Source organism: Phascolarctos cinereus, unplaced genomic scaffold (assembly GCF_003287225.1).
Source record: "Phascolarctos cinereus isolate Bilbo 61053 unplaced genomic scaffold, phaCin_HiC Scaffold_2;HRSCAF=192, whole genome shotgun sequence".
Classification (NCBI taxonomy): Eukaryota; Metazoa; Chordata; class Mammalia; order Diprotodontia; family Phascolarctidae; genus Phascolarctos; species Phascolarctos cinereus.
The window spans coordinates 278,008,683-278,494,800 of record NW_027555625.1 but is presented as its reverse complement, the minus strand read 5'-3'; the positions used below and the strand labels follow the sequence as shown (position 1 = coordinate 278,494,800).

Here is a 486,118-nt window from a genome sequence, read left to right as displayed (position 1 = left end):
TGTGTTATCCAGATGTTCAGTTATCACCTGCCTGGCTCCCAACTGATATATGGAAGGCTGGGGACTAGGGGACTGCTATTAAGGAGTAACAGAGCATTATGGCTGGCTAAGGAGCTGGAAGGACTGATGACTCGAAAAGCACTGAGCTGGAGCTTAATTCTCATGCCAAAGGACTAATAGCTCCTCCTCCCCTCAACTTTGGTGCTTTTCTCCTCACTGGTGGCTTTCAAATGGGGAGGAGGACTGCTGAAAACTGCCAGGTGGAGCAGGGGAGGCTGCCCTATTTCCCACCTGGTCACGAGGTGTCCATGATCCCATCTCACTTCTATTTCTCGTTTATTCTTTCCTGATTTTAAAGGTGAATGACTGTCGTGAGATGGGAGTGCTGAGGCACCTGGGAAGACCAGAAGAACCATTAGAGGAGCCTCCTCCTGGCTACTGGAGTCAACAGCAGCAGAACCCCTGGCTGAGGAGACACCTTGGCAGCAACCAAACAATGTGATTGACTCAATCTAGCAGTGGATAGACCAAGAGGAGATCTGCCACTCCCTGGAGGGAGCCACCCCAGCTTGGGAAGGGAGTGACCTATCTAATACCAACATCTAACCCTAAAGCAAACTTGGTAGGAATTATGCAAAGGCAAAAAAAGCACTCCAAAATCCCCATATATTCCCCACATATATGCCTCACTAATTTTGTGCGTTAAGCTTGATCTCACTCTTCCCAGGGACCATGTACGTGCAGAGGGGAGAATATAGTCCAGATTTGGGGATTTTTGTAACTACTGCTTTTTCTATACTTTTTAAAGCAAATATCCTTTCATAAAACTAGTAGAGTTCTATTGTTTTATCAGTATTGGGGAGCACAGATGGAGGCTTTGATGAAGGACAGTGTTAAAAATCCCAACCCTTCAGGTTACGCCCTAAAATCCTGAAGGAAGCAGTATTCGCTGCCTTCTGTGGGAAGCTAATCTGTTAACCCAGTTCAAGTTGAGAGAGGGAACCCAGGGGGTGGTAATGTACTTATATGCAGCACTGCCCACAGCAGAAAGGAGGTTGCCATGATTTATTGAAAGAAACTTCTATTTTAGAAGAAAAAAAATCTAAGAACTACCAGAACCCCAGGATGTAAGGAACAGGCAAAGAAATATAGTCCAACAGAAAAGTGCAGATTCATTATAAGAGATTTGGATTCTGATCTTAGTTCTCTGTCTCTCTCTCTCATATATACATACAAACATACATATATACATACATACGTACATATAAATATAAATATCAAATCTTAGGCAAATCACCAAAACTTTTTGGGCCTCATCTAATGTTAGTTAGCCTTCCCTCTGTTGATTATTTCCTATTTATCCTGTACATAGCTTGTTTGTACACAGTTGGTTAAATATTCTCTCCTTCATTAGACTATGACTCCTCAAGGGCAAGAACCGTCTTTCACACTTCTTTGTATGCCATACTATGTGCCTGACACATAGTAGGTACTTAATAAATGCTTATTGACTGACTGATGGCTGGATTTGGAGTCAGGAAAATCTGATTTCTAATCCTCCACAGACACTAACTTACTAATCCTAAGAAAGTAACTTAATAATTTCAGTTTCCTTACCATAAAATGGGAATAATCATAACACCTACCTTCCAGAGTTTGTTGCAAGGATAAAATGAGGTAATATATATAAAGTGCTTTCAAAACCTTAAAGCATTAAGTTATATCTATATATATCTAGATAGATAGATAGATATGTATATGTTAGTTATCATCATTGCCATCATCATCATTATAATAATAGCTGCCTTACTATGGGCATGACAATATTTTGAGGGAAGAAAAGTTAAAGTTCTATTCAAGGACTTATTAGGAAAAAGGGAAAGTCAAAGGTATGTCTCTTATTTTTTGGTAGAGAGGAGATGGTGAAGAATGGGAATTATGCTTTCAAACATAGCCAATATATTGGTTTGTTTTACTTGACTATATACATTTGTTATAAGGGAGAGATTTTTATTTCAAGTGCAGGATGCCCAAAAAAGAGCATTATTAAAACATTTTAAATGAACAGAAAATTTAAATTTAAAAGTACACAAACAAATACAGTAATTTGTCATTACCTTGTTAAATATATGAACATGTATTTTTATGTGTACATATATATTTCTTTTTGAAAGCTTCATGTAACAGAAGTTCACAGTTTCTTTCACAATCTTGTCTTGTTCTTTGCATGTTGAAATGTTTGTGTTTGTTGCTGATTGCTAAATTCCCAATATTTTTTTTAAGAAATAGGGGAAAAATCAAAAACAAAAGAAATGGGGGAAAAGAGGGGAAGACAAGAAAGGTTCATATCTGGAAAGGGATAGAGTGCTATGAATAATTTTCATGGACCCTGGTGCCAAAGGTTTCTTGGATTAGATATTATTATTAGAACATCCTGCTTTTGCTACAAAAGCCCACCAAACATTTTGAAAGCATCAAAGGAATGGTTTCAACCCAAATGGTCATAGCCAATCAACTCACTTCACCTTTTGCTATTGGCTAATTCAAAACATGTTTGTGATGATCCAAAATAATCCCGAAGGACTCATGATGAAAAACACTATCTGCCTCAAAAAAAAAGAACTCATGTCATCTGAATACAAACCAAAATATGCTATTTTTCTCTCTCTCTTTCTTTTTTCCTTTCCTTCTTTTCTTTTCTTCTTCCTTTTTTCCTTTTCTTTCTTTCTTATTTGAATTTTCTTCAACAAAATGACTAATGTATAAATGTTTTATGTGATTGCACGCTTATAACCTATATCAGACTGCTTACAGTTTCAGGAAAAGGGGTGGGGAAGGAGGGAGGGATAGCATATGAAACACAAAACAAAAAAAAGTGCTAAAAATTTTTACATGTCATTGGGGAAAAATAAATTTTTTTTTAAATGTTGGTGATTGGTGTTATCAATTGTCAGCAAATAAATGGAATGGTTTTAAGTCCAGGGGCCTCACACTGTGGTATTATTTGTAGGTGAACACAGGTCATGTTACTAGCACTACCAAAAGACAGACCTGGGACTTGTCAGTGGTAATATGTTCATCTGTCATGTGCCCAGAACAGTGAAAGCATTTAAGGAGGTGAAAGGTCTTGACAAACATAATCTCTTTTTCTCCAACAATACCAGGGGCATTGCCAGCAAGATTATTCCCCTTCATCAACTCTTGATCAACCATTACTATCATCCCTTCAAACACACACACACACACACACACACACACACACACACACACACCCCATAAACAACTCAGAGGGTCGATGGCAGGATTGGAACCCAGATCCTGCCACTCTAAATAATAGCACAGATGCTTGGACCACTAGTTTAGGGGGTGCTGCCAAGTGAAACAGCCATCTCATTTGCTCTCAGCTTGTGATCAGCATTAAGTAATTCATGAGTCATTAACCATCTGCTCTCCCGCCCCCAAAAATCACTTGAAGAGCTAAGCAGGGATTCGTGTGAGGTGTTTGTCATTGAACGACCCCTTGGCATGTGGTCCCCATCTTGGTGGTCACAACCCTTTTAGCAAGAGACGGTCCTGGCATAATCAGCCATTTATGTTTAGGGATTGCTCCATATGCGCTCAGTAATTCTCCACGTGCACAGAGCTGCCGTCCACCTCTGTGCACAACAAATAACAGGGCAAACGCAGATCTGCCCACAACTTCTTTCTGTCTCATTAAATATCAGCCAGCAATTCAGAGTTATGGCTTATGACACAGCTCCTCTGTAGGCTCTGCACATCAATGTTAATAGCACATGCTGGAGATTCACTGTTGCAGCTCCGGGGGGGGGGGGGGCAGGAAAAAAAATTTAATTTGGAGCTTTAATAACCTCCAATTAAGTAGCTTGTATTGACATTAATATTTAATAGTGGCATTACTGTGACTATTTTAGAACCGAACTGAAATTAAGTAAAAAAAAAGTTTGGCCATAAATAATTTCATTATTAAGGATAATTTTTGTTATATATGTTCATGTGCTTATCTTTTATTAAGTTTACTTTTCATGTTGACATTTTTAAGGGCTTAATTGTATGCTTTTATTCTTACTAATATTGTTATCATATATTAATTATAGCATTATGCCAGGAATATTAGCTGAGAAATTCTTCATGCTTTCCAGTGAAAAATCCAGCTTTTCCCCTTTTATCCTTTCCCTTCTTATCAAAGAGATGATGACATTGTGACTCCATTTATTTCCTGAAATGTGTTCTCTCCAGCCAGACCTTCCATCTGCCTTATTTCCTCAGTTTCCTTTTTAGTTGCCTTTGCCTTAAAGCCCGGCTTGACCTCAGAAGCAGTAATAAATCAGTTCAGAATCTGTAAGACACAGATATGGCATTAGCATTGGAATCAGCTTCATCAGCCTCTGGGAAGTCACATATCTCACAAGTCACAAGGGACAGACTGAGAAGTTTAAGGGAAAATAATGGAGTCTTGACTATATACCACAGGATAACCAAAGGGAGATTTTCCCATCACCCTAAAGCTTATCAGCTGGTTAATGTCCAACCTAATCATCAAAATGGCAGGTTTTCTGTTAGCAAAATATAAACATTTAGCTATACTTTGAAATGGAATGGGAAAACATTTATCAGGTGTTCACTGTGTGCCAGGCACATAGGCAGCTAGGTGATGCAGCAGATAGAGTACTGGGTCTGGAGTCAGGAAGTCTCATCTTCCTGAGTTCAAATCCAGCCTCAGACATTTACTAGTTGTGTGACCCTGGGCAAGTCACTGAATCCTGTTTGCCGCAGTTTCCTCATCTGTAAATGAGCTGGAGAAGAAAGTGGCAGACCACTCTAGGATCTTTGCCAAGAGAACCCCACATGGGATCACAAAGAGCCAGACATGACTGAAAAACAGCTGAACAACATAGCCAGGCACTTTGCTAAGTACAAATCCCTGTCCTATCAGGAAAGACCTAATGGAGTAGATGACATCTGAGCTAAGCCTTAAAGAAAGAGAAGGACTTCAACAGTAGAATAATAATAATAATAATAATAATAAGAAGAAAGAAGAAGAAGAAGAAGAAGAAGAAGAAGAAGAAGAAGAAGAATATCTAACATTTATGTAGTGCTTTCTATGTGCCTGTGCTAATCACTCTACAATTATTATCTCATTTGATCCTCACAACAACCTGGGAGGCAGGTGCTTATTATTATCCCCATTTTACAGAGGATGAAACTGAAAGCAAATAGAGGTTAAGTGATTTACCCAGGGGCACATAGTTAATAAGCATCTGGAACTTAGATTTGAACCCAGGTCTTCATGTCTCGAGGACCAGCACTCTATCCACTGAGCCACCTAGCTAACTCCTGAAGAGGATCTGAAGTTAAGGTCAAAGAACATATTCAGTGACCTTAACCTGTTAACAGACCCAGGCCAGAGACAGCACTGAAATAATTGAGATAGAAATGAATAGAAAAGTAACCAATAATATCAGCACATTTGAGTACAGAGCCCTGTGGTTTAAATACAGTAAAGTCTCTCTCCAACTGGCATGGGCCAGTCAGGTTTGACTTTTCACCGCTTGCTGCTGATCTGGCCACACTCAGACTCTAATACAGCTGCTGGCTTCGCTTCCCTCCTAGAAGGGGCAAGGTGCTGGAATGAAGAGAGCCCTGGGCTTGGAGTAAGGATAGACCTGAGTTCAAGTCCAGTCTCAGACACTCGCTAGCTGCGTGACCCTGGCTAAATCACTTTGCCTCTGTCTGCCTCAGATTCCTCATCGGTAAAATGAGGATAACAATGGCACCTGCCCTCCAGCGTTGTTGTAGGGATTAAATGAGATAATAATTGTAAATCCCTTAGCACAGCACCTGGCACAAGGATCGGTGCTTAAAAAATGTTTGTTTCGGAGCTTCAGATACTACTTGTCAATCCAATTCATCCTTATGCTGTGCTAAGCCATATCTCCCTCCTGATGGCCCTGTACCCTCAGGAACTACTGGCTACATAAATAAAAAAGAAATTTCAATTCAGTCTATGTCTACAAAGACAATTGGTCAATTAGATCAATCACTCAAACAACCTGCTATTTCAGTAGGGGAAAAGAAGCTGTCAAACTAGATTTTTTTTTCAGAATTGACAGGTTGTTTTTATCAAGTGGTCTTTTAAATTTGACATTGACCAGTCATGGGAGAACTGAAGGAAAAGCTATAGGAACATTTTTTAATCTGTAAAAACCATAATATAAAGATAACATGCTGGAAACCTCTAATTAGGGATGTGTCTTTCAGCTAGAAAGTCTCCCTTTCATAAGAAAAAAGGATGGGAATTGTGCTGAAAAAATCTTTATTTCCAATTTCATAGAAATTATTCAGAGAATCCGGGAGTTGGCCTGGACTTCAAAGGGCATCTTATCCACCGGAACCTGAACAGGAATCCCTTGCCGCTGGGTAGCACTAAATTGCAACAGAATGCTGGACTCAGGAAGACCTGAGTTCAAACTCAACCTCAGACACTTCCCAGATGTGTGACCCTAGGCAAGTCTTTTAACCTTTGCCTCAGTTTCTGTACTGTAAAATGGAGATAATAATAGCACCTACCTCTCAGGGTTGTTGTAAGGATCCACTGAGATAATATTTATAAAGTGTGACCCTCTATCTCCAGCCCCATGCTGCCTCTCAAGACACAAAATATAATATACATCATGAGATAAAGGTATTAAAGATATAGGATATATACATAGCATTACATTATATGCAGGTAGCTAGATGATGCAACAGATAAAGTGCAGGGCCTAGAAGCCCTGCCTGTAAGAGCTGAGTTCAAACCAACCTCAGACAAATCATCTAACCTCTGCCTCAGTTTCCTCATCTGTAAAATGGGGATAATAATAGTACCTACCTCCCAGAATTGTTGTGAGGATAAAATTAGATAGTATTTATAAAGAGAAACCTTGAAGCTCTACACAAGTGATAGCTATCACTATTATTATCACTATGTAACAATAACATTAATAATGACATAAAAGGGCATATAAAAATGCTATGTGAGGTCAGAGAAGGAAAGTGACCGCCCACAGGAAGGGTCATAAAAGACTTCATGGAAGAAGAGGAATATGATTTAGGTTTTAGGTGATAGGTAAGAATACATTAGAAGAAGAAGGGACGGGAAGGCTTTTTTATGTAACATTTTATTAAAATAGTATTTATGACCAATACATGTTGGCAGATTTAACTTTCAAAAATCTACAGGGGTCCCAGGCATTCAAATGTGGGCTTTCACTTGTTCCACTGAATCAGGGTACAAATGGAGGGTGTAGAAATTTAAGTCTGCCTGAGGATGGTGGCTTTAGACATGATAACTGAGTGGAAGCTTAATATCTCCGGAGGAAGACATTTTAGGGAGCAGAAACAGTACAAGTAGTTTCAGCTGTTCTGAAAAACAAACAAACAAATAAGCAAAACCCTCTCACAAAGGCCTATAACTTCCCTGGAGAGACTGGGCCTCCTCGCCAAACTTTGCCACCCTTCCATTTCTTTATCCAGTGTTTCTGTGGTGCCCATTCTTTGGAGCACAATGGCATACTGTCCCATGAGCTTGACCGCATAACTTCCCACATGCTATTTTTCTACTTAGGGTGCAGTTTTCCTCTTTACCAACTTTAAAGTGCTCTCAGAGAGGGCAATCTTCTCCACAGTCGTGCTTAGGCCAAGATGTCCACCACTGACTCCATCTTTTATTTTGTCTGAGCCCTGGAACACTCCTTTGTAAGCACAATGGTAAGCTTTTCATTGTATTGTCATTGACTTTTGTCTTATATTTATGACCATGTCTTCCATTTCTCCTTCAATTTCAAGAGCAAGCGCGGCTGGAGAGGCACAATGGGCAGCTGCTCAGTGGACTGTCTCCTGTCACTTCTTGATTGGCTCTTGCCTTTCATTCATCACAACTTCAATTTCTTCTTTGTGTAGTGTGACCAAAGCCCAAAGGTGAACAAAGAGAACACGGAAAAACTATTTCTGCTTAACCTCTTTCTTTGGGCATGGGGACTCACAGGTATATAAAGCCCCTTCATGGCACATGGATATATATATTTTTTTTTAATTGTACCACAAGGGAAAAAAAATGAGTTCTTTCTTTGCCTTAAGGGGAGTGATCGACAGACTCAGAAACTAAAGAGGAGGGAAGAGGGAGTAAGTTGTCCCAAATCTCATTTGGCTTAAAAAACAGAATTATTGTGAGCTGTTGCTTCAATGGCCCAGATCAATTTCTTTAAAAATTTTGCACTACATTTTCTAACACTGATCTGGCTGTATATAAAGGCACAGGCTCTTTGTAATTGGGTTTACTTCCAGGATCAGCTAAGAGGGGAGGGAGGAAGGGGTCCCAAATAGAACTATAGCTTGAGAGGAAGAATCCTCATAATTTAAATGGGGCGACTTCACAAAAGGAATGCAGTAAGCCCAAATTTCCTCACCATGCAGCCCTGTTTACTTCCATCCCTACTACTTCAAAGGATATTTTGCATGACCTACAACCAGAACTATAACTAGGAACACCATGACTGGTTGGGAAAGGTAGAGGGGAGCAAGGAGAAGGATTTTAAGGAAGGATCACTTCTGCATTTTTGGTTGGTGTTGAATGAGGAGTTATGGAAATTGTGGCAGTTGAGAATCTAGGTGACCAGGGTGTTGGAAGGGAACATGGATGGAGACAGAAAAGAATACTGTGAGCCAGTCATTGAACTTACCAAAGAAAATGGAGAGGTGATGATAGTAATGAGGATCTGGAAAAAATGAGAATGAACTTTGAGGGAGGAGAAGTGATTATGGAGTGACGGTGTCAGGGTAAGAGTCCAAAAGTGATAGTGGGGACCAAGGAGGATGGCATAGCGTTCTTCTGACCTTCTGTGTCATTGGAGATAAGACAAGCCAGCTTTAGAAAGTCTGCCAAGAGATACCGTGTCTGCATGAGAAAGATGGGTCTCAGGAAGCCCCAGAAAGGGATATGAGAAAAAGAGATGTAGAATTATAGGATCATAGATTTAAAGCTGGGAGGGACCTTGGAGGTCATCTAATCCAACCTTCTCATTTTATGGATGAGGAAACTGAGACCCAGCGAAGGTAAATGGTTCACGCAGTCACACAAATAGTGAGAAGGAATTTGAATTCAGGGATAAATCATATCCTGGGATGTTAAAATCTGGGGCACAGCTCCAGTTGCCCTGGGTTCTACTTCTGCCTACGACTCTTCAAATTAATGAAAGACAAGTTCTTCTGACATAATTTCTACTGCCTGGACCTGGGGGTGATATCAGGGATGACTCAATAAATAGTGTGGTATACAAGAAATATTAACACCAGAGAGAACTTCAGTAATCATCCAGTCTATCCAACCCTAGATGGTCTTTTACAAATGAAATTATTCTTCCCTACGGTATTTTGAAACTCACGCCCCTTCAAACTCACTCAAGAGTTTCAAGGAAGCACTAGGAACACATAGGTTTTGCTGAAGCTCATAAAAAGTAACAGTAGAAATAGCAGCAGTTATTACTATTACTACCTACCTCAGGGTCTAGAATAGCCAAACAGCTTAGAACATCTACACACAAAGAAAAAAAACTATATGGGGCAGCCCTGGTACTGAAAGCATGGACTCAAAATGGAGGGCATTCTTGGGTGGTCCCAGGGCTGATGACTTCAGGGAAAAACTGAGTCTGCATTTAGGATTGCCTGCAACCCCATTTCATCACTTCAAGACCAGTCTGTAACCCGTCTCTCACCACATTCCTTCAAATTATGTCATCATCTGGCTCATCTTTCTGATCCTCATGTCATTTTTGCTCTATCTTGTCTGACCACATCATTCCCCTACAATAAAATGTTCTCTTCTACCTCCAATTTAATTCAGTGATTTTTTTTCTTTTTTTATTTATTTTTAGTTTTCGACATTCACGTTTAGAAGATTTTGAGTTCAAAATTTTTCCCCTTCACTCCCCTCCTCCCTCCCCAAGACAGAGTGCAATCTGATTTAGGCTATATTTGTACAATCATATTAAGCATATTTCCACATTAGTCATGTTGTGAAAGAAGAATCAGAACCAAAGGGAAAAACCATAACAAAGAGAAAACAAGAGAGAAGGAGAGAGAGAGAGAGAAAGAGAGAGAATATTATGTTTCAATCTGCATTCAGACTCTATAGTTCCTTCTCTGGGTGTGGATAGCATTTTCTATCATGAGTCACTTGGAACTGTCTTAGATCATTGTATTGATGAGAAGAGCTAAGTTTATCAAAGCTCATCCCCACACAATACTGCTGTCACTGTGTACAATGTTCTCCTGGTTCTGCTCACTTCACTCAGCATCTGTTCATGTCAGTTTTTCCAGGTTTTTCTGAAATCTGCCTGCTCATCACTTTTTTATAGCACAATAGTATTCCATTACGTTCATATACCACGACTTGTTCAGCCATTCGCCAATTAATGGGCATCCCCTAAATTTCCAATTATTTGCATCGGTGAATATTTTTAAAGTATCTACTATATATGAAGCAACACTCTCCCACAAAAAAAAAGCACTAGAAAAGAAAAAAGACAAAAGCTAGATTAAAGCTAGATTATATATATGCTATCTTCCCAACTAGACTGTAATACCCTCAAGGACAAAAGATTGTGTCTAAGGCTTCTTTAGATCCCTGTGCCTACCAACAGGACCACAGATGTTAAGTACTCAATAAATGTTTGTTAGAGCTGTGAGTGACCTGAGGGGTCATCTTGTTGGTGATGACTCACAATAAAGCAGAAATTAATGACAATTCACAGATGGAAGGCTCCTGGCTACTTCAGTTTATAATTGTGTCTAGGGAACCTTTCAAAGGACCTATAGATTCTCTGGTCCTTAGATACCTTGTACCCATCAGTGTTATCAGAGAAAATAAAATTTTGCCAGAAAGCTGTTTTCTTCACCAAAAACACATTCCACAAGAGCACTATTTGCTACATTAAGAAACTCCTGCACTTAAATCTATGTGCCAGACCTTTTACTAAGAGAAAATATGGACATTTTTCTCTTAATAATGCCACAGAGAAATAATGAAATGGTAGCATTACGAAAATATAATTAGGTCTTCAAAAAAATCCCCGCTGGAGCCCTATAAAAAGACCACAGGTGTTCGTCATTATTTTTTATTTAGCAGACAGTTTTAGCCATTGTTTGGTTTTTTCCCCATTTATTAAGTCCTAGTATTTTAAGATGATTTGTGTATAATAATGACAATAATTTCCTGTTTGCTTGTCAGTTGAGAGCCTCTTTAATTACAGATATTCATTTTCACAAGTTAACTTGGTAAACAGGTCCATTCATTATGTTCCCTGTTCATTAAATCAGTTAGCACAGCTAGTAACCATGTTAAGTATTTTCCTGTCGGGTTTCAGCAATGTATCTTCATCGTTTTCCAATTCAATTTCTAGTGGAGACATAGACGGGGCTGCCTGGAGTGTTACTTGTTTGTACTTCCTAGGAAAGGGGGGAGCGGTGCCAATAATGATGGTGCAGTAGGAAATGAAGGAGCCTTCAACCACCAGGGAGTATGGGGACAGTGGCTCATGGGATCACATATCACATATTTAGAGCCGTGGAAGACCATGGAGGTCATCTAGAGCAATCCTCTCATTTTTACAGGTCAGGAAAATGAAATACAGAGAGGGAAAGGAACTTGGTGTTGGTCACACAGGGCTGGGATTTCAACCCACATCCTCAGGTTCCCAATCCAGTGTTCTTTCTACCATAACACATTGGTTGCTGTTGACCTTGTCTCTGCACCAGTTCAGTTCCACTGGACCTTTTGGTTTTACTGAGTTCTCCCAACAGAGGTTTTCAAATGGTATGTATACTGTAAAACCTCACTGATGCAGCCTAATTGGAGACATCGGGTATGCTGGATCATTTTAATCAGTCTTTCAAGGTGCACCCCGGTTTTACTCACCTTCCCAATTTAATTCAACAAACTTAAAAACATCTATGTACAAAATGGGCAGCTAGGTGGTGCAGTGGGTAGAATTTCTCCTCATCATGAGTTCAAATCTGGTCTCAGACACTTCCTAGCTGTGTGACCCTGGGCAAACCACTTAATCCTGTTTGTCTCAGTTCCTCATCTATAAAATAAGCTAGAGAAGAAAATGGCAAACCACTCCAGTATCTTGGCAAAGAAAATTCCAAATGGGGTCAAAGAAGAGTAGGACACAACTGGGATGACTGAACAACAAAACAACAACAATGTGCAGAACGCTGGAGAAATAAGGACAAAAACAAAACAGACCTAGTCCTAAGGAGCTCACACTCTACTGGGGCGATGTGACCCTCACACAGAAAGCAAGCAATAAAAGTAAATTTGAATTAATAAAAAGCAAATTCAAAAAGAGAGAAAACTGACTAGGGAGCATCAGGAAATATTTTGTATAGGAAGGAAATGATACCTGAGCTGTCAACTTAATCTGATTAAACATTCAAGAAGCAAAAAAAAAAAAAATGAGTGCAAAAGCTAATCATCACTAACTGCTGAATGCTTTAACTCATCCTATGCTCAAGAAGACACTGTCCCTGCCTTCCAGAAGACAGGACGCTATTCAAAAGCCAATGGTCATACAACATGCACTCATCTAAAAGGGATGACCCTTATTCAAGCAGACCCACAGGGACATGTCCTATAACTTTTTGCAAGTGTTAATTGTTTTTCTAGCTAGAACATATTTAGTACTACAAGCTTCTGTATGATTAGACAGCCAACTTACAATCAGCATGATGGAATTCCAAATAAAAGGAAAAGAGAAACAGGTAAAATGTCACTCAGGGAATGAATAATGAATGAATGAATGAATGAATGAGAATTTAATTGCTTATTCTATTCTGTATTCTAGATCTAGACACTGTTGAAGCATGGTGATTCAAAAACAATCAAGTAAAATAGTCCCTATCCTTAAGAAGCTTACATTCTTCTAGAGGATAACACATTGAGCTAGAGTTGGAAAGTATTGGAGTAAAGAACAATTCAAAATGCCCATGGAAATGGCTGGAAAATGAAGTAGTGAATTTGTGATTAGAAATGGAGTAAAAGCTCACCAGTTAGAGCTCAGAGCCCAGGAACATAAGGGTGGTAGTCCAAGTTCCCATTAGAGACAGAAAAGACTACAACTACAGGCAACATAATGTGACAATGGCCAAAAAGTAGGGTACAACCAAAACTTTTCACAACAAAAAATAAATTTCAAGTCCAAGTCATGGCTTATTTATTATAAGCAGTATATATTATATCCTGATCTCATTCTTTTTTTTATTCCATCATTAACCATCTATTAAGGATCTCTATCAAATTCTAAGGGGAATAAAAAGACAGGAGAGGACCCTGTCTCTATCTTGGAAAAAGCTTATAGTCTAATGAGGTGATTAGACTTAAACCTCATGAAACAAAGGAGAATTCTTGAGCAGTGTTGCAAGTGACTGTGAGTAGTGCATGGGCTATACCCATAAGTGCCAAGAGAATTCATAGTAAAGAATGGTGAAATAAGGGAAAAACTCCAAGGAGATTAGCCTTCAGTCTTGTTTGTGAAAATCTGAACCTGCAACATCAGCCATTTAAAACATAATCATGGACATCAGAGAGAGGATTCATTAGAGATGTCTTTTGAAGAGCAAGCTCTCAATGCATTTAAAACAGAGTTCCATTTGTACTAGAGGCAGCATGGTGTGCTAGATAGAGAACTGGCCTTGGAGTCAGAAAAATCTAGGGCCATGTGCTACCTCTGGCACATGCAGGCTGTAACTAGACCTGGGTTCAAAACCTATCTCAGATCTAAACTTCAGTGTCCCAGGCAACTCTCTAAAATAAGTTGCAAAGCAAATGCCAATCTGCACTGGTAAAGAAAGTTTCATAACTAGGCATTGCCTTCCCACATACAATATATATTATAATGTATGTAATACCATATAATTATTACAAGCCAAAAGAACAGTGTAATCACAGGTCAAATCCATTTGTATGCAGTTTTTCAGAGATAACGTGCAAGTATAGTGCAAGGATCACTTGAAGCCATAGGACCTGTGTTTAAATTCAGATTCTTCTACTTCTTTACCTTACTTCTGCTGCTTCCTACCTGTATGACCTTGGGCACTTAACCCCCTATGCCTCAGTTTCCTCATCTGTAAAATAAAGGGGTTAGACAAGTTCCTCCCTAATGTCCCTTTCAGCTCTAATGCCTACCACCTTATTTCTATTGCCTAAAGCAGAGCATACCTGCAGCCCTGCCGGCCAAAGTCCAATCTTTGGGAAATCCCTCAGAGTCTGTTGTAATGGAACTGGGCCTGCAACTGTGTTAAGCAAATAAAGCTGTTAAGTCCTCGGGCTTCCTGCCAGGTCCATCAACACTCTGAGGTCTGAACAACACAAGGGATTCTTGTTTCACGAGGCAAAGGTCACTCTGACAGGCTGCAATCCATTAGGCAGTAATGGCTGCCTCTTGGCACAGCCAAGTGGACAAGGCCCAGGAAATGTGGACAGTGAACTCAATAAAATTAAAATGCTATGGGGGAAGTACTGTGATGGCAACAAGGATAACCTTCTCGGTGTCTTTTGCTGCACTAATGGATCTGCTCATGGCACAGATGGTGGTTTTCAGAAGTCATTTTTTCTCTAACAATTCATGACTAAACTAAAAAGGCCACTATCAACTTCATTATGCTTTCCAATTGACTTGGTTTAAGGATTATTCTTTTATTATAGCTCTTAAGCTTCCATTTCTTCCTTAAAGTGTTTCCTTTTTTAAAAACCAATTTTCATGACACTGAGTCATTTTTTTTAAAAAACATTATTCAATGATTATACTAATGGCAAGTTAACCGATGCAGGCTGATGGACAGGTGTTACAGACACGGCAATTGGATCAGTCATTTTCCAGGCAATGTGCCACAGTGGATAGAGTGCTGCATTTGGAGTCAGGAATAGTTGGGTTAAGTCTCACCTTCGATACTAATTACTTTGTGTGACTTCGTGCATTTCTCTTAACCTCTCTGAATCTCATTAGTAGCTATCCCAGAGTAAGCACTAAAGGTTCGATTGTTGTTATCCAGTGGAGGGCAGAGACTTTTTTGTTTTATTTTGTCTTTATATTCTAAGCAGTTCACACAATTCCTTGTACGTAGTAGACAACTTATAAATGCTTTTTGAATTAGACAGGATCCCACTTCAAAATCTGTTTTGGCTCCTGATTTTCAGGTGATATCAATTATACCAAAAAGTCAACAAGCATTTGTTAAGGGCTTACTATGTACTGGCCACTTCGCTAAGCACAGAGGATAGATAAAAACAGAAGCCAAAAGACAGTCCCTGATCCCAAGGAGCTTACTACAGTCTAATAGGGGAAGATGACACATAAAGAGGAGAATGAAGGATGGTTGGTCAGGGCCCTTTCTACAATTGGAGGTCCTGGGAGGAGCTCAAGAAGAGGAGAAGGGAGTCACAGGAGCTGAGGGAGAGGCAGCTAAAGTAGACAGAGAGCTCACAAGCAAAACATTGTGGAACATAGAAGGAAGTACCTGAGTCAGACCCATCTGGTGATTCAGATTTAAGTTTGGAATGAAAAGAGATACTCAAAAACCACCCAGCCCTTCCACAAAACATGGGCTCTCAACCTTCACTGCAGAGCAGGAGATGTTCCTTTTAGTTAAAGACAAAGACCAGCATTCGTGGAAGACAGTACTGGACTTGGAGTCAAGAAGACCTGAGTTCAAATTCTGCCTCAGGCACTAGCTATGTGACCCTCAGCAAGTCCTTATCCCCAATTTCCTCATCTATAAAATGAAGTTAATAATAGCACCTACCTCACAGCATTGTATGAGAATCAAATGAAACAATGTACATAAAGAATTTTGCAGACCTTAAAGTGATATATACATGTTGTTATTGTTGTTGTTACTATTAGTATTATTATGAGTCATGCAAGCCACAGAAAACAGATCCAGTTTCCCATGTAGAAAGGAAAATATCCCTTTCACCTAGTGCGCATGGATCCCTAATTCTGGTATTTGAGGCCTTAAACAATCTGGCTTCAGCCCTCTAGTCCAGCCCAAGTTTACACCGATGTGTATGCTCCAGACTGCAGGGGTGAGGAGCCTGCAGCCTCAAGGCCACGTGTGGCCTTCAAGGTCCTTGGGTGTGGCCTTTTGACTGAATCCACATTTTGCAGAATAAATCCTTTTATTAAGGGGATTTGTTCTGTGAAGTTTGGATTCAGTCAAAGAGCTGCACTTGAGGGCCTAGGGGGCCACAGGTTCCCCACAGCTGCTCCAGACAAACTAGACTCCTTTCTATCACACACTGTGGTCCTACCCTCTCCTCTCCTGTTTTGGTGTCTTGGCTCATATAATCTCCCAGGCCTGGAATGGGTTATCTCCCTTTTCACTTTGTTGAAGTCTTTCCCTCATGCCTTGATACCATCCCATATCACCACTGACCCTCCAGCTGATAATAATCTCTCCATCTTTTTGGATTTTTCATGACACTTTGGTTTGGCCTTTCTTTTATCACTTATCTTACCCTCCTTTGTTTCAGAAATTATTTGTGTGCTTTCTGAGAAAAAGGAGCTATTTTTGTAATGTACAAAGCCAGCCATGGTACCTGCACACAGTAGGTGCTTAATAAATGTTTGTCGAATTGAAATCCCAGAACCTAATAGCATTGCCCCTTTAAGGGAGTGTGGTGGTTATAAGTAAATCTGCCTTAGAAGGGATTTGGTAAAGAATATGCCTGTTATAAATGACAGTACTGAACTCATCCTGGGTCCTCGAATCCTCCTCTCATTTCATTACTCCATTTTCATCTTAGTATCCATTCCTTTATTTGACACATGTACTTTTCAACCAAGTTCAGCCAAGTTTATACATCTTCTCCCACTTCTGTATTCCTTAGCATGACATCTCTCCAAGCCTCTGGCTTTGAAACTTGATCTTGCCTCTAACCACAACTTGTCTTCTGACATCTCTCACTTCTACCCCAGGTCACCCCCACCTCCTGTACAATACAAAGTACTCCTGTCTTTCCATCCCCCATCTGTAACCCTTGCTTGGCCAATATCAAGGTGACATTCACCTTGTGCCACATTATTATTTTAAAAAAGATTCTCCCATGGCCTGTCCATTCTTCCCAAGTGTATCCAATGAGCTTTTCATTAGGCCAGCAGATGATACCTAGTAATAGCTTATATTTATAGACTATTTCATGATTTACAAAACACTTCGCTCACAACCACATTGGGAAGGAGCATTACCATCTCAACTTTATAGATTCACAAAATGAAGTTCAGAAAATTCCAGTGACTTGCCCAAAATCACACAGTAAGCATTAAAGCTGGGGATTGTTGGGTGATAACAGATAACTGTAGGGGAGAAACACAGCCTTCCAGCACCTGCATATAATTAATACTTACCTCTTTGGAGCACAACTGAGTGTGTGTCCGCTCATCTTCCTTATCTGGTAACTGACTTTGAATTAGTTTGGCACGCCCTGACCCCTGGTTGCATTTGCGAAGGAGTGTGGTGTGGTTAATAAATAGTGAAGTGAAACTAGGTGAGAGAGCAAGGGCGAGAACAGGATGTGAAGATTAGTTATTGTATGTGTCCACATGTGGAGTGGTAATAAATCCTAGAAAGTAAGTAAAAGAAAGGAAAATCCTCCAAGTGCCAGCCCTTAAAGATAATTTTGTGGCCAAAGCAGTCTGAAACTGATACCGGCTGCCTGTGGAACCGAACAGAGAAGTTGTAGACAAAGCCATAACTAGGGCTGTGTGACCAGGGCTTCAACCCAAAGAACTACCATCTTAAGGGATGTGCTTTCTCTGCATGCTAACCACCTCATGGTCTTCCATCACGCCCACACTCTATGTGTCACAAATGATCCCATGCCACCACTTCCAGTGTCCCAGCACCATGACACTTCTCTCCCAGGTCCCCTTTTCCCACAACACCCATAGGGACAGAGGCTGGCTGGACTTTCTGGGAGATGGGCTACCCTTTGTCCTAGTGAAATTGTGCCCATGGTCATTCTGTCCTCCATGGCATCACTGAATTTGCCTGCAGGTTCAATAATTCCTAGTTATGGCTCAGGTTGGAGGCCTTGAATCCTATACCAACATCACAGAGAGATATCAACATTGGTGGGATCGCAATGATCAAATCCCAATAGATGTATACATCTCATTAGTGTAGTTCTGAGTTCCAATAGTTTCCACATGGGAAAAGGGAGGCACTGGGGAGAAGCCAAAGGATCTGGAATATAAAGATGAGCATAATTAATGGCAGGTGCACAGTGCTTATGACTACATTTGGAGTGGGAGGGGGTTGGTACACCTCTCAAAGTGAAGACACGTAACAGCAAAAATTGCATGTGAGATTCGAACATAGGTTCTATGGCTCCAAGCCTACCGCTCTTTCTCCTACACCAGGAACTGTAGTCAGTTCCACAAGACATTTTGCAAATCCATTTTTTGGTAGGCATAAGCATCAATGCCAAACTCAGACTTCTAGCATCTTGTATCATGAGCCAAGGTGGTATCATCAGTGAACCAATGAGATTTTTTTAATCCAATTTATATTATCTTAGAGGACTTCTTAGAATTGGTTCCCCGTATGTTTGCAAAACTTCTGAACTGTTACATAGTATAATCCAGGTGAAAAAAATCTAGCTTAATTAAAAACTTAACTGGGACAAGCTGTATTTTTCATTAGGAAAGGGCACTGGATTTGAACCCAAACAACTTAGGTTCAAAACCTGGCTCTGTTGCTTACTTGCTCCCTGGAGCCAACTAAAGCACATTACAATCTTTTTTGGCCTCAGTTTCCTCATCTGTAGAATGAGGGAGTTGACCTAGTGGGTCTCTGAAATCCCTTCTAGCTCTAAATCCTATGCTCCTATGGATTGTTTCATTATCGTGTACCACTAGGCCCCAAACTAGTTTGAATTGATTCTTCCTGAGTAAGTATAAAAGGTCAGCTCCCTATAGGTTATCAAAAAAAAGGGTAGGGAACATGAGTGGACCAAACCTGGACTCCAAATCTTCTCTGTTCTTGCCATGTCCTCCATCAACTGGGAGCTTGGTGGGCTTTGTGTAAACAAGAACTGCTGTGAATAACTTGTATCCTTGACAATGCAAGAGAACCAGCCGATCGTCCTCAGCAGTATTTCATTGTGACATGGAGTGTGCCCAATGCAGCTGTTCATGGCATATGGCAACATGACACAGCGGCCTGCAATCTCTGGCAACAAGACCTCGGGCAAAATTTTCTTTTGTTTGTTTGGTTAAACTGATCCCACTCTGCAAAATGTGCCACACAGAAGCATTTGTGAGCAATTAGAATGGCTTTTAAAAGACAGGTTGAGTTGTTTGAGAGAATCATTTTGAAAAGACATTTTCCCTTTTTGGAAATGGATAGCAATTATTTTTGATTCAACCTGTCTTTAATTTTTTAGCTCTTGTGTGAAAAAAGGACAGTGATCACTGGGCACAGAGATTTTAATGACAGTAAAAATGGTTTCATGATTGATCATTACAGATCATGCATTCCAGTGTGGGATCATACAAAATGCCAGCATGGGAGACCCTGTCATAGCAACATGAGGGCATCACTCAGTGTCTTTGTGTAGAGAGGGCAAACCTTGAACAAAAGAAAAACAGGGACAAAGGGCCACAATTAGAGGTGTCTTTTGAAATAGGGGAATAAAGACTCAGAAAGTGGTATATTTAAACACTTTTGAATGTTTGAAACTTTCATATCATTTTTCAAAACCTAGCTTTTAATGAGGGACACTAAAGATAAAGAGATACCAAAAAGAAAAAAAAATCTGAATGAACAATCAGGAGAGTCCTTGAAAAACTGGGAACATTGGAGAGGGGCTTTAGTATTTTTTTAAAAAGGTATTTAATTCAACTTTTTGGTAGTAACGGTTACAAACAAAGCTTTTACACACAACATTGAGCAGTCAGAAGGAAAGGGTCATCTGTCTCAGCTCAGCGGATCCCCAGTGCGTTACGCTTAAAGAAAAGGACCCATATACGGGCCTCATCTGAAATAGACTCCCTCAATATTAGCCTTTATCACTGTCTCATCTTCTCTGAGACAGGAGCTGAAGTAGGCTGGAATATTGTGGTTCTTGTGGAGGATTATGGTTTCATCCCAGTTCTTGTCAGTGGGTCTCCAAGGCTCCTCACACTCTCCCTCTTATTTTGATCCTTCTCCCTTTCTCTCCATCTCTTCCTCTCCTTTTTTTTTTGACCTATTCTTCTCTAGGGAAATAGGAAGGAAGATAATCAATAGGAAGAGAGAATCTATGTTAATAGCTCATACTCCATTGTACTTACACAATACAACAGCCCCATTATCTTCATTGTACTAATGGTGAATGTGAGGTTCAAAGAGATGAAGTTAACCTTCCTGCCCATAGTTACATGGCTAGTAAGTGGGAGAGTAGAACCTGAATCCAGATCTTCTGACTTCATGTTGAAGACCTGGTGAAGGTCAGAACCATCCTTGAGCAAAACAATGAAATAGGAAATGTTCTTCTTTCCCCTTAAAGGCTTCTCTCTTAGATCCCACACCCTCTCAAAAAGTCATTTGATGATTTTACTTCTTCCCACCTAAAAGAAAAGCTTTTAAATTCTAGTTAATTGGGGAATCTGGTTATTCACTACACATTTGACCATGTGGCTTCCTATTAGATACACAGATGATGGAGGCTACAGAATGAAAATAAATCTCACCTCTCTCAATGGATCAACATGATACCTATCTTCACTTTAAGTGAAAGCAAACACATTTTTAGTAAAAAATTAGAATGAAGTCCCTTTTCCCTCCAGTCCTACTCTCAAATTTTTATGAATTCGAGAATATAAGGAAGACAACAATCTGGATATACCTGTAGGAATGAATGCAAAAGTCACCAGCTCCACCCCACTCCTCCAGTGTCACTAACTGAAGTAATCACCAGAATGATAGGAGCCAGGAATATAACAGAACTTCAAGGAATCACTCACCCAAACCTAAGTATCAAGCAGGGAGTTCCCTCCCTAAAAGGGTTTAGAGAAAAAGGTTGTGAAAAAAACAAAAGAGCCAAGATAGCCCTAAGAATAAGAAATCTCTCAAAAGAGTGATAACATTTCTTTTTAGAAAGAAGCAGCCCAGCAACAGAAGGCGGCAACAAAGGAGCAGAAAAGCAGCCTAGCAGAAGAGGGCATTCGTAGCCCAGTGGATGAATACAAAGTTGTAGCTTCCAAGTAGGAGTAGAGCAACAGGAAAGAACTACAAGTGGTTAGGTCAATGGAGTTATAACAGGAGTTCTATGCTGGAATTCAACCCTAGCAGGATGAGTTCTGTGAGTCCCCCATCACAAGCAGCATGCAAATCTGTGGAAGATTGTGTCACTTTACCCACTTTACTTACTTGTTATTATGCTTAACTAAATGCCTTTAGCTTTGAATTCATGTGTCACATGCACAATTCCTAAAGTGTTCATCAGGAAGCTATGAATTTGAATAGACACCTACCCTAACATTGCCTGGCAAGTAGTAGAGGCTTTAAAAATGCTTATTGACTGTGAGGGCAGAGAGTGTTTCATTTTTATCTTACTATTCCCAAAACGAATGATTGCTTATGTTCTCTCTGATAGGTAATGCTCAGTATGGCACACCTAGAAATAATTGCACAGCCCTCAATACTTTGCAAAGCACTTCCATATCATTTCATCCTAATCCTCAACAGTCAAGCACAAACATTTATTAAGTGCTTACCATATGACAAATATAGTACTAAATTCTGGGGATAAAAAAGAAACAATGAAAACAACCTTTAGAAGTAGATAATGCAAGATTAGGACTTGTGATTTCATTGGTATGGGGAACTCTCATTAAGGAAATTCCCTCTATCAGCAACTGTTAGCTTCTGAGGCCAGATTTGGATTCAAATCTTCAGACTCCAGACTCAGTATCCTATCTGCCATACCACCAGCTGCCACTATGGGCTATTCTGAATAAGGAAAAATAAGAAAACTGGGCTGTCTATACCACAGAGTAGATGAAAGGGAGTAATAATAAGGCTTTAAAGGTCATTAAATACCAATCCAAGCAGTTTATATTTGATCTTAGAGGTAATAGGGAGCCATTGAAGTTTATTAAGTATATGAGTGACTTGATCAGACCTGTACATTAGGCATTTCACTTTGACCTCTGTTTGGAGGCTGGATTAGAAAAAAGAGACAAGACAGGAGACCAATTAGCAAACTATTACAAAAGGGTGAATGTGTGAGCAGAGAGAAGGAAACCAATGGAAGAGAAGAGGCAGAAATAGCAAGACTCGGTAACTAATTGGTTATGTGAGGTAAGGGAAAGGAAGAGTCAAGGAGGACACCAAGATTTCGAAACTGGATGACTAGCAGGATGATAGGGGTTGCCCTCCCTAGGGAAGTTAGGCGAGCTTTTATATCTTGTAGTCACTGGGAGAAATGGAATTGTCTGAGCCTTCTACGTAATTAATAATGCAAATTCATATTTCATTACCCAAAAACAAATTCTTACTAAGGGAGAAATAAGATGAAAAGTTCATAATGAATCTGGGGTATTACTGATCTTTATCAGTCATGATAAATACAGAAAACATCTTGGACAAATGATAGAAAGAACTAAGATTTGCCAGATGGGAAAAAAGGATTCTTTTTTTTTTTAATTTGAAAAGAGCCTTGGAAAATGTTAGGAAAAAAGAATCCTCAAAGCTATCAGCTCTACATAGGAGCAATTGCTAAAAAGTACAGCAGTCCTGGGGGGCTCCCTGAGCTGGAAATGACCAATTTCCCCCTGAGTTCAGCAGGAATGGTCCAAGACACTCATTTCCTGGGAGAGCACTTTGTTTTGGGCCAGTCAGCATGAATTGTGACTTGCAGAGGAGACATTTCATCATTCTGCTTAGATTGCTTAAAAAAAGGTTAATGTAGATTTTAAATGGTATACCCACAGCTCCATAGAGAGTTTGTCCAAAGATCTGTGTGGAGAGTTGGTCTAGATCATTATCCTCAGTCCTGGCTAGGAGGACAAGAGAAAGCAGAGGCTGGAAATCCTATAATTGAGTCAACACTACCTACCTAAAATGTCCTCAGCAGCAGCACATTCCACATAGGTAAATTTTGTTTGTCCTTTTATGTACCAAAACTTTTTTCTGTTATGATTTTTAATCATTTATATGGATACCTTTCTAAAATATATTACGTATTTTGTCCCTTTTTTTCTTTGTCCCTTTTTAATCAGAGAATGTAGAACTTGATTCAACCTTCCTTTGAAGACACAAGCTCACACTTAAGAGCATCCGTTATCATCTGCAACTGTAATACAGAGATGCCCTAAGGGACTATTGAGATATGTAATAACTACTACTACAATCATTTATTTACTCCACTAATAAGTGGCCCAGGTGACTGTGATTTTAGAATTCTTTGGATTTCTCCTTCCGCTGTCAGGATTGTCATTTGAACTCAGAAAAACAAGCTCATGTCACAGATCTGCTACTTCCTAACTATGTGATCTTGGGAAAATCACTCCACCTCTCAAGGAGACATTTTCTTTATCTGTAAAATTATGAAGGGGGTGGGAAGAGGGGCAGGCAGAAATGGTGAAACTAGATGATGTCTCAGGTCGTTTACAGCTCTGAAATTCAATACTTCTATATCTCATTGCTATAAGTATGTCCAGTTGCCTTATTTTACACACAATTGTAAGTTATGGGCCTGAGAATGGCAAAAAATGATAAATATGCTAAGGAACACCTATTTTCCCAAAAGCAGAGAAGTCCATTTTCACTTCTAGGTTTTCAGGTCTATTTTGGACATTTAAGATTGTCAGAAATCTGATCTTCTTGTAAATGGGAATTTCTTCACCAAATCTTAGATACTATAAATTCTCAGCCTTAAAATTATGTCATTTATCAGAAAAGGACATTTTTGAGGGCATTTGGTTTGGGTATTATGGACTATCCTATTCTGATCATATTTTGTTCGAGGGAGTAGCATGCCTTTCTCATTCCCTTGTTTAGGGAAAGAGGGAGGGTACTTAAATCTATGATCCTATGAATAAGAATCCCATTTCAAGTACTTGTTCTTTTGAGCTCAGTAGGCTTGGGCCCATGGATCCACTACCATGGATTGGCAATCTGGGAACAAACTTTCAGTTCAAGAATACACACAAGCCCAAAGAGTAATACAATAAACACTCTATTAAGAACTATTGTTCTTCTGACACTATCAGATATGGACAGAAAAGAGTTAAATTGTAAATTCCATAACAAAGAGAGAATTATTATGATCAGGAGTTTTTAAACTAAATATTAGCTTTGACTCAGTGATCTCACTAGATGATTTATCCTAAAGAGATAACTGATAGTATAATGGTAATTGATATTCTTATATTCCTCCTGAACACTCTGGCTTCAAAATCTCTTACTACTTTTCTCAGGTTCAGGTTCTCAGTTTTGCCTGTACTGGGTATTCAATTAAGCAAATAATGGCCTAAGCTCCCACCAGTAAAAATATCTGATAGATCATGCAAGGGCCATAAATCTAATAGCAAGGTATTTGACACCAAAACAATGTAAATAACAAGGGAGAAATAGATAAAAGAGGTATTCTTAGTTCCTCCTATGATCTCCTTTAGTTCCCAAAGAACTAGATGGAGTAAAGAAGAAATTTCCAGGGGAAAAAATGGGGTTAGGAAAACTATCGTTCCTGTACATGGGCAGACAGGGTGAAGAAAGAGTCACTTGTAACTCCATCTTCTCTCAGCATATGATCCATGAATGGCATGGATACCTACTGCTAACCCCTGAGATTAGGTTCAGCTTGATTCCAGAACAGGGCTGCCAGGTAAGTTGATTTCCTAGATTCCGAACCTGTACACTTTCCAGAATGCATCAACTGTTACTGTAACATCTGCATTTTTTCTTCTGTAGATTGGGCTCCCCCCCTCATCTGGCTATTCCAGTTTAGTTCTCTGCCCACCATAGTTTCAGAAAGCTCTAGATACCCTTCCCCTCTTCATCAAGATCCCTGGGTGCTACTTTCATCTTATTTTCCAATTTTTTGCCTCCTGAGAACATTCAGTCACATGTCACATGGATCTAATGTACTGAGCTCTACTCCAATGGGCACTTGAAAATATGCGAAAGAACTTTATTATACATGGAGGCAATCTTTATTCATGTTACAAATTCTCCCCAGTTTAAATATATGTGTATGTAGAGTCAATACCATCACACCACATATCATATTGTATTACAAGCACATATCATAAACTTCCACTGATTTGAATATAATGTAGTCATAGGCAGTTATCCCAAATGCCTAAGCCAATGAAGATATGTACTAATAATTACAAGATCAGCAATAATTAGGCTAATAATCATAACCCCACTCAAAGCCCAACCCATCATCCATTTATGGGGTAAAAGAAGAAACAAATGGTAAAGAAAGGAAATGTACAGTGGGAATACTGTGTGACCTGAGATGATTACAATAGTCATGCGGACTTCTGAGATGCTGGCCAGTTGGGCTCTGTTGATATTGTTTCTAGGGCTAACTCTTCAGACAATGTGATGAAACTACTGTATACATTTAAGATGAGTGAGGTGACAGTAGTGTGTGTTGGCACTAGTCAAAACTATCATAATGATCACTCGGTATGGAGGGCAGCCTAACAATGGCATTCCTTCATGACCTGGTGCACATGAAAGTAAAATACATTGGAACAAATTAGAAATAATGATACCCCATCTTCTAGAAATGCTTTAGTACAGATCAAGCTAACCACTACAACAGTCGACAATGACTAGTTGGAAACAGACTAAAGGCATGAAATGGACTAAAGACATGAATACTTTCATTATACCCTAATAATATATCATAACAAAATTGAAAACATATCATTAGTGATAGGCAATATTGCTTTTTGTCAATGGTACACTTGGTTCTAGATTGTGGTCTAGTGTAGTACAATCACAACAAATGACTATCCTTAAGCCTGGATTAGATGACACAAGAGAACAAATCAAAAAGCTACTAAAATCTGAAGAGTCCTTGAAATTATATGGTGACCCACTCTCCTTTCTGCACTCTCAGTGTCTTCAGACTCTCTCTCCTATAGTATGAGTCCTGGGCCTGTGGATGACCCATGGATTCTTAAGTATAGGTGGCCTCCATTGTCTTGGGGCCTCTTCAACTGGGGTATTTAACACCTCATCCATTCATGGGTTCTTTGGCCAGAGGAGTTGTGGCAGGCTTCCTCAATCCTAAAGAGAGTATCAATATGTAGTTTGCTCATAAGCTGAATCATGATCTAGACTCTCTTGCATGTGGCTCATTATCTGACATCAAACAACCATCTGCAACTAATGTATAGACCCTTCCTGGAACACACTTCCTCAACTCTCCATCAGTCTTGTGCTTCTCATCCTCCAGAAGCACAACTAATCCTTCTATGGTCAGCACATAGTTGCAATGTCTTTTCTTTGCAGGATTCCAGTGAATTCCATTACCATTTTGTACACTGGAATATTATCCAACTTCTTAACTAATTTGTAGAATATGGCTCTTGCCTGGGCCACCATATTCTGTTTTCTCTATACATCATGATTTCATAGCAGAACTCTATCATTTGGCTGGAGTTCCTGCCAGCAAACCTGAGCCTCATGCCATTGCTTGTTTCTCACCAAGTACTTCCGAGCTTGGCCTTAACTCGGCAATAGGACTTCCTTCAATTGAGGTCTCAGCCAAGGAAAATGCCGTTGGTCATAAGCCTCCACATCTTCTCCATCTCCTGACATACCAAAGCACAAATCAAAAGGCTTTTGCTCTAATGTCAACAAATACAAAATGAGGCTGTCAGGGTGGTTCTTGGTCATGCATTTATGCTGGTTCTTGATGACATGATATTTATGCAATAAGAAGGCTATATGCTGACTAGCATGATTAGTAGTGTGAAATGAAAAGTGCTGGTTTCAGATCTCCTTGAGGATGGTAATGTATAGTTCTAGACTTTCTTGACTAGGTATAAAAACTAGCACCTCCTTAAGTAGCTTATTCTCAAAATTTCAACCTTTGATCAGAATGGATCCTAGAAAGACAGCCAAAGAATACTCCTCCCACAACTTGACTATTACAGAATTATTCTGGTTGGAAAGATGTAGATATATCCAAGCTAAAATAATGCATTAGTTTTTTGCTATTTATTATTTTCTCTTCCTATCACCTTCCAGAGACTTTAAAAAAAAAACTAAACACCTTAATTTCAATGATTTACTTTCCAGGTAAGAATTAAAGGTTAAGCATCAAAGGCTCCTTTGAACACACCAAACACTGGTCTCTCACCAGATATCAGCAGATATAGGCAAGGCAGACTTTGATTTCATGGAGCTTACATTCTAATGGGAGATTCAACACGCACGTACAAAGATATATGCAAAATACAAAACAGGATAAGGTAACTTTAAGGGTTGGGTGGGGCGGGGTGGGGGGAGCCCACAGTGGGCTAGTAGCTGATGAAACCAAGTAAAGTCTCTTATAGAAGATGACGTGAAATTAATCCTGAAGGAAACCAAATATTCAAAGAGGCAGAGGTGAAGAGGGAGTGCATCCTGAGCATAAAAGACAATCAGTATAAAAGCACAGAAAAAAAGGAGAGGAACATCTTATGTGAGGAGCAACAAGAAGACAAGTGTGACTTTCAGATACATATTTTAGTTGCAAGCCATCTCCAAAATTCTCTTTTAACCCAATTGTTCAAAATTATCATGGAGCACTTTCATGGCATTGGGATGGCTTACGGTACCACCATTTACCTTTATGTACCATGTGTGTTCAATAAGTTATAGTCCAATATAAGACTCAATCATATAGATCCAACTTATTCCACCATCTTAATGTCAGAGTGCCCTCTGAGGAGTGAAAATGGAGTCCCTAAAAGTCATCATCCCCCCCTTTCTCAGCCTATATCACTCAATTCTCATTGATCTTCATCTTGCTCTTACTTTCATTGACAATCATCCAAAAGCAAACAAATCGTAGAGAAATAATTTCACATCACAATATCTGTGTCAAATAATGGACGCTCTTGGCAGGGAAGTCCCTAAATGTCAGTTCTGCTTCCTAAGGTTAGCAGCCAGGTTCCCTGCCAATCTCAAATCACTTTCAAACTTGATAGGGATCATCAAGGTTTTTGATGTTGAGGTCTATGAGATAAGACATATGCATCCACACTGGTCTTCTTAAATTGAAATCGTAGCTGGCCAGGGCCACTACTCAGCAATGGCTGTCTTGACAAAATATGTGAGTGGATTGTTGTCTGTCCAAACCTGAAACCAAGCTCCATACACATGGTCTTGGAACTAGCCCACTTCAAAGCTAAGAATTCAGATTTGTGAGCTGGATAACACTGCAGAGAGTTCTACACTGACAAGTGCAGCAGGCTTCTGTTGGGTATCAGTCTCCTTGTATAAAACTGTTCTAAAGCCCTCTATGCTGGTATATCCAAAGCTTTGTTTGGATCTGTAAATGCCAATAGTGGTGTTTATGCAAGGCAGTTAACGAAATCCTCAAAGGCCTGTTTATTTCTCTTGTCCCAACAGTCTCTTGATGGTGCCACAGGGTTTAGGCCAAATTGTCCCTCTTTGCTCTTCTGCTCTTGGTACTTCTCAGGCATATACTCACTAGTGAGATTATTAAGAAGCTTTGCAATAACGGTATGGTTTTCTGCAAATTCCCTTTTGAGGAAGCTTGGATCCTAGGGTAGGACTATAAGTTTGGAGAACGGGTTAAGCACTTGGGGATGGGGGACACTCACCATAGCAGAGATGTTTGACTCTCTAGTAATCTCAAGTGCTATCCCTTGAGGGGAAGAAAAGAGGATATATTTAATCCTTTTTAAAATTTTCATTAATTTTTTTTGTTTTTTGCTGTTACTTTTCTGTGGGGGATTGGGGACACAAGGAGAGTATTTGGCCTAAACTCTCAGCCTGTGTTTAATCAGCACATTTATAAGCAGCAGGGCAAATGGAAGACCAGAAATTGGATGCAACTATATATTTTGGGTAGGTGTCAAGACTAAGGCCCCCAGTTATGGAATATCTGGACCCTCACAAAGTACCAGTAATTTAGGGAGTGCCAATATTAATAGCTGGGCAACTAGGTGGCACAGTGGATAGAGCACCAGGCCTGGAGTCAGGAAAACTCATCTTCCTAAGTTCAAATCTGACTTCAGACACTACCCAGCTGTGTAACCCTGGGCAAGTCATTTTACTCTGTTTACCTCAGTTTTCTCATCTGTAAAATGAGCTGGAGAAGGAAATGACAAGCCATTGCAGCCTCTTTGCCAAGAAAACCCCAGATGGGGTGATGAAGAGTCAGACATGACTGAAACAACTGAACAACAATAATAATAGCTAACATGGACATCGGGCTTGAAGGTTTGCAGAGCGCTTTACGTATGTTACCTCATTTTATCCTCACAACAATGGGAGGTAGGTGCTGTTACTTTACTGATGAAGAAACAGAGAGAGGTTAAGTGATTTGCCCAGGGTCACAGAGCTAATAAATGTTTGAGACTGGATTGAAACTCAGGTCTTCCTAACAACAAATCCAGTGTTCTATACATCCTGCCAACTTGATTCAACTTTTGAGAGCTCTCTGGTAATCTTGCACTTTATGGTTCCACAGTATGAGGCAACACACCCAATTCAGCTTTATTGTCTTATTTCCTGAATATACTCTCTAATACCATTGTTGTTGGTTTTGAGTTGTTTTGGTCATGTCTGACTTTTCATGCTCCCCTTTGAGGTTTTCTTGGCAAAGATACCGGAGTGGTTTGATATTTTCTTCTCCAGCTCATTTTACAATATTGAAACTGAGGCAACCGGAGTTAAATGACTTGCCCAGGGTCACACAGCTAGGTAGTGTCTGAAGTCAGATTTGAACTGAGGTCCTCCTGACTCCAGAGCTGGCTCTCTATCCACTTACCTTTCTCCAAAGGGTCTCCAACAGTAGATAAAGTCCTTTCTATGGTACCCTTGTCAATTCCTCAGAAGCTAGGTGCTAAAGCAAGAGAATGAAGATTCACTTTAGTTTTTCGAAGTTTTGTAAATATCTTTATAATCCCACTTCATAGGATACTAGATATGGATCTGGAAGAGCCCTCAATCTAGTCCAAGCACCTCCTTTTCCAGATGAGGACCTGAGGCCCAGAGATTTTAAGTAATTTGTTTAAGGTCACACAAGTAGTAAATATCAGAGGCAGGATTTGAACCCATATCCTCTGACTCCAGAGACAGGGCTCTTCCCACTATCCTATGCTGCCTCAGAGCCCTGAAGCACTACCAAGGGTGTAGGCCCTTATAAACCCAGTGCTGGACAGGTGGGGAATGGAGTATGGTACACTGTTCAAAGGTAATGTGAGAAAAAGGAGATAAATTTATTCAAAATGGAACAAGGGGAAAGAATCAGTCATCCAGTTAACAAAAATAAGTTACATAAAATAGCAGCTTAATCAAGCTCTGTGTCCTGATTCACACAAAAGAAATAAACCAGAGACACTTCAAAAAACAACAGTGGCATAGTAACCCAAAGAAAATTTCTAGCTAACATGATTACGGCATATGGTATTTCACACACAAAAGGTAATTAAGAACTGTTTTCCAAAAGCACATCGGAAGCCACCTCATCAGTGACCCTGCAGGCTGGTTTGTATCAGTTACTACTCATTACCGTCAGCACAACAAAACATGATATGACTAATGTAACCCAGGGCAATGAATTGCATCATGGTGTGTTACCTCAAGAGTAAAGGAAGAGGACGAGGACTTTGTCTCTGGCAGGTTCTATAAACCACCTCTCACATCCTAAGGATGGAACTAGTTTTACAGAGGATGATAGCACTTGGGCAGTCAGCGTGGTGGGTAGAAACAGTGGCAAGTTGGGAATAAGGAGACCTGAGTTCTAATCCTGGCTCTACTACTAAGTGTGCGGCCTTGGGTAAGGATGTTCTGGAAACAGTTTAAATTTTATATTTTCGACGTGAGCATTTACTCTCAGAAGTGTTGAAGAGGTGAATTAGAATAGGGTGGCAAGGTCCTAGCATCTGGAGTCATTGAATTATAGATTTGTAATTCAGTGGAACCTAAGAGGTCACCCAGTCTAACCCTCTTTCTTCACAGGTTAGAAAACTGAGACCCAGAGGAATTAAACAATTTGCCCAGGGTTAGTGTCAAAGGTAGAATTTGAGTCAAGGTCCTCAGATGGAGAGTGGGCAGGTAGGTGGCCCAGTGGCTAGAACATAGGGCCAGAAGTCAGGAAAACCTGAGTTCAAATTCCACTTTAGACATTTAGCAGCTGTATGACCCTGGGCAAATCATTTAACCCTGTTTCCCTCAATCTCCTCATCCATAAAATGAGTTGGAGAATGGCAAGTCATTCCAGTATCTGCCAAGAAAATCCCAAATAGAGTCACAAAGAGCCAGATACAACTAAACGACAATAAACCTCGAGTGGTGAACTTCAGTTCAGATCCCAGCTCACTATCTGTGGACAAGGTACTTACTTAACCTCTCTGTGATCCATTTTCCTTCTCTGTAGAATTAGAGGGTTGGACTAGATTCATGTATTTGAATAGGTATCTTATGGAGGAGGGATTAGATTTATTCTGCTTTGTCACAGAGGGTAGAACTGGGAACAATAGGTTCAAAGTTGCTAAGAGGCAAATTTAGGTTTAGTTTAAGGAAAAATTCCATAACAATTAGAGCCATCCTAAGGAAAAAATGGACTGCCCCAGGAGGTAGCAGTTTCACCCTCACTGTAGTTCTCTATAAAAAGGCTGGATGATAACTGATCAGGTAGATTACAGAGGAGATTCTGGTCCAGGTAAAATGGCCTCTGAGGTCTCTTCCAATTCTATTCTGTGATTCCATGATCCCAAGGGTTCTTTCTAGCTCTAAATCCTCCCATCTTATGATGATTCTACACCTGCCTACCTACTTGACAGAACAAGAACCAAATATATAAAAGTACTATGCAATTTATAAAAATAGAATAATGATAACTGACAACCTCTCACCACTGGAAACTGGGGATCCAAGCCTTGTTTTGGTTTATAAGTTAAGATGAGTTTGGTCTTAGGCCAAGCCTAATCAGCAAGCATGGTTGCTCATTCTGGGAAAGGGCTGAAGAGAACAAAAAGCCAAGCGTTACAGGTTGGGTTCACACGTGGGGCTGTGTGGGAAGCAAGCTGCTGGTTTAACAAGCAGGTCCTTCTTTTAAGAAGCCCTACAAATGTAACACAATATCTGAGGGGTGCTTAGCATGAAGAGAGAGAGAGAAAGAGTGAGAGAGGGCAAGATAAGGAGAGAGATAGAGAAGGAAAAAGAAAGATGGTGGAAGAATTCTGTAGAATGAGGAAAGGAGGGGAAGAATCTGGGGAGAACCAGAGAGCAGCACAGAAAAACATATATAAATTTCCAGTTTACCATACGATGTAGTATTAGAATTTTGCCTCCTAGTTGACAGGCAATGGGTGAAGGCAACTTTATCTTGAAGAAAAATGTTTAAGTTGCACATCACGACGTAAGGTCTTATTATCTCACCTTTTGGTTTCTTATTCTGATGATATACAGGACCATGTCAACCAAATGCCTAGAATTATAGCACACAATTCTGTTCAGCTTGTAGTACAAATTCACTGGCACAGCTGATTTTTATTTTAATTATTTTTATAGAGTGGAAAGGAACAGCCTGATTTATTACTGAGCTGGACTCCAATGGCAATATTATTATAGTTGCAACAGATGAATAAACCAATATATTTCTTAAAGCCATAAAACAACCAGCAACATGTCAGAGAAAATTGTTCTCAAAAACCACTGCAAAAAAAAAAAAGTCCAAGGGGGAACCAAGGAGGAATAGCAGCCCTGTGTACCTTCCAGCAGACAGCCAAAGAAAATAGGACTTCTGAAGACCAAGGGAAAAAATCCAGGTAGACAAAGCTAAATTTCCATCTCCCTCATGAAATTAAAAGCCCATTGAAATAATAATTTATAATATTGTCTCTGGCTGTGACATGTTTACTCAACCTGAATGTGCTTTCCTTAAAAAAAAAATGGCAACCAAAAAGATTCTTGTTCTCCCATTATCCAAAGTTTGACATATTGATGCAGCCTTCTGCTCCAAGCTGCAGGATTAAGTTGATCAGAACTATGTGTTCCAGTGACATTTTAATGCTTGATCAGAAGAGAACTGTGCTTTGCAATTTACTTTGAAGGGGGAATGAGGAAGTAGGGGTAAAAAGTAAGGTGATTTTTATATTACATCTCTGCTTATCTATAGCATACATACCATCCTTGCATAAGGCTATCACAATGAAAAGCTGACCTCATCCAGTGGGTAAAAGTCAAGTGTGGAGTTAAAGCTTTCGACTGGAAAGGCTGAGATGGATGAGATGAACTTCACCTGTAGATACTGCCATCCTTCAGATTAACTCTAACTTCTCATGGCTATATTATCCACAGAGATGATAATGTTGATTTTATAAGAATTTTTTTTTATTTACCTCCCTTTCAAGTAATGCTCCTAGATTGGCCACATACCTCAAAACATGTAGTTACCCCTTTACCTTGTGAAAATGGGTTGAATGGACCCAAGGATATAAAGATGGGCCTAAGATCATAGGACCCAACTATATTAACAGTCATTTGAAAGTCACAAGTGACGGTTCATACCATTTGACAGTTCATTCTGCCTATCTTAGGTTGCGGGTAGGAGGAGGGGGGCCTAATTTCCTACAGGTGCTTCTCCAGTCCAATTCGATCCGGCCTCAGACACTTAATATGTGACTTAGGCAAGTCACTTAGCTTCTATTTGCCTCATTTTGTTTGTTCCTTATCCGTGAAATGAGGATAGTAATAGCACCTACCTCTCAGGATTGTCACGAGAATGAAATGTCATACTATTTGTAAAGCACTTAACACAGTGCCTGCCCCATAGAAGGCATTATCTAAGTGGTGGTTGTGGTGGTGGTGGTTACACATGTACAAGGTACCAGGCACTGTGCTTGCCCTCCCCACAGTTATGTTCAAACTTCTTGAATTGGCCTGTCTATATAGGCATTCAGAAAGAAGAGCTGGGCTAGAATCTGACTCAGATAATTGCTAGCTGGATGACCCTGGCAAGTCACTTAACCTCTCATTTCCTTAGTTTCTTCATCTGTAAAATGATCTCTATGGCCCTTGATTCCAGGATCCTATAAGTCCTCCTCTGAGGCCTCAAAGTAGTTTCGAGGTGACCCTGGGTTCCAGAAGGATTTGCCAGCACAATGTACATTCTGGCTTGTCCTATCCCAAGCTGGGAAGACTTCAAATACAGTCCCAGCTGTCTGAGGACTAGCCCAGCTAAAAAGGGAGAGGCTCATCACCAGATACTTGGCTGCTAAAGGAATGATTTTATTTTTTTGGCCGCAATACCCCATGAAGCAAATAACAGTCAAGTGCCACTGTATTTGTAAGTCAGAGATGAAGAAAAAATTGAAATTATTCTTTGTCACAGAGTGTATGAAGTCAGCGCTCTGGGACTAAAATGCCTCGCTATCCCACTAGAGTCATCAGAACAAACAGGCTGTCACTCTCAGAGACAGGGTAACAGCAGTAAGTCAGACCAACAAAATTGAGTGAAGTAAGGGACATTTTGTCTTGGTCTTCAGTGTCCTGAATCATTCCCTTTAGGTACTCCTCAAAGACAGGGAAACCTCCTACAGATACTACATTCCCTCTCCCATGACATTTCTGCATCACAGCTGGCTTCCATTTCCCATTTACTTATCTCTCTCAAACTCAGTGGCTTGTTCAGTCAACCTGCTCTCTTCTGATACCACAGTACTTTCTCCTCCAGCTCATTCCCCAAGTTCATATTCTCACAAATCTCCTATAGAAAGGAATACAGGCAGGGGTGTTATAAGACTCAAGTGAGCTAATGGATATAAGTTGTTGTTCAGTCATGACTCCATTTGGGGTTTTCTTGGCAAAAATACTGGAGACGTTTGGCATTTCCTTCTCTAACAGATTATGGCAAACAGAGGTTTGACTTACCCAAGGTCACACAGCTAGTAAGTGTCTGAGGCTGGATTTGAACTCGGATCTTTCTGACTCCAGACCTAGCACTCTATCCACTGAGCCATCTAGCTGTCTCCAATATATGCAAAGCACTTTGCAAATCTTAAAGTGCTATATAAACTCTGATTGGTATTAATATTGTTATTATTAATTAGCCTACTGTCCTCAGGCCTCCATTCTGGTTATAACTTAATTCTCTGAGCCTTTACTACACTCCTGCTGAGCTCTAGCAAAGGAATACAGGGATGAGCCAGTAAATGTTTAACAACCAGGCTGGGGATGGGGGTTGAAATGAAGAGGAGTGTACACACACAATTTTAAGTTTAATCTGTATTATTAATACTTTCTCAAGTCTAGACTCAACAAAACAATAAATCAAGGTCCAATTTGCAGTGATTGCCAATTCCAGAGGTGTAAATTCTCACACTCCAGCACACCCCAGGATCCAGGTTTCATTCCCTTCCCTGAGGTCTCTCAAACAAGCCCACACCCTCTTTTATGGTTTTCCAAGGGTTTTATTATAGTAGCTATAAGGAAACAGACAAGGCTTTAAAATATAAAACAAAAGTATAGATTTATGAAGTTACACGTCTTAAAAGTATGAACGGTCAGGAGTATCTCAAGTCTTACCGACATGTGAATGGAGCTAGGCAGGATCTTTCTTAATATATCTCTTTTCCCTGTTCCTCTCCTGGTTCTTGTACTGCTGTCCTTGGATCAGAAACTCTCTCCTGACAATAAAGGTCCCCTAGACACTTTGGGAGCCTCTCGCTTCTTTGGTTCATTGCCTCTACCTAAAGGATGTGGGAGCTTCTATATCTGTCACTCCCTCCAGGGGTAGTCACCTGCTCCCCCTTATAAATGTGAAGTGCTTTGTAAACCTTAAAGGGCTCTATAAACGGTAGTTGTGGTGGTTGTTAGAGTTTATCTAGCTATTCCATGTTGCTTACCTCTTGCAGCTCTCTTTAGCTCCCAAAATGTGGCATCAGTAGACGTTCCTCTCCTCTGTCCTCCACCATAGGTGCTGGTCCTCTGCAGCTCCTACTTTCTGCATCTCAGCTATTGCACTGAATTAATGTTTTCTTCTGTTCCAACCTCCTTCAGCAGATGGCCCTTGCCCCCTTTACCAGAGGACCAGATCCCTCAAGTGGACTATGCAGGACAAGTCCCTGAAAATGTTTCTAAATTAAAAAAAAAACCAACCTTGTACTACCATTCTTCTTAAGCCTTATGGACAAAATGGCCTCATAATATAGATTCACTGGGGGGGAGGGACAAGCAGAGAGGAAATATGGGAATTCAGTGGAATACTCCCCTCTACTCTCTCTCCCTGATTGTCTATCTATCCTTCCTCTTCCCTTGTGGTAGCTGTGCCATATTCTTCAAATTACACAATGCTGCTACGAGGAAGGAGGAGAGAGAGAGAGCACCAGCTGTACCCAATGTTGGTCACTCAGATGATAGAAAAAGGCAGAGATTTGTAGCCCCTGCCACATAAAATATCTTACATTTCAATAGTGCTTTAAGATTTACAAAGCACTTTTCTTGCCACAACATTATGAAGGTCTTTTTTTTTTAAGGAGCAAGAAATTGGGGTTTACAAAGGTGAAATAATGTCACAAAAAGTGAACATCTAAGCTGGGAGCCTAGCCCTCCCTGAAATTGCTAAAAGCCGTTTTTATTCCCAAAGTTAATGCTCCAAAATTTTCTCTTTGCTTTCAAGCAACGAGCAGAAGAAAATAACCTATAGATCAGAGGAAGTTGGGGTTAGTCTCTCTCCTAAAAGTGGTAAAAATTTCTCAAAGAATGTCTCTCCATTCTCCAGGATATTAGGGAAAATGAAGTGTTTCTTTAAAAACTGGAAGAAGGTCTTCAACATGATGAGGAGCTGCTCGGTCCCCCAAGGAATGATGAAGTAGACTTTCAGAAACTGTCAGGTGAGAGATCATCGAGGAAAGGTCAGGAGAAGAGACAAGCAGTAGAGGTTAGTGACTCCCTGCTAATGAGATCTGAGTTTTCTGTTGATCTGATAAAATCTTGTTCAATTCTACAGATATATGGACATATATGTGTACATTTCTTTAAAAGAGAAATTATATGAAACAGAAGTTCAAAGTTTCTTAGAAAATGGTATTTCTTTTTTTTATACATAGAGATGTTTTAGCATATTGATGATTGCTAAATTCACAATAAGAAGAAAATTTAATTAAAAAACTCAAATCTGTTAACTTACTGGGGCATCTATATGGAATATAACAGATAACCTCCCAAGATTTGTGAAAACAGATGACTACCACCCTCTTCTGGTGATTCACAAGGGTTTTGATGATGCTGCCAGATGATACCTGGTAATAATTGCCAAAGAACATAAAGTCTTGGGCAAGAAAGTGAAGACCCTATAAGCACAGGTAATTTCTTCCCATTAAAAGAGATATAGAAAAGCTTTTTCAGGGAATGAACAGCTGGTTAAGAACATGGTGTCTGTGTATTTGAATCTCTGGACCACAGATTAATATGGGAATGGTAGTGTCCTGGCCAGGTACAGAGTACATTTAATAAGGATAGTGAGAATATAGTATTATGTCTGAAGTCTTGCTGATCTAATTTAAAAAAAAATTTCACCTCAAAAGGATGGAGGAAGTAGAAAATTATGTTTATTCATCAAGCTAGATACTACAAAGTGAAGCTATGACAGAGGGAAAATTGCTGTTGAGATACTCAGAAACTTACAAAAGAAAAATTCCAAGAAAGGAACCATTAATAAAACTCATGATCACAAATGGGTATATAAAATGTCCAAAGTTTAGGCAACAAATATGATGAACTGGAGGGTCTACATAAGAAGGCAAATACATATGCATCACTGGCACTTGGTGGGGTGAGACACATGATTGAATGTGGCTCTGGATATGGCTTCTAATTCAAAAGAAGCAGAATAGGAAAAAGGTGGGTGGAAAAGTACTACGGTTAAAAAAATACACTTATGTGAGAAAATCCAAGAAATAGAAATGAGAAACATGGTATACAGCATTTTGGTGAAGATCGATGCAGTAGGGGAAAAGATCAATACAGAGAGAAGTGGAAAAGATGTTCTACCACTCATAACCTCAATAGAAAGAAGAAATAGCCCAGAGGTATGATACAGAAATGATGGTGGATTTCAGTTATACAGACATCTATTGGAACTCTCTATCTCTGTCAAAAAAGTAGAGCAGCAAGCAATTTCTTGACTTGCCTTAAAGATAATTTAATCCTTCAAAAGTTGAAAGAACTGATAAGTGGATAATTCTGTTCTGGATCAGATTCTCACCAATAGGCAGAACTGGCTGCTGAAGTGGAAATGATGGGAACCTGAGGGGAAGTGAACACTCCTTCCTAGAGTTTGTGATAGAGAAATAAGAGAAAATGAAAACTGGGTACAGTCTGACATGTGTCCTATATTTTAAGAGAATAGATTTCAAAGAATTTGGAAGAAAGACAGGAATTCATGGGCAGAAATTCTGCAGGAAAGTCAGATGAGGAAAGATTAGAAACTCAGAAATGAAATTCTGAAGCTACATGTTATAGGCATCTGAAAACTGACAGGGCTACTGGGGTTTGTAATTCATAGGCACAAGCATTCCACTCTCAACCCTGAGAAGGAATTGGGGATTCTCACAATTTATGAGCCAGAAGACAGAGCTGAGTCATGTCCCAGAGTTCTAAAAAAATATATACACAGTCTGAGAGGGTTAAATTCAGAGAAAGTGGAAAGGACTGAAATAGCTGAGAAGATGCAATGAGGTCAGCCTCCCAAACCCCGCTTAGGGGTTAAAGAGCTGCACCAAAAAAAATTAGCAGCACAGATGCAATAAGGAATAGGAGAAATACAAAGTAAGACTGAAATAATGCAGAGAAAGAGGAAATCTAGTAGGGCTATTGGCTTTACAGAACAAAAGATTTGGACTGAAGCCACCAATTTTGCCTACCTCTTCAACAACTGAGGGAAAAAAATTTTTTTTAAGAACTTTCTGCAACTTCTCCTAGTACCTATCATTAACAGACTGTTGCATACTGTCTTTCTTTCTTAGCCAAACATTTCCAGTAACCTGGATTTTTCCTCAACCATAAAGAGGCTAGGGGGTAACTAGAGATAAACATAAATTTAATTTAAGTTAGCAAGCTGAATGTCTGCCTAAATATTAGGAATTTTCCTAACCAGGGGCTCTGAGCAATTGTGATTGTACTCCCAACTTTTCATTTAATAAAAACTCCATAAATTAGCAGAGGAGGGAACCAAAAGGACCAGAAGAGACATAATAGTGCCCAAGGCTAAAAAACAAAACAAAAATGAAAAACCCAAACTAATTGATATAAGACGGGGATAGTTTATTACATCTCTAAAGACAAAAGGGGTAGGGTGGAAAGGGGGACGATTACTGGTAACCACACCCTTCACAGTGACATTGTGAATCCATTAAATCTACTAGTATTACACATTACACAAGGAAACCATTTCGATAAGGAGGAAAAAAAATGAGAACTGTCTGAAAAAACTGTTATGGATTCACAGAGAAGTAACCAACAGACTTAGATTTTAAAATTATACGTACAAAAAAACAAAGCTAGGGAAAGTAATAGAGGATGAATACAAAAGCACATGGCATGATTCTTTTTTTCACTATTCTTTAAGAACCATATCAGCAGTATTAATGCTCAAAATGAACTGATACTGGTGAAGAAAAGTAAGGACAACAGGAAGGGGTTTGTTTATTTTGCTATCTTGAGGAAAAGACAAGAATCAAACAGAAGTTAGTACCACCCCTTGGGGTAGATGAGGGTAGATGTACTACCCTAAGCAGTGGTACTAACTGCTTAGTTAGTAAACTAAGACTAGTGATGGAATGATAATGAATGGGATGGTGGAGTAGGTGATAATGAATAACAGCAGAAAGAAGTCAGAACTGTTTACTTAACAGTTTTGGGACTAGAAAGAACAGAATAAAATGACTAATGGGAAGTTGATACAGAAAATAGGTTCAAATTTACAAGAAGAGATTCTTTAAGTGCCCTTGATGAATTCAAGTCACCTGGCCATTCTGCATTCACATGTATTGAAAGAATTAGAGGATATAATTGTTGAACCATTGTCAATGATGCTTCACATATCATAGAAAACAGGGAAGGGAACCACAAGATGGGAGAGGATGAATGTTGCCCCAACTTTTTAAAAAGGAAGAAAAGAAAAAAAACACTTTTTTTTCCAGAAAGTGTTCTGATCCTTCTCTCAAGACATGACTAATGTGGAAATATGTTCAATTGTACATGTATAGCTTATATCAGATTGCATGCTGTCTTGGGAAGGGAGAAGGGAAAGTATGGAGGAAAAATTTGGAACTCAAAATTTTATAAAAGTGAATATTGAAAAAAAATTTAATTTTAAAAATTTTTTCAATGACATATAAAGGTATAGATAGCACGTTTATCAAAATAGGGATAGTTAACACATTACATAACAGAGAAAGGGTTCAAAAATATCGTGACAAGCTAGAAAATTGGGCTAAATCTATGAATGTGAAATTTAATAGGGATGAATGTAAGATCTTAAAGTTCAAGAAATAGACTTAATAAAAGACAAAATGGTGGAGGCAGGGTTGGTCACCTGTTCATCTGAAAAAATATGGAAGTTTTAATAATCTGCAACCAAAATGGATCAACATGTGATGTGGCAGTCAAAAAAGCTAACAGGATTTGGGACTGTTTGGAAATTTGAAATTTGGAACTGGAGAGGGCATAGAGGATTCAGGATTAGAGAGGTGCTAGTCTCATTGTACTCTGCCCTGGTCAGACTATGTCTAGAAAATAGTGTTAATAACATAGAAAGGATATTGATAAGTTGCAGTGACCAGAGAAAGGATGACCACTAGGATAGTGAATGACCTTGAGCCCATAGCACACAAGCTTCAGTTGAAGGGACTGGGGAAAAGGTATGGGAGGAACATAAGAACAATATTCAAGTATATGAAAGGCTGTCGTTAGGATTTGAGATTAGTCTTGTTCTATTTGTCCCCAGAAGGATGAAAAATTTAAGCTCGATGTAAAAAAAATTTCCTTACAATTGAAACTACACAAAAGTGGTATGGTCTGCCTTGAGAGATAGCGTATTTCCTCTCACTGGAAGCTTTCAAGCAAAAGTTGGGTAACTACTTGTTGGCGATGTTCTAATGAGGATTCTTTTTTATGTGTGTGATGGACTAGATAGATTTAGATGGAATAGATAGAACTATAAATAGAATGATAGACAGAACAATAGAGAGATAGATCATTTATTAAGTACTTACTATGTGCCAGGCATGGTTCTAAATACTGGGAATACAAATGCAAGCAAATAAAAACAGTTTTTACACTAAAGGAACTTGTGTTCTACTAGGGAAGACCACACATAAATATCAGCTGAAAAGTAGAGAAGGGAACATCCCAGTCAGTAGGGAGGGCCACAAGGCAGAGGTGTCTTCAGGGATAGGAAGTTGCTGAAGTGCCTTCCAACTTTAAAATTCTATGATTCTATGAAGACAAGGCCAAAGGAGGTATGGCCAGCATGAATCTTCTCTTTCACCCTCTCTTTCTATCTCCCTGTTCTTTTTGAAAATTCCTGCCATTGGGGCAGCTAGGTGGCACAGTGGATAGAGCACCGGCCCTGAATTCAGAAGGACCTGAGTTCAAATCTGGCCTCAGACACATAACACTTACTAGCTATGTGACCCTGGGCAAGTCACTTAACCCCATTGCCTAGCCAAAAAAAAGAAAAAGAAAATTCCTGCCATTGCATGATAATCTATTCAGAGTCCACATACACTGAGCACTAAGTATGCTGTGAAGGATGAGTAAATAAAGCTATATCAAAATATCACAGTACTAGCAAAGTATTAAAATACTCTTTGTGCTCAGAAGGCCATTCAATAGCCTAGTTACCCAGGATGTATCCTATCTTATATCAATGTCTTTCTCTAAATGTAATGCCCACAACTGAACACAAAATCCACGTGTGCTTTGATCAGAGCAGGGTAAATTGAGACTAGGCCCTCTCTCATACTGGGTACCAAGTTTCCATCAGTATAGGCTAAGATGACTATTTTTTAGTTTCAACTCCTATTAAACTAGCAATTCACTGAAAACACAAGATCTTTTTGAAATAAACTGTTATCTAGCCATGTTTCCCATCTTATATTTGTGAATTGATTTTTGAAACTAAGCATAGGATTTTATACTTGTTCCTATTAAACTTCCTCTTAATAGATTTGGCCTAACATTCTGGCCTGATATCATTTTGCATCCTGACTCAGTTAGTTAATGTCAGTTTATTCCCCCAATTTCATATCGTCTGTGGATTTAATAGGCATGTCATATATGCCTTCATCCAAGTCATTGATAAAAATGCTAAATATCCACTAGAGGTTTCCAACTATCTTGACATTGACCGAGTAATGATTATTCTTTTGGTAATATCCTCTAGCTCACGTCTTATCTAAAAGGATAATATGAAATGGTCAAATGCTTTGCTAAAATCTAGGTAAACTGTATTTATAGGATTCCACTTATCTACCAATTAAGTAAACCAGAAAATGAAGTTAGTCTGGCATGACCTGTCCTGGATGAAGCCATGATTCTTTGTGCTCATTATTTCCTTTTCTCAGTGTTCACTAGCCATCCCTTTAATGATATGTTCTGGAATTATGCCAGACTTAGCAGTGTACAATTTATAGAATCCACTCTCTTCTTTTTTGAGATTTGGAACATTTACCTTTCTCCTATACCACCTCTCACATTTCCCACGACCTTCCAGAAATTATTAACAGTGGCTCAGCAATCACATGTGCCAATTTTTTTTCAGTACTCTCAGATGTAATTCATCTGGGCCTCCTCGACTAGATGGATAGATAGATATGTGTATCTGTACACATTGTATGTATGTATGTATGTATATATGTATGTATATAACTTTATAAATGTATATTTATAATATAAATAAAAACATAATAAATAACATAACTGTTATTTGTAAAAATTTCCTCATAACAACCCTGAGAAATAGGCAAATAATAAGTATTATTATCCCCATTTTACAGATGAAGAAACTGAGGCATAGAAAGATTCAGTGCCTTGAGCAAACTGCACAGTGAGTAACTAAACCAGGATACAAACCCAGGTCTATTGAGACCAGATATGTTTCCTTTTCACTATACCACATTTTAAAAATAAGTTTTTATTGATGTTTTCTGTTCTTTTACATCATCATAATTATCCCTAGTATCTCTCTCCTTTCTCCCACAAAGAGCCATCACATATAACAAATAATATTTTTTAAAAAACAGAAAAAGAGAAAGAACTGATGTATTCATTGAAAAAGTCCAAAAATATGTGCAATGTGTAACACTTATGGATCTCCTACTTTCACAAAGGGATATGTTAGGGGTGTCTTCTCATATGTCTTCATTTGAGTCTCTATCATTTTGTATAATCTTAAAATTTATATTCACTTTTAATTTTTCTGTATGCATGGCTGTTCATGCTATTTGCATCATTATAGTTATTATATGTATCACTTCCTTGGCTCTGCTTACTTTTCTCTACATCAGTTCATGTACATCTTTCCATGCTTCTCTGTATTCCTCACTTCTTACAAAGAAGTCATATTCTATGACATTCATATACCATGATTTATCTAGTCATTCCTCAATTAATGTGCAACTACTTTTTGAGTTTCCAAACCTTTGTTATCACAAAGAATGCTATTACAAATATTTTGATGTATATGAGGATTTTCTTTTTATCTAAGCTTCCTTGGGATAAGCTCAGTAATAGAGTCTCTAGTTCAAAAGGTGACAATTTAGTCACTTTATCTGCAAAATTCCAAATTATTTTCCAAAATTGTTATACCATTTCACAGCTCCACCAACAATGGAGTAGTGTACCTTTCATTCCATACCACCTCAACATTGACTATTACCACTTTTTGTCATATTTGCAAATTTTCAGGGGATGAGGTAAAAGCTCAAGATTGTTTTAATTTACATTCCTCCATTATTAGTAATTTGGAGTGTTCTTTCATATGGTTGTAAATACTGTGCACTTTTTCTTTGGAGATAGCTGTGCATGAGTTCTGTTCTGATTATTCCTTTTATTTCTCCTGAGTTTGTTGTGGAACTCTTATTCATATCCTTTGACCACTTATTAATTGGAGAAATAGCTCTCTCTCTCACTCTCTCTCTCACTCTCTTTCTTTCTCTATGTGTGTGTGTGTGTGTGTGTGTGTGTGTGTGTATACAAATTCATATGTACTAAATTTTTATGTATCTCAGATACCAAACTCTAACCAGAGAAATTTGGAAATGATTTTCCCCTTTTGACCACTTCCCTTCTTATTCTTGGTGTATTAATTTCCTTTGTGCAGAAGCTTTTTAATTTCATAGGATTAAAGATATCTATTTTATCTTTTGTAATTGCCTCTATCTATTTTTTGGTTATGAATATATCTAGCTACACGATTGAGAGATATACAACCTGCTTCTCTTCTGATATTTTTATAGTATGCTCTTTAGTATTAAAGTCACATATCTGTTTAAAATGTGTTGTGGAATATGATATAAAGTGAGGGTCTATTTTGTGCCGGACTTCTTTCCAGTTAACTCAGCAATATTTGTCAAATAATGAGCTTTTTCCTAAGTCATTTGTGTTTTCCACTTTATCAAAACTGGGTTCTTGAATTCCATTGTTTCTGCTTTTCCTTTGTCTAGTCTAGTCTCTTTTATCTAATCTAGCTATTTTTTTTAACCAATACCAGATGGCTTAGACGACTATTGCTTAATAATATAGTTAGAGGTCTGAAAGTGCTGTTCTCCTTCATTCTTCCTTCTTTTCCTCATTTCCCTGGATATTCTAGATTTTTTTAATGAATTCTGTTACTATATTGTCAGTTTCTATAAAGTATCCACTTGATAATTTGATTAGCATGGCATTAAAGGTATAAATTAACTTTGATAGCATTGGCATTTTTACTATATTGGCATGGCCTATCTATAAGCCCTGAATATTCCTTTAAGTATTTAAGTTGTTGTTTATTTCTTTGAGGAGCACTTTGCTCAAGCATTTTATTGTTGTAATTAAGATCTTTGCCGATTCCCTAGGATTTTTCAAGTTTACCATCATATCATCAGCAAATAGGGAATATTTTATCTCTTTATCTTATACCTTTAATTTTCTTTCTCTTGTCTTACTGCTATTACTATTGTTTCAAATAATAGCAAGGAAAATAGGGATTCTTGCTTCTCTTTGTTACTTATTGGAAAAGGTTTTAGTGTGTCCTCACTGTATATGATGCTTGCTTTTGGTTTTAGATATAAGACTTTTATTATATTAAGAAGAGGTCCTTCTGTTGTAGAGTTTTTAGCATGAATGAGTGCTGTGCTTTGTCAAAGGCCCTTTATGCATATTTTGAGATAGTCATGAGGCTTAGGTTGTTTTGCTTTTTAGCATGATTAGTTACATTGATTACTTTCTTAATGTCGAACCATCAGGTACCTACTTGGTCATAATTAATGAGTTCTTGAATAAATCATTGTAGTCTGTTTGACAAGATTTTTTGTTCAATTTTTTAATCAATATGAGTTATATTGGCCTGTAGTTTTCCTTCTGTGTTTCATCTTTGTGAAGTATAGGTGCTAACTGATATTCAAACATTTGATAGAATTCTCCTAAGAATCCATCTTCCTATAAGTCTAGGACCAGGTATTTGTTTTCTTTGGTAGTTCCTTTACAGCTAGAACTATTTCCTTTTCTGATATTGGGTCATTTAAGATCTCTATCCAATTTTCTAATAGTTTGGCTACCTCATATTTTTTAATATATTCCTCTATTATTTGTGTGTTTTTAGTTTTATTAGCAGATAGCTGTGCATGTGTTCTGTTCTGATTATTCTTTTTATTTCTTCTGAGCTTGTTGTGATTTTACCTTGCTCATTTGCTATTTTCTTGATTTAATTTTCTACTCTCTTCTTTTTAATCAGATTAGCTAATGTTTTACAATTTCATTATTCTTTTTAAGGAATGAGCTTTTATTTTTATTTCTCCTTTCTATGGAGTTGAATTTCCAATTTATTTATTCCTCTTCTAATTTTTAATATCTTCTGTTTTATGCTAATTTTAGGTTTGTTTACTTGATGCCTTTCATATTTTTAAATGTATATTCAATTCATTAACCGTCTCTTTTTCTATTTTGTTAATATATGTTTTTTTATGAATATGATTTTCCCCTTGATGACTGCTTTAACTTCATAAACATTAGAAATTTTGATATGTTGTTTCATCATTATCATTTTCTTTCACATAATTATTAACTGTTTCTATGATTTGTACGTTGATCCACTCATTATTTAGGATTTCATTATTAAATCTCCATTTGGGTCTATGGTCTTTTATTTGTGGTCCCCGAACCAATGACTTTTTATTGTGCTATGATCTGTAAAAAAAATATATTATTTCTGCCTTTGTATATTTGTTTAAAATGTCTCTGTGCCCTAACAATAGTCAATTCTTGTAAAAGTTCCATGTGGTGTATATGTGTATTTTTTGAAGACCCATTTAGAAGATGTCATAAGTCTTTTAGCTCTAGTTTTTCTAGCAGTTTGTTCAATTCCATATTTCCCCTTTTGTTTATCTGTTAGATTTATCTAAAACTGGGAAAGGGATATTGATGTAACCTGTCACTATTGTATTATTGTCTATTTCTTCTTGTAGATCAGTTAATGTTGCCCTTATGAATTTGGATAGCAAGGCATTTATTATTGATATTGGTTTGTTGTCAATGGTTCCTTTCAGTATAATGTAGTTTCTTTGTTTATACCTTTTTATTTTTTGAGTGTTTGTTTTTGTTTTAGGCATAGCAATTTTTTCCATCCCCTAAGTTTTATTTTTATAATGTCTTTGTTTTTTAAATATGTTTCCTATAAGCAGTAGACTTTTGTTTTCTTAGCCTGTCACTCTTTTTCATTTTATTGGACTGTTTAATCCATTCACATTTAAAGTTGGGAGCATTAGGTTTCTATTTTCCTCCATTTGTTTCTAATGGGCTTTTTTTTCAAGTTACGATTTTTTCCTCTTCCACTATATTTCCACAGTACTATATCTCTTCACTAATTTTAGCTTAATTTTTAAGGTATTCCTATTCCTACTGACTTTCTTGCCCTCATTCCCAATTCCCACTCCCATTTGTTACCTGTTACCTTTTGTTGATTTGCTTATTAATTCATTTTTTTTCTTTTGTCTGGTTATTTAATTCTTCCCCTCTTTTTTTTTCTCTTAGTCAGGTAGATTCTCTCTTCTTGTCTTCTCCTTAAACTACTCCTGTTCATTAGAGGTGGTTTTGTGCTCTTTTCCAGAAAGGATTTCTCTCACTCTCTGCATCTTCTATCCTTTCTTTTTGCCTACTCTAGACCCTCATTCTTTGGTTTGTAACCTCTATAATTATCTCATCCCTCTCTGTTCTCTGCATTCCTCATGAAATCAAAATTTCCAAGATATCCATTCTGGGCTCTCCCCTCTAGGCACTTTCTGCCACTCCCTTATAGAGCTTGCCTCCTAGATTTCCTCTTTTCCATTATACATCACTCACAGAACAAAAATAATTCCTTCAAGTGTCAGAGAGGATACTGCCCCAAGGTAGGACACACACACACACACACACACACTCCAGATTTTGCAGCTCACTACTGACCTAAATCTTGCCTCTTACTACATTACTTCCCCATTTGCTCAAAAGTTCCTCTCTATTAACAAGGTAACATTCCCAGGTATTTGAATTTTAACAAGGGCCATCTAGAAACAATATTTAACCCAGAGAAATTATTTTAGTATGACTGAATCATGTTGTATATCACTTAACATTTTAACAAATATAAATAGAAGTCATGTGCAAGGCTTTGTGCAAGGTGTCATATGGAATACAAAGCTGTAAGAATAATAATAATTATAACTGACATTTAATAGCACTTTAAAGTTTGCCATGTACCCTATATACTTCAGTTCACTTGAAGTACACAATATCCCTTTGAAGCAGATAATGCAGGCATTATTATCCTCATTTAGCAGATGGGAAAGAGTGGTTAAGTGACTTACCTAACAGTTAGTAATTGTCCAAGGAGGGATAAGATGTGAACTCAGGTCTTTCTGGCTACAAGCCCCCTGCTCTGTCCCTTTCACTATAGAAAGCACTGTTCTTGTCCTTAAGGGGTCATATTAAAGATCATGAGGCATTCCACCTTTTAATTGGACTATTGCAATAGTCTCCCTGATTCTATTCTCTCCCTTTAACATCCATCCTCCATACAACTGACAAATAATATTCCTGAAATGCATATCTGATCATTTTACTTCCCTAATCAAAAATCTTCAGTGGCTCATTATTGCTTCTAGAATATAATACAAAATCTCAGTCTGGTGTTTATAGCTCTCTACAATGTGGCCCCCACTTACCTTCCAATATTATTTCATATGGCTCCCCTTCATGTACCCTCCATTTCAGTCAAATGATCCTATTAGCTGTTCCCCATCCTCAACATCCCCTGTAACCTCTCAAACAGCCCTCACACCTGTACTCTTACAAAACCCTTCTTCCAGCCTCAAGATTTGCCACATTCTAATCCATCTTCAGTGGATGCCAAAGCGATTTTTCTGAAGCACAGTTCTACTCCACACAGCCCAGTGTCTACTCTAGGATCAAATATTTGTTTGCCATTTAAAGTCCTTCACCACTTTCTTATTATACATTACTCTCCTTCATGCATTCCCATGGTCAAGGCGAACTGACCTTCACACTGCTCCTCAGACATAGTGATTCACTGTGCCTTTTCATTGAGTGTCCCCCATGCCCCAAATGCTCTCCCACCTCACCTGATAAAGTCATGTCTTTTTCTGAGATTGAAAACAAAGTTGTTGCTACCAAAGTCTTGTTTTCCAAGTTTCAGTAGCTGTGTCTGGAGCACCTACATGAGCAGATACCAGCTAAATCTCCAAAGAGTTTGTTTCCCAGGGTAATGGCTGTGGGCACTATAATGGAAGTATAATTATTGTGCCTAAGGCTCTGGGGTTCATGATCCTGGGCTGTCTCCATCAGGATATGAAGGGAGATGGTAATCAACTCAGCGGTGGTACTTTGATTTGCCTGGCAAATGCTGCCTCCTCTCTGTCCTTCAGGGTGCCTTGACACTTCAGTTAAGTTGGCTTGCCTGTGGGTGGCAGTTGGTTAGCAATTAGTGGAAATGATAGACTCCTCCATTTGAGTTGATTCCCCCAGGTGATCCTATGAGGCCTGGGCTTGAAGTAGCACTGGTAATCTTGGGGGTGCTGCCATTCCCCAGGATCCTGTGCTTATCTACCCATTGGTACCACCTGGTCCAAAGTTGTTGCTGATAGTGATGAGGATGGTAGATCCCTTCTTCACAATAATTTCTCTCCTCAGTGGTGACTGCAAGGGCTTATTTAGAAGCAGTTCTGGGTGATTGGAGGAAGGGAAAGGGGAATTCCTATTCCCAAAGCTCTTAGGTTCAGGGTCTTAGGTCAAGGTAGTGGTTGTAGTTTGACTTGACTGGCAGATACTGCCTCTCATTTCTCCCCCTGGGTGACATGTTACTTTAGCAGGCTGGCACTCCTGTCCTGTGAATGGCAATTGGTTTGCAGTTGGTAGGGACCTCAGATGATGGAGATGCTTAATAAAGGTTTCTTGATTAACGTACCCTCTCCCACCTTTATGCCTATGCCCCATGCTTGAAATGCATTCTCCTTCCTCCTCCTCCTCCTCCTCCTCTTCCTCCTCCTCTTAGATTCTCTTGCTTCCTTCAGGGTTCAGCTCAGGCTCCACCTTCTACAGGAGGCTTTCTGATTCCAATTATCAATGCGCCATCTCTTCTAAAATTACTTTGTCTTTACTTGATATGTGCTTTGTATTTACTTTATATTGATTTATCTGCATGCCATCTGTAGTTCTTCAAGGGCATGCCACGAGATTTACTAAGTGTGCCACAAAATTTTGGATGCTATGTTAGATAAAATTTATAAATGATATAAATTTTACCTACTCAGCATATGTAGTATAATAAATAGAATATTCACAAAATAAGCAAAACTTGCCTATTTTATTTATATATATATTATATGTACATATATATATATGTTAATTTCAAAACATGTCAGACCTTTGCACTCACAAAGAACTCAACAAAAACAGCTGCTCTAAGTCTCCCAACCATGGTATAGTGTTGCCGACTTAAAGGTTTAACCTGCCACAATTCTGCATTGCAAAAATGCAGTGCCATGAACAAAATAAAATAAAATTTGAGAACTATAAGTACACATGGTGTACTCTCAGTAGAAAGTATGCTAGTAAGCTTCTTGAGGGAAGGAACTGTTCCATTTCTGTTTTTATACCCCCATTGCCTAGCACAGTGCTTTGCATTCATAATAGGTATTAACTAAATACTTGATAAATTTGACTAAATGAAGTATAACTTGAAAGGAAAATCTCTCCTACAGGTCAGACTTAAAAAGTTCTTTTCTCTAAATACTGATCTTTCCTTGATAACAGAGAATCAATTCACTCCCAATGAAAATTTCCTCCCAATCCAGTCTGACGGTCTTATTGCAAGTTCTAATAGGACAACTCCTAGAATTTGCCCCAAGCACTCAAAAATATATGTATTCCAGTCTCTCTTCTTTGTGAAAGGATAGTATTCATATTTATTTATTCATTCTTTTAAAAAGCGGAACCTTTTAGTTTCTTAGTATAAAAGACTCCATGGTTCCTTTAGGCCAATGCCATGATTCCAGGCAATACATCACTGGAGTGATAACATGCTGACGATGTGTTACACTAATACATCCTTACATTGGTAATGCTCTAATGATCTGTCAGGCTCCTAAAGCACCAGAGAGCTGTCACTCTGATGATGTGTTACTCAGAGATATGGCTCTGATCTAAGGAAAGCAGCCAGGAACTCAACAATGGGAGAATTATATTTTTAAACTACAGAATTTTCTCAGCATAAAAAATAACCCCTTTCACATAAAATGGAAAACTCAGCCTAGAATCTAGAGCAGACAGTGCCTTTTGTACCAGTCTCTCTCGTGCTTTGAATAAGCCAAAGATATAATAATAAACATACATTAGTGGAAATCCCAGTCGGTAGAGTAGAGCATATCAATGATAAGTAAATTAGCTTTTAAGCATCAATTGAGTAGATTGAATCAGTTCATGAAATGTAATCAGTTGGGTATTTATGAATCTGCTCCTTACAAGTATGGATATTATCTATGTCCATAATGTTGATGAGCACTAGGCAAGTTCTATAGTAGCTAGAATGTGGCATATGCACAGAGGAGTACTACAGCTAAACGTGGTTAGCCAAAACCTGTCCTGAAAAATCTGGCTTTTGTGTGTTATATTGCCCCAATCAAAGCTATGCTCCCATTGCAGGCTATTCAAAGGTATACTGAAAACATATAGTCTCTATTGTTTGGTGCTACAGAAGTATCTGGTTGACATTTTTCAAAATGAAAATGGTTAGATTGTGAAGACAATACCATGAAAAGCATTTTACATACTATTAAAAATGCTTTTCTCAGAGCACTTGCATCCAGAGGGCAAAAATATTTTCAAAAACCTGGACTACGTTGACATAACTAACCAGAAAATTCATGCAAAGAAGCTTGCCTTTGTCCAAATTACCTACATAATAAAATTATCAGCAATTACGTATTAAGTGATTGTAGTATATGAAAACTACTGTGGGCTAACAGTAAGCATTCAATAAAATAGTGCTGAGTTGCTCTAGCGGCTAGAGACAGGGCAGGGAAGAAGATTTTTTAAAACCCTCTAAATCATAGACCTTTTTTTTTGCTGAGAAGCTCATGACCTCACTGGGTAGACAAGACACACACAAGAAATAATTAGAGAAAGGCACAAGCCAATATATAGTCACACTAGAGCCAATATGCATAGATTTGAATGCCAGACCTTACTTAGTCTTACTACCTGTGTTACCTTGAGCAAGTCACTCTGTTCCTGTCTCTAACTCCATTGATCTTTACCCAAATGACCTTTCCCCAGTGCTCCTATAGTTCCTGGATTCCCTCACGAAATTATAATCTTCTGAATGTACGATGATGCTCCTGCACATTTTTCTCTATATAATTTCTTTGAAATAAGATGTATACTTCCAGAGCCTATTCCAGGCATGGGTCTCATCCCACCAAACCTCAGTAATGCCTATAAAGTCAGATTTGCCTATTTCAATTAAGAACTCTAGTTCATCTTCGCTTCTTAGCCATGTTTTATATTTTTGTGCCTAGACATCTGAGGACATAATTTTTTTAATTGCTAGCTCCTTTCTTAAATGTTTATTTCCTTTGATTTTTCTAGGTGTCTCAACCGCTATTCTTAAATTGTAGTCACTCTCTCAACGATATCTCATTTAGGAGATAGATATAGATATATGTAATTTTCTCCCTTTCCTTTCCTTTTCAACTTAAAGACCTTTAGCAAAGATATGCACAACTCTAGGCAAACCTATTCTTACTAGTCCTCATCAGGTATGCTCATTCTCTAGTCTAGCCAGAAGATCATCTTTGCTCTATTTTAAACTATGATCCAGAAATTCAAATCCTATTCTAAGACCTCCCCTTCTTAGCTAGTTGTTTACTTCCCAAATCTGCCTCTGTCTCTGACTCTTTCTATCTCATGGGAAACAGCAATGAAAACATCCCCCATAACCTAATATTTCTTGCCCAGGTCTTCATAATCTTTAGCAATGCTTTCTAGATTCTTTTTGACAGTATCATTTGTCCCCAAGTAAATCACCAGAAGAAGGTAGTAGTCATCTGGTCTGACAAATGTTGTTCTCTTTCACACTTGGATATGTATCCTGAAAAGACAGCAGAACTCTCCAGTGGTGTCATGGTGAACAAATGGCTCCCTCGGTAACCTTCAGCAGGGAGTCATCAACCACCATTACTCATCTCTTCTTCCCTCTGACCCTTACTGAATTATCTCCCACCTGACAGCACCCATGGATCCACAACATCACTTGGAGGACAAGTACCTGCTTCTTCTTCAGCTAGGTTTTGAAGGACAGTTAGAATTTTAATTTCTTGAGGTAAAAAGTATGGGTTTTACACCTGGATTAGATCATCCAGATAATGTATTAGACTAGCCCTGCCCTAAGAGCTTACTATGTACATTTTATCTTAGAAAACAATATTTCTTCAATAAGACAATCAACAATATTCAAGTGCTATGGAATTTTGTGACAATCTGACTGTTTTGTAAGTGGGGATAAGATATTCTACTATAAAACCAATGTCTTCAAAGCCTCTCTAGATAAGCAGATGTCAGCCTTTTTGAATATAACAATCCCTTTTGAAGATCAAAATGTTTCAAGAACTCCAAAGTGATAGCAGTGGTATTATTGGTACTCACTGAATGAGAAAATACAAAATCAAAATTTACATTGCCTGGTACTCATTTGAATTCATCAACCTCTTGTAGTAATTCCCTTGCCTCTCTCCCCGTCCCCACCAAGGGTTACCTCAGCCCACAGGTGAAAAACTACTATGCTGGTTGAAGGCAGTCTGAGAAATTGGAATCGACCTAATATTTTTCACTTACATGTGACCAACTTGATTTTCCTTTTTAGTGGTTTGAAAAGTTCGAACACCTCCCATGCCTAACCCCCACCCCAAAACTACCATCCTATGTTTTGGCTCAAGCAGCAAAAAATAAATATGTTGGTCCTTTCTCTTATTGAATACATTGTACTTCCCGAGGATAATATAAGCTCCTTGAGGGTTGGAACTGTCTTAGTTTTCTACTTACATCCCCAGCATCTAGCATAGGGCCTGGCACATAGTAAATATTTAACAAATGTTTGTTGATTGATTGACAGATATTAGGCCCCATTCCAGAAGTTAACTATAGTACTGTTTCCTACAAAGCAGAATTTACTGTAAAGTGGGACCGTCTTAGACTCCAGCCAAGGGAGGCTAATTATTAAAATGTACCAAAATAATGACGGGGACACATTCATTTAACACTTAACATACATTATATCCTTTAACTCTCATAACAATCCTGTGAATCAGGCAGTGTAATGCCACTCCAGTTTTACAAATAAAGAAACAGAATCAGAAAATCCAAGTGACCAGCTTTCAGTTACCCATCTAGTAAATGGCAATACCCTGCACTAAAATCCAATCTTATACCTGCACATCTAGTGTACTTTTCACTATGCTACCTTGCCTCCTAAGTGAGCTAGTTTTCCCTCAGGAAGTAGTCCAACAGCATTAACCATTAAGGATAGTATTAAAGGTAGGCTACAATGTACTTGAAACTTTATAAGAAAGGTCTTTCATCTCATCTAATTTCCAAGCCAAAGTAATTAGAGAAAAAGCCATTTCTGGAAGTAGAAAACCTGGATGAAATTCAAAACTCATTATGGATTCCTCACCATGGTATGCTCTTTTTTGCCTAGTGCACATCAAAATAAAATGATATTCAAGCAACTTACTTTTCTCCAAGAATCATCAAACTAGCTGCCCTTGCTTTCCAACATTGTGGTTTTCCATTACCATTAATTCTGTTTACGAAGACTTCTCCCCACGGGTTGTGTAGAGTATTGGTATTTTTATTGCTCCCACAAACACACTTACTCTGGATAACTTCTAGCCAATCTCTATTCAGGAGAAAAGGGTAGCAGTGTAGCCTGTGGTTCTAGTTCTGACTATACTCTTGATATAAAATCTTACCTTAGACAAGTAACTTCTTCCTATTCCACAGACCTCAGTTTCCTTAACTGAAATTAAGGAAGACAGACTAGATGAAAGCATAGATTATTTTGTGGATCTAAAATTTTATAAGTCCAATGAGATCTAAGAAAGCAAGCATAAGAGGGAGTATGAGAGATTGCTGTCAAACCATTTTATCAATGCCAAGCACTTTCAGTGAAACCATTTGGGCTATCAACTACCAAATCAGGAGAAAGAGGAGGAAGGAAGGAAGGAAGGAAGGAAGGAGGGAAGGAAGGAAGGAGGAGGGAAGGAAGGAAGGAAGGAAGGAAGGAAGGAAGGAAGGAAGGAAGGAAGGAAGGAAGGAAGGAAGGGGAAGGAAGGAAGGAAGGGAGGGAGGAAGGAAGGGAGGAAGGAAGGGAGGGAGGAAGGAAGGGAGGAAGGAAGGAAGGAAGGAAGGAAGGAAGGGAGGGAGGAAGGAGGAGGGGAGGAAGGAAGGAGGGGGAGGAAGGAAGGAGGAGGAGGGAGGAAGAGGAGGGGAGGGAGGAAGGAGGAGGGGAGGGAGGAAGGAGGAGGGAGGGAGGAAGGAGGAGGGGAGGGAGGAAGGAAGGAGGGGAGGGAGGAAGGAAGGAAGGGAGGAAGGAAGGAAGGGAGGAAGGAAGGAAGGGAGGAAGGAAGGAAGGGAGGAGGAAGGAAGGAAGGAAGGAAGGAAGGAAGGAAGGAAGAGGAAGGAAGGAAGGAAGGAAGGAGGAAGGAAGGAGGAGGGAGGAAGGAAAGGAGGAGGGAGGGAGGAAGGCAGGAAGGAAGGAAGGAAGGAAGGAAGGAAGGAAGGAAGGAAGGAAGGAGGGGAGGAAGGAAGGAGGAAGGGAGGGAGGAAGGGAGGAAGGAGGAGGGGAGGAGAGAAGGGAGGAGGGGAGGAGAGAAGGAAGGAAGGAAGAACAATCTTAGGGAATGTCATGTATGCATAGTGTGAGGTTCAGAGTACAGGTATTATGCCAAATTCTATACTTTGTACATTGACCAGTAATTGTTGACCCTGAACAATTGCTCCATAACGGCAATCAATACAATGCCCATGAGTGGTTTCTGTGAGCCCCAAAGTAGTCTGAATTGAAATGTTGAACAGAACCTGAAAGTGTGACACACTGGAACCATACAGCCACATTTCCATTCAATTTAGCAAATGTTTAATTAAGGACTTACTCTGTGCAAGTTATCATGAGATAGTAGAAAGAGAGCTGGACTCAAACCAGGAAGACCTAAACTCAAGTCCAACTTCTTACACACTGGCTATATGACCATGGGCAAATCGCTTCACCTCTCAACACTCTAGGTAACCCTACAAGAACATAAATTACAGAGAAGGCACTGACTTCCATTGGTAGAGAGAATTTCCTTACATGGAAGTTCCTGAATACAAAATCATGAAACCAATGAAATCACAGGTCTAATCCCCATCCCAGTTTCCTATTGCAAGGCACTGAACTAGATGCTTGAGATACAAAGGTAAAAATGAAATGGTCTGCATACAATGCTGAAAGAGTTAAGAAAATGCACTAAATGTAAGTGGTAAGACAAGGTAAGGTGAGATCCAGGCAAAAGGAGACTTCCATTCAATGTGTTCTAGGAAACTCTGAGGAGAAAGGAATCAACTTTCAGATACGGGAATCAAGACTTCACAAAGAATCTGTGGCATCTGATCTTGAAGGAAAAAAAGGATTCTGAAAGGCAGAAATGAGGAGGGAGTGAATTCCAGGCATGCGGAATTTTCTGTGTGAATCCATGACGGGGGAAGATGGCATATTAGGCTCAGTAAATGAATGGTGATCCATTTTGGCTTGAGCACAGAGTATATGAAGGGGATCAGGGTGAATTAGGGAAAAAGAGACTCAGAAAGAACTAGTTTTGAATTAACTAATTTGCCCATGTTTACATGGGTAGTAAATGGCAGAACTCAGATCTTTTGACTTGAAATCCAGCACATTTTTCTATTCATTAAGTGCCTATTATACGCCAGACACTGTGATAGGTGCTGGAAATACTAACACAAAGAAACAATTCCTATTCTCAAGGAGCTTACACATCCAGTGTCACTTTGAGCTATATTATACAGAAGGTTTAGAAGTTTCTATTTTGTCCTAGATGCAGTAATAAAATGTAAAAGTTTATTGTTGTTGTTTTTAATTTCGGTGAAGGGGAAATTAATGTGGTCAGACCTGTGTAATAGGAAAATTATTTGCTCACTCTGTAAGAGATGGATTGATAAAATGAGAGTCTGGGAACCGGGTGACTAATCAAGACACTATTACAATTGTCCAGGCAGAAGACGGAGTTCGGGGGCTGTTGGCACTATACATGGAGAAGATAACAGATGTAGACAATGCTGTAGATAGCAGAGCAACTGGGCTAAACCCAAGAATCAAAGATGACTCCAAGACTTTGAGCCTGAATAGAAATGTATGGTACTATCAGAAAAAGAAAGAGAAAAAGGCAAGGAGAAAGAATAGATTTGAGCAGGAAAGATAATGAGCTCTGTGCGGACATGCTGAGTTTGAGTTGGCAATAGGACATCTTATTAGAGATGTTCTTTTTTTAAAAAACTATTTGACTTTAACCCAGTGCTCTGCTCTTTCTTTGCTCTTTCTTTATCAACAAAAGTTAAACAAGACCAAGATTCACCACCATTAACAAGCAAACAATGGCAGCCAAGTGTATTCTTGTACAATCAGTGCAAGAAGGTTATGCATCCCTAAGCAAAGATCAAGGCGATATGAACCATAGACAATGTGAACATGAGACAGAATGAATCAGGTGAATATAATAACCATTTAAAAACAGAATTGGTGCGATTTAGAGTCCTGATGACATCAGTGAAGTTGTTCTTTCCTTTGGAAGATAAAATCTTCCTTAAGCATCGTGTCTCTCAATTGTTCAGTGAAGTGTCACAATCTATCATCTAATGAAAACTTGAAGTGAGATACTGTTATGACATAAAACCTTACAGAAAACAGTAAGAATAAACTTAATTTTCTGCCAAATTACCAAAGAAATAATGGTCTGTTCCCATCACTTAACCATGTTCAGTAAGCACTCGTTTGTAGGAAAGAAGATTAGGGATAGTCTTGGAACTTCTGAATCTATGCTTGGTGTAATTATTTCCACTGAGTTTCAGAATATCTCACTACATGTAACCTGTTTTAATTTTTTTTTATAGACCAGGTTGCCAAAAAGACAAAGACAAAAAGAAAGGTCTTCTATTTACATGATATTTTACCACTTCTGCACGAAGAAAAGGAGGTACATTTTCTCAGTTCTTCTTTGAGTCAAGCTTGGTTATTATACTTATAAAATCTTTAGTTTTATTTTATTATTTTTTCCATTAACATTGTTATAGTTTTTGTGCACATTGTTTCCTAGTTCTTCCTACTTCACTCTGCATCAGTATTATGTTTCCCTTCTATCTCCAGTGCTTAATACAGTGCCTGGCACATAGTAAGCACTTAATAAAAGCTTTTTTGATTGGTTGAATTCTCTGTATTCATTGTTTCTTATGGTGTGGTAATATTATATTACATTCATGTACCATAATTTGTTTAGTCATTCTCCACTAATCAATTGGCAACTTCTTTGTTGCCAGTTCTTGGCTACCATAGAAAAATGATGCAATGAATAGTTTGCAAATATAAGACCTTTCTTTCTGTCTTTGTCCTTTTTGATGGGTCTCAGCTAATTTTACTGAACTTTTTTTTCTTTAAAAAAAATCTTTAATACAAAGGAGGGCTCAAAAAGTGAGGGAATGGATATATTCAGAAAAGAATGTGATTCAAAAACAAAAGGCCTGAATAAAAATAAACTAAACTGGTTGAATCCAATCAACAGCTTGTTAAGACAAGTAGTCCTAACACCTGACATTAGTGCTCTAAGGTTAATAAAGCATTTTTCTTATATTTGATTCTCAAAACAATCCAGTGAGGTATTATCCCCACTTTACAGAAGAGGAAATAGGCTCAGACAGGTTAAGTGATTTGTCTAGGGTCTCATATGCAGTAAAAATTAGCAACTGAATTTGAACCCAGTTCAAAATAGCTGTTTAACACAGTAAATGATAATATACTTGTCTGGAGGAGGAGGTGAAGACAGTTTAATGAAATTAGCACTCTACTGTTATTTTCAATCTGAACCTTTTATTTCATTGTCCTAGAAAACACCCTCCTTCAGTACAGATCAGCAACTCATTCTACATCTTACAGTCTTATCCAGGTGCCTGGGGCAAGTGACTTAACCCAAGGTTATATAGTTAATGTTAGTCAGAGGCAAGATTTGAACCCAGGCCTTCCTGACTCCAAGGTTCACTTTCTATCCACTATGCCATGCCATGGTAGGTCTAAATACTTTACTCTATCAGCCTATTTACATAGACTGGTTCCCTGATCACTGACTTAGAGCTAAAAAGTACCTTAGAGATTATCTAGCCCAATCCTCTTTTTTCTTTCTTTGTCAGACAGTCAATAAACATTTATTAAGTGCCTACTATGTGTCAGGCACTGTGGGTGTAGATGCAAAGAAAGGTTTTTTAAAAAGTCTGTACTCTCAAGAAGCTCACAGTGTAATGGGAGAGACGATGTGCAAACAACTACCAACAAACAAGTTACATACAAGATAACCTGGAGATAATCCACAGAGGGAAGGCACTATCATTAAGGTGGAATCAGAAGAGATTCCTTGTGGAAGGTGGGATTTTAGCTGAGACTTGAAGGAGACCAGAGAAGCCATGCTGAGGAGGGAGAACATTTGTGACATAAAGGATAGCCGGTAAAAATGCTCAGTATTGAAATATAGTGTCACATGTACGGAACAGAAAGACCAGTGCTCTGGAGGCCGCTGCTACTGGATCACAGAGGCCAGTGGAACATAGAAACATGATGGGGCAGCTGGGTGGCATAGTGGATAGAGTGCCAGGATTGGAGTCAGGAAGACCTGAGTCCAAATCTGGCCTCAGACACTAGCTGTGAGACCCTGGGCAAGTCACTTGCCCCTGTTTGCCTCAGTTTCCTCATCTGTAAAATGAACTGGAGAAGGAAATGGCAAACCACTCTAATATTTTTGCCAAGAAAATGCCAAATGGGGCCACCTGAAGAGTCAGACATGACTGAAAAATGGCTGAACAACAACAACAAAAAGAAATATGATGCTAATTCTGTTAAGTACCCCAAGATCATCTAATCTAAACCCTTCATTTTACAAATGAGAAAACTGAGGTCCAAAGAGGGAAAGAGACTGAGTCTCATAACTGGTTTGGAGTAGAATACACAGATCTCGTGAATATCAGCTAGTGGTTTTTCCATTGTTTAGCTTAGGGCTCGGCAGCCCTGAGTTCGAATCCTTACTCAGCCACTTACTAGCTTTGTTATCCTGGACAGGTTTCCTCCTCTGTAAACTGAGGATAATAATGCTGGTGTACTGCCTCTTGACAAGGCTATTGTGAGGAAAGCTCTTTGTCAATCTTAAGGCCACTGCAGAAATGTGAGTTATTGGTATTTCTTGATTGATTCATTGATTTGGTCACAGCTGAGGAAAGTAAAAGAAATAGAAGTCAGAGATTGTGTTGGGTTTGTTTTTTTCCTATGTGTCCTTTTTGGAAATGTTTAATATCTTTTAGTGATACTAAAGTAATAATAACAATTTTTATTTTAGAGATTCTTAGCTCCAAAACTAGATTATTTTGATCAAATTTTTACAAAGAACCCTCAAGCCTGGCAACATGGCTCTTTAAATACAAAATGACCTATAGCCCCAGGCTCCACATGTCCATTGACACCAGTGTTTGTATTGTTCATTAATCAACAGTCTGCAGGGTTTATTTGACAAAGAGTATGTTGCTTTCACATCTAATAGCTGGGTAGAACTGACATGATACCAAACAAAATGCCTTTCAGTTCAGGAGAATTTATACTCAAGGAACGTTTTTCCCAGAAGCCTCCATTTATCCATCATGATGACGAGTAGCAAGGCAGCAGTGACATAAGGAGTTTTTTTCCCTTTTTCAATCTGTTTGGGGTTGTATTTTGAGAGGCATACCTATAAATAGAAGGTGTGGTAAAGACTCTCTCAGGGCCCCTGGCTTCTGCTTATTTCTGAAGGAGAAATATTAAGGTTGTGTCTACACAAGCTTTTACTGAGGAGGCAGCCTCACAGCCTAAGCACACTGCTGGCTGGAAATAGTTTCAGGATCAAGCCAATTCCAAACTCACTTTGGTGACAATAAGGATGCAGTTTCAGCTGGGCAAATGTTTCCAAAGCAATTCCATCCATTACTTTCAATGGGAAAGGAGTGAGTGCCCCCTGGTGAAAATGTGAGAAACATTTCTATACAGTGTTTTTGGCTGATAAGAAAATGCAGATGTCTTTTTCCTTAAGAACTTATTACTATTCATAGAACCTTAAAGATGGAAGGGGCCTTACGGGTGATTTAGTCAATTGCTGTTGGCTTACAGATAAGGAAACTGAGGCCAGAGGCATTCCAAGAGTATACTGTGAGGTAGCAGTAGACCTCTAGGACCAGAACCCAGTTCTCATGAGCATGCCCTGAACTGCTCTGAGTCTTGCTACAATGTGTATTTCCAATTCAAATTAGGTATTTCCAATTTTTTTAATAGTTCCTCATTAAGAGCTTTGGTCTCTGTCTACAAAGAGTTGTAAAGGATACAAAAAAAGGAAGTGGGGGGAGTTGTAAAACATAAGCTCCATGAGGGGAAGGGATGGATTTTTTTTGTATGTTTTATCTTTGTATCTCTAGCAATGAGCATAGTGCTGGCACAAAGGAGGGGCTTAATAAACACTGATTTAATTGAATTGAAGTAAAATAAGATTATCCAAATAATTCAGAAAAAAAAAGACGGAAAGAATGACAAAGTCACATTAACCTGTTTCTAGTTCCTTCTCCTGTGTAACCTCAAGTTTCTAAACCTGTTCATCAGAACATGTTCAGGGTATCATAGACACGGGCTGGAAGAGGAGAATCAGGATAAGGCCCAGGCCTGGAAGACATTAGCACTTCCAGGACTCCCACGATAACACGTGAGGGGCTCTTCCTCAAAAATGAATCCTGGCCCCCATCACTGCTTCAGCACAAACCAAATTCTTTGACCCAGAGCAGAGATCCACGTAAATGAAGGAGTTTCTGAGGAGTGGAATGTAGAACTAGAATCTCCTTACTCCCAACCACTGTATGTGCATGAGCTTCCAAGGCCCAAGTGTGTGTTTGGAAGGAGGGAGTGGCTCTAAACGGAGCAGGAAGGGGATCAGCATTACATATGCCCAGGAATTCTCCCAGAACCGTTCATTCAACAAAGATTTATTAAGCATCTGCTAAGGGGAGGGCACCATGCCAGGATCCAGCTGCTTCCCCCATACCTCCAACAAGATTCCCACCTTATCACTCTTGAAGCTGCTTAATTGTTGGTAAGCTTGAATCACATCCATTCCTTCTATAGCTTGGCCTTTCTCTGCTTAGATAATAAACTAGAAAAATTATCCTGATGGGACCTTGCTGCCTACCAATTCCTCCAAAGTGCCTTCCCACTAGGTGAACAGCCCTTCTCTTATTCTTCCTCTCTTTCCACCCCTTTCTTCTCCTCTTCCTCTCTTTTTTTTTTACCAACTCCCTCAGTTGGTTAGCCTGCTCTCATCTCTTCAGTTCCCATTACAAGCATTTGATTGCATCCCAACACTGTGGATAAGGAAGCACAGGATTCTACATACACATGTTTCTCACCCCCTTCACAAGGACAGAAGGGAGAACAAGTTGTCATACCATAAGGAATTAAAAAGAATTGAATAAACATGAGAGACGGGTTTTATCGGCTGTGGGTTGGGAAAGCTAAAAGCTTTATGCTCTAAAATAATATAAAAACTGCCTTACTGGATCAGATCCCTGGTCCATGCAGCTCAGTATCCTGTTTCTGACAGGTACATTAAGAGACCTACTGTAGAAGGGTCAAGTTGTCCTCCCAGACATTTGACAGGTTCCCAAATATCCTCACTTCCCTAACTAACCCAGTATGGTCCTGTCATTCAACAGACCAATTCAATTAATAATTAGAGGGGGCAGCTAGATGGCACAGTAAATAGCACCAGGCCTGGTGTCTGGTTAGACTTGAGTTCAAATCTAATCTTAGATACTTAATGCAAGAATAAGTCACTTAACCTCTGTTTGCTTCCTTAACTATAACATGAGGATAATAATAGCACCTACCTTGCAGGGTTATTGTGAGGATCAAATGAGATAATATTTATAAAGCACTTCGCACAGTACCTGGCACATAGTAGGTACTACATAAATGCTTATTCCAACTGCTTCCCTTTTTTGCATAGTAGGTACTGGGGGAGCATACAGAGGCAGATATACTTCTAAAGTGCATACAGTCTAACAAGAGAAAAGCATGTAAACAAATTACTAGAATGTGTGGAAATGTGAGAAAATTGCGAAGCAGAAATCTAGATGACGTACTAGGAGAAATCTAAGGAGGAAGAAATCATTCTCCCTTCCTGGGGTATAGTCAGGGAAGACTTCATAGAGGAAATAGCACTCAAGTTGAGACACAAATTTTTCTAAATTTTTTTTAAGTTCTTGCTTTCTTTGGGGGAATAATGAGCTCCATTAGAGGCAGTAAGGCACAGTGAATTAAATATTGGCCTTAGACTCACGAAGGCCTAGAAATCCTTCCTCTAACTCCCTACAAACAGTGAGACCATGAGCTAGTGACATCACAGCTCTGATATTCAGTTTCTTCATCTGTAAAATGGAGTTGATATGTCACAGGGTTGATTTGAGGCTGAGATGATATAATGCCTGTAAATGCTTTGCAAACCTTAAAGCATGACAACAAATGTCTTATTTATTCTTATTACTGCCCACTGTGCAAAGCAGAGTGTCTTTTATTTGTTCAAAACTTAACATCTTTCATGCTTCAAGGGCTGCCCTGCCATATCATGTTCTCTGTAAGTAAGTCTGGGTTACCCTCTCCATTTCCTTCATGATTTTATATGCTTTGATCATGTCACTTCTCAGACTCTTTTTCTAGACTTGAGTCCAATCTCTTTAGTTGCCCTCATGCTCCTTTCATCCCACTGATCAATTCAGCTGCTCTTTTTTTTCTGGATCTTCTCTAGGTCCATTATGTCTTTCATGAAGTTTGGTAATTAAAACTGCAATAAGCGAAATTGCTTAGAGAAACCAAGGAGTCAAGTCTCCTGCATCACTAAAAGCTTTGCAAACCCTTATCTTTGTCTGGGCTTTGTAGTAGCAGAAGCAATGGATTTAATCTGATATGTGATATAGTAGCAAAATAGAGGGAGTCCACTGTTAGAAGAGGGTGGGGGAATAATTTGAAACTTTGTGTAGACCCTATCGCCTACATGCCAGTAGGGATTATATAAATATTGGACTGAGTTTTAATTAAAATGCATTACACAATTATTTATGGTATAATGTTTTTGACTTGGGTGGGTAATTGGTTGAAAGCATAGATAGGCTGTAGTTGGCGTATTATTAAATTCCATCAAAGTAACATTCTGAACAGTATGCTACTTGGTGAAAGATTCTAAAACTCCTTACTCAGGAGTCTTCATGCATCTATCAGGCTAGAAAAATTTCGGTGGAGCTTTGTCTCAGAGAGGGTACATGTGAGCCATAATGGTTGTAAGACATGGTAAAAACAAAAGCAGTGCCTCAGACTTTCCTGAAAGAATTATTTAATTTTTCCTTGACCCTAATTGGCTCTTTTCCACATACCACTCTCTCCCACCTACCCATTCTCCAAAGGTCCATTCAGTGGATGGGTACAAAGGCACCCATCAGAGCTAAGGACAGAGGATTAGGCTAAGGAATCCTGTTGTTTCCCAACACCAATCATTGTGGAAGTAGCTAGCTTTTTTTGTCACAAGAATAAAACAAATTTCATCTAGACCACTGGTATCAAAATTAGATAAAAATAAGACCACTAAGCCATATATGAGGATCCCTTATGTTTCTTTATATTTTTTATTCATTTTATTAAATATTTCCCAATTACATTTTAATCTGGTTCAGGCTATACTCAGGAGCGTTGAAGCCCTGACACCACATGTTTGATACCTCTGACCTAAACAACACCTTGGTGCCAGAAAGATGAACCAAACTACTGATAATTTTGCCCCAAGATTTAACAGTGAAGCCTACTGCCATATTTTTGAGGGCTCATTCTAAAATGGTGTAACAAAGTGAGTAGGCTCCCCTTTCTGCCTTAAAGAATCACAGATGTGCCTCATTTTACAAAGAAGATACTCCAAAAAGCTGAAATGACAAGATGAATTTTTGAAAATTAAATCATCTTAAATATATCAAGGGGGCAGCTAGGTGGCACAGTGAATAAAGTGCCAGCCCTGGAATGAGGACAACCTGAGTTTGAATCTAGCCTTGGACACTTATTAGTTATGTGACCCTGAACAGATAACCTTATTTGCCTCAGTTTCCTCATCTGTAAAATGAGCTAGAGAAGGAAGTGGCAAATCATTTCAATGATTCATCGCCAAGAAAACCCCAAATGGGGTCACAAAGAATTGGACATGACTGAAAAACTAAAAAAAAAAGTGTATCAAAGGAATTGCCTATTTAATTATTTTTCATAAGATCATTGATTTAGACCTAGAAGGGACCTTAGAGGTTATTTAGTCCAACTCTCTCGCTTTACAGATGAGAAACTGAGTCCCAAAGAGCTTGAGGGGCTTGCCCATGATTACATAGCTAGAAAGTGGCTGATCTGAACCAATATACATCTAGCTCTAGCAAAAACTCTAGCAAAATATATCCAGCTGTACAAAGCTCCTTTAAAAAAAATTTAAAGCAAATAACTCTGTCATGTGAAAAATCAATTTCTAATTTATCTGTTGCTTGTATCTGATTAATATGCTACCTCTGGATTTAGAAGACCTAAGTTCAGACATTGCCTCTATCATTTATTTACTCTGTGTGTGACCTTCAGCAAATTTAACCTCCCCGGGCCTCAGTTTACTCACTTGTAAGACAAAGAGATCAGACTAGTTGTCCTCTAAGGTCCCTTATGGCTCTAATTCATTCTATAATCCCATTCTTTTTCTTGTATTTTGTTTACTTAAAGCAAGGAATACCTTTTATAACAATAGGTAAGGACTATATACTGATAAGTATTTTTCAAAAAAAGGTGTCTGCTAATGGCTTTTTGAATATGCCCTTCATGTCCCTGGTATTCCTCTGTTGGATTGTCTAATAAATAGTTCAATGAATATGAATTTTCTTTATCTTGCCTCAAGAAATCCATAAGAGACCAAATTGCCTGCCAATGACATCACTAGAAATTTGGATTCTTCCCAAGCCCACAAAAAAAAAATGCAAAAGAGGGTCCCCTGGGACAATATTTTGATTTCTGAGGAGAAAAAAAAAAAGTCAGCCTACAAGGACTGTCTCCCTCACTCAGAGTAACTCTAGCTTGCTCATCATTGTCTCTTGCATTTTCTCCCATGCAAGCAGAAGCTATATAAATAATTAACTCCCAACTAGCCAGTGAATTTATCTTCAGCAAGTGTGTTCCTTCAGCAAGTTTAAAGGATTTAGTTGAAGTGAGCTTTATATTATAAATTTATTGTTTAAATGGCTCTTTAAAATTTCCAATAATGCTCCTTAGATATCATTATTATGAATAATGATAATAATTCACATTTTTGTGGTGTTTCACTGAATTAGCATAGAGATCACAGGTCTAGAGCCAGAAGGAACTTCACAGATTATCTAATCCAGCCCTTCTCATTTTGCAGATGAGGAAACTAAGGCTCAGAGAAGTTAAATGACTTGACCAAGATCATATTGATGATGAGTGTCAGAAGCAGGATTTTATTTTCCTAAAACACGATTCTAACCATGTCACCTTCCTACACAATAACTCTAGTGGAGCCCTGTTGCCTCCAGGGGCAAATACAAAATGCCCTATTTGGCATTCAAAGCCCTTCATAACCTAGCCCCCTCCTCTTTCCAGTTCTTTTACCCCTTCTTCCCTGATATTTGATCCAGTAATACTGGCCTTCTGGCTGTTCCAGGAACAAGATACTCCATCTCTTAGCTCCAGGCATTCTCTCAGGCTGTCCCCCACACCTGGAATGCTCTTCCTTCTCTGCCTTGACTACTGACCTCCCTGACTTCTTTTAAATCCCAACAAAAATCCCATCTCCTATAGGAAGCCTTCCCCAACCCTCTTAATTCCAGTGCCTTCCTCTGTTAATTATTTCTTATTTATCTTACACCTGGCTTGCTTAGTATATATTTATTTGCATATTGTCTCTCCAATTAAATTGATCCTTGAGGGCAGGGAATGTCTTTTGCCTCTTTTTGTATCCCTGCCCCAATTCCTCCCTCCCAGCTTAGTATTGCTGCCTGGCACCAAAGTAAGCACTTAATAAATGTTTATTGAATTGAACTAAATTTGAATCCAGGTCTTCTGGCTCCAAAGTCTGTGTTCTCTCGCTTGGGGCTGGTCAGCCAACTCTGAGGCTGAATGAGAATGTACAAGGTGAAGAATGGGAAGCACTTATGGGTATACATATGTCAATCCATATCTATCATTTCTTTTTTTTTTTTAGACAATTAGGGTTAAGTGACTTGCCCAGGGTCACACAACTAGTGTCAAGTGTTTGGTCTCAGGCTGCATTTGAACTCAGGTCCTCCTGACTTCAGGGCCGGTGCTCTATCCACTGCACCACCTAGCTGCCCCTCATATCTATCATTTCTAATTCCATATTTCTAGCTTCTAGTGCATGATGTCACAAGTGATGAAAGAATGAATGCATAAATACCATTACCAGGTCTGTATCCCAAAGAGATCATAAAAAAGGGAAAAGGACCCACGTGTACAAAAATATTTATAACAGCTCTTTTGGTGGTGGCAAAGAATTGGAAGTTGAGGGGATACTCATCAGCTGAGGGATGACTGAATAAGCTGCAGTATGTGAATGTAACAGAATGTTCTATAAGAAATGAGGAGCAGGCAGATTTCAGAAAAACCTGGAAAGACTTACAGGAACTGATGCTGAGTGAAGTAAGCAGAACCGGAAGAACACTGTACAGAGTAGCAGCAACATTATAAGATGATCAACTAAATTAGACTTAGCTCTTCTCAGCAACATGTTGATCCAAGACAATTCCAAAAAACTAGTGATGGAAAATGCTATCCACATGCAGAGAAAGAACCATGGAATCTGAATGCAGATGGAAGCACACTATTTCCACTTTTCTTGTTGTTTTTTCTTTCTCATGATTTTTCCCTTTTCTTATGATTCTTGTTTCACAACATGACTAATGTGGAAATGTGTTTAACATGATTGTACATGTATAGCCTATTTCAGATTGCTTGCCTTCTTGGGGATGGGGGAGGTAAGGGAGAGAGAAAAATTTGGAACTCAAAAGGTTACAAAAATTAATGTTCAAAACTATCTTTACATGTAATTGGAAAAAAAAATAAAATTAAGGGAAAAAAAGGAACAAATGCACACAAACACACACATACACACACACATACACACACAAACCAAAACCCTATGTTTAATCTTCAGGCCACAAAGGGAAATGAACAACTTGTAATGGAGTTGATCTGATGGCAAACAGCCTCTTTTATCTATGGAATATTTGCAGATAGGGATCAGGACTGGATTTCATTGGTCTAGACAAATCCCAGATGAGGAAGCTCCCTTTAACAATGAAAGATGGCACTTTTTCTACAACTTATAGTCTTAAAGAATTATCTAATACACAGAGAGGTTGAGTGCCAGAGGAGGGGCTGGAACCCACATCTTCCTAACTTCAAGGCCAAGTATCTATCTACTTGCACTCTGCTGCCTCTCACACACTAGAAAACATTTGCCTTATTCTTGTGACCTAGCCCTTCCTATTACCATCAACAGGACTTGTAGTGGCAACACAAGGGGACTCTCCCTCTTGACCCTCAGCACTTCCATCTTCAGCCTCTCTCATCTAAAGACAATACCCCTACAAAACAATAACGTGACAGCTGATTTACTTGGGCCTTCAGCATGCCATAGTCTATGTAACCGCAGCCCCTAGCATGGTGCCTTGTATATGATGAACACTTAAAAAGTTAGTTTTAACTGAAATGGTTGTTTCTACCTCCACATTATGTCTCAAACACAGCTCAGGCCCTCATCTCTTTTTGACTGGACTATAGTCACAGTTTCCTAACTGATCTTCCTGCTTCCAGTCTATCCCCTCTCCAATTCATTCTCCACAGTAGTATCCAAGAAAACTCATTGATATGCTGCAACGACCAGGCCATGGGGTATACGTGATCAAATTCTGGCCTATTTTGTCCAGACTTATTCCAAATGACTCCCCTTCCTGTAGTTTACATTCCTTGTTCTCACTCCTCTCTTTTCCCTTTGCTTATATCCCAATGCTAAAAATAGAGTCCTCTCCCCTCCCATCCCCCAGTTCAAAATCTACCACTTCTACAAGGGCCTGACCCTCCACAAAACCCAGTGAAAGTGATCTCTCCTTCCTCAAATTTCTCATAATACTTTGCCAAGATCTCTCCTTTGTACTTCTCACCTAATTATGCATGTACTTGTCCTCTAAATCCCTCATTAGATTGTAAGCTCCTTGTGGACAGGACCTGTTTAATATCTTTGTGTCCATATTACCTATTGTAATGCATTGCAAATAATAGGTAATTAATGTTTCTTGACTTGTTAAATGGACTTCTTTGGCAATATTAATGCATTCTGTACACATCAGTAAACAGCATCATTAGGCCATGTGCCAAATGCTTGCACCAGAAAGGTAGCATCAGATTTAGAGTTGAGAGGAGTCTTCCAGCTCATCTAAACTAAACCAACTCCCTAAATTTACAGAAAAGGAAACTGAGGCTAAGAGAAAGAGACTTGGCCAGGGTCACAAAACTAAGAAGTGACAGAGCTGGGATTTAAATCTTGTTCTTTTGACCATAAATCTAGCTTTCTCCACTAGACCATACCATGCTTTCCCACTCCACCATTCCCCTCCTTCCCCAAAAAGTCTTCCCTTTTGATTCTAGATAATACTAGAACCTTACAACCATGTTCTTCTAAGGAAGGAACTGGAACAGAAAGGAATTTTCAAGCCAGGTTTGAGAGTCTGTATATACAGAATAGAACTCAGAAACAAATCTTGACAAGCATTGGAAATTCCCTCCCTTCCTTCCAAACTAGAGGACAGAAAAACAAACCAATGTGAGATGAGAAATCAGAAATGGATTAGAAGAAGGGAGGGCAAATAGTAGACTTCACAGTTCCTAGAATGCTGGATAGTTGTAAAAGCCAAGATCAAAAGCTGGATCTTCATTCTAAATGCTTGTTGATTCCTAACTTAAAATTAGAGAACACTGTACTTAGCACAAGACATTATTGTTAACTCTTTGTTGAGTGAAATGTGAAGTGAATGAACAAGACATTGGGGAATGAGTCAAAGAACCTGTTATCACTTTCCCTTCCCTCCACCTTCCACCCCATTTACCAAAGAGCATCTGAAGTAGTGGGTTGGATTTAGCTTATAGCTTACGCTTTGGGAAAAAGGACAATAGATTGGATTTGAGGTAAAATTACACAAAGCCAAATTTCTTGTTGTTTAGCTGAATGCTTACTTGCTATCTTTTCCATTTCCAGGATACACGCTGTTAGAGCCACAAAGTAAACAATGGGGACCTTAGAAATGCTAGGTTTTTAGTCTGGTAGCAATATGGCCTTTCAATTCTCTTGCACGATTAGCATTGGGATGGTACAGAGGAGGAAAAATAAACGAAGATTGGGCTTCTGATACTGCTAACTAGGGGCCTTCTTCAAGTACTTGAATTGGGTGGGGAGAACGAAGAAGGGGAAAGCTGATTCTTTTGTTTGGTTTTTATTGTGCATGACTAAATATATTAGACATGTTGGATCACAGAGAATGTGTGCTGGTGAATCATAGCACTGCTGAATCTGTATGTGTGATGCCTGCTAATGTCATTTAGCCCTTCAATGGCACTTTTCATCTTCAAAGTGCTTTCCAAACCAATATCATCTCAGAGTTGCTTTAACAAAATTAGAGACATAGCATGCTACACAATTCCTCCTTAAGGAAAAAGAGATACTTCCAAACACTACCCTATAATAGCAATGATTTTTTTTAACAGCAGCAGAAAAAGAGATAGAAGTGGGGAGGGAAGAGTTCGCCAGCCAGGAGGGATTGATTAGCGATCATAGATTTTAGAAACTACCCCTCCTAGGCCTTAGCAAACTGCAAGTAAAAACAAATCTCTGAGGTCGTGCTACAGTTGAACCCTGACAAGTTATTAAGACTTAGAACAGATCATTCTTTGATGTATGTAGGTTGTTTTCTAGTCTTTTGTAGATAAAGTACAAATAAAGTATTGCACCAGGTTACTACTAGACACCAGGGGGGGAAATGCGAGCATCAAAAGGTTTTCATCAGCTTTATTGTCATTCCTTGGGAAAGAAAAATGAGATTTACTTAATCTCAGAAGTATGACAAATTTCTTTCTCCAAAACTTAAAATGTTTTTCATTGAAGATTTTCAATTGAGCAAGATTATTTTTTCAGGAGGGGAATTAAAAAGGGGGAAGGGAGGAGAAAATCTTTAAAAATGTCTTTGCTCCATGTTGGCAAATTCTCCTGTGAGAGGATTACTACTCACTGTCTTGCTTGCGTTAGGAAGTCAAAGTATCCTGGGGTTTGAAGCAAAGATACCATGGTCAAGGAGGAAGAGCCTTATAGAACTGGGAGTCAAGAGACCTGGATCCTACTCCTAGCTCTGACACTAATAAACAGACAAGTAATTGCTTGAAAACTAGAGGATTCCGGTTGGATGATGTCTAAAGGCCTTGTTGAGCTCTAAAAGGTTTCTTTCTGTAATGAATTTAATTTTTTTCAGGTCATGGAGCATTTGTAACAATTTTTTGATAACTGATTGCCTCTGCTCTGCTTACAGTGCTTCTGGGTGCCCCTAATTGAAGAAATTTTCAGTGTTGGATAACTAAAGTTCAAATTTCATCCTCTACCTGCACCACTTCATTTAAGGTCTCATCATTCTGCTTGGAAGTTCAAAGGGTGGGGGAAGGGGAGGGCTGGGAGGACTCTGTACAATGAAGACCATGGGAAACTATCCCCCCCACCCTTGCAGCTGCAGTCTAGGCAGACCCTGCATTGTGATGCAGATGTGCTCCAAAGTGCATCTGCTACAAGACCATTTCCATAGGTCTTTACTGTATTTCTTCTATTATTCATAGAACACAATGTAAATGAAGCCATAAATTTTACCCCCCACACTCAATGTAGAAAGGAGATAATGGAAAGTGTGAATTATGAATGAATCACTGTTATTGTAATTCCTCAAGGATTCTGATGGAAATGATTAAATTCCTACAAAGACACAGATTCTAAACTTTCACATCCGAGTTCTTCATAGTGACTCTGAGAATTTCACAAATAAAACATACAATTCCTGTTTGGATTTTACCTGCCAGAGAGATAATCCTAACCTTCCAGGGCCCGTCTGACAGCCTTAACTTGAGCTGTAAAATAAAGGCTTGGGATGAATTTGGGTAATGGGAGGGACGGGAGGAGACAGGCATTAAAATATCTGTGTTTTCCAGTAATCCAGAAATACTACTGGGCATTCAAATGGGCTATAGGAAAACTGTGGGAATTTTTTTTTATGTAAACCTGTTTAAATCCTCAATCTGAATCCATCGCATTTATTCTGTCTTTAGGGAAAAGAGGGTGCCCCATGGAGGGAGAGGGGAGGGCAGAACATTGAGGTAGGGAGGAAGAAATATTGAATGAATCAGTAGGCAGTCTTCCATTTGAAAAGGTGAACTAAGAGTCTAATGAAGTCAAGATGTAGAGTTTTTTTCTTCTTCTAAATTTGTTTTGATAACAAGGGATTCTGGTCAGCTATTATCCTCTCAACCATGATAAGCAATTCTTCTAACTAAATGATAGTAGAGTTTGAGATGCATAAGCTATTCTGGTTTTGATAATGATAGAAAGTGATTAGAATTACTTCACTGATCCAAGATAAAGCCCCTGGAAAATTTTAGCCTTAATCCACTTTAGTCACATGCCAGACTTTTTAGAGAGTTGAAGCCCCCAAAATGAGATTCAAACTGATATTTAACAGTCCGTGCAACATTCCCAGAAAAATTTCTCCTTTACAGAACCCCAAAATAAATTTGACATTTTTTAAACTCCAGAATATGTATGTGTAGATAAAGATATCAATACATAGACACTTACAGACTTTTGGACAGTAACTGCTTTATACTCTCAAATACCTTGGGATAATTTTAAATTAGAACATATAATGTAGGGATAGGGAGGTATGGCACTGAGGCTATGTCAAAACCATGCCAAAACAGACCAAGGAGTACTATGGATAAGGTAATAACAGAGAAAATAAAGTGAGACCTGTATTATATATTGAGATACATAATAGATGCTAGGATCACTAAGCTATCAAAATATATAATACAAGTTGCTTTAGTTTTTGTTACTGCTTCTGTTAATATAAAAAATGTTTAATGGTAAAATACCTATTTGAGTCAAATAATTGATGGATGGGAGGGGGAGCATTTTCAGAATTGTGCTGGAGCCAGCTCTAAGTGGCAAGAGAGAGATGATTATTAAGTCTCAGTGTGAGTATTTATGTCTCTGAAGTCAGCAAATGCTACAAATCAGGACTGGATGCATTGTTTTATTGATTTCCACCAGGGGTGGGGAACCTGAGGCCTCCAGGCCACATGTGGCCCTCTAGGTCCTCAAGTGCGGCCCTTTGACTGAGTTCAAACTTAATAGAACACTTGAGGATCTAGAGGGCCACCTGCAGGCGTGAGGCCGCAGTTTCCCCACCCCTCAGACTCTAGACTTAAGAAAGTGAGGGAGAAAGTGCTAATAATGCAAATTAACTTAAAAGCATGTCATGACTACACCCCCTCTTCCCCAAAGCACCGGTTGTTAAACATTCACCATCACATCCCTCTTCGGGGCTGGGGAAGAGTAGAGAGAACTTTAGAATTCAAATTGTTCAACTTCCTCATTTTACAGATGAGGAAACAGGCTCAGAGGCTAGAGATTTGTCCAATGTCATACAGACAATAAGTAGCAAAGTAGGGATTTGTATCCAGGTCTTCTCATTCCAAATCCAACTCTCTTTTCTTTATACCAGCCCCTTCTTCTCCTAAACAAAAGAAAGCTGCCCAATAGGGTGTGTTGAAAAGAATGATGAAGTGAGAGCTAGAGAACTTGACTTTGAATAGGGGCTTTATCACAAAAAGTAGACTTGGGTGTTTTCACCCATAGGCAAGTCACCCTGATGTCCAGAAAGCACACTGGATTTGGACTCAAAGAAGCAAGGATTGAATCCCAGCTCTGCCACTTACTTCACTCACTCCTCTGTCAAATGAGGGAGTTAGACTGGACATTCTCTAAAGCCCCTTCAAGCCAGGAATCCTATGATTCAATCAAAAAGAAAGTTTCATTGAATACTCACCTCCTACCTAAGAGTGTGAACAACATAGGGGTTTTTTTCCTTTAAATGCAAAAGAGAGAATGTCCCTTCCACATTTTTAATTTCTACATTTGGACTGTTGGCTAAGATGGCTGCCTCCCACATACCTTTTGTTCAGTCATTTCAGGCCTATGCGACTCTTTTGTGACTCCATTTGGGGTTTTCTTGGCAAAGATCTTGGAATGGTTTGACATTTCTTTCTCCAGCCCATTTTACAGCTGAGGAAACTGAAGCAAACAGGGATAAGTGCCTTGCCCAGGGTGATACAGCTAGTACATGTCTGAGGCTGGATTTGAACTCTGGTCTTCCTGACTCCAGTCCTGGTGCTCTATCCACTACCCACATACCTGCCCCCACCAAAACCCTGAAGTTCACACCAGAGCCAATGATGATCAAGAAGTCCAATGAAAAACAAGAGTGATTTATTTTATTCCAGAAAATCATGAAAAGTCATACAGAAGTTCACAGGCAATAGAAAAACGAGTGCTGGCATCCAAAGCCATCACCAAAGCAGAGTAACTTCCCATAGTGACCAAAAATGGGACGTAGGTAGCTTGCAAGGCTTTGCAGTTAGAAGCAAAAAAAAAAAATACAGAGGATTTCCCTGAGAAAGCGCCTGGGTGGTCAGAAAGCCCCAGTGGACACCTTGGAATGCTAGCAGCAAAAGTGAGCAGTGACCAGTGACCAGTGTGGTGCCACAGTGCCACAGTCCAGGCTCAGGGGCTATGAGGTCCCTTATACTCTGTCCTGAAATGCCAGAGAGGGTGCTGAAGATCCACCACACTCGCCCTCAAAGATCAAGGCAGAGGTGAGGAACCTAGTTTGGGTTCCAGTTCGTATTCAGTCAAAGGACTGCACTTGAGGACCTAGAGGGCCACATGTGTCCTTGAGGCCTCAGGTTCCCTACCCCCGATCCAGGGGGACCTAATGGCAGAAAGTAGAAGTCAGCCCAGGAATCCAGAGATTCAGAAGAATAGCGAACACAGCTGACCACTCCACCCAAAGCAAGAGGCCAAATACGGCCCTGACACAAAGCTCCGCTTTAAGAACTAAAGATAGAGAGAGGTGAGTAAATCCAGGACATCACTGACCACCATTAACAGTTATTGAAAGTCAAGAGATCCTCACAAAAGAAGCAAGTTAACTTCGCAATAACTGCAAGCAGAGACTCAAAGGAGGGAGAAGAATTGCTTTTTCCACAAGGACTACGTGAATACCTAGGAAAAATAAAGCAAGAAATTTTTAAAAATTTCATCAGTCAGTCAATAAACATTTCTTAAGGGCCTACTATGTGACAGGTACTGTGCTAAGCTGTATTTGATGGCAGGTATTTCTACAATGTGTGGTTCTTGGAGGTAAATCAGGACCCATGCTAGGAAGAGAGCTCACACACTAAGCTTACATATCCCAATTAGATTTACTGAAAGACAGTTACTACTTACGAAGGTCTCAAGAGGACTGAAGATGAGAGATATCTCAGGTTTGGGGATGTGTGTCTCCAGATTCCATTAGCTATCTGGGTTTCCTGTGATATCAGATCAGTTGGGCTAGGGAAGAGCACATCCGAGATGGCTTCCCAGATTTCCCTTTTCTATACACAAAAGTCTAATCTCTGAGATGTCAGTGGTGTTTTCCACAATTTCCCTACTTCACAGAACATTCGTTGAATGGGAACTAAAGCGTTACCTCTGTTTACCTCTGCTCTCATTATCTATACCGTGGGATCTTTAAGCATCATAATTTATTGAAGGAGGGCAAAAAGGAAAGGGGGAAAAGCTGACTTATTGGTCCTATTCTTATGGCCCTGTTTGGACTCTGAGAAACTCTCCCAGAACCCAGGGTCTCAACCTTCACACAGGTGGCCATTAACCCATAATAGGAACAAAGGTGCCCTCAAATTTATTGTTGGCCTGAATTACTGAATTAACTCAACTCTGCTGAACCAGTTATTAAACAGGTTATTAATCACTCAAGGCCTTTTGTTTGTTTTTTTTTTCATGTGTTTGGGCATCTTGCCTTTATGAGATAGGGCAACATGAATATATATCCTTTTTGGCAAGCAATGTCAACTCAAATATATTTACAAAGGACGGATGGTACTTGTAGTTACAAAAATCCTAAATAGGAAAACAAATCTTTATGGAAAGAGTCAGCAGCAACAAACTAGACATTCTGAAATGAATTTTGATGGGTTGCAATCTGATGGTGCAGGGAATAGAGTGCTAGGCTTGGAATCAGGAATGCCTGAGGGAGTTGAGTCAAAATGGCTTCCAAGATCCCTTCTAGCATTCAATGTCTAATCCAGGGTAATGCGGGGAATGGAATGTTGGACTTCAAGTCAGGAAGACCTGAGTTCAAATCCAGCCTCAAACACTGAATAGCTATGTGACCTGGACAAGTCATCTAACCTCTGTTTGCCTCAATTCCTTTAACTATAACATGGGAATAAGCACCTACCTCTCAAGGTTGCTCTGAAGATAAAAAATGAGGAAATATTTGTGAAGTTCTTTGCAAACCTTAAAGTGCTATATAAATGCTATCTGTGTTCTTATCGTTACCATTATTATTATTATCTGAACCACTGGAAGAAATGCCCATGTCTATGAGATCTTAGATCTATTGAAGCTAAAGTTGCTTCTTTGAATGAAAGCATGATGTCATAGGATGATAATAACAATAACAGTAACAGCTGCAACAATAATAAATAGCATTTATATAGCACTTTAAGGTTTGCAAAGTTTGTAAATATCTCATTTTATCCTCACAATAACCCTGGGTAGATGCTGTTATTATTTCCATTTTACAGATGAGGAACTAGAGGCACAGGACAGTTAAGCAACTTACATAGGTCACACGGCTATTAGTTGTTTGAGGCTAAATTTGAACTCAGGGCTTCCTGACTCCAGGTCCAGCACTCTATCCACTGCATTATCTTGGATCAGAGATTGAGTGCTGGAAGGGATCTTAAAAGCCATGTTGTCTTAACTCTCCCATTTTACGGATTTCACACCCTCTGATTGGAAGGTAGAGCCATGAGCTCCTTGACCTCCATTTAAGGAAAGGAGACAGGAAAGACATCTCTTCAGACATCACACTTCAGACAGCCCACACCACTGCTCTCTTTTTGGACTTCTATGATTCCTCAGCTCCCTAATATAGTGGTTTTTAGCCATTTTCCACACTAGCCCCAACCTGATAGTACCCATACACCCAAGAACAGATTCAGAAAAACATGTTGGGCATATTTTGAACTGCACAAAAGTACAAAAAACTTATTCTCACAACTTGTTTTCAGTTACAAATTCTGTCATATTCCCATGATTAGGGACCTGTTATTTGGCAGCATGTCCAAAAAAGAACTTTTTAAAATTAATTTATTTATCATTTTTAAATTTGTTTATTTTTTAATTATTATTTAAATAATTATTTATTAATTTCTGCCCTTTTTTCAACTAAACTGTTGCCCCTGAGTAAGTAATGGTGCCTCTTCTTTGGCTAGTAGAGTAAATACAGCAGTTTAAACTGTGAACAGATTTAGGTGAGGGCAATTATGATGTAAAAGATTTGGAGATAAAGGATGTGAATTCATAGCCCTGCTCTCCCATGTGTGAGACCTTTAGCAAGTCACTTAGCTGTGCTTAACTTCAGTTTCCTCATCTATAATATTAGTGAACTGAAGTAGATGACTTCTTCAGGTCCTTTCCAGATCTATAGCTGACGCCCCAGGAAAAGGAAGCTGATCCACATTTATACAAAAAAATAAGCATTTATAATAACAAAACAAAATAGTTAATTTAGTTGTCAAATAAACCAAGAAAACCCAAGATAAAATCAAAGGAAGAAAAATCTAAATACGAAAAAGCTAAGTGGTACAATGGTTAAAGCTGTGAGCCTATAGTCAGGAAGGCCTAAGTTCAAATTTGACCTCCATTACCAACTGGCTGTGTGACCTTGGGCAAGTCACCTAACCTTGTTTGCCTTTGTTTCTTTATCTGTAAAATAGGGATAATAATAGCACCTACTCCCAGGGTTGTTATTAGGATCAGAAGACATATTTGTAGAGCATTTATTAAGCACAGTGCTTGGCACAGAGTAGGTGCTATGGAAATGCTAATTATTAGTAGTAGTAGCAGTAGTAGTAGTAGTAGTAGTAGTAGTAGTAGTATTTAAAAGCTTTGCTACATCTCTTTATTTGTGTCTGGTGATTCTGCTTTGTCTCTCCCTATCTCAGCTTAGTCTTATGTATTCCAAGCAAAGTACCGGTATTTGCAAAACATATTTACACAATACTACGCTTTAAGGGACTCCCTGTCTTCAACTCTCTTGGTCTGTTTGGTTTGTGTCGGTTTTGTTTTTTTTTTCTCTTGATTCTCAGATCAGCCAGTATCTGCTCTGCCACGCTCGTCCTTTCTGGAGCCTCTTCTTGCAGAACAGTTTGCAGTCACTCTCCTTTCTCTCTGACTGGCCTGAGTCTCTCAGCTGTCACCAATTGCCTTTAGCCCCTTCCCCTGCCATCTGAATGAATAACTGCAGAATCATGCAGCAACCTGACTCTTTAACAAGACCGTAATCATTCAGCAATCTGGCTTTTTAAAGGGGCTTTTTGAACCACACCTAAGGTGGCAAGAAGCCTGCTCAGTCAAAGATGCCCATGATCCTAAACTGGAAGATTTCACAGGGTGTATTTTGTAGATCAATCTTTGTGCTACACCAAAAAAGCTATAGCACAGCCTTCAAAGGACGGGAGGGAGGATGGAAATCAGTGGTTTCAGAGAGCACCATCTCCCACTGAATAATCCTGAAGCTGACCATGACCTACTGGAGGATATATAATTAACATAAATATAAACTGCACTCCATTTCAAAGTCCACTAAATTGGCAACATTTTGTTGGCACGGATTTGGGAAACTATAGATCAGAGGTGGGGAACCTTTGGCCTCGAGGCCGCCTGTGGCCCTCTAGGTCCTCAAGTGAGGCCCTTTGACTAAATCCAAAGTCCACACAACATATTCTTTTATTTGTTCTGTGAAGTTTGGATTCAGTCAAAGGGCCACACTTGAGGACCTAGAGGGCCACAGCCTCAAAGCCAAAGGTTCCCCACCCCTGCTATAGAAAATATGACTTAAAATAAACCTGCAGGGTTAGTATATTAATATTATTGAAATGAACATAAAGCAGTGCTATGGAGGAGGTGGTCCACTGAGTAACTGGTGACCCAGGATACTTGTCACAGGAAGAAGACAGGTTGATGTACATTCAAAGGAGGTAAGAATAAGTCGTTTCTCCCTCCCATGTAAAGCACACAAGCTTGTCTCCCAGATGTGACAGGAACTGAAATGAGCCATTGAGCTTTCAGAGGCCCCAAAGCACTGAAAGGGAGTCAAGGACCAAATTATCTGGGGTGTCAGCCATGGAATGACTATATCAGAGTCTAGCTGATGAGGGCATTCATAATGCAACAACTACATAGTTCTGTTGAGTCAATATTAGAAATTCTGAAGGCCCAGTAGGAGCAAGAGCAAATGTAAAATTTTGAAAAGAAGAATACTTTTTTATAATATTTAATTTTTCCACAATTAGGCGTTAAAACATTTTTAACATCTGATTTTTTTTAAGTGTTGAGCTCCAAATCCTATCCTTCCCTGCTCTCTGAGACAGTAAGCAATCCAATATAGATTATACATGTGCAATCATATAAAACATTACCATATTATTCATTTTGTGCAAGAAGACTCAAACAAAAAGAAAAGGGGGAAATTGTATGCTTCAGTCTGTATTCAGAAAATATCAGTTCTTTCTCTGGAGGCAGTTAGCATGTTTCAACATGAATGCTCTGGGACTATCTTGGATCATTGTATTGCTGAGAATAGCTAAGTCAGTCACAGTTGATCATCATACAATGTTGCTGTTTCTGTGTACAATGTCCTTCCGGTTCTGTTTACTTCACTTTTCGTCAGTTCATATAAATCTTTCCAATTTTCTCTGAAATCATCCTGCTTGTTATTTCTTATGGCACAATAATATTCCATCACAATCATATACCATAGTTTGTTCAGCCATTCCCCAATTGATGGGCATCCCCTTGATTTCCAATTAAAAGAAGAATTTTTAAAGAAGACATATTGGGATACAGCGGAAAGCTTTGCTGCATTCAGAGTCAGAGGATCTGGGTTCAAATTCTACCTCTACCACTTTCTACCTGTGTGACTTCAGACAAGTGACTTAACCTCTCTGGGTCTCAGTTCCTCATCTGCAAAATGATGGGGTTGAACTAGAGGACCTCTAAGGTCCCTGCCAGAACGTGGTTTTGTCCTGGTTCTTTCCACTCACCAAAAGAAAGGCCTAGAAGAGGAAACATCATCTTGGGCTCTTAGATCTCAGCTAAGCAAAAGGTTTGGAGAGGAAATGGCAAACTATTCTAGTGTCTTTGCCAAGAAAAACCCAAACTGGTTCATGAAGAGTCAGACATGATTAAACGACTGAACAACAACAAAAAACAGAAGGTTTTATAGGACTGTGAGAAATTCTCAAAATGCTTTTTTGACAGCCTACAAGAGCGTGGTTAACATTTGAATGTCTCCTTCAGCCTGGACCTGGCTAACGTTCTAGCTGCCACTCAAAGAGTATTTTACAGTATGCGTGGCACTTGATACATGTCATTCTCTCATTGAATCCAAATGACAACCCAGCATAGTAGTTAGAACAGGAAGCATCACTCCCATTTTACAGAGGAGGAAACTGAGGCTCAGAGAAATGAAATGACTTGAATTTGGATCTTTTGACTCCAAATCTACATCACTAAACTAATCTACCCAGCCTCTACAAAATATCTAAACCTGGGAGGTATTCCGCACAAGAGGTATATGGCATGCTAAAGCCAATGAAATTCCGTTTCCTTTTTAACCTGATCTCTGATTTCATTGGCACAGGGAACTACCATTGACAAAACTCCCTCTACCAGCAAAGAATGGCATCTGCTATGTAATTTACAGTTTTAGAGATTTGTCTGGAAACCAAGAATGTGAGCGACTTGCCTAGTTACTTTGTATCAGAGGGGAGACTTGAAACCAGATCTCTCTGACTCTAGGCTAGAGCTATGTCTCCTTTATACATTGCTGACCCACCAAAGCTAATGCTATTTCAAAGGACTTATTTCCTGGCCAAAGGCAAGCCTAAAAAACAACACTAACTGGTCAGGAAGAATGAAAGGCTGGCTCTCTGTAACCCTGATTTTGTTATGCAAATACAACTTTTGCCAGAGTTCCTTGCCCTTATAATATATGCCCTTTCTTCCTAAGAGCTCAAAATACTTGTATCTTCTTTTTTCATTACAGCATGCTTGTGAGATAAGGCCTGAGATTATTCCCACTCTACTGTCACGTTACAGATGGGAAAATTAAGACCCAGAGAGGCTAATGCACACAAGCAATTTCTCTCAGGATACAAGGACAGGGCCAGGCATTAGGACCCAGTTGTTCCACCTCCCAGACAAGTGCTGTTTTTCCCCATGCCAAGAGATGATACTAATATAAGCTAGCATCCATGGAAAAGCACTTCACCTAGACTGGTGCCATATAGCCTTTGGGCAACCAAGAAGTATTCACTGTCAATTTAAAAATGTTTTGCTAAGTGGTTCCAAAAAGAGACTCATTTTGCTAAATGTCACATTTCTAGTCATTTTACAGCTGGTTACTGCTAATATTCATCTGTTAGGTTGGAAATCAGAATGTCTGTCCATCTGCATTGCTCCTCATTGGGCTTGCATATGCTTCTTGTCTTCACTCTGCCTGTTGATAGCCTATCTCCCTCCTCACCACTCCTTCTCTTGAACCAGTTCTTGTTGCTAAGGGCTTTCAGCTTAGCCCTACTAAAAACTTTACTTTTTTTTTTTTTCACATGACCCTGAGATGTCCATAACGAAAAGTGCACTAAGATGAGTTATACATTTATACAGACTGACTTTCAATACCCATGGCTCTTTACATGGCTCCCCAGTGGAGCCATTTTTAGACATTTAGATTTTTTTTTTCCTACACTAATCTCAACCCAGTAGTGCCCACATCCTGAAAAGGATTCAGAAAACACACACACACACACACACACACACACACACACACACACACACACGTAGATGAGCATCTTTAGAGTTGGACAAAGGTAGGGAAACCAGACCTCTTTCAAGCAATTTCAGTTACAGATCCTCTGAAGCCTCTTTCCCAGGAAAGTTCCTGAGACGGGCAATGGTAAGTATAAAAAGGAGTGGTCTTTATGAATGACATCCCCCCATCCTCATATCCCGGGCTTTTGTCTTCCTGCCATATGCATTGTTCTTTTCTCTGTCCCCTCTTTCTCTCTCCATCCTTTTCTTTCCTCTCTGCCTTACTTCACATACCCTTTTCCCTCAACCTTTCTTTCTCATCTATCACCTTCCGTTAAGTCAACCAAGAACATTCAATGGCAGCAGTGGCCACTACTTGGCCCCAGTGACCAAAGAGTCCTAGTGTTCAGATTCTGAATCCAGTGCACTTTCCACTAGGTCATACTCCCTCCCATGACTTGGTGTTATCTTGAGATCCCCATTGTCCACCCCCATGCAGATATTCACCCACAGCATTATTTAAAACAAAAGAGTGATCCTTGTGCTGGCATTTCAGGCAATGAATCAAGTTAGCAGGGAGAATTTCATTTTGTTGAGGGGAGGCATTAGTTCTTATTGGTACTTTCCAAATGATAGTATTTGGACAGTTTCTTACTCTGCCCATGCATAAAACCAATCTTTCTCTAAGCTAGAGTTTCCTACACACTTCCCTGGGCCTTTGAGATTGGATGAGATTAAAGAATTTATGTCCCAAATGGCTTCTAACTGGCAATTGGGAGAGGAAAAACTAGTCACCTAAATCATGTTGTCATGTAAAATACGACAACTGCGTTGTCATGTAAGACACAGTGAACTGAAAGTCAAGAAGCCTGAATTCTGGTCTTAATTTTGTCACGCCCTATCTTAGTTAAGTTATTCCCTGACATAATGATGTCATTTTGGTCCTCTTGGAGAACAAAGGACAACAGCCAATCCCCATAGAATAACAATAATAAGAGGTGACATTTACATATTGCTTACCATGTGCAACTCACTGCACTAAGGGTTTCACAATTATCTCATTGGATCCTCATGAGAACACTGTGAGGTAGGTGCTATTATAATGCCCATTTTATAGATGAAGAAACTGAGGCAGAGAGAGGTGACGTGATCTGCCCAAAGTCCCACAGCTAGTAAGTATCTGAGGCATGACTTGAACTCAAGTCTTCCTCACTCCACGCTCAGTGTTCTAACCAAGTTGCTCTAAAAGAAAGAAGTAGGACTACATGATCTCCAGCTTAATCATTTAATGTTTAGCGTGCCTCTGGCTCTGATATTCTGTGTTTAAGGCCACTCTATCTCTGCCACCCTAGAATACTAGAAATGTGTGTCACAGTAGGCTTGTAAAAGGAACTTTTACTGTTGGGGTGTTTTCAAAGGCAGGTAACTGTTAGGCAGAGAACCCTTCCTGCTTAAAGTGACATGTAAGAATGGGGGACCTTTGTTGGATCCTAGACCTAGAGGGGCCCTCAGAGGCTATCTGATTCACTCTGCCCATTTCATAGATGAGGGAATGAGGCCTAGAAAGGATAAGTAACTGGCTCAGAGTCAGCCAGGGAAGAAGCATCCAAGCAAGTTATTGAACCCAGGTCTCCAAAGCCAGGGTCTCTCCCCCATATCCCACTGTTTCCCTTCTCCTTCCTTTCTGGATCATGCCCACTGAGTCGTAATGCTGCACCTTACATCCCACATCTAAGCAAGGTTTCAGGTGAATTAGAACAGACACATGTGGCAGCCCTGAAGGATGGTAGGGAAGTCTTATTGTATTAGTCATTTTCCCTGTCATCTTGAATTAGAGTCATATTAGCCTAATGCACCACTAACATGATACAGAAATGTTAGCATATTACAGACTACTCAGTGTGTCAAGTAAAAACTTTATCATATTACTCTGTGGCTGATATTTCAAGGAAGGAGAAAACAGAAAATATGTGGGTACCCATATGGGAGTGCCACAGGAAGCAGCTAACAGGCTTTGGCACCAAAGAAATGCCTAGGCCCTCTCAGAGGCTCAGAAAGGCCCAAGAGACTTCTACCTTCTGAGGGCTCAGATAAAGATAAGAAGATGATGATGATTGTCATTGTTATTGTTGGTTTTGTTATTGTCATCAAATTAAGATGCATAAAATCAAGGCACTGTAAAAAGTGAGATAAAATTTTAATTTTTTTTAATTCAACAAATGCTTTTCCAGCTTTTTTAAAAAATATACAAATATTACAAAAATGTGGTAATGACAGAAGAAAACTCTCACTTTCAGTTACAACTGATTTTAAGCAATACAGGTTGACCATTCCAATGTTCTTGTCCCATAATTGAATGGTGGTAGAACTATAGCCGCTAAATTTGAAATCCCTTCCGAACGTCAAGTCCAAACTCCCCCTCAGTCCTTGTCTCCTCCCTGCCTTTTGATTTGCTTAGAATCATCAGCTTTGGGTTTTTAAGAGCGGAATCCCTGAGAATATTGGATCCATGAACCTTTCAAGCACAAATGTTGAGTAAGCAGAAGCAATGTGTGTAGCTGTATAGCAGTGAACTTAGACTCAAAGGAGATGTATTGAAGTCTCAGTTCCGTCTCTTATAAGCTAGGTGACTATGGGTCAAACAGAAACTTGGTTCTTTAAGTCTTGATTTCTTCATTTATAATGATGCCCTGCACTTATATAAGAATTTTAAGGTTGGCAAAGCACTTGACATATCGTCTCAGCTGAGTTTCCCAACAGTCTCATGAGGTGGATACTATCAATATTCTCATTTTACAAATGAGGATACTGATGTTCATAAAGGTTAAGTGACTCACCCAAGGTAACACAGCTGCTAAGTATCTAAGGCGAGATTTAAATCTTAATCTTCCCTATGCCAAGTCCAAGGCACTGTGCTATGTTGACTCCCTAGAAGCTCCTTTAGTCGATTCTGGTCTTATTGGTATGGGTACTCCCTTGACAATTTCAGATGCAGACTTCATCTTGTGTGATTTTTGTCCGTGTCTTTCCAGAAATCCTCCACAGAGAAAAAGGTGAACTACACGTCCTAATCCAGGGAGGTTAAGTTGACCTCAAAAATATCACAAAGACTTGATGGGATAAGTTCTATCTGGCTGACTGTTGTGGATGGTTTTACCTTATTCAGTGGGAATGGTGGATCTGGCAGCATTGGAGATTAAAAAGGATATTCAGAAACCAGAGAAGGAATCCATGGTGGAGAACATTTGGGGGAAAGAGCAGTACAGGGTAAAACAGAAATGGTTTTGGAATTGGGGCATCCTACAGAAGACCTGGACAGAAAGAGGAAATAAATAAGGAACAAATCATAAGTTTTAAATAAAATCATGATATGGTACTGATGAAAGGCTTTAATTATACAGGTACCTAGGTGGTGCAGTGGATAGAGCACAAGACCTAGAATCTTGAAGACCTGAGTTCAAATTTGTTCTGATACCTACTAACTATGTGACCCTGGGCAAGTCACTTAACCTCTATCTGCCTCCCTTAGTTTCCTCATCTGGAGGATGGGGGCAATAATAGCCTCTACCTCCCATGGTTGTTGTCAAGATAAAATGAGAAAATATTTGTAAAACACTCTGCAAACCTTAAGGTATTATATAGTCAACAATAATAGCTAACATTTACATAGCACTTACTATGTATTGGGTACTGTGCTAAGTACTTTGCAATTATTATAAATGCTAGTTGTTATTATTATCATCTGCAGGAGTTCACTCTCTCTGCCAAAACTTTTTGCTAATAACTTTTTGCCTTAATGATCATTTCATCCTTCAGAAGGTGCAGAAATAAACAAAGGGCAATTCTATTTTGATCTGATTCTCACCAATAGAATCAGGGCAGAACCAGTTGCCAGGTTGGAAATGATGGGTACCTTGGGGAAGTGACTCCTCCCTCCCAGAGTTTGTAATAGAGGTGGACATCATCACGCTCAGTTTGTAAAAAGCAGATTTCAAAAGTTTCCAAGGAAAGAGAGAGGATCCCAAATCCTATAGATCTTCTATGCCATGCCCCTTGTCCCTACTCACTGCCATCACCCTGGTTCAGGCCCTCATCATCTCTCATCTGGATTATTGTAACAGCCTCCTCATCAATTTCCTTGCCTCCATTCTCTCCCCTCTCCAACCTATACTTCACATAGCTGCCAAATTATAATTCATAAAAGCCAGATCTAACCATGTCACCCCCATATTTATGAAGCTTCTGTGGCTCTGTATTGCCTGTTGGACAAAGTAAAAACTCCTCTGTTTGGCATTCAAAGTCTTTTCTACTCTGTCTCTGACCAGTATTTTCTGGCTGATCACAGGTCACTTTCTTTCATGCCCTCTACTTTCCAGCCAGACTTGGCCCACTTACTGTTCCACACACAATATTTTCTGTGTCTTTGTACACACTGTTCCCCTTGCCTGAAATGTTCTCCTTTCACACTTATACCTTGAACAATCCTTTGTTTTCTTCAAGGTTCAACTGAGGCATAACAGGTTTTTCTCAATTTCCACCCCCACCCAGTTGTCTTTGCAGTCTTTTTTTAGAGGCAATTGGGGTTGTGACTTGCCTGGGTTATACATTCTAGTAGTGTCTGAGTCCTGATTTAAAGTTAAGTCCTCCTGACTTCAACACTGGTGCTTTATCCGCTCCACACCTAGCTGCCCCCATTGCCGTCTTCTTACGCACAATCCAAAATTAACTTTGTTTTTGCTCTATTGTATCTGGAAAGATGTTGATTCCCTCCAAGAGAATATAAGCTGTGTGAGGACAGGGAATGTTTCATTTTTGTCCGTAGCCTAACACAGGGGAGAGCATATGGTCAATATGGTGGTCAATAAATGCTTGCTTTATTGAATTGAATTAAATTCTCCAGGGGTCATCAAATCAGGTGGGGGAAGAAACTCTCAAAAGTAATATTCTGAAGACAAAGGTGCAAACCATTCTAATTAGGAGGAAAAAATTAGGAGTTGCTTGAAGAGGTTGATGTGAATGCCAATTTTGATTTTAAGGAGATATCTATAGAATATGGTAGCAATGACAAGTAACAGAGGGACTACATGTGGTACAGTATTATAAGAATAATATCTGGAGTACCAAAGCTCAGAATGAGCTAAGGCTCAAAAGAAAATCTAAATAAAATGAAAATAGGGTTTCTATTTTGTTTTAGCTATATTGGGGTAAAGAACAAGATAAGGGAAAGGATGGGACCACACTTTGAGGCTGATGGGATGATAGTGACAGACAACACAAAGAAGAGAGAGCTACTCAATCCTTCATTTATTTCATTTTCTCTGCCAAAAGAATGAATGACCTTTTTATTTAAAAGGACAAAATGAAAAAGGCTGAGGGGATTGATAATATAAGTAAGGATATAGCAGGAGTGCCTCTAGTTGCTTTTGATGAATTCAAGGCAACTGCCATAGATGGATTCCATTGCAGGTTCTGAAAAAAAAAACTGGTAAATGTGAGTGCTAAAGCACTATCAATGACATTTGAAAGACCATGGAAAAGAGGAGAGGAATTGCAGGACTGGAAAATGTCACAGGTTGTCCTGATCTTCAAAAAAGGCAAGGAGAGAGAGGGCTTTGAATGTCACAGAGTGGAATGTGCAAGTTGTAGACCAGTGAGTTTGACTTCAACTTCTGGCAAAATATTGAATATTTTATTGGAGAGATGGGTAGTAAACACCTCGAAAAGGAAGCAGTAATCACCAAGAACCAGGATGGTTTTATGTAGAAAAGGTCATGGCAAGCTAACCTTATTTATTGTTTTTATCATGTTACTTATCTGGTAGACCAGAGGAACACTGTAGATAGAAGTCTTATTATAGAAAAGATGGAGATATATAGGTTTGACAATTATAGAATTAATTGGATTAAGAACTGGTTGAATGACCAGACTCAAAGAGGCAGCACTTATGGTTCAATGTCATCTTGACAGTATATCTCCAGTGGAGGGCACCAGGGATCTTGGTTGACCCTAGTGTTTTAACATTTTCAGCAATGACCTGGATAAAGGTACATATGACATCCTTATCAAATTTGCATATGGCATAAATCTAGGAGAGACAACAAACGTAATGGAGGACAGAGTCAGTGTTCCAAAGAAGATTCTGGTAGCTAAAACGTTGGGCTGAAGCTAGTAAGATGAGATTCTATAAGAACAAAAGTAAAGTCTTACATATGGGTTCAAGAAATCAGTTTCACGAGTGAAAATGGGAAAGGCATCATTAGTTACATTTTATGTGAAGAAGATCATGAGGCATTAGTAATCTGAAACCTCAGTGTTAGGCAAGAGTGAAATGTGGCAGCCCAAACCTCAATCAGTCTTGGGCTATGTTGAGAAGCAAAATTTCCAGGAATAAGGAGGAGACAGTCCTGCTCTACTCCTTCTAGGTTAGAGCACATATGAAGTGCTGTGTTCAATAATAGGCCCCATATTTCAAAAAGGACATCTGGAGAACTCCATCAGAGGGTAACCAGAATGAGGGAGACCCTCAAGTCCATGAGGATTGGTTGAAGGAACTAGGTATGTTAAGCCTAGAAAAGAAACGACTTAATGGAATGGGGCCAAAATGGAACATGAGAGCTATCTTCCAGAACTCTGGGAATGCTATTAACATTGAAGAGGAATTAGATTTAGTCTTTCTTAGTCCCATAGGGCAAAAATAAGAGTAATGTGTTCAAAGCTGCACAAAGATAAATTTAAGTATGGTGTAAGGAAAAACTTCATAACGTTTAGAAGGAATTATCCAAAAATATAGCGGGCTGCCTCAGGAGATAGTGGGTTCCCCTTCCCTGAAGGTCTCCAAGCAGAGGCTGAATGAGCATTTGTCCGGAATATGACAATAGGGATTCTTTTTCAGGTGTGAGATGGACTAGTTATGCCACTGGGTTCTCTTCCAAATCTGAAATCCAGTGATTCTGCAATCTACCCAAATTGTTAGAGGCCTTACTGTGTTGCTTTTAATATTTCATCACTGAGGCCCTTAAGCTGCCCATCTGTTCTCCCTCACTCTAATGATAATAATAGTGATGACTGCCCCTCCTTCTTTGCAGTAAAATAAAGACATAACACTTGTATTCCCTACCTCACAGAGTCACGGTGAGGAAAGTGCTATGCAGAATGTGAGCTGTATTTATACATCAAGAGAGGGCTAGGAAATCAGCCCTTGGCTGACGTGATGGGATGAGAATGGACTGGTTACTCTTTTGAACCTCTTACTCCTTGCCTAATGATGGAAAAACAACAGACATATTGAAAGATCCTGTGGATCAGTGAACACAAAGAAGGCAGATTTGTTTTCTCTCATATGGGCCCCAAATTATGCATGTACAGACAAATCTTATTGCATACCAAATGGTGCTTCTATTAAATAAACCGTGTTGTAGTTTTATTACCCTTCTAGACTGGAACCTCTGCAAGGTTGGAGACTGTATTTTTTTTTCAATTTTATCTCCCCAAAGGCTTACTGCAGTATTCTACATACAATAAGTGCTTAATAAGTGTTTGTGTAAGGGAAGGAGAAGGAAAAGTAGGGAAAGAAGGAAGGAAGGGAGGGAGGGAGGGAGGGAGGGAGGAGGGAGGAAGGAAGGAAGGAAGGAAGGAAGGAAGGAAGGAAGGAAGGAAGGAAGGAAGGAAGGAAGGAAGGAAGGAAGGAAGGAAGGAAGGAAGGAAGGAAGAGTCATAATGTGGTACAAAGAAAGAGCGCTAGCTTGGGCAAGAAGATAGCTGAATCTTTGTGTTATACTTGTATGTTTATACACTGTGTCCTTCCAGTAGAATGCAGACTTCCTAAGGTCAAGGATTATTTCTTTTTCGTCCTCCTATATTCTTAGTGCCTTGTACATAACAGCCATTTATCAAATTATTTGTTGAATTGTTAGCTTCCAGCTCTAGCTTTTCCACTGACTCTGTGTAGCCTTAGGCAGATTACTTAACTTTGATGAGTGAGTTTCTTCATCTGTAAAATGAATATCATACTACCTGCCTTACTTGCTCTACTTACCTCATGGGGTTGTTTGTGGGGAACAAATGAGATAATGAATTCGGAATACCCTTGAGAAGTATAAAGCACCAACTACCTACTTACCAGTCTATCTCTCTATCCATTCACCCATCTGTCTATCTGTCTGGCTGTCAGGCTATTTAATATTATTAGAAGAAGAAGCTTCTGGTTTCTATGCATAATCTCAGTTACTTTCAAGTGGGAAAATCTAAAGAAATGTTCCCTGACCCCCGAACCACGGTATGCTGGGAACTAGGTTTTGTTATTAAGGTCTCAGATAACACCAAAATAGCCTGTTTCTATTTGTAGGATCTTGGGTCTAGAGCTAGAAAGGACCTGAAAGGCCATCGAGTCTAACCCCCTTGTTTTATAAATAAGAAATCTGAAATAAGGAATGGAAATTAAGTGGCATGCTCCAGGTCACACAGGTATCAGAGAATTTGAACCCACGTCCTCTGACTCCATAGTCAATGTTCTTTTCATTCATTTATTGATTCATTCAACATTCATTAAGTACCCACTATGTGCAGTAAACTGTGTTTGAAGGTTGGGAGAGATACAAAATTTAGAGAAAACATAGACCTTGCCCTCATGAGCTTACAGTCAAGTAGGAAAATAAAACATAGACACAGACACCTAAATAGATGATAAATGCATCAGAGACGTGCAAAACAAACCGCTACATAAGGTCAGAGAGCAAAATTGTTACCAACAGGGAGAACCAAGGAAGGCTTCAGGGAATAGGAGGTATTTGCGATAGGCCTTACACAATAGGAATTTAACAGACCGGAAAGAGGCCTCTAAGGACTAAAAAATTTCCATCTGTCCAGTCCCCGATGTAACTGTCCAGTCTATAACACAGAAAACCAACCTAGAATTATTATTGACTCTGGCCAAAGAAACTGAGTTAGTTTCTGGAATTTCAGGCCATGGCTCAGTGACTGAACCAGGGGCAAAATACAAAGCAATACAGCTCTAGTATAAATGTGTCAGTTCCCCTTAATTAAAAATCTATTAGCAGATTTCCTGATAGGCTGAGGGTATTTGCAAATATAAACTAATAGCTATTTATTAGAATGTTTATTCTAAGTCCCGAAAATGAGTTTTTCCTTGTAGTGTGATAATTGTTCAGATGGCTTCCTGCTGTTTTAATTACTTCAATTAACAAGGATTCTAGGAGATGAGCTTTACTTGGCTTTGGTTCTTCTATGCTTCCAGTATCTAGGTCTCATTCTATGTAGCCCAAGGGCAGAGTAATCTTTGTACCACACATGACTAAAAACTAGTGTCGGAATCTTCCATTCAAGAAATGAAGTCAGTTTTGCAGATAAACAACCAAGCTTCCTCATAGAGACAGTTCTCCTCAGTCCTAAATAAATGTGCCATTCTTAGTAGACAAAGAAGATATTACCAACCTCCTGTCAATAAAGTAAGGATGCCTTTTGTGTGAAAAGATTTCTCAAGTCATGGGGATGGTTTACAACGAGTCATCCACACTCTCTCACCCACATTCCTCCTTTTTGCCAATATCATCCTCTAAGAAAAGGAACAGTGCAGTATTGTGTATAGAGGATCAGCATCGGAGTCAGGGAGACCTGGGTTCAAGTCCTGCCCCTGACACATACTGTCTATATGACCATGGACAATTCACCATCTCTCATTGACCTTAGGCAACTCTCCAAGACTATAAGTTACAAATAAGCTGCCAAATCTGCATCAGTGAAGGGAGTTTCCATACTGGGAACAGATAAAGTCACAGGCCCATAAAGTCTCAAAAATGTATTAGTGAAATAGCTGACCAGGTTAGTCTATGGCTTTGAAACAAACCAAAGCAAATAGTCTATGCGAAAATTGAACCTCTGACCTTGGCACAGCCCATTTTCCATATCAGACATATAACAGTTTGTTGCATGACTTCAATAGGATGTTGCTCTAACCAACATAGACAACCAAACATTTGACAGATCATCCAATGTCAACAAGCAAAGAGGCAGATAGCTTATTAGAACACAGGAATATATCACAAGTTCCAGGCTTGGCCCTCACGTTATCTTGCTGAGTGACTCTGGCCCAGTCACATAACCTCTTTGGGCCTCATATTTTGGTTATTTAGGCCTTGTCTCTTTCTTCAAGGTGTTCATCAACATCCTAAATGGGAAGAGTAGGAAGTCACGCCTAAGGGACTATGTGGTAAATGTCCTAGATACATTATGCTTGGTGTTCTAGACAATGCTTTCTTCTGTATCTTATGAGGAAGACAAGTCAAGAAGCATTTATTAAACACTTACTATGTGAGTGCTTAAGCCTCTGAGTGAAACACTGGAGATAGAAATACAAGCAAAAGGAAAGACATTCCCTGCCCTCAAGGACTTACATTCTAAAGGAGGAAGACAACACACAAAAGGGAGTTGAAAAGGGATAGAGAAGGGAGAGTAGCGGAGAAAAGAGAGGTTGGTGAAGAGAGTGTGCAGAGTCAGTTTCCACTCCTGGAGAACGATAATATGGCCGACCCGGGCATTTTCCTTAAAATGGAGACTCTAGAACCCAAACTACATACAGCATAAAGAGGACTGTCCCCAGAAGAAAAATGGAGCCACCAGTTTTGGTTTTTTGTTTTTGTTTTTTTTGACATTCCTGGGAGCCAAGCTCAGAGATGGCCTCACAGAACCTTGGCTCTTACCTTAAATGGAGTCCTACTGTAATTCCTTTTATCTTTTGGGGGGGAGGTGGGGGTGGGGAAGGGGAAAGTGAATTCAGATAAAATAGGCCTGAGGTCTCCATCACATGGACATGCTCAAGTACTATTTTCTAAATTAAGTTTTCCAGATCCTTCCTCCCAGTATGCTAGTATACGCCTTACCAAAATTACTATAGTTCTAATTAGTATTGTATTTATTTTCTGTTTAATTTTTAAAACACTGCACATTACTCCAGTCAATCTTTCCAGCTCCACTGGACCTTGCTCTCCCTTCTGCAATCTACTATCCAGCAAAACTGGCTTTCTCTCTGCTCCTCACATGCGGTACTTTTGTCTCCATACCTTTGTACTGGCTGTCCCATGTACCTGGGACACACTCCTTCCTTTTTTCTGCTTCCTAGAGTCCCTCTCTTTCTTCAACATGCAGCTTAAATACTATCTTTTACCTCAAGCCTTTCCTGATCGCCCTAACTGCTAGTATACTTTCTCCAAACTACCTGGCATTTAATTGATTATATAAATATATGTACATACACACGCACATACACACACACACATATGCATATGTACTTATTTTATATCTATATATGTGTGTATGTGTGTGTGTACATATATATATGTACATATATATATATATGTACATATATATGTACATATATATATATATATATATATATATATATATATATATATATATATATATATATCCCATGAGACTGTGAGCTCCTTGCAAATAGGGAGTTTCATTCTTTGTACTTGTATCCCCAGTGCCTAGCACAATGCCCCACATATAAAAGGCACTTAAATGCTAGTTAATTGACACTGTATATATTTATTCTGTATATTCTGTATATATTTATTTATATAAAAGCCACCTCCTTTAGAGAGAATATAAGCTCCTGGAGCACAGGAGCTTATATTTTTTTTTGTTTTATTTTTGTCTTCGTATGTCCAGTTCCTAGCACTTAATAAATGCTTGCTCATTGATTGTTGGATTGGCTATAGAAAATAGATCTTGGACAAAGAATAAAGCCCCAAAGGGCAACAGAAGGGAGGGTTTGATGTTACTAGGTTAAATTAATGTTAAATAACAATTGGGGTTGGGATCTGGGAATCAGAAAACTTGGGAAATCCTGAAGCACCAGTTTTTTCCATAAGTTGACACGTAGAAATAGCTAATCATCCACGAAAATCCATTACAATAAGCCTACAATAAACAGGATGCTTGGGGCATGTGGGGTTCTCATGAATTTAGGTTTGTGGCTTAATAAAAACCAAAAGCCTTTCTTACCCTAACTCTTGTAGTCAGAGATGTTGCAGTGGGAAGTATTCTTTGAAAATGAGTTGAACTAGATGACCTCTGAGCAGAGAAATAACTAGGGTGGGCCACAGGGGCTTTACAACAAAGGTACCAAATTTAGAAGACTCTGGCAGCACTTGAAGTGCATTAGCAGTATATAAACAACAAAGATTAGCAACTAGTTAGCAAGAATAATTAGTTCAAATGGGAAGATACCAGATGGCATGCTTAGAAGAACAGTTCTCCCACTCTGCTCTCCCTACCTGTAGTCATTTTCCTAAAAGAAACCTATTCCCACTGTCAATGTATCTAGCCCTCCCTCCCACAGGACAATATACTGACTTCAACCAATGACAGACAGTTCATGATACTTGCCCCAGGTGTGGTTCATGGTGGTTTCCTTGTATGCGAAAATTCGTAGTTACAGCTCTGCTTCTGAGGTCTTTTTCTACCCCAAGAATCTGTTGAAGATATCATCTTCCTTAATAAGCCAAGTTAAGTCACCAGAATGGGATCTTTCTCAGAACCATAGAATTTCAGAGTTTGAAGAGGCTCTAAAGACTATATGGACCCTGGGCAAGTAAGTCACTTAACCCCAGTTGCCTAAAAAAAGAAAAAAAAAGACAACATGGTCTAACCTCTACCTCATTTTACAGAGGATGAAATTCAGAGAGAGAAAAAAAAAAGGTACTTTAGGTCATAGAATTTGGGGCTAGAAAGGACCTTAATACTACGCATTTTACAAGTGAAGAAACTAAGGTTCATAGAGGTTAAGTGACTTATTCAAGGTCTTACACAGAGAAGTGGCCAACCTAGTATTTGAACCCAGACCATCTGATTTGAGCCAGCTCTCCCTTTACCAGGGCAATGTGCTTTCCACCTGCCAAATTTTCTCTATCTTACTTTCCTGTCATTTTCTTCTTTCTCTTAAAAAACAACTGAAATGAGTTGAAGGTTCTGATTAGCTGAGTACCAGCTAATGAAGCTTGTGGTATATTTAGGATCAAATATTTGTTTTGTGGTATATTAGGATCCTGGGAAGAAAAACAATCACTGGACTCATCTACCTCAGCCTGAAGTAGCTGGAGAGAATTTTTACCTGACTTCTGAGGGTTTGAGCTAATACAAGATCCTCGGTACAACATGATTTTGCCTTAGAATGGATCAGATACTGTTTGCCACTGGTATAGACAAATGTCGCTGGCCTAGCCCCAATTCTCTGGAACAAAAAGGAAATCCAGAATCATGGACAATATTACTGTATTTTCATGGGCTGCTCAAACTCTAAGCATTAGATTTGATGAACAGCTTTATTGAATTTTTGGGATAAATATTTAATGCTTTCAGAAACCTGTGTAAATCACGCCCAGGAACACTCACTTGCTCAAAGCGCCATCTGCTGGCAACCACAATTTTTGAACAAGTGAAAAACAAAACAAAACAAAAACATTGGAATCAAACCTTTTCCAGGGCAGGAATGGAAGATCCTGTTGCCAGTGTCAGGGTAGTTTTGAAAGCCCAACTCGGAACATAGTTTTTTGCCAAAAAACTCCAAGTTTCCAGCAGTCTTAAGAAAAATTGGGACTCTGAGGTAGATTAAGATTTTTCAAAATATAGAGGTTGAAGGAAGAGGGGGAAGTGGAAGGAGAGCCAGGTGGAAGGAGAGAGACAGCTTGGTATATAGGAGAAAACAGCACTGGAATTTATTCAGTCAGAAGGCCTGCTATGAAATTCTGTTGACCTCGGGAAAGTCATTTTAACTTCTGAGTCTCAGTTTTGTCTTCCGTTGTTGGTATAAATCAGCTCTTGTACTGGTTTCCATGGACACCTTAGGGGTCGGTACATTGATAAATGTCAAGGATTCATGAACCTGTACAGGGAAAATTATATCTTTATTTCAATATAAGTAGTTTCCTTTGTAAATCCTATGTATATTACTTTATGCATTTAAAAACATTATTCTGAGAAGGGGCTCATAATTATGATCAGACTGCCTGAGGGGTATATGACATAAAAAAGGTTAAAAATTCCTAGTCTAGGTTATCTCTAAGGGTCTTTATTGCTCAAAATCCTATGAAAAGTAGGAGCAAACAGAATTTGTATAGAATCTTGGAAATATAGGGCCTTTCAGAAGTCATCTGGTCCACCCTTTTAACACATGGTAGAAATATGTCCTAACTGGCTTAGAGACATGGTTTATATTACAGCTGGAGGGATTTTGTCAAAGATAAGAAAGAACTTGCTGTCAGTGAAGATTCTTAAGCCCTGACATGTTCCTACAGAAGATTCTTCACCAGGGGGATTCCAAGATTATGATAATGACCTGACTATCTTGGGGTATTCAGGGTAGTTTAAGAGGATGAACTGTATTATTTAATAAAGTCTTAGCCTGCATTGAGGAGGGTCAGAAGGGAGGTGATATTACCACTGTATTCTGCCATGGTCATACTACATCTGGAGTATCATGTTCAATTCCAGGTATGAAATTTTAAGAAGAAAGCTGACAAATTAGAGAAGGTGCAAAGGGAACTGAAGACCATGCCAACTGAGGATTGATTGAAGGAAGTGTAAATGTTTAGCCTACTGAAGAAAATACTTCTCCAGGAGCAAGGGAGAGAACAGCTAGCATTTATATAGCGCTTTAAAGATTGCAAAGCACTATATATGGTATTTCATTTGATCCTCACAAAACTGCAAGGTAGGTGTTATTATTATCTCCATTTTACAGATGAGGAAATTGAGGCTGAAAGAGCCAAAATGACTGGCCAGGGTCACAAAGTTAGTAAGTGTCTGCAGTAGGATTTGAACTCAGGTCTTCCTGGCCTCCAAGACTAGCCCTTTATCCACTCTGCTACCCAGCTACTCCAGTTTTTGATGGACTGCCTTGTCAAAGAGGGATTAGGTTTGTTTTGTTGAGCACTGAAGGAAAAAAAATTAGATACACTGAGCAGAAGTTGCAAAGAGATAGATTTTAAGCTCAACGTCAAGGAAAACTTTCTAACAATTAAAGCTATCCGAAACTGGAATGGGGAGGGGGTGGCTTCCAGTAAGATGTTGATGAGTGAGTGATCATGCCCAAATCTAGCTCCCTTTTGTTACCTCAAAACAGCAGGAAATTTAATAAAAGAACAGCAAACAGAAAGAAGGGGGAAAAAAGATATCCTCATGAGTCAAACATCATTAAAAAAAAAAAGCCCAAAAAAGAGACTAAAGAAATGAAGCAACAAAAAAAGAGGCCCCAATATGATGACTGTATACTGTAATCTTCAAGAAGTGATGTCAAATCTCTAAAAAAAAAAAAGGAATAATACTTCAACAACAAAGGAGTTATCATTATTGCAATACCACCCAGAGTGGTTCTCTTCTCAAAGAGAGTTTCAGCATGGACTTAGAAAACAAAGTCCAACGATTCACTGCATACAAGAAACATACTTAAAATATAAAGACACAGAGAGGAACTAGAATAACATGTATTATTTAGCCAAATTAAAAAGGCACCCTACAACTCTCCTTCTGGGGCATGAATAAGGGCCAAACCAGCATAAGGTGAGGCAGAGAAAGAGAACTATAAATCAGTATCACTAATGAATAATGATACCTAAGTTATTCTAAAGATTTACTGTTATACCAATCAAATTACACAGAAGATATGTTAAAGAGTTAGAAAAAATAACAAAAGTAACGTGAGGGGGTAGTCAATCCACCAAGAAACATTTGTTAAGTGCCTACTATGTTCCAGACACTGTGTTACGTGCTATGGATATAAATATAAGAATGAGATAGTCCCTGCATACAAGGAGCTTATATTCTCATAGAACAACATGTTCAATTATAAGTATAGATAGGACATATACCTAAGAGACACAGTAATAGGGTGGGGGAAGAGGAAAGAGAGGATGCTAATAACTGAGAGAATAAGGAAAGGGCTCTTGAAATACGTAGTATTGAACTGAGACTTGAAGGCAGCTACGGATCCTAGGTGGTAGAGGGCAGAAGCAAGAGATTCCAGAGGGGGAACCCACCAACGGCACATAGAGCACCATTTTGTTTGGGGATTATCAAGAAAAGAAGTTTGGTTGAAGATGGGGGTGAGGGGGTGAGTGATGTGTAATTCTCCTGTAAACATAAAATGAAGCCAAGTTTGAACATTTTTAAATGTAAAATGGCAGACTTTGTGTTTTTCCCTAGAAGCAATAGTCACAGAAGCTTCTAGAGCAGAGTGACATGGACAGACCTGCCTTTTAGGAATATTACTTTAGCAGCCTTGTGGAGTAAGAACTGAAGAAGGAAGAGATGGGGTATAGGAGAACATTTAGAAGGCTCTTGTGATAATCCAAGGTGAGAATTAGTAAGGGACTAAACTAAGGTAGCTATTGTATAAGTATAGGGAGTGATGGGTGCAAGACATGTTGAAAAGATGGAATGGGCAAGGTTTGGCAACTGATTGGATAAGGGGGAGGAGTGAGGCAGACTGAAAGTAGAGGATAACTTCTAGGTTATGAACCTGGTTAGTAGAAGAATATTGGTGCTGTTAGAAAAGGTAGGGAAGTTAGGAGGAGTAATGAGATGTAGTTCTGTTTTGGGCATTTTGAGATACTTATGAGACATTCAGGTAAAGATGTCAAGCCAGCAGCTAGAGATTTGGGACTAGAGCTCAGGAGAAATATGAGGTGCCGGATATACAGACTAGAGAGTCATCTACATAAAGATCATAGTTAAATCCAGAGGGGCAATGAGATCAATGACAGGAAGTGAAGAGGAGAAAGCCCAGGATGGAGTGCTGGGATACACCCATGCACAGGGATTCAACATTGATAATGAACCTTTAAGACAAAATGAAAATGGTCCAACACAATGGAAAAGAATCTTAAGAGAATAATGTCAGAAGGATGTCAAGTAAGGTCAAAGAGGTCAAATAAGATGAGGACTGAAAAGAGAGCATTGGATTTAATAATTAAGGGATTAGTCACCTTGCTGAGAGCAATTTTTTTGAAGTGGTGGATGTAGAAGCCAGATTGCAAGGGCATGAGAGGTAAGAAAATGAAGATAACCAAGGAATAGAGAAGGCTTTTTCTGGGAGGTTAACTATGAAAGGGAAGAGATAAGACAATAGTTTGAAATGATAATAGGGTAAATGGAGGTGGTTTGTTTTTGTTTTAATGATGTAAGAGATCTGGGCATGTTTAAAGGTACCAGGGAAGGAACCAGGGTAAAAGTGGTTTAAAAGGTAAGCTACCCCTTTGATTATCCCTTCTCTCCCCTAATTTTTAGGTCAAGAATATTAAGGGAAATAATGAGGGAAATAATAAGGGAAAAACAATAATGAAGGAGAAGGATTTAGCATTGCCAAACTTAAAGTTATATTATGAAACAATAATCAAAATTATCTTGAACTGATTTAAATTTTTTATCAGTAGATTAGATAAGGAAGATCTAGAAGTAAATGTTTAGGTCAACATAGTGTTCAATAAACCCTAAAATACAGATCACTGGAGAAAGGACTATTTCTTCAACAAGAACTGTTCAGAAAATAGATTTAGAACGTCATATTACACTATACTATGGAAAAATTTCAAATAAATAAATATTCCCATTAGAAAAAGGCACACCATTTTAAAAATTGAGAATAGAACATTATACCTTTAACAACTGTGGAAAGGAGAATGCTTTCACTAAAATGGTAAATTATTATCTTATAAAATCCTCTATCCCACGTCGCTTGTTAATTATTCCCCTGAGGATAGTTGTAAAATAGATAACAAAATGGGTAATTTTGGTTCTATATGTATCTTGTCTGTATCTGTTTATTTACATGTTGTACCCATTAAAATGTAAGCTCCTTAAGATTAGGATCATTTTTTTTTTTGCTTTTTCTCTGTATCCCCAGCACACACAGTGCCTGGCATATAGTATCAATAAATCAAATTATGGATTGACTAATTGATACAAAATTTAAGTTTTTACACAAACAAAATCAACATGGCTAGAATTAGTAGATGGATTGGCAAGGATACAGTTTGGAGGGGAAAATCTTTGCATTGAACACCTTAGAAAAAAAGTCTGATATTCAAAATATGCATGGAACTAACTGAATTCTATTGTTAAAAGTCCAATATACATGGTCAAATAATATGAACAGATTTGAAAAGAAATAAGCAAACTAAGAACCATCTCAAAAATTGTTCAAAAGCATTTAATTATCATAAAAATAGAAATTAAAACAATTCTGAAGGATCATGTCAAACCCATAGAGTTGGCAGGATTATAAAAGATGGAAAAATTCAATGCTGGAGAAGCTAGGAGAAAACAGGTAAACTATCTCACTGCTGCAGGTAGAGCTGTGAAATGGTCCAACCATTCTGGAAAATAACTTGAAATTATACAAGAAAAATTACTAGATTGTTAATACTTTTTGACCTAGAAATCTCACTTCTAGTTCTATACTTCACAAGGAGATTAATGGTAGCAAGAAAAGACCCATTTGTACAAAAATATTTATAGCTACATTGTTTTAGCAACAAAAATCCAGAAACAAAATACATGCACAACAATTAGAAAATAACCAAACTATGCGATATGAAAATAATGTACTATAATATTGCACTGTGACGAATGATAAATTTGATGGGTTTAGTGAGACTTGGGAAAATGTATGAAATAATATAGAATAAAGAAGGCAAAGACAAAAGAAAAATCTGCACAATGACTACAACAACGTAAATAAAGAAAACACTAGAAGACTAAACTCAGGTGAAATATCACAGATAATTTTGGCACCAAGTTGCTAAACTGTGAAGTATACATCCTTCCTCTCTGTTCACAATGAATAAACCACAAAAAATGAAAAGTGACCTTTTACTATCTATATGATCACTTTTTGAGCTATTTTGTTTGATTCTTTTTGAAGAATGCCCTGTGATACCTGTTGAGATGTGTCTGTTGTGTTAAAAACAAAATTTGTCAATGAAACTTTGGAGGGATTTTTTAAGTGGAGTAGTCTGTTTTATGAGGGAAGATCTCACAAGAGGTCTTCAAGGAAAAGCTGAGTAATGATTTCTCAAACATGTCATAGAAGGTATTCCTCATCAGCTTTAGGTTGGACTAGACCAGAGGTTCTTAGCCTGGGATCTAATCCATGAAAAGAATCTAGGGCATCAAAGAATGGGGGGAGGGGGAATTATATCTTTATTTTCAGTAACTGCTATCTAAACTTCAGCATTTCCACCCATTAAACATATAGACAAAAAACCATTCATTGGCGAAGGGGTCCTACAATTCACCAGACTACCAAAGGGGTCCATGACACAAAAAAGATTAAAAGCTCTTAGATTAAACCGTCTTTGAGGTCACTGCCAAGTCTGAGAGTCCATGATATCTGGAAGTCCTATACCTCACAGAACCTCCCTTGCTTGAGGAGTCAGCCAAGGATTCTAGATAGAAAACTCCACAACTCCAGATTTTGTCCCATCTGCAAGCTCTGTTTCATGTGAATCATATACACAGCCAGTGGTTTAGGACAGATATCTATCCTGGTTTTTTACTGTGCCCTCTGACCACTTCTGGGTTGTGATTTTAAGCAGCAATGACCTTGTACATGGTCTGAACAGACAGCTGACTGATTACATGAAGTGATTTCAGAATGAGAAAGCCCCCTAAATAAAATTTTAAAAAGGATCCTCCCCTTTCCTGCTCCCTGATGAACTTCTACACTTCTGCCCCTCTATCAGATGAAAAATAATTGAAAAACATCCTGAAATCCTGCCCTTTGGAAGAGTTATTAAAGATTTGACTCTGTTTCATAAAAAAGGATATTTTAAATTCTTTTTAGAGATGATGAACTGGCAAAATCTCGTTCCATTACAGCTGTGTTTATATGTCTGTTTCAGTCATTAGCATCTCAGCTGAAAGCTTCCAGCCAGCCTCCTGAAGTCAACCTTCACAGTGACTACACAGTATTCATCACTGAGGGGAAGAAAAAAAATCACTCCTCTCTTCTTTCCCTATCGCACTGTCTATCTTGCCTTGCTTGGCATGACAGGCCCACAAAATGTCAGAGCTGAAAGGATCCACTGAGATCATCTAGTCCAACTACCTTATTTTAAAAATGAAGACGCAAAGTCCAGAAAAGGAAAGGCTATTTGACCTTAGAAATTATCTAAATATTTTATTCATGAGAAAACTGGAGAACGTACTGGCCCACAGTCACATAGCAAGCATCAGAGCTTTGACTTGACCCCAGGTCCTCTGACTCCATAAACGTCCTCTTTCCAGTAAAACCTGCTGCTAGATTGTGGAGAGCTTGGAATGATGATCAGAAGTTTGGACTTGATTTGAGAGGGAAAGGGCATCATGGCCTAAAACAAAGATGACAACCCTTAAGTAGCCTTGCTCATATATACATACAAGATTGAACTGACATGTAAAGGAGCAGATACATCTCTCTGCAGATGTCATCATTGCTCAGATACCTCCTTGGATGTGTTTTCCTTCCTGTCTCCTCAGCTATGTAAGACTTAATTGTGGATACTACAAGACACCCAGGAAAACACAATCACAGCACAGGAGCTTCTGCCTCACTGCCCTGCCTACAGGAAGCATTTATTAAGCATCTACTATGTTCCAGGCACTATGCTAAGAGCTGGGGATACAAATAAGGCAAAGGAAAGTCCCAGCTCTTCAAGAAGCTTACAACCTAAGAGGAGAGACAACATGAAAACAATCCTGTACAAACAAGGCTATATGTAGCACAAATTGGAGATCATCAACAGAGGAAAGAGACTGGCATCAAGGAGGAAGATTAACTAGAAAGTCTTAACAGTACCATGTTAAGATCCATACAGAGAAACATCCATCTACCTTGCACAGGTTAGGAACAAGCTCCTTAGGGTCATCCAAAATAATCAAGGTTGTTAGTTCTAACTTTAGATAAGCAGTATAAGCAAACCCCTGAACCAAAGGGGAGGAGAGGGACAGCTAGGCAGATAGAGAACCGGCCCTGAAGTCAGGAGGACCTGAGTTCCAATCTGGCCTCAGACCAAACACATGACACTTACTAGTGGCATGACCCTGGGCAAGTCACTTAACCCCAATTGCCTAAAAAGAAAAAACAAAAACAAAAGGGGAGGAAAAAGGAGCATAATGAAAAGCGAAAAGAGGACAGGCTCTGAAGTCAGAAGTTGTTGTTCAGTCATATCAGTCATGTCTAACTGTCTGTGACCCTATTTGGGGTTTTCTTGATAAAGATACTGAAGGGGTTTGTCATTTCCTTCTCCAGATATTTTTATAGATGAGGTAACTGAGGCAAACAGTTAAGTGACCTGCCCAGGATCACATAGCTAGTAAGTGTCTGAAGCCAGATTTGAACTCTCAAAAATGAGTCCTCCTAAGTCCAGGCCCAGCACTATATTCACTGCAGCACCTAGTTTCCCCAAAGTCAGAAAATCTAGTTTCAAATTTCATATCTACTATTACTACCGGTATAACCCTGGGCAAATTGTTTATTCTTCCTGGACCTGTAAAATGACTGGGTTTAAGCAGATGGCCTTCAAGGCACCTTCCAGATCTCAATCTATGACCCTATCACAGTTCCATTCTCTCTCTACCTCTCTCCCATAACTTATTAAGCCCAAATAAGTTTCATTCTTTTGTTTATTGTGCTCTGCATCATAAAACCACAGACTAGGCTAAAGTGTACACCAGAGGTCACCTAGTCCAATTACCTCATTATAAGTACATAAACCAGACTATGCTCATATCGGCCCTCTTTTTAAGGGTGTTGCAATTTTGTTAGTTTAAATGACTCTTAACTTTCTCTCACTTTGGGACAGGGTAGATCTTCTCATTTGCCATTAGGTACACCCATGTGCAAAGGATCTTGTTTTCACATAAAGTGTTACCACAACCAGAGGGCAGGACAACTATTCTATGAGGCAAGAAGGAAGAACCTGTTGTCAGTGGAACTTTCTGCAGCTGCCCATAGACAATTAGAAGAAACAAAAAGAAGAAAACAATGTATCTGCTCCCTATTTCCTAAGCTGGCCCTTACACTGCAGAAAGCTTAAAACGCATGTGATCACTTGGTGGCAGAACAGTGGCTCTCTGGATTATCCAATTACCTGTGTTCCCCTATGTTGAATGTGTCCCTGGGGCAAATCTCTTGCAACATACTTTGAGCTGCTAGAGGTCTTCAGTCATGGCATTTACCAAATAGCTGGACAGCAATGACATTGTCACAAAGGCACCTTCTTTGGTCCTTTCTATTCTCTTTGGAGTGCCAGTGGTCAATGATCATGGAGGGTCAGGACATATAAATAGTTAACACAATGCACATTTCTAAAATATATTAGGCAAATACAGCATTTTTTTCATAATTTTCCATACTGTATACCAAACAGTTCAGTTGCTTCCTGATAGCTCAGCTGTTATCTCTTGGCCAACCTCAGCAAGGTAGAGGCTAGAACTCTCAAAAAATATGATATCCTTTTCATTAAATATGATATCCCTAGCTATTCCTTTCCCCTACAATCTGTATTGGAGACATGAAAGGTTTTCTTCAAGAAGGTGGTTTGTTGTAGTGACAAGAACTCTAGGTTCAAATCTTAGTTCCGCTTTATATTTACTATGACCGCATGCGTAAATCGTCTCTCTGAGACTATGCTTCCGCATTTGTAAAACGAGAAGTTTGGATTAGCTAGCCTCTAAGGTCCCCTCCAGCTCTAAAACCTATGATCCCATGATTTTATGACTACCCCGCTACAATTTAGCGGACAGTCTTCAAAAGTTATTGCTGTCATTCAGAAATATCCAATTCTTTGTGGCCCCATGGTCCATAGCACGCCAGCCTCTTCTATCCTCTGCTATCTCCCAAAGTCTGTCCAAGCTCATGTTCACTGGTTCCATGATACCATCCTTCTCATCCTCTGCCATCCCCTTTTCCTTTCACCTTCAATCTTTCCCAATGTTGGGGTCTCTTCCAATAAGTCTTGTCTTCTCACTATGTGGCCAAAGTGTTTAAGCTTAAGTTTCAGTATCTGTCCTCCCAAAGTTGCCATAGCTAAAAAACGCATCACAGTGTGGCCCACCTGATGGTGAGCTTGTTCAGAAATAGCTAGTCTGATCCTTAGATGAAAAGCGTAGGTCAGCTAGGTGGTACAGATAGAGAAAGTGCTGGGCCTGGAGTCAGGAAGACCTGAATTCAGATCTGACCTCAGATACTTCCTTGCTGTATGACTACGGGCAAGTCACCTGATATCTGTTTAGCTCAGTTTCCTCATCTGTAAAATGGAGTTAATAAATGTACCTACCTCCAGGGCCATTGTGAGGATCAAATGGGATCATATTTGTAAAAGTGCTTAGCATGTAGTAAATGCTATATAAATGTTTATTCCTTTCCCCTCTCATCACCAAAGCATGTATTCCAAACCTTTCTAAGTCGGCAGAATCTGACAGAGCTTGTGATCTGTTTGTGTAACCTGTGAGAACCCAGGGTCCCTTAACTCCATAATGAGGTTTCAGGGGAGGATTTTACACATACACCACTCAGTAAATTCATTAATGAGCTTACAAATTAGGAGCTACTGATTATTTTAGTTATGCTGGTAAGCCCCAATTTAAGCAAAATTGACATCAGCAGCATTCAGGTATTTAAAACACACACACACACACACACACACACACACACACGTACATGGAGGTTATTTCCAAAAATAATCACTATAGCATTCCCTCAAATAGAAAGCCTTTATAATATTTTTAAACTGTGATCTGATTACAAAAAATGTGATTTTTCAGGATCATGGCTTCTATGAAAAGCAAAGTCAATCCATTCACTTACTAGAGAGGTAACTTAGCATAACTGAAGTGGCATTGGACTTTGTGAGGGGAAGGTCTGAGTTCAGATCTCTCCCCCTTGATCCATCCTACCTATGTGACCTAGAGTAACTCATTTCCCTTCCCTGAGCCTCAGTTTCCTCACCTGTAAAATGAGAATAATAACACCCATTATGGTTCCCATTATTTAGCCTATGACTGAATGTTTTTACCCTAGAGCAAGGGTTCTTAACCTGGAGTCCACAGACATCTGAGGGGTCCAAGGATAGATTGGGGGGAGCTATGAAACTGGCGAGGAAAAAAAATACATCTCTATTTTCAGATTAAGGTGCAGTAGATTTGTCAGCTATTATTATTAGAGAATGTGTAAAGATCAGCATCGCTGTAGCCTCCCTCTCCATTATTGCTAATTGTGAATTGAATGAGGGGATGCTGTACACTCATACTCCACAAACTAAAAATCAGAGATCCAAAGGGATCCTGGAGGTAGGACGAGTTCAGAGACTGCCAATCTGACATTATACACATAGAGATATTCAACTCACTTGCTTGGCCCCGTCTCCATTTGAGGGAAAGCACATTTGATCAGCACTGATAAGTCACTAGAAGGAATCATACCTCTGGTGTCATTTTTTTCCCAAATCCACTGTAACACATATATTCATCTTGTCAGATTGTTATATAAATAGATGAGGTAAAACAACATGGCATTCGCTGTACTTCAATTACTTTCTTGTATAATGTCAAGAAGTAAAAGCTAACAAACCATAACTTTTCTTGACATTTCCTCCCTTAAGTGACCAATGATGGATTTGCCCTAAAAAAGCATTCATCATTTTAAGGAACAGTAGAGACACTGGATTTCTTTGTGTTGCCTTTTTTTTTCCCCTCCTCTTCTCCTTTTCTTTCAGTCAGTGGTTAAATTGAAAAGCCCAGCTCTCCTGCAGATGAGAACCAAACCTGGTTGATAAGATTACATGTTTCTAATCCTGAGGGATGTTGAAGTCATCCAAGGAAAGAGGGTATTTGCTGTCATAGATGGTCAAGAGATAGACCTGAATTCTCAGAAAAGCCCACAGGCTCCTCTCCCCACCCTTACCCACTACCCCTGTCATCTTCATTCAGCTGTATAGTTGAGATTATATTTTTCCAAGCTAATATCTTTTACTCTTCTCTAATTCACTAATGCTGCATCATATTCACTGTCTGTTCCCCAGCCAGGTCAAAACCTGAGAAAGAGGTGGGAGGAAGAAGAGGATGAAAAAGGGAAGGAAGATGAGAAACAGAAGTAGGAAGAGGATGAGGAAGAGAACAAAGAGGAAGAAGGGAATAAAGAGGAAAGAAGAAAGACAATAATAAAGTATAATTAAAGGAGATAGAAAAATAAAATGGCCCAATCAAAGTCACAAATCCATTTAATTCCTAAATTCTAGGGCAGGGGTTCTGATTCCTTTTTTGTGTCATGGACCCCTTTGGCAGCCTGGTGAAGCCTACAGATACCTTCTCAGAATAACGTTTTCAAATACAAAAAAATAAAATCCATAGGATTGCAAAGGAAACAAAGGGTGAAGATACAGTGTATTTTTTTCCTCACCAGTTTCATAGCTCCCCCCAGTCTGTCCTTGGACTCCTCAGATGTCTGTGGACTCCAGGTTAAGAACCCTTGCTCTAGGGTAAAAACATTCAGTCATAGGCTAAATAACTTATATATTTCTATTTGAAACAAAGCCTAAACCATATAAACCAAAATATTCAGAGTGGTTTTCTTTGTGGTTACAATAAACTGGAAAGAAAGTGAATATCCATCAAAAGGGGAATGGCTGGATTCAACATATGGATATAATGGAATATTATAACTCTATAAGAAACAAATAACTTGAGGAATTCAGAGAGACATGGGAAGATTAGCATGAAGTGATACCAGACAAAGAAAATCAGAACCAAAAGAACAGTATCCAGGGCTTCTTAAACTATGGGTCGCAACCCCATGTGGTCATAATGACTTCAATACTGTGAATGAAAACACTAAAAGGTAGCTCAACTCAACATCCGTTACCACTCTTGGTTCTGAGAAATGAAGGATAAAACTTATGTGGTACAGGTAGGGGCGGGGCAGAACAGTAACTCTGGAGTTAGAACACCTAGGTTCCCAAGTCTCCTCTGAAACTTGACAACCTATGTTTGACTGTCTCTACGCCTGGAATTCTCTCCCTCCTCCTCTCTGTCTCCTGGCTTCCTTGGCTTCCTTCAAATCCCTCCTTCTATAGAAAGCCTTTCCTAATTCCCCCTTAATTCTACTGCTATCCCTTTATTGATTATCTATAATTTATCCTATATATAACTTGTTTGTACACAGTTATTTACATGTTTCCTCCCGCCTGCCCCCACAATAGAATGTGAGATCCTTCAGGGCAGGCACTATCTTTTACCTTTCTTTGCATCCCTAGCAATTAGCATATATAGTATCTGGCATATAGAAAGTGTTTAATAAATGTTTAGTGACTGACTGACTGACTGACCTTGGGCAAGTCATTTACCAAGCTACAGGTATGGAATGTAACATATACTATCAGACATGTTTACTTTGCTGGATGGTTCTGCCTGTTTTTCTTTGTTTCAAGGGAACATTTATGGGAGTGGAGGGGATAAGGATATTGATAAATAATTGTAATACTAAAATATAAAATAAAAAATACTTATGTTTATGTTCCACATGAAATGTTTCTTGGATATGCAGTAGAAAAGGTAGAACAAAGAGCAGATAGTTTTACAGGTAAAGAGAGAGAGGAAACTGGACCAGAATGGATGAGGTCACGTGTTCCCATCTCTCTTATTCAAAAATAGCATAATCACACCACAAACAACATGGCGTGGTAGAAAGAATGCCAGCTTAGGAGTCAGGAGACCTGGCCTGTATTGCCAGCTGCACCAGTGACTTACTTTGTAGTGTTGGAGAAGTAATAATCTCTGCATTGCAGTTCCCTCATCTTTCATTTGGGGATAGATAACATTTCCTGCCCTGCCTACCTCATGAAGTTGTTTGTGAGTATCAAGGAAGTGATTGATGTGAACACTTAAGCATTATACAAATGCAAAGCCATATTACATATTATTATTACTCTCCCTAGACAGCAGGGGCTAATGCATGGAGACCTCATAGCCTTGAGTTGGACTCCGCCCAAGGGCTTATAGGGAAAGTTATATTATTTAGGGACTGCCTCACGCAAGGTTGGGAATGTGGGGAGCTTAGTTTCAGGATAGACCCTGGATTACTGAACCAGATTGATAGATGCCAAGGTACAGGATGTTGGATGCTCTGCTTATGAAAGAGAATGACCCCACCTCATCTGGAAGTCATTCTATATTCACAGTTCTCCTCTGTTCCAAACTGATCATCATATCAAACCACTTTTTTCAGAGAGATTGTGGGGTGGAACAGTCACTCCTCCATCTCAGTGACTCCGGAGAAGTCCCACTCCCCCACACCCTCGACCCCAGTCCCTATGTCCCATCTTCCTGAGATTTCCCTCTGGGAGCCACTCTGCAGGCAGGAACATTAATTAACATCAAGGCCTCCCATAGGATCCCTGCTTGTTGGTTATTTTTCATTTTTTTAATCATTTTGGTTTCTATCATTCCAAATAGAAACAGAATTACAGCACTTATCCAATAATGCTGTCTATATTGAGAAACAGGATGCTGGCAAGCATAAAAAAAATTATGCTTTTTTATTAGTATGTCCAGAAGTAGAACGCAATAAAACACAGACCTTTCCGAGGAAGGGAAAAAAAGAAGAAAAAAAAAGCTCTTACTATGGGGAAAGAGAGCCAGGAGGAGATTACTTACTGCTACAGAATCCAATACTGTAAAGGGTTGGGGGTTTTTACTTTTTATTTTTTGCCTATGCCACATTTTTAATGTCTCAGCGAGCTCAGTGTGCTGTGACTATCAATCACAGGAAACTACTGACGTTACGAAACTGCTTTTAAGATATACGGAGTTTTCAGAGCCAAAGTTGTCTGAAGAATAAAAATCTTCAAAGCTCATATATTTTCAAAAATATCTATTTGATACACCAAGCTGAATAACAGCCAGCTGTCTCTACTCCATAACTGCTTGACAGAATGCATGAATATGGTTTTGTGGAGAAGGGCACTAAAATGGGGAACAAAAACTTTTTACGTTGGCTCCTGCTGGTGCTATGGCCCACCTCTTCCATTTGTGGGCGCCAGAGGTCACGTTAAACTCTGGATGATGAGACTAGGGAGACTTGAAGTTGAATTAATTTGGGAGACAGAAAAATCCTACATATATTTATTTAATCTACAGAAAAATCTTATACTGATTGTCAAATTTTCCAAAAAAGGTTGTGAGGGTACTTGGCCTAGACTGGGGGTAGGGAGGGGAAGAGGGGGTACTATAAGGGAGACTAACATTTCTGTACCTCTTGGGGTGAATTAATTCCTCTCCCCCAACTTCAGAGCCCAGTGCATTGGAAAGAGGGCGGACCTTAGAACCATAGGATCTGCGTTCAAACTCTGGCTCTGCTACTTACTACCTCTGTGACCTTGGTAAATCATTTAGCCTCTCTGTGCCTCAGCTTACTCATCCTAAAATGAGCAGGTTGATCTAGATAACCTCCAAGTTCCCTTCCAGCTCTAGCTTATGATCCTATGATCATTATGGAGTGCTCCATTTTTTTACTTTCCCTCTATCCAATTCTTTTCTTCCTTCCTCCTTTTCCCATATATTTTTCTTCCCCTATATAGTATACCTTTTTCTTCTTCCTTTCATGCTTTCACCTAACCCCAAGAAAAGGCCAAAGTAGCAAGGGAAATAGGAACTCATTAATAAGAGTTTAAAAAAAAAGTTTCAATTAATTTCTACCCAAGTAGAGAGCTAGTCAAATGACAAAGCAGCTCATGAATGTAAAAGAAGGCTGTTTGTCTTCAGCTGAAACCCAACCTGATTTTCACCTGGCAGAGAAATAGAGAGGCAACCAGGCAAGAGCATTAGACTAAGGGACAGAAGAGCTGGGTTCTAGTTCTGAACCACTGCTTCACTAGCCATGTGACTTTGGACAAGAGTTCCACTTCTGAGCCTCAGCTTCCTCATCTGTCCAGTGGAAATAAACATACAACTCAGCTCTCAGAGCTATTGGGACAATGAAATGAGAGAGTGCCTATGAATATAATTTGTTAATTATGAAGTGATATACACCTATAATGGATTGTAGGATTACTTCAGGGATCCTACTGAGAGGCAGTATGGTACAGTGGAAAGTGTGTGGGTTCATAAAGTCAGGAGACTTGGGTTTGAATCCTAGCTCTGCTACTTACTCCCTGGATCACCTCAGTCAAGGAACTTATCCTCCTTGAACCTCAGTTTCTTCAGCCATAAAATGAGTGGGTTAGACTGGCTGGCCTCTGAAATGCCTTCCAACTCTAAATCTACTGTTTCATTAGTCAGGGCTCTCCCTCAACTAATGCAAAATTCTATGTTTCGGTAGGCAGTCTTTGTGAGTTGCTGCAACCATGCACCATCCCCCTCTCCAGTAAAAAAAAAAAAAAAGCCACCTGGGCCACATCTCTAGTAATATCATCCCCTACACTTTGTTAAGCGTGTCCTTGGTCCACGGGCATTAGCAGGCCATACTGGAAGCCTCTTCAGTTTGGTAGAAATGGTCAGAACTCACAGCTCAATGGCATGACCTACATGAACCCACAGGCACAGGCGGGCTTTAGCAGAGAATTTTAATTACTATTACTTTCTCCTCCTCCTTCCCCCAAAAAGGCATGAAGGCCTCTTCGTATTGGCTTTTCTGGGAGGCCCTGGGGAAGTTGAATCAGAAGCCCAGTGATATCCACTAAGCCAAACTCAGGCTCCTGGGAAGATGTTAATCACCAATTTCTTACCCATAGTCAAAACTGGAGGAGGAAAGTTATGACCACTCTCCTCTAGAGCTACAGATGAGCAAACTGAGGCTCAGAAAGGAAGTCACTAATCCAAGGACACACAGCTAGTTAGTAGCAAAGTTGAGACAACCCTGGTGTGTTTTTACTCTAAACTCTGCTCTTTCCACTATGCAATGCAGTATCTAGAGCAGGAGTTCTTAACCTGGGGTTCACGGATCCCTAAGGGCTCTATGGATACATTTCAGGGAACTATAAACTTGGATAGGAAAAATAATTTCTTTTTTATTTTCATTAGCCCATTAGATTATGAGCATCCTGAGAACAAGAGCTGTCTTCTGCTTCTTTTTGTATACTCTGTGCCTGGCACATAGTAGACACTTTAAAATATTCATTGACTGCCTGTCTGCCTGACTGACTAACCTCTAAGTGAAATTTAGAATTTCCTTCAACTATAAATGTAGACAACAAACATTATTCTAAGAAAGGGTCCATAACCTTCACCAGATTGAAGAAGGAGTCTATGACTTAGAAAAGCTTAAGAACCCCTAACCTTAGAGATCTCTCTCTTTAATATGGGGCCCCCTAAAAAGCTATCTCAGGTTCAAGGTATTCTGTGGATTTCCTTCACAAGCCATAACTCAGGTGTTTTCACTGATAATATTGACTTTTACCAGTCATCCAAAGGTCACAATCAATTCAAAGTGAAAGCATTTAATGGCAGAGCCTAGTAACAGATCTTGCAACAGAATATTTCCTCCCTAAACTTGGGGCACACTCTTCCATGAATACACACACCATCAATGGGAAGATAGAACACAGCTAGAGAGCACTTAGGAACATATTTGTCAAGGGCATGCATATGGAGAGGAACATAGATAAAGGATATGGTGACCATGGCATATGTGTTAAGGTACTCCACCATGCAAATGAGAATTGGAGGAAGAAAAGTAAGGAAGAGCAAACTACAGCCAGAGTACAATGAGACATTACCCCGTACTTCACTCCTTTGCCTTTATTATGTATTTGGAACTAGCAAGAAGCTTCCTAAGCTAGACTTTAAGTCACCTTTCGGAACACTGCCAATTCCTCCTCCAGTCTCTGCAGAAAAGGTACATATATATATATATATATATATATATATATATATATATATATATATATATATATATAATATGTACCTCTCTCTCTCTCTCCCTCTCTCTCCCCCATATATATGTATATATGTATATATACACATATATAGTATTTGTATGTGTTTATCTAGACAGATGGATAGATGGATAGATAGATAGATAGATAGATGATAGATAGATAGATAGATAGATAGATAGATAGATAGATAGATAGATAGATTTACATATGCTTTTTTGTATATATGTCGCTTCTCTAGAAAGACCATAAGCTCCTTGAGAGCAAGGATTACTTTATTTATGTCTTTGTATCCCCCAACCTAGCACAGGGCCTGGTCCATAGCAGGTGCTTAAAGGTTTGTTAATTGGCTGATCAATTGGTTTTCATGTTAGGTAGGTAATTTATGGGAGATTTCAGGGAATACCTGGATAAGATTTATACATGATATGAAACTATGGAGAAATTGATCTTTAAGGATGAAGTGCCTATGCTGATAAAATTCATAGATATTTAAAAGGAAGTTACAAACAAACTTAGTACAACATAATTTTAGTTCCACATTTTTAAAAGAGCATCCTTCATGACCCAGAACCCTCCTTCCCTGATAAAAATGATTTTTTAGATTTTTTATGAGATTTTTTAGAACTCAAATAATCTGTATTAAAGCCCTCCATCCTCACAGACAGAGCCCCTAATATTCTGTCCTAGGACTGGCAGTTCTTAGAAGTGATATTCTAAAAAAGGTGGGCAAGTTTCTTACCCAATTATCCCCAGAGTTCTCCCAAGAAATAACACTATTCAGATAAGATGGCTCAACTCTGCTTAGAACCAACTCAAACATTAGGTAAAAAGGAGAATGAGGAGCCTGTGAAGATTTTGTAACTTGCCCTGAAATCAACGGGCAGTTGGCAGTTCAGATACAATATTTATAATTGCATTATTACATTTGAAACTCGTTTAAATTTGAAGAGTCTGGATTTAACTGACAAGGAAACATGTGAGAGGCAATGGAAATGTATTGTAAATGTCAGCATCATGTTTGATCATACCAAGGTGACCTTAAAATGCCATCTTATCCACTTTAATTTAACAAGGCTGATTTCCTAAAATATCAAATATTTGATATAACCAAGAATATATATTGAACTACTGGAACAAATAGCTAGAAGATATTTCAGTTGTACTACTTGAAAAAGCAAGATGTAGGCAAACTCTTCTCTAATGTGAGCACTTTTGCCTAAATGGAAAGTTTTAACTCTTCTCTTCATCAGGAGTAGAACCAGCCTCATACAGTTACAGTACATAGATGCCTAGGTGGTATGACTTAAATGGATCCAAGAGAGTCTCAGGCTCCAAAAAAATCTCCCCTTCACCAATGTCGACACCTAACCATTAGCAATTCACCCCTTTTGATTAAAGACTTGTTTCTGGGGTCCTCTTTTAAAAAGGAAAATAAGCCCTGGAGGATATAATGCACTAAATCCCTTACTTCTTAGAGAGGAAAAAACCAGCCAGATGAATGAGTGCTTGGGAGAAAAAGATGGGCAGGAAACGGAGTTGGTTAGAAAAGGAAGTGGTAAAGTATAGAGTGCTAAACCTAGAGTAATGTGTCCTGAGTTCAAATTCTGGCTCAGCCTCTTACTACTTTGATAATATAGGCTTTACAAAAAGGGCTAGAGGTAGAGCAGGATGTATATTATATAGCAACACTGACATTCTTCTGGAAGCATGTGATCTAAGACAGACTCATAGCCCTGCATACATAGTAGGTGCTCTATAAATGTAAATATTATCAAATTGAATTAAGATGAATTTTCAGAGTAAATAGAAATATGGAACCAACACCTGATTGAGCAGAAGTGTCCATAGGATTATAGTGTAAGGATGGGGGGTTCCACCCTCACTCCAATTAATATAATCACAGAAGGCTTAAATCTTAATAATTTGGAGAGTCATGAAGTACTTTAATCATTGGATGAAAATGAATGTCAACACATAGGAAATATCTTGTGAATGGCTGAAGAGAATCAGTCATACCTCATGGGATTATGAATAAAACAGCACACTGGTCCAGGAATTCTAGTGGTAGGCTAGACCAATGGTGGTTGAACAAAGCAGTGAAAGAGTCTTGAGAAGGAACTGTCCTTGGATGGGAAGGACCAAATTTCTCTCTTCCTACCTCCCATTGATGAGATGCTATATATGTCAAAAGGTAAGATGATGGAGATTTCTCACCCATATGGCAGCATCTGCATTAGGAGCTGAGAAACTAGACGCACAGAAGAGAAAAAACTTCAAGAGCCACAAAATCACCAACCCTCAGAGCCCAAATAGCTACAGCCAATAACTTTATGAGGACTCCACAAAGGAAGAAAAGGATGTCCAGTAGCCAAGAGCTATGAGTTTACCCTTTGACCACATGTTATTTCTGTGTTTGAGCCAGGGACCTTGCATGGGGAAAGGGAGAGTGCACCTCCAGTTTGGGGGTAATATTCCCGTAATATTTACTGCTTCATCAATATCCTTTCTAAAAGCTGGATATTATTTGGCTGATAATCAGTGGAGAGCACTTTCTTATATAATCCCTGTCATTTCCCCAGACTCTAGAAGTCTCATGATGCCCCACAATAGAATCTTCCCTTGTAATGTAGGAGAATTAATTTTAAAAAATTGATACATTGAGCATGTCTGATAGTGTATGCCTCTTCCTGCACCTGTAGTTCACTCTCTCCTTTACTAAGAGAAAGGAGTTGGGTTTCATCATTAGTTCTTGGGTCAAGATTATTGTAGTGATCTAAGTTCTGATGTCTTTTGGTGCTGTTTTCCTTTACATTTTTGTGATCATTGTGTATATTGTTCTCTTATCTCTACGTACTTCCTCCCAAGTTTATCTGAATTATTAATATCTATTGTGTCTTATAGCACAATAATATTCCATTACGTTACTATACCACCATTTGTTCAGCCCTTTCCCAATAGATGGACAACAACTCTGTTTCCAAAAACCACCAGTTCTTCCTTTCTTTTTTTTTTTTGAGTGTCTTTTTTATTTTTTATTTTCAACATATGTTTTTAAAACTTTGGGTTACAAATGTTCTGCCTTCCTCCCTCCTTACCCACCCTCACTGAAAAGGCAAGCATCTCAATACAGGCTATACATGTGTAGTCATGCAAAACACTTCCATAGTAGTCCTGTTGTGAAAAGCTAAGTATATTTCCCTTCATCCTATCCTATCCCCCATTTATTCTATTCTCTCTTTTGACCCTGTCCCTCCTCAGAAGTGTTTGCTTTTGATTATCCTGTCCCCAATTTGTCCTCCCCTCTATCAACCCCCTGCTCTCTTGTCCCCTTCCCCCCTCATTTTCCTGTAGGGTAAAACAAATTTCCATACCCTATTGTGTATGTCATTCCCTCCTTAAGCCAAATCCTATGAGAATAAGATTCACTCATTCCCTCTCACCTTCCCCCATTTCCCCTCCACTGTAAAAGCCTTTTCTTGTCTGTTTCATGTGAGGTAATTTACCCCATTCTACCTCTCCCTTTCTCCTTCTCCCAGTATAATCCTCTTTCACCCCTTAATTTTATTCTCCAGATATCACCCCTGCATCTTCAACTCACCCTGTGCCCTCTATCTATGAATACATACATATAATTTTTTCCCTCCTACTACCCTAATACTGACAAAGGACTCATGAGTTACAAATATCATCTTTCCCTGAAGGAATGTAAACAATTCAACCTTAATAAGTCTCTTACGATTTCTCTTTCCTGTTTACCTTTTCCATGTTTCACTTGAGTCTTGTATTTGAAAGTCAAATTTTATATTCCGCTCTGGTCTTTTCATCAGGAATGCTTGAAAGTCCCCTATTTTATTGAATGACCATTTTTTTACCCTGAAGGATTATACTCAGTTTTGCTGGGTAGGTGATTCTTGGTTGTAGTCCTATCTCCTCTGCCCTCCAGAATATCATACTGCATGCCCTCTGAACCCTTAATGTAGAAGCTGCTAAATCTTGTGTTATCCTGATTGTGTTTCCACAATGCTTGAATTGTTTCTTTCTGACTGCTTACAATATTTTCTCCTTGACCTGGGAATTCTGGAATCTGGCTACAATATTCCTAGGAGTTTTCCTTTAGGGATCTCTTTCAGGAGGTGATTGGTGGATTCTTTCAATTTCTATTTTGTCCTCTGATTCTAAAATATCAGGGCAGTTTTCCTTGATAATTTCTTGAAAGATGATGTCTAGGCTCTTTTTTTGATCATGGCTTTCAGATAGTCCAATAATTTTTAAGTTCTCTCTCCTGGATCTATTTTCCAGGTCAGTTGTTTTTCCAATGAGATATTTCACATTCTTTTCTATTTTTTCATTCTTTTGGATTAGTGTTACAGTGCCTTTATTTCTCAAATTGTCGCTAGCTTCCAATTTCTCCATTCTAATTTTTTAAGGAAGTATTTTCTTCAGTAAGCTTTTGGACTTCCTTTTCCATTTGGCCAATTTTGCTTTTTAGGGCATTCTTCTCCTCATTGGCTTTTTGGACCTCTTTTGCCACTTGGGTTAGGCTATTTTTTAAGGTGTTATTTTCTTCAGTATTTTTTGGGTCTCCTTTAGCATCACTCTCAGTTTTTCCTGTACTTCTCTTATTTGCTTCACAAAATCCTTTTTGAGCTCTTCCATGGCCTGGGACCAATTTATATTTTTCTTGGAGGCTTTGGATGTAGAGCTTTGGCTTCATTGTCTTCTTCTGGTTGTGTGTTTTGATCTTCTTTGTCACAAAAGTAAGATAACATAGTCTGACTCTTTTTGCTCTGCTTGCTCATGATCCCGGCCAATTACTTAAGTTATAAACTCTTTGTTAAGATAGGAGTCTGTTTCCAGTGTGGAGAATGTACTGTCCCAAGCTTCAGGGGGTTTGTGCAGCTGTTTTCAGAGATACTTCTAGGGACCCGTAAATTTTCAGTTCTTCTAAGGTGCTATGATCAAGGGCAAGGTATTTACTCCTCTCCTGGCCTGTGCTCTGGTCTATGAGTGACCTACCACAAGCACTCTTTTCTGTCTTGGAACTGTGAGGATTTTCTCTTCGCAGACACTATAAGCTCCACCATGCCAGCACTCCTCCTCACCCCAGGACTGCCACCAAGAACTGTGACCCAGATCCAAGTACAGGCAAAGCAAGAGAATCCTGCACCAGCAGAGAGATCCCTGCAATCCTCCTCTGATCAGCCACTCAATTCCCCCTCAGTCTGTGGGCCAGAAGCTCAGGAGGCAGCTGTGGCCCTGGACCACGCTTGGCGACTGGAGCTGAGACAACCTCGCTTCTCTCTCACCACAGTCCCACTGACCTTCTAAGTTGTCCCTGGCATTCGTAGGTTAAGAAGTCTGGAAACCACCACAGCTGCCCGCGATTCAGTCCTCTGAGGCCTACTCCAGGTTTGCTGCAGCCTGTGTGCCCATGCCAAACTGCGCTCCTCTTGCTGCTTGGCATAATATACCTTTCTGATCAACCATTCAGGTTTATCTTTGGCTGGAAATTTGTTTCACTCTGTCTTTTTGTGGGTTCTGCTGCTTTAGAACTTGTTTAGAGCCATTTTTTATAGGTATTTGGAGGGGTTTGGGGGGGAGCTCAAGCAAGTCACTGCTTTCACTACACCATCTTGGCTCTGCCCCCCCTTCCCTTCTTTTAAATGACCTATTCTGATACGCAATGTGCTTTTAGAAAAAACTAGGGAGATTTACATGAATTGATGCAAAGTTACATGAACAGAATCAGAAAGTTATGCACAATGACAGCAATATCATACAATGATCAACAATGAATGGCTTAGCTATTCTCAACAGTACAATGATCCAAGACAATTCTAAAGGACTTATGATAAAAATGATATCCATGTCCAGAGAAAGAACTGCTAGAGTCTAAATGCAGACTGAAGCTTTTTTTTCTACCATATTATCCTTGGGTGATTTTTTTAATTGTTGATAAATCCATTTATTCAAGCAAAACAACAAGCAGAAATTAGAGAAGTTCTACAAATTAGAACATATCACAAAATACACAAAAAGTCCTTTGCTAGAAGTAAGATGAGATCCCAGCTCAAGCTAAAAGAAAAGCCCTGATCTTACTCAAGGGGAATGTCTCTGAAATCTCAAGGAAGACAAGTTGGAAATCAAGCACGTGTTGAAGAGATGACTTTCCCTACATATCTGCTGTTTTCAAAGTCTTTTTTTTATTTCTCCCAAAGAATGTGTTGAACCATGTGTGTCTCTCCCTGAAGAACTCTCACCAACTCCCCAACTCAGGTAGGCACTTGGCATTGCCTCTTGAATTCTCTCCATCAATTAGGAATAATGTCACTCACAACATGGAACATGTAGCATAGGATTGCTCCTCTCCCACCCAGTTTGGATAGGAGCCAGGACACATATAACATCTCACTGTTTTATGCCTCAGCTGGTGTTTATTATCAGAGGGTGGTTGAGCATTGTGATTTCTGTTTTTTTTTTATCTTTTTAAAAAAAATTATTAATTTATTTTGATTTATCAACAATCACTTCCATAAACTTTTGAGTTTTAAATTTTTCTCTCCCTCCCTCCCCAAGACAGTGCACAATCTGCTATAGGCTTTACATATACATTCCTGTTAAACATATTTTCACATTAGTCATATTGTAAGGAAGAATTAGAACCAATAGGAGGAACCACAAGAAAGAGGAAACAAAACAAAACAGAAGAAAAAAATGGCAAATAGTATGCTTCAATCTGCATTCAAAGTCCATAGTCCTTTCTTTGGATGTGGATAGCATCTTCCATCATGAGACTTTTGGAGATGTCTTAGATCCTTACATTGCTCTTGCTAAGAAGACCTAAGTCTATCAAAGTTCGTCATCATACAATGTGGCTGTTACTATGTACAATGTTCTCCTGGTTCTACTCACTTCACTCAGCATCAGTTCATGCAAGTCTTCCCAAGGTTTTTCTGAAGTCAGCCTGTTCATCATTTCTTATAGCACAATAGTGTTCCATTACATTCATATACCACAACTTGTTCAGCCATTCCCCAATTGATGGGCATCCCCTCAATTTCCAATTCTTTGCCACCACAGAAACAGCTGCTATAAATATTTTTGTACATGTGGGTCCTTTTCCCATTTTTATGATCTCTTTGGGATACAGCCCTAGAAGTGGTATTGCTGGGTAAAAGGGTATGCACATTTTTATAGCCCTTTGGGAATAGTTCCAAATCGCTCTCCAAAATGGTTGGATCATTTCACAACTCCACCAACAATGCATTAGTGTTCCAATTTTCCCGCATCTTATTCAACATTTATCATTTACTTGTTTTGTCATGTTGGCCAATCTGATAGGTATAATATGGTACCTCAGAGTTGTTTTGATTTGCATTTCTCTAATCTAAGCATTTTTTATATGACTATAGATGGCTTTAATTTCTTCTTCTGAGAACTGCCTGTTCATATCCTTTGACCATTTATCAATTGGGGAATGACTTGTATTCTTATAAATTTGACTTAGTTCTCTATATATTTTAGAAATGAGGCCCTTATCAGAGGCACTGGTTGTAAAAATTCTTTCTTAGTTTTCTGCTTCCCTCCTAATCTTGGCTGCATTGTCTTTGTGCAAAACTTTTCAATTTAATATAATCAAAACTATCCATTTTGCATTTCATAATGTTCTCTATCTCCTGTTTGGTCATAAATTCTTCTGTTCTCCATAAATCTTACAGGTGCACTATTCCTTGCTCTCCCAGTTTGCTCATAGTATCAGCCTTTATATCTAAATCTCTAACCCATTTTGACTTTATCTTGAATATGGTGTAAGATTTTGGACTATGCCCAGTTTCTGCCATACTCTTTTCCAATTTTCCCAGCAGTTTTTGTCAAATAGTGAATTCTTATCCCAGAAGCTGGGGTCTTTGGGGTTTATCAAATAGTAGATTACTATAGTCATTGACTACTGTGTCTTGTATACCTAACCTATTCCACTGATCTACCACTCTATTTCTTAGCCAGTACCAAGTAGTTTTGATGATTGCTGCTTTATAACACAATTTAAGATCTGGAACAACTAGGCCACCTTCCCTAGCACTTATTTTCATTAGGTCCCTTGATATTCTGGGTAGGTCCTCCTTCTACCCATGAAGATTACAACATCCTCCTCACCTTGGCCGATGAGCTTCATGAGCTGCTGTGGACAAACCAGTTCATTCCCTGGTAGCCAAGCCTCTTTGCCTTATATTAGGCTAGAAGGCTCTTATTGCACTCACGTTCCATAGGCATATCCTCTAAGCTGCCAGGATTACTGCCCCACTATGATGAGGAATTAGAGTAAGATTGGAATGAAGAATGTTCTTACTCATATAACCATCATTATCTTATTTCTTGCCTCAGCGACAGACCATAGATTTACTTAGGATCGTAGACCTCGAGCTAAAAGGAACATCAGAAGCCATTTAATCCCAACTCCCTCATTTTGCAGAAGAGGAGACAGAGGCCAAGGAAGACTGTGGCATGCCCAGGTCAGTACCAGAGGCAAAATTTAAACATAGGACCTCTGACAACACTTTCTTTCCTGTGGTGACACTGATTACCCATTCCTTCCTGGGATGAAGTTTCTAAACACTCCAGGCAGGGAAGAAACAGAACCAATTAAGAGGAAGGCATAACCCAGGTCAAAAATATCAGCTTTAAAGGAATACACTGTCATAGAAATACAGGGATTATTCCCATCTATAGAGCTCTTGAAGCACTTTCCTCACTACAGTCCTGTGAGGTGGGGGTACAAGTATCATCAGCCTCATTTTATAGATGATGAAGATGAATCTCAGAGAAGTTGTGACTTCTCCATATAACCAGCAAGTGACAGAAGCAGAATTTAAATCCACATCTTCTGACTCTCTTCACTTCTCCCATGTGACACTCCATCCCTGAAGATGCCAGTAGGTTTGGGAAGGTAGACCTATAAAGGCAAAATAGCATATATGAGAATGAAAGAAGCCTCATTTTGTTGAATCCTGCCCTTCCACCCTACCAAGGGTCTGACCACCATTGTCTGAATACATGCTGACAGCTCTATTCTCTGTTTGTTGGCCTCTGATCTTAGCCCCCATTTAAGGTATTCGTCTATGACCTTGTGAGTAAGTGAATCTATTCACACATCTAAAGCAAAAAAAAAAAAAATAGAGGTACAATTACCCATCCCCCAAATCTAAAGAATTTTAGCCCAGTGAAAAATTAGCCTATACCATAATTATGCCAACCAGATGATCCTAGAATTCCATCTATGTAGGCAGTGCTCAGCCTATGTGAACATGACTAAGGCTTTCTGAGTATATGTGGTTTAGAAAATATGAATTGCACTTAACTGGTTGCAAAGCAGTCTTAACTCTTTCTTGTGTGCAAGGCAAATAGAAACTGAAATACTAGGAATTTTAGATCAATCTCTTTTCATTTTTCTCTTTCTCTTATTATTTGGATTCTTTTAAAACTTCTTATGGCAAAGCAGTCCCTTCCTTAATTCCTAAATCTGTTCATTTCTCTGTTTCTAAATGCTATGAGAAGATATGCAAAATAAGAAAGGAAAATATCCAATGTTTAGAAGTCTTTGCTGTTAAAACTTACATGTGATATAGTAGGAAAAGCCCTGGATTTGAAGTCAATGAACCTGACTTCAAATCTTAGCTTTTCTACTTACTAACTTCATGACCTTGGACAAGTCACTTCTCTCTCTGGGCCTCAGTTTCCCATCTGTAACATTAAAGGTTTGGACTAGATAATCTTTAAAGTCCCTTCTAGTTATAAATTATAGGAACTCATAATTTTAGATATTTTTAAGTTACCAGCTCTGGGAAGAATGTTTTTCTGCCTCTAGAGAAAAAAAGTAAGACCATAGGAAATGCACCCTCAGCTCTTTTGAGTCTAATCTCCTCATACCATGCTCATATTCCTTTTCATACCACCTCAATACTTCTATTCATATTCTCCCTCTTTCTTCCTCCCTTTACTATACAGCCGCTTCTCCCTAAGACTATAAGGATCCACCTAGCATATGCAGAAAGTGGTGTGGTATAAGAGCAACAGAGTGATGGTTAAGGTCTGAGTAATGCACACCATGTGATAGTGGTACAACTCAATGCTGGGGCTGTCTGCCAATCCTACTCACCCTGATCCTTGATGAGTTTGTTGTGGCCGGATAAGGACAGAGGTCCCCCAGTGACCAAATAGCTGAGATGAGCAAAGCATCAAACTACCTAAATTCCAATTCATACTGAGTCTAGAATTCCACACTTCCATGCCAAGAGTGAGATGAAATGTGTCTTTAGAGTTTCTTTGTCAGAACCTGATGATCAAGATTATGAAAAGTGGCTTGAACCACCTGTGGGAATTGGTTGGTTCATTTCTTTGTTTGCTTTAGGAAAGATTCAAATGGTATTCTATGTCTGTGAGAACTTCTAAGTTTTAGGAAAATACAAGGGTTTTTATGTTTGTTATACATTGTATTGTTATTAAATATTTTTATTAAATTATCTAGTCTATATTGAGTAAAAATGCTGTATGTAGCATATTAGCATGTAAATCTTCTCCTTTGGGGGACCAACTCCATCATACTGATGTCACACAACTATTACTCATTGAAATACAGCATAGTCAAAAGAAGGCAGTGTTAGCCACTGGGTGGGCCCTCAGAGATAAGTCCTAATTAGTAGTTCCACAATCAATTAATCAATCAGTCCACACATATCTAGACAGGTATGGTTCTTCATAGTGAGAAGCAGAGCTGAAAGATAAAAAGAATCTCTGGTAACCATAGAGAACATCACACTTACTCAGCACAGTCTCCCGGTGGAACATACAACAAATAGCCAGGGTAAGCCTGGTAATCCCCAGAAAATGGCCATCAGAACCACCTAGTTGGTTAATATCCAATTTGGCTCATCCTTCAAAGCCCAGCTAACACAGCCCATCTCTTCCATGAAGCCTACTGAAACTTATTGTTCTCTACAGCTTAACACTTTTTAGTTGTGTGTTCCTGCCTTGCTTTTCTAGGTTTGGCAGATGTAATCAGCCACAAAGCCTCTTTATTACTTATAGGATAAAATGTAAACACTTCAGGATAATACTTGAAATTTTCCACAGTGTGGCTCAAACCTTTGTTTCTGGCTTTATTTTAATTCAATTCAACAAACATTTAGTATTTCATATGATTCCTTTTCATACATCAAGCATTCCAGACCAGTGGGCTATCTACCAGCTGTTTTCCAAACTTGCCATTCTCTCTTCCTCTTCCCTAAATTCACATATGTCCCATACCTGAAATGTCTTCTTTTCTTAATTCCTCCTCTGAGAAGTCTTACCTTCCTTGAAGGCTCATCTATACATCCATATACACACATACATGCATACATATATACATACATACATACATACGTACGTACCTGTCTACATGTTGCATCTACCCACCCCCACCCCCCACCCCATCCCCACCCCCAAGCAGAACGTTAAGCTCTTTGGGGATAGGGACTATTTAATTTCTTTCCTTCATATCCTCCACAACATAGCACATTTCTTGGCACATAGTAAGCTATTAATAAATAATTGTTGGTTGATTGATAAATACTTAATACTTACAAAATGAAATTGAATGCTAGGTATCATAGGGAATATAGGCGAAGTTTCAAATGCAGTCCTTGCCCTCAGGAAATTAACTTCTTGCTGGGATTTAATATCAATATGCGTTAAATGCTTAAATAACAATACAAAATTGTTGTTGTTCAATTGTTTTTCAGTGACCCTATTTGGGGTTTTCTTAGCAAAGATACTGGAGTGGTTTGCCATTTCCTTCTCCAGCTCATTTTGCAAATGAGGAAACTGAGGCAAAAAGAGTTAAGTGACTTGCCCAGGGTCACACAGCTAAGTGTCTGAGACTACATTTTTTAAATTTAAAATTGAAAACAGAAATACCTCATATTTATATATTAGAAGTAATTTTTATAATATTTTATTTTCCCCCAATACATGTTAAAACCATTTTTAACATTTTTTTAAAGTTTTGAATTCCAAATTCTATCCCTCTCCTCTCCCTCCCTGAGACAGTAAGCAGTCTAATATAGGCTTATCTGCATGCAGATTTGAACTCAGGAAGATGAGCCTTCCTTACTCCAGGCCCAATGCTCTACCTATCCACTGTGCCACCTAGCTGCCCCAAAAATACAAAATGGTACATGTCAAAATGAGTTGTAGTTCAGATTATGTCTGTTATGTTTCCTCATCCAAGAGTTCCCTATACCAAAGAAATCACAAGTTCAGTCACCTTTCCTCTGAAAGTTTACTGAAAGGGGAGAGAAATATGAAACTGATTCTATGTATAATAAGAAGCAGCCTCAGAGCAGTAAGTAGAAGTCTGATCTCTGCATCAGGAAAATGTGGGTTCAAGTCCTATCTCTGACACATACTATGTGAACATGAGCAAGTCACTTCACTTCTCCTCCGTGCACCAGACAACTCTCTAAAACTACAAGTTACAGATGAGATACCTATCTTAAATCAGTAGAGAAGTTTTCACTCAGCAACTTCCCTACAGCAATGAAATCACATATCAGGAATCAAAAAAAAATTATCAAATGAATGCCACAACACTATCAAAAGAAACCTGATATGGTTTTGAAAAAAAGGTGGGGGAGGGGAACAGAAGAGGAAGGAAGGAGGTTGAGAGAGAAATATCTGAATTAAACAGAACAGCTGTCTGAGTTGATTAAATTATCCAGAAAAGGTCTTGGATCTTCCATTCATTCTTGCACACCAGGAATTATGTCACGTTGCCCTCGCTGAACTCCAAGGCTACATGTCCTTTCTTGTGACCCCATGTCTGTGAAAAGAAATTGGATTTTTTTTCAGTATATTATCCTCCTCCCACCCCCACTTCCAGTACTCCTTCCCTATCGTGTAAAATCAGCTTTCAAAGCATTTTGTTGCTCAGAATCTGTCCTTCCCCAAAACACACCCAAATTCCCTATCCCTTACTCCTACCAAAAAAAAAAAGTGAACCTGCCTCTCTTGGAAATTCCAATCAAGATATGAAATATTGGCAGCCTGGGTCTTCTGTCACTGATAACTACCCATTTCAAATGAGCTAGTATGAGCACTATTCCTGCTGTCTTATAGAGTGCATATTTGCCTGGAATAAAAAGCATTTTATCTAGAATGCATTATTCTCAAAATGTTCTCTCTCTCTCTCTCTCTGTCTCTCTCTCTGTCTTTCTCTGTCTCTCTCTCTCTCTCTCTCTCTCTCTCTCTCTCTCTCTCTCTCTCTCTCTCTCTCTCTCTCTCTCTCTCTCTCTCTCTCTCTTCTTGCCTCCATCCCAATTTTTTTCCCTTTTCTCATCCCCTCTCCCCTCCCCCCTCTTCCCCCACCCCACTCCGTGAAATTTCAGAAGATTGGAATCACAACAAAGAAAGAGGAGAAACATACACATTTCCATGACTCTGAAAACTAGATATTTAGGTTTTTTTGTTGGGTTTTTTTTTAATGAATTATCTGGCCTCATCAACCAACCTGGTTCATCCCCTAACTTTTTCAATATTCTTAACCACACTCCAGTTGGTAGGTATGCCTACACCATGGGCTGCCTGGTTTGGGGTTTTGTTTTGCTTTTTTTAGACTTATTCTCCTTTAATGGCTCCAGTTCATTCTCCTTCCCCCCCCTTTCTTTCCCTAAATGATCGTTTTTATGCACATTTTTCTTCAATTATTACAACAAAAGCCTCTTTCAGGTTCAAAAAAACGAGGCTGTTTTCCTCCCCAAGCCAGCAGTTCTCTGACACAAAGTAGCAGTGATACTAAACATTGCTAGCGATTGTTATGGAAATGTATTTCTCTGTATCTTGTTGTCATGGCAGCTAAAGATCAAGGAATGCCTGCTCCATACAGTAATTTATACTGATTTGAAAGAATGTTTGGGGAAAACATTAAAATGTATAATCAAATATATTTGAAACCATAGCCTGACATAGTATAATATTGGTTATTCAAATAACATTTCCAAAGTAAAGTACATCATTTATTTCAATCAATATTGTGTGCGTTATTTATGTTCATGGAGTTCCTTTAATTTCCACTACACTGGCAATTTTGTTCTTTAAGCATTCCTGGTCTTCTTATAACCTTTACTCTGGCATCTGTCCAGTGGAAGCAAGAGCAGTCCTGCACCCAGGCACACAATAGGACTCAGACTATCCGTGCCCTTTTTTATCTATTGCTTCTTTGTTAGCTAGGCTTGGAGGAAGGGGAAGGAGGGAGGAGTGGGGGAAGGGGGACGACGCTCCCTTAGGTGAATGCATCTGTCTTCTTGCAAGTGATACTGCAACTGCCTGGGCTATTACAACAGGGCCAACTCCCCTTCAGTTAGATGACAATTTCTCAGTGAAATGCTGTACTGCATCATTTTGGTTTCCTATTTGGGAGGAAGGGGAGAGCAGCCAAAAGAAGGAAAGGGTGGGACATGCCAAGTGAGGGAAAGAAAGGAGCTGGAAATAAAGCACTAGGACCAAAATTCTAGTTTTGTTGCCAATTTGGATGATGCCCCTTGTTCCTATCCTTTTCATTGGTTATCCCTCACTGTCATCCAGGGAGAGAGCTGGTGGTTTGGATGGGGAGACAGAGGAGTGGAGAGATAAGGAATGAGAGCAGATTGGTGGCTAAACTGGGAGTAGAATTCAAAGCAACCTCCTCCTCCTCCTACTACTACTTCTTCTTCTTCTTCTTCTTGTACTCCTCCTGTTCCTCCTCCTCCTCCTCCTACTACTACTTCTTCTTCTTCTCCTACTCCTACTACTACTACTTCTACTTCTTCTTTTCTCCTTTTCTTCTCCTCCTCCTTCTCCTCCTCCTTTCTTTTTTCCTTCCCCTGCTTCTCCTTCCCTTTCTTCTCCTTCCCTTTCTCCTTCTTTTTTGGTCCAGACTCCTCATTTTATTGGTATAGGGAACCCCTCTGTGAAAAAAGTTCCTCCCAATTCAGCAGCTATTTTGCAACTTAGTTGAAGTTGGACTGTCCACTGCCTAAGACAAGGAGGGATTAGGTAACCTCTCCCAGGTTAATTGGTATGTGTCAGAGACTGGATACTTGAACTGGGATCTTCCTCACTATGAGGTAGACCTTGTATTCACTATGCCACACTAGCATTCTTTATGGGATTTTAACACCAGGATGGCTCTTAGAAAGTTGAATGGTACAGCAGAAAAGAACATGAGCTATAGTGGAAAACCTGGGTTTAACAAGTGTTCTGAAACAACTAGCTGTATGGCTTTGATCATATCACTTGATTTCTCCAAGCATTAAGAGAATTCTAGTTTTCTCATCTACAAAAGAAGGATGATAATTCTACATACAACCTCTTTGAGTTTTGAAAAATGTGCTTTGCAGACCTTAAAGTGCTATAGAAACATAAGTCATTATTTAGTCCCCAAAGACAAACTCTGAAGAATCTGATGCCACTCAAAGAGAGGAAACAGCTTGCCCTATGTTACGTGGTTAATAGAAGAGCAGGGGGGAATGGAACCCAAGTCTTCTGATTCCTGGTCCAGTTTTCTCAGTTACATCACACTAGTTGTTTCTGGATCATTCTTTCTATAGTCCATGGGTTTATCAAGATAGGTCCCAAACAGTTAAATTAAAGATGAAGCAGCAAGAATTTTAAATTGAGATTATCTAAAGTTTCCAGTGATAGTCTTCCCTCCTACAATAATTAGTTTTCACTGTCTTCCCCATAGCTGGGTAATGTGCACTGACATTCTGTCTTGACATCATAAGCCAGATTTTCAGCCAACCTCAGGCTGTCTGCTAATTTCACACTCCCAAATCCTACTCCTCCAAAATTGGCATTTGCATGCAGGAAGCAGCTACCAGCATACCCCATGGCTTAACGTACCCTCCAAAAAAGAATGCACCCCAGCCAATTTTATGCATGCAAATCTTGGCATGGGAAAATGTACATATGAAAATGCATCAATAAACTGCACCCACAGCCCAGAATTGCAGTTTCTGGGGAACCAGAGAATATAATTGAACACAGATAGACCAGATCAGAGTACGTGAAGCAGGGTGTCTGCTACAAAGAGGAATCCAGGAGAAACAAAAGAAATTTTAGGGGGAAAGGAAGAGAGAGAAGAGGGAAGGAAGAGAGGCCTGTCCAAAAGGTCCATCCCTCTTTTCAGCTGAAAAGGACCCCCTGAAGGCTAAAAGGTAAAGTAGGCCCAGGGACCAGAGAGAACTATGTTAAAAGAGGGTATGCTGGTTATGTTTTTGACAATTAAAAAGAGAAATTAGTTAAAAGAGTGTGGTGTAGTACAAAGATTTGACGTCAAGAATTAGATTCAGGTCCTAACCCAGTTTTGGCTGTGTGACCCTGGACAAATCACTCATCATAGTGGCCTAATGACTAAGTTTCAACAGGCTTCCCACTCAAGTAATATTTACCATTGAAAATTCACAATAGCATTATAAATAGCATCTCCAAAGACTTCAATTAAAATTAATTTGTCCCTGTAATCTTACCTAATCGTAGTATGATAATGACATTATAATGAGAATATCATAGACTTACACTGAAATTATTTTAGCATTGTTATTTCATGTTATAATGACTTTGAAATGGGTTCATTTTTCTGCAGACACTAGATCTGAATGGTTTTCTTAATGTATAATTATATGCTAAAGATACGATAATGGATTCACACAATCATCCTCATAGGCCAACTTGGAAATTTCTAATCTATTCCTATCTCCTATTGGAATGGCATCATTTTGAAACCAGTTTTCAGCCTCTAACTAGATCCCGAAGTATTGGAAAAAATTTGAGATCAAAGGGCTAACAATAATTCTTACATTTGGGTAATACTGTACAATTTCCCAAAAGCTTTCCATACATGGCATGCCTTCTCTCATTTGATTCTCACAACCCTGGAAGAGTAGGCAGTGATTATAATCCCCATTTTACAGATTAGTAAACTGAGACTCAGAGAGGTGAGTGGCTGTAAATAGTAGAGCTGAGACCAGAACCAAGTTCCAGAGGTGTTTTTTCCTACCACAATGATGAGTGGATGTAGAAACTGCTTCCATGTAGAACTAGGGTGGATACAGTTCATGGTAATTCAGCCACTGTTGGAGTCTGGCTGGTCTTTTCAACTTGCCACAGTTATAAGATCATAAATTTAGAGCTAGGAGGTACTTTACAGGTTATCTAGTCCATCCCCCCCACTCATTTTTCAGAGGAATATATTGAATCTCAAGGAGACAAAAGGACTTGCTCAAGGTCATACAGATATTTAAATAGCAGAGCCAGAACTCAAACCAAGTCCTCCAAGTCCAAAATAAGTGCTCTTACCTCTATATCATCCTACCTCAAGTCCTGCAAGGCTAACTGACTGACCTATCTAACAAATAAGACTCAGCATTCAGAATAAGATACTTGGGAACCCACTCCAATCTCCCTTTAGGGACATCAGTCTCTTCATAAAAGAAAGCAATAGCCAGTGGCCCACAATCAATCCAATGATAATAATTTTATATTGTTCTGATAGTCTGTCTTCTATACCTTTGCATCCTCCACTTCAAATTTCACTTTATTGTATGACCTCAAATATGGGGTTATTCCTTTTCTCTTGCCCTACTTGTATTTTCAAACAATGGGACTCAAATGACTGAAAATATCACTTCCATCTAGGTTTACCTCAAAAAATATTTAATGGCCCAATTTTATCCAAGTTCCATAATTTTAGAAAATATATAGGTTCAGCCAGCAAATGGGAAGTTGGTGAAGATCACAGAGAATCAATAATGAACTATGCTTCCCTTATCATGGCAAAGAGGTGAAGATCTACTAGTACAAAATATTGTCTACATTGTGTAATGCAGTTACCATGTTGGATATTTTTGCTCAGTTGTTTTTCTTTGTCAAATGGGAAGACTCAATCTGGAGGGAGGGTCTGAAATGACTGTGATGTAAAGGTTAAAGGCATCAATAAAGAAGTTTTTAAAGAATATATAGCTTCATAGGATCATAGTGTAGGAGAGTTGATCTTTAACTAGCTTGCCAGAAGATCACAAGCTATTTAACTTACTGTAAAAATTGGTCCACACTTGGTGATCCTCTGTGAAAAAATTAATCTCTTCTCTAATGAATTTAAAAGGAACAAGCTCATTGGCTAACATTACTCATGTGCCTGGAAGCTTTAAATAACTAAAGTCCTAGGGTAATTGGATACATTACAAGCAGTAAGATTCCTATGGAGGAGAGCAGGGTAATTGTCTCTTTCCCCCATACTTCCTGTTACCTTGAAGAGGAACTACTTGACTAGTAAGAGACACTGCATCCAGTGAGAAAGAATACAAATACTTTAGACCAGGGGTGTCAGATGTGTGGTCCCTGAGCTGCATGTAGCCTGAAAATCCCCCTGTGCAACCTGACCCAGATTAAAATAGAATTGGAAAATGTTTAACAAAATGAATAAAAATAAAATACAACATAGATAATGTTAATCTGTGGTTTTTTAAGTCAATATGTGACTCCCAAGGATCCGTTTCTATTTGAGTTTGATGCCACTGCTCTGTATAGACATGAATACAGAGATAGCCACTGGAGGGAAGAGACAGCTTCAAGAAGTATAACACTTGGCAGAAGAGAAGATAATTGAGTATGAAGATTAGTAAACCTTGGGAATAGATGAGCAACCTACCCATCAAAAACTACCCAAAAGGATCTGTGTGAGAATTCTATAAAGAAAAAGGCTTCCAGGACTCCCAATATCAGGAGTTGAGGGTTGCCTTTGCCATACATGCATGTTACACATGTGCCTCACTCTCATTGTGTTTGAACCCACTCTTCCACAAGTATTTTATGTATTTCTGGGAGAGTACATACCAGGTTTATGGAGGGAATATTTCCTAGCTACTGTTTTATCATGTCATCTTAGTAAATGTCTTTGCCAAGAGCTACTTATATCTATTGGCTGATTGTTAATGGGAAGCATAACCAGTAGGGGCTCATGAGCCATAGTGTTAGGATTTCAGACCTACAGTATTACCCCTAGTAATTGAGGAAGCCACCACTCTCTGGGGAACCAAACTGCAAGTTTACACTCACATAAATCGAAAATCGAAAAAGGCTTTAGAAGCCATATGGTCCAACCCCTTGATTTTTGCAGATCAAGACACTGAAGCCCACGGAGTTTCAGTCATCTACCCAACAGCACACTGGCAAGTATCAGAGGTAACATTTGACCTGAGGCCCTCTAACTTACTCCCAAGTCATGTATACACATTGTATTTCCTTGACTCATGTTGCATGAGGACAGGGATTGTTTCCTTTTTGTCTTTGTATCCTTGTATATTGCTTTGTCCTTAGTAGATTCTTAATACATCTTTGCTAAATAGAATAGAATTGAATTGAATTAATCTAAGGATTCAATTCAATGTGGATCATTCAGATGGCTCTAGTATAAAGTTTATACTTTGGTTTGGTTCTAATCTCTGCTTGTGGACAATGCCAGTCATTGCTTCATGTTCACTGAAGAGCCAGACTTTTATTCCAACTAACCTGGCTCCTTAATCTGTGATTCTAGCATTGATGGGCTTTATTCCAGGTTTTGTATCCAGCTCATGATGATCTGCTTCTAGCTCTAATAGCCAACAGATAGTCTGGCTACCTGTCCTGCAGGGATGAGTATGTGTTCAGGAGGGGACAGGTTATCTCTCTAGCTTCCTAGGGGGAGAAAAGGGCTCCACAAAATTCAGACCATAGTTTAATTTTGTTTTCCTCTGAGCCTGATTCAGATGGGTGTTTCCCACTAAGGATCCTAGTACAGCATCCATGCAAATGGAGGAAATCATAGGAAATGAGGGATATTTGTCCTTTCACCCTCCCTTCCTCTTTTGAGTAATTGGAGAATATTGAGGATCTTAGTCACAATGGATATGCATGGTAATATGTGGGGTTGATAAAAGTGAGCTTGAACAAGGCCTGGGAAAAGTGTCTATGGGAGAAAGTAGTGGCAACAAGGAAAGAAGAGGGTGACTTAATAACAATAGCTAACATTTATATGATGATTACTATGGGCCAGGCACTGTGCTAAGCACTTTACAATTATTATCTCCTTTGGTTCCCACAACAACCCTTGGAGTTAGGTGCTCTTATGACCCTCATTTTACAGATGAGGAAATTGAAGCAAGGAGAAGTTAAGTGACTTGTACAGGGTCACATAGCTAGTTGTGTCTGAGGTCAGATTTGAACTCAGGTCCTCCTGACTCCATGCCCAGTAGTCTATGGACTGTGCCACCTAGCTGCTTTAGGGAGTTTCTTCTCACCTTAGACAATCAAAAGACTGGATGTTTCTTTAAGGGTTTACTAGTTTAGCCTGAAAAACTGAGGGATTAAGCAGTCCTACAAAAGAATCACTGTAGTAGCAGAAAGGAGAGAGATATGCCATCCTCCCATCACCTCTACAACAGTTAGCCAAGATAATACTGAGAGAAAAAAACATCAGTGGGAAGGGACAGAGGAAGCACTTAGTCTCTGGGCAATAACTGGATATTTTCTCATATCTTTTGGACTAACAGTTGCTCATTCTAGGCTATTTTGTTTTCCTTTTAGAAGAACTTTTATTTTTAACACAGTAATCATAAAATATGGCTTGCTTTCAAGTGGGAAGTTAGTTTCAGTACACCATGGGGTACTATGCATATTTTTCCAAGGTTTTCTAGGTATTGAAGAGGGAAAGAATAGAGGTTCTAATGGAAGAACATTTTTCTTTTTTATTTATTTTATTTTTAATTTATGGAATAAAACAAGATTTCTATAACATAGTATAATAAAAAGATGATTGCACATGAAACTTCAAATCAATTATGTGCAAGTTGCTGTTCTTTTTAAATATGTAAACACTTACTGTGTAAATTTCTTTTTTCCCTTTTTTTCTTCCCTCCTCTCTCCATCCACCCTGCCCTAGAGAGGGCTAGAACTCAATGGAGAATTCAATATAAAAGATCCAGAAGAAATATCAGGAAAACATTAAAGACTAATTATAAGGAGAAGAACATTTCTCAAAGTGACCCTGGAACATGTTTAACCATGATGTCTTTGGAGAGTCTCTGGCACAAGAGTTATATAATACTAAATAAGTCAAGAAACAAGAATTGAATACCACTATATATGGTATAAAGTCTACTGAGTGTCATGTGCAAAAAATGAAAGCGTTAGAGCCAGAAAGGATCTTAGAGGCCCACTAGTCCAGCCTCCTGATTTTGCACTCCCAGAGAGGGTAAGCGATTTGCCACTGTCATAATAGGTCATTTGTAGTGGAGCAGGGATTCTAATCCAGTTCCTATGACTCCAGATTTAGCATTCTTTCCACTAAACTACACTGCCTCCCACGGATGTGCCGGAAGCCTGCTCCTACCTGCCTGAGAGAGAGCGCAGATTGTTAAATTTTCAGAATGGGCATTTACACCTGAGAAATCAGCAAATACCACAAATCAGGATTTGATTTATTGTTCTGTTGATCAATTAATAATAAGCAAGTGATGAAGAAAATGCTAATAATACAGATTAAACTTGTATGCTATACATACTTTTTTTCCCCAGGGAGCTGTTTGTTAAACATCTACCAGCACACACTTGCCGCCTCCCCATACTAAAGAAGATATAGTGAACATGGTAGAGTTTTTAAATCCCTAGGACTTACTTTGTTCTCATAATGCCTATATCCAGTCATGTTCTCTTGGCCTTAAGTATTATAGGAAACAAAATCCTAGGGACCTTACAACTGTCTTTCTCTGTTTACAAGCCTACAATCTAGCTGAAGAGTCAAAGCAACTCCCACTGAAGAAAACTAGTCTCTGTGAGCAATCAGCTAGCAAAAGAAAGTATCTACCACTTAAAATCATCTTCATCCAGCCAAAATTCTTTTTCAATTTTCTCCTGGCTCTGCCAGTTCCTGTGGTTTTGGTCCTTAGTAAACCAAATCTAACTTCCCATCCTTTTCCCTCTCCCTATAAAGATTAACTCAAAAGTATCCTGTTTTTCCTGGGCCCTGTGATATCATCACTACGTCTTCCAGTTCTTGCTGCTCTAAAGCAGAGATGGTAAATCTCTCCTGTAGCAGGAGGCAGGTTTATAATGCTAATAAAAATCCAATTGACGTTAAGCTTCTGAACAAGTGAAGGGGACATTGAGGCTGCACATCACTTACCACTATGGGGATTTGCTGGGTGCCTCATATGGCCTAGGACTGTGCTGACCAAATGAATGGGATTGGTCAGTACAGATAATCCAGCTCCTTTTCCCCATCCACATTCCATAGCTCCAGGTCATAAGCCCCTCTCCCTGCTAATTAAAGTTTGCTTTCTATAGATTCATGCAGATATGTACATATCAGCAAATAGGATTTTTCCATGGTGAGCCAAAACCATACAGGCTTTCAATCCAGATAATACAGTACATCAGAAGACCCATATTCAAGTCCCACTTATGACATTTATCAGCTACATGACTTTAGGTAAGTCACTTAATTTTTAAGGTTGTCAGATTCTTCATCTTTAAAGTGGGATAATAACACCTGTCCTACTTATTTCATGAGATGGTCATGAGATTCAAATAAGATAATGAGTGCTTTTAAAACTATGAAGAGTTGTACACATGTAAGCTATCATTATTATATAATATCTCCAACAAATTTGGAAGGGAATGGAGAGGAAGACAGATAAGGAAACATACCTCTTTCCTCTTGACGAAGAGATGGGAGACCAAGGGAGCAGACTGTCACATACATTGTCAAACCCAATCACTGTGTTATTTTGGCTTAGTTGTTTTTCTTTGTTTTAGAAAAGACGGTTTCATGAAAATATTTTATCTCAGAGAATATGGGCTTCAATCCCAGCTGCTCTTTACCTCCCTGTGACCTTAGGCAAAATACTTGCTTTCTCAAGGAAGGAGGAAAAATTTTGTTCTTTTTGACCTCAGGGGGCAGAATTAGGAGCAGTGAGTGGAAGATGCCAAAAACCAATTTAGGTTTGATGTCAGAAAAAATTTCCTAACAATTAAAGCTGCCCCAAAGTGGAATGAATGGCTTGGGAAATAGGAAGGTTATTAAGCACGAAGCACTTGGCTTTAAGACCTCCCACTCCATTCCAAAGTCCCCTTGTCCCACAATTTATCTCATATTCCAGAGAATTAAGATCCATGAATCACATATGCTCAACTTTTAGAAAAGTCCATCCACAAATGTTTTCTTGCCCTTAAAATCATTCCTACTGCTGCCATGAGTTCCAAATTGAATATTTTGAATCATTGCCTCCACATAGACACAATCTGATTGCTTTAAGAAAGAATTTGTCATTTATCTTTAGTCATCCATTGCTGAATGAAACATCCAACACAACTATCTAGACAATGTTGATTCATGTTAACCTCAGCCCTTACTGCATTAAGTTAAAACCATTTCTTCTCTCTTTTCTTTCAAATTTTTAAATTTTATTTTTTCTTTAAACACCAAAAAAGTGCATTTCCATATAAAATCAGTACACAAAAGGAAGATTCAATCTGAAACTCTGAATTTCATACCACTTTCACATATATAATATATATACACATATATATACATATATATACACATATATATACATATATATGCACACAAATACATATACACATACATACTACACATTACTTCCAAAACTGTCCTGCTTATCTGTGCTTCCTTCTAAATTTCCTTCTGCGCTTTTTTTTTTGGAGGCAATCAAGGTTAAGTGACTTACCCAGGATCACAAGCTAGTAAGTTTCTGAGACTAGATTTGAACTCAGGTCCTCCTGACTCCAGGGCCACTGCTCTATCCACTGTACCACCTAGCTGCCTCTCTTTCATGCAGTTTTTAAAATGTTTTAATAGCTGTCTAATTTTTAGATATCACCATTGCTAAATCATCCTTCTCCTCTGATTCCTTTCCCCATTAACCTAAAGAAAGACAGAAAATACAACCTGCTGATAAATAAACATAATCAAGCAAAATGAATCCACCCAAAAAATGCACATCTCTGCACCTTGTGTCCATCACCTCTCCATTAGGAGGTAGGTAACATAGATTCGTCACAGATCTTCTGGTTGGTTATTGCTTTGATCAGAGTTCTTAAATCTTACAAGAGAGACTTTTCTCTAGCATGTTGCTGTCTTTGTATAAATTGTTCTTCCGGTTCTGCTCACTTTATTTGGTATCAGTTCATATATCCCAAGATGCTCTGAAATTCTTTTTCATCATTTCTTACAGAGTAATAATATTCAATTATCTTCATTCACCACAATTTGTTCCCTGACAGATTATATACTCCCTTTCTTTGCAGGATAAGTTATGCTTGGTTGTAAGCCTCTTTCTTTTGCCTTCTAGAATATTGTGATCCAAGATTTCCTCTCATTTGTGGTAGAAACTGCAAGGTCTTATGTGATCCTGACTATAGTTCCTGGATATTTAAATCTATTCTGATTGCTCATAATATTTACTTTTTGATGTAGGAGTTCTGGATCTTGTCTATTATATTTCTGGTACTTTTCCTTTAGGGATTTTTTTCAGGATGTGATCAGTGGATTCTTTCTATCTTTACTATCCTTTTGTTTTAATAGATCTGAGCAGATTCACCTATCATTTCTTGAAATATAACATCCAGGCTTTTTAAATGGAGGTTTTGAGGGGTTCAAAGATTCTTAAATTATCTCTCTTTTGCACATTTTCCAGGTCGGTTGTTTTTTTATATCAGATATCTTACATGATCTATTTTTTTTCAGTGTCTTGATTCTGTATTTCTTGATATCTGATATAATTATTTCTATTTATTCCATTCTAGTTTGCAGGGATTCCATTTATTGAATAAGATTTACTGCTTTCTCTTCTAAGCTACTTATTCTCATTTCAATTCTTTCATCAAGAACTTTTATTTCATTTTTAATGTCTGGCTGTTTTTCTCCTAACTATTAATGTAGTAATCCTGTGGAAAGTCCATTTTTCCCCTTTGAGAGTGCAGTTATGATAGAGTACGATACTGGATGATATTTTCTTTTATTAACTCACCTCTCCAGCTTTAGTTCTTGCATTAAGACTTTGTGCCAGTCAGAGCCAAGCTTTGCCCTTTTGGTTGGAGGTGATCAGATCTTCTTGCTCCTGCCCTAGGTTCCCTGGGTTTTTGGGCTGACTTTCACCAAATCCCAGGATTGGACTCCCCCTGGATCTTTGAAGTTGAGAGTGCTATATCTTCAAGACCCTCTCTGGAATTTCAGGATAGAATGATGAAGACCATAGAACCCTGGACCAAGGCTGCACTGGTCTAAGTACAGTGGCAACACACTGATCACAGCCTGCCACTACTCTCCAAGGCTTTCAAAGTCCCCAACCTGGGGATTTCTCAGGGGAGCCCTGTGCCCTTGCTGTCTCTGGACACAGAACCCTGCAGGCTCCATGTGACTCTGGATGTTCTGGTTGCACTGGCATAAGCTTTGTTTTTGTTCCTGGATGTCTGGCTGATTTTTGTGCATTTCTGGAACGGAAGATGTCATTTACTGTAGTTTTTTATTCAATTTCTTAATTACTTGATCTGATTCAAACTTCAGGATTTTGCTAGAGTTGATATAGGGAAGCTAGGCAGCCAGATTCCTGCTCAGGTGGCCATATGCACAGGAATCCATTTCTTCTTTTTTTTTAAAGTTTCATTTATGCCTTTTGTTATTGTAGCACCTTCATTTCTCAATGTATCCCTCCAAACTTACCCAACCAGAGAACCATCTATTATAATAAATAATGAAAAAGAAAGAAAAATAGTAATTCAACAAAACTAACACTTCAATCAAGTCTGGCAAAATATGTAGTATTTCATATCTATAGCCCCTTACCTCTACTAAAAAGGGCAGGAGATGAATCTTTGTATCTTTTCTTTGGAGCCAAGCTTGGCCATTATAATTATAAAATAGAGTAATCTGCAATAGTGTAAAGGAAGAAAGGTTACTGAGTGATGACCATAGAGGGCGGGAACAAGAGAAGGTATGTCAAAGGCAGAACTCAATTCAAGTCTTCCATAGCCCAATGCTGGCCCTTTACCTGTTATACCACATAGCCTATCCTGTCCATGTTACAGGTGAGGAAATGGAAGCTCAAGTTTAAGTAGGTCACCCATAGTCACATAATTACTAATTTTAAGAGCCAGAGATCAAACCCAGGTCTTTGGATCCTTGGTCTAATGAATACTCATTTCCATGAGGCAGCTAAGTGGTACAGTGGAGGATTTGAGTTCAAATACAACCTCAGACTTACTTACTAACTGTATGATCCTGGGTAAGTTATTTAACCTCTGACTGCCTTGGTTTCCTCAACTGTAAAATGAAAATAAGAGCACCTACCTCCCAGGGTTATCGTGAAGATCATATGAGATGATATTTATAAAGCACTTAGCACAGTTCTTGGCACATAGTAGGTATTTAAAAAAGCTTCAGTTAATACCCATATAGAGTAGAGGGACTAATTTACTTTAAGAATTCATTTAGACAGCTAATGAAGCAAAAGTAGGCTCTCCTCATCTGGGCTTCTAAGTGTTGCCATCATGTGGGATACACATGTAACTTTGATTCAGCCAATTAAAATATCCTCCCAATTATAATCAGCAATTAGCCAGCATGAAAAAGATGTGTTTGCTGGGTTGGAGCTGGCTTGATTTTTAGCACAGCTGGGTTTAGAAAATGTTCTCCTTGCTTGTATATTCCACGGAAATCAAAACCAGCAGCAAGTCTTCACCCATAAGAGGGCTCCATCTTGGAAACTACAGTTGCCCCAGGTAGCCTAGAATCTAAAGTAGATTCTGGCCTGAGCAGTATTTTTTCAGAGGCCATCGTAAGAAGAGGGCAACTGAGTGGAATCCTACCTGTTCATTAAATGCAATGAGAAATGGGCCCAGGGACAGATGATGAAACCCATCTCTCTCCTCTCTTTGAAAAGGTGGAGGACTACAGGATCAGGATGCTGAACATACTGATAAAGGTATTCACCATTTCAATCAGCTAGAATATTTTGGTTTGATACAAGGGAGAGTTCTATATCAGGAAGTATATTAGAGGGGGAAATGTGGTAGAGTATCAATAAGACTTTAAAAAAAAGACAAAGACATAGTCCCGGCAGCCTCTCCAGAGGAAATCATGAGCGACAGAGATAGGTTTCAATAAAGCAGAAGAGCTTGGTAATCCTAACAATACGCAATAGCTCAGGACCAAACAACCACTTTCTCTTCCAAAGCAAGGTGGGGGGAAGGTCATTCCATTCATTTAAACTTTGCCAAGGCTCCCTCTCCAGCCTGCCCAATTCAGAACAGCAATGTTTTTCCCAGCCTCACCCCACATCTATGTCTTATTAATCCCAAACGCCTTTCTACTCTCTCCCCTACCCTTATCAAAATTTGTTCACAGACTAAGTTATAAATGGCTCATGGCTGAAAGCGGGGTGGGGAACCTGCAGCCTTGAGGCCACATGTAGCCTTCTAGGTCCTTGGGTGCAGCCTTTTGACTGAGTCCAAGTTTTACAGAACAAATCCTTTTATTAAGTGGATTTGTTCTGTGAAGTTTGGATTCAGTCAAAGGGCCACACTTGAGGACCTAGAAGGCCACATGTGACCTCGAGGCTGCAGGTTCCCCACCCCTTGCCTTAAAGTACTATAACTTGTGAGGCCAAAGTACTTGCATTTTAACAGGAATTAATTCCTTCACTATAAGAGATGGCTCTCTGATAGTGAAATTTCAGGCATCGGCTAGTAGTAGTTGGGAAGAAGATATGGGGGAAAGAAACATTGGGGCCTTCCTACCACCCCTGAAATCACATCTGCTCCACCACTAACTAGCTCTTTGACTGTGAAAAAAAATCACTTAAGGGGCAGCTAGGTGGTGCAGTGGATAGAGCACCGGCCCTGAAGTCAGGAAGACCTGAGTTCAAATCCAGCCTCAGACCAAACACTTGACATGTACTAGCTGTGTGACCTTGGGCAAGTCATTTAACCCCAATTGCCTCACTAAAAAAAAAAATCACTTAACCTTTTTTGCTCTTCAGTCTACTCATCTGTACAGATGGTTATAACAACAATAATAGCTCACATTTACATAATGCTTTTTGACTACATAATTACACATAAATGGCATAACTATTATTACCAATATTCATGGGATGAGGAAAATTGAGGCCCAGAGAAGTTCAATGATTTGCCCAAGGTCACCCAGGTAGTAAATGGCACAACCAGGTCTCAAACCCTGGTGGAGGCAGGTCCAGTGTTCATTGTCCAGAGCTACAGCTGCCTCATAGAAGCCTATATCTACAACTGGAAAGAATCCCAGAAGCCATCCAGTCTAAACCCCCCTCCCATTTTACAGATGAGAAAATTGAGCCTCAGAGAAAGTAGATGATTTGCCCAAGGTCAAACAAGTAGTATATACATACATACAGTATGTATGTATGTATATGTCAGAGGCAAGATTTGAACCCAAGTCCTTTGGCTCTAGAGTTAGTTCTCTTTTCACTGTACCCTGCATACACCCTAAAAGGTATCCTTTCTCTCTCACTGGGTTGTTTTGAGGATATAAAGTTAGGTAGTTTATGTGAAAATGATTTGAAAAGCATGAAAGCACCATACAAATGTAAGGGACTATTATTATTCTCCACAATAGGCCACAAATCCACCTTCTCAGAGCACCGGGCAATCATTCTCTTTCACAAAGCACAGGGCTGAAAAGGAAAGTCCTACAGCCCATAAAGCCTTTGAATCTTTCTCTTTCCTATCACATCTCCCTGATATGGCAATGAACTTGGAACTGCCTGGATGGCCTAGCCCTCCACTGTAATTAGCTGAGTAACACCAGATTTTGCTGTCCAGATCTCTACTCAGTGGAAGCCATCAATCCCCTACTCACTCGCATTTACGATTTAAATTAAGCCCCTATTATTATGTCTCTTTCAATTGCTTAAATCTCTCTGCTGAATGGGCTCCTCCGTTATCTGGTAATATATGGTCACATGAACTTATTCAAAACACAACATTTTCCCATTATAATAGTAGGTGATTATTAATGGCAGAATGCCCATCAGAAATGAAAACAATCCTTCACTTTATTCAAAATAAATGTGCTCAAAAAGTACAGAGATGGTAAAATTAATTTGAGGGTGATCAATTCCTGAATTCTAAATGAACATAATTATGTAATCATTAAATTATTTAATGGGCTTCATTAGGCTTATTTCTGGCTTGGATGTCACATTTTTCATCCCAATTAACTCAGCTGTTAAGATTAATCTCTTATTACTAGTAAAAGCAAGAATGGGAACCAAGCTTCACAAAACTCAGACTTCCTAAAGGCCACCTAACATTGAAAAGATCCCTTCCTTTATCAACCTCTGGGATGTACTTTGTCACTAGTATGAAAACTAACTTTTAGAAGAAGAGCTCAACTCTGTCACTGGCAGACCAGTTGACACTGGAACATTCTGGGGAGCTGACCAGTGTAGGGGCCAGCAGAGGGAATGGTAAATAGTACTATCATTTGGAATGTGCCAAACACTGACTAGTGCCTGACTTCAGAGAACTGAACCGCCAAAGGCTAAGACATATTCACACAGATTGCACACTTTTGTACACTCTCAGTTATCTGAGAGCTCCAGGGTTGGCACAAGGGTGGGGATGATTTCTATTTATAGGTTCACAGAATGATAGAGCCAGAAGGGCATGGATGAGGAAACTGAGCCCCAAGAGGTGAAGAGATTTGCCCAGAGTTATACGGCTGATAAGGAGCAGCGCCAGGCACATAGGTCCCAAATAAAAGCTTGTTGACTGACTGGCAAACTTGAACCCAGGTCTCCTGACTGCAAGCACAGGTTCAGAATGCTGTTTTTAATACTTGATTTCAAAAGAGGTATAGTAAAGATGAGTATATTCAAATGTATACTCTAAATGTTAAAAGGGCTGAAATTTCAGAGAAAATATATGCTAAGAGGAATGGAAAACTGTAAAAAAAATAAGTTTCTTATGATACTATAATCACAAATTAAGGGGCACCTAGGTGGCACAGTGGATAGAGCACTGGCCCTGGAGTCAGGAGGACCTGAGTTCAAATCCAGTCTCAGACCAGATACTTGACACTTACTAGCTGTGTGATCCTGGGCAAGTCACTTAACCCCAATTGCTTTGCAAACAAAAAAACAAAAAACAAAAACAAATTAAGAGCAAGTCCCAAGATTTGTTCTTGCTTTGCTGATTTGTGGTACAATCTGACCCTATACTTGAGTATGAAATACTTAAATTATGAAAACTATAATGGAAATTAACCAACAAATGTTTTTAAACACCTACTACTTACCAGGCACTGAAGAAACAAAGACAAGATAAAATACATCCCAAGTAAGTAAAAGTAATTTCTGTGGGAAGGCACTAGCTGCTGAGGAGGCAAGGGGAATCAGTAAAGGATTCATGTTGGAAGAAAGTAATATTTGAGCAGAACTTTGAAGGAAGCCAGAGATCCTAAGAGGTGAAGAGAAGTAGGGAGAGAGCATTGAATAGATGATAGATCACTGCTGACCCACTGTCACCAAGAGGCACATAGGCACAGGAGCTCTGAGAATAGCATCACTCCCACCCTAAACCAATCATCTTGCCTCCAGCCCAGAATCAACTTCCATAGAGAAGGGGCCAGCCATCCCTACCAACTGCCAACCAAGTGCCATTCATGGGGCAGGAGACTTTCTAGCTAAAGCATCAGGGCACAGGAGCTAGTCAATTTGAACTACTAGTACTGCCCTGACCACCATCTCCACTCAGGCACTGATAGAGATATCTCACAACTATGAACCCAAAACTTTTGGGAATAACAATACTTCTAGCCCAGTACCCACAACCACCATCCTAAGAAGCAGCCATTAATAGAGACTCAGCCTGACAACCTCTCCTACAAATGCTACAGTCCAACTATTGAAAACCCAGAAAGGAAAGTTCTTGTCACCAAAGTCCTTGGCACCTTCAACTGGTTCAACATCAGAAACTGACATGATTTTATCAATGGAAATTACATTAAAGAAGTATTAACATCTGCTTTGCTGCACCCTAAGGACTATGGGACCTTTCCATCTGGCTTGTGAGCTCCATATGAGCTTCCTGAGAGCAGGGACTATCTTATTTTTCTATTTGTATACCCAGTGCTTAGTCCATTGCTATGTATATTGTTGTTATTGTTCAGGCGTTTCAGTCATGTCTGACTCTTCATGTCCCCATTTGGGGTTTTCTTGGCAAAGATACCAGAGTGGTTTGCCATTTCCTTCTCTAAGAGATTAAGGCAAACAGAGGTTAAGTGACTTGCCCAGGATCACATAGCTAGTAAGTGTCAAAGAAAGGCCGAATTTAAACTCAGGTCTTCCTGATTCCAGGCCTGATGCTCTATCCACTACACCACCTAGCTGCCCCATTTTGCATGCACTGTGTGCTTTGAAAATGCTTTATGTATTCATTCATAACCTGTGTGAAGGGACAGAGATAGTAGATAGAATGTTGTATGCAAAGGACGTTAAGCTAATTTGTCTGGAATGTTAACGTATTAAGGGGAGTACCGTAGAAGTATGGAAAGATAGGATTACAAAGGGCTTTAAATGCTAGAAACAAGAATTTTGTATTTTGTTCTTGAGGTAGTAGGGAGCCACTAGAGTTTCTCCAGCAGGGAAGTAACATGTTCAGATTTGTACTCTTGAATATCATTTTACCAGCTGTGTAGTACATTAACTAAAAAGGGGAGAGACTAGAAACAGAGAGACCAATTAGGAGGCCATTGCACTGCCCCAAGGCAATAATAATTTTGTAAAAAAACTGAACTAAGGTGGTTGCAACTGAGTGGACAAAAGAGGACAGGTGTGAGAAGCTTTGTGAAGATAAAATTGACAAGACTTGTCAAAGAATAATGATTCATCGTAATGATCAGAGGATGCCATTTAGATATGAAACAGAGCTTGCCTGAGGCTTCCAATGTCTCTTTGCCTGATTATCCCCTTTAATTCCCAACCAGTCCTACAGAGTCCTCATGAAACTGATGGACCATCAAGGCCTGCCCTGACGAGCAAGAACCCCATGCCAGACATTTTTCTTTCCCTCTTGATCAATTGAAACTCAATCAGATTTTGTCCTCAAGGCCCTCTAGGGAAGTCTTCTCATTCAATGGTGAGAATACCAGATTTGGAGTCAAGAGACCTGGGTTTGAGACATGACTCTAGGTCTTAATACTTGTTTGACTCAGTAAGACAAGTCACTGCTCAGGGCTTCCACATCTGTAAAATATGAGAATCCAATTGGACGACCTCTAAGATCCTTTCTAACTCTAAATAGACGATTCTATCATTTCTAAATGTCTTCCTGCTCTGTGATTCTGTGGACTAGTCTGTTAAAGTGCTAGCTCCAATATTTATTAGCCTAAGAGAATAATGTAAATAAAGCTCTTTGTAACTATAAACCTCTAGGTAAATGCAAACTATTAGTCTTCTTGCTTACGTTCAAAAGAGTAACTTCAATGATGGAATTGCAGGTACCAGGGTAGAATGAGATGAACAAATGGTTGGGGGCATTGGAGAGAAGAGAAAAGGAGAGTTTCTCAATACCCTGTAATATACTCAATATCGGCATGTCAAACTAACCTTAATGAGAAGCTCAAAGTCATTTTAAGGGTCTCAAAGTCATAGCCAATATAGCGTTTAAATAATCTGAAGTTGTTATTGTTATTTGTCCTTCACTCTCAGAGAGGACCATAACATCATGGAGGTGATGCCATGACATGCAAGTGAATCGGATTTAAGTGAGGGAGGGCTGTGGAAGTGGCCATACCATAGATAAGTGTTCTCAATGTTTCAATTCAACTCAGTTCAATAATGGGCTTCTCCTTTTCAAGTCTTCTGCTGAAATCTTTCACCCTCTTCTATAATAGGTTGCTCTAGGTCAGAGGCAGCCAATGGTCCCAGTTAGCAACCAAATGTCTGAGGCCAGAAAAAAAAACATAAAACTTCCTGTATTTCAGCTCACCCTGGATCCCAACCTGGAGTTGGCACTCCCTCACCAATTCAGATGAGGCATAGCCATGGGGAACTAAACAAACACAAACAATACATTTCCTAGAACTCTTAGATTTAAAGTAGCACCTGAGCTATCTGGGGAATTCCAAGACCTAGGAGAGCACTGGGCTTGCAGCCTCTTGGGAGATATTTATTATGCATTGACTTCTTGTTTTATATACTGTGGATTTGTTTATCAATTCTATACCAAGAGTAAAAACATAGCCAAATATGTTTACTTCTAGAGAATGCCAGCTCCGTTGTGTTGAGGTGAGAAGAGTAGGGATCTTTGAAATATCGCAATAAGGAAGCTAATTCATGAATTATCATACCCTGGGAACAATGAGTTGGATCAAAAGACAGAGACAAAGAGCAAGGGATAAGGGGAGGAGAGGGAGGGAGGGGAGAGAGAGGAGAGAGGGAGGGAGAGAGAGAGAGAGAGAAACATTTACTCAGCATTTCTTCCCATCAAGGGGATGTGCAGTTTGTGACTCCCTAGAACTGAGATTTGCCTTGATGAATAGGATCAGGCATGTATCTACTGAGTAAAAATTTTAAAAAATAATCTGGTAGGGTGGCAGAGCATTAACCACTGGGGGCATCAGGAAAGGACTCACATAAGGAGTGTCATTAGAGCTAACCTTGGAGGGAGTCAGGAATTCCAAGAAGCAAAGGTAAGGAGGGAAAGTATTGCAGGTCTGGGGGACCTTCTGTGCAAAGGACAGAGGAGAGAAATGGAATGTGTATGGGAAGCAACAAGCAGACCAGCTTAGCTGGGACATGAAATACATGAAAGGTAGTAATGTGAAATCAGTCTAGAAAGATGTTGGTGCAAGATTAAGAAGGATTTTAAATGTCAAACAGAGGAATCTGTGTTTTATTCTGCAGTAAACAGAGAATCACTGAAGCTTCTTGAGCAAAGAATCAACACAGTCAAACTTTAGGAATGTGCTTTAGAAATGCCATTGTAGAAACTGGGTAGAAAACAGATGAGAGAGGAAAGAAACTGGAGGCAGGGAAACCAATTATGAGGTTACTAGAATAGTCCAGGCAAGATAATCTTAGAAAATAATGATATGGAACTTTAGGGTTTACAAAGTAATTTACATATATTCTCCTAGCTGATCTGCCCAAAGGCCCTCTAAAGTAAGCGTTATCATTATTGTTACCATTTTACAGATGAGGAAATAGCTAAGAAAAGTTAAGTGACTTGCTTGTTATCATATGCTTAATAAGCTCCTGAGATGGGATTTTGAACCCTGATCTCCCAGTCCCCTGGTCCCACACTCTATCCCCATAGTTGCCCATTATATGGAATGAGGGCCCAAGCAAGGTTGGTGGTTGTGTTTCAGAGCATGTGTGGTTTGCGTGTATACTAAATAGCCTCCAGGGAGTATGTTAAACTTTAAGAGAGTCTGCCAGAAACTACCCCTCTTAACATTAAACATGGAGACCTGAACTGACAAAAAAAAAATGTCTACTGCTATTTTCCTTTAAAGAACTCAAGTCAGAAGTTCCTTGTGGAGCTCAGAGGAAGGTCTCAAATGTAGGCAGTTCCTATGAATTGAGCAGTCACTTCATGGAATATAGAGTTCACCCAGACATTGTCCATTTTCACCCATGAGATAAAGGTGATTGCAGAGACTATTCATTAGAGACAGACTCCTGCTGCCTATTACCTTCTTATCTTCCATCTAAAATGCATTATCCCTGTTGGGGTTGGGCTTGGAGATTAATGATAATAATAATAACTAACATTTCTAGAGCACTTATTATGTGCCAGGCAGTATGCTAAGCATTTTACAAATATTATCTTATTTGATCCTTGTAGTAACCCTGGGATGTAAGTGCTATTATTATCTCCATTTTACACATGAAAAAACTGAGGCAAACAGAGATTAAGCGACTCACCCAGGGTCACACAGCTAGTGTGTCTGAGGCTGGACTTGAACTCAGGTCTGATTCTGATTCCAGTACCTGTGTTCTATCTACCGCACTACATAGCTGCCCCACATCTATTGTCACCACCAACAGGGTAAATCAGAACCCCTGTAAGACTTGCTCAGCATCAGTGAGATTCCCAGAATGCAAAGCCATGAGATCATAACAAACTGGAAACTGCTGCCCCCCTAAAATGGAACCAGGAATCCAGCTGAGCTTGAGCTCAAAATAGTAAGAACTAGTATTGAAAGAATATTTTAAGCTTCACAACATTAACTTTACACATAGCCTCATTTGGTCCTTACAACAACCCTATGAGATAGGTGCCCTAAAAAAAAATCAGCCATTTTTACCATCCTAGGAAAAACTCCCAAATGCTTTACCTACTGATCCATATGTGTTGAAGACAGGAAATAAGGAAGTTTAAGTTTCTTCTTCTATAAAATGGAACCTAGAAGAAAGTTCAGCTCTAATGCAAGGGGAAGGCCTGGGAGTCCCAGGAGTTTTGCAGTAGGGAAGATGCAAAGGCCCAAGGATCCTTAGGTTTACATCATTAAGTCAGATGACAATGCCAATGGTCTGAAGGTCTTAGAGCAGGGAAGGTGGTAAGGCCTGGAGGATCTCAGGAGGCAGTAGTAGGACAGATAGTAGGGTCTGGTAGTCCTCCATTTCACAGGAAGGAATAGAGTTATTAACTCTCATCTTATCCAAACAATATAAGCAGCCAAGTATCCTACATGGGCCTTGAGTGGCCTCAGCTAGGAGAAAAGGTGAAGGGAAAAGGCAAGAAGGGAAGGCACCCTTGTGGTGGTGGGTCTTGCCACTTGGCTAATCTGTGGGTTCTGGGACTGCTGGGGCCAAGGAAGCATGAGGTTGGGGTATGGGTGGGGGGAGCTGGGCTCAGAGTTTAACAAGAGGAAGAGAGTGAAATTATGCAAGTTCTCTCTGGAACAAAGGTCTATCTTTTGAGTAACGATTTCCTTCTAGACTTACATGAATTGATCCAGAGAGAAGTAAACAATATCAAGAAAACCATATACACAGTGGTTGGAACAATGGAAATGGAAAGAACGATAAGAAAAAAACTGAATGCTGTGTAATATAGTGGCCAGAGAGCTTAACCGTGGAGAAAACTTGAAAAAAGATACCTCCTTCTTTTCATCAGGAAAGTGGGGGATTATGGGTATGAAATGTTGCCTATGCTGTAAGATATCATAAATGTGTCAGTTGGGTTTGACTGAAGGGTTTTTTTTTTGACAGGTTAAAGCTTGTCAGGTAGAGAAGGATTAAAGGCACAGTAGTAGTGGTAGATTTTGTGGAAGTATATACACATATATCTATATACATACACACATACACATATACCCACAATCCACCATTATGCACACAGGGACACAGGGTGAGGTTCAAATATACATATACAGACACATATGTATAAACACATATACACATACATATGGTCATTCCATGTTGAACTATCACATGGTTGGTAGTAGCCTTTGTCCATTGGCTATGCAGCCATATATATATATATATATATATATATATATATATGGTCCTTACTCTCTGTGTATTTATATATACATACATGTATGTGATGTCACATTTATGTATACATATATTATATACACATTTGTGTGTATGTGTGTACATAGACTTATATAGGATCCTTACCCTGTGTGTATGTGTGTTAATGTGTATTATATAAATGTGTGTTGTTTGATGGTGGGTTGGTGCATGCATAGACCACCTAAGAGGGTGTCACCCACTTGGAATATGCTAGGACCTGCTTTTAGGAGACTGAAAGACTGTAACAGTCATAGTCATACTATATTGGCCTACCACATGTTGGTGGTCAACTTTTTCCATTGGCTGCATAGCCAGAATTGTCTGCATCTTTAAAATTGCCTGACTGAGCATAATTGGAGCTTTTTACTTCATTTACATCTTGAGGATAAAGGATGAAGGACTCCAGGTGGTAAGTAGCAAAAGCCTTACCTCTACCCCTTTCCCCATCACCACCTTTAGGTCATATGACCCTAGGATTCAGAACTTGTTCTTCATCCTTTTCCATCATAGGTGCACTGAATGGAGTCTCCAATCTAGGACCTTAAACCTCAGGGATCTGGGAGTCTAGGAATCCAGCCTCAGGGTTGCAGCCACCCTAGCAATGAAGTCCTAGGGAAGAAGAATCTAGGGAAACTAACCTTATGCGGATTTGGACTTGAATTAAATGGGGCCAATATATGAGAACTGAGCTAAACTGTAAGCCTAATCTCTCTTCCCATCCTGAGGTGGGGATGGGGGGAATTATGCCTCCCATTATGCCTTCTATTAGGGAAAATATTTGTATATTTGTTCTTTTTATAACTTTGAAGAAAGATTTGTAAAGCTAATATGATGTTAAATGGCTAGATAAAAGTAGGGTATAGTCACTGGACACTTAAAAAAGGGGGAACACAACCAGTGAGAGCTCAGATTGATAAAAGAGATACCCTAACCCCCTCAGGGTACTGGAGAACCTTGGGGATAAGGGGAACAAAATGTAACAGACCTAGCCTTGAGAGAGTAGAGCCAGAGTAAACCCATGTAACATACATGTCTATATAAGTGTGTATGTGTGTGTGTGTGTATGTATGTATGTATAAGATATATTCACACATATATGTAAGTGCTGGTATTAGTTTCCATTGCTTTCTCACCCCACTTAAAAGTAATTGATTGGATCAAGAGTGAAGAGGGGGAAGGGGGGCTGTACACTTCCTGGAATCAATCAAGCCATTGTGTGAGAGACTTAGTCATCCCTAAGGAACTTCTATAAAAGTGATGAGCTATCTTAGACTGAAGTAGAGATTCTGAGGGTCTGGAATCTAAGAGAGGTCATACAGAGATGAACCAGAACCTCCAGCTGAGGGTCAAGCAGTGATAGGAAAAAAGAAAAGGTAATATTGAGTTGTGGCAGAAAAAGTAGAATCAAGGTAGGCCACGGGCTCTATGGGCACATTGAAGCATATGACTTGGGTTAAGAGCACCAGTGTACCTACCTCCTTAATTACTGGGGGAAGTCCTGAGAAAAGGTTTCATCTTTCCCCAACTTCCCCTCCAAATACCTGCCTGTCCACAGATACTATAATATAATCTGTTGTTTCATTACTCAAATATTTCCAGTACCCCAAATTTTGCTCTATCACAAAGCATCCATGGGTTCACTGGAGTTAGATATAAATACAAGTTAAGGAAGAGAACCTAACTTCTGCCCAAATGTTAGGAATTTTTCTACCTAGTGAGGAACCCTGCAGACCTTAGGGAATCTAAGCTTAAAATGAGGTAATGATTATAACAGAGTACACACACATACACACACATATAATGGGCTTATACTAGAACAACAACTATATGGCATATACCCATATGACATCAGAAAACTATTACTAGTACAAAAATGAGATCACAGGAGAACAATAAATTTACCATCAGATATCACACATGCATTGTAAGGTTCATGCTCTTGCATCCAGGCTAATGACCACTCTTGGTTGCCCTAAGATAAAGAATTCCTATATATTTATAGCCATCCCAGACTCCAACTAATCTGTTTCTGAAGATAGAACCAGTTTTGGATTGGTTAGGATTCAAGACCAGGTATCACACAAACCAGTAATTGCAGACTAAATATTTCCATGAGGCCACTACTTTTGTTGATGTCCTGGAGTGTATGGCAACATACAGTTGGCCTTTTCAAACATTGTGTTTTACCCATTTGTTGTCACAATTCAACATATCCCTACAATATCTGTATTAGTGTAAATGCCAGTTTTCAGATAACTGAACTCCCATTGATAGGGCCTGGCCAATCAAGTAGAGGTAAGAGGGTATGGGGGCAAGTGGTAAAAAGAATGGGGAAGAAAGAAGGAAGCAAGGAAGAAAAGAAGGAAAGGAGGAAGGGAGGAAGGAGGAAGGAAGGGAGTGACTTTTTTCTGAGTCTAATAACAAAAGTACCTGTGTTCTCCCGTATGTCTACCAATCATAAGACGTGCTCCATTCCATCACTGTGCCCCCCTTATTATCTGGCAGTAGCAATAGATTTCTATACACTCTATGACTGCCCTCCATTACCAGAGGGCAGAGCAGCAGCAGCTATACTTCAGAAGCATCCAGGAGAGAGTTGGGGTGGGCTTGCTGAACACTGGGGTTGCTGCTAGCCAGCCAGCTGGTTTGGGCTGTCCCCTACCCAGCCGCCCTAGGGGAGACAGAGGAGGCATCTATGCCCAGGTCTAATGAGCCTGTGGAAATGGATAGGTCACATATAAGCCAATTATTGCTAACAGACTGGTTTGGGGAAATCATTTTCCCTGGAACCAATTGAAGCCCATTTTGGAGATAAAAGGGACAGTGCATCAGTCTCTGTGGTCAGAAGTAGCTTTCATGCATTTCATGGAAGAAGGAAAATGTGAAATGTTTGAAACTGTGAAAATGGGGTTTGGCCAGATTGCTCAGTCAAGGCATTTAAAGGGTCTCAGGGAGACAGTCTACTCAAAACCTAGCACCTCATTTAAACATAGGTATTAGCATTTGTCTCTCTTATGTGAATGCTCTGCACTATACTGGTGTTCATCTCAACATGTGTCATAATTTAGTGCTTAACAAATGTTGACCTTTCACTCACATTCCAATTACTCATAAAAAATAGAAGTTAAGGGGAACCTGAATAACTGAAATCCCAAATTAACCCGAATACCTCATTTTTAAGTATGAATTTTGCCTCCTCAACCATGAAGATATTTACTAGAGTGAATGATAAGAAACCAGCCTGAATGGAGAATTACATGACTCAAAGGAGGGCCAACATCATAGATTGCTTATGTTTCAGGGTTTGCCTCCCAAACTTGGCTCTGTAATCTTCAATAGACTACAGTAGTGTGGCTAACTAAGCCTATATTAGCATGAGAAGAGAGGGAGGAGTAGGATTGGTCCAGTCATACATTAAGATGGGCAGAACTCAATCCAATTCAACAAACATTTATTGAGCAAGGCACAGTGGCAGGTTTCCTTATAAAGACAAAATAAAATAATCCTTGTCCTCAAGGGGCTAATATTCCCCTGGAGGATTACAACTTGTACAAAGATAAATGTAATGCAAAGTAAAAGATGAAAGGAACAAAGGAAGGATCAGGCATACTGCTCCAGGAACATTTGAGGAAAGGCTTAAAGGAAAAGGTAGCACCGGAGTTGAACCCTAAAGGACGCCAACAAATCTGAAAGGCAGAGATGAGGAGAGAGCACTCTCTAAGGCACAGCAACTACTGATAGTTTGTGGTGCAAAGTGAAGTACGAAGCAGCAGAAAACAATGTATCCAGTAACAGCAATATTGCAGTGATAATCAGCTAGGAAAGTCTTAGTTACTCCGATTAATACAATAATCCACAGCTGTTGCAAAGGACTCATGATGAAAAGGGGCAGCTGGTGGCCCAGTGGGTAGACTGCCGGCCCTAGAGTTAGGAAGACTCATTCATCTTTCTGAGTTCAAACTTGGTCTCAGACACTTACTGGCTGTGTGACCCTGGGCAAGTCACTTAACCCTGTTTGCCTGAATTTCCTCATCTATAAAATAAGGTGGAGAAAGAAGTGGCAAACTACTACAGTATTTCTGCCAAGAAGACCTCCGATGGGGTCACAAAGAGTTGGATATGACTGAAAAACGTGATTAAAAAAAATGCTATCTACCTCTAGAGAGCCAACTGATAAACTTTGAGTGCAGATTAAAACATGTTTTTTTCTCTTTATTTTTCTTGCTTCCCCCCTCCACCCACACCATGGCTAATGTGGAAATGTTTTTCATTTTATATATATATCATATATATTATATACAATATAATATTATATGTTATAATATATTATATATTATATAATATATTATATTATATATTATGTATATCATATTTCTTGCCTTCTCAATGGATAGAGGAAAAGGTAGAGGGGAGGAGAGAACTGAGAACAAAAAAAAAATTTTAAAGGTTAAGGAAAAAAAGGAAAATTCATGGAGGTGAGAAACAGAATTCTGAGTCCAAGGAATAGCTGAAATAATAGTCTAGCTTGGCTGAAACATAAAGTATATAAAGGAAAGTAATGAGAATTAAAGCTTGAAAGGCCTTTTCACTACTGGTGCTAGAGTCACTGCTACACTGAGTTGGTGTTTTTATCCCATAAGCAACAGGGAGCTGCTGAAGGTTTTTGAACAAGGGAATGACATGACCAGGCCCCCAGCTTAGGAAGATAATTTTGGCCTCTGTGTGAAGGATGGATTTATGAGGGAAGAGACTAGAGACAAGAATACCCATTAAGGAGCTATTATAATAATATAGGAAAATGATGATGAAGTCTTGAACTTAAGGTTGTGGCCATGGGAGTGGAGAGAAAAGATTGGATGTGAGAGATATTATGGAAATGCAGTGAAGAGGAATTAGCAACAGATAAGATATGGGAAAATTAGAGAGAAAGAGGAGTCAAAATGGCTCTAAAGTTATGAGTCCTAAAAGACTGGGAGGATAATGGTCCCCCTCAATAGAAATGGGGGAGTTTGCAATAAGTGAGAGGTTTGTTTTTGTTTTTTTAGGGGAGGGTGGAGATGATGAGTTTAATTTTGCACATTCCAGTGACAAAAATAAAGGTCCCATATATATGGAACCAAAATATTTATAGCAGAACCCTTTGTGGAGGAAGGGAAGAAGAGAGGGAGGAAGGGTCTTCTATGAGAGCCTTTCAGCACGAAATGGGAAATGAATAAACAAATTGTGGAATATGAATGTAATGATGTATTACAATCAGAAACAATAAATATCAGAAATTTAGACAAATGCAAGAATACTTGTCTAAACTGATGCAGAGCCAACTCATGCAAGTGAGAAGAACGCTAAAATACATCAGAAATCAGATTAAATGTAATGTTCAGCATTGGTTCCAGAAGACATGATAACTTTCACTTCCCAATCTCAAAGGAACAGATGTGAAGCAAGGCACTGTGCCAGGTGTCATTATTACAAAGACAAAAATGAGATAGTCCCTTTGTAAATCTTAAAGTGCTATACAAATATTAGCTATTCTCATTATTACTAATATTTCTAGAAAGGTGGTAAATTGCAGTTATGGAATGTTTCCCCTGTTATAAGACGCCTGGTTGTGTCAGTTGGTTTTGCTTGTTTTTGTCGTTATGAAGGAAGGATCTAGGGGAGGGATCAAGGAATGAATGCAACAGGAAAAAAATGTCAATGAAACTTTTTTTAAAAGAAATCAAGTTAAAAGAATTTGGAGGTCTGAAAAAGGAAAAAGAAAGAAATTAAAATAGAATCTCCACAGGATCACCACTCCCCCCAAAAAAATTTAACTAAGCAACTTTGTGACAAAAACTCAGTCAAATTCGCTTCCTAACATGGAATAGATTTAGGTCCATTATTTACAACATGTATAACAGCTACAATAAGCATGCCAAAGATTTGGGTCATAGGACATAAGACAGGATTCTTTAAGACAGCAGCCCATGGGTCCAGAGCCTGAGAGGTATCTTGTTTCTTAAGAAATCACGTAACATAATGTAAAAAGCGTTACACTCTGAGTCAGAATCTTTAGTTTCAAATTTTGGCTTGGCCACACCCTAGCTTTGTGACCTTGTGCAACTCACACACCCTTCCTGAAAATATTTCCTTATTTGTAAAATTAGAATCAAAATACTTAAATTTGCTCTGATTGCATCAAACACTGTCAACTTCCCTAAATGAAACCCACAATTGCTCGAAAGAGTGTGGCCTAACTATACACGCAGGAAAAAAATAGATGAAAATGCCAAAGCGTGGTATATAGTTGGATGGCTCACCTGTAAAGCTTATTCATCAGTACATATGTTTCAGATGGACATTTCAAATAGACAATGTTCTGGGTCCAAGAGAAGAAAGAGCTGTATTGCTTTTGACTAATGAACCAGTTCTTTCATGACCCCAAACTTTTCCTTGAAACAAAGGCCCATCTTTTTAGTACTAATATTCCTTTAGTGATCTGTATGACTACAAATCATAAAATACCACAGTTTTTAAATAATTAAAGTTAAGGATCACCTACAGGTCAATGAAGAGGTTCATAGAAGGCAACACATTACAAATGATCAATTGCATATAGGACAAGTGGCATTAAAGATGTCTCTAGAGAAATGTAGGAAGAGGAAAAAATATGACCTAGTCACATACCCAGCATAAGGCATAATCACTAAATAGACTGGGTGCTACATTAATGTCAAGAGATCTAGAGAAAGGCCCCTAAAATGTTGGATGAGCCCCCTGTTGCAAATACATGGAAAGAAATAGACAAAAATAGCACAGAATAGGCAAGAATAGATGGGTGTGACCTCTATCACTGGACAGGATGTCCATATTAATGAGATCACAGATCCATCAAAGTATAAACATAGTATTTGCTCCCACATATGTCATGAAGTTATTATAATGATCAAATGATGCTAAAGTATCTGTAACAAGAAGTTTGGCCAATAGGAGCCCCATCCTCAGAGCACATATAGCATTCTCTACCTGCTGCCAATCCACATGGAAGAGGCTGAAGCTATGGATCCTACATCTGGAAAGGTATGACAATATGCAAAGGAAGGAAGGGATCTGCTCCACGATTGAGATGATGTGCAGGTATTGTATCATGCTTATGAGGCAAATTCAGTATGAGTTAATAGAATGACACAGGAGCCCCCAAAAAAAATCATTCCACCTTGATCTGTGCTAAGAAAAGCATAGCTTCCAGGAATAAGGTGATGACAATCCCCCTGGATTTTGCCCTAGTCAAACTACATCTGGAGTAATATGTAGTGTTCTTATTACCACATTTTAGCAGGAAAATGAATATGCTAGAGAATATGCCAAGTAGAGTAACCAGAATGATGAAGGGCCTCAGGTTCATGAGGATCAATTAAAGGAACTAGTGATATTTAGCCTTCACAAGAGAAGTCTCAGGAGGGACATGATGGATGTCTTCAAGTACTTGACATGCTTTGTGGAATAGGAATCAGACTTGCTCTGCTCAGCGCCAGAAGGAAGAACTAGAACAATGTATGGAAGTTGAAAAAAGACAAATTTAGACAATGTCAGGAAAAATTTTCTAATCATAAGAGCTCTGCCACAGTAGAATGAGCTGCCTAGTGCCTTAGGAGGTACTGGGTTCCCTCCCCCCTTACGGGAGGTGTCTGAGCAAAGACTGAATGGCCACTAATTGGGTATGTTGTAGGGGAGAAAGATTATTGGGTATGGGGTTGGACCAGATTGCTGCCGAGGTCACTTCTAACTCTGAAATTCTGTGATTGTGTGATACATACTTTTTTTTTTTAACAACGCTGTCATCACTCAAAGCAGAACAATAGATGGCAATTTTGGTGCCCTGGGCAATTTTCATAAAATATGCTCTCAAATCAACTCGAATTGAAACAAATTCAATTGCAGGAGGGGTCCAAAGTCTTATGGGGGGAAAAAAGATCCTTCACTCCAGTGCCCATGCATGGAGATCCTAGAACACTCAAGTTACAAGGTGGAGGAAGAAGGAGGGCAGAGCAATGGGAAGAACTTATTTGGACTATTAACTCTGGGATGCCTTCCTATTTCAACTAATTATTCTCACAAAGTAGGTGCTAAATTCAATTGTTTCCATTTTGCTAAAGCACTGTTAAGTGTCCTCTAAATTTCATTGCTCTAGAGCTAAAAGTCAGTTGCCCTGACCTAGTTATAGCTCTGGTTCAATATATGCCTGAAATTTTTCTTTGAAAACTTCTTTTAAGAATTAGAGTTACAAAGGACTTAAGGAATCATTTGGTCCAAGCTCCTGATTTTGAAAATGAAGAAATAAAGACCTGGAAAAGTGAAGTGACTTGTCCAAGATCACATAGCTAGCAAGTAAAAGACCCAGAATTTGAACCCAGTTCCTCTTATTCCAAAGGTCATACCCTTTCCTTTATACCATGCTGGCTTCCTATTCTTTTCAGTAGTGGCAAATCTTACTCCACTGAGACTGGACTTGATTTTTGGAAAGAACAAAAAGTCATTCCAAGTCAAGTCTGACAAATAAGAGAAATTATTTTTTAATAGTTTGGGTCAATAATAAGACATGACTATAATAAGAATGACTTTCTTTGTGGCTCTTTAACTAACTCAATTAGGTTCAATTCAATTCATCAAGGGTGGGTTATACACCTGCTAGGTACAAGTTGCTGTTTTAAGTCCTGGGGTTACAAAGACATTTCTTCATTTACCAATTCACATATAGCATTGCATGAATATAACTACAAAACATATTTTATAGCAATAAAGGAAAAATATATGGAGATATATTAATTGCTCATGGTTGGGTTCTGCTAACATAATAAAAAGTGATAATACTACCTAAATTAATTTACAGATTCAGTGCATAACAAAGTGCTAAAGAATTACCTTAAAAAACCAGACAAAATAATAACAAAATTCTTCTGGTGGAAGAAAAGTTCAAGGATCTCAAGGGAAATAATAAAAAAAAAATGAGGGAAAGAAGGGACTCCATCTATAAAGCAAAGCAATAATAACCAAAACTATATAGTACTAGGTTTGGGGTTTTTTTTTTAATTGAAAAGTTGATCAGTTGAACAGATTAGGTATACAAGATACAGAAGTAAATTGACATAACAGCGTAGTGATAAACCCAAGGACACCAGGTAGTGGTATAAGGACTCAGTATTTAACAAAAACTGCTTGGAAAATTGGTAAGCTATGTGGGAAAAAAATATTTATGTAAACATCATGAACCAGATACCATAATAAGATCCAAATGGATATAGGATCTAGATCTAAAATGTCATATAAAGTAGAGGAAAAGGTAAAGAGATATTTTTACATCCATGGGTGGGAAAGAGGGGTTCTTGACTAGATAGGGGATAGAAATGATCACAAAACATAAAACGGACAATTTTAATTATACGAAATTGAAAAAAATTTGCACAAGAACAATACAACTAAAATTAGAAGGAAAATGGTCAACTAGAAAAAATTTTCACAGCAAATTTCCTGCTAAAGGTGTGATATCCAAGATCTGCAAAGAATGGATACAAATAGATAAGAACAAGAACTATTTCACTATTGAAAAATAATCAAAGCATATGAATAAGCAGTCCTCAAAAGAGGAAATATAAGCTATCAACAACCATATCGGAAAAAATGCCCCCAAATCACAAGTAATAAGATAAATGCAAATTTAAACAACTTTGAAGTTCTACCTTACATCCACTAAAATGGCAGAGATTCAAAAAGAAAAGGAAAAGAATAATTATTGGAGGGTTTGTGGGAGGACAGGTGTACTCTGAGTGAAGTTATGAATTGGTCCAGCCATTCTGGGAAACAATTTGGAACTATGTCCCAAAAGTCACTAAACTGTACATACCCTTTGGCCAAGGAATACCACCAGCAGGCATATACTCCCAAAGAGATCAAAGACAGAGGGAAAGGATATTTATATGTTCAAAAATAATGATAACAATACTTTTTATTATAGTAAAGAACTGGAAACTAAAGGCATATCCATCAGTTGGGGAATAGTTTGACTAATTATGGTATATGAATACAAAGGAATATTCCTGTTCTGTAAGAAATGACAAAAAGGAAAAAATTCTGATAAACCTGAAAGGACTTACATGAATTAATGCAGATTAAATGAACAAAACCAGAAGAATGCTTTATATGACTACAATACTGAAAAAGAAAACAACTCCAAAATACTTAAGAGCACTGATCAATGCAGTAACTGGTCACAGCACCAGAAGACTGATGATGAAACATACTTTTCACTTCTTGGCAGAGAGGTAATACACTATAGGCACAGAATGATATACACTTTTTTCAGACATTACCAATACATAAATTTGTTTTGTTTTACTATATTTATTTGTTATAAGGGAAGGGTTTAGGACAGGGGTGCTGAGAAGGAGTAAGGAATAGTAACAGTGCTATTTAAACAGGGAAGAAAGAAAAGAGCCTTTAAAAAAGTAAAGAAAAAGAAAACATCAGTAATCAAACACTTTAAAAACACAAAGAGAAACGTTAAGACATTTATAAAAGGACATAAATGACCAGGGTACTGTTGGTTCTGCCATGTTAAATTTTATATATACTTTAAATATATATGTATATGTATATGTATATGTATATGTATATGTATATGTATATGTATATGTATATGTATATGTATATGTATATGTATATGTATATGTATATGTATATGTATATGTATATATATATGTAATATTCAGGATTTCATATGTAAGCCTTTTCTATTCTTTGTTGTACATGGAAATGTTCATGCTTGAAAATATTTGTCAAGTTCATAATTTTAAAAAACATGTATCTCAAAGTGATTTCCAGAGAGGAGATTCAGAAGCGTTTTGAGCAAGGCTATATCACAGCATTAAGTGTGTAGTTCCCAAAATGACTACATTTAAGGACAAACCTCATTTATATAAGTCCTATTATATTAATTTTAAAAATCGATGAGGAAACTTGGCATAATGGATACAGAGCTAATCTCAGCACCTGGGTTCTAGTCCCACCTCTGACATATATACTGGTTGTATGGCCCTGAGCAAGTTACTTAACCTCTCCGTGGCCCAGATGACTCTACAATTGTAAGTTTCAGAGAAGATACTGACTTGTTTTGATAGAGAAAGTTCCTTACTATGAGCTCCTTACATCAATGAAATCACAGTTCCAATCTGAAAAAGAAAAAAAATTAGTTTCATCACTCTCAATCCAAAGCCAACCCACATATTCAACAAGACCTATCGGATTCCATTAAACCGTGACTTTCCATGAACATGTCCACTGAGTGCCAAGACACAGATGGTACAAATGACCTCATTGACTCTAATGGAAATATCAATAGGGACATTCCAAGGCTGCTGCTCAACTCACACCACAGGCAGAGTTGGTCTTACATAGCAATGGCTACCTACACAGTACTAGAAAGGTCTGTGTACAAACTAACCTTTGCCACACACACCCCAAATAATTTCCTTCCCAGTAGCCTTTCTGAGATGATTATAATTCTACCTTTATAATTTCATTCCTTTAGTTTTATAGATGATCCCCAATTAAAATATAAATGCTCAAAGGAACATGGCAATGAATTAAGCCGATTACCTTATATGTGAAATGATCAATCAGATCCAAAGTGGTAGCCAGAAACAAGTTTTGACAGGTGAAAAAATGAAAAAAATAATGAAACCACTGGGCTACTGGGAGTGAGGAGGACAACAGAAGCAACTAGGGGATTCTGGCTAACTCATCTCATTTCTATAGCACTTTAAAACACACAAACATTTTCCCTACATCAATTTTCTAAAACAGGTAGTATATCATCATTTGTATTTAACAAGTGCAGAGATTGGGTCTTAGAGGGGTTCAGTGACTTTGCCAAGATCATACAGTTAGCAAATAGCAAGGCAAGGATTCAAACATATGTGGTTACCAATGGACCAATACCATCCAAGGAGTCAGGTCTCACTCAGACCAAGTCACATCCTGGGAGCTTGACCTACACCACTCTTTTCCTTTGTTTTGTTGTCTAGAAAAGTCTCCTAGATATAGCTTATGTCTAGGGTATCCCCAAATGTGAATGACAAGGTGCCCAAATCCTGTACAGGAAATAATACAATGATAATTGGGTATGAGACAGCCTTAATTTCACCTTGCAGAAAATGCCAAGGACTCACAGGAATCCATAAACTTTTACAGAAACACAAACCGCTCAAATAGCCCGTCAGTTCTGCTTGCTATCAGAGCAACTCCCTGTCATTCTAGTAAGTCCCTCTCTCCCCACAGTCTCTGCTAGACTTGTAGTTCCACCTTGTGGTTGAGACTTTCCTCAAGTGGTGAACATGCTCTGGAATTTGATGAATAAAAGAAGATTCCCTTCTCATCATACCTCCAGAGTCTAAGTTACTCACTGGCTTTGTTCTCCAAGTAGAACACTGCATAGGAAACCTGTAGACTGTCTTCTTCCTGCTCCAAGGATCAGGATTCATCATGAAATCTTATCTCTCTTGAAAATAGAGTACTTATACTCTCAGACTCAAGAACTCTTGAACTTAACAGCGATTCATTAATCAACTCTCAAAGCTGATGGTGCCCAAGAAATTTCTCTTCTCTGCCAGAAGGATAGATTCCTATATCACATTGCACAGGGAATGATAAATCCTCCCTCCTCCCCACAGGGTGTTGGAGTTCAGGACCTTTTGACCTTGAATTCTTTTTTCAGGCTATCTGCAAGAATATGTTTTCCCCATTGCCGCGTTCTTCTGCTGTAAGTTGCCATTGTTACTTCTGGTTAGAAAGTTTTAGGGCATGAAAAAACCCTCTACTTCCTTTTTTGTACTTTGGAAGAAGGTGAGAAGGAAAAGGCAAGAAGTCCTCAACTGCTAGAAGCCCTAAGAGTGTAGCCAGCTTTTATTAGGCAAAAGGAAGAGTGGCTAGTTTTTCAACCATCCAATCAAATCATCCAATTAGGAGTTCCTTATCTGGTTGGGGAAATCTTCAATTTGACAAAGGGCTAACAATGACCATCACTGTAATTTCAGGCATAAATTCATCAGGTTAACTGGAAAGCTACTCATTTTGATTAAGTATGCCCCCTCACACTTATGTCTTCTGACCCCAAGTCAGAAGGTCTTTCTACTCTGCAGACAGACTTTCTCTACTTCAGAATTTTGCCAAAGGTCAATGTTGGCCATAGATTTCTGTGCTAGAGCAAGAAACATATTCATGGCCCATAGACTAGTTGTAGAAGGAAGAAAGAACATATTGCAGAATTAGACTCTCTTCAATAATTTTTTAAAAATTAAATCCAACATTCTGATTCTTCCTTAACCAGACCTTCTGTTTTCAAGCCAACTGCTTTGCCTCTATCCCTCAGTTGTGGAAAGAGGAGAGAGATGGCTTGAGTTTATGCCTGTCCCAAGTTATACACTTCTGATTTTTTTTTAACTGACCTCATTTAGCAGGGTGAAAGTCAGCTTTTCCTGGTCTATTAAGACTTCAATAAAATCATTCGTTTATAGTTAACTGGAATAGTATTCACATTTAGACCTGCATATTAATTGACTGATAATGAGATGATAAAGCTGCTTCTCTCTGCAGGTGTACCAATCAATTTCAATGAAACTGAAAAAATGAGTTCTTTTCTTATTGCGACTGAAATTAAAAAGTGATTTATATTTTCTAATAAAGTGGTTTTCATTGATCTCTTTCTGAAAATGTATGGTTTCATTTGCACCCTTTTAAATTATAATAGTTTCCGTTTGTAAAAGAATGATTTTCCAATATAATTTTTGGTTCCAATTGATGATTAACTTTAATATAGATTTGTCAGAGAAGGGTGGGGGTATAGAGGGAGTGAGAAGCACATACACCACCAAAATTGCTTACTTTTAATGAACTTTAAATCTAAAGATAATAAAATGCTTCAGTTAAAGCACAATATTGGCAAGGGAAGTTGTTTTTCTCAAGAAATCCATTTTTCTATTTCACAAATTTTCCTTTTGTCTTAGACTTTTTCATCTGTACCAATTGTTTTCTGTTCCTGTTATTAGCAAGTCTAGCTGCAGGGCTAATGTGGGAAAGCTTTTTGCCTGTCACCAATAACAAATTCCAACTTGAAGATGCTCGTGGAGTCCTGTTGTTATCTGTTGAATTCTTCTGGCAGATGTGGGAACCCGTGGAGCAATTAGATTTCACTTTAATTTATTATTATTGTCTTCCAAGCCATAATAATTAAGCAACCATGAAAGGAAGCTATATTCTGAACATGTGTTCAAATATCGCAGAGTCAGGAGTAGGTGCTGAGGGATCAGAAAATAGCTTGTTTCCCTCCTAGCCACGAGGCCAAAGACTGGGGATCCCTAGAGTCATTCTAGAGCAGACAGAGTACGCAGGACTGAATGAAGGAACAGGCTAGTCATTTCTAGTCTTTCTACAAAGAGTAATCTAAGGTGAACAGGTAAACCGAGAGTTTTGTCCTATTTACCAGGAGAGTAGAGTAAAATGATTTCCAGACAGAGCAGCCCTTACTAAAAGACTGCCTATGTGACATAATCTAAGGGACACCAGGAAACTCTTTGGCTCCAAAATATGTCTTCTCCCCAGTGCCTGAAATTATACCATTTGGCCCAGAATCATCCCTCTGGAGTGAGCATTGTCCTTTCCCTATTTGACTTTTAAAATATCCTCAGAAAGGATAACATTGAAGTTGAGAGGGTAATATTAAGATGGAAGATTAATATCTCCTCTTAGAGCTTGGAATGGATTATATATTTGGATCTTTTATTAAAAATCAACACTTCTCTTCTACAAGAGCAAAAGAGGTCCAACGGCCCTTTCATAGACTATTAGCACTCTCTTTCCAAAGATGTTAGACAATCCAAATCCTGGAGGCTGACCCTCAGGAAGCATTCTTTTTCCTTCTGCAATGAATTGAAAATCTGATTCACGGGCTCTGCCCTTGTCCTGAATTCCATCTTCATACTAGGAAGTTTCAACATGCATGTTGATGTTTCCTCAAATATTCTAATATAACAGTTCTTCAATCTACACAGCTCCCATGAACTACTCCTCTGCTCTGCCTCATTTACACAAAGGGATGATCATATCTTAATCTTACCATCATTCAGAAGTGTTCCCTTCCCATGTATAAGGATCCTGAAATTTTTCTATCTCAGCAGTTCTCTTGTTTTTTGGTCTCGGGATACCTTTACAATGCTAAAAATTATTGAGGATCTTCCCCCAAAGAGCTTTTGTTTAGGTGGGTTATATCTACTGATATTTACTGTATTAGAAATTAAAAGTGTCATTATGAAATGGTTTTGATTCCATAAACCCCCTGAAGAGTCTCAGGGCCCCTACAGAGTCCCTAAACCACACTTCCAGAACTACTATTCTACCCAGTCATAAGTTTCCATCCCTCCATCTCTTCCTGTGCCTTACTACCTCTACGCCTAGTCTTCTTTCTTACCACAACCTCCAATCCCAATAGACTATCGTCCCTACTCATGCTATATGCTCCTCCTAACCAGTCTCAACACCTTCGTGAATCAGTTCCACCCTACAGTGGCCTCTACTCTAGGATCACTTATTCTCCCTATTTATACCTTGCCAAATTCCAACGCTAGGTTACTCCAAACACCCACCTTCACCTTTCCTACTCATATACCACTGAAAGGCATGCTGACTGGATCTACTGCAAATGAATGTTTTCTAATCTCAACTGGCCACTCACTAAAGCAAGGCAATCCTATGCCTCCTAATGCCTACCATATCCCATTCACCTCAGCAACTCTTCCAAACATCTAACCTCCTTTCTTTCCACATCATCCCTCCCCCAATCTTCTCAGTTAAGGATCTTGCCTCATGCATCACTGAAAAAGAAAATTTAGGTCATCCAAAGCAACCTCCCTCTTCTCTCTTTCTCCTCATCTCATATTCCCCTGAAAACTTATTAGCTTTATAATCTTAGACAAGTTATTTAACATTATATCACTTTCCTTAAACATAAAGGGAGAAGGTTGGATTCAGTGGCCCTTAAGGTCATTTCCAGCTCTAAATCTATCATCTTATGATTTCAAACTCATTATCTTTCCTCCTCCCAAAACAAAAAACCATCCCTTTTCCAAATGTCCCTATTACTATTGAGTTCACCCTCCTCTTTCTTGTCATGCAGGTTCATGACCTAAGTGTCATCCTCAGCTCCTTATTCTCACTCACACTACATAGCCATTCAGCTGCTAAATCATGTTGTTTCTACCTCCACATCTCTCCTCATCATCCTTCTCTCTATTCACACATCCACCACTCTAGTTCATTCCTCCTTTCCTGGATTGTTGCAACAGCCTCATGATTGTCCTCCCTGCCCAGAGTCTTTCCCCACTCCAATGCATCCTCCACACAGATGATAAAGTGATATTCCCAAAACACAGGTCTGACCTTGACATTCTCCCACTCAATAAAATCCAGTGACCCTCTATTACCTCTAGGATCAAAATAAACTCCTGTTTGACATTTGAATCTCTTCACAACCTCTTTCCTTTCTATCTTTCCAGTTTTCTTATGTTATTCTCTTCACAAACACTATAGACCAGCCATACCAGCCTGCTTGCTATTCCTCACACAGGATGCTCCATTTTCCATATCCATGCCTTTCACTGTCTGTGCCCCATGCTTGGAATGCTTTCCTTCCTCTCCTCTACCTCTTAGAATCCCTAACTTCCTTCAAGACTCAGCCCAAAAGCCTCCTTCTACCATATGCCTTTCTAGGTCCACCCCAGTTACTTGTGACTTCCTTTCAAAAGTTCCCTTGGATCTGTTTTGCATGCATTGTGTATATGCTTATTTTTTTTTTACTCATAGCATTGTAAACTTTGAAAATAAAGAGTTGTTTCCACCTTTAGAATGAATGGAGCTTCGTTGTCACTCTGTGACCCATTCAGGGTGAAGAGTCTCTTCCTGCTCTAAATACATGAACCTAGGATTCTAGGAATCCAAATTCACTACTCTTTCCACTTCCTTCTAGATTTTTTTTGAAACAAACACACACAAACAAGCACCTCCAAAATAACTCACTCGTGAATAATTCATCGATGGTCTTTTCTGCCTCTGGTACAAATCCATTCTATGTGAAGAATTTTACACACCTTAATGATGCCCTCTTTGAGGGCAAAAACTGTTTTCACTTTTGTCTTTGTAACTTTAGCACTTGGCCCAGTGCCTGGAACATAGTTAAGAGCTTGAAAACTGATTGTTAATTGATTAATTTACTTGTTGACCTTGAGCTCAGAAAGAATTCCACTTTGGTTTTTTTCTGTAAAATCCACCCTTTTTTCTCTCAGCTGTAAGTAAAATACAGGCTCAGTGTCTCTGTCATAGATATTAGAGCTAGAAGAAACCAGAGAAGCCATTACAACCCGATTCTCTTTTGGTAGTAGAGGAAATAAGTCTCCATATGATGAGGAATTTGCTCAAAGTCACACAACTAGTTAATGGCAAAGTATTTCTCAAACCCAGGTCTTCTAACTCCCTGCCCAATATGAGACACCTAGCATATAGTCTACAGAACACTGTACTTAGAGTCAGGAAGACCTGAATGAAATCCTACCTCAGATACTTAAGAGCTACAATGACCCGGGCCAAATCACTTACCCGCTCTCAGACTCAGTTTCCTCATCCATAAAATGGGGATAAAAATAGTACCTACTTCCTAAGGTTATTGTGAAAATCAAATGAGATAACATATATAAAACACTTTGCAAATCTTAAAGCACTATATAAATACTATTATTTTTATTTTACCCACTATACTACACTGTGTCCCAGGCAACTGTATAAAACATAGGTACCAGGGTGGAAACAGCAAAAGAAATTTAGCTAATTTTTCGGGCTTCCATTAAGACAAGACTCTTTACTTGAGAGAGAATGGAGGGAAATTTGAGTAATAGCTCTCATTCCACAGGGATTATTATGGGATTGGGACCTTTCAACAAGACTACAGGGCATCTGGTCAGCCCTAACTGAGATGAGCCCCTAGGGGCTCTATTCCCAGGCATAAGAATAGATGTAGGAACATGTCATTCATTCAAGAGATACATTCAAGTAAATGGATAATAGCTCTATACCTAATAAGGACTTTAGAGGCTCACCAATCCAACCCCTTCATTTTGCATATGAGGAACTTTCCCAAAGTCCCAGAAGATTGAGTGATTTGCCCAAGGTTTTGCCAGGTAGTAAATAGCAAGGCCAGAGTCCCAGCTGAGATTCTCTGCCCCCAGACTCAGTTCCTCTTCCATTTGCCCAAGCAAGAACTAAGACTCATTTTGTTTTCTTATCCTACAAAACTAAATACTTCACATTTTATTGAGATAAAATACCTTTTGGTAGAGTGTCTGTCCTCAGAATCATAGAATCCTAGGACTTAAGAGTTAGAAGGGACCTGATGGTTCATGAAGTCTAAACTTCCCTTTTAGAGATGAGGACACAGGACCAGAGGAGAGAAAAGATTTGCTCACACACAGGTAGTAAGGAGCCAAGCCAAAGACTTCCCTTCCAGCTATAAATCTATGAATGCAATTTCAATGTTGGATTTTCTCTAGTAAACATACACACACACACCCACACACACACACACATACCCCTCCAAAACGACCTACTTATGAATAACTCATCAATGGCCTTTTCTGCCTCCAGTACAAATCCATTTCATGTGAAGAATTCTTAGTACCTTAATGATGTCATTCAGCCATATAGTATGTTATAATAAGTAGTAATTAGCTCTCTGACTGTAATAAGAAAAGGGTGGAATGCATTTAAATTAGAATAAACTTTTTCCTTCTTTGGATGTTTTTGCAGGCAGAAATCGGGTTCCTTTTTGCCAATTCATTTTGAGGGCAAGTTTTAGAAACATCCCACATTTGAGCTCCAGTGCCCCTTACTCCTTACCCTAAATGGGCTTCATAGGAAGACAAGCTCATTCTGAACTTGGACAACCTAAAACTGTTCTTCCCAGCCTCCCTCTCCTCCTCCCACAAATCACAGAACTGTAGAACTGGAAGTCTGACAGTACCATATGTATTTACCCTTGGCCTTGGCCTGCATATGATGACCTCGGTTTACTGCTCCAGCAGGTAATAAATGTTCCTTGATGATGGTGATGATAATAGGTGATACGCCACAGGCTCAAAAGGAGTAGTTGTGCCATCCTTACAAAATGGCTTCTTTCTAATAATCCTAGACAAAATACCTAGATAAGCTAGACAAGAAGCATCCTACATTTTGAGCCCCCAAAGTCTCCCTCAATCCTGACCCTGAAAGGGGTTTTACAAGGAAATAAATGAAACTCCAACCATTCTGTGACTGGAGCTTCTAAAGCTATTCTCCCTGTGCTCCTTCTACCCTCTCCCCCCACCCTGGCCACCAAAAAAAACACAGGATCACAGAATATTCTGCCCTAGGATCGTCATGAGTACAGTTCAAAAGAAATGTTTCGGGGCTGGTAAAAGACCGAAAGCATTGGTATATGATGTATACTTAATTGTGAGACTATTTTAATTAATGAAAAGTTCACAGGATCATAGATTTAAAGCTGAGGCCTCTGAGGTTATCTAGTCTAAATCTAGGTCCAGAGAGGGTATAACTTGCCCAAGATCACTTGAGTAGTAGGTTATTATGGTTGTTGTTGTTCAGTTGTTTTTCAGTTGTGTCTGACTCTTCATGACCCCATTTGGGGTTTTCTTGGCAGAGATACTGGAGTGGTTTGTCAGTTCCTTCTCCAGCTCATTTTACAGATGGGGAAACTGAGGTAAATGGGGTTAAGTGACTTGTCCAGGATCACATAGATACTAAGTGTCTGAGGCTATATTTGAACTCAGGAAGATGAGTCTTCCTGACTCCAGGTCTGGAATTCCATCCACTATGCCACCTAGTTGCCATGAATAGCAGGTAGCAGTCAGGATTCAAACCCAGGTCTTCTAACTCTAACTTCAATGCCCTTTCCACAGCAACACATTTGCCCTCAAATAGCAAAACAAAGCATTATGTGAAGTCTAGACAGGAAAGGCCATTACTGACTGAGGTATCAAGGAGCTTCATGAAGGAGATGACACATGAGACAGACTTCACAAGACAGGTAAGAATTTGACAGAGAAGAAAGATACTCGAGGAATAAATGACAACACCACCAGAAGCACAGGAGGTGGGAGGGTCAGTGCATGAAGAATGGAATATAAAGTGCAGATAGGGGAGTAGCACAAGAGGAGGTTGGAAAGGTAGAATGGTGCCAGATAATAACAACTAATTAAGGTAATAATTAAGGCTAGTACTAGAATGGTAGCAGTAAAAATAGAAGAAACAAATAAGAATAATGTTCAAGAAATAATGGGCCTGACTTGATAATTAGTACATATGAGAACTAATGGAAAGATGAGAGTCAAATATGACTTTAGGGTTTCAAACATGGAGGGGGGAGGGAGGGCTAAAGAAAGAAATGGAGAATTATCTCAAAGACATGGTTCTGGCCCAGAGAGTTCAGGACAGAATCTCCAGAAAGATACTCTGGCTACCAGCCACTGTTCATTGCACCTCTACAAAACTGTACAATAAGCCACAAAATATACTGCACAATAAAGTGTACAATGACACAATGCAGCGACTCTGCCCTCTCTTTCCACATGTTTCTCCAGCAAAATGGGAAGACTGCCGAGTCTGGGCTTTTCATTCCTTTTCTTCTACTGCCCTCTAGAGTCGGTTTACTGATTCTCCACTTCAGATTTCATTTTTCTCTAGCAGAAGGTGATCAGATTAAGAATCCAAGAGTTTCTTAAAGAAGCGATATTTAATAAAGCTTTCCTTCTGTCTCCAGATAGGTACCTCCACATCTAACTTCTCTCAAGAAGATGTAAATCTAGCATAACACTCAACAGCCCCTCTGTTCCACCTATTCCAGGATCTCAACTCCCTTCAAGTCTTCCTGATCATGAAGGAAAAGGGAAAGGGAAAGGGGGGGAAGAAAGAGAAAGGGAAGAGAAGGGGAGGGAAGGAGCATGTATTAAGTGCTTACTCTATACCAGGCACCATGCTAAGCTCCTTATTCATATCTCATTTGATCCTCCCACAACCTTGGTATGTTGGTTCTAATTTTATATATGTTACAGGTGAGGCAACTGAGACAGAGGTGTGTGATTTGCCCAGGGTAGAACAGCTAGTAAGCATCTAAGGCCATATTTGAATTCAGGTCTTCCAGACCCCAGCTCAGCACATCATCTAGACAGAAATCTTACCTCTATAGCAATGGTCCATTTCTTCTTGTTCAGTCCTTAGTAACAATGGGTGTTGCTCTGTTACTGAGGGTTCATTCTGAGGATGAGCTAACACTTGTTCTTTGCTGGCTATCATGGGGCACAATGTTAAATAGAAAGTAGTGACACTCACTGCAAACTACTCATCTCCCATCTTGCACAAATAGTCCTATGGGCCCTACCAAAGAGATATAATTTGTACCCTAAGGCACAGATGATTCCCTCAGATAGTCATTTTCTCCATATCTGAAATATCTCTATTATCTACCTATAAGCACAGGGCTGTAATGGGTTAATAATGTTGTTTTTAGCATCTCATATGAAGGGTCAATGACTTCCACCAACCAACCTGGCAAATCCACTATATACTTCCTCTATTACTCACATGCTACTGAGGAGAACTAAAGGAAGTCATCCAAGACAAGAAATCTGTCTGGGAACACTACAGATGTATGTTATCTAATCTCAGTTGATTCCTCATTGAAGCAAAGGAGTCCTTTTACTTCTCCCAGATTGACTCTGTTTCATCACACCCACAATAACTAATCCAGGTCTTCTCTCCATCCCACCTCCTCACTCCCTCAGCTCAGACCATTGCCTCATTCTTTACTAACACAGTAGAGGCCATTTCCCCTGAACTCCCTCTTCTTTTTTCAACATCTCACAATCCCCTGATATTATTCCCCAATTTCTCCTCCCTTACTCTAGTGTCTAATGAAATAGCCCCACTCCTCACCAAGACCAAAACCGCTATGTGTACCTTTCATCCTAATCTCTCTCCATCATCCACGACAGACTGTCCCTATAATCATCCACTCTTTCTCTAATCTTCAATCCATTTTTTTTATCTGCTGGCTTATTCTCTACTGCTTCCAAACATCCCTAATTCTCTCCCATACTTTAAACACTCACTAGACACTACCATCGGGGGCAGCTCGGTGGCACAGTGGATAGAGCACCGGCCCTGAAGTCAGGAGGAACTGAGTTCAAATCCGGCCTCAGACCAAACGCTTGACACTTACTAGCTGTGTGACCCTGGGCAAGTCACTTAACCCCAATTGCCTTTAAAAAAAAAAAAGAAAAGAAAAAAAGAAAAAAACACTACCATCCCCTTAAATTATCATCCAATATTTCTCCCCTTTTTCTCAAACTTGTAGAAAAATCTTTACACATTCATAGGATCTCATACTTTAGGGCTAGAAGGTATCTTAGAGGCCATCAAGTCAAATAACCTCATTTTTACAAATAAGAAATGTACGCTTGCCAAAAAGACTATTTTATGTTGAATTCACACAGGGCAAGTGCTCACATGGGGATCAGAAAAAGCAATACAAGGACTCTTTCAAAGTCTCTCTTAAGAACTTTGGAATTGATTGTGTGACACAGAAGACACTGGCAAAGGACCACCCAGCATGGTGCACCCTCATCAGAGAAGGTACCATTCTCTATGAGCAAAGCAGAATTGAAGCAGCTTAAAAGAAACATGAGATGACCAGATTTAGAGAATCCACCCCAAATATTCACATAGACTATTCGTAGCCAACCTGTGGCACAGCATTCTGAGTTCATATTGGTCTGATCAGCCATAGCCAGACACACTGTAGCTTGACTCTAACATAGTGATGACATTTTGGTCCTCTCCAAGAAAGGACAACAAACAAACAAATAAGAAAACTGAGTCTCAGAGAGGTTAAGTGACTTGCCCTGAGTCACATGGTCACTAAGGTTCTGAGACAGGATTTGAATTCAGGTCTTCCTCAGTTTAATCCAAATACTTTTTTACTACACCATCTGCCAACTTCTAAATGGTAGGAATTTTCCTAAGTAGGAACTCCGATCAATTTTACTTCTAAGTGCTCATTTAATATAAACTCCATTAAGCAGCAAAGGAAGGGACTATGTGGACTTAAGGGACCATTATGTTGGTCTTAGTCTAAAAAAGGGGTGAGGCTAATTGTTGGAACAGGATGGGGCCAATTATATCTCCAGAGACAAAGTGGGTAGGAAGAAGAGAGTGAAGACATCTGCCAGAGGGGTCAACCCTTGAAATGACACCTCAGTTATGAATGTTAAAAGGTACTTCCATTTCCTTTGCTTTCACTCCCTTTAACACTTTATGATCTGGCATCTATCTCTGAAACTATTCTGTTCTTAATTGACAGATTTAATAGCTTTTTCTCATTCCTCTTGAGAAAGTGCTACTCTAGACCACCGTCTTCTCCTGGATACACTCTTTCTGGGTTTCTCTGATACTGTTCTCTCTTAGTTCTCATCTTTCTGTCTGATAGTTCCTTCTGAGTCTCCTTTGCTACCTCATCTTCCATATTTTGTCCCCTAATTGTAAGTATACTCTAAGGCTCTGTCCTTCTCTTCTCTCTATATACTCTCATACTTAGTGACATAACAATAATAATAATGACTAGCATTTGTATAGCACTCTAATATTTGCAAAATGGTTTACAAATATTATCTCATTTTATCATTATTAAAAAACCCTGTGAGGTAGATGCTATTTTTCCTATTTTATGTGTGAGAAAATTGAGGCAGATAGAGATTAAATGACTTGCCCAGAGTCACACAGCTAGAAAGTATATAGTGCTACATTTGAATTCAGGTTTCCTTGACTCCAGGTTCAGCATTCTATCCACTGCACCACCTTGCTTCCCCATCAATTCCCCTGGATTTAATTATAATCTCTATTCACATGACTCCCAGACTTATCTATCAAACCCTAGTCTGTCTCCTGAATTCCAGTCCCATGTTACCAACTGCCTACTGGACATTTTGAGCTGGTTATCCCATAAGCTTTTCAAATTTAACATATTCAAAATGGAATTCAATGGAATTTCCTCCACCAAATCTACCCTTATTCCAAATTTCCCTCTTGCCATGGAAGATATCATTATCCTTCTAGCACTCCAGACTCGTAGCCTGGGTGTCATCCTCAAATAAGAACCTGGGTTTAAATCCCAACTCTAACATTGAACTCGAATGTGACCTTGGATAAATCACTTAATTTTCCTGGGTCTCAATTTCCTCATCTGTAAAATATGATTAATGGACTAGGTGGCCTCTTATGTGCCTTCCAGCTCTACATCAATAATCCTATGATCTTATGACCACATATCCAATCACTTACAAAATTATAGCGTTTCTACTTCTCCAACACCTGCTCCCTTTTCCTCACCTATACATGTGTAGATCTGACCTTGTCACCCACATACACACATTCATTAAACTCCAGTGGCTCCCTATCACCTTCAAGATCAAATGTAAAATGCTGTTTGGAACTCAAAGTCCTTCATGACCTAGTCCACTCCTACCATTTCAGTCTTCTTACACCTTACTCTCTGCCATGTATTCTTGAATAAGTGACAGTGGCCTCCTTGCTGTTCCATGAGCAAGACACTCCATCTCTCTGCTCCTGGCCTTTTCTCTGGCTTTCTCCCATGCCTGGAATGCTTTCCATCCTCTTCTCCACCCACTAACTTTCTTGAGTTCCCACTAAAATCCCGTCTTCTACAGGAAAGCTTTTCCCAATCCCTCTTAATGCTAATTCTTTCCCTCTGTTAATTTCTTATTTTTCCTGTATATAGCTTGCTTGCTTGTTGTCTCTTCCATTAGATTGTGAGCTCCTTGAGGGCAAGAACTGTGCTTAGAAAGGTGCCTGGAATATAGTAGGCATTTAATAAATATTTGTTGACTGGCCGATTCCACTCCAATGCCCTCTGAAGTAATTCTCTGAGGACCTAAGAGTTCTGACTAGGATTTAATACAAAATGCTTCATGGACTAGCACTTTAATGCAGTACCCTTGGTTCAAGAGCAAAACTGAGTCTTCCCATATCTCTACATATCCATTTTTTTTGCCCTTCAGAACAGGCCAACAGTGGTGGCCAGAGCCAGCAGGATAACTGCCCTATGGATTACCTATCAGCTGCCTTATAGAAGCAGCCTTAGTCTCTTACCAAGAACAGTTTTGTTCAGAGACCCAAATAGAGAATGCTTGATGGGAAGCTTTGTGTTTAGTGGGGAGAGTCTCCCCAGTGACCCAAAACTTTTTATTAAACTCCTGTGGGAAAAACGGTATAATAAACATCCACATTTTTTTTTATCTGCTCAATTTACCCCCTGGGCAGACTGACCTTGGGAGGTAGAAAAGAGGGGTCAGAGAAGACAGGAACTTTCTTCTTGGAAATTCCCAGGCCATAAGAATGAATGACCTTCCAAAGCTGATAGGGGAAATTCCTAGGATTCCATTCTGCCGTTGGGCAGTGATTCCTCCCTGTGCTGGGAAAATATAAATAGTACAGATTATCAGACCGAAACACAAATTACCCTATGGAGGAGGAGTCCCATAGTGTCAAGTAGCAAACCACTGTACCTACCTATGAACTCAGTGTCTAATTTTAGATATTCCCCAGAGCCTTAGCAAACATAATAGCCACTTCTGGTGAATTTGTCTCCAACCTCAGCAAGACCTACCACCCACCTGAATTCCCTGCAAGCCCAGTTCCTCCACCACCACCACCACCACCCCCATTCCCCAACCAAGTTTATCCAATCTATATAAATTTCATGATCACATTTCTAAGCTGGGCTATGCTGGGTGTTGTTTGCAGGGAAACCAGCCAAAAGGACAGTCAATCTCATTGCATCTGATAGAGGGCAAATTAAATTCAACTGTTAAACTTTTTTTTTCTCTTTCATATAGAATCACAGATCTAGAAATCAAAAGGACCTCAAAGGCATGTATTCCAGCCCCTTCCTCCCAAGTCACTCAAGGGAAATAAACTTAGGCCCAAGCAACCAGAATGAAATGAATCAGGGTCTAAATAAAGGGCTTAAACTACATGAAAACAAGAAGTTAAATTGGTGTTTATGTAGTGCTTTAAAGTTTGCAAAAGTCTTTGCATTATCTATCAGTCAATAGGCATTTGTTATGCATCTGCTTAATAAAAATGTGCAGGCACTGTGCCAGAAGCTAGGGACACAAGGGGAAAAATAAAAATCTCTACAGTCAAGGAGCTGACGATCTATTCAAGTGCAAGCCTATTTAATTTTTTTTTTAATTTTACTACCTCATTTGAGTCTCACAACAACATTGTGGGATAAATACTACAGGAATTATTATCCCCATTTTACAGAGAAAACTGAGTGAGAGATGTTAAATTACTTGTCTGTGGTCACATAGCTAGTAAGTATCAGAGTAAAAATTATATTCCAGGTATATCTGACTCCAAGTCCAACACTCTCCATCGTGCCGCTAATTCTCCAGTGGATAAAACTGGAAACTCTTTCCACATCTCTGGTACTGGCTCCTAATAATAAAACACTGTGTCAGAAGGGAGCCAGTCAGGAGGGGGTCAGGGGAGGGGGAGGACAAGGGACTGGAGCAGAGATGCTTCCTTGAAGTCCCAGCTAAAATTCCACTTTCCCCAGGAAGGCTTCCCCAACCCCTCTTGTTTCCAGTGACTCCCCTGTGCTAACTAATCTCCTATTTGTCCTGTATATAGCTTGCTTTGTACCTATTTGTTTGCCCCCCATTAGATTGTAAGTAAGTTCCTTGAGAGCTAGGGCTGTCTTCTGCCTTGTTTTGTATCCCCAGCACTCAGCATAGTGCCTGGCATACAGTGGCACTTAATAAATGCTCATTGAATTGAATTGGAGGGACTGAGAGGCATTTCTTTATCTCTGAAAGGTCTCATTAGGGACAATCTCACCATAAGGAACCACAGGAAGAACCATTGTACTTACAGGGTAACCTCAGAGCTCCCAGTGCTTAGTGCTTTGATCCTCTGGTGAAGGCTGAGGTTAGAGATGGCAGTCATTTCACAAAGCTCAAAATGCCTTCTCACTAGGATTATCTCATTTGTTTTCCCTTTGAATCAGGAAGACGACAAAATAATTATTCTTTATTCTATCCTTACAGATAATCTAGAATTTTGAGCCCAGATTTCTTGACCCTCACAAACCAGTACTCTTGGCATGATTCCATGATAGTCTCAGTGACTTATTAAGGAAAGTTCCTCACCACTGGGATTCCAGTTTTTCCATTCCCACTCTCCTTATTGTAATACCAGAAACACATCAATAAACCAAGCAAAAGTATGAACTAAGAGTGATTAAGTTCTTAATCAATTTGTGAAGATTATGCAATTTTAGACATTGGATGAATTGTGATTATCCTACACAGGAAACAGCTTATAACTTTTTCAAGATCAAATAACACCTCTTAGGCAACATAAAAAAACAGCAAGCCCATTCAGTCAATTAAAAGCTCCAGTTTGGAGGATTTCTTTTTGGGAGTTGGAGCCAAACCCCTAAGAAGCAATAACTTTAGGAAAGGGGGCTAGTACTGCAGTAGAGAATTCCTCAATAGCTCTCTCACCCTCATTGACTATGTCATTGGAGAGATTAGACCAAAAGCAGACTCAGTCCAGCTGGGGTCATAGAGCTATAATACATATAGTAGGGACCAATAATTACTGGAAGAAAGAAAATTTCAGGGAGAATGGAACCTCATGCATGGCAAGGAGAAGTGCTGCGTATTAACTTTATATGGCACCTATCCTCAGAGCTTAGCAGAGAGCTATATCTAAAGAAAATATCGTGGGTATTCTACATAGGAATCTCACTTTTCCCATGGACCTCTGGGTATTTGTGTTAGAGTGTGCCCCAGGCTTTCTTGGGTGAGGAGACAGAAGGAGGGGTGGAATATTTGTGCCAATTCTCCCCTTAGTAAATACCTTCTCTCCTGTTTCAACTCCTACATGTATGATTGCTCTTTAGTCTCCTTTATTCAATTTTCATCCAGGTCATGCTGACTAGGCTCTGTCCTGTGCCCTCTTCTCTTTTCCCTCTACTATTTTGCTTCATGATCTTATCAGCTCTTATGGATTCAATTATCATCTCCAAGCTGATAGATTCCCAAATCTATTTTTCTAGCCCTAAGCTTCCTCCTGACCTCTAGTCCCACATAACCAATTGCTTATTAGACATCTTGAACTGGATGCCCCATAGACATCTTATTCAATGCGTCCAAAACTGAACTCATCATCTTTCCCCCCAAGACTTCCCTTCTTCATAATTTTCCTATTATTGCCAAGGGCACCACCAACCTCCCAGTCACCAAAGCTTACAACCTAGGTGTCATCCTTGACTCTTCATTCTCTCTCATCACTCATATCCATCAATTTAACCTTCATAACATCTCTTACATGGGCCCCTTTTCACTTCTAACAGTGTCTCAATTCTGGTCCAGACTCTCACCACCTCAAGCCTGGACTCAGGTAAAAGCTGGGTGCTCTCCTTGCCTCAAGTATCTCCCCTCATCCTCCACTCAGCTATCAACTTGATCTTCCTAAAGCAAAGGTCTGACTTTCTATTTGTCTCTGTTTCTCTGTGTGTCTGTCTGTCTGTCTATGGGTCCTTCGCGCTCTCTCTCTCTCTCTCTCTCTCTTCTCTCTCTCTCTCTCTCTCTCTCTCTCTCTCTCTCTCTCTCTCCTCCTATTCCCCATCTCTCCTTGAGACTAGAGACTGGTTTTTGTTTTTTTTTTACTTTTCTTTGTATCTCCAGTGCTTAGCAGAGTGTCTAGTACATAGTAAACACTTAATAAGTCTTTGTTGACTGACTGACTTTAGGGTCCCAGACTACCAATGCAAATGTGAGTTAGGGGACTGGCCCATAGGATAGTAACCCATATGCTCCTGAACTTAATCTCCTGGTATTAGTGGGGGGAAGGGGCAGGGAAATGAGTTCTTCAGAAAGGACCCAAAAGAATAAAATCACAGGCTCAGAGCCAGGTCTGATTATAAAGGGAAAAACAATATTTTTAGCATTTTCGGGTTTGCTGTATGATAACAATTATCTCCTCCTTATTCATTTAGTACATTAGCAAATCCTTGTGCATAATGATATTTCATCTCAACTCTCCAGAAGGGGCCAGAGGTGGAACAATGTTGTCATCCATTGTGATCAGGATAGACTTGTCTACAGGGGGCAAGAAAAACTTGGTATTTTAGCTTCCCCTCTTATTAGAGCCAAACAGGGAGCCCATCTAATTTGGAGCCCAATCTCTACCCCCATATATGAGCACACCAGGAAGAGTCTAATACCAATGACCTCATGTCCCCAATATAGATGATAATATTATTCAGGTTAGAGAACAAGTAAAAAATATGCAATTAACAACCCTCCTCCCCCTCTCAATCTATTAGAACCTGACAGCGATCTCCTTTGAATTGCTAACAAGCCAGGTACTAATCATTAAGTGACAAATTCTAACTACAATGCCCTGCCTCACCCATACACACCTTCAAGCCCTTTCCACAGAGAAACTGTATTTCTCCCTAGATTACTAAGGATTTTGTTTCTTGTAGCCTCTAACCAGAATCCTTGGAGGGATGAGAGGAGATAACTTTTAAGCCATGCAAATTAGCATAAGCTTAGAATAAAATATTAGAACCATAATTTTTTAGAAATGAAAGGAATCTTAGAGATCATGTAGTCAAACCCACATTTTTTTCAGAGGAGGAAACTAAGGCCCAGAGAAAGGAAGTGACTTGACTGTGGTCATGCAATGAGTTATAATAGGGTCCTAGGATTCAGATATAAGGAACCTTAGAGATTACCTTCTCCAAGCATTTTTTATGTCACAGAGGTTTTTATGTCACATAGGGCTTAGCATGTGGTCTGGCTATTTATAGTTTCATAGACAGAGCTGTAAGGGACCATAGATTCTAACCTCCTCATTTTATAGATGAATAAACTATCGGTGAAAGAGATTAAGTGTCTGAGAAGTTGCATCAAAGAGAATTGGCCACTGAGCCAGGAAAGGCAGCCCTCTCTCAGTAGCCTTTAAGACAAGTGACCCTGCCCTCTCACTCTTTTCTTCTCTTTGGAGCATGTTGCTTTGAACTGAGGCAGCCCTTGCCTTAGATTTTTGATGTTGGGGAGGAGATCTCTCTTCGATCCTTCCAGCAGCAAGCACTATTGCATGTATATTGCAATGAGAAAGGACTTGCCTCCTCTGCTTTGTGTTTTCTTTCTGGGGCACAGGTACCTGAACAGTGGTCCAGAGATGGGGGTTTCTAGCTTTGGAAGCAACTTCATGAATTTGAGAAGTCAGGATGCTGGATCAGGGTTCAGGTTGCCCAGAAGGAGGTGATCTCTATAACGATTTTTCAGAGGAGAAAATTGCCACTGCCAAGATGATACTACAGAAGAAGACTAAAAAAGTTCGAACCATGTACTGGCTTACCTAGAGGTTCAGATTTGTGAGTTGTATAGACAGTACTGGTCAGAGGTGAAAGTGAAATGTCCATTAGCAGTCCTGTCAGTCTGACAGGAGTCTTCCGCATTTCACGTCAAAGAAGAATATAATACGAGTGCTGTGTAACCATATCATGTTCTGAGTACTTGTCAATATATGCTTATGAATCTTTTGTGTTTTAAGCATTTCCTTTGTGGTGGAGGAAATAAATAGCCATCCTATACATGATTTACTTTGTACATTGAGTAATTTTCTAAATGGCAGCCCTGTCAATCCAATTTGAGGAGATTCTATAAATGAGACATATGCAGTTGTTTCAGTAATGCCCAACTCTTTGTCGATCCCATTTGGGGTGTTTTTTTTTTCCTCAAAGACACTAGAGCAGTTTGCCATTTCCTTCTCCAGTTCATTTTACCAATGAGGAAACTGAGGCAAAATAGGGTTAAGTGACTTGCCCAGAGTGTCATAGTTAATAAGTGTTTGAGATTGGGTTTGAACTCAGGTCCTCCTGACTCCAAGCCTAGCACTCTACCCACTGTACCACCTAGCTGCCCATATAGATCAGCCATACCTAAATTTTATTCAAGAAATTTTCCCTGGGATACTGGAGCAGGAACATAATGAGCTTGAATTAGAGAAATAGCCTTACTCTTCTCTTTAGGGATTAGATTCCCCCAGGATTAAACCTAGTACACTTGAAACCAAAGGCAGGGCCCTTGTGTAGGAAAGGACATTTCCTAGACTTCAAGTAATATACAACACACACACATACGCATACTCACACACACACACACACACACACATTCCATTACCATGTATTTCAATATATGTCCTTAAATGCATGTGCCACATTATATGTACATGCATACATGTGTATGTCTATATTCATGTGTATTATGTGTTGGGCTCTGTGTGCATTGTATTTGTGTGCGTGCATGTGTGTTGTACATGTATGTGTGTGTACAGATATATAAATATAAATTAAGGCTAAGTAACATGCCTAAAGTTAGTAAGTACTAGTTCAGAGAAGAGCTGGGATACAAATGCTGGTCTTCAGAGCTCCAATCTAGTATTTTTTGTACTGCAGCACATTACTTCCTCAGAACCAATACTAAGACCCAGGTTGGAGGAAAGTGGGTTTCAGGCCAGCATTAATTCTCTGTCCATGGACACTACCTTATGAACCCCTAGTACAGAGGTACCAGAATTCTTCCTAACTTCTCAAGACATGAGCCAAAGAAAGAGGAAGGACATGGGACTTTTTCAACTTAGCAAGGTATCAACATAAAAGATCTTAGATTTATGGTTGGAAGGGACCATCTAGTCCAACCCCTTCATTTTACAGACAGGGAAACTGAGCCCCAGGGGTCTCAGATGATCTTGACCAAGGTCACATAAGTAGTAAGCAACAGAACTAAGATTTAAACCTAGGTCCTTGGCTTCTACAGCACCAAATGGTGAGTTAGAGATGCCTACAGGAATATTCAGATGGAGGTGTCCAAAAAGTAATTTCAGACTGAAGTACAAGAGAGAGACTAATAATGGATGTACAGATTTGGGAATTATCTGCAGAGAAGATAACTGTAGGCTTAGGATGCTGATGAATTTGCCTAAAGAAAAGAAAGAGGAGGGACCATGATAGGGCCTGGACAGCTCAGGGATCAGGACTTTCAGAGATCAGTTCTGGTATTTTATTGGAGAAGGAAGAGTGCTCTTCAAGCAAGTCCAATTGGTTTTTCACCTCTGATGTCATAAGCAAAAGGTGCCAATAAACTGGAAAGGAGGTAATTTCCAGCCTAGACATGGAAGATCCAAGATACAGCATCTAGAATGCCATTTGTTCCTCATAACAACCCCTTGAAACTTTAAAAAGTTTTATTTCCCACAACCAACTTGTAAGGCAAGAATAATTTTACAAAGGAAGCCATTTCATGTTGGAAGCAATAGACTCAGAGATTAAGGCCCTTTCCTAATGTCACAGAGCTACTCAGTGACAAAGCCAAATCTGGAATCCAGGTCACATACCAAACTAATGAGATTACCTAATCATCCAGCTGATGCAACAATTAAAAAAAAAATTTAAACCTAGCAGTTCAGGCAGCCTAGGAGAAAGAAATATTTCTGACAAACCTCTATGTAAGCAAAGCCGGGGGAGCATTTTCTAAGCTGGTACAAATATGTTTGTGCTGAGAAGGATTTTTTTAACACCTTCTGCAATTGTGATATTTCCCCTAGGGATCAGCCTGCCCACGGGGTGGGAGGGGTGGGGGAAAGTGTGGGGGGGGGGTGGCCAGAGTCAGTCAAATTCCCTTCCTTTACAATTCAAAGTGCCAAAAGTTGAAAAACTGAGCTCTTAAGTACGCCCAAACTCTTCTTGCTGGGGTGGTACCTGTTTGTGTTTCCAAGTGGAAACTTAAGAGCAGTGAAGAAGAAAGAGTTAATTTTAACTGGGTACTTGGCCATCCCTAGGGCTTAGAGAAGAGAGGTGTGAAGAGTTCTCTGCTCCCCAACTGAGTAATTGGAATGTCTGGAGAAAAAAAACCAATATTTTTCTTGTTCAAAGTTAACTTCCTAGCAAGTTGAAGCATGCCTAGCTCAGCCAGGGGAAAAGGCATCTTATTTTAAAGAGCCTTTGGAAATCTCACATTTAATTAAATGGGCATCTTAATTCCTTTATAAGAGGAATGAAAACAAAACAAAACACATTGCTAAACTTCTGAAGTCCCAGGGAAGCTTCTCGATCTGGCTTCTTAAGAGACTGGGGTAATTCCCACCCCTGCTGTGTTTGTGAACTGTCCACCACAGACCTCAAAGGACCATCTGTCAAATGAGAATTTAGTTTACGTGAGTGAGAAAGTATTGTGTGCAATTCTTACTAGACATGGTTCCATTAGTCAGGAGGATAGCCCACAAGGAAGGGGAAAAGAGAAATACAATGTTGTGGGGGAAAAAATAAATAAATCAAAGACAGTTACCAGAACTGATCCTATCAGTGCTCAGCAGCCCCAACAAGGCCAAACTTCCTTATTCTTATTCCAAGGCAGCTGCGTGGCATAGCTGCATCCGTCCTCCAATACTTCTCACCTTTGTGGCCCTGAGCAAGTCATTTAATCTCTCAGCCACCATTGGGGGTGGCAATACAGCACTGATCTCAGAGTTCTGGTGAGGATCAACTGGGATAGTCTGTCTAAAGTGTTAGATAAATGTTGGCTAATATCATTCTTAGCTGCTCTCTTGCTATAAAACTCTCACCCCGGAGATTTTTTTCTCTTCTCTCTCTCCCTTTTTTGTACAAAATTAGAGGGTTTTTTAGGAGAGACTTTGTAGCATATTTTTCAGGTCTACTTTTTCACAATCACCATCCCCCAAGCTGATTTCAACCTATCTAAATTCAGTGTTCTGGTTATTTTTTTTTTACAAATTATTCACATTTTATTATAAACAACTATATGCTTAAATAATATTCATTAAATGACCTACCATACCCTCCATCAAAGAATACGTGGTGGAGATATTTCTGATGTAACTCAAAGCCTCACAGGCAGGTAATATATTATTGTTGAATATTATTGTTGAAAGTGCACTGTACTTGCAGGCGCATGCCCTAACTTTGAATTTTGACTGTTCCTTATTACTTGTGTGACCTTAGACAAGTCACTTGGTATCAATGAGCTTTGGTTTCTTCTTCTGTAGTATGAGAAGGTTAGACTAGGTTTCTTCTGAGGTCCTTTTTAGAATAATTTCAGAAGAGGTGAGAGCAGGAGAAAAAGAAAATCCTTCAAACCTTGACACAGAAAAATGATACACAAAAGGTTTGATTGAGTTAAGGACCTGTGATTTCCTTGATGTGGGAAATCTCTGTATCAACAGAAATCAAAACTATCCCTCTTTCTACCCTTTGAGGCTAAGAACTTTTTTGTTAAAAAAAAAAATTAAAGAAAAAGAACTTCTTTGTTCTCTCTTCCATAACAGCCCAGCACTTTTTTTGTCACTGCCTATAATTTGGGGGGGGGGTTTTTGCTTTAAATAGTATTTTATTTTCCCTCAGTATGGTTGTTTTTCAAATAACCCAAAGCAAGAATATTGTGTGCCTCACCTTCTCCCCTCCCTTCCTGAAGAGGTCTAGGGGTTTTGGGGTGCTAGGACCCCAAGATCGCGGTACCAGGCCCTGCTGAATGAATTCAACTCAAATCTTCTTCAGCCAGAGGAAAAGTTTATTAGTGATAAATCACAGAGGCCAGGTGACGCCCATAAGGACAGGCGGGCATGAGAAAGGCTCAGCCTTTTGGGGCACGAGAGATTCTCAGCTAGGTGACGCCCGTAAAGACGAGCGGGCACGAGAGGTTCTCAGCCTTGTGGGCCTGAGATTCTCAGCATCTGAATGAGGGCCAAGGTGGATCTTAAATACTAAAGTGACTTTGGGTGGCCAGAGAAGGGGGTTGGGGAAAGGGTCTAGGTAAGAATTCTAATTGGGGAGGTCAGAGAGATTGAATAGACAATGGGAATAGATAATGGAGGGAACAGGAAGGCAGAAGTTTGAAAGGCATCTGCACAAAATCAAGGTGGGGCTAGGACTTTCAAAAGGAGATAAAGGAAGGCCTTTCTGGGACCTATAGACAAAAGGGAGCCTAAGGCTTTCAAAGGGAGATGACGGTCTGGGGCCTGTGAGTCAGTCAGATTCCCTTTGAGGCAAAGGGTGAAGATCTTGGCTTGGGCCCCACCCTCATCATTCCCACACACACAGCTCATCTTTCAGAATCATCTCCCTTAAGAACCTTTCCCTATTGTATTTTTTATCTTCAGTGCAAAAATAAAACATTTTCAGTGTAATCTCTAGATGAAGCAATTCCTTAAACACACATTTCCACATCCACACATGTTCCAACCACACCAAACCTGTCAGTATCACAGCCCAGCTTACCCCCTTCAGACTGAGAATCAAAGCCACAGTTATGAAAAAGACGTAAATCTGGATTACATTTTGATCCATCCCTATCAAGCAGACATGTATAAGTTCTTTCAAAAGTAAGCCACATGATCAGAAATCCATATTCATGTGGGCACCGAGGGGTCCATGAATTTTTTATAATTACTAATTGATCCAAGCTGGCTAGCCTGACACCTTGGGCAGTCATTCAATGGTAGCAACAGGTAATTGGTTAGGCTCAACTAGTTTTCATGAGTGAGCTAACTAGATTTTTAAAACATGTTTTTCTAAAAATCTTAGGCTCAGATGGCCTATATTTGATCTATAGGACTTTTAGATACATAGGATTCAGAGCTGGAAAGCACTTCAGAGATCATATAGTTCAAATCCCTTATTTATAAATGAAGAAATAGGTCTAGGGAGGGAAGGCACATGTATAAGATGTTGGTGTAGGTAAGGGAAGAGATTTGAGAGTTGCCCAAGGTCATAGTTAGAAAACTGCACTTTGAACCTAGGCCTTGAGACACATTGTATTCCAGGAATGTAGACACTCATATGAGGTATCTAACTAAGCAGGTACTATGCCATATAACATGTTACATGGTGGTAATGACTGCCCATTTTACTTGCCAGGTGACATAACCCATGATGGAATGTGCAACAGTATAATGGAACTGACTAGGTTACATGTTATCATGGACTACATAATATGGTCCGAATCATGCAAATAATATATATGTCATCTAACAGACCATATTCTCTATGTCTTATAACAAGCGACCAACCCCTCCTCTGGTTCCTAGACTTGTGAAACAGGCCCAGTGAGTTAAGAAGCCCTTATGGTCATAAGACCTCATAGAAATACCATGGTAATCGTATCAAGATAAGGAGCATGAATGACCAGGGAGAAATAAATCGCAGGTTCACCAGAGCCAAGAGAGATTTATGATCAGGGGCATTTAAAACTCTGAACTGGAAGGGACCTTAAAGGTTATCCAATCCAACGATCTTGCAGATCTGGAAATTGAAGACCAGAGAGATGAAATGAGTTGTTGAGGACAGAGCAAGAGGTAGGAATCCAAACCGGCTCTTCTGCCTCCAGATGATTCCAATACACTGGGCTAACTCTGCAAAGACTGCTTAAAAACATCGTCTCCCCAAGCCCCACCTCTACCCCCAAAGCCTTGATACTATGGAACATGAGACAAAGATTTTTAAAATCCTAACATCTGATACCAGGAGGAGTTTTCTTCCTAAAGTTAAAACAACCCTGGAGAAAGTGTCTCTCCATTGGTGTCTAAGACTCTATTGGAAGAAAAAAACAACTAGTTAGAGGCACTCACACTTGCCTAACTTCAGGTCTGACCAATTGCCTTTGGTGCCTCTGGATTTGGGAGGCACTTGCTGGATCCAAAAGAGCTAGAAGTGAGGAAGCTCCAGTTGAGCTAGAGTTCCTGATGCTGGGGAATGTTCACAGAGGAGCACTTGTCAGGGATGCAGAAAAAAAAAAAAGATTCCAGCCTAAGGCGGAAAAAAAAAGGTCACTAGGTGGCCTTATGGTTCTTTGGTTCTAGGTTCTGTCAGCTCCCATGACAAAGGAAAGAAAGGCAGTTTTTGCTATGCTCAGAATTATCTTGCTCCAAAATCCTGTGTTTTCCCCATAATCCACTTGTGTTTGGGGACTTGTTTGCTCATTTCCCCCACACATACCTTGACAACATATCCCACAAATCCCTAGGTCTTCTCCCACAACCTGAAGCAAAATCAGGTGCATCCCTTGGTTGTGGCGACAGGCTGAGAAGAAAAGATCCCATCTCAGCAAAGCCAGTCCCCAGAGACAGTGGCAGGTTCCAGCCTCAGAGATGATTCTAATCACAACTCTTATTTCGTGCCATTTAAATTTGTTCTGTCAACATTTATTTGCAAACATGTCTATTTGATTTTCAAATTTAAATGTCTTTTAGTCTAGCTAAAAACAAAACACACAGGAAAAAAACCTGACAGACATGTTAGTAAACAGAGAAATATTTTTGGAGGCTGAATGCAGATAATTCAGATGCTAGAGAGTTCAAATTGACAGAATTTTGATGTAATGAGGCACATGAATATTAAAGTAGGGATATTTTGTGGAAACCAAAAAAAGGGGAAATTTTTAGACTTCTTTCTACCAAAGTTCATTGTTACTCTCACTGGCTTATCATAGTCTTGTTTCTTGTCCCTCGGGATCCTAGCTTTGCTCTGAACATGCTCATAATTCATCAACAATTCTCCAAATTAAATATTAAATTATTCATGTTAACATTTCCCAAATGTGGTAAGAGCAGAATTCAAAACCTCTATATCTGAGCAATACATTTTTCCCCAATGAACCATGAACCTTAAATATATGTTGGAGAGAGAGAGAGAGAGAGAGAGACAATAGTTATAGCCTCTACAGATAATACAGAGTACAGGAGGGGTAGGCAGCTTGAAGTCACTTGACATTCATAACCCAGGAGCTGGCTTTGCTTCAAGCTGGACCACAGGTTCCTGACAGGAAAATTCATAAGGGGTTCATGGGTATCCAGAGCCAATGGAAGAATACTTTAAAGTTTGAAGGATTTATCTTTTTGCATTTCTCCCCAATATCTCGTAATCTGGGATGATAGGATCTATCCAAGAGCACAGCATCAGCCAGGATGATTTCCAAAAGTAACATCTGAAGCATAAATCCCAAGGAGGAGAATTTCTCTCAACTCTATTCCAAGATTATCAAGATGGAAAGGATCTCATGTCCCCTTGGCCAAAGGTGGCTCTATAAATAAGTCACGTGGGCTGGACTTGAGTCTGGTGGGAGAATACAAGACCTCTCAGCTCTTCCTGTCAGCAGCAGTTCCATCCTTTGCAGAGGAGTTTTTGGCCTCCGATGTTCCTGCTTCATTTTCCAGATGTGTGGCTTCTCCCAGTGGCCGATCTTCCTGCTTTCCTGAAACTTCGACCACCTTGGTGCTTTTGCTTGCATTGCATCCCATCTCCGAGCTGCTGGCAAGGGCAAGGGTCCTCTGCCGTTCAGGGAGGAGGAAGGTTTGGGTAGCTAAATAACCCTGCAGTTTTCTTTCCTCCTCCTACCGGTGTTAAATAACCCTTCCCGATAGTACTGTTGAGAAAAAAGCCTAGTTTGGTTTCTATGGCCACAGTCAAATGCTGCCAAATTGAGCTATGAGTAATAAAGCCCCCTGTCAGGGCTAGGGGAAGGTCAACAGGAGAGTTGTATCATATTAATTGGGTTTGTGCCAGACTGAGCCCTGTTCATTTCACCTGGAGAATTTGCTCTTGTTTAACTTTTAACTTCCTCACACCCACACCCATACCCCCTACTTAGTTACCTGTAAACAACAGATGTTTACTGACTAAGGAGACCCTGTTGCTGAGCAACCAATCCCTACCTCCCTCTGGCCCAGTATCAACATGGAGCTGCTGGCCCAGATGACAGTGGACTCTGAGCTACCCATTGCCATAAAGTAACGGTTCTTAACCTTTTTCAAAGACATGGACCTCTTTGGCAATCTGTTGAAGCCTATGGACCTCTCCTCAGAATAATATTTTTAAATGCATAAAATACATTTGTTGTTCAGTTGTGTTTCATTCATGTCTGACTTTTCATGACCCTATCTGAGGTTTTCTTGGCAAGTATTCTGGAGTGGTTTATAATTTCCTTCTACAGCTCATTTTATAGATGAGGAAATTGAGTCAAACAGAGTTAAGCAACTTGCCGAGGGTCACATAGCTAGTAAGTGTCTGAGGCCACATTTGAACTCAGGTCCTCCTGACTTCAGGCCCAGCACTCTATCCACTGAGCCACCTAGCTGCCCCCATAAAATAAAATACATATTTTTTAAAAAATATTAGATACTTGCATTTCAATATAATTGGTATCCTTTGTAATCCATAAAATAAAATGCACATAGGATTACAAAGGATTTCAATTATATTGAAATACAGTTAATCTAATTTTTTTTTAATTTCGTAGACCTCAGCTTAAGAACCCCAAAGAAACCTAGCCCAATCCAGTCTCTAAGCATATGGTTATCAGACACAGTGGTCTCTAGAGATAACCTAAACTGTACAGAGATTTCTCATACCCGCAGAGGTACCTATCTGTTTAAACACATCACCATGCCCAGTATTCTCTCCTTCCAACTTTTCAACAACATTTAGCCCTAAAATCATTTCTACACAAAATTGCAAAGGAAACAAAGTGCCTTCTATGACCTAGCTTCCCTTCCTTGTCCCTTTCCCTTCAGGGGAATTATCTCACCCTGAGCAAGTCATGTTCCCTGCTTCAAGAAACGCTAACTACCTACCAGATAGGAAGCCTTGTATGAAAGGACAGAAAGGGTATGAATATGGATAAGACACAGTCTCAAAGCCTAGTCTGCAAGATCAGATAACTAAAAAACTCAAGCAAGAGACAAGACAACATAGTGGTATAGGTGTCATGAAGGAGAAATTGTGTCATTTGTACCTTATCAATAACCAATTTAAGTTTAAAGTGCTACCACTCCCAAGAATTAAACTGTTCTTCTTTCAGAACGGGTAAAGCTTCTAATGGTGGGAATTCAGGCCTCAGCTCACTGATGGGTCCTTCCAAAGATCTCTCTTAGTTGTTTGACTCTCACTCTCCATAGTCTCCTTCTCCAACCTACCTCCCATCTCTTCCTTCAAGATAATGATAATAGTTAGCATTTATATAGTGCTTTAAGGTTTACAAAGTGCTTTATGATATGATCTCATTTTATCCTCACAACAGCCCTGAGAGGTAGGTACTATTCTTATCTCCATTTTATAGATGGGAAACTGAGCCCCAAACAGGTTAAGTGATTTGCCCAAGGTAGCCGCATAGCTAATAAGTATCTGAGGCAGATTTGAATATTGGTTTTGCTGACTCCAGGTTCAGCACGCCATCCAAGAAAACCTTGTCTAATAAACACAATCTAGCCAATTCCCTTTTCTCTCATAGGCGATGTCAGATATAAAAGATTTGTCAGGTATTTAATTATCTTTTCTGTCTCAGGACCATAGATGATGCTAATGATGATGATGATAGCTAACATTTCTATAGTGCCAGAAAATGTGCTAAGTGCTCTACAATTATTATCTCATTTGATCCTTGCAACAACCTTGGAAAGTAACTGTTATTATTATCCCCATTTTACAGATGAGGAAACTGAGGCAAAAAGGCTAAGTGACTTGCCCAGTCACACAGCTAGTAAGCATCTGAGATCTGATTTGAACTGAAGCCTTCTTGACTACTCTATCTGTCGTGCAATCTAATGTTCGTTCAATCAAGCTCCTTCTCAATTTCTTTGTATGAAGGTAACAAAATAATATTAAAAACCTTTTAGCGGAAACAAAAACATCAGAATTTAGAATCATATGAAAAAAAAAGTCAAGGATAATGGAAAGGCACATTTGTCTTATTTAAATAATTCTTTAGCTCTATAGCTACAAATTTCATTCACATTCTAAGACCTAGAACTTAACTTTACAGGCAGAGACAATTTGAGATATTTTGAAGCACCCCGCAGCTTTTTAAAATGAAAAAAGATTGGCAATATTTTTTATTTCAAAACCTTGGTGGGTGGGTGGGTGGGTAGGTGGGTGTGTGTGTGTATCTTGGAGTTCATGGCATATTACAGCTCATATCACAAGTAGGTACTTTAAAAATTTTTAATTCAATAATAGCATATCAGAAAGAGTTAATAAAATGTCTTGGTATAATCCACTTATAAACTGAAAACTAAAAATAAGATCTTAAAATTATGTCTTTTTTAAATTTCCTAAACAAGAGATGCCAAGAGTTTGGATGTATTTATTTTTATGAGAGAATCAATAAATCATTTCCAAGTTAAAAGTTAAAATAATAAAACTCATAATACAATTCACATATTCATTCAACAGTAACTGAACACTAAAAAGAAAGAATGAATGACACTGCATGCCTCTGCGAAAAAGGAAATTATTAAAACCCAACATAAGACCTACACTGCCAAAAATTGTTAGAAACAAAGAAAGCTGAAAGCTTACATAGCTGGAATTACAAGGATGAATGTTCTGTATCCTATACATGCTAATGATTTGTTGTTTGGTCATTGTTCTGTCAATTCCATCATGCGTTTTCTTGACAAAGACACTGGAATGCTTTTCCATTTCCTTCTCCAGCTCATTTTACAGATGAGAAAACTGAGGCAAACAAGGTTAAGTGACTTGCCCAGGGGTCACACAGCTAGTGAGTGTCTGAGGCCAGATTTGAACTCAGGGAGATGAGAATCTTCCGGACTTCAGGCCTGGGCACTCTATCCACTGCATCACCAAGCCGCCCAGTGCTGATGACTACAAACAGACAAAGGCCATGAATAAACCTGACTTTGAGGCTGAATTCAAGCCACACTGAGAGTCTGTGTTAAAAGCTATGGGGTAAGCTGTTGATTAATGTCATGTTCTAAAACATGATTTCAACTATCTTGTCCAAATGCTAAGTCACCAAATTGGGGAAGGAAACCCTCCTGAAGAAGATATTCTGGATCAGGTCCTGTGAATGCCTCAGTTTAAGACCCTAATATTGGTGTAGTAAAAAAGAGATTTTGAATATGCAATGTTCTTATATAAAAGCCTCTACCTGGTCCTATACAGAGAGAGCCTTTTGGTTTTAAGACAAAGGTGAGGAATGAGTGTTTCATACATACATGATTTTAACTCTGATTCCCTTAGTCACTCCACTCCATTTTTCATTGCATCTCTAATGGAGATCCCACTTCCTATCTATCTCCTGGAAGGATGAAAGTAAACAGCATGAGGAGGGCAACTAGGTGACTCATTTTTCTGAGTTCAAATCTGGCCTCAGACACTTACTAGCTATGTGCCCTGGCAAGTCATTTAAGCCTGTTTGCCTCAGTATCCTCATCTGTAAAATGAGCTGGAGAAGAAAATGGCAAATCAATCCAGTATCTTTGCCAAGAAAACCCCAAATGGTGTCAAAGAAGAGTAGGACATGACTCAACAATGACAACTATAACAACAAAGAGTATGATCTAATGTAAAGAGCACTAGATTTGGAGTCAGAAGACCTGAGTTCAAATCCCAGTTCTTCTGCTTCCTACCTGAGTAAACAGGTAAGTCACAGAACTTAATTACATTATTGATAAAATGCAGGAATTGGACTAGATGAGTGTTTCCTTTCCAAATTTTCCTATTTCTAAGTCTAATAATCCTGCCTTCTGGAGGCACAGAAAATTTGTAAATAAAAACTAAATTTAAGTAATTTACATATGTTATTTCATTTAAGCCTCACTTGTGAGAAGATATATGCTATTTTCCCCATTTTAAAAATGAAGAGACTGAGGTCCAAAGGACTTAAATGGCTTGGTCGTGCAGCTAGTAAATGTCAGGGGTGAGATTTTTAAACCCAGATCTTCTGACACCAGGTCCAGCACCCTATCCATTATGCCATTTTGCTTCTTAATATTATCTTATACTCCCTAGCCCTTCCAAGGTGGACTTTTTCCATCCTGGTCAATTTGATAGGTGTGAAGTGATACCTCAGAATGGTATTCATACCTTTTAACCACTTAACTATTGTGGGATGGATCTTAGTCTTATATATTTCTGTCAAACCCCTATAGATTTTTCAAGTCAGACTTTTATCAGAGATTTAAGATATAAAGATATGTTCCCAATCTAAATCTTTCCTTCTTATTCTAGCTCCATTGAAAGTGTTCAAAAAAAAGCTTTTTTAAATCTTGTATAATAAAATTATCTACCTTATCTTTTATTATTTTCCTATAATATGCCTGGCTATAAAGTCCTCCCCTAGCTGTAGTTATGAAGGATGTAACCTTCCCTCCTCTAATATTTTTATGGCATGACTTCATATATTTAAATTATTCTTTTGGAATTTATTGTATATGTTCCATGATATAAGATTGTTTGTCTAGCTAAATCTTTTTCTGTCAACCTATTTTGCAGTTTTACTAGCAGCTCTTGTCCAATTAAAAAAAAAATCACAGAGGCAATATAGTTCTGTTGTTCTCTCTCCTGGTTAGACCACATCTGGGATGCTATATTCAATTCTAGGTATTGCTTTTTAGTAAAGATATTGAGAAAGTGGCAACTCTCTACAACTTAAAGTTGTAAAACAGTTACTGCTCTGCTTAATAAAGAGAATTTCTTTACTGAGAATTCCCAATGTCAATCATAGGTCAAGACAATAAAAAAATCTTGTCTAGAAAGTATGGAGAGAAGGGTAACTAGGATAATGAAGAGACTACATGAGGACCAGTCATGAGAACTAGGGATGGAGATGAATCTGTAGAACAGAAGAATCAGGAGACAGACTCAAAGTTCTTGAAAGGTTCTCATATGGAAAAAAGACTGAACTCATTCTGCTGGGCTCTAGAGGGAAGAATTATAAATAATGGGTAAAAGTAGCAAAGAGACAAATTTAAACTTGATGTGAAGAAAAGCTTTCTAACTATTAGAGCTATCCAAAAGTGTAATAGGCTACCTCAAGAGATTGTGAATAAGCCCCAACTGGTGGTCTTCAAGGAAAGACTAGATGATAGCTGTGTCATAGTGTGGATTCTTTTCCAAGTATAGGTCAGACATAATGTTCACTAAGGATGAGGATGAATGTCCCTTCCAACTTGAAATTCTGCAATTCAGGGATTCTATATAAGGTCCTGGGTTTCTCAACAGTTCTTGTGAACAAAGATGTCTCCATGAGCAATTTTTGTTCCTCAGTTTACAAAACACTAGACAACTATACCTGCCTCTAGGTCTTGCTTATCTAGTCTATTCCATTGATCTACTTTTCTGTTTTTTGATGAATTTAAAAATTATGAAGTAATGATAAGAATCAACTTCTTTGAAGGATATAGCTGAAAATGAGCTGGGACTTTTTTTTTTTGGCTAGGCAATGGGGTTAAGTGACTTGCCCAGGGTCACACAGCTAGTGAGTGTTTTGTGTCCAAGGCCGCATTTGAACTCAGATCCTCCTCAGTCCAGGGCTGGTGCTCTATCCACTGTACCACCTAGCTGCCCCAAGCTGGGATTTTCTGTCTGGGCAATTATGTACCTGAGGGTCCCTGATATTATTTGACTAGCTAGCTAAGTGGTACAGAAGATAAAGTAGCAGGCCTGAAGTCAAGGAAGACTCATCTTTTCTGTGTTCAAATCCAGCCTCAGACACTTATTAGCTGTGTCACCTTGGGCAAGTCACTTAACCCTATTTTCCTCAGTTTCCTTATCTGTACCATGAGCTGGAGAAGGAAATGGCAAACCACTCTAGTATCTTTGCCAACACAGCCCCGAATGTAGTCATGAAGAATTGGACACAACTGAAATGACTGAACAACAAATATTATTTGGGTCTAAATAATTTCATTCAATTCAACAAATATTTATTAAACATCTGCTATGCTTCAAGTAAGACACAACATGATAGTGGGTGGAGAGCTAGTCTCAGAGCCAGGAAGACCTAGGTTTAAGCTTTGACTCTGTTTGCATTGTAACCCTGTGTAAATCACTTAATTTCTCAGTATTCTAGGCAGCTCTCTAGGACCCTAAATTTCAGAGAAAGTATTCATCTGCTTTGGTAGAGAGTTTTCTCATCAGGGAGTTCCCTCTACTGGAAAAATCACAGGTCCAATTCCTGTCCCTATTCCAATCCTATGTGTGAGTCACACCATCCTCTAAAGACAGCAAAAAAAAAAAAAATCCATGAGCATTCATGAGGAATTCCTGACTCATATTCATCCAGAATTTGAAGCACTGGGTGTACAGCAACAAGTAATTCCTCTCTGTCTGACCTGGCCCCAGAGCCTGAAACTTCAGTGGAGCTAGATTAGTCTTTGTGACCTACTAAAAAGCTACATCTCACTCCTGTGACTTTTAACCCCATTTCTTTTCCTCTGAGCTCTGCAAGGGGTAAGGGATCAGTTGTTAGGCTGGGCAGTTTGTTTTAAATTCTCCTGGAGATGGATTATTCACTGCTAACAGGGATTGGCACCCTCTAGGCATTGATATTTGCCAGGCATATGGATTGCACAGTTTTTCAGAAACTGCCCTGAGGATAGCATCAGCACAGAGAAAGGATGCGAAACAGGAGATGAGAATATAAACAGAACAAAGACAGATTTGTCTGAGGGGAAAGTCAAGAGAGAGGGAGATATGCAGTTGGATACATTTGTTGTTTGCATCAAACTCTTTGTGACTCTACTTGGGGTATTCTTGGCAACGATACAGATATGGTTTCCCATTTCCTTCTCCAGCTCATTTTACAGATGAGGAAACTAAGGCAAATAGGGTTAAGTGACTTGCACAGACATACAACTAGTAACTGTCTGAGGACAGTTCCCAACTCAGGAAGATAAGTCTCCCCAACTCCAAGCCAGACACTCCATCCATTGCGCCATCTAGCTGCCGCTGGATACATGTAAACTGTTTTAAGTGTAAAATTCAATTAGATAAATGTTTGATAAGGATTTTACTATGTGCCAGGCACTGTATTACGTGTTAGAGATATAAAATGAATACCAACTCCAACTCTGCCCTCAAGGATATTATAGTCTCATTGGTAGGGGAGGAGAAGAGAAGTTGAAGGAAATATATCATATATATAAATACCCTACAAAGTAGAGTGTGATCATGGATTGCACATTTTCCAGAGAAAACTGAGGCCCAGAGAAGTAAAGTGACATGTTCAAGGTCACACAGGTAGTAACTAACAGAAGTGGGATTTTAATCCAGGTCCTGAAAAGGGATCTAATATTAAAATTCGAGGAGAAGGAGAATACTTTCAACTGGGAGAATGAAAGAATACTTGATGGAAGATAAGGCATCTGAGCTGGGACTTAAAAGAAAAGAAGGATTTCCGAAAGCAAAGATGAAGAAGGGATGAAGTATAGGTATGGAGACAGCCTGATGTTGGGAGAAGACAGGATAAGAACCTATTAGTCTAATTTGACTAAAACATAAAATTCTTGAAAGGAGGTAGTGTGAAATAAGGCCAGAAGGATGGGTCCAGTTTGTGAAGAGCCTTAAATGTCAGGCTTTTAAAAAGAGTTTGCATTTTATCCGCCAGGCAGAGGAACCACTGAAGTTTTTAGAGTGAAGAACGACTTTACAAGATTATTTTGCTCCAAGTTCTATTTTAAAATCTATGTTTGTTACTTTCGGATCACTAACTAGAAATACAGAAATCATATTAAAGCTATTAGTAAAATTCCACATTTTTGGTAAATAAGTCATAGATTTCATCCCCTTAGTAGTTCCATTTCTTTCCTCCCTCAAGTTCCTCCTTTCCCTCCATTTGTAGCTCCACCTCCAGGCTACACAATGCCTTTTTCTGACCTTTCAAAAAAATATCTGGGAAGACCCTTTCTTGTTCATTGGTCTCCTCTAGATAACTTCCCCTTCACCTCATCCAAGGTATTCTGAGGGTTCAAATCCACTCACAAACCATAGCTCATGAGCCACTAACAATGTGTTTACTTTCACTAGTTAGTCAAAAGACATAATTAGTCCAAAGCAAAGTCATTTAATGACATAGTATACTAAGAAAAGCAGCAATAGAGCATTTCCTCCAAGAATCTGGGGCACGTTTTCCCACAACATACACTATTAATGTGAGTAGACTTCTAAGGAACGTAGGTGAAGGGTCACACACATAGCAATATGTATGGCCAGAGCACATGTGTGGAGGTACACACCCCCAGAGAACATGTTTAGCCAGGGCGTGTGTGCAGAGAGACACATGTGAAGGAACACACATAACCAGAGTATATTAGTGGAAGGAAATTCAAGCCTCTGAATTATCCATACAAGGCCACTCGCATCTTCTGGTAATATCATGCATGTGTTTCTTCTGGGGATCTCCTTGAGTTCATGAGGTAGATAGTCTCTGCTAGGCCATGCTCCACTGATTTATAGCTTATTGTTGGGCAATGCTCCTGTGGTCATTGAGAGTGGTCAATTTCAGGCGTAGATCTACTGAGCACATGTTTATAGAGCTTCTCTCTGATCACAGCTTCTGTCTCCAATTGAAATATTTAGATGGGGCATGATCTCATTTCTATAACTATCTTTCTTTTAACTTGGACCCAGAGCCATAAACTTTAGGACAGCTAGGTGGCACAGTAAATAGGGCACAAGGCCTGGAGTCAAGAAGACTCATCTTCCTGAGTCCAAATCTGGCCACTGATACTTACTAGCTGTGTGACCCTGAGCATATCACTTAACCCTGTTTGCCTCGGTTTCCTCATCTATAAAATCAGCTGGAGAAGGAAATGACAAACCATTCTAGTATCTTTACCAAGAAAATTCCAAATGGGGTTATAAAGAGTCAAATGCAACTGAACAAAACAGCATAAGCTTCATCTCTTTTAAAGAGGTAGACCCCTCCAAACACCCAGTATCAAATGAGGGGGGAAATTTCAACTATTTTTTCTCCCTATATGTGTAATTTCTCTCTACAAAGAAAATTTTCATCTCTAGGATTCTACATCTTTTGAAGCACCAAAAGAACCAATCAGTTAAGTAGAGCTCATAGGCATTGTGTCTGGGAGTAAAACACAGTCCTTTGTCTCAGAAAACTACATAATTTAGGATTCAAAATTCCTTGCAACTCCTGCTTAATTCCTTTTAGGGAATCCTATTCCCCTAAATATATTCCAGGTGAAAAAGGACCTCAGCCAAAGAAATCTCACAACATTAGATAGTTAGATGACAGATAAATAATAGAGACAGATAGATAAATGAGAAATAGAGCTGTAAAGATATAGATGATAGATAGATAGATAGATAGATAGATAGATAGATAGATAGATAGATAGATAGAAAGATAGATAGATAGATAGATAGATAGATAGATAGATAGATAGATAGATAGATAGATAGACCTACAAACAGATAATAGGCAGATGATAGATTTTGCTCACCTCAGTTTTCCCTCTGCTTAAGACTCTCTAGATCTCCCATGCAAATGCAAGGCAAGGAACAAAAACCTTTAAGAAAAGCCAAGTCAAGATCCAAAGTCTACTTTTATTATGTATGCATAGTCTGCAAATAACCCTTCCAGGCATAGAATTGCCCCGCATTCTAGACAGACCTTAGTTGTTTCTTTTAACCAAATTTTATCTCAATAAACATATAAAGTAGTAGAAGAAAGAATGTAAATGTCCCTGCATCTCCCTCCTGCTGTAAAGGACCACTGGAAGTCAATAATTATAGGACTGCTTGTAGTCACCAGACCTCTTCAACTATTTTTCAGTTCCAGCCCATTATGTACAATATGCATATTAAACATATGCACTAGGCACATTAAACATATGCACAAGAGTCAAAGAATTCCAAACAAATACAAATCAGATGGAGGCTGCGTGATTACTACTTGGTGATGTAGACAGAATTCATGCTTTAGTTTTGGGGTTAAACTGCTTGACCTGAGATATTTCTTCCACCTTTAAGTCTATGAAGTATCCCAGGTTCTGGGATCCTCTGGGGAAGGCCCTAAATTCAAATTACCAATTTTGTCCTTCTTTGACAGCTATCTTGAAAGAAAATCCTGTAAGAATAGGACCCAGAATACAGTAAGGGAGGGAGAGAAGGAGAGAAAGAGAACTGAACTTGGAGTGATAAATTTTAGGCTCCTATCCAGCTTTTCCACTTACTAATTACTTAAAACCTAAGCAAATTATTTCCTCTTGCTGGGCCTCAGTTTCCACATCTAAAAAATGGGGTAAGGAAAGGGAGGTCTATGGTCTTTTTCAGCTCTAAAGTTCTACAATTCCAGAGTGTTAAACACAGCCTTCTTCACTATTTTGACAGGGTTTAGTGGCCCTATCCCATTCAGACTTTGGGACTCTCTGGCAAAATGATCAGGAAATCATCAAGAGGCCAGGCCCCTGGGCAGTTTCCAAGGACTAAGTAAGGTCACTGCTGCTTTCTCCTTCTCCATTTGAAAAGGGTAGAAAGTCCAGGCACACACATCCCATAGTCCTCTGGGGAAGCCTCGCCCCGATTGTATTTGGGCCACAATTTTTTTGTTGTTGTTATTGCTAAAAACTTGGTGGGCGGAAAAAAAAACATAAGACCTGATGAGCATGCCCCTTGGCTGCACTTCCACCTCCTGGTGAGGTCAGAGCCCAGCCTCATCTGCGGTGCTGAGAAAGCCAAGATGAGTGGATCTGTGGCTTGGGGCCGATGTTGAGGCATCCTCTCCTCACTCCCACTAGATGGCGATTAAGGACCAAGTGTGTTCAGGCCACACTTGCAAAAACCTTCTAAATTCAGCCCTCCTGCCTAACACTCACAGAAATCCCAGGATCCCAAGGACTTCCAGGGGCTTCCAGAGATCCCACAGGAAGAGAGCTATGATTCTCAAACCTCGGGCCCCGTGGAGAGGCCTTTTTTTTTAGTGTTAGGCAATGCGGTCATTCTTCAACTGCCCATGTTGGTGATCTGTTGTCATAGGAAGCGGGGAAAAGCTTAGGAGGACACGGAACTGGTGGAGCTTAGGAATTACATGACAAGTTTGAAAGGGAAAGTGAACCTACATTTGATGCCTTACACTTTCCTTTCATTCTTGCCAGGGAGAGGAGGGAGGGGGAGAATGATAATTTCCCCGTGCCTCGTCATTTGAGTTTAGTTTTCATAATATCTAAACAGTCAGAGGAAAGCAGAGAAAGTTCTCCAGAGCCAACAGATGTTTAACTGTCTTTGTCTTTCCCAAACAGCGTTAACTCTGCTTCTCAACCATCTACTTGAACTCAAAGCATATAAGAAAGTTTTCCCAAATAGATGTGACTAGTAGATGATGGCTACCAAAGCTGGTAGGGATCTCTAAAGTTTAGGTGTGGCTCATGTCTAGGGTCTCTCCAAAATATGGAGATTTTATGTTGGTTGTAACTGACATATATGCCCCACTCCCTAGCCGAGGGATCCCAAAGGAGCTGGGTTCACATAGACTTGGCATCAGTCTTTGGGGGAAGGAGGAGCTCAGTCCCCAAGGGAGTTAAACTTCTCTCTCTCTCTCTCTCTCTCTCTCTCTCTCTCTCTCTCTCTCTCTCTCTCTCTCACTCTCTCTCTCTCCCTCTCCCTCTCTCTCTGTCTCTTGTTCTGCCCCCAACTCTGAGTGACTCCAGGGATCTCTAATACTTTGTTATGGCTCATGTCAAGAGTCTCTCCAAAGTCTGGGTAACAGGATCTCTTCTGGAAAAGGTACTCTAGGTATTATATGGGCATAAGGAATAATACAGCTATTTATTTCCTGCATCTCAGTAGAGGTATAAGATGCAAAAGAAAGAGGCCCACCTTTAAAAATCCAGAAAATATAAAATAGCTCAAATAGCTTATTACATTGATTTTTCTCCTTCTAAAAGTTAAAAGCCCTTTGTTGAGCTGCTAAACAGATCTTTCATATTCATCTAGGACTTGCACTGTCAAGTCCATATTTCCTGGCCAGACATATATGACCATATGGCTTTCTTTAGTCCTTCAGTATGGGATGATCCAGGTGATTTTCATCCCTTTTGTAAAGGGTGCTGTTAAAGAAATCTCCTCCCTCTGGGTAGCTGGCACAGGATTCAAGAACTCTGAGATTCACAAGGTAAACTGCCAAAGCTAGAAACATTCATATCTCAGGATCTCTGATTGCTGACCTGTGTTCAGGGGAGGTAATATAAAGATAAAGGACATAGCCAGGGACTTGAGGTCCCATCTCAGATCCATCTGGGTAAGTACAAGTTCCTGCTGCCATGGAAGCATTGCCACTAACGTGGGGACAGAAGGACAGAAAACCCTCTTCTTCAGATTGAAGTCCAAGGAAAAGAAAATTCTGAAAAATAACCCCAGAAAGGAAGGGCCCCAAAAAAGACTAAGCTGTTTCTAAAGCTCTCATAGACCACAGAGAGGGCAGCTCCTCCCAGCAAGAATCCATTCTCCTCACACTCAATGGTCAGTCATCTTTATGGCAGCCCTAATCACTGGGAACCAGTCAGGACTTCACTCCATCATACCACCATGGTACATGGTTATCCCTCCACAAAGAACCAGAACATTTTTGTCTAGCTCTTTGGTAAATGCCCTAATCTAGAAAATCATCCCTACTTTATCTAGAAGCTGTGGCCCTAATTACAGTTAACCTAGGTGAACTAGTCATTTGAAGAAAGAAGGCTTCCTCTCTCCAAAATATCACCTCTGTTCAGAAGCCACAATACCAAAATTTCACCGTTATTAATTATTTATGAGGAAGGATGGCATAGTAAATAGAAAGCTGCCTAGGAGTCAAGAAGAACTGGGTTAAAGACTTCCCCCCACCACACACACACACACACACACACACACACACACACACACACACACCCATACACATAATCTGGCTGTGTGACCTTGGACAAGTCATTTGATTCTTCAGTGCCCCAATTCTCTAAAACTATCAAGTTCCAGAACAACATTGGGAGTGGGAACTTACTCTACTTACTCTTACTGCATACCAATAAAATCACAGGGAGTCTCTTTCTAGCTGTGTGACCCTGGGCAAGTCACTTAACCTCTCTAAGTCTCAGTTTCTTCATAAGTAACAAAAGGATAATAAATGCCCCCTGTTTACAAAGTTGTTGTGAGTGTTGAATGAAATAATAGCCGTGTAACCATAGACAAGTGCTTCAAGCTCCCTAAGCATCAGTTTCCTGGTTTTGAAAGTGGAGATATTCCAAGACAATTCCAAAAGATTCATGAAGGAAAATGTATCCAGAGAAAGAGCTATGGAGTCTGAATGCAGACCTAAACATACTATTTTCACCTGTTTTTTTGTTTTTCTTTCTCGTAGTTTTTTCCATTTACTTCTGATTCTTCTTTCACAACATGACTAATGTGGAAATATGTTTCCAATCATTGCATATGTATAACCTGTATCAGATTGCATGACATCTTGGGGAGGGAGGAATGGGAAGGATGGAGGGAGAAAAAATTTGGAACTGAAAACCTTATAAAAAATGTTGAAAACTATTTTACATGTAATTGGAAAAAGTAAAATACTATTTACAAAAAATAACAATAACCTAAAAAAAATTAGAGATATTAATGCTTCTAGTACCTCTGTCACTGGGTGGTTATGAGACTCAAATAAACTTATACATGTAAAGGCTTCCAAAGCTATTATGAATATTGCTGCTTCTTTTTCCCCCTGCTCCATATGATATATGGCAGGTTTTCTTCCCACCATAAGATTGACCCAGATCTTTGTTGCATGCTACTTGTGTTCACAATAGATTGCTGTTAAATTTTCTTTTTTAGAAATTTACATTTTGGTTTTTAAAAAGTCTTTTTCCCTCTGCACCATAACATCAATGGGACAACTATATGTAAAGCTATGCTTTCTCTCTACCATGAGTTTGACCTAGATCTTTGTTGCATGATACTCGTGTTTACCATGGATTGCTTTAAAATTTTCTTTTTAGAAATTTACATTTTGATTTTAAATTTACATTTGGTTTTTAATTTTACGTTTTACATTTTATTTTTAATTTAATTTATTTTATTATTTGACTTTTTATTTAATAAATTTATTTCATTATTATTTAATTTATTTAATTTTAATTTACATGTGATTTTTTAAAAGTTGCACTTATCATCCTTCCCAGCTTCAGTCTGGGGAGGAAAGTTAGGAGCAAGAGAGGAAGTTTTCTGGAAAGGTTGAGATTGATGGGCAAACAGCAGCGCCTAGCCTGTGGGCTTCTTTGCTGGTTTTGAGGGTTGAAGTGGGGAAAGGAAGAGTTGAAGGGAACTTCCTCATTCCCCTAATGACTGTGGGCCAAAGCCAGGTGCACAGTCCTAGGACAGATGCTTCACTGCACACCAGGGCGGCTTCTTCCTGCTGGGGGAGGGGTAAGGTCCAAAGTTAGGGCTGTGGATCTCAGAGTCACATGTAGCCTGATCTTTTTTCTTCTTCTCTGCTTTCCTTAGAAAGATACTATTGCCTAAAAAGGAATTTGTCAAATCTCCCTCTCCTCTTTGCATAGGTGAGCAAGTAGGGGTATGGTATATTACATATATTGTCAGATATGACCTGTGTTTTAATTGGTTTTCTCAAATGCATTTTTTCTCTTTCTTTTTTAATCTCACATACCAATCAAACTACCAAAAGATTACTTTAGAGAGCTAGGAAATATAACAAAATCCATCTGGAGGAACAAAAGGTCAAGGTTCTCAAGGGGAATGATGGAAAAAAAGTAGGAAAGCAGAAGGCCTGACAGTACCAGATCTCAAACCTATTACAAAGCAGTAATCATGGAAACCATTTTGTACTAGCTAAAAAATAGAAAAGTCAATCAGCGGAACAAATTAGGTACACAACATACAGAAACAAACAGTACCATACCATTCAATAAACCCAAAGACTCCCAAATACTGAGGTTAAGAACTTGCATTTTATAAGAACTGCTGGGAAAATTAGAAAGCAATCTAGCACAAATTAGGTTTAGAGCAAGATCCCATACCATCTACCACAAGTTCCAAATAGATACATGACCTCAGTATAAAAGGTCACATCATAAACAAATATGAGCAAGGAAGAAAATGCTTTTCTCAGTACGGATAAGGAAAGAGGTCATAACCAGACAAGTGTTTAGAGAGGATCACAAAAAAAGAATAGTTTCTGATATATCAAGTTTAAAAGCTTTGGGGTTTTTCGGTTTGTTTGGGGGGGTTGTTTTGGTTTTTTGAGGTTGTTTTTTTTTCTCTAAAAGTCAATGCAATTAAAATTAGAAAGGAAACATTTAACTAGAAAGGAAAATCCTTGCATCAAGTTTCTCTGACAAAGGTCTGAGATCTAAAATATGTTAGGAACTGATTCAAATATATAGCATGTCCCAAAAGTCTTAGTGTAGTTTTAAGCCATGAAAGTTTAAAACTTCACTAATACAGTTGGGATATGTATAAAAATAATAGCCATTCTACAATAGATAAATGGTCAAAAGATATGACCTAGCAATTCTCGAAGGAAGAAAGCCAACACATCAAGAACCATATGAAAAAATGCTCCAAATCACTATTCATTAATTAAAGAAACACAAATTAAAACAACTTTGAGATTCATCTCCTGCCTATCTGACCTGCAAAGATAACAAAAAATGGAAAATGACAAGTGTTAAAGGGGCTGTGGGGAAACAAGCATACTGCTGTACTCTTGGTGGTACTGGGAATTGGTCCAGCCATTGGGGAAAGCAATTTGGAGCTCTTCTCCAAAAGTTATTAAATAAACTATATGTACCCTTTGACCCAGCAATACCACTGCTAGGCCTGTAACCCAAATAGATCAAAGAAAGAAGAAAAATACTCTTATGTGCAGTTATTAATAACTAGCATTTATGTAGTGCTTTAAGATTTGCAAAGTGTTTTTAAAAGATTATCTCATTTAGTCCTCACAACAATCCTGGAAGATAGGTGATATTATTATCTTCATTTTACATTTGAGGAAACTGAGGTAGATTGAGCTTAAGTGGCTTACCCACAGTCATACTAGTGTCTGAGACCACATTTGAACTCAGTTCTTCCTGATTCCAAGTCCAGCACTCCATCCACTGCACCATGTAGGTGTCCAGGCGTACTAAAAGTGTATGTCAAATCTTTTGTCACAAAGAACTAGAAACAAAGAGAGGGCTTACTGATTGAAGAATAGCTGAATAAATGATGGAATATCAATGTGATTTAATATTATATAAGAAGTTATATAAGGAATTATATAAGAAATTATAAAAGGAGTAGTTTCAGAGAAAGCTGAGGAGATGTATAAACTAAAGCAAAGTACAATGAACAGAACCAGAAGAACCATTTATATAGTAACAACAACATTTTAAAACAACATAGCTTGGAAAGACTTAGCTCATCAATACAAACACCAAACAAGACTGCAGAACCCTAACAAGGATGCATGCTGTCTACGTGCCTGACAGAGGCATAAAAGACCCAAGGTGGGGAATGAGACACATTTTTGGACATGACAAATGCATGGGTGTGTTATGCTCCATTGTGCTTCCTTGTTATAAGGAATGTGTTTTTCCTTTTACATTTTTTGGGGGAGGAGTAGCTCACAGTTGGGGGAAGGAGGGAGCTATTACCAGAAAAAAAAAACAATAAGAGAAGGTAATTGAAGCATTTTTTAAAATTTACAGAAAGGGGGAAGCTAGGTGGCACAGTAGATAGAGCTCTGGCCTTGGAGTCAGGAGGACCTGAGTTCAGATCTGCCCTCAGACGCTTGATACTTAATAGCTGTGGGATCCTGGGCAAGTCACTTAACCCTGATTGCCTCACCAAAAAAAAAAAAAATTTACAGAAGGAAGTCCAGAGGGAAATATAGACAATCAAGACAGTTTCAAAAATAATAGGCTGAATTTATTTTATATATTATTTTATACATATATATTTACTTAAATGAACTATATATAAAACAGAACATCACAATTTCACACTTAACCTTGTTTTTTATGTTCTATTTTATATATGGAAATGTTCTCCCTTTTTTGGTAGTTAGCACTTGATTAAATTTAAATTAATAATTTTATTTTTAAAAATTCAAAGATTTTACCCCTCTGAAAAGGAGGGGCAGGGCTGGCTCACTGGATAAGGAAGCAAGGAGGGAGATATTCAGAAAGGAAGGTGATCTAAAAACAAGAGATATCAATTAAAATATTTTTTTTAAAAAAGCAAAATCAGCAGCTGTTAAAGAAAGACTCCAGTACTTTTGAAATTGTTGTTGTTTAGTCATTTCATCATGTCTGACTCTTCATTATCCCATTTGGGGTTTTCTTGGAAAAGATACTGAACTGTTTGGCCATTTCCTTGGCTCCATTTTACAGATGAGGAAACTGAGACAAACAAGGTTAAGTGACTTGCCCAGGGTCACATAACATGGAAGCATTTGAGGACAGATTTGAACTCAAGAAGAGGAGTTTTCCTGGCTCCAGGATTGGTACTCTATCCATTGAACCACCCAGATGCCCCAACTTTTGGAATATCTTGAGCTAATAGGTAAATTTGTTTAAAAAAATTAAAGATGACTTGAGGAAATATCTAAATTGTATATTTAGAGAGGAAAAGCACTGAAAGGTCCTCATAGTTTACCAGTTTCCTCATTTACAAAATGAGGAGGTTGGACTAGGTGTCTTATTAGGCTCCCTTCCAACTCTAAGAGTCCACGATTCTAAACATAGTTGACTAACCATGAATACAACAACAGACAACATGGCTTGGTGAATGAAGAGGTAAGCTTCAAGTCAAGAAGACTTGGGTTCAAGACCCACTTCTGACACAGACTGTCCATGTGGCCCTCAGCAAGTTATGACCTCCATTTATTTATTTATCCATCCGTTTGTTTATTTGGCCGTTTATTTATTCTATTTTTTTTAGTTATTAATTTCAATGCCCTAGGCCAATGATGTCAAACTCAAAATGAAACAGAACCCGTGACCACATATTAACTTGGAAAACCACATATTAACATTCTCTATGTTTTATTGTATTTCCATTAATTTTGTTAAATCTTTCCTAATTACATTTTAATATGACTGTCACACTTTGGAGTATCCTGTAGACTTTGTATTTGACACTTCTGCTCTAATCAACATTCTAAGGTGCTAAATTGCAAAGTTGCTGACCTGCAACTGGCAAAAAAAGTTCCTCATGTGGGAGTTTTCTGCACCCATGAAATCACAGGTTTAATACGTATCCCCATCCCTATCCTAAAGTGTAAAACCCTATGTTGAACACTGTGATAACAATGGAAAAACTACAAGTTTTCTTCCCTTGACAAATGTACGATCTATTAGGAGGAGTAGGTTATGAACACAAGTACAAGGTAGAATGCGACAGGGCCAAAAAGCAATCACTCACTCAACAAGGGTTTATTAAGCACATAATATTTGACAAGTGACATGCTAGGCTCTGGGGGAAACAAAAATACAAATGAAAGAAAAACAAAAATTCCTCCCCCTTGATGCTCTATCTGGAGGAGAAAAAAAGATAGACAAAGTAAATACAAGGTCATTTGGGGATGGGGAAAACATTAGCTGCAGGGGAGGGAAATCAGACTTCATTTAGGAGTTGACACTTGGACCAGCTTTGAAGAAAACTAGCTATTCCAAAAGGTGGAGATGAGAAGGGGAGTTAATGGGAATAATTCAGTCCCTGGAGTGTATCCCAAACACTGGAGGAAATCTGTTCAAAGGAATGGAGGAAGAAGATCAAATTTCATGTGTGAGTAACAGCAAATAGGACATCCTGGCTAGGATGTAGTACGTGAAAGGGAATAAATGAAATCTGGAAGGGAAGGCTGGAGTCTGACTGTGAAAGGCTTTTAATGATGATTGAGATCATGACAAAACACTCCACGAAAAATTTTAGGAAGGAGCACCTTCTGGGAGTCAGGGAAATCTTCATGGAGGAGATGCCTTTTGGGCCACCCCTGGGCTAAGTCTTGAAGTTCAATGTTTTCATGGAACCAAGGAGTGTTAATTGTCCTCTAGTGTTGCCCAATGAGGGGGCATGAGGGAATGGTTGAAAGGAAGCAGGAGGAGAGATACCAGAGACAAGACAAGCCTGTTTCACAATTTTACCCAAGGTCTGGCTTTCCCTTTAGACCTCATCAAAGTGCTGTAGACCTTTCAGAAGATGGCAATTGGGGCATTTCTAACAGAGCCTCAAATGATGAGAAATGTTCTAACCTCCCTGAGCCCCTGCCTTGAAGTTGGCTTGGACCCTGGTTCACAGCTCTCAATATCCTAGCTGATCATCTCCTTTAAGATATTGAGAAAGTCAGGCTCAGAAAACAGTGGCTCGCCCACCTCTGTACCCCTGGCAAGCCTTCCTTGGACCAGGAGGATCTTTGGTTGCTGCATTGTCCACCCACATTTGTTTCAGTTTGAGGAATCAAGCCGGGGACAAAAGGTGAGAGGCTTTGCAGGGCCACTCCCCACCCCTCTGGGCATTCCCCCCACCCCCGCTATCAGAGAACCTTGAAGTGCCAACCTTTTCTGTCCTCTTACCTCTCTTCTCCCTCTAGTCCCAAAATATCTACCTCAAGAGTCAATTATTTTTAATGCATTGTTTTCCTTTGTTTCTTTGTATTTTTGTCCTTTGTGTGATACATACCTCTACCATTCTGTATTTCTCTATTTCTCTCTCTCTCATCTTTCCTCACTCTCCTCTTCCTCCTTCTTCTGTCTCTGTCTCTCTTTGTCTCTCATGTGTGCGTGCGTGCACGAGCGTGTGCACACACACACACACACACATTCAAACACATATTATGTGTTATGTATTGTTCCAGATGTCTGTGGAATTCATATACAAATCTCATTGTTAGGACTCTCTCCTCTCTCCTCCCCCATCCTTTTCTCTCCTCTCTGTCTCTCTCTCTCCCTCCCCCCTCTTCCCTTCCTTTTTTTCCCTTTTTTCTCCTCTCTCTCTTCCTCCTTCCCTTTCTCTTCCCCTCTCCCTCTCCATCTCTCTCATTTCCCCTCCCCCTTCTTTCTCCTTTCTTACCCCCCCTTCTTCCTCCCCACCCCACCCTGCTGATGCCTGTTGTTGTCTTGTTCCCCACTGGAAGGCTCCTTTGGTACAGGGCTGGGCTCCAGGCCACTCTCTCCACTCCAGCTGCTGCTACAGAGGCTCCAGCCAACTCCTGTTTCCATGGCAACAAGAACTCATTTTTTTTCCCATCCCCTTATTTCTAGTTTCAAAAGGCAACCATGATACTCTTTACTAAATAATAATAATAATAATAATAATGATGACAACATCTGGCCTGGTCAGTTTGGAACAACACTGCCTAGGTCTTGAAACTCTCTTGGTATTCATTCATGCACTCATCTGCTCCCCTCCAATCTTTTCTGATCACCACACCCTTCCATGACCTCCCTGTAGTCCTTGCTTACATACAAGTTAGAGATGAGCTCCTTTTCTCTTTATTACAATAATTGAAAATGACCTAGTGTTTTTATGATCTGGGATTTTTTACTCAAAAAGAAACTGAAGAGAAGAAGGTTTTAGTCTCTGGTCTCATTGTGTTAGATACCTATAACCATTGTCAAAAATAATTATTATTCACTCAGATAAGGAGCCCTAGGGTTCACAAAGTATTTCCCTTACAACAACACAGTGAGGTAAGCAGTCAGTGTCTCTCACTTTCCTCCAGTCTGGCTAAAGTGGTCAGGAAAGTTGCCTGAATGAATCACAGTGTCCTCTCAGAGAATGACAGTCCTTTTTGGGGGTTTTTTTGTTTTGTTTTGTTTTAAAGCTACCAGGAAGCAAGACTTCCAGGAGTGAATCCAGTGAATCATGTTCCAAGCAGAGTTAGTGATTACTATCTACACACTCTGTCCATGCCCTGACCCTACCTCCACCCCAGCAGCAAAAGCATGGGAACTCAGAGGCAAAGTGGCCTCCCTGTGGCTCATTTGACATTGGGCCAGGTACAGCTACAACAAACAGTTGGTCTTTTAATTTTGTTTCAGTATGGTTCTTTCCAGAGGCAACACGGAGTAGGGGGAAGAGCATGGAATTTGGATTCACAGAACTTGGATTCTACCGAGTCCTAGTGTGACTTTGGATAAATCACTAAACTTCTCAGGGCCTCAGTTTCCTCTTATATAAAATGGCCTAGATGATCTCTTAGATCCCTTCCAGCTCTAAACCCTATGGTCTCCAAATGCTGCCACAAAATGGCCTTCTTGCCTCAGAGGTTTGGTTTCCACACACTTTCGGCCACAAAGGAGCCTATCAGTTGGCCAAGAGGAGATTCTATTTCTTCCTGGCAAATAATCACTAAAACAGCACTATAGCCTTCCATTGCCACCCAGTTGAAACCCAAGACTAAGCTGCTGTTGTTTGGCAAATAAGGGTGACTGCCCTAGCCCTCATTCTGCTCAGGAACTAAGTTTGAATTTGCCTTCCCTACCACCACCCAGAGAAACTTACTACCTTGGAGTCTATATCTACTCTACCGAAAGCCACTACAACAAGGCTTCAACCTTACCTCACCACAAGGTGCCCGTTAACCAAGTTTGGAAGCCTGAATCTCTGCCTCGTGTGGTGGTAGTAGCGGTGGTGGGTGAGTTCTTCAGTTGTGTCCAGCTCATTGTGACCCCATGGATCTTCGCACACTAGGCCCTTTGATCCTCCATTATCTCTCAAAGTCTGTCCAAGTTCATATTAGTTGTTTCCATGATATTATCTCATTCTCTGCCAGCCCCTTTTCCTGATGCCTTCAATCTTACCCAACATCAGAGTCTTTTCCAACAAGTCCCGTCTTCTCATTGTGTGGCCAAAGTATTTAAGCTCCATATTCACTATTTGACCTTCCATTAAATAGCCTGAATTAATTTCTTTAAGAGTTGACTGATTTGATCTCCTTACTGCCCAGGGGACTCTCAAAAGTCTTCTCCAGTACCACAATTTGAGTGTCAATTCTGCACACTCAGCTTTTCTTATAGTCCAATTCTCAGAGTTATACCTTGCTACTGGAAAAACCATAGCTTCAACTATACAGACCTTTGTTGGCAAGGTGATGTCTGCTTTTTAGTATGCTGTCCAGATTTGCTATAGCTTTCCTTCCAAGGAGCAAGCATCTTTTATTTCATGGCTGCAGTTGCCATCTGCAGTGATCTTTCCACCCAAGAATAAATAATCTGACTCTGCTTCCATTTCTTCTCTCTCTATTTGCCAGGAATGATGGGACCAGATGCCAAGATCTTAGTTTTTTCTTTTTTTTATGTTTAAGCTTCAAGTCAGATTTTGCACACTCCTCTTTCATATTCATCAAGAGGCTTCTTAATTCCTCTTCACTCTCTTGCCACATGTGGAGGCACTACCTATTCTGCCTTGCTTCAACAAACCCCTTTTAAAAGCAATAATGTCTCTGTAACCAGTGTCTAGATGCCAGGCCTTTCATCATGCGGACCAGACCATCAGACACCAGCTTCTTTCATGCCAGTTCTTGTTCTAAGAATAGGGTCTCAAACACCAAGCCCAACCTGGAGCCACATGCACACTGTACAAAGAGGAAATCTTATAATATACTCCATCTATCATCACTATTTCCAGACTTTTCCTCAGTTATCATCACTTAGTAACTTCTCCTCCTTTGAAATTCACTCCATCTGTGCATATCACCTTACCCAAATCCTTGCTGCAGTCATCTACCATTCCCCAAGTCATTCATTCTCCCTCCTTTATCAAAAGATTTAGTATCTGGATCATAGTCTTCCCTTCTCATTCAACTCATTCCTTTATTCTTGAGGACATCAGTATTGTTCCCTCAAACACTCCGGCCTCTCATTTCATTAATGGCTTCAATTCTCATGACCTACTCCTTCATGCCACTTTATACACAGGGTTGGTTGTACCTTTGATCTCATCTCACCGGTAACTCTTCTGTTTTGAACATCCAGAGCCCTAAAAATCTTCTCTCAGATCACAATCCCCTAGCCTTACATCTCTTCCTCTGCCTCATTCCCCCAATACTTTGTGGTGATTAAAAAGGTTGAGGCACATAGTTTCTGGGTAATTTAATCATTTTATTAATAAGGCCAAGATGTCATTAATAAAAGGATGGTCATTTGTCCATCTCTCTTAGACCAAAGACAATCAAGATGGGTGTCTCAGGGCTTAAATGTTCTTTTGGAAGAGGAATGGCAATCAGCTCTGACTGGCTAACACAATAGGATGTGAGCTATACCAAAATGAGGGGCTGAGAGTGACATCATGTCACCTTTGGACAGAGAAACTATCTCCATATTCAGGGAAGACTTGTATGAAGTGATCTAGAATGAAGAAAGCAAAACCAAGAGAACAACGTACACAATTATATAAATAATGAAAACCATAACAAGAGTAAAAATCAATTATAATCGGATGGATTGTGATAACATTCTCAATCCTAGAGAACTAATAAGGAAAAACCCCCTCCTCCCCCCAGCAGAGAAGAGAGCACCATGGATATGGAATATAATATACACTGTCAAACAGTTGTGTGTTAGTGCTTTGTTATGAGCAAGGGTTATATGTCATAGGGGCCAGTACAGGGGAAATGATTGTAGAATAACAACAAAAGGCAACAATCAAAATAAGAAAATTTTAAACACCCATCTTAAGTGCCACCTCTTCCATAACACTTTTCTTGATCCCTCCCTCCCTCCTCAAATCTCTTATGCCACTTTGATCTCTTATATACCCTATCACATTGTAACTTAGAGTTTAGATATGTATCCATATGCAATTCTCCCCATTAGACTGTAAACTCCTTGAAAATAGAAGTGGTATCATTTTTCATATTTGTATCTCTCTAGCACCTGACATAGAGCCCTGAATGTGGATATTAAATGAATGTTTTCATTTGAAAAATAAAGAAATAAAATAAGAATGGCTATCCTGAGCTCTGTCTTCTCCCCTATTTTATACCTTAAAACCTCTCTAAATCATCCTCCCCACCTCGTCTTCTGCTTTGCCCTAGTCTCTGTTGAAGACAGAACCTTTTTTTTTCCTTCTGAGCCAAGAGCAGCCCCTTAACATACTGTGGTACACTGACTCCAGAGTCAGAGGACCTGGGTTTGAATCCTACCTCTGGTATTAACTATCTGTGTGACCTGGGACAACTCTCTTTATATCCCTGGGCTTCAGTTTTCCTTCTACATAAAATGAAAGGGTTGTCCTAGATGTTCTCTGAGGTCTTTTCCAACTCTAGATCTAGGATCTTACAGTGTTCTCATGCTCTTGATCCAGAGTGGCATATTTGAAGTCAGAAGAACTTAGGTTCAAATCTCAACTCTTCTGACTTACTACTGATACAGCCTTAGGTAAGGCCATTAGGATCATAGATTTAGAACCAAAGAGGACATCAGTGAGCATCTCATCCAACCCCCTTATTTTACAATTGAGAAATATAAGGTTCAGGAAAGTGAAGTGACTTGCCCAAGGTCATACAGGTAGTGGCAAAGGTGGGATCTGAACCCAGGTCCTCAGATTCTAGTTCCCACTGAATCATGCTGCCCTTCTATATGTCACTTCTCTCATCTGTAAAATGATGTGTGGGGATGGGGTTGGATCTCTGAAGTCCCTTCCAAGTTCCATGGAATTCTGTGATTCTAAATCTCTTTCCCTTTCAATCTCTTCTTTGTCTAATTTGACAGAGATTTCTTCTGTGCTGCCTCCTTCATCCTTAAGAAATGCTACCAACTTTCCCTATCAACCCCTTTAAATTACTATCTTCCTTTTCATAACCAAACTCCTTTAACTATCCACACTCCTTGCTATCACTTCCTTACCTTCTTCTATTCACTCCTCACCCATTTGCAGTTTGGCTTCAGACCCTACTAATCTAATGAACTGCGCTCTCTTCAGTTTTCCAGGGATCTCTAAACAGTTAAATCCCAAGGTGTTTTCTTAGTCCTCATCTTTCATGATCTCTCTGATCTTAACACTTTTGATCAGGCCCTTCTCCAGGACGCTCTCATCTGTAGAATCTCTGATACCATACCCTGATTCTCCTATCTGGATAATCAATTAGTTCATCCCAGTCTTCTTTGCCAGATCATCCTGTACTGTATCCTGTGTATGTTTTCCAAGGCTCTGTTTTAATCCTGTATTCCTATTTCTCTACGTAACTACTTTCTTTTTTTTAATAGTATTTTATTTTTTCCTGAGTTACACGTAAAGACAGCTTTTAACATTCATTAAAAAAATTTTTTGAGTTCCAAATTTTCTCTCTCCCTCCCTCACTTTTCCCCTCTGTGAGACAGTAAGCAATTTGATATGTTATACATATTCAATCATGCAAAACATATTAAAATATTAGTCATGCTGTGAAAGAAGACACAGACCCAAAGGGAAAAAAAACCTCCAAAAAATACAGAAAACGAAAAATAGTATGTTTCGATCTGTATTCAGACTCTATCAGCTCTTTCTCTGGAGGTGGACAGCATTTTTCATCATGAGTGCTTTGGAATTGTCTCGGATTATTGTATTGCTGAGAAGAGCTAAGTTAATCACAAGTTGATCATCGTACAGTATGGCTGTTACTGTGTACAATGTTCTCCTGGTTCTACTCACTTCACTTTGCATCAGTTCATATAAGTCTTTCCAGGTTTTTTCTGAAATCTGCCTGCTCATCATTTCTTATAGCACAGTAATATTCCATTATAACCATAACATGTTCAGCCATTCCCAAATGATGGGCATATACCTACTTTATTGATATCTCATCAGTCCCTCTTCTCCTTCAAGGCTTCAGAAGCCTTAGCTTCCTTCAAGGCTCAGCTTAGGCACCACCTCCTATGGGGAAGCATTTCTTGATATCCCTAGTTATTAGTGCCCTCTCCCTCCTCAAATCATCTTGTGTTTACTAACTGACTTATATGTTATATCCTCTAGCAGAATGTAGCCTCCTTGAGGGCAAAGATTTTTCTTTTTTTGGATTAATCTTTGTATCACCAACATTTAACACTACTATGTCCTTTTCCCAGTAGGCATTTAGTAAATACTTGTAGAAATAGAAACTATGTTGATTAAATTTTTATATAATTAATGTAATTGCATTATTAACGTACTAATAATTAAAGACTTCTTGGTCTGGGTGTTAAGAAAAGGTTATATGTGTGAGTGTGCATGTGTGTGTTTTAGTGATATGCACATGCATGAATATACATATTCAATAGTTACTTTCCAATGATTAACTACCTTATGGATAATTTATAGTGTCTTTTGTTTCCAAACTGATTTGTTTCTTGTACCCATGGAATTTCTGGCTCACTTTTCCCTAATGCCACAGTTGGTATGTGTGTATTAACATGCAATGCTTATAAAATGCAAAATAATTTTGATATTAGCCTAAGCAAAGTGTCAGCCACCTGTCCACTCATCCTCCAAAATCAGAACTATATTCTAAACTCTCCAATTTTTGGATTAATCATTTCATCCATGTCCCTATTATTGTAAATAATCAAGATCTGACTTTTTAGGGTTTATCAAAAAAAAGTCTGTTTTTACCTTGAAAATAATGGAGTGTCATTAAACAACTCCAAATGTATCTAAACAAGCCCCTTTATGCAACATGCCATCCTTCCCCACCCCCTACCCCAAACTGCCCAAGTGAGCTGGGCTGTAAGAGTCACACGTGATATGTTTTTGTACACAAAGGGAAAAAAACCTCACCACAATCTGTTCCATTCTGGCTATGAAAAATACAAGCTGTGTTTGACTGAAAGGGGAAAAGAAATCTGTCAAGCCAAGAAGCATAGTAAATACTGAGGTGCTCCGAAAATTAATTCCAACAGACCTTTCCTTTCCAGCCAAATGAAAAAAATTATTCTTTGTAAAACTGGCCAGTTCTCCACCCCCATCCCTGGCCAGACCTCCTTCCCCTGCTTCAGACATTCAGTCATACATTTTCATCCTCTCTCATTTCTGTTGCCCTGGGAAATAAAATTGCTGGAGCTTTGGGTAGACAATTGAGCTAGCTTCTCCTAAGCCTTTGAAGGGTATCTACTTGAATGTCTCTCACCGCTAATCAATAACTTTGCAGATCTGGCCTTGGGCATGGATGTGACACAAGTGAAATTTATCTTGGATTCCCTCACATCCCTTTTCTCTGCCCATAACTTGCAGAATTCTTCCTATTCATCAGTGAGGCCCCTACCCACCTCATGAAACAATTTGTAATGGAAGATGATAGCCAATAAATATTTTTAAAGTCAGTCTGTGACAATTGCCACGTTGGCCACATTTTGGGCTCTTTTAAGAGTAAGACTTAACCAAGTGTTACACTGATTCAGCAAGTAATCATTAAGTACTCGTTGAATGCCCCTAGCCTTGGTGAGACTAGAAGAGAAATGGCAGATGTACATGCTTTAAAAGAGTTTATAGTCCAGTGAAGGAAGCAAGATATTCATGTGTAACAGGGGATAGGCCATGAGCCCAGTCCTTATGAGCATGCATAGAGTGTTAATGATGCAGTTCCCTAAATGGAAGAGACTGGGAAGCCTGGGAAGAGTTGTTATAACATATAACAGAAGTACCTTGGACAGACTTTGGAACATACAGTACGTATTCTGTAACTGGTTCCATTCTGCTAACCATGTGGCAGGGAGACTTTCTGATTAGGTAGGGATGCATTCAAAAGTCACTAGGTGACCAGAGCCTTGACTTTCCCTAATTTGACTTCTTGGATGACATCATCCAGATATTGGATGAGACAATGCTATGAGAGGAGAGGCCTTGGACTCTCTCCCTCCAATATATTGTGTAAAATCAGTCACTGATGCTGAGTCATCCTGAAGTGACCCCATGTTTTAACTTTGCTTGACTTTGTCTACGTGGAGTCAGCCCGCAAGAGAGGACTGTCCAGCAGGAGCATGTGCGTGAATCATATCTCCTAATCCCAACTCTTCATAATGAGTACCTGGCAACTAACCTTGCTGCAAATGCTTACTTACCCCATCTTTTCATAAACTGTGTACCTATCAAAACACTTAGGGAGGAGCTGAAGCAGCATTAACCCTATCTCCCCACTGAAACATGAACAAATTGGAATTATCTTTCCCTTATATAGAAGTGGTTTACTCCTGTCTATAAAAATTGGTGGGCAGCTGGGTGGCTAAATGGGTAGAGTACCAAGCTTGGAGTCAGGAAGACTCATCCTCCCGAGTTCAAATCCAGCCTCAGACACTTACTAGCTGTGCGACCCTGGGCAAGTCACTTAACTCTGTTTGCCTCAGTTACCTCATCTGGAAAATGAGCTGGAGAAAGAAACGGCACACCACTCCAGTTTCTTTATCAAGAAAACCCCAAGTGCTGTCAAGAAGAGTCAGATATGACTGAACAACAACAACAATAATGCAATACCAATGGTCATACAAGGACAAAATAGCAAAGCTTCAACTTAAACTTAGATCTTCTGACTCCAAGTCCATTTCAGCATGCAATAGGCTTTAAGTGCTATAGGAAAGGTGTGTGTGTGTGTGTGTGTGTGTGTGTGTGTGTGTGTGTGTGTGCATGACTATAAGTGCTGTAGGATTTGGGGGAAGGAGTCATGAGGAGAGGGTAGAAGGGTGGGGAAGAGAGGAGAGGAGAGGCAAGGAGAGAAGAGGAGACAGAGAGGGGAAGAGTCAGAGACTGAGAAAAGAGACAGGGAGTTTAGAGAAGACCTCCTGAAGCAAGCAGGAATCCAATAGACCTTGAAGAATAGATAGGATTTGGTGGATAGAGAGAAGTAAGAAGGGTGTCAAAAATAGCCCAAATAGAGGCACGTAATTGCAAATGCTCATAAATGCAAATTACAACATGTTCCCAGGACAGGTAAGAGACTAGCCCAACCAGTATGTATGGAGGAACCAGGAACAATAAATTGGATCAGTAATGTGGGGCCAGATAATAGCGGGATTATTGACAATGCAATCAAAGGGAAATGCAGAACAACGATGGGGTTCTGAGCAAGGAAATAACATGATAAAGTTTTAAGGGTTGTAGAATATGCAGAATAGTTTAGAGCCAGAGTGATGACAAGGCATTTGTGTGTCCTCAGGCAAGTTTTGGAAATTATATCTATGGTGTAGGAAAAGACTTCAGAGATTTTGAGGCTTCTCTTTAACACATTACTTAACATCACAAAATGAATACCTGATGCACCAGAGAGGGCAGAATTATCTGACATTAAATATGTGTATTTTATTTCTTAAATTTTTATTGATAAATGATGTTTCTACATTCTCTTCATTGCCAGATATACTTCTTCTTTCTCACCTCACCAGAGATTCATCACTTGTTTTTGTTTTTGCTTTTCAGCCAAAGACAAGGTTTATTAGAACATCTGTCATATTGGGCAGACTCTTAAGGAATCTGAATGTTAGTGAGCTATTGGCTGTCCCTGCCTCAAGGGGGTCCCAAAGAGGAGACTGACTGGAACCAGGCACTGACTGCATCCAAGGAATGATGGGGGGACATTGGCTGGTACCCGCTGTTTGCTACCAACTGTAGGTGAATGGCCTGTAGTCTGGAAGACACAAATCTGACAGAAAAAACTGCAGGGCCCAGATACAAAGCAGAGACTAGATTTAGGGCCCAACTTTGAGAGGATAAAACATCCTTAGCTCTGTTTGGATTCAGATAATTCAATTTTCCAACCATGAAGTATCAAATCCTCATAGCCAGACTCAGGAATAGCCAGGTGGGTAATATTCCCTTTCAAAGGAACATAATGGGGAAACTGAGCCAGGAGGATCCCATCTTAGACTGAGGCTAAAATTATCCTCTCAGCTTTTCCCAATGCTGACTTCCCATCAGTATCTCCTTCTCTGAGTAGCTTGTGGCATTTCTCTCAGATGGTGGATTATTGATTATTGATGGATTATGATCCATCAGGCAACCTAAAATAAAATCCTATGAACTTTTACCTCAAACAGCCAAGTTTCACTAATCACAGCTTGGGAAAAACTTTTCCAGGATTTATATCTCAAATTTAAATTGGTCCTGGTGTAAAAAGCCAATCATTAGAGATTATTTCTATATACTTGAAAATTCTCAGCAAGCCAAACCCAAACAAGCTTTTTGGCAAGTTTACATATAAAAACAATAATCAACAATAGCCAAATTATTTTAGCAGTAACCAAGTTATGAAAAGTTGCTTGACATAACTGATACAAAAAGTTCACCAATTTGAAACTTGAAACAAACCCATTACCAACCAGGTGACTTCAGTTTTGTTAAATGCACTTCCAAATTACTTTACACAGAGAATCAACATCTCATCATTAACAGTTAAAACTACTACAAATTTAAAAGAGCATGCTTACGCAAGTTTGGAGGCTAGCTTTATTACCTTGAGCAGGATGTGCTGAACCTGGGTGATGCTTCCAGGCAAAGGTTGCCCTAGAGCCCAAGGCCATTGCCAGGGGGGCCCACTCCATAGCTGCTGCCCCTCCCCCCTCCTTTCTTTCCCAGGTGGGGGAGGGCAAAATCAAAGTGAGGGGTAAAGGATGAAACTCTCTTCTCCTATGAGAGGGGTTAACAGATGCCCTCTTGACTTGCAGGGGAAGGGAGTGACCAGGTTGTACAGGTGTTTCAAAACTCCTTAATGATCAATCACAAAACCTCCAGAATATGCCAAGATATTTTTAGCTGTTCTAACTTTCCCTGTAACCTCCATGAAGGAGGATTCAGAGGTGCAGAGGGAAGGGAGTAAGTAAGCCTCAGCGAACCAAAAAGCAACTGCAGTTTATTCCAATTCCCTAGCATCGAGGGAATCAACAGAATTTAGCATACACTTCTGGATAGGGCATCCGTCCTTGTCCTCTGTGCTTCAGAAGGTGCACCCAGGTCCATGGCCTTGAACTGACCCAGTGGATCAAGAGCCTGAGAGTGTCAGGCCAAGTGCGAGACAGCCTCATAACTGTCTGCCCAAAAAGAACCTCCAAGCCTTGATGCTTGGAGAGCAACCCTAACTGAGAGCAAGAAAGGAGGGAGGGAAGGCTTACATACCTTCCAGTCTTGGCTGGAGAAGAACTTGGGGTTTGGCACTTTCCCTGTATGGGCCACCAAAATGATGTGATTTAGAGGTTCAGGGGCTCTGGGACCCCAAAATCAAAATACACAGATCTTTCAGCCAAACACAATGTTTATTGAAGATTCACCATATTAGCCAGACTCAAGGAATCTGAACATCTGTGGGCTATTGGGCTAGATTGTGAAAATCTGAGCAATGGCTAGACTATAAGAATCTAAGTCGATCCATCACTTGTAACAAAGAATACAAAGAGAGAGTGGAGAAAAGTAGTTCAGAAAAACCAATTGATCCCTCAGTCAAGTCTAAAATCATATGCAGTATTTTACATGTATTAGTGCCCCATCCCTGCAAAAAAAGGAAGGAAAGACATTTCTTGTTGCACCTCCCCTGCCTTTTCCCCCACAGCCAAGGTAGATTATTTTCGTTACTCAGCTTTCAGTTTGGAGCTTTTTGTTGTTGTCTTTCTTTCCATCTATGTTGTTATAGTCATTGTGAATATTAGTTTCAAGTCAACAAACTTAATTAAGTGCTTTATATGTACCAGGCACTGTGCTAAGTGATGGATATACAAAAAAAAAAGGTTAAAAAAATACTACCTGCTTTCAAGAAGTTTACAATCTAATGTATTTAGAATGCTTTTGCTTACTTTATTTTGCATTAGGTGGTGCAGTAGATAGAGCACTGGGCTTGGAATCAGGAAGATTCATCTTCATGAGTTCAAATCTGGCCTCAGACACTTACTAGCTGTGTGCCCCTGGACAAGTCACTTAACCCTGTTAGCCTCAGTTTCCTCATCTGTAAAATGAGCTGGAGAAAGAAATGGCAAACCTCTCTAGTCTCTCTGCCAAGAAAACCTCAGATGGGGTCACAAAGAGTAGGACAGGACTGAAAAACAATTTAACAACAACATATAAGTCTAATCATGCTTCTCTGTATTCTTCATATTCATCATTGAGGATCAAAAGATCATAGAAAGGAGCAGCTAGGTGGCGCAGTAGATAGAGCACCAGCCCTGGAGTCGGAAGGACATGAGTTCAAATCCAGCCTCAGACACTTGACACTAGCTGTGTGACCCTGGGCAAGTCGCTTAACCCCGATTGCCCCCCCCACACAAAGATCATGGATCCAGAGCTAGAAGGGACGTCAGAGGCCATCTAGTCCAACCCTATCAGATATTACTATCTCCATTTTACAGATGAGGGTGCAGAGACTGAGACTTGCTCATGGTCAGTAGTGATTATCAGAGCAGAATTCAAACTTGGGTCTTCCTGACTTCAAGCCATGACTACAACACATGGCTTCCTAGATGAGAAAACCAAGGCCAGGGATATTAAGTAATTTACCAGATCACACAAATAGCCACAGAAGTGGAATATAAAACTATGTCTTCTAATATATTCCACCAGCACCTTTACTTGGTTCCAACTCTACCACCCCCGGGATAAGTTCATAACCAGGAAATTCATTGTCATAGAGATTGCTTCAGCTTTGGTATTCACCTCAACAGTACCCTCAGTGGCTTCTGTGCCTCTTTTTGGAGGGCTGAGAATGAAGTAAAAACCTCCACCTAAAGCCTTCCTTTACTAGGGGCTGGGAATTCCGCAAGCTGTACATTTCCTACAAGCTGTTGTTCTATGTTTGGTCTCCACAATTATCCTTCTCCCTCCTCCTCCCCACCCGAGGACTGCCCTCCAGCTACAGGCCTCCTGCCCTGTTCAGCTTCATTTTGTATATTGTCTTCCCTATTAGATTGCAAGTTCCCAGAGTGGAGGGATCATCTTTATTTTTCTTATTTGTATCCCCAAGCTTAGCACCTTGGTTGTGGCTCCTCCTCCCTTTTTGGAGAGGATCAGTGACAGAGGATCATAAGGTGATCTCTTGACTTGCTTATGAATTGGATTTAAATGAGGCAGAGCTGCACAAAATCATCAGCCTCGCTCTGTCTTCCAGTCATGCAAATCCGGTGGCAGGACAAAAGTCAGCAAGACTGGGGCAGTGGATGACCTTGGCATCTTCAACGTCTGACCAAGCTGTAAGCTCTCCACAGTGACTGCTTCAGCCACCTTTATGGCCATTGGAACAAATTGTTCTCATCTGCCCATTCTGTCAGGGGAAACTTCACATGATTGGGTAGACATCCCTCTAACTCGCCAATGGGTTTGAGGCTTGCCTGTTACCCTCAGCTTGGGTTAGCCTGTCTGTTAATGTGGCAGCTACACATCTTACAGCTTCTGAGTGCTTAAAAATGTTTACTGTATTGAATGACACCAGAGTCATTCCTCTTTCCTCTGTACCATACTACCTCAAGGGTACACTAATTACAATACATTAATGTAATGATTGTATTGTTATATTTACATTATTACACTAATGTAATATTACATTACATTCATGTACCCCAAACTGCTAAGCTATTCCCCAACTGATAGTCACCTACTTTGTTTCCATTTATTTTAAAATGTCCCTCTTTCCTCCCTCCTAATCTCCACTGGCTTGGTGCCCTCACCTCTAGCCCCCGTGAAGCTGCCTATTTTGGCTTCCTCTAATCCTAGTCTTTAGAGTGGGCAAAGATTGAAGGGAAGATCAGCTACAGGCTAACAAAGTTGTTCAGACATAAAGATTCCATTTCTCCATTCATCAAAGTGTTCTCTCTGAAAAGTCACATTCTCATCCCTATTCTACCACAAAGAAATACATGCATATACACATATGCCCTTGTTCTAGACAGAAACTTGTGAGATAACCCACTCCTTGGCCTGTAATTCCTTCTGGTTTGCTCCTTTGTCCCCATTTTTCTTATTCCCTGTGGATAGAAAATTACCTATGTGGAAGAATCCTACCAAAAGAGAAAAGTTAATGAATTGGAAAGCGAATAGGAAGACTATTGCATCTTAGCCTGAAGTCTTTTTGTGAGACATCTTCCTTGTCTTCTTGTTGCTAAGAAAATTCTATAAACTTGTATCAGATAAACGTCTAAAAGAGAACTGAAAGGTCCACCACTAATGAGAAGGCAGTGTGGTCCTAGGTATAGAGTTCTGGGCTTGCAGTCATTAAAACCTCTGTTTGAATCCTACAGCAGATACCCACCAACTATATGACTCTGGGCAAGTCATTTAACCTCTACGTGCCTCAGTTTCCTTGTCTGTAGTACCTACTTCATAGGGTTTGGTAAGGCTCAAATGATATGCCACATACAAGAAACTTTTCAAAACTCAAAGTGCCATATAGTAAGAGAGTTTTGACAATTAGCCAATTATTAGGCATTCATTTGACTACTTGCTCTTTTGAATTTCTTGGGGGACATACAATGTGCCTTTGGGCAAGTAACTCATCCCATCTGTGTCTCAGCTGCTCCCACCACCACCCTTCTGCAGCACATATGAATGAAGAGATGATTTGTGAAGTGTTTTTCATTGCTTCAAAAAGAAAACATCAAATAAATATATACAACATTAGTGAGTGATGATTTTTTTTGAAAGAAGGACAAGTATTATGTACTTTTAAAAAAAATAGTTGAAGGAAGAAAATAAGCTTTTATTAAGCACTTATTATTACATGTCAGGCACTATGCTAAGAGTTTCTTTCAAATATTATCTCATCTGATCCTCACAACATCCCTGCCAGGTGGACACTCTTATTATCCCCACTTCACATTTCAGCAAACAGAGGTCAAGTGACTTGCCCAGGGTCACACAGGCATCTAAAACTAGAATGGAACAGAGGTCTTCTTAATTTCAGGCCCAGCCTTTTCACTGCACTGCCTCTCAAGGGTCTATGTTGATCTCAAGACTAAGGAGTCAGCAGCTTGTTCCTTAGCTGCTTGCTTTGGTAATCTCCTGGGAAGAGCACTAGACTGAATAATCTGGGTGCCAGTAATTTGAGGTATGATTTTGGGCAAATCACTTCCCTTCTGTATGCTCCAGTTTCCTCATACATGAAATGCATTAAAAGAGAAGCACTATGAGTAGATGGAAAGAATGCTGGATTTGGAGTCAGGGGATTGTGTTACTATCTTTATGTCTTTGGGCAAGTCACTTCACTTGTCCTTAGTTTCAGTGACTACAAAATAAGGGGAGTGGAATAAGTGATCTCTAGGGTCCTTTCCCAGCTCTAAATCCTAGGATCCCATGAAGGACTGCCTTATCTACCTTAAAGAAATATCAAGGATAAGAATTAAACCTGTAATTTCATTAATATTGTTGTTCCACCCTTCCATTTTGAAGAGAACCAATGACATCATAGGGTAATGTCTTGACTTGCTCCTCAATTAGATTTAAGAGAGGCAGAGTTGCATAAAGTCACCAGCCTCACTCTCTTCCAGAGTCATCAAAGTCCAGTGGCTGGACAGATGTCAGGAAAACTGGTGATAGCATTTTCAATTCCTGACCAAGCTCCAAGCTTTCCACGCCACCTGCTTCAGCTGTCCTTATGGCCATTGGAACAAATTGTTCTTATCCACCCATTCTACCAGAAAAAATCTTCACATATTTGAGGTAGACATCTCCCTAACTCACCAATGGGTTTGAGGCCTGTCAGTTACCCTCAACCTGGTTTAGTCCCTTGCTAAGACAGTTTTACTGGGGGGTGGCTACTGAGTGTGCTCCAGCTTTTTGGAGCCACTGGTGAGAGTCGGTGAATGGTGGACACCAAAGGTGGGTGATGAGCCCTGAAAAGGGCTCTGTAAGCCCTCATACCAGAGGTGCTAGTCCTCCTAGGACACCTCATACACCCCAATTTCGTTAATAAAGGAAGTCCAGAATGAGGAAACTTCCTCTATGAATGCAAATCAACATATTCTCTACAAATTATAACCATAGAGAAGTATCTGGAGATATCGAAGGGTTGAATGATTTGCCACATGTTACAGAGCCAGTCAGAGGCTGCCTTTCTAACCATTATAACCACACTGCCTCTCTGTTATAGTAATAGCTGACAATTATATAATATTTTACATATATTCTATTTTTCTTCATAACTACCCTGGGCAATTTGTACTATTATTATCCCCATTTACAGATGAGGAAACTGAGGCTATGAGAGTTTGAGTGACTTACCTAGCCATGATCACTTTACAATCAATATTTGTCAGAGAACTAATGTCTTCATGGTTCTGAGGTCAGCTTTCTATCTACGATTCCAGGGCTGAGTCTTCCAAGAGATGCCATAAGGGCTAAATGGCCAGAAGAGAAGAGACAATTGATATAAAAATGCCTTGAAAAACTAAGACCTATAAAGAAACACAATGAAGGTTATTATTATTCATATGCTAATAGGTATAAAATGGATTATTACAAACGCCCCTAAATCAGGCAGAGATTAAATGACTGTATTTTGTGTGCAAATCTACAATAAATATCTAGCATCCATCTCAATTCCAGTTTTACTACTGAGATATATAAGAATAAATTTAACCATACCTAAGAAATATATTAATCAACTAATTAAGTCAAAAACATTTATGGAGTACCTATAATATACTTGGTACTGTGCTAGGCCTGAAGTAGACACCAAAATAAGAAAGACATAAGTTCTGCCCTCAAAAAACTTTCATTCAAGTAGGAGAGATAAGGTGTGTATACCAAAAAATAATATAAGGTAGTATTGATGAATGTATAAGAGAGGTTCAAAGTGCTAAGAGAGTTCAGAGATGGCTAGATAACATTTTGGGGAAGATTTCCTGGAGGAAGTAGCATCTGATGGTGAGAATTTTACCAACTGAAGGTGGGCAGTTAGATAAGAAGAGAGAAGAGCATTTCAGGCACACAGAACAATGTAAGTAACAGAGGTGGAAAAACTTTTGAGAAAGAAGTCAGGTGCCTAGACTTGTCTTTTCCCAATTAGTTCTAGCCCCTCTTTTCAAAATGTAGCCCCAACACCTCCCAGGACTGTAAGAGCAGAGCAGAGTGGTTTCCCCTTCCGTGACAAGAATAACATAGGTGTTAATTAAGTATGTATTAAATAAAATACTGAGTATACCCTGATCTCCACTATTTTCTGGAGATAATTATCATCCCTATTCAGGTGATTATAAATTTACACATCTAGTCTTCACATCTCTTTTGAAATTCCAGTGCTAAATCTTCAGCTGGCTGTTAACATCTCCACCTGGATGTCCCCTATACATCTTAAAATCAACATACCCAAAACAAAACATTATCTTTCTTCCATACCCACCCTTCCTCCTAATTTAGCTGTGTCTCTGAAGGACTCCACCATTCTTCCAGTCACCCAGAGTTGCGACCTAGGAGACACCTTGTACTCTTCAATCTCACTCATTGTCTGTATCCAGCAAGTGGCCTGGTCTTGTCAATTCTGCCTTTTTAATATCTCTCCAATCTGTACTATTCTCTTTAGCCATAGAACAACCACCCTAATTCAGGCCTTCATCACCTCTCATTTCCCCAGTCCATCTTCCACAAAGCTGCTAAATTGATATTACTAAAGCACAGTTCTGACCATGCCATTTGTCTGCTCAAGACCTTTCAGTGGTTCCCCATTGCTTGAAGGTTAAAAATAACCAATTCCTCTGCTTGGCATTTGGAGCCCTTCACTATCTGGAACCAGCCTATCTTTCCAGGCTGATTACACATGATTCCCCCCTTACAACTTGATATCCCAGCCAAATTGTAAAATTCTATCTTTTGCTTCCATGCCTTTGTAGAGGCTCTTCTCCATGCCCAGAATTGTCTCCCTCTTCACTTCTGTCTTTTGGAACCTCAAACACTCTCCAAGACTCAAATCAAGCGTCACCTCCTTCAAGAAGCTTTCTCATGACTCGCTCAGTTGTTAACATCCCCGTCCTTGATTATTTTCTTTTTTATGGAACAGGGAACTAGGACTGGCCGATGAGAGCATGTGCAGTCCTCTGCCTATGCAATCTTCACATGGACTTGGGGACTGCATGGGCATTGTTTCCAGTCTACTTACTGCAGGAAGAAGTAGAGCCTTTCCAGGGTCCAGTGAGCCAGAGCCAAGAATGCTAACAAAAGGTACTCACCAGATGATTCTACCTTTTAAGCTTCTTTGGTGTTGAGTAAGGAGGAGACACTGTGGAGCTAAGGGCACATGGCCCCACCCCACTGTTGCTAAGAGAGATAAATAGCAGGGGCATCAGTGGCCTCCTGATGCCAACTACCTGTTACCCCATGATTATTAGCCCAGAGATTCAATGAGGACCTCTGCTCTTCATCTTTTTGTGTGTGCGTTTTTCTGTTCATAGGTAAAGGAGTACCAGACTAAGGGGCAACTTTGTGACTTTCAAAAAGTCAGATTATCAAGTGCCAGAGGTCAGGGAGCTAGAGTCAATGTAAGATTTTTCAGACAGTTGAGCCCAGTGAGGAACAAAGTCTTGAGGAACCTTGATCCAAAGTAAAAGTGGATCAAAGGCAACCAAGGGAGGAATAACAACATAGCCATCCATTGTGTCACATTCACAAGTGAGTTTGGTGGGCCAAATGCTATGCAGTCAGTACCCACCTTAAGTTGAGCTCAGTCTCCACTAGGATTGAAATAGTATAAAGGAGAGTGTGAACCCAGGGTTGGGGGGTATAGGGACATCAGAGGGAGAAATGTTTGTACTTTTCATCTTATCATGTCTTCTCAGTAAATATTCCTTCATAAGAGCTAATTGATGTAAACTGGTTAAATGATACTGAGGTACAAATCACTGGCAAATTAACATTGGGGACAGAACACACTACAACAAGAGTAAAAGCCAATATCATTAGAGAAGCTGTCCCAAACCTCTCAGTGTACAGGGAGTTACAGGGAGTAAACCCTCGGATTTAGCCTTGGAAACAGCCTTGCTTGGGAGATCTGACTTGTCAGCTCAAATTGGAGTTGAGATAATGATCCTCATAGCTAATAAGGGCTACATAGATAACCAATATCTATCTATCTATCTATCTATCTATCTATCTATCTATCTATCTATCTATGTCGTGGTAACAGTAACTGGGGGGAGTTCCCCCCGGAATCGTCTCCTCGCTTCCCGGTAATCTTTCAAGGTTTGTTGAAAATCCTTCATCTTCTCAAGGGAAAGACAGCGCCTGGGAGAGGTTGGAGAGCCTACGTTCTGACCTAGGTGGCTCTTAGATAATGGACAGGAACAGGGACAACCCGGCCTGACCTAAATCCTCAAACCCATCAGTGCAAGCCCTCAACACACACACACACACACACACACACACACACACACACAACACACACACACACACATATAAAACTAATATCTATGTATATAGAGTATATAACTAATTATCTATGAACATAATGTCTCCTGGTAGAAATATAAACACCTTGAGGACCAGAACTGTCTTACTTTTATATCCGAATCTCATTGCCTTGCATGTAGTAGATATAAATAAATACTTGGTGATTGACTGATAAAATTCTAATATCTTTTGCCTAACCTATGAATGACTAATGCTTCTAATTTTAGGTCAGTTTAAGAGAGGAGGTAGACACCAAATGCAGAGAGATTCTGAGAAAGGCAGGACCTTGGTGTGCCTTTCAAATTGTACCAGGTAGGCAGCCATCTAGTCTGCCTGTGTATAGAACTGAACCAGATTATCAAGTTATTTCCCACTGAGAATGAAATCAGATACTAAGATTTATTACTTAAACCAAAAGCCTCTTTACCTTTTTTTTTTTTAATAAATAAGGAAACTGAAACAGAGTTAAGAGACACTTTTCCTATGCCTAGGAAAGAATGAGCAATGGAAAAAGAAAAGTGGAGTCTACTGGAGAGTGTGTAGCAAAGGAGAGTTTGAGTTTGAAATAGGCAATGAGAATACATATGTTAGGGACAAAGAAGAAAAGCGGCATAATTATCCACTTCCCTTTGTATTCATGGAACAAGGGGAAGCTAATTGGCCAAAATACCAAGATGTAACACGTAACCCTGGCCTCCTTAACACCATAATCTGGCCAGCAGAGTTAATGGGCCACAGATGAATTACAAGTATACTGTGAAAATGATTACGTTATTCTGGTGAACTTACCCCTTAGTAAAGAATTGTTCCAAGACTTTGAGAGGAATTACTGGGAGGGAACTAACATTAACATAGCCTAGAGAAGAAAATCTCTTCCCCTCTCTGAGCCTCAGTTTCCTCCTCTGAAAAAAAGAGGGGAAGAGCATAGAATTGATGATTTCTAAGGTACCTTTCAGATCTGTCTCTGCTTCTGTGAGTTGGAAATGTGAGCTTTGTGTGGAGGCACATAAATGGTTATGGGAAAGTGGGACAGGAGAGTACACATGGTTCTCCCTTTATCAGACCCAGATGTCCAGGCACTGGTCCTCTAGATACTCATGTAATAGTACAGAGCGCTGCTGATCTGGGTCTGGGTGTTTTCTTAACCTCCAAACAGCTTGATGAAACCAGTGGCTGGGAGCTTTTCATTGTGCACTCAAGAGCTCCCTGGAGCCCTTAAATAGCCAATGCCACTTCCAAGTGGAATGAATTTACACAGTCAGAACTGGATCTGGGAAAAATCTCTACTTCTTCATAGTAAGGGTATATGGAAGAGGACTTATATTCTTCTTGCCCTTCCCTTTTTCTCTTCCCAACTAAATTTGTAGGACCATACATCTAGCAATGGAAGAAACCTTAGAGGTCATCTGGTCCAACACTCTCATTTTACTGATAAGGAAACTGAGGCCCATCAAGATGAAGTGACTTGCTCCAGGTCACACAAGTAGTAAGTGACAGAGACAGAATTTGAACTTATACCCTATTTATTCCACTTCAGCACTCCAAATTCAACACTTTCTACTTTTTCCTGTGGAACATAGTATCATAGATTTAGAGCTGGAAGGGAAGTTAGAATCCAATCCTCTCAATTTACAGAGGAGGAAAATGAAACCCGAAGAAGTTAAGTGATTTTCCTGAAGTTTCGCTTTTTTCACAATTGTGTAAGACTTTTGTTATTGTTGCTATTGTTGTTGGAAAAGGCCCAATGGCATCACAGGGTGATGTCTTGACTTGAGAGTAAATTGGATTGAACTGAGGCAGTTGCAGGACCAAAGTCAGGAAGACTGGGGCAGTGGATGACCTTGGCATCTTCGATTTCTGACCAAGCTCTAAGCTCTCTGCAGAACCCGCTTCAGCTGTCTTCGTGGTCATTGGAACAAATTGTCCTCATCTACCCATTCCACCAGGGGAAGTCTTCACATGGTTGGGGTAGATACTCCCCTTGCTTACCAACCCGTCAGGTTGCCCTCTACCTGATTTAGCTGGTCTCCTGAGATGGTTTATTAGGGTGTGACCGCTGCATATGCTACAGCATCTTGAAGCCGCAGGTGAGAGTTGAGCGCCAGGTGGACACCAAAGGTTAAAGCAGCCCTGAAAAAGGCTCAGCAAGCCCTCGCACTAGCGGTGCTAGTCCTTCCTGAACAACTCATACATCCCTTAAGATTTTTAATTTTCAAAGTATATGTACATAGGGTTTGAAATACACTGAGTTTCAGGCTGGAAGGGATTATAGATATCATCTTATTCAGGGGCTCTTGACTTGGTGTCCATGAACATTTTTTTTATGACTATATTTCAATATACAAGACAGTAGTCAATACTATAGTAATCTACTGTTTGATAAACCCAAAGACCCCAGCTTCTTGGATAAGAACTCACTATTTGACAAAAACTGCTGGGAAAACTAGGTGCACAGTGGTTAGAGCACTGGCCCTGAAGTCAGGAGGACCTGAGTTCAAATCCGGCCTCTTGACTTACTAGCTATGTGACCCTGGGCAAGTCACTTAACCCTAATTGCCTAAAAAAAAAAAACCCTACAGCCTCCAACTGCCAGCATTGGAGGCCTCAGCACATAAAGTCAGTGACCAGGCCCTAGGCTCTGAACACAAGAAGCTTGGGTCAATGTGCTCTGCTCCTCAGCAGGAAATAAGCAAACACCATGAGCAAAAAGAAACGTATGATAGATTGTTGTTATGCGAAAAGTGAAGATCAAGGCAGAAATTCTGAAGAGGATAACATTATCAACAAACCCACATCTGGAACCTCAAAAGGGAATATCAACTGGTCTGAAGTTCAAAAAGCCTTCTTAGAAGAGCTCAAGAAGGATTTTAAAAGTCAAATGAGAGAGGTAGAAGGGAAAATGAGAAAAGAAATGAGAGGTATGCAATAGAGAGTCAATAGCTTGGAAAAGGAAGGACAAAAATTAACTGTAGAAAACAAATCCTTAAAAAAATACAATTGGGGGCAGCTAGGTGGTGCAGTGGATAGAGCACCGGCCCTGAAGTCAAGAGGACCTGAGTTCAAATCCAGCCTCAGACCAAACACTTGACACTTACTAGCTGTGCAACCCTGGGCAAGTCACTTAACCTCAAATGCCTAAAAAAAGCTAAAAATATATATATATAATTGGCCAACTGGAAAAAAAGTACACTGAAGAAAACAACTCCCTAAAAAATACAGTTGGCCAAATGGAGAAGGAGGTACAAAATCTAATAGGAGAAAACAATTTGTTAAAATGTATAGAGAACTAAGTCAAATTTATAAGAATACAAGTCATTCCCCAATTGATAAATGGTTAAAGGATATGAACAGGCAGTTTTCAGATGAAGAAATTAAAGCTATCTATAGTCATAGAAAAAAATGTTCTAAATCACTATTGATTAGAGAAATGCAAATTAAAGCAACTCTGAAGTACCACATCACACTTAACAGATTGGCTACCATGACAAAACAGAAAAATGATAAATGTTGGAGAAGATGTGGGAAAATTGAAACACTCATGCATTGTTAGTGGAGTTATGAAATGATCCAACCATTTTGGAGAGCAATTTGGAACTATGCCCAAAGGGCTATAAAAATGTGCATGCCCTTTGACCCAGCAATATCACTTCTAGGGCTGTATCCCAAAGAGATCATAAAAATGGGAAAAGGACCCACATGTACAAAAATATTTATAGCAACTCTTTTTGTGGTGTCAAAGAATTGGAAATTGAGGGGATGCCCATCAATTAGGGAATGGCTGAACAAGTTGTGGTATGTGAATGTAATGGAATACTATTGTGCTATAAGAAATGATGAACAGGCTGACTTCAGAAAAACCAGAAAGACTTGTATGGACTGATGCTGACTGGAGTGAGCAGAACCAGGAGAACACCGTACACGGTAACAGCCACACTGTGCAATGACTAACTTTGATAGACTTATCTCTTCTTAGCAATGCAAGGATCTAAGACATCTCCAAAAGTCTGATGATGAAAAATGCTATCCACATCCAGAGAAAGAACTATGGAGTTTGGTTGCAGATCGAAGCATACCATTTGCTATTTTTTCCCTTCTGTTTTGTTTTGTTTCTTCTTTTTCATGTTTCCTCCCATTGGTTCTAATTCTTCTTTACAATATGGCTAATGTGAAAATATATTTAATATGAATACATATGTAGAGCCTATATCAGATTGCACTCCATCTTGGGGAAGGAGGCAGGGAGGGAGGGGGAGAAAATTTAAAACTCAAAAACTTGTGGAACTGAATGTTGAAACTAAAAATAAATTAACATTAAAAAAAAGTTAAAAAAAGAAAAAATAACTATATTTCAAGGTAATCAGTTTTCTTTACAATCCTATGTATTTTATTTTATTATTCTGAGAAAAGATCTACCAAACTACCAAAGGGATCCATGACTCAGAAAAGGTTAAGAACCCCTGATCTAATCCAACTCCTTTATTTTACACATGAGGAAACTGAGGCCAAAGCAGGCCTCAGTAAATTGTCACATAGGTAACAAGTAGCAGAGTTGCTGTTTAAATTCAGGTCCTCCAAGCCTAAACCCACCTTTTCTATAGCACTTATAGGTTTATAAAGTGTTTTCCCCACAACAACCCTATGAGGTAGGTAATGCAAATATTATCATCCCATTTTACACAAAAGTAAATTGAGGCTCTGATGGCTAAGTGATTTGCCCAAGGTCATTCAGTAAGTAAATCAAGAAAAGCTATTGTTTATACTGAAGATAGAATGGAGTCATTTCTCCTTATTAATTCAGGATTATCGAATTGATTCCATCCTTGAACGGAATCTTCTAGTCTTTAGAGGGCAGATCTGGTTCCTGTAAGTGAAACTAATTTTCCTCTTCCAGACAGAATTGAGACCTCTAGCCAAATTGGGAACTTAGCCAAGACATCTGGGCTCTTTCCAATGATGGAAAAGTTGGCTCATAAGGTGGAAGCTCTGGCTTCACTGTGGGTGGCCATGCTTTGCTCAGTGTCAGAGTCGTCATCTACATGGTTCTCTTTGGAGCAGGGGAAAAAGTCTGGAGTTCTGACACCAGATTTCTCGTATCCTAATATAATGCCAACCATGCTGTATATATTTAAATTTTATAGTATTTGGGAATAAAATTAATCTATCAATAAGCATTTATTAAGCATTGCTAAGTAGTAGGCACTGTGCTAAGTACCAAGTTTTTTTTTTTAAAAAGAAAAAATAATAATCCCTGCCCTCTAGAATTTTGGATAGTATAGAGTTGAACTGGTTCACCAAGAGATCAAGGTTGGGAATACAGGAGAGTATAGACAGATTTGGGGATGATGCTTAGGGATGGAAGGATTAGAGATTACAGTGAGGATAAAGAATAGGTTTAGGAGGAGTAAGAGATAGTGGAGTATGGAAAGGTGAAAGAGTGTGATCCAATAAAGGATGCTTAGACATCAGCTAGCCAAACTCACTCATTCATAAAATGAGGAAATTGCTTCCCAAAGAGAGGAAATGGTTTGCTAGAGGTGACACAGAATAAAGAGAGTCAGCATTGGAACACTGTTCCTTTGATGTTAAATCCAATGGTCTTCCCTTCATATCATGTTACCTCTTGTGTGTGTGTGTGTGTGTGTATGTGTGTATTTCTTTTTTTTTTTTTTTACTATTTTTATCCTAAATTTCTTTGGGGGCTTTGTTTTCCAACTTGATTGAGGTGGGTGTTCATTTGTAAGTGCCCCTTCCAGCCAAAACTGGTAAGAGATTTAAGGCTTTTCTGCCCTTGTGAACAGCCTCATCCCCACCAGCTTTCTTACTCCCTGCTCCCTTAGGCTACCTCTAGGGAAATAGGGTAGCAGTGGGAGTGGGGAAGGTGGAAAGAGGAGAGGCAAAGAGAATAAACATTCATTAAGCACCTGCTATATGCCAGGCACTATCCTAAACAATTTCATAAATATTATCTCATTAGATCTTCACAACAATCCTGTGAAGTAGGTGCTATTATTTCTCCTATCTTACAGTTCAGGAAACTAAGGCAGACAGATGTTGGCAGTATGCGAACAACAGAAAGAATACGGCCCTGGAGGTCAGCCTGGGTTCTAATCCAGCCTCTACTACAAGCCTGCAAAACACATGGCCAACGATGGTTGGTTGCCACTGGTCACAGGACAGCCTCCCAAAATCCATTGGTGGGCCATGTGTGTTGTGCAGGCCTGCTCTAATATTTATTACTCATGTTACTATAGGGTAGTCATTTAACCATTCTGGTCCTAAATTTCTTTTATCCATGTATAAAGAGAGTTAGAGCACATCCCGTAAGGTATTCATAGGGATGAGTCTTTGGGAGCCATCCCATGGAGCATATAATGAACCCCAATCCAACAGGCACTTATAGGTATACAAGTGCCTAGTGCTGAAAGACATGGACTTTAGGAGGAAGCAGTCCCTTTGTGCCTCATCCCACTTTTTTTTTTTGGGGGGGGTGAGGCAGTTGGGGTTAAGTAACTTGCCCAGAGTCACACAGTTAGTGAGTATTGTGTCTGAGGCCGGATTTAAACTCAGGTCCTCCTGACTTCAGGACCAGTGCTCTATTCACTGTGCCACTTAGCTGCCCCTTCCTCCCACCTTTTGATAGCTATTGTGTCGATGAGGATTGGTCACTGATCCCAGAAGAAGGATCCATTCAGTAGACCTTGAAAAGGAGTGACTGCCCTCTGGCAATCTCTCTCATCCTATGGGCTGAATGTAAGGCTCTTCAGAGACTCTCGTTTGGATTTCCATTGGGGTTGGGGAAGGCTGTCCCAGCCAGCAGCTGTTACAACTGCTCACACGTTGCAGCAGGCACATATGGTGCTTAGGCGAGCCTCAGTCCAGACCTTGAGCCCCTGTCTTCCTTTTCTCTTTGCGTTTCTCTCCCTGAAGATAAGGGACCAAACAGTGATTCTAAGACATATATGTGTAGCCTTAAAAGAAACCTTGTGAGATCAAGAGGTTAGGAGCTCCAAGGTACTTCAGTCTGAGCTGACCAACAGCAGACAGTTTTCTATAATTACATCCTTCTTAGAAAAGATGGGCGTCCATCTTAGAAAAGAGGAAGCAAGGTAGTGCAGAGCAGTCTTCCTGACTCCAAATCTGGCCTCAGACACTTACTAGGTGACCCTGGGCAAGTCACTTAATCCTATTTGCCTCAGTTACCTCATCTGTAAAATGAGCTGGAGAAGGAAATGGCAAACTAGTCTGGAATCTTTGCCAAGAAAACCCTAAATGGGATCATAAAGAGTTAAACAAAACTGAACAACTGGAAAAGATTACCACCAACAAACTATACCCCAGTTTGCCAGAAGACTCCAGAGGGAGTTTTTCGGACAGTGCAGAGCAAAGGTAGAAGTAAAATGGCTACTCGGCAGTCCCTCTAAATGTCTCATATTTTAGTGCTTTAAGTATCAGCCTCCCAGGAGAATGTAGTAGAAGTTATCAGCTACTGATAGATGTTTATGTCTTTGTAAACATGAGTCTTTTGTACTGTAAGAATTTCTTTTGTGTGGAATAAATTAAATAGCTGTCCTTTGATTTATTTTGCACAGTTTTTTTCTAGTTTTTTTGGAGAATTCCTAGACTAAAAAAAAAAAAAGAGAATTCCTAGACTCAAGCCTAAACCTAAGCTTTAAATAACTTTCCCTGGGGCAACAACACAGGGACGTAAAGAGTCAAAGACAATGAGAAGCTGTCTGATTCTTCTTCAGAGGCCAGGCCCCTTCCAGGTTAAACCTCATTAATAGTATTAGCCCAGAGCTGAGTAGTCCCTTAATGAAGGAGGGCAGGGCACTCCACAGTAGCTGGGTGGCTCCATTGATAGAGTGCTGGACCTCGAGTCAGGAAGACCTAAGTTGGAATGTGACCTTAGACTCTTAGCAGTTGTGTGACCCTGGGCAAGGTACTTAACCTCTGTCTTACTCAGTTTCCTCATCTATAAATGGGAATAATAAAAGCACCTTCATCCCAGAGTTATTGTGAGGATAAAAGGATTTAATATTTTTAAATGCTTTTTAAACTTTAAAGTACCATATAAATACTAAGCGATGATGATGATGATGATGATGATGATGATGATGATGATCTTCAAGACTCCTCTTAAGTGCTATCTCCTAGAGGAGATTTGGACTAGGCAGTTGTGTTGTAATTAAAAAGAAGGGGACATATGTAAGAAATGTTATGGAGGTAGAATTGACTGGTTTTGACAAGTGGACGAATATGGGGAATGACTGAAAGTGAAGAGTCAAGGATGGACTCCTAGGTTGTGAACCTGGGTTACTAGAAGAATAAATAGTAGAGCCTTTGATGGGAACAGGTAAGTTAGGAAGAAGGGTTAGTTTAGGGGAAAAGATAATTTTAGAGATGATGAATTTGATATGTTGATGTGACATCCAGGTAGAGATGCCCAGCAAGCAGATGAAGATGTGGAAATGGAGTTCAGGAAGGAGAGACCAGGGTTGTATATGTACGTATCATATGCATAGAGATGAACTCAAGTTAAACCCAAAGGAGATGATGATGATGATGATGATGATGATGATGATGATGATGATGATGATGATGATGTTATTTATGTAACAGTGACTACCCTGGCCCCCACTGCCTGAAAGCCATGTGTGCTACATTTCATCTTTCTTCAAGGGTTCTCTTGTATCCTTAAGAGGGTTTAGAAGTATCTAGACATTCTGTCATTAGCTCCAGTGGCCACCAATGATGTTCTCCTCATTGTAGGGAATCCATTTGCACTCCAGTTCTGTTTAACCACTTAACAGTTTGATTAGCTTTTAAAGATATATTTGCTTCAGAGGTATAACAAATATGCAAATATATTACCCAACACATGATCCATAATCCACCCATCACCACTTCATACTCTGGGGAGGGGAATGGGATTAGGTTCACAGTTTAGCTCAGTTCTCATACAGCACAGTTCCAAGTTCCAAGTCCCAGGACCCCTTAGGCATAAGCCCATCCTGCCTGGCTTCCCAAGGCTTCCCTGTCAGTTTACCTGACTGCAACATCCAGTCTAAAATCCTGGTCCTGAGGTCACCATTAATTCCAGTGAGTATTCTACCTCCTGTACCTGAAACTGAGGACAAACAAAACAGAACAGAACCTCCAGACTTATTTTGGGGGGCCATGGGACTTAAAAGGAGACAGGGAGAAGGTAGCTAGCTCTTCTCTCATCGGTTCCATTCATATAGCTTTAGCGTATGCAAAGTTCATGGTGCCCACTCTGTGGGTGAACCTGCCATCCTCTTTGGACACTGATGAAGAAAAAAAAGAGGGAAGAGTATGTCTAGCAATTTTAAAGATGCACCAGCCAATTGAAAGAGGCTACTTCCACCCGTGTACTAGGGAAACACAGATTGTCTTCTTCCTGAAGCATAGTGCTTTCCTATTAGGTAATCTGAACACACTCCAAAACCCCAGCTATATTTGTATAGCACTTTAAGGTGTATAGATATATAACACTTAAAGCATTTTGCAAATATTATCTTTTTTTTTTCCTCACAACTACTCTGAGAGGTAAGTGTGATTATTCCCATTTTACACATGAGGAAACTAAAGTAAACAAAGGTTATATGATTTGCCCACAGTAACAAAGCTAGTAAACGTCTGAGGTCAAATTTGAACTCAGGTCAGATTTAATGATCTCCTGACAAGATCACTAAAAAACAGAAGGAAAAGGAAAGAAGGCCCTTAAAAATGCTTTGGGGTATACCCATTCTCAGGAGATAACCCCTTTCAACTTTAAGCTATGTTCCCACACACAAAATTTTTTTAAGCATCAATTTCCTATATTTTGTGACAAGTGGAAGGGGCCTGGAGAATCACTGTAACTGAACTCAAGTGATGTCTTGTTTCAGATCTCTTACAGTATTATAGATTTTGAGGTGAAAGGGACCTCAGATGTCATCTTGTCCAGCCCTCAGAACCTGAGGTTCAGAGAGGTTATATAATCATAATAGCTGATGAATCTATGAAACACTCTATACCCATTATCTTATTTGACCTTCACAATGATCCTTTGAGGCTAGTGGTACAGACATTATCCCCACTTGACAGATGAGGAAACAGACACAGAAGCCAAGTGACATGTCCAAGATCATGCAATTGGTAAATAGCAGAGCTAGGTCTTTTGACCCCCAAATTCAGGGCTGGTTCCACAGCTGCCTGCTCAAGGTCACATAGGTGGCAAGGAGCAGACCCGAGATTCAAACCCTGGTCTCCTGCCTCAGGATCCAGTCCTCTTTCCTTAGAAAATATCTGCTATTTGGAATTTTTCATAGGCTCCAATATTTTCTCAGTTGGCAGCAAATCACACATAGGTGAGATAAGTGCCCTTGTGCTACTCCTTAAGGATGTGCATAAATATGCACAGCTGTCCCTGCATGCTTTTATACACCCTGAAGAATAGGGCTGAATATTAATACCACGATTGGATTTATACCATCCCTTTCTTCTGGAAACACCCACCATTTTTGGAAGTTAGGTTGAGAGGGGAGTAGCTACCACTGTGTTTCCTATAATATGACTACCCTTCTGGCAAGACCAAAGGGAGGGGGCCTTGTCTTTCCCAGGGGAGCAAGCACCCTTGAGGATTCAGCAATCTCCCCTGGATAGCATCTGTTCTTTCTGGAACCATGTGCCTGCTTTGGACTTACAGGCTCTTTTCTTTTTTGTTTAGTATTCAAATGCCAAGAACAATCCCTCACAGACACGCCTCACCTACTGGAAGCAAGGAGCAGGTCCTGGGAGCATGGAAGTGTGAGAATGCACATGAGCAATACCTCTTTCAAAGGGAATCCATCCCCTGACTGGTTCATTAAATGTGTAGGAACAATGTGACCAGACTATATAATTATTCTCTCATGAGGAAGGCCCAGAGGCAAAGAAATGCTGCCAACTGTAAAGACAAATACTTTCCCCCAGCTGTTTATCATGCTTCTTGGACATCATAAACTTGGAAGGCTGGAGGCTATAATTAATCTGTAGCAAATCAGCAAGGTCCTTGTATATCCCAACTCTTCTGTAGGCTTGGATAATTACATAAGTGTTTTTCTTGGGACAGGCAAGCAAATGACTGTATTTCTTTCCCTTCCTCTCTCCTTCTGCCCTTTATTTAAGTGGCCAACTTGCCTCCCCAAAGAAGTCTACTTTATACAACTCTCCATACCCTTAGTTTCTACCCTGTTGGTATAGTTAGAGAACATAACCACTCTGTTTGATATCAGCCTTATCATTTGCACCCTTCCTCCTCATGTAGATAGTTTGGAAACAGAGGGAACCCTCACTGTTCCCCCAAAAAGGTCCACTGGATTCAGAGTCTGAGTTCAAGTCTGGCTCTATCCAGGCCTTAGCTTCCTTATCTAAAAATGAGAGCAGTGGACTGAATATCTCTTCCAGCTCTACATTCTATAATCCTATAAACTGTAACTTGGGACAAGTCTGACCCTCAGCAAAATTCTGAGGCAGACAAAATTTACGTCCTCCCACTTCCCCTTTTAGGGATCTTCTCTTTTCTTTCTTATCCCTACTTCTCCATGGAAAAAATGATCAGATAAACTAGTAAGGTGTTAACTGATAAAGTCTTAAGGTGTTTATTACCTCTCCTGGGATATTTGCATTTTAATATAAGACTCTTTAAGAAGTTTTTTGTCTTTGTTTTTTTTAGAGATAATTGAATATATCTCTAATGGTAGAATTTAGGGTGATGGCACACTATTAAGGCAGACATCTTGGGGAACAGGGGATTTTATCAAGCTCACATTTCCTCAGGCATGCTGTGGATATCCCTGTTCTGCTCCAGAAGGCTGTCAATTATTTCAATTTATCTTGGCCCTTGTTGCCACCCTAATGTCAAGGTGTTCCAGCACAGTGCCTTGTGTTCCTTTATCTTAATGGGAGCATGCTCTGGACTGTGAATTTGTGGACACTCAAAAAAGGAAAATGACTATGTTTCTGTGACTGCAAGCTCCTTGCAGAGTAACTGTTATTGTTCAGGGCTTGGGCCCTAAAGGAGGAAAGAACTGCAGATACAGACTGGTTTCTGTGACTTGTGGGCTGTGTGTGTGTCTGGGTGAAAACCCAGATTGCCGGCTGGGGACTGGTGAACTGAACTTAATCAGTTCTCCTGTATCAGAAGTCTATCCAGCATGGTGTACACACAGCAATCAATGCTGGGAGGGACATGGCTGGTTCTGCCTAAGGATATCCAGAAACTGGAGATGAGAATATGATCTAGAGCAAAGCAGCAGGAAGAAGACAAACACAGTCATAGGGATCATAGGATTTAAAACAGGAAGGTACCTTAGGGAACATCTAATCCAATCACTCCCTTATTTTACAAGAGAAGGGAACTGAGACCCAAGGAGCTTTAGTGACTTGGTCCAAAGTCATACAGGTAACAAGAAGCAGAGTCAGGGTTCTAACCAGGTTCTCTGGTCTCCATTATAATATGCTGCCTAGAAACAGAGGGCAAGCTACTAGAACATAGAGACTGAATTTAGTGTGGTAGATTTGCAATCGGAAGGGATCTTAGAGGTCAGCTGGTCTAACTCCCTCATCTTCTACATGAGGAAACAGAAATTTAATGGCTCGCCCAAGGTTACATAGGGAATAAATGCAGTAGGATTTGAACATAGGTCTTCTGTCTCTGTAGTCAGTGCTCTTTCCTCCATCTCATTTTGGGGCTTCTCACTTTTCAGGGTCTATCATAACGATATCTCGGTCCTCCTGCTTCCAAGAAATAAATCTAAGCCTAGAAACCATCAGATGAAAAGCTAGAAGGTAGCTTCTCTAAGGCTTCCTGTCCAGTGTCCTTCACATATGCCCTGGGTCAGTCTATTATCAGGACTTTGCATTCCCATTCCATTCAATAAGTATTTATTATATGCTTACTATGTGTCAGGCACTGTAACAGACAATGGGGATACAAAACCAGTAATGAAAACAGTCCCAGTCCTTAAAGAGCCTATAGTACATTTGAGGGTTGCAACATATTCACAGAGAAGTAAATAAAATCTATATGTAAAGTAATTTTGGAAGGGGAGGTGAGATACTAACCACTGTGTGAGTGGGGATCAAGAAATTCCTCTTGGAGGATTTGGCACACTGCATGTCAAGAAGGGCAGCAATATGAAATGTCTGGAAAGATGGGCTGGAGCAAGATTGAAAATGCCAGAGGGGTTTTATTTTCTTCTGACACAATAGGGAGTGCCTGTAGTTTCTTGAGTAGGAGAAGAACAAAGTTAGACCTCTGCTTTAGGAAAATCCATTAGGGAGTTATGCAGAGGATGGATTGGAGAGAGGTTGGAGGGAGAGAGAGAGAGGAAGAGAGAGAGATCATTTAGGAAATTAATGCAGTGAGTGGTCCAGAAAAAAGGTGATAAAGACTTAAACTAGGGTGGAGGATGTATGAATGGAGGACATAGCAGGAATATCAGAGATATGGAGGAGGACCTGGCAATTGATTTTGTTTACAGGGTAAGGAAGACAGAAGATGATGCAAACTTGATTGTGATCCTAAGTAACTGGAAGGATGATTGTGCTCTCGTCAGAAATAGGGAAGTTAGCTGGAAAGACTCAGATGAACTGAAGTACAGTGAGGTGAGCAGAACCAGGAGGACATTGAACATAACAGCAATTTTATAGGATGATCAACTGTGTGTCACTTGGATATTCTGATCAATGCAATGATCCAAATGCAATTCCAAAGAAATTATAAAGAAAAATGCTATCCACCTCCAGAGAGAGAACTGATAGAGTCTGAGTACAGATTGAAGCATGATTTTTTTTCCACTTTGTTTTCTTGCCTTTTTTTTTCAACATAGCTAATATGGAAATATGTTTTGCATGATTTTGCAAGTATAATTGATATCACATTTCTTGCCTTCTCAATGGGTGATGGCTGGGTGGATGGGAGGGAGAGAATTAGGAACTCAAAAATTAAATAAAAAAAGAATGTAAAAAAATAAACAAATAATGCATTTATTTAAAAATAGGGAAGTTATGAAGATGGGGTGAGTTTTGGGTTAAAGATACCGAGTTGTAATTTGATTCTAATCACAGGGACTCATTTGGGGTTTGAGAACTCCCATTCCTCCCTTTCAGTTATTTATATTTTCATATGCCCTTAGAATCTATAGTTCTAGTATTCCATTAGGAGGAGAATTCTTACCGTGAAACAGTATTGCATACTAGAATAAAGACTGGACTGTGAGTCAGGATACCTTCGTTGTAGTTCCAGCTCTTCTCTGAACAAGCTGTGTGTCTGAGCAAGTCCGGGATGACTTGACCTTTTTCTTTCTCTATAAAGTGAGGGTCATGAACTAGATAATCTATAAGATTCCTTGCAACTCTAAAATTCTATGATTTTATGGCTTCTATCTGCATCCTTTCCTGGGTGTTCACACATTTCCTAAGCCTACTTTTCACCAGTTAGATGTGTAGTTGACACCTAGAGGAACTAAGACACTGTCCAAGGTCACCAGCGTCCCAGGGATCATAGCTCCTAGCCCCCTCTTTCTGGCTGCTCTGATCACAGAGGCAAGCAACCGAACCAATTAGCATCTCTGTCTTCTGGACAACCCCAGGAAAGCTGAGTTAATAAGGAAGCATTGCTGCCTGCCCCTTTCCAGCTTCGGCTCTGACTCACCCGCACTAGGGAGTTCCAGAGACAACCCCAGAGGATGAGCGGAGGGGGAAGGGTGGGGAAAGAGGTCGAGGCCTGAGTTGACAGCCCTAAGGGCAGGCAACTCCCTCCTTCGATGGGAGGAGTCCTGCAGCTGAAGCCAAAGACGAGGAAGTGCCGAGAGCCAACAACAGTCCAGCGGCAGCTTTTTACAGACAGACAGCAGCAGCAGCACGGGTGAAAGCGGACTCCTGCAGTTCGGAGATGTAAAATAAAATGGGTTAGTAATTTTCATATTCAAAATTAATTGGGAAAAAAATCTAATCGTCTCTAACATGGATGACTGCCTTGTTGCGACTTGTAGATCAATGCTTTTTTGGGTTTTGTTTTTGGACTGGGTCACCGGAGTCATAGAGCGTTACATGTAATAGTAATTCTGTCTGTCATGTCCTTTGGGTGACCTAATTAGGTCTCAGCAGTCACAGAGGTGGTTTGACCTGGGAGTGGTTTCAGCTGTAACGAGCATAGCAGCACTCGGGAGTGTGTGCGTGCATTTGGAGTTAGCTTTAGATAGATTCCCTAGTGTGGTAGGGACCTTCAGAGGTCATCCCGTCCATCCCTGGGCTTCTGTATCCCAGATCGCATTCCCCCAATCCCACTCCCCCACCCCCCTCTTCTTAAAATACCTCTGAGGAAGGAGATTCCAGTCTCCCACATCATTCCTTCCAGTGACTTTACACACCTAGCTGTGAGTTGATTCCTTTCCTCTGCAGGTCTGAGAGTGTATTGACCTATATTCACAGCCCTTTATTGGAACAGATTCTAATTGTCCTTCAGGCCGTAGGCTGGTAGGGGCAGGCAGTCCTCTGATTTTCTGGTTGTTTAAAGCAGGAAAGATTGCTGGATTTAAGGTCATAGAACCAGGGTTCAAATCCTAACTCTGCCTCTTACTACATGTATGCCCTTGTTGGAAACATTTAACTTTTCTGGGCCTCAGTTGCTCATCTGCAATCTGAGTATATTGAACTATATCACATCTAAGATCCCTTTCAGTCCCAAATCTAAGATTCTAACATCCATTAGTTGGAGGGTGTGCAAAACCAAACTTTCTGAGATTTCAGAGTACCAGGTCAAGATCTCAGTCTTGGAAGTTAGGGGGTATGACTCAAGTCAGCTGGGAAACTTGACTGTCACTCCAAAGAGACATACATGTCTTTTCTTCTGTCTACTGAAGCCTAGAGCAGAGCAATTATCTAGATAATTGGATCAACATAGATAGCCAATCCAAATAATTCAGTCATTCCTTCCCCTAAAACTCACCTCTTTTCTCCCTTGTGGCAGATTTCCATCCCAAAATCATCCATAAAATTGCTTCAATTTACTTTGCCTGTGAGTCCTTTGACTTGGGGGATGGGGAATTACAAGGATGTTTATCAGACTCAGAGTCCAAAATGTCCTCCTTTGAATGAATGAGTAAAAGGAAAAAAGCATTTATTAAGTACCTACTATGTGTAAAGCATTTTTTAAGTGCCTACTTTCTGGCAGCCAGGTGACTCAGGGAATAGTGTCAGGCTTGAAGTCAGAAAGACTCATCTTCATGAGTTCAAATGTGGTCTCAGACACTTACTAGCTGTGTGACCTTGGGCAAATCACTTAACCCAGTTTGCCTCAGTTTCCTCATCTGTAAAATGAGCTGGAGAAGGAAATGGCAAACCATTCCAGTGTTTTTGACAAGAAAACCCCAAATGGGGTCACAAAAAGTCAGACAAACAACTAAAAACCAACTGAACAACGATAAAAATGGGCAAAGTGCTAGGGATACAAATAGAAAAGCAAGACAGTCCTCGCTGTCAAGGAACTTACATTTTAATGAGAGAGACAATACATAGGGAAAGCCTCAGCTGCAAGTTGGAGGGACACCAAACTTGAAAAAGAGACTCATTAGCCAAACATCACTTTGTTGGGTTTGACATTTAGTAGCCTGCAAGAGAGAGATTTTTCTCTGCAAAATAAGAATTGTCCTTAAAAATATTTTATGCTGATCTAAGGTATCTTTTGGGTTACTGAATGGGCCCAGAACATGTGGGCCTCAGGGAATATTTGCCAAAGTAAATAAAGAACCTAACCTTTGACTACATGATGGCCTACAATCTGACAGACAATACCAAATGGTACATTCATTTCCATACCCCTCACATAACCAAGTTAAGATTCTTCTTTATTATTTTATTTTTTTAAGAAGTCTGTGAATGGTTGTTATTGTTGAGATGAAAACTGCAGATCACAAAATCACAGATTTAGAGCAGAAAGGGATCCTTACATGTTATCTAGTCCGTCCTCTCCATTTCACAGGGAGAGGAAACTACTTGTGCAAAGTCATACGGGTATCACAGGATTAGAATCAAAGGATATCAAAGTCATTAGGGAACTCAGTGGCCACCTAGGTCAGCCCTGCCCAGAAAAAGAATTCCTGATATTAATTACTCAACAAGTGGTCTTTCTTTGCTAATGAGGGAAAACCCACAACCTCCCTAGATAGTCTACTATACTTTGGGATAACTCTGTTATAAAGTTTTTCCTTAAAGTAAGTCTAAACTTATCTCTGTGCAGCTTGTACCCATTGCTTCTGGTCCTGCCCTTCAGGACCCAAGAGAAAAAGCCTTCAGATGCTCAGTCATTGATCCTGTGTTCTCTCAATCATATTTCCAATTCCTTTACTGGTACTCAAGACCCCTCAAGACCTTATGTTCAATTCAGTTCTATTAGATTGTGAGCTCCCTGAGGGTAGGGACTGTCTTTTGTCACTTTTTATATCCCCCAGGGGATACCAGAGGCACTTAATAAATGTTTATTGACTGGTTGGTTGGACTTTCTCCTGTTTGGCAATATCCTGGGGCACACAGAACTAAACACAATAGTCCAAAAATGATCTAAGGCAGAGTATAGCAAAATTATAGTCATGTTGATTCAAATCAGCAATCTTTTATTAAGTGCCTACCATAAGCTGGGCACTGTGCTAACCTCTTCATTGTTGAAAGCTGTGTTTCTTTTAATGAAACCTAAAATTGGGCTAGCTTTTCTGTTTAGTTTTGTTTTTTGGTTGTCGTATTACACTGTTGGATTTGCACTGGTTTTTTGTTTTATTTTTTCTTTTAGACAAATTATCTAACCATGCTTTTCCACATCTTGTACTTCTCGAGTCAATTTTAAGGTTTTACATTTATTCCAACTAGATTTCATCTTATTAGTAGCTAGAATTTATAGTTTGCAAAGCATGCACATGTTGTCTCACTTGATTTTTATCCCCATTTTACAGAAGAGAAAACTGAGGTTGAAAGAGGTTAAGAGACATTCCCAGGGTCAGATAGCTAGTAAGTGTCTGAGGCAGGATTTGAACTCAGGTCATCCTGACTATCCAAGTCTAGCACTCTTACCCACACTGGGCCACAGAAAGTAGTGCTAGATTTTTTTGTGTGTGTGTGAGGCAATTGGGGTTAAGTGACTTGCCCAGAGTCACACAGCTAGTGAGTGTTATGTGTCTAAATCCGGATTTGAACTCAGGTCCACCACCCAGCTGCCCCTAGTAGTGCTAGACTTTAAATCTAGATCTTTGTATCTACATCCATTACTCTTCCTGTCATTCCATGCTGCTTAATTCAAAGCACTATAATCAATAATAATTAATAACAATGTTTTATACTTTTACTATGCTTTACAATTTACAAAATGATATTCTCATAGCTTCTCTATCCTCCCCATCTTATAGCTGAGGAAACTATAACTTATTGAGTGGGACTTGAGCCTGTTTATGTAGCTAGGAAGTGATGAAACTAAGGCTTAAATCCCAAGTGTTCTGACTCTAAGATTAAAGTTCCTGCACAAAGTAGTTAAGCAAACTGTGTGGGGGCAGCATGTGCAAAAAGTACTGAATTTGGACTTGAAAGACCTGGGTTCAAATCTGCCACTTATTGGCTCTGAGACTTTGGATAAGTCACTTAAACTTTCTGGATCGCAGTTCCTTTATTTGTAAGATGATCGGGCTAGTCTAGCTGAACTTTAAAGTCCTTTCTAGCTCCAAAGCTTTGTATCCTATTTTACCATACTTATTTTTTTTTAAATAACCATGTTTGTATAACCAGATTGTGATTGGTCGCCTCTTCTCCCAGGAGTGTGAGAAGGGGACATTAAAATATGATGATCATGTTGTTATAATTATTATTGTGATGTTTATGCAAAGGGGAATTTAAAATATTAAATCACACTGCATTTCAGTATTACTTTTTTTGTGAAGCAGCTAGCTGACCAGTGGATAGAGCGCTGGACCTGGAGTGAGGAAGACTTGAGTTCAAATCCAGCCTCAGACTACGTACTAACTGACTCTGGGCAAATCACTTAACCACTATTTTCCTCAGTTTACTCCTCTGTAAAATGGGAATAATAATAATAGCACCTACTTCCCAGGGTTGCTATGCAAATCAAATGGGATAATATTTGTAACGTGCTTTACAAACCTTAAAGCAATACATAAGTGCTAGGTATTATTATTATTATATCTCTTGAATATATTATCTTTGTTGTTAATATATTAGGGGAAAGCGTGAAATATGACAAGTGGTTTTCTCATACGTTTAACCATGACGAGGGAGAATTTGCTACTTTTACTTGTGAGAGAGAAAGAGAGAGAGACAGAGAGAGAGAGAGCACACATTTATTAAATGTTTACTATGTACCAGGTCTTGGGCATGCAGATTCAAAATTCGATTCCAATAAGGAAAGACAATACATATCAGGGAATAGTAGCTAAGGAGATCTGTTCTGATTTAGGAAGTTGAAAGGATGGTGAGTAGAGAATTGGTGAGTCAGTCCTTTCCAAGAATAATAGTACTGATTGGATTTCCATGCCCATTAGTTGATTGGCAGGTCATTTGATAGGTTAGTTAGTTGGTCAGTCAGTAAGTGTTTATTAATCACTTATTATTTGACCAGTACCTTAGGACTGGTAACACACATACAAAGAATGAAACAATCCCTACTCTCAGAGATCTTTCTTTGCAATGGAAGGGAAAAGGTGAAGAAGGATAGTAGTTGTCCTTAGTTTTCAAAGAGGACCAAAATAATATGACTATGTTGGGTCAAGGTATAGTGTGTCTGACTGTGACTGATCATACCAGTATGACCTTGGAAGGCTCTACCACAGGTCAGGCAGAAATAGCCCATGAAGAAGTATAACAAGTAAATATATACATACACACACACACACACACACACACACACACAGAATAACTAGAGAGTAAATACAAATAAATAAAAGGTATTAAATTGAAAAACAGTTATGATGGGAGGTATTAGCAATTGGGAATCAGGAAAGGCATCATGCGGCAGGTGGTGCTTGAACTGCATCTTGGAAGAAGGAAATCTATGAGGCAGGCAGAGGTCTTGAAGAGGGAATTTATTTCAGATATGGGAGATAGCCAGTGCAAAGATATGGAGACCAGAGACAGAGTATACTGTGTGAGGAGCAGAGAGAAAGCCAATTTGGCTGGATGACAGAATGTGTGAGAGGGAGTAATCTTTCCAGCAAGGCTGGGAAGATAGGCTGGATCCAGGCCCTAAAGTCCAGGCCTTTAAAAGCTAAACAGAGGAGTATGTGCTTTATCTTAAAAGTAATAGGGAGCCCCAGGCAATTAGTGAGTAGGGGAATGACATGTGCTTAAGGAAAATGATTGTGTCAGCTATAAAGAAGATAGACTAGAGTGGGAAGAAACCAGGAAGACAAATTAGGATAGTCCTGAAGTAGTCCTGAACTGAGGAAGAGGTAGTAAATAGATTGGGATTGATGAGAGGGGATCTCTAATCTCCTCTGAGAAGAAGAGTAAGTAGTACCTTCCACTCAATGATGAACATTCTGACACTTGGTCATACCCATCATTCAGTGATTATGAGCTTCTTTAGGTCATCATCCAAAACCCATTTCTAATCCCCAGCTCCTGATTCCATATTTGCATACCCCTCAATCCTCCCACCCTAAAGTCCCAACCAAACATCATTCACTCCTTCCCCTGTGTGCTCTGGAATGCCTGTTGCATAGGCAACAAACTTCCCTTCAACCTAGATTCCTTTCCCACTTCTTTCATCTTCTACATGGCTCCCCCCAATGACACAGCTTCTTTGGCCACCCTTTCCCATACTGGCTACACCTTCATTCATTCCCCTTGGCTCACGGTTGAGGTCAGGGAGTTGAAATACTCCTTACTCTCCACTGCCATTTCCAGGTCCTCTCCCTACCTCTATCACTCAGTAACTTCTCCTCCTTTGAGGTAAATGCTATTTATATCTACCATTCAATAAAAATCTTGGTAGCTGTTGTTTACAGACCTCCAGGTCATTTCCCTTCTTCCCCAACTCCTTTCATGCTAGGAGACTTCAGAATACATGTTGACTCTCCCTCAAACACATTAACCATGCAGTTCCTCAACCTATTTCTCATCACTTACTCTTCCATCCCACCTCAGCCCCACACAGATGGCCATGATCTTGCCATCACTCACAAATACAATACCTCCATGTTAAAGAATACCAAAGTCCTCTTATCTGACCATAACCTATTGGTTCTTCCTCTGCTACCCTTACCAAACCTTAGTCTTTGTCTACATCACACCCTCTTCTCCCTTGACATCTCAGTTTTCTCCAGCCATGTTCCCTGCACTATTCACTCTCTCCTTTTGTACCCATTTTGACCCTTTTGTGAACCAGTTTAACTCTACACTGTCTTCTCTTGAATCCTTAGCCTCCTTATCACATCATTGATGTCTAGTGCTGAGACTCAGCCTTGGATGACCCCCATCATTTACTATCTTCACTCCTACATGTGTATTGCCCCATGTAGGTAAAAAAAAAAATCACACAACCATTCCTACTGAGTCCATTATATTTTACTTTACACAACTTTAAGTGGGCTCTCACTGCTGCTGGACAATCTTTCTGCACTTCCCCAATCAGCTTACTATCCCACTCTTGAAATCGGCACTTTCAAAACTATTTTTTTATCTCTCTCCAAACCCCCCATTGTTCTCTTTTCCCTCTTCTCAACTGAGAACCTTGCTTCATATTTTACAGAAAAAAATTAGACTATTTTCTGAGTTCCCTCTTCTCCCCTCTTTCTTTTCTTCTATCAGTCAGATGTCTTCTCTCACTATCTCTTTCTTTACTCTTGATTCACGTGAAGAAATGACCTTACTCCTTACCAAGGCCCATTCCTCTAGTTGCAAAATTGTTCCCATTCCATCCTGTCTCCTTCGACAGATTGCCCCCTTTGTCATCCCACCTTGTCACTTATCTTCAGACTCTTCCTGTTTAATGCCTCCTTTCATAAAACTTCTCACAAGCATGCCCACGTCTCCTCTATCCTTAAAAAATAAAAACACAAACACACACACACACACACAAACCGTGGCTTGATCCTTCCATCTCAGCTAATTATCATTCTATATCTCTTCTGCCCTTTGTGGCCAAACTCCTCCTACACACAGGTCCAACCATATCAGGCCCTTGACTACTTAGTAAATTCTCATAGCTCCCTATTGCTTCTAGTATCATATATAATATCCTCTGTTTGGTATTCAAAGCCCTTCATAATCTAGTCCCCACCCCCACTTCTTTCCTTGCTGGGTACTCTTCTATCCAGGGACTTTGGCCTCTTTGCTTTCCTTGAGCAAAATGCCCCATCTCTTGGCTCCAGGTATTTTCTCTGGCTGTTTACCATGTCTGGAATGCTCTCCCTCCTCATCTCCACCTGCTGGTTTCTGTTGCTTCCTACAAGTCCCAACTAAAATTTCATCTTCTACAAGAAGCATTTCCCTGTCCCTCTTAATTCTAGTTACTTCTTCCTTTACTTATTTCCTATTTTTCTTGTATATAGCTTGTTTGTACATATCTGTTTGCTTACTGTCTCTCCCATTAGTTGTGTGCTCCTTGAAGGCAGGGACTGCCTTTTGCCTCTTTTTGTATCACCAGCACTTAGCACAGTGCCTCGAATATAGTAGGTGTTTAGTAAATGTTTATTGACCAACTGATTATGAAGGTAGAAATGGTAAGATTCACTTTTCAGGGTAAGGGAGAATGAGGAGTCTAGGGTAATTCTGAGGTTACAAACCTGGGATTAGGGGAAGGAGTTTCCTGAAGTAATCGTGAAGGTAGCTAAATAGCAATATATATATATATATATATATATATATATATATATATATATATATATATTACTAGCTGGAACACATACTCTCATAGGCAGAGTTTGTCTTTGGCACTTCTCTTCATTTGATAACCTTTCTAGCTGTGAGCACCTAACACTCTGATCAATGCTTCCAGCCCTAGGGCTCAGCTTGTCTTTGGCCCATTTCATCCTCTCTCTTTTCCTTCACCAAGCTAAAAACTTGGTCCTTTCTATTTAGGAGTGAAGACAGTGGAATGCTTCCAGCTTTTAAAGAGATAGGACTTGTAGCCCTGCCTAGGAGATGTTACCATATAGGCAACTTGTCCACATTTATGGAGCTGTCTGTCTCACACGTTCATGAGCATAACATTTTAGAACTAGAAGAGACCTTAGAGGTCATCCAGATCTCCTCATTTTACAAATTAGGAAGCTGGGAATGGGAGAAATGAATTAACTAGTAAGAGACAGAGCTCCAATTATCAATCAAACAGCATACATTTCTTAAGTGCCTATTATGTGCCAGGTACCATGTTAAGAACTGGAAATATAAAGACAGAAAATGAGACAGCCTCTACCCTTAAGAAACTTACATTTTACACACACACAAACATATACAATTTAAGTAAATTAAAATACATATTCGGATCCTAGGAACTGTAGGATTTAGAGCTAGAAGGTACTTTAGAGATTATAGTCCACTTCCCTCATTTTGCAGATGTGAAAATGGAGAATCTGAGAGACAAGAAGATCATAGGTGTAGAGATGGAAGGGATGTCAGAGGTCATCTAGTGGAACCCCCTATTCTGCATGTAAGGAAACTGAGGCACAGGGAGAGGATAAGGACTACTCTTCCTCTTCCTGGTGTCTTTAAATTCCCCCATATGGCCTAACACTATGCCTTGCATTGCACTACTTCATTGAATATTTATTAAATAAATGAAGGGAAGTGAGGGAGGAGGGAATATCATTAAAAAAGGGAGGGACTTCTATGACTTCACAATTTTACCTAGAGTAAGCCTGGCTCTTTGATCAAAAGATCCTGATGGCCAGAAGAAAATAAGCTCTAGAACCTGTAGTTTCATAGTGTTAAAAGTTATACCCTGGAATCACCTTTATCTCCATGTGAAGAATAGCTACTGTAGGACATCCTTTAAACTTTAAAGACCTTTTATCTATTTGAGCTCTTGTATTTGAGCTATTAACTCCTCACCTCAAGATTAGATCAGCTGTGGCCCTAATGACTAGGGTTTGATAAGAGGGTCTTTAAAGTTTAAATAGTCACTTGCAAAATCTAGGTGGTTTTTCTGCTCTGTGTGGGAAATCTTTGTGGGGGATTGAAGCATGTTAGAGATTGGGAGAGGGGGACCCTCAAAGGAAAAGGACTCTCAGGGTGGCTGGGGTGCAAATAACATTTAAAAATCCAATCTCGTCTGATCATTGTCCCTCCAACTGTACTGCAAGACACTTCCCTTCTTTGTTTATTATCTGAATTACATGAATTTAGCACCTACTCTGTGCACAACCCATTTCAAAATTTTATGCGCAGTTCCACAGTGATGCTGTGTTGAGAAACAATGTCACTCATATAAACATTCTGGTCACTCAGCAAGCATTTACAAAGGACCAACTACTTGTTTAATGTTCTGTCAGTGTTTAATTGGATTCCTTGTTTTTTAATTATTGTATGAACTGGAATTTTTGTTGGTTTCCTTAAGGTTTATGGTCAGACATCAACAAGATCATTCATCTGCTTTTCCTGGTGAAGAAAAATAATAGTTCAAGTTGACTTTCTGTATGGCCTTAGGTTTGGTTAGGCTCTTTGTTTATATGTTTAAAATTTTCTTATTATTTATTTTTAACATTCTTTTCTTTAAAAATTTCGAGTTCCAAATTCTCTTCCCTACCACCCCTCCCCCACCTACTGAGAAGGCAAGCAATGCGATATTTCCATATTAGCCATAAAGCAAGAGAAATAGAGTGAGAAACTTGTGCTTCAAGTTTTACTTAGAGTTCGTCAGTTCTCTCTCTGGAGGTGGATAGCATTTTTTCATCATGAATCTTTTAGAATTGTCTTGGATCATGTATTGATCAGAGTAGCCAAGTCTTTCACAGTTGATCATCATTACAACATTGCTGTTATCATGTACAATGATCTCCTGGTTCTTCTCACCTTACTTTGCAGATCATCTAGGTCTTACCATGATTTTCTGAAACCACCTCTCTTGTCATTTCCCACAGCACAATAGTACTCCATCACAATCATATGCTACAACTTGTTGAAGCCATTCCCCAACTGATGAACATTCCTTTGATTTTCAGTTCTTTGCCACAACAAAAAGAGCTGCTATAAATATTTTTGTACATGTAGGTCCTTTTCTTTTTCTTTACTCTCTTTGTGATACAGACCTGGTAGTGGTATTGCTAGGTCTAAGGGTATGCACAGTTTTGGCACAGTTTAGGCCCTTTGGGCCTAGTTCTAAATTGTTCTGCAGAGCGGTTAGACCAATTCACTACTCCACCAACAGTTCATTAGTATAATTCTCATCCCCTCCAGCATTTACCATTTCTTACAGTTGTGAGGTGGTACCTCAGAGTTGTTTTAATTTACCTTTCTCTAATTAGTGATTAGAGTGATTAGAACATTTTTTCATATGACTATAGATAACTTTGATTTTTTCTTCTGAAAACTGCTTGTTTATATCCTTTGATCATTTCTCAATAAGGGAATGGCTCTTATTTTATAAATTTAGCTCAGTTTTATACTCAGTATATATTTGAGAAATGAGGCCTTTAGCCTCATTTGCTGTAAAAACATTTTGATATTACTTCATTGTCTATGGTACCTTTTAGTAAAACGTAGTTTCCCTGATTATCCCTTTTCGTTAGGTCCATTTTTGCTTTTGCTTTATCTGAGATCATGATTGCTACCCCTGCCTTTTTTTTTTTAGTTTATTTGAAGCATATTAGATTGTGTTCCAGACCTTTATTTTAACTCTGTGTGTGTCTTTCGTTTCAAGTGTATCTTTTGTAAACAACATATTTGTAAACCATTATTTGGTTTGTAATCCATTCTTCTTTTTTTTTTTTTGCTTTTTTTTTGGGGGGGTGAGGCAATTGGGGTTAAGTGACTTGCCCAAGGTCATATACAGCTAGTAAGTGTTAAGTGTCTGAGGCTGGATTTGAACTCAGGTCCTCCTGACTACAAGGCCAGAGCTCTATTCAGTGTGCCACCTAGCTGCCCCAAGTAATCCATTCTTCTACCTATCCATTTTATAGGTAACCTCATGCTCATCACATTCATCCCATTTTCTTCTATTTCTTCTCTCTCTCTCCCTCTCTCTCTCTCTCTCTCCTATCCTTCCTCAAAAGTCTATTTTGCTTGTAACCACTGCCTCCCTTAATCTGTCCTCCCTTTTATCATCCCCACTTTCTCTTAACTCTGAGGTACCACCTCACACCTATGAGAAATGACAAATGCTTGAAGGAATGAGAAAAAATTATACCAATGAATTGTTGGTGGAGTAGTAAATTGGTCCAACCATTCTGCAGAACAATTTAGAACTATATACCACTGACTGTGTATATATATTCTTCCCTCTTTGAACTAATTCTGATGAAAGTGAGGTTCAAGCATTGCCTGCCAACTTCCTCCTCCTAGTTCCTTCTCCATTCTAAAAGTTCTTCCTTGCATGCCTTTTTTATGTGAGAAAAATCTCCCCATTCTATCTCTCCTTTCCCTCTTCTCCCAGTGCATCCCTCTTTCTGACCCCTTCACTTTGTTTGGAGATCATTCCAACATAATCAACTCACATCCATGCCCTCTGTCTGTTTAAACTCCTTTTAACTATCCTAATAATGATAAAATTCTTAGGAGTTACATGTATCACCTTCTGACATAGAAATGTAAACAGTTTAACTTTATTGAGGCCTTTATGATTACTCTTTCATGTTTACCTTTTTATGCTTCTCTTGAGACTTGTGTTTGAATGTCAAATTTTCTATTCAGCTCTGCTCTTTATATCAGGAATGCTTGAAAGCCCTCTATTTCATTAAATATCCATTTCCCCCTCCTGAAAGATTACACTCAGATTTACTGGGTAAGTTTTTCTTGGTTGTAATCCTAGCTCTTTTGCCTCCCAAAATATCATATTCCAAGCCCTCCACTCCTTTAACATGGAAGCTGCTAAATCTTGTATAATCCTGACTGTGGCTTCGCACTATTTGAGTTACTTCTTTTTGGCTACTTGAAGTATTTTCTCTTTGACTTGGGACCTCTGGAATTTGATATAATTCCTGGGATTTTTCATTTTGGGATTCTTTCAAGATGTGATTGGTGGATTCTTTCCATTTCCATTTTGCCCTCTGGATCTAAGATATTGGGGCAGTTTTACTTGATAATTTCTTGAAATATAATGTCTAGGCTCTTTCTTTGATCATGGCTTTCAGGTACAATTCTCATTTTATGTAAATTCATATTATGCAAATTTGACTTTATGTAAGGAATGCTAACAAAATCTGCATTCTAAAAAAAATACCCATATTAATTTTATTATACAGTACTGTGTTCACTCTTTTCACTCCTGCCCCTGCCTCAGTAGTGGCTTAAGCTCTCCCAAGAGAGGAGATCTTTGCCCTGCTCTGCCCACCTGCCCAAATTCACATAACATAAAAATCACTTTACATAAAGGTCTGCAAAATGGTCCACTTACATAAAGCAAGAACTGCCTATAGTTCAACAATTCTTAAATTATCTCTTCTTGATCTATTTTCCAGGTCAGTTGTTTTTTCAATGATATATTTCATACTTTCTAATATTTTTTCATTCTTTTTACTTTGCTTTATTGTTTCTTGATATCTTATGAAGTCATTAGCTTCCACTTGCCCATTCCTAATTTTTAAGGGATTATTTTCTTCAATGAGATTTTGTACCTCTTTTTCCATTTGGCCAATTATATCTTCTAAGAAGTTTTTTTCTTCAGTGAATTTCTATACCTTTTTTTTTCCCCATTTGGGCTATTCTGCTTTTTAAGGAGTTCTTTTCTTCAGTGAATTTTTGTGCCTTTTTTTTACTATCTGGCCAATTTTGTTTTTTAAAGTGTTATTTTTTTTTAGTTTTTTTAAGTCTCTTTTATCAAACTGTTAATTCTTTTCATAATTTTCTTCATGATTCTCATTTCTTTTCCCAATTTTTCCTCTACCACTCTTACCTATGTCATTAACTCTTTCAGGAATTCTTGTTGAGCTTGGGTCTAATTAGCATTTTTCTTTGAGGATTTGTTTGTAGCTGTTTTCACATTGTTGTCTTCTTTGAGTTTATGTCTTGGTCTTCCTGCCACCATAGTAGCTTTTTGTGGTCAAGTTCTTTTTGTGGTAGTTTGCTAATTTTTCTAGACTATTTCTTGATTTTGAACTTTATGTTAAAGTTGGGCTTTGCTCACCTGGGCATGGGGAGGCACTGTGCCAAGCTTCAGGCTTTTTTTGTGCGGCTGTTTTCAGAGCTAGTTCTGGGGATCTGCAAGTTCAGTGTTTCCAAAGGACTGTGATACAGAGAGAGGTGTGGTCACTCCTCTCCTGGTCTACATTCTGGTCTGTACCCAGGAAGAGTCTGTGGTCCTCTGCAGCTATGAGCACTAGTGCTCCTCTTTGCCTTGGAACTACAACCAGGACCCCTGCTCCTTTGTGACTTACCCCCAGTGTTCTTCTCTGCCCTAGAACTGTGACCCAGAACTGTGTATGGGCAATAGAGTTGCCAATCAGTGCCAACTGTACCCACTGCCAGCATAGGGTCTCTTGTAATCTCTTTCTGACTAGTTGTCCAAACCCCTTATTGCCTCAGAGCTGACAGCTCCAGAACCTGTTGCTGCTGCTGCTTCAGTGACCACTATTGCTGCTGCTTTCTGTGTAAGCTATGGATAGACCTCCAATTCCTGCTGACCTCTTAATTTTTCTTGAGCCAGAAAAATGTTTCACCCTGGCCTTTTGTTGGCTCTGTCACTTCAAAATTTGATTTCAAGTGGTATTTTAAAGTTGTTTGGAGGGGAATATTGAGGGAGTTCAGATGGGTTGCCACTGTCTTGGCTCCCTCTTTGTCTATATTTTGAAGAATAACAAGATTCTCCTTTTTTAAAGTGGGTTTTTTTTGGTTTTTTTTTGGTGAGGCAATTGGCCTTAAGTGACTTGCCCAGGGTCACATAGCTAGTTAAATGTTATGTGTCTGAGGCTGGATTTGAACTCAGGTCCTCTTGACTTCAGGGCCAGTGCTCTATCCACTGGGATACCTACCTGCTCTTAAAGTGTTTTTTAAATTGCTTTTTTTTTCCAAGTAAAATAATTCCTAATTGTGAGTAAGGCCCCTAAGTTTGGGATTTGCCAAGCTTCCAGTTTGGATAAGAGGTTGATACAGTGAAGCTGGGACTCTGCAGGGCTACACTCTTTACTCTCTTCCGCAATGAAGACGTGAGCTTTTGGAAACTTTTTTATATACCTAGCTTTTGTGAACTTCGGGTTTTCCCTGCTTTGCTGCTCAGCTGCATCTTTTTTTTTTCTGTCTTAAGAATTTCTCACTTCCTCAGCCAAGTGAAGGAATTTGTTTTTTAACTTATTTCCTTTTAAGAAGAGAGTGAGAAAGTGTGTATGCTTCAAGCTATCAGCTGGGCTGTTCTGTTGGCTTTGAACTTTCAAAGTGTTTTTACTGAGCTAATGGGCCTGAGTTACTGGGTCTCTGTCTCCTTCCTGGCAGGCTACCTTCCTGCAGGGTACTGACTTTAAAAAAAAAAAGAAGAAGAACCTGGTTTGTGAGTCTTGCTTTGTTACTTTCTGACCATACGTCAGTTACCCAGAAGCTATCTGAAATCTGAAAAAATATTTATGAATATCTAAGATCTGATATAAGAGGATCATAGGACCAAGAGTTGGAAGGGTTCAAGATTTAATCTAACTCATCCAGAGTTGTAAAAGTATATGAGGCAAGCCTCATAAAATGTATCTAGATCCAGCTTTGCAAAACACTTCCTGGGTGAGCAGCAGGAAAAGCGTACTCAAATCAACTTAAAAAGTAATTCATTTGGCTTGGGAAGGAGAAAGAGACCCTGGGACATAGTGAGATGGCTCTGTTACAGAAAGGGGAATGCAAAGTGCTCAACTGGTGTGTAACAGCTGATGGGAAAATAGATCATATAGTAGCTTCTGATTTCAAATGATTATTTTTGTTATATGCTAAGCTCAGTTGTTTCTATGCTGCTGAAGAAGTATGTGCTGTTACCACCTTCTGAATTTCAGTACCTGATCAAAATCCCAGTCACCCCATCCTGGTTATACCTCTGAACTCACCCATCCACTCAGTTTTACAGATGATGGAAATGGCGTCCAGCAAAATTAAGAGTCTCCCCCAGGGTTACTCAGGTAGTAAGTAGCAGAGCTGGAATTCAGACTTAGGTCATCTGACTTCAAATCCATTGTTCTTTAAACTATCCCATGTTAGGAGCCTGAATGATTGATTGGCTTCTGGGTTCTGTTCTATGTACAACCTTCATTCATTCAGTTTAAAAGTGACCCCAAATTAGAGTATCTATTCTTTTGGTAAATTACAAATACATGGGGTAGAAAACTGTCTGAAAAGAGCAAATGCCTGCCTGGCATTTACTATAATTTATCAAAAGAATTACTCACCATATTCAGAGTGCACATTATGCACTTTGAAAATAAAATGGAAATATCTTTAGCAGTATAGCATACTATGAACTAGGAGTAGAGGGGCCTGGGTTACCAATACTATTTTTGGTTTTAAAAACACAGATCAATTCCATGTTCCTGCTTCCACAGAGGATGACATATAAGTCATCCTTGACATATTATTAACCTACCCCTTTAAAAAAAATGTTCACCAGGGAAGATGACAAACACAATTTCCCTTGGCAAGACATATCGATGTCTCATAATTCTTAGACTTAGGAAGTTTTTTCCTAATGTCCATTCTAAGATAAAGAATGTCAGGAATGGTATTTCAGAATATTTATGTGATTTATTGGTCCTATGTGAAAATGAACTGCTCAATTCTGTGAAGCAGGTAGTTATAATTAATAAATCTTTCTGCTTCTATCAAAAGATTCTGGTGTGAAATTAATCATAGGATTGTAAACCTGTAGCTGGAAGGGACCTTAGAAGATATCTAGTCTAACATTCCCATTTTACAGATAAGGAAATTGGATTACAAAATGGTGGACTGACTTGCCGCAGGCCCCACAGGCAGTAAATGGCAAAGTTGAGATTTGGACCCAAGTCCTATGATTCCAAAGCCAGTGTTCTTTTGTTGTTCAGTCATTTTTCAGTCCTTTCCAACTCTTTGTGACTCCTATTTGGGGTTTTCTTGGCAAAGATACTGGTTTGCTATTTCCTTCTCCAGCTCATTTTACAGATGAAGAAACTGTGGCAAACAGAGTTAAATTACTTGCCTAGGGTCACACAGCTAGTAAGTGTCTGAGGCTACATTTGAACTCAGAAAGATGAGTTTTCCTGACTTCAGGCCCTGTGCTCTATCCACTGCACTTAAAATGCCTTTCAATGAAAATAAAAATAAACACTCTGATAAACGCTGCTGTGCTTCAAAATTGGACTTAAAAGGAAATATGCATGAGACAAGCAAGAGCTCAGCCAGTTATGAAGAGATAGAAGGTTAAAAGATGCTAAGGCTATTATAAAAGGAAAAGATAGAAGAAACGCTAGACTTGAAGTCAGGAAGATCTGGGGTCACTTACTAGCGGTGTGGCCCCAGGCAAGTCACTTAACTTCTCTGGGCCTCAGTTTCCTCATCTATGAAATGAGAAATTTCCTTAATTTCCTTTTCAGTTACAAATCTATGATTCTATGAAGCTATCAGTTACGAACATAGCAAACCTTTCCCAACAACTAAATTTAAGTATTAAAACTGAATATTGTGAACTGCTGGAAAGCAGGGGCTGTCTCTTGCCTTTTTTTGTATATTCAGTGCTGAGCACAGTCTCTGGCACACAGTGGATGCTTAATAAATGTTTATCAAATTATTAAACAGTGAAAGAGCTGAGCTGTCAAATGACCCCACCTTGTCATACAAAAACATGATCTGAGTTCCAGTCTAGCTGTGGCAGAGTTCTATAGAACAAATTACTGAAATAAATCAACAAGTGAACTAGGGAAACATTTCTTCATTGGATTTCTTCTTAAAACTAAACAAAATGGAACGGATTTAAATCACTGTAAGTTTTAATAGAACAACTAGATGGTACAGTGACTAGAGTGCTGGGCCTAGGGTCAGGAAGATTCATCTTCCTGAGTTCAAATCTGGTTTTAGAGACTTACTAGCTGTGTGACCCTGGGTAAGTCACTTAACCCTGTTTGCCTCAGTTTCCTCATGTGTAAAATGAGCTGGAGAAGGAAATGGCGAATCACTCCAGTATCTTTCAAGAAAACCCCAAGTGGGGTCACAAAGGGTCAGACGCAACTGGAACAACAGCAGCAAGGTTTTAATGTGTTTTGAGGAAAAACTCTGGATCTATACACAAAATGTATATGTCCACATTCTTCTTTTTTTAAACAATATTTTAAACAATATTAAACAATATTTCCTTTTTTCCAATTACAAATTTTAACAGTCATTTAAAAAAATTTTTTTGAGTTCCAAATTTTCTCCCTCCCTGAAGATGGCAAACAATTTGATATGGGTTATATATGTGTACTCTTATAAAACGTTCAACATTAGTCATGTTGTGAAAGAAGAAACAGATCATAAGAAAAAAAACAAAAAAATAAAGAAAGTAAAAATTGCATGCTTCAATTTGTATTCAGTCTCCATCAGTTCTTTCTCTGGATATGAATAGCATTTTTTCTCATTTCCTTTGGAACTGTCTTTGATCATTATATTGCTGAATCAATTGCTAAGTCATTCATAGTTGATCATCATACAATGTTGCTGTTACTGTGTACAATTTCTCCTGGTTCTGCTTACTTTACTTTATTTTGCATCAGTTCATGTAAGTCTTTCCAGGTTTTTCTGAAATCTGCGTGCTCATTATTTCTTACCGCACAGTAGCATTCCCTTATGTTCGTATACCACAACTTGTTCAGCCATTCCCCTATTGATGGGCATCCACTCAATTTCTTTTTTCTTTTTCTTTTTAGACAATTGGGGTTAAGTGACTTGCCCAGGGTCACACAGCTAGTGTCAAGTGTTTGATCTGAGGCTGGCTTTGAACTCAAGTCCTCCTGACTTCAGGGCCGATGCTCTATCCACTGTGCCACCTAGCTGCCCCGCATCCACTCAATTTCTAATTCTTCGCCACCATAAAGAGACCTGCTATAAATACTTTTGTGCAAGGAGGTCCTTCCCAGGTCCTCTACCATATCCCCGCATTTACATGTGTATATATATGTGTGTGTGTGTGTGTGTGTGTGTGTGTGTGTGTGTTTGTATGTATGTATACATACCCCTTTGGGATAGAGATGTAGTAGATAAGTCCACATTCTTTTTCCTCAGCCTCTCCTTATAAGTGCCATAGCCCTTGTTTCAGAGAAGGTAGAAATACAAGTAGACCTGACTTTAAGCAAATCCATTTGCATTTGAAAACTGATTTATCTAAAAGTTAAAATTAAGCTAATTGCTTAAGGATAAGAACCTTATTTATTTACCATAAAATTCCTTAAAATAGAAGTTCTCCCATGTACATTCAGAAGTAATATTCATAAGATTTAGAGATGAAAGGGATTATAAAAGTCCAAATGCTTCATTTTATAGATGAGGAAACTGAGACACAGAGAGGTTAAATTACTTATCCAGGGTCACACAGCTAGAAATTATCAGAGTGGGATTTGAACTGTCTTCCTGATTCAAACTCCAGTGTCCAATCCACTATATTTATTTTGCACATTTAGCACATTTATTAAGCACTTACTATGGGCTTGGGCATTGTGCTAAGTAAGCTGGGAATAAAAAAAAAGACAAAAAGTGTTCCCATCCAAAGAGTATACCTTCTAATGGGGAAGAAAACTCGTAAATAACTAAATACATACAATATGTAGAGTAAGATCATTTCAGGAGGGAAAGCATTCGCAGCTAGGGAGACTGGAAAAGGCCTTCTGTATAAAGTAAGATGTGAGGTGGGTTTGGAAGGAAGCCAAGGAAACCAAAAGGTGGCGGTGATGGGGCAGAGTATTCCAGGAATGAGGGACGACAGCCCATGCAAAAGCATGGAGGCAGACGAAGGAATATCATGTGTAAGAAACAGTAAGTTCAAGGTCAGTGTTGCTGCAAAGGGTACGTGAAAGGGAATAAAGTGTGAGAAGACTGGAAAAGTAGGAAGAGGCCAGGTTATGAAGAGCTTCCTTCATCTAGAACAGTTTATATTTGAATCTAGAGGCAACAGAGGGCCACGGGAGTTCTTTGAGCAGACCTATGCTTTAGAAAAATCATCTTGGCAGCTATTTGAAGGATGGATTGAAGTGGAGAGAAACTTGAAGCAGGGAGACCAGTTAGAAGGCTATTGAAGTAGTCCAGGTGAGAGGTGATGAAACCTGGACTGGTGTTGTGGCACTGTAAGTGGAGAAAAGAGACAAATCTGAGAGATGTTGGGAAGATGGAAATGATAAGGTTTGGAAAGAGATTGACTGTGTGAATGAGAATGAGGAGTAAAGGAGGACACCAAAGTTGCAAATCTGACTGACTAGAAGGATAATGGTGCCCTTGACAGTAACAAGGAAGACTATAAGAGTGGTGGATTTTGGGGAAAAGATAATGAGTTCTGTTTTAATCATGTTGAGTTTGATAGCTAGAGGACATCCAGTTTGAAATGTTTATGAGGCAGTTGGTGATGCATGACTGAAACTCAGGAAAGAAACTAGGGCTGTTTATATAGTTCTAGGAATTATCTGCATAGAGATAATAATTGAACTTGTGGGAACTGATGATATTACCAAGGGAGAGAGAAAAGATGATGGCTCAGAATGGAGCCTGTGACCCAATTGAGCAAAGGAGCCAGAGAAGGAGCAGAAAGGAGGCAGGAGAAGAATCAACAGAGATGTGTCAGGAAAACTGAGAGGAGAGCGTATCTGGGGGCAGGGGGTGGTGGTGGTGGATTTGATTAATAGTATCAAATGCTGCAGAGAGGTGAAGAAGAACAAGGATTGAGAAAAGGTCACTGGACTTGACAATCAAAAGTTCATTGGTAACTAGAGAGAGCTATTTCATTTGAATGATGTGGTTGGAAGACAGTGTGCATGCAGAAGGTTTGAGAAGAGAGTGAGGGACAGCAGAATCAGTGAGTATAAATGTCTTTTTAGCTTAAAAGGGAACAGGATGGTAGTGGGGATGGTAGGCGCCTCATGAGAGTCTTTTAAGGATGAGGAAAACTTGGACATGTTTGTAATAAATGGAAAGAAATGGTAAATATGAAGGGACTGAAGAATGAGAAAGGGAAATGCAAGTGGAAGCAGTCTACTAAAAGATTGGAGGGGATGAGATCAAGGGAATGGGTAGCTGTAGAAAGGACAAGGGCCACCTCTTCATCAGAGACTATAGTGAAGGAACGAATTAATGGGGAATAATGTCAGGGAGTTGTGAGATGAGAAGAGGAGCTAAATGAACTCTTGGAAGGAACATATTATGTACAGAGAGGTAGAAGTATAGAATACTGAGATTAAAGGGACCTTAGAGGTAAATAGTCTAACCAACAGTCTCATTTTACAAATTTGTGAACTGAGGTTCAGAAGGTTTAAATGACTTGCTCAAGGAAGGACCTATAGCTAATAAATAGCAAAGCTTGGACTCAGGCCTCCGTATTCCTAATTCTCTTTCATCTTTCAGTCATATCACCCAGTACACATGTAAAGAGCAAAATAAATCCCTTAATCTATTGCCAGTTTGGAGCATGTGAGCAACCATCAAGTGTACTATCAATTTTCTCTAGCATCATAGTTTTAGGGCAGCTAGGTAGCACAGCAGAGAGAATGTTGGCCCATTCAAATCTGGCCTCAGACACTTATTGGCTGTGTGACCCTGGGCAAGTCTCTTAACCCTGTTTGCCTTAGTTCCTCATCTGTAAAATGAACAGGAGAAGGAAATGGCAAACCACTCTAGTATTTTTGCCAAAAAACCCCCAAATGGGGTCATGGAGAGTTAGACACAACCGAGACATCAACAACTATGATTATAGTTATAAAAAGGGTGGAGAAACTAGAGCTTTGTACCAGGGCACCAGTATTCCAAGGGTGATAGATATTTGCCTGTACCCTATGGTCCTCTACTGGCCCACATTGTGCAGTATTATGTTCTTGCTTCTTTCTTTGGCCCAGGCTGCCATTCCAGGGTTCCATTGCCATAGAATTACCCTCCCAGAGCCCACTTTTCCAACTACAGCACCTTTCTGCCCCATGTCATGGTCTAGGAACCATTGACTGTGGCACAGTGGCAAAGGCCAGACTCCCAGGAATGTTTAACCTCCTGTATCAGCGCTACTACACCCAGGCTGTTTTGTCCTCTGCATACCTGAGCTCTCCTACCCTACAGCTGAATTTTCCCCATCATTAAGAATTCCTAGTTAATGGCTCTGGCAGCTTCTGGAACACCTTACTTACCAAAGTAAGCAGTAAAATAAACTTCCTAGAAGTTCTTGAGGATCATAAACAATTATTTCTCTGGAATGGTTTTGGTTTGGGCAACTAATAGTTTAGTGCATAGCACGTTAGAACTTCTTGTTGTTCAGTTGTTTCAGTTGTGTCCAACTCTTTATCACCCCATTTGGGTTTGGGTTTTGTTGAGGTTTTTTTGTTTTTTGTTTTTTGGTAAAAAATACTGGAGTGGTTTGCCATTTCCTTCTCCAGCTCATTTTACAGGTGAGGAAAGTGAGGCAAACAGAGTTGGGTGACTTGCTCAGGGTCACTTTCTGAAGCCAGATTTGAACTTGGGAAGATGAGTTTAGCGCTCCAGACCTAGCACTCTATCCACTATGCCACCCAGCTGCCCAGCATATCAGTTCACAGAGTCATTAGAACTTGAGTTCCAATTCTACATCAGACATTTAGTAGCTGTGTGACCATGGGCAATTCATTCAGTCTCAGTTTCCTCATCTGTAAAATGGGGATAATAATAGCACCTACTTTGTAAGGAGCAAATGAGATAACATCTATAAAGCATTTTGTAAACTTTAAAGAGTTGTGGTTATTATTATAATTACTTAAAGGCAGGAGCTGAACTTGGATTTTAGACATTCCATCAAGCCATATGCCCCCTGGTACCTGTGTAAAGATTATGTTAGTGACTTGTCACGGAATAGATAGATCTGGAGAATGGACAGAGAACATTCATTTGATAATTTGCCACACCTCAGAAACAGTGACATAGAGCTGTTTCATGGGAAAGGACAATAGAGATCATTTAGTCTATGTCTGCAACCTTTAAATTTGAAAAAAAAAACCTGAAAAAATTAGTTTTAATTGCTTCTGGTCCCTTTAGCTTGACAACTCTCCCAGCCCCCAAACTACCTGCACACTTTGGTAATTAAAGAATATTCAATTTTTTTCTATGTAAAATTTATATATGGACAGTGGTGTAGAATCACCTGCTGTCCCACCATATTTTTTCCTGCAAAACCAATACTCAAAATTATAAAAGCATCCAGGAGGCACAGTGGATAGGGTGCTGGACTTGGACTCAGACTCAGGAAGACCTGAGTTCAAATCCAGCTTTGGACACTTAGTAACTTTGTGATCTGGGCAAGTCTTTTAACCTCTGTTTGCCTCAGTTTCTACATTTGTGAAAATGAGGACTCCTGATTTTACAACACTCCTGCCTCTGAATTTTGAGCTAAATTTGAGAATTTGGGTCCTGATAAGAAAGAAAACTTCAACCTGTTGATCCTTTACAGGGGCTATTCAAATGGCTTCACTATAACTAACTCAATGAGTAGCATACAGCTGGGAAAGACTGGCCACCTGTGACTGGCCAGGAAACTGGCCCCTTTTCTACTGGTCTGTTTAAAAAATTGAAAAGAAGTGACTAGAGACCTCCTTTATTCTGTTTTCCTTAAAGCAAGGGTCTTAGCCTTTTGGTGTGTGTCATGGACCCCTGTGGAAGTCTGATGAAGCCTATAAGCCCTTGTTGGAATAATGTTTTTAAGTTAATAAAATAAAACAAATACAAAGGAAACCAATTATAATGAAATATAACCAGCAGATCTGTATTTTAAAACTAGAACCCTTGCCTTAGAGAAACTTGTACTTTTCATTGGCATAGGGAAGCTTCTGAAACATAAGGGGCTGGTATGAATTTAATTTTTCTCACTGGTGAATTTTATATCATTTCAGATCTTTCTCCTAGTGGTTAATGGTTTAGCTCTTCAAACCATTATCTATTACTGCAAGAAAAGGAAATCTAAAATATGTTAAGCATACTTGTCTAGAAGAGGCAATGAAATATAAAAAAATTATTATGAGTCCAAGTACAATTAAAAATGATTAAGCAATTTATCTTCACAGATGTTGATAGCCATTAGTGATCTGTGATAGAATATCTAGTGTCCTGATGAGTGAATTAATTTAAACAAGAATTAGTAGAAATCTGATTTTTTTTTATTCCCCTACTATATTGAAAAACTTCATGAAGACAAGGAGTATAACTTAATCTAAATTTTGTATCTTTTCCAGTGCTTGATATAGTGCAGTGCACATAGTAGGGGCTTAATGATTTTTGAAAAAGAAATGAAGGAACAGGTAGGTCTTAAGATAAAGGTATAGGAATGATAGCTTTTGCCTAGACAATGTAAATCTAAGTTTAGATTTAGCTGGCACAATATATATTTATTAGATGTGTTGCAAATATAATCAAGAGAACTTTGGATCAATAAGAGAGCTTTGAATCCATAATCATCCACCATATCCAATATGTTGCCAAGGCCTGTCTATTTTCCTTCTGTCACTTTTCTCTTCTGACATTGTCACGTTAGTACAGGCCTTCTTTACTTCATGCCTAGACTGTTGCAATACTCTGCTGGTTGATCTCCCTGTCATAAATCTCTCCCCAGTACAATCCGTCCTCCATTCAGCTGTTAAATTGATCTTCCTAAGATATAGGTCTGACTAACACCCCTTGTCCCCCCTCCACTCAATAAACTCTAATGGCTGCCTCTCACCTCCATGACTCAAAGTCTTTCATAAAATGCCTGCCCTTTTCCCTTCCTCCCCTTTCTAGTGTTTTTACATCTCATACTTCACCATGTACTCTGTGAGCCAGTGACATTGACCTCCTTACTGTTCTTTGTATTCCCACAGATTAGCACAGGGCCTGGCATGTACTAAGCACTTAACAAATGCACATTGACTGACTGACTGACTGACTAACTGCTAGGTAAAAGCAGTTAGCATCTCTGATTTTTAAACTATTGTAAAAAAGGAGTAAAGTATTAAAAAATAGGGAACTTTTAGAAATAGAATATCAAGATGTGTATTTGAATAATTTTTTATGTATCGTATTGCTAAATCAATGAATAAGTATTTAAGTGCCCACTTTGTACCAGGTACTGTAAAAGGCCCTGGGGTTACAAAGTAAAAAATGTACATATGTATATATATGTGTACATTTCAGGGCATGGAAGGCTGAGCCTGTGCTTTCAGAGGTATAGGGAGCTTCCTTATGGGGAAATCTTTCTACCAGTGTATATTAGCATTCATTCTGTAGCTTATTTAGTCTTAGAAAGTTACCCAGGGCACTAAGATGAAGTGACTTGAATGGGGGTACATAGCCAGTATGTGTCAGAGGCAGATTTGATCCTAGGTCTTTCTAACTTTGAGGCCAACTCTGTATCTTCAAGGTTATGCTGCCTATCATATACAAAATCAATATTTTCACTTTTCATTTCCAGCTTCTGTGGAAGAATCAGAGAAGAGAAGGAATTAATCCATACAAGGTGAAGGAAATTGTGTAGGTGTCTTGGAGGTCACTATGCTAGTGAAGTAGGTCAGAGGTTGAATTTGGGGAGGAGAAACTTGGCACAATTTGGGAGAAACTGAGAAAAAAAATTGCAGGAGAACAATCTCTTGGTCTAGGTTCTTGTCCAGATACTCCTTCCAGGTTGAAAGAGAAGGCATTTGGATCAAAGATAGTTAAAGAGGATATAGAGGGTCAAGGAGGATTTGGGAATAGAAACAAAAAAGGTAAATTCAAGAAGGGTAAAGAGAAGGTAGTTGACAAGACAAGGCAATGTAGGTAAGAAAAGGTAAGTTAAGCAGATTTATAGAAAAGATCTTCGGATGAGACTAATTGGTGAAACAGACAGGAAACTGGTTGAAGCTGAAGGTCTTTGGTTGTGGAGCTGTTGAGGCAAAAAGGAAAGGACTTTTGAGTAGGGCTTTCGAGTTATTAAGAGATGATAATTGTCTACAAGAAAGTTTAGCTTATGTTTGGGGTTGAGATTTTAAAATCCACAAATAGTTCAAGGAGAAAAGGTTGAAAATCTCAACCATTATACTTATCCTGACGTACTATAGTTTGAACAACCCATCTATGCTTTCTCATCTTGTGTGACTTTTAACAATTTTTTATAGCAAGTTAACCCTGGCTGGTGAGTTTTCCTCTAGGATTCTTAATGTTATGTAGTTACCATTGCAATGCAGGGCCTATTTCTTATTTTTCACTCTTGTTATATAACCCATCTAATTTCTTTTCCTATTTTGAATTTCTATAATGATAACCTTTATGTAACTTATTGCATACAAGATGTCATTGTTAATATTCTGTGGTCTATTTATGCCCCAATACACATCTCTCCATTGCACTTTGGGTCACAATTTATCAGAATTTGTGGAATTGCATGATTCAGAGTCATATAAAATCACTGAGAGAATATTGGTATTAAGAAGAGTTTTTGTTTCACAGAGAGACTTGGAGTAGTTGAAAGCATCATGTACTTTCCCCAAATTTTAGGCGTACTTCATTTTTCATCTGTAAGATTTGCCCAAGATAAATGTAGTGCTAGAGGTAGAGGCTCAATGTAGAGGCTCAGTGGGCTATTTATTCAAATACATATTATAGTCTGGACAATAGGCATTCTTTATTCACTTGGTTTTTCCTCTGTGGATTCATTCATTTGAGTTGTAAGTCTCATTTAGGAGGTTCTGCAATGAAATGGGGTTTGATGAACTTTTATTTTGCTTCCATTTTCCCTGCTGAGGAAAATTATTTTTTGAACTCTAAAGGTCAAAAGAACAAAAAAATTGGCTACCATATAGTTGAAACCATACATAAGTAAGGAGATAATAAAAGAGCATCTGGCTGCCCATGATTACAAATCACCAGGCCTGGATGAAATAAACCCCAGGGTACTAAAATAATTCCTTGACATGATTGCCAAGCTACTTCGGTAACCAACGAAAGAATGTGGAGAATAGGAGAAGTGCTGCAGAACAAGAGAAGAACACATATTTTAGTTCTCAAAAAAGGAAGAGAGTCTGTAGATTAAAGGCTCATGAACCTAACTTGGATTCCCAGAAAAATTCAAGACCACATCATTAAATGAATGGCTTATGACCATTCAGAAAAGGAAATGATTACAAATGGTTAGCAAGGCATCATTAAGAAGAGGTCATGCCAGATTAACCCCATTTCCTTTTTTGTCAAAGTTAATAGAATGGTAGATCAAGGGAATGCAGTAGATATATTTTACCTAGATTTTGGCAAGGCATTTGGTAGTCTCTTATGTTATTCTTATGAAAAAGATGGAGAGATGAAGGCTAGATTAGGTGTGTTTATAACTGGCTAAGTGACAGACTCAGAAAGTAGTTTTTAATGAGTCTGTGTCAGTTTGCAGGTAGATCTTTAGTGGATTGTCACAGGGATATCTGGTTGGCCTGGCACCCTTTTCACATTTTTACCAATGACTCGTATGAAAGCATAGATGGCATACTTATCATATTTGAAGATGATGAAAAGCTGGGAGGGAGCCAACATGCTGGATAACAGTCAGGATTGAAACTACTCTCAACAGGCCAGAATTCTAGCCATTAAAAGGTTGGACCACTAAATATGACAAACTGCAATAGAGATAAATGCAAAGCCATCACTTGAATTTTTTAAAAAAATCAAATTCCCAAGTAGAAGTTGGCTTATATGAAAAAGGTTTGAGAGTAGAATGCAAGTTTATTAAGAATTAATAGTATAATATGTTACAAAACAAAACATAATAATTCTGTATTTTAAAAGCAGAGTGTTCACAACGAAGCAGGGGATAGTCTCAAGTTCCTCTTCCCTGGGAAGACCATATTTAAGATTTTAGAAAGGACATCCTACTCCAAGGTCCAGCCATAATTGTCTTTCTTGCAGTTCCTTTTACTGAACACTCCATCTCCTGTCTCTGCTTTTGAGATAGCTCTAGACCTGGAATGCTCTCCCTCCTCACCTCTGTCTCTTAGAATTCCTGGCCTATTTTAGGAGTCTGCTCAAGCCACCCTCCTAAAGTAGGCCTTTCCAGGTAGCCTCAGCTGCTGATGCCTTCCTTCTAAGATCAATTTACACCTATTCTTTCTTTTGTATGTAAGTATTGATGTACATGTTTTCTTCCTCCTTAGAAGTTAAGCTCCTTCAGGGTAGGAACTGTTTTTGCCTTTTGTTTGTATTCTCAGGGCATACATAGCATAGTGCCTGGCATATAGTATTTAATGAATGCCTGCTTATTGATTAATTAAGCTCAAGAGCATTCAGAGGAGGGTAACTGGTATGGTAAAAGGCCTTAAGATCATGTCATTTTGGGACTGGTTGAAAGACCTGGGGATATTTAGCCAGGAGATTTAAGAGGGGATGTGATAACAGCTATCCAGTATTCAAACAACTGTCATATAAAAGAGGCATTAAACTTGCTCAGTTTGGTCTTATAGATTCAAACTACCATTTATGGGTAGAAGCTGCAGAGATGAAAATATATCCATGGATAACAATTAAGGTCTTCAGAATGGGTTTTCTCAGGAGATAGTGTCAGGCAAAATCTTGGTCAGGTTCATAGATTTTGAGCCGGTGGGACCTGAAAGGCCATCTAGTCAATCCTCTTATTGTACAAAGGAGGAAACAGGCCCAACAATATTAGGTGACTTACCTAAGGTCACACAGTTAGCAAATGGAAGAGACAAGATTTGAACTCAGGCTCTCTAATTGATAGAAATAAAGAAGATAAACTGCCAATGTGCAGTGGAAAGGATGCTGGCCATGAAGTCAGAGGAGACAAGGACTTGGTTTGAATCATGGCTTTTCTGCTTTGTTTGTTGTGTGATCATGAGAGGGAAGAGGGAGGGAATAAGCATTTACATAGCACTTACTATGTGTCAAGTGCTTTACAGGTATTATCTCATTTGATCCTCACAACAACCCTGGGAAGTCGGTGCTATTATGACCCCCATTTCATAGAAGAGGAAACTGAAGCAAATAGAGGTTAAGTTCCTTGCCCAGAATCATGTAGCTAGTAAGTGTCTGAGGCTGGATTTGAACTTATGTCTTCTTGACTCTAGACCCAGTGCTCTATCCTCTGTGGCTATAGAAACCTAGCTATAGAAACCACGGACAAGTCTCTTCATCTTTCTGGGCCTCTGTTTCCTTCCATATAAATGAGAAGGGTAGATTATATCTAAATTCCATTCCAGCTTTAAATCCATGTTCCTTTTGATCCTATGACCTTCAAGTTTCCAGGATGCTGGAAGAAGTATGGTGTAGGAGAAAGACTGTCAGATTTATTTTTAGAAGACTTAGGTTTTGGATTCATGCTCTGCTACACCCTCTGTGACTCTGGTTATACCTCTCTGGGCCTCAGTTCCTTTATTTGTAAAAACAAAGGGGTTAGATTACATGATCTCTTAGGGCCCCCAATTTCTAAATCTTAAACTGGTACCAGTGCCATACATGTGTTAACAAACTTCAATGCTCTTTTGTAGATGCAGTGAGATCCAAGAGGCTTTCATCATCTGTATGGTTGAATGCCAAATATTGTCCCAGAAAGGCACAATTGGATTGGGGTAATCCTTTTTGGAATAAGCAAGGGTGGGAGGCAGCATGCTTTAGTGGAGGCAGAAGCGGAAGACATAAGCTCTGACTCTACTACTTTTATAGGTGTGACCTTGGGTCACGTTTCCTTTTCCAAATCTTGCTTTCCTCATCAGCAAAACAGAGATAATACCTGTGCTGCCTATCTTACAAGGTTGTTACTCAGTTTGTAAACCTAAAAAATAGCACATAATTGGAAATTTTATTTTGTTACTGATAATAAAGGTTGGTTGATATGACTTTCCTATACATAAGGGTATTTTTTAATTTTTAAATTTAATGGCCATTTGACAATTCTTAATGTAGTTAATAGGGGTGGAAGCAGCGAGGGTCCAGTTACATCCCATTCAGAGGGATCTTTTTGGGCTACTGCTTCCTCAGTATGGGTATAGAGGACACTGGGATTATACGTTAAATTTGAAAATGTGGGCCTTAGTATACATTAGCATTTGGAAATGGAAAAATCTGAGAATGCAACTCGTCCTTCACAGGGCCCATTTGCACCGCTCCACTAGAACGGGGATGGGGGGGTGGAAGTGCGGACCATGCTTGGGGAGAGGGAGGGGGGCACACGGTCCCGTAAAGACCCTGATCAACTCGAGCAGTGGCCGGAGGGCTGCACGCATGGTGGCCGAGGTCTGGCCGAGCGGCAGCCCCGTGGGGGCTGGCGGGGATCTGAGACCAGGCCGTGACGTGGCGGCGGGTCCGCGTCCGGGGAGGGAGGTGTCGGGGTGTGAGCCGAAAGGCCGAGCGGGGCCCTGACGTGGCGGCTGGGCCGTGGGAAGAGGCGGGGCGGCGAGAAGAGGCGGGGCAGGGCGCTGCACTGTGCCGAGCTCCGGCCAGAGGGCGCCCCAGCCCCGGGCTTCCCAGGACCCGGGACCTCCCAGTATGTGGTGCGAGGCGGCCCAGAGTAACCGCGCTGGGGATTGGGCTGGCGGAGCCGCGGGGCCTTGATGGAGCTGGGGTAACCCCGCCCCCTCATCGCCCTTCCCCATCCCTCTTCTGAGCTTGGGTCGGGCCTGGAGGGGAAGGAAGACTGGGATAAGGCGCCTCTTCTTCTGCAGTCCTCAATCTCCTCCTCCGCAGAAGCAGCAACAGCCCCGCCCATTCGGGCCAATCAGCGGCTTGGGCACAAATATGCAAATGAGGCGCCTGTGCTGTCGGTGTGCCGCTCGTTGGGGCTGGTGGGGTCGCGCTTGGGGAGTGAACTGGGCCAATCAGGCGGGTGCGTGGCGGCGCGGGGGAGGCGGTGCCCCTTCCCTCCTCCCTCCTCGACCCCGCTCTGACAGGGGGGGCCTGGCCGCGCCGCCGGTAAGTGCTGCCGCCGCCGCCGCCTCCGCCGCCAACCGCTGCCAACCGCCGCCGGAGGGGAGAGCTGGGGCCCCCGTTCAACTGGTGGGGAAAGGCTGGAGGGCGGGGGGCGCGCGGGCTGGGGTCGGTGGGGGCGGGCGTCTGTCAAACGGGTGGTCTCGGGGCCCCTTTAGGGCCGGCCGGCCGTGTCAGTCTCCGTCGAGGTGGGGGGCCGGCGGCCGGGGGGCGGCTTCGTCATGGCGAACCGAGCGGCGGTGAGTACGTGCCGCTGCCGCCGCCCGGCCGGGGGGGTCGGGGCCGGGGCCAGGCCGCGCTCCCGTGGAGGAGGTCCCTGGCTGAGGGGGTGTGGAAGGGGCGAGGCTGGAGGCTGGCGAGGGGTCCGTGACACGTGTGGCTGAGGGCGCTGGAGTCTCCCGGGGCTGTCATGGCAGCGGGCTACCTCCCGGTCCTCTGCCCGGGGACCGACCCAGACGCCCGCGCCGCCGTGCCTGTTGCACGGGTGTGTGAGTGTGTGAGAGTGAGAGAGAATGGGTGTGTGGTGGTGGGGGCGGTGTCCGCCCCTCGTTCTGCGTGTAGATGGAGGGAGGGGGCCTTGGCATGCGGTTGCTTGGCCTCCAGCCGTGTTCCCACCTTCCTTCGAGGGAGAGAGAAGCTCTGGGTCTTAGGCCCGGGGCGGCCCCCCCCCGACACCCCTCTCCCCGCTTTTTCTCCTTCGCGCCCCCACCCCCACCCTACTCTGGGCCTTCAGCTACCAGCTCCCCTCCCTCTATCCTTCATCTCCCTCTCTACCCCCTCCTCCTCCCTTCCCCGGTCCGCCTTCCGCGGCCAGCCGTGACTCATTGACTGGGTGTCCCGGGAGCACGTCGTGCCCTAGGGCAACCAGGCCTTCCGTGCTTTCCCAGGCCCTGGCCCTGAGGTTTCAGAAGAGCTGCTCTTCAGTGATACTCCGCCCGCCCCTTCCCCCCTTCCCCCTTTCCCCCGGTGGCAGCCCTCTCTGGGCCTATATTCATGCCAACAGCATGGCCAGGTTTCCTCTCATCTCCAGCTCTGTGTGTGCTTGGTTGCAGCTGCTTCATGGCATTAGAGTAAAGGATGTAATGGGTGATTCCATGGCATCTCCCGAACTAAGTACCGTCTTCAAAGCCTAGTATCTTACTAACTAGTGGGCCCTTTCCTCAACTGCAGGTCAGCTTTGGTTGGTTTTTGGTTTTGATTTGTTTTTGTTTTGCTTTCTTTTAAAAAATAAAACTTTTCATCATGAAACCATGTAGAGGAGAATAAAAGTTATTTGAGACATGCTGTTAACACTTGTTACACACAATTACTTTCATAGAGGCCTTGGATATGACACCTCTCCATTACCCAATAGATGTGAGCCCACCTCCAGCTTGTGCCCCTTCGAACATTAAATCTTAAGTTTTGTTAATAAAATTTCAGACTATCAGAATTTAGTTTGCCAGTTTCTAAATAGTGCTACATTCACATTTTACCATTTAATTCTCCATGTTTTGATTAGCTTTTTTTTTTTATCATATTGAAGCAAAAAGATTATCTTGCCCTATATTACTTTCTAGTTGTCACGTATTTAAAGAAGATCTGGTATAGGAAAACATAGATTATTGCTCTACACCTATAAAAGACCTCAGAAAACATCTGGCCCAGTTCCCTCATTTTACAGATTAAAAAAACCTAAAGACCTAGGGAAGTTAAATGATTTGTCCAGGATCACAGTGGTAGGTAGAATGTGGTAGAGATAGGATTTGAACCTAAGTCCTCTAATTGCACAGCCTGCTAGTGTGCTCTTTCCAATCTATAACAGATTCTATTATAAAGGATTTAGGGTAAAAAATACAACATTAGTTCAAATAATGAATTTACCTTTTATGTCAGATTTGTAGAATTTGAATATCTGTACACAAAACCCCAGCATAGTGCTTTCTAGCTGCAGGTGTTTAATAAATATTTGTTGACTGAATATGAAAAGTGTATTACTACTAGGATATCACCACACTAGCTGGGTGACCTTTGGCAAATCACTTCACCCTGTGAGGGCTCAGGTTCTGCTATAAAATAACATGGTTTGACTAGATAATCTCTTAGTTCCCTTTCATCTCTCCAACTTCTATGATTCAAACACACCTGTTGCTAAAAGCAAGGTACAGCAATATATTTACCAGTACGTTTCTTCTGTTACTCTTTTTAAAGTAATTAGGCATGAAACAGACTATGCAATAAGTTATTAATAAATTTCTGCCTTTAGGGCTTATACTCAGAATTACAGATTTCATAAAGCTGATGTAAAATGTACTAGAAGAAAAATTAGTCACTGTCAAATTTCTAATCTATCTCTAAGTAGTTTCATGGATAATGTGAGTTTTTAGCAGAAACTCATGAGTTACGTATTGATGAAAGGGATAAGATAAAAGATAAAATAGCTTGACAGAAAACATGGTGATGGATTGATTCAGGGAAATGAAAGGGAAAAAAATGAGGCAGGGAGGCATAGTACAGTGAAAAAGAACTAAAGTGTCAGAAGACCTGGGTCTTAGTCCCAAGTCTGACACCAAACAGTGTCGGCTTCAATTAAACAAAAAAAGCATTTAATGGATCTTAAAACAAAGTTACTTAGGGACTTCAGTTTCCTCATTTATTCCACTGAAGTTGGGGAGGGTAGTTTGAACTACAGCATCTCTTAAGGCCTTCTACAATTCTAAGCACCTATAAGGTAAAAATGGAAGAGAGTATTAGTAATTTGGAAAAAAAATCGTTATAAGGAGGGACAAAGTAGATGTAGAGAATAAAGGACTTAAGCATAATCTCAAGTCTATAGGTGAAAAAGTACAGTTAATCAGTAAAGAGTTCTTGTCAAGGCAAAATAATTTGTTGAACAAGATTGTAATATAGTTATGTGAAATAAAGACAGACATTAGAAATAGTAAGGTAAAGAGGGATTTGCGTATAAAATTTGAGAAATGGAAAATAACAGAGAATATTGGTACTATAAGCAGTAGAAGAAAACTTACTGGTCAAGTTGAGACATTTTAGTCTATTTTTAAAAATAATTTTAGTTGGTACCTTGTTTTTTACATCACATTTCTTACTGTATTTTTTCCCCCATTTCACTTCCTAGTTAGGTCTTTTTATGCAATCACCATTAAATATTAAAGACAAAGATGAATATGGGAATGATAAACCTGGAAATCACTGATGTAAATATAATAAATTAGAGAAGGAAACTGTATCTTTACAGAGATGTTGGAGATAAGAAAGGAAAAATAATTAAAATCATGGGAAGCAGAGAGAGAGCAAATAAATTCTATTGGAAATAGTAGGTAGACTGGGAAGAATTAGTCAGATAAGTAATTGTTGTGGTGAGATCCATTCAACTACAGAGTAGTTTAAAGTGTAAAAGTTGAAGTGGTATTTAGTTTTCAGTTCAACAAACATTTATTAGTTCTAGAATCTCTGCCTTAAGTTAGAGCCTCACTTTAAAATTTGGGTCTCCAACTTGAAAGACTTAAAAAAGACATAAAATTAATGAAAATAGTGATCACAAATTGACATTGCTTTTCTAAACTATTAAAAATTTCACATAGCTGCCACTGTAGCATTGGTATACAATGTGGAGGATTTCATTGGTGGTACAATGATTTAACTACATTGATTTAATTAAGAAATATAGGATGCTGCATTCCATACAGCTTCATAAAATTATAACTCTTCTAGCTCCCTCTGTTACTGGGGAGTAACAGAGTAAATAGAATGATAGAAAATCCAGTCAGCTGACAAACTGAGCCTCTAGAGAACAGAAAGCCCAGTGGATCTGTAGTTGTTTTCTGGTTCTTCTGTCACATCTCCCCATCTTTCTGCATCTCCAGGTAGCACTATCAGAAGGTGGCACTTATTACCTGACCTTAGCAAACATTCTGAATGGTATTGGGACAGAGGCAGTAGATGGGGCTCAATTGATATTGACTTATGGCACCTAAATTAGATGTGTCAGGTGTTTCTTTTTAAGACTTATTTCTGTTTAAAGAAGTATCACTGTATTTAAAAAGGAAGGAAAAGCCTTCAAGCTCTCTTAATACCTCTTAATGGAAAAATAATTAACAATATTTTACTGTTGGAAGAAAACTTTTTTTTGGCATTTACTAAGTGCATTTCTGTCTTTGAAAGTATACTTGATGAATGTGTTTTCACTTTAAGTATAAATTAGTCCCCCCCCCATGCCCTTAATAGTGTCATGTATAGTTACAAACTTTTAAAAAACTGCTGTTCTCAATTATGTCTCTACCTGTTCAGTCATTGACATGTGTAGCCTGTTTGGATGTATCATTTTTAATAAGTCCCTAAAGCTAACTAGTAGAAATTGCTTAGGCAACTCAGTGATATTTATGAAATAGCATTCAGAAATAATAGAGTTTCCTATAATATAACTGCTGGATGAACAAATTTGTAAGAAGTTTTTTTCTGGAAGGGGATGATAGTAATTTTTTTTTAAGTTGGATGAGCTTTATATTTGAAAACTTGGAATTTGTCATTTTAAACATTATTTCACCCAAAGGGACAGGATTGATACCTGGAAAAAGTACCACCTTGCAATAGTTATTTCTGTTTGATTAGCGTAAACTATATTAAACTTTGTTTATAATAGATCATTGGGGGTTAACTACTAACGTCTTATTAACTAAGATATGAGGCAGAAAAATACATAATTTTATTATGTGTCACATTGAGTTTGGTTTATTTTGGAATTTGTATATATTTTACAAGTAAGTAAATGTGATATTTTTGTTCCCTTTAACTTTGTAAACTTTATTAATTATCTTTTAGAAGCTGTCATATATCTATCTATCTATATACACACACATACACATATATATACACACACATATGTATTTGTCTTTTCGGTTGAAATGCAGTGTGGTGTAATGTATGGAGTGGGCCTCTGAGTAGTTCTGCCTCTGACACATACTAGCTGTGGGACCCTGGGCAAGCCACTTTAGCTGTCAGTTTCCCATGTAACTCTCTAAAACCACTATTTTAGTACATTTGCTGATTTGTATTGGTGGTGGAAGTTAACCATACCAAGATTTTCCTATGCCAGTGAAATCACAAGCCTGAACCAAGAAGTTGTTTGAAATAATTCTGGCTTATTATTTATGACTCTGGGGAGAGAGGGAAGGGAAGAATGAGCACAACAGTTCCACCACTGTAGTTTTAATATTATTTTGTTAATAATAATAATAATAATAACTGACATTTACTTAAAACTTTAAGTTTTATAAAACATTTTATATATACATTATTTCATTTGAGATGCACAACAATTCTGTTGCTTAACTCATTGTCTATATTGGACAGATACTACAAATTGATGTTGCAAATCATCTTGAATTTTACATTGAGAGTCATCTAGATGTCAGTGGAGAGATTAATTTTGGACATGAGTAGGCTGCTCCACATTATGACCAAGAAATAAAGAAACAAAATGAAGGGTATTAGCAAAGAAATATATGAATGAAAAATAAAATGGGTGTCACATGATAAAAGCAATAAATAACTGGTGCACAGCCTATGTGCTCTATTGATATGTTGAGAGAAACTGAGGAAGGTCCCTTGCATGTTAAGGAGCCCTTCTGTGGCAAATTTATGGGAGGAACTAGACAAGATTCATGCAGAATGAGAAAGCATAGATGAGTTGCAGTCTACATCATTAATGAGATCACAGATGCATTTGAGTAATAGTATTTATTACACTATTTTAAGACGTATAGATAGATCACAACCATAAAATCAGAATCACAGAAACTGTTTCTTATGGCTGGGGAATATTTTAGAAATTACCTAGTTCAAACTCTCTTATTTTACCAAAAAGTCACAGAGAGGTTAATAACTTTACCATACATCACATAGTGGCAGAGCTAGGACTAGAACCCTAGGTCACCTCACTCCCAAACCAGGGTTCTTAACATTACATCATGCCATTTCTTCATAAAGATACCATGTTCTGTAACAGATGTGTGACCCTGTCAGATCTCTTTAACTTACCTGGGCCTTTGTGTCCTCATTCATGGAGGCTGTGAAGAGTAGCAGAAAGTTCATGAGATCTGTAGCCAAAGGACCTGCTTTTTAATGTTGGCTTTGTTACTGAGTTTCTGTGTGATGTTGGGCAAGAAAGGTACAGCTTTCTGCATTTCAGTTCCCTCATCTGAAAAATGATGGTATTGTAATTAAGTGACTTCTGAGGTCCCTTGCCAGCTCTAAGTCTCTCAGGAAGTTCCTAAAATTCTGTAATTTAAAAGATCCTAGATTCACTTTTCTCTTATAAATTCCTATTCTGATGCTTCATCATAGTATGGAGGTGACTTTTTTTTCAAAGGCCATTCCGGTTGAGTTCCAGAGGCTTCCAATCTGGAAAGTCTTTAGATAAGAGCCTGGAGATGAACTGTGTGTCTGCCATATGAAGACCAGCATAGCTAAATGCCAGATTGGAGCTCCATCACTAGGTTGGCTACAGAGTATTGACTTTTTTGGCCACAGCAACTTCCAGGTATGATTGGATTTTGATACGTGTGAGTGGAGGGAGGTATGTATGCTGGCCAAGTCACAGATCTTTAAAATATTAGAGTTAGATTCAGTCTTAGGTGGGGCTACTGGATTCCTTGGAGGACACTGTACTAGATGGTTCATAAAGGTTACAAAATGACTATGTCTTGGGAAATTCAGTGAACTTTTTCTCAGTCCTCATTTGATATTTGATGATAATGATTATCCATTCCTTTTGGAAACTCACTTTCCTTGGCTTGTGTAGTTTTCTTTCGGCCTCTCTTCTTGAGTTCTGTGGAATATGGCAGCTCTATTTCCAAGCAAATCAAAGAGCTTAGAATGATAGAATTTCAAGAACCTTAACAATTTTGATCCTATAATCAATGATTTTCTTTGACTAGAGAACAAGAATCACAGAAGATGACACGGCATGGGGAGAGGTGATCTCCATCATTACCCATCTAATGAAATAATGGATCTTTCAGAGTACCAAAATATGAGATTCTGTAGTCCAGTCCCCACATTTTTCAGATAAGGGAAACAGAGGCAATGAGTGGTTAAATGCCTTGCATAATATCACACAGGTAATTGAAAACCTTTATCTGAATATTTCAATTAGTATGTAAGGATTTTTTGTTGTTGTTGAAATCAGTAGCTGAAGCATTTTTAGCAGTACTTTAGTGGTATTTTTATTCATTCAAGAAGTTTTCAAATTCTGTTTCAAAATTTTTTGGTGGAGAGAGGGGCTCTAAATTTTAGGTCTTCATTAAGATTTAAATGGTGGTGAATTATTTGAAAATATTGTGATTATGTTTCATTTTGATATTCTCCGGAAGGGCAAAAAAATATTCGTGATAGGTTGCTCTTCACTCAACTGAACTCTCACTGTGGGTTCCTTCCTACTTACCTGGAGTGTAGTTGAAAGGAACAGCTGCAAATAGAAACCATTTTCAATTCATAGTTGAGTATCCTTACTGTGCTAGATTAGGTACAGCAGAATAGAAAAAAAGTTGAGGTTTTTTTTTTTAAATCATAATATCATCTCACTTTTTAGGTGGCTTAGTTTGGGAATTTCCCTTTACAGTTAATTGTTGTAGGGTTCTTGAAGGAAATGGAATTGGAGAAAATTTTTTAAGGTAAGAGAGACTGACAGATGTGGGATATGTTAAGATCATAGAATTTTAGAGCTAGAAGAAATCTTAGTGATCATCTAAGCCAATTTTGTTCTCCTTTGTTTCTCTAGCACCTAGCATGTCATTCACATAGATATTTAATAAATTCTGTTGATTTTAATTGAATTATATTTAAGAAAGTGAGTCTGCATGAGGTTAGGTGATTTACCCAAGGTCACATAATTTGTGATAGGTTTAAGTCGTAGTCCAGTGTTCTTTTCATATTATACTGTTTCCTTAATCTCAATATAGCTAATGGACCTTAGAGACTACCAGAGTATTGGGCAATTTTACTAACAAGGTAGATAGTGATTTTCTTGCTACTATTTAGAATTGGCTTTGTAGCACAGAGTATATTAAGGCAAAAAGAAATAATTGGGATTAATTTTCATTCAGAAATCACTTAAGTGTACTTCATAGCAGCTTAGGTATAAAATCATAAATAAATTGATAAGGGCCTTGGTCAGGGGATCACATCCTCACTGAACACAATGAATTGCTCACTGTAGGAACTTAAGTGTTTGGATGAATGAAATAGTAATTGTGGAGAATAATCATTGTGGAGAATAAGCCTAGGAGTACACAAGAAATGAACGAATGAATTGTAGAAAGAAGCTAGGAAGAACTGAAGTTAGCATGAAATTGTAATGGATCAAGTCTGTACTGTTTTGTTTTTTCTCTGTGCCCAGAGGCTTGAAGGTAGGAGTAAAAAGAGCAGACAATAGTCTCCTGTGTGAGCCAGGGTTGGAAGGTTATATGATTGTCTAAAAAGAAGGGTCAGGAAACAAGGAGTTGAAGGTAGTGAAGGTAGTGAAAAAGGCAGAAGGAGAACATGATCCGTGTGAAGTGGAAGGGAATGACTGTAGATCTGAGAGAAAAAGAACAGTATTATGAAAGAACAAGAAAGATGAGAGATAAGAAGGTTGTAGTCAGAGTGGGGATTGAACTCAAGGATCTTGGAAGAAAAGCAGTGCTTTATGATAATGAGGTGTGAAGTATGCCCTGTGAATGGAAATGGAGATCAGTGGTGAAAGGGAGGGCAAGGAACAATTAGATTGCAACAGAGTTGGGGCAAAGTTTGAAAATTTTGTTCCTCTCCTTCCAAGTTTGTAAACTGAGCTACCTATATGTCACTCTTCCAGTGAAGCTTTGGGCTGTCACTTGTAGCATCTTCATTGTAGCATGCAATTTGTGCCTTACCTTACAAGTTTTTAAATTGTGCCACCTGTATGTTACTCTTCCTTGGAAGCTTTAAGCCTTCACTGTAACACCTTTGTTGTAGCATGAACTTTGACTCCTACCCACCATGAAGGGAAGATCATCACTGGACAAAATTTAAAGTTGGAGAAAGCCTTAATTAGTTGATTTTTAATCCCTCTCTCTTCCCCTCTGTCTGTAAATATGTTCAAGTTTCACTTACCCCCAGAATTCTTTTTTCCAAACCCTTAATACTCCTTGAAGCTGTCTTTAGACTATGGAATGAAAGGGCTTTGAAAACCTTCTATGTGGGGCAGCTAGGCAGCACAGTGGATAGAGCACCGGCCCTGGATTCAGGAGGACCTGAGTTCAAATCCGGCCTCAGACACATAACACTTACTAGCTCTGTGACCCTGGGCAAATCACTTAACTCCATTGCCTATCCTAAAAAAACAAAAAAAGCCAAAAAAACCCCTTATATGTGAATAATCTACATTCACTGCTTCCACACCCACTTAGCCTTTTCCTCCTTGTAATTTGTCTTGCATTTTTATCACTCTACAAAATTAGTTTGCTTAAAAATTACTAATGTCCTGATTGTCAAATCCAACGTCCCTTTTCTCAGTTCCCATCTTCCAAGGCCTTTTTGGAGCATTTGAAACTTTCTTCTTGAAATTTTCTCCTTCCTTATCTTATGTGACATTGGTGCCACCCATTCTTGTTTTCCTTCTATTTCTTATCAATTCTTTGTCTACTTATTTATTGAAAATTCCTAAATGTAAGTATTCCTCAGGGTTCTGTTCCTGTCTCTCTCTTTTCCCTTCTCTTTTTCTATTCTCTTTTGGTGATCACATTTACTTCCATGGTTTCAACTATTACCTTTGTATATATGACTTCTAAAGTTGAATCCTCAGCTCTCTGTTCAAATTCAAGCTTGGTTTCTGTATTTTCAACTACCTGCTGGACACCTCTCATCAATGTAATGGAAAGAACACCGAATTTGGAGTTGGAAGACTTGGGTTCAGAGCACAGCTTTTCTCCCTATCATCCATTATCTTGGGCAAGTTGATTAACTTCTCTAGGCCTCAATTTCTTTTTATGTTAAATGAGGGGATTGGGCTGAATGATTACTAAAGTCCCTTCTGGCTCTAACTCTTATAAGCTAGTTATTCCAGCAATATTTCAAATTCAATATATCCAAACCTAATTTAATATTTTTCTTGAATCTTTTTTTTACCTTTGACTTCACTGTCATGAACAGGTAAAGCTAAGAGCCCAGGAAATAGCAGTGCCTTCAGAACACCAGCCCGGCCCTGGTAGCTATTATCCACAAGAGCAAACCCTGTGGAGAAGGGACTCACCATCCCTGCCACCACCACCGTCAGCTGCCACCAGTGAGGCAGGCAAGCCAGCTTAGCTGAAGTAGCAAGGCATCCTGAGGGAGCGATAAGAGGTGGCATGTAACTAGGTGGATCAAACTACTGCTGTAACATCTACCACCATTTACCTCCGTTTGGACTCCAGTGTAGCCCAGGACCAAGAGCCCTGGGAATAGCAATGCCCTTCAGACTACCAAGCCTGCTTCCAGTGGAGGCCTGACTGTCAGAGGAGAAGAGTACATATGGCTATGTGAGCTGGCAACTACCTCTGCAGAGGTTTCAACCCCCACCTCCTCAGGAGCCACAGCTGTTGACCCAGAAAATAAAATTCCTACCACCCAAAGTACTTGACACCATCAAATGGTTCAGCATCAGAAGCAGATACATTTTTATCAATGGAAATAATTTTAAAGAAGATACATCACCATTGGCTTTGCCACTGCACCTAAATTTCCCTGAGCCTTTTCGTCTGACTTTTTGCTGAAACCTGTATGTGTTTTCTCCCTTTTAGAATGTGATATGAGCTCCTTGAAAGCAGATATTGTCTTTTCTGTTTGTATCCCTAGTGTTTAGCGCATAGTAAGCACTTAATAAATATTTTTACATTTACTCTTTATTCATTTGTGTAACAATACTGTTTTTCTTGACATCTACAGTTGGAACCCAGCCTTCTCCTTCTCAGTCTCCTGATAGCTTGTCATCATAACCTATGGCATCATATAGCCTATGACAATGTCTCTTGCATCCAATTCCTTCTTTTCCTACCCACTACTATACCTGTAGCCAGGCTATAACTCTTATCAGGACTATTGAAACCACCTCCCAACTGAGCTTCTTTTATCCAACCTCTTCCCTCCCCAATCAATCCTATATGCTGTTATTGCCAAATTAATTTTTCTAAAGCACAGCTCTGGATATGTCATTTCTCTGCTTAAAACTCTTCAATGGCTCTCCACTGCCTTGCAGTTAAGACTGATACATAGCCTGTAATGAAAGCTCCCCCTAATCTAACTTTTTAGCCTTATCTCTTACTACTCTACTGTGGGTACTCTGTGAATCAGCTGAACTGAGATACTCTCTTCCTGAGTATGTCCTTGTGCTTTTTGGTTTCTGTGACTTGACTCAAATTGTTCAATCTAAATTGCCCTCCCTTAGTCCCGCCTTTCAGTTTGTTGAAATGCTATTTATCCTCTCTCTCTCCAGCTCATATACCACTTTAATAAAATCTCCCCTAATTCCCCTAACCAGTTATTTGGTTCTCCTTCTTTTGAACCCTCAAAGAACATTTTTAAATTATGTCCTTCCTTAGCTTATGTGGCATTGGCACCACCCTTGTATCAGTACTCTTGTCTCCTTATTTATTGCAAATTCTTAAAAGTAGGTATTCCTCAAGGTTTTGTCCCTATCCCTCTCTTTTCCTTTCTCTGTTCTTCTTTGGTGATCACATTTACTTCTATGGTTTTAGTTGTTACCTCTATGTAGAGGTATCTTCTAAAATCTGAGAATTTTTTTGGTATGAAATCTGATGATTTCCTAAGATGAGCTTCTAATAATATTTATTTTGTTTTAGTTAATTAATTTAGTGTTCAAAAGTATTTTCTCTGATCATATGATTTTCTTTTTTAATGGACTTCAGATATTTGGAAATGCTGCATTGTGATCAATATAGTAAACTTAAGTCTTAATTATTTGAACTGTTCAAGGTTAGAAGATTGGAAAATACAAAAACAAATTACAGAATTATAGATTTTCAACTGAAGGGGAACTTAAATCTATTCTAAGTTCCTCATTTTGCAGAGGAGGAAATTAAGGCTTAGAAAGCTTTGAAGTGCTTTGCCCAAGGTGAAGAGAGTAGTAACTAGCAAAGCTGACCCCTCAGATACTCTGACTCGAAATTTACTTAAGTAATTTTCATCAAGCCATATGTTTATATTTGGCTTTGGAATGTATTTTGTTGTTATATTTGAATGTGAGTATGTCTAATGAGAATAGTATAAATTTAAAGCCAGAAAGGACCTTAGATTATCTAGTCAATCTAGTCAGTTATTTTACTGAAGAGGAATCTGAGACCTGAGGTGATTATGACTTCTGTTAACATAAAATAAAATAGTATAACTATGCTAAAGATTTGATTCAGGAGGAGGAACTGAAGAGCTATATAGTTTCTATATTCATATTTCTTCCTGCATCCTGCGTGAAGCATTGATAATTATTTCTCAACTTTATTTCAGCATCAGCTGAAGTTGAGCTACCCTTTCTCAGTAGTTCTCTGGAGCTGGGATGTGGTTAATTGAGTATTAAAGAGTTTCCCTACTGAGATGCAAAGTAATAATAAATTTAGTATGAATGTCAACAAAAGCAAGTAAGAAGAGTAAGTTGTCAGTGGAGGAGAGTGTTAACAAGGAATCTACAGAACTGTTGTAGTTTCATACATACTATGCTGTAGATCAGGGGTCAGCAAAACTATTGGATCAGGCCATCTATTTGTTTTTGTAGAGACTGAATAGTTTTATTGTATTTTAAAATGTGAAAACTATTTTTAGCTGGCAATCAGGAGGTGAGTGGGATTTAGGCCATAGTTTGCCAAACTGTCAATAGCCAGGAAAGCAAGATTTTTCCTAAATAATGTCATTTATGGATAATCTACTGATCTGCATTGGTAGATGGAGTTTTCTTATCAGGAGTTTCCTATATCAGTAAAATCATAGTTCTGTTCCAAAAGTAGATTTTTAAGAGTTAGACTCTAAAATGGATCATAAAATTTTAAGGGTAACACTCCAACTCTTAACATAAAATTTCAGAAGAAATTCCACAGGGTGCTTTTGCAATAACTTTTCTGTTTGTTTCTGAGGCTATTCTAAATCTTCTTAACATCTATAAAAAGTAGAGGGAGGGAGTTAAATAACATCAAAACAAAAGCAATAAGAAGTAAATTGTTATTACTGGCAATAAGATAATGATACCGTCCACCAAAAATATAATTCAGCTGATTTTAGAAGTGTCTGCTTTAAAATATACTAAGACAAGATCTTTGATACCTAATATTCATTCTGTAAGCATACTTTTAAATGTTTGTACCCTGTGCCATACTGCTAAATACTATATGGCAAGCCACAATAGGTAGAAGACATGATGTGTGACCTTGAGAAGACCAGTACATTTTGAATATGTGAGATTGACTTGATAAAAACGGTAGAATTTATTAATAAAGCTGTTCAATTAATCAGAAATATGTCTCCTTTCCCTTCTTTTCCCTCCCCCTCCTCAATATGTGGAGAAGTTAAGAGTTGTGAGTATTTGGTAGGTGACCTTAAACCTATATCAACGTGAAACCACTTAACCATCTTGGCTGTTGCGAAGTTGAACACTAATGGAACATCTTGACAACTTATTTTCAGTATCAACTGACATTAATTCAGAATGATTGATGTACTCTTAGTTGGCCAGAAAATTTTCATTCCATTGGTAAATTATAATTTTGGTTGATATCCATATTATAATGCTTGAAAGCCAGGTTAAACTGAGAAAGAGGGGTGGGATGATGATGGCACTACTACTTTGGATTAACACAGCACCTTTCTTCAATAGAATTTAATAAAGATTTTAAATTTAGAAGGGTTGATGCCACTTATGATATAGTCATTCAACTTTTGTCATTATACAGTAGATTTTGCTCCTTTTCTTTCTTGGGTACCTTGTTCTGAATAGAATTTTGAGACTTGGATCAACCCTTTTATTTTGCAGATGAGAAAACTGTCACAGGAGTTAAGAGACTAGTCCAACATCACTTGGCTAGCTTGGGGCAGAGCCAGGAGTAAAACCTACATTACCTGATAGGGAAGAAATGACATTTATCTGTTTAGTATTTTTAGCGATGAAAGTGCCCTTTTGAGCATTGTGAAGAAATTTGTTTATAATGTCCTTTAATATTTAAAAATAACTATTAAGTAAAATTCTTTATATTTAGAGAAAAAAGCTCTGGGTCAGAATTTGGCATTTGCACCCAAAAATGTCTGCTTCCTACAGACTATCCAATCTAAGATTGGGGTTTCCAAGTACTTTTTTCTTTCTTTTTTATAATACTGAAAGCAGTCCATACCTTCAGTTTCAGGATAGGATTGAGTGAAAAGTGTGGGATATTTAGAAAATAGAATGGAGTTCATCCCAGAATAACCAAATGAATTTTTACTCATTAATAGAGAATACTTTGTGTCCCACATTCAAACCCATCAGTAAGCTTTTGTGAAGTTCCTACTATGTGCCATGCAACTATGCTAGGTGCTGAGGATACAAATATAAAGGACGAAAATCTCTTAAGTTCAAGGTGTTTACATTTCAATCTCAAAACTCAGAACCATACCAAGTATATATGTTAGTCTTAACAAGCAGTTTTTGAAATACTAGAGAGTAAACCAATATTCCAGGTCATAGAACTCATGACATAAAAAAATAAGAATATAGATTTGAATGAGAACTGTTAAGTAAACAAGATACCCCTCCAGTTATATTAAGGAAGGAATGTGGGTAGGGACACTGGATATCTTTTTAGTTGCCACATGGTGTGAGAAGATTCTTGTATGAGCTCAAGCTGTAATGATGGCTAGTGCGCATCTGTATTCTAGGAAGTTGGATAACAGATTGAAGGCAGAAAGGCACAGTTGGAAATGAAAGCCTCATATAAGGGCTCTGGAATGAGGAGTAGAGACTCTTACTTGCTCAACTCTCATTGCATGCAAGACCTTGTTAAAAACTGAGGAGTAAATAATAGAAATATTTAAATCTGATTATTTGATCACCCTGGAACCTTAAAAGGGTCCACTCTAGGAAGTGGAGACTATCAGAAGAGGGGTTTATCATCGGTTATATCATAGATTACTCAAGAAGTCCATGACCTTAAATTTCTTTCAAGTCTAGATATACAATAATTAATTTCAAACATAAGTTTTATTGTTGCCCTATATTCATACCATAGTCTTTTTCCCTTAGCCAGTGCCTCCCAGTTAAAGCCAGTAGATATAGCCATGGCTTCTGACTTTGTATATTGCATTCTTTATCTTGAGAACTCAGCCTCTTTACTAAGAAGAGGAGGTAGAGTTTCCTTACCAGTGATCCAGGACTGAATTTGTTCATTACAGTTCATTACATCATCATTTACATTATTGTAGCCACTGAGTATATTATTCTCTTGGTTCTACTTTATTCATTCAGCATCACTTTATGTTGCTCTGAATTCTTCACATTAGTCATTGCTTAAATGGATCTGTGTTCTCATCAATGTGGACATTCCTTCCTGTTAGCAGTCTCATTCTATTTATGCCTATCCATCCAGTGCAACTAGTGTCTGGTATATTGTAGGCACTTAAATGCTTGTTGATTAAAAGTTCACAACTAGAACCACCAAAGGATGCCTTTAATGTGGATATTGATTGTTTCCACAAAAATTTTATCTCAGTGAGACAATAGGCATATGGAGATACTGTAGGAGGCTTAAGTGGAGAAGAAAGGGTTTGAAATACCCATTATGGAGATTGGGATAGCAAATCAGTTAGTGAGGAGTAGAATTGTCTTGTTGCAGTGGAGGTCCAGTTGAGATTAAATATAGTGGACCCAGTAAGCTTGGCTTTGTTATTTCATCCAGCTGGATTCTGCACCATCTGAATGGGACTAAAGGAGGCAGGTGGTGGCAATAATTAAGGAGTGTGGTTGGTGAATATTATTAGCAATAGGACAAAGAAGAAAGGAATTTGAGAGTAGATAATAAAGTTGAGTTGGTTTACCAGGAAGTTAAGATAGAGAAGGGAGGAAAGTATAGCCAGTGCAGGAATGATAGCTTGAGAAATAAGGAGAGGTTGAGGGAATGGAGGTCATAGTGAGGATGAAAAACAGTGTTAGGAATCATGAGACAGAGAGAAAAAATTGAATGACAAAAAATTATCATCAAATAAAGAAATTTCAGAATTTGTTGAATGCAAAAGTAGATCTGTTGTGGATGATGGCAAGATCAAAGAAAGGTATTAGGGCAGAGCCAATCAAGTTGACTGAATAGCAGGAACTACAGCTCTGTTTCCATGAACCTACAGATCTTTCTAGCAGGCTTATAGTGGCTAAGTTCAACAGCAGCCTACTGGAGCTCCAACCAATGGCAAGCCCAAAGGCATGTTGCTCAGACCAAAAACCCAGCTCAGGAACCTGCAAAGGTTGGAAGAAAAGGGTGGTGATCAGACTTTATTCTGGATCAGACTAAAGCTTGTAGTTCTCCAACGTGAAGTGGCCCTGAGATCCTGAAATAACACAACACTCAGTATCCCAGAAAGTAGCAGAAAAACCCAAGATAAACAACTCCACCTTGGACATACCCTTCAGAAATGCACAGAATCTGGCCCCAACATAAAGTTTAAAGTCAAGAATTGGGCAGGAAGAATGATCAAACAAACAAAAAGGATCCCTCCAGTAAGAAGCTATTATAGTCATGAGGATGCTCAAGACACTTTACCAGAAGAAGAAAGTGACTCTGAAATTACAAGCAGGGCCTCAAAGAAAAACATAGCTTGGGTTCAACTGGAATTTCTAGAAGAGATGAAGTAAGAGTTAAAAATGTTTTTATAAATGAAATGAGAATGCTAGAAGGAAAAATGTCAGGATGTATCTGCATGAGAGCTATGGAAGAAAGAAATGGTAAGAGAATTAACAGTTTAGAACGAAATGTACAAAACCTTGCTCAACTAACATACTCCCTGAGAATTTGAGTGGACCAAATAGAAGGCATTGATTCCATGAGTCAGTAAGAAATATCAGAACAAAATCAAAATACTAAAAAAATGGAAGAAAATAAAAGGTGATCATAACAACAACAAAAAAAAACACAACACTGACCTGGAAACTAGAGATAATTTAAGAATTAAAGCCAGGACCAAAAAAGAGCCTACAAATCATCTTTTGATAAGTCATAAAAGAAATCTGTTCATATCTCTTTGAACTAAAGGGCAACATGAAAATCGAAAGAATCCTTTGGTTACCTCCTGAGAAAATCCCTCAAATGAAAACTCAGGAACATTGTAGCCAAAATCTAGAACTTCTAGGTCAAAGCAGTCAGAATCACAGATAGTTTAACAGCCACCACTACAAAGGAGCAGAGAGCTTGGAATACAGCATTCCAGAAGGTTATGATTAACTTAATCCAGCAAAACTGAGTATAATCCTACAGGGGAAGATCTTTAATGAAATAGAGGCCTTCCAAGAATTCCTAATGAAAAGACCAGAGCTGTGTAGAAGCTTTGAAAGGTAAACACAGAAGTCAAGTGAACAATTACACAGAAAGAAAACAAGGATAAACATTCTAATATGGAAAGATGATACATACATCCTTACAGAACTCTATCATTATCAGGCGTCATAGATCGATTCTAATTAGACAAGAGAGCTTGAGCATGGTTCTATTATGTTTTGATGGTTTTAGAAGAATAAAAAGGAAGGGGAAGAGTAATAGTGAGGGGAATAGTGAGGGGAAGGGAGAAGAATGTTTGGAAAGTTTATTTCATAACTAAGGTGCACAAGTAGAAGTCTATACAAAAAGGACAGGGTGGGGAAGTAGGCAGCACTTGAGGGAAGGATGCACACAGTTGAATGCAGAAATACATTTCATGCAACGTGGAAACAGGAAGAAAAGGGGAGATGGGAGGGATTAGTCCAAATGAAAGTAAACTCTTAAGAATGTATAACAGTGTATAGTAGCTATTTCTGGTATCACAAGGAATTGGAAATTGAGGGGTGCCCATCAGTTGTGAAATGGCTAAATAAGTTATGGTATATGAATGTGCTAGAATATTGTTGTGGAAGAAAGCATGGAAACAAGCATTTGTGCCAACTATGTGCCACTGTGCCAAAGTGTAAATAAATGTAAAGACATTTATTATCTTCTTTGATCCTCACAACAACATTGAGAGGTAGGTGTTATTCCCATTTTACAAATAAGCAAACTGAGGCAGTTGAAGGGTAAGTAACTTTTCAAGGGTCATACTGTGAATGAATGTCTAATGCTGGATTTGAACTTGAATCCTTCTTACTCTAGATCCAGTGCATCACCTCACTGTCTCTGTAAGAAATATGCTGTGGTTGTGCTGTAGAAAATGAAGAGGTTGTTGTCAGAGAAACCTTAGTAGGCTCTTTTTCTGTGCTCCTGACATTAGGTATATTTTTGTTATAAATACTTCTAGATCAGTTAGAGAAATCTATGCATAGAAATTTTTTGGAAGTTGTATTTTAGGCAATGCCCAATATGAAGTATACTCATTTTTTCACAGAATAGTTTTGAGGAGGCTTGTGATTATACTTTTTTATGTTTTGTTCCAGGCTTCCAATAATGATGAACTTCTTGGATGCAAATAAACATGTCCCAGAGTTTCTTAACCATTTGTGACAGTGTCTGTTCTGTATTCATGGGTAAGGATATTTTTTTTGAGAGTTTATATTAACTGATAAAATTAATACATTGTTGACAAAGAATCTTTCAGTTATGAATGTTTTTAATCACTATTTATCTCACAGTTCATATTTACTTTAAAAAGTGGACCATATTCTACCTTACTTCTATCAGATCATGTTTTAGATTACCAAACGTTCCAAAAATACATTAAACAAATTATTTAAATGAATCAAGCCTTTATTTAGATGCCCAGTTGTGAGCCTACCTTTCTAAAGTAAATTTTACATTTTCTTCATGGATCCATGATTTCATTGGTGGAAGTATTCCCAACCACAAATACAGGTTGCAAGCCCTATATCATATTGTATATAAGAGTTGCTTTGGTTGGAAAATCATTCTGAAGCCAACTTGGTGGTGAGTCTGTCCAGACTTAGCTAGGGTTGGCCCTTAGACAACAGATACGTTGTCCAGTGTGGGGCTGATTACTTAAAGTCTTTCCTGACATAGCTTATACTTTATTGGTGTAGCCTTGAAGAGTCTATTTATTAACCCCTGACACTTTAAAAAAACTGAAAAATTACATTTGATAGGTGAAAGAAGCATTTGTTTTCCAATAACATTTACTACTTCATATCCTCCTTATCAAGATGAACACATGACAAGATATTAGCCACTTTTATAATGAGTATAAATCAATTCTACAAAAGTGTTTGCTGCTTTAAAATTTTCATTTGGAATTTAAAATTTTTATATTTAAAATACAAAAGTAAACATTTGAATGACATACATAAAATTTTGTTTATTATGTTTTTAGCCTTAGTAGCAAAGGTTTCTATATTGGTTTTTTCCTTTCTTAAAATATAAATGTTTTTAGCATCTTTATTGACTGTGGCTTAAACTTTTAGACTAAGTACCATATTAAGATTTACTTTATTCATCTTTTTAAAGTCATATTTAACCAGTAAGGTATAGTTTTAATATGCTTCCTAAGCAAAACCTATTTGAAGGAATAATAGTAAAATCTCTTTGTACAAAATAAATATTCCATATCTTTGCATTTTTAGGAATACTAAAAAATTTTTTTTTAAGTTGTAGTTAAAGGATAATATTACTCAGTACAGATTTCAGGTGATTCCAAAAAAAATTACATCTTTTTGGACAAATCTGGAAATTAACTTAATGTTCTCAGTATAAAGATTGGCAGTTCAAAGTTTTAAATTCTAATTCTTATGGTATATTGAGTTTATTTCTTAAAACTTCTGTTTTCTTATGAAATTGGTATGAAAAATGATATCTTTCTACTTTTACGAATACTTATAAAGAATACTTTCATAAAGTATTTTTTTAGAAATGTTTCACCATATTTTCCAAATAGAAAGTTCTCAGGACTTTCTAGAATTCTTATATAGTCATCTTATTTTAGCTAACAAATTACTCAGGACTAGGATACCTTTAGGTTTCTGTAATGCCTTTTCTTTGAATTTTTTTTAAAGATGATCAGGGTTAAGTGACTTGCCCAGGGTCACAGAGCTAGTAAGTGTCTGAGGTAGGATTCAAACTTAGGTCCTTCTGAGTTCAGAGCCGGTATTCTAGCCACTGTGCCACCTAGCTGCCCCTCTGTAATGCCTTTTAAAAATACATAATGGATTAAATTAATTTTCTCTTTAATAGTGAACTTGATGGAAAATGCTTCTTATTTTATGTGGTAGGATTTATCTGAAAGATTTTTTTATTGAAATCCTGGAGATTTTTCTATTTTTAATCTTTGTGTTGGATAAAGCCATTGATTGCAACAGATAGATATATAGTTAGCATAAGTAGGCTGTAGTATATTTCCAAAGAGCTACATACAAGAAGTAAGCTTCAGGTTCTAATAACCAACTGCTCCAACTAGAAGTCCTCTAGGATCTCAAACTCAACATCCCTCTTCTTAGCTTCCCTGTTTTTGAATGCTCTACCATCCTTCTAGTCACTTATGTTGACAACCTTGGAGGAAATCCTCACCTCTTTCCTTTTTTTCATCCCCTGTGTGCATTCAGTTGCCAAGTCTTATACATCCATAATCCTTTACTGGGGCTGATAGAGTCGTGCTTTGGGAGTGAATTGGGCCAATCAGGCTAGGTGCATGGCAGCACAGGTGAGGCAGTGCTCTCATATCTGCCCTTTTCCATTCATATACCAACACCCTAGTTCAGGCCCTAATTATCTCTTGCCTGGACTATTGGAGCTATTTCCTAATTGTTTTCATCATCCTAGTTTTTTCTCCTCTCCATTCTATCTTTGATTCAGTTGCCAAATTTATATTACTAAAGCACAGATACGACCATGACACTCCCTCCCCTCTGTTCCTCAGGGATCTCCAGTAGCTTTCCCTTGCTTTTAGGATAAAATAGAAATTCTTCTGTCTTTTGAAGCCTCTCATAATCTAGTTATAAGCTACTTTTCAGGCTTATTGCACATTGCCTTCCACAAGTTCTAGCCAAACTGGCCTACTTCTTTTTCTTCTTACCCAGCTTTTGCACAGGTTGTCCCCCAAACCTGGAATGCATTTCTTCCTCTTAGAATTTTTAGCTTATTTCAAAGCTTAGCTCAATTGTCATCTCCTACAGTAGGTTTATCCTCATCTCCAGTTTACTAGTGTCCTACGCCCTCCAGAATTTACATTGTATTTACTCAGTATATATTTTGAATTTGCTTTTTAGTGTATATATTGTTTCTCTTCATGTAGAATGTAAGATTCTTGAGGGCAAATATTCTTTCTTTTTTGTCTTTGTATACCCAGAGCCTGGCGTGGTACCTGGCGTGTAGTAGATGTGTAATAAATGCTTTCAAATGAATGAATAAATAAAATATATAATATAAGAAATGTATTATCAGGAAAGGAAGTGGGTTCATCATGAAGTGAGATTAAATGATAGCAGCTGGATAACCCAAGTCCTACTAGACTAAAAGACCTACAAGAAAGCTTCTACTATATCTCAGTGGAGTATTTATGGGAAGGTACGAATAAGAATTGTAGAGGATGAGAAGCTAGAGGTGAGAAGATGTGTCCCATTTAAGAGAGTACCTGCATGGTTGAAATGACAGATCCATTGAAGTATAAGTAGATAATCGTATGAGTTGGTAAGTGTTTTTTGGAAGATCTGTGGTTGACTAAACACATCATTGGTTACTTGATGGTGGAGGAAAAAGGAAGGAGATACAGAAGAAATTCTGTGGTTCTACATTTTGGGGGATTATACTTAAGTGAATTTGCTAGCTAACCAAGGCTCATGCCTTCTGGCACCAATGTTTGAAAAAATTTAATCATTTAGAATAAAAGTCTTTTGGAAGGGAATATTTCCCTGTTGTCTCATGCTGTGAGTTCTAGTATAAGCTTTAAATTACTCAAGGCTTTATCAAGTTTATTGAATCTCTTTGGGCTTTTTGTTGTTGTGTTGTTTCAGTCATGTCCGACTCTTTTTGGCCCTATTTGGGGTTTTCTTTACGAAAATACTGGTGTGGTTTGCCATTTCCTTCTCCAGCTCATTTTACAGATGAGGGAACTGAGACAAATAGGGTGAAGTGACTTGCCCAGGGTCACATAGCTAATAAGTGTGTGAAGTGAAATTTGAACTCGGTTCTTCATGACTCCAGGCAAGGCATTCTATCCATTGTGCCACCTAGCTGCCCCCTTAAAATGAATATATTTGATCAGTTAGTCTTTAAGATCCATTCCAGCTCTATCATTTTATTGGTGTTTCAGAGCTATTATTATTAATAACAGTTAAATTATGCTTTTTTAATTCAAGGCCTATTGAGAAATGTAGTGCTTTTTGCCCTCAAAGTGCTGTGTATTTTCAATTCTGGTATCTGCTTTATATAGAGATTTTTTTTGTGTGTTACTTTTTGCTGCTGTTGTAGGTTTATCTTTTCTTTTCCTGCTTCTTCTAATTTGTTGCTTCTAATCTGCTCCAGGCTAGGAAACCATCTGTCTAATACTTGAGCGGATCTGTGATGATGATGATGCAGATATTCATTCTATCCTTGTAGTCACAATCCATCCATGTCTTTGTCCGTGCCTTTTTAACTTTTTTTTTATCAGTGTAGCCTACACATTGTATATTTGTTATCTTTCACTCTTATTTTGTAACTGACACATCTTTTCCAATTATATATTTCTTGGATAGATATCTGTTATACTTCTTGTGTACAGGTCGTTTTTGGAAATTGCAGCCTGCTTATACTCATTATGCATCTCTTTTTTGCTTGAAACTTTGATTCTTTTTAAAAAATACATATTTTAGTTATTATTTAGTTATTTTATTTTTTTTAGTTTTCAACATTAACTTTTGTAAGATTTTGAGTTTTAAAAATTTCCCCCCTCTTCCTTCCCCTTCCCCAAGACAGCATGCAATTTGATATAGGCTATATATTTACAATTATATTAAACATATTTTCACATTGGTCATGTTGTAAAGAAGAATTAGAACCAAAAGGAAAAACCATAAGAAAGGGAAAAAAAAAGGAAAAATAGTATGCTTCAATCTGCATTTAGACTCCATAATTCTTTCTCTGGATGTGGATAACATTTTCTATCATGAGTCTTTTGGAATTATGTTCCGTCATTGCATTGCTGAGAAAAACTAAGTGTATCAAAGTTGGTCATCACACAGTGTGGTCTTATTGTCTACAATGCACTCCTGCTTCTGTTTACTCCACTCAGCATCAGTTCATGCAAGTCTTTCCAGGTTTTTCTGAGAGTATCCTGCCCATCATTTCTTATGGAACAATAGTATTCTATTACATTCATATACCACAACTTGTTCAGCCATTCCCCAACTGATGAGCATCCCCTCAATTTCCAATTTTTGGCCACCACAAAAAGAACTGCTAATATTTTTGTACATGTGGGGCCTTTTCCCATTTGTATGATCTCTTTGGGATACAGACCTAGAAGTAGTATTGCTGGTCAAAGAACATGCACTGTTTTGTAGCCCTTTGGGCATATTTCCAAGTTGCTCTCCAGAGTGGTTGGATCAATTCACAGCTCCACCAACAATGTATTAGCATGAAACTTTGATTCTTGAGAGACTGTAGTATTCTAAGATTCATAACCATACAGCATCCACTGATGTTAATATGAAAAAATTTAGAAAATAAATTTTTTTTTAGGCAATTGGGGTTAAGTGACTTGCCCAGGGTCACACAGCTAGTAAGTGTCAAGTGTTTGATCTGAGACCGAATTTCAACTCAGGTCCTCCTGACTTCATGGCCAGTGCTCTATCCACTGTGCCACCTAGCTGCCCCCCAAAATAAATTTTTTTCAGGAAGTAGAAATGAACAATACTTTTTTTATGAGGAAGTAGACATGGCATTTAAGATTAAGTGGGGAAGAGGTTGCAGGACCAGACCTAGTACACACAAAGGAAATACACTCTGGAAGTTATACAATCTTGATAGCATTAAGAGCTCATTTTACACGATATTTTGGGCAGATAGAAATATCAAAAGAACAGGATAAATCACAGATGTGGTATAATGGCAGGTGCAAGACTTGGTATCAGGAAGACTGAATTTATATCTTAGCTCTAAATCTTAATGTCTGTGGCCATGGACAAGTCACTTAACATCTTTGAGCCTGTACTTCTTCATTTGTAAAATAATGATATCTGTAGTACCTATTTTACAGGGAGTGAAGATCAAATGAAATAATGTGTATAAGATATTTCACAGACCTTAAGGCTCTGTGTCAATTATTGCTGAAGAAAAGGCAAACAAGGACATCGCTAACTACTCATCTATGTGCCTAACCTTTGCATCTTTTTGAAAATGATCTATAAATGTATTGAGAAGATCCTTGATGAAAATATGAGAAGGTATTACACAAACTTGCAACTTATTTCCTACAGCAAAACACATCTTTACAGTTACATAGTTGACTTAAAAATGTGAAGGATGCAAAATACTCTTTATTGTTTCATTACAAAACAGCATTTTGCTTAGAGCAAAAACACAACTTTAAAGGCTCTCTTCCAACAAGGAGTTTGTCATGCATATCTTAAGATCATTCAAGATTCCTTGATAAATACAACCACATAGAAGTTGCTTAATAAGCAAGCTTATTAAAAGAACTTGCAAAATAAATGGGCTCTAAAATGAAGTATGTCAACAGGTATTTATTATAGGACTTACTATATGCTAAACACATTAGAAAAACACTGTTCCTGAACTCAAGGAACTCGAATTCTGGGGGACACAACATGTAAATAGTACATACCTTCATAATAAAAACAGAGTAGATGGAAGATAATTTCAGAGGGAAGGCACTCATTTCAGGAGTCATTAGGGAAGACCTCCTGCAGAGTGAATACCTGAAAGCTCTGTTGTGTTCTAGAGTGAGCTTTTCGTGTGTTAAATTTTGTAATACCAATTTTGCTTTCTCAGTCTCTCTTATTTTCTTTTTCTTGGATGTGACTTAATTGGTGAGATTGCCATATATCTAAATTATATATTGATGAGGTTTTACTCTGGCTTACAGATATTCATTCAATCAACAAGCATTTATTAAATGCTTACTATAAGTACTGAGGAGATAAGAAAAGACAAAAACACACAAAATATAAAACCAGTTCAGAAGGAAAAGTAATGTTTCATATGACAGTATTAAAAAATATAAGGAGCACAGTAAATAAATGATTTTAGGACTAGTAGTTGAATAAAGTCCACAACCTAATATAATATAATATAATCAGTGCAGTATCAGTCAAGTCTTTTCATTTGTTAGCTCAGGTTTTGTACAGATGTTATAACCTTCAACAACAGTATCTAACAGAAGGGCATAAAATATATAAACAAACATAAACTGTAATAACAAGGGTACAAAATATAAATAAAATATAAAAACCAGGAACTTAAATACTGATTGGGAGACAGCATGTAACATAGATGATAGATGCAGAGTAAGAGGAAGGTAACCTTAAATAGGAAGGCTCAAATGCCTGGGGATGGGGGTCAGGAACGACTCCTACAGAAGGTGGCGTTTGAGCTGAGTCTTGAAAGAAGCCAAGAATGTTAAGAGGCAGAGGTGAGGAGAGAGAACATTCCTAGCATGGGGATATCCAGTGCAAAGGCACAGAGATAGATGATAGAGTGTGATGTGCTGGGAACAGTAAGTAGGCTGATATTGCTAAACCAGAGAGTACTTGGAGAGGAGGTAGGTTGGAGAAGACTAGAAGAGTAGAAAGAAGCCAGGTTGTGAAGAGCTTTAAATGCCAAAGGACTTTATATTCGATGCTAGAAGTAATAGGGAACCATTGGAGTTTGAGTACAGTTGTGACATGGTCAAATTTGTATTTCAGGAAAGTCACATTGGCTACTATGTGGAAAAGGGGATGGAATTGGCAGAGACTTGAGAGAGTGAGAGCAATTAAAACCATATTGTAATATCCTAGAAGGAAGTTGATGAGGGTCTGAACTAGGGTTTAGTAGGGTATAGTGAGTGGAGAGAATGGTACATATGTAAAAGACGTTTTATAGGTAGAAATAACAGGATTTGACAATCAATTGAATGAATATATGTAGTGAATAAGGAGTCAAGGATGACCTTAAGGCTATGGATGTGGGTGACTGGAAGAATAGTAATGCCATTGATAGTAATATGGAAGTTTAAGAGAGGAGAGAATTTGAGGAGGAAGATAATTAAGTTGTTCTGATCAGTATGGTGACCAACCACAATTCCAGAGGACCAGTGGTGAAGCATGGTACTTACTTCCTAAAAGGGATGAATTCAAGATATAAAATGAGATATATTTTTGGACATGACCAAGCTAGAATTTGTTTTGCTTGACTGTGTTTATTGTAGGTTTTCCCCATTTGAGGAGTAGTAGAAGGGAGAGAAAATAAATGATTGTTAGTCAAAAAATAAAATATAAAAAAGGAAAAAAATAATTACTTCAATTTTGTACATGTTGAGTTTCGTATGCCTGTGGAACATCCAGTTCAAGATGTCCAAAAACCATTTAGTGATGCTTGACTGTAGCTCAGGAGAGAATAGAGCTGATTATATAGATCTGGGAATCATCTGCATAGGGATAATAATTGAAACCAAATGTGATAGTATAGAGAGAAAAGAGAAGGGCAGGGCCCAGGGAAGAGCCTTGGGGGACACCATGAGTTAGGAGGTTTTGCTTTCTCCTCTCTGCATGACTTGTTATAGAAAGAAGTTAAATTGGCATGACATGACGTATTATTCAGATACTTCCTCAGTCATTTTCCCTCCCTAATCTTCAATCTCTCCCCATCTTACTGGTTGCTTTCCTACTGCCTTTAAACATGTTTGTCTCCCCATCCTTAAAAAAACCTTCATTAGACCCTACCGTCTGCTCCAGCTAGCTTTCTATATCTCTTTGCTTTCTCATTACTCTTAGGAAAAGCTGCTTCCATGTCCATTCTTTTCACTCATTTAGTCTTTTGCAGCCTGGCTTCCAGTCTCATCGCTTAACTGAAAAAACTCTTCCAACTTTATCAACAATCTTTTAATTTTCAAATCTGATAATTTTTTCTCAGTTCTTATTCTTCTTGACCTTCTTTGATGTGTTTGACTCTGTTAGCCACCCTATCTTCTTGTATACTCCTTTCTGGCTGTTGTCTGTTTTCTGGGTTTTCATGACACTGCTCAGTATTGCTGAGTGCTGAGTACTCAGTACTTTCCGACTACTCCTTTTCAGTGTCCTTTGCTGGCTTATAATTCATTTTATGCTCCCAACTGTGAATTTACCCTAATGTTCTGTCCTGAGTCCTCTTCTCTATGCTCTCTCTTCATGATTTCATTAGCTCCTTTAAGTTCAGTTGTCATCTCTATACAGATGACTTCCAGATTTACATATCCAACCACAGCCCCACTCTCACTCTTGAGCTTCAATCAATTGAACTTTATATTTGAACATTATAAATTGTATTTCCCAGAGATATCTACAATTCAGCATGTTCAAAACAGAAATCATTACCTTTTCCCCTTCCCTCCACAATCCTTCTTCCTTGTTTCTTTTGAGGACACCACCCCTCTTCTAGTCTCACCAATTTATAACCTAAACCTTTTGCACTCTACGCACCAAATCTTGTTGTTTTTACCTCTGCATCATCTCTTGCATCTGACTTTTTCTCTCAAACAGCAATCATTTTAATTCAGGTCACCATCACCACTCACCTGTACTATTGATTGATTGCATTGGCCTTTGCCACAAGTCTCTTCCCCACTCTTCAGTGACTCTGGAGGAGCAAGCAAGACTGCTAATTTTGCATTGCTCTTCCCGACTGATATTGAATTCAGACATTGAAGATGCCAAGGTTATCCACTGCATCCTGAGCCATCACCAGTCATCCTGACTTTTGTCTTGTCACTGTACTCCAATGACTCTGGAAGAGAGGGTGAGGCTGACAACTTTGTGCAACTCTGTCTAACTTAAATCCAAAAAATTACTCACAAGTCAAGACTTCATCCTTGTGATGTCATTGGTTCTCTTCTTTGTTGTTGTTTGTCCTTTGTTCTTGAAGAGGACCATGACATCAGGGAGGTAATGCCATGCCATGCAAGTAAATTGGATTTAAATGACAGAGGGCTGTGCAAAGTCACCAGTCACACTTTTTCCTCTAGGTTCTCTTTGAGAGCAAAGGACAAACAACAACTTCCCACTGCTATCTATTCTCCACAAGATTGCAAAAGTGATTTTCATTAAACGGAGATCTGACCATGTTAGCTCTTCTCTCTCCCCCCATCCCCTGCTCACCAAACTCCAGTGGCTCTCTATTATATCTAGATAAAATATAAACTCCTCTGTTTGATTTTTAAAGCCCTCCATGTCGTGGCTCCAATCTGTCTTTCTAGAGTTAATATACATTGTTACCCCTTTTGCACTTTACAGTCCAGCCCAATTGGCCTTATCTCTGTTCTCTCCCTGTCCTGTCTTTGATGTACTGGCTGTCCTCCACGACAAGAATATATTCCCTCATCTCTGCCTCTTAGAATCTCTTACTTTCTACAAAATGCAGTGCAGGCTCCAGCTTCTAAAGGAGTTCTTTTCTATTCTTCTAGTTGCTAGTGTTTTCCTTCCCAAAATATTTTTTATTTATTTTTTGTATTTATTCTGTATATATTTTATATGTATTTATTTTTATATTAGATATATATTATATACATAAATATTTCCCCTCTTAGAATATAAGCTCCTTGAGACCAGAGATGGTTTCATTTTTTTGTCTTTGTATCCCCAGTGCCTAGCGTAATATCTGACAAGATGGAAAGTACTTAATAAATGCTTCTTAACTGAATATGAAAGCCACTTTCATTGCTACCTAAAATAACATAAAACAGCTAAATTAAAGTTTTACTTTTGCTAGAATTGTTCTCTTTGTATCTAAGACTTTTTAAAAGTCTTTTTTGCTTTTTAATTCTTCAGCCTGTTTTTAACTTGTGGTTACATTAAGTGCAATTTTTGTCCCTCTGGCAAATGCATATTGTGATTTTACAAATGCAGTTGTGATTTATATACATAGGCAGTGGGGTCTCTACTAAAGTTCTTGATATTATCCCCTCTTAGCAATGCTCACAGTCTCTTTCTTTATGCAATTGTATGGTGATATAAACAGTTATTTTTTAGTATTGGCATTTGAATATACTGCTCTAAATCTATGATCCTCTGATCTAAAAATGTTATAAAATATGATTTTAGGCACTGGTGAAGATGATTTACCTATAGGTTGAAGTTATAGAAACAACTAGGCTATAGAGAGAACTTAATGTAGTGAAGTGATTTTTTTCGTATTTATATTAGGACAATCTTTGGTTGAGAGCTAAACTTTGGCTCCGTAACAAAAGGACTTATTTTGAGTATCACTTAATGAGTATACTCAACATAAGTTATATGTTTACTCTTAGTTTCTGTGGGAATAAAAAAAAGATTAAAAATAAAGACAGTCTTACCTTCTAGTTGTGAATTTTAAACCACCATTGTACACGCTAAAGAACACTTCTGCTGAGTAACATTGTAATATCAAGAAGTGCAAATTAGTGAGGACCAAACTGAAATCAGTAGCTAAATACTGAGGTAATACCTGGTGAGAGTGAATAGCGAGTTAGAGTCAATAAGCTTCTTCTTTGCTGCCTTCTTCTCTTCCTCCTCTCCCTTTTTATTCACCTTTTTTTCTGTCTTCTTTACTTCCACTGCCACCTGGACAAGGCAATATCACACACACACACACACCCTTTTCCGTGTGTGTTTTGGTGATAGTGGGGAGGCTCAGGACAACATGATATATCTGGAAAATAAATTTTGTAAATTTTATATTTACTCATTTTGTAATTTGCTTAATTAAAGTGTTTATTTTTATTGTAATAGTTGGTATATAAATTCTTAGAAAATGATACTAGCTAAATTTCATGGGTTGATGTTGGTTCCTATTTCTTCTGAAATTGTTAATGTGGATCTATGCTTAAATCTTAAGTTCTTTGGTAAAACTTCATTTTTTAGGGAATTTGCATGTATTATATTTGTTATATCCAGTTTAAATTATAAAAACCTTAAAGCCAACATTTCAGAAAAGGCCCTTTACTAAGGTTAATTATAAGTTAAATAGGTCTTTAGAGAACAGAAGCTTCTTCCTGTCATAACTCTCCTTGCAGTATAGGTGCATGGGGGAAGGACTATAAACCAAAATTGAAGTCTGGTTTAAAAGAAAAAAGAAAAGGAAAGGAAAAAAGTAAAAGAAAAAAAAGAAATTTATAGAATTTGGAAACAATAATAACCAAATCAAATTTTAGATTGACAGTATAGAAAATGACACATTGGATCCCCCCTACATACATATGCCTTACCATTTCTACATTATACCTTTCCCTTGAAAGAATTAATTATGCTAGTTTCTTTGCTTAGTTTTGAGTTGCAAAACTGATTTAGTTCTGTTTTAAGCCCTAGTTGATTTTATAAAGCATCTGGTTGGCTGAGAGGGAAGAGGTTTAGAAAACAACGAATAAATGTAACAAATTTATGTGTGATTTGTGAGTTTCTGAATTAAATAACTAATAACACACCTACATTACCCTGATTTTCTCTTCCATTGCTGGAAAACTTGATTGCGGTGTACAGCACCATTTCTTGAGTTTGTTTCCATAGTTAACCTTGAGGTTTTTTTGAGTTTCTACAGTGAAATTCAAATTGATGTTATTAGTGCTGGACAATGGAAATTATTGTTATAGAATGCTCATCAGTGAAGTTATGGTTTGTACTACACCATTATACTGTATGTTTTTACATTTTGCAGTTTTTATTTTTATGATTAAAAAAGCAGCAAAGAGAATTTCAGTCTTTCATTTCATAGGCTAGGGTCATTTCTACTGCTGGTGGGTTGATTAAGATGATTTTATGTTCTAAACTTGAATTCTCTCCTTATCTTTTTCCAAAAACATGAAGTTCAAAGTGATGACATAAATGTATATTGGTATCTATAAGTGCATATAGTCATTTCATCTCTGACAAATTACTTCATATTGAGAATACTGAACCACTTATAGTGAAATTATTCTGTAACATAAAGCACTGTATTTTGAGATTTAAATTTAAAACATTTAATGGTTCCACAGTCCATTAGCTATAACATATATATATACATATGTATATATATATATAAAACTGTTGAAAAGCTAATATTAATAATAATTAATAAAAATGAAATTTTTGCTTTTTTTGTTAGAATTATGACATGCCATGATGCCCAGTTCTCCAGAGCAATAATAAACATTGACATGCCTTGGATTAGTTAGTTGATGACCTCTGTTCCTACTCACTACAAAGAAGATAAGTTTATTACATTTGGATTGAACCATTCAAGTGGCCTAGAATTTTCAAGATGACTGATCCAATGATGGATTTTTTTGATGATGCCAATCTTTTTGGTGAGACCTTAGAGGATTTGTCAGATGATGCCTTTGTACAACCAGGACCCGTTTCACTTGTTGATGAATTGAACTTGGGTGTAGAATTTGAACCTTTGCACATAGATTCATTGAACCATGTCCAGGATACTCAAACACCACAGAAGATGACTGATTTTGAGCAGTTAAGTCAGTTTGAGTCACTGAAACTTCACCAAGTTAATCAGTCATTCAATAGCCCAGTTGAAAATGTGTTATCACCACATTCTCAATTTAGTTGTTCACCAGTTCACCCCCCAAATCAGTCTAATGGTTTGTTTCCAGATGTAGCTGATGGCAGTCCAATGTGGGGCCATCAGACTAGTGTTTCAAATCAAAATGGATCTCCTTTTCACCAACAAGGACATTCACATTCTATGCAGCAAAATAAAAGCTTTGTAGCACACCCTGACTTTGCCTTATTTCAGGTCAATGAGCAACAGCAACAGTGCACGTCACTACAGTCACAACAAAACAATAACAACCCAGGGCAAGAAACTTTAAGCCAATCTAAAAATTTTATGGAGGTTAATATTTCCGGTCCACATAGAGTCCATGTTACCCACCCATCTCAAATTACCAGTGCATCAACTTCACAACAACCTCTCTCCATGCAACAGTTTTCTCCTACAGCAAATGCCTCAATGCACTTCTGTGGCAATCACCAAGATGGGAATTTTAATGGACAGTCTCCAAATATGACTCCTTGCTCTGTCAATAATTCACAACAGTTTTCTTCACATTATTCCTTCTCCAGTAATCACATATCTCCAAGCAGTCTTCTTCAGTCCTCTACAGCTCTTGCATCTAGTCATTCAACTCATACTTTATCTGATTTTACTGGAAGCAATGCCTTTATAGCTCAGACGGGGACCAAGCAGGAATCTGCCCCGCACATCCTAAACTCAAATTCATCTTTGAATTCAAATAATTTTGAAATGTTGCATTCAGCACATCCTCAGGGTAACTTCAGCAGCTCAAAATTATCTCCTGTGCACATGAATTTCCCAGATCCTATAGGTTCTGCTTCTCACATGGGACATTTCAATGATCATGTAGAAACAAATGGTTTTTCATCTCTAGAAGATAATTTACTTCATCAAGTAGGGTCTCAAACTGAGACATTCACAGGACTTGATCCAGAAGATCTTCTTCAGGAGGGTCTCCTTCCCCAATTTGATGACTCAGCATTTGGGCAAGATAGTTCGAGTCATGTCTTGGAACATGACCTTGATCAACAACTTACCCCACAGCTTTTAACACAGCCTCCAGATGTGGCTCGAACTCATTCTCAAAGTCAAGTTCACTCATGGCATTTGTCAGTTTCTAATCATCAACACTTACATGACAGAGAACATTCATCTTTACAACACCAGGTATGTAGCTTTCTTTTTAACAGTTTTTGGGAAGCGTACATCTTACATTGGGTTTTAATAATTTCTTTTTTTTCTCAGAAGCATTCAGTGTCATTCAGTGTTTCTAGTTTTTGTTGTTCTTTTTTTTTAGTGCTCAGTTACTATTAAATGAATGTGTGAATTTTATTGTCATAACTTAACTTGGAAATGATTCATTGATTCTCTCATAGCAGCATATATGCTAAACTCTTGGCATTTACTGTTTAGGAAAATTTGAAAGACATAATTTTAAGACTTTACCTTTAGTTTTCATTTTGTAAGTGGATTATATTAAGACATTTTATCACCTCTTTCAGATATGCTGTTACTTAATTAAGAATTTGTAAGGTGCTTACATGTGATGTTAACCTATGAGGTGCCATGAATTCTAAGACACACACACACATGCATACACACACACATACACACACAATTTTGAAATAAAAACAGTCACCAATTTTTTTTTTTAAAAAGCAATGGTGTGCTGTAAAATGTCTCAAACTGTGTCTTTCCGTGGGGTTAAGTTCTAGGTCGAGTATGAATGAAATTTGTAGATGTAGAGTTAAAGAATTATTTAAATGAGACGAATGTGCCCCTCTGTCATCCTTAACATTTTTTTCCTATGATTTCAAATTCTAATGTTTTTGGTTCTGCTCAAGAGTTTTTAATATTATTTTGTTATCTTTACACAAGGGGATTGGGTGGACATCAGGCATAACAGTGGATAGAGCACTGAGCCTGTATTCAGGAAGACCTGAGTTCAAATGCGACCTTGGACAACTACTAATTGTATGACCCTGAGCAGTTCACATAACCTTTTTTTTCCTCAATTTCCTCATCTGTAAAATGGGGATAGTATATAGCACCTACTTTCCAAGGTTGTTGTGACGATCAAATGAAATGTAAATCAAAAGTAAAGCTCTTAGCACAGTGCCTGGCACATAGTGAATGCTGTATAATTGTTAGCTATTATTACTAGTTGATATAGACACAGTTTCTTCACTTGTTTGACAAACCATTCTTTCCCACCCCCAATATAACCAGAAGTTGTTGAACTTTAGGTTTTGCAACCCTCTTTCTTAATTTTATTTTTCTAATGTCTTGTCCCCATTTTAGTTCATGGTGGGCTACTATTTGTTTCTGTATACATGTTTTCATAGATAATAAACAATAAATAATGAACATTCTGAGCCTTTTAAATGTATAGGATTTATTGAAAGAAACTTGTAAGGAGTTTTCTTAACTCTGTATAGCAACACCTACTTACGTGAACCATACTATCTAGGACAAAAGCCTCCTGGTTAACAAGTCATTGCTAGAATCATCGAACTCCCTAATAGCTGTTTTAAGCACTATTTTTGATGTCTCTGTATATAGGGTTGAAGAAAAAATAGTTCCTTAGGAATGATTATCTGTACTTATAAGTCTACCCCATTTTAATTATAATGTTTCATTTTACTTGGAGCAAAGAAAATAAACACCAGGTATAATCAAATAGCAAGAATCTCAAGAATCTAATTATTGAAAAAGAGTGCCTATGTTACACAGTAAAACACAGAATGTTGCTACTTTAAAAAAGATAGTGGGGAGTTGTAGAAGTTAGTCTAAAATGTAAGTAGATATAAGAAATGCAACTTATATGAAAGAAATGCATATTTAAGCACATGCATATATATTCTGTCATTTCTTATCAATTTTTAAGCAAAGGAAATTTTGGAGAGCATAAAGCTTTATTTTTTTTGCCTTATTTCTTTTTACTTTGCAGCATCTTGAGCTTTTTATATTTTTATGAAATATAAATAATTTTAGAGACATTATGAGATCTGCTAATGTTTGAAAAATATAAGATTTAAAATTTTCTATTTAAGTGCTGCAGTGAAAATGGCACTGTAATAGAAATAGCTATCAAAGCACCAAAAAACATTTTTAAAGTCTACCCATCCCTACAACTTTGTTAGTCATTGGTCACTTGTGAGTAATGCTTTCATGTACTTGTCATAATTATATTTTTTCCCATTTGTTCTGAAGAAATGAGTTATTAAAATGTTTCTCATTACCTAAAAGCCTTTCTAAAATTTTAGAGAAAGCAAATTTGAGCAGCTTATGATGAAGTAAAGTATATTTTTTCTTTTATTGTGGTGGGGGTGGGGAAAGGGAGAGGGTAACAGTCACACAGTAAGGGTCTGTGAACTAAAAATGATTTAAAATGTGCCTACATTGTACTGGATATGTTTATCCAGTAGACATGAAATTTTTTTTTTTAGTGCTTATATGGGCTTTAAATTTAAAATGTGGGAAATGTGGAGATGTCATATTTTGTTTTGCTTTTAAAGTCATCTTCATTCTTGGGATCTTTATACTTCATTGACTTACTTCAAAGAAGCTAGGATACTATAAATACTTGGGTTAGCTTATTAACTGTCCACAGACATTAAGTGCCTACTATGTTCAAGAAACCATGCTAAGTGGGAATATGTGAGCCTTTTGATTCTAGAAACACTTCTGACTGAACTATTTCAATATTTTTTGAGATGAATTATGAAGAGTCCAAGACTGAATCCAGTTTGTTTCTTTTTTAAGCTATTGTATTGATGAGGCAGAAACTTGCATTATAAAGCCTCTTACAACTGAAAAGTCAGTGCCTTGTTCTCCTGATTTCTGGCACTTTTTACAGTGGGTCCCCCTTTAAAAATGCCCCCCCAAAAACCCTCAAATATCTATAGCATTCAGAGCTGATATGACATCTTTTAAAAGATCATAGTAAAAGAGTAAATAAAAAATCAACTACATAAAGGTTAAGGGGATACCTGATAGCAATCTTGAATATTTAAGGGACTGTCATGTAGAAGGCAGAGTTTTGTTTGCTTCAAAGGCCAGAACTAGGATCAGTGAGGTAGGCAGATTTCCGGATGAATCAGAATCAAGATCTAAAAAGATTTTGACAGGCTAGAACATTTGGCCAAACCTAGTAGGATAGAATTTAATAGGAATAAGTCCAAAGCCCTGTACTTGACTAATTTCACAAGTATAAGATAAGGGAGGCATATCAAGATGGTCATTCATTTGAAAAAGATCTGCAGGTTTTAGTGGACCACCAACTCATTAAAAGTGAACAGTATGTTATGACAGTCAAAAGACAAAACAAAACAAAAACTAGTGTTAGGCTGTGTTAAGAGAGGCATTGTGTCCAGGACCAGGGAGTTGATAGTAAAATATTATATTCTTCCCTGGTCAGACAACGTTGAGTATTGTGTTTGGTTCTGGGAGCCTCATTTTAGGTCACATAGTGGTAAACTGTGAAAGTATTCAGAGTAGGGTAAATGGGATGATGAAGGGCCTTGAAAGCATACTGTATAAGGAACAGTTGAAGAATTGGAGTTATTTACGCTGAAGAAGAGAATACTTGCTGAGGGTGGGGGTAGGAGGATGATTAGCCATCCTCAAGTATTTGAAGGGCTGCCAGAGAAATTAGACAAGAGAGATTAGAATTGTTCTGCTTAGCCCTACAGGACATGGCTAGGAAAAATGGAGGGATGTTGCAGAGAGGCAGATTTGGGCTTGATGTAAAGAAAATTTTCCCAATATTTAGAACTATCCAGAAGTGAGGTGGCTGCCTTGGAAATTGATGGTTCTCCTGTTGACAATAGAGCTCTTCAGTCAAAAGACACAAAGTGCTCTCTTCATATATTTTATAACTTTTAGATTTAGAGCCAGAAGGGACTTTAGAGGCCATCTAGCATACATCACTCATTTTATAGATGAGAAAATTATAATGTAGAGAAGTTAAGTGACTTACCTGAAGTCACACTGATAGTAAGTAGAAGAGATAGAATTTGAACCTCATTCATCTGACTTCAATGCTAGTGCTTTTTCCATTGTACTACTTCCTCAGGTGATTCTTATTCAGTTATGGATAGATGATTGCTAAAATCTTTTCCAACTCAGATCCTGTGATTCCTACCATTTAGGATTATCAGTTGAAGAGGATACCTTGTGAAGAGGTAGGGAGCCTCTTATTTCCACAAATTCAAATATAGGCTGGATGACCATCTATAAAGAATTTCTGCATTGAATGAGCTTAGAGAAGTAATTTGATATAGGTCTATTCCACCTCTAAAATCCTATGTTTCTATGATCCTGATTTTGTTTCAGTAGGTCAAAATAATTGCTAAAAATATATTTTATGATATTGAAAGGATATTGTAATTAATTGAGTTTGAGTAAATAAAGTAGAGAGATCATTCATCCACATTATTGGAGAGAGAAGTGGTGTGGTTGAATGAATTTTCATTATACTTAAAGCTTGCACTTAATTGTCACAGTTTTTAAGTTTTTAACTGCTTTTGATGGAAATATTACTAAAATATAGGATATACCAAAAATATAAGTATTTTTTGAATACTCAAAAGATCTGTTAGCATAGATTTCCTTCCACCAATCTAGATTAAAACCTATCTAGGATTTTGTAGTTAAATCCTAGTGAATTGCCTAGGAAGCATAAAGGTTAAGTGATTTGCCTAAGGTCACACAGCTAGTAAGTGTCAAAGGTTAGATTTTAACCTAGGTCTTTCTGACTCCAAGCCTAGCATGTCCACTATACCATGCTGCTTCCACAGTAAAATGAGAATACTGAATATAATTTAGCCTTTTCTTAATGACTACATAGGTCATAGTTATGAATGTTAACTCATCATAAAGTATTTACTTTAGTGTCTACTGTTTGCAAATGCACTAGAATATCAACCATTTCACTATGCTATAATACATTGCTTTATTCAGGGGCTATTGGCAGACTTATAGGACTGTTTGTTCTTTGTTAAATGACTTGGTTTCGGTATTGTTGTTTTAGTTTCCATATTAATGGTTGTCATTTCTTGCTGTTGTCCCTGGATTTTCTTTGATAATTCAAAGTTTGAATCCCTTGTAAGGGTATATTTTATGTTAACAAGGAAGCTAGGTAAACAAGCTTTTTAAGTTGGTATGCTTAATTTTTTTAAAAATCATTTTTATTGAGAATCTACCAGCTTCTAATTGGCTTTTGCATGTATATTAAATAGTCTTTTCTTAGTAATGTGGTCTTTCTTGAGTGGTCCCATGAATACTTTTTTCTCTTCCAGGATTTAGAAGTGGTCATTGCTAAATTTGGAGGTACCATTAAATTTCAAGTCAAGGTGGGATGTTTTATTTCTACCAGAAGGAACTTTTGAGGAATGAGAACTAACTTCTTGGTCCTGACAATGCAGTTTTAAGCATAATAAAAATCATTGGTCACTTTACCAAAGTGGATTAAAAATTCCCAGAGGTTAATGCTTTTGTCAGATAGAATGGTATTTATGAAAGCATTGTTCATCAGCAGTTTTATTATTCTTGTTTTCGTATTCCTACCCAGTCTTGTAGATCTGACCTCAGTTTTGTTGGTTATAGCCTTTCTGACCAGCCTCAGGTGATATGAAAGATGCTAAGTGCTTAGGCCACCACACTCTGGCTTCAGTGGCTTTTTCAGATCAGCTTTTGGTGTGCCAGTGGCTGGTGACTTTTCCCTTTGGTCACACCAGTGACATCAGTCATCTTGTTCTTTCTACACACAGTAGACACTAGCACCTGCTGTTCTTATTTCTCCTGGGCCTTAGCAGTCTAGCTCTTAGCTGTATGATGTAGCCGTTCAGCCAGATCTCCATAAGATGAAATTTCTTCTGCCTTGGGGAACAAAGCATATGGGCATAAATAATAACCTGGATACCATGACAGCATTTCTTCCTACTACTGATGTCAATGTCAAGCTGCCCAAGTTGTGCCTTGGGGACAGGGACTGTGTTTTTAAGGCTTTTTTGGTCTCTGTATCTCCAGGTCCTGGAACACAGGTGGAACATAATAAATGTCTCTTGAATTCCCATCCACATCCTGGCGTTTAATGTAATGCTTAGTGAAGTCCTTCTTGGACTTGCACCAATTTCTATAGAACTTCATCTTATACTGATCACTGATAGACTTCACAAGGATTAAGGGCTTGTACATAGCCCAGAATGCCTGTCATAATCAGGAGTGGAGGTTTGAGGGAGAACTGTACAATTCTACAGAGGTGATAACCTGTACTACCTCTTCCTTGTTCATCCTGTACATAAGCCTGTAAATTTTAATACATGATGTGGGTTATCCCTCCCTTATACTTGAAAATGGTGAATTAAAGGGGTAATTCTTAGGGAGCTCTTTATCTTCCAGAAGTCTCTGCTGCCTCGACTGCTTTTCTAAGACAGTGAGCCCAATGTCTCATGTTCGTGAACAGAGAATTTTAGGTAGGACATCTTGCTTCCAAGGTTAGCTGGTAGAGACTACGTTCAGCTGTTTACTCTTAAGTCAATAGATTCTGAAAGATGGGGAAGAGAAAGGGAAAGGAATAAGTATTTATGTACTATGTGCCTGTTATGTGCCAGGCAGTGTGCTAATGCTTTACAAATATTATTACATTTGGTCCTTACAACAACCTTGTAATATAGGTGTTATTATTACCATATATTACAGTTGAGGCAACTGAGGCAGACAGAAACTAAGGGACTTGCCCAGGATCACACACACCTACCAAGCATCTGAGATTAGATTTGAACTCAGACCTTCCTGATTCCAGGCCCATATTCATTGTGCCACCTAGCTGCCACAAGTCCAAGTACCTTCCTCTCTCATCCATGGAGTAAAATGTATGGGCTTTATGACTACTATTTTCTTCACTGATCAAAAGATTTTTTTCATTTATTTTTGTATTTGCAAGTTTGATCTAGCTAGCTTGGATTTCCACAAGTTTGATTACTAGATGAATGGTATATTATTATACTTCCCATTTTTTAATTCATGGGTTTTTTTAGTTTATTAATAAAATTTGTTTTACTGCAACAGAAATATATCAACCAAACACCTAAACCAACTTAAAAAGTATATTCCTACCTTTAAAAAAGGTTAGTTTATTGACTGTTAATTTGACTGGAATTTAAGAATTCCTTGAAGGACCAAGTTGTGTCAATTGATGCAGTACATTTTGTTTTTTATCCACAGACAAAGAAAATAGAGATTAGGATAGAAACTTCAAAGCAAAATTTTAATATCAGCTTATAATCACTTGTATTTAAATTTTATTTTCACAAATAGGATAAATTATAGTAAAATTATTTTTAAAATTTACATCAATTGACACACCTGGTTTTTCTTTTTAACTCAAAGGTAAGGTTATATCCTTTTATTTTGGCAGTATAATTCCAACATTGACTTGTATTTAATCAGTTTTATTGCTTTGACTTTATTGACATTGTTGCAGTCGTGGTTATTTTGTTTTCTTCACTCTGCATCATTTCATGGTTCTAGGTCATCATCTAAATTTGTCATTCTTTCTGGTGCAATAATATTCCATTCTGTTCATAAATCCCAAATCATTCTGCTGTTCTTCCAATTCACTGAGTACATATTTTGTTTCTAGTTTTTTGTTACCACAAATAATGCTGCTAGGAACCTTGCTGTACATATTTGTCTTTTTTTTTTCTTTGCTGTCCATGACCTCCTTGGAATATAGCCCCAGTATTATTGTAACATTTAAAAAGCCCTTGCTAATCTTTTAAGGTTTTTCAAATGTTCACTTTTTTTTTCAAAAAATGCAGATGAGTTACATATTATCTAAGTGGTTCACTTTTCTTTTGAACCTCAAAATATTCCTTTTGTTTGAGGCAACTTGTTACATGGGCTTGATTTCTTTTTTCTGATCCTAGATTGAAATTGTAAGAGGGGGGGCAGCTAGGTAGCACAGAGGACAGAGCACCGGCCCTGAAGTCAGGAATGCCTGAGTTCAAATTTGGCTTCAGACCAAACACTTGACACTTATCTGTGTGACCCTGGGCAAGTCACTGAACACCAGTTGCCTAAAAAAAAGAAAGAAAATGTAAGGAAAATAATCAAAGAAGTATAGAAAGTAGCTGATGATGATTAAGGTTCATATCTTTAGCTTACCTTTATCAAGTGTTCAAAAGCAAGTAAATGTAAATTTATTTTTTTCCTATGTGTGAGTGATAAGTTGAGTGACTGCCACTGTTGCTCTTTAAAGGTATTGAGAGTTTAACCTTTGGTCCCTTAGGATGTTTTCCTTCTAAATTTAATGAAAAGCCCTGAAATAGCTATGAGACACCATTTCTTCAACTTAGGTAATGGTTTTTCTGACGGTTCTTTGATATTAGAGAATTAACTGTTTTTAATACTGAAAGTGTGAGAACATAAAATTCTCCTTTCAGGTTTAGAGTAATGATAATACTCTAGTAGAACATCTGCTTTGCTAACCGTTTTTCTGAGTTGCTTTACTTGGACATTGCATTTCAAATGTGTTTAATATTGTTTTAAAAGTTTTACTAATCTTTCTGAAATATCTGCATACTGTTTCTGCATACCCATTTGGCATAACGAGGATTATAACTCACCACTTCAGCTGTCTTGCGAAAGTAATAACATTCCAATTGTCAAAAGTATCATTTTGGTAGTAGAAAACAACTCCAACATTTATAAGGCCAACCCATTTGCACAGATTAACCTAGTATATTGATTTCACTTGAAAATTGTGTGTTATTTCCCTAGTTGGAAGAAAGATTTTTTCCTGTAAGATCACTAAGATCGTGGGGCATAGTGGATAGAGAGCTGCCTTAGAGTCAGGAAAATGGGTTCAAATTCTACCTGTGACACATATTGATGCAGGGTAACCTCTTAGTGCTCTCAGGCAACTCCGTAAATCCCAAATTTAGATACAGACCTACTTTGGCATAGGGATCTTTCCTTATTTAAGAGTACCATACCAAGTGAAATATATCACAGTTCAAATGTTTAAGAAATAATCTATTATGTAGATGTGGGCTTGACATGGCTTTTTAGATCTGACTTACCTTAATTCTAATAGAAAAATCTGTGTGCACTGGAAAGATAACAAGAAGATGAATTACTTTGAAGAACCATAATCTGGAAAGAATCTGTATCAGTAGAAAGAGCACTGGACTTTGAGTTAGGCAACCTGGATTTAAGTCTTTGCTGCCACTTAGTAGCTTTTTTGACCTTGGCACTTCGACTTTCTAAGATTCAGTTTCCCTATTTATAAAAATATTACAATAATTCCTCTATAGGGTTGTGGAGAAGAAAGTTTTGTATATACTCTAGAGTAAATGATGCATAGGAGCTATTACAACTTAGAGTGAAATCAGTAATTAACCATTTGTTCAAGATAACTAGAAGGCACTAAAACAGTTATTTTAGTCTATAATCCACAAGAGCCTGGCTCCCATAGGAGGTCCCTGAGGCAGAATTCTGAGAGAAATATTGATAACGGATATTTTACTTATGCCACAATTATATTTCTAACTTATTTTCATTTATTCAGCAATGTTATACAAAATTTCTTAATATAGGTTTTTTCTACTTTTTTTCACCAAACAAATTGAAGGAAAAAAAATACTAAAACCCTCAGTGCATAGGCACTTCCAAGACAGTAAGTGTTGTTTCTTCTTGACTGATGGTTTTTCGTTGATGAGAGTTCTAAGTCTTCCAAAGTTTTTTTTCTCTATAGTGTTGTTACCATTATATATTCTACTAGTTATGTGCACTTTACTCTGCATTATTTCATAGAGGTCTTCCCACTTTCCTCTGATACTATCTATTTCATCGTTTCCGCAACATTCCATTATATTTATATCCCAGAATTAGTTTAGCCATTCTGCAATAGGAGATCTCTTGATTTCTAGTTTTGGGTCACTACAAAAAGACCTGCTATCATCTTTTACACTTATGTCCTTTTCTTCTTTCCTTGACTTCTTTGTAATATAGACACAGTAGTGGTATGGCTGGGTCAAAGTGTACATACAGTTTAGTAACTTTTAGGGCATAGTTCTAAATTGCTTTCCAGAATGATTAGACCAATTCACAGCTATACTAATAATGTACCTGTTCCGCATTTGTAGTTTTCTTGTTTTATCATCTTTGCCAGTCAGATGTGTGAGTGGTAGAATCTTAGTGTTATTTTAATTTGCATTTCTTTGATTATTAATGACATAGAGCATTTTTTAATATGGTTGTTGATAGTTTGGATTTCTTCCTTTGAAAACTACCTGTTTGTATCCTTCAGCTATTTTTATCCATTAGGGAATGATTTTTAGTCTTGTAAATTTGAATAAGTTCCTCATATATCTTGGATCTGAAAGCTAATTACAGAATCTTACTGCAGATATTTTTTTTCCAGTTAACTTCTCCAAATCCTTTATTTTTAACTTCATTATATTTGTGCAAAAACTTTTAAAATTTTATGCTGTCAAAGTTGTCCATTTTATTTGGTGTGATTTTTCTATTATTGGTTTATTTGGGAACTCTTCCTTCAACCAGAGATTTGAAAGGTAATTTCTTCTTTTGCTTCTCTAATTTGTTAATAATGTGACCTTTTATATCTAGGTCGTGTTTTCATTTGGAGCTTATCTTGGTGTATATAGTGTGAGTTGTTGGTCTGAATCTATTTTCTTAGAGACTGTTGTCCAATTTATCATCAGCTTTTGTCAGTCCTTTCCTTAATAACTAGGGCTTTCAGGTTTATTGAACACTGTACTGTTACGTTTGTTTGCTTTTGTGTGTTGTGTACATAATCTATTCCACTTATCAATGTCTCTCTTTTTTTGGATCAATACCAAATCATGTTAACATAATGATCATTGTTTTGTGGTACATTTTGAGATCTGGTAAGGCAGGTAGGTGGCGAAGTGAATAGAATACCCTGACTGAAGTCAGAAAGACTCATCTTCTGGAATTCAAATCTGGCCTCAGATACTAACTGTGTGACTCTGGGTAAGTCACTTAACTCTGCCTCAGTTTCCTCATCTGCAAAATGAGCTGGAGAAGGAAATGGTAAACTACTATAGTATCTTTGCCAAGAAAACCCCAAATAGGGTCATGAAAAGTTGGACTGAACAACAACTGAGAGACCCCTTTCCTTTCTACTTTTTTTCATTATTACCTTTAAGATTCTTGACTTTTTGTTCTTTCATATTAATTTTGTTATTATTTCTCCTGCTTCTATAAAATATTCCTTTGATAGTTTTGTTCACTACTAATTAGATATTTTAGGTAGTATTGCCATTTTTATTGGTTTGACCTACCCATGAGCAATTAATGTTTTTCAGATATGTTTTAGATGGTGCAGCGAAACTAGTTTTTATTTCTCAAAAACTTTGTAAGAAATGTCCTCTTTCCTTTATGATAATTTCTTGTTAAGACATTTGTAGCAGATTCCTTAAGGGATCAGCTACCCAGGATGTAAATTGGATTGGATGTAAATAAATTTAAATAACTCCTAAATTAACAAGAAAGAAGAAACCTAAAAAGTAAAATGGAATGCCGTTTTTAAAAATTTAATGTTTGGTTTTTTTCCTCTTCTTTCTCCATGAGAAAGAAAACCTGAGCTCTGAGCCCAGGAAGGTTAAAAAGAAACATACTTTCCATGTGCCACCTCAAATAACTTATCTGAGATAGACAATGCCTCTAAGTAAGACAAAGAAAACTAGCTACTGAGAAAAACACAGCTTGGGGTGTTTTGATGCTTTGATAGCCTCAAGGTTAAGGAAGAACTTACCTATAATTCATTGTTTGGTTTGTGTTATTCAAGGAAACATTTAGAATGAAAATTTTAATAATGAGAATACTGTAGTATTATACCACAGGCAATTGTTTATGTCTTTAGAAAAATGTTGTATTATCTTTGAAAATTAATGAGTAATTGCTGTAGTTCACTTATTTTAATCAATATCTATTTTTATATACTTATGGTAGAAATTTAATTATTTAATTCGTGTATGTTTGACCAACTAGTTATATTTAAATCTTGTGTAAATCATTTGTCTAGCTACTTTGTACCATATGCTTAGGGCATTATTGCCACCTGGTGGTCATGTATAAAAATTGCAGATTCAGGTTTTCGTTTGGTTGTGGGTTTGGGGTTTTTTTAAGTGTTAAACTAGTTCCTCCATAAAGCCCTAATCTGATTCATTATCCTGTCATGAAGGTATATCTGACTTATGGAAAACTATCCCAACAGAGTATAAGCACTCGAAAGTCCAACCAAGATGGAAAGGCTCCAACTATGTACCTGATGATAGAGATGTATCTGCCATCTAGTATTCAGCCTAGCTAAATTTGGAAAGGATGATTACCAATTTAGACGTGAGATATATTTTTCAGTCTTAGTACCTTTAAATTTTCTTTTTTTTATTAACTTAGTCATCCACAATCACAAACACTTCAGTATACAAAGGTAAGCCAATACATGAGGCTTATTTATATGAAACAGATTTCTTTTGGGGAAAAAAAAGGGTGTTTTAAATATAACAGAATTGTATTGTGTGTGTCCCCTTCTGAACTTTTTTTCTGTTTTTAATATTTTATTGATGCTCTTTTATTTCTTCCTTAATTTTTTTTTTGTATCTCAAGACTATCCTGTAACTCTTCCCCCCCACCCACCTCACTTCCACCCACAAATACTCTCCCTTGTATCAAATAAGTATAAAACAAAATAAATCACATTGGCCATGCTGGAAAATGCTGAGGATCCCTACCCTCAAGGAGCTTATATTTGAATGGGGAAAACTATATTTGTGTGTGTCTATCTATTGTGTACACACACACACACACACACACACACACACACACACACACACACACACATCTACAAAATAACCACAAAGTGGTTGTAGGAGACAGAACACCAGATCAAAAGAGAAGTATATATTGTTGAGAGGAATCAAAAGAGGCTTAATGAGTGATATGGTATTTGAACTGAGCCTTGAATAAAAAATAACATATCTATATATGTATATATATCTATATATCCAGATCTATATAGATCTATATTTATATAGAGAGAGTAATTTGAGGTTTTAAATGCAGGATGGTGTAGTGAAATAGAATCAGGAAACTTGGTTCAAATCATAGCTCTAGCACTCACTAAGTCAGTTTACCTCTCTGAGTCACATTTACTCACCTGGAGAATGAGGCTAATAATACTCGGTCTACCTACATCACAGATGTGTTGTGGGGATTAGTGGAGCTATGATTTCATCAATGTGGATACTCCCTTCAGTGCAGTAGATTGCAGCCCATCCGTGTCTGCCCTTCGTTTTTCACTCTTGACCTTGTCTTATTTTACACCTCACCTGATATTTATTATCAGAGGGTCATTCAATAGGGATAATTTGTTGTTATATCTTTTGAGAAATCTTGAATGATTTTTATATATGCACAAGAGGCAGAGACAATTGGAAGAGAGCTCTACCAACTTAAATATGCTTTTGGAGCAAAACAATAAACATACTGGATTCTCGTATTTGCTACATCTTTCAGTCAGTAATCATTTTAAAATATGGTCCATTAGAAAGTATCATTTAAAAAACCCTTTCCTTCTCATACCTTTGTCAATGTGTGATACACATGCAAATTCTTCTTATAAAAAATTGTAGAGATGGGAAAGTAGGCAGATGGGTCAATAGTTATTTTATTATCTTGGTCACATGGGGGAATTATGAAAAGACATTTGTTTTGAAAAGGATCTGGGGGATATAGTAGACCACAAGTTCAGTATGAGACAGTGACATGGTGTGACACCCGAAAAAAGGCTATTCGGTCATGGGCAGCATTAGGAGAGAACAAAACTTCTGGAACAGGGAGGGGATAATCCTATAGTACTCTATGCTTGGAAGTCCTCATCTGGTTTAGTTTGTTCAGTTCAGTTCTAGGCACCGCAGCTTAAAAACATTGATAAAAATCATAGGGTACCTACCAGGTTGACAGATGGCCTTGAGTAGATGACCTGTGAGGAACCACTGAAAAAACTGGGCATTTTCAGCCTTCAGGAAAAAAAAAAGACAGGGTGAGAAATGATATAGTAGGTTTCTTCCAACTATTTGAAAGATTATCATGTGGAGGAAGGATTATCATGTGGAGGAAGGATTAAATTTGTTCTTTTTGGCCTCAGAGGCCAGAACCGGAAGCAATAGATGGTAGTTACAAAGCTGCCAATTTAGCCTTGATGTCAAGAGGGACTTTCTAATAATTAGAGCTGTTCAAAAGTGGCAATGGCTTGCCTCAAGAGGTGGTCTCCTTAGATAGAGGTCTTCAAGCAGAAGTTGGACAACTGTTTTTCAGGTATGTTATGGTAGAGATTCTTGTTGTATATGGGTTAGACTAAATAGCCACTGAAGTCTCTCTAAACTCTGAAATTATGTGATTCTGTGACAGCGTTATTTCTAAATCCCCTTCCAGTTCTAATTCCTTTGATTCATTGTCTACCAGGTTGTTGGAAATAATGGTCAATTGCCTGGAAGCAAGTTCCAGATCAGAGTTAGAGATCTAGAAGTTAAGGTGTGAATGAAGTTGCCAAGGCAGACTATAGGAAGAGAGAGAAGAAAAATGACTGACAAAACTTTAGGAAATGACTACACTAAGATATGGGAAAAGGAAGATTTGCCATCAAAAGAATGGTCAGTGTGTTATTTTTAGATTAGCACTATCTCTGTTAATCTGTTATGATACACATGACAGTAGAGGAAAGTTTGTCAGAGAAACAGTTGGTAGACTTAATCACTCAGATCTGAGGCTTTGAATATAGTTTTATAGTGAAATTGTAGTTAAAATTTTTAAAAGTTTATTAAATATCAGCTGTGGATTCCTTCTTATAAGTTGTTGGTATCAGGAAAACAATTCAATACTTGAAAATTATTTTAGGAGGACAATTATATTTTAACTGGAAATTTGTAAATGAAATTTATTACAGGTGAACAAAAAGTAAGACAAGGGCAGCTAGGTGGTGGAGTGGGCCTGAAGTCAGGAAGACTCATCTTTCTGAGTTCAGTCTGGCCTCAGACACTTACTAGCTATATGGTCACTTAATCCTGTTTGCCTCAGTTTCCTCATTTGTCAAATGAGCTGGAGAAGGAAATGACAAATCACTCCAGTGTCTTTGCCAAGAAAACCCCTTGGAGTCAGGAGGTCCCGAGTTCAAATGTGGCCTCTGATATATAATGCTCACTAGCTGTGTGAATCTCGGCAAATCACTTAACCCCAATTGCCTCATCAAAATAAAAAAAGCTAAATGGGGTCACGAAGAATTAGACATGACTGAAATGACTAAATAACAAGAACAAAAAAGTAAGACTATATGAAGGCAATGCAGTATATTAAGAAGCAACTGATATCATGGAAAGAGAGTAAAAAGAACAGAATTCAAGACTTTGCTCATCTCTTGCAGTAGGACCCTGGATGTATCACTTAATGTCTTTGAGCTTCAGTCTCCTCATCTATTAAATGAAGAAATTACTTATACTGCCTACATTATGTGATTGTTGTGAATAAGGTCAAATGAAGTCCTGTATAAAATATTTTATAAACATAAAATACTAAATTATAGTGTTTAGAGCTAGAAAAGACTTTGGAGTCATAAAACCCAACCCCCTCATTTTACAGATGAAGAAACGGAAGCCAAGAGAGGTTAAGTCACTTGCGCTGGATCACACAGTGAGTATCTGAGGCAGGAGGCAGAGTTGCACAGAGTTATAGATTTAGAGCTGGAATGAATGTTAGCGGCTAACTCCCTTTATCTAATAGTTAAGGAAACTGAGGTACAGAGAGATTAAGTGACTTATCAAAGGTCACAAAGCTAGTAAATCTTTGACATAGTATTTGAACTCAGGTCTTCCCGACTTCAAGTCCAGTAATCTTTTTCACTCCACACAGTGAACCTAAGTTTTCCTGACTTCAAGTTCAGTGTTCTACACTATTTTTAGAGTAGTAAAACATTTTTAAATTAAAAAAAGGTTTAAGTCATAATACTGCATAAAATTATTGAGCCTTAGTTTTTACATAAATAATAAAAATTTTGCTAAGTTCGTCTTGTTCTGCCAGGCTAATGTTTCAGATTTGCATTATGGTATTCCTTTAAAAGCCTATAAAGTTTGTATGTACTGAATATTTGTCATGGTGTTGCTTTTAGTAATTTTTAAAGTTTTGAGATGTCTCACCAGCCAAAACAATTGAATGGGGATTTTTCCAAATGTTCCTTTTTATTAGCGTGTTCAATTAGGCCACTAGTCTTTGAATTTGTTGTTTCTAGTGAGTATTATTTAGTAAAATGTCTTGTAAAAAACAGAGAGGTTTATGGAATGGTAGCTAGTGGTAAAATATGATCCTACTTATTATTAGGCTTTGTGCTGTATTGTAAAGAGATTTGAGCCATGTGCTGTTTGCCAGGAAACTGAATAACAGAAACAGTAGCTTCCAGGCTATTGGCCTCCTGTATACATACATAGGGGTAAAGGGTGAATAGGAAGTGGATTCCAGGAAAGGGAAGAGGAGGGTGTTGAGTTGGGGAATATAATTCATCAGCAGTTGGTAAGAAATTCGTGTATTAATGCAGAATGTGAAGATCATGTGGTATCCAAACCAAACTAAACAGTAGGTCTAAAAAAATTCTTTCAGTTCTTATGCCTTTATTGGTGTAGTATATACTTCCAAATATCTCAGAATGAGTCATTAAGTCAATAACTACTAGCAAAGTTGTTCCCAAATTGAAGTAATTTAAAAGAAGCTTTTGAGGCCTACACATGGAGCCTTTAATTGTTAAATATATAAATATAGGTTGTCAGTACTATTATTATTCTTACAGTGAAAAAGCAATTTTTAGAGCCTTTTGAGTTCTGGTAACTGGGTCAGTTTGGATAAACTCAAATAAGTTAAGAAAGTGAATCCAATATATTTTAATATAGAAAGCTCAATATATTAATATGAATCAGGGAATAAAAATTTTTGAACAATGAAAAATCAACTATATTCTCCAGAATATGGTGCTATTCATTCCTGAATAATGTAGTGAGTGAAATATTTGAGTAAAGTGCTATCTAACTACATAGAGACGTTTAAAAAAATGTCCACCTGTTCACTTCTGGCTTGAACAGCAGGCATAATGAAATAAAATTAATAACAATATCCATGGTGAATAAAATGTAGCAGTAAGTGGCAATATAGGCTGGTCAATGGATAGAATGTTGGCATAAAAACTGGATTAGGATTAAAAAAAAGCTAATTTTATATTGGTTTCCTTTAAATGTTTTGCTCTAAAATGAAGATGGTATAAACTGATATTTTTAATTAGAGGGATAATTTGCAGATCAAAAAGTTATTGTTTATAACTTTTCTGAATAGGTTAAAAAGAGAAATGAATGTTAATGTTTATTATTTCATAAAGTACATATTTAACTTTTTTTTAAAAAAATTAATGTCATTTTTGGTTTGCGCTTAAATGCTTTTAACACACACACAGAGGTTATGAGGTTATTTTTTCATTTGTCAGGTGGCTCTTTTGGGGAGCAAATGTCTCCAGAAGTCCTGAAATCCTTTTGAGACAACTTTGTTACCTCAGCTTTGTATACATATGTATCCCCAAAGCTACTCTTTCCAATTGAGAGAGTGCTTTTTTAGACCCCAGAGTTGAATAAAAGCATTTATATAGGGTGTCCCCAAAGTCTTAGTGCATAAAATTGCATAATGTATAATGTTAGAAAGTAAACTGCTTCATGGCAAAATTAGTAAATTGCTAGCAATTCAGTTTAATAAGCTCTAAGTATTTATTGTCCACTTACTATGTGCCATACACCATGATAGGGGCTGGGAATACAATGACAAAAAAAGAAATAATCTTATTCTCAAGCAGTTTACATTATGCTGAGGGAAGCAGCATGTACACAGATAAATACAAAATATATATAAAATGAATACAAAGTAATTTCAAAGGGGAGGGGCAGGGGAGAATAATACTATTAGGGGAATCTGGAAAGGTCTTTTTTAGGAGATAGCACTTGAACTAGGATTTCCAAGAGGTAGAAATGAGTATCTCTAGAGAAATCTTTGCAGTTCAAATAAACAAAGAAAATATGTGCCGGTAAGTGAAACTTTAAAATTTATACGTTCTCTTTTAGAGAAAATTTCATTAAAGAAGTTTCTAGATTAAGAAAATTGGAAATTAGATTTCTAAGAGCCAATTTCTTCTGGATTTCTTCTTTTTATTTTGGGAGCATATTGACTTTTTTTTAATTAATGTTTTCTTTTTTCCCCAGTTACACGTAAGGACAATTTTTTAGCATTCTTTTTTTTAAATTATTTTGAAAATTCTCCAAATTTTCTCTCTCACTTCCTCCCTCCCTGAGACAGTAAGCACTTTGATATAGGTTGTACGTGTTCAATCATGCAAAACATATTACCTTATTAATCATGTTTTGAAAGACACAGACCCAAAGGAAAGAAAAAACTACCAAAAAAAATACAGAAAGTGAAAAGTAATATGCTTCAATCTGCATTCAGATTCCCATCAGTTCTTTCTCTGGAGGTGGATAGCATTTTCCAGCATGAGTCCTTTGGAACTGTCTTGGATCATTGTGTTGCTGAGAATAACTAAGTGATTCACAGTTGATCATTGTACAGTATTGCTGTCAGTGTTCTGCTGGTTCTGCTCACTTCACTTTGGATCAGTTCATATATAAGTCTTTCCAGGTTTTTCTGAAATCTGCCTATTCATCATTTCTTATAGCACGGTAATAATCCATTATAATCATATACCGCAACTTGTTCAGCCAATCCCCAATTGATGGGCATCTCCTTAATTTCTAATTCTTTGCTACTGCAAAAAGAGCTACTATAAATATTTTTGTATATGTAGATCTTTTTCCCTTTTTTGTGATCTCTTTGAGATATAGACCTCCTGGTGGTATTGTTAGATCAAAGGGTATGCAGCTTTATAGCCCTTTGGGCATATTTCCAAATTGTTCTCCAGAATGGTTGGATCAGAGCGCATTGACTTTCAAGTTTCTTAGCTTCAGAGCTGCTAATCCTTACTTTACTTTTTATTAAAAATATTACTGAATAATGGAGCTCATCTAAATCAAGAGCTCTTAACCTGGGGTGCATTAACTTTAAAAAAAATATTTTGACAACTGTATTCCTCCTGACTACACTATTGTTAGTAGCAGTAGTGTTATTTTTGCCTCCTCCCTTTCTTTCATGGTAGGCCTCCTCCTCACCAGTGTTTAAGCCTTTCTTGTTTCTTTCTTCATATTGTTTTTTCTTATCTGTGCCATCATCTCCTTTCCATTCTTACTGCAACTACTCTAATGTAAACGTCACCTGGATTGTTACAATTGTCTGTGTGACTCTTGTCTCTGTCACCTTGCCCAGTCTATCTAAAATACTGCAAAGTGCAGCTCATACCCTTTCAAGCACAAAAATGTTCATTCGGTCCTTTACTGCCCTATTAAAGACCCTCTTTGATTTTGCCCCAAACTAGTCTTTCTGCCTTAAACTCCTACTCCTCTTTTCTGCTTACTTTGCCCATACGCTTTGTCAGGAGTAGCTCTGCCTCCAATTTATCTCCATCTGTCTAATTCTTACCTATTTTTCAAGCTCTAACTCAAGTGCCACCTTCTCCATGAAGCTTCCCTTAATTTCTCCTCACAAGAAGTAATCTCTCCTCTTTTGAACTTCCCTTAGCACTTTGTTTAACCTTCTCTAATACCTTATTTCATTATAATCACATGAGGTAACAATTGTAAAGCACTGAGCACTGTGCCTGGCACATAGTAAGCACTATGTAAATGTTAACTCTTGTTAGTATAAAGTATATGTCTTTTACTATATTTATATTTGTCTCTTCTGTACTAGATTCTAAGTTCCACAAAGGCAAGAACTATGTCATCATATAACACCCATAACACCCTAGCACACTGTTCAATAAATATTTATTAAATAAAATGAGAAATGATGTGAAATAGTAAAAAAAAAAAGGGGGGGGGCATTGAACTTGGAGACAGAATTCTAGAGTACCTCTTACTAGCGGTTTGACTTTGAGCAAGTCACTTAATTTGAATCTTAGTTTCTTCATCTGAAATATCAGGGCACTAACATATGTAAGTCACTATTTCACAGGGTTGTCAGAATCAAGTAAGATAACAGTATTCATGAAAGCACTTTGTAGATTATAATATATTATATGAATGTTAAATGGAAACCCTAGATTCAAAGTCAGAAGACCTGAGTCCAAAACTGAGCTCTGTATCTTATAAATCATTCTACCTATAAATCCTCAAAGTTATGTAAAAGCTAGGTTTCTTCTAAAACTGTTTTGGAATAGATAAAAAATAAAGCAGTGAAATTTAAATGGATACCCCCACGATTAATGGATAAATAGGATTGTTGTGATATTAGGTACAGATGGTCCCTGTGTTTAGATCTAATCATTTCCTAAAGTCAAAACTTGAAAGTAGATCCTTTGAATTCACGCCTTCAGCTATTAGAAACTTTTAGATGAGCAGGACTACAACAGTCATGAAATACAAAGAAACATGAAGTATTGATTGCCTGTATTTTAAACTGAACTGACCTCTTATTGGCGCCTTTTATTTGGATCATTGATGAACTAAGATACCAGTGGAAACTCATTTCAGTGTGACCAGTATTTATAGCTTGTTTTTAGGCCTATGTTGTTGATATTATACTGTTATATAATCATCTAGAATCTAGACATACATGTTTATATTGTTTTACTTTGTTTATCTTCTCAAATCCGGTATACCAATTGCCAAACATACTTGTTTCTATTTCGCTTTTAAATTTATTTTGTTCTCCATCTTTATAAAGTTTTTTTCTTCTTTTTAAAATTAATTCATTTATTTTTCTGTTTTATTTGTCTTACATATTTTATTCTGGGGTAATTAATTATTAGTGTCTATTATATGACTTTAATGTAGGTTTTCAGAATTTGCTGTGGTAATTACTATAGCAAATGTAATAGGAAAATAATTGGAATCCAGTAAATCAGCACATGGTGGAGACAGAAAGAAAAAAAATTTGCTCTTTAGACAGGCATACACAACCCTACTACAGACTAGATTAGTGCAGTTGGTAAATAAAGATACTTTAAGAAAGTTTTGCTAAGATTCTTGTTGTTAAAAGAAGAAAAATATGGAAACCATAAATTTTAAGTTAGAGCCTAAATAATTTCACCCTTGTTATTAACCTTTGATTAGTAAAATATAAACAGTGAAGTAGCCTCTATAAAAGACTTGGGCAGAGATATATTCTAAACTAGAGTTTAACCAAGAAAATTTCTTCATGTAATTTTCAGATTTTTAAATAAAGATGTTATATTTTAGTGCTTCTTTTTCTTTTACGTCAGTCATTTATTTCATCCTCTCCTCACTTTTTAACCCACCTATGTGACAATGAAAAGCAGTTAAGCAAAAACATCTGGTGTGATTATATCAGAAAAAGTATTCTGCCTTTGTTGTCCCCTACCCCCTGCTATGAGGGAGGAGGTATATTTCATTATCTGGGTTTTTTTGAGACTTTCAGTTGTTTTTCAGTTACTCTTCTTAACTTCTTTTTAGTGTTCTTTTCATTTACATTGTTTTACTAATAGTATGGGGCAACTAGGTTGGCACAGTGTATAGAGTGCTGGGTCTAGAGTCAAGAAGACTCATCTTCCTGACTTCAAATCTGGCCTCAAACACTTAAAAGCTCTGTGACCCTAGGCAAGTCACGTAAACCTGTTTGCTTCCGTTTCCTTATCTGTCAAACGAGCTGGAGAAGGAAATGGCAAAGTACCCCAGTATCTTTGCCAAGAAAACCCCAATGGAGTCATGAAGAGTCAGACATAACTGAACAACAAAAGTAATAGTACATTGTGTTCTTTTGATTTCACTTATTTTCTTTATTATTTCATGCAGATCTTCCCATTTTTTTCTAAATTTCTCATGTATAATTTATTTCTATATAGTAATATTCTGTAGTATAACTCTAACGGTTTTTTTCTGCCATTCTTCATTCAGTGGGCACTCACTTTATTTCCACTTCTTTGCTAGCACAATGACTACTGCAATGAATGTTTTGGTATATATTAGACCCTTTGTTTCTGTTTTGTATTTCCTTAGGGTCTGTATGTACCTGTCATTCTGCCTTCTAATGTTGTGAATTGAAAATCTCATTGAAAGAACAGATATGAGTATCAAAACATTGTAATCCATAAAATTCATCTAATTTGTATAGACATGATTGTTAATAATAATAGAGTTGAATTCCTGAAATATTGTTTTTATTCCAGATGCTTCCCTTCTAATTCATCTTAATTAAGTTTAACAAAAATTATTAAATATAAAAATGAGATAGTTCCTGTCCTCAAGTAGTTTACATATTACTTACCTTTTACTTATTGTAAGATAAATGCATATAGTGGAGAGTAGAATTCTGATAATAATACATTCCCCATGTCTCATCTGTTTTGACCTCTCCTAATCTTTCTTTGTAGTACCAGGATTTGGCATTACCTTAGACATAGTAGATATTTAATTGAATCAAATACCTAAATGAAGAATAAAAATGTAAAAAAAAAAACCTAGCTTTAAGGCACAACTTTCATTTTGGAAAAAATAAGTTATTGACCTCCTGTATTTCTAATAGTGTAGCTCTTCTACTCCCAGTGAGCCATTCCTTATAACAATGAATAAAAAAGAAAGGAGAATATGATAGTTCACACAACTAATGAATACATACCTAAAGTCTGACATTGTATGTTGTATATCACACTTGTAGTCTACCACCTCTGTAAAGAAAATGGGGAAGGTTCTTTCTCATATCTTTTCTTTAGTCATTAGAATGTCATAGTATTCAGTTTTGTTTCATTATTTTTGTTTTTTCCATTTATGTTATCATAATCATGTTTTTTTTCTTTGTTCTGCTTCATTTTACATAAGGTAATAGAATTCTTCCCAGACATCTCTGTATTCATTAAGTCATTGTTTCCTCTAGCACATTAATATTCCATAAGATTAATATGCCACGGTTTGTTTAGTGATACCCTACTTGGTGAACATCTGTTGTTACTATTATAAAATATAGCTATAAATATTTTGTTATGTATAGGACCTTTCTTATCATTGGTCTCCTTAGGGTATATGCTAAACAGTGTCATCTCTGGGTCAAAGGCTGTGGACATATTAACTACTTTCTACATATATTTCCAAATTGCTTTTCAGAATGGTTGGAGTAATTTACAGCTCTACCAGCAGTATATTTGTTTCGCATTTTCCAAAACTTTTTGGTCTCAAGACCTCCTTTACACTCTCAATCATCGAGGATCCCCAAAGAGTTTTTGTTTTTGTGAGTTTTAGTATCAGTATATGCCACATTAGAAATTAAAATGTTTTAGGATTATAAAAATAGTTTTTACCTCACAGACTCTCTGAAAGAGTTTAGGGGTCCCACACTTTAAGAAGCACTGCATTAGTATCTGTTTTTCTGTAAATAAGTAAGCATAGATTAGGTGCCTTCTATGTACTAGGCAAGAGAAAGCAGAAAGCAAACAAGCATATACAAACAAGCTATATACAGTATAAGTAGGAAATCATTAACTAAAGGAAGGCACTAGAATTAAGAGAGATTGGAAAAGGTTTTGTAGTCCATTACTTCTCTTGAATTTGTGCAATGTGTTTCATTTTCATATAATCAAAGTTATCTGTTTTGTGTGTGTGTGTGTGTGTGTGTGTGTGTGTGTGTTTGAGATTGCTTCTATCCCTTGTTTGGTTAAGAATTCGATACCAAATACACACACACACACACACACACACACACACACACACACACACACACACCCTACCTTCCACATGCACACACACAGAGCCACCATTCCTATGATAGGTTGAAGTACCATAGTTTCAAGAATCAAAATTGAAAATAATAAATACAGGCACTTAATAGATTGCCACATTTGAGTTCTGGGGCCACATGTATGTGTGGGGGGTAGTAGGGGAGAGATGATTATTGCCCCAGCTATTCAAAAGATGTCGATGCCTAGGTTAGGCCGACTAGCCTCTGGCCTAGGAGGACTGAGCCAGCTCTCCTTATCTCAGGCAGGCCTTTTATCATAGCTTGAACAGTGAAAATGACTTTTCTTTTTTTAGTTTAAAAAAAAATCAAAATTCTAATGCAGGAGGAAAGAGGTTGTGAGTTTTGCATGCAGACTTGTTATGTGTCAAGCACTGCCAAACACTGGGAATATGAAAACAAAACAGAGACAGTTTCTGCTCTCAAGGAGTTTACATTCTTATGCAACTGAGGACTGGTGATCAAGGAAGCTTCTGGGAGGATGAGTGGAGGATCAGGGCTATCCATTGACACGCCTTTTCCAGAGGAAATGGTAATGGTGATTTGATTACAGTTCTCTGAACTAGAGTTAGAAAGGGAGGGGGAGTACATCCATGGGAAAGATGGTCAAGGAGAAAATTAGGATACGTCATCTTTGGAATTCTGAACTGAGAGGCTTAGTGATGAAGTAAAGTGTGCATTTTACTTCCTTAAAAATCAGGGAGAAAATATGGTAATGAAACCCAGAAGAAAACATTTGACAGATTATGTAGTTAATTCTTTAGCTATTTACTAAGCATGTATTTTCATAAGTAATGACTAATATCAGTAGCTTGAAAGAGATATAGGCCATTGTCATCTGAACCAAAAAAGGTCTCCAAATCTATATTTGACATAGAAGACATAAAAGTTAAATTTACACTTTTGAAAAAGCTGATTTAATAGAAATATCTCAAACAAGTATTGACCTATATGCATGTCAAAGGTTTTTTAGATAATAAATTTTAAAACTAACACCTGTTTTAATTTGTATTGTTTAGAGGGAACTGAAATTTCACCCTGGAAATTGTCTTTACCATATATAACATTATTGTGATATGTTTGATTTGCATTTTAACTGTAAAAGAAATGAAGGTTAAAATAGCGATTAACCCATTAAAAGTATGAAAGCACTTTTGCATTAAGTGGTGAAGGCAATAGCAGAACAAATGCATGCTGTATAGGTTGTGCTCCACATGAAACTATAGATGTATGAAATATGAATGCAAGGTTAAAAACACTGAAAATAAGTCTCATTACATAATAACCAAGACAAGTAACTTTAGAATTATATAAATCCGTGTGTGTGTGTGTGTGTGTGTGTGTGTGTGTGTGTGTGTTGGGGTGTGTGTGTTGGTGGTGGTTCAGTGGAAGCCTGAAGTCAGGAAGACTCATCTTTCTGAGTTCAAATCTAGCCTCAGATACTTACTAGCTGTGTGACCTTGGGTAAGTCACTGAACCCTATTTGCCTCAGTTTCTCATCTGTAAAATAATCTGGAGAAGGAAATGGCAAACCACTCCAGTATCTTTGCCAAGAAAACCCCAAATGGGGTCACAAAGAGTTGGACACAACTGAAATGAATGAAGAACAATAAAATTTGTTTTATTATTATTTTCAATATTTTGTTATTTTTTTAAAAAAACTATTAGGAGGCCATTGAAATTATTGTCCAGGTGAGAAGTGATTAGATCCAGAGCCACTTTGATGGTTTTGTGAATAATGAGAAAGTGTTGGATGCAAGAAATGCTGGGGAGGTAGAAATGGTATGATTTAGCAACTGATTGGATATGTAACATGAAGAATTGAATATAATATCAAGATTAGGAACCTGGGATTCTAGAAGGATGATGGTTCCCTCAACAGCAGTAGGAAAGTTTTGAAGAGAAGTGGTTTGGGCTGGGGAGGGGATGGAGCAGTGAGGTGGTAGACATAATTAGTTCAGTTTTGGATTTACTGAGTTTGAGATGTCTGTAGGACATCCATCTTGAAATGGTAATAAAAAGAGACTGCAAATGGATATGTAGACCTGAGAATTATTTGCATATAGATAATAATTAAACCCTAGGGAACTAATGAGTTGACCATGGGGAAAATACCAAATATATACCCAAAATGCTCTAGTTGTAGCAGGAAAAGGTTCTGTCAGTGTTAGGTTTCTTCTTCACCTTTACTTTTAATTTTTTTTTGTTCCCTAACTTTGCAGAGCAACTCTGCTGAAGGGAAATTTTTAACTTAAGTTGAATATACTTGTGTATTTACATGTTGAAAAAATTTCCTTCATCTACATTTTATATCCACTAAAAATCTGTTATTATTAAAGAGAATTTCTCAAATATATTTGACTCATTCCTTCATTTTATTTTTTTTTAGGCAGTTGGGGTTAAGTGACTTGCCCAGGGTCACACAGCTAGTAAGTGTCAAGTGTTTGGTCTGAGGTCAGATTTGAACTCAGGTCCTCCTGACTTCAGGGCCAGTGCCCTATCCACTGCTCCACCTAGCTGCCCTCATTTCATTTTTTAAATTGGGCCAAATTAACACTTTTATTTGGGCACATTTTGCTTGGTAAATGAATCTATTGGTTGTGGTAGACATGTGTATGCACTAGTGCCAAGTCACCCTCAGCTCAATCTTGTCTGAAATTAATAAGACTTTCATTTTTCTTCTGCTTTGAGAGCTGATTTCATTATTTCTATCGTTTTCATAATTCCTTGAGTATTAAATTCATATATCTTAGAGTATATAAAAATCAACAAATTCATCACCCTTGAGTAACCCTGCTTTGTTGGGGGGAAGGTAGTTGGAGTGATATAATTTTTTACCAAAGAAGATAAATGAGCCCTTCTACTTAGAGAAACAGAAAATTTCCTCATCCCTTTCTGTTCTATTCCTTTCTTTGGAGAAAGAGATTGATATTTACAAAGGATATGAAATGTACCATTAACGAATAATAGCTACCTCTGTAAATTGGTTAAGAATGTTGGCATTTGTAATAAAAATAATTCATATGTTGTGCTTTTAAGTTTTTCAAAATGCTTTGGTTAGAATAGCCCTGTGAGGTAGATAGTGCAAATAAATATTCTTATCCCCATTTCACAGATGAGGAAACTGAGGCTCTGGTCACACGCCTAGTGAATATCTAAGGTGAGAATCAAACCGAAATTTATTGACTCTAAGTTAAGCACTGTTTCCACTACACCAGGATGCCTTACAAACATAAAAATATAAATCAAAAACATGGATGAAGATTCAGCAAAGGAGACTGAGGATGAATGGTCAGACAGGTAGAAGGAGAACCACAATACAGTAGTATCACAAAAACCTAGAGAGAAGAGATTGTCGTGGAGAAGAAGGTGGTTGACAGTGTCAGAGGCTGCAGAGTTCTAGAAGGTTGGGGACTGAGAAAAAACCCTGTACATTTGGCCATTAAGAGATTATTGGTGACTTTGGAGAAAGCAGTTTTGTTTGAATGATTAGGTCAGAAGTCAATTCAATTCAATCACTTTACAAGAACCTACTCTGTGCCAAGCTCTGTGGGTACAAAGACTAAAAAATAAAATAATCTCTGTTCTCAAAGAGCTTATATGCTATTCAGAGAGAAAAAATGTCTCTATATAAGTATGTACATAATAAATAATAAATAAGCACAAGGTAGTTTAGGGTAGTTAGAGCACTCATAGTTGGGCCCAAGAACAACATCATGTGGAAGGTGATAGTTGAATTACATCTTAGAGGAAGTGTGAGCTTCCATGAATTGGAGCAGATTTTAGGGAAGAGAGATGGACTTTGTAAAGGCAGGAGATGGGAGATAGAGTGTTGTATGTGAGAAACAGAAAGCTGGATTGTACTATGGGAAGAGATGTAAGGTATAATGAAGTTGGAAAGGTAGGCTGGGGTCGGGTTATGAAGGCCTTTACAAATCAAACAGAGGAGAGAGAAATACATCTTTTTTTGTGTTTTTGATATAATAACTTGCCTTACTAATTGTGGTCTTTATTTTTCTGGCTAGCATATAAGTAATGCTATGCCACATTTAATTTCTTATTTGAAGGAGAGAAGAAAGGATGGAGGAAGAAGAAACATGGAGCTGGAATTCACTAAGCATTTACTAAGCACACTATGGTGCTACACTGTGCTAAATACTGGGGAATCAAAGAAAGACAAAAAATAGTCCCTGTTCTCAAGAAACTCTCAGTCTACTGGGGTAGATAAAATGCAAACAACTATGTACAAACAAAAGATATACAAAATAAATTGGAGATAATCAACAGAGGCAAGGCACTGGCGTTAAGGGATATTGGGAAAGACTTCCTGTAAAAAGTGGGATTTTAGCTGGGACTTGAGAGAAGCCAGGAGACAAAGATAAGGAAGGACAGAATTTAGGCACAGGAGATAGTGAGGCAGTGAAAATGCTCAGTGAGGAGGTAGAATATTTTGTATTGGATGAATAAGGTATAAGAAGACTAGAAAGATAGCAAAGGGGCCAAGTTATGAAGAATTTGAACACCAGAGAATTTTATATTTGATTTTGGATGTAATAGGGAGTCATTGGAATTTGATAAGTAGTGTGATAACCCAGTCAGACCTGTGTATTAGGAAGATCAATTTGACAGCTGAGTAGTGAATGGATTGTAGTGATGACAGTGTTCAGGGAACCCAACTAGCGGTCTATTGGAGTAGTACAGGTGTGAGGTGATAGTGACCTGCTCCAGGGTGGGGCCAGTGTTGGAATAGAGAAAAGAATGTATGCGAGAGATATTAACTAAGATAAAATCAACAAGACTTGTCAACAGGTTGGCTATAGAGGGTGAGAGAGAGTGAGAAGTTAAGGATGATACTGAAGTTGTGATCCTGGACAGCTGGGAGCGTTACGGTACCCTAGACAGTAATGGGGAAGTTAGGAAGAAGGGAGGTTTGTGGAGGGGGGATCATGAGTTTAGTTTTGGATAAGTCAAGTTTAAGATTTAGTCCATGGAATATCCAGTTTGTGATATCTAATAGGCAGTTGGAGATGTGAAACTGGAGGTGAGGAGAGATGTTAGACCTGAATAAGTAGACTTGAGAATCATCAGTATAGAGATAATAATTGAATCCATGGGAGCTGCTAAGAGCACCAAGTGAAATGGTGTAGAGGAAGAAAAGAAGAAAGCCTAAGACAGAGAACCCTGTAGGAAACCAGCTGTCAGTGGGCATGATAGGGATGAAGATCCAGCAAAGGAAACTGAGAATGAATGGTCAGACAAGTAGGAGGAGAACCATGATAGAGTTGTATCATGAAAACCTAGAGAGAACAGAATGTTGAAGAAGAGTTGAGAAAAAGCCATTAGATTCAGCAGTTAAGTGATTATTGATGACTTTGGAAAAAGCAGTTTTGTTTGAATGATGAGATCAGAATCTTAACTGTAAAAAGTTGAAAAAGAGAGAGAGAGGAAAGAACATGGAGACATTGATTATAGCCTTCCAAGGAGTTTAGCCAGAAAAGGGAGAAGAGCTATAGGATGGTAGCTATCATAGATCAAGTGTGAGGGTTTTTTTGAAGATAGAGAGGGAATGGACGTATTTATAGGTAGTAAAGAAGCAGTCAGTAGACAAGGAGAGACTGAAGATAAGTAAAAGAGTAGAGATAATAGAGGAGGCAGTCTGCTGGAGAAGATAGGATGGAATGGGATCACTTGTGCATATATTGGCAAGAAGGGCCACTTCTTCATATGAGACAGAGGTAAAGGAAATAATGACAGAAGGCATCTTAGTGATGTGAGAGGAGGAGGAGGAGGAAGAGAGAAGAGAGAGAGTTCTTGGCAAATGGCCCCAATTTTTTCAGTGAATTATGAGGCCAGGTTCTCAGCTGAGAGGGTAAGGGGCAAGGCAGCCAAGGTAACTTTGAGAAGGGGTAAAAAGATTTGGAAAAGCTACTGTGGTGAGTGGGAAAGTGAGTTAATTAGAGAGCTATCAAAGGATTGCCTTGATCTAATTAGGGCCCAGTTAAGATGATGTAATATAAATTTGTAATGGATTTAGTCAGCATGATTTCATGATTTTCTCCAGCTTTGTTCAGCACGGGAATGAGAGAGAATGAAGGCAATGGATGGTAGGAGTGATCCAAGGCTGATGCGTGGTAGGCAAAATTGGCAATAGGATAAGGGGGGAAGGAACTCAAGAGAACAGTATGGAGTTGCACTTGTTCACCAAATCAGTTCAGGGATAGGAAAAATATAGTCAGTGTAGGAGTAATGACCTGGGAAAGAAATGAGGGGTTGAAGGAGTGGAGATTATGGTGAGGATGAAAAACAGTGTTTGGAGTTGCAAGGCAGAAAGAGAGGTATGTCACAAGTGAGATTTAACAAAGGTAGACTGAAACACATTTTCTCCAAGCAATACAATAGTTTATTAACAGGGTACTAACCTGTTAATAAAGCAGGTTTAATGACTGCCTCAGTTAGCCAAAAGAACCAAAGCAGAAGGACCACTCTCTTTTTATAGGTTTTGGGGAGCACAGGACAAAGAACAGAATAGAACAAAAAAAAAGGTGAGAAAAAATACAGTTACATAGGGTTGGTGACATGATGAGGTTGAAGATAATATGATTGGTTATATAAGTGAGGCATGGGGGAAAATATTGTTAGTTGGAAGTTGGGAATGAAGGGCTGGCAACAACCCCCTCCTCACTTCCTGTGACTAAGAAATGTTCATTGTTTGAGTCTACCTGCAAGGTTAGAGATAGTGGACCAGGTATCCTTGAAGGATAGTTTGTGGTTTAGAAATACTGGACCAGACTCCCTGGTGTCCACCCTTATTCTTCAAGGATAGCATATTTCCTTGAGGCAAGAATAGAACAGTGATTAGCAGGATTACTGAATTCCTAAACTTAACTCATAGGCCAGCTAAAGTTCTAACTTAGTTGAGAGATAAAGAACCATGACTTAAACAATTATAGGACAAAAACAATTAATTGTAAATAGGATCAATAAAAAATGATACAGAATTGATTTAATCATCTCAGATAGAATAACAACATTGTGATCAGATAAGGGAATTTCAGAGTTCAGTAAAATAGAAGTAGCGTATTCATGGATGATGGCAAGATCAAGTGTATGGCCATCTCTGTGTGTGGCTAAGATGCAGTGGAGAAATGCCTCATGGGAAATAAATAAATTGAGGAACTGGGAGGTTATGGTGTTGAGGGATTATCATTATGGATGTTGAAGTCCCTAGTATGAGGGCATGTGTTGGGGGAGGAGAGAAAGACTGTTAGGCAGAAGTTGCATTAGTTGAGGAAAGAAGGAAAATGTCCTGGAGATCAGTAGACAATAGCCACCAGAATCTTGATTGGGTGATTAATATGGATTGTATGAAAAGGTGTTACTGAGTGGTGTTTGTAGAAGGGGATTTTGAGAGTGTCATTGATGAGCAAGGAGTATTCCACCTTACCCATCATGACCAGAGAGTAGAGTGAATCAACTGGTGTTGGAAAGGGAGTGAGTGCAAGAAGATGGAAAGAGCAGGAAAACAAAGGTTTAAGATGAAAGCTAGTTTGTTCCCTTTTAAGTAGGCATTCCAGAGAGCACTGTAGGAAGGGTGGGTAGCTTTAGAGTAGGATCTGTGGTGGGGCTGAGTTGAGAGAGATGGGAATAAGGGAGGGGTTAATAGAAGATCAAGGACTGGATTTGAACAATGGCAGAATCTCTGGGACAGAAAGGGAGTGATTGGGTAGGAGTCTGTTAATTATTGGATAATGAGTTCTGGTTAGTTATCATTAACCAGAAGTTCAGCCTACGGGTAGAGTTGTGCTAGGGCATCAGATAGCAAAGTGTAGCTGGAAGTGAGGGAGGGGTGGCCTGATGTGGACAAGCTGACTGCCTCTCGGCTTGGTTGGCCTAAGAGAATGCCTGAAGCATAGTCTGGTGGTTGTCCTGAAAGCCAAGGAGCCATCACAGGCAGGCACATGCAAGCCAATTGCTGTGTAGTTTGGATGGCCCAAGGGAGTGCCTAGAGGCCCCCAGGCAAGCTGCCTGCCTCTCAATACCACACAGCCTGTCAGTTCATACGTGCCATGGATGTTTTTTGTAATTTCCACTTAAGTCTGTCTAAGATCAAATTGTTCCATACATACCACTAGACGTCATACGAACAACTCAAGGAAATATTTTTGCAATCTGTAAATACCTGCCATTTACTCCCATTTCTCAGTGCCTAATTGTCTTTAAATGTGTATGTGGTTATCTATATCTTTTCAATTTTGTTAGTGTTAGCAGACAAGTTCTTACAGAACAGCTGGGTTTATAATTTTTACTTTATAGTTCCAAGTACATCATCATACATAGAAATAAGGATGAGGACTAGAACTGATTCGTTTTTCATAGGGAACTCCAAGATGAGGAAACTCCTCCTAATATGGTTTGAAATCTCTGAAATTTACAGTTTTGGAGAATTGCCTGGAGTATTGAGGGTTTAAATGACTTGCCCATTGTCACCCAGCCTATGTGTCAGAAACAGAATTTGAATCTAGGTCTTCTTGGCTGAGGCCAGCTTTCTGCACGCTATAGCATGCATATGGATATGTTTTTAAAAATTAAACTTATTGATGAACAGTATCCTTTTGAATCTAGAGCTGTGGGTTTTTCCAAACGTTTTAATGGGCAACATGTTTTGTCCTTTGTCTTGTTCATAGTGAATCAAATAAAAATCTTATTTTATAGTCATGTTCCTGTTACTCAAAAAGCAGAAATCGCTACCTTCTGAATCAACTAATCTGCCTAGTTGCTCTAGCATAAACTTGCCTCACTTTGTAAATTCATGTAAGTCCTTTAAGTTCCTTTAGTCTCTTATTAAAATGTGTATTGTTTTATGATTTTTAATACTTTTTTTCTTTTTAAAAAAATTTGATTATTGCAAGCAGTATTTATTTATGATTACCTGATTGTCAAAGACTGCTCTGGGCAGTAGAATGTAAACTTCTAGAGGAGGAATTTTTTCATTTTTGTCTTTGTATCCCCAATACTTAACAGTGTTTTGTACATGGTAAGTGTTTAATAAATGCCTTTTAATGATTGAATGTTGAAAAATTAGCTTGCACAGCTGTAATTCAGTATAGTGGAAAGGAACATTGGCTTGGTAGTCATAGTACATGAATTAAAATCTCAATTCTGCCAATTTATTACTTGTATTACTGTAACCTTAATTATTCTTTGACTTCATTGTCCTTGTTTGGTAAATAAGGAAATTGAATGAGATGAAAACTTGAGGTAATCTTTAGCTCTAGATCCTATATTTTAATAAAATCATCCTGGGAATTTTCCCATCTAGGTTGTATATAATTTGAAGTTCTTCAAAATTGTGTAATAGTTGACATTGCGATTTGAATCCCAAAGTCAAGGTATTCTCAACTTAGGCATCCTTTTTCTCTTAAATTTATTCTTTTGTCAGTATGACACGCCAGAATTTCTTGTCCTTTTGAGTACAGGGTTAGCCCCATCTGTTTATCCAGTTGTTTGCTTGAGAAGAAATTAGTTGGAAAATAATCTTTTAATTGAGGAGCTTAAAGTGAGAATAGTAGCTTCTGACTGGCTTATCCTGATAGCAAAGGAAATGTTTAGCTGTGAATTTTTTGTGGTAAATGGCTTAATTATTTATTGTTAAGAATTTTTAATTAAGTTTTTATTGCTTCTAAAATGGCTTATGAAATGGGTAATAGAAATCTGGACAATAAATACATTGATTCTTGGTAGACAGTCTTTATAGATGTTTGTGTTTTGACATATAATCTTTCTATTACTATATCATAATTGGCAGTATTCTTATTTATCAGGGAGGGAAATGATATTTTTGTGGAAATTGACCTTCTAAGTAATCTTGCTAGGCAGTCACAGGTAAATGAACAGAAAACAGTGAGGGAAACTGTTAGATCTATTTAAACCAATAACTTAAAAATTAAACATTTAACTTTTTTTGGCAAAATACTTCAGGAGAATTAGCAGCATTTATAACTATATATTTAGTTTAGGATGAGTTAAAGGTCAGAATTATTTTTATAGATTAGTAAAAGTTTTATAAATTAGTCTCAAAAGAACATGTCTTAATGTGTTCATAGAGATTCTTATGATTCTTCTAAAAGATGAAAGATAAAGTATATGTTCTTGGAGGTTTCAAACCATGGATTTGTGGCTCTTAAAGGGAGAAATCTTGATAACAAAAGTAGATGGAGTCCTATTAATCAATACATTCTGTAAGTTTATATATCCAGAGACAGCAGGCTGCAGGTCAATTTTCAGTGGATTATTAGACTGTCACTGTTACCAAAATCTTATACACTCTTTCCTCAGTGCTTGTTGAGATTCTTTTCATTATCATTTTGAAGAGGTATGCCTACTCTAAATATCCCCTTTTCTTAGCTACCCCCATATATTTATGTAGACCAAATATATCTTTTATGGCTTCTCTCTAACTAACCTCCTTCTACTTTCTGGTGCTCACCACCCTCACCCCCCATCCCTTCTGCCACTTTAGGATTCATTGCTTTCTTATTGCATTTTATACGTACAGAAATTCCTTTTATTGGCCTGCCACTTAGACTTGACCATCCCCATCATGGCTCATCCTTCTAAACTATTTTTTTTCCCATCAAAACTATTTTTAGGTCAAGTTCATAGTCAGGTATTCTAAAGAAAGTAATCCTCTTCAATTAAAATTTCAGGATTGTAGAATGTTGAAGCTAGATGGGACTCTAAAGCTACTAAGACCATCTAGGTGCTAATCTTACTTTTACAAATGAGAAAACCAAGGCCTAGAGTGTTTAAATGACCCTCTTGGCCAATGTTCATTTCTGTTGAACTGTCCTTTAAATAGTAACAGTTGCATGGGTGCTACTTTGTATATCTAACATGTATAATCTCAAATTCCCTGTAAACATTGAGATACTGGTATTATAACAGTTACAGTGGGTAGGAAAAGATCATGCTGGAAAGATTGATGGGGTGGTTAGAATCAAGTGCCTGAGGCCTTAGAGGCAACAAAGTAGCTAGTGATAAAGGGGGATCAAATGAGAGAGACATACTAACCAGTTTTTATAAAGCATGAATTCCTCACCACTTCTCTCAGCATCTGTAGAAAGAACATTGAATATGGAGTTAGAAAGAGCTAGGTTTAAGTTCCAGTTCTACTACTTATCCTACTTTTTCCTACTTTTGTTAAGAAGCTAAATGAGTCAAATTTAAGTTCAAAAGAGAACATCATTGAACTTGCTTGGGTAAAGATGGGGAGGGAGGCTCACATAAAAAGGAAAATCTGAAAAATATAAATATAGTGAGTATGTTCAACAGAATAAAAAGCCTAAATCATGCTAGAGCAAAAGTTCAGTGTGAAAAATGGCCTGTCTCTGGTGCTTAATTGTAAGCTAGGGGGAAAAACTGAACTTTCCTTTGGAAAGAAGGGTAGTGGTATTGCCTGCTGCCTACATTTAGGGGTCAGGGCCTTTGTGAACAATGACTTTTAAAGTTACATCGAAGCTAAAATAATTGTGTACATCTCTTCATAGCATAATCGTGGCATCAGACTGTGTCTGCTTTCTGAGAGCCAGCCTCACAACATACAGAACCTTATTATGTTTAAAGCTGGCTGCTTGTTGGCCATGACAGCCCATGAAACAAAGAAACATATAAAATGACCCTAAGTCATGTGGTGCCACTCCAGTGCTACAGTGATGATGGCAGAGTGCTGGAAAAGGGGTTGAGAATGCTAAGATTTTAGAACATCCATAAATATTAACTTAGCTATTGATACTCTAGCTATAAGATCCTTTCCCAGTTACTAGGGAGAGAACATACTTTTAGAGGAACTAGATCATCTGAATCTTGACATTCTCACTATAAACAAAACCGAAAGACAAAAGGAAGTTAGGACCTAGGTGCAAATTCCACTTTAAATGCTTTATACCTGTGACCTTAAAGCCAAGTACCTTAACTTTCCTGACTCACAGTTTCCTCATCTGTAAAATGAAGGGATTGGACTAAATGACCTCTTATATTCCTTCCAGCTCTAGATCTATGATCTTATGTTAGATGGAATGGTTCATAGGTTCTTCTTAGAGAGGCAAATACAAGAGTTAGTAAATTTGGCCTTATTGTGTGTTCCAACAGGGAACATTATTTCATGGGAAATTTGGTTATCCTGTGTTGTGCTTTGTAGAATGTAAGCTCCTTTAAGGCAGGAACTGGTTTTTTTTTTAATCTTTGTGTCCCCAGAATCTAGATAGTATCTCACACTTAGTAGGCAGTTAGTAAATGCTTAATTGAATGATAAGGATTGGGGGGAAATGGGGAAAAATTTCATCTGCCAGTGTCTGTTTTGGAGGATGAAGAGGGAAAGGAATCCCATGAAGAACTTGTAAAACCTTCTAAATTAAATACGCTTATATTTTGATTCTCAGTGACATCAGTGTAAAGGTGAATTTAGGTGATGATGACAAATACGTTGAAAGACATAGTTCAGGAGTAAAGAGTGAGAGAAATCAAAGTCCTGCAAGTTATATAGAACTCACATACCTATATATCAAACTTTCTTTGGGAAGAGAATTAGAAGGTGCTGGACATAACATGAAAGCTCCTCCAGTGCTCTCCCCACTCCACCCCAGTAATAGAGTTGATTACATTTTGACAGATAGGAAATTGTTAATGTAGGAATCATTCCCAGATCTCTCTGAATACATTCAGTCCACCAGCATGTTAGAGCAAAGATTAAAATAGTCTTCTTCAACTCTCAATCTGTGATCCTGTAATCTTTAATAAAGGAATAAAAATGAAAAAAGGTATCTTTTGTGATTAAAAATTTTCAATCTGACTTAAGTGAGTAAATGACACCAAAAATGAATCTAGGAAAGGACTTTGACACTGATATAAATTAATTGCCATAAAAAGAAGAATAAAAGAACCTAAAAACCGCTTTTCTTGAGCAGTGCTTGATCTTGTCATGCAGAAGAACGTGATAGTCAAGGGCGACACTGGGTTCAACAATTAACTTGTTTATAAATTTTCACAGAGAAGCACAGTAGAAGATTGTGAGCAGCTTTTCTTCATATAGTGAGAATGCATGGAAGAAAAAAATCAGTTTAATGACAATTTATGAAAGATCCAACTAAGCCAAGTCATTATCAGGGCTTCTAAGCAGGAAACCAGGAGGAAAAGAAATGGAAAACTGAATACCTGTAAAGATTCGTAACAAACTTGCCATTAAGGTCAGTGGAGCCAGTACATTCAAACTCATATCATATCATGAGTGAGGCAGTCGGGGTTAAGGGACTTGCCCAGGGTCACACAGCTAGTGAGTGTCAGGCGGCTGAGGTCAGATTTCAACCCAGGTTCTCCTGACTCCGAGGCTGGAGCTCTATCCACTGCACCACCTAGCTGCCCCAAACATGGAAAAATTTTGAACCTTACTATTACCCCCCCAAAAAAAAAATTACCAAGAAAACACCAAAAACTTGCTGACCCAGATGCCTACTCTCTTGTCCACATATGTATTAAAGGTACGCTTGATACCCTTAGAAGAGTATTAGAAGAAGGAGGGAATTGGAAGGGAAGAAAGGAAAGGAGGGAATAGACATATAATGCCTGCTCTATGCCAGGCACTGTACTAAGTAGTTTAAAAATATAGTTTCTTTTGATCCTCATGACAAACCTGAGAAGCAGGTGCCATTATCATCCCTATTTTACATTTGAGCAAACTGGGATAAGCAGATGTTGTGACTTGCCCAGGGTCACACGGGTATTAATTGTCTGAGGCCAGGTTGGAACTCAGGTTTTCCCAATTCCAGGCCCAGCACTCTACCACTACACCATCAGTTACCTTTTAAAGGGGAATAGGCAAGCTTTTTACAAGCAATATTACATAGCGGACTTCATCTTTACCATTATATCACTGCCTAAAAGATGTTGGTAATACAAGATCCCACTGTGCTTATTGTTTATTGTCTGTTTAAAAAAAAGGCACATGATTTGGTGGAGAAAAGTGTTCCCTCATAGGCTTTACTCAACTAGGTATCTCCTGTGCATATGTCAGAATTACAAAAGTTTGCTCAAATTATATAACCACAGAGGTAGCCCTATTTGATTATTAATATCAAATGAAATATAAAGCAGAGAATTATATTCTGGAGAAAGGTATTTATCACTATTATAGAGGAGATCCAGTAGAGACTAAGTCAAATAAAAATTCCTTAAAGATGGTGAGATCTTTTTGATGGTTCTATTTGTGGATCTCATTAAGCCCTGGATGTCATAGACCTTGCTCAGTAAGATTTATAATTAGTTTAAAGAATTAGACCTATTTATCTATGCAGGAATAATCCAAGTGGATGAAAAGTATCTGTTGTCTAAACTCAAACAATCACATGAATGGCTTTTATTCTTCTGTCAGTGTATCTATATCTTGGCTAGACAATAAAAGCTAGGCCAGAATTGATCCAGCAAGATGATGAGACTGGATTGCCTTTGGGAAATAGAGAAGTTTTTATCATAACCCAGAGTTTTTCTCTGAATAAAAGTCTAATTTTTTAATACCATTATTCCCCCCGTGATGAAGGGCTACATTATGAAACAGCAAAGGATCTGAAAAATTGACAAAGGACAATAAAGAGGAATATGGTGTTTTAGAGAATGCTATAACAGATTACAGATAAGGAAATTATGTAGGAAAACTGTATAAAAGATCTCATCAAAGAAATAAAGACTAAAAAAGAAAATGTGTTGGTCAAATAATGAGAGCAAGGAATGACTACGGGACATCTAGTCTTCATATGCTCTGTTAATAGCCTCATGAATTCAAGAAAGGTCCCCAGCATTTTGGGTAGACCACCTATTATAAACTTAAAGGAAAAGATAGATTAGCATTGCACAGAATGGGGAGGCAGATATGGGTTGTAATCTCCATAACTGGAAGGAATGTACATATGGATGAAAACATAGATCAATTGGAGTATTAGAATATCTTCAAAGTAAAAAACAAAGCAAAACACAAAAGTCAGCTCTGAATAATTATATGAAGTTTGTCTTTGGCTCTTTCTCATCCTGCTTCTCCTTCTTAGCGTCCACCTCATCTTCGATTCCATATCCCTCCAATTTTATGTTAATCTCTATTCAAATATAGCCACCCACTGTGGTGCCCTATAAAAAGTTTCCCTAAGTACCCCATGCACCAAAATTACCTCTTTCTCTGTCTTTTCCAGTTTTCCATCAAAGCAGAAGAAAAGCAGTTTTACTTATTGTGAATCAATTTAGTGTAGCAAACTCAAATGTAGAGGGCAGGGTTATGCATTTTTATAAAGGATACTTGTAAATCCAAATGATTTTGAGACTGGTAGAATTTCGTAGTATAATAATGCCTTAGAACAAGAATTCTTAACTCTTTTGTGTTGTAGGCCTTTTTGGCATTCTCGTGAAGCCTGTGGACCTCTTAGAATGTTTTAAAATTCATTACAGAAAATAGATATGATTACAAAGGAAAACAATGATATTGAAATACAATTATAAAATTTAAAAAGTTCACAGAGCCCAAGTTAAAAACCTCTGCTTTAGAGTACCTTCTCCACTTTGCATCTGCTGCAGTGTTTGGCTTCAGCTCCACAAAACAAGATGCCTGTGTTAGGATAAGCTCATCATTTCTACACTCACCACCAGGCTGCTAACTCCATCCCTGATTGATTTCACCTCTTTCAGCCTCCTTTCCCCTTTAATTCAGGGTTGGGGGGTGAAGTACTAAACTCTTCCCAGTGTCTTCCTTTATAGAGGCCAGAATCTCTCCATTTTGCATCTGCTGCCCTGACTGACTTCAACTCCAGGGAGCAAGATGCCTGCTCCTCTTTACCCTGTGTGTTCCTTCCCTCTTCTTGCCTCCTTTTGTGTATTGTTTTTCCTTTTTAAATCATAAGCTTTTTGAGGGCAGGGATTGTATTTAATTGTGTTTCCAGTGCTTAGTAGCAGTGCCCGGCACATAGTAGGCACTTAATAAATGTTTATTGCATTGGATTGTTATAGATTTTAAAGTTTTTTCATTCACATAGGTTTCATTTGCTCCTCTCAACTTTGTAAAGTAATAGGGTTACCTCAATTTTATAAGCTTAGAGAAGTTAAGTAACTGCTTCCAGGTCACACAACTATTTAGAGTTCAACTAGCTAGTAAGTAGAATACTCAGGTTTAGAAATCAAATTTTCTGATTGCTAGTCTGTTGCTTTCTATTATTGGTTTGCAATATTATATTCAAGTGTAGAAAGATATTTTAGGGTTAGAGGAGCCTTATTGTTCCTTCTAAATCACACCATACAGGTTTATTCCCACTTAAGATTGACGCTTATTTTTTATGATGCTTTATTGAAGCTATAAACACTTTTTAAAAATTGAAAACTACTGTTAGACTTTTACTAAAACATAAACATCAACATTACTTCATAGAAATTAAATTTATTGTCTCCCTTTTATTATGGGAATGTAATATATGAATAGTATCCAATCTAACAGACATAAATTATGCAACTGTTATTCGCAAAAGGCACTATTCTGGGCACTGAGGATACAAAGGCAAATGAAAAATAGTTCATGTTTTCAAGGAACTTGCATTCCATTGTAATATGTAAACAGATAAGCATATATATGATAACTTGAGGAGGAAGGGGCAAAGTAAGGAAAGGAGATAAACCTGAAGCTTGTTATTATAATTATTCAGTCGTTTCAGTCATGTCTGACTCCTTGTGACCCCATTTGGTGTTTTCTTAATATACTGGAGTGGTTTGCCATTTCCTTTTCCAGCTCGTGTTACGGATTAGGAACCTGAAGCAAACAGGGTTAAGTGACTTGCCCAGGGGTCACACAGCTAGGATGTATCTGAGGCCAGATTTGAACTCAGGAAGATTTGTTCCTGACTCTAGGCTCACCACTCTATCTACTGTGCCACTTATTCTGAACTTAAAATACCAAAAAAGAATATTTTCATACTCACAGCAGAATACAAAAGAGGATTCTGTAATGAAACTATGAATCTTTATTTCATACTGTTTGCATTTTAATAATATTTTATTTTTCCAATCAGCATGTAAAGATAATTTTAAACATCCACTTTTTAAGAGTTTCAGTTCCAGAGGTAGGTAGGTGGTGCAGTGGATAGAGCACCGGCCCTGAAGTGAGGAGGATCTGAGTTCAAATCCAGCCTCAGACCAAACACTTGACACATACTAGCTGTGTGACCCTGGGCAAGTCACTTAACCCCAATTGCCTAAAAACTTTTTTTTTTAAAAAAGAGTTTGAGTTCCAAATTTTCTCCTTCCGTTCCTCACCATCCCTTCCCTAAGAGAGTAAGCAATTTGATATGTTATATATGTTCAATCATATAAAACATTTCCATATTAGTCATGTTGTGAAAGAAGAAACAAACCAAAAGAAAAGAACCACACAAAAAAGTGAAAATAGTGTGCTTCGATCTGCATTCAGACTCTAGCAGTTCTTTCTCTGGATGTGGATAGCATTTTTCATCATGAGTCCTATGGAATTGTCTTGGGTCATTGTATTGCTGAAAATAGCTAAGTCACTCATAGTTGATCATCATACAATATTGCTGATACTGTGTACAGTGTTCTCTTGGTTCTGGTCACTTTACTTTGCAACATCAGTTCATATAAGCTTTCCTTTTCCAAGTTTTTCTGAAATCTGTCTGCTCTTCATTTCTTATAGCACAATAAATAGTATTCCATCACGTTCATATACCACAACTTGTTTAACCATTCCCCAATTGACGGGCATCCCCTCAATTTCCAATCCTTTGCCACCACAAAAAGGGCTGCTATAAATATTTTTGTACAGTAGATCTTTCCCCCCTTTTTTTTCCTTATCTCTTTGGGATACAGACCTAACAGTGGTATTGTCGATCAAAGGGTATGCACAGTTTGATTGCCCTTTGGGCATAGTTCCAAATTGCTCTCCAGAATGGTTGAATCAGTTCACAACTCTACCAACAATGCATTAATGTCCCAATTTTCCCACATCTTCTCCACTATTTATCATTTTCCTTTTCTGTCACTTTAGTCAGTCTGATAGGTATGAGGTTGTGCCTCAGAGTTGATATAGTTTGCATTTATCTTATCTATAGTGATTTAGAACATTTCTTCATATGACTATAGATGGCTTTGATTTCTTCATCTGAAAACTACCTGTTCATATCCTTTGACCATTTATCAATTGGGAAATGCCTTATATTCTTATAAATTTGACTCGTGTGTGTGTACACATATATCTGAGTAATGAGGCCTTTATCAGAGATACTTGCTGTAAAGATTGTTTCTCAGCTTTCTGCTTCCCTTCTAATCTTGGTTGCATTGGTTTGTTTGTGCAAACCTTTTAAATTTAATATAATCAAAATTATCCATTTTATATTTTATGTTCTTTATTTCTTATTTGATCATAAATTCTTCCCTTCTCCATAGTTCTGACAGGTAGACTATTCCTTGTTCTCCTGATATGCTTATGGTATCAGCCTTTATTTTTAAATCATATACCCATTTTGATCTTATCTTTGTACATGGTGTAAGATGCTGGTCTATATCTAGTTTCTGCCATATTGTTTTCCAGTTTTCCCAGCAGTTTTTGTCGATTAGTGGGTTCTTGTCCCAGAAACTGGGGGGTCTTTGAGTTTATCAAACACTAGGTTACTATTGTGTCTTGTGTACCTAATCTGTTTCACTGATCACTCTGTCTCTTAGCCAGTACCAGATAGATTTGATGATTGCCATTTTATAATATGGTTTGAGATCTAGTATTGCTAGGCCACCTTCCTTTGCATTTTTTTCATTAATTCCCTTGATATTCTTGATCTTTTGTTCTTCCAGATGGATTTTATTGTTATTTTTTCTAGCTCCATAAAATAATTTTTTGGTAGTTTGATTGATATGGCATTGAATAGGTAAATTAATTTAAGCAGGATCATAATTTTTATTATATTTTATTTTTTATTTTATATTTTATTATATTGACTTGGCCTACCTATTATTTTCCCAATTGTTTAGGTTTGACTTTATTTGTGAGAAAAGTGTTTTTGTAATTGTGTTCATATAGTTCCTGGGTTTGTCTTGGCAGGTAGACTCCTAAATATTTTATGTTGTCTGTAGTTATTTTCAATGGAAATTCTTTTCTATTTCTTGCTGCTGGGCTTTTGTTGATAATATATAGAAATGCTGATGATTTATGTGAGTTTATTTTATATCCTGCAACTTTGCTGAAGTTGTTAATTATTCCAGGTAGTTTTTTAGTTGATTCTCTTAAGTATACCACTATATCATCTTCAGAGAGTGATAGTTTTGTTTCCTTATTGTCTATTCTAATTCCTTCAAATATTTTTCTTCTGTCTTGCTGTAGCTAACATTTCTAGGACAATATTGAATAGTAATGGTGATAATAGGCATCCTTGCTTCACGGAACCCTGATCTTATTTGGGAAGACTTCTAGTTTATCCCCATTATAGATAATGCTTGCTGCTGATTTTAGATAGATACTGCTTATAATTTTAAGGAAAGCTCCATTTATTACTATGCTCCCTAATGTTTTTAATAAGAATGGGTGCTGTATTTTGTCAAAAGCCTTTTATTCATCTATTGAGATAATCTTATAATTTCTGTTGGTTTTGCTATTGATGTACTGCTTGCATTTTAAAAAAGAAGTTTATATGATTCTACAGATTACTTTCCTCTTTTTTTGGGGGGGGGGCTAGGCGATGGGGTTAAGTGACTTGCCCAGGGTCACACAGCTAGTAAGTGTTATGTGTCTGAGGCCGGATTTGAAGTCACGTCGTCCTGAATCCAGGGCCAGTGCTCTATCCACTGTGCCATCCAGCTGCCCCTCTATAGATTACTTTCAAAATTGCCTTGTTTGTCTCTGCTTCTTTCTGCATGAACTTACATCTGTTACATTGCACCTCTTTTCTTGGAGGATCTCTATTGTTACTCCTTCAGCCTCCTCCCCCAATTAAAAAACAAAAGGAAAAAAAATCATATAACAAATAAGCATGTATGTTGCTTTCTGCACCTTCTGTTTATCACTTCTCTCTCAGGACATGGGTAGCATACTTCATAGATCCTCAGGAGACTTATTTGGTCATTGGATCAGAGTTCTTAAGCTTTTCAGAATTGTTTTTCTTTACAGTATTGTTGTCCTTAAATAAATTATTCTGGTTCTGTTCGTGTCTCTCTTTTCCTTTTAATTCTGTCCAGGATTCTCTAAAATCACCTTTTGTCATTTCTTACAACACAAAAATATTCTATTACATTGCCATATCACAGTCTGTTCTGCAGTTCCCTAGTTGTCCGAGGCAATCTAAAATACCCCCTTTTAGTTCTTTGCTTTTCTTTATTTCCCCTTTTAAGCCCCACTTCAGGATCAGGAAGTTTGTTTGTGACTATTTCCTCCTTAGTATTATCTTCTCTTAATTCCCCTCCTTATCTCTGATGTTTTCTTTGTTGAATTTGTATATGTGTCTCTTCAGCCGTCCTTTGTTTCATGAGTGAGGTTCAGCTGATGTCTGCTCCCCCAGCCCATTTCTCCATGTTTGTATATTCCTCTTCTCATGTACCCCAACTATGAGAAATGGTGAGTTCTACCCCCAGTTCCTCCTTTCTCCCTCCCTTTTCTTTCTCCTTTTCAAACCCTCAGAACAGAACCATTCTACCCCCAGGACCTTTTTTTTTTTTAATGCCTTCAATATCCTATGAAGGCATTAACGTTCTGAAAGAACATGTGTTTTTTCTCTCTCTATTAGAATGTCAGCATGGTAACATCATGACTCCTTCCAGTTGCTCCAAAATTTTACCTTTCTGGGTTTCTTTGGATTCTTATTTTGATTTGTATTTCCGAGTTTTTACTCAGCTCTGGTCTTTTCATTAGAAATACCCGTGAAAGTCCTTTATTCTATTAGGTGTTAGATGGCCTAGTGAATATAGAGTACTGGGCCTGGAATTAAAAAGATCTATAATCAGTTGTGGCCTCAAACACTTCCTAGCTCTGTGACCCTGGGCCAGTCATTTAACCTTTTTCTGTCACAGTTTCCTCAGCTGTCAAATGGAGATAATAATATCCCCAAGGGGATAACCTAAAAGGTTGTGAAAATCAAATGAGATTAATACTTACTTTAGCCCTGTGCTTGGTATGCAGTAGGTGCTTAATAAATAATCTTCCTCCCTTCCTTCCATTAAATGTCCATATTTTTACTAAAAAAAATTTTTTTTTACATTGTAAGAGGGTACTCAGTTTTGCTGGAGGTGATTCTTATTTGTAAGCCTTTATATTTTTGCCTTTGGCAATGTTGCATTCTAAGATTTCTTGTTTATTGAAGAAGGTTTTCTGTGATCTGCACTATAGTTCCTTGGTACTTGAACTGATTATTTTTTTTTTATGCTTGCAATATGTTTTCTTTGATGTGGTAGTCCCGAATTTTGATTGTGACACTCCTGGAACTTTTTCTTTCAGGATTTCTTTCAGGAGTTGATCAGTGGATTCCTGCTATTCACTTTGTCCTTTGGTTCTGATAGATCAAGGTGGTTTGCATTATGAATTCTTGAAATGTAGTATTCAGGGTATGTTTCTTTTCATAATTATAATTTTCAGGTAGTCTAATGATTCTTTAGTTGTTTCTCAAATTATTTTATAGGTCAGTTTCTTTTGATTTTAGATATCATATATTTTCTGTTTTTCCTCCCAGTCTGATTTTGTTCTAATATTTCTTTCTGTTTTATGGAATCGCTGATTTCTGTTTGATCTCTTTTAATTTTCAGGGATGCCATTTCTTGGGAAAGGTTTCCTGCTGTCTCTTCTAAAGTAATTATTCTCTTTCCTTCTTTTCCTCAAGAGATTTTACCTCCTTTTTAAAAAAAATCTCTTGCTTAATTTCTTTTATGTATTTGTGTAGTCCTTCTGGAAAAATCCTCCCCCTCCCCTATTTGAATCTCTAATGAATAAAGCATGAGTAAAGCATTTATGAAGTTCTTACTACATACAAAGTACTGTGCTAAGTGCTGGGGATAGAAATAGAAACTGTCAGACGGTTTCTTCTCTCAAGGAGCTCACATTTCAATGGCGCTGACATCACATAGAGAAGGTTCCAGCTGCAAGTCAGATGGAAAGGTCCCATGGTCCTAAGGGTGCAGTAGCAAAGCAGATGGTGATACCTCTTCTCTAATGTAATTTCCACTCATAAAATCATATCAATTTATGATATTTAACCATTTGACAATGCCAAGAACTTAGAGGACAAGGACTTTCTTTTCTGAGTCTTCAATAGATGTTGTGGTAGCACTTGCACAAGGAGCAGTTGCCAGGCTGAATTTCTATAGATCTTTCTTCCAACTTATGATATTTGAAGGTACTGAGCTGAGAGCATTGATATTCCCAAGAATTTTGGGCTTAGGATCCAGGGTCTCCATAAGGGCCTTAGGTGCAGTTTTGGTCAAGGAGGTTGTGGTGGTGGTGGTGGTGGTTTGAATTGTTGGGCACACACTGCCTCCTGTCTCCCCCTTGGAATGCCCTGCTGTGTCAGCTAGACTGCCTTGTAAGTAGCAGGTAGTTGAGAGTTGGTAGAGATTGCTGATCCTTTCTCCACAGGAGTTGCTTCCCCAAATCATATCTGTGAAAGTTATCCTGGAAGCTGGACTGGTCTTCTCAGGATGCTGACCCTCCCAGGGCTCTGGTGCTTATCTGCCTGTTGACAGCAGCTGGTCCACAGTTGTTGCTGGTGGTGATGAGGAAGGTAGGCCTCTTCTCCACAATGATTACTCCCCTCAATGATGGCCCTAGGGGTTGGGCTGGAAGCAAGTCTGGTGGTTTTGGGGACATTTCCAGCAAAATGATGGGGATGCAGCTAAATCAGTGTTTAGAGGATTATCTTATTTCTTTTCATCTGGTGCCAATAAAAAACTCCTTGGATCTTGCATCTTGCTTTTGCTCAATGACTTGAAATTGTTATAGAATTACTATCCCCTTTGGGAAGATCTCTGGGTTTGCAAAGATTTTTAATACTGGGTGTGTGTGTGTGTGTGTGTGTGTGTGTGTGTGTGTGTGTGTGTGTGTGTGTTTTTGTTTTATTTTTGTCTTTCCAGCTCTAATTCCTGAATCGTAGCTTTGTGTCAGGGTCACACTCCATTCCCTGCTTCTTTTTTAGGTGGCTTGATTAACCCCACTTGTTCTTTTCCTGGGTCCCTTGGGTTTCTTCATGTTCCATTCCTGTTTCATTTTTAGGTGTGTCAATTGACTCTTCTTGTTCTTAGCCTGGATCCCCTGGGTTCCTGCACTGACCTCCATCTCCTGGAGATAGGACCACCTGCCTGGATCTTTAAGGTTCCAAACTCTGGATCTTCAAGGTCCTCCATGGGCTCTCAGGACAGTGTTAGGATCCATGTAGCTTATGTATCTGAGCTATCATAGTCTGAGTACTATGGCACCATATTGGTTACTGCCAGCTGCCACTCCCTAGGCCTTTTTTAAGTTCTCCCTCAACTCTTTTTGCCTCTAGACACAGCCTTACAAGCTGTACTTGTCCAGCCTCTGGTTGCACTGGGAGTCTACCCTGTAATGGTACTAACTTTGGTGACAGGAGCCTCTCCCTTTCCTATTACCCATGGATAGTTGACTTTTTATGCAATTCTGGGGTGGAAGAAGGCACGTATTATAGTTTCTTAATGGATTTTTTGGTCATTTTTCAGTTTGTTGTGAACTTGGGTGCTTTACCAGAGTAGGTATGTGGGAGTTGGGAGATCTGCCTCCTATTCAGGTAGCTGTTTCCTCATTTTGAGGCTTGAAAGAAGCTAAGGATTCTAAGAATTGGAGGTAAGGAGGGAGGAGTGCTTGGGAGACAGCCAATATAAAGGCACAGAAGCAAAAAAAATGTAGTGCCAAGTCCAGGTAGCAGTAAGTCAAGTTGTTGGAAGTAGTCCTGTTTGGCTGTAACAAAGTCTGTGGGAAAAGGGGGAAGAAGGTGAGATTCAGTAAACCCAAAAAAAGTAGATTGGAGCCAGGTTGTGAAAGGTTTTAAATGCCATGCTGAAGAGCTTGTATTTCTTCACTCTACCTAACCCAAAATACCTTCTTCCCAACCTTTCTATTACTGTGAAAGGCACTACCATCTTCCCAGTCAGCTAGTCTTATAACTTTGGTGTCATCCTCAGCTCCTTACCCCACAAATCCAGACTTTGTACATCTTTGTTGTTTCTACCTTCATAACTTGTTTCATATGTGTCCCCTTCTCTCCACTCACACAATTGCCAATCTGGTGCAAGGCCTCATTCATTACTTCATGCCTTTACTATTGAAGAGCCTTCTGATTGGCCTTCCTACTTCAAGTCTCTCTCTATTCCAATCTGTCCTCTATTCAGATGCCAAAATGATTTTCCTAAAGTGCAGGAATGATTGTCTCCTCTCTACTCAGTAAACTGCAATGGTTCCCTGTTACATTCAGAATCAAATATAGAATACTGTTTGTCATGTAAAGCCCTTTACAACCTATTCTTTTCCTACTTTTCCGTTCTTTGTATTCTTTATCCTCCTCCTCCATCTGTGATACAGTGACACAGGCCCACTTGATGTTCTGTCTTCTGACTCGGCTTTTTTACTTGGCTGTCCTTAGTACCTCAAATACTCTTCTTTATCACTTCTGTTTTCTAATTGCTCTGGCTTCCTTCAGGACTCATCTAAAATTTCACTTTCTGCAAGAGGCTTTTCTTCTTCTTTCCATGCCTCTCCTTCCCTCTGTCTTAGGAAGATGGGGCAGGAGGATACTTTCTTTGACATTACTTTCCATCTATCCTATATATATCTTGTATATATATTTTTCATATTGAAAGAAGGGGTGGCTTTTGTATTCTGTCTTTCTTTGTATCTCTGGCACTTAGCACAGTGCCTGGCAAATAGTAACCGCTTATTAAATGCTTATTTGCTAACTGACTGAAGGTTTTTGAGCATGGAGGTGACATGGCCAGACTTGTGTTTTAAGATGATTGTTCCAAAAGTTGTGTAGAGAATACGTTAGAGAGGGAAGAGACTAGAAGCTGGGATTCATATTAGGAGATTGTGGCTATGGTTAGAGATGAAGAACTGACCTAGAATGGTGTCAATATCTGTTTCTAAGGAGAGAAGGAAATGGTGCAAGGGATGTTGTGGAGTTAGAAATGACAAGGTATGACAGCTCATGAAGTAAAAGGGAGCAATGAGTGAGAAGGAAATGTGGGATGATTTCAAGTTTACAAATCTGACTGACTGTAAGAATGGTGTGGCACCTTCAACAGAAAAAAAGGAAACTTTTGAGAAAGAGTGGGTCTAGGGAGGAATATACTGAGAAGTAAAGATGAATAGGTTGAAGATCAAATGAAGAAAGTAATTGGTGACTGAAGGTATGATATTCTGAAAATTAGCATGAGGCTGGGGACTATGAGTAGAGAACCAAAACATTTCTCCCATTGATTTGGAGATTGTGGGAGATGGTGAGGTTCTTTTCTATGAGACTAAAGGGAAAGCCATGATGAGAAGAGAGTGTGAAGAGGGTAAAAAATAGTTATTGTTAGGTACCAAAGTCAGTCAATCAATCTAGAACTGGTATCTGTGAGTATAGTCACTAGTTAGACATGAAAATTCATGAAATCTCATGCCCAAGAACTTTTTTTTTTTTTGCCAAAAAGCAAATTGGATATATTCCAACTGATCCTATTATGCAAATAGGGTCTTTTCTGACCGTGCCAATGCTACTTTTATCAATGATTTCTATAAGTAGTCCAAATTTAGTTAGGCTATGTCGATTCAGTGTTTATCTTCTGATAGGAAGTTTTTGTGTTATTAACAATGGGATTCCTCTTAGATTAAGTGGTTGATTCTACAAGCCCTTTAAAGTAATTATTCTTCACATATCTCATGCAAAGCAGTAGTATTTTTTTCTGTTTTACAACTTAGAAAACGTAAGTAAAAAACTAAGGTAAAGTCAAATAACTAGCCAAGAGCGGCAGAGGAGTTGATCTTTTGAACTGGAATTAAAATAATAAAATTTAATTTTAGCGATACATTTTAAATGAAAACATTTCCCAAAATGATGAAAGAAATTTTCAGCATCCAACACCTAGCACAGGGCACCTGGCACATAGTAGGTGCTTTAATAAAATTTTTAAAATTAAATTTGTTGTTTTTACACCTAGCATTTATATGATTGCCATAATAAACTCCTTTTAAGAAAACAAATTTAAGACTATACTTGAAAAGCTTAACACTAAACTTTATTTGGTGTGTAGTGTAATGGTATAAAAGGAATATGAATTTGTGGTGATTTTTTAATGACAAGATGAATTTATTGGTAATCTTCAAATTAAGGGATTTTAAATAATAAGTATTGTTTTTATTAAAAATTAAAACTTAGAAGGCTTTTTATTTGATTTTTTTATGGTGTGTTAAGCTGAAATCTCAAATTATGTTTGTGAGTTTAAATGTAGATACCTGCACTAATGATTTTTTAAAAAATTTGAAGTGTAATGCATTTTAAAAAGAAGAACCTATGAAACCTTTTCTCTCTCTTTTTTCAGAGAGAGCTCCAACTTCTTATATGACCATTTCCTGGACTAATCCCTTAACCCGTTGATCATCTTAAAGTATCTTTATATCATAAATACTTTTGTATCTTTGCTAGAAATTGTATAGATCTGTGTGTATGTATATATGTTATGTACATGTATATGTTTATATATGCATGTGCATATATAGCATGTTAGATCATATCATAGTTTTAAGTTTTGTAGTTTTTTTATTGTCAGTGTTTTCCTTGAAATTAAAAAAAACCCTTTACAGAAGGAGTGAAGTGGCAGGGTAAGAGTTAACAACTCTGCCACATGTAGGGAAGAGCAGTCCATTGGGGGTTAAATTGCAGAGTCTAATGGAATAATAACTGGTAGCACCATCTGCTGGCCTACTTCTGCAGAAGGAGTCAGTATTTTTAACGACATCTCTAATATTCATGCTGATGCATTTTGATGCTTTGTGCATTCATTTCTTTCTGTGCTTTGTTGGAATCTGGCTATCTGCTTACAGCTTTTGTGGAAACTCAGCTCTTTAGGAGAGGTTGACAGTCTTTGTCATACCTGAGTAGGCTAAACAGTGGATATATTCTTGTCAAGGAAGAAATATGTTGATAAATCACAATGTGTATTTGTGGAGGGTTGTTCATATCTTGGTTGCAGCTTGCTAAATAGGCCATTTAGGAATCTTCTTTCAATGCTTTTCTCTTGAGCACTGCCTGGGGTGGTGAAAAAGCAGAGGGCAAGCCTTTGTCTGACGCCAAAAATGTCTTCAGTGAAGAGGCCAAGAGGAAGGGTAAGTGAAAGCCTGAATGAGTGGGAGGAGGAGGGGTTCTTTGGGCTAAAAGGCTAATGGGATTGAATAACCTTCCTTATTACTGGCTGCTGCTGCGGGAGTCGTACTGCATCGCCATCTTGAGCTTGTTGCTGTTTTCTCGAGTCTTGGTTATTTGTTATAGCCTGTAGGCCTTAAGGTGGCATTTAGTGAGTGAGCCTAAACCCTGCCTCCTTTCCCAGTGCTGCAGCACTGCTGTGAAGCCTTTGATGAGGCACGTATAGAAAATATATCCAGTAAAGTATACTGGATTTTGCCTGAAAATGTGTTTGGAAATTCCTGGTGGTTTTTCCCTTTGCTGTAGTCAGAGGCATGTTTACGGGTGAGAAAATAGCAAAGCTGTGATCTGTTCTGTATTTTGTTTGTGTGCATGTGTGTTTGAAGAAGAAATTCTTTCCATTCCTTTTTAAAAACTTGCCTTATATTTTACCTTCTTTGATATTTCAAAAACATTAGTACTTTTAATGTAGAACTATTAGAATTTAATTTTCTCTACAATTGTTTGAATAGGAAAAAAAATGAGCAGGTAAACTCATAGAACTAAAAGTTTCTCAATTTTATGTAAGGTACTAAATATATTTGCTAACTGACATTTAATGAGATTATACATATATACAAATGATCCTAGATTGTATTTGCTTATAAAAAAGATTGGTTTTTTAAAAATTCACTAATAAATTTTAAAGCTAACAGTTCTAAATTTAGGTAATAATTTACATGTTTGTATTAGTTTTGTAGTCCACACATTCAAAAAGGAGGGGAAAGAGTTTTATTCCAAATGCACAAAAATATTTACAAGATTAAGATTTGACGTAGTCAATTACCAAGGTGGCCAAGAATGCTATGAAAATTTCAATGAATCTGTTCCATCTAGTTGTTGGGGGTTTTGTTTTTTTGTTTTTGGTATGCAGTCAATACTAATTTGAAAGTCACAGTTCTGTTTGTTTTGAACCTACTGTACTTTTTAGTCAAACAAAATGTCTTTATATTCTTAGATTTGTTTACATCACTTACATATTTGCTTATGTAATTCAGCTTTACTAGGTAAGCAGAATTTTCTAGTTCCAAATGTTTATGGGAATGACTTTAGATGTACTTCATTATCTTCTGTAAAATATATTTTGTTGTTTTTTTTTTCAGCCTCCTTCCTGTAAGAAAACTGATGGATCTGGGACATATGCTAAGTTACAGAATACCCAGGTGAGAGCCATATCTGAAAAGAAGCAGAAAAGAAAGGTGGAATCAGAAAGCAAGCAAGAAAAGGCTAATCGTATTATATCAGAAGCAATAGCAAAAGCAAAGGAACGAGGGGAACGAAACATTCCTCGAGTAATGAGCCCTGAAAACTTTCCTAGTGTTTCAGCTGAAGGAAAGGAAGAAAAAAAAGGTAGAAGAATGAAATCTAAGCCAAAAGACAAGGAAAGCAAGAAAACAAAAACTTGTTCCTCAACCAAGTTAAAAGAGAAGACAAAAATTGGGTAAGTAGGTTAAGATTTAAGTTTAAATCAATTAATTTGGTTAAAAGTGGAACTGGCTTAATAATTTAAAAAAACATTTCTTATATTGAACTAGCGTTCAATTTCTATTTAGCATGCTATGCTATATTTATTTACTCCTACTTTTAGTAATACTACAGTTCTTAGTCACCAGATACATACAAAAGAATGTTAGCCATGTTATATTATTTGAAGGCTGAAGATTGTACCAAATGATCTCCAAAAATCTCAAAATTTCTAATATTCTGTTATTTTAGTTAATGTATATTTAGCTAACAGAAGAAACTTTGTTTTTGAAATGTTATAGTTTATTGCAAAAAAACAAGCAAAAGAAAAGCCTTAATATTGCACACTAGCATTTTACTCACTATAGAAAGCATACATTGAAGTTCTTTTTAGTATTTCTTCAACACAGTATATGTGTTTCACTGGTTACATTATAGTTTAGAAACAAGATAATAAAATACATTCTAAAGGAAGCAGAGCTTCTATATCCATATTCTGTAGCTCTTCACACCCACACTAACCTTCAGATTGTTTTTTCAGTGTAGAAGAATTGGGAACAATTCCTAATGTACATTACCCAGCCTAATCTCAAGGTTGTTTTGAGAAAGTAGATCAAAAAGTCTTCAGATTTTACAAATTCTGGCCTTTCTTAGTAGACTGCCATGAAGTCCTTGTTTTATGTATCTATCTTTAAACAGTTGATTTCAGGAAATAATAATAATTTACATTCATGTAGGCTTTAAAGTTTACGAAGTGCCTTACCTATATTGTCTCATTTGATTCTCACAACCTTTGGAAATAGCTACTTGCAAGTAATTTATTATCCCCATTTTAAGATGATTTTTACCTGGCTATTTAATCATTTGGGATCTTGGAAGAACATTTCTTATAATTATAGCAGCTCATTATATAGTGCTTCAAAGTTTGCAGTCAAGTAGATATTTGCCCTCTTTTTAACTCACACAGAAGTATATCTGTTAAAGAGAATTCACTTTTTTTGAAAATGTGAATTTGTTCAATAGATGATTAATGCATAAATTTTAAAACTCATTTCATGTAAACTAATAAATATTGTGAATAAATTCTCAGCATTTTAAATGGAATAACAAAACTGAATTGTTCTAAAAAGAGAAAGCTAACATTATATCTGCTGTTATTTAGCTATAATGAAAATTGATTTTGTATTTTATCTGTAGCCAACTAATGAAGTTTGAAAATTAAATTTTCTGTTCTTCCTGTATATTTTATTTTTGTGGGTAAAAGTTTGATTTTCCAAAGGTGGTTGAGGGAAACCAGCTTTTAAAAACTTTGATACATTAAAGTTTTCTTGAATGCTTTAAAATGTTTCAAGGTTTTTTAGTATTTATATTACAGTTTGTTCAGATGTTATAAGCAAATGGTTTTGAAGGCTAGCAAGTCACTGTATAATGTAAAAGGAGAATAGTAAAGAATCTTCAAATGGGGGTGTAATTAGAGCAATTACAATAGAAATTATTTTGTTAACAAGTTTGAGGACCTGCTAAATGGGAGAAACTCAAGAAGTGAGTAGTAAAAAAGAAAATAAATTAAAATGAGAGATGATTTAAAATTTAGAGTTAAGAGAAGAAATGGCTTAGAATTTTGAACAAGAAATAGTGGAGTGTGGTGGAAAGGCTTGTTGATAAAAGTAAAATGACTGCTTCCATATAAGAATAATTTTTATGGCATTGAGAAGTGTTAGCTCATGTTGATATTGAAGAAGATTAGCTGTGTAATAAAGTATCTCTACTAGTGATAGTAAAGAACAAAAAGAGTTGAGAATAATTATAGCAGAAAAATAAGGTTAGCTTTTTCAATGTTTAGAATATAGAAACAGTAAGGAATAGTGGATAAAGAAATTCCTTGAGGTAAAGGCCTAATGACAAAGTGATAAATCATAGTAGAAAAAGTAGATTTGGTATTTGTATTAGTAATAAGCTATTGAGTAGAAGAAAACCACTTCTTGACTGTTCATGAGAAATAAGGATCTGTTTAATTTTTAAATTTTATTTTTAAAATTAACAAGTAATTAATTTTCTTTCCCTTTCACTCCTCTTACCACCACCCCAATTGAGAAAGAAAAAAAAAAACAAAACAAAAACAAAACCTTTACCACAAGTATGTGTAGTCAAGCCATGCATATCTCACTGTGCATATTGATTCTATCACCTTTTTGACAATTAATAGGTAGCATTTTTCATCATAAGCCCCCTAGAATCATGGTTGATCATTGCAATTATAACCACTTAAAAGGAAAAAAATGATGGTCTGAATAAATGAAAGCCTTACATAATTGAGTAGTTCCATTTTAGCTAATAGTTTCAATAAAATATTTCACTATAGCCACAGTTACAATAACTAATCCTGTAATGGTTATATGTCAGTATATATTGTCATTTTGGATTTGCAGTCATAAGATTATTTAATTCTGAGTATTTTGAAACTTCCATTTGATTCATTTAAACTAGTGTCATTTAATGATAAATACTTGCAGTTCAAATTACTGTTTGTATTTTCCTGCTCATTTCAGTAAACTAGGGTTATTACTTGTGACTTAAGGAAGATATCACATAAATTTTAAAAGAATGAATTCTGAAAGTTTCTCCAGTAGCAGTCTGAAGTACAGATTTGCACAGCAGTTGAACTTTTAAAATTTAGTAGTTTAAAACTTCCAAGACCCCTCTGATGTATGGGTAAAGTAGCTGGTTCCCTATAAAATGTGAATTCAGGGGCAAGCAAAAGTCAGTCTACTCCAAAATATGTGTATAGCCTGCTATAGTGCTTGAAATACTAATTATTTTAGCTACTCTTATGAATTATCAATAATAAATGCTTAGTATTTGTATAGCTTTTTACTGATTTCATTTTATCCTCTCAGGAATTCTGAAGTCGGTTATCCTACCTCACTGGTGTTATGGTATAGTTTGAAAGACTGTATTTGGAGTTATAGGACCTGAGTATAACCTAGCTCTGCCCCTTACTTAGACAAGTTACTCAACTTCCTTGGGCCTTATTTTCTTCCTTTTTTAAAATAAAGGTGTTGGACTGTATGGTCTGAGTAAGGCATTTTCTAGCTAGAAATCTTTTGATATCTATTTTACAAATTTGGAAATGAAGATACAAAGAAATTAAGTGATTTGCCAGAAATTATATACAGCTAGGTAGTGAAGGACCTGTGACAAAGAATCTTGGTCCAAGAGTAGCCAAACTTTCAGTTGCATTAGGCTACCTCTTCATTAAGACATTCTATCTAGAAAACTTCAATTAAAATTCAAAGATAGCGCAAGGAAGAAGTAATACATAAAAACTGGCTAGCACATAGTATCACATTCATATGGATTGGGTTATCAGACTAGGTCAAAATGATTTGTAGGATAGGTAAATGGTTGGGGGTGTAGTCTGAAAAAGGAATGAAACCTTTTTATGCTAGGCAGGGAAAGCTCAAAAAGTGAAGCAAAGTCCTTTAGTGGGAACTCAAGCAGCCTTAAGGGAACACGGGGCATCAGGAAGTAGCATTAAAAAGAGGAAAACAGTGGGGGAAGGAAACTAAAAAACAAACCTACTCTACTGCATTGTTTGCCTGTGGTTAGCCCAGCTGCCAGTTAAGTTATTAAGAAATTACCTTTCAGGAAGAAGAGATATTTTGTCAGTCACCAGAAGTAATTTAAAATGAAATGTCTACTTCAATCCATAAATATACTTAAACCTGGATCTCTGAGTTCAGTTTGTTAAAATAGAAAGTATAAATAATAAGAGGGAAGTATGAATACAATAATTTAGGATTATTAATTAAGAATTCTGGCATGTTAGCAAAATGTGAAGACTACTAACAATGGTTTCTTTGTGGGCATGTTACTAAATTAGATTATGTGATGGTATATTGAGATGCTTAATTTATATTATGTAACTTTAAATTCCATCAGGGTACAGATAGTTTCGTTCTTTATATCTCCCACACAATGCCTTGCAGTTAATAAACACTTAATAAATACTTGTCTTCACTCTTACTTGATTTGCTTTTAAAGTCAGGGTTTGAAACAGCTTAGTTTGGTACCATTTGTATGATCTTGGACACTCAACTCTTCTGGGCCTCAGTTTCCTCTCCTGAAAATAAGGTTATGGTACTATATGTAAGGTCTTTTTTGGCCTCCTAATTTAATCAATTAGTCTTATTTACTAAAGCTACCTCCTTCATTCTCCATGGCTATTTTTAAAAATTAGTATAGGACTAGAAGTTCATATCTTGTACTAAAAGTAACTTTTAATATCTTTAAGGGAGAAGATGAAACAATTAAGGGGGAAATAGTGCATATTATGACTTACCTCTTTAGAATAGCACAGGAATATAAACAGGAATTGATTTTGACAATATAATTTTTTTAAAGTAAGTCTATATACTTTTCTTCTCAAAAAAAAGTAAAATCTATTTCATGTTTGAAAACTGAATTTTTGGGTTTGTTCAGTTTTTAAGCATTTGGAAGGAATTTATGGGGTGGGGGAAACTCAATTATTTTCCCAGGTATCGACATAGTATGACCATGCTTGTGAGTGAATTTCTTGCAAATATAAAAAGATGAATGTCCCATGTTGCTAGTTACCTCATGATTGTTTATGTGGGAAAAGCACAGTGACTTAAAACTGGTTTAGAAATATATTAAGATCTTAAGTAGGATAGCAATGAACAGTCCATATCACTCAACATTACACCCGTGATCCTCATTTAAGTTTTTTTAAGTGCCTCTTAAAATTTGGATAAAGGGGGAAAAAAAGTTTTTCCAGGATAAGCACTATTACAACTATTAAATGCTAAAAATATCATTTTACCTGCTTAATGTTTCCTTTTTTTCTGAAGTGATTGTCTCTAAAGCATTTTATATTCAATGACTCTAAAATAATGCATTATGCCTCCAAATAAAAAATTGTTATAAAAATGTATTTTTATTTCCTTTGCTATGAAGAATTGAGTGAACTAATCATAACAAATGAGCTAATTGGATAAGATACATTGTTTGTCCAATTATTTCAATGAGTGAATCAACAGGGGGCAATTACAGATTGACACAGTGTGTAACACAGCTTGTTACATAGCATCTACTAATGGCATGTGGGCAGGATTTAGATGAATGCATAAATTAAATGTGAAAATCAAATATAGACACACTAAGTATAAATACTGGAGTTTTCCAGTGCCAATATTTATTATATGGGTTAACATGCTGAATTTGTACCTTAGCTCCATAGCTTCTATCTGAACAACTTTTGTTTTGAATTGTACTCACTTAAGTTGTCACTTTCTTTTGCTTTTATTTAATTTTTAAAAATTTTAAACATTAGTAACACATGTCATCACATTTTCAAAACAGCTTGAACAAGGAAGGACCTTCTTAATAAATTATTTCTATGTGATTTAGAATTGTAGACTCTTAGAACTAGAAGCAAACTTAAAGGTCATCAAGGCCAATTCCTTTGCTTTATAGATAAGCATACTGACATCTAAGGTTATCTAGCTAGTAAGTAGGGGAACCAAGTATACAGACGTGATATTTGGTCTACTTATATATTACAGTCTTCCTCATACTTCCTCTTCTTTATAATGTATTTCTCTTTAAAAATGATTACTTTATTAAGTCTTTGAAGACTTATAAAAATAATTGTTATCCTTGCATGGTAAGCAGTAGCTTTAAAACTTAAAGTAAACTCTGTTATCTATTGAGCAGTGGGATCTTATGGTTAACTAAGTGTGTGTGTGTGCATCTGCGTGTGCACATAAATACGCACACACCCCCCTCTGTAGGAAGGTGTTGGTGATGTTGGTTAGATTCATTTGGCACAGGCGACCTCCTATTTTTCTTTCAGAGTGTTTTGCTGCTTCTGATTGATACATTTTAAAACTACAATGTAATAAATTACTTGCTAACAGTTTTCCAGATGGGAGATCCTTTTAACTTATTCTATTAAATAGGTGTGTTACTCCGTGTAGGACAGTCTTAGATTTTTATATTCATTTGTAATTTACATTATCAAGTTTTTTACAGTTTTCCTAAAGGTTTTAAGAGAAAAATGTGTTCTTAAGTTGATGTAATATGATCCTGGAATTTTTTTATTTTTTAAAATATATTTTTATTGATATGTTTTGTTTTTATATCACTTAGATCTCTCTCTGTATCCTTTTCCCACTCTCCTTCCAGAGTCATCCTGACAACTTTTAAATGAGAAAAAAATTTAGCAAAACCGATTAATACATTGAAAAAAATCTGACATTATTTGTAATGTTCTACCTCCTCATCTCTGCAAAGGAGAGGAAGCAGGTGTCTTCTCATATCTTTGGAGCCAAGCTTGTTCTTTACAATTGCACAACATTCATTTTCTTCTTATATGGCAATAGTTGGTGTGTCCTCCATTCTTCTAGTTCTGCTTTTTTTTTTTTTGCTTTGCATTATAAAAGCCTTTACAGAGTTATCTGTATGCTTCATAGTTGTCAGTTTTAATTACATTATAGTATTCCATTTTTTATTAATATATCACAATTTACTTGATAGTTCTCTTGTTTTAAGTTTTGTTATTTTGCAATTAAATGTAATGTTGCTACAAAAATCTATGAATAAAGACAGCCCTTTTTGGCTGTTTTTGTTACCACATATAATATTACTAGTCAAATTATTAGCTTTAAGATGATTTTTATAACTTTAATGTATACAGCCATGGGTTCTTCAAAAAGATTTAATATTTTTAAATCTACTAGCATGACTGAATGTCCATATTCCTCCACAACCCTGCCAGAATTGAGTTTCATTGCCTTTAATTGGTTTTGGCAATTTGATGGGTATGAATTGTTATTTCTAATATACCTCAATTTGAATCTCTTTGATTATTTGTGAGTTGGAGCATTTTTTCAAGTTATCTTTCAAATTTGTGTTTCCATGTTTGAAAACTGGCTGATCTTTTCTAGCCCTAGAAAGGTCCCCTCATTTTATATATCAGGAAGTGGAGGGCCAGGGAGGATTAGTACACATTGTACCTTCTAAAATAATATAAACTCCTTCAGGTCAGGGATTTTTTCAGTTTTTACTTTTTGTATCCTCAGGTCCTGTTACAGTACCTAGTACATTAGTAGGTACTTAAGTACTTACTCATTGATTAATTTACATGATACTTTAAAAATGACTCAAATAAATTCACTGACATGTCAAAAAATGTAAATCTCAGCATGATCTTTCTATTATTTGACAAATGTTTGTTTGGCATTGTTCTGACTACTCCATATTTATACTTTTTTTACAAGTTCTCCATTTTTCCTACTTTGCTCCTTTTTACAACACCTTCAAAGTCATAGATGCTAGTTTACTCAGCAGTCAGTCACCAAGTATTTATTAAGTGCTTGCCATATTCTAGGCACTTTACTAAGCTATGAGGATACAAAGAAAGACAAGAACAGTTCTCACCCTAAAGCGGCTCAATTCTAATGGGGGAAACAACATGCAAAAAATTATACACAGTCCAAATGGAAGGTAATCTCAGGGAACGACAGCAGCAGCAGATGGTTGAGGGAATCAGGAAAGGCCTCCCTGCAAAGGGTGGCACTTGAGATAAATCTTGAAGGAAACCAGGGAATTCAAGAAGCTAAGATGAGAAGTGAGAGCGTTCCAGGTATGGAGGACAGACAGTGAGAAGGAGCAGAGTTGGGGAATAGATTGTTGTCTTCACAGAATTGGAAGAAGACAGTGTCACTGGATTGTAGAACACGTGGAAGGGAGTGAAGTGAAAGTAGGCAAGAGAGATAGAAAGGGGCAAGGTTGTTAAGGGTTTTAAATGTCAAAAGGATTCTATATTTGATGCTGGAGGTGCAGCAAGAAGCTGCTGCTGGTGGTTCTTCCCCTCCCACCCTTTTTCCTGGGTGGAAGTTTCAGGGGGGAAGAATTAACATCATCAGACTGTGCTTTAGGGAAATCACTTTGGCAGCTGAGTGGAGGATGGACTGAAGTGGGAGAGACTTGAGATTGGGAGACCAATCAGAAGGCTGTTGTGACATGATGAAAGCCTGCATTAGGATAGCAAATACTATAGTTAAACGAATTCCCCAATAATTCAAGATAGGGAGAAGGGTTTAACCAGTGCATGGAGAGATGGCCTGGAAAGTACTTTGAGTGGAGAGACTAGAACTCATAGTGAGGATGAAAAACAGGAAAAAGGGTTGTAAACCAGAGAGAAAGATAGATTGATAAAAGGCAGAGTAGATAAAGGAATTTCAGAGTTCATGAGCATGCAATTAGAACACTTATAAGTATTGATATGATGATCTCTGTGTAGAGGAGTTGCAGTGGAAGTCATGAGAATGAACTAGAAAGTTAAGGTGTTTGAGGGATTATCAATGTGTGTTGAAGTTCCCTAGAATGAGGGCACAAGTTGGAATGGAAAGAGAAACTATGATCCAGGCACTGAATTGGTTGAAGAAGGATGGAGAATGTCATAGGAGTCATTAAATAACAGCTACTGGAGTCATGATTGGATGATAAATTGTGGTCTTAATGAACCTAAAAGGAGAGGTTCCTGAATGCTGGTGATAGAGGGAGAGTCTGAAAGTGGATATTGGCGGAACAAGGAGATTACAACAGCTGTAGAATGGGTGGCCAGGGATGCATTGTCAACAGACTTGTGGCAACTCTTAGTAAGAGCTAGAAAATAGCAGGAATAAGAAAGGGAAAGGTTTCAAATAAAACCATATTTATTAATAATATATCAAGCACTCCACGGAACATAGTGGAAGAAGAAGGTAAATCTAGAGTGGGACATGGGGGTGTAGAGTAGGGTTACAGAGGATGAGAATGAGGGTCAGTGGGAGACGGGATGAGAGTTGTATAAAGGGGGTGGGATTTATTTTCATAGCATACTTTTATATTTGTATGTTGGAGGCACAAAGGAAACTCCTAAATAAAAAAAAAGCTAGTACACCATTAAACAATGTAAATATTTCTCCCCAATGTGGTTCAGGGTTAGGGATCCTGTGTCAAGTGAGAGGAATGATAGGGTTCACAGTTAACCTATTGTTGGGTGTGAAGAATGTTATGTCATCTCTTAGAGAAGAGAAGTCAGCCAGCCTGGTTCTTTGACTTTTCCATCTTCCATAGTTCTTTTTTAAATGCATATATTTCTGGGAGGGATTACTCTTTAAACCTTATCTGCTAATTCCTTAGCAGAAATTATTTGAGTACCAGTTGAAGATTAGGGCAGCTTAATTATAGGTGCTGTGGGAAGAGAGTGTCCAGAAACTTTCATTGTGTTTGAAAAATTCAGACCATCTGGTTTTTGAGTGTAGAATTCTGCACCTTTTATGTTCACTATCGGAAAAATGTTGGTTACTTGATTTCCATTCCAATGAACTTTTCCTGCACCATGAAAATCAAGACCTGCTTAAACATCCAGATGAAGTGTCCTAAATTAAAACCTCCAATATTTGTTTATTTGGATTTTTTTTTGGAGGGGGCAGACTTGTTATTTTATTGATATAGAGAACTTACTGTGAGGAAACTCCCTCTATCAATGCAGATTAGCCACTCTTCTACAATTTATATTCTGAAAGAGTTGCCTAGAGTACTGAGAAGGTAAATGACTTGCCTAAGATCACATAGCCAGTGTGTTTCAAAGACTGAATTTGAAACCAGGTCTAACTGATTCTGAGGCATGCTTTTTATTTATCAAGCCTCTCTTCTATATTTTTAAAAGCATGAAAAGGTCACATAATTAGATTATCTACCTGACCAAATTACTATGAGGAATATGTGGGAGAATGAATGGTGACTGCTCGCAAGGCATACATTTCCTGAAATGAATAAAAGGATGTTTGGAGGTAGGTTTTATGAGTGCTACAAAAATATAACAAGTAGCATGCTGTGTCATATCTACTTAAAAAAATTTTCCACTTTGGAGGTTGGGATATATAAGGGATAGTGTAGACAGTCTACCTTAGAGTCAGGAAGACCTAATAACAACTGTAATAATGGTTATAGCAGCTATTATTTGTATAGTGTCGACTATGTGCTCAAAGCTTTACAAATATTATTTCATTTGATCCTCACAACAGCTGTGGGAGGTAGATGCTATTATCATTCCCATTTAACAGTTGAGGAAACAGAGTTAAGTGACTTGCCTAAAGTCACACAGCTAGTAAGTATCTGAGGCTGGATTTGAGGCCAGAATTTACTCAAGTCTTCCTGACTCTCACCCCATTATTCTATCCACGGTACCATCTAGCTGCTTAAGACCAGGGCTCAAATTCCTGTCTCTGATACTTACTAGTTACACAACTATGGGCAAATCACTTAATGTCTTTGTGCTTCAGTTTCCTTACCTATAAAGTAAGGGATTTGGACCCAGTAGCCTCCAAGGTTCCTTCTAGCTCTAAATCTGTGATCTTCTGACACACCTTGGTTACATGATTCTGGGCAAGCCATTTAAATCCTCAGTGTCCCAGGGAAGACTTGGCAAATGATTAAATGTGGAGGGTGAAAGAGTATTCGGACTTAAACATGACTCCCTAGTTGGGAACCTGGGTGACTGAAAATTAGTGACCAGGCTGGAAAAAGGGAAGTTTAGAAGTAGGGGAGGAGGAGAATAGAAATTTGGGTGTCCAATAGGCAATTAGTGACGTGAGACTGGAACTCAGTTGAGAGAGTAGTACTAGATATATAAGTTTGAGTCATCTGCATAGACTGAACATGGGACAAAAGGGAGAAGTAGGAAGCAGAGAGAGAAGTGGGTCTAGGACAGAACTTTAGGATCATTTCACACATGTGTTTGAGGATATGTGACATTGATAATGATTCAGCAAAAGAGACTGAGGCATGTAGAAAGGGAAATAAAAGAAAGCCGAGTTACAAAAATCCAGAGAAAAGGAAGTATCCCTAGAGGAAAGAATGATCAGCAGTGTCAGATGCTTCCAAGAGAATGAGAGAGATTGAGAAAAGGCCATTAGATTTATCAGTTGGTAACTTTAGAGAGAGGGCAGCTAGATGGTGCACTGGATAGAGTGTGGGGCCTGGAATCAGGAAGATGTCTTCCTGAGTTCAAATGTGGTCTCAGACACTAGTTGTGTGACCCTAGGCAAGTCACTTACTCTTTTGCCTCAGTTTCCTCATCTGTCAAATGAGCTGGAGAAGGAAATGGCAAATCATTCCAGTATCTTTGCCAAGAAAACCCCAGATGGGGTCAAGAAGAGTCAAATACAACTAAAAAACAACTGAACAACAAAAACTTCAGAGGAAGTTTTCATTTTCAGTTAAGGGAAATTGGAAGGTAAAGAGGTTAAGAAGTGAATGAGAGAAAATGGAAGCGGTGAATATAGACATCTTTTTCTAGGCTTTTGGCTGTGAAAAGGAGGGAGTGATTTAGGAGAGTAGTTTGAAGAAATGGTTGGTTCAAGCCTTGATTTTTTTAAGAATGGAGGAAACCTGGTCATATTTGTAGGTAGTAGAGAATGAATTAGTAGAGAGGGAGAAATAGAAAATTAGAAGGGAGGATGATTGTGGAGGTTGTCTGCCAGTATAAATGGCAAAGGGAAGGATATAAAGGGTATAAGAGAGGTTGGTCTTGGAGAAAAGGGCCACCTCTTCATAGTTAAGAGTAAATAAAGGGAGAGAAGATTTTATGTCAAAAGGTTTTGAGATGTAGAGTAGTGGAGAAGAGGGTTTTGTTGTTGTTTTGTTTTGTTTTTGGTGGAAGGGAGACTAGGTTTCCCTATTTCACCCAATCTGGAAGTATAACCACTCATGGATGCAATTCCACTCCTAACTGTCATGAGAGCTTTTACCTGTCCCATTTCTAATTGGGCTTGCTCTCCCCTACTGAGGCAACTTCCTGAGGGTCCTGCTTCTGGGCTGTAACTGGTGCTGGTCTTTGTTTGGACACCCAATTAGCTTTAGCCCACTGTAGTTCCAAACTCCAATTTCAAAAGATCTCACCAGCCTCAGCTACCCTGGTAGAAGGCATTAGAGACATATACCACTCACATGGCTGCTTTTATTAATAGAACTTAATTAATTAATAGAATCTGCCAAGAGTTGGAGGCAGAGAAAGAAAGTTTAGAAAAATCATTCTTAACATATATTCTCATAACATCCATGTTGAATAGATAGGGAGTCAGGCAATAAAACAGCCAGTATTTTATAATAGGTTAAAGTTTGCAAAGTGCTTTACATACATTATTTCATCCTAACAATAGTCTTGTCACTTAGGTGTTATCATCCCCATTCTTAGGCATAAGGAAATTGAGGCCAAGGTTAAGTGTAAAGTAGCTAGTAAGTCCGTAAGGAACAATTCAAACCCAGGTCTTCTTGACCCCAACTCCAGCTCTCTAATATACTATACTGCTTTTTTTTTGGAGGGGGGAGGCGAGGCAATTGGGGTTAAGTGACTTGCCCAGGGTCACACAGCTAGTAAGTATCAAGTGTCTGGTTTGAGACTGGATTTAAACTCAGGTCCTCCTGACTTCAGGGCCCTTCGTCTATCCACTTTGCCACCTAGCTGCCCCTACACTGCCTTTTACAATTTAGAATGCTGTACCGTGGAAAAGATCAATAACTTGAAATGCTCTGTAAATGTGTTGGTTTTGCCTGGACACTCGAGTCCATCCTCCATTTGGCTGTCAGAAGTGATTTTCCTAAAGCACAAGTTTGACCATGTCATCCCTCCTACTCAGTAAACACCAGGGTCTCCCTATCACTTCCAGGATCAAATATGAAATCCTCTGCTATTCAGATTCAGAACTCTTTATAGCCTTCTCTGTAATTAGACCTTTTGGGTTTCATAGTGACTCTTTGTTCATGAAAAATAATAATCTGGCTAGTGTTACTTGTGTGTACCTTGAGAGGTTTGTTTTCTGACCTGTGATTCTTTTTACCTTAACTTTTATTATGGTGGTGTTCATTTGGGTGATTTATAAATAATTTATATGATGATCATAGTTTAATACGTAGTAGTAGTTAACTGTTTGTGTTGCATGTGGCATTGTTTTTCCTGTCTCATCAACTTTAAGAACGAAACATTACCTCACCATTAAGTGAACCCTCTCCACTTAAGATTGTTGTATGTTATCATCCCTGTGCTTTTAGGAAAGTTTTTATATTATTGAGTAGCCATGCTACATTACTTTATGTTGATCTATAATACTTTGTGGGTCTCCTGAAATTCAGTACTTTAAAAGATTCATGTTTTTGTCAGTGCGAGTGCTGCCTTTACTGATGTAGCTTGCAAGTCCTCTGTGCTTTCGTAGACAGTATTCATGAGTTGCTCATATCTATGTGCATATACACACACATATATATACATATACATACACGCACATATGTGTGTATGTATATATATGTGTGTTATATATTTTTCCCCCCCCCAATTACATGTAAAGAAAATTTTTTTAACATTCACTTTAAAAAATTTTTGAGTTTGAAATTTTCTCTCTCCATTCCCCTCTCCTTGAGATAGTAAGCAATTTGATATAGGTTATACATGTTCAGTCATGCAAAACATTACCATATTAATCACATTGTGAAAAAAGACATCGACACAAAGGAAAAAAACACGTGCTTCGGTCTGCATTCAGATTATCAATTCTTTATCTGGAGGTGGATAGCAATTTTTTGAGTCTTTTGAAATTGTCTTGGATCATTGTGTTGCTGAGAATAGCAAAGTCATTCACAGTTGATCATCATGTATTATTGCTGTTACTTTGTACAGTGTTCTCCTGGTTCTGCTCACTTCATTTTGCATCAGTTTATGTAAGTCTGTCCAGGTTGTTTTGAAATTTACCTGGAGTTGCTTTTATCAAAAATGATTTGTTCCCTACCTTTCTGGTGATGAGCCTTTCCAGAATTACTTAAGTTACTCCTCAGCATATAATCCATTAGCAAGGCTGTGTTAGAAACTTGCCTGGCTTAGCAGTATCTGCCAAACTTATACCCTGCTGACAAAACCTAAGCAAGCAATACTGTCATACATGAGGCATTAGAATGGGACTCTAGGGAAGGTTCTTTAACACCTTGCTTAATAGTACCATTTTGTCAGTGAGACCAGTAAGTGAGCATTCTGCTAAGGATCAACATGTTCAAGTTGTCATTGTTAGTAATCTTGTTCTATTTTTTACTAGCTTGGCTTGTAATTGTTGGTGATGAAACTTATACAGAAATAGAATGTTGTCTTCATTGAGTCCAACCAAATCTTAAATATTTGATATTTTAATTTTAGTTTCATTTTATGTATCATTTATTTCTGAATATATTCTTTCCCCCATCATGTGCTTTAGAACTAGCCTTTATAACAAAGATTTTTTTAAAGGGAAAAAAAAAGAAGTTTTACAAAACTAGTCATCATATCTATCTTGTCCAAAGGCATATGCAAAATTTTAACATCCATGCCCCTTCACCTCTGAATTGAAGGGAGAAAGGTGCCTTTTTTCAAATTTTCTCCCAAGCTAGTCTTCATCATTTTAATTACACAATATTTGGTTCTTTTTTGAAAAAAAAAATCTTTGCATATACATTGTTCATTATGTATATTATTTTCCTTGTTTTGCTTTATTCATTCCCTATAAGTTCATTAAGTTTTTCCATGCTTTTCTGAATTCATGGTGGTTGTTTTTTTGGTGCATTCATATTAAATTGCACCTATGTACCAGTTTGATTAACCATTACCCAATCAATGGACATCTGCTTTATTTCTAATTAAGTGGTAGCAAATGAATATTTTAGTTTATCTGGGACCTTTCTTTTGGCATTTGATATTCTTGAGGTATATGCCAGCGGTAAGCCCTTTGAGTCAAGGGGTATAGATCTTTTAGTTACTTTTTTCACATAATCTGAAATTGCTTTTTCAGCTAAGTCTTATGTGGAGCTAGGATTTGAATAATAACAATAATAGCAAACTTTTTCAGTTTTAAGGTTTCCAAAGCCCTTTACATATGTTATCTTGTTGATCTTCAAAACTGCTCTGTAAGATAAAAGCTATTTTTACCCCCATTTTACAGATGAGGAAACTGAAGCTTTAAGGTTAAGTGTCTTGCCTAGTAAGCACACAGGTGCCTGTCACACACACCTCTATTAAATGTTTGAAGTAGTAAGTCAGCTCAGGTTTTCTTGATTCTAAGTCCAGCGCCCTATCCATTGCATTGCCTAGCTGTATCATGGACATCATCTGCTGTTTAGTCAAAAGCTTTTTACTTTTTTTGATCTTGAATTCTAAATGCATTTCAATTAGTCAGGTTCAGTACTTAAAGGAATACAGCCCCACATTCTTTAAAATCTAATCACAGCATTTAGTAATATAGAAATCATTGGTGGTACATATACACACACAGAGACATACACATGAATATAAGGATATTTGTGTTAATGAGGTTTTCCAGCCACTTCAGAATTTTAGCTATTGGTTTTGCTGTCTGAAAGGTAAAGTACATGTTCGCAGTTTGGGGAAACCAGAGTTTTCCAGAACTATAGATTGTGTCTGAATGGTTCCAGTAATTGAGACATATTTTTTATAGTCAGGAGGGCCAAGCGCATTGAGGCCTTTAGTACCCCAGTCTTAAGTAACAGATTTCAGGTACCTTTTCAATACATCCACCATTCATGAGTAAGCTAAATAAAGATGCACCCAAGGGGTTTATAGAATTGTGTTGATGTTACTTAAGGATTCATCATTCACTTTAGCTGTTTCAGACTATTTGTGCCCTACTTTCTTGGAGAAAGGGCCTAACACAAGCTGGATATATTACAGTCATCAAACTCAACCTATCCAGAAAAGAATTCAGCATCTTTCTCTCTGCAAACTCAGCTTTCTTTTTAATTTTTGTGTTTCTGTTGAGGGTAACACCATATTTGTAGTTACCCAGATTTACACTTTGACTCTTCATTCTCCCACACCCACATATCAAATTAGTTAGATATCTTGTTAATTCTACCTCCACAACATCTCAATTCAGTTCCTTTCTCTCTATTCCCACAGATCCCAGCCTAGTTTGGGCACTTATCACCCTCCTGCTTGGACTATTGAATTAGATTCCTAATTGGTTTCCTTGTCTCACGTTTCATTCTTCCCCAATCCATTCTCTGTATAACTGCCAAAATTATGTTAATAAAATATGAATCTGACCATGTCACTCTCCTTCCTGTTCAATAAACTCCTCTTGCCTCTAGGGTCAAATCCATACTGTGTTTGACATTTTAAGTCCTTGACAGTGTGGCCCCAACCTATCTTTCCAGGCTTTTTACACATTACACATTATTCTCCTTCACACCTTCTATAGTCTAGCCAAACAATTCTTCTTTATTCTTTATTTGTTCCAGCTCCTGTCTGGCATATACCTTTGCACAAGCTGTCCCTAGTACCTGGTGTACATACCTTTACCTCTTAGAATCTCTAGAGTCAAAGCTTAGCTCAAATGCTACCTCCTGTGTAAGACTTTTGAGTCTCCCTGGATACTGGGTCCACCCCACAGAAAGGATCTTGTATTTACCTTGTATATATTTTGTATGTATGCATGCTGTTTTACCTGGTAAAATATAAATTCCTTGAAGGCAAGGACTGTTCATTTTGTTTTTGTATCCTCAGCGTCCAGTACAGTGTTCAGCACAAAGGCTCTCAATAAATTTTTGTTGGTTTCTTTATTGGCCACATCCATTTGCTGTCCTATATGTTGTAGAAATTAGTTTTAGGAGATTTCATTCTGTCACCTTACTTGCAACAAGAATACATAATATTGAGTTTCATTGCTTTATAATTGTGATTAGTGTGATATGGGGATTCTTAAATCATGGACTTTGTAATTATACAAACCTGTAAGAAATCCTAGTTTTCTGTGATTGCAAAATGAAAAACAGCAATAATAAGCAAGATTTAATCACTTGAGACTCGTATACTCTATGTGTATTTGTGGCATGGATAAATTTTTGTCTGTTCATTTGAATCACATTTAAATGTTCGTTGTGAATTTCCTACAGATAGCCATCATGTGGTTGGTCTATTCTTGAATGATATTCCATTCAATTTAATAAGCATTTATTAAACATCACTATATGCAGACATTGTGCTATAGCCTAGAGAGCTAAAAATTGCAAACAATCTCTGCCCTCAATAAGTTTAAATTTTACTGAATAATAGTAAGCTATAAGAAAGTTTTTTTATGTGAATTTGATGAAATTATGGCTAAAGTTATTACTCTTTTAAAAATCTTGAAACAGGAAACTCATTATTACATTGGGTAAGAAGCAAAAAAGAAAGAATGTTTCTTCAGATGAGATGTCTGATGCTGAGCAGATTCCACAGCGTCCGTTCAGAGATGAGGATTCTCAAGTGAGTATTTAAAGTTTTGTTTTGTTTTGTTTTTAAAGAAAGTCAGACACAGGAGCATTTGATTATTATTTTGCCTGATGACAATATATACCCGTTTTGCTCATAAAAATGCATTTCATTTGGTAGAAGTTCTTGACAGCATTTTACAACAGCAGTATAGTAATGATAATTATGTTTTGTACCTCTGTGTTTTTCAGTAACTGGATTAATGCAGTTTTAATTTTTTTAAGTGATTTTTTAAAAGTAAAATATAAGAGATGGATCAAAACAAAACACAGAATTTTTGTAAAGCCTATATGAGTTCATGTAGTTTGCATATGCCAAGTAAAACAAGGATTCTATTAAAATGCCCTAACCTATTAATATTGTGCTTAGTTTTTTTTTTTGAGGCAGTCACAATAGCTTTGTGAGCTTATAGAAAATACATAATGTGATCATCACCAATCTTCTCACCCTCCACACTTTAGTAACTAAAGTACTGCTATTGGCAGTAGGGTTAGTGGCAGTTGTTTTATGAAGGGGCCAGGAAGCCCCTGAATGGCCTTTCTTCTTCCTTATGCAGCTTCTTATCCAATGGAGAGTAGTGGCTCAAGGCTCCTGGGCTGCTGCAAGAGTTGAGGTAAGGGCAGTGACATAAGCTCCTGATACTATATGGCCTAGATTATTTTCTTCATATATAACATGTACATATATAATATTGTACTTGATCTAAGTAAACCTAATATTTTACTTGTTCAAAATAAAAAATTTCTGGTTAATTTTTTTATTAGCATAATGCTGGCCATCTTTCCATTATGCAATTACCAAATAATGAAATGGTAGTATAGATAGTTCAGTCTACGACATGTGCTTATTCTTTATGCTTCTCACTATAGTATGTCTGTACTTTAATTTTAGCATAAAAGATAAATGTTTTGGGGAAAGACTATCTTGTAATTAATTACTAAATCAAGTGTACCATCCTTAAGAGTCCTTTTAATGACAAAAGCACTTAAGTTTCAAAGGATTGTAACTTAATTATCTTTAATTTGGAGTCAGACGTAACTTAAGAAATCTCAAAGGTTTGTGAGTGATATTTATTTTTGTTACCTTAGACTTTTAATATTTGATATTTTCTCAGTCTGACTATACCTAGTGGCCTGAAGTTGATGGTGTTGTCCTTCCAGGCTTGCCATGTTTGGAGGGTTTCTGCTTTGCCTTCTGAAAACCCTATTGGGAATATTATAGGAAGCAGGTAATATGTCATAGGAATGAAGTGTTGTTATTAATTAACCATAATGCTTCTGGCCACTAATGCAAAATGCCTGAAGGTTGTCTCAACCAATATTAGTTTGTTTGATGATGCCCTTAAGTCTTGAAGATAGAAAATGTAAAAGTGAGGAAGGGAAGATTTATCAGGTTAAAATAGTAATCTGAAGAACATGAAAAAATGAAAATGAGTTCATAAAGGTATATTTGTGGTCTAATAATATGAGGTCACCACTTTACACATTCAGAAAGTAGCAAGAAGACTATATACCTGAAAAAACTGTTTATTGAAAAAAAATACCTGTTCTTGCTTACAAAGTACTTTTGTGAGAATAAATAACATAATTAATGCTTTGCTTAATTATAGCTGCATAGTAGAATGAAATAGAGTATACTATGATATTAACTTGATGACATAAAAAGTCAACAGTTCGTGTATGTTTTATTTAGCCTTTAGAGTCTAAGAAGTATGATTATTAATTTTTTAAAATCATCGTGCCTTGATATATGTTGAAAGAACTGAATTTTAAGATAAGATCACGTACTTACCCTATTAGAGGAAAAACATGTTAGATTACAGATTTACATTTTTATAAGTGAGTCAGTCAATCAACAAACATTTATTAAATGCCTGCTGTGTGCCAAGCACAATGCTAGGTGCTGGGGGTACAGACAAAAAATGAAACAATTCCTGCCTTTAAGAAACGTTCATATAAAGTTTAGGAAGAGTGCCTTAGATCCATACAGCTATGAGTTTGCTATCTACTGAAAATACTAGATAATCTTGAATTCCTCTTGGAAGTACATAACTTTTTCACAGGGAAGAATAGGAAATTCATAGAAAATGACTTTTGTTAGTAGAAGAAGATTCTTTTTTTTTTTACCAAATTTTATGTCCTATTATGAAAAGGACCAATATGTAACATATATATGAAATAAAGTAGGAGGGACAGAATGTTGGGGTTAGTAGGTTATATTTTACTACTTGGGTATAGGGGAGATAGAATCCAATTAAATAATCATTTTAGTGTATCTCCTTTTCCCACCTATTGAATGGGAAAATTGAAAATATCTTTTTCATTAATTGCAGTGGTCAAAAAATTTCTCACACCGAATACTTCTTCAAAAAAAAAAATCAGACTACCTGGGTGTGTCAAGTTCCAAACAAATACCAAACAACACACAAATAAATTGAAATTAACTTTGAATTTAAGAGGAATCCACTAGTTACATATATAGCAGTCATTTGAGAATATGTTTTCTGTGTGTACTCAGAGCATCAGTAGGTTAAAATATTGTTCAAAAGTAATACAAAATTAGAAAATAAAGGAAAGGAGACAACACTGCTTGTGATTGTAACAGTTTCAGCATATTTAAACAAGCTGTTAATGCCAGGAAATAAAGAGAAATAAAGAAATTCATTCTTAATATCGGCATTCCTTAATTGTTTAAATGATCCAAAATTCCCCAGTGAAGGAGCCAAAATATCATAGAAATTGCCTTTTCCAGTAATCATTTGCTCTCCATGTCAGTTGAGTACAAACTCATTTGCTCAACAGCTCAGAGGAGGAGGATAGAAGATTGTAAGCTGTGTGGCATAAAACCCCTCAGTCAGAGAAGAATGAAGCTTGTGGGTTACCAGAATTATAATGGAGAGCCACTTAAGTATAAAATAGGCTTCATCATATTATCATTGATGACTTGTGCACCAGAAGTGGTATATAAAAGGATAACATCAAGTTCGTATATGATTATAAAATGATGGAGCAGTAACAATGGACAGTCTGCTATAGAGATATACACAAAATATTAAGAAAACCAAAAGATTGCCTCTAAGACATTGGGTGGATAATCTTTGGAGGATTTACAGGAACACATGGCTAAGAATTGAGTAGAATGATATGGTTTTGTGGAACTATTGTAATCTACCACTGGTGGAGGGGAGTAAATACACCAGTGAAATCAGTCAGTCAGCAAGCATTTAAGTTTCTAGTATGTGCCAAGAACTTTGCTAGGTGCTGGGAACACAAAGACAAAAATGAAAGTCCCTTTACTCAACGCTGTATTTTCTGTCAGGGGAGACGACATGTACGTATATAAAATATGTACGAAATAAAGTAATTTAGGGAGTAATTTAGCTGTGAGGATAAAAGAAGAGCTTGATGAAGGAGATATGGCATAATGGATAGCTTGCTAGACTTGGAATCATGAAGACATGGCTTCAAATAGCTATATAACCCAGAGCAAGTCACTTAATCTTACCAGGCCTCAATTTTATGTCTGTAAATGGGTATAATAATGGCACCTACCTCATAGGGTTGTTGTGTGAGTCACATAAGATAAAGTATATAAAGTACTTTGCATGAAAATGCTATAATAGGGGCAGGTAGGTGGCTGAGTGGATACAGCACCGGCCCTGGAGTCAAGAGGACCTGAGTTCAAATCCAGCCTCAGACACATAACACTCGCTAGCTGTGTGATTCTGGGCAAGTCACTGAACCTCAATTGCCTCACCCCCCAAAAATGCTATATTAAGGCTAGTTATTTCTATTATTGGCTATTGGTACTTGAGCTGAGGTGAGGAGGCAGAGCATTCTGAGAATGAGTGATGACCTGTCAAAGGCACCAAGATGGGAGATGCAATGCCATGTCTGAGTAACGGCAAGGAGGCCGGTTTGGCTAGAACTTAGAGGGCAGAAAGTGCAGGATATATAATAAAGTTAGAAATATGAGTTGGATCAGATCACAAGGGGCTTTAAAAGGCAAACAGAGAAGTTTATATTTTATCTTAGGGACAGTAGGGAGTCACTGAAGCAGAAGAGTAAAATGGTTAGACTTGTACTTAGCAAAAATCACTTTGGCAGCTCTCTACAGGATGGATGGGAGTGAGTAAAGACTTGAATTGGTGAGACTAATTAGGAGGCCATTCCAATAGTCTAGGCAACAGGTAAAGAGGGCCTAAACCAGTAAGTAGGTGGCTGTGTGAGTAGTTAGAAAGGAAGAATTTGGGAGATTTTATAGACAGAGAAATGTAAAGGTGATGATGATGATGATGATGATGGTGGTGATGATAACTAACATTTATATAGTACCTACTGTGTGCCAGGTACTAAGTGATCCTCACAACTCTGAGAAGTAGGTGTTATCTCCATTTGACAGTTAAGGAAGCTGAGGCTAAGAGATTAAATGATTTGCCCAAGGTCACATAGTTAGTAAGTATCTGAAGCTGGATTTGAACTTAGGTCTTCCTGATTCCAGAACTAGCGCTCTATCTACTATGCCACCAAGGTCTGGCAACTGATTTTATATGTGGAGTGAGGGAGAATGAGAAGTTGAGGATAACATTGAAGTAAGTTAGTCAACAAAAGCAGATACTACAGTGAGGACAGAAAGGATGAAAATTTAGAAAAGATCATCAGAATTTACAGATAGGTCATTTAGTAATAACTTTTGAGCAACTAGTTGTAATTGAATGGTGAGTTTAGATGTAAGATTGCGGTGTTAAAGAGTGAGAAGAAAGGAAATCAAGGCAATTAGTGTAGAAAGTTTTTCTTTTTTTTAGAGTCTGAGAAAGAGAAAAGAGATATAAGGACAAGCAAGGGTGGTAGCTTGAGGGAATGATAATATATAGTGACTTTTTTTTTTAAGGATGGGCTAGACTTTTATTTAGCAAGTTAGGTAGCAAACTACTTAGAGTGCTAGACTTAGAGCGTGCATTTAGGCTTAAGGTTAGGATTTTCCCTTCATTTTGGGCATAAATAGCAGTCATTTGGCCGTGGCACAACAGGAAAAAAAATTCACCATAAAATATTCCCTGCTCTTTCCAGTTGCTAGAACTAAAAGTTGAAGACCCTGTCATTGTTACTAGTAATTCACTTCAGGTACTTTTGTGGGAAATTTTATTTTTTCTTTTTAAAAACCTGTGCAATAGCATTATTCTCTCAATCTACTTTCATGACCTCCAAACAATTTTGTTGTAGTTTTAGTCATTTAGTCTTTTCTGACCCTTTGTGTCCCTATGTGGGGTTTTCTTGGCAAAGATATTGGACTGGTTTGCCATTTCCTTCGCCAACTTGTTTTACAGATGAGGAAATTGAGGCAAACAGGGTCAGGTGACTTGCCAGGGTCACATAGTAAGCATCTGAGGCCATATTTGAACTGAGGAAGACTCATCTACCCGGGTTCAGGCCTGGCACTCAGTCCGCTGTGCCACCTAGCTGACTCCTAAACAATTTTACTGTCCTTAAACTATAATGGTGACTAGAATTTTCTTCCTCCAGCTCACTCTTTGAGATAGCCTTCTGGCTTCCTATATGCTTGAGGAGGATCTGTGGCTTAAAGTCTACTCTGTTCTTTTCTCTCACCTATTATCTATTTCTGGCCACATGGAGACAGATTTCTGGCCTTCTGCCCTTGACCTTGTGGATCATTTCTTCTTGTGTCATTTGCTCATTTACTTGACCATTCTCTAGTCACCACTGAACACTTATTACCTTGAGATAGATATGTCTTTTATATACTTAGTTTGCTTAATGACACAAAAATATTAGTGAAATTATCAGAATGAAAGGAAGAAGACATTGCACAGAGGATGATAATGTACCCAGATGCCACAGTGGCAGAGGCTTAGGAAAAGAATGAGATAGAATCCCTTATGCCAGCAAATAGAGCAAAGATTAAACAAAGAAAAGAGACAGGGAGTATTTGATGACAAATGAATGAATTCCTGTCTTTTACCTGTTCTGAAAGCTCCAATCTCCATGGTAGTGTGGCTCCCTGTTGTCTGTAGGACAAAATACAAACCTTTGTTTGACTTTTAAAGCCCTTTACAACCTAGCACCTTTTTCTTTTTCCTGAGGATGCATAGGTTAAAATTTCTTTTAAGCTAAGATGCCTAGTTAACATAGCTCTTTATTATACAAATTCATGTATATAACACTGATCTGGTTAACTACTACAGTTGTTGTGGTTCATTTTCATTAAGACTAAGTCCGTCTATTCTTAGGCCTGTACTATCAGGCTAATTGTTTAGACAATAATGTACTTTGGAATATATCTGCAAAACTATATAAAAATATTAAAAACCAGAAATACACATTGCCTAAGTAGTAAAATAGCTGACTGAAAAAGGCGAACCTTTTGATACATCTTGAAGACCATCAGTATCAGAATTTTGAGAAAATTCTTTACTAACCAGATTTTGTTTCCTGAAAATTCAGGAAGCAACTTGAGGTTGTAATCTTTTTATCTTTTTGTGGCAATGGGCAAGTAATACTCTTCCTTTTGTTATCAGAAAATAAAAAAGGAAAGAAATCTCTTAAAATTATTGTGTGCGTATGTCAACCTTTTGAAAATATTTAATTACATTCTTTCCTTTAAACAGTTGTTGTTAACTTAACAACCTTAACCACTGATCTGGTTAACAACTACAGTTTTCAAAGAAAAAAGTTTAGGAGTTTTATACATGGTTAGCCTACCATACAGGTTTTAATCTTGTCTTCCAGTATTGTTATCATAAAAGAGTTCAAACTGCATTTTAAACTGAATACATATACACATGGTAGATTCTTTCCATGTAGAGGAACATGTTTTTTTTAGTGGCAGAAATATCTCATTTAAAAATTTTCTTGATTTTGTAGGCTATTGGCTAAATTTAATTTTGAAAAAAAACTATGGGAAGATAGCCAATATAAATTAGTAAGAAATTTAAATCATAAAATGTTTAAAGACATGTAATCTTAATAGTTTTGAGGTCATGATGATTTCAGGGTCATTAATGATTCCTGTCCTTTTTGAATAGTAGCACAATTTCTGCCAATTCCTTTCTTTCTAAAAGTACTACATGGTCTGTAGGTAATTCAAATTGATTTCCCAATGTTCTAGGAGTTAATTGGCAAAATCCTATTAGTTTTAAGACTAGGGTTAGAAATTATTGGAAAAATTAACTGAACTAGTGGACAAAGTCATGGAGAGATGTCAAGCTATATCTGTTGAATAAGAGATATAAATAATTAATAGTGAGCATGGTAATCAGCAATGAATAATTTTAAAGGTGTTTCCAAATAATTTATTTCTGAATTATGCTCTTTCCAGTGTTGTTTTCACTATTAATTTATGCTGGCAACTCTTTATAGGTAGCATGTACATAAATTTCAGTTCTACTGTTGCAAATTATTAGCATATTAGTGTGTTATATGGGCACTGATAAAGTGTTTAGTTCATTTAAGTAATTAAGATGATCTGCAGGGGGCAGCTAGGTGGCGCAGTGGATAGAGCACCGGCCCTGGATTCAGGAGGACCTGAGTTCAAATCCAGCCTCAGACACATAACACTTACTAGCTGTGTGACCCTGGGCAAGTCACTTAACCCTATTGCTAAACAAAAAAAAACAAAAAAAGATGATCTGCAAAGTTAAGATAAAAGAAAAAATTTGTTGAGGATGCAGAAGGGAAACAGTGAAAGAGAAGCAGCAAAAGTTTCTGTGAAGAACAAAATTATTTTAGCTTACCTGATGAGCAAATTTTGCAGTTATTTGTAGAATGTAAAAGTTCATAAAAAGTATGAGGTTCTGTGCCTGATAAGTAGTTTATGATGGATAGTTTATGTTTTAGTTTAAAATAGAAATTTTTGAGTTTTAAAGGTATGTAAAATTTTTAATTTAAAATAGATACAGTGATTTACCTTTATGAAAACTTATTTTAATTTTTGAGTCCATAGTGAAATACATAACTTCTAAATCTGAGTCAGAGTTTTGGTGATATTAAATGAAATTATCTCTTACATGATTTTTTACTTTTAAAAATAATTTAGATTTTAAAAACTATAATCATACTCCAATCATATAATCACACTTCATTTATACCATTGCATAGTATTTATAACAAGACTTTATCTTATCTTTACCACAATACTGTCCTCTTTTTTAAGAAAAATTAGAAATAATTAAGCTTTAATTCCTTTTCCTGCTTAATTTAAATATTTGATAGCTTTAAAACTTGATCATTTATTCTCCATATTCTTTGTACTTTTTTTCTTTTTAAAGTATAAAGAACTTCATATTGCCTTCATTTTCATTAAGACTAAGTCCATCTATTCTTAGGCCTGTACTATCAGGCTAATTGTTTAGACAATAATGTACTTTGGAATATATCTGCAAAACTATATAAAAATATTAAAAACCAGAAATACACATTGCCTAAGTAGTAAAATAGCTGACTGAAAAAGGCGAACCTTTTGATACATCTTGAAGACCATCAGTATCAGAATTTTGAGAAAATTCTTTACTAACCAAATTTTGTTTCCTGAAAATTCAGGAAGCAACCTGAGGTTGTAATCTTTTTATCTTTTTGTGGCAATGGGCAAGTAATACTCTTCCTTTTGTTATCAGAAAATAAAAAAGGAAAGAAATCTCTTAAAATTATTGTGTGCATATGTCAACCTTTTGAAGATATTTAATTACATTCTTTCCTTTAAAATAAACCATAAAATCACTCCTTTTATGGTTAATTCCAGAAGAGAAGATCGAATCGCCAAGTTAAAAGGAAAAAGTATGCTGAAGATGCAGAAGGAAAACAGTCAGAAGAAGAAGCAAAAGTTTCTGTGAAAATCAAGAAAAGTTCAGCTTCTTTACCTGCTGAACAACCTTTGCAGTTATTTGTGGTAAGCAAAATTACAGACTGTGACAGGGAAAATATGAGAACCATCTTTAATTCCTTTTAATTATTTTCTTCTAATAAGTAAAATGTATCTCTTGACTCATTTCTACCGTATCCCATTAATAATTTTAAGAAGTTCTATCTTTTCTTTCTGCTTGAGTATTTCTCAAGCATCTAAGGCATTTCTTTATCTAAGAAAAACATTCTAGCAGTGTTTTCTCCCGTTTTTCTTTTGAAACAATTTTGTTTCCCTTTCTCTTTTTAAGTCAGTACTTTGTTCCTCTGATTAATTTTAACTGTATTAATTTGATGCTAGCTCACTCCCACACTCTTTCTCATTCCCTTTTATATGCCTTTTTTCAGCATTCCTTTAATTTAAGTAAACCTCCCTACCTTCTTCCCTTCCTTCAATTTCTCTCTTTCTTTAATGTATATTAATATAGACAGGACAGGACAAAATGCATTTATGAGGCTTTCGCTATGTACCAGGCACGTGCTAAGAACTGGGAATACAAATAAAAGCAAAAAGAGCCTCTGTCCTCAAGAAGCTTACATTCTAACAAGGGAGGACAGTACACAAAAAGGGAGAAGAATAAGGTACCCACATGGAGGCATGGTATTGGAAGTCTGGAAAATCAGGAACCCAGATAGGAGGGGACTGAGCCCTTCTCCAAGATGGAAGCCTCAGGAAGAATTCACCAATGGGAGAAGAGAGCCAATAGTAAGGAGAGGTGTTGGGTGAGGAGACCCCAGGTGCTAAGGGTAGCTTTCAAGGTGAAACTGCAGCTGAGTCATGATATTGAATTCTGGGAAATGGGAACCACAGCCAGGAGGGCAAATGAAGGTTGGCCAACTTGGGTGTTTCTCAGAATGAGCAGTTCCAGGAGGAACTCACCAGTGGGAAAAGGGCTTTGGCATGTTTGTGTCTGAAATAACATTGTTTTGCGGCTTTCTTTGCTAAGAAGTCTTTCTTTGTTTTGTCCTATTACTTTTTCTAGTCTCTTCTATTCTGAATCCTATTCACTGATACTGGTTCATAGGCTATACCTTTATTTGTTCTTTCTTTGTTTTTTCTATGCTCCTCATGAATATAGAACTACTAAAAATTTTTTTAAAAGTTGAATTCCCCTCATCACATTTCTGGGGCAGGTAGGTGGCACAGTGGATAAAATGCTGGGCTTAGAATCAGGAAGACTCATCTTCATGAGTTCAAATCCATCCTGAGAATACTGGCTGTGTGTCCCTGGGCAAGTCACTTAACCCTATTTACCACAGTTCCTCATCTGTAAAATGAGCTCGAGAAAGAAATGGCAAACCTCTCTAGTATCTTTGCCAAGAAAAACCCAAAAAGGGCTCACAAAGAGTTGGATATAACTGAACAACAACATCACGTTTCTATTTTACTGCATTTGTACATCTTACTCCATATTCCCTTTGTTTTCCTTATTGTCATTATTAGAATGATCAATACATGAAAGAATCAATGTCAAATGGAAGTAATATCATGTGGAAGTCACCCTGTGTCCAGAGTCTTGGTCCTATTCCCCTCACCATGACCTTTTCTCCCTGCCAACTACGAGTGCTATTTATCCTTGGGTTCATGTATCTCCTCTCCTAGGGTGAAATGCAGTCCTAGGAGGTACAACTCTTTCTTGGAAAGAGATGTATTCTGATGTCTAAATTCTCCCATTAGAAGGCCCTTGCCTCTTGACATAGACACATACTTCATTCCCTATCAGAGAGGCTAAACAAATTACTATTCACTTCTGATTATGTGTGGACTGTGTATGGAGAGGGGAGGAAAAGCATATATCTAGTTGCTGAGGCATTTCTTCATTTCTAAATTTTAATTTTATTGGTTTTTTTATTAATATTTATTTTCTCTCCCTCTCTCCTCTCCCCTCTCAATTGAACTAAGGAAAAAGAAAGAAAGAAAAAAAAGAGAAAACTCTTATAACAAATACATACAGTTATGCAAAGCAAATAGCTGCATTGGCTATGTCCAAAAATGTATATCTCATTCTGCATCTTGAGGCTATCACCTCTCTGTCAGGAGGTGGGTAGCATGCTTCATTTTGGGGCCTCTGGAACCATGATTTGTCATTAGGTTGATCAGAGTTAACAAATCTTTCAAATTTGTTTTTCTTTATAATGTTATTATTGAATAGCATGTTCTCTTTGGTTCCACAAAGTTCACTCTGTATCAGTTTATATATGTTGTCGCAGTTTTCTTTGAAGCTGTCCACCATTTTGTACTTGTTTTTAGTATGATAATATTCTATTACCTTTAATGTACTGTGATTTGTTTAGCCATTCACTGGTGCAACCAAGGTGACAACCAGATAAACTCCCTTAGTTTCCAGTTTTTTGCTACTTTGAAAAGAGGTCCTATACATATTTTTATAGATTATGGGCACTTTTCCTTTTTTCTTTGACCTCTTTAGATTATAAGCCTAGTAGTGGTATTACTTGGTCAGTGAGGCATTTCTTTAAATATTGAGTCGGTAAAAATTCTAACTATTGTAGTAAGAAAAGAGACAACATTAGCTGTAGTTTCTATAGCTATAAATGAAAATTCTATAAATGAAATATTTAATGTTTGTTTATCATTGTGATTTTACCTAATGTTGTGGAACCGTAATATGGTGGACAAAGTACTGGCATTGGAGTTAAGAACTCTTATGCTTAGACCTGGCTTCCAGCTTTTACTAGCTGTGTGACTAGGCAAATCAATTCATTTCTTTGAACTTCAATTTCCTCACCTCTAAAATGGGGTTAATGATGCTTGTAGTACATACCTCACAGGATTATTGTAATAATGTATTTAAAACATTTTGTAAACCATAAAGCATTACATAAATATCAGTTGTTATCATTATTAGTATTACTTGTTTCTAAGACTTGGAATTAGCATATGGTACATTTGTGGATTAATGAGGTGATTTGGTATACAGACTCATTCATATATTGTGGCCAAAAGAGTCCATGTGACCTGAGATTTTCCTGATTGCCAGCTCCTGACCTAGATTAATTACCTGCATAATGAAATTGTCATTTAGCATTTACCCAAATTCATTCAACATCCTAATACAGCCTCTTTAGAATTGTTATTAGTGTCTCTTGAAAAGGCTTTGTCAACTTCAGTGTTACATATTGTTATTGTCTTGAAGGCCATAATTAAATAGTTTTGAGAAATCTTACAGTTTTAAAAATATTTCATCATCCCACTAAAGCTTACCTACTTCCCCTAACTTTCCAGTTCTAATGATTGCATGACTATATCCTCTCAGTTGTCTAGACTCTACGCATCCAAAACATCTTTGGGTCTTCTGTATCCTTCATCTTCCACATTCAGTCATTAGAGGCATCTAAGTAGCACAGTGGATAGAGTGTTAATCTTTGAGTCAGGAAAACCTGAATTCAAATTCTACCTCAGAATCTTACTTAACTGTGTCACTGGGCCATTAACCTCTCTCAGCTTTCATTTCTTCATCTGTAAAATGGAATAATAATAGTTCTTACCTTATACAGTTATTATGAGGATCAAGTGAAATAACATGAAAAGCACTTGGTAAATCTTAAAGTGCTGTATAAATGCTAACCATCATTTATTGCTGTTATTATCAGTTGTCAAGTCTTATTAATTTAACTTCCACAATATCTCTTGAATCTGTCACCTTTCAATTCACACTACCAAACTTGTTCAGGCTTTTGTCATCTCCCACTTAAACTGTTATAAGAAGTACCTAACTTGCCTTGAAATCTCTCTTTTCTCCTATCACTAAAATGGAGTTGGAAAGGATCTTTGAGACCACATGTACAACCCATCCCTGACTAGAATTCTCTCTATAACATCCTTAGAAAGTGGTCATCCAATTTTCATTTGAAGACTTGAAAAGAAGGGGAACCTAGTGGTTTTTGATGCAGCCCATTTTATATTCAGACAGCTTTCTCTAATTTTTAGGACATTTTTCCTCATATAGCGTTCCCAGAGGGATGTCAACTCTAGTTTCAAGATACTCTAGGTCTGTATTCTTAAAACTATTGCTTCTGTGCCCTTACCAGTGGATTTACCTTCAGTCAGCCAGAAGACAGAGCTATCTTAAAGAAAATGCATTTACTGAGATGGAATAGGAAGAATAGTAGCTATAAAACATCCTTCCCTCCATCCTCCAAAGAACCTGGGATTCAACTCCAATAAATACACATAGAGCCAGTGGGAAGCATAGGCACACACTATTAGTGTATGATTAATTTGTACAATATGAGAAATCAACACATGTACAGATTCATTCATATATTGTAGCCATAATTACACACAGAGTATACTAGTAGAGAGGCATATACTTAGAGAGTACATGTAGCAGAGATAATTCACAGTACAGAGTTCTAATGTCCTTTCTCTTCTTGTGGTATCCTTATGCTGTTCCCCTTGTGCAGAGCATCTTTTCTGGGTATATCACTCTGTGGGGATCCCTGAATCTCATCTCTACTGGGCACAGCCAGTCCTACTAGGCAAGTAATTCTACTGCAGCATGCCAAGGGTGATTTGACAGGGATAAAAGAATCCTCACTCTCCGCAAGAGGTATGAAGAGTGATTATATCTAAAGAGCTGAGTCGTTATTCCATAATAGGCTCTTATCAACCACCATTGTTCACATTCCTTGGTGTTACTCTGCCTCAACCCACTGTCTTGAGCAAGGGTCCTTAATCTGGGGTCTTTGAACTTATATATTTAGATAACTATATAATTTGTTTTCTTTGTAATCTTATACATTTTTTTAAATTTTATTTATTTATTTTTAGTTTTCAATATTCACTGCCATAAGATTTTGAGTTCCAAATTTTCTCCCCATCTTTCCCCTCCCCCCTACCCCAAGATGGCATGCAATTTGATATTGGCTTTACATACACATTTTTTTTTAAGGCAGTTGGGGTTAAGTGACTTGCCCAGGGTCACACAGCTAGTAAAGTGTCAAGTGTTTGGTCTGAGGTTGGATTTGAACTCAGGTCCTCCTGACTTCAGGGCCAGTGCTCTATCCACTACACCACCTAGCTGCCCCCATATACATTCACATTGAACTTATTTTTACATTAGTCACGTTGTAAAGAAGAATTAGAACCAATGGGAGAAACCACAAGAAAAAGAAACAAACAAACAAAAAAAAAAAGAGCAAATAATTTGCTTCAATCTCCATTCAAACTCCAAAGTTTTTTATCTGATTGTGTATAGCATCTTCCATCCTGAGTCCTTTGGAGTTGTCTTGGATCCTTGCATTGCAGAGAAGAGATAAGTCTATCAAAGTTAGGCATTGAACATTGTAGTTGTTACTGTGTACAATGTTCTCCTGGGTCTGCTTACTTCACTCAGCTTCAGTTCATTCAAATCTTTCCAGGTTTTTCTGAAGTCTACTCGTTATTCCTTATAGCACAATAGTATTCCATCATAGGTATCTCATGTACCTCAACTTGCTCAACCATTCCCTAACTGATGGACCTCCCCTCAATTTCTAATTCTTTGCCACAACAAAAAGAGCTGCTATAAATATTTTTGTACATGTGAGTTCTTTTCCCATTTGTATGATCTCTTTGGGATACAGACCTAGAAATGGTATTGCTGGGAATCCGGTGTATTTTATGTATTTTAAAATAGCATTTTGGGAAAAGGTTCCTAGGTTTAACTAGATAGACAGAAAGGTCCATGACACAAAAAAGATTAAGAATCCCTGTCATCCCTGTCTTGCCACTAAAGAAGTAGCTGAGCCTTCTAATTCTATCAGGGCAGTTAGGTGATAGAGTGTGAGGCCTGGAGCAAATCTGGCCTCAGACACTTAGTAGCTGTGTGGCTCTGGGCAAGTCACTTAACCCCGTTTGCCTTGGTTCCTCATTTGTAAAATGAGCTGGAGAAGGAGATGGCAAACCATCCCAGTTATCTCTGCTAAGAAAACCCCAAATGGGGTCACGGAAAGTCAGACAGGACTGAAAAACAACAACACCCTTGATTGAAGGACTTTTCATTTAAGTCCTTAATACCTCCTTGACCCTTGCCCTTTGTTCTATAATGTCATCACCTACAGCTTGGGATGACAGTGTTGGGGAATCAGATAACCAGATTGGCAGTCATATCTTCCAGTTTTTTCATTATTCTCCATTAATGATTTGAATTCATCAAGAATAGCCGGATGCTTTCTAGTACAGTTAGAAAGAGAGCTGAATTTGGAATCAGCACCCAAGCTTGAATTGAAACTTAGCCCCTTACAACTTAAAATATCTTGGGCAAGTCACTTTTAAACTCTCTGAGACTCAGTTCGAAGTATCACAGAATTTGAGTATTGGAAGAGACCGTAGTATGTGTGTGTGTGTATTACATCGGATTTTTTATGTGATTGGTTTTGCTGATTTTTCTTCTCTTACTACTTATAAAGAGGAATACAGGGAGAATTACAGGTGACATAAAAACAAACAATAGCAATAAAAATACTAATTTTTTAAAGGGAAGAGATTATAGTGACTATGTGGTTCAACTCATACATGAAGAGCAATCTCCATTATAACATACCCAAGAAATGCTCATCCAGCCTCTGAAATTTACCACCACTGTGGTCCCTTTCAGTTCTGAATATGTGATCCTATGGTCAAGTCAGCAATCATTTATTAAATGTTTACTGTGTATACTGGAGTTTTTTAAAAAGGCGGTAACAGTTCCTTTCAAGGAGCTTGTGGTTTAAGGGGAGTAAGGACATGCAAACTAGGTACAAACAAGATATATACAGGATAAATTGATGATATCTAAGAGGGAAAGCACTAAGATTAGGAAGGACTGGGAAAGACTTCTTACAGAAAGTAGGACAGATTTGAGTAAAACCAGGAAAGCCAGGAGGCAGAGATAGAGAGAATTCCAGGCATAGGGATATCTAGTGAAAATTTTAGACATCAAGACAACCTACAGTTGGAAGATGTGTAGTGTTGTGTGCAAAGAACAGGAAGGAAGCATTTGTCACTGGACTGCAAACATGGAAGTAAGTTATAAGAAGACTAGAGAGGTAGGAGTGAGGCAGGTTATGAAGGGCTTTAAAAGCCAGATGGGATTTTATGAATACAGAAGGTAATAGAGAGCCATTATACTTGACTGAAATAGGAAAGTGACATGGACTTATTTGCCCTTTATGGAAGTCAATTTGATAGTTTAGTGAAGGATAGGCTGCAGTGGGAAAAGGCAACCAGGAAGACCCACCCGCAAACTAAAGCAACAGTCCAGGTGTAAGGTGATTGAGCTGGCCAAATCAGGGTGGTAGCAATGTCAGGAAAGAAGAGGTTATATTTGAGAGATGTTATAAGCCATTTGTGCTCAACCTGTGGTAGAGCATTCTAAGCTCGTATTAGTCTGATCAGCCACAGTTGGATGCATTGTAACTTGACTCTAACATAGTGATATCATTTTGATCCACTTGGAGAACAAAGGATGACAACCAGAAACAACAGGACTTGGCAACTGATTGGATTTGGGGAGTGTGAGTGAGGAGATGAGGGTGACACTTGGTTTGTGAGCCTAGGTGACTAAGAGCTTGATAGTGCCTATGACAATAATAGGGAAGTTATGAAGAGGAGAGAGTTTGGGGGAAAAGATGATGAGTTCAACATGAGAAATTTAAGAAACATCCTATTCAAGATATCTAATAGGCATTTGGAAATGAGAAAGCAGAGGTAAGGAGAGTTGTTAGGGTAAGACAAATAACTCTATAAGATTTCATCTGCATGGATTTGATCATTGAATCCATGGGAACTGATCAGATCACCAAGTGAAATAGCACTGCAAGTGAAGAAAAGAGAGCCAAAGCTACCTGGAGGGTAGTTAGAAGGCACAACTTGGATGAAGACAAAGGGGGACAGAGTCAGACAGTAGAAGGAAAGCCAATAGAGAGCAATGTTATAAAATTCTAGAGAAAAGAGAGTATCAAGGAGAAAGTGACTGAGAGGCCAGTAAAGATAAGGATTGAGGAAAAAAAACATTAGAGATGGCAGTTAAGAGCTTGTTGGTAGGATTGGTAATAATAATCCTTAATAATCTTGGAATTTCAATTCTCAGTTAATTTTTATCGTCTTTTCCAGTCCCCCTGGGCAGAAATAAAAGTGAACTGTTAGTGGAGCAGTTCTATTTTCTCTTTTTGTCATCCATTACCATTATCCTATCCACCCAAGGCAGAGATTTTGTCCTTTCCTTGATCCTCCTCTTTCCCACAGTATACTAAGAAAACTCTTTTTGTTATGTTTAACGTGCCTTGCCAGCCTCAGCTCATTGTAAGTTTTATTGCAATTAACACCATTTTTATAGAATCAAGCCACGTTTTTGTGTTTGTAGTTATCTGCCTTTGCTTTCATCTGATGTACATGTCTTTTTTGGTCAATGAGTTCCCTATACATCCACGTTGGACTTTTTAAGACTGCTCATCTTTTTTTTTGTTCTTTGAAATTGTTTCCATTTATGCCTTTTAGAATATTATTTTTGAGAGTTTCCTATCCCTACTGGTCTTGAATTGCTCTGTAGAATTTAGTCTCTGGTATTCTACCTAGCCTTTCTCTGAATTCCTTAGCCTGACATTGAATGCCCTTTTTAATTTGACTTCATCCTACCTTTGCAGCTTTATTTCATGCTGTTCCTCTGCTAGCTGCTGGTGATCCTGTCCTGCAAAATTCTGCCTTTGCATTCACATGCAGGATCTCTGTTCCTTTTCATCTCTACCCATTGAAGTCCTTCCTGTTATTTACGTCCGGATCAGATGTCATCTCCTTTTTGAAGCTTTTCCTCATTTCTCCTGTTAATCTGCCATAGCTGAAAGTGATCATTTCCCTTCAAATTTTTCTAGAGCACATTATCTATATATCTTATTTGCTCTAAACACATTCTGCCTTATCTCATACTTATTCATATAGACGTCCACCCGTGAAGTTGTAAGCTTCTTGAAAGCAAAGGCATATTTTTATTTCATTTTTGTCTTTGTGTCCTAGATGCCTACTACAGTGTTTTGGGCATAGTAAGTTTATAATAAATATCAAGTTAATAAAGTTGAAATTTCCCACTTTTTTTAGGAGAATCCAAGTGAAGAAGATGCTGCAATTGTGGACAAAATACTGTCTTCTAGGATAGTAAAGAAGGAAGTGAGTACTTGACTATTTTATATTGTATATTTCGTGTTCTTTCTGAATTGTAATAACTGTTCTTTTTTTCTCTTAGATATCACCTGGAATGATGATTGATGCAGAAGAATTTTTTGTAAAATACAAGAATTAGTGAGTATTGATATGTTTAAGACAGTAAAAAAGGAGACTCTGGTTTAGAAAGAAGTACGTTTAGAACGTTAGGAAGCTATTAATTATCACGCTAATTTGTCTTTTTTTAATTTTAATACCAGTACTATTTTTATTATTTAAATTACTGCATTAGCCTAATTGAAAGACTAAGTAAAAGCCCGTGGTCCAAAGTCACTTACAGCAAATTAAATAAATTTGTTCATTATTTTTGTGTTTTTGAGATTCTTACATTTATTTTTATGATCACCATCAACACACATGGTGCCTGGTTAATTTCTTTAATATATAATTCTCGTGTTAATAAGTTAATTTTTACCTATTTTGTGGATTAATCAAGTATAAAAGTGTATAACTGATGGGGGAGGGAGACAAAAAATTCCAAATCATATATTTATACGAAAAATGGAAAGTCAAATATTTTTTATTTATTCTGCTTTTTAAAAAAAAATTCTGTTTTTTATCTTACTGTTCCAGACTAGTAAACTTAACTATGTGATTCTGGAATTAAAATTATTTTATTTTCATAAAATAACATTTTCCTTAATGGTAAGAGAATTAGTAATAAAGATGTTAATATAAATGACACTGTGTTGCTTACCAGTCTGCTTCCACTTAAATGCTGACTTGTGTACTAAATCTTGTTGAAACTATAGTGAGCAAAATATTTTTACTCTAAAAGTTATTGATGTAAGAGTAGCAATAAAGCAAATCACCTATTTACAAAGCTGAAAGTTAGGATATGTTACTAAGTGTTTTAATTAAATTCAACTGTGTCCACCTTGGCTTACTTTGATATAATAACATAACAATTTTTATAACAATTTCAGCTCATATCTTCACTGTGAGTGGGCCACAGAACAACAACTTTTAAAAGATAAAAGAATACAGCAGAAAATCAAAAGATTCAAATTGAGACAAGCACAACGAGCACATTTTTTTGCAGATGTAAGTAATTAAAAAAAACAAAAAAAGTGCCATAAACTTCCATTTGCTGACCTCTGTTTACAATAATGTTTGCCAAGTCTTTGAGTAACTGTACTTCTCAGCTTCTCAGCCTTCCTCTTTGAATGTAATTACTATATAAAAGACAAAACTAAGTTTTTCTTCAAAATTCAATTTGAAGGGGCAGCTAGGTGGTGCAGTGGATAGAGAACCAGCCCTGAAGTCAGGAGGACCTGAGTTCAAATCCGGCCTCAGAGCTGGCACTAGCTGTGTGACCCTGGGCAAGTCACTTAACCCCAATTGCCTAAAAATGAAAGAAAATTTAAAGAAAAATTCAATTTGAAGATATTTTTATGTCTTCCTTGATGGAAGAGAGTAATGGCCCTACTAACCTAAATTAATGGGTATAGAAAAATAATTTGTAATTCTTTTAAAATGCATTTTTGATGCTTATAGATAGATACAGGAATGTATAATATGTAAATTTAGGGAAATGGTAATTCTTCAAGAAATTTAAAAAACCAGATTTATCTTTTGATAAATTGTAATAAGTAAATTATATCAGGATCCTGTTTACTGGAGGTAGGGTCACCCACCAATCATTTTTTGGCCAATATCTTATCATAACACCAAGAGGCACTTTTGATGATTTTTTGAAAAATATATTTATTTTGGTAACCCCACATTTAAATGAAGTAGGCAGCATGGGCTTAACCTTTCTGTAGCTAGTGCTCTCATCAGTAAAAATAAAGGATTAGTCATATCATTTCCAAGGTCCACTGAAATTATTTTTAACCTAATTCAAATAAAATAAGTAGCAGTTCTGTTAGTGAGTCTTTCATTTGATCATTGAATTTATTCCCACTCTTTGCTAACTAAATTATTTTTGAATTTCAGATGGAAGAAGAACCTTTTAACCCTGACTACGTCGAAGTAGACAGAGTTTTAGAAGTTTCTTTTTGTGAAGATAAGGACACAGGTGAGGTAAGTATTCAGTAAAAGAAGTAAATCAAAAAGACATAACTTTCCAAATAAAAATTATTAATTTTTTAAAAATTGTGTTCTAAAAATAAAATACTAATAGATTTGGTTTTTATTGAAATATTTTAGTATACTCAGAATATTATAACTTCTTTATTTTAACAATGGCTTTTGTAAACTGGTAAAGTTTTTAAATGATTTGCTTTTTACAGCCTGTAATTTACTACTTGGTAAAATGGTGCTCACTGCCATATGAAGATAGTACATGGGAACTGAAAGAGGATGTAGATCAAGCAAAAATAGAAGAATTTGAACAACTGCAAGCCTCAAGGCCTGACTCTAGGCATTTGGTAAGGACATCTCTGGGTTACAGATACTTTACCTTCAAAAAGTCTTGATACCTTCCTGATTCTAGCTGTTGATTTGGTTCATACTAGGTTGCTTTCTAGCCTAAGTTTACTTTTCTTATTTTCTCATTTTCCTTTGTATTTACAGACAGCACCAGTAATGATTTTGTTACCTTTGTCAGTTTTCCCTTTCAGCAGTACTTAGACTTCAACAGTTATGATGTTTATATTGTATCCTACCTGCTCTCCTGCTTTTAACTTTTAACCCAGTAAGGCAAAGTAAAGACACCTAGAAATTAATATGGAGCATATTTTTGTCAGGTTATCTTTCCGATCAGCAAACAGATATTAAGCATCTGTGAAAGTTAAACTTTATTTGATTAAAAACATATAATTTGAAATGTTTTATTATATTAGAATATAATGCTTAATAACATTAAGTCAAGTGAAGTTAGAAGGGAAAGATTTATCAATTAGATAACTAAATAAATGATAATTATATGAAAGTAGTCCCTAATTATTTGGGTGAGGGAGCATATATTTTTGAGTCACTGAGAACTGTGAGGAAACTACTTTGTTGTTACAGATGTTTTTAAAGTGTGATATTTTGTTTAAGAAGAGTTTAAAAGGGCATATCTCAGAGAGTCAGTCATGTGGTAACAATGTTATAAGAGGTACTAGTTTATAATCATTATTAATATTGATAATCCTTCACTAAAGCCCTGTTCTGGGATGTCTTATCATGGTACAGAGGTGACCTTGGATTCTTAAAAGACGGTTCCTGCAGAATGTAAGCTCTGTCTGACCCTACCAAACTCAAAAGGCTTGAATATTAACTCAGTGATGTGTATTTTATATCTGTCATCTGGAGACTAGCCTACTTGAGTTGAAACAGCTCATCACCAGGTTAGTCAGAGGGTGAGAATTTTGGGACCACAACATCTTCTGAAGTCTTCCTCCTACGTCACAGAGGGGTAGCACTTGGCTTCAGTGAAGGGAATAGACTACGTTGGCAAAAAAGTGGATGTTTGAAGTATTCCTGATTACAGTGATGAGCATTTATATAAGACTTTAAGATTTATAAATCACTTTCCTCATCACCTTGTAAAGTAGGTAAAAATATGTAGGCACCATAGCAAAATATCAATCAGTTCCAACTGGAAAGTAGGTCTACTATTCAATGAGATAAAGGTAGCAATCGTAGAAAGAAACAGTGCTGAACCAGATCTGGATTTTGACGGCATTAGATAAGTAGAATCTGGCTAATCTGAGACCTTCCAAGATTTAGGTGGAGCTGGGGTAGAGGGAGGAGGGGGAAAATATAAATTTTTATTGGCTGGGAAGTAAACTTTGTTAGCTATGGGGGAAGCCTGACAAAGGAAAGCTTTGTTGCCCCCTGGGTAATAGCGAGAAATAAAGTTGGTTGTGTAGGGTGGGGTCAGATTACTTTCTTGGATACTTGGCCAGAGGAAAAGGGAAAGGACTGGCTATGCTGAATTTGCCTTTACCCTTGGATGAGGTATTAGAAATTCCTTGGAAAGGTAGAGGGAGCAGGCACTTATTTGTTCCTAGGATGGTAGAATGATAAAATTAGAAAGGACCTTAGGAAAAAAAAATCCAGTCTAGTTTTTTCATTTTACAGATGGAAACTTCATTTAGCCTGACATTCAAGGCTACATTGTCTGACAGTAACCTATTTTATGTCCTACCTTATCTTATCAGCCTTATCTCCTTTGCCCTATACATAATTGTACATTTCAGGTAAACTAAATTGTGAATTCAATTAAAGGTTTATTCAGTTGAAAAAAATAAAAGAAACAGTGCTGAATTTTTATGAACATATAACTGTTAGTAGCAGGTACGTTTAAGAAATTATGCCATCTACTAAAAAAAAAGGTTTGCACAGTTGAAGGAGAAAAAAACTCAAAATATCCAGGATTAAGAAAAAAGAAGCTAATATGTAACTAGTAGTAATCTGGAAATTTGCCATAGTCAATATTTAAATATTCATTTTTTTATCTTTATTTAAAGGGGAAAATTAAGAATAACACAGAATTTCTAACATATTTTAGGGAAGATTAGATTTTAGCATTAGAAGGGACTTTAACACCTGTTACGGTCAATTCATTTTACAGATGAGGAAACTGAAGACCAAAGATGAGAGGTGATTTATCCAAGGTTAAGCTGGCATTTCAGTCTACATCCTCTGATGTCACATCTAGTCTGCTTTTAACTGTTCTCATTATAAAATGAGAAACCTTAAATAAAACAGGACATATGGCAGAATTGTGTCACGTAATTGCTTATATAATAGTAATGTAGATTTGTTTCAGTATTAGGAAAGATCAAATATTGGTAGAGTTCTCCATAATTTCTCACCTGATCCAGAATGACAAGATGTACTGATGTCTAGTTGTGACAATGCCAGTTTGCAGAGTGTAGGGTAATGGGTAATAAGAAAGTACTAGAATATGGACAAATAAAGCTTTATCTTATACCTTTCTTCTAATGTTCTTGTTGTCAATAATACCAGGGGTCTCCACTGTGTAAAGTAATAATTCTTGCTTATTACAAAACTGCCTCTTTCAGACTTTATTGGGTTCTTTTGGTTCTAATACTCTAGGATTTGTTAAGAAATTCCATTTCTGCACTGTTCACATCCTTCTTAATTTTATAGCAGCGACTTTATAGTCACAGTCCTTAGACCAAAGCTCCCTTCCCTTGCCACTACTCCACAGTATCTGTTGTATCCTCTGGTAAAATGAAAGTTCTTTGACCATTTCACTTTTGTATTTGTGTACTCAGTATACAGCATTGTTTTGGCACAAAATAATGTTTAATTGTTGTTGATTGATTCATAAATTTTGACTATTCTATATTAAACATTTGTATTTACTGAGTACAATCCCAGTTTTAATTTGCCCTCATACATAAAAGGTTCTCCATTTCCATGAACATTTTTAGAACATTTTTAGTTGCTCTTTTGTGGACCATTTACACATCTCATTCTGGTTTGTGGTTTAAACAGATTCATATAGCTTGGTTTTTTGGTTTTAACTGATTATGGGGAACCTATCATTTTATAGTTATTCATTTGAGTTCAATGCTTTTACAGTATTTTTCCTTTATGGATTTTATATCAGCTCACATTGAAACTTACTTTTTCTGCTTGTTCACGTAGCCTAGTTTAGAACTTTTAAATAAAATAGGTCTCTATCCATAACTAAATATTCTCTTGAGTCCCTAGCAACTCAGTTTAATAGGGTTTTTTTTTTGTGTCTAACATTCTAAATTGTTTAAAAATTGTATATACTGGTTTCCCTTTCTAACTCTTAGCATCTCAAAGAACACTAGCAAATTAGTGAAAACATAATAACCCAATTTTTGAAATAATATATTTAGCAAATTTAGAGTTAGCAAAGGGGACCTTAGAGATTATTTCATCTATTTCATTTTGTAAATAAGGAAACAGAGGCCCAAAGAGATTATGTGCTTTGACCCTAGTGTGTGTAACTAGTTAGTGACAGTGCATCAACTGGAATTTGAGTTTTCTGATCCTTCTCACTACTCCCTAAATATTCTTACCCTTATATCATACTGACTTCCATGTTCTTTTTCCCTTAAATTGATTTAGTTTCTGCATCCAATGATTCTACCACTTATCCATACACTTGTCATATGTGGAAGTGATATTGAGAGCCATTCCTGTGAATATTTGACATTGACAGTATGCTGTTCTGCTGCCACAGTGGCTGGTTGCAATGAAAAGTTACATGTTTTGGAGACAGTTTTGTAATTTCATCATTGAATTTGTTCAGTTTTATAGGCAGAGTACCATCTGATCCCAGCAATGACATCTAAAGTGTTTTACATCTAATTTGTTAATGAAGTCTAAAATATCTGGCAGACTTGCTATTGTTTTAACTTATGTTCTCAATCCCTGTATTCCAGGATATAATTTTGGGGTCAGACTCTTCTTAATATTTTCCTTGGTAAAGAGATAAGGTCAAGTGTACTTCTGGAAATTCACTCAACTCCATCATAATAGTTTAGAACAGTTCCTAAGCTGATGTCCCAGAAAAGGTTGGATGTCACCACTTGACCCTTATTTTGATGTGGCTATTCTTGCATATATTAAAAGAAGAAGAAGAAAAAAGACGAGGAAATTCTCTGTAAAGGAGATTATTACATTGTTTTTTCTCTTCTCACTACCTCTTCTTTCTATTGCCCCACAAATAGCGTATAAACTTATTCCAGCCTGTTTGACACACCATCTGCTACCCTGCAAATCTGCAACTATGCAGAGTTCAAATAGCTAAGAGAGAAGTGTGTCAAGCGCTGCTGTCCTAGGGAAAGTGTTTGGGTTTTTTTTTAGTTTTTTATGTGGCAAATAGTACCCTGTTTGTCTCACCAACTAAATTATTGTTCAGTGTATTGTTTGGTAAAGGTGGTTCAGTAAGCAAGTATGCCCCTCTGATTCGATGCATAATTGCTTAGGTATCAAAATTACATTGTTGTAGTAGTACTGTTGTTAATAAATGAAGTAGCATTAAAGTATAAAATAGTTTAAAGCAAAAATCTTTATATGGATTTTTTTCTTTAACATAAATATATGTAACTATTGGTAACATATTGATTTCTTAAGGAAACAGCACTGAATGAGAATGAAGCACTTTTCCACAAATGTATGATTTATAATAGGCATTCATATTAGAAGGCCCTTATTAAAGAAAACATTAAAAGGAGAGTTATCCTTTAAGTAGGAGTTCATTCTGTTATTACTGGGCGTTATTTTATAAAATTTATTTTCTTTAATAAATCCTAATTTTTCTAAACTGGATAGCTGTAATAAAATTGATTGGAACTAGTTCTGCTTGCACCATATTCATGGAAACTGTACTTCATTCCTTGAAATGTCTTCATTCACTGATATTTTACCCAGATCAAATTAAGTATTTTGACAGTTTTAGTTTCAGAAACTATAAAGGAGCAGAATAACAATATTCCTTTTATCATTTTTGTAGCAAAAGACAATATGAAAATCCTGTTGACCTTTGTCACAGTATTTTGTGACCTCTTCCTAGTTTCTAAGATATTTTTTGAGTTTTTAATTTGGGCCTAAGGACAGAAAGTCTTATTTCTCTACCTAAACTGTCATCCCTAGAGAGTACATGTTCTGTCCAGAGTAAAAAATAAAATATTTTCATAAATGCCAAAGGAGGTGAATTAAATGTAAACATAACTTACTTTTAAACTGTGTTGTTATTTAGCTAATTGTCTTGAAAGAAATGTTTTATACCTTGAATATTGAAAATAGTGTTTGTTAAATGCTTAGAATAATTAAATGTATTAGAGATAGGCCTCTCTTATTTTAATAATCAGCATTTTAAAACCCTCTTATAAAATGTTGATAAATAGAGCATTCTTTTAAGCATGTTTGGTTTTTTTATTCTGCCTCAAAGGACCGTCCTCCTCCTAACACTTGGAAAAAAATAGAACACTCCAGAGAATACAAAAATGGCAACCAGCTCAGGGAATATCAACTAGAAGGACTCAACTGGCTATTATTTAATTGGTACAATAGGTATGTCCTCTGTCTTTAATATCAGTTCCTAAGTATTGTCATTCTGATGTATACACACACACACACACACACACACACACAGATATACAACATTCATAACATGTTGACATGTATATTATGTAAAAAGTAAACACTATTGTTACATCAGTGGTAAAGTTTTCATAATCTTTGTGATTAATTAAAGTGAGATAGACACAGAAATATATTTTAGGTTGCATTTTAAAATATCAAATGTGGGGGGGTGGTTTTAATATATGCATATCAGTAAGTAAGAAGTGAATATATTGATTCTCATTGGATAAATATATTAAAAAATCATTCCCTTTGAATGGTAAAGAGACTGCCTTTCCTCATAATATCATCTTAACTGATGTAAATTATCTTCTATCATGCTTGGCAGTAATTACAGCTGTTGAATCATCAGTTGACTCATCACCTGGAAGGATCAGGGCTCTATTTATTTATATAAGAGTTCAGGAAGCTAAAACAGACATTTAGAATTGGATTAAAGACTGAGATGAAGTACAAAATATAGAAACATGATAAATAATACAGGATGTCCCAAAAGTCTTAATGCTGTTCTAATCTTTAATAGCTTATGTAATGTGAAGGGTTTTTTTTTTAAATTATTACTGCTAACACTGATGTAATTTGCTCTTGCTGTCCTCATTACTATCTTCCTTTTCAATTATGGCACTATTAATTTTATTTCTGCATCTCTGTGGGTGGCAATAAGAGATGATACCTATGAAACATTTTGAGTAACTTGGAAGGTGTAAGACCCAACTGCTAGTATACAGGTGTCCCAGAGACTTTGGGGACATATGCTACTATACTACTACTAGTTGTATAACAATACAAGATATTCCAAAAGTTTCCAAAATGTTATCTTACAAGTTACTCAATGTATTTTGTAGGTATCATCTCTTATTACCACCCACACTGAAATGCAGAGAGAAAATAAATTGTTCCATGATTGAAAAAGAAGACAGTAATGGGGACAGCAAGAGCAAATAACTACATCAGTGTCAATGTTAAAATTTTACATAATAATTATTAGATATCACATTTTTTATCCATATTGTATTTCTCAGAGATAATTAGTAATGACAAATTTAATGCATATTTTACAGTGAGTAAAATGAGGTGCAGGTAATTTAAGTATCTCTTCAAAATTCGGTCAGTGACGATGGCTCACCCTAGGTCCCCAGTAGTTCCTGACAACCAGAAAATGTCATTCTACTACTTTACGTTTCATGAACATTAATTTGTATTATTCCCAAAAGATAACTCCAATAAAAAATTAGCAAACATGTTTATGTTATTACTTTCAATGTAATCTCTTATGATTTTATTCAAGAGGGAAATGCAATAGAATCCCATTATAACACAGTTCATTATTATAAGGATTCAGATATCCTAAAAGGGTAGGATGAGGGCAGTCCATCATATCCCTTGAAACAACTATTTATAAAGATAACTTAGCCCTTTTTTTTTAACAAAAAGGTTCCAGTGTATTTGTTTAGTTCAGTTTTTCATATATGTATATTTTAAATAATTTCTGTGTGCAGACAAAATGCTGTAAGAAAATGTAGTGGGGAAAGGTTACTTAAAACTAGGAGAATCAGGGAAAGCTTCACATTAACACTGGAAATTAACAGTAGTATCTTTGTTCTGGAATAACAACAAACACAATTTAATTCAGTTTTATGTTCCAGACTAATAAAGAGGTAGATAGAGGGCTTACCTTGAAGCCAGGAAAGATTTAGGTTCAGGTTTCATCTCTGATACTGGCTATGTAATTTAGGGCAAGTCACTTAATCTCTCTAAAATTGTAAACTGCATTGGTAAAGAGAGTTTTCTTATCTGGGAGTTAATTAGTTCCATATCACTGAAGTCATAGGTCCAGTCCTATCCCTTATATTCCCAACATAGTACTAATATTTAAAATCTTCAACATACTCTCCACTCTTTCAACTTTGATAAGTTCTAAATAGTGGTGTTTTAATTTTCACTTTCATAATTTCAGTATATTGAGTCTTGGGGAAAATCTCTACATAAAGAGTGATATCTCTATAGTATCTTGATAGAAAATTTATCTGTGTGTTTCAGACGAAACTGCATTTTAGCTGATGAAATGGGTCTTGGCAAAACAATTCAGTCAATTACATTCCTCTACGAAATACTTCTGACCGGTATACGGGGGCCTTTTCTCATCATTGCACCGCTTTCAACTATTACAAACTGGGAGAGAGAATTTCGCACATGGACTGATCTTAATGTTGTGGTATATCATGGGAGCCTGGTTAGCAGGCAGATGATACAGCAGTATGAGATGTACTTCAGGGACTCACAGGTATTTTATAATGGTACTTTTGTATCTTGCTTCAGAAAGAAAAAAAACAAACCTGTTTAACAGATTTGAAAAGGAGTATATGCAATACCTACTATTGACATCTAAAGCTACAGATAAATTTTAGTTACCTTCCTAAATCTTACTTTACTATACATTATATTTCTTTTTATTATTCAATTAAATAATGGACACAAAAATTATGAAATAACAAATTAACCAATTTATAGGCATTTTTGTTCGGTATCCTATTTAAAATGAGAACTGTTCTGATTTCTGCCATCATAGACATACGTAGAAAATTAGTCAATTTTCACTAAACTATTTTTCTTTTTTTTCACTAAATTATTTTTAAATGAGTTAAATATTCTAGCTAGCTGAGTTTTAAAATATTTTTCCTAAGTGAAAATTTAATTTGGGATCCATTTAGCTTGTCATAATTTGAGACAATTTATCTGCAATTAATATGGTTAATTTCTCATTTCAAAGTTACGCATTTGAAATCTTAGCCAGGTAAGACCCATTCTATTCTGATAAAGAGCTGCCACCAAAACACTTTTCTCCTATAAATTAGATCTTTGGCAAGAAAAAATATTAACTGCACTATTATTAAACAGTGCTTGAATGGTTTACTCTTTTGTCTCCTGGAGCCATATTTCCTGTTTTATTTTGACCATTCAGTCTGGGTATTTATCATCTTTCCCCACCCCTATTACACAGGACATGAAAATGTGAACAAGCATCATAAGAAAGAATTTCTTGGAAGTAAGTATAGGCCAGAAAACATGAAAAGGGAGATTTTAGTCTTGGGGGAAAGACATTTACATTTTTGTTGAAAGTAATTAGTTAAAATTAAGAAATAAAACACTCTACTTCATTAATATCTTAGCATAATATTTTATCCTTTCATTACTCCTTCAGTACTGTGAGCCTTCAAAATTATGAAAGTACTTAAAGAATTGCTATTACTAAAATTGAGGTATAATTATGGTGGTAACTGGTGATTTTTGATTATATTAGTAGTCTGTTATTTTGCCTTTCATTTACATCTGATTATCTACCTATTACAGATATGAAATAGCAAAATTGACTGGTTTTGTTTCTGTAGCCACAGCTATTTTTATCTAGGGCTACATGCAAATTTTAATAAATATTCTGTAACCTTTTGAGTATTTCTAAAGACATTACTGAAAACTGATTTTAACCACTTCAGCTCTTTCTTCAACCTCCATGTAGATCAGGGCATCTTACTATTTATTTTTGTATATGGTATCTTATTCTTAATAATAGGAGTATAGATCTAGAGCTAGAAGGGACATCAGAGGCCACCTAACCCAACCCTCTTATTTTACAAGATGAGGAGGCTCAGATGCCTAGAGGTAAATGACTTGCATAGGGTTAAACTGGTAGTAAGAATGAGAGATGGGTTTGAACTCCAGGGATGGTGTTTTTTCAACCATGAGATGGAAATCATAAGATTTCATAAGATTTCAGAGCTGGAGTAAATCTTAGAGGTGATATAATTCAACCCTCTGATCATTATTATCATTATTATTATTTTGTGGAGGCAGTCAGGGTTAAGTGACTTGCCCAGGGTCACATAGCTACTTCAACCCTCTGTATTTAAAAAGAAACTAGTTTCTGGAGAGCTAAGGAGTTTGATCTCAAGGTTGTGATTCATTTTGATATTTGCCTTATATAATTCACGTTGTAATATGGCAGCAAAGCACCTTCATATTTCTGCTGTGTGTAACAAACATGTCTATTCATAAATAACAAAAAAACATAATCCCTTGTGTTACTTTAAAAATTATGCTACCTAAATTATTTTACCTTAAAATATTCCATATTAAAATTGATTGAAGATGTTTCATGTACTGAGAAATGATTCTAGGCAGCTTGGTGGTTCCAGTGGATAGATTGCCAGGCCTGGAGTCAGGAAGACCTGAGATTAAATACGGCCTCACATACTTGCTAGCTGTGTGACCCTGGGCAAGTCACTTAACCTCTGCTAGTCTCAGCTTCCTCATCTGTAAAATGAGAATAATAATAGTACATGTTTCCCAGGGTTGGTGTGAGAATCAAATGAGTTAATAATTGTAAAGCACGAAGCACAGTTCCTGTTACATAGCATTTGCTATATAAATGTTAGCTGTTATTATTATTAATTTTAAATTTAGGAAAAACGTGCTTTCAAAGCATCCTCTTTAAAAAGGTGTGTCACTGTAAATTGTTTATCCAGTATGATAAGATCTATTAATGGTGAATACCAGATATGCTTCTTTGAAAGTTTGTAGAACTATCAGCCTAGTAGCAAAATTACAAATCCCTCAAATCAACATTGAGAAAATGATTGATATGATTCATTTAGGGATCTTATCTCAGCTTTCTGCTGCTACTTATAATAACAGCAACAACACAGCACCAATTCACATTAGGGCCACACTTTAAAGTTTGTGCAACAGCAGTAAAGGGCTCTCGTCACAACAACCCTGTTGTGAAACAGGAAGTAATGCAAGTATTGTTACTATCATTTTATAGAGGAAGAATTTGAGTTTCTGAGAATAAGTGTCATATTATATCATATATTTAGAGGTGGAAGGAACATTTGATATCATACCCCCTCATTTTCTACAGGAGGAAACTGAGACTCAGAGAAGTTAAGTGATTTGTCCATGGTCACACATGTATTGATTGAAAGAAGTTCTGGATTTCTGACTCCAAATTCACTACTTTGTTTTTTCATAAAATTTGATGCAGGATTCAAAGCCAGGTCTTCTACTTATTCTATTTAGAGACTTATTAATAGTATGTCTGTTATGCCTAATATACAATTGGCTTATGTCTAGTATTGCCCTGAGGATGGCTGTCTAATGTTGAGATAAATCAGAACACATGATTCCCTCATTCTTTCTTCCAAGATGTTCCTGGTTTAATTTCCAAGGTCAGTCACTACAAGGAAAAGTATGAAATCAGAGATGTAGTCACACTGTAAATGTTTGTTTTTTGGTATTTTAGTTTACAGTGGACTATGTTAGCATTAGGTTTTTTGACCAACATCTGTAGTATATCTGTAAATAACAAACACATTTTGAAAAAAATCTAGCCAAATTTTGTTGTTGTTTAAATAAAATAGATATTCTCTTCTTAAAAATTATATGTGTGCATGCATATATACATATATGTGTGTATATTCCTAGAAATAATTCTTTGAATACTGTAATGAATTACATAATATCCACAAATTTATTTGTGAACATATGCCGTCATATTCTTGGAAAAGCTCATAACCATATAATTTTTAATTAATTTGCTACACATTTTCAACGTTTTATGATACTAATAATTTTCTTAGATTTTAACCTATCTATGGAAAAAAGCATATTAAATATAAGATAAATTATCATTTTCTATTAGTGACAATGAAATGAAACCTGAAGTGTGGCCTCTAAGATGTTTTGTCAATTTGTTAAATTTGTTGATAAACTTCTAGGGGCGTATTATTAGAGGAGCATACAGGTTCCAGGCCATAATCACCACTTTTGAAATGATTCTGGGAGGCTGTGGAGAGCTCAATGCAATTGAATGGCGATGTGTGATTATTGATGAAGCGCATAGGTTAAAGAATAAAAATTGCAAACTCCTAGAAGGTCTGAAACTCATGAATCTGGTGAGTAAACCCTTAACTTTGGTTCAGTTTGTTACCTATTTATATACTGAAATTTTTTAGTCAAGTGGAGGGACAAGGTTGAACCTTGTTTCTCAAAATGTTGAGATTATATTTATTTTACTATTAACTATGACCTTAAGCTTTCTTGCTTTTGATTTCTTGATTTTGTATTTAGATATTTGTGTTTTTCATGTATTTTAAAGTCCTCAAATAATGGAAGTATCTTAGGGTTTTTATTTTTGTAGGGCTTTGTTTTTGTCTTTTTCTTTTTAATTAATATAATTTCCATTGAAAAGGTTTAGAATTTAAAAACAAATGAGCAATTATATTTTTAACATCTTTTGTTTTTATATCACAAGCATTTCCCATAGTGTCCAACTCCACTTCACCCCCATAATCCAAGAGCCATCTTGTATAACAAAGGATAAAAAAAGAAGGGAAAAACTTCAGAAAAACTAACCAACCAAGTCTAACATCACATACAGTGTTCTATACCCATAGTCCTACTTCTCTGTAACGAAGAGCAGCCATAACTATTTTGATGTATATGAGACTTTTATTTCTATTTTATACCTCTCTGGAACATATGCATAGCACCAGGCTCTGTGGGTCAAAGGATATGGTACTTTTAGTTACTTTGTCATTGTTGTTCAGTTGTTTTAGTCATGTCCAATTTTGCATGATCCCATTTGGGGTTTTCTTGGCAAAGACACTGGAGTGGTTTGCCATTTCCTTCTCCAGCTCATTTTGCAGATGAGGAAACTGAGGCAAATGGGAGTAAGTGACTTGCTCACAGTCACACAGCTACTAAGTGTGTGAGGCCACCTTTGAGCTCAGGTCTTCCTGACTCCAGGTTTGGCACTATCCATTGTGCCACCTAGTTGCCCTAGTTACTTTAATAGCATAGTTCTAATTTGCTTTCCAGGATGGAGGACCTGTTTGAAGGTCCTCCAACAGTTTACTAGTGTTCCTATTCCTATAGCCCCTTCAGTATTTACTCTTCTCATCTTTTGTCGTCTTGACCAGTTTGTTAGATGTGGGGTGAAAACCTCAGAGTTGTCTGACACTTTTCTCTTTTTTTTTTGTTGTGATTTGAAACAGTCTTTCATATGATCAAGGTTTATAATTCTTCTTTTTAGAACTGTTCATTCATATCCTTTAACCGCTTATTTGGAGAATGGCTATATTGGTTTGTAGTAACTGGTTTCTGAGATCTGAGGTGTTCTCTAGCTGTAGGTCTGTGGAATGGAATGAAGTAAAAATAGAATTGAATAAAATGGTATTTATTAAGCCCTTGCTCTGTGCAAAATACTGTGCTAAGCAAAGAAAATTGAGAAAGTCTCTTCTCTTGAGGAGCTCACATTCAAATTGGGGGACACAGCATATAAAGGGGAGCGGTTATGTTCATGTTTGGTTCATGGCAGGTGGAAATTGGCAGGATAGTATTTAGGGAGGGAAAGTAATAGAACATATGGCAAGGCGCCAAGGATGTTAAGGAGTAATGGTAAGGTAGGTAGTTTGCTTCAAAAGAGGATGGTGTGTCCAAGGGTTAGAATGTAATGAGGCCTGGGATACCTAGGGATGTGCAGTCAGCATCCAGCTGATAATAGTCATCCTGGCTTGCTGTGAGCTAGACAATAAGACGTTGTGTTGATTAGAGAGGAAATATTTGGGTTCCCTCAACATGGTGCTAATTTCTCTACAGATGTCCAGTTGGTGACGTCATATTTCATGCAAAATTTTTTTTTAAATGCCCACTTGACTGCTTCTTTCCTTATCCTAGTTGTGTTAATTTTTTCAACTAGACAATTTTTAATCACTCAGTATGTATTCAGACCATAGGAAAATCAGATCACATGCTGTAAGGCAGGGTTCTTAACCTGGGGTCTATGAAATTTAAAAACAAATTGATAACTAAGTAAAATTAGTTTTCTTTTTTGATCTTTTTCATTTAATGTTATGCATTTTAAAATATTCTGAGAAGAGGCCCGTAGAGCTTCACTGGAAACTGTGAGCTCATAGAGAGCTGGGATTATTTTTTGTCTTTTTTTTTGTATCCCCAGCACTTTATATAGTGTCTGACACATAGAAAACACTTAATGCTAGTTATTGACTGACCATGACACAAAAAGGTGAAGATCCCCTGCTCTAAGGTATAAAATCATGGAAGAATCTTGTTAACTTGCATAGATTTCAGATATATAGCTTTCTTCATGTATGTTGTAAATAGATTCTATATCTTAGCATAATGGTTATCAATAATAATAAATTTTCTTTTTAAACTGTCTTATTTTTAGTGTTTGTTAAATAAGAAACTGAGTTGTAATTCCTGGTGATAACATAAAAATTGGGGGAATTTATTTTCCTGGTTAGAAAAAAAAATAATTCAAAAATAGAAGTGATTTTAACTGAATTTTATATATATATATAAATATATAATTGATTTCTTACATCTCCAATCTGTGCTTCACACTTCTGCCAAATTGATTTTCCAAAAGCTAAGATCTGACCGTGTCATTCTCCTATTTAATAAACTCTAGTGGCTTAATATTACTTTAGAGGTTACATACTCTTCTGTTTGGCATTGATAGCCCTTTACAATCTAACCCTAACCCTAGCTAGAGTATGTGCTTCTTGAAGTCAGGGACCATATTAACATTTGTTTTTTATATCTGCAGCTCCTAACAGAATGCTATACACATGGTTGGCATTTAATAAGTGCTTATTGACTGATTTATTCTAATCAGTTCTTAACACTTGTATTTTAGTTTATATAAATTAAAAACTGGAATCCTATCCTTTTTTTTTTTTTGCAATAGGATTAACTTCATTCAAGTACAAAAATGAATAGGTAGAGTCCTGTACTTTTGTTAGCTTAGAATCCAGGCTTCACTTCTCCTTTTTAACTGCCCCTACCTCTAGCCTCCTGAAATCCTACCCCTTCTTTAAGGAGTAGGCTCATATGTACCTTTGCTGTGAAAATGCAGAAAATACCTTTCCCTTTTCAAACTTAACATAGTACTTTGTACCTTTACTGCACTTACTAAGATCTATTTTGTATTACAGTGATTTCTGTTTGTTATATTCCCTTACTAGATTGTAAGCTCCATGAGCACATAGTAGATACTTGTTAAATATTTGTTAATTTTAATTGTGTGTAGTTACAGAAGAAATGACCATTGTTCCAGCTCTTAAAAAGAGATTGTCTTCCATTTGAGAAACTGATGATACTTGTGAAGTGAGTTTTATTACATAAGCACCATATCAACAGGTAGAAATTAACATCATATTAAAGAAGCATTCAAGAAATGCACAATAAAAGTGTTATCATTTGGGTAAAGTGAATTAGGGAAGACTTGCTAGAGATGAATTTTCAACTAAATTTTGAAGGTGACGGGTACAGTGTGTTTCTTACATATGCAAATGTGTTCTTGAAAAAGTAAGAGCAAGTCTTTAGTTGACTTAGGTGCTTAGAAAAAATGATGTGTGAACTATTCTGATTTGATATAGGAGCACAAGGTGCTTTTGACTGGTACACCACTTCAGAATACAGTTGAAGAGCTATTCAGTCTTCTTCATTTCCTTGAACCCTTACGATTTCCCTCTGAATCAACTTTCATGCAAGAATTTGGGGATCTTAAAACAGAAGAACAGGTAATTTCTAAATGAAGGACATCAAATTTCTTATCTTTGTTGTTATTTTTATATAAAATCCATTACAACTATGTAACATTTTCTGCAGGTGCAAAAGCTTCAAGCCATTTTAAAACCAATGATGTTGAGAAGATTAAAAGAAGATGTAGAAAAGAAGTTGGCTCCTAAGGAGGAAACCATAATTGAAGTAGAACTTACTAATATTCAGAAGAAATATTACCGGGCTATCTTGGAAAAGAATTTTGCATTTTTATCCAAAGGAGCAGGACAAGCTAATGTACCTAATTTAGTTAACACTATGATGGAACTCAGAAAATGCTGTAACCACCCTTATCTTATCAAAGGTATCTTCAGTAGAATTACAAACTGTAACACATTGTTAAGTCTTTTAAAGTATGCTTAACTTTTTTGCTGTAGGTATTCAAATTTCATATCTTATTTGTGTGTGTTCATTAGATGGATTAAGAGCACAGGCTGGGATACCTTTCCTTAGCTACATAGATAACCATCAGTACAGGTAATGAATATGTGTACAGTCAGGAGCTGACTGTACTTGTATGTTGATTATATGTGCTCATATCTGTTTAACAGGTGCTGAAGAGAAAATACTTGGGGAATTTAAAGAAACACATAACCCAGCTGCTCCTGATTTTCATCTTCAAGCAATGATCCAGTCTGCTGGCAAATTGGTCCTCATTGATAAGCTTCTTCCAAAAATGAAAGCAGGTGGGCATAAAGTGCTCATCTTCTCCCAGATGGTGCGGTGCCTTGACATTTTGGAGGACTACCTTATACATAAGAGGTAAGACAAGTTGCAGTCCACAGAAAAAACTTGTGAATAATGTCCATGGTTTTTAATTTTATATGTTGTTTCTACCGCTGTACTGTCACATAGATTTGCTCTTTGCCTAGGATAAGAAGCAATTTATTTTAGTGAACTTATTGTGTATACTTTGTGCCAGGCAAAGTATTACATTGGTGCTGGGGATACAAAGACAAAAAACAAATTAAACTCCTTGCTTTCAAGGATCTTACAGTCTGTCAGGAGAGACCACATGTATACATGTAAGTATATGCAGAATAAATACAAAATGAATGTACGATAGTTAAGGAGGTAGAATACCAGCAGTTGGAGAAAATTGAAAAGGCCTTATAGAGAAAGGAGTGCTTGGCTTGCACCTGTGAGAAATAGAGATTATTCTGTGGGACAGAGGTGATAATCGAGTTCTTTCCATTAATGGGAGATGGCCAATACAAAGACATGAAGACAGAAAATGTAGTTCTGTGTGGAATAAAGAGAAAGTCATGTGGGTTAGACCATAAAGTGTGGAAAAGAGACCATATATAATGAGAATAGAAAGAATAGTTGTGGCCAATTTGTGAAGTCCTTCAAGAGTCATACTGGAGGAGTTTATACTTTATCCTAGAGGCAGTGCTCCAGGAGGTGATTGAATAGGGGAATGGCATGGTCAGATCTATGCTTAATTAAGGAAAAACACTTTGGTGGTTATTTAGAGGATGGAAGGGAACTAGGAAAGACATGAAGCAGGGAAGCCAATTAGGAGACCATAGCCTTAGTGCGAGCAATGAGGGTCTGAACTCAGGTGATACCTTTGGGGTAATCATAGTTGCTATGAGAGATATTGTAGAGCTAGAAATGGCAAGATTTGGCAACTTATTGGATATCTGTTGGGTATTGGGATGAGGGAGATGGAAAAGTCAAGAATAATGCTGAGATTACAGACCTGGCGTGTGGTTCTGTGGAAGCAGACTAATATCCCTACACACACTGTCCCTCTTTTAGAAATATTAAAGCAGTATTTTTCTCAGTAGCCTAGTCTGAATCCTTTGGACTAATCTGAAGGAGTAGCCTTATCAGGCTTTCTTTAACTATCCTGAAACAGTGCTGTGCACTAACACACCACACACACACACACACACACACACAGCCTTACAAAGACCTGATCATATTCTTTGAAGAAAGTGGGTAAAATGTTTATGTAGAACTCTGTTCTTTCTTTTGGTAGTGATTGGACAAGGCTTTTGGGTGCTAGAGATCAGTACTTCTCATGCCTTTGCGACTCCACCCTTTGAAAATTCACACTAGCACTGGTTGGTGAGGTTCCCACACTACTTCCAAGTTCTAGGTATAGCAGTTTGGGTGCTTATTCTCCTAAACATTATATCATGAGCCCCCTAAATACTAGATCATGCTCCACTAATGTGCTTCCCCTTAATCAACTAGTAGACTCAGTTCTTTATCAAAGATATTTACTCAAATAACTTAGCAAAAACTTAGCAAAGGTAGTAGTGCAGCATACGGTGCATGCACAAAACCAACTTACCATTACTTAGTGTGATGGAAATACTAATTATATTTATACTTCTCAGTGCTAGCAATTAAACTTTGTTAGTCAGATGTCTGCCAACCTTATTTTATATTGTCTATCAGACAATGCAAGCATTAACCCCTCTAGAAAAAAATCACCTACCTGATTTCTTAGGGCTTCCCAGTAATTGTGTCTCATACTGGTATCAGTGACAAAGTTCCCTTTTTGCCAAGCTAGATGCTGTGATTCTCCATCTGACTGGGTTGCCTGATGGGTCTGCAAATCTCTGTCAATCATCATTGCCCTCAAGTAGACAGTGAACATGAGTCTCAAATGCAGGCAGCACAGAAGCCAGCCTCATTGGTGACCTAAAGTCAGAATCATTTAAAAAATAATTCTCCAAGGGCTTGCAGAAGTTAAATGACTCTTGTTCCATTTGATGAAGCAAGCTATCAGTTCAACTGTTATCTTAGTTCTTAATCCTTGTTCAATCTTGACTATGGAATTTTATTTATTGGCTTGAAATGCTATAAATTGTAACTCTTAATTTCTTATGTTAGAGAGATTTCCAGGGGCATGAGGGAATTGTGCCAATTTAGACTTTTCTCTTTCCAAGCAGAAAATGGTTTAAATTAGAATGGTTTTTTAAATTTTCTACATTAATTTTTGTAGAAATAGGGAAGTCTGGAAAAGGATAGATTGCAAGATTGGGGTGGGGAGGGCAGGGGAAGGTGGAAAAAGAAACTGTATTCTGGTTTAGGTACCTGAGTTGGCAATGTCTCTGGGGAATCTAATTTGAAATATCCAATAGGAATTTGGGGATATGAGATTGAAGCTCTGAGGAGAGATTTGTTTCAGGATATACAGATATAGAAATCATTGGCATAGGGATAATAAATTGATCCCTGGGAGACTATGAGGTCACCAGGAGAAAGTGTAAAAAGAGAAGGGTAAAAGCCTAAGACAGAGCCTTAGAACACTTTCACAGTTAGGGGGCATAATATAAATTATAAAAAACATAGAAGACTGATAAGGAACTGTAAAACAAGTGGGCAGAACCATGAGATAGTATCGTCAGAAAAGCCCAAAGAAAACACATAGGAAGAGATGCTGGTCAGCATTTTAAGATGCATCAGATAGGTTTTCAGTGATGAGCCCTGAGAAAAGATTTGGCATTCAAGAAATCTTTGTTAATGTTGGAGAAAGCACTTTTAGTTGAGTTATAAAGTCAGAAGCCAGATTGCAAAGAATTGTTCAGTGTGTGGAAGCAGAGAGCTTGGACTGCTTTTTCAGGGAGTTTGGCTGTGAAAGGGAAGAGAGGTATAGGATAATAGGTTGTGAGGATGATAGCGTTTAGTCAAGGTTGGTTTTTGTTTTGTTTTTGTTTTTTAAGGGTAAGGGAGATTTGGGCATGTTTTGAAGGCAGTAGCTAAGGAACCAGAACTGAGAGCCCCTTCTTCCATTGGTGAGTTCTTCCTGGAACCTCCTTTTTGGGGAAGGACTCCAGAGCACCCATTGTTAATTCTCTAGACTTAGCCACCACACCCCCACCCAGGTGCCCATTTTTCCTCCCCCCATTTCAGATACCCTTTTATGTTTTGTCTTTCCTTATTAGAATGTAAGCTCCTTCTGGACAGAGACTCTTTCTTTTTGCATATTCTTGTATCCTCAGTACTTAGCAGAGTGCCTGCCACTTAGTAATTGCTTTAAAACTGCTTGTTGACTAACAGGAAGAGATTAAAGGTGAGACAGAGAAAGAATGATTGAGGTTGTGGATTTCTTGAAAAAACAAGAGAAAGATAAGATCAAAGGCACAGTAGAGGGGTTGGCCTTGAGAAGGAAAAGAACCTCCATGGTCAAAAACTGTGGGAAATGGAGGAGACAGTTGGAGTGATGTCAAGGTGAAGGGTAGGATTCAATTGTGGTTTTTAATGCAGTTGATTTTTAATCCATTAAAAACCCACTTGGTTATTATGAGTGTTTATGAGGTCAAATAATAGAACATATCTTCTTAACAGTGTAGCCTTTCATGTAACAGATCTTTAATCACCAAGCATGTGTAAAGTTCCTACTATGTGCCAGGCCAAATGCTAGGCCTCCTTGGACTTCCTGGACTCCTCGCTATCTTTCAGCCTTCATATCCAATCTTTGCCAAGGCCTCTCAATTTTACATTTGCAACACCTCCCAAATATTCCCCCTCTCTCATCTCTAACACTACCACCACTCTAGTACAGGGCTTATCACCTCACACCTGAACTATTGAAATAGTCTGTTGGTAAGTCTGCCTGCCTCAAATCTCTCCTCACTATCTCTCCTCATTCTAATCCATCTTCCATTCTGTCAAGAAAATGATTTTCCTAAAACATAGGTCTGATCATGTCACTCCCACTTCCCTACTCAATACACTCTACTAGCTCCTCATTGCCTCCAACATCAAATACAAAATCCTCTGTTTGGAGTTTTAAAACCCTTCATAACCAGCTCCTCTGTTTCCCACACATTTCTGATGTTCTTATACCTTATTCCCCTCCTCCTATTCTTCAGCACAGTGGCACTGGCTGCCTTCCTGTCTTTTGAACAATTCACTCCATCTCTTGGCTCCAGGCATTTTTTCTGCCTATCCCACATGCCCAAAATGCTCTCCTTCCTCATCTCCACCCACTGGATTCCTTTAAGTCCCAACTAAAATACCATCTTCTACAGGAAGACTTTCTCAACTCCTCTTAATTCTGGTACCTTCCCTCTTGTCATTTCCTTTTATTCCCGTATGTAACTTGTTTTTCTGAATGTGTTTGCATTTTGTCTCCATCATTAGATTGTGAACTTCTTTAGGGAAGGGACTATCTTTTGCCTCTTTTTGTATCCTCTGCACTTAGTGTCTGGCACATAGGAGGTGCTTAATAAATGTTTATTTATTGATTGATTCCTTATTATTGTCCAAGAAACTATCATCCTCCCAGTCCTCCGGGCTTACAATCTGGGTGTCATCCTCAACTCCTCACTATCTCACACCATCTATATGCAGTCTGTTGCCACAGCCTATGAATTTCAGCATGGCAACATCTCTCAGATACTTTCCCTTCTATCTTATGATACTGCCACCACCCTAATGCAGGCCTCATCACCTAATGCCTGGATTATTGCAATAGTCTGTTTTTTGGTCTGTGTGTCACAAATCTCTCCCTCACTCCAGTTCATCCTCCATTCAGCCACCAAAATAATTTTCCTAAAGCTCAGGTCTGACCATGTTACCCCTGTATTTAATGCGTGGTTAAATCAAGCACCACCCCACTTTTACTTTTCCAGGCTTTTGACACCTTATACACCATTACATATTCTTCAGTCCAGTGACTGGTCTTGATCTTCCTTAATTTCAGTTCCAGGCATTTTCATTGACTGTCCCCCATACCTGGAATGCTCTCTCTCCTCATCTTCACCTCCTGGCTTCCTTTGCTACCTTCTATAGAAAGCCTTTCCCTATCCCTCTTAATTCTAGTCCCTTCCTTCTGTTAAATATTTCCTATTGTCCTTCATATAGCTTGTTTGTACGTAGTTTCTCCCCCCATTAGATTGTGAACTCCTTAAGAGTAGGAAGTGACTTTTGCCTTTCTTTGTATCTGAAGTGCTTAGCACAATGCCTGGCACATAGTAGATACTTTAATAAATGCTTGTGACTACTGACAACAGGTCCTTTCATGCTACTTTAAGAGATAAAATATTGAATTGACTAACAATTCTATTATAATCCCAGCAACTAATTCTCTGAAGAATTTCCTTTAGAGCAGAGGTCAACAAATAAAAATCAATGAGCCAAGTATGTTTTAAAATGTAAAAACCATTTTTAGCCAACCTTACAAAAATAGATGAAAGCCCTCCAGTTGAAGTGTGTTAGATCCATGCTGTAGAGCCTCCTCATTTCCAGATTCTCCATCTCTTCACCAATGTTTTCCTCGTGGTATACTACCAAGGAAAAGGAATCATAGCAAGAACCTTCTCTGTTACAACTCCTTTGCTGATTCGTGTAAGGGTGATACTTATGTCACCTTTCTTCTGAGACTGAGAATTATATCTGTATTAGAATTCAACAGAAAATTCAGCAGAGAAGCCAGAAGACCCTTACTACTATCCAAGGGATCACTAATGATCTTTATCAAAAGAAACCACTGATGATATTTAAGAAGAAACTTGTACACAATAGTACTGAATTGAACATCTCAGTTGTGGAGAATAATTCAGCTACAACATAACCAGGCCCAGAACTTATGGCAGCAGTACTTCATCAAAACTCAAATGGCCCAGGATGACCAGCTAAAGGATCATGGTTTTAAGTGCTAGTGACTCACTGTAGCTTAAGTGAGATTTCCTTAAAATGAGCAAAAAAACAAGTCCCTCTGCCCCTTGTCACAGATTTTAAAACCTCACAGCTTATCTACTGTAACCATTTGAGGTCCTCTGTACTACCATAGTTTACGTAATAAACTGAAAAGAACCGTGCCATCTAATCTTGAAGTCCCTCATTTAAACAGAGGGTGAAGACTGATAATGTCCAGCCTAAAACAGCAATAATCTTCTTGAAAAGTCAAGTTCAAACTCTAGTCACATCGCAGACCACATCTTTCCAGATGTTACATGGTGTTCCTTCTATAGAGTTCCCTCTCCATCCAAAAGAGAATAAAACCATCTTAGGTGCATTTTTCCTTACGTTAGAATTTAGGGTAATTTAAGGTGACCAAACTCTAGCCATCACACCATAATAACCTTTGGTAACAAAAAATAGGAATCCCCTGGTGGCTCCACACGACCACAGAGGATTTTCATTTTGGAAAAAAGAACATTTAATTTCTTATTTTGTACCACTCTCCAATGTGATCTGACTAGATGTTAGTAGTGCCCCACCTGGAGGATACACATATAAAAACTGCCATGCCAGGTTTTTACCTCATGTAAAATTTTTAAAGGGGAATAAATTTTTTTGGGGAAGGTAGGCAATGGGACTAAGTGACTTGCCCAGGGTCACAGAGCTAACAAGTGTTATGTGTCTGAGGCTGGATTTGAACTCAGGTCCTCCTGAATCCAGGTCTTGTGCTCTATCTACTGCACCACCTAGCTGCCCCAAAAGGGAATAAATTTTGAATTATCAAGCAACCATGTAGTAAAATATGTAGCTTGCAACTTATTAAGCAACGAGGCAGTCAATACTACCTTAAGTAACATGAACTGATTTTTTAAAAAAGATTTTGTTATGTATAGTATTTAAGATCTTATTTAAATAAAATAAAACTAAGTTAAATAAATAAAATTCAATTTTTAAAAAGCCATGATCAAAAAAGAGGCTAGCCATCATCTTTCAAGAAATTATCAAGGAAAACTGCCCTGATATTCTAGAACCAGAGGTTAAAATAGAAATTGAAAGAATCCACCAATCACCTCCTGAAAGAGATCCCCAAAGGAAAACCCCTAGAAATATTATAGCCAAATTCCAGAGTTCCCAGGTCAAGGAGAAAATATTACAAGCAGCCAGAAAGAAACAATTCAAGTACGGTGGAAACACAATCAGGATAAAACAAGATTTAGCAGCTTCTACATTAAGGGATAGGAGGGCTTGGAATATGATATTTTGGAGGTCAAAGGAGATAGGATTACAACCAAGAATCACCTACCCAGCAGAACTGAGTATAATCCTTCAGGGGGAAAAATGGGCGTTCAGTGAAATAGAGGACTTTTAAGCATTCTTGATGAAAAGACCAGAGCTGAATAGAAAATTAACTTTCAAATACAAGACTCAAGAGAAGCATGAAAAGGTAAACAAGAAAGAGAAGTTATAAGAGACTTATTAAAGTTGAACTGTTTATAGTCCTACATGGAAAGATGATATTTGTAACTCATGAGACTTTTCTCAGTATTAGGGTAGTTGGAGGGAAAAAATTATATAGATAGATAGAGGGCACAAGGTAAGTTGAAGATGAAGGGGTGATGTCTAAAAAAATAAAATTAAAGGTTGAGAGAGAATTATACTGGGAGAAGGAGAAAGGGAGAGATAGAATGGGGTAAATTATCTCACATAAAGCAGACAAGAAAAAGCTTGTACAGTGGAGGGGAAGTGGGAGAAGGTGAGAGGGAATGAGTGAATCTTATTCTCATTAAAATTGGCTTAAGGAGGGAATAACGTGCATGCTCAATTGGGTATGGAAATCTATCTTAACTTATAGGAAAATGGGGGAGGGGAAGGGGATAAGAGGGTATGCGGATGATAGAAGGGAGGGCAGATTAGGGGAGGGGGTAATCAGAAGCAAACACTTCTGAGGAGGGCCAGAGTTAAAAGAGAGAATAGAATAAATGGGGGGTGGGATAGGATGAAGGGAATTATAGTTAGTTTTTCACAACGTGGCTACTGTGGAAGTGTTTTGTATGATTACACATGTATAACATATATCAAGTTGCTAGCCTTCTCAATGAGGGTGGGTGGGGAGAGCGGAAGGCAGAAAATTTGGAACCTAAAGTTATAATAACAAATGTTAAAAATTGTTTTCACATGCAACTGGAAAATAAGATATATAGGCAGTGGGGTATAGAAATCTATCCTGCCCTACAGGAAAATAGAAGGGGAAGGGGATAAGAGAAGGGGGATGGTGATAGAAGGGAGAGCAGATTAGGGGAAGGGGTATTCAGAATTCATGCCCTCTGGGGGTGGGGGGAGGGGTGAGATGGGGAGAAAATTTGGAACTCAAAATCTTGTGAAAGTGAATGTTGAAAACTAAAAATAAATAAATTAATAAATATTTTTTAAAAAAAGAAATGGGAGGGTGAAGACCAAAACATGCACTTTATCTGGTCCGGTAAAAAGTCTCCAAAGTACATGTGCAGTGGGACAGAAGGAAAGAAATAAGTAAATAAAATTATGAATAGAAAAAAATAAAAAAGATTTTGTTATGTAATATATTTGAGATCTTATTTAAATAAAATTTTTCAAAACAAAAAAAAATTATAATTAACCATTTGGGACATCCAAATTTTTTTTAAGACACATTTTTAGACATTACATTTTTATTGTTTGGACAAGACCTAAAGATGAAATAGAGCTAATGCCTAATCTGTTAGTGAAAAGTACTTTGAACCCAGTAGGAGAAGAAAGAAATGTCAAGAATATAGTATCCATTTTCAGACTATTGGGATATTTTTCTTACATGGTTACCTTATTTCATTTGGTTTTTGATTACCTCTTAAATCTGCTTCTCAAAGTTGTTGTCAGGATCAAATGAGATAATATTTGTAAAGCTCTTTCCAGATCTTAAAGTGCTCTATAAATGCTAGCCTTTATTATTGTTTTGGAGTTTGCAACTTTTGTTTAGGTAATTGGAATATTTGAAGTGGAAAGGAATGAGAGGAGTTCAGAGAAAGTTGATGCTTGATGCAGAAATCAGATATCATTCAACTCACTTTTCCTTTCCTTGTTTACAATGAAAATAGTGTACAATCACATTTTAAAATTTTCGTTGTGTGTAAGAAGTAATAAAAAAAAACTCATGTTGAAAAAGATTCCTCAGTGTGTGTTATGTGTTATAATCAGATCAGGTCAGTAAAGTATAATTACCGTGCTAGTTATAGACATACTATTTGGTTAGCTGGACCACAAAAAAAAAAAAGCATTTACTCTGATATTTTACCTGTACATTTAAGTAACTGCATAGATGACTAAGTTACAAACTCTAGAAGGCTAGACTAGTTGACTTAAAACTTATTATGTCTCCCATAGTAGTTTATACAGAGCCTTGCTGATAATAAGTACTCAGTATCTGTGTGGTGGCAATGATGTGTTCCTAGATTGAATTTTGCATACCCTCTTAATTTTATTCAGCAGATATTTATTAATCCGCTATTACGTTTAAGGCACTATTGTAAGTATTCTGGGAAAAAGCAGTATAAGAGCTCACAAACTGAGAAATATATCTTCCCCTAATTTTATAAAATCATACATAGGTCTGAGTAGGAAAACCTAATCGCATTTGAGTAGGTTTATTTCCATTTTGTTTCTGTTATTCCTGAATTTGTTGTTTTTGTCCCTGACAGGTATCTGTATGAGCGAATTGATGGAAGAGTCCGAGGAAATCTTCGACAGGCTGCCATAGATCGGTTTAGTAAACCTGATTCAGACAGATTTGTATTTCTTTTGTGCACTCGAGCTGGTGGGCTGGGCATTAATTTAACTGCAGCTGACACATGCATCATTTTTGATTCTGACTGGAATCCTCAAAATGACCTCCAGGTAAATTCCATGATTAAGATGATTAAAGATTTTGAAAACACAAGATAAAGTCTGTGAAATGTTGATCTCATTTATGACTTTCATTTCCAATACAGATCTTTCTCTGTTTTTTTATTCCAAGAAATCTTTTTTGCCAAATGAGAGGATTGAATTTTTTTTAATTTAATAATGGTGACCTTTCAATTAATAATCCTACTTGACTGTATTTTAACTGATCAAAATGTGTTTTCAAAATTGAAAGGTGATCTATGATCTGAATAACTGATTTTTCAGAATAGCAAATTTTCCTAATGATTTTTATGGAAATTTTTTTCAGTTGTACACAGGTACAAAATTCTTAAAGAATTTTACTTTTATCACATTTAATTAAATAATTAATGGTTAATGGTTAAACTTTTTACACTTATACACTCGTCAAAGTAGAAAACTTTGTACTTACTCATTTTCACACAAGGATGAAATACTCCTTTTATTATCCCTGGTCCTGAATGGGGTCAAGGATGGGATCTTACTGGGTTGGGGCTCAACCATAGCACCAGGTAGGACTTCCTAAGGAAAAATTGTGACTGATAGTAAGTACTCATTTGGGGAGGACCAAGAGCACCAAGTCAGTTAATAATAGGATATGGTTTTCTGAGCCAGAAGACCAGAATCAGGAAGCATTATTCAGAAACACAAGTTGCCACCAGAATTTTTTATGCAAGGGTTAGGCAGAAAGATCCAATACCACAAGGACAGTTTTCAGTTCATCAGAGTCCAAGACAATTTGCAGCATTCAGCTTCTTGTGGGTACATAAGTGTTTTCATGCCCCTTGCTATGGGAGGGCCTTGCTTTCTAGTTTCCCTTGAATTACCTTTAGTTGAACAGCCCTGTCATGTTGTAAATAGTGTTGCTCTCTACCCTCTTTATTCAGAATTGGAGATCATTCACACAGGGGCTCACTGCTAGCATTTTAGCATTGTGCCTGTCTCCATGTACCTTTTGAGTTTTGTTGAAAATTCTCAGAGCTTATTTCTCCTTCTGCTTCTTCAGGCTCCTTTGCTGCCACTTTTTCCCTCATGGCAGAGTGTGGTGCTGGCTCTGCCTTCATCTTGAGCCTTAAGGAGCTAATTTTCCCTTCCCAGTCTTTATTTGGTTTTGAGTATACCAAAAGCAAAATACAATGTACACAAATCCCTTTTTGCCAAATAACAGAAAATCAAGAACATTAATAGAGAATATTATAAAGGGACTTTCTCGAAATGTAAAGGTAAGTAGACTAGAGGACAGGAGGAAAAGAAAGTTGCAAGATACATGTATAGGGCCAGATACAGGACAAAAAGCACACCAGAAATTTTTCTTTACATTTTGCGTTAGACTTGTTGAGACTGTAATATTAGATTTAAAGGGATTTAAACTTAGAGGCAGTTGCTGTTTTACTCTACATATGTAATTATAGATATAGCCTGTTTAATTTAAGATTAATTCAAAAGTAAGATCAACTCAGTTGTTTATTATTATTTAGGGTAATAGGGCCATGGCTTGACTGAGTTGATAGATGATCTAAAAATTACTCATATTTGACTTTAAAATACTTTAACAAAATATTTATTTTGAAAAATTATTACGTTTGGTGTTCAAACAAAATAAAGAAGCCACACTGAAAACTTGATGAGATGCTAGAAAACTTCAACAAACTAAATAGACAAGTGTTAACTTTAAAGTCAGGAGCAGGATACATGGCTATATTTGTTCAAGAACAATCAAGAATTGACTAGTGATTTGAGGAAGATATTGCAAACTCTTTAAAGTTTTCTAGTCTTTATCTGCCTATTTCCCTGAATTCCGCATAGTCACAGAGGATAAATTTTTTTTTTTTTAGGCAATTGGGGTTAAGTGACTTGCCTAGGGTCACACAGCTAGTAAGTGTCAAGTGTTTTGGTCTGAGGCTGGATTTGAACTCAGGTACTCCTGACTTCAGGGCCAGTGCTCTATCTGTTGCGCCACCTAGCTGCCCCATGCGCCACCTACCTGCTCCACTAGAGGATAAAATTTTAAGCTCTATAGTGAATTACGTCTAAATTTGTCATCATTTTCAAATTTTTTTCATCCTTCACTTATTCAGATAAACTGTGATTTTCCCCTCCTCACCACACACAGAGCAAGATTGAAATACATTAAAAGGATGGCTGACAGTTGGCCATTAGGAAATAAAAGATTTTAGTCAGAAATTGTTTAAGATTATGTGGAGATTCTTTATAGCTTTTGGGAGGCCATCAACAAAATCTTTCTCATAAGACTTAAAAATTTTTTAAATTTGATAATAAAATACTACTTTCTGTTTGTTTTATTGGTAACAGGACTTCTAATATTTTACATAGTGTTTACAATATCAACTTAAATTTTGTCTTATTGTTAATTGATGGTCAATAAATCAGTTTCTCATTTTAGGTAGCTACTTAATTTTTTCATTTCATTTTTTTGTATGTAAGTGACATGAATAGCTTTATTGTTTATTAATTGATTTATTTTTAGTTTTCGACATTTGCTTCCGTAAGCTTTTGAGTTTTAAATTTTCTCCTCTTTCTTTTCCCCCTCCCTCCCCAAGATGGCATGCAATATGATATAGAGATAGCTACTTAATTGACCAAAAATAAATTTAAATTTAAATAATTTGCTAGGTTATCTGAAATAACTTTACATATAAAACTTCCCCTTTTTCAAAATATCTTTCGTTGTTAAAGATATTCTTTGAAACTAAACTTTAACTTTTTTATTTTTCCTTTATTCCAAGGCCCAAGCTCGATGTCACAGGATTGGTCAAAACAAAGCTGTCAAAGTCTACAGATTAATAACTCGTAACTCGTATGAGAGAGAGATGTTCGACCGGGCAAGCCTAAAATTGGGTCTAGATAAGGCTGTATTACAGAGCATGAGTGGAAGAGAAAATAGTGTTGGTGGTGTATGTAAATTTCCAAATTCTCTTGCTTCATTGGATTTATTTCTGTAGTTTGTTGGAGCTTATAAAAAGTATTTACTTTGAGTATCATTTTCTATTACAACATACTGGACACTGATTTGAGTTCTTCATAATAGAAGAAACAGACTTCTACTATTATGCCAAAATTCTGCAAAGTTTCAGCCTCTCTTCAGTTAAAAATGTTTAATTCTGCATGATTCCAGTGCTTATGAGCTATAAAAATGTCTTTCTGACTGAGTTCAGTGTTATCTTTTCAAATCTTGTACATCAGTACATAATGAGTAGTATAGGATTAGGGTGATTTATTTAGTTATGTTTATCTTTACTTTTATCTAATATCTATTTTTTTTAATTACTGTTAGAGAGTAATTTTAAATTATTCAAGTAGAGTATTTCAGATGTATAACATTGACAATATGCTAATGTGCAGGCTTTTTGAAGGTAGAAAGTTCATTTACCATTATTATATTTTATCATAAGCAATTTCCTATGCATCTTACATTATAGAATATTAGTACTACAAGCTTTTTCTGTTCCTTTGCCTGTAAATAAGACTATACCAAAGCCATTCCAAGTATATCTTAAAGATATTCAAGAAAGCAGAGCTAGTGCTCTTACTTGCTAATCCTTTGTTTAATAGGCCACACTTCTAGGAAGATATTCCTTACATCCTAACTCATAAGATTTAAGACTGCCCTCCATTATTTTCTTTGGCACAGCTAGGTTCACTGTTTAAATGTCTGGCCTTTCTGAATTTTATGTTCACTCAGAAAAAATGTGTGTGTGTGTGTGTGTGTGTGTGTGTGTGTGTGTGTGTTTTGTCCATAGATTCAGCAACTGTCCAAAAAGGAAATAGAAGATCTACTTCGAAGGGGTGCATATGGTGCCATTATGGATGAAGAAGATGAGGGTTCTAAATTCTGTGAAGAGGATATTGATCAAATTTTACAGCGTCGCACAAAAACAATCACAATTGAATCAGAAGGAAGAGGTTCAACATTTGCCAAGGTAGCAGTGAAAACCATTTTATAAAGATTTTGTCTAATGAAATTATTAACTTTTTGTTCATTTATCTTTGCTGCTTCAAAAGTTGCTCAAGTCATCTTTACTTGTCCAAAAGTAGTACTTGGTAATAAACTTTCTTTTTTCATATACATGACATTTGAAAATGGATATGTTTGGTATTTCTTAAAATTAATTTCAAATAAAATACACTGCTCACTTATGTTATTACGATTATCTGTGGAGATAAAAATAGAAATGCCCTGTGAAAAACAACTTTTTCAGTTGAAAATCATTTTGAAATTGAAGTAATTAAGAAATTAAAATGTTTATTGGAATTGTATAGGGTGAGTATAAAATATTGGTAATAATATAGCAAGTTAATCTTAAGTAAATAAGTTACAGTGTACTTAGTTTTAAATTGTACTTAGTGGTACAGTGGATAGAGCACCAGGCCTGGAGTCGGGAAGACCTAAATTCAAATCAAGCCTCAGACACTTAGTAGTGGTATGACCCTGGACAAATCACTTACCCTCTGTTTTCATCAGTTTCCTCATCTGTAAAATGAAGATAATAACAGGTGATAATACCTATCTTCCAGGTTTGTTGTAAGGATCCAGTGCTATAATAATTGTAAAGTGCTTAGTAGTGTCTGGCACATACGTGCTATTTAAGTGTTAGCTATTATTATGGTGGTAGTTTAAATTACAAGACTTTAGCTTAATATCTTAAAATGAAGTATAACTAGCTTCCAACTCTGGTATTCTGGGAAGGAAAGACTTTGAAAAAATGTATAAACTAGTGCAGGAGAATTGTTCTATGAAGTTTGGATTCAGTCAAAGGGCAGCATTTAAGGACTTACAGGGTCACGTGTGCCCTGGAGGCCGCAGGTTCCCCACCCCTGAACTAGTATTATTCTGTTCTTATGCTACAGATATATATTTATGTATCATGCATTAATTAGAATAGTTGGGGATTTCACAATTTCCTTTTCCATGGTCTCCGGGCCCTCCTCCCTTTCCCAAGACAGCTGGTCTAGTTAGTGGAGCTCCAGGTTTACTCATGTCTGGTTCTGAATGTCCTAAGCAAGGCATGGCCCCTCTGTGAGCTTCAGTGTTTTTATCTGTCAAACGTTTACAGCAATGCAGCCTGTCTCACAGATTTGTGAGGAAAATTCTTTGTAAACTTTAAACCTACAACCATGTATAAATGTGCATTATTCTTTTTGTATATTATTGAGTCCCATTGTTTGTCACCTTTCTCCTTCCTTCTTTCCTTTATTTTTAGTACCTTCTGTGGCTGCAATGTTCTTCATTCCTCCCTAGACTCCTCCTTCCATTCCCCATAATGCAGGAAGTATAGATTCTGCACCATAATAGTGTCATTAGCCCAAGTTATAGGAATTTTCTTGACTTTTAACATCCCTTCAGAAAATTATTTTTTGTTGGATTTCCCTTTCCCTATCCCAGTTATATGTACAGTATTCAAAAACTATTTCCCATTTTATATATCTGAGGTGGAAGCAAAAGGTGGGCAGCTTAAAATCTGTGATTTCTGTTATAGGAGATGTTTCTGGTGCAGAAACTCCTCCATGAATACAAATAAGCTACTTTTCTGTAGCTCGTACTTCTAGAGAGTTGCCTAGGGCACTGAGAGGTTAAATGATTTTCCTGCTGTCCCAGTACTACTATGTGTCAGAGGCAGGATTTGAACTTAGTTCAGAGCCAGCCTTTTTCATGTCTCTGTATGCTGTAAGACTATTATGCATTCTTTGAAATCTTCATCAACAAGTATTTATTAAACATTTGCTATGTGCCAAGAATTATGCTAAGTGCTAGAGATACCAAGACAAAAATGAAACACTCTGTGCTCCCAAGTTACTTACATTCTAACAAGATCGACATGTATGTAAGCTTTAGTCTTCAAATTATTATGTAATTTATATCTTATTATATCATAGATGGTAGAATTTAGAGCTGGAAGGGACCAGAGAGCTCACCTATTTAAGTGTGGTCATTTTATATATACACATATGAAGATGAGAAAACTAATGTTCAGGGAGTTTGATTAACTTGTCCAAGATTATACAAGTTTAATCTAATGATTTTGAGATTCTCATTATAACAAAAAATTATAACATTATAATTATAACAAAATATAACATTGTAATTATAACATACATATAACATATAAAATTATAACATGTATGGTGTTATAAAGCATTTGATTTGATTACCATGCATGGTTCCATATTGTACTTGTTTAAATGGTGAAATGATTCAAGTATGCGCTGATTACGATGAGGTTGGTATATGTCAACACTTAAACATTTAAATAATTGTTTTCTTTTAAAATTTGATTGGAAAAATGCTGAATACAGAGCCATAGGTTATAAGTTGTGATTTCTACCTCATGCCCCAAGATTCAATTCTCTTCTAAAGATCTTAAGAAAAAAAATAATTTAAATACAAGGAAAAAGAAAATAAAAGGAGAAAATAAGAGAAAAGTTTGTAGTCAGGAAAATTAGAATTCAATTATATAATTTGTTCCATGCCCTCCCTCAACAGTTATCGATAGACACTCAGAAAAAATTGTTGACTGATTAAAATCATCTCTACATCTGAGGTGGCTCCTGCTGATATGATCTCTGAAGTTAAATATTTTTTTCTACCTCTGAAAGGAATACATACTTAACTGAGTAGAAAATCTTTTTCAGGGGAAGGGGAAATAATTTTTAGACTAGATTTTCAACCTTTATGCTTGCATATTCACTGAATAAAATTTAAGTATGTACAAACAAAAATCATAGTGCTTTATAAAATAATAAGTTATTTAGACATGGTCTTTATTCCCTAAATACAAGCTTGACATCTAAAACCCATTCTTGAAAATTTCATTTATAACTGAATATCTATCACCTACGCCTCGTTTCGATTTTTTTTTTTGGTCCCTTAAAAATTTGTAAAATCCAGTATTTTTCTAAGGATGTGCAATCAGGAAATTTTTTTTAAAAAACAGAATATTTTCCTACTTTTTAACCTCTGGGGTGGAGGGAGGGGGACCTATAAACAGCTTAATTTAAAACAAAGCAAAACATAAAACAATATGGGGCATGCTTCAGATTGCTTATGTGAAAGGGCCATTCTATGAAAACACATGGCCCCTACTATCTTTCTGCTACTTTCTGTTGTAGGAAGATGGATTTCACCATTTAAAAGTCTTCTCTTGCAAATAATAAAGGGATTTAATGATTGAAGGAATGCATTTAAAGAAATATGATTTATTGGGAGCTAGGATATTAGAATTTAACATTTGGAAGCAGTCGGTAAACCAGTACTTGATGACATCTTCCACTTATCACAACAGGTATTTTAATTTATGTAGGCTTTATCCATTGTTACAGTCCTAGAGAATTTTTTGAATTTTTTAAATTAAGGTATGTGTCAGTTAACAAGATAATTCCTTGGATTAGCTAAAATACTTAAACTTGCTTAACTGAAAAATAAATCTATTGATCCTATCATGGTGCACATGTCATCATAAATGGTTTTGCATAAAACCCATTCACTCTAAATTACAAAATTCAGTTTCTCTTGAGAAATTACTGTTTCCTCTGGCATTCTTATATCTAGCAGGAGAATAAGAGAAATTAGCCCTGGTGACCTATATGACATAGATTTTATGTGAACAACCGGACAGTAATATGTTACAAAATTTTGATTGTTTTATTTGAATTACAGTGTTAACCTTCCTGGTGGCTCTTCATGTTAAGTGGTCCCAAATCATTTAACTCAAATGATCATTCACTAAGATTGGTAACACTTAAGTGGCATATATTAATGAAAATTCAATATGAAATAAAATCCCCTGAGATGCATTCAGTCACTTCTTTCTCAGTTCAAAAAATTCGGAGCTGTGCGTTTAAAAGGATGTACAGATATTGGTGTGTATATCTTCAGTCATTAAACTAGAAACTCATTTCACAATCAAGAAAGTTAAGTCCTTATTATATATTCAAGTTATTTCTTGTATACAGATATAATTGTGTTACCAGTTGTGCTATTTGGTCAACTTAAAAACATTCATTATGTTATAGTGAGTTTTATGTTTTCCAGATGTCTATTTTAACACAGAATGATGGTGTCATTTTGGCTATGCTTGATATTTTGAACTAGTCTGGCTTTACTATATAAATTAGAATTTTATATATATAAAACATTCAGAGTCGTTAGCTTTCATTTTTTAAAATGTAAAACAGCACTTGTGCATTGTCCTGTATTATTGTATTATGTACACAAGCTTGGATTTCAGCAAAAGGCTATACTGTTTCTTCTTAGGGTTATGATTTTGCTCATCCTAATTTCCTAAATGTGGAACATACTTAAATTCCATTAAGAAAAAGAATTGTCTTTTTATAAAATAGAAAATTTTTATTATCTTCAAATTGTATCTGTAGTAATTAGGCATCATGAGCATAGATTGCAAATTTAAAACATATTCTTTGAATATCATCTTATGGGAATCTTAACAGTATTGCCACAAGAGTTGGAGTATTTTCTGGCACTTTTTTGTTCTGATGTTCTAAATCAGACTGTCAGTTTCTTGAAACTTTGACTGTCATGTATATAAAAAGCCCTTCAATTTTTCTATGTCTTGGATTACTTCTTCTTATATTAAGAAAAGGTATGAATTATAACAGAAATTGCTATCCTAGTCTATGTATTGTACTAACTTCAAATCCTGTCCTATTTAGAGAATAAATACAGTGATAGTTTTCATTTTCATTTTATCTAATATTTGACTTTTTTTTACAAAGTTTGCCTTAAAGTGTTGTGAAAACAAAGTAGCAGTTTTAAACTGTGATTGATGGTTGTGGTATGTGAGGGAATTGAATGAATTGTTTTGTATTCATTTTTGTTCCCTTCATCAGTTACTATTTTGAGTAAACTATCATGGATAGATCCCTACCTCATGCTTACCAGAGAAAAGTTGTACTCTTTGATTACAAAGAACTTAGAAACTACCCAGAATTAATAGTGTGAAACAGCTGCCTAAATTGATGGAAAACTCTGCCCTAAGCACAATTTGTACTTTATCCAACATACTTCTTGAGAAATATTTTAATAGGCAAGTTAATATACTCAGAGCCCAGGTCCTGAGTAGTGGTGGACTTTGGTATGCTGAGGAGATTTTGTTTAAATATATCATGTAAAAGTTTCCTGTCAGTATTAATAGTTAAGAGCTGTAATTGTGTATTTCAGGCAAGTTTTGTGGCTTCTGGAAACCGGACTGATATTTCCTTAGATGATCCCAACTTCTGGCAGAAATGGGCAAAGAAAGCAGAAATTGATATAGAAGCCATTAGTGGCAGAGTAAGTATTCTCTTTCCTCCAGAGTTCCTCTTCTGAGAGTACAGTGCCTTGAGATGATTAATTTTTGGTTACTTCAATCAATTTTTGCATAAATATTATGGAGAATTCATTTCTGTTTCCCCAGATTAAGGCCTAACAGCTTAATACCTCACCATAGTATAGAAATAATCCTGACTTCTCAAAGGCTATGCTAACAGAGTATACTGTTTGGCAGGTGCTACCTAGTAAGCTATTAAGACTTTTATTATGGACTTGGTAGAGGAAAAATAGATCTGCTTTCCAAGGAATAACTTAACTAAGCTAAGGTTGGCGCATAGGTGATATTTTGGAATATGGTTTTTTTGTGGGGCAGGGAGGCAGGGCAGCAACTCAAAGACCATTCAATTAAAAACCCTTAATATACAAGACAATATGCTTGTCATTGGGGATATAAAGGCAAAATAGGACACTCTATGCTCTCAGCTTACATTTTATGGGGCAATATCATACATAAACAGATAAGTTAAATACAAGATAAAAAGGGAGGAAAAAAATACTAACAACTGGGAGGACCAGGGAAATCTTCACAGAGAAGGTGGGTACCTGACCTAAGTCTTGAAAAAAGAGGAGAATTCTGGGGCATGGGGGGGAGAGTGCATTGCAGGCATAGGAGATGGCGTATGGAAATATACAGAGGTATGAGATGGTATGTAAAGTATGGGGGAAATCTGTCAGTCTTGTGTGTTGGAATATAGGGAAGTAGTATGAAATAAGAATGGGAAGGTAGTAGGCCACTGAAGGTTTTGAGCAAGGGACATTTCAGATTTGTGCTTTAAAAGGAGGACAATTTTGGCACCTATGTGGAGGGTAGGTTGGAGAAGAGAAAGCCAATTAGGATGCTGTTATGAGTGAGAGATGATTAGGACTTGAACTAGGGTGGTGGCCATATTAGCTAAGACAAAGAAAAAGGGCAAATGCCATAGAAGTAGAATTAGCATAACTTGTTACCTGTTTGGAAATGAAGAAGGATGGGGTAGGAAGAAGGGAATGTGAAGGAAAGAAAGTAGTTCAGTGTGACTCTGAGGTTGCAGCCATCCTCTTGGGCATGGAGGAATTTCAGTTTATTTCTATAATGAAGAAACTACCCATACCAATAATTTTTCTTTTTAACTTGAAATACTGAAGTAAAATAATGATTGTAGAATGAGTACTTGTAAGTTTAAATTCTGCTTCTGCTAGATATTGGCATTGTATTTTCTGAAATAATGTAGAATGTGACTCTTATCTTAGAAAGGGATAGGAACTAGACCTAGACTTTCATTACCATAGGAGTTCCTCCTAGGTTAGGAAACTCTAACAGTTCTCTGGTCAGCACTTTTGTCTGCAGTTTACAGTATTAAAGAGTTGCCTCAAGCACCAAAAGGTCAAATGACTTGCCCAGAATTACACAGTCAATATCTGCCAAAGGCACGACTTGACCTCTGGTCTGCCTGGCTTTGAGGCCACTTCTCACTTTACTGAAGACTTCCATCTCATCAAAAAGCTGTTTGTTCACTTTTCTCATTACTGTTCTCTTGGAGATAGTTCTTTGTGCTACTGTTGAAACCTTCTGTTAATGAAATTTCAAGCAAGTACAGAAGGAGAAATAAAATTAGCCTAGACAGGTGATTTTTATTTTTCCCCGCTTTCCTCCTTGGTTTTACTATTGGAGTCAGGAAAGATAAGTGAGGGAAAGGATAGAATTGAACTTTTGAGACTTGAAAATTGTCAGCCATTTTTCATACTTGTCCAGCAATTGTATGAATCCAGATGAGTTGTATCCAGCTTACAGTACTGGGTAAGCCCACCCTTGGTCAAAAATAATCAATATCCACTGTGAATAATTCAGGAATCCCTAAAATTTGAACATTTATACAGAAAATCTATTCTTGACAAATCACATATAAAAATGTCTTACTCAGGAAAAATACAGGGAACCTCAAGTAATGTCTGTTTAATTTTATAGAACAGCTTAGTTATTGACACCCCAAGGATTAGAAAACAAACAAGACCCTTCAGTGCCACGAAAGATGAATTGGCTGAATTGTCTGAAGTTGAAAGTGAAGGAGATGATAAGCCCAAACTCCGTAGACCATGTGACCGTTCCAATGGCTATGGAAGGACAGAATGCTTTCGAGTGGAGAAAAACCTGCTAGTTTATGGGTAAAATATTATTCTTTATGTATATGATTATTATATATTACATGCACTAGTACATTTTATTTTGGGTGGAGTCAATAAAATTTGTTTGAACATCTGTGTTTTATGTATTTTAATATCTGAATGGTGAATATTCTTAATATTATTTTAATATATACACGAAGTATCAGTAAAGTACAGCTCTCTAATTCCAATTGGATCTGATATTTATTCAGTAATCCAGAGTAGAAAATTTATTATTCACAGTTTTAAATGGTGCAAGAAATTGTATCATATACCTGTGTCAAGAAGAGAAAAATTTTTCCTGGCATATTGTAACTAAATGTTAATATAATAAAATGATCAAGTATTTGCATTCATTTATAATTACAATTATTTACTCATAGTGTTTATTTAAAATTTTAGGGTCTTTTTTTTTATTTGTGAGTTTTTTTATTAGACTTTGTGCCTTTGGACTAGGTGGGGTCGTTGGAGAGAGATTCTAGCTCATGGTCGATTTAAAAGACAACTAAATGAACAAGATGTGGAGATCATTTGCCGAGCCCTTTTAGCATACTGCCTTGTTCACTACCGAGGAGATGAGAAGATTAAAGGTTTCATATGGGATCTCATTACCCCTACAGAGGATGGACAAACAAGAGAATTGCAAAATCACCTGGGTAAAGAGCATGCCTTTTTAATATGACAAGCTAAACCAAACCAACTTAAAAAATAGAACTCCTGTAAATGTAGTTTAATGCAAAAAAAAAGTGTAGGAGTTATAGTTACGGAGTATGTTTTATGTACCACTTAAGCACTGTGATCTTAGCTTACTCATACTCTTCTCTGTGCTTCAAACTCTATATTTTGAGAATTATTGTTTATCATTCAACCAGTTTGCATGTTACTGTAAATAACTGGTCATATAAATGAGGTAAATAAATTCACATTTTAAAAGTGCTTTTACCTTCAGATAAGGTAATTAGAAACTTGTTTTTCTAATCACAGAGTTAGCAGTATTAAGAGTTACAAAATGATTTTGTCAGTTTTATTTTAAAAAACAGTGTTCCGTGCTCTTAAACTTTGCCAGTAGTTTATGTTTATAAACTGTTAACAAGAAAAATTGAACCTTATAGTTTTACCTCAGTAATCTTCGTATTTTGAGCAGATACAGTGATAAGTAAAATGTTATAATAAATACCTTAAATTCTCATAATGCATAGTAAAAACAAATCATTTTAATTCATACATATCAAGATTAAGAATAGAGTTTCTGTGCTGCTTTGAAAACAATGATGTGCTTCAAACTTGTCTGTAAAGAACTCCCATCAAGTTTCTCAAATATTAGGTAAAGAAGATATTACTATTTTCCCCTTTAGTTACCATACATAAAGACTTAAGAATGTTGCCGTGTCTATTCTGTGGTAATTTTTGCTTGTATTAGATTGTAAGACTTTTGAGGACAGAGAATGTGATTGTTTCTTATTTCATATTCACATTATATATAATGTATTCTCACGGTTCATAATGTTGTCATATCAAGTAACTAATGAGCTTTAATAAAGATTGATTAAATGAGTGAATGAAATTGCCAGAGTAAATGAATCTCTGGTGAGCTAACAAACCTTAGTTAGCTTTCAATTTAAATTACTTAAAAATATGAACGATAACTTTTACAGGAAAAAAACTACTAAAGTAAAATTAACTTAATTAGTCAGCAGCTATTCAATCTGAGTACTATGCTAGCTTTTTTCTTGTCCTTTCAGCTATCTATGGTACTTCCCTACTACCTTATTTTAGCATCACTCTTAGGATATCTGTATTTTATTTATCCAAGATTACTTTGACCCCATTTACTATGGTTTTGTCTATCCAGCTACATGCCCAGAAGGCACATCACCAAAAGTCTGGTTGCTAGGTGATTTTTTTTAATTCATGGCAACTCTTAAAGACTGTCAGCAAAGGTATACAAGGGGTTGCCATCTGTATGCATAGAGGAAGCACCCATATTGTTGAAATTCTGGATCCTTGACATATTCAGTTATATAAATAAGCACTTTGGAACATAAGCAGTGTTTCCTATGAAGCTTACTGATTATCAGTAATAATTAGCAGTTGGTAGCCAATGATCCTGGGCTGTTTACTTAAGATGTTACTTCAGTTTCCCCATTTAGAAGATGGTGATGCTATTTGCCCTGCCTCTCTGGTTTGGTAGCTTTATCAAGTGCACATTTGAAGGCACTTAGAAAACTTTACACTTCCAAGGCAACATTAGCTGAGAAGGGGAAAATCCTTTAATTAGACCAAATAAAATTGCTGATAGCTTTTGAGGAAATGAATAACTTTAGCGTATTTGATATTTAATTTGAAGCCCAGAGAATTAGTAAGTACAGTAAAAAAATATTTCAGATGTAGGCTTTTACTTAGGTTTATCTACCCACAGTAGTATACAACTTGAAAGGTGTATTTGTACCAGTCTAGGAAGTATCAGGCTAAAGTCTAAGAACTGTCTCTTAAATTCTTGAAGAACTTTCCACATTTTACACAGACTTCAAATATTTTCTTCGAATTTTTAAGTTGAGAAAAGATTTCAAATTATGGAATTTCTGTAAACTATCATTTACTCCACGTTTTTTTCTCATTTTATGCAGGCCTGTCAGCTCCTGTCCCCAGGGGCCGAAAAGGGAAGAAAGTGAAAACTCAAGCAAGCACATTTGATATCCATAAAGCAGAATGGCTTCGAAAGTATAATCCTGAGCATCTGCTACAAGATGAAGGCTATAAAAAACACATAAAACATCATTGTAATAAGTAGGTAGCATTCTATTTCAAACACATTTTTTTTAAAAATCCACTTTTTCTATCTTTACAATGAACTATCCCATAAAAATACTAGTCTATAGTAAAGAAGCAGTATGGCTTAATGAATACATCAGACTTGACTGGGGAGTTCTTTTCTGATCTTACGAAGTGCAATCAGGCAAGTCACTATACCTCTCTATATCTCTATTTCCTAATCTTTGAACAGGATCATATATTAAGTATCTCCAATTTGCTTTATAATCTTAAAGGTTAAATAATTATATTCCTCAATATCATAGAAATATGATATGGTATTGGAGAGGCATTTAATCAAAAGAAGATGTTACTAGTTATTTTATTCTTAACCTTATAATGAAGGCTAACAGGTGTCCTTAATTTTGACACAGATAACTGTTCTTTTAATTACAATAGACTTTTTTAGAAATATACCCAATGGGAAGCTACATAAATAGATACATAGTCTTGATATTTCTATACTTTTTGTTTTTAGGGTTTTGCTTCGAGTGCGGATGCTGTATTATTTAAAACAAGAAGTCATTGGTAATGAGTTCCAGAAAGTATTTGACGGAGTTGAAGCAAGGTGAATTAAATGAATCTTTCATATTTTTCATTTATATGGGTAGATGTGATTTTGAAGCTTTTCATTTTTTTGAAAATAGACAATGACATGAAAATTTCAGCGTGAGTGTCTCTTGCTGAAATGTATTGCATAAGTTTAAAATTCTATTAAATCACAAATTAATCCTAAGGAGCAAAATTCATCGTATCTACAGAATTTTTTTTTCTTTTCATCTTGCCTTTTAGGCTGTGCAGCAATAGGCAAGTTTCAACAATGAATCCTCTAATTAATATGAAAATAGATCCTGATGTCATCAGTTACATAGTAAATCATTTGATTGGTCCTAGTTAAGATAGGTATAATCATACAGGCTGATTATCCTCCCATAAAGGAACACCTGTCTTGTGAACTGCCTTTATATACAAACTGTGGTTTACATATTTTTTTCTCTACCCACACTCCTCCCTCTCCCTCTCTCTCTCTCTCTCTCTCTCTCTCTCTCTCTCTTTCTCTCCCTCTCTCTCTCTCTCTCTTTCTCCACAACAGGGTTCCATAAGCTAATCAACACTGAGAAAACATATGATCCTACCATGCATCCCTCTAGTGTGCAGTTCTCTATGCATAGTAGGCACTTGATAAATATTTGCTAAATTAAATTGAAGAAAATTCCCTTTGTGACTTTTTTAAGTTTTGCTTTCTTTGGTGCCATCTTTACTCTATCCAATGACTAACTCATCTTAATTGTGTAAACTTGAACCAAGTCACTTAAATACTGAGCCTCAGTTTCCTTGTCTATTCAGTGAAGATGTTGGACTAGATAATTTCAAAGATCTCCTCTGGCTTTAAAGTAAGGTTTCTGTTTTCCAGAGGAACATGTCCCTGTTGTTATGTTTGTAAGTGAGAACAGATTTACTTTACCATATATACATATGTGTATATGTGTGTGTGTGTGTGTGTGTGTGTATGGGTATGTGTGGGTGTGTATATATATATGTATATATATGCACATAAATACACACACACCATATATAAAGCATGTAACAGATATACTTTACCAACAAATTTACTTTATCATAAATTTTCTTGCAAGACATCTGTTTGTTTCTGGATCAAGGATGGATGCCTATGTATTATGTTGAATGATGCTTCTAGATGGCACAATGGATAGGGTGCTAGACTCAGGAAGACCTAAATCCATTACTTCATCAGATACTTAATAGCTAGGTGGTCCTTGGCAAATCACTTAACCTCTGTCTCCCACAGTTTCCTCATTTATAAAATGGGCCTGATGACAGCACCTATTTCACAGCATTGTTGTGAGGATATACATATACTTACATATATATATATATATATATATATATATATATATATATATATATATATATATATATATATATATATATATACACACACACACACACACACACACACACACACACACACATACATGTGCACACGCACACACACACACATATATGTAAAGAACGTTGCACACCTTAAAGCACTGTATTAATGTTAGTTATTATAATTGCTTCCAGAACATAAGAATTATACTCTTGAATAGTGATAGTTTAAAATAATAAACACACAAATCAAGAAGCATATTTGAATCACATAACAAATATGGCCTAAGGATATTACCATTTTAGATCACCACTGAAAAAAGACTTTAAATACATTTCAGGAATTGCTTTTCTTCCTAGTCAAAGTCCTACTATAGTATGAACTCTAATCATAGCCCTCTGATTGCTACTTAAGCATCTTCTTCCTCTGACTTGTAATCAAGTCTACTCTGTTGCTGATTATATTTTAGTGACATTGATGTTTGGGTCCCTGAGCCAGACCATTCTGAAGTTCCTGCTGAGTGGTGGGATCTTGATGCAGATAAATCTCTCCTTATTGGAGTTTTTAAACATGGTAAGTAAAAGGGTAGAGTGGTGTGAGCATTTTCTTTATGTAATGAAATACAAACAGCTCTTAATTTAATATATGTTAGTTCGTTTAGAGCATTTTATTGATTACAGCTGTACAGTTAAAGATACAGAAAACAGTGAACAAACTTTAGTCTTCAACTAGTCTGCTACCTCTTATACTCAAATATATAAGACTTTATCCTCCATTCTTATGCTTCTGTGTACCAGCCCCACTTCCTGGGGAAACCTCTTGGGCTTTAGGCCTCAGATGGTCCCCTTCTCCTACAGATCTCTTAAATACATGAAATGTATATGACTGGTTTTCCATAGAGTTCTGCTTAATTGATGTAGATACATTTAATAAAACTTTATACTTAGAGGATATGGGTATATAACTTATACTTTATTAAGATGATTTTGGTCATATCTATAAAAAACTAGATATTTCAGACTGAAAAACAACCACATGTCTAAAGCTTTAGGAATCTATATTGCCTAAGATCAGAAATATAATCTTCTAGTAATATTGTATCTCTTCTCTCTGTACTGTTTCCCTTGGTGACCTCATCCTGTCTCTAGGCTTTGATTAACTTCCATGCAAATGATTCTGAAAGTCATTTACATATTCTCTGCCCTTATGTCTGGTTTGATCCACATTTTTATTTGTCTACTTGGTTTCTTCCTCAGTGTTTTGACTTTTCAGAATCAGCATGTACAAAATTGAATCTAACAGCTTTTAAGCAGTCTAGTCCCTCTTCCGATATGGTAGAGTGTGTCTTGTAGTGGAAGGAACATTGGATTGAAGTCAGGAGACCTGTGTTCAAATCTCTTCTCAATAACTTCATAATTGTGCAACCCAAGAAAAGTAACAGTCCTCCTGAGCTTTCATTTTCCTCATATTGCAAAATAGAGGTAATAGTACTTAGCATCTGTATCTCATAACACTGTGAGAAAAGAGCTTTGTAAAATCTAAGGCTTAAGCTTGAACTATTTGCCATTTCCTTAGATAGTACCACCATTCTTCAAGGTCTCTGTGTTTAAAACTTCAGCATTATCTTTAATATCTGTCTCTCTGTCATCTCTCACATCCAATCAGATCTTAAGTCCCATTGATTCTATCTGCTCCATTTTTTGAATTTGTTCCTGCTGTTTCCACTGCTACCAACCTAGTTTATCTTTTTACTACTTCACAAGGCCATTTGGAATGTTTTTTGTCTCCCTTAAAGCATTATGTAAACCCACACTGTTACTTCTATTCTTATTATTGCCCCTTCTCCAGAATATCATAATGGGCTACATCCCTCTAGGTGTTTAACTCTCTAACCTTTCTTTCAGAGTTGTCTTAGTAATTCACAACCTTAATTATGTGTTTCTCCTCTACCTAAATAGGCTGCCACTCAAAACCCCTGAAAACCTGACCCCAACCTTTCCAGTCTTAGATTTCATTTCTCCTCATCATGTAATGTATATTCCAAAGCATGTTGTTCTGCCTGTTCTTGTGTCCATACTTTTTGTTCGTGCTTAGTATCTAGAATTCTCTCCTCCCCAGCTCAACTCCTTGAACACCTTCAAGAATGAACTCAGTTATTTTATCTTCCATGAAGTCTTTCCTGGTCCATCTCAGCTGCCAATTATTTCACTCTTCTTAAATCTCGTAGCACTCTATACTTCTTCTATTCTAATTTTTAGTATAGATATTCTTATCTTTATCTTATTAAGTTTCTTGAGGTTAAGTACCGTTCATCTTTTTATCCCCATCTATTGGGATTTTGTGGTTGTTCATCTGTTTCAGTCATGTCTTACTCTTTGTGACCCCATTTGGGGTTTTCTTAGCAAAGATACTAGGGTGGTTTGCCACTTCCTTCTGCAGCTCATTTTACAGATGAAGAACTGAGGCAGACAAGATTAAGTGACTTGCCCAGGGTCACACAGCTAGTAAGTGTTTGAGGCCAGATCTGAACTCAGGAAGATGAGTCTTCCTAACTCCAAGCCCAGTATTTTTCCATTGCTCTGCCTAGCTGCCCTTTTAGAATACTTGTATGTGAGAATTTCTTTTGAACTTGTTTGTTTTCCGTGACAAAGTTCACCAAATCACAGGATCTCAGATGGAAGGGCTCTTAAACCATCTTAGCCAACTCTGACTTGAATGAAAATCCGCTCTACAACATTCCTAAAAAGTCATTGAGCCATTGCTTGATGATCTCTAAGAAGAAGGATTCCACTACTTGTGAAGCAATTCATCACACTATTAAATAGCTCTAATTTTGGGGGAAGTTTTTCCTTACATCAAACTTAAATTTGCTTATTTGCAGCTTTTACCCAGTTCTGTCCTCTGGATCCAGACAAAAGAGGTCAAATTCCTTATGATAGCCCTATACATATTTTAATATAGTTTTCTTCTTCCAACTTCCTTTTCAATTTGAAGTCCTTTTGGTTAGATTTTCAGAACACTAGGCAATTGAATTATTTTTATTTTTTAATTCTGAACTTAACAGTCACCAAATAAAATGAGCATTTCCATATGTATAGTATACACACATACAGATTACACGTGAAATTGCACCTCTCTATTTCATATAGCTTGCTTTTCTAAGTATATAATAAGTTCACCTTGTGTCTTTCAAAGCCATTCTACTTGCTGCTGGTCTCCTCTCTTAAGCATTTTTTAAAAATGCTTCAGTGACCCTAGTTTGGTTTTTTGTTTGTTTTGTTTTTTTGCCACCTCTGCCCCTAATTCCCTCTTGCCCAAGAACCCCATCCCTTAAATTGAAAAAAAGGAAAAAAACCCTTCTAAGAAATATGCATAGGTCAAGCAAAACAAATTCCCACTTTGACCATGCTAGAAAATATGTTTTATTCAGTATCTTGAGTCCATCATGTCTTTGTCAGAATGTGTGTAGCATGCTTCATCAGTCTTCTGAAACCATGGTTGATCATTGCATTGATCAGAGTTCTTAAATTTTTCCAAGTTCCTTATCTTTACATTATTGATATCATTGTGTAAATTGTTTTGGTTCTAGTCACTTTACTTTGTATAAGTTCATACAAGTCTCCCCAGGTTTCTCTAAAATTTTCACTTTCACCATTTCTTACGATGCAGTAATATTTCATTACATTCATATACCATAATCTATTTAGCCACTCCCCAATTGGCTCTCCGCCCCCTTAGTTTAAAGTTCTTTGTTATAACAAAATTAAATGCTATAAATATTTTTGAATATGTATCCTTTTCCTTTTTCTTAGGCAAATGTCTTCCTCTGGCTAGGAGCCCATCAGCTCTGTGATGAAACTACAGTACATAAATCCAAATCCCATTCATGTATAACCTTTTCTTGAACTGTTTATTTTCTTCATCTGCCTTTATTTCTGATGAGCAGTAATGATGAAAACACCATCTGCCCCCTAAGGTCGTCAGTTTCTTTTCCAATACATCATAATCCTTAGCAGTACCTTTTTTTAATCTGTTTCTCAGACTATCATTTGTACCTGTATGAATCACCTTAAGTAAGTAGCAGCCTTCATGTTTAGCTGGTTTCAGGAAGTTGTTTATCAAGTTTGGGACAATAGCAGACCTCTCTTTTGTTATCATCAATGAGGCAATACCTGCTTTAGTCTTCCCTCAATAGAATCATCAGCTACCACATTGTTCTCTTCTTCTTCTGACCCTTGCTTTCTCAGCCTGCATAAGGATCTATAGAATTATCTATAAGGATCTATAGAATTATTCCTTGGAAGGCAAGCACCTGTTTCCTGAGAGGGACCAGCTCCTAGTGTAGACTCTCATGGTCAGTAGTAATACTTTCTTTTCTCTTCTGTGTCACATCCATTCACCATTTAACTTTCTGGCAGATCAAGAATCCCTTCTGCATTTGTAGAACCTTTTCTTTGTTGTTGCATTAAGCCTCTTTTTTCCTTCTTATTTTTAAAAGAAATACCATTCTCCCTGATAATCTAGAGCATGAAGTGTTCTTCAAGTTCTGTTACTTTCTCATTAAGAAATGAGACTAGCCTGCACTTTGAGTATAGACAAACATCATGCATTCTATGCAAGCCACTGTAAAAATACTCCTTGCTCCCCGTATTTTCTAGAATATCATTCTCAATCCTTTATCATTCTTTATATTATCTTTTCACCTTGTCCTGTCCCTACATCATGATCTTTTTAGAGTTATAATTCAATCAACAAGTATTTAAAGCTTTTACTGTGTGTTACATGGTGGGGATAGAAATATAATTAATGAAAACGTCCGTATTTGCAAGTGCTTAAATTTTAATAGGGAATATATATATGCACACACATACATATGTGTCTTTATGTACATCTATGCATATGTATGTGTGTGTACATATGTGTAGAATAAACATACAGAGAATTAATAAAAGCTATTTAAAACACAAGGTGATTTGAGAGGGAAGGTATTAGTAATTTGGGGATGAAGAAAAGTTTCATGTAGTAGATGATGCTTGAGGTACATTTTAAAGGAAGAGAGGGTTTCTATGAGCCAGAGAGGTAAGGAGGGAGTGCATTTCAGGCATGCAGGATGGCCAGAGCAAAGGCAAGAGACATGAGATGCGGTGTCACATGAAAAGAATAGAAAATGCAGGTTTGGCTGGACCACAGAGTGTGGAAAGGGGACTAATGTCCACTTAGACTGAAAAGATTGGATGGAGCCAGGTTATAAAGTGCTTTAAAAGCTATGCAGAGAAATTTATATTTTATCCTAAATGCAAAAGGAAGCCACTGGAGTTGAGTGGGCAGTCACATGACTAGATATACATTTAAAGAACATTAGTTTTGCGTCAGTGTATAGGGTGAACTGAAGTGGTGAGAAATTTGAGACTGAGAGGCCAGTAAGGAAGCTGTTGGAACAATCTAAACATGAGGTGATGAGGTCCTCAACTAAGGTGGCAGCTAAATAAATAAAAAAGGAGTCAGATGTAAGAGAAGTGGAGGTAGAAATAGCAAGATCTGACAGCTGATGGAATATGTGGGATGAAGGAGAACAAGATGTCAAGGATGATACAGAGACTATGAACATGAGAGGCTAGATAGATGTTGGTGCCTTTGACAGATACAGGGAAGTTTGGAAGGAGGGAGGGTATGTAGGGAAAAATAATGGGTTCGGTTTTGGACATGTTGAGTTTGAGTTCCAGCAAACTGGAACATCCTGTTTGAAATGTCCAGTAGGGAATTGGTTATGGAAGCTCTCTTATGGGAAAGATTGGGACTGGATATTTATATCTGAGTCATCTGCCTAGACATAATACTTAAAGACATGGGAACTGATGACGTTAGTAAGAAAGAGTGTACAGAGAGAAGAGTAAATGAGAGGGTCTAGAACAGAACTTTGGCAGATACCCACAATTTTGGGATGTGATGTAGATCAGCACTTCTTAAACTGGCTCACAACTCCATATGGGGTCACTTAACTGAATGAGGGGTCACGAAAAGTTTGGCAATAGTAAGAGATTCTGAATGTGCAACAACCAAAATTTAATTCAAAATCAAATGAGTAATGAATCTAAGGTGTTTCTGGCAGTGCTTGTCCATTGCATCACACAACTTCACTACAGCCTTGGTTCTGAACTTGGTTCTGAACACTCAACATGCATACTTTGCACTGGTCATGCCATCATGCCATACATTGCCAGTGAACACTGCAAGAAACACCTCAGCTCAGATTTAAGACTATTGTATGTTATGAATTGCAGTGTTCTTACTGTACATACGAAATTATTAAATCAATTTTCTCTTGGGATTAGGACAGAATTTCCAGCAATTTCTGAAATGGCCCTAAATATACTTCTGCCATTTTGTACTATGTATTTATGTAAAGTGGCATTCTCAGCATTGAGGATTATAAAATCAAAATATTGATCAACTCTGAAAAATATCAGATGTGCCAAGTCCTGCAGTATCAAATACTCTGCCAAGATTTAATTCTTTATGTAAAAATAAACAAGCGCATCCATTTTATTAGTATACAAATTTGCTTTCTTCTTTAATAAATGATAAGATTATATGTATGCCAAAGAACTGTTTTAAAATAAATTTCTTTATGATTTATTATCAGTAAATGTTTGATTTGTATAGCTATCTTATATACCCATATACCCAGGGTTGCATAAAAATTTATTGAGCGAAAAGGGGTCACTAGTGGAAAAAGTTTAAGAAGCCCTGATGAGCCAGCAAAGGAGGTGGAGGAGTGGTGGTCAGATAGGTTGGAGCCTCTGGAAACTGAAGCAATGACTCTTTGCTAAAGCCTTCTTAGAACTGTATTAATGACTTTCCCTGCACTAACACTTCAGGGAACAATAGTCTTGACTGTCTCCCCTTTTGGGGAGCTGATGAGAGTTGAAATCTTTGCTGTATTCCTTCCTTAGAGCCTACAGTAATCTATATTGTTGACTCTCCTTGATTAAGCTAAAACCAGGAGCCAAAGCATAGGCTTTATCTCTCTCTAAGCTGCTGTTAGTAGTAATAAACTCAATAGTAATGGACATCCTGGACTCAGAGATGTTGTGAGGCACATGGGATCCCAGAATTGGAAGGGACCTTAGAGGCCATTTAGTCCAAACCATACCTAAATAACAATCCCCACTACAACATACCCAATAAGGAGTCATGATCTAGCCTTCATCTGAGACCTGTAATGAGAAGAAGCCACTATTTTCAAAGGCAGCCCTTTCCATTTAGGGATGGCTTTCATGATAAGGAAGTGTTTCCATACATCAAGTTGAAATCTGCCTCTCAGCAGCTTCCACCCATTTCTTCTAATTCTACCCTCTGGTGCCAAGCAGAAAAAAATCTAACGTCTTTTCCATGTGATAATCCTTCAAATATTTTGACACTGTGTTGTCCATTCTTCCCCCCTCTAAATCTGCTTTAAGCTAAAACATCCTGATTCACTTCAGCTGATAGTATGTTGTTGAGTCATTTCACCCTCCTGGTCTTTCCGATATCCTTCCTAAAATGTGGCATTCATAGTTGAATATAGTACTTCAAAATGTGTTCTGACCAGGACAAAATGGAGTGAGACCATTATCTCCCCATTCTGATCACTTTACCTCACATTGCAGTTTAGAATGACATTAACATTTTTGGCTATCTTGTCGTGCTGTTGACTCATTGAACTTGCAGCCCACTAAAACCCCTATATCTTTTTAATCAGTTTAGTATTAATTACCTTCTATGTAAATACAGCGATTAAAGCAACATAGTCTCTACCCTAAAGGAGTTTATGATAATTGGATTCAGCAAATCATTTTGTTTTACTGTATCTTTAATGAAGAAAAATAACAATAATAATATAATTGTTGGAACTTTTCAGGTTATGAAAAGTACAACACAATCAGAGCAGACCCAGCACTATGTTTTTTGGAACGAGTAGGAAAACCGGATGAGAAAGCAGTTGCTGCTGAACAGAGAGCAAATGATTATATGGATGGGTATGTGCAGTTCTTAAATTGTCCCATTGTAAGCTTTTTAAAAGCAGAATCTATATTTCTCTATGTTCTGTCCAATACTACATAAATATAAAGTGGTTATGTTAAATAATTATTTAAATAATAAAGGAGAAATAAGATCCTCAAAATATGTATCAAACTATATTTAAACCAGAGGACTTCTTATTTTACTTTTTAAGTGAACATGTTTTTAAAAAGATGATTGGTATAACCAAAAGATTATTGGATTCACAATTGATAGACCTGGGTTGGAAGGTTGGTTCTTCCTCTTACTAGATGTGAGACTTCAGGTTGATTATTTAAACTTTCAGCTTTGTTTTCCTCATTTGTACAATGGACAAATGAGAACTTTCACTGCCTACCTCACAGAGTTCTTGTTAGGTTAAAAGAAATGATTATATAAAATGTTTTTAACCACAATTCCCTTTTCTTATGTTTGAGTAATCATAATTGTTATCTTCCTTCATCTAGAAGACACTAATTGTGCTATAGTGGTGAGTCAAATATAACCACCATGTGTGATCAGCAAGTAAAACTCAACCTTTTCAGACTTACATCTACTCTTTTAGTGAGGAGTTCATCTTCTTCCTTGAAGCAAGTAGTTTGAGGCCATAACAGAAGTATCGTAACATGCCAAGTATATGAGGAGGAAGAAAGGATAAGAACATGAGATATAGAGGATTGTGAAATAATCTGTTCATTTGCTTTCATAATCATCCTTTTCTCACTAGGAGGAAAAAAGTGAATTACTTTTCTGAAACCAACAACATGACAACTCAAAATGGCAGTTTTTTATACTGGCAGGACATGAAACCCTCTTCTGGGTTATCAGGAAAGCAAAGGAATAGCCTGACCCAGGGGTGGGGAACCTGCAGCCTTGAGGCCACATGTGGCCTTCTAGGTCTTTGGGGTGGGACCTTTTGACTGAGTCCAAGTTTTACAGAACAAATCGTTTTATTAAGGGGATTTGTTCTGTGAAGTTTGGATTCAGTCAAAGGGTCACACTTGAGGACCTAGAGGGCCACTTTCCCCATCCTTGACCTAAGTTATTAGATATTTTCTCATACAATTTACCGCATAAATACATATGCTTTATTTAATGAAAAAAAATTAAGATCAGATTCAACAAAATTGGGATTAAAACAGCAAATGTATTCCAACAATGAATACAGTCAGTGATTATTTAATATAGTACGAGCAAATGATGTCAAGTTTGAATCAGCATATTTTAACTCTCAACACTTAACACAATCTGCCACCATCTCTGTTAGTCAACCTAGACTTATGGCACAGAGGAGGTGTGTCATCATGCTGCTTGCTATATTTGAGCATGAAGGGTATAGACCAGGAATGGGGAACCTGCAGCCTTGAGGCCACATGTGGCTTTCTAGGTCCTCAGTGCAGCCTTTTGACTGAATCCAAGTTTTACAGAACAAATCCTTTTATTAAGGGGATTTATTCTGTAAAGTTTGGATTCAGTCAAAGGGCTGCACTTGAAGAACTAGAGGGCCACGTGTGGCCTCAAGGCTGCAGGTTCCCCACCCCTAGTACAGACTCAAAGCTCAGTAGTCTTTCTATAATAACTTGATTTCCCCCCCAATCGTAACTTTGAAAGTATTAAAATGACTAGCAAGTGTGTGTATGTATATATACAAATAATCATTTGACATTTCCAGCAATTAAATTTCAATTTAATTTTCTTAAATTTTTATCATTTCATTTTTTAAAGTGAAATGTCATTTCTTAGTGATGGATAAATATGTAACTATTTTGAAGAAAAAATCCACTGGAGCATCTGAAAAATAATTCAACAAACACAATAGAGATAGCTTAAGTAGCAGAAATACGGAAACACAAAGTCAAAAGACCAAATCCAAGAGATGCAGTCCATTATATTGATCATTAAGATTCACAAGTACTGCTGTTGGTAGAGAGGATAGACAAATGTGTTTGTTTTTTGTGTGAATGCTTTAACTGAAGATAGTATAAAACCTAATAAGTTGAAACAACATCTTGGAAGTATGCACACAAAATACATCAGCAAGACAAGATAATTTTTCCAGAGGAAATAAGGCAAAACATACTTTGTCAAAAACTATGTCTATAACACCAGAAGGATTGCTTGCATTGTTTAAAGTTGCTTACAGAATTGTTAAGTGTAAAAATTCTCATTCCATAAGAGAAACTGTGATGCAACCTGCAGCTTCTAAGAAAGTCGAAATGATGCTTGGTGAATTACATGAAAAACAGCTTTGAATGGTTCCATTTGGAGATTGCCCATATGTCTGAAGACCTTTAAAATCAGCTGGGAAACTAGAAATCTTACTACTTTGCATTACAAGTAGATGAAGCAAAAAAAAAATAGTTAAATATGCTCATTTAATTACATATGAATGATATGTTAGCAAAATTGGTGTTAGGAAAGGTTTGTTACTTTGTAAGCCTATTCATTGCAATGCCACAGCAAAAGAATTTTCAGTCACATTGCTGGATTTTTTTTTTCCACAAAATTGATATGTAGGAAAATTTACTTCAGCCTCTCATGGAGCTCAGTGGCTTCCAGGAGGAAATATAGCACTCCAAGTACTAATTTAAAATGTGCTTTCCTTATGCAGTTTGGACACAGTTCATATTTTACAACCACCTGTAATATGAGAAATATGAAGGTGATGCTAACTACAGTTTTTCAAGTTGTTACTAATCACCTTTATGTGAATCGATTAAAAAGATGGGGTTTTTTTTGCAAAATTGCGTGACAACATAGGTGCAGAGCATAGGGCAACTCTGTATTATGGAAAAGCACAATAGTTTCTTATGCTGAAGCACTTGGGTTTAATTTGAGATTGCCATTTTTCTTACTTGTAGCAATAAAGATTAAGCAAAGTCATTCAGATAACAAAATATAGTCCTGAAACTTGAATGGCTGTTTTTTAAAAACCAGGTACTCTAAATCAATCATAAAATCTTCACATTCATACTGTCATCGAAAAAAATAAGGTAACTACAGTTATGAAGAAATTATAGCTATGGATAATCAATTTACCATTTGATGTTTTCCAGTGTAAAAAATACCTGCTCTGCAAATTACATGTAAGAAAGTAAAAAACCTACTTATTTATCACTTCATCAGTCTACAGAATCAAATCTTATTTTAAAGACCTAGATATTTATAAATATAAATGGATAAAAAACTAGATTTCCATGGGTGAATATGCATTTAGTTTTCTTCCATCTGAACAAGAATATTTAAAAGACTTGTTTTGTGATAGTTTGTTGAAACAAGCTTTTGAACCTTCTTATATTTTAACTATGACTGATTAAAGAATTTCCTGGTTTATCAAAGTAATGCAAATTATTAGTGGTTGAAAAACATTTACAAATAACAATATCATCTATGTGATAAAAAAAACAGGCCCACTCATTGCATTATTATGATAATAATTATTTTTGTTATAAATATGAACTTTAAAGTATTTTTAATGAATTTAAGTATGTTATTGTGTGCTTAAGATGATTGTTTTATAAAATTGTTAAAAATTATTAATTTTATTAAAATACTGGTAAGAAAGTCATTTGTGCAGATCATTTTATGGAAAAAAAACTTCTTGTTTTAAAGAGAAGAAGAGAGATTACTGCATAAAGTTTGGAAACTACTGGCCTAAGGAATGGGTGGTGATTTGAGCCAACCTCTTTCCTATTGTAGCATTCTTAGTCTCCTTTAGTTGGAGGATGATTTCAAATTCCCTATATTTTGCCTTTTCTAGTTATGAGATCTATTTCTGTTACAGAAAATGAACCAACTAATTCTTTCATCTGGACTTTTACAATTTGTCTTTTTAAAGTGAACCTTGTGCATGGAAGTAATTGCAATGCATATTGGCATTTTACAGGGATGTGGAAGACCCAGAATATAAGCCAGCTCCAGCTATGTTTAAAGATGACATAGAGGTATGTTTTATATGATATTTAAAATCCTCTATTATAGCTGTCTTGATTTCCATTCGGTGTATGGTTTATTTTCACATGTAATTCTGTAGGTTTTAATTTACATAACACTTCTGTTTCCAGGTAGATAACTAAGCAAGGTCATTTTAGCAAGTATTTGCTTAAGTTGAAGTTAAGGTAGTCATTGATGATTACAAATATAAATAGCATAAAAGCAACTTCACATTTATTTTTCATTATATTCATTTTTGCGTAGTAATGTGTGACCATCGTGTGTGACTAGTAGATTTAAGCTTATAATTATAAACAAGTTATAATGATTATTCCTTTTCATACTTTAATACTTGAAGTTTCTGAGATTTTTTTAGTGTGGGTACTGAAACTACCTATGCAAATTGCAACCCTACTCTGTGTCTTACTAGATTATCTTTAGGAGTTGCTGTGGGTAAAAGAAAATTCATCAAGCTGTAGCTGTCCTATTAATGAGACTCTCCTAACTTCATTAAGCTGCTACATAGGTGACAGACAAATATTCTGTCATTGGATCCATACTGATAACTTTTCAGCTTTGTCAAACTTAACAGAGCTTATATTCTGCTTGTGTAGATTTTGAGAACCCAGGGTCACTTCTGAAACTGTTTTCAGGAATCACTAGATTTCCTTTTCATATCACTTTCAAATTTCCATTTTGACCAGTAGTTAAAGAAACTATGATTAACAGATGTTTTAAAGTTAGTCTTCATTATTCATTGACTTTTATCTCTATTAAAAATACATATTTAAAGCCGCTCGGTTTCCTTTTTTTTCCCCTTTTTTGTCTTGGAAGGTTCCAACTTAATGAATGTGATGTTTGTTAGGTACCTGATGAGTTTAGTTTTGGATGTCCTGAATTTAAGTTAATGGTATCATATTCAAATGGGAAGACTGAAATACAGACTTAAAACACAGGTATAACTTTCAGGCTCTGAGAAAAAGGATCCAGGAATAATCTGAATTGAAGTAATGAAAGTATATGGAAGTACATGAACTCACCTAGTAAGTTTAGAGATAATAGAATGGGGGAAGGGGTGAGGTCAGGTCTTTGGGAAAACTTTCAGTTGGGGGCCAAAGGGAAAAAAGAGTAAGCAGAGGAGATAAGAAAAGAAAAATAACAGTGAATAAGGGGGGGGGGGGGAATTCCATTAGTGGATGTCTCAGGGAGGCCAGTTAGAAGGAAGACAAAGAAAAGGAAAATGAACTCAGCAAAAAGATAACAAAAGTAAAATTTTGTCCTTTCTAAGTTAACAAGGCAAAGAGAGCCTCTGTTGTTAAAATTACAATATTTTCTTTCTTGATGTGTACTTCATTGTTCTGACCTGCTTATAATTTATGATCATCTGATAACTCTAACTCAAAAAATTTTGATTTGTTTTTGAAGGATGATGTTTCATCACCAGGAGATCTTGTAATAGCAGATGGAGGTAAAATACATTTATTTCTTTCTTGATTTTTTGTGAATTTCTAATATCATGTTGCTATTTGACTGATAAACTGTTGTTAGAAACACGCTTGACAAATGGTAAATGTCAAAGCAGCAAAATTTATTACAGGAGAATCTTAAGGAAGCTTTTACATTTCTGGCCAGAAGTAGTCTACACTCTCCTTCAGGGAGAAGTGAGAACTGAGTACAGAAGTGAGAGAAGCTTTATACTGTTAATTAGAGCCCTACCATCTGAAAGCTGATTGGCCAGCTTTCTTCCAGGTCACACTCTTCCTCATACGCCCCTTGTATGTTTGGTCCCTGATGTGTTTAAAGATGGTACCATGGGTCACATGATCTGTTAATGAGGCCCCAATTTTATTTGGGGTATATCAGTTAATAATATATTAGCTAATTAATCATGTGCAGTAGCAATTTTGAGCCAACTGGTCATTGACCCCAACTGGGTTGAGCCGGATGGGCCCTTACCCTAAACTTACATTTTTCTTGAAACTACCAGCTTACTTCTTATTGGCTAAGCCCACATGCAGTGCAACTGTTTCTACTTTGAAAAAACTTGGTTATTTTGTACTCTGAGGACCTTGGAGATACAGCCCTAAACTTCTATGCACCTTTATCAGCATTTTGAGAGGCATAAGTGGTATTAGAGGGGAGATTTATTTAGATTTGTTACATTCATTGATGAAATAATAGTCTTTGCATCTCTTTATCTCTTTAGCCTTACTCAGTTTTCCTGGTCAGAACATATTCGTTGTACTTCATTCAGTTCTAGCTACCATATTTTAAGAAGAATATAGTAAACTGAAGAGTTACAAGGGCGGATGACTAGATAAAGTAACTGCGAATGTTTCACATGGACAAAACATTTGTGGGGCCTGTTTGAAGGAGAGACAGAGATGGTGCAACATAGTTGTCTTCTAAACATTTAAGGGATTGTCATAGAGAAGACAAATTACATTTGTTCTGCTTGTCCTCTTGAGGCAGAACTAGTAGCATTTTGCAGAGTAAGAGAAGGGAATGAGCATTTATATGGTACCTACTATGTGCTAGGCACTGTGCTAAGCAGTTTACAAATATTACTTCAGTTGAGCCTTTTGTTAAGTTATGGGTCAATCTAGATGGATTCTAAGGTCCCTTCTAATTCAGAAATCCTATGGTTCTTTAATTCTGTGACTTTTTTATGTTCCACATCCTCTACTGAATGCAGCGATCTTATTGACAGATTAATGGAATTTTACATTTGCTGTTGATCACTGGATCAAAGATTTTCATAGAATTGAGAGTTTAATTTTTTCAATTTTTTTAATCAGACTAATGTTTTGAGATTTTATAGTTTAAAGCACACTTTGGTTGGTTTTTTTTAACACCAAATTAATTTTGTTCTCTGTTCCTAACATTAAGTTCCATGCTCCGTCACCCAGTTACCTTTTTGGGTCATGGCCATGGCCCAACTTCCTGCTGCAAAGAATGGGGAATAGGAAATGAAATCTGCAGAAAACTGTCCAGAAAGGAATCTCTTCATATAAACATACTTCTTGAATCACAGTTCCCCATCACTCACCTAGAGGCTGATTAATAATCAGAGCCTCAGCCCCCATTCACCTAGATAGATTAGCTGTGCTAGTATTCTCCTTCATTGACTTGTATGATTACATCTTGATTTACAATGTTTTGCTCTTGGAAAGTAAGTTGTCTGTCATATTTTTAATGTATATTTGGAGACTTAAAGTTTATTATTATTTTTTTTTTTAGGTTAGGCAATGGGGTTAAGTGACTTGCCCAGGGTCACACAGCTAGTAAGTGTTATGTGTCTGAGGCCACATTTGAACTCAGGTCCTCCTGAATCCAAGGCCAGTGCTCTATCCACTGTACCACCTAGCTGCCCCAGAGACTTAAAGTTTATAATTAAATACTTTAGTGAATCTGAGATCTAAATGATGTGGATATTTCTCTTCCATGATTCTTTAAAGATTGCAGCCTATCAGTGCCTACATATCCTGTATGTCCTCCCATTGTCTTCCAAAGGGTGCTTTTGAAAGACTGTCCTAAATATCTTGATATTGCATAGATAAAGCTGAAGCACACCGGATGTAGTTACTCTATTTGTTCCTCATTCATGCAACATGATTGGCCCTTCATTTTATTGTCAAACATTTCTTTGACCTATGACATCAGAGTTATAGCATTATCACATTGTGGTCCCTCAAGCAAATCTTTTTGAAACTAAAGACTTCTGAGTTGTAGGAACACATTGTCATTAATTAGCAGAAATGACGTTACAACTGGTTCCTGTTTTAATTTATCGAAATAAAACTGTATCAGAGCCTTTAATCTAATGTGATCCAGTTTCTCATGGGGTTTTGATTTGGTTCTTGATTTGTTTAAACTGGAAATAGAAAAATAATAAGGAAAGATATTATATACCTAAGAGCTAAAGTTATAGAAGCAGCTAGGTGTGAATAGAATGTTGGACCTAGAGGCAAGAAGACCTGAATTTGAATCCAGCCTGCCTCAGAGATTTTCTAGCTGTATAAGCCTGGGCCTCAGTTTCCTCAATCCATAAAAAGGGACTGACAGCACCTACTTCACAGTGTTGTTGTAAGGACCAAGTGAAATAGCATGTTAAATGCTTTTAAGATCTTAAAATACTGTCTTAGCTTTTCTCTTTTTTTCCTTCCATGAGATAGAGATATTTCGGTCTAAAAGAAGTATGATGTAATGGATAAAGGGGATGGCTATGTTTAAAGTTGCTAAGACTTGAGTTTATGTCCTGCCACTGACACAAACTTAGCTTTGTGACCATGGGCAGATCACCTAATCTCTGAGAGTACCCAGGCAGCTAAGAGACTAGAAGTTACAGGTTGCTGATCTACATCAGTGAAAAGAGTTTCCACACTAGGTGTTCCCTATATTGATGAAATTATATCCAAATAAAAAAAAATGTTTATATATCTTTACATCTTTACATATTTTACACAAAAAGTCCAAAACTAGCCAGTTGCATACTCATATTTTGAATATATTCAAATACTTGAATTCTACAGTGACGAGATAATTTTGATACCTTATTGAATTTCATTGTAATGAATCTGGCTCTGTATTTACCAAGTGGAATTTGTCATGATATGAAAATTAGATATTTGAACTTGATTAATACAAGACACAATTGCTTTTTGTTTGAAACATTGGTTAAAGTTTAGTAAAATGTTGTCGCCTTATATTCTAATATTACATTATTTATTTACATTGGTTAATGTGTGTTTTTTCTTTATAATTCAGATGGCCAAATGATGGAAGGAGACAAGATTTATTGGCCTACTCAGTCTGCGTTAACCACACGCTTGCGCCGCCTCATAACTGCGTATCAGCGGACTAGTAAAAATAGACAAGCCCTGCAAATCCAGCCAGCATTCTCAGTACAGGCCAATGTGATGCAGCCTCCTTATGAAGAAGCTGTTCTTAACCCTAAAATAGCTGCTAAAATTGAAAGACAGCAGAGGTATGATGAGAGCACCTGTGTTAATATTTAGTATGGCAGTGTGGAAATTCATTTTTGAAGGTGCCAAGATATGATTGCATCTTGATTGTTGCTTCTTAGCAAGAAAAAAAATTATTTAAAGGACTCTGAAAGAAAAGGAACTTCTGGGCAAATTAATCAAGTGTATATAGCAAAAGTTGTGTCACTAGCTAAACTTAAAATATAGCTACTTGAAATCTCCAGTGCCAGTTTTCTCTTGTCATGCAAATGAACACAGAACTGATAAAGTAATCTCAGTGAAATTGAAATCAGCTTGTAAAGAAAAACATTTAATGAAAACTGAAATGTGAACCTCGACAATAGTACTGCTACACATCTAAAGGATAAATGATGCTATTTGCCATCAGATGTATGTGACTATTCACATATAGCTGGCTTCCTTCTGTGACCAAATACTCAAACTGTGATTTACAGACCCGCTTATTTTCGTTTCTTTATCATCCATTCACTTGGACCTTCTGCAGTCTGTTCCTGTCCTCACCATTATACTGAAACTTTATTCTTAAAAGGCACCAATAACTTTTTCTTCGTCCTTGTTCACTTTGCTCCAAACCCCACCTTGGCTCCCCACCCTAACTTTCCTGTTTCATCACTCAGTCACCAAGTCTCGAAACCTAGTAATAATCTTGACCTTTGTTTTGACCATCATGTCTTACGATTCATCAAATCCTATCAGTTCTAAATGTTATCATTCACATCCATCCTTTTCATTTTCATTGCCTTCTGTTTTAGACCCTTATTATCTCACAACTGATGTATTACAATAGCTTCCTAACAAAACTCCCTTTTTGTAGTCTCCTCATTTTTTTTGTGAGGCCTGAAGCTGAAAATTCAAAAGCAGGTTATGGGATTTGAGATCCAGTATTCCTGAACCTCATTCATACTGTATACCAAAATCAAGCTTTGTAGAACTGATTGTTTTCTATCCTAGCAAACCTTTTAGCTTCTGCATAGAATTGAGAAAGGTAGTAAATTAGGAAAGTTGAATAGTCAATCTGGAATAACCAAATAAGCTTTTCAAAAAATAACTTACCATAATTACAACATCCAAGTATGTAAGTAATCCACAAAGGGTACAGAAATTTTTAGCTCTACAAAACATCGGGATTTGAATTGAAGATAACCTTATGTTACGTTATAAGTACAAAAGACAAACACTCCTCTCTCAGTCTCTGGTTAACATACAATTAACTTTCTCTCCCTATTTCCCTCCAGCCCCACAAAGTTGTGAAAGCAGTGACTAGCCATGTAGAAAGTACAAATAAAAGTAACAAGCCATTATTTGAATTGTAAGATGAAAGGCTGGTTTCTTCTTCATCCAAACAGTTTTAGCCACTGGAAAGGAAAGAGAAGACAAAGAAAGAGAGGCAAAGTTTAGCAACGATCACTTATGACATCTGGTTAAGAGGAAATGGATTCCTTTCCTGTAGCTTTATTTGCTTCACAGAAGCTATTAGACTTACAGAATTTTTTCCTTAAGATTCTAGAATCCTAGTAATTATTTTCCGTTATCACAGCTTCTGTTGATGTATATTCCTCCAATCTATGCATCATACCACATCCAGATTAATCTTCCTAATCTCTTTTCTGGTTGGAGGCTTTCAGGGTCTCCTTGTGACCCATAAAATATAAAGTCCAAGATAATTAGGTCTGTCTTCAAAAACCTTTACAATCCTGTACCAGCATGATTTCTCAACATTATCTCCTACTTTTCCCAAACATATGCCCTCCACTCCAACTATTCCAGAGCCTGTACTTTGCTCATGTTGTTCTCACCATCTGAGATGTCCTCTGTCCTACTCTTAATCTAGCAAAATGTTAACCATCCTTCAACGTTCAGGTCATATTCACATTATGCATGAAAACTCCCAAACAACTACAGACTGTAGTAATCTTTACCTCTTCTGAACTTCTACTGTGGTACTTCTTCTCTGTGCTAATGTGGCACTTAATATGCTACCCTGCAGTAGTTTAATTTTTCATGTGTATGTGTCTTGTTTTCACAACTAGATCAAGATTCCTTGAAGAAGGAAACATTTCTATACTTTTTAGTTTCCCATAGTGTCTAGCAACAATCTGTTCCCACTACTGTCATCCACAGTTAAGTCTTAACTACCTGATATATAGACTATTATAGACACTTTAACTAACAACCCTGCTTCTGTATCCTTCCCCACTCTCCCCCTATAATTATTTTAACTCTTGCTCAAAAAAGTACCATGGTTCCCCGTCTCCTACAGAATAAATCTATATTTCTCAGCCTAGCATTCAAGACCTTCTGCCATCTAGCTCCAGATTCCCTTTCTAGCCTTTTTTTCTGCAGTTCAGCATGCAGCAACCAATCTGGAGTACTCACCATTCACCCAGCATGAATAATACCTTCTTGTTTTTATACACATGCTATTTTTTCTTCCACCCCTAGCCCCCCAATTTTCCTGTGTTAAAATCTTACTATCCTCTAACACTCAACTTACATGCCATCTGTTCCATTATACCTTCTCTGATAACCCAGCTAAAAGGAATTCCTCAGCCATCCGAACTCTGTATTATTTATGTTGTAGAACTCATTTGGTATATATTTCATACTGCTTTTTGTCATAGACATCTGACAATAAGTATCTTAGCCTTTACCATATTGCAAGCCTCTTGAGGCTAAGGACTGTTACTTTTATAGTTTTGTATCATTCACAAAGCTTAGCACATTACTTTGTACATAGTAGGTACTCAAATATCTATTGACTGATTCAAAAGTAGACAACTTAGTGAATATTTGAATAAATGAATGAATGAATGAACCAGTTATATATATAATGCTATTACCATGGTTTAATCACTGAGTTTTTTAAATTCTTCACATGACTAAATTCTGATTAGTATGATCTAAATACAGTTTAGACAAATTCATTTGTGCTAGTTGCTTAAATATGTGTTCTTCTTTCTTTCAACTTGATAAAAAAAAATAGATGGACAAGAAGAGAGGAAGCTGACTTTTATAGAGTTGTGTCTACTTTTGGAGTGGTATTTGATCCTGACAGAGGACAATTTGACTGGACAAAATTTAGAGCCATGGCTAGGCTGCACAAGAAAACTGATGATAGCTTGGAGAAGTACTTATATGCTTTTATGTCCATGTGCAGGAGAGTTTGCCGTCTTCCTTCCAAAGAAGGTTTGTAAAATCTGTCTCTGCATGCCTAAAATGATTTAAAAATCTTATATAATGACACATTTTTGCCCCAAATCACAAAAGTATTTATACTTTAATTACATTTGTAATATTTACTTCTGATTATTTGTTTTAACACTACTTTTAAAAAAAATCTGTACATTTGTATATATACATACATTTGTTAGGGAGAAAAAATGGCAAGACTAATAATGTGACTTAATTGAGGAGGTATAGAATTAACTTATACCTGTTTAGAGTGCTGCAAACTACTTTTATGGGTATTACCTCACTTGATTTTCACTACAACTCAATGAGAATAGGTGAGGAAGATATCCTTTTTCTAAAGATGAAGAAATTAAGACTCAGGAAGGCATATTGCAATTTCATTTTGGTTTATAACCAGTTATTTATTTTTATTGATAATGCCCTATTTTGAAATGTTTGATTTCTTTTCATATAGAATTGGTGGACCCAAGCATTTTTATCCAACCCATCACAGAAGAGCGTGCTTCTAGGACTTTGTATCGAATTGAGCTTCTGAGAAAAGTGCGAGAACAGGCTCTCCGACATCCACAACTATTTGAACGCTTAAAACTTTGCCAGCCAAATCCAGATTTGCCAGTCTGGTGGGAGTGTGGCACTCATGATAGAGATTTGCTTATTGGAGCTGCTAAGCATGGGGTTAGCAGGACAGACTATCACATTCTTCGTGATCCTGAGCTTTCATTTATGGCAGCTCAGAGGAACTACAGTCAAAGTAAAGTGAGTCATTCAAGGACTTCTACTCCACTTATACAACAGTATCAAATGGCACTGTCTGCTTCCCCACTGGCTTCTCAACCAAGGTTACTGGATACTAAAGGGAATGCTCTTGAGGATACAAAAGTTAAAAGTGAAAGCCTTAAAGAGGAGCCTCAGTCTTCTGGAGAGGAATCTGTATCTTCTGAAGAAATCAGAACGGGAATAAAATCTGAACCTTTAAGCCCAAAGAATGGTATTTTGCCACAAACTACTGGAGATCAGAAGTCTGCTGGCAAGATTGAAACAGATAGGCGCATGGTTGCAGCCAGGACAGAACCTTTAACCCCAAACCCAGCTTCCAAGAAACAGCGAGTGCCCAAAAGGGGATCTGAGTCCAGCTCTGATTCAGATTCTGATTCTGACAGATCATCTTGTTCTTCTAGATCATCATCTTCCTCCTCTTCTTCTTCTTCCTCTTGTTCCCATTCTCAGTCAGGATCTAGTTCTTCATCATCTTCATCTTGTTCTTCAGCATCTTCTTCATCCTCCTCTTCCTCTTCCTCTTCTTCCTCTTCTTCATCCTCATCAGAAGAAAGTGATAGTGAAGAAGAAGCACAAAAGCGAGGTAGGAGCATATATTATTATTGCTATTTTATACGTCCAGAAAATGCCAAATGGGTTCATTTACTGAAAACACAGTTATGTTTAAAATGTCAACCAAATTGAATTTTATGTAGTAATGTTTTATTTTAAAAGTACTAATGAATAGCAAACTAGAATCTCTGATAATAGGCAGGTGGTATGGTATAACTGAAAAAGAATTGGCTTTGAAAATGTAGGACACTTGTGCTCCTCTCCAGGCTCTGCCAGTTACTAACATTGTGACTTTGGGCAAGTTGCTTCACTGTTTCTGTAAAATAATGAAGTTGAACTAAATGATTTTTAAGTCCCCTTCCAGCTCTTAAAGACAATGTTAAAGCCAAAGTCAATGAGTCTACACAGTAGTAATGCATTCTCTGTCCAATGGAATTTGAAAGCACTACAAAAACCATATTCTCAACGTTCAGTAGCTGCTTATTGGTACTGCTAATTTGGCTGCTGCTTCTTAGACTTTTTCTAAGAATATCTTAAATTAATTATTGTAATCATTCCAGAAATAGGAGTAACCAGTGGAATGCATATGGAAAATATTCTCTAACAACTTAAATACTGCTTACCAACTTCAAATATTAAAAAAAAAAAAGGAGTTATTCTTAATGGGCCATATCACAAGTAATTTTCTTAGGGGAAATAGTAATTTCCTAGAGGAAATAACATTTTTAAAAACCATACATTAGGTTTTCCTTTTGAATTTTGTTTTTCTTTTCAAATAATTCTTAGAAGTTACAAGTAGAACTTAAATACAAACCTGGTTGTAAAGTACCTAATTCAATTCCACAATTATTTATTAAACACCTATAATGTATGCTTAAGCATTCAGGTAGATAATGCTAATTGTTATTATTAGCAGAAGGCACCACTCACATAAAATCATATGATGAGGAAAGTGTTGCATCACTAAGCACTATACAAGATGAGACCCAGGATAGTTTCCAGATGAACAACGGAACTCCAAATTCTGCTTACATCTTACAAGGTGGATACATGCTGGCTGCTTCTTATTGGCCAAAGGTAATTTAATAAATGAAATCTTCATTTTTCTGGATTTTTATTTGAAATTCTGGTGTTAGATTTTTTTGTTTTGTCTTATATAAATAAGACAGTGCCTGAAAACTTGACAGATATTTTGAGGGTAACGAGGAGAATAGAAATCATGCAAAATCACTCCCTCCCAAGTTATTGTTAAAAAGATGTATATTATACATACAAATGATTTGTATAGACAGTCTTCAAATTATGAATATGTAGCATTCCAAAAGTTAATCTGTAAATTGGTTATTGGAACTTAGAACACATTTTATTAGAACGTTTATTATTATTAGAACACATTTTCCAATAGGAGTAATGTTATCTATACATGGTAGTTAGGTTCTTCAGGCCAGCTCACAAAAGCCAACTTAACTTAAAATGTACCTGAAGGTACCTTACTAATAGTACTCCAGAGCCTAACCACCATATATACTAGTGATTCTGTGTTTCTCTTTAAAATTGCATAAAAATTTGGAACTTTAGAAACCAAGAACACCTTTTCCTCCATCCTTGAATTAATTGAAAGCAAGGATTTAGTTCCCTAGCTCCATGACACTAATAGAACTCTATAATCAGGGCTCTAGCTCTGTCAGTGAAGGCATTAGCAGTAAGGAGTTAGGACAGTCTTACAAACAGCATTGAGCAACTCGTATGGGGGCTCAGAAGTAAAGAAACATAATGGTGGGGCTACCCACCAAGCCTAAATGCTAATGGACACTTCTGAAGCCTGGGTTGGTTCTCTATTCACACCCTTTCTTCTGGATGTGTAATGGATTGGCCTACCTTTTTCATTATTAAACATACTGCATTAAAAAGCTCCCACGCAATGTTTCCCCACCTTCCCCAATTTATCTTCTCCGTACATGTACACACACACACACACACACACACACACACACACACACACACACACACTACCTTCTCTTTATTGATTTAGACACTAAGGAAAAGCAAGTGTTAATGGGAATCTTTGGATCCACAAAGGACTAAAGATTCAGCAATACTTCAGAGCATTTTATAATAGGTCCTACACGTTTTATTATGGAAGCTGTGAGGTGATGAGGTCTAATAAATAGGGCTTGGAAAAAATGAAAGAGATGAGAATATACAGAGGGGTCAGTGCTTAAAAAATTGTGATTCTAAGTGGGCAGCAATGTGGAGAGGGAGGGGTAGTGCAGGGGCAGGTGAGAAGGAAATGGGGAGCAGGGCAGGAAATTCCTACGAACAACAAGGCTCCCTGACCCTTCCTAAATGAAGGCACCTCAATAAATTGAGATGAATATCAAAATTTGTCTGCTTTTCCAGAAACAAATGTGTTTCACAAGACTTGTGTTTAGGGGAAAATGTGCTATATGTAGCTGTTACCAGACAAGTTACTTGCTCACTTTAGTAATTGATGTTAGATGACTTGACAGCAACTACTTAGGTGAGTTATACTACACAGAGATTCTATACATATTTATATGTAAAAATTAAAGGTTCTGGGGGTTTTTTTTAATAGAACATGTTCCAAAGGTTCTTCTGTAGTAGAGATTCCAGTGATCTTTCCTGCTGTTTCTAATTGAAGAATTTGATAATTCTCCAATCAGAAAAATTGGATTCTCACATTATATAGTCTTCCATAGCACAATATTCATTATAAAACTGGTTAACTTTTTACTCCCGTCCTGGGTTTTTGTAACTGAAGGACTTAATTTTAACTATCAGTAACATGATTGTGCTGCTAGCACAGAGTCCTATAAAAACAATAGTAGTTCAATTAAGTAAAAAAGACATATATGGAACTAAAGATGAATTTATACATTAATGGCCCTGCTGAACTCATTTATACAATATGCATCTTTTTGATAACAATTGAAAATGCAAATTGAAAGAAATTTTCAAAGAAAAAATTCCTTGAAAAATACTTTCAAGAAATTATATTTTATTTTTCCTCTTGTGTTTATGTTATATAAACTACTTTAGTCTTACTGAATTGCTTTCCTAAGTTGAAGGTTTAATTCATTTAAAAGTTTCACTCTGGTTCCAATTCCAAGTAATCGAAAGTCAACCTCTTTTGTTCACTTGATATTCTATCTCTATGAAATGCATCCTGAAGCTCTGAACACTTCTTCACACGTTTGTAACGTGTACACACTTGTGCTAAATTAAATCCAGTAATGGGTCTTTGAAAGTTTATCACTAAAGGTCTGTTCTGATCCTTAAATTGCTCATGTGTGACACAGGATCGGGTAATGATCAATCGGTTAGACAGCATTTGTCAAACGGTCCTGAAAGGAAAGTGGCCGGCAGCCCGGAGAGGTTATGAGGGCAGTGCAGTGGCATCTTTCTACACGACCAAGCTTCTGGACAGCTCCGGTGCTGCTGCTGACACAGGCGAACCCCGTGTGCCGACTCCCCCAAGTGCAGGGGTGAGAGAAGAGCATGACCAGTCCACACAGATGTCAAAGGTGAAGAAGCATGTACGAGAAAAGGAGTTTACAGTGAAAATCAATGACGTATGTTTATTTTTATTGCCCTAGGACCTGATTGCGATTGCTGTGTGCAGCATGTTTTTTCCTGCAAGTGGCTGCCTGCTCTCACTCTTACTTCTTTGCACACTAGTTTTCGGTATTTGGATTGGGTTTCTTTTACACATTCAGAATGTTGAACTTGTGTATTCTACTAAAAGGATTATCCTGCTGAATGAGATGCTTCCTTAAGTTAGTGTGGTGCAGTTTCTAAGCATCTGGTACATTTTTGACACATGGATACACATACAGGAAGTATGCTGTAGTGGATGGAATGCCAAATTTGAAGTCAAAAAGACCTGGGTTCAAATCCTTACCCTGGCCTCTTAGTAGCAAGGTGACCTGCAAAGTCATTCAACTTTTCTGAAGCTCAGACAACTCTTTATGACTTACCTACTAAGACAGAGCTCAGGTTTTGACCTGTTTGAATGGGAAAAATTCCTTTCCTGACAAAAGTACATATCTTTGATATACTGATGCATACAATATTTTTTCTCAATACATTTGACTGTTTTGAACATTTAGTATATCCTGCCATAAGCAGTACTTAAAATTTTTATGTACTTTTTAAACTGTCCGTGACTAAATTGATTACTCAGTATGCAAAGTGATAAAATCCTCTAAAAATAGCCTATGTTAATGGATGAAGATATAGTTGTATGGCAATCATATGAGAAATAATTTTTGGCTGGAAAACTATATGTGGTACTTGGATATTTCATTTAAGCTAGAAAATTTAATATGTCTAAAACTTTTATTCAAAAAATTCAAAAATTGGCTTAAATTAGGAAAGGCATAATTTCATAATTAATTTTCATTATTTCTTCCAATATCCCTCAGATCTTCTGTAGTAGAATTTTTCTTTAAAATCCTTTATCTTGAAGGAGATGTTAATTTTTTTTGCAAGTTTTTATCTTAATGCTCACATTTATTTAACAGGAAGGTGGTTTGAAGTTGACTTTTCAAAAGCAAGGACTTTCTCAGAAAAGGCCATTTGAAAATGAAGATGGTTCACTTGGACAGCAACAGTATCTGGCACGGCTTCGGGAACTCCAGAATGCTTCAGAGACCAGCCTAGTCAATTTTCCAAAGTCCATGCCAGTATCAGGTAAATAAATCATATGTAAAAGTGTGAACTACCTCATAATAATAAAACTTTCTCATCATTTCATAATTCTGCTCATGATACATTGCATGAAAAATTTTGTCAGTCCTTTTACACTTTTTGTTTCTCTTAAATATTAATAAAAATGGTAACAGTGTTGTATAGTAACAGAACTTAGGACTTGGACTTAGGCCTCGGAGCTAGTTTCTGCTCTTTTACTAAGTGGTTGTGTGACAACTCACCTCACCTTACCTCTCTGGGCTTTATATTCCTTATTTATTAAAGAAGGGTTTGAACTGAATTGTAGTTCATAATTCCATCGTACTTTGAGGTTGACAATGTGCTTTCCTCACAACAACACTGTGAAGTAGATAGTAGGTAAATATGTGAAGGATCTATGATATCATCAATTGGGTAGCTTCCTTTATGGGAACTGATTCCATCCATGGGTGTTGCAGCTCATCTGTGATTTGGTATAAAGCAAGGGAATTGCTTGAGGCACACAGAAATCAATTGACCTGCCTAGGGTCACAAAACTAATAAGTGTCAGGCATAAGATTCAAACACAGGTCTTCCTGGTTCCAGTTAGCCCATAACAATTTATTAAGCCCTTGCTATATACCAAGCACTATGCTAAGTGCTAGGAATGCAAAAAGAGGCAAAAACAGCCACTGCTTCCAAGGAGTTCATAGTCTAAAGAGGGAAACAACATGCAAATAACTGTGTACAAACAAGCTATGTATAGGACTAATTGGAAATAATCAACAGAGGGAAGGCACTAGCATTAAAAGTGATCAGGGAAGGCTTCCTGTAAAAGGTAGGATTTTCACTGGGACTTCAGGGAAGTCAAGAGGCAGAGATGAAGAGGGGGGGAAATTACAGACATGTAGGGCAGCCAGTGAAAACTGCCTTGGAGTCAGAAGATGGGAGTGTCTTGTTTGAGGAACAGCAAGGGAACCAGTGTCACTGGATCACAGAGTACATGAGGAGGCAGGAAGGTTCAAGATATAAGAAAAATGGGGGAATAGGGGGAGGCAGGTTATGAAGGGCTTTAAATGTCGAACAGGATTTTATTTTTTGATCCTAGAAGTGATAGGGAGCCACTGGAGTTTATCGAGTGAGGAGGTGACATGATCAGACTTTAGGAAGATTTTAGATTTAGGAAGATCAATTTGACTCAGGTGGGGAGAGACTCGTGGGAGGGAGAAGGACAGGTTTTATTTATTATAATTTTACTTTGAAACAAAATCTGTTTTCCTTCCCTATCTATTTTCTTTCCCTTATTAATTAAAAAAATTCACTGCATTAATTGCTGAAGCTTGATGCTTTGAGGTATTCTTAAATGCTGGTTCTTCTAATGTTAGACCCATTTTACAAAGAAACTGAAGAGCAAAATGGCTATGTAACTTGTTCTAGATCATATAGCTAGTAAATGTGATCTCAAAGTTCTACTTCTAGTGCTGCTATTTTTTGGTTTTATTATTCAAATCAAATTGTATAAAGTTTCCTAGTCTGGAAAATATTTTCATCTGAGAGTTAGTAAATATTTTTGGGAAAAATTCATTTAAAAAAGCCATACACTGTTAAAGTCTCAAAAAGAACATTAGAATATATAGATTCACATTAAAAATTTCTAATTGACAAGAATCATATTCATTAGTACAGGTTAGAACAGAGGTTCTTACCTTTGTTGTTGTTGTTGTGTATCCCTATCTGATGAAGTCTGTGGAACCATTCTCAGAGTCTTTTTGAAAAATTCACAACTGAAGGAAATGCCAAATTTTAATGATAGGTTTGTGAAAATAATTTTCCTATCCAAGTATAAGGGTACCATAAAACTTTTCTGCAAACCCTTTGGGGTCTTTGGAACCCAAGTTAAAAACCTCTGGGTTAGAATCATAGGATAGTCATGAGAGACCTCAAAGATTGTCTAGTCTAAGATTCTACTCAGTGCAGGGATTCCTTCTGTAGCATCCCTGACATTATCATCTAGCTTCTGCATGAACATTTATGATGATAGAAAACTCAATTGCTTTACAGGGTAGCTCCACTGTTCTATAGTTGTCTAAGAGGCAATCTAAGGCCCTTCCTTTGATTAAAGTTCTTTGCTTTTCTTTTTTTCCCGCTTTTAAGCCCCATTTCAAGATTAGGAAGTTTATTTGCTTGAAGCTCTTGCCTCCCTAGTGTTATCTGTCCTCTTAATTCCTCTTCCTTATCTGTAATCTTTTTCCTGTTGAGCTAGATGTATTTCTACACCAAACTGTGTGTTAACCCTCCTTTGTTTCATGTGAGTGAGGTTCAGCTAATGTCTGCTCCCCACCCCTTCCTCCATATTTATATATTCCTCTTTTGTTGTACTACATTTATGAAAAATAGCAAGTTCCACCTTCTTCCTTTCTACACTAGTATATTTCTACATTCACCTGTCTCTTTTTCCTCCTCATATTCTCAAGGCAGATCCATTCCACCTCCAGGACCTCTTAATTTCTGTTTTAACTCCTTCAATACCCTATGAAGATTTTAAAGTTCTGAAAGAACATGTGTTTCTTCTCCCTTTTTTGAATGTTAGCATACAAAAAATTTCCCATTCTGGATTTCTCTGGACTTTTTGTATTTCAAAGTTCTTACTTAGCTCTAGTCTTTTCGTCAGAAATGCTTCAAAGTCCACTATTACCCAAGGCATCTAGGTGGTTCAGTGGATAGAGCAATGGGCCTCAAATCAAGAAGACCTGAGTTCAAATCCAGCATTGGACCTTTACTAACTGTGTGATCTTGGGCAAGTTATTCACCCCCGTGTCTGCCTCAGTTTCCTCAACTGAAAAATGAGGATAATAATAGGACATAATTCGCAGAGTTGTTGTGAGGATCAAATGAGATAATATTTGTAAAGCACTTAGTACAGTGCCTAGCACATAATATGCTATTAGCACATAAATGCTAGTTGTTGTTGTTGTTGTTGTTGTTGTTGTTGTTGTTGTTATAATACAATGAGGCTAGATTTTGGAGACCCTTAAATTCTAATCTTGAATTTTATCTTTAGGCAGTGAGGAACCATTAAGAGATTTTTTAACACGATAAAATCAGGTTTTTTTAGGAAGATTAGCCAGATCTTCCAACTAATATTTTACTATACTGAATGTGTTCTCAAAACAATTTTAATAATACTTGGTAGTGAAATTCACTCCTATGAATAATTCAGCAGAATTTAATGTTTTTATTCAGCCCTATATATTCTCATGTAACTTCATATACTCAGAAATGTTTTTCATCCAGTCTTATTATTCCTTGTCATATAATCTAGAATCGGTTTGTGAAACTGTGATAGAGGTTCCTAAGATTGTATAATCAACTCAAGGACAGTACCTGAATCAGTGCAAAATGTTAGGTAGGATGTTAATGCTTGCCAATTGAAAATGCAGCTGTGATCACAAGTCTGCCTTATCCACCTTCCACAGAGTTTGTTCTAAGAAAAGCAAACGAAATTAGGCCATGTGCCGACATTTTAATTTCTCCCACAAGCTGGTGACATGCATTGCATGGGAATTTCGGTCCAGAACTGGCTCAATTTGGGGGTGGGGTTACGGAGTTATATGCCGTAGAAGAGTGGTTGTTCTCCAAGGAGTGCCAATCAACTCTGGTTGGCCAACACATTGGGAGCTGGGCTATGTTAAAACAAGGGTCTTGAGTAAGTGACTTAGGTCTCTTAATCCTGGTTAAAAAAACATCGATTTCCATATCACTTGTCTTGACAATAGGGAGGAATTAACCTTTTCCCCTGGGCAACACAATGAGCAGTAATAGAGTCATTAGATTAAATAAAGGAGGATGGGGAAAGTTCTGAGTCTCCAAGATAATGATTACTAAGAAAAATCATTTTTCACAGCCTTTATAGCAAAGAAACTCCTTAATGAACTATTACATTTACCAAGCCATTATAATGTAATCAAAAGAGGTACTACTAGATTTGAAAAGCACTGTGGCAAAGTGAATCAAGAATACTCCTAACCAGCCAGGAAGATCAGTCAGTAAACACTTTTTAAGCACCTGCTATGTACCAGACATTGTAGTAAGTGCTGGGAACACAAATAAATAAAAAGCAAAGACAGTCTCTTCTTCTCCAGGAGCTTACAGTCTAGTGGAGGAAGACAGTCACAAATGTAAATTGAAAAACAAGGGAGAGGGGAAGAATTAAGTCTCAGACACAGCAGGGGGACTGGGGATGATGAAAATGTCCACAGAAATCTAAAAGCAGTGCAGCTGGTAAGAAATGGGGAGAAAAACTGGGTTGAGACCCCTTTTTAAATAAATCCCCTGGAGCCCATGGCCCCACCCTCTAGTCAAAGAGTCCAGTCAGAGGGGCAGAGGGTACTGAGGAGATAAGAGGACCAGGTTGATTCAATCATGCAGCATAATGATATTTCCCAATGATGAGTTTCCTGGGGAAGGAAGACATGATAGAGAGGTCCAAAGAAGAGCAAAAGCAATGGAGCTGGTGAGAAAATGGGAAGGTATAAGTATCTGTTTTCTTATTTCTAAGATGGGAACATTTGTATTAGCAGCTTTACAAGGCTGCCTCAAGGAAAATACTTGTTAAATAGTAAAGTATTATATCAATGTTCAGTTATTTTTATTAGGAAAGAAGTACTCAGTTGTAAATTTCTTCAGTGCAAAAATTGTGTTTTATTCACTTTTGTACTTTTCACGACATCTAGAACAGTGCCTCATAGATAATAAGTGACCAGTAATCTTTTTTTGAGAGTAAGATTTGCCATCTAAGTGGCTCAAGAGATAGATCATTGGACCTAGTCAGAAAGACCAAAATTCAAATCTAGCTTCAGATACTTACTAGCTGTGTGACCCTAGGCAAATCATTTGCTCTCTCCCAACCTCAGTTTCCTCATCCCTAAAATGGGGATAATAATAGGTGCTATCTTGATGGTTATTGTGAGGATAAAGTTAGATAATATTTGTAAAGCACTTTGCAAACCTTAAAATACTACATAAATGTTATTGTTATCATTAAGAAAGCTTCTAGTCCAAGGATTACTTAAAGACATGCAAGATGAGAATGAATCAATTTTTAAAGGATGTTTCGATTTTAAATTGTAAAATAAGAACTAAATTACTTTATTTTTATTACTGTGTTTTGAATTCACAATTTGCTCAGGTACTTCTAGTCAGCCAGCAGTTGGTGCCAATGGAGTGATATTAGATAACCAGCCTATAGTCAAAAAAAGGAGGGGAAGAAGGAAGAATGTGGAAGATGTTGACATTCTCCTATTAAATAGAAATAAACCACCTAATCATGTAAGTAACAGGCAGATTAAAACTGTTTTACCCTGATTCTTGACTCAGAATACATAATCACAAACTAACTTTATAATTGCAAAAGTACATTTGCTATTTTGTGAGTACTTTATAAAATAAAGATCTGTGAATTAATAAGCTATAATATGCTTCTTAGATTCTTGTACAGAATGACTAATATGGAAATGCTTTACATACTGCACATTTATAACCTATATGTGATTGCTTACTGTCTGGGTGGAGGGTGAGGAAGGAAAGAGGAAGGGATAAAATTTAGAACTCAGAACTTGAAAAAAAAGTTTACAAATTGTTTTAACATGTCATTGGGGAAAAATAAAATACTAAATAAGAAAAAAATATATGTATTATATATACACGTATATAATACATATATTTTTTTTAGATTTTGTGATCCAGCGTACCATAATATATGAACAGTTTAAGCAAATTTGAAAAAATTGACAGGTCTTTAAATGACAACCTACATTCCTGTTTTACTATTTTCAAAATCTTCCCTAGTATCAGAATAAAAGTTGTTAATGAATTTGACCTGCCATCTTTATCTGGTCTTTTTCTAAAGGTTACAGTAGGTGTTACCACCTCACAGATTACTCCAGGGATAAATCCAGCACTGTCTTACACTCAGTCTCAAGGGATACTTGACATAGAAAATCCGGTTCCAGTTATTAATCTGAAAGATGGAACAAGACTTGCAGGTGATGATGCACCCAAAAGGAAGGATTTAGAAAAATGGCTTAAGGAGCACCCAGGTTATGTGGAAGATTTAGGAGCTTTTATTCCTGTAAGTAATTTAAAAAACAGATTCATTTAAATATATTTATTTTATTTTTATTAATCAGAAACATAGTAATCTAAGACTGTCGTGAGGCATTCATTATGTACTTAGCCATACTCTTAGTAACTGAACAAAGGAATATACTACATTGCCACCTTCTCAGAGTCATAATGATTTAAAAATAAACAGCATCAGAAATACGTATTTTTCTATTAAAAATCACAGTAGTTTTTAATGTCATTGTTGGGTTTATAATTGTAGTTTAAAAAATAAATATTACAACTAAGTCAACTAAGTGTTCTTTCCTCAAGAAATATATTATTATTACCTGGGGTCTAGTTGGACATGGAAGAAGTGAAACATACCAAAAATGTGTCCATCATACTTGAAGTGCTCTCAGTTTCAGTTTTAGATTGTATATCTACAGCTTCTGCCACTTTTTTTACTAAAATGCATGAAAATTTTAAGCAAATTTGAAAGCTGTTGCAAATTTTAAAACGAGAAACTTGGATATCCATAGATAACACTGCTACTAGGTTCTCACCATCACCCACAAGTACTACAGTTCATTGTTAAAAAATTCGAAAAACCCTTTATTAGGTCATAAGTACCTATCATTTCACCGATTCATTTGCCTTACCCTTCCAAAATCTATCCTTTATCCTCATTAGACCCTCTAGTCCCTTTATTTTCTCTCAGACTAGTCACCCATGCTCTGACCTCACTTTCCTCCTTTCCCAGGCTTAGCGTTATAGTTAACCAGTTCAGCCCTACATTTTACTCTTGAATTCCTTACCCATTGTCCAGTCAACCCTCATGCCTTGCCAAAACCTTAGCATTATTCCAACTATCCTCCCTCCTGGAAACGTACTCTTTCCTCGCTGGGTGTTTGTGACATTTCTTTCTCCCTCTCCCTTTCTCTCTTTCTCTCTCTCTCTCTCTCTCTCTCTCTCTCTCTCTCTCTCTCTCTCTCTCTCTCTCTCTCTCTCTCTCTCTCTCTCTCTCTCTCTCTCTCCCTCTCTCTCTCTCCCTCTCCCTCTCTCCCTCTCCCTCTCTCCCTCTCCCTCTCCCTCTCTCCCTCTCCCTCCCTCCCTCTCCCTCTCCCTCTCTCTCCCTCCCTCCCTCCCTCTCTCTTCTTCTCCCCCTCCCTCCCTCCCTCTCTCTCTCTCTCTCTCTCTCCCTCTCTCTCTCTCTCTTTCTCTCTCTCTCTCCCTCTCTCCCTCTCTCTCTCTCTCTCTCTCTCTCTCTCTCTCTCTCTCCCTCTCTTGCTCTTCCTCTCCTTTTCCCTCTCTCCCTCTCTCTCCCCCCTCTCTCTGTCTTTCCTTTCTCTCACTTAGTGATCTCATCAATTTCTATGGATTCCAAGACCACCTACGTGCAGATGATTACAAAATTTATATATCTAGCCCCTGCATCTCTTGAGCTGCATTTGTTATATCTCCAACTGCCTATCGGACATTTTCATTTGGATGTCCCACAGGCTTTTCAAACTCAATATGTTCAAAACAGAATTGTTATTTTTCCTCTTCTCAGCTTCCTTATTTCTGTGAAGGGCACCACTATCCTTCTAGGCACTCAGGTTCAAAACCCTGACTCTTAATTTTACCTTACCACACACAACCAATTAATTGTAAAATCTTGTAATTTCTTTATTCATAGTTTCTCCCTTATCCATCCCCTTCTTTTTATTCACATGGCCACCATCCTGGTCAGGCCATCATGCCTCCCAGTGGACTATTGTAAAAATGTCTCAATCAGTCTTCCTGCCCCTAGTCCTTCTACAATCCATCCCACACACAACTACCAAAGTGATTTCCCAGAAGTGCAGATAAGACCATGTTATTCCTCTGTTCCGTAAATTCCTAAGGCTCTTGCCTCCAGAATCAAATAGAAGCACCTCTGTTTGATTTTTAAAGCCTTTCATAACCTCACCCAAACCTGTCTTCCCTATATCATTATTCATTACACCCTTTCCTTCCTTCTGTGATCCATCCATATTGGCCTTCTTGTTGTTCCTCACCCACAACACTCCATCTCTTATTTCTGAAACTTTACACTGACTGGAATGTGTATTCCCTCTTCACCTCTGTCTCTTGGAATTCGCCTTATTTCCGTCAAAACTTGACTCAGGTACCACCTTCTACTCTCTGCTCTTGAATCCCTTGCCCACTGTTCAGTCAACACTCATGCCTTGCTAAGACCCCAGAACTCAGTTATTCCAACCAAACATGAAGCTTTTCAAGGGCCTTTCCCCCTCAAAAAATTTACCTTTATTTTGTACATGTATATTTGTTGTCTTCCTCTATAAAATGTCAGCTCCTTCAGGGCAGGAAATGTTTCATTTTTGTCATACCTAACACAGTGCTTGGCACATACATAGCAAGCATTTACTGAATGCTTATTGATTAATTTTCCTGAGGGCAATAGAGTACCCCTTTTACTAAAGATGGCCTTTATCTGTAACAGAATTCAGACAGTACTTTCTGTAAAACTAATTTAATAAATGCTTGTTGAATTGAAATGAATTTATTTGAATGGAAGACTTTCTGACGGAAAAGTTCAGTACCAAAGAACTAATAATGTTGTTAATATTGCTTCTTATAATCTCATATTTGAAGCCCCAGAATTTTTTTCCTACACTGGTAGGTGCTGATAATTCAGTACTATTAGCAGTGTATTTCCTACTTGAATAATTCATTATTTCAAAAGATCTATAATATACTCAGTGTATATACTTCTTTGATATAGATTATCAATCCCTCTGTACACCCTGTTTCCTTAGCTGCTTTTTTGTTTTGTTTTGCTTTAGGAGAACTGTGAGGGGAAAAGGTGGGGAGGAGACAGTCTTGTGATGTAAGAAATTCCCTGTGAAGGAACACCCTCCACCATTACAGATTTGTGTAACTTGACTGGACCTGGCAGAGCTTGCATTCTGCTATTATAGCCATTGGAAATCTAGAACTCACTCCTATGCCACAATGAGATCTCTATTTAAATAGGACTTTAGTAAAAGTATTTTACAACGGATTAATTTCATTTTCCTGGTCAAATTCTAATTTTTACATTATGCTTCATTCAGCCTCGCCCTTCACCTGACTCAGGAATGCTATCTCAACTTGCAGATGCAAGAAGATAATGGAAAGTTGACTGCATTCCTGATAATAAAACTGTTCTCATCCTAGTATTTTCAAAATACCCTTGAACATTAAGTTTTAGAATATTTCTGAATTTTGTTTCTCTTGAATTGTTCAGAAGAGCCAAGTTCAGAGTGTTGGGATATTTTTTTCTTCAGAAGTTTGGACAAGCTATTCTACTGTATTAGCTTTAGAACTATCCCAAAAGGAAACAGACTGCCTCAGGAGATAGTGAATTCTACTTCAGTGAAGGTCTTCAGCAGAGGCTGAATAACCACTTGTTAGGAATGTTATGAGAAGACTGTAATTAGGTTAGCATTGGCATAGATGGTTTTGTGACATTTAAAAGGTTTGAGGGACATAGTTTCTGGGTAATTTAATCATTTTAATAATAAGACCAACACATTTGTTAATAAAAGGATGTTCACTTGACTGTCGATTGACAGTTTATATAACCTTCAAAGAGTAGGTGTTCCTAAGGGGTGGCAATCAACTCTGGTTAACAATTAATGAGAAAATGAATATTACAATGAGAAGCTGGGCTATATTCCAGTGACATCTTGGGGTATGTGACTTGAATCACCCAAACCTTGATCAAAGAGCCATCAATTTCCATATCACCTATCTGACAAAAGAGAGAATCCACATTTTCCTAGACCTATCTAAGCAAACAAAATGAGCACAAAAGTACCTATTAGCCCAAACTTAGAATTTCTTTTCCTCTCTGATTAGATCTTAGCCTGGATAAATCTCTGCCTAAGATTTCCCACACTGACTGGTTTCTGGATGAGAAAGTCCTAATACAATAATTAGTTATTAATGCCAGAGAGAAATAATCATTTCTTCCAGCCTTGGAACTAGATGACAAGAAGTACTTTCTAATTCTGAGATTCTGTGATTCTATGGAAAAGATGGCAATGTAGTCTTGCCCTGTTCAGATTGTTTACACCTAAACACTCATTACTGAGCACTTTGCAATGTTCCTTAATGCTTAAGTTCTTCAGATATGTGGTACTGCTGCTTCGGTGCCTTGGCCTGTTCATGCCAAATTCACATTAAGGAAAGATGTAGAGGAGGTAGCATGTTATAGGATCACTGAAGAGAGTTAGCCTGAAATCTTGAATCCAAGCCACACATCTGACCCTAGTTGTTTGACCCTGGATAAGTCACTTAAATTCTCAGCTACCAGGCAGTATTCACTGTAGAGAAGTTGCAGATTTGCATTGGTAGAGGGAGTTTCCTCACCAGAGAGCTTCCTACACAGATGAAATCATAGTCTGGACAAAGAAAGAAAGAGAGTCTGAAAAGTGTTTCGTTATTCTTTGAATTCTGAAATGAATCATCAGAGTACCTTTTAATATATTGTACTTTAGAGAATGCAGCTTCATGATGGGAGACCTAAGCAAAAAAGACATCGCTGCAGAAACCCCAACAAACTAGATGTTAATAGTCTCACCGGAGAAGAACGTGTTCAGTTGATTAATAGAAGAAATGCCAGAAAGGTATGTATAATTTCGGTGTACATTACCTGCAAGTGATATCATAGCATGGTGGCTAGAATACTGCACTTGGAAACAGGAAGACCTGGATTTGAATCATAACAGAGACTTAGTACTCTGTGATCCTGGCAAATCACTTAATTCCTCTGGGTCTTCATATCCTTATCTGTACAACTAAGACAATGATAGCACCTACCTCACAGGACTTTTGTGGTTAGGATCAAATGAAGAGTGAATGAGAGTGTGTGTGTGTGTGTGTGTGTGTGTGTGTGTGTGTGTGTGTGTGTGGTGTGTGTGTGTGTGTACACACACATACACACATACCATCATTTTAATGGCTCTAGGTCTCAGTCCTCCCTCTGTGGCTAAGTTGTTGAATGAGGTAGGAAAATTACTTAAATATTTATGTCCCTAAGTCTTTTCCCTGTAGAATTTTAGTTTTTAAAAAAAAAGTACCATATTAGCCTGAGGTGTATGAATATAGGTTATTCTGTTGTTTTTACAGAGTCAGTTACCTGACCCTCTGTAGCTGAACTATCTCCAGTCTGCTTAAGTTCATCTCTTTATTCGTGCTGAAATTGTAGTGTGAAACTGTGGTCCCCTTTATCTCACAGAGGAAACATTGGAAAACATTTATCACATTCCTTTCTAAAGTATTAGCTATTAGCTCCCTAAGCTATCCTGTGTTCAGATAAGGAAGCAATAGGGAAAAGCAGAGTGAGAAGGAAAGAAAATTAGCTTGAAAGTTAGGTAATACATATTTGGCCTTTCTGATTGTGTTACTCAGTGTAAGTCACATAACCTGGATGGTTTGGTTTCTCCTTCCTATAGGTGCTTCAGTTGCTAGGATAAAGGATAATATTTTCAAACTTATTTTCTTGAAGGAAGGGGGAGCATAGAATTATTTGAATTATTGTTTTGCATAATTTCTTTAACTTTTGTGTTGCACCAACATCAAGTTTGACAAACATCTGGTTTTTATATCTATAAAGTTAGATTCTTTCCTGTAGAAGGATAATTCAAGACTATTGTTGATTTCTGACCTTATGCTTTGATCTTAGAGAAGGAAAACTTCTCTGTGCCTCATCTTATCTCTTAAATGAAGGTATTGGACTAAATGACCTCCAAGGGCAAGGTCTCTTCCTAGAAAGAAACCTAAAGCCACCATTTTAGTTGTGGTTGCATTTTAGTGTAGTTGTATACAGACGCACATAAACACACACTCGTGTACATGTACGTATGCATAGAATTTTTTGTTGATGTTTTGTTTTGTACATCATCATTGGTATCCCCAGTATCCTTCTCCTCCCCCTCCCAGAAAGCCATCTCTTCTAATAAACAGTATTTTTTAAAGATGAAGAAATCAGCACAACTGATGAATACATTGAAAAAGCCCAAACTATGTAATTGCTCTTTTATCTAGTTCTGGGTTGTTGGTTTCTGTAACATAAGCTGGGTTTTCAGATGATTACTAAACTAAAATTACTATTTTGGGTTAATTTATCTTAGCTGGTTGATACCAAATAGGGGAATTTTGAGAGGGTAAATATATTATCAAGTTTAATTATGTTTGACTTAACAATAAACACTCAAAATAGTTAAATGCATAACTGCATGAAGTTTGCACTCATTTCCTCTCCTTCTAAAAAGTTGCTTTCCCCTATTGCTGCTCATACCTTCTCTAACCCCAACAGATTACTACTCCCACAATCTGCCCCACTCCTCTCCTCCCACATATTGCTGAATAGTACTGGAGGAATTCATGGAGCCATGCTGACTGGATCCATGACAAATTTATGTTATTGTATCCCAAATGGACCTTCACCCCAGCAAAGCAATCCTTCTGAAGAACAGCTGTGTGGTGCAGTAGAATAAGGGCTGGCCCTGAAGTCAGGACCTGTGTTCAAGTAAACCTCCATAACTTACTACTGTGTGACCTTGGATAAGACACTTGACTTCTCTGGACCTCTTTTCTCATCTGTAAAATGATCCAGGATGTCAAATGCATGGCCCACCACACTCCCCAAGTGCAGCCTGAATTAGATGAAAGTATAATTGCAAAATATTTAACAAAATAAATAACCATTCAAAAAAACATAAATAATACTGTATTTTTAAACTAAGTCAATGTGCAGCCAATAGGTATCCTTACGTATTTCAATTTGAGCTTGACACCACTGGACTAGATAACATCCAAATTCCCTTCCAGCTCTAGTTCTTATCCTGCACCTGTGTGATCCATGTCTCTCTATCTCATTCCCTATAAGGAATGTTCTGAATTTTTTCTCCTGTCATCACATTTCCTAAAGCACCAGGTGACCCTTCCATCTTAGCAGAGTACCTCATCTTATATTTTACTAAGAAAACAGAGGCTGTTAACTGTGAGCTCCCTTTTCTCACTCTTACCTAGCTCTCTCAGGACTCCTTGACAACATCCTTCATTCTGTCCCTCCTCTGCTCCAATCTCTGAAGAGGTGATACTAGACCAACTTCTTGATGCCATATCTTACCAACCTCTGTTAAATTGTTCCATCAATCATTTTCCCTCATTTTTTATTTTTCCCTATCTCTTGGCTCCCTGCAGGCTGCCTACAGATAGTCCATGGTTTCCTTCATCCTTAAAAAAATACTAATTTGTACTCTTCCATCTCCTCTAAGTTATCATAATTTATCTCTTCTCCATTTTGCAGTGACTCTATATGAGTGCAGAAAAAGTTGTCAGCACACTCATTGCCTCTACTAACTCAGTTCTCAACCTTTTTTAGTATGATTTCTGACTTCATTTTTCTACTAAATATGCTTTTCCAAGGTTAACGAATACTTTTTAATTACCAAATTCAGTTTCTCAGTTTTCATTGTTCTTGACCTGTTTGCAGCATTTGATACTGTTGAATATCTCCCTCCTCCTAAATACGCTCACCTGGGTACACTCATCCTCCTCTTGGATATACTGTTTTTGTGACACTTCTCTCTCTCCATTCTCCTCCTACCTTTCTGGCTACTCCTCAGTCTTCTTTTTCTGGATTATCAGTGTCCCACCCCCTAATTAGGGATGTATCTCCAAAACTCTGACCTAGGCCCTCTGCTGTTTATTCTGTATACTTTCTGCTAATCTCATCCGCTTCCATGGATTCAGTTATCACCTCTATGCAGATGATTCCCAGATGTATGTATCCAGCTTTGGTCTCCTGAGCTGCAGTCCCACCAACTACCTATTGGAAATTTCTGTTTGTATGTTCCATAGGCATCTCAAAACTTAACATGCCCAAAACAGTCTTTATTACCTTTCTCCACTTTTCTTCCTAACTTCCCCATTTCTGTAAGTTATGGAACCATTAATAACTGGGATGTATGCTTCGGCTCAGATAATTAATAAAAAGTATTACTTGCTGTTTCCACTAAGGCATATAAGCATCTAAAGACCTGAGAGCCTAGTAGTTACCTCATGAAAGGGGCTGTCAAATGATCACCACTCAACGTGAAGAGCATTTTAAGATTTCCAAAGTGCTTTCCACACAACAGTCCTATAAGATATATCATGCCAGTATTATTAATCTCCATGTTACAAATGAAGAAACTGCGGCTCAGTGAGATTAAATGACTCGCCTGTTTTCACACAGTTAGTAAATAAATGGTAGAATCAGAACTTAACAGTCTTAAGTCTTTTGACTCCTAAACTGAGAAACATGACAAAAACTGGCATGAGTCTTCATGGAGAACTGAAAGACAAAAGAGTAGAAGAAAACCAGCATCATATACTGTAGAACCCTTAACAAGTAACTTGAGAATTTCCACTTTATGCCCAGTCTATATAATATTGGACAATAGTATATACAGATGAAGAAAATTTTGAAAGAAATCAATCATAAGATCATAAATTTAGAACCTGAAGTGGGTCTTAGAGGTCATCTAGTCCACTAGCATCAAACTCAAATGGAAACAGGGCCACTAAACCATACATAAGAATCCCTGTCTGCCAAATATTGATTTAGAAAACCACATGTTAATATTATCTATATTCTATTGAATTTTTATTTATTAAATATTTCCAAATTATATTTTAATCTGATTTGGGCCACATGTGGTCCGTGGGCTGAGTAGTTGGCATCTCTGTTTAGTCCAGCTCTTTCCTTTTTTTTTTTTTAAATAAACAGAAGTAACTGAGTTCCAACAAGTTTAAGTAATTTACCCTCAAAACATGCAGATAGTTAATAATAATAAAGCTGGAATTTTAACATAGGTCCTCTGACTCCAAATACAGTAGCCTTTCTACCATACCACACTGGCCAAATCTCTTGGACCAAAGATAAATCTGATTTTTAAAATCTCACTTGGAAATACTGTCTTTATTAAATGCTTTGTACTGAATTCTACACTAAACCTTATTTTAATATTGTTTGAGCACACTATGAGCAGCTTCATCTTTGTATGTGAAGGAGATAGTTTTGAATGTATTTTTTATTTTGATCTAAAATCATCATACTTTAATGGTTATATGACATCATAGACATGAATATTCCTACTGCTAGTGTAGATCACAATTGATCTATATGCTATCTTCCTGTGCAATTCTTCTCCATGTCCTCTGTGGAGAATTCACCCAACATACTGGAGTTCATATCTTCAGTTCCTTTAATATCTAATTGATAAAAATGGAGCATATAGAACATAATAAGTTTTTGTCTCGGGGTTTGGGACTATTAGATACCATAATAATAATGTGATTAGGAAGTGACTCAAATTTTATATGCATTTTAATAAAGTAAGTGAAATATAGCAATCATAGAAGGAAAGAAACTTTTTCCAATATTTAACAAGATTGTAATTATCTAACATTTTGTTTTTCAATTACAGGTAGGAGGAGCATTTGCTCCTCCTTTGAAAGATTTATGTAGATTTTTGAAAGAAAATTCTGAATATGGAGTCGCTCCTGAATGGGGAGATGTTGTTAAACAGTCTGTGAGTGTTAAACATTCATTTAAGCTTAAATTTCATATAATTTTATCTTTATTTACCAAAACTATAGGCAGAAGGAATTTGCAAAATAAATTATTATTGTTATCTTTGCTTTTTAATTACCTGCATTTCCTGTTGTATCCCTACTGTTTCCTCCCAGAGAACTCTTCCTTATCTTTTACAAAGAACAGAAATAGGAGGAAAAATCATGCAAAAATAACCAACATATCAAACAAAATTGAAATTATATGCTGTTTTCCACACCTCTGCAAAGAAATTGAGGAGGTATCTTTTCTGTGAGCCGTGGTAAAATTGAAAGGGGTCCCAGGATTTGTTCTTTTTGTCAAAGGCTGCTCTGTTGTTCCCCAGACTTTAGCTATTGTCACTAATTCCCAAGGCAGATGATTTTACCTTTCACCTCTTTTTAAGTACCATCAGCTTTAATGGATATATAATATGTTCCTTCATGCATGCGCATGTGCACGCACACACATGCACACACACACACTGCATGCACGCACTTGCCTCAGCTCTAATTCCTCAATCCTAAAATGTCTGAATAAGGCTCACTTCAATCATCCCTTTCCCTTCTTCCCTTCAAAAGTAGAACAGGAGCACATTGCGCTGATCTTCTCTGAGGCCATAGTGATATAGAACTGGAGACATAGAAGTCTTTGTGGAAACATTTTATTTCAACATTTCATCTACTTAGTATAAGAGAAGGCCACAGTCTTCTAATGGTCTCTAGGCCCAAAGTCTCTCTAGATTCTCTTTGATCCTAGAGATGCAAAGATTTCTACATGGAGAAGGGCTCTATCTATACAAGTTATTATACTTACTTCAGTGGAAAACATTCCTGTGAATGTTTAGTCTTTACTTCTCAATAAATATTTAGTTTGGTAAGCTGTTACTTCCATTGTCAGAATGTGATTATGTGGATGTATTATTATTGAATAAGAATTTATTTTTCAGGGATTTCTTCCCGAAAGCATGCATGACCGTATTCTTACTGGTCCTGTTGTACGAGAAGAAGTAAGCAGACGGGGGAGACGGCCTAAAAGTGAGATTGCCAAGGCAACAGCAGCGGCGGCAGCTGCAACAGCAGCAAATGTATCTGGCAATCCTTTGCTAGCCAATGGATTGCTCCCAGGTGTGGATCTGACAACTCTTCAGGCCTTACAACAAAACCTGCAAAACCTTCAGTCACTACAAGTAACTGCAGGGTTGATGGGGATGCCTGCCAGCCTATCTGGTGGAGAAGTTAATAAAAACATGGCTGCTATGTTCCCAATGCTTTTGTCAGGGATGACAGGATTACCAAATTTACTAGGCATGGGAGGACTCCTGACAAAACCTTCAGAATCTGTAGCAGAAGAGAAGAAGGGCAATGACTCCAAGGAGCCAGATGGAAGAAAAGAAAGGACAGAAAACCAAAACTCTGACAATGTCGGGGAAAACTCTGTATCGAGTTCTCCTTCAGCATCCTCTTCTGCTGCATTAAATACTGCTGCAGCTGCCAGCCCCTTAGCTCTTAACCCATTACTATTGTCCAATATACTTTATCCAGGGATGCTTCTCACTCCAGGCCTTAATCTTCATATCCCAGCTTTGTCCCAGTCCAATATTTTTGATGTACAGAACAACAAAAACAATGACCTAGACTCATCCAAGCCTGTAGAGGAAAAGGAGGAAGATTCCAGGGTTAGAGATCAGGAAGAAAAAGGGGAAACTGAACCAAGTTCTCTCAATGAAAACAGCACAGATGAGGGTTCAGAAAAAGCAGATGCTTCATCTGGATCTGAGAGTACATCATCATCATCTGAGGAGTCAGATTCTAGTAATGAAGACTGACCCCAGGCTCTGCACTTCAATTATGAACTGATTTTGAATTTATTCTTTAATTATTCATTGTAAATATCCCAGTGTTGAGTGCATTGATAACTTACTGACCGAACATTTCAGTATTTGTTTAGAAGTGCAAACTGCTTTCAGAGACATTTTGCATGTAATATTTCTTGAAATTCTTAAGTTTCTGAACTTGTATGTACTATCAAATACACAATGGTGTAAAATTACAACAAAAGGCATTATAATTTTGTTGGGGGGGTTAATTTTATGGAAATTATGCTCAATGAGAGCTGTATATTTAATATATTTGCAATGAACACAGAATACTTTATGCACATTATTGATTTAATTTGAATATAGTTTTACAGCCTCCTTGACACCTATAATTTACAGATCAAAACTCAGCAATAATTTGGGCAGCTAATGAATGTCATGAAAGCTGTAGAATCTACATCATCATCCATTGCTTTAATTACATGAAAATGCTCTAGTGTTGTGATGCACTGCTGATGTTTCCAATTCAGGTACAAGTGTGTTTAAAAGAAGAGATAAGATTCCCAATCAGCCATTTATACTGGCTACCTGTTACCTCAGCTGAGTTAGTTTAGGAAGTTTACATTCATTTCTAATTCTATACTTGTTTTCAGGGTTTTTTTTTAAAAGAGGAAAAAAAACACACATCCTGTATATCATGTTAATCTGGCAAGAGAAGTGACTTGTTTTGCTTAGTCAAAACTCTCTGATCCCAGTGAAGGCAAGTAAGCATAAAAATAATTCTATGTCATGTGACTTTGGGCACCCTATAGACCTACTTAGTTAGAACATTGGGCCTCCAGAAATAATCATATTGAGGTGCAGTAGTGTCTCTCTAGGGGTCAGAAAAAGCAAATTTCATGAAGTGCCACTGACAAGAACTTTCAACACTGCATACTTCATGTAAAAGAAATTGTTTGTTTGCTCTGTTTGTGTAGATTTCTATTTGTGTTTTATGTCATTGAACGATTAAGAAATTACCAGATAATATTGGTAAAGAAAATGCAAATAGCCTAAATTTATTTTGAGTTTCTAGGTTTAATCAGACTAAACGTTGTCCAGAATCAGTGTTGGGTTATCAGTTCATATGAAATATGCTGAGTTGCCCAGTTTGAAAATGCACTTTGAATAGTAACAAAAAGAAATACAAGTAATACCTGTAAAACACAAAAAAGAAGCCCAAGGCTTCTATTTAATAGTCCTTAAAACCCTTTTCTCTAAAAAAAAAAATCTGTCCAATGTTTCCCATGTGATATGACTCTTTCTGCTTAAGCTGCTATTACTCTTGACATGGTAGGTCCATGTTCATACTCAAATCCATTTGAACTTAAAATTGAGTTTAGAATCTCATTTGAGGCCCAACAAGAGTAAATGTTAAAAACAACAACAACACATAGGTACTAGTGTAAGTCAATGATAACATTTGCAAAGGATTAAATTTTGGGGGCAACAAATCACTCCCAAACACTTCTCACATTAAATGAACCCTTTTATATTTTGATAAGAGTTCTGTTGTTTTGTCACAAAGTAAACTTTTATATTGGGTTTTACTAAGACCTTTACCAGGAAATTATAACTTTATATGTAAAATAATTATCCCCATTATTATAGGAGCAGTATTACATGTAATTACAAAATTATATAAGTTCTATTGGGATTGTACTGATTATTGTATTTTCCCACTATTTTATTTTGATTCGATGGCCCTTTATGCAATGTCTTAGCAATAGTGAATATCATACCCGTCCCAGAGAAGTGGGTAGCAATTCTTCATCATGAAAAGGATATATTACATATTTAATATTTTCCCTTTGCAGTATTGCACTTTTGTTTAACTAGAATACACCTATGAAATAGCCAAAGTTTTCAAAAAGTTATTCAACTTAGTTTGCCGATGGAGTATTTCAATACCATCAGTTCTTCCTCTTCCCTTCATGTTCCCTTTATTCCCTTTCCTCATCTTCTCTACACCCCCCCAAAAAAAAGCCCTAAATCTTGTCACTAAAACCTAATTTATATCAAATTTATGAGATAAAGTATTTTCCTAATTATGGTCGAGTAAGTTTGGTTAACATCCTAGTGATTCTCTTTCTATGTAATAAGGCAATTACAGATTTCAAAGCATTAAGGCTAATACTGACTTTGAAAGTATTCTTTTGGGTTTCAAGGCATTTTAAATTGGTATCAATTGAGGAAAAGTTGTCTAGCTATCAGCCAAACAACATGCAAATATGGTTGTATAAAGTTAAGGGTCTAAGGAAAATTCAATAGAATTACACTAATACTGAAGTTCCAGTTGAAAGGATATCCAAGTGTGTGTTGGTAGTTACTAAAAGAATTATAGCTGTTATTGCCTTGTATTTATATCCCTTGTTTCAGGCTTCATGATTCAAGTCTTAGTCCAGTTTTTCTTTTGGACATTTCGAATATTTGCCAGTTGTGTTCTGTGTAGTCTGAATTTGCTTTCTGTAGTTGAAAAAATGTCTTAAAAAAGTCATTTGTAATTTATTGAATTACTTTCTATGATGTTCTATAGAGCAAATGGAAGTTTAATTATTTTTTATTAAACATATTCTTTGACTACCCATGATGTCAGCCTTTATAAATGACAGTAATTATTTTAATTGCATTTGTAATAAAAACAATTTAGTCACTAAAAGATAACTACAGGTATCTATCTTGAGATAGCTTTAAAAAGCAAGGAGAAAGTTGTACCCATACATACATACATACATATATTCATACATATATATACATACATACATACATACCCACAGTTATTCCCTTTTGAGAAATGCCAGATGTATGCTTAGTTTTAAGTTAAATCATTAAAACTTCATTATTATAAAATATTTTCTTTTGAAGAGCCCTAAGCATCTGA

General features: G+C 37.8%; 1 protein-coding gene across 12 annotated transcripts; it reads left to right on the top strand.

Annotated features, from left to right (window-relative positions):
* Positions 1–243,461: 243,461 nt before the first annotated feature.
* CHD9 (chromodomain helicase DNA binding protein 9) lies at positions 243,462–485,822 on the top strand. Of its 12 annotated transcripts, none has more exons than XM_020985173.2 (41): positions 243,462–243,552; positions 292,479–292,568; positions 305,278–306,873; positions 359,186–359,523; positions 376,785–376,896; positions 377,459–377,515; positions 385,657–385,803; positions 394,888–394,956; positions 395,033–395,088; positions 395,937–396,054; positions 396,949–397,035; positions 397,245–397,382; positions 402,842–402,963; positions 405,076–405,319; positions 408,810–408,986; positions 412,497–412,640; positions 412,729–412,984; positions 413,232–413,442; positions 423,039–423,234; positions 426,009–426,176; positions 427,023–427,202; positions 432,458–432,568; positions 434,553–434,749; positions 435,206–435,405; positions 437,377–437,536; positions 438,039–438,128; positions 439,924–440,027; positions 447,355–447,472; positions 451,381–451,438; positions 452,853–452,895; positions 456,195–456,414; positions 459,417–459,619; positions 460,080–460,985; positions 461,868–462,031; positions 464,275–464,547; positions 465,499–465,667; positions 470,832–470,971; positions 471,552–471,773; positions 476,275–476,403; positions 481,255–481,359; positions 482,329–485,822. In XM_020985173.2, exons 3-41 carry the CDS (start codon positions 305,434–305,436, stop codon positions 483,205–483,207), a joined length of 8,751 nt encoding a protein of 2,916 aa, XP_020840832.1. In that variant the 5' UTR covers positions 243,462–243,552; positions 292,479–292,568; positions 305,278–305,433; the 3' UTR covers positions 483,208–485,822. The 12 variants fall into 12 exon arrangements, with proteins under 12 accessions (XP_020840832.1, XP_078006191.1, XP_078006190.1 ...); XM_078150065.1 differs by lacking the exon at positions 243,462–243,552 and adding an exon at positions 273,703–273,832 and having other exon boundaries at positions 464,275–464,511; XM_078150064.1 differs by lacking the exon at positions 243,462–243,552 and adding an exon at positions 273,704–273,832 and having other exon boundaries at positions 461,871–462,031.
* Positions 485,823–486,118: the final 296 nt, after the last annotated feature.

Coding starts and splice junctions, on each gene's coding strand:
- CHD9 (XM_020985173.2), top strand. CDS start 305,434: ATGACTGATCCAATGATGGATTTTTTTGATGATGCCAATCTTTTTGGT. Junction 397,383..402,841: donor GGCCTGACTCTAGGCATTTG/GTAAGGACATCT, acceptor TCTGCCTCAAAG/GACCGTCCTCCTCCTAACAC. Junction 459,620..460,079: donor CCGTCTTCCTTCCAAAGAAG/GTTTGTAAAATC, acceptor CTTTTCATATAG/AATTGGTGGACCCAAGCATT.